The 576,716-nt window shown below is 41.5% G+C and overlaps 1 protein-coding gene and 1 non-coding gene across 13 annotated transcripts; one reads left to right on the top strand and one right to left on the bottom strand.

Annotated features, from left to right (window-relative positions):
- Nucleotides 1-125,932: 125,932 nt before the first annotated feature.
- Cadps (calcium dependent secretion activator) lies at nt 125,933-565,776 on the top strand. 12 transcript variants are annotated; one of them, XM_051206865.1, is made up of 31 exons: nt 125,933-126,374; nt 223,160-223,273; nt 233,510-233,842; nt 315,422-315,502; nt 329,376-329,609; nt 334,693-334,814; nt 386,974-387,085; nt 392,119-392,258; nt 403,084-403,150; nt 409,710-409,818; nt 416,006-416,218; nt 429,276-429,412; nt 432,640-432,827; nt 444,493-444,594; nt 446,325-446,388; nt 446,763-446,886; nt 449,248-449,316; nt 450,189-450,206; nt 463,197-463,303; nt 468,289-468,309; nt 469,460-469,616; nt 470,970-471,111; nt 478,967-479,113; nt 482,462-482,617; nt 486,726-486,873; nt 493,513-493,587; nt 494,467-494,550; nt 519,035-519,067; nt 526,066-526,173; nt 561,170-561,274; nt 564,524-565,776. In XM_051206865.1, exons 1-31 carry the CDS (start codon nt 125,940-125,942, stop codon nt 564,701-564,703), a joined length of 4,125 nt encoding a protein of 1,374 aa, XP_051062822.1. In that variant the 5' UTR covers nt 125,933-125,939; the 3' UTR covers nt 564,704-565,776. The 12 variants fall into 12 exon arrangements, with proteins under 12 accessions (XP_051062822.1, XP_051062827.1, XP_051062823.1 ...); XM_051206870.1 differs by lacking the exon at nt 449,248-449,316; XM_051206866.1 differs by lacking the exon at nt 450,189-450,206.
- Nucleotides 286,227-286,333, bottom strand: LOC127238335 (U6 spliceosomal RNA). The gene has a single exon (XR_007835920.1). It is a non-coding gene; the product is annotated as a U6 spliceosomal RNA (small nuclear RNA).
- Nucleotides 565,777-576,716: the final 10,940 nt, after the last annotated feature.

The following is a 576,716-nucleotide window of genomic DNA, read 5'->3' as shown; positions in this document are numbered from 1 at the left end:
AAATCAACCCTCTTTCAGATGTGGGGTTGGTGAATATCTTTTCCCATTCTATGGGCTGCTGGTTTCTCTTGTTGACTGTGTGTCATTTGCCTTACAGAAACTTCTCAGTTTCAGGAGGCCCCATTTATTAACTGTTGATCTCAGGGTCTGTACTACTGCTGTTATGTTAAGGAAGTGGTTTTTGTGCCAATTCATTCAAGGGTACCTCCTACTTTCTCTTCTAAGAGGTTCAGTGTGGCTGGATTTATATTGAGGTCTTTGATCCATTTGGTTTAAGTTTGTGCATGACAATAGATATGGATCTATCTGAAGTCTTCTACACACCAGCATCCAGTTATTCAAGCACCATTTGTTGAAGATACTTTCTGTTTTCCATTGTATAATTTTAGCTTCTTTGTCAAAAATTAGGTGTTCGTAGGTGTGTGGGTTAATATCAAGGTTTTCAATTTAATTCCATTGGTCTACCTGTCTGTATTTATACCAATACCAAGCTGTTTTCAGGACTATAACTCTATATTAGAGTTTGAAGTCAGGGATTGTGATGCCCCCAGAAGTTCTTTTATTGTACAGTGTTGTTTTGGCTATCCTAGGTCTTTTGTTTTTCCATAAAAGTTGAGTGTTGGTTTTTCATTGTCCCTGAAGAATTGTGCTGAAATTTTGATGGGGATTGCGTTGAATCTATACATTGCTTTTGGCAAGATTGGCATTTTTACTAAGTTTATCCTACCTATCCAAGAGCATGGGGGATCTTTCAATTTTCTGCTATCTTTAATTTCTTTCTTTAAAGGTTCAAAGTTCTTATTATATAGGTCTTTCACTTGTTTGGTTAGCATTACCCCAAGATATTTTATGTTGTTTGCAGCTATTGTAGAGGGTGATGTTTCTCTGATTTCTTTCTCAGGACCTTTATTGTTTGTATATAATAGGGCTACTGATTTTTTTTTTTTGAGTAAATCTTTTATCCTGCCACTTTGCTGAAGGCATCATTTTTACATCAGCTCTAGCAATTGAACTCAGGTCTTCATGCTCACACAGCAAGCATAATCCATTAACTATCTTTCTATCCTTTGTTTGTATAGGTTTGGAAGGAACATTATGGAAACTTGGTACATAAATTCAATCTGCAATCAGCAAGCCAGGATAACTTACATCCTATCTCTTCACATGCTTCTTTGTGTGGGTAGGAATTAACATAGTATAATGGTATAGTGATTTTGGAAGACACCACATGTTATTTTAAGCAGAAGTTACCTACTTCACAATAGAAAACCAGTCTAAAGCCCACTCCCCTTAACTGTTCTGGCAGTGGGTCAATTTTTTTCTTCCCTGCCCCCAACGCTTCCCAATCTCTGGTGAGCACCATTCTCTCTGATAAGTGAAAATTTCTACTATTTATAAATGTGTAGATTGCCTTGTCTGATATAATATGGCGATATAACATATGATCTTCAGTTTCATTGTATGTCACAGGTGTCAAGGGTCAATGTGTGCATGGAGGTCCCTTTGAAGGTTCTTGAAACCTTTAATAAAGCAAAACAAGACTACCAGCAACAACAACAAAACCCTTAAAACAGGTAGCCAACATGCATGGTGTGGACCAAGTAGACTACCTGAACTTTCTCTGTGTTCCTCCTCCATTCTACTTACCCTCCCTACATCCAACCCCAGCCCTTGCCTGGACACAACATCTTATGTTCAACTTCCCTCCAGTGAGTCCTCCTGACCCATGCACATCTGCACCATATCCAATTTCCAGTCCTATTCCAGATGTTACATATCTGCACAGACACAGCCTGATAGGTCCCTGGAACCTGTGGCCCATCCCCTGCCCTGGCCAACAATAACTCTCAAGAACTGCCTGAGCTATACAGATTTTATTCAGGCCTAGACAAAAGTTACTATCATGTATTCATTTTCCTGATGTGACCTGTTGGAAAGTGTTCTCCTTGAATAAGCCTAGAATTAAATTCTAGGGGCATTCGAAGGTGGTGATCATTGTGATCACCAGATGCAGAGCTGTGTTTGTCCAGCCATTTCTGACATTGTTTTTCCCTAGATTCTTGGACAAATTAGTGAGGCTATCTCAATTTCTGCACCCGCTTTTCTAAAATAAGGAGTTGGGACAAAGTATTCTCTACATTCTCTTAGATGTTGAAGTTTTTAATCAATTTCTGTCTTGATGTCAATTACACTTTTACACACAGACTTGTAAGGTCCTTCCTGGTAAAGAAGCAGAGTAGAATTTGAAGTCTAAACCTTATTCTGTCTTACCCTTGTGAAACTTGAAGCCACCCCCTCATAAAGGTATGATCAACCAGCCCACAGATGTGAGTGTGGGGTGGTGGAAGTTGTTATGCTTGTTTATTTATCCATTTAACTGACAGTATTTAGTTTCTTGAGATTAATTCATAAAACAATTAATAAAACAAAATTAAAGGAATTAGTGATATTGAGTTACATTCCCCTTGCTAATAATTGGCTGTACATGTCAGTCTTTCCAGCATCTACTCAACCAGGTCTCCATGGGCCTCACTAATCTGTTGTTTCAGACAACTTTCTTCCGTTCTTCCTTATGCTTTCCCTGTCCTTTGAATTGAGGAGTTTATTAGTCCTGTACATAGCTGTGAAGGGTTTATGTGTGTGTAGGACTGTGTAGACAGGAAGTAGGAGAGAACATACCTTTATACAGAGTATGCAAGGGCCTTGGAGGCAGCCAGCAGTCATGGAACACATGCTTATATGTGGAAGGAGCCACATTCAACATCAAGCATGAAACCATTAAATTGCTAAAATAAGGAGAGAACTATACAAAGTCACATATATATTTTATCCTCAATGGACAGATAGCTAGTTAATTGCTTTATTTCTGTGTCTCTGATTGGGCAAAATAGAATTGAAAATGCCATTAAAAGTTAGTTTTTATTTAAATTAGTCAACAACATGAGCTTTGTAGACATTTTTTCCTTTTTTACCCAATATAATAGTCAAAACAAGTATACTTTTAGGTTAAACTTTTACCACACCAAAGGAGGAAAAAACTTGTCAATGAGAAATGAGATATTATTTCCCTTACTGTCTGGCTGAATACAAAGGGTGACTGCCAAACTGTATCATATTCATGCACCTAGATTAATTAGAACTCAGCTTATGTGGCTTCCAGAGCAGGTTAGTTAATTAGGGAAGAAATTAAGCACAGTGTTCTCATCTCTTAACTGAAATTCCTCCCCTGTAAGTGTGAGCCATTTTCCTTATAGATGAGTAGTTAGCATTCTACTCTTAGGTAGCTTCATCAGTTTAGTATACATATTTCTTTATTTTTTGTTTTTCTTTATCTTGGCGATAAGCAATATATCAATAGGGAAAGCAAGAAACTGACAAAACAAATGTCATTCAGAAAGTGTTATTCTGTAACTTAATTCTTCATAACTAATGGAAATTTTAAGAAATTGTAAGAAAGCTAGTATGTTAAATATTTGCCTTACACGTTGACTGTGTTTAAGAGAAGAAAGAGCCACCTTCTCATTTGAACTTATAGCCCTGCATAAAGTAACCAACCATTGTGTTTTATTCTCCTTTGCATATACTTTGGGCTCTTCCAAGAAAACAATTTCTTTCTACAACTCTGATATTCCCAGCAGCATTTAGTTTTCACTGAGCCTGAATTAATAAAAGCAATTGTGACTAAGAAAAATTAAAACAATCATCAGTTTAATGTCCTTTATGTGTGTTCACACATTGTGCAATTATCTGTGTGGAGACCAGAGGGCAGTGTCCAATGACTTCTTAAACTGTTTCTGTACTACATTTCTGAGACAGGGTCTCTCACTGAACCTGGGATTTCTGGTCACATATGTCTTAGGAACCCTTTTGTCTTTACCTTTCCTGTACTGTCATCACAGTATGCTGTCACTACAGGCTTTTTTCCTTTTTGTCCCTAATATATGGGTGATGGGGTGTTCAAGATTGTTAGGCAGGCTCAATTCCAACAAAGCCATCTCTGTGGCTTTTAAAATGCATTTATATTTGTATTGTATTAATATACATAATATTTGTATTGATTCTTTAAGAATTTCATATATGTACATAAATTCATTTTGTCACTCTTCCATCTGAACTTCTGTACACATTCCCCCATCCTCCACCCTTTCCCAATTTCCTCTTTTATTTCTCTCTTTAAAATAACTTTGTGATTGTTCATATACTCATGAGTATACGTCTTCCACTGAATTATGGTTGATCTACTGAGAATCAGAGCCCTAAAAAAATTGACTCTCCCTCCCCTAGAGGTCATCAACTGTCAATAATGTCTTAGTCATGCCTGGGTCTCTGTCCCCCCTCTGAATTCTATGCTGTAATGTTAACTGGTTCGATATTATGAAGGTCTTATTCAGGTAGTCATAGCTTCTGAGAATTCATGGCTGTAGTGTTCTTGTCATGTCCAAAAGACTGTTTTGTTATTCTCCCCAACCACTAGCTCCTACAAACTTTTGTATTGGCCTCTGAGCCTTAGAGAAAAGGGATGTGATGTGTTTGTCTCTTTAAGGCCATAAAATATTAAACCTCTGTATTTTGAAAAGTTATCTCTGTTTTACCAATATCCAGAGCACAAAGGAACTTCTCTGATAAGGTCCGGGAAGTGTACTAATGCATGGTTATAGAGACACAAATTTAAATGTATCTTAGCAAAAATAACTAGCAGTAGGTTCACCATTGGGGTCTATGAGTGTCTCAATTATGGGTTCTTGGCCAGACTTAGAGAACTAGGCATGTTCTTCCTTCTGTGGTGCTGGCCTTAAATCTGTTCAGAGAACTGTTACCTCCAATACATATGTGCCAATCTTGCATCCATAGGCATATCTTGTCACAGTGGTTATTACTGCATTCAGTGCACCTTCCATTACTGTGACAGCCAGCAGAGAGGAAGCTTCTTCGTTAACATCAGTCTCTGTTTCCTATGGTCAAAGTCTATAGGTGTTATCATTAAATTCTAGTTGGTGACCAAGAAAAATGTATTGTTTGGGGAGGCTTCCAAGTGAGCTCTGACAAAATTCAAGGGCTGGAATTTTACACATAGCACTGGGCTATTAATTTAGTAATCTATGGGTTCTCGAAGAAGAATTATCCCACATGTATGGTAACTCAAATTAAATAACACACACATACACAGTATAGATGAGATGGCTTTGTTGGTATGTACATACAAACACACATACTTACACCCACATACATATATATTGCTTATAAAATAGTAGTTTCACACCCTCCTTTTCCCTACCTCCTCACCTGCCTCTCCACCTAAATGGCCATTCCCATTGTTTCCTCTTTCCTCTTGATGACCATTGAGAAGGTTCTAGGTTTAATTCCCATCCTGGCTTAAGAGCTAGGCTGGTAACTTAGTGATAGAGTAAAAAAATTTTAACAAGTTTCTCGAAGAAATTTAATAAACTATAATATGAACGGTCCCTTTGTGCCTCAAAAAGTTTTTTCCTTAAAGGCAAAGAACAGGCCTTTGAAGTTTGTGCACCCATCTTCCAAACATGGCTTCTCTTCTGAGGCTGAGAATTTCTGTAAACATCATGCTAGTTCTTATTGTGTCCTTGGTCTTCCCTTGGACCATGTGAAGTTCTGTATCATTTTCAAGGACTTTTTTCTCATAAAGAAGATACTTTCTCATAAAAGAGAATAATGCTACTTTAACACTTTCCTTATCTATAGATAAGAAAATTGTACTTTTTCTACTAAATTTCTTCCCTCAATTACCTGAAGGTGGGTTACCCACCGAATGGCAATGATGTGCCTCAAGACACCATCTCAGAGACAGAGCAGTTACAGTCTCATTGGGGAAGAGATAAGGGAAGGTGCACAGGCCAACAGCTGAGAAATCGAGTGACAAGTAGAATTTTATCTCTACCAGATGGACTCTTTGTCCTTTTGTATCAATGGTGTGTTCTTAGCTCATCACCATAAATAAGCAATTTTTGCACAGATTAAGATCCACTGGAATAGAATTCAAACAATACATTCTTAGATTTGGGAGCAGTATCATATTTTTCTTTCCAGATGTTAAGATAATTCAAAGTATATTTCTTTTCAAGATAGAAGTTTAAAAAAAAAAAGATAGTGCATTTTTAAAAAAATTCATACTCTTACATAAATAATATAAATACATACAATACTTAAGAACTTTGATACATAAGATCAGTGTGGTTTCCAGGATGCTAGCACTATAAAGTTTTTCTTCCTATGAAAGACCTGTAAGTTCTGTAAGTTCTTTTTTATTTTTTTTTTTACTTTTATTGATTCTTTGTAGATTTCATGCATTCTGATCCCATTTATCTTCCTGTCCCCTTGAATCTTCCTTCTGCCCTTGCAACCTCCCCCCTCAAAAAAAAATTTAAATGAAAAATCAAAAGCCTAAAAGCCCAAATAACCAAACCAAAATAAAATCAAAATCAAAAACAAACAGAAGATTCTTGTCATGGAAGCTGTAGTGTGGCCCAGTGAGTCACACAGTTTGCCCTTCAGTCCATGCATCTTTACCTGTGTTCACTGCTATGAGTCATTGGCTTCTACCATACCACAGGTAATGGGCTCTCACTGGAGCTCTTCTTGAATATCCTGTTGTTTCCCGTGTCATGGAGATCCTGCTGCTTTGGATTTGTAGGTCTGTCCACTTCACATGCTCCAACAGTTCATACATTCAGTGAGTCAACTCATAGCCATGCTTCTGGACCTGGGTGGTAGCTGGGCTTGGTCAACTCACTAGCTTTCCCTCACCATCATTACCCAGATAAGCTCTCCAGCATTGCCTGGAACAGCAAAGATCAAGACCAGTTCTCCTGCTCTTGGGCCTTCAGATCTGGGTACCCCTCACTCACATCGCCAAGGCTAGCTCCACTGTGTTTCCCAGTCAAGGTGCACGGCCTTCTCTATGGTTTCCTCCAGGAAGTAAAAACTCAGAGAGAATTGGGTGTTAATTTTTGGAACAGACCCAATAATGACAAGATCCATCCTTACCAGTTTAGAATCCTGGTGTACATTGCTGTGATTTAGCCAGTGCTACCTACTGCAAAAGGAAAGAAACTGAGAAGCCAAAGAAGTGTTTCAAGCTGAAAGTTCAAGATCACAGCAGCAAGGATGTCAAAATAAGAATACATGGTACAACAGGAGAGTAGAAAAAGGATAGGAAGGGTCAAAATTAACATACTGATTAGTCTCGGAGAAGCTAGTTAGCAGGACAAGACTGGAATTCCTCAGACCAGTCTGCACGGGAATGCTGGAAACTCTTTCCAGTCTAGGTGTTTTCTAATGAAGGGAGCATGCAGAAGAAAGGGTCAATATACAACCTGGGGAAGGCAGGTATTCTGTGAGTGTCCAGGGCTGCTGCTCCCAGGGCTCTTTCCCCAGCTCACTAGCCACTTCACTCTTGTGAGTGCATTCAGTTTCTTAGTAAGCTGTCTCTATTTCTAATTCTAACTGACTATCTCCAGAGTAATCCTTTGCCCAGGGATGCAAAAGCATGGAATAGGTTGGTGTCTTCTGAACTCGGCTCTGTGGCACATCATCGTGACTCTTCATATCTTCTCCTCTTCTGCTGTGTGGCTGTTTGCTGCTTTCAAACACTTAAAGCATTGCTTTCTCTCCCTTCTCCTTGTTTTCCTCCCCCAGCAGATGCCAAGATTTACAGCTCACCTGGCCTGTTCTTTATGCCCTCTCCAACTCCAGTAAAATTGTCCTTGAGCACAGCCTGTTCTAAGCTACTCAGTATTGTGTAACCATGATTCTTTGGGCTATGCCTTACCCTGGGAGATTCCATATAACAAACAGAGTTTGACTCACTTTGAAGGAAGATAAATGACTGTAGGTCCTGGATGGACACACAAGATGCTTCATCTGTCAGTCATCACCTGTCAAATAAATGATATAATCCACAGAGAAAGAGTTTATCAGGCTGAGTAGATACTGTACATCCACATAAGTATATTAAATCCATATCATAGAAACAAACTCCATGAACTTATCAGACACACAAGACTGAGGAATGGGTATAGTAGTTTCCTACTTGACCCCATGACACCTAAAACTGTGATGGCATGACCTCACACTAACCTATCATTTGATACTTACAGTGTGCATCAAGGACCAATAAGCAGAGGACTTCTTGTCACTAGAACATCAGCTTGTCATAGTCCCCCACTGTTGACATTGCCTATTCAACTGTCTGCTTGCTGGTCTACCTGTTTACCCATCTGTACCTGACCCTTCATTTCCTGCTCCAGACCCAGTATGACCTCTTAAAAGCTGGACTTAGCACCTTCACTCTCAAACCCTAATGGGACAGCACCCTTCAAATATCCTCCTTTGTTATTCTATCAGTACAGACTCCCTCAACCCGTTTTTAAACATTTTGAACTCTTCTACGGCCTTTTTAATTTGTATTATTCTAGAAAACACATATACACATGTGTATTTCATGTGTGCTGTGTGACATGAGAACCAATATTAATAACTACAATGGAAATAAAATAATCTATACATGAACATGTTTGTCTATGCTCCTGGTGTAGCACACACATGACATCAGACTGGGAAACCCTCATTTCCCCAGTAACAATGGAACCTATAAGCCATAAAGAAAAAAAAGTGTCTTTTAAAATTGTGTGTGTTTACACACACACACACACACACACACACACACACACACACACACACGGAAAGAGAAATCAATCCTTTAGAAGCAGTAATCCTGCATTGACTGTGCCCTCTGCCTCCACCTCTCTTCCCCATGGACCCACTAAGCTTCCAGTGTGGTTAATGGATAGGTTCAGAGTTTACCCGGCATTTCTCTAAAAGGCTCTGCAAACATTCCCAGCTCTAGTGATGATGACGGCCTTGCAAGAGTAAAGAAGAAAGGCCTCCTCCTAAATTCTGCTAAGTGCTCATCATTTTTATTAAGAGAGACATGGTTCATCTCTAAGAGTCCTACATGTCACAGCTAGACACAAAGGCCAGTATGTCTGAAGCCTTTAGCCTGATTAGACTGATTCTCAAGGGAACTCCAAAGAAGGAACTGAATTTATCTTTTCTCTGAAGTGCTCCATGGACTCAAGCCCTAGGTTGTTTTATTCCATCCTTCACAATATGATTTGCTGTTGAGAATGTGAACCTGTGTGTGGTCAGTTCACTAGGGCTATGATAAGTCCTGATTAAAATTAGAGGTTGCATTCCCTTCATGCATCCTGTAGTTTCATGTAGTTCATTAGCCAGAAACAGGTTACTTCTCTGTTTGTATGTTTTCTATTCCCAGAGATCTAGCTAAGGGACTTTTTGTCCCTATGCACCCAACTTTTGAATTCTGCTTTTCTTCTATCACCTCCACCCTCTTTCTTATTAATTTGTTTGGTAGAAAAACAATCCTGTACTTGCCACAGTAGAAAAATCACCACAGGTCAGATTAGAGTGTATATTATTTACTTGCATAAAAAAACTAAGCACTCTGAGCCACCCTACCTTTGAACCATCTAAACTGCTTTTACTCATTTAATATAACTATTGAATGATACCTTGAATTCTGTGAGTCCTTGTATTGACATCTGTGAATTGCTATACCCAGTCCCCACTGTGAAACCTTGGGTATCCATCATGCTCCTACTCACTAAAGGTGGGATGCTCCTGAAATTTTTCTTAAGCAAGTGGACTTAATTTTTATGAGCATGACATTTGTCTTCAAATGTCAAAACATTAGAGTCATTCCAACCTGCTGTAGTTTATTGTGGGTTGTTCCCCCAAAGCTCCCTGTACTGGAAACTTGGTCTCAATTATGGTGACATTACAAGATGGTGAAACCCTTAAGGTGTAGAATTTAACCAGGTTGATAATTCAAGCTACTAGAAAAGCTGAAGCAACAAGATACAAGATAGTAAGTCTGAGCCTAGCCTGGGCTATACAGATTAATGTCTTTAAACCAGTGCTAGTGGTGGGCAGAAACAGATGGATCCATGGGGCTAACCAACCAGCTTGCCCACCCCAAATAAATAACCACAAGCCAGGGAGAGACTCTGGCTAAAAACTAAATAAATAAAAAGAAAGTAGAGAGAACAGAAGACATCTGCTTTCTCTTGGTTATCAGTCAAGGACCCAGCCTATGGGATGATGTCACCCACTTTCACAGTGTTTTTCCCTACTTAATGAAGTCTTTCCAGAAACAACCAGAAATGTACTTTCTTGGAATTTCTAACACCAGGCAAGTTGATAATAATGTTGTCTTCACCCCTTGCCAGTTGACCCTCAAATACATTATTTTAACTTCTATTATTTCACCCTTTTCACTAGTGGACAAATTTTATCTCATATCCAAAAACTCCTCATGTCGTCCATCTTTAAACATTCCCACAATCTTTAACATTTCCAACACAGTTCAAAACTTATTCTCTTTTGAGACCCAAGAAAAACTCTTAACTGTAAACCCTATAATCCACTATACAGTGATATAGAATAAATATTCCCATTTTAAAAGGGAAGAAATAGATTAATAGCAGACAAAGGCAAGGCTAAAACCCAGCAGGGCTAACACCAAACCCTTCAGCTTCGTTCCAGTATCTGGGACTGCTGGTGTAACCACCCTGTATTCAACATCCCTGGGCAGCCCCACCCCTTCAATTCTGGCACCTTTAGCACACAGAGCCTCTCTTGACCTACCACCCACTCTGTGCTTGCAGCTTTCTACAACAGATGTCCCCTGGTCCTGTCATCATCAACACCCTGGGGTCTCCACTGAATCCCAGGCTTTTCCCTTCAGGGTCTGCTTTCAGGGAATCTAAAATTGCCATTATTGCTTGGCTTTGATGGCTGCCTGATACCTTGATGCCAGCCTTCATGACCCCATTACTCTTGAGTCACTCTCACATGAATAACGGTGCCCACTTCCAGCACAGAAGTTGCAACTTCTGTGTGCCATGAAGACTGAAGCTGGGGAAACTCTTCCCTAAGTGTTTGTGTACCACCAAGAAGGTGACATTCTTGGCTTAGGTGATTTCCTTTCAAATGCATTTACATTTTCAAATTATATCTTTCTAGGCTGGGGTCTTGCCCTTGTGCATCTTTTCTGTTGTCCCAATACAGAACATGAGGTTTCTCTTTAATTGTACCAATCTCTTTAACAATCGCAGCTGTTCTGTTGGAACCCTCCTTGTCAGTAACTCTAATTTTGCCCACAATCCTTTCCCTAGCTGCACAGTGTTCTTATCTTTCTTTTCTCATATAGACCTGAATAAGAGCAATAATCAGTAGCCAAACAATAGTCTGACTTCTACATTGTCTTAAAATTTCCTGTACTAAAGAAATTAGTCCATTTATGTTTGAACTTAGCCTCATTCAAGGTCTAAAAACATAAGCAGAATGACTCCACAATCTCTGCATTAAAATAACACAAGTGGGCTCAAGTTCAGTTCTAGATAGAATCCTTGTTCCTGAAGCTTCATGAGCCATGCCTCTACTTCTCACAATTATTTTGGCATTCTCGTCATCTGAGTCCCCACCAAAATAGTCCATTAAGTTCTATTTACAGCATGCTATAGATTTGCTAGCCCACAGATCCATACTCTTTTCCATTTTTCCTTCAAACCAGTTCCAAAGGCCTATATGCCACATGGTCTGTTTCATCTCAGTAACAGCCCAAATTGTAAATGCCAACTTAGTTACTTTTTTCATTATAGAAAGATAAAAGATCTGACAAAAGCAATTCGAAGGGGAAAGGTTTTATTTTTACTTACAGTTTGAGGGCACAGGCACTCATGACAGAGAAATTATGGCTACAGAAATGTAAATCAGATGGTGATGTCATACACACAATTGGGAAGCATCAAGAAGTGAACAGAAGTAGCTCACTTGCTTTCTCCTTTGTGTTCATTCTGGGGACCTCAGTTGCAAACTTTCAGGTTGGGTTTTTCGTTCTTAGGTAAACCTTCCTATAAACATCTTCACAGAGAAACCCAGTAAAGGTTGACAATGAAGATTAACCATTACAGTCAGTCACTAGGATGTTAGAGAAATGTGACTTTATAAGGAAAAAATGACTGGGTTATATCCTAGCTGGTCATGAGCCAAATAAATAGATTCCAAATTAATTGGCCTTTTGTTTTCATGCTCTCTGGGGACCCAAACCTAGTGAAACCCATGTAGAAGCTATGGGTAAATGATGTTAAGTGTTACAGTCCATGGACATCTGCCCTGTCTCCTAAGGTGCAGAGCCAAGCAAAAATATAAGGAGGACTAACAAAAAATAATCACAATGTAATAGAATGAGCCGCATCTGTCAATGCCAGATTGTGCTCTGCCATTGCTGAATCATCAGTTAAGATAAATATTCAACTGAACTGTATAGAGATCAATATACAATTAATTCATTATGATAAAACTGTCTTAAGCAAGCAGATGTTGGACCACTAAAGACTGTATATCTTACAAGAAGTAACAGTTGTCTTTAAAACTCATGTATTTCCCATGAAAAGTCATTCACCAACAAATCCTGATATAATGAGATTATAGTGTGCAATATTTTAGCAACTTCAAGACAGCCTGACAATTGTAGGAACAAACATTCTAAACAAGATTGCATCAACCTCTTGAGTGGCTGTTTGAGTCATTCAAGATGACAGGCTATGGTTGCTGAAGCTCTGCTTTATCTTGGATAAAATGAAAATTGCCTTCTGGCAAGTCTTGCATACATTTGTACTTCAGGTAATAAGTAACAAGATGAATTTTCCTTTCCAATCAAGTCATTTGTCACCCTTCAATCCATCTTCCATTATTTGTGCTATCTTTAGCATTTGAGATACATTTCTATAAATATGCCAAATTATAGGAAATGACTTAAGGGCCAGAAAAGAATCTTCTTTTTTTAATTTTTTTACTTCCTCTATGTCTATACATGAATGATTCATTTCAATTCAAATAAATTTCACATATCAGGTAGCATTTTTGTCAGTGACCATTTTTTTCAAGTTTTGATATACATTGGATATACCAAAACTACTTTGAAATGCTTTTAACTTACCCAACATGCATCAAACTTCACATGAGTAATTTTTTTCCTCCTGGTTTTGCACCCCTTTATCAGTCTGTCCCTTTCTTAACTAATATTACAGTGACACTCACAGTTATTAGTAGAATGTTTTCCCTTGTTTCCTTATGGATATTGACATGGCAGCTCTGCTTATTTTCCTGGTCACTGGGTCAAACTTTCTCAGGCCTTGGTCACTGGTTTGAGGGCTTTAGAATTTTCCACACTCTGCATGCTTCTTGCCAACATGCATTTGAGAAATGCAATGTTGACCATGCAGGCTAGAATGATTGTGATTCTGAAAATCAGGGTATAGTATTCTGCACCATATACTGTGGAGGCAAAAAGATGGCAATTACAATGTTTCTTCACTCAAGCAGATCTAGATTTATGAACAAGGAAGATAACATAGAATGACCTGACACACAAAGGAGAATGATTTAAGCAGAGAAGGAAGTTAGACTCTCAAATAGGCTAAGCAGATGAAGTGATGTTGAAGGCAGGAAGAAACAAAACAAACAAACAAAAAACAAGTTTCATGGATACAAGCTCAGTTCTAAAGAAGAAATGAGGTGCCTAGTGACTTCCTGTGGTCTAAGTGCTGCTTACTAGGGCAAGGAGATGTTTGTGAGGTGTTATGATTTATAGAGCAAAGTCAGTGGAATAATGTAAGTATACGTCAAACCCTGCTTGGCCCCTTATGTGAACCTAGACAACTTACTCAACTTCATTAAGCTGAGTGCCCTCATCTTTTGAATATGGAAGGGGTTAAGTGAATAAAGGCAATATTCTATCTTAGTGACCTTCCCAACTTCATTTTATTTTGGACTCACTAAATCGCTAAAGAGTGTTGATTTTCAATGTAACAGTTGTTCTGGTCATTCTAGACACAAAACTAAATATTACAGGGCATCTTCTCCATGTAATATACTTCCTTATCTCATCCACTTTTATGAAGAGAAAATAAAAGAACTCATAGAAGTAAAGTAAATGCTCAAAGACCAGGACATGGTAGGGAAGCAATTTCACAAAAGTAGTCTAACTCTATGCTTCAGGTTTGCCCTGACCAAGTAAAGTTTATCTGTTTTCTTTAACACAAACTCACTGAATCTATACTACAGACCAGATATTGCCAATGAATCCAACTGGTGATGACCTCCGTCCTTCTGAACCACATAGTTTGTGAAAGATTAATGTGAATTAACAAACAAGTAAGTTGTATAATTTCAAAAATAGTTACTAATGTGGAAATGTAATTAAATTACAAATTTGTGGGGTTAAGTATGGTATTTTTGTATATAAGATATATCAACAACACACCCAGCTTACCTTTTACACCTGCACCTGCTTCTTACCCTTCTCAATCTATAATGGTCTCTATTTTGACTTTTAGGTCAGCTTTGATTAGCTTTCCTTTGTGGGAAAAAGTCTTCAGGTTGGCCTCTCTGTATCTGCCTTATTTTATTTAACATAATGCCTTCCAGTTCCACTATCTTCACTACAGATGACAGAATTTCAGTTTTCTTTATGGGAAAGCAAGACACCATTTTGTCTAGATGTCTTACATTCCTCACATTCTCTGTGGTTTGACACTTGTGCTATTATCATATCTAGTTGTTTTGCACATTATTGCAGTCAATATAAGTCTTTATCTATGGCTTCATATTTGGATCTGTCTTGGTTTGTTTTGGGGGGCTCTCCATATTTCCCCTATGGCAGTCATACAATTTACATTCTCATTGATGGCACAGAGCTCCTTGTACTCACAGAGAAGCACTAAGAGAGTCAGGGAAAGTAATGACTCAAGGGTGTCTCCTCAATGGAGGAGAGAAAACACATACCTGCATCCCATTTAAAAAGCTAAGAGTGGATGTGTTAACAACCTGGTGACGTTTTTTGCAATCTGTGGAGGCAGACCTTACCGACACCCCCCCTCCAAAACTTGTTACCCATCCTTCTGGGAGGTGCCGCAAGTATTTTATAGTCTGCTAACCTCTATCAATCTTAGTCAGAGGCCACACTAGCTTCTAATTCTAGGCATTTTAGCTATAGAGCCCTCATGACCACATGTACTTTGTAAAAGAGTTTCTGTGTAGTCACATCTGGAGCTTTATTGTGCACCTGGAATTGAACTGATTGAACTGGAAACCTTTCCCAAAATGTACTGTGTTATAAATATACTGAAAATGAACTGCCTGGCATTAGACTCCCTGAAGTCTGGTCCAAGTTGACAAAGTCGATTTGCACCAAGTTTTCATTCTCATTTCTTTGCCATGGTGGTTCCTGTCCCCGTCTGACAGCTGCAGGGACCACCTCAAGCAGCATTCAACATGGAGGCAATGTATGTGAGTGCAGGTGCTTAAGGACAACGGATGTATCCATTACCCTGGCACTGAACTTCTAGGTAATTCTCAGCTGCCTAAAATATGTGGGTACTGGAAACAGAACTTAGGTTATCTGCAAGACAAGTATCTTTGAACTAAGGAACCATCTTTCCATCTGTTCTTTTGAATAGTTTATCACACATTCTAAGCATTATATTCTAATATTTAAATTTAGTTTTTTCAGAATCTCTCTGTGTGGGTGAATTTGTCATTCATGCTTTGCATTGTCTTTCTCATAACATTTAACTGTTTATTGGTATGAAGGTGAGGATGTAGTTATTTCACTAGACCCAAGATAAATAATGAATGGATAATAAATGGGTGTTTATTGGGGAACAAATACACAGAAAAATACAAAGGGAACGTATTTCTCTGCCCTTCCTACTGGATCAGCTGACCCACCAGAAAGACCATGCCAATGAAAGCCACACCTCAACCTTCCCTCTTTCTGCTTCCAGCTGCCTGAAGCCACACCCAGGGAGTGTGTGGCCACCATTACAAGATCACTGCAAGACACAGGCATTCTTTGACATCTCTTGGAGACTCCTAAATTCTTTACCAAGGATTTCACTTGCACAAGTTTCTTTGGGACTACGGCTAGGGTTTATTAATTTGTGTTGATTTTTCACATTTCTTATGCTCCTACTTTGAGCTGCATCTCTATCAATTTCGTGTGATGAGATTTGTAGCAAAAGGATTTCTCCTGAAGATATGTCTTGGGGTGTTGAATTTAATTCCAATACTCTCCCTGTGTCCTCTTTGTTGTGTTTGGTGACAGAGGACATAAGGTACTGTGACAATGTCAGAGAGCCCACTCTCTCTGTGAGACATATGATTCCAGTGCACTTACACGGCACTCAGTGTAAGATACTCCTTGTAAGTCTGCTTCAGCAGGAGATGTGGTCACACTTAGCAGATGATGGGGGTTTCTCTAGCACTTCTGAAGCTACATTTGCTCCTAGCAAGAGCCTCTGGTGTTAGCATTCCCAGAAGTGGTAAGGGACCTGAAGGACTCTTCCTCTAACATGCACATGGTATGAGACCAGATGCTGCACAGGGAGAGGTGGCAGAGTGGAACATAGCACTGTCTCTGTGATGTTCACATAATCATGACAATAGTCTGTGGTCAGACAAAGCAGAAGTGGGATCTTATAAGAGGGATGCCAGTGACAACTGTGGTAGGGTTCTCTGGAGCTACTCAAGGATACTCAAAACTCAGCACACTGCCTGGGCAGGGCAACTGTAGAGACCAGCCCCCTGACAAAATGAAGCACATACAAGAATGATAGCATTGGAAGAAGTGATCCACAGCCACAGTGTAGGAAGAAAATGGAGCCAGGTAAGTTTGTTGGTGAGTTCAATGAAACATGAGAAAAACTGCATCAATGATGGATCCCAGAGTTCAATGTCACCTCGATAATGTTACAGCTCTATGGCCCTCCACAAGAATGATTTTCCTCAGGTTTTGACTTCTAGATTTAAGAAAGGAATACCCATTCCCTTAGGGCTGTCACATCCAGGGTAATGACTAGGGACAATGAAAACTAGAAGCAAAGAACACAGGTGGACCAGCATACATCTGAACATGATGGGGAATTCCTGTTGCCTCTAGTGGCAATAGAACAATAGGCTTTTCCAGGCGTCCAGGCTCACACAAAGCTCTTCAGTCTGAGAGGGAAGTGGGAGCTGCTGATAAAACGAGGGGTTTTATCTTGGGACTTTTGCTGCTTCTTTGCTTTAATTATTCTACATTTCTTAAGCTGTGTAGTCTATAAAGGCTTTCCCACTCAGCTGTTTCTCCTTCTGTGTCTGGTATAAAGCCATTTTTTTTCCTTTCCAGTCTATCTCTCTCTACACTGAATGCACACACTTTCTCTTTGAAGAGAAGCCCAAATTCTATAACCACAAGAATAGGAATATGCAGCCAGATCAAGCAGCAGTGATCCAGTGTGACCCAGGCCATACAGATAACAGAACAAGGGTATGTGTATGAAGACTGTCTCTCATGTCCCTAGCATGTGATGCCAGAGAAGATACTGCCTGGAAGTGCTCTACTCACCTGTTCCACAAAGGGTGAGGATATCATCCAACAGTTCAAATTTTTCTAAAGGAAAGAATAAAATATAATGCTGATATTAACTCAGAGTCTGGCTAATAAGGACTCTGTCAGTATTTTTGCCAATTTGTTGTGATTTTTGACACAGTTTGTGATTAACCTTACTAACAAGTTTTTCTAAGTACCCAGAATAAAAGAGACAACCATGAATATTAAGCAACACCTCCTTTCTAAACACAATTGGATTCAAAACTGGGACAAATTACAATGCTGAAAGGAAAGGTGTGAAGCACCAAGTGCTTCAAAGGGTGAAGGCTGGGCTGAGGAATGAAGGGAAGGATGAACTGAGATGTTTAGGACCTAGTATAGCAAGACTTGGTAACTAACAAAAAAGTGAAGGCAAGAATGTACATTACTATCTCTTGCTTCCAGACAAAGTTTGTGTGTATGTCAAGTCAATCATCTCTCCCTATAATAATGTTGCATAATATAAGGCATAAACCCTCCCTTGGAGAACAATTGGCTAGCATATGTGTTGCTATACCATGTCTGATTAATGCCCATGGAGGCTTGCTCTTTTCTGAGGAAAAACAGAGAAGGAGAAGTGGATTTGGCCAGTGGAGGTGGGGGTGGTATGCTGGGAGGAGAGGAGAGAGGAGGAAATGCATTTGCAATGTAAACACAAAAGAAAGAAAGAAAGAAAGAAAGAAAGAAGAAAGAAAGAAAGAAAGAAAGAAAGAAAGAAAGAAAGAGAGGGGGCAGGGAGGGAAGGAGGGAGAAGAAAGAGAGAGGGAGCAAATGAAAGAAAGGAAGGAAGAATGAAAGAAAGAAAGAAAGAAAGAAAAGGAAAAATAGAAAAGAAAGGAAAGGACTGTGTTCAGTCCTTGGCAGAAAGGTGGAGGGGTTTGGGGTCATAATCAAGGAAGTGGGGATAAAGGAAGTGGCCCTATGACATACAATATTAACTTTTGCTCAGGGTCAACCAGCAAGCATTGCTGATTCAAACCTGTATCAGCTAACAGAGGGCAGGCTCACTCAAGCATTTCTACTTGCCTGGCAGATTCCTAGGACCAACATGATATGTACTGACTGGGTTCTGCCTAGGTGGTTGGAGTAGCAGGACTCCTCTGTGTCATCCACCAGACAAGCAGGGTTTGATTACACACTCAGCAGAGTTCCCAGAGAAAAGGCTAAAGCAGGTTTCTTGAATTCCCTGCTTTGATCTTGTACACATTTCTTTCTACCACATCCAGTTGGCAAGAGCAAACCGGGAATCTTCATTGTCCATGCAACACCCATCTAAGAATATGGCAGAGAGGGGACGTGAGAGACAAAGAGAGTTTTGCAATCGATCCAGAGCATCCATCAGTTTATAGGGGTCAGTCTCTCCTGACCTCAACCACAGTATACTGTAGTAGATTTATGATGTAGTGGGTTGCCATCATGAGAGTTATTTATGTCCCCTCTGATGACTGAGAAAAATTAGTTTCAGATCCTTGAATTCAAGCTCCAGCCCAATCTCCTGTGCACTCTGAAGTGGCAATCTGGAAAATTATACAGATCACATCACTGTAACTGGTCCCGTTTCCCACGGGGACCTGGGGTTTTTGACCTCATTTCTAATTGACCTTGTCAGGATATATGACTCTGCTGCCCTCTCACCCTTCACTCCCAAATTACTCTAGCAAGCGTACTTATATGAATTTATGAACAAATACTTCCTGTTATTGAAAATGTCTTGTTCTGAGATAATACAAACCCTTGCTTAGATTATTCATCTGCTTTGGAAATATTTAGGACTTACTTTGGTTCATTTTTGGTTTGATTGTGTGATTTTACTGGATGTACCCTGAACACAGAAATCAGAATGCCTTCCTTAACCGAGTTTCCCATGAGGATTTCATTTAGAGTGATCCAGAATACCTTCCTTAATCTAATGAAGTGATGTCTGCTGACAGACTGAATAGTCAGTCCCTTGCATTTGCACAAACCAGCCAGAATGGACTACCTAGGCAGTTCACAAAGGCATTCATGACATTATTAAAGTTAAGTCTTAACTTGCCACTGTCCCTGTTGGCTCTAACACAGGGACTTGTTTGCATATGAATGTTACAATATAATGAGAGACAAACATGGCTGAGAGACGAATAGCCCATCTTTTATATGTTCACTCATTATTTATGAAATATATCCTGAGCATTTACAGTGTTTTAGGTTCCGTTTCTTCACCTGTCCTTTTACCGTCTGAAAAAAATTCAGACCTGTGAGATGGCGCTGTGGGTAAAAGCACTTGTTACCAAGCCCGATGACCTTAGTACAAAGCCTAGGCCCTATGTAGCAGAAATAACCAACTCCAATAACTTGTCCTCTGGTCTTCAGATGTGTGCCATGGTTACATGTATCCATGACACACATCTAAATTAAAAATTAATGTAATTAAAATATATATGATTATATACATTTTTAATTTCCCTTTTGCCATTATTCCCTCCTTTCATTTTACTCTTTAATACAAAGTAACATTTTTATCCTTAGCACCAACATTTGATGCAATGCTGTCATGGCTATAAAGGACCAAGTAAAAAAAGGTATTGTTCGAGCTGATTATGCCTACGTTCTGACTCACCAATCTCTTATCTCGTACTGACACTGAAGGCAACTGTCTTTCCAAGGGCCAGCTGATTCCTTGGAAGTAGTCTGTGTGTACAAGTGTGTATTTTTTTAACTTTCTTTATATTTATTTTTTGTGTCTTTCACATCATGTATCTCAACCCCATTCATTTCCCCATCTCTTCCCCCCAAAATAAAATAAAATAAAATTTAAGAGGAAAAAAAAATGAAAAGTCCATCTCACCATGGAAGCTGCAGTGGTACACAATGAGTCACGCAGTAAACCCTTTCGTCCATACATCTTTACTTGCAATTGTACATTGCAAACAGTCACTGGTCTGGATAGAGGCCTCTGGTCTCTGCTCCACTATCAACGCTGGGCCCTCCCTGGGCCTCCTCTTCCATATCCTGTTGTTGACCTGCTTTGTGGAGATCCTGAAGCTTTGGGTCTGCAGGACTGGCCCTTCACATGCTCCAGCAGATCACAGACAGGGTGGATGAGCGGGTGGGCAAACCCTAACCCTTGTCCTCACCACCAGGGTGAGCTCTCCTGCATTGCCCTGGATTTCACCTCTTGCAACTATGAGAAGGGGCAGGGCCCGTTCTCCTGCTCTCATACCTTCAGGGACAGCTCTACTGTGTTGCCCAGGCAAAGTGCACAGGCCACTTCTCCTGAGTGCTACAGCTGGTGAGGGGCGGGCACAGCTTCCCCATCCTTATGGCTTCAGGGTCAGCTCTCCCACCTGCCACAGGTAGCAAGGGGCATGGGCGGTGCATCTCTCCCTGCCCGCACCACTATAAGGCTCCTTATCTGAGGAGCTGGGCCAGATCTCCCACATTGTTACATTCTCCGGAGACCTGTTTACCCACACCCATGCCAATAGGGCCAGCTCTACTGTGCTGCACAGGTGAGGTACAGGGCCCAGTTTTCTAGTGCTGCATCGGGTAACGGGGATGGCCAGCTCCCTTGCCCACCACAGGTGGCAGAGAGACAAGGTGCCGGAAGGGGGCATCTTTCCCCTTCCGGGAAACGAGGGGGTGTGGCCAGCTATCCCAGTCCTATAACCTTAGGACCAGCTCTCCTGTGCCTCTGCCAACAGGGTCAGCAATACTGTGCTGCCCAGGCTAGAAGCAGGGCCTGCTTTTCTGAATTCTGTAGCTTGCTTGTATGGGGGAGGGCCAGCTCCCTCTGTTGCAGGAGGTTGGGGTAACCATAAGAGGAGCATCTCTCTGCCGCCCACACTGCTTAGTGACTGAAGATGTAGTGGGGACAAGCCCTCCCACCCTCACAGCTCTGGGGCTGGCTCACCTGCACCTCCGCTAACAGGGTTTGCTCCCCTGTGCTGCCCAGGCAAGTTACAGAGCCTGCTCCCTAGACTGCTGCAGCTGGTAGAGGCAAGATCAGTTCTCCCGATCTTATGACCTCAGAGCCAGCCAGCTTTCTCACCTGCATCAGGCATAGCAGGGTGCTGCGGAGGTGTGTGTCTGCGGGGGGGGGGGGGGGGGGAGGAGGACCTGTTCTGTCCCCATGCCACCGTATGGCAGATGAGAGGTGGGACCAGATGTCTCATGCTCCATTATGTCCCTCTCATCTAAGCCTTTATCAACAGATTCAGCTCTGCTGTGCTTCCCAGGTGAGGCACAGTGGCCATTCTAGGGAGTGATGCAGCTGGTGGGGAGTTGGGCCAGGTCTCCCACCTGCTGCAGGTGTGGAGGGACAAGGGGAGGAGGCCATCTCCCCTCACCCGTGCCACCACATGGTAGATGAGAGGGGTGACCTGCTCTCCTGTTCTCACACCCTCTGTGAACAGGGTCACCAATGCCTCTGTGAACAGGGTCAGCTCTATTGCCCAGGTGAGGTGTAGGACCCTCTCTCCTGAGTGCTTCAGCCAGTGAGGGGCAAGTGAGGGGGGAAACCAACTCTGCACAGGCCTGTCCTCTCGGCCTTGAGGGATATCAATCAGGCGTCATGGACATTTACACAGAATGCAGCCATGAGCCCAGACACAGGCCCCAGCAGCAGTCCAGGCCCAGACATCACCATGGCCCTGGGTAGCAGCAATCAATCAAGTCGGCAATCAATCAAGTCACTCACCTCAGCCCACTCCTCACCACTTTCACCTCTTCAGATATGCCTCTGTCCACAGAAATCTCTCTCTCTCTCTCTCTCTCTCTCTCTCTCTCTCCCTCACTCCCTCCCTCCCCTGCTCTTTCTCCCCCACTCTTTCTCCCCCATACCACAACATACATTTGCTGACCATAACAGTACCCATCTGCTCTGCTCAGTGCTGCAAGGTCCCCTGGTGAGCGGTGAGCCCGTGTTACCTTTTTCCCTCAGAGACTGGCGGGGATAGGCAACCATCCCAGGCCTATATGTGGGTCTCCTTGTCCCACTCAGTCAAACATGGCCCCAATTATGTGTGTTTTATATGTGTACCATCTTCTCTAAACACCATATTCTCTAACCACCTCCCCAATTTAGTTCCCTTATCTGGACCATTTGCCGCATCCCTTAATAACTCCCAGGGCAAGGTGACAGAGAACTAAGGAGAGTCTATTTTGAAGCCCTCAAACCATTGCAACTAGCTAGCTCTGCCCCTACCCTTTGCCTGTTGGCTGCATTTCCTCCTGAAAACCCACAATACAAGTCCTTGGTGATTTTTTTTTTCGTGACTTACCAAGCATCCACACTGCAACGAGTGGACAGAATGAGGATTCTAGCAAACATATGTGTTCTTCACTTTGTCTACCAGGCTATTAAACACAGACCCAGGAAACTGGGGTCCTCTCTGAAATCTCATTTTAGGAGAAGAGAGGTTGAAGTGGAGCTTGCTCCCAGAAAGCTTTGCAGCTCACCAGACAACCTTGAGGGAGAAACTGGAGCCAAGATGAACATGGTCATGGCTGAACCTTCACAGGGACCACCTGCTGCCTACATGTAGCTCCCACCTTTTCTAAAATCTAAGCCTTCTAACAGATCTGGAATGCAGGCTTGGAGTGAACACTCAATCTCTGTCCCTCCTCCCTGTGTGAGCCCATTAAATGAATCTCTTTTTTTCTGCCTTTGTTTTCTTTTGAAAATGTGTCTTTGTGCTAGTGTAACCTGGAGGGTGTGTGCTTGTCAAAGCATCCCTTGGGAGTCAGAGGACCCTGTCCAAAAAAAGTGAGGTGGGAAGAAATCAAGCAAGACATTTGCTAGCCACTCTGGTTTCCACAGAAAAGCAGCCTCCACCCCCAGCAACACAGCTGTTAAAGCAAACACGATTTGGCTAACCCCATTAATTCTCTAGTCCAGTTAATGTGAATAAAGTCACATTTAAAGTTCCAACTGTATTCATCCTGGGGTGTAAAATTGGAAGAAGCTTCATGTGTTTCCCTCTAGGCTCATAATTCTGGGGTGGGCTGAGAAAGTGAAGGCTTTATCTTCATTTCCCATAACTCTCAGCTGACCTTGTTAATGACAAAGGGCTGGGACTCCATCTGGCCCTACTGACATAGCCCAACTGCTGGAATGAAGGACAGGGCCCTCAGCCCTGTGGACCATAGGTCAAGCCTCTGGCTCTCCCTTCCCTGTGGCTCCCATTCTGGAACGCTTCATCACAAGCAAGTCATGAGATGAAGCTATGGAAAGCCTTTTATAGGGTTGTTCAGCAAACACAAAGGTTGTCACATAAAGCTTTTATCATATTGCCTCACACCTAGCAAATGCCTGGTAAATGCTGGTGATGATTTACTTTCAGAGTGCTTTGTTTTATACCTACCACCTCTGTTAAGGGACCTCAAAGACCTTTTTATTTATAGCAGCCTTGAATTTTAAAACATCACGCAAGTGTCAGCAAATTGGAGAAGTACCAAAAGTCCATTGGCTTCCACAGTGGATGCAGTAGTGAAGTTGTTCTAATAGCCCATGATATTGTCTCTCTGGAAACACTGCAGACTCAGAACCAGAAAGCCAGGATGATGTTTTACATTTTAAAGGAAGCTGCAAATATCTCTGCTTACAGGGCAACAGTGAAGGCCCTGCTCTCTCCTATCAGGCAGAGATTTATTTATTTGAGAAATGCCTCCCCCAGTCGAATGTGTTTAAACAACTAGGTAATTCTTTACCCAGTTCCAAAACTTTGCTGAGGGTTTGGATCACAGCTGGAGTTGATGTTTTTCATACATATTAACTTTAAGAATCCTTAAATTGCATATTGCCATAATGGTAATGACAATACTGAATACCCTGTGTATTCCAAAACTTGACCCATACCATTGCACTCAGTTGGTACTCAATGCACTTGACTGAATGATTTTATTTTCATAGATAACATCAGCTATTTTCTCTCCAGCATCCCTACTACCAATAAAGTGGGTTTTGATGTGAACCGACAAGAGTGATTTTTTTTCCCACACAAAGCAAATTTGCTGTTTGGGTTGGGGCAAGGAGTCCTAGCAATTGCATTAGACCTATTTCTCTCCTAGATCTTGTAAAACTAGATGTGGTTAATGTGAGTGGATATTGCACATTGATGGACAAGTCCAAGGTTGAGTCTTACATTTAATGAGTGATATTAATTAATTACCTGTAACTCAGAAATAGTAAGAGGTGACATTACCTCTGACTTTCCTGGAAAACCTGGGGTAGTTTCCTTCATTTATATTCCACAGTAGTCCGAGTCCCAGCACTTAGAAGCTAGAAGGTGTTCAGTAAATGTTTTTGAACTTGAACTAAATATAGACAAATCACTTTAATATCATATGTGAATATTTACTGTGTGTTTCTTCATAATAATTAGATTGGGAAATGTTAAAAGAAGTACTTACCCAGCCTGAATTGTAATGCAGGGCACATCTCTGAACTGAAATTGATGATCCCCTTAATATCTTCTGTGAAGGCAGACTAGCATTTAAAAACAGTATGCCAGGAGCAGTCTGGGAAGTGTCAGGAAGCTTGCATTGCCAGTTGGTCTAATTGAGGAAAACAAGCTGCCCTTAATAAACCAGCCTTACACAGGCTGCAGAAGTCTGTTCAAATGGAGGGAGGCTGACTTGACTAAACCATGTTATTGTGTATTAAAATTTATTTATTATTTGTGGAGTAAAGCCATCCAGAGGGCTCCATTTTAATGGGCAGCAGTAGACACTGACCTCTCAGGCTTTGAAATCAGTAGGGTTTAGCCTGTGTTTCCTACCTTGGCAATGTATCTAACCTCTCTATGTCTAAGTTTCCTTATCTGCAAAGGTGATGATAATATGATCAACCTTACCAGCTTACGCTCCCATGCTACTTTAGAGTGCCCTGCTAGTTACAAGTACAATGCGTCTACACCATCTGCAAGCTTGTCAGAAGCTTGGTACCTTCAGTCCTATCCCAGATTCACTGAACCAGTAACTTCCTCTTAGCCTGGTCCTCAGGTGACTTGTATCAACCTCACAGTTTGAAAATGTGGCGCTTCCTCATCCAGGAGCTGATAGAAGCAGAGGCAGATATCCACAGCTAAACACTGAGCCAAACTCCTAGAACCCAGTTGCAGAGAGGGAGGAGTAATGAGCAAAGGGGTCAAGACCAAGTCAGAAACAGCTGACCTGAACAAGGGAGAACTCATGGACCCCAAATTGATAGCTGGGAAAACAGCATAGGACTGACACAGACTCCCTGAATATGGGTCTCAGTTAAAAGGCCTGGGCAATCTATGAGACTTCTGACAGTGAAACCAGGATGTATCCCTGGTGCATGAAAGGATTTTGGAAGCACATTCCCCATGGAGGGATACTCCCTAAACCTAGAGACAGGAGGGAGGGCCTAGACCCTACTCCAAATGACTTGAAAGATTTTGATGTTCCCTCCAGGAAGGCCTCACCCTTTCTGTAGAGTGGGTGGGGAATGGGATGGAAGGGAGGGGGTCATGGGGGGATGGGAGGATGGGAAGGAGAAGGAACTGGGATCTATATGTAAAATAAGAAATAATACTAAGAAAGAAAGAAAATGTGGCTCTTCACTGTTTTAAAATTCAGTTCACACAGAAAATGTTTTATAATTACTAGCTACTACATAATGAATAAATGTGGGAAATGTCAGTATAAAACAGTTGCATCCTCTGCCAAGGGTTACTCAAATGCACGTTTTGGCTGGGTTATGTATGCCATTCACTTTCTGCTATTCAACACTGCAACCATCCTTGAACATGAACACTATCTTTGTAAACATGGTTTGATTTGTTTGGGTGATCATTTGTAAAAATTGGGGCTCATTGGTAGACAACCACCAGCTAAAGTGCACTTCAGGTTCCTCTGTGATGTCAAACATACAGCTTTATCAAAATTGGCAGGCTGGTGGTAAAACAAAAATATTAATTGACCTTCTCCTCTCTCTACAGAGTATATTGTTTTTAAATGGATTCTTCACACTCCAGCAGCTTGATCATTCCTTCCCACATCCAAAATAGATAGCAAAAGATGAAACATAAGGGAATAAAAAATGTAAGAGGCGATCATTTCTAGTTCCCTTGAGCCTATTTTATCTAAGACCACAGACAGAGTAAGCTATGGGGGCTGGGGTGGATAGGGAAGATAATGCTTTCCACTTGGTTCATGGGTCATATCCCTCCCCCATACATTGATGTATATGTGTGCACTGTCTGTAAAGCTCATACAGAAATAAGTAGCTCAGTGTTCGGCACTGAGAACTCCCATCTCCCCTGTGTGGAGAGCTGAGATGCTTGGCAGAAGCAATGCATTCTGTATGAGCTTGAAGCAGAAAATACAAACCATGACTACTTGTGAGAGCAGCATGCTGGCCCCAGAGTGGAGGTACCACTGACAGTGTCTGGCAGTAAAACGTTCACTTACTAGAGTCTTTTTGAAGACACGTCAAGTCATTTTAAATTCTAGTGCAGTGTTTCTTTCATATCTAAGCTGAAACAGAAGAAATGGGAGGCACTGGCAAGGGAAGTTTTAAGAAGAGAATTGGAAGGCTGCCTTCTTGAGTGTGTGCCAGAATGCTCTGCTATCTATTCCATCCTAGATAATGTTTTGGATTGTGTAAGACTCCTGTATAGGGATTAGGCCAGTCTCACTACACATGGGCACATTGCTTGTGTTGTATTATTTGACATCAAACTGAGAAAACATAGTTTGTTTTCAGCCACCAGCTTTACCTCATGTGCATACTTCCTCCTTGGGTATTTTAGTCCATTGTTTAATGAGTTTGCTTTCAGAGGGCCCTCCGGGTACCATGAATGCCTTTTCTAGTAGATGCCCTAGGAATTCAGTTAATAAATGAATATTATATTGGTGTCTGATAGTATTTTTCTTGTGTAACTTAAAGTAAAGGGGTATATGCCATGAATTTATTTATATCTAAGACAGATAAACAAGGCATAAATAGTAACATATTTCTATCAATGTACTGCAAAGACGTCCTTCCTTCTCAAGCATCCAAGTCAAATTCTGAACTCTGGCCTTGAATCACCTAAGATACTTCCCTTTGTTCTCAGTTCTTCTCTCGCTCCATCAGGCCAGTTCCACTTTCCAGGAATGACACACAGACAGGAACACTCCAAACTCTGTCCTTAATCTCTGCTACCTCCTTCCTGGGTGCCCCCAGTCCTCTGAAATGCCTCCTTATCAGAGAAACATGTTCTCAGGATTCTGAAGGAAATGTCTTCCTCTCCTCTCAGTGTTTTGTATTCCCTTATCTTGCCACATTGCATTGCTCATGACTTTATAAAGTATATACTCAGTTATATAATCATTTATTATCTGACTGCATAGCTAGACTCTTAGTTATATAAAGTCAAGAATTTTGTCTGGGTTTGTTACTGCTTCTGTATCTCCGGTGCCTAGAAAAGTCTGAGACAAATGTTGAGGATCAATACATAATTATAATTAATTAATGAGTTCAGTTTTATCTGTGTTCACTATCTAGCACAGGAGAATTAGATATATAACATGTATAATGAAAAATAGCACATGAATTTGTGTTGAAGCCAGCCTATATCCAACCTGATACCGTTTCCCCTTTCTCCTGGAAGTAATTAAACTGAAACTTGGCACTTACCTCTATGCACATCTTTATCACACAGGCATTTGTAGTCTCAATTAACAAATAACAATCTGTATCCCATGCTCTGAAAGAGCACAGCATAAGCCATCACAGCTCTGTACAGTGTCATGATGATATATACTATAACATAGCATTGTTACCTATAACTAGAAAACCAATTCTCCAACTCCGATGCATAACAAAATTGCAAGGGGAGTCGTCACATATTCCAGAGACCAAATCCCCAAATGAACATTACCCAAACATCTCTGAAGGAGAATCCTGATACTATTTACTAAAAATGTTCAATTGACACTTCTTGGGAAGCCACAGGCAAGGAAAAAGACACTCTAGCTACAGAGATTCACCTCCTCCTCAGCTTCCCAAGACCAGCCTCCAAGGTTTATTTCAGCTCTTTAGCAGACCACTCTTTGCCCCCATTACCCACCCCCACTAACTGTGTTATCTGAGCACCCAACCTCAGCAGGCATACCCTGGGAACTCTTAAGCCACTCCAGAAGCAAGTACACTAACTGCAGTTCTTCACTTCTCCCTTTATTCATCCAAGTTCTCAGCTCTGAATCAGACAACACCTGACTCTCCTTAATCCACTCTCATTCCCAAGAGCTAAGCAGATCCTGATGGGACACCCTGATTTTCCTCCTTCTGTGGACCCATCAGTTCTACCCTCCTAGCCCATCCCCATTTCTTAGTGTCAGATTTCAATACCTAGAATACCTTTACCAGGTACCCCTGGTGGCCACACATATCAGGATCCCAGAAGAATTTCTTATCAGGTAACATACAGCCACTTCTATCTCCTAAGAATTAGAGAGGGAAGCAAAAACCAAGGAAGAAAACACCCACACAGCAAATACAAGGCCTGGAATTACAATCTTCCCAAATTCATATGCCTAGATGCCCCCCCTACAAAAAAAAACCAAAATGAATAATAGCCAGAAAAGTATGTTTCCACTAGAGCCCAGAAACTGTATTATAGCAGGCCCTGAGAACTTCAACCTAGCTACAGCACAAAATAAAAACTTAAAGTAGCCTTTATGAATATGAGAGATGTCCTCTTTAGGAAATGAATACATTCCTTAAAGAAATATATGTGGGCTGTAGAGATGGTTCAGCTGTTAAAGGCTAGGCTCATAACCAAAAATACAAGAAAAATATGAAAACACAAAAACAGTAGAAGGAAATTCATAAAAGACTTCAAGACCACAACATAGAAATCAAATCAATAAAGAAAGCCCAAACTAAGTGAAATCTAGAAGTAAAAATTTAGGAATGGAAACAGGAACCTAAGAGGCTAGCCTCACCATCCAACTACAAGAGATGGGAGAGAGGATCTCAGTATTGAAGACACGTAGAAGAAATGGAGATGTTAGCCAAAGGAAATGTTAAATCTAAAAAATACATCCAGGAAATCTTGGATACTGTGGAAACCTAGTTCAAGGGCACAGAAAGTACCTAAAGAAGGAGACGCTTCTGAAAGTACACAAAAAAAAAAAAAAAAAAAAATACAGAACAGCAAATAGAAAGTCCTCTCAGTACATAATAATCAAAACACTAAAATTAGAGAACAAACATAGAACATTAAAAAGCTGCAAGGAAAGGGACAAAGTAACATAAAGACTTCTCAACAGAGACTCTAAATGCCAGAAGGGCCTGGACAGGTGTTCTATAGACTCTAAGAGACCACAGATGATAATCCAGCCTACTATTCCCAGGTAACTGTCAGTCAAACTAGATGGAGAAAATAAGGCATTCCATGACAAAAACTAAATATATATATATATATATATATATATATATATATATATATATATATATCCCTAAGGAAAGTGCTAGAAGAAAAACTCCAACCTAAAGTAGTTAGACATAACCAAGAAAACACAACGAATGAATAATCCCAGTTTAGTAAATTAAAAGAAGACACACAAACACAATATCACCACTGCTACCACCTGAACAACAACAATATAATAGGAATCCATAAACACTACTCATTAATATTTTTCAATATCATTGATCTTAATGTATTAATTAAAAAACACAGAATAACAGAAAGAATTTAAAAGCAGAGACTATCCTTCTGCTGCATCCAAGAAACACACCTTAATATCAAAGATAGACATCACCCCAGGGTAAAAGGATGGAAAAAGATATTCCAAGAAAACTGACTTAAGAAACAAGCTAATAGAGCCATTTCACTATCTAACAAAATAGACTTCCATCAAATCTAATCTGCATAGATAAGGAAGGACACTTCATACTCATGAAAGGGAAAATCTACCAAGAGGACATCAGATTCTTAACATCTATGCACCAAATACAATGGCAACCAAGTACATAAAAGAAAACCACAGCTCAAATCACATACATGCTGATCCTTACACACTGATAGTTGAAACACACACACACACACACACACACACACAATCAATATATTTCCCATTTTGTGATTCTTTAATTGCTCTGGGAAAGAGTCTCCTCTAAAATGACTGAACTGAATTTGGCATAGGGGCCTGTGAGAGACTCCTCAAAAAGTTTCCCTATGATAAAAAGTTACTTTGAATGTCCCTTGTTGATCTAAATTCATTAGTCCAATGCCTGCGTTTGCCACACCTTCTGCAAAATCCAGAAGGGAGGGACACTCTGTTTGAATTATGCATAGAAAACAATGTTTCTAGAAATGACCAACTTACAATTTCTTTTTTTATTATTTATTTATTTTTATTTAATTTTATATAACAAAGTCCAATTAAATGAAAACAAACATTTATACACAATATTTGGGAATTTGGGCATCGTTCTTTCCAAACTACTTCCTGCTGGTAAGGGGCGCTGTCTTGGGGGATTCGAAGAAGATTCAGATATCCTAGCTGTAGTCTGTAGGGCTGTTTTGTCCAGCTGTTTGGAATGTAGGATCAGCTTGTACTCTGTTTCAGGCGGTCTGGTGTGATCAAACCACATTAGTCTGGAAGGAATCCACATCTTTTCATTTTCTGTGGAAACAAAAATAGAAATACTTTTCCCTAGTAACTTGTTCTTCAACTTAAATTTTGGAGTCAAAGCGTTTTTTTTTTTTTTTTATTATTTATTATTTTACATGTCGATCCCAGTTCCCTCTCCCTCCCTCCCTCCCTCCCTTTTGCCCTCTCTGCCCTCTCCCATGCACTCTAAACACCCTCCCCTCCCAACCCCCCACCACAATACCAAAATTGAAACACTTAAAATTTTGATTTTTTTCTTCAAACTTCTGGAAATCACCTCTCCTATCCAAGCATTATCATTGTCATGAGATCCAATATTGATTGTATCTTGGAGCCATTCTTCCAAAGGTGCTTACATTGTCTTTAAAGCCATAATTATCATTTTGCATTGAAAATTAGTATTTTCAAAAGCCAGAGATTCAATTATTATTTGGCTAGCTTCTGAATTTGGTATCATTATATTTACTACTAATGCCAATCTTTGTTAAGAAATCAGTGACTTTAGCAAATAACTTAACCTTCTTTTCTATGTCTGCAACTCTATCCCAAGCATTCAAAGCTTCTGCATGGCATAAAGCCAAGGTTTGGCCATTACATAAGGATTGCCTTTTTATAGTAACATAATCTCCTCCAAGAAGTTGATTTTGAGAAATTTCCATACCTCTAGCTCTACTCCCTTGTTCAATGGTCTTATTCTCTTCTTTAAACCAGGTCCTTCCCTGTAATTGAAGACCAGGCTCCAAGACTACTGTAACGAAGTCTGCCTCTGTCTCCTGAGTCCTGAGATCAAAGGTACCACTATTGCCTGGCTGGTATGGCTAGCTAGTATGGCTGCTTGGATTAAAGGTGCATGTCACCATTGCCTGGCCTCTATGTCTAACCAGTGTGGCAACCTTTGCACTCTGATCTTCAGGAAAGCTTTATTTGTTAGAGCAAAATAAAATATCACCACTACACACCAGCATAGGAACACAATCAATAACAGAAAAGGCAATATGTCATGACCAGAACCAAGCTACCTAAAGATTCAATGCAGCTGAAGCACAGGAAAGGAACCTTATGAAGATGATAAAGGTCCATAAAGTACAAATAAAAATATCTTCAAGAAATTGAGGAAAATGCAAACAAAAATTGAAGGAAATCAATAAACCTTTGAAGAATGACAAGAAAAAAACACTGGTGAAGGAAACAGCTCAAGACCTGAAAATGGAAATAGAAGTAATAAAGAAAGCACAACTGAGAGAATTCTGGTAATAGAAAAGCAGGGTAAGCATACAGGAACTTCAGATGTAATCATTACCAACTGAGTACAAGAGATGGAAAAGAGAATCTCAGGTGCTGAATTTATGATAGAGGAAATAGATTCACCTGTCAAAGAATGTTAAATCTAAAAGAATTCCTAACACAAAGTACCAAGGAAATTTGGGACACTATTGAAAAAACTAAACCTAAGAATAATAGGAATAGAAGAAGAAGAAGAATTCCCAGCTTAAAAGCCCAGAAAATATATTCAACAAAATCATAAAAGAAAAATTTCCCATCTTAAAGACAGATATGTCTATAAAGATACAAGAAGCTTACAGAACACCACATAGATTGAACCAGAAAACAAAATTCCCTTGCCACATAATAATCAAAATACAAAACTTAAAGAACAAAGAAAGAATATTAAAAGCTGCAAAGGAAAAAGTCAATTAACATATAAAGGTAGACCAATCAGAATTACACCAGACTTTTCAACAGAAACTCTAAAGGCTAGAAAAACCTGGACAGATGTCCTGAAGATTCTAAAGGACCAAAATGTCAGCCCAGACTACTAACTGCTACACCCAGCAAAATTTTCAATCACCATACTTGGAAAAAACAAGGTATTTCATGACAAAGTCAAATTTAATCAATATCTATCCACAAATCCAGCATTACAAAAGGTATTAGATGGAAAACTCTTACTCAAGAAACTTGGCCACACAGACATCAAAAATCCCACACCAGCAAAACCCAAAGAATGGAAACACACACACACACACACACACACACACACACACACACACACACACACACACCACTATCACCACCAAACAACAAAAATAACAGGGATTAACAATCACTGGTCATGCCTAAAACAGAGTACAAGCTGATCCTACATTCCAAACAGCTGGACAAAACAGCCCTACAGACTACAGCTAGGATATCTGAATCTTCTTCGAATCCCCCAAGACAGCGCCCCTTACCAGCAGGAAGTAGTTTGGAAAGAACGATGCCCAAATTCCCAAATATTGTGTATAAATGTTTGTTTTCATTTAATTGGACTTTGTTATATAAAATTAAATAAAAAAATTATATAAAAAAAATCACTGGTCATTAATATTTCTCAAAATCAATGGACTCAATTTCCAAATAAAAAGACACAGGCTAACAGAATGGGTGTGAAAACAAGATACATCCTTCTACTGAATACAACAAACACACCTCAATATCAAAAACAGGCGAAATATTTTCCAAGCTAAAGTACCTAAGAAGTAAGTTATGTTAATATCTAACAAAACAGACTTCAAACCAAAATTAATTGAAAGAGATGAAAGAGGACATTTCATGAAAATACAAATCTACTACTAGGTTATTTCAATTCTAAACATCTATGCCCCCCAAAATAAGGACACCCATATTTGTAAAATAAATATTACTAAAGCTTAAATCAGATCCAGATAAATCTATACAGCTCTGGACACCTAATTTTTTACAAAGCCAAAATCTTGTAATGGAAAAAAGAAAATATCTTCAGCAAGTGGTGGTATCATAACTGGATATTAGCTCGTAGAAAAATACTAATAGATATATATATCTTTAACCCTGCATAAACTCAAGTACAAGTGGGTCAAAGACCTCAACATAAATACAGTTACACTGAACCTGACAGAAGAGAAAGTAGGAAATAGCCTTGAATGCATTTTCATAGGAGACAAGTTCTTGAATAGAATACCACCAGTAGCAAGAAGAGTGACAATAAATTGAACCTTATGAAACTGAAAGCTTCTGTAAAGCAAAAGTTACTATCAATAGGACAATACAACAGCCTACAGAATGGAAAAAGATCTTCACCAATCCCACATCTGAAAGAGGGCTGATTTCCAAAATATATAAAGAACTCAAGAAACTAGACATAAAAAAATAAAAGTAATCCAATTTAAAAATGAGGTACACACCTAAACAGAGACTTCTCAACAAAATAATCTCAAATGGCTGAGAAACACTTAAGGAGCTGTTCAACATCCTTAGTCATCAGGGAAATGAAAATCAAAATAATTCTAAGATTCAATCTTATACCTGTCAGAATGGCTAAGATCAAAAACACTAACGACAGCTCATGCTGGAGAGGATGTGGGGCAGTGCAAACACTCCTCCATTTCTGGTGGAACTGCAAACTTGTCCATCCACTGTGGAAATAAATGTAGTGATTTCTCTGAAAATTAGGAGTCATCCTACCTCAAGACCCAGATAGTTCACTTGGGCATATATCTAAAAGGTGATTAGTCATACCTCTAGGACACTTACTCAGTTATATACATAGCAACTTTATTTATAATAGCCAGAACTTGGAAACAACCTAGATATGCCTCAACCAAAGAATAGATAAAGAAAATGTGGTACATTTACACAATGAAGTACTACTCAGTTGTTCAAAGCAATGACGTTAGGAAACTTGCAGGCAAATGGATGGAACTAGAAAAAAAAGTCATCCAGAGTAAGATAACCCAAAACTAGAAAGGCAAATATGGTATGTACTCACCTACAATTGGATATTTGTTTTAAAGTAAAGGATAATCATGCTATAATCCACAGACCCAGAGAGTGTAGGTAACAAAGAGGGCCCAAGGGGAGATGTATGGAAAGGGAAAATAGAAGAGATACCCTGGGTGGACTTGAGGAATTGGATTAGAGGGTTGATGGAGGGGAAAAGTATGACAAGAGATGTCTAGAAAGAGGGAAACACATTTCAGGGTCAGGTAAATTACTGGTGCGAGGAATCTCCCAGGAATCTATAAGGATGACCCCAGCTAAGACTCCTAGCAACAGTGGATACATAGCCTTACTAGTCCTCTCCTATAATTGGATTGTTAACGATATCAATTGTCAGCACAGTGTCTTAATCTAGTCCTTGAGAGAAACAGATGCAGAGACCCACAGTCAAGCATTGGATCAATCTTGGGGAATTCTCCTGAGGAGAGGGAGGAAGGATTATAGGAGCCAGGAGGGTCAAGGACATCACAAGAAAACCCATAGAAACAACTAACTCTGTAGGCTCATAGGAGCTCACACAGTCTGCACCTACAAAGGACTGATCTAGGCTTTCTACACATATATGGCAGTTGTGTAACTTTGTCTACTTGGGGGACTTCTGACAGTGGGAGCAAAACTCTTTAATGCTTCAGCTGGTTGTTGGGAACCGATTCCTCATACTAGATTGCATTACTCAGCTTTAATAAAAAGAGCAATGCTTACTCTTACCACAACTTGATATATCATGCTCCATTGATACCCATGGGAGGCCTGCCCCTTTCTGAACAGTAACAGAGGAGGGGGGAGGAAGTAGATGGAGGGAATGGGAGGAGAGGAGGAAGGGGAAACTTCGGTCAGAATGAGAAAGAAAGAAAGGAAAAAATAAGGAAAGAACAGAAGGAAGAAAGAAAGAATGGAAGGCAGGAAGAAAGAATGAAAGAAAATATGGAAATCACATCCAAATGGAGTAAATGGCAAGAAATAAACTGAGGGCTGAAATCAATAAAATTGAAACAAACAACACAATCAAAACAAATGATCAAGAGTTGGTTCTTTAAGAAAAATCAATAATATTTACCCAATTAACTAGAAGGAAGAGAGAATATCTAAATTGAGGAAAATAAGAATGAAAAGGGAGACATAACAACAGACACTGATGAAATCCAGAGAAAGGGTAATTTTCTCGATAGGTACCACCCACCAAAGTTAAATCAAGAACAGACAAGCAATTTAAACATACCTATAACCTCTCATGAAATAGAAAAAGTCATTAAAAGTTTCCCAACCAAAAGGAGCCCAGGGCCAGATAGTATTTTCACAGAATTCTTCCATAATTAAAAAAAAAAAGTTAATGTCAATACCTCTCAAATCATTCATAAAATAGAACCAGAAGGAATATCGCCAATTTATTTTATGAGGTCTGATATCCAAAGCACATAAAGACCCAACAAAGAAAGAGAATCATGAACTAATTTCCATTATGAACACAGATGTAAAATTCTCAATAAAATACTTGCAAATGGAATCTTAGCATACACCCAAAGATCATCTGCCATGATCAAGCAAAGCTTAATCACAAAGATTCAGGGATCACTCAATATGCATAGTCAATAAATGCAATTCGCCATATAAACAAACAGAAGGCAAAAACCACATGATCATCTCATTAGATGCAAAAAAGTCCTGTGACAAAATCCAACACCCTTTCATACTAAAAAGCCCTAGAGAGGTTAGAAGAACAAAGGATAATAACTCAATGTAATAAAAGCAATTATAAGCAAGCCAGTGGGCAACATCAACGTGAATGAAGAGAAATCAAAACAATCCCACTAAAACAAGAGACAACACAAAGTTGCCCACTCTTTCCAAACCTATAGTACTTGAAGTCTTAGCTAAAGCAATAAGACATCTGAAAGAGAACAAAGGGCTACAAATTAGAAGGAAGAAATCAAAGTGTCTTATTTGCATTGATATGGCAGCATGCATAAATGTCCCTAAAATTCCACCAGGAAACACCTCCAGCTGATAGACACTTTCAGGAAAGTAGATAGATACAAAATTAACTCACAAAAATCAGTAGACTTCCTATATAAAATGACAGATGGACTGAGAAAAAATATGGAAACATCTTTCACAACAGTCTCAAATAATATAAAGTATCCTGGGATAACTCTTCCCAAGTGAATGACTTGCATGATAAAAACTTCAGGACAGTGAAGAAAAAAAATTGAAGAAGGTATCAGCAGATGGAAAGACTGCCCATGATCGTAGATCACTAGGATTAACATAGTAAAAATGGCCATCCTACCAAAAGCAATTAAAAATAACCCAATAATATCTTTAAAGAACAATTTTCAGTTTCATATGGAAAATCATATAAACAGGATAGCTAACTATCGCTGTTAAATAAGGATCAGGATAAACAAATAGGCCGAATAGATGTTTATTCAGGGAGAAATAACTTACAACCTAGACAGAAGAACACCAGGCAATTCCACTGGATGCTCTCCTGTCTGAGTCTCCCCAGCAAGAGAGCTTTTCCTGGCTCCTCCGACCTCCTTCCACAGGTCACTTCCGCCCATGGCTCCACCCCCAATGGGCGTGGTCAGTGCCGCAGAAGAACTATCTCACTACAGCTAACAATCCTCAATTTCAAGTTTACTATGGAGTTATAGTAATAAAAACAGTATGGTGTAGGTACAAAAACAGGTACAGTGATCAATGGAGTTGATTGAAGACCCAGGTATAGATTCACATATCTGTGGACATTTTACCTGTGATAAAGCTAGAAAAACATACCAGAAAAAAAAAAAAAAAAAAAACAGCATCTTCAACAAATGGTATTGGTCACCTGGACAGCTACACAGCTACATGTACAAAAATCTAAGTAGATTCATACTTATTACCTTGCGCAACTCAAATCCAAATAGATCAAAGACATTACCATAAAGCCAGATTCACTGTACCTTGAACTCATTGGCACAGGAGACAATTCTCTGAACAGAACACTTTTCCTGCAGGCACTAAGATCAACAACTACTAAATGTAATCTTACAAAACTGAAAAACTTCTGCATGACAAAGGAAACCATTATTCAGACAAACTGACAGCCTATAGAATGGGAAACGATTTTTACTAACTACATATACTAGAGAAGGCTAAAATCCAAAATACATAAAGATAGCCCAAGGACTTAAGGTAAAACCAAACACTACTGTTCTTAAAAGATGGTACTGGTAAAATTACTTCCAATGACATTCTACTATACTCATAGATTAGTACCTTGCTCGGCCATCATCAGGGCAGCTTCTACTTGCAGCAGATGGGAATAAACACAGAGACCCACAAGCAGCAGAGAGTGAGAGACCTGGGAACACTCAGCCCTCAGAGAGATGCCTCTATCAAATCCCACCCCTTTCTTGGTTCAGGCAACCCTGTGAAAGAGGAGGCAGAAAGATGTAACAGGACACCAAGAAGACAAGGCACTCTAAATCAACCTGTTCTAAGCTCACACAGGCTCACAGAGACAGAAGCAGCATGTACAGGGATGCACCAGGTCCTTTGTTTATATATAATGGATTTTAGTTCAGTGTTTTTATGGAATTCCTGAATATATGGATGAGTGGTTCTTTCTTGTGCCTTCTCTTTGGGCTCTTTTCCTTCTGTTCGTTTAGTCCAATTACAATGCATTAGTTTTGCTTCATCTTATTTTATTTTATTATTCACCTTTAGAAGCCTGTTTGCTTTCTAATAAGGAACAGAAAGGAAGTGGATCTGGATGGGAGGAGAGATATGGATGAGCTAATCAGACTATTGTATTGGAAAAATTATTTTCAATAAAAGGAAATAATAATAATGATAATAATAATAATAATAATAATAACAATAATAAAATGTTCAAGTGCTTCCAAGAGGAAGCCAGACCTGCCTGCTGTCAAGGGTGTGGTCAAGGGTTTACCACAGGAATCAGCTTGCTGGGTTTTGAATCTTGTCTCCAGTTCTCTCCAGTATGTCAAATGTCCCTTAGGTCCATGGAGCAGTGTTCAGAATCCCTTCTCAAGGGTAGCTGACCTGAATTCAGCCTGATGCCATTGACTAACTTGCAAACATTTTTTTCCACAATATTCATCTTTCAGCTACTTTAAATTGACTTTCCATCTAGAGTCCTTTTCATCTTCCAAAACATGGTCAGCTCCCTGCTTCACTAATTGTTTTGAGCTTGTAAAACTTTCCTGGAATGAAAGAAGAAGAATAGACATAGGACAGCTAGATGAAATTTTACAGACTGCCCATGGCCACATAATCAGCACCTGGATCAGGAAAGAACATCAGTCAGGTTTGGGATGTAGGCCTGTAATCCCAGCACAATATATATATACACATACATATATACATATATATATATATATGAGTGTGTGTCTGTGTGTGTGTGTGTGTGTGTGTGTGTGTGCATTTTATAGAAGGGATGACAAAGGGAAAGGGGAGGAAGAGGAGAGAAGAAAAGAGAAAGAAAGGGAAGAAAAAATTAGATAATGTCACCTCTTACCAAGAAGACACTTCCAGTCCCTTAGTCTCCAACTTCCAGAGGGCAGATGTATAATGGGTTAATTTTACCTGTTCTTGTGTTTCTAGAACATGCACTCTCTTTCCTGGTTCCTTCATTTGACATAATGTAAAATACCTTAAATTGCTTTGGGTTGTTTTTTTTTTTTTAATTATAAAGACCATACAGAAAAGCACTAATTATAAACTATATATTGATTCTCAGTATATAGAGCAATCAGCAGCCCAGTATAAAAGGTTCTTCCAATTATATTTAAAGGGAAATTCCCTATTTTTCTCTGAAGAGCAGGGAGCTTTACATCACCTATTTACTAACTCATCCATAGAACTGTCAGTGTGCTGTTGTATAATGTATGTTGCTTAGAAAACAGCATAAATATAGACTACTTGAAAGACATTGCTAGAAAGGCAGGTGAGACTAACTCTGGGTTCCTATTAGCAGGGTAAAGTAGTCCATAACCTAAAATTCATTCTTATTTCACCCAGGAGTATATGGTTTAAGAGAACATTTGTGGATTCAAGATGAGTTTATGTATCTTTAGGCTGATATTTTATTTATTTATTTATTTTATATAACCAAGTCCATTTAAATGAAAACAAACATTTATAGACAATATTTTACTCTGATCTCTTTCTTGGTTAATCTGCTGAACGATGCCTGAGTGTTAAAAAGACAGTGCAGAGCACAAGCAGATGTAGTCTCTGCTCTATGAGTATCATGGTTCTGATGAGAGGCATAGAAGGAAAAGGGGAGGGAGAGAGAGGCAGAGAGAGAAAGGGAAGGAAAAGCACAAAGAAATATTGTGATTCATCAAGGAATCGTGGGCATAACTTAAACTTTCCTATAGACTGTGAGGACACACTCACAGCCATGTGAGAGCAGTTCAACTGGCAACTGGTTTAGTTGGGGACAAGAAGAAAAAGATGCCCCAAGCACTCGATGGCAGAAGGAGTGCTTAAAAGCAGGGTGAGCCACAAAGAGCATTGGATGCTAAAACAAATCTACAAACTCCAGGCCACAGCACAGAAAAGGCTGTGACATCTCAGAGTTCGGCCTGAAACATTGTCCACCATCCCATTGTGAGGTACCATATACACCTTTATGCGCATATGCAGACAGTTGAGCACATAGATCAAGGCTCCTGGTTTTACACTATTACTCCTCACACAATTTTACAATATTACTCCTTCATGGCATGCACAGCTGTTTCCCTTCTAGCCCTGCACATCAAAAGAATATACACATCAGCCCTTAAAGCATTTGTTTGGTGTATTAATTCTCACTTGTTTTATAACTTTTGCTAAGAGTACTCTAGACTGATCTAGTAAATCCTATTTGGAATACAAGTTTGTTCTATCAACTCTGGGCCTCTCCAGAGAATCCTGGCTAACACAGGTACTCATAGCACAATGCTATGGGCAAAGGTGGTGGAGTCAAACTGTCCAGATTTGATCCAGTGGAAACAAGTCAGATGTTGATGATCTCTCACCTACATATTTTATCAGAAAACTATGGAATATGTCTCTAAAGGCCCAGCCTCTTACTCTCACCATGATGAGGTTGTTTCAGCATGAATTTAGAGTAAGAATTCACCTTCAAAGCATGATGTGTCTTTTCTATTGTTATCACTAAGGGGTTCAGTGATTAATGTAGTACTCTTTTAATACTATGTTGACATCTTAGTGTCATGGCCTACTCTTAGTCCAAACTCTCTGGGAGTCTACCATTAGAATGATTGGAAATTCTCTGTCTATTTGAATCTGGTCCTAGCACCTTCATGAGTCACTTGAATTTAATGAATTTGAATGGGCCAGAAATGAGAAATGAACAACAACAAAAAAAAAAAAAAATTAGTGAAGACCATGATTCACACACACTGTCAACAGTGGCTGAGTGATTTTCCTAGAACTGCTAGAACAGACAATGAACACATTTACTGTGGCATGGCCTGGAGATAGCAAAACTCAGGAGCATTTTAAATCCATGTCTGTCTTCCATACTTGTCTGCCTGACAGGATATGGGTTGAAGGCAAGTACTATCATTTATTTATCCTCCAACTCCTGGCTTGCTTGGTATCTGGCAACAGTAGGCGCTTAATATATGTTCATTAGGGGCCAGAATGATGGCTCATGGGGTAATGTGTCTTCCCAAAAAGTATGAGTACTCAAATTTAGATCCCAGCAAGCATATCAACACTGAGTGGGCATAAGAGGCCCATTTGGAATCCCACAACACAGGAAGCCAAGACAAGTGATCCTATGTACATGTTATCATCACACATTCAACACACATGCACATACACACAAATATTAGATAGGACAACAACTCATAAAAAACCCACTACAAACCTGAAATGGTCACAGGCACTGAACAAAATGTCAGGTGCAGTGATCTAACAGCCTGTGGGGCGGGTTGCTCTGGGTCTTGGTTGTGAAGGAGGAAGAATCTAGCCCTAGTGTCACACCACAGCCATCACTGCTTTGGATATTGCAGTCTCTGGCACAATGGCAGTGGTCATCAGAAGTGCCAGTGGAGTTTAATTTTCAGCATCAGGGAATCAGTAAGTGCAGTGGCTGTGGTTTGGATCCAGCTGGAGTGCATTTCCCACAGCCTCATGTGCTGGAAGCTTAGTCCTCAGTTGTGGTGATGTAGACACATGCTGGAACTTAACACAAGAAAATCAGGTCAAGTGGGCTCCATGTTCATGAAGAGATTAATGCTGGCCTGCTGGAGTGGACTGGTTCTTACAAAAGCAGGCTATTGCATAGTTCAAATATTACATATTTAATCTAACTTGTGTGGGGAGGGTTCCTTTTATCTTTCTCTACTCTATTGTGTCACAGTTAGGGAATGTCCTACAGAATACAGGCAGCATGCTCTTTAAATCCTTGAGCTGAAATTTCCATAAGCTAATAAATTTGTTTATAAAGTATTCAGCCTCCGATATTTTCTAAAGCAACAGAAAATGGTCTCAGACAATTATCAACTAAAACATGGACTAGGGCACTCAGTCTTACATTCCTTTCCCATTGCTTGAGGTTTGTCCTTGAGATAGTGCCTGATTCACACATATATTGGAGCCCAGCCACCCTCTAAGGTGAAAAAGTGGCTAGTCCCCAGGCATGCTCTTGAGGTGGTTCACTGACAGTGTGGGTAGAACAGATTGTTCTGTGATGCTAAGCAGGTTTAGGGGATTTCCTGCAGTGTTCAGCTCAGCTGGGAGTCTGGAGGAAGACTTCAGAATAAGAGGTTTGTGAGGATTGTGCAAGGGGAGCCTGCAGATTGGAATAGCCATGGCCAAATACCAGCCTTATCCAGCACGTGATCCCATCCCATGTCTCCTCCCCTTGGTCAGGTGCTATCAATGAATCACACAGAACCTGGAATTAGGTCTTTCTATTCAATAACTTTCTTGGCATCCTTGTGTGTGGTGGGGTCCAGAGCACATCTAAAACTTGGCTGTTTGGGGATAAAGGCAGACCTGCTAACTCATCAGAGTAAGCCTCCAGATGGGCCAGGGTCTTCAACTTGGCACATTTGCTCATAGAATACAGCAGCTGTTTGTTGAGCACCTGCTTGTATCACACGGTAGGTTAGACACTGCATATATAGGGCTGAAAAAAGTTAAGATTTCTGCCCTTCTGGATTCCACACTCTGGTAGGGGGAACTACAGAATGAGAAAGTCATGTAGGCAACAACAGGAGCTGAAACAGAAGGTTCTAAGTGAAACCTGCTATAGAGAAAGTGTTAGAAAAGAAGTCAGTTAGGAGAATCCAGTTGACTGAAGACACAAATAAGAATCCCGAGGAAGAGAGAATGACAGCTTGCTGCTGAGTCTGGAGAAGGCTCTGTGCTCTCAGACTTTAGAGTGTAGGGATTCCTAGAGTGGACTAGAGAGCAGGCATTTGACTCTTCCAGGTTCTGTGGCATTGAGCCATCATTTGACTTTCAGAACTTCAGTTTCCTCTCCAGCAAAGAGGAATAATTATGGTCTTGTGTATATGGTAATAATTTAAATAGTGTATGCTAATTATCATATTGGAACACAGGACTCTCCTAGTGTCATTGGCCAGATCATGACATTTTATTCTCTTAAAAATGTTTCATGTGGAAGAACACTCCAAGGCAGGTCTATGGTAGGGATGCTTTGACCCAGAGTTTCTTCAGAGTCTGGCTCTGGCTCCTGTGTGCTCTCAGTATTCTTCTCAAGGAGAGTCTGAATCCTAGTCCATCCCATCTTCACCTCATGGCAAAGATGGCTGTACCATCTCTTATATTGCTCATCCTTGCAGGTGTTTCAAGCCTCCAAGCAACACTCTTCTATTCAGAGAGGAACACACAAAACAGTGTCTTATAGAAGCTCTGGAAGTCCATCTGATTGGCTGAGGTTGCATGCCTATCTGATCTAAATCAATTGCTGCATCCAAAAGCTGGGCAGTCTTATTGGCCAAACTCAGATTGTATGCTCCTGGGAGATGAAAACACACAGTTGTAATTTTGATTTGATGGAAGCTGTAAGACTTGCATGCTCTGTTATGCTATGGAACATCAGTTCCCTTTTCGTAAATGTATTTAAGATGAGGATAGGGTAGAAAGCAGGAGAATGTCCCCTTACCTAGTAGAGTTTAAGTGTGGATTTTATTCTTTTATTAGGTTGCAGTGATGTGAGGCCCAGTCTGTTTATTTTGCCCTTGAGTCTCTATTATTCTGCTTTATTGTGTATGATGGCTAACCTAAAATATAACTCAAAAATAGGGTAAAGTTCATTTTTAAGCCTTTTCCTCCTGTTTAACGTTCATCCCACATTGGTTCACAATAGAATATTCTTCCATCATTCCCTTCTAATCTGATTTAACTACAAGTTTCTAGTAACACTTGGATGAGAAATCTTAAAATGTACACAGAAAGCAATAACACATAGAAACATGGTTTATTTGTTGAGAAAAACCATAGAGGTCCAATAGAGATTTATAGCATCCCTTGGGGGAAAGTATTTGCTTTAATAAGGAATCATTGTAATTAATTACAAAAAATCAGTCATAGCCAATTCCAAGCAATGAAAAAATCGACCATAGTAAATAAAATATGTAATTTGTTGCCTAAAACTCTGACTTCAGGTTCATTGAGTTTTAAAGCTAGCTTTCCTGGCTGGGCATGTATGCCAGTTGTGTTTTACAAAAATAATCTTTTTATTTCAGCTGAAATTTTATTTCACTTTATGAGAGCTGAGAATGGCAGTTCATTTTGCTATGAGTTCCAAACACAGACATTTTTAGTCACTGGAGAAAAGAGCCTAGCAATTATGGTGATGAAAAACAAAAGGACGTCTCCTTTGACCATGTCTACCATTCTGCTGAGAGAAGGATTAGTTTCTTTGTGAGTAGTACAGATGAAAGACCACATTTGGATTATTCTCCATTCACTTGTGACCACTTATATCCTCCTTCTGTTCTTTTTTGAGTCATTGACTTGGCAACCAGAAAATTACCACTGTGAAAGAACTTCTTTTAAGCAGCACTGAAACTTGGTCTTTTTCCACCAGGTCCAGAATTTTCCAGCAAAGCCAAGACCCTTGCCTGACATTTTCAGGAACATGGAATAGAGGCCTTCTTTCAGATCAAAAAATGGAGCCAAGAGCTTAGAGGTCCTCTTTCTCTTCTCTCCTACCGAAAATCTGCATCATCCTCTAACTCTGTGGTTCCCTAAGTTCGTAATGATGGGACCCTTTAATATGGTTCCTCTTACTATAGTGACCGTAGTGATCCCCAACCATAAGATTACTTTCATTAATACTCCATAATTATAATTCTGCTACTGTTATGAATCATAATGTAAATATTTTATATGCAAGCTATCTGATATCTAAATCCCGTGAAAGAGCTGTTGGACACCCCCAAAAGGGGTCATGACCCATAGGTTAAGAAACACTGCTTTAACTGAACTCAGACTTTAGCTAATAAAAACTCACAGGACAGTGGAAAGGTAGTTCAGCTGGTTCAGTGTTAGCTGGCTATGACTAAAGGCCTGAGTTCCTTTGAGGTTGTAAGCCTGTAGTCCCAGTACTTGGGAGGCAGAGACAGGAGGATCAGGAGATCAAGTTCAATAGTATTTGTTGTTCTCAGTTTTCCTGATGATAGTTCTGATTGGGGAAGAATAGAATGTCAATGTTACTTTAATTTTATTTATATATCCTTAGTGGCTAAGAATGTTGTACATTTTCAACTATTTTTGATTATTTTTATTCTTTTAAATTATTTGAGAATTTCTTGTGTGCATATAATGAAATATGATCATATCCACTCCCCCATTTCTCCCTTCCAACTCTCCTCAGAGCCCCTGCCACATACACATACCAAGTCCACCTCCCAACACCATATCCTATACTTAAAAACAAACAAACAAACAAACAAACAAACAAAAGCTGATAGTCCATTTAGTGCTCTGTGTCTGCGGAAGGGTGTAAGGAGAATGGCCAACCCACCCCCACAAAATAGTAAGAATTTCCCTGTTTAGCAGCTCTAAAATGCCAAGACCTCCTTGGGAGTACATGAGTTCTTCCCTGTCTATGCTGGAATTTTTATTAACTTCATCTTGTATAGATCTTGTTCAGGTAACCATAGCATTCTTCTACTTCTTATGACTTTTTCACTTTATAAAATTTTTTTTAAATTAAAATAAAAGCAATCTTATTTTACATACCAATCCCAGTTCTCTCTCCTTCCCATCCTCCCATTTTCCCCACCCCACCCCCACCCCAGCCCCTGTCCACTCCTCAGGGAGGGTGAAGCCTCCCATGGGGGATCATCAAAATCTGTCACATCATTTGGGGCAGGTTCCAGGCCCACCTGTATGTATGTAGGCTGAGAGAGTAAACCTCCATAGGGAATGGGCTCCCAAAGCCCATTCATGCACTAGGGATAAATACTGGTTCCACTGCCAGAGGCCCCATTGACTGACTACCCAAGTCCTGTAACTGATATCCACATTCAGGGGGCCTGGTTAGGTCTTATGCTGGTTCCCCAGCTGTCAGACTGGGCTCTGTGAGCTCCCGCTTGCTCAAGTCAACTGTTTCTGTGGGTTTCCCCCAGCACGGTCTTGACCCCTTTGCCTGTATGACAAGTACTTTAAGTCTTTAAGGAAAGAAATTAAAGAAGTTATCAGAAAATGGAAAGATCTCCCATGCTCTTGGATAGGTAGGATCAACATATTAAAAATGGCAATCTTAGCAAAAGCAATATCTAGATTCAATGCAATCCCCATCAAAATCCCAGCATTATTCTTCACAGACCTTGAAAGAATAATACTCAACTTTATATGGAAAAACAAAAAACAAAAAAACCCAGGATAGCCAAAACAACCCTGAAAAACAAAGGAACTTCTGGAGGCACTGCCATCCCTTACTTCAAGATCTACTATAGAGCTATAGTAATGAAAACAGCTTGGTATTAGCACAAAAACAGACAGGTAGATTGATGGAATCAAATTGAAGACCCTGATACTAATCCACACACCTATGAACACCTGATTTTTGACAAAGAAACTAAAGTATATAATAGAAAAGAAGAAACCATCTTCAACAAATGGTGCTGGCATAGCTAGATGCTGCCTTGAAGAAGATTGCAAATAGTTCCTTATCTATTGCCATGCACAAAACTGAAGTCCAAATGGATCAAAGACTTCAATATAAATTCAACTGGGGGAGAGCAGCTCATGCCCAGAAAAACAAACACCAAGTGTTCTCTTTTATGTGGGAATTCTAACTTCAGACCTTGTGTGTTTTTAATTGGCAGCACAAGTGGAAGCTAAGAGTCTAGCAGTGAGGTGGAGAAACACATTACAGAAGGATGGGTAGTCTGCTGTAGGACAAATGGAAGGAGAAAGACAGATCTTTAGGGGCAGACTAGTAGTGAGGATTTTGGGAGTGTGGGGAGAAACAGGAGGCGAGGTAGAAGGCTAACCCAAGGAAGGCTGTGTGAAAAGCCACATGGAAGCCTGCTGTCTCACAGCCAAATTAGAAGACAAATTAGAGGAGTAGCAGAATGGAATGCATAGTGCAAGGAGTGGGGAACCCTGGGATTTAAAGGGTTAAACAGGGTGGTGAGAAGGAAATGGCAGATGAATGAGAACTGAGCAGAACTGAGGATGTGTGGAGAAGCTTCTGTAGGCCACTAATTGATGAGCCGATTCCAAAGATGTATCTTTCCAATTAATTGTTTGAATGGTGTTTAGTGCTTAGTTTTTCAGTTCTTTTTAACTTTTGTACTTTACAAAGACTAGTTTTTATTACATTTTCCTACACATACACCAGAGCACCTTGGTTAGACTTGCTTCCCCTCTAACCATCCTACACACACACACACACACACACACACACACCTAGATTTCTCGTGTAAGAGAAAATAGTACTTTTTTTTTCTGTTCTCAACTACCCTGTCTTGTTCCTCTCTGTCCAATCCCTTCAGACCTGATCCAGCCACCAAATGGCTTCCTGATATTGTCAAGTCCTATACGCACACATAAATATATACTTAAGAGTTAAATCTGGATTCTACATATAAGAGAAGGCATAACATTTCTCTTTCTGAGTCAGGCTTATTTCACTTAACAGTTTCATCTATTTCCCTGCAAATGGCATAAATATTGTGTGTTACTGCCGAACAAAAATTTTTGTGTGTGTATATATACACAAAGGGGGTCATGTTCCATGTTCAGTTCTTCACTAAAATTAGTCACACTAATTGATGGGCTCTAGGGGAGGTGTTTTTGTTGGTGCTTGGTTGGTTTTCATGTTTGTTGGTTGATCGGCCTCTAATTGTAGATCCTCTCACCTCAGCCTCAAAACTGATAGGATTTCAGATGTGTGCTACCATATACACCTTCATAAGAGGCATTTTCATATTTTATTTAGTTGTATTATAAAGATACGTTTTACTTAAAATAAACTTGTAATTTATTTTTCCTTTTTACAATTTAAATTTGAAACAAGCTTGTTTTGCATGTCAATTTCAGTTCCCTCACCCTCCCATCCTCCCCTGTCCCCCTCCCAACACCCATCCCATTCCATTTCTGCAGGACCTAGGCTGAGGGAGTATCCCTCTGTGTGGAATGGGCTTCCGAAGTCCATTTCTATACTAAGATAAATAATGATCCATTACTAGAGGACCCATAGACTGCCCAGTCCTCCTAACTAACACCCACATTCTTGGGGTCTGGGTAAGTCCTATGCTGGTTTCCCAGCTATCAGACTGGAGTTTCCCCTTGTTCATGTCAGCTGATTCTGTGGATTTCTCCAGCCTGGTCTTGATCCCTTTGCTCATCACTCTTCCCTCTCTGTCACTGTATTCCAGGAGTTTAGCTAGTGATTAGGTGTGGGTGTCTGCTTCTGCTTCCATAAGCGACTAGATGAAGGCTCTAGGATAGTATATAAGGTAGTCATCAATCTCATTATCAGGGAAGAACATTAAAGGTAGCCTCTCCATTATTACTTATTTTGCTAGTTGGGTTCATTCTTGTACCCAACTTGTGATTTAAAACAATTATTTATGCATTATCAAGTGAAGATGTAATTGTCCTCAGAAGTAACAATAATGTATAGACTGAAGTACTTCTAGTACCCAGATTAAAAACTGGTGTTTGAGCAGCCACACAGTGAAAAAAAAGGGAGAATTTGGACCTGCACCAAGACAAGAACCCTCAGAACTGACATGGTAAATTGGAGTATTTAAAATTCTAACAGTTAGGAATAAGAGGCAGCAGCTCACAACACATTTTACAGAAATACGAAAATAATAAAAGAGAAATATGCAAGAATTTTGCCAATAAATTATTTAATTTAGAAGAGATGTGCAATTTCCTAGAAACACAGAAACTGATCACTCAAAAAGAAATGAACAATTTGAGTAGATGAGAGGATCTGTGAAACCCTCCAAAAACTGTCACATAAAGAAGCCCAGACCAAGATGGCTGTGCTTCTGTTTTCTTCTATACATTTAAGGGGTATTGAGCACTGAGTTTACTAGCTATTCCAGGAAGTAGAACAAGGGATCTTTCCAGCTCCTTCTTTGAGACTGCTGTATTGCCTGGATAAAGTCACACACAGTCATAACAGGAAAAGACAAGCATGGGTCAATACTTCTTATAATAATAGGGACCAAAATTTAGCAAAATTCTAGGAAACTGAGTCCAGTCACATTTTTAAATGATGATGATTCACTATGACGAAGGAAAATTTGTCCCAGGAACTCAAGGCTGATGCAACATCCAAAACCAATCAAGGATATATACTGCATCATTAGAAAAAAAGACTCATGGTTATTTCAATAAACAAAGAAAAAGCTTTTGAAAAAAACTCAAAGTCCTTTCATCATAATTATATCCTGGGCAAGTAAGGCATAGGAAGCCTCTGTGGGGGCTTGAAAGAGAATGGTTCCAATAGACGCATATACTTGAATGCTTGACCCCTATTAGGAGGTGTAGTATTAGGTGTGTCATTAGGTATTGTTCTCTCTCTCTCTCTTTCTCTCTCTCTCTCTCACTCTCTCTCTCTCTATATATATATGTACATATACATATACATATACATATACATATACATATACATATACATATACATATACATATATATCTTGTGGATAAGATGTAAGCTCTCAGTTACTTCCTCAGTGCTGTGTCTGCCTGGCTGCTGCCATGCTTACTGCCATCATGGCATAGACTAAACCCTCTGAAACTATAAACAAACCTTCAATTAAATGTCTTCTTTAACAAGTTGTCTTAGTCATGACATCTCTTCCCAACAACAGAAAAGTAACTAAAGCACCTCTTAAACTTGATAAAGTTTATATTTAAAAACTCTTGTCCAATACTTGTCCACAAGTGAAAGCCTGAATGGTCCACTAAAATCAAGAATGAGACAAATGTACTGTGGCTTCCACTTGGTGCTATCCTGGAGACTTAGCTAGGCCAATTGGGTAAGAAAGGGAAATTAAAGGCATCATGATTAGAGAGAAAGAAGTAAAACTAGTTTTGTTTACAGATGGCATGATCTATCTTAATTGCATTTATTTATCTATTTGTATGTTGGTTTGTGCATGCTTGTTGGGGGAAACAAGCTACAGTGTTCATGGAGGTCATGACAACTTGTGGGAGTTGTTTCTCTGAGATGGAACTCAGTTCAACAGACATGAAACTTTTCCCCGACAAACCTTCTTCATGGCTTATAAATGCTAATCCAAGAGACCCCAGTCATAATACTGGGGAACCAGCATTGGACCTAACCAAGCCTTCTGAATGTGGGTGTCAATTAGGAGGTCTGGGAAATCTATGGGATTTCTGACAGTGGAACCAGTATTTATCCCTAGTGCTCAAAAGGACTTTGGGAACCCATTCCCCATGGAGCTACTTTCTCAGCTTTGATGATCACTCATGGAAGGCCTCACCTTCCCTGAGAAATGGATGGGGTGGGGCCAGGGTGTTGGTGGAGGGCATGGGAACATGGAGGGAAAGGGAACTGGGATTGATATGTAAAATAAGATTGTTTCTAATTTAAATTTAAAAATTCAAAAAAATATGCTAATCAAAGAAAGCTACTGATTGAAGTATTGGAAAAACTTTAAATTAATTGTGCACTGTATAAAACTGATATGCAAAAATAATTTCACTTTTATACTAACACTATACAGAGTGTGTGTGGCATCTCTGGCCTATGATGAGCATGGGGTGGGGGAGGGGCTCTTCCTCAGAGCTGTATTATTCTGCCTGCAAAACACTGCTTTATTCTTTCTGCTTCCTTAGCATTAACCAGTGTTCCTGTTCATGTCAATTTCACCAATTACTTTGAGCCTGAGAACTCAACACATGATGTTCAACCATTCATGATTTTTGTCTTTTGAATGCAAACTCTCACCACTGTTTTATCATTTTTGAGCCACTGTGGACTGTTATCTGCAGACAGATTTTTCTTTAGACCACCAGCACCCACCCACACACACACACACACACACACACACACACACACACACACACACACACACAAATAAATAAATAAATGGAGACTTATGAAACCTTGGCCTATAGCTTAGGCTTTTCCCATTAGGTCTTATAATTTAAATTAACCCATTTATGTTAATCTAGATTTTCTTTGTGGCTTTTTATTTGTCTTCTATCTTACACCTGCTGTTTCCTCTCAGTGTCTTCTGGCATCTCTCCCTTGCCTTTTGCCTAGGTTCATCTCCTTTCCTTCTATCTCTGCCCGGAAGTCCAGCCTAATCTCTTCCTTCCTAGCTTTTGGCCATTCAGCTCTTTATTAAACCAATCAGCAGGCATCTTAGCAAAGACTCATCTTTACAGTATACAAAAAGATTGATCCACAACAGTTATCTCTGCTGTCTAATGTGACTTAGAATGTCATTTAATTTGAGAGGAATCAAGAGAGTAGGGGCATGTAAGAATTAGAATCTCTGTTTGCATGCGGCAGTATTTGTCAGCTTCTTCTACCTTGAGCCCTAGGGAAATTTATCTTTCTCTTCAAAATCTCTATAGATTGAAGTGTTCTTTGCACTTATTTCCCACACATGAAATTCATTTAAATAGATTCAGCCCTGCCTTCTTTCCCTAGTTTCATTTGTATTTATGTTCAGCCAGAATAGTTATTTGGTCAGTAACTCAATTGGACAAACTTCAGGTATAGTAAATAGAAACAGCTAAGCAGTCCATTGTCCTCCATGGCCACGGTGTCCCCAGCCCTTCCCACTTTGCTGTGCTCTGGCTTCTTCTAAAGGATAGTCAGAAACTTCTAGCAGTCATCTAACAGGTCCCTTTTTATTCAGTCAGAAATACCTGAAAATTAATGTACCACCAACAGCCTTTACACAGTGAATAAACGATTGATGTTGGTACATTAAACCCTCTAGCAGCCTCATTACTGGTGGATAATTCAGAGAAGTGTTGTCATGCCATTTCCCAGAGTCCCACAGCAGGATGGCAGCCCAGCAGCTCTCTGGAGGTAATGTCACTTGCCCAGAGACAACACAGCTGAACTTCCCTGCCTCCTCTTCCCTGCCATGGTTCCCCACTTGCATACTAGACATTTCTCTTTCAAAACAGACAGTTTAAAGTTGCATTATTGCTTCCAAATCTGCCTCTCAGCAACCAAAGTTCAGGTACATGTCCTTCTTGACCACAAAGAAACCACTGATAAAGAGATAGACAGATACAAAGTAACACAAAACAAAAGCATATACAGGCTTCCCTGACTCAAGGGTAATTTTCTGTGTCTTCCAAGTTTTCTTTGAACTTGAGTAAATAATAAATTAAAAATTCACTTCACCTGTTTAGCATAATGGCTGTCTGCTGTTACCCCAGGGAGCTGTTAGTGAAACCCATCAAAGGCTCATAGGCTGTCTCCCTTCACCCTCCCCACCTGATGCCTATGGAGCACCAAGAGAAACAGGGGAGCCTTGTTTCAACAACTGGAAATGCTGTTCTGCTTTGGTCTCAGAATCAAGGAGAGGTGGCCATTTCAGAAGCCAGAGGTGAATCGTTAAGCCTTCGTTTTGAAGTTGAAAGGAAAGCCACTTTCAACTCCAGTTTTTTCTGAATAGCCATGAAGGAAGTGGGCATAGGCTCACTAGTACAGATACACAGACACACTACACACACACACACACACACACACACACACACACTCAGAGAGAGAGAGAAGATAGATAAAAAACACACATGCACACAAACAGATATAACACCCATGTATATATACAGAGACACACGCAGTCACAGACACACACATACAAAGACACATACACACAGAAAGAGAGAGAGCCAGGACCAAAATTTATATTTTGTTTGTTTACCAGAAATTAGGTAACATGAGAAATCAGTAACAGACTTTGTGTAATTGCCAGGTGCCTGGAACTCTATTCACCAACATCCTTATCCCCATCTGGCAGACCTGTCACCTGAGAATTAAAGAATATAGCACTGGATCAGAAACCAGTACAAGCTCCAAGAAATAGGCTCACTCACATTTGTATTCTCACAGCACAATGTTCAATGTACATTGTTAGATAAATGTGTAGTATATAGCAGAGTCATGAAAAATCTGCCCTGAGCAGCAAGTATTGGCCTACAAAGAGATCATCTAGGGTGAAGTAGCAAGTGTTTTCTGTAAAGAGCCAGACAATAAACATTTTAGGCTTCGAAAGCAAGAAGCTCTCTCATGAACATTTGTCTATTGCAGCATCACAGAAACAGCTATAAACCATTTGTAAGCAATAGGACATGGCCATATTCCAATAAAACTCGACTTTCTAAGTTTACAGGGATCAGGATTTGACCCATGGGTTATATTTTGCTGACCTTGCCCTAGAACACAGCTTTCCAAAGTATTGTGGCCTCAGAGTCAGCATCACCTGGAGCAGAGTGGTACATCATGTCCCAGAACAGCCTATTCAAATAGCATCTGCATTCAACAGGTGTCTCAGGGATTTATGTGCACATTAACATTTGAGAAACACTGCTCTGGGAGATTCAAGTAGTTTGACTCTCAATCAGGACATTAGGTAGGGTTTAAATAAATGTTTATGTACAATCAGCACAGTTACGTATAATAATAGCAAAATTTGGTTTACATTATGGGATCACCCAGGTCTGATGGGAGATATCATTCTGTAAATATGTTTCTCTTATTGGTTAATGAATAAAACCCTGTTGGCCAATAGGAGAGCAAGATAGGCAGGACTAGGAAGCAAGGAAGATGCGGGGATAGGTAATAGGAGATTCAACATGTAGGACTGAGAAAACAGAATTCCGTAGCTTCTCTCCAGTAAGATAAGACCATGTGGAAATATTTAGATTAATAGAAATGGGTTAATATTTAAGACAGAGCTAGCCAATAAGGAATGCTGGTAACAGGCCAATAGCTTTATATCTAATACAGCGTCTCTATGTGTTATTTGGGGCTGGCGTGGCTGTGGGACAAGGCTGGTGGGAAAACCACTTGTAACACAAGTCCACACTGATCCTCCTCCTGATGAAGAGAGGTGTGGGAAACACGTGAAGTTTTGGAATACCATCATGCCTGCCAAGTCTAACTCCCTATTCCATGCAGGTAACCACATATGCCAATGATCAGGAAACTTGCCTTCCTTCCCTTCCACAGAGTAAAAGCAACTTCCTATAAACCAGACCACTCAATCTAGAATCTTATTTCTCAGATATATGTACAAATAATTCATGTGTCTTTGCAATCACAGGTCATGAAATGCCCACAGCATGTTCATTTAGTACCACGAATGTCAAGGCCAATATCCTAAATGATTAAATGTCTCTCCCAGCTAAAATCCTGATTAATATACTCACTAACTGTCCTGTGTCTTATGAGAGATGAATTTACAGTGAGAAGGATCCAGAAGGAAGCATTCTGGACAGGAACAGAGAGTTGAGTCAACTTTCTTTATCCATAGGTTCTGCATCCGGGTCTATAAGCAATTGGACATGATGTAACACAATTAAGTCTTCAACTGTTGCTATTTTTTTAATCACTGTAGTAAGATGATAATTTTTGTAGCCTTTACACTGTGATAGAGATGAAAAGCAATATGCAATGACTTAAAAAGAAGCAAATGCAAAGGTCCTCTGCAAATACTGTAGCATTTTATATAAGACACTTGAGCATCTGTACATTTTGGGATCCATGGGGGTCATCGAACCAATTGTTCTTGGATATTGAAGGGTAACTGTGTTGCCCTAGGCTAAAACAATCTTGACAACCTGCTCTGCCTCTTATTAGCAATGTGTGTCTGAGCAAATCATTTTAATCCATTGAGCCACAGTCATTGCAGGATCATGTGGATTTCCAATGACATCTGCCATTTCCTCTGCCCCTGTAAAGGGGCTACAGGATCATAATCCCCAGCCCCTGCTTAAGATTCTAGGACTATGCTTCTAAAATTGTCAGATATGTACATAAAGATTAATAGCAAAATCGATTTATCCAGAGGTATTAACAGTGAATATGGAAGCAACAACACAAATGTAACTAAATAAGCTATGAACAGCTACAAGGCTCACATTAAACAAAAAGATACACTTGTACTCAAGGGAAGTTATACATCTGTGCTACACTGTTACTTAGGCATAAAGATGAAAACAAGGTTGTGTCCACTAGTGCCAAGATGCTCATTTTTGTATTTTTTACACTGTTATAAATGTAAGTGCTGATGTCTTATAATTGCTATTTTTTGATGTGTGATATATGAGTTTATCAGTGTGGGTGTATGCACATGCAGATGCAGGTCCATATATGTTCCTTAATGTAGAGAGGACAGAGGCTGATGTCCATTCTTTTCTTGTTATCCCTTTACTTTCACTTGCAAAAATCAATTGACTTATTTATTTTTTATGTGCATTTGTTTGCATGTATGTATGTGCACTGGGAGAATGCTGTGGCCGGTAGAAACCAGAAGAGGGTATTGGATCTCCTAGAACTGGACAAAATGGTTGTAAACTACCCTGTGGATGCTAATGGATAAGTGCTCTTATCCACTGAGCCATCATTCTAGGCCCTTTAAAACTCATACACACATGAGGACACATGTACACACACACAGACATGATATTAATATTGTTTTTGCTTTACCTCTTGGGACCAAAGTGAGAATGTTCTTGAGCACAGGGAGTGCTGTGGATCTGATGCTGGCCTTTGTGCTTCCATCTAAATGCATTGCATAAGAGAGACAGTGGAGATGCTTGGATCTACTAGTTTACTGTATTTCCTAAATGCAACAGAGGTTATGGGAAAACACGTGGCAGGATGGTCTGTGGCTACAGGGAAGCCTCTCGTCTGCTGGCTCATTGGTTGGGACATTACTTCTAATAGTTAGAGTGTCATGAGGCAGTGTCATTCACCAGACAAATCAGTGAAGAGATGTCAAAACATCGAGAGTTGTGAGTAAATAGACTGAGCTGCCTTGATGTTTGCTTACTGTGAACAAGCCTGTGGTTCCCATCTGCCCTGCAGACTGGCTGAGAAGAAAGCCCTCATGAAGATTAACCCATTATCCATTTCACAGTGTGTAGTTGTAATACTGCCAACTCAGATCAAATGGCTTTGGGGTGGGAAGTAGCCCATTCAAGTTGGGACCTCAAAGTCTTGCATGCCCTAAGCAAAGTGGTTCTCTCAATGGGACTTTCATCGCCCTGGACAAATGGACTTCCTAACTATACTCTTGCTGTAGGTTTTTGGTGTCTACAGTTTTAGCTCCTAGACTTAGTTCCTTCTGCTGACCTTGAACTGTCTGCAAACAGAGCTCAGCCCACCGCAACAGGCGCTGCAGTACCAAGACCTCTGGCTCTGTTGTGCTGTTATTTCACCCTGAGGACTTGCTTAGTGTGTTGTACTTAGGTGCCCTGTGGACAGAAGGGTCTGCATAGAAAGTGGGAATGAAGAACACAATTGAAACTTGAACTTGGTCACCAATGGCACAGGACTGGGATGTATGATTCACTGACACTGGTGAAGTGCCCTGGGGTGGGGGACACTGTACTTTTTCTTCTACTTGGTTAACTTTGAGTTTTCATAATAAGGAGCTAAAATGGTAAGAGCTTGACTAGAGTGTATAGTCTCTGTGTCACCAGGAAGAAGTCAATTAGCATGTCAGCAAAAAAAAAAAAATATTACTTTTTTGGGAGATGGACTCATTATGTTTTAACAATTATAAGAAATGATTTTTAAAATAGCCCTAGAACTGCCCCTGAGAGTGAGTTACTGTACTAAAATAGAAAAAGTACATTTAAAATGACAATATAGAACTAACAAAAATAATATATTAATGTGGATTATTTATACTTGTTTTAACTCTTTTCCTTATTTTCTACTTTGAGTATATATCTCATTAAAATTCTGAAGAAACTAAATAATCTTTTCTTGAAATGACGGGTGCTTCATTTTCACTAAGACGTTGAAGAACTGTGGACTCTGAGATTGAAAACAGTCCTTGTAACTTTAAAGCTGCCTTCAAAAGTGACCATGTTGCCACATTTCCTGTATTGGCTCTCAGTGGCTCAGAAAGACAGACATGGCCATTTGGCCTTTTAGAGAAGGCTAGAATATTTTGTTTCCCCTAAGTTAACTGTGAAGTCAGTTACTGTAAGGCTCAAGTACCTAGGGGTAGAAGAAGGCTTCTCTAATGACCACTGATTTAGTCTGAGTCCTTCTAACTGATTAAGATGGACATGAATGACAGCTCCAATGAGGGCAGAATCTCCCTCCTTGGCTCCTTCAGGGAGGTACTGGCTGAGATCAAGAGGCCAGAGTTCTGCTCTGCAATTCTAAGCAAAATAGTCTCCCAACTAGAGAAAACCAGCTACAGAACAAAGAGTGAACATACTTCTTGACTAAAAATGTGTCTATGTCCCGTGCTCCCCACCCCCAGTGTTTTTTAAAGTTTCTGCTTGTGCTGTGTCAATACCATCTCTCATCCCTGGTGGCCAGACAAATCCGTAGGGTGGCTAGGATTCAAGGGTGATGAGGTAGACTGACCTTTTTGGGAAAGACCTTGAAAAGTGCTGTGACAAAATTTGAGCCTACAAAAAGGACAAAGAATAGGCCATTAGCTACAAAGTTAGACAAGAACTAGAGCTTCTCTATGATCTATCCATCCATTGCAAGCTCCACTTACCTAAATTAACGGTATAATGGATGCTTTCACTTGTGAGCCATGAGTCTGTTTTAAGGCTGGAAATTTCTTTTAATTTCCAGAATATAGTCATCTAGTTGGTACACTTAGTCTATCATAGTTTGAAGTTCACCCTAACCCTAACTCTAGCCCTAACCTTAACCCTACTTGTGAGCTCTGAGCAGGTTAGTTGATGCACCCTGTGATAACTTGATAAATACTCATTCCTTCTTCCAAATACATCTCCTGGCATCTCTCCCAGAGAGAGTCTTTGGTATCTTTAGGTAGAAATAATCATACCCTGCTCTGATATACCAAGGTGACTTAAAACTAATTTTGCTTTTATGCTTTCCTTTTCCTTTCTTTCTTTCTTTCTTTCTTTCTTTCTTTCTTTCTTTCTTTCTTTCTTTAAATTGTGATCTGCCTGAAGCCACCTAGAAAAGCAAAACACAAAACTAAAGTAAACTAAGACAGGTTCTAGGACTAGGTGCCAGGGCCCAAACACCTGATCTCCCATTTCCTATATGTACGGCTCTTAACAAGTGTGTCATCTGAAACTGCAGAGTTTTGTCTCCTCCTATGTGATAGAAGTAGTAATTTCAGATCCTTGAAAGTGACAGTGAGAGATTTAAATTGACACTAACCATTTTGGAAACTAACTGTACACAGTATTCAAAGTTATCTGTTGTTAGTTATAATTTTATTATTCTTCATATTAGTTAACTCCAGTCTGCCTTGGTGTCATTTTATAACATTGGATCTATACCACCAAAGAATTCATTGCTCATTTCATCTTGTCAAGGTTATTTGAGTCACATTACTTAGAACTGGTGTTAATGACATTGCAGTTGTGACCTGAGCTGAAGGAGACAGAAAAGGCAGAGCAGGATAGTGGAAGTAACCTTCAATACTGATCCTAATGTACAATTCTGTGAGGACAAGGAGAAGATGGAGGGACCAAAATGTACCTCATTAATATTTATCCTTATGGATCCCATTTTTAAGTTTTGATTTTGGTTTCTTTGTGCAGAAGGCTAGAAGTCATCTCAGTAGGCTTCCATTTGCCAAACCCAAGAGATACAATGGTGTAGGACCAATAGCAAATGAAATGGAATGGCACAACCCATCCTGGAGACTAGAAGAAGCAATGAAATAAAATTATGTAAGCCAGTCCTGGGTCCTTAGATAGTAAAATGGATTTCTTTTGTACTTCTCACCTCCAAAATAGGTGAGTGAAGGATTAGCAGAGAAAAACAGATGGTACCCTGATAAATTTCATTAATACTCTAAAAACAGGGAAAGAAAAATGGCATCTACAGAATGGGAGCAGTATTTCAAAATGAATTGTGTGCAGTTTCAAAGCATCTGAAAATGGTTTTAAAATTTAAAGGTTAACATTGCCTTCATTTTATCATAGTTTGAGAGAAAAGCGTAGTAACAAGAAAGATAAGCATTAACATTGAAGTACTACCGAGTGTCACATGCAAAAGATGAGTTTGCCTGTGAGTAGTAAATATGTCTTCTTATTGCCCATTAAGGATATGGTCTCAAATGACACTTGCCTGCAATTGGAGCCCTTGGGAGGCAGAAGCAAGAAGATTAAGAGTTCAAGGCCAACCTGAGTTATACAGTGAGATTTGGCCTCAAAAATCTGAAAGTCTAGAGAGGTGGCTCTTTTCTGATGTGTGCAATATCCTAATGTCGATTTCCAGACTGAAATAAGTAAAATGTCTGTAGAAACCTTTAACTGCAATTTTTAAAAAGTAACTTAGGATGTAAAGAATATTTAAAGCTTAAATTATGTAGAAATCTATTGGTGACAATTGAGCCTTCCAGGTCCTAGGATCCAACCTTCAAGAGGAAATATCATTACCTATTTCTTACACAGCCTTTCTTTTTGTATATGCTGACAAATTCTCATAACTATATTACATCTTGAGAGAATGACTTTTAATAAGTTCATTTTGCTTATCTTATTGAAAACTAAAACTTAATAGCTAGAGGATTTTAATGACTTGAGCAAGAATGCTCAGTGAATCAATTAGTATTATTTCAGTTTTAAGTAAAAAATATAAAATTGGTTCAAGAAAATATATACAAATATATACAAGCATTAATAACACACACACACACACACACTTCCAGTCTTGGCTCCTCCTCCTCTCTCACACACTCTTGCCTCCATTTTCAGATTCCTCAGGGTCACAAAAGTGTGGTCAGTACCTTAATCTCACACTTGCTGCACACTTAGCTCTAGTGAAGTGCAAAAGAGCTTTCCTCCAATCATCCTAGAAATCCAGACTGTTCCACTGCAACCAGCAAGTGTGCAGAAAGGGACGTTCTTCTATCATCTTTCACAGAAATACATAGTCCACATGCAAAGGAGGCTATATCTTCAAGAGAAGAAGTAGGTGCCATGGATTAGTGGGCAGATAGAAGTCACAGGGATTCAGGCACTCACCCAATTAGATGATAGGTGGATGTTACTATGTCTTGCCATGGGATAGAAACTGGTGAGACCTAGGATCAGGGAACTTTATCCCCCTCCTATCATCACACACAATGTTTATTTTCATATTTTATTTCATACTGCAGGACAAACTTCAATTGGTCATGGAATGTAAATCAACTACATAAAGGTCAGTCTAATATTTTTATTTCTTATAATACTTAAATCTAATATTATGGTATTTCAGACTTTGATTTCTTTGCATTGCTTTTTTAAATATTTCCTAGCAAACACGTGAAGATAGCACAGTTTTATATGTGTCTCGTTCCTTTCAGGAAGCTTGTTATTGGGAAGTTCTTATCCACTAAAAGTAACAGATGTGGTCCCATCACTCAGATGACATGAACTTTTTCACTAGTGTCTAGCTTAAATCAAAATCATAAAATTGTGTTCAAATAACATCTATAAAATTAGGAAAATAATAAATAAAACTCAAATAGATGAAATCAACCAGTATGTAATTTAAGGCAAATATCTCTTCCTAAAGATGTACATTCCACTTGTAAACTTGTATTAGTTCTTTGAGAGTCTTGAATGTTTGTATCACATCTACCTCCCTTTCTTGTTCTTCCCATACCCTGTCTTCTTCCCCACAACCCTCTTGTGTTCTTCAATACCGATGTGTGCTACCCAAATATTCTTGGATATGTGGTCTTCCACTGGTGCTTGCTCCATTTAGCCAGGGGCTATACTCTTAAGCTATTTTTCCTTCTCCTAGGAGAAACAATAGATCCATGAGTAGGTATGGAATTGCATACTCATTTCCCCTCTCCATGTTGGAATTTTGTTTGGTTTGGGCTTCCATAGATTTTGTGCATGCTGTTATAACCATTGGGAGTTCAGCTAGTCAGCTAACCTGCTGTGTCCAGAAAATGTTGTTTCATCTGCTGCCTTTAATTTCTGCCCCTCTGCTATAATGATCCCTGTGGGGGTGGATATACATATTCCATTTAAGGCTCTTATTTTCTGCACTTTAGCCCATTTTGTGTGTCTCTGTTAACCTCCCACCATATACTGTAAATAGATGCTCTCTGATGATAAGAGTTGAGACCTATGATTCTAGTGAGGTCATTAGGAATCAGTTTAGCAAGATAATAGTAGTAGATTCTCCTCTAGTGCTTATGACAATTCTAAGCATAGGTTCTTGGCCCAGTAATAGTACTAGGTATGGGTTTCATCTTTTGAAGCAAAACTTAAAAGCAATTATTGATTAGTCTCATAATTTTCAAGTCAGCATTACACTAATAGTCATGTCATGCCAGATAAGTTATTTTTGTAGTACACATGGGTCAGCTAGGTGCAACAGATGATTGCTTTTCTCCTCCAGTGTCAAAGATAGTAGCTTCCATCACTATCAAAGCTAGCCAGTAGCAGTGAAGGTTCTATATCAGTGCCAGCTTGCTTTCACCATATTCTGTGACTCAGCATATGATGTCTTCAGCCATAGGGTCTTAGTGCAGTTGTTTTCAACTGTCCTAATGCTGCAACCTTTTAACAGAACTCCTTATGTTGTGGTAACACAACCATAAGACAAAAATAATTTTCATAAAATTGAAAAATATCATTGATGCTTCATAACTGTAATTTTGTTACGGCTATGAATCGCAGTGTAAATATTTTTGGAGATAGAGGTTTGCCAAAGGAGTAGTAACCCACAGGTTGAGAACCACTTATCTTAGTTTCAAGTTCTAGAGGCTTACCAAGATCATTGGCAATATCACATAATATTTGGGGTTGGGGTATCTGTGGGAAGTCACTGGCCAACAACTCCAAAAGAAGTACCCATTCCTAGAACTGGGTTTTTATTTGTTAGCCTGTTGTGAGATAACCATTTTAACTCTTTCCAGTTGTCATTATCTAAGCTCTGACATTACATACTGATTAATGTTAAAATATACTCTTTTAATTTCAAGACTGCAACAGAGGGGCTGGAAAGGTGGTTCAGCAGTCAAGAGTGTGCACTACTCTTGGAGAGGAAACAAGTTGTTTTGTTTTGTTTTTCTTAGCACATAGTGGGGTGGGTCCCAAGCACCTATAACTACAGATTCAGGAGATCCAGTGGCCTCTTTTGGACACCACCAACACCTGTATTCATGTGTACACATGTATTGTAACTTTAAAATGTAATAAAAGTATACTATTTTTAAGAAGATACCATCCATTTCTGACTAGAACCAAGACCACCTAGTCTAGTTATGCTGCTGAAATGAACCAGTGAATAAAACACTTACCCTGTCTGTAAGCCTTACAAACTCAGTTTGTTCCTTGAAATCCAAGGAAGGGAATCCAACCCCTGAAAGTTTTCCTCTGACTTCCACACATGTGTCATGACACCTGTGCCTATGCATCAGCATACCCACACACAAAATAAACACAAAAAAGATTGCAAAATCTTGCACATTGCTAGTTTTTATCTTGACCTAATGAGTTAATGATTTACAAGTAGGTCTGAAAAGCAGAATGTTTTTAAATTTTTTTCTTTTCTTTTTTTTTTTTGAAGATAGATTCTTTTATATTGCAATATATAACGATTATAGTTTCCCCTCCCTCTACTCCTCCCAGTTCCTCTTTGCCTCCTCTCCACTCCAGATCTACTCCCTTTCCGTCTTTCTCTAGAAAAGAACTGGTTTCCAAAAGATAACAAAATAAAATACAATAAGATGGAGAAAAAAAGATAGTATCAAAGTTGGGCATGGCAGCTCAACAGGAGGAAAATAGTCCCAAGAACAGGAACACAAGTCAGAGACACACTTATTCTCACAAAAAGGAGTCCTAGAAAAATTTTAAGCTAATAACTATAATATGTACACAGAGGACCTGTTACAAACCCCAGTAGGCCCCTTGCTTAGTTGATTCAGAAGCCTTGGAGAACCAGCATGTTAGTTAGCTCAGTTGGCAGCTCAAGCCCCTTATTTATAAACCAGCATGCAAGAGCAAAGAAAGAGGAAGTGAATGGCAACTAAATAGTCTAAGTGGTACAAAATGAGTGTTTAAAAGGATACCAATTGACTTCTTTAACTGTCCACCTTTCTGCCAGGCCATTCCTGCAGGGTCCTTGAGAACAAATCTGAGGCTGAGCAAATCGTGAAGGGCTGGTGTGAAATCCTGTCAGAAGACTGTCTGATTGGCAAATTACCATATCAATAATCTTTAACTATTCCTTGCAAAATCATTCTTCTCACTGTAAAAAACATCTGTGTTCTTTCGTGCCTAGGATATTCTTGGGAAGAAAAAAAGGAAGGAAAAAAAAAAACTGTTCTTGGTAAGAAATGTTTTTTTTCCTGAGTTAAGGGGACCATATTCCAAAGATCAAAACCCACGAGTGGGAGGGCTCTTTCAAGTTCCTGGTTCATCATCCTTGAAAAGGGGCCACCTCCAAGCATAACTGATTCATACTGTATCCGTACTGGTGAGGAGACAATGAGAAGACCATTATTCTGGAAAGTTCTGGCCTTTCATTTTTCTTGGTATTATAAGTTTCATTTTACCATCTACAGCATTACACCTAGACCATTTTTGTTTCACTATATTTTAGTGCATGTAAGTGTGTGGATCCTGGGGATTTAACTCAGCTCATCAGGCTTGGCAGCAAGCACCTTTATCCTCTGGACCATATTGCTGGCTGCACATCCATGCTTTTTGTATGTGATGTGTGAGGATTAAACTCAATTCCTTGCAACCATTGTTTTATCATCAACTTATCTCCTCAGGCTAAAAGTGATGAGTTTAGATGTTTATAACCTTTGTTTTCAATTAATTTAGGAAGAAATGTCTCTGATTAAACTTTATATGATGGCTTCATTTAACAATTAATACTCAATATCTGAACATTTGACAGTTGATTGCTCTGAGCCAGTAAAATATCCTCAACTATCACTAGGTCCAAAAATATCAGTGACTGAGCTGTTTCTTCCAGTCAGCCCTGAGGCAGAACAGACTCACTGCACTGTGCTTTCCTTGCATAGCAGCAGGGATAGAGGCAGCCACGATCTCATCAGGCTAGATGAGAGTACATGTAAATTGGTGGACCATTTAGACTCAGTCAGTCTGCATCTTTTGAAATAGGTGACCAATGGTCAATCAGTGACAGACAGGGGTAGATGGATAGATGGCTGGACAGACAGATGGGCAGAAAAATGGACATGTTTCAAGTGGGATGAAAATAATTTTATTAATATAAAAATATGAACTATATACAACCATAAAAATGTATCTGAGAAGAGAATGAAATCTGCCACTCTGAAATGCCAGGTAGATTGCCCAGCTACCCTACTCTCTGTCTACTACAGACACGGAATTATATGCTAAGAAACACAACATGTCTTGTAGAGTCAGATGCCACTGCAAAAGTGGGAATGTCTGTCATTCAGTCCCTAATACAGCAGCTCATCCATCCCCTGGGGGCATGTCTGTTAAGTCTACCAGACACTTGATCTGTCCACTGCCTGTTTCCTTTAGAAAAGGCCTGAGTCTGTCTTTCCCTGAATCTCGCCTCAGATAATAGCAGATGCCACTGCCTTACTTCCAGCTTCTGCTGTCTTTTCCGATAAGACCTCCTAAAAGCCAAGTGTTGTCAACCCAGGGTAGATTGATCCAGTATAATGCCCCAAGGGATTGTCTCTTGCCCAGGCAGAAAGTCTGACATATTGGAAACTGGCTTCCTCTCAGACTTGGTACAGATTCCTCCAATTTCCAGTCAGGCCTTCTGTTCATTTGCATAAGTTTCCTGATGCATCTTATATATTCTATGAAGTAAATAACAACTCAGAGAAAAATGAGGAGACACACTTAGCATCTAACTCAGCTTTGTAAATCCCTGGTGATGCTACCCAGATGAGAAGTGACCTGCACAGTGGCCATGACAGGAGCCTGTATTTATGAGTTGAGAAGAGAACTGTGGCCTGCGTGAATCAGTCTCAAACTCAGTGTAGACTGAGAACATTTTTCACTAGATTGTGTTGCCTTTTTCCTAAGAGATGGGGAACATCTCGGCATATGAGTAATGTAGTCATTAAATGCTGATGCCAGTTTATCCATTTTATCCTAATTACATGACGAAAAGACTCTAAATATATGTAATAACACTGGCAAAGAAGTGCTGGTCCTTGGTGGCACACACCTTTAATCCCAGAACATGGGAGGCAGAGGCAGGTACATCTCTATAAATCTAAGGGCAACCTGCTCTACAGAGTGAGTTCCAGGACAGCCAGAGCTATACAGAGAAACCCTGTCTCAAAAATAATAATAAATAAATAAATAAATAAATAAATAAATAAATAAGAAGAACCACAAGCAAACAACAATAAAAGATGGATTATAGCTTGTAGAGGTGGCAAACATTTGTTAAGTACAGCACTGGGAGGACTGAAACAGGAGGATTGCAAATTTGAGATCAGTCTTGACTATATGACAAGACTCTATTCTAAAACAAACAAATACCAAGGCAAGGGTAAAGAATTAGAAAAGATCATCTACCAAAAATGTCTAGGGAGTCCCATGGTGAAAGCTAAGGCATAGTCCCTGAAAACAGGATAAACATGAGGACAACCACTCCAAATCATTGAATCATCCTAGCGGTGTCAGAAATTGCAAGAACACAAAAATGGAGAGGCAAAGGGATACATATTGGGAAAGAAGAAATGAAAACATTTACAAATAATAAACAGAAAGTTCAAATGAAAATTTAGATCACAGAATTAACAATAGAGTTTTTAAAAGACAGTTGTATATAAAATCAATTAGTTAAATTAAAAAATATTTTAGTGTCACATATTTAGGAAGTTTGTTTTTTTCAAGTTTCCATTGGTATTTAGGCATAAAGCTAAAATAATATACCTTGTGAATCATAAAAAATAAGAATAAGCTATAAATTATATAAATTAAAGTTAACCCAAATATAATTCCTGTGATTTCCTTTAAATTAAAAAAAACCTGATTCTAAAATGTATGTCTATACAAATAAAGAGGTGCTATGCTCTCTGAATAATGGTAATTCTAGCACTATGGTTCCCTTTATCTTTGGATGGAAAACAAAATAGAAATGCAGAACTAGAAATGGGCCTAGGGTGTCAGGGGTTAGGTTATATCTTCAAGAAGTTAACTTTCAGCCCAAATCCCTGACCCATGAATGTAACTTTATTTTGGAAATAGGATCTTTACTCTTTTTTTTAATGTAATTAAGTCAAGATCAGTGTCATCCAGAGTAGGATATATCTTGTGAGGGTTTCTCTTACTGTGATAAAATGCTATTACCCAAAGCAGTGTGGGAAAGAAAGGGTTTATTTTAGCTTATAATTCTCGGGTCACACTCCATCACTGAATGAGGTACTGCCTGGGTCCCTGGAGGCCATGGAGAGGTTTGACTTACTGGTTTGCTCAGCCTGTTTTCTTATCCACCTCAGGACCACCAGAGTAGGGTTGCCACCTCCTTCCGTGTGCTGGACCCTTCCTATTAATCACTAATTAGGAAATGCCCCAAGGCTTGTCTTCTTTTCATACAACTATAGCTCTTGTCAAGTTGACAAACAGAACACCCAACCAGGACAGGCAAGGTGCCATCCTGTCTGCAGTGTCCTTATAAGAAAGGATACAGTGGTGCAAAGAGATGCACACACATGTAAGGAGAAGTCCAAGACTGCAGTTACACTTCTACAAGTCAAGGGAAGAAAGCAAAGGCTTCTCCAACAATACCCAAGTTACAAGGAGTCATCAAAGGACTATGGAACTGCTGAGGTTTTAATTTTAGATGTGCGCTGTGAGAAAACACTTTCTCATTATTTTGCAACTCCAAGTTTCAGATACTTGTTATGACATCTCTGAGAAAGCAGTGCAGGGATGTATAAAAATAAAATCTTAATGTCATAAGTCTAAAAGAGAAAGGCTGACAATTTTTACCAATGACTTAAAAGAGAAAATAATTCTTTAAAAGCTTTAAAGAAATCTAAATCTATTTTTTATCTTGTAAGATTCTTTATGTATTATGAATACTAATCCATTATTAGATCTATGTGTTGAATTCATTTACTTAATGACTGCCATCTACTCAACTGTTTGTGCATAAAATCTAGATCTCTTTCATCACTCTTTAGCATGCAATGGCTCTGCCAGTTCACGTATCTAATTCTTACTGCTGCTACTAACAAGGTCAGAATGACTACACTTACCCCTAGGCTGATGAAACAGACTTCTCATTTACCTGCCTTCTTCCATCAGAGACTGACTTCCATCTTGATCACATAATCCTATACCAAGTCACTTGGTAAGGCTGAAACTAATATTTGAGTCCCCACCCTCTGAAAATTTATACAGAGAAGCCATATCCTCCGTAAAATAGGAGGACATGGGACTGGGGTAAACATGATGGGATTAGTGCTCTAATAGGAGACGAAATATGCTTTCTCAGCCCCAATCTGTGCACCTGTCACACAGCAACCAGAGAAAGGCAAACCCTTGGGGACACTTTTATATTAATAAAAATATAGAAGTGAGGAGTAGATATCAGTAAAAATCATGAAGATGGTGGCCTCAGTGGCTCCCTGAGACACGGATTGTGAGCAACAAGAGGTGAGTGATCAGCCCCCAGCAGGGCAGCCCAGCCTCTAGGCCCCAGGCCCTGGGGAAAAACCCAGGGTTCCCCCCCACACACACACACCTCAGCCACACTAGCAGGTCAGCTGGCAATCCTCCATTAGGCAGGATGCTCCGGGACCACCTCATCAGACCCCGCAATCTACAAGTCCCACTCTGCCCCCAAACCCACCCATGACCTCAGTGGCTCCCTGAGTCACAGACAGCAACTGTACAGAAAAGACCAAAAACTACTCCCTGACACATAGACAGAAATTGCAAGTATTAATCCAAGAGAAGATCCCTGAGACACAGACACCAACTGCAAGAATTGTACCAAGAGACTGCACCAACTGGAGGAAGAAATGGGTAGATACCAATGCAATTATTACATTCAACAACCTGAAGAGCAATAATGCAACACCAGAGTGTAGTGGTCCTACGATGGGAAGAAGATTAGAACATCCTAACCCAGCATAAGCAGAAGAAAATGACCATAAATTTAACTGCATTAAGCTGATAGGACACTTAAAGAGAAAATGAAAAATTCCCTTATAATGGAGGAAAAGACAAAAATTGGAAATAAATAAATCTATTAGAGAAAACTAAGTAAAAAGAATCAAACGGGTAAAGCAAATGGTTCAAACAGTTCAAAACTTGAAATTTGAAATTGAAGCAATAAATAAAACACAAACTGAGGAATTCTGGAAATGGAAAATCTGGGTAAATGAACAGGAATTACAGATGCAAGCATAGCCAATAGAATACAAGAGAGGAAAGAGAGAATCTCAGGAGTTGAAGATAGGGGAAATAAATTCATCAACCAAAGAAAATGTCAAATCCAATGAATCCTGAACACAAAATATCCAGGAAATCTGGAACACCATGAATAAATGGGATATCAATTAATAAACAGAACCTCCAAAAACTGAGAAACTTCTGTAAGGCAAACAAAGGACACAGACAATAAGACAAAACAACAGTCAACAGAATGGGAAAAGATCTTTACCAACCCTAAATAGGACAAAGGACTGATCTTCAAAATATATAAAGAACTCAAGAAACTAGACATCAAAATACCAAATAATCCAATTTAAAAATGGGGTACAGATCTAAATAGAGAATTATCAACAAAAGAAACTCAAATGCCTGAAAGACACTTAAGAAATTGCTCAACAGCCTTAGCCATCAGGGAAATACAAATCAAACTGACTCTGAGAAATCAACTTACACTTGTCAGAATGGCTAAGTTCAAAAACATTGATGATAGCTTATGCTGGAGAGAAAGGGGAAAACTCCTCCATTGCTGGTAGGAGTGCGAACTTGTGAACTCAAACAGCCACTTTGGAAATATGTATGGCAGTTTCTCAGAAAATTTGGAATCAATCTACCACAAGAACCAGCCATACAACTCTTGAGCATATATATGCCCAAAGGATGCACAGTCACACCATAAGGACATTAGCTCAACTCTTTTCATAGTGGCATTATTTGTAATAGTCAGAATCTGGAAAAAACCTAGATGCCTCTTAACCAAAGAATGGGTAAAGAAAATGTGGTATATTTACACAATGGAGTACTATTTGGCAGAAAAAAATAAATGACATCACAAAAATTTCAGGCAAAGAGATTAGATGGAACCAGAAAAGAAAAAAAGAAAATGAAAGAAACATCCTGAGTGAGGTAACCCAAACTCAGAAAGGCAAACATGCTATGTACCCACTCATATGTGCTTATTAAAGGTAAAGGATTTCCAGCCTATAGTCCACAACCACAGAGAAGCTAGTTAACAAGGAGAATCCTAAGAGAGATATTCATGGATCCCCCTGGGAAGGGGAAACAGACAAGATCTCCTGAGAAAATTAGGAGCATATTGGGGGCAGGAGGAGAAGGGAAGGCAGAACGGGACGGGGAAAAAAGATAAGGGGGAGGAGAACATGAGGGAATGGGATGGTTGAGATGGGGGAAAGACAGAGAGATTGTGAGGAAAGAGTTATCTTGACTGAAGGAGTCGTTATGGGGCTAGAGAGAAACCTGGCACTAGAGAAACTCCTAGGCATACACAAGGTGACCCCATCTAAGACCCTAAGCATTAGAGGAATGGGTACCTGAACTGGCCTTCCCCCATAATCAGATTGATGACTACCTGTATTATCATCATAGAACCTTCATCTAGCAACTGATGGAAGAAGATTCAGAGATCCACAGCTAGCACTGGAATGAACTCCCAGAGTCAAGTTGAACAGAGGGAGGAATGATATGAGCAAATGGGTCAAGATCATTTTAGGGATACCCACAGAAACAGCTGACCTGAGTTAGTGGTAGTTCACTTACTCTGAACTGACAGTGGAGGAACCTGCATGGGACCAAGCTAGGTCCTCTGAGTGTGATTAACAGTTGTGTTGCTTGGGTAGCCTGTGAGGTCACTGGCAGTGGGATCAGGGTTTATCCCTAGTGCTTAAACTGGCATTTTGGAGATCATTCTCTTTGGAGGGATAACTTGCTCAGCCTAGATGCTGGGGTGGGGAGCACCTTGGTCCTGCCTCAAAGTGATGTGCCAGACTTTGTTGACTCCCCATGGGATGCCTTACCATCTCTGAGGAGTGGATGGGGTGGGATGGTGGGGTGGGGAGTACAAGAGGAGGGGAGGGAGTGGGAAATGGGATTGGTATGTAAAATGAGAAAAGATTGTTTAGAAAAAAATCATGATGTCAGTATGATGGTGAAGAAGACACTGAAGAGCAGACCAGTTGCTGTCAGTCTTCAGTGTGTCTGGAATATTCTGAAGGTCTGTATTAGTAGAGAGTTGGGGAAGGTGTATTTTTAAACAAAGGGGCTTATGCTTCTGTTTATTTATTTGGAGGGATGTATGCATTGCCATAGCACTTGTGTGGAGGTCAAGGGATAATCTATGAGAGTCAGTTCTCATCTTCTACCACACAGGGCAGGCTTGGTTGCAAGTATCCTTACTGGCTGAGCCATATGGTTAGCCCTCACTTTTACTATAAAATTTTAAAAAAATTAAACTTGTTTTTGTTTTCATTAAAAAAGGGTATTTCAACAACTTCCAGTTTTAAAGTCCATTGTTAACTTTTAATGCAGATAAATTACGTTGGCCAAAACATGGACTTTCTAGTTACAAAGTTTTATTGATTTATACCTATTATTTATATACTGCGAGGTTTACCCTCTCACTAACAGAATGAAGATGAGAGACTCAACAAAGACACTAAAAACCAATGTGATGGTTTATGTTCACTGTTAACTTGCATGATCTGGAGTCAATCGCATAGGTTACAAGCTTCCAGATATACATACAATGATAATTTAGATTAAACTGATCTCTGGGCCTACATTCAAGGGACTATCATGGCAAGTGAATTGAAGTGGGGAAGGCCCACCCTACCGGAAGGCAGCACCACTACTCCTGCTCATAGGCAAGTAGAGTAGATGATCATCTTGCCTTCCTATGTATACATATCATGTGACCAGATGCCTCTAGTTCCTGCCTCTATGACTTTATCCCCTTGGTGGAACATCCCTCTCTGCCTCCTTGGTATGGATGTCTTGTGACTAACTGCCTCCATCTTGTACGTCCATGACCCCTGCCCCATGGTGGATTTTACTTTGAAACTGTGAGGGGAAAAAAAAAAAAAACCAACAAAAACAAAAACAAAACAAAACAAAAAAACTTAATCTCAATTTTCTCTCCTGTTTTTAAGTTGCTGTTGTCAAGTGATGCATCACTTGACACATAAGAAAAATAATTAAACTGACCATAAAAACTGCACTGATCTACACTGTTTCCTCCATTGATGTCTTCCAGATCCGAACAGTGTCCCCCCGGACACATCTGCTAGTTTCTAGGGACACAAATGTCATTGCTAGAGGAAGTTAAGTGGCGACCATACATACTTAGCTTTCAATCTATTGAAGATAGAAAGGCTGCCAACCTGTGGATTATTTGCAGAAATATGTTACAAAAAGAAGACCTAGATTTTTTTTCTGATAACATTTTTTTCTTCATTTAAACTTGAAACAAGCTTGTTTTACATGTCAATCCCAGTTTTCTCACCCTCCCTGTCCTTGCCCCCTCCCAACCTCATCCCATCCTCTTTCTGCTCCCCAGGGAAGGTGAGGCCTTCCATGTGGAGTCTTCAAAGTCTGTCATATCATTTGAAGCAGGGCCCAAGCCCAAACCAATGTGTCTGGGCAGATCCCTCTAAGTGGAATGGGCTCCCAAAGTCCATTCCTATACTAGGAATAAATATTGATCCACTACAAGAGGCCCCATAGACTGCCTAGTCCTCCTAACTAACACCCACGTTCAGGGGGCCTGGGTCAGTCTCATGCTGGTTTCCCAGCTCTCAGTCTGGGGTCCATGAGATCTCCCTTGTTCAGGTCAGCTGTTCCTGTGGATTTCTCCAACCTGGTCTTGACCCCTTTACTCTTCACTTCTCCCTCTCTGCAACTGGATTCCAGGAGTTTGACTCAGTGTTTAGCTGTGGGTGTCTGCTTCTGCTTCCATCAGCTACTAGATGAAGGTTCTAGGATGGAATACAAGGTAGTTGTTGATATCATTATTTTGGAAGGGCATTAAAGGTCGCATCTCCACTATTGATTAGATTGTTAATTGAGGTCATCCTTGTAGGTCTCTGGACATTTCCCCAGTGCCAGATTTCTCTTGAAACCTATAATGGCTCCTCTATTATGGTATCTCTTTTCTTGTTCTCCTCCATTCTTTCCATGACTCCACTTTTTCTTCTCCCTCATGCCCTCCTCTCCCCTCTCCTTCTCCCTTTCTCTTCTCCTAACTCCCTACCTCCTATGCTCCCAATTTGCTCAGGAGATTTAGTCACTTTCCCCTTCTCCAGGGAACCATGTATATTTCCCTTAGTGTCCTCCTTGTTTCTTAGTTTTTCTGGTGGTGTGTACTGTACGCTGGCAATCATTTGCTCTATGTCAAAAAAATCCATATATGTGTGAGTACACACAATGTTTGTCTTTTTGTGATGGGGTTACCTCACTCAGGATGGTTTCTTCTAGTTCCATCCATTTGCCTGCTAATTTTAAGATTCCGTTGTTTTGTTTTGTTTTGTTTTGTTTTCTGCTGAGTAGTACTCCATTGTATAAATGTAACACATTTCCTCCATTCTTCAGTGGAGGGGGAGGTTGGTTGCATCCAGGTTCTGGCTATTACGAATAATGCTGCTGTGAACATAGTTCAACGGATGTCCCTGTTGTGTAAATGTATATTTTTTCAGTATATGCTCAAGAGCAGAATTGCTGCATCTTGTGATAGACTGATTCCCCATTTTCCTGAGGAACTACCATACTGATTTCCAAAGTGGCTGAATGAGTTTGTACTCCCACCAGCAGTAGAGGAGTGTTCTCCTTTCTCCACATGATCTCCAGCATAAATTGTCATTGGTGTTTTTTACTTTAGCCATCCTCCTGAGGGGAGTAAGATGGTATCCAGAGTTGTTTGGATTTGCATTTCCCTGATGGCTAAGGATGTTGAGCACTTCATTATTCCTCTATTGAGAATTCTCTATTTTTCTGTACTCCACCTTTTAATTGGAGTTCTTTGTATATTTTAGAAATCAGCCCTCTGTCACATGTGGAATTGGTTAAGATCTTTTCCAATTCTGTGGGCTGCGATTTTGTCTTATTGACTTTGTCCTTTGCCTTACAGAAGCTTTTCAGTTTCAGGATGCCCCATTTATTAATTGTTGATCTCGGTGTCTCTGCTACTAATGTATTGTTTAGGAAGTGGTCTTCTGTACTAATTTGTTCAAGGGTACCTCCCACTTTCTCTTCTAAGAGGTTCAGTGTGGCTGAATTTATATTGAGGTCTTTGATCCATTTGGGCTTAAGTTTTGTGCATGATGATGATGATAAGGATCTATCTACAGTCATCTACACACCAGCATCCAATTGTGCAGCACTATTTGTTGAAGATACTTTATTTTGTCCATTGTATAATTTTAGCTCCTTTGTCAAAAATCAGTTATTCATAGATGTGTGGATTAATATCAGGATTTTTAATTCAATTCCATTGGTCTACCTGTCTATTTTTGCTTCAATACCAAGCTGTTTTCAGGATTATAGCTCTATAATAGAGCTTGAAATTAAGGGTGGTGATGCCTCCGGAAGATCCTATGTTGTACAGGGTTGTTTTGGCTATCCTAGGTCTTTTGTTTTTCCATATAAAGTTGAATATTGTTCTTTTAAGGTCCTTGAAGATTTGTGCTGGGATTTTGATGGGGATTTCATTGAATCTGTAAATTGCTTTTGGCAAGATTGCCATTTTTACTGTATTGATCCTACCTATCAAAGAGAAAGGAAAATCTTTCCATTTTCTGGTGTCTTCTTTAATTTCGTTCTTTAAAGGCTCAAAGTTCTTATTATATAGGTCTTTCTCTTGTTTGCTTAGCATTACCCCCAAGGTATTTTGTGTCATTAGTGGCAACAACATAGTGTTGTAAAAGGTGATGTTATTCTGATTTCTTTCTCAACCCCTTAATCGTGTGTATATAGTAGAGCTACTGATTTTTTTAGTTAATCTTGTATCCTGCCACTTTGTTGAAGGTGTTTATCAGTTGTAGTAGTTCCCTGATAGAGTTTTTGGAATCACTTGTATAAATTATCATATCATCTGCAAATAGTGAAAGTTTGACTTCCTTTCCAATTTGTAACCCCTTGATCTCCTTTTGTTTTCTTATTGCTCTAGCTAGAACTTCAAGTACAATATTGAAGAGATATGGAGAGAGTGGGCAGCCTTGTCTTGTTCCTGATTTTAGAGGAATTGCTTTGAGTTTCTCTCCATTTAGTTTGATGTTGGCTGTTGGTTTGCTCTATATTGCTTTAAATATGTTTAGGTATGTTCCTATTATCCCTGAACTCTTCAAGACCTTAATAATGAAGGGGTGTTGGATTTTTTCCAAAGGCTTTTTCTGCATCTAGTGAAATGATCATGTGGGTTTTCTTTTTTCAGTTTGTTTGCAAGGTGGATTACATCGATGTATTATCATATGATGAACCATCCCTGAATTACTGGGATGAAGCCTATCTGGTCATGGTGGATAATTTCTCTGGTGTGTTCTTGGATTCAATTTGCCAGTGTTTTATTGAGTATTTTTGCATCAATGGTCATGAGGAATATTGGTATGTAGTTCTCTTTTTTGTTGGGATTTTGTGTGACTTAGGTACCAAGGTAATTGTAGCATTGTAAAAAAAAAAAAGAGTTTGGCAATGACCCTTCTCTCTCCTCCCAAAGTGGATTACTTTGAGGATCATTGGTTATTATCTGTTCTTTGAATTTCTGATAGAATTATGCACTGAAGTCATCTGGCCCTAGGCTTTTTTTTTTTTTTTTTTTTTTTTTTTTTTTTGGTTGGGAGACTTTTGATGACTGTTTCTGTTTCATTTGGTGTTATAGGTCTATTTAAATTGCTTATCTGCTCTTGATTTAATTTTAGTAATTGTTATCTATCCAGAAAATTGTCCACTTCCACTAAATTTTCAAATTCTGTCTGGTACAAGTTTTCAAAGAATGATCTGAAGATTCTCTGGATTTTCTCAGTGTCCATTGTTATGTCCCTCTTTTCTTTTCTGATTTTGTTAATTTGTATGTTCTTCTCTGCCTTTTGGCTTGTTTGGATAAAGTTTTGTTTATGTTGTTGATTTTCTCAAAGAACCAATAGTTAGTTATATTGATTCTTTGTATTGTTTTCCTAGTTTCAAATTTATTGATTTCTGCTCTCAATTTGATTATTTCCTGGTGTCTACTCCCTTGTTGTGAGTTTGTTTGTTTTTGTTCTAGAGCTTTCCCGTGTGTTGTTAATTCTCTAATGTGACTATTCTCTAGTTTCTTCATGTGGGCACTTATTGATATGAACTTTCCTCTTAGCACTGCTTTCAAAGTGTCCCATAAGTTTGGTTATGTTGTGTCTTCATTCTCATGGAATTCTAGGAATCTTTAATTTATTTCTTTATTTCTTCCTTATGCCAGGAATGATGCAATTGCGCACTGTTCAATTTCCATGAATTTATAGGTTTTCTGCAATTTGTGTTGTTGAATTCTAACTTTAAAGCATGGTTGTCTGATAGGATACAGGGGATTATACCAATTCTTTTTGTACCTATTGAGATTTGCTATATTGCTGAGTTTGGGGTTGATTTAGAGAAGGTTCCATGTGGAGCTGAGAAGAAGGTATTTTCTTTTGTGTTTGGATGGGATGTTCTATAAATGTCTGTTAAACTTTTGTCTAACTTCTATTAGTTCTTTTGTTTCTTTGTTAAGTTTCTGTTTGGTGGTCCTGTCTAGGGTTGAGTGTGCGGTATTGAAATCTCCCACCATAAGTGTGTGAGGTTTTTTTTTTTTTTTTTTTTTTTTTTTTTTTTTTTTGGTGAAATATGAGTTTTAGTAAATTTTCTTTTACAAATGTGGGTGCCTTTGTATTTGGGGCATAGAATAAATGTTCAGAATTGAGACTTCATCTTGATGGATTTTTCCTGTGATGAATAAGAAATTACCTTCTTCATCTCTTTTGGTTGATTTTAGTTTAAAGTCTAATTTGTTAGACATTAGGATTGCCACACATGCTTGTTTGTTTGGTCCATTTGATTGGAAAATCTTTTCCAAACTTTAATTCTGAGGTGACATCTGTCTTTGAAGTTGAGGTGTGTTTTTTGTATGCAGCAGAAGGATGGATTCTGTCTTCATATTCATTCTGTTAGCCGGTGTCTTTTTATAGGTGAGTTAAGACCATTAGTATTTGGAATATTAATGACCATTGATTGTTAATTCTTGTTTGTTTTGGATTTGGTGGTGGTGGTGGAATTATGTGTGGTTTTCTCCCCATTTTTCTTTTGGCTGTTGGTAAAGTGGGATTATCTGTTGCCTATGTTTTTGTGGCTGTATTTAACTTCCTTGGGTTGGAGTATTCATTTCAGAACTTTCCGTGGGGCTGGATTAGTTGATAGGTATTGATTAAATCTGGTTTTGTCATGGGATACCTTGGTTTTTCCAACTATAGTGATTGAAACCTTTTCTGGGTATGGTAGTCTGGGGTGTCATCTGCTGTCTCTTAGTGTTGGTAGAATATCTATCCAGGACCTTCTGGCCTTCAGAATTTCCATGGAGAAGACATGTAATTCTGATAGATTTGCCTTCATATGTTACTTGGCCTTTTTTCTTTGCTGCTCTTAATATTCTTTCTTTATCCTGTATGTTTGATGTTTTAATTATTATGTGGCAAGGGGATGTTTTTTGTGGTCCACTCTATTTAATGTTCTGTAAGCTTCTTGTACTTTCATTGGCATGTCTTTAGGTTGGCAAAATTTTCTTCTGTGATTTTGTTGAATATATTTTCTGTACTTTTGAGCTGGATTTCTTCACCTTCTTCACACTGTCCCATATTTCCTGGTTATTTTGTGTTAGGGATTTGTTGGACTTAAAATCGATGAATCTTTTTTCTTAGTGTATCTTCAATGTCTGAAATTCTCTGTTCCATCTCTTGTATTCTGTTGGTCGTGCCTGCATCTGTAGTTCCTGATTGTTTACCCAGCTTTTCTATTTCCAGCAGTTCTCCCAGACTCTTGTTTTTGTTTCTATTGCAAACCTTGTGCTGTTTGAATTGTTTCTTGCAAGTTTTTGGTTTGTCTTTTCTTTCATTTCTTTAAAGGATTTTCTCATTTCCTCTTTTAGGGTCTCTATCATCTTTATGAAGTTGTCTTTTAGGGTCATTCTCTTCTGCTCCATCAGTGTTGGGATATTCAAGTCTTGCTGGCATTCAGTGCCTAGACTCTGGGAGTGTCTTATTGATCTTTCTGTTGTCTGTGTAATTATACTGTTGTCTACCCATCCTTTCTTCCAGTGCATACAGATGGGGTCTCACCCTCTCCTAGAGAGTATGGGGCAAAGGTTCTCTTCCAGGAGGTGCAAGCATGATTGCTATCCTCCAGTGGGTGGAGATGGAACTAGGTCACTGGCATGTTCTGGATGGGCTGGTCCTCTGGGACAGGATCCCTGTTTCATGTGCAGTCCCCAGGCCTCAGGAGGCTCTGAGCAGAGCCCCAGAAGGCAAGCCAGAAACAGACCATGCTTACCCCCTCCTGTGAGTGGATATAAGACTAGGAGGCAGGGAGACTCTGGATGGGCTGGTCCACTGGGAAAGGCTCCCCTGCAGGCAGTCTTCAGTCCTCAGGAGGCCCAGAGCAGGCAACCGATGGTGGGCTCCTGCCATTGGTAAAGGCAGGACCAGGACGCTGACAGACTCTGGGTAGAGCAGTCATCCAGGACAGAATCCCCTGCATGTAGTCCTCAGTCCTTAGGAGGCCAGACAGATTTTTTTAAATTCTTCATTTGGAGATGAAACACCAAAACATTAAAAATAGACCTGCTATGTTCAAAGAGAAAAATTCAATGATTTCAAACAACTGAGTCATGAAGTCATTTAAAAATCTATTTTTGGTGCTGTAACATCTGTTAAATACCATTCTATACTTTAATAACTATTAAACCCTCAAAACTAACAGGATACAATATCCTTTAGAAGGTAGGTTTGTAAGAAATAGTGTGAAGTAAATTAAGAATCTATTCTGTTAAGGGGAAAAGTTGGTGTTTCTCCTTCCTTATAAGGAGGCATCTATGGATGATTTTGAAATTCATTATTTTTTGCAATCTAAAACTAATATTTTGAAATAAAATGACATTTCATAATATGCAACAGAATACATGAAGATAATGTTCATATGCCTGACATAGATTGCAGAACATGCTTTGGGGAGGTTCTGCTTTGTTCACTTGGTAGTGTTTTCCTTCCTCCTGATGACATGATCTGGGGTTCCTGGCTAACAACCACGACAAGCCTGATACTGTGTGGTTGTAGAGAAATGGTCTAACTTTCAGCCTGCTGAATAACAGGCTGAGTCTTGTATACATAATTGAAGTGGCTGTAAGAGGTTATCTAATCTCATAAATTCTCCGCCCTAAATGAAAAATGTTCAGGGACTTTTTTGTTTTATAGACATGACATCTTAATTTGATGGAGCTCGAGGGCAAATGCCCCAGTTAATTTAATCAAAGACACTGTATTCAGCCTGTGAACTGCTCTTCAGTAACCTTGTCCTGTGAGATGAATAGCCCCAGAAGTTGTCTACTTTAGTCATACACCTGTTTGATGAAATTCCACTTGTACAATTTATCTAATGCAAAGAAAGGGCCTTTATGTAATATTTCATAGTTTAATAATTCTTTGACAGACAGCATCCTTATCCCCTGCTAATTATCTCCCCCAGAAGGAATGGTATTATATTTCCCAGAAGATGTTTTACAGGTAGAAATGCTTTGAAAAATATATAATATTTTGACCTTTGAAGATAAAAGATCTGTTGTGAAACTAGCCCTTTTTATTACTAATGTGTCATTCAAAATAAAATAATACCTTTCGACATGTTGTGGCAATTCACTTGCCATTGCTCAGATCTTACCCTCTAATTAGCAGGAGAGATATGGATCCTCATCAGTGCATAATTTAGCAAACTCAATGTCAGAAAATTACCATATTTTATTCTTGCTTAGTACCAAAATTTGTGAGCATGGAGGAAAAACATTCACTGTAAGAATGTGACTTACAAGAAAAGCACACCACAGACGTGAGAGTGTATGTTTAGGCTAATGGGAGGTTTCTCACTGGAGCCAAAAGGCAGATTGTAAAATATCATTCCACTTCCAATCCCCACCTGCTTTGGCTGAAGTACAGAGAAGAAATGAAGATAAGGAGAGAGAAGAGTGTGAAAACACTTTTTAAAACTTCAATGGAAATGATTAAAAAACAGCGGGGACTCCAGGGAGAACCTTGGGCTAAGAATTGTGTTTCCATGTAGTTGGCAAAGATCTTCCCAGGCTGGAATGACTAATTCACTTAATCACCTCTCCACCCACTATTAGCTTATACAGCTGATAGCATAGGTTTTGGGCTTAGGCAGATAACTCTCAAATTATAGATATACAACATGACCAAAGTCAATCCTTGCTCCCATGATAGTCTCAGAAGAATGAATCTTGACAGGCAACCTTCTGCTTGGTTTGGGGCACTCACTCATCTTCCCCTAAATTCATGGAATCCTCTCCATTCATCAAGGCATTCAGAATAACACAGGAAAGGCAAAATCACCTCTCAGCTGCTTTGGCATCTGAAAGTGACACAAACTCTCTTCTATTCCTCTTCCATTGGCCAAACAAAAACAAAACAAAACAAAAACCAAAAAACAGTCTGATGCCTGCATTCAGTTATGAACAAGTTAAGGAAATAGAGTCTAGTGGTATGCCCGGAGGATGGAAAGTGAGTGCTGGTAAACACCCTAAAGGCACAGCCTAAGCCAGGCTGCCTGGCTCAGACCCTTGTTCATACAGTATGCTCTTAGAAGCTATATGATACTGAGCATTGTACTAGGTTTGGGCATTATCTGTACAGCATGAATAAGTAAAGGAACTTCTTATAGCACTGAATATTAAGTCGATTAATGCTGTAGAGGACTCAGAATATTCTGGGAATTTAGTGATTTCTCCATATCTGTACAGGTCAGACTTGTAGTTTATAAAAGTAACAATATTGCTTATATAACCAAAGGACAATTGTGGTTAGACTAGGAACAATTAACAAAACAGGCCTAGAAAAGAAGCAACTATTGAAGTCAGACATCAGGAACCAGAACAACAACCCAGCAGAACAGATCCACCCAGTGATTCTCTGGTCCCTTGTACAGTTCCATCTCTTCAAATGTCACAGCACCCTGGATCATTGCTCCAATTCCAGGAGCTACAATAGGCTGCCTGGCTGGCCAAAGTGAAGTCAGCTGTCTGCTCACAGACTTAACCGAGGGTACAGACAGGGGATTTGGCTCTACTTGCTTCCTAAAAATCCTAAGAATGCGTATAATGGCACACTCATATAGGGATAATGAATTTAAACACCCGTGCCCCTGACCATTATCAAATGCTGAAGAAGCAAACAATTATCTACCCTATCTACTATGTCTCAGCACCTCACCTTGCTCCTGCCATCCACCCATCTATCTCCACAGACATAGGCACATCAGTGTTTACCCGTAAATAAATGTCCTCAGATTTTAGTCACGCTCATTCCATCTTACTGTCCATAAAAACGAGTCTTTCTAAGGAAGCTTTTATGAATATTTTTCTCCCCATGTCTTATGTCTTCCTGAGCAATAGATGAAAAAAGTGTTGTCTGAAAAGAATGAAGATCCCTGGCTGCCTAACCCAGCACAAAGGAGTGACCAACTCCAGGAAAAGGGCTCCTCATGTCCCATCAGGCAAAATGTTTGTTGTGGTAGGACACAAACTGACCTTGGAATCCTATCTCCAGCGCTAAAGTAAGAAAGTCACTTTCATGCTCAAATTAAATAATTTAATTAATGGCCAAGAATATGTAAAAATACTGTTTAAAAATTTCTTCATTAGGTCTTGCATAGAGGCACATACTTTTAATCCCAGCAGAGAAGCAGGAGGAGCTCTGTGAGCTCCAGGTCAGCTTGGTCTACACAGTGAGTTCCAGGCTAGCTAGCCCTACATAATGAGACATGTCTCAGAAAAAAAAATCTTTCTAAAAGACGATTAGAGTTGCCACTGATATAAAGCATCTTTTCTACCAGGGTGAATTCAACACTTTAAGCAAAGTAAAGTCTTCCTCTTAGAGCTGATAACTTCATTTAGTTTGCAAGTTCCATTCTTAGGATTGGCATATTTAAAATGAAAAATTACATTATTCTTCAGTGGAATTCTAAATTAGCACTCTGGATCTCCAGACATGACAGCCCCCACAACTGATTCTGTATTTTAAGGGAATTCGCCGTTTTGGCATTTTAATGCCATGTGTTTGAAGAATTAAAATTCAGTCACAAGAATGAGCTGCAATGCAGTTGTAAAACATACTTTATTATGTCTTCCTCCCACACATTAATGATCAAGTGCATGGTACCATAGCTAGAACATTACATAAATCAGTTATTTTGTTCTTCACAATAATCCAGGATGTAGGGGTTGATTTTCCATTGAATCTGTGGAGAAATAGAGACATGAGAGTTGCTTACCCAGCCTTCTATTTGATTAAATGATGAAAGTGGAAGCCAAACCCACTAGAAGCCAGATGTATGCACTACAGCTTTGCAGCCTCACCTACACATCTCTCTTTAGCTGTTCTCAGTATGTATGATCCTTTGGTCCTCTCTGATCCTGTGTTCTCCAGGATTATAGAAGCCAACATAATTGCTGACATCAATTTCTGGAATCAGAACAAAGAGCAAGTCCTACTCTTTTGAAAAACGTAGGCAAGGAATGAGTAAACTCTGATAGGAAAGAGATGGTGCACAGAACACTACACCTTTGTTTGCTGTCTCCTTTACTAGGATCTTTGGCCACAAGGAAAAGGCTCAGAACAAGTTGAGGAAGAGATTGATACAGTCTTCGTGCGAGATGGGGATCCCAGGTCCAGCTTCAAGTATGCATAGACCTTAAAAAAGCAGAAGACCAACAAAACTCTATAGACACCTTGGCTGTGGGTTGTGTGGACATCCAGTGCTGATCCCTATAGAAGGGACCTTGTTCCTTCTCTTCTGGTTGTCAAACAGCTTCCATACTCACTTCTCTGTTTTTATTTCTCTTTCTGTTACATAGTTTGCATTACTCAGGACTTTTCTTTTCTCTCAAGTTTCAGTTAGAACTTCTTTTGGAGACTTGTCCTTATGAGTGGGCTCTTTATTTAATTCTTTGAAACTTTCATAGATATATGTGATGTATCTTAATCATATTTGAAACACAGTCCAATCAGTGATGAACATAAGCACAAGACACTGGTGCCTGGGGAACCTGTCCATGGCCACCCCACTAAGAAAGTGTACTCTTCTTCCCCAAACATCCATTGACTGACATTAGTTCTTAAACTGGCGTTGCATTTCAGCATCATCTTTCTGCTCTGTACTGAAATTTTAGCTTGCTTGATCTTGCTCAGATATTTTACAAGTAAGCACAATTTCTCTGGGCTCATGTGTGCTACAACCATGACATGTCCAGAAGACTATATTTCACAGATACACCCTTCAGGCTTTGTCTTAGTCATTTTACTTTTCTATTTCTGGGATGAGACACCATAACTGAGGCAACTTATTGAAGAAAGCATTTAACAAGAGGCTTGCTTACAGTTCCAGAGAGTTAGAGTCCATGGCCACCACAGCAGGGAACAAGGCAGCAGGCAGGCAGACAGGCATGGTGCTGGAGCGGCAGTCTAGTACTTACATCTGAGTCACAAGCAGCAGGTTTAAGCCTGGTATGGACTTTTAGAACCTCAAAGACTATCCCCAGTGACAAACCTCTTTTAACAAGACCACACCTCATAATCCTTCCAAGTGGAAACCAAGAATACTAAAATTTCAGGCACACCAGTCTATAGAGGCCATTCCCATTCAAACCGCTACAGGCTCCCACATTCTTTCCAATTCCTTTTACACCTTGAGTCATTGGAGATGGGGGTTGATACAGAGGCAAGCAGATCCATCTATGTCTAAGCTTTCACATTAACTAATTCTCAGCACTTTGAATACTTGTGTCTGCATTAGCCACTAACCACTTCAAGAAGAAGTTTCTCAGGCAAAGGTTTGAAAGCAGCACAAACCTAATATGTAGATGGCAGTTCCACAGCCTGGCCATTTAGCAAAATGGTGTTAATAGGGTCTCCTCTTTGGCCTAGACTTCCCTAGATATGTGTTTTAACCATGTACGAATTCCATCCTTCAGAGCAGGCCTTAAATCCATTCAGAAAGTGGTCAGTTACCTCATCAGTAATATTACCACTGTTGTGCCAATAAAAACATCTTGCCTGACAGGTCAGTATTGTGACATGCAGGAGCCAGTGCCAGGTAAGACCATTGATAACTTTTCTGCCTGAACATCTCACATGAGGCATTCCAGCACCAAGAAAGGCAAACAATAAGAGAATAGTTTTCTGATCAGTTAGGACTGATTATCTCTATGCCCTGCATCCAAAGTGAGTGGTCTCTGTAGCAATAAGATCCTGCTGTCTACCTATGCAAGAATGGTGACAATAACCTCTGTTGATCTGAGTGTCTCTGGGGCTTTGCTGGCCAATAATTACTCACAAAGAAGTATCATATGTCTGGCACAGAGATTTTTACTTAGTAGCTCATGTCCTTTGAAGGCAATACTGTGTTTGCTATTGTTATAATTTTAATAAACTTACAAACTAGTGGATTTAATAATAAGGATGCTCTTCATATGTCTTGTGCTTTGATTAACCAGCCCTTTTATCTCTCCTTTACATCACTCTTCACCTTTCCCTAATAAAACTTTTCCTCCCAGTATTCTGTCCCCACAATTCTTTCATATCACATGTGTTCCGATATTATCTTTTATTATTTTTTAACTTGGGTGGCAAGATCATGAGCTCCCATGTGGCATCTTCATGCATATTTCATTTTGATTAATCTTTCCTTGGCCTTCATTTCCCTATCCCCATCATTCCACTACCTGCTTGAACCCTTCTGCCCACTGCTGAGTAATCCCCTTCCCTACTCTCATTTTACCTTAGGCTGCCATCCCTCCCTAGATATAACATACATAGTTCATTTCTGATCTGGTTTCCATGTAGTACCATGTAGTTTAAACATAAAACAAAAAAAAAATGAAGCTGGGACCCACGTATGAGAAAGAACATGCCATATTTGTCTATCTGGGCTTGGGTACCCTCATTTGCTATGAATCATTTTTTTCCAGTTCCATCCATTTGTCTGAAAATTCTATCATTTCATTTTTCTTTCCAGCTGAGTAACATGCCATTGTATATATGCATCACATTTTTACTATTGATTTATCATAGGGTGGACATCTAGGTTAATTCTATTTCCTGGTTTTTGTGCATGAAGCAGCAATGATCATGGATGTCCAAGTATCACTGCAGTCAGATGTAAAATCTTCTAGGTATGGTAGGGGTGGTACAGCTTGGTCATTCTATTTCTAGTCTTCTGAGAACTCCCAGGCCAATTGGAAATGTGCCTATACTAATTTATGTTACCCCAACAGTACATAAAGGATATCATTCTGACACTGCTGGTAATGCAATATCAAGTAGGTCCATTTTGGAGCAATTTTCATGTAGATGTAGAGCCCATCATGAAGCCTTATCCTCATTTAGAGATGGAGACACGGAGGTCCAGAGATGCCTTTAATTACATAGCAGTCAGAGCTGGGGCATTACTGTTCATCTTTGAAACTTCTGATTCCTGATAAGACCTGGGTGCTTCTGAAGCTCAACAAGCTTGTGGCCAGCCAAGGCTGAGGAGTGCTTCCCTGTGCAACACAAATAACAGCATATTCAGCATGATGTTCAGGGCTCACTCGTATAGAATCTGAACCATGGGGACCACTACAAAAATACATTCTTCTACGATGAACTCCAAGCAAAGCCATGAAGGATATTTAGGTCTCAATCCCTCCTAGTCTGAATCTGCTAAGAGAACAGATAAAACTCATGCAGATCCCTCTCAGTCTTAAGAAATATGCTACTCCATTTTTTAAAAATCTCTCGCACCTTGGGATGCCCAATGAAATTTTGAGGCTGATGCTGTGTGTAGTAAGTATATGCATACATGTATATATTCACATTGTATATATGTATTTGCCACACAAATATGAATATATGAATTCATATATATATAGAATAAGTAAATGTGCTTTCAGGGTCTGGTGTACCTCATTGAAGCTTTGATTCTACCCCCAGTAGGACCAACATCAGCTGCCAAAATATTATTTAATGGTTAGGACAGATGCCAAAATCCCAGAGCAGGCAGGGCATCTGAGGCTTTTAAAAATCCATGCTGCTGTTTGCAGGCTGCTGTGGCCCTCTCCCTCTTCTAGTCCGTGTGCCTGTTCTCTCCCATCCTGAGGAGGCTGGCAGATCTGTGCAGCCTGGTCAAAGACCATTCTGTCTGGGTGAGTCCACTGAACAAGTGTGCAGAGGGAAGGATGCAAACACAGCCACAAAATAAGCCACTCATATGAACTGGGGGAAAGAAAGCAGAAGGGCATAAAGAGACCACACTGGTCACTGTGTATTTCAGTCTTTTACTTAATACCACCAAATAAAAGTCCAGGGGTTGTGTACCTCTCATGCAACAGCAGAGGCCTCCCATGGTGAATGGTGTGGTCTGTTCTCTTCCTAGATAAGAAATGTGCAATTATGTTCAAATCCATTCTCCCACCCTCCTGCCTTTTCCCTGCCAGCAAATAGTTACCACTCCATTTGTATCAACTGCAGTTCTTCAGTAAGGGAAATGTACAAGAACCTTGTTTTTGTTTTTTTCCCTCAAGGTGTTTTGCTCAATCTGTAACCCTAAATTTTCAAGGAAGAAATTTCCTATAGAAGCTGAGTAGCACACACTGTATTACTTACAGGTTTTATACATGCCCATTAGTCATAGAATCAGAAAACGCAGATCAGAATGAGGTGTGTGTATTAGAGGTTTGTGTGTAGTGTGTAGTGAGAGTATGTAGGTGTATGTGTAAGTATAGATGTGTGTATGTATATAGGGGTGGCATTTTTTTTTTGTATGTGTGTTTGTTATTGATAGAACCCAGGGCTTTGTGTTTTACATATCTGGCAATTGCTCTTTCACTGAGACACCTTTGGAGAACTGTTTGTATGTTTCATTGAGATTAAAATTTTCTAGACTGGTGTGGTGCACACCTTTAATACTGCACTCAGGAGGCAGAAGCAGGCAGACCTCTGTGGAGTTTTAGGTTAGCCTGATTTACATAGTGAATTCTAGGACAGGAAAGCTATATAGAGAGACTGTCTGAAAAAGAGAGAGACAGAGAGCAGGGAGAGGTTAAATTTTCTTTGCTAGCAAGAGAACGCTGGTCATTTAAAGAAAAATCATCAGGATCCAAATAAAATATTATTGTTGTTTTGATTTGGGGGACATTGTATTTGGGAGAGTTGGAGGGATGTTTTTGTTCATTTGCTTTTAGATACTACAGAGGGCTTCCCTTTGGGAGAATGTCGTTCTTTCACTTGAAAAGTGAACCTTCACTTTCTCACCAAAGCTGCTCAGAGCATCCTTGCCTTAGAGATCCTCTGTTGTAAGGGGCTGTTACATGATTGTGGGGTATTTGGTGATAGTGGTGACTCTTCCCATTGATGCCAATCTCCATGCTTTCATCCCCAGCTTGTAACAAGCAAGAAATATTTCCAGATGTTACCAGATGTCCCAACTCATATGAGTAGCAAGCACAGGATCCAAACTTGGCATTGAAGGCTGGTGTGATGTGGTTTGTGGTCAGTACAGATCTCAGCTCATGTGGTCCCTGCTCTCCATGCCTGCCACACTCTGCAGCTGTGGGTTTTGTTGCAAGCTGGTGACTCTGTGTGGAATAACCTCTCCTCTTCCCTTGCACACTTGCTCCAATTCATCCCTCACAGCTCACTCCCTCCTGTGGAGTTTAGAAGGGAAACTGCAGTGAAGCCTTCCCTTACAACCTCTGTTAGAGCACTCTCCATGTCTTGCATCTCAGCTCATTTTAATTGAAAGTTAACATTCATCTGCACCTCCCCCATACTCCACAAGGCCACCAGTTCCTTGAGGACAGGGACAAGACCAGGCTTGTTTTGCTCTTTAGTTCTCTTTTATTCCCCATTCTTGCCCTGGCAACAAAGTATTTAAATAAATGAATATATGAATATGACTTAGAAGGTAGCTTCTTAACAGAATATTTCAAGCATTCAGTCCTTTGTTCTCACAGGGACTGAAAAGTGATTTCAAATATGTGTTACTTTCAAAACCATCCTTGTATTTTATTTTTCTAATTAGATTTTTTTTTTCATTTTATGTGTGGTTTGCCTGCATGTATGTATGTACACCACACATGTGTTAGCATGCTTGGCACTGTGGAGTTCCCAGGGGATGCTGCTGATGCCCCCGGATTAGCCCACTTTGACAATCTGTATCCATGGAAGCCTGGGGAGAGCTGAAGATTCTTACAATGTGCCTTTCTGAGGAAATCTCTTTTAATAACCATTTCACTAGAAACTGAGTTTCATGACAAGAACACAGGATAGCAAAGGATTGGTGCAGTTAGGTCAGAGCAAAGCAGGTATCACTTCTGGCTCCTCTTAAGCCACCAGATCTGTCCAGAGCTGAAGCTGCCTAATGTTAAGAATGACTGAAGGCAGCTGTTCAATCTACATGTGAGTTTCATGATTCAGTGAACCTGGGAAATTGCCCTCAATGTATTTCCTGTTTTGCTCTCAGGAACACAGTTCCGAGAATGAGCTGGTCCAGAATTTCTTCCTCTGTCAACCCCAAAATGGCTAGCACTGAACATTTACCCAAACCAGCCTCTTGGTACTTTATCAGCTGGGATCATCTGGCCAAAGCAAAGCAATCAGCAGCTTCTGGAGTCATGTGTGTCTGTAGGTCTGTTTGAGGTAAAAACAGATTTTAAGTGAATAAGTGCTTGAGATCCAAATTATTATTCCCCATGAAACAACCCCAGCCAAAGGATCTTCCTTTGTGTCTATGGAGTAATTGAGCAGTGAGACTGATTTGCTTTTTGAAAGGATTCTAACATCAGCCAAGGGAACAGATGATCTAGGAGAAGGATCTTCTCCAGCAGGGGTTTGAAGACCACATTCATCCCGGAAAGGCAAATAAAAAGGTCAATCAGACATAGCACCAATCTTTATTATCCTCCTGATCTCCCCACTGCAATCCTGAGTAGGACATGTGAATAAGTATGCACTTAATATATCGCTGATACTGTTGGATAGTAAATTTGCTTCTAGGGAACTACAGAAGAAATCTTCTCAAAGAGAGACAAGTTGCATGTGATTGAGGTACCATAAAGGATGATGATAGCAATCATAGAAGTGCTATTGAGCCTTGAGGAATAAGCTAGATTTGGGAGAGATGAAGTGGAGGAGAGTGTTCCAAGCATGAGGAAAGGATGGGAAGGTCTGACTCACAGAGCATAGACTATGCACTGAGGACAGATAGATGCATAGGATTGAAAGAAGCCAGGGTGCAGGAAGCACAGACAGTTGAGGATGTTAGGATTCATCAGTGCCATTAGTTCTGGGCACACTGATGCTTGGTAGCATCTGGGCTTTAAAGGTTAATCTAGAGGGAGCTATAGCATGGACTAGACTGGTATCTAAACTCCAGTTGAGGCATCCATTCCCCTGGCTTCTCTTAAGGGGATTATAACTACAGGGAATTGTAGACTCCAGCCAGAAAGACATGGAATCTGGTAGCCAGTGCTGTTAGATGGTTGTCCTACATAAATAATTTAGAATGAAATAAGCCTATTCATTGCTCAGCCCTTTTCATAGAAGCCTCTAGAAGAAAATGGCAACTACCAGAGATCACAAAACTGGGTATTGTGAAGAGACTGAGAGACTTTGGAGCATTCAGCTCTAAGTGGAGAGTTGTCTTTATCAAATCCCTCCCCTCAGGGATTGGAGATCTTTGTACAAGGTGAGGCAGAAAGATTGTAAGAGCCAGGAGTGGTGGCAACAGAGAAACGGAATTTTTCAAACACAAGACTGATGCACATGGGAAATCACAGACTGTGAGAGCATTCACAGGCCATGCACATGTTCAAACCAGACAAGACCACAGCATGAGATGAGGAAGTGGGCACAAAGTCCCACCCCTAACCAAAAAGCTATTTGCAATTGATATCTACTGGAAAAGGAGAAATCAGTTTTCTTCAATAGAGTGCTACCGGGTGTATCAACCATATTCCAAGGCAGGCCCTGTGCCTAGGAGTAGTTTTTCAACACAAAATGGACTTCAAGGTTATTTTGTGAACTTTTTTGTTTGTGTTTTGTTTTTCTTTTGTTGCCTTATTGGTTTTCTTTCCTTTTGGTCTGTTTTGCATCTAGCATTTTGGTTTTGGTTATTGTCCTTTCTTGTATTGTTCATTTCTCTTGTTTGGAAAGAGAGACAGAGAGAGACAGAGAGAGAGAAAGCATTAGTGGGGTTGATGGGAACATAGTATATGGAAACAAATCTTTAAACAATAATTTTTTAAAAGTATGAAACAGGCAAACATAAAGGGGACCACCCAGTACCCAAGACACAAGATAAGATCCAGAAAAGCTACCAATAAGCAGAAAAAGTCCTACTGTGTTTCTCATTTCCAGTCTCAAGCCTATAAGGCTATATGGCCCTGCTGACTGCTTCCCTTGCATGGCTGTAAGGTTGCCTGTTGGATATGAGTGTTTCTTTTTGAAGCAAATAAGCTGGAACAGGCCCAATTCTTCATTAACAGTTGTCATCATGCTAAGGAGACCCCTTTGGATAAGAATGATGTCAGTGAGTGGCTATAAAAATAAATAAATTGGGCTAGAGTGATATCTCAGTCATTAAAGGCTAGGCTCACACCCATAAAATAAATAAATAATAAGTATTTAGTTCCTGAATCCCCCTGAGGGCTATATTTGGTTGTCAACTTGTCTATATTTAGAATTAACTGAAATCCAAAAATGGAAGACAAACATACAAGTGACTTTTGCTTAATTTGAAGTAGGAATATGTGGTGGCATATTATTTATGATTTATTAAAGCATGTCTAAGGATTCAGAAAGCAAAGTCAACCACAAGCTATAGAGGGCAGGCAGTGATGATATACACTTGAATCCCAGTAGTCATGGAGCTAGGCTGTGGGGGTATACCTTTAATCCTAGGACTCAGAATTAATAGTAGATGGATCTCTGTTAGTTCAAGGCCACATTGACTACACAAAATTGATCCAGCCCTAAAAGAAACAGCTCACACAAAGAGGATCTCAGCACCTGGGATCTTATGCCTTTACTCTCAACACTAGGGAGGTAGAGACAAGAGTGATATGGAAGAGAAGGGAATAATAGGCAGGAGGAGACAGGAACTGAGCAGATTGCCTCTGAGGATTCATGGAGACAGTACTACAATTTCAGCTGGATAGAGGTAAGATCTCCTAGCTTGGCTGCTTTGCTTCTCTGATTTTCAGATTGAAGCTTGAACCCTAATACCTGTCTCTGGATCTTATACTTTTCATATAAGAGGAAAGTCCACTTCTAATCTAGATCTCTGAGGTCTGAAGACACATCTGTTGAGCTGGAAATTAAAAAAAAAAAAAACTATCTGGATCTTGAGGTAGGAATATATACTTTTAATCTGTGCCACACCTTTTTCTATAAGCCTACATAAAAGTGGTTCTCAACTTTCCTAATGTTGCAAACCTTTAATATAGTTGCTCAGGTTGTGGTGACCCCCAACCATAAAATGATTTTCCTTGCTACTTCATAACAATAATTTTTCTATTGTTATGAATCATAATGTAAATATCTGTGTTTTTGATGTTCTTAGACAACCCCTGTGAAAGGATCAGTTGACCCCCAAGGTGTTGCAATGCACAGGTTGAGAATCACTGCTAAACAAGGGCATGGAAGGAGGAAGCTTTTTGCTCTTTGCCTGCTTGTCCTTCCCTTGCTAGCAAGTCCATTCCTTCCTTGGTGTCCAAGCCTATTGCTTTAGGATCACAGAGTATGCCAAAGACCAGATGAGACACCCAGTCTTGTGAACTGAGCAACTGCTGGATTCTCGGCCTTTCTTTCACATCCAGCCATTTTAGATTAGCTTTTTCCTTTCCAGTTCTTTTCGGCTTACATTCTGAATGCAGCCAATTGATCATGAACATGAGCTTTCCTTGGTGTGACCCTAAAATAAGTGGAAATGACTGGCATATTGCTAATTTGATCAGCAGTCAAGCCACATCCCTCCATTCAGGCTTTCAAAGGAATCTCTTCTAGAATGTACTTCTCTGGTCATTGGTCTAACACAGTGTAGACCCAAAGCTCAGTCTCATGAGATTGCTTTATATGTTGCCCGCTAGTGCCAGAAGTGCACTTCTCCCCTCTGCCTTCACTCACTGTGTCCCTTTGTGTATTCCCACCTGACTTCTCTCAATTGTTCTAATTGCATTGTTCTTGAAAACATCTGTACTTGCACGGGTACCACTAATGCATCCTAGACATTGGTGAGTGTAAAATCACCAGGGCTTTCACCCACATGTATGCACTTGTCCCTCTGAACCTTCCTAATGTCAGTCAAGGAGGAACCAGGCCTCCATTGTACTGTCTCCCCACTCCAAATCTTTAATGGTTCATTTCTTAAGGATATAACTCATAACCTTACAATTATTATTCACATCATTCTAGAACTTGAAGCCTAAGAACTCCTAACTTACTTTTCAAAGGTCATGCTTATGAAATGCATACCTACATTTACCTACACAATTTGTGCAAAAAAAGAATGTCTTGTTTTCTACCTGATGTTGGCTCTGATTTAGATACTGGACACTCAAATATTAATAGTAACTCTTATTTACCACATGTCTAATGCAAGGTAAGCAATTTATTTATGCTAACTAACTTTATATCTGAGTACCATAATCATTCATCTTGAGAAACCCACAACATAACAAGGGTAATTGCTTCCCTTATGGCCACACAACAGGGTCTAAATCTGGTCCAACTCTTTCTACATTCAGAATCTAAATGTCTTGAGAATTAAACCTGCTTCTTCCTATTCACAAGCAGCTCATTATCTAGAGGACAAGATGAAGGAGTAAACAGAATTAAATGCCAACTGAACTTGTTCTGATAAGAGTGTGTGGGGGGTGGGGAGGAGACTCCATCAGTAAAGCTGATATATTCTAAGTGTGTAAGCTTCAGAGCAAATGTGAAAGCTGGAAATCTGAGCCCGGTGGCTTAGATCTTTGATCTCAGTATTGGAGAAGTGAGGACAGGTGAATTCCTGAGGCTCAGTAGCCTAGTAAAGTGAGCCCCTGTCCAAATATTAAGACAGATGACCTCTAAGGAGAAACAAAGTGTGGGGTTGTTCCTTGACATCCACCTGTACATTCATAGTGCACACATCCAAAACACATAAACACATACATGAAAACACTCAAAATATATCTGAAGGTTTATCTCCATTGGCATCTTGACTATATTGAGAAATCTCCAGGAGGGAGATTTGTGTAGCTCATGTCTGGGTGTGTCTGTGAGGGTGTTTGAGTGAACAGTTGAACCATGAAGTGTTTGGTCTGATAAATTCCCATGATAGAATCTTAACACCATAGCTTTCTTGGGAGATGATAAAATGGAGTGAGTCAGACCTAGTTTTAAGAGATGGATCCTGGAGCTGTGCTCTTGGGGGTTTTATCATGTTGTGGCTCCTTTCCATATTCCTTTGCCTCTGCTTACTATGTATTGAGGAGTGAATCATTTTTCTGTGTTCTCCTAACTCTGTCATCACCTACAGTGCCCTTTATAACCACGACCAGAATAAAGCATTCTTTCCTCCCTTTATATTGTTTTAGGTTTTCAGTCTTTGTTGTGAAATCAACACAGTATAGACACAGGGCTCAGTCTCATTAGATCACTTTATATGGCACCCTCTTCATCCCAGTGCCAGAAGTGCATTGCTCCGTGTGTATTTCCACCTGCCTTCTCCCGACTGTTCTAATCATACTGTTCTCGAAGATGCCTCACTTCCACAGATGCCCTCTTCTCCACATCAGAGCAGAGCTCTTTCCTGTCAATCCTAGTTCTACCTTCCATCCTTCTTGACACTGCCTTCAAAGTAGCCATTGCTTATTAATGAACTTCGAACATAAGAGAAACATATTCTGTGGCTTAGAGCCAATTTACCTCAGTTCATTTTATCAATGGGGAAGTTGGGTCTTGGAAACCTGGTATAAGAGGCTGATGTCACAAAATGAGTAAGAGGCAAGCAGCTTCTAAAGTTCAGGCCTCTTTCCCTGCCTCACACTTTCCCTGTTCTTAACTTGCCTGTGTCATCTATTACCAACCAAGAGAGGCAATATTAAAGAAACCCATGTGTTCTTGGAAGAAAGGAAGTAGATGCCAATTACTCACTCCAGCAGACAGAGTGCACCAAAGCTACACGTAGTACACCTACAGAAACTGTCATAATTAGAGGTGTTCCAGGAGAGGTTGGCAGCATCTCTGAAATCCTTGATTGCATTTAAGTGCACAGAACACTATGCTTTGACATCATTTCCAGGCCATTTTATTTTTTCAGTCAAGGAGCATTAAATATTTATTCTTCATCAATTCCTGTTACATTCTGCTCAGCCTTCCTGCTTACTATCCAGACTCACCTACTTAGTTCAAGGCTGCTTTGAAGTTAGATAGCTGAAATACCACTTTTGCATGAGATTTAGCAGCCTGTAAGATAATTGAGGGTCTTTGGCACTCCCCAGCACTGTGCACTATAGGACCAAGCAGTCTGAATTCCTTACTATTTCATTTCTTGCTACCTACAAGGCTTTGGAGAATTTCAGTAACTTCTCAGAGCCTGGTTCTTCAACAAAGAGGCATCAAACTAGTATTAGATGGTACTGTACATCATGTGACTCTAAAAATGATGGCGATTGCTGTTATCCATCCCACCTCCCTCTACTTTTTTATTTACTGACTATGCTTGAAGGCAAATTTTCTCTTCACTTAAAATTTCCACTTCTAGGAGCCCATCTCATGCCCCTCCTTATGAAGTTTCTCCTATCCCTTGAGCCCACAACCATCACTCTCTCGTGAAGCTTCCCACTATTAATCTCAATCAGTCACTTGGGAACCTGAAGCACCGCCTTGGGTTGTCCTTCAGCTTTTCGTGTTTATTTCTGGTTTTCCTTCAAATGGTCACATTTGCTCCACTCTAAGCTGATTATAACCAACAGTAAAGGCTTATGACATACTGGAATTTATGGAGCCAACAGATATCTGAGAGATGTAGATTTGCTCTCTTATTATGTTGTGGGGGTGGGGCCCCAATAGCAAACATCTTAGGCCACATGACCTTGTCTGAAAGTCTACAAGCTCTCTCCTAACAAGCTACCCCAAGGCCACCTCAATACAAGGGGAGAGGTAAGAGATTGACTTTAAAAGAGAAAGTGAAAAAGACAAGGAAGAAAATGCAGAACTGGAAGCCTCACTATTTGGGGTTACAAGATCCACCATTGAATGGAAGAAAGTACCATGAGGACAAAAATCTGCCCCCTCACTCTGTGTGCATGTGTGGAGGGGTGGTCTGGAGGCAAAAAGTCAAGTCAAAATGTCTTTCCTCTTGCCCTTCACCTTGTTTTTGAGACAGGATGTGTGTGCAACCCATCATTAAGCTGAAGTGGCTCGCCTATAAGCTCCAGAAATCCACCTATCCTGCCTCCCCAGCATGGGCATTTACTGTGAACTGCCATGCCCAGGTTTTACATGGGTAATGGAGATCTAATCACTTTACCAACTAAACTGTCTCCTCACAATCAGGCATCTCATTCCTATTTGTTCCCTTTCCCTGGCAGAACATGGTTCGACTGTGTTCACAATAGCAGTTAATTTGCAACCCCTGTAATTCCTCACTTTATTATTGGAAGATGAAATCAAAACTCACTGGAGAAAATGCATCTGACAGGGGCGGGGTACACAGCTGAAACTAAGCCTGGAATTTCTATTTGTAGTCTGAGGTTCTCTCTACACCTCAAATTCTACATTTCTTGAATGAAGCTACCAGGAAAACTCACAAGTAAAAACTGTATTGTGATTTGGTGTCTGGTGGTAATGACCAATTTTGGAACTCCCAGAAAGCTCCCAGAAATAAGAAGACTTTTCCCAAGAAAATATCAGTTCTGTGAATTGCTAGAGTTTAAGATGCTTGTGAGAGTACACCACATTCATAGAAATAGCTGAAAACCCAGGGAACAATTCTTATGAAATAGATAGCCTGTGGCTCAGCCCAGTGAGATTCATTCAGATTGTCCCATGTTACAAGGTAGAAGAGAATCAATGGTGTGATATTTTGGAAGGACCATCAGTTGGCCACTGAATGGGATTCTAAGTAGTTGAAGGCAGAAAGAGATGCTCCTGGGACCTTGGTAGGATTTTATGTAGATCCTGTGCAAATGGTGTTCAGAAAGTGACTGCAAATTTTTGGTAGTTTTAGTGTCTGGTTTTAGAAGGCTGCACACTGTTGATGTTACCCATGTTATTATCAGTTAGTGTTAAGGGACACCACCACATAGCATCTGGAGCCAATATCTTAAGTATAAAGCCAGAGCCAGGCCTGCAACTTTCCCCATAAAATAAATAGTGATGAAGTAAATGAAATGAGAACTCAAGAGCCACAATGGAGAGTGTTTCACATCAATCCTGCCAGCATGCTTCCTGAGCTCTCACAGCTCCTCTGTCATCTGTAAGCTATGTGAGCTTCGAGAGGCCTTTGAGGTCGTCTCTACCCACAGTTTCCACAAGGAATAAAATCATATACCTATAGCTTTATTTGAAGATCATGAAGATAAAGCATCACAAAGCATTCTGAGCAGTGTGTGAAACATAATCTAGGCACAGAAATATCAACTGTGATGGTCATTGTACAAGAGGGGGTTAAACCTGAAGAATTACTTATGCCACTAGCCACATACCGCTCAGGTGGCAGAGGAAGAACAACACTTCTCAAGTCTTCAACCCAGTATCTTCTTGACATCATTATAGAGTTTCACAGGCTCTTCTAGTTTTCCCTGGAACTTGCTCAGGCCTCAGCTGGATGGTCATAAAGGATGGGGAGATCAGAAGCTGACTTCTCGAGAACCCAGTCTCCTGGGTGGATTTCTAGAAATGGTGATGATCAGACAAAGAATGTCAGGAGACATCCAAAAGCTACTGAACCTGGAAAAGACAATGCTGGCAAGAAGCATGGGGTCTGAGGCTGTCTCCACAAAGGGCTTCTCCATTGATCTCACTGCCTCCCTTGTGGTGCCTGGGTGCACATTTTTCTCTGTTTGCCCTGTAATGTTCACTTAGACAGATATGCAGAAGCATTTCCTTCCTTGGCTACTCTATTAAATCCTCTGGGATAAAGGGTTTCTATGGAATCCTAATGTTGAAGGGGTACATCTAAGTTTCTAGATCCAAGTCACTTTACATACAATTTTAAGCTTTCCTTTAAACTAAGTGGTCCGTGTGAATAATCCCCTCTGTAGATGGGGAAGAGTGGGCCAAAGAAGCAGGAAACCTCTTCAAAGTTACATAGGTAGAGCAGAGCTGAGATCAGCTTCACCTGTCTCACTCCAAAGTCCAAGCTGTCAAATCTTTGTGAAGTAGTCCACAATCCAGCACCCTTCAAAATGACCTGCAGGTGCTGGTTGCCCTAGCCCAAAGCTCCTGTCAGAACTCTTTTCTTCTCTTGCTATTGTCATTCTACCCATGCTGACCTCCTCCATGTTCCCCGAAGATGTCAGAAGTGGTGGTAACCCTAGACCCCTTTCTATGGCTGTTTCCTCCACTTGGTATGTTTTTGCTTCAAAGATTTGTTGACTTGTTCTTACCTTGAGCCCTTGCTCCTGTATCAGCCTCTAAGTGAGGCCACTGTCTCATGTGTCTTTTTGAAAAGTGCCTCCTCACCCCTTCTCAGCCTCGCCTCCTTAAGGCTGTCTAACTTTCTTAGTTTCCATGACACTTGTAACTTCCTGGTAGACTTTCTTTCTAAGGATTTGTGCAGCACCCCTCAACTGAAAAGTGTGCCTGTAAGAGGTTATAGCTGACTTCTTAATAGCAGCACGAATCACATAGTAGATACTCAATAAAGAGTCCTTACACAGGGATGAGTAGTGTTCTTTGATGTTCATTTGCTGCTCTTATCCTTTCTCTCTTGCAGTTTTCATATGTCTGAAGAGAGGCCACAAAATCTCCCAAGTATCTCTACCTAAGTCAGATAGATTCTCTTCATACTTAGATATCCTTTGGTCATGATCTTTAAAATTTCCTTACTTCAGCCTTATAAAATTTGAGGAACCATTTACCCTATGATTTGCATTCGACCAGTTCCTCAGTGTAAAATGATGAAAAAATATCCATGTCCTTGGACCTTTATGAGGCTTGGATTGATCCTGCCAGGAAGGTCTGCCATCTATCTTCTTTCTAAGTTTGTCTGGTTGGACTGGAGGCAGAAATATGGGCTTTTCCAGTCCATACACTGGCCATCCTTCATGAACTTCTACCTCTGTAAGAAGTAGTTTTCAACCTATGGGTCGTGATCCCTTTGGGGGTTTAATAATCTTTTCAGAAGGGTCACTTAAGATCATCAAAAAACATAGATGTTTATATTATGATTCATAATACTATGGAAATTACAGTTACAAGTAGCAATAAAAATAACTTTATAGCTGGAGGTCACGACAACATGAGAAACTATGAGAGGGGTGCAGCTTTAGGAAGGCTGAATATCACTGTTCTAGAGGCTCCAGAACAGAGGAGCGGGGCCTGCTGACTATTGAAACGTCATCACACAGAAGTGGGAGGGACCCAGGTAAGGCAATCTTGGCTGTGTCTATAGGAGACAGATAATCAAATACTTCACAGATAAGGGTTTGTGGTCGAATAGCGCATCTACCACTAGCCATCTGTCTTAGGGTTTCTACAGCTGTAATAAAACACTATGACTGATAGTAACTTAGCAAAAATGTTTGTTTCAGCTTGCAACTTTCAGGTCACAATCCACTGCTAAGTGAATTCAGGTAGGAACTCCAGTCATGAATCTGCAGGCAGGAACTGATGCAGAGGCCATGGAGGGGTGCTGTTTACTGGCTTGCTCCTCATGGCTTCCTCGGCCTGTTTTGTTAGAGCACCCAGAACCACCTGCCCAGGAGAGGCATTACCCACAGTGAGCTGGACACTTCCAAATCTATCATCTATAGAAAAAATGTACCACAGACTTGCTCACAGAACATTGCAATACGGTGATTTCATGGCAGACTTTGTCACATTCATTTAACACAATCTGGTCATTCTGTGCTAGCAAACATTCTCTTAATTTCATGGAGCCTCCTGTAAGTAACAAAAGTCTTAGTGTCAGACCCTAAGTGTGTCATGTTTACTAAAACAAAACATTCCTAATTCTATTCTTACTCTTTTTGCCTACAGAATGGGGAGAGTGAGATAGTGGGTATGAGGAGGATATTAATGGAGACAAAATGCAATCAATCTACTACAGACAGACATACAGACAAAGGGGCAAGCACGCTCACATTTCCTTCTTCCCACACATTCTCTCCCTGGCTTTCTCTCCCTATACCTCATGATCTATACTGTCCCCCATTCCTCTCCAACTTTACTTTAATCCTTATTGGTTCAGACTGCGACCTTGCTTCTGTGGCTTCCCCACCTCAGCTCCCAGGAACTGTGCTGTCCCCTCCCACTCACCCATTCAAGCCCTTATTATGTTTCTGGTCATATGTCCTCCTGCTGGCCACCTGAGATGTCTCATTCCTCCTTTTCTAAATAATTAGTAGCACTGGTTAATAGCTGCAAGAGAATCAGGTCACATTTGTTCTCAAACCCAGTGGTTAAATAAAAGTGAAAAGACACCACAGTTTTTATAGACTGGGTAGCCAAACATGAAGAAGATGCTGGGGAAGAAAGCCAACAGGGCAGTAGCATAGACTTTGCAACATCTTGGCAATCTGACCAACCAAATGTTGAATCCCTATGTATGCAAGCAGTGTGACTTTGAACAACTTACCCAAACTTTTCAAACTTAAAATTTGCATTTTTAAATATAACACTGTATCACACAAAGATTTCTCAGGTAGTAAACAATATTCAAATCACTCTGTGTGTGGCTAGTGTCTTGAGTTCAGCACATGAGCACAGCAGTCACTTGTGAGCAGTGCTCACTCTCACCCCTCCTCAATGAAAATTTGTGTCAGTCATTGGCTCCCTTCCTGCCATCATCTCCTTCCCCTCTTCCCCTCCCTCTTTCCTCCCCCTGCCCTCTCCTCCTTCTTCCCACCCTGGTGAGTTATTAGAAGGATTCATTTCCTTGTATTATTAAAGCCCTACTCCAAATGTCAAGATAAACTAATGGCAAATGCAGAGACCTAACTGGTTCTAGTGATACTTGCCTATACAGTCATTCTGGCTTATTTGATTACATTTAATTGGGCACTAAGTGCCAGACTAACTTGTACTATTTGCCAGTTTGGCCTATGATGATTGATTATTTCTTAAGAATTGGGTCCCTTTGGTCCCTAATTGGAGCAAAATTTTCCTGGAATAATGTGGCTCCCAGTCTTCTGGTACCATCCTAAGCAGAGCAGTGACAGAGCAGTATTATGTATTCTGAGCTTCAATGTTTGGTAGGTATGGCATTCTCAACAGGATTTGAAGCTAACCATTATACATCAAGCAGCCTGACTCCTTTCAACCTAACACTGATGATACTTTTTCATAAAATAAAGTATCTGTAATAAACTACCTGGCAGAGGTACTATGTTTTCTGAAATGTATATGATCCCAAAATGTGAGATGAAACATGTTGACATGTGCTGAATCAGGTGGAAAATTGGCCAAGTATGCAAGTTCTATCATGTGACAGGAATCTAAATAAACTTTATAACTAAAAGGAATCTGTTGGAAAATACCCTGAAACAGCTGTGAGATATGGAGGACATACATACTTCTTCATTCTTTATTTTACATGTGGTACACATGTATATAGATTGTGTATATAGAGGGATATGTGTGGTGTGTGTATATATTATGCAATATGTATGTGTATGTAGGTATATATACATGCATGCATTTTATTTATGGCATGCATAGTAAATCTATACAAAACTTACTATAAAAATTGTTGAAAATAATTTTAATGAGCAGACTGCCCAATTCCCCTGCAACCCAAACTGAGTCAATTAATTTAATAAAAAATTTAATATTTTAGTTTTGAAAATATAGAACATAAGAAAGATAAGGGCAGAAAGATGGGAGATGCAAGGGCATGTGGGATGAAAGAAAGGAGGTAGAGGAGGAAATATGTTTAGAATGGTTACTCATGAGGGCTTAACTTAATGCACCAGCATTTCTTATCCTGTTCAAAAGGCTTCAAACAGTATGTCTTTTTTAAGTAGACAGAAATTGGGATGTACTCCCACATTTACACAATGCTTTCTAAGGAAAAAAGCTTCTAAGGGCAATATGGCTTGGTTCTTCATAGACCATAACCATCGTGCCAGTGCCTGTAAACAGAGTTTCTGTTAGCCTGGTGCTGCTACTCTTCGGCCCCAAATGAACACACTGATGCTGTATTAATTATAAACTGTTTGGCCAATGGCTCAGGCTTCTTATGGGCTATCTCTCCCTTAATTATTTACCCATTTATATTAAACTATGTTTTGCCACAAGGCTGTTGCTTACCTGTAATCTGGAATGTTATTCCTTTGGCAGATACAAGGTGTCTCTTTCTGGGCCTCTCTCTATATCCTCTCCATAGAATTATCCTTGCCTGACTACTGACTAATCAGTATTTTATATATCAACATATATATATATATATATATATGTATGTATATATGTATGCATGTATATATCCCATCAGGTGCCTCATGGGGACTCCATCATCAGGGCGAGTGGCAACAGGCAACACTTTGCCTGGTTGCTTACTGATTCAATCATAGGAGCTATGCTCTGATCATCAGAGTGGCCCTTGTGCCAGGCTCTAAGCTGTCAGCCAGAAGCAGAATTTATGTGAATTCTACTGCACCTCTTCATTGTAGAATTCATTTCGGGAGACTATATTTTAAAATATGTATATATGTATGTATGTATGTAATTATAGTGGCTAAGCTTAATTTTCTCATTGATTAGATTTAGGATCAATTAAGAGACACATCTCTGGGCAAGCTAACCCCCACTGATTATTCCAGTAAAGATGCTGGGTTCTTGTTAATCACAGCAGATTCTTCAGCCTCATCTGACCAGAACCACATTTTTTTTAATTCACAATGACACAAACCTCTCTGACAGTCTTTGTGGCCTTCCAAACTTTTCTCTGAAATTTCATAGCCAGGCCTTCATCACCCATGCTTGTCTCATCATTATCTTCCACTTTGCCACAGTGCTCTGAACACTCACAGCTTTCCTAAACCAAGGTTCTGAACAACATGGCCAGGCCCTTCACAGAAATATCCCTCTGTTGGTAACGATTACTGTCCTGGTTGGCTTAAAGCAAGGCGAGGAGGAAAATATTTATTTCATCTCACAATTCCCAGGTTACACTCTATCACGTAGGGAAGTCAAGGTATGGGAACTTAAGGCAGGAACCTAGAAGTGCGTACTCAAACAGAAGTCATGAGAAACACTGGTCCCCGTCCTGTTCCCCATAGGGAACATCCTTATAATCCCCAGACTACACCCATCATTAATTAACATGACCCCACATAACTTGCCTACAGGTCAAGCTGATGGAGGTGTTTTCTGTGTTTAGGTTTCCTTTTCCCAAACTACCCTAGCATATGTCAAACTGATACAAAACTAAACCAGCATAACTTCTTTTGCAGGTTACAGCTTTTGGAAACAGCTTTCTAAACCATCGGTTAGGGCAACACAGATTATAAAACAAAGTTATCATTTAGGTGCATACCCAGGCAGCCCTGTTGACCTCAGCTTCTCCCTCTCCTCTCCATCTCTCTCTTTGTCTGCTTCCCCCTCTTGTTGTCCCTTCTTCCCTCCTCCTTTCAATACACAAAAGCTGTCCTATTATTGTGTATTAACTGTACAGAACTTTGTGCGTCATTGTGACATTTTCATATACACTTTGATCACATTATCCCCTCCCCAGTTACTCTATCAGTGTGACCCCTTCTTCACAGTACCTTTCTTTTTCAAAGGACCCACTATTCTTTATCTATCTATCTATCTATCTATCATCTCTCTCTCCCTGTGTGTATATATGTGTGTATTATTCTAGAGTGCACATAAGTAGAATATATGTAATATTTTCTTTTTAGTCTGCTTTATTTCATTGTACAAGATAATTTCCAGTTCTATTTTCCTGGAAATGAGATGGTATTTTTTTCTTTTATACAGTTGAATAATATTCAAGTGTGTTAAAATGCATTCATATTTATTAAAATCCCTCTATTTATCAATAAACACCTATACAAATTCTATAATTTGTCTATATTCTATAATGTTTCAGCTCCATCAAGCTGCACTTTGATGTGTGACTGTCTCTGTGGTGAGCTGACTTACATTCCTTCATGTTTATACCCAGGAATGGTGTAGCTGGATCACGTGATAGAGCTCTAGTTAGATTCTTGAAGAATCAGAGTACTGATTTTCCACAGGACTGCACTGACTGACATTCCCACCAACAGAGTATAGGGGATGAATGTGGCTCCATTAACCGCCACACCCTCTCTATCATTTGTTACCAACTACATTCTTGATTATGGCCTTCCTGACTGGGGTGAGATTTGCATTACCCTCATGGCTAGAGATGCTGGACATGCTTTCATTTGTTTATTTATTATTTATTGACTAGATGTTTTGGGCCATTTATCAATATTGTCATTTGTATTTCTGTTTAGCCTTTGAATCTTCATATATTCTGGATATTATTCTCCTGTCAGGTGAATTTATGGGAAATTTCCCACCATCCTGTAAGTACTCTTTCCCAACCCCACCCCACCACACCCCAACCACCAGAGACAGGGTTTCTCTATGTAGCTTTGGAGCCTGTCCTGGCTCTCACTTTGTAGACCAGGCTGGCCTAGAACTCACAGAGATCTGCCTGCCTCTGCCTCCTGAATGTGACACCACCACCCAGCTCTGAAGTTAGTCTTTTCACTCTGGTAGTTAATTATTTTGCTGTAAGATACAAACTGCCAGTTCTTGTTTTGTTTCCTGATCAATCAGAGTTCTATTTAGAAAGTCAGCGTCTATGCCTTTATTTGAGTGCTCTTCCTCTCAGTGTTTTAGTGTTTGCTCTTTTGGTGTAAGTTTAGCTTTACATTATGAAAGGATGAGAGAGTATATAATTGTAACCTTCCACCTGTGGACACCAGCTTTCCCAGCACTGTTTGGAAAGGGCTGTCATTTCTCCAATGTATATTTCGGGCTTTTTTTTTTTTTTTTTTTTTTTTTTTTTTTGTCAGAATCAAATGGCTACAGCTGCATGGGTTTAGGAGTGTGTCTTCTATTCCACTGGCCTACACATCTAGTTGTGTGCTAATGTTGTATAGGTTCTGTTATCTCCAATATTGCTCCTTTTGACCAGGGTTGCTTTCAATATCCAAGGGCCATTGTGTACCACATGATTTGGGACTCTCCCCCTAGGCCTGTGAAAACTGCAATTCAGATTTTGATGGGAAATTCATTCAATCTGCAGGTGATTTTCCAAAATATGAACATTTTTTACAATGCTTAATTTATTGATGAATGAACATGGGGAATCTTTGCATCTTTTGGTATCCTCAGTTTCTTGGTTTGGTGTTTTATTATTTTCTTTGTAGCAGTATTTCACCTCTTTGATGAGGTTTATGCTAGGTTTTAGGTTTTTATAGTATTTTTTTTCTGTTTCTGGGGGAAATGCCATTGTTTTCCTGATTTCTTCCTGAGAAAGCTATTCCCTGAAACTGGAATCAGTTGAAATACTGTACTCCATACAATAAATGCCAACTGCCACATGATTCTTAGTACCAGTCTCAATAGAGACCTTGCTACAGATCCCACTGAGAAAATAGACCCTTCCCCAGCATTTTTCAGATAGCTAGTGGAGGGGAATTTGTGTGATGAGAACCCTGGTTGGGACCCTCACTTGGGAACTTGCTTTTCTCACCATGGTAGAAACTTCCTTACACCAAACATGAGGAGATACAAGTAATACTGGTCAAGGACTGTATGCTCTATGTCTCCTTTTCCTTACCTGTAAAATGGAGTGATATATATATATATATATATATATATATATATATATATATAGAGAGAGAGAGAGAGAGAGAGAGAGAGAGAGAGGTCAATACCCAGTACCTTCCTGAATCCCTCTCCACCTTATTTTTTAACGTAGGGTCTCTCACTTGCCTAGAGGTCACTCAGTGATTAGGCCAGATAGTTAGGAAACCAGTCTCTGCCTATGTCGCACTGGGATTACAAACATGTATCACCAAAAGTGCTCAGGATACCCATTTAGGTCTTCATGCTTACATCTCATCTCCCCACATGAGCCATCTCCCCAGCTACCTCTTGGACCTTTCAAGTCATGGCTATGCATCAGTGGACATGCCTGGAGGACCCAGAGCCAAACTAAAAATGGAGTTAGAGAATACAGCTGAGCTAAGTCAACCTTACATCATGGTGTGGATAGGTTCTATCCATACACACACTTACATGACTAACGTAAGAATAAGAATAGATCATACATTTGGGAAGGCATGCACAGTACCTGGTATACAGAAAGAAATCAAGAAAAGATAATTCTTCTCTGTAAAGTGTCTCCTGGATATGATCCTTCCTCCAGGAAGCTAGATTTCTCCAAAGCTTTTACTTCCATTCAGTGGCTGCTTCTTCTCCTCTCCTGGGCCCTCTGTTCTTGCTGAGTATCATTTTCTTCATCACTGAAGAATTAATGAAGACCTTAGTACTAGAATTAAGGTTGCAGAAAATGTTAGGAATATGGCAGGCAAATTGTGGTTTGATTGGAGAGCAAATACTCAGGAGCCCCCCAGCACACAGTCTGAGCAATGCATGAATAGCATATTGCCTTCTCTATTAGAATAGACAAAAAGAAGGAGGAAAAGGAAAGTAGCAGACAGGGCTCAGTACTGATGGAGAAATTCCTTTCACTCCACTGAGGCTTAGGATACAAGGATGCAGTTCTAACCTTTATGAGATGCTATGTAGTCTTACTTCCCACCCACTGTTCTTAAGACTAGGTTGTACAGTCATGTAACAATGGGGACACATTGAAATGCATTGTTAAATGGTGTCTTTTCATCACTTTGTGAACACAATGAAGTAAATTTATACAAGCTAAAATATATATGCATCCATCATAAGGTGATAATAATTTTATGGCAATGACACTGAACATTCGCTCACTGATGACCAGTTATGTGGCCTATTGCTTTATATACATCCGTCTTTCTTGTATAAGAATGGAGGCCACCTCATATTTGGCTGGATTGGGGCAGATTCATCCTCTATGAGCTCTGGGTTAAGTCATAGCTCTGTCTGTATAAGGCAACACTGGTCAGCCTTATTTTCCTATGAGGGAGATAGGAAGATTTATATGTGATAATAGACCGAAGGGTCAGGAGTCCTTCCCAAAGAAGTGTTGTGTGCAGATGCCTCAAAATGTATTAGTTACTACCCAATGTTAAATTTTCCTTTTCTCTTTGTAATCTCTTTTTCATGCTCCAGTCAGGTCTGTTCTATATCACAGTATGGTTGGTGCTATGTTTTAAAGGGCTAAGAAAATGGTTTGTGGTAACACTTGGAGTGAATAAAACATCAGATGATGGTAAAATTACCCACACTGTCGTGAAGATGTAGTCGGAGCTAAGTGATATTTGAGGGCTGGTTCCATGAACCTGCTAAATGGCTTCAGAGTGTTCCAAACAATCACCTGGGAAAGAGACTGTGTTCTGCTGAGAGTTGACCCAGCATGTAGCCCTAGCATGTTGCCCTGTGAGTGTTCAACTTGAGGGTGACCCCCAAGGAAGGGAAGCTATGAGTCATAATCATGAGGATGGTAGCTGGGTAGCCATTGATTATTGGTCAACAGGCAATATTTCAAAAGTATCTGTGTTGGGGTGAGGTTGATGGTTTGAGGCCCATTTTTCAGGTGAGGGACTGACGTGTCAGGATGCAGTTGTGTCTCTAAAGAGCAAGCTGTTCCTTGTACCAGATAATGGCTTGTGAGTCAGCATGTTCAGAATTTGTGTCCAGCCCAAACCTGCAGCCAGATTACCTTAAAAGTTCAAGTGTAACTTCAAGTGAGGCAGGAGTTATGAGCAGCTAACTCCTGCCACGTATGATTGCAGAGGTGCTCCAAGCAGTATGTAAAAGGAAAAGGACATGGAAGGGTACAGGCCACTCTGTGTGATAAGGGAGTGGATTGTGAACATGGATAGGCAACTGATATGCTGGGTCATGTGGGTTTGAGTGGGGATGTCCTGTGGAAAATAGTTGGCACATTCCATGTCAAGAATGGAAAGATACTTAGGATCATCCCACTGCCCCACATGGCTGTGGTGTAGCTGTTGGTCAAAGGGCTAGACCCACTTCCATGCTTGCATTACCAAGAATAAATAAGAAGAACTCTGAAGCCTTACCACCTCATCTAAGCCAACCTCTTGCTTTCCATCCATGTTACTCCTTTGTATCTCAGTTTCCCCATCTTCAAACTGGGTTTAAAAACTGTAACAACCTTATTGGGTTGTTGTGAGAGTGACATGTATTAGTTTTAGGAAATTGCATTACATAGTATCCAGAATAAAGTAAAATAAAACAGATGTTAGCTGGGCATGTATTAACTCCATCAATATTGGTGTCTCTGCTATTGGCCAGGCTCTGTGTACCATTAATTGATGAGATGCAGAAAAAACCCAGATACAGTCCCTTCCTTCAAGTAGAGAATTTAATCACTCCCTTATCTTTAGACATTTACTTGCTCTGCTTCCTTTATTGTCAGAAAGTGTACAGTGTGCAAAGAGAAGCAAGGAACTGAGGAAGAAGCATGTGACAACGCTGGCACATGGCAGATGTCCCACAGGTAGCCACAAATGTTGTGTGAGATCTCACTTCTGAGTGAGATTCTGTGATCTGCAAAACCAGAATGGAGCAAACTTCAACTATAGTTCTGACATCACGTACCCTGGGCTCTCAGGCATGGCAAGTAAGTGGTGTCAGTATGATTTTCTTTGCTGCACTTCTTCCCCAGACCATATTTCAGACAGAGCCTAGTATCTGAGGATGTGTAGGCCATGGAAGTCATGGGTGCTCCAGAAATCCAGAAGACCAGCAAGGTATAGATATTCATTGTATGATTTATTTAATCAAATGCTAAGTAACAAGTTTCCCCTCAGCATCCATTATCCCTTCTTCAGAGGATGCTATGAATCTGTATGTCCATCCCAATTTCCCATGTTAGAACCTTGATTTCTCAGTGCAGCAGTGGAATTCAGCAGGAGAGGAGCCCTTACAAGCAGACTAATTTGTCAGAAATCAGCTTTCCAGACATGTGCTCTCATTCTCCTGTGACTCCATCAGTTATCACTATGGCACAATATGGTGGTTATGGTGATAGTGTATGTATTTGTATGTACATGCTTACCCATGTGTATGCATAGAGGGCAGATGGTGGTGGTGGTGCTGGTGCTGGTGTGTGTATTTGTATGTGCATGCTTACCCATGTGTATGCATGGCGGGCAGATGTTGACATTAAGTATCTTTCTCTATTACACTCTATCTTTCTTATTTTATTGTGACAGGATCTGTTATTGAACCCGGAGCCCACCATTTCAGCTAGACTGGCTTGCCAGAAAACCTGTAGTATCTGCCTATCTCCAGTCCTCTCCTTGAGCTGAAAGTTACAAGTACTCACTACAGTGCCTGATTTTTGCATGGGTGCTGGGAACCCCAAAGTAGGCTCATGTGCTTGATCAGTAAGCTCTTTGCCCACTGAACCATATCTCCAGTCCCTAGAGCACACAGTTAGAAAGCAACATTACCCTCATGCTTTGGCTGCTTACAGTCATTATTTGGCTCATTAATGTTCCTTACAGATGGGGTTGCTTGACCTTAAACTCAGAAACTAACTAAATAGTCTTCTTTTATATTACATTACATAACCTCAGATTTTCTAAGATATTGACAGAAAATAGAATATGACAGTGGGTGAAATCTATATCTCTGGGGAGATTCTAGTTTATGCTCTTAAGTGGCCGATGCTGATTCTAGGAATGGTATGTAATTTTTGGTCACCTAATTATACCAGGGCATGTCCTTAGCCAATATGACAAACAAAAATGGTGTTTAGCTCAATTAAATGCAATGATGTTCAGATCAAAACTTTTGGGAAGAAACAATATGTCTTCCCAAAGACCTTCAACAGAAAGACTACTGTATAAGTTGCCGGGTGATGTCAAATGAAGAAGGTCTGACCAAGGGTGAAGCGAGCACAGAGCAAGATATGAGCCTAGACCTGAACTTGTCCCGCCTACATTTCTGCATTTGAATTTGATGAACTAGTGAACCACTAAACTTGGTTCTGCCAACTTGAGTTGGAGCTTTGTTCCTCATGTCCAAAGCACAATGCTTCTTCTGCAGCTTCCTTGGTGCCACTAGGGCTGTACCCAATCTCTCTGAGAAGTACAGCTGCCAAGTGACCTGCTCTGGTTCCCATGGCAGCAGCCTCTGCAGACCTAATCAGAAAAGACCAAATGGCAAAAGCTGCTCACAAGCTCGTGGCTGCAATTTTAAGGATGTCCTGTGTGGGGCTGACCCTACAAAAGGATTCTAAAAACGATGCTTCTTATGTAATTTAAAATCTTAAAATAACCACGCATGGAGTCTGAGAATCCCTCTGGGGCTAGTGACAGCCTAACCTGGGACAGAGAGGTCAGAGATTTTCAGTGAATGAAAAATAGGCTACGAACAGAATTATTTCTTATTCACAGTGAAGCACGAGAGTAGATCAGGACTCCAAGCAATGAAGTGGGGACTGAATTTAACAGCTTCTCACAAATACCTTTTAGCAATGGAGGAGGAGAGCTAACCCACTTGGGGGTTTTAGAATCAATAGACTAATAGAATTTGTTTTCTAGTTGCTAACTCAATTTCCTATGGATTAAAACAGCAAGATGGGACACTAGGTATAGTGGGTGGTCACTGGCTTGGACACTGTACACAGAGGCTCTTTTCCTGAGTGGGGACCACACTGGGGTTACCTAACTCTCCGTGGTGCACATCTCATCAACCCCTGACTGCGGAAAGTGGTCAAGTCCACTGAAGCTCATGGACCATCATTTTGTCAAGAAAGAAGCACTAGTGTTCACATCATATTTCCATCAAACTGGGACCGACACCCAAGAGTAGGAAGCTGAGAATGACAGGAGTAGGAAGAGCAGGGACACTCCTAGGGTAGGCAGGAGCTCCTTATGTTGTCCTGGGCTGAGCAAAGGCGTGTGAAGGAAGCCATTACATAGCAGAAACAAACCCTTCTGGATTGACTGTGGTTTGGCCTGTGTGGACAGTGATTTTTCCTGGGCCTGTGTATTTTTCTCTTTTTGACTTCCTAAAAATGATATTTCCATTAAAACCTCATTTGTCATTTTTGCTATTTGCACAAAGAATGCTTTTTTTTTCTACAAATGTAGAAGGCAATGACTTCCAGGTACTATCCAACCCTTCGTGGACTAGACATTTTCTCCATCCATGTGTCACAGAACTGACATTTCCATAAGACACACTTCTTCAAGTGGAGCCCTTAGATGTATGTGTGCATTAATTCTCCCCAAGGCACCGAATAAAAAACTCTCAAACCCCATTGCAGACTCAATGCATACAACTATTAGAGAATAGACCAAGAAACTTTTAAAGATGTTTCCCCAGATGTTCCTCATACACACTAAAATTTGAAAAGCACAGTCTCATGGTTACCTCAGGTAACATATGAGCTGCTCCAGGGGGTTAATGCTATGCTAGTGGGCCTGTTACAGTGCCTGCCTTTTCCTGATCTCCAGATAATACCCCATTTGGGTTGAGATATTCAAATGTCGAGGAGAAGAGAAATGAAAATGAAAGTTACAAAGAAGCTGCCCTTTGGCATTGTTCTTCTCACTTCCTTAGAGCTATTTCATTGTAGTTGATGGAAAGAAATCCAAAAGCTCCAAGGTCCTTCATAAACTCAACTCAGACACTTTGATGAAATCTGTAGCTAATGTTGGTTTATGGACTTTGGAGTTCCTGTTGTCTTCTCTTCTAACCAAGATGGTAGCATACTATGACATTTAATCTCTTAAAGATAATAGCATGTATTTTTGGTAAAAGGGATGGTAGTCATTTTGTGACCAATGTCCCTTATGAGGGACAAAGTAAAAATAAAAAATCTGCTTCAAGATTCCATAACTGGAATTCAGGAATAATGAATAGAAGCCAGCAATGACAGCGAGCCCGACACTATTAATGGGCACACATTAAACCAGAGGCTGACAGGGGCCACATAATATGAGATTCTTCCATGGTTAGTGGGAGTTTCAGTGAAGCCATGGGACAAAAATGGTAAAGTTACCATGCAGTGGTGGCACAAGCCTTTAATCCCACTGCTTAGGAAGCAAAGACAGGTGGATCTCTGTGAGTTCAAGGCCAGCCTGGTCTACTGAAGGAGTTCCAGGACAGCCTCCAAAGCTACAAAGAATTCCTTTCTCCAAAAACAAAAACAGAACAAAACAAAAAGGGTAAAGTTTTTGAAAAAGATCTTCCTGCTATGTTTTGAATATGAAATGTCTCCCACAGACTCAAGTGTTCAAGTCTAAGGCCTTTAGTTGGTGGCACTGTTTTGGGAGAAATTAAAAGCTTTAGGGGTATGGCCTAATCAGAAATTGTGGTTCCCTTTTATGGATTCATAATCTCCTTAATAAACGAATTGGAAAAACAAATGGTAACCTGAGTACAATTCATTAGAGTCTAAGAGAAAAACAGAAGGGCAGGGAAGCTGTAAATCTTGGCAGCAGCCAGGAAGAAGGAGATAGAGAAAATGAAAAGGAAAAAGCCATGCCACTTATATGTAGCTTCATTGAAGGGTATAGGAGCCAGTCAAAGATGGCGCCAAGGGGAAGTCAAGAGGGTAAGTCCTGAGATGTTTACAGAAAAGGATGATTGGTTGCCAAGATCGAACCAAATGAGGTTACTGCAAGAATTAACTCTGAAAGGAGCAGACTGGAATGCCATGGCTCTGCCCAAGGTGGGAAGTAGCTTTATTGTTTTGACCAGAAGGAAATACCTCAGGTTTACTAATTTCAGCAATCCTGATATCCAACCTCAGTGGCTTCTAAGGCTCCTGTAACAGGTTACTGGGGGCATGTTCTTAGACTGTATCTTCCCATTTTGATCTTTGTGTTTCCATGCTGAATTCTGATGTCATGATGTTCTACCACATGACAGGCCCATAATCCAGGAAGCCATAAAGAATGGACCAAGATCTCCGAAATCATGAGCCAAAATAAGACTCCCGCCGCTCAAGTTATTTATAGCAGACACTTTCATAATGATGAAAATTCAAAGTTTGACTAAGAATTTGCTTTAAGATGATAATTTTATTGAAATGATTGAAAAATAAGAGTTGAAATATAGCTCAATGGTAAAGCACTTGCCTGGCATAATTGCAGACCTAAATTCAATGCTTAAGTACTACAAAGAAAACAAAAATGAAAACAAAGAGGGAGTCCTAGTTATACCCTTACCAGCCGTGGCTATGTTCTTAAAGAATGTGGGGAAATAGATGATGGTTATAATGACACATGACACACTTAGCAATTACATTTCATAAACCTTACTACTCCTTGGAATAATCCTATGAAATAAGGATGGCAACAAGGAAAATGGGCACTGAAATTGAGTAACTCACCTAAGATACATGTGTGCACCAGGAACATATGTGGCCAGTATCTAGATGCAGTGTGCAAAAGGATTTAAATTTACAATTTTCAATGATGGTAACTCTAATGACCAGGAACCAAACTACAAGCTAGATCTAACTTATAAATTCATTTGCTCTGAGAATAGGGGCGTTTCTAAGAGTCTGGGTTCAAATAAAGGCTATGGTCACTTGTGGGGGTGGAGGGGAGTGAGAGAAATCTATAAAGCCTCATGTTTATGTTCTCAAAGGAGCAGAACCAATGGAGATTTGGGGTACTTCCCTCTCAGACCCTAGTGGGAGATTATAGTTCTGACACCAGTAAGCTGGAGCCTCAGTCCCTGCAAAGACAGATGCAAATGTGGTCAAAATGGGGGGCAGGGCAAGTGAAGGCCAGTGCCCCAGAGAACATTATTCCATGAGAAAAGCTCCCCCTGCTCCAGCATCTGTGATTCATTTAGGCCTTCACTAGACTGGATGAAGGCCACCTGCAGTAGGGAGACTCAAGTGTAAATCTTGTCCTACAAGTCCCTCACAGACATTCATGGGGGATTTTTAATATCTGTGTACCCCCCCGACTATGAATTTAGCTGTCTCTGGCACTTAGGACCTACCTAGGGTAGGCAGGCACCCTAAGTATTATTTCTATTGTCGCCACCTTTAACCTTCTCTACTGTTCTTATCACATTATCCCCACATAAGGGAAAAGTTATGGGCTGTTTAACCTTAGAATTGATAATGTTAGCAAAGTTTAAATTAAATTGTGAATGACGATGCAGACAGTAAATCTATCTGATATAGGAAACTTGTAGTTTGAGGCTAGATCTCTCTGCTTCCAGCAGCTGAGAGAACTTGCAGGAACCATTCTGTTCAATTCCCTCAGTCTCCCTGCCTAGAAAGCCTCTGTTTTCATTCTCCAGAAAAGATGTCAACTTCAAATGTTTTTGGCAAGATCAAAGAGGCAGATTTAAGCAAGAATAGACATCCTGGCCTATCCCCAGTTCCTCCCTTGGCACTTTCCTCTTTGAGATACACTGAATCTTAGCCTGCTTTCAACATGCTCCTCTGCTTCATAGTCCTGTTTCAGGAACCCTTCCTGGGGGACCCCATGACACCCAAGTCACAGCTCTATCATTGATCATTCCACAGACTGTTACCTTTATTCTCTTGTTGTCTGTATTCCCTACCAGACTGCAAGCTCATTAGAAGCATAAAAAAAAAAAAAAAAAAAAATGCCCCATTTCACTTAGCTTTTCCAGGACTGAAGCTGATACATCCCAGGACTCAGGGTGTGTATACTAAATCAATGAATGATTACCTGAATTCCGAAGTCAAGAGTTATTTTACCAATGGCATACTCTTGCTATAAATGGTAAAATAATCATAGCCCCTTCCTCACAAAAATCAAACTCAAATGACAGGTGGCAAGTGGCACTGCCTTTAAAAGCTAGAAACGTCTACATTTCAATCATAAGAGCTGAAATGCTTTTGGGCTTTCAGGGTACACACAGGAGAACTCTGGGCTTGCCTTGTGCTTTCTTATACAATTCTTGTCACTTTGTATCCTCAGACTTTGAAGTTGGCACATGCTGAAAGGACTCTAGGGGAGGAGAAAATACCAACTCAGTGATATGTTCCAACAGGGACAGAAGGATTGCTACTTCATTTCCTGCCAATTTTTAAATTATGAATATTTTGGTATGATTATAAGTAAGCAAGACAAGCCTACCAGGGAACCAAATAATCCCTGAACATGAAAACATAGATTATTGTTTTCCTTCTCTCTTCCTTCAGTTGATATATTTTGCTTTCACAAAACAAAATAGGGTCAAGTTAGACAAGAGAGTTACGCTGAAAATTTTAATTCATAAAATTCCTGCAATAGGAAATTCATTGTCAATTTTCTCAAATCACTCAAGCACATCACTTCCCCATGATTTTCTTGTAGTTTGTAAGTAAATTATTAAATTAGTTTGTCATTCCTTTTAGTTAAGAAATTATCTTATTTGGGCTATACCCCCATTACCTCTCCAGCTTGGGGATCCACTTAAGAAACACCTTTTGAGATATCCCTAAAATATAGGCTGCTTAAAAAAGAATTCCTAGTTCAGAAGAATAACAAAAGGTGACAGTAGACTTCCTTTCAATTTTCTGAAGTAGAAGAAAAAAGCTTAGATTTTATAGCATATTTCTGTAGTAATCTGGAGTGTGCCTTTTGTTATGTTAATGAAGCACACACTACTTATTTGAGGGCCCACTCTGTTTCCTTTCTTAGGAAATCACTTTCAGAATCCAGACAGATTAGGTTAAGTCAAGACTACCTTTGTCATCATCACATTAGAAGCAGATCTTCCAACATCAGCATATGCTAGTTAGCAGAATTAATGAGGATAATAAACAAAGAAATCAAGATTAGCAGTGAATTCACTCAATGGAAAAATCCCATCTTTACTGCAAAATCTTCTCTTTTTTGTCACTAGAATGTCACTGCTAAATATAAGATGGGGATGCTTTGCCGTATAGTCTCACTCCTATTCATGATCAAACACACATTTCACAAAAGGTTTAATTGCATCTAGCCTTAATAACTCTTCTACTTGGAGTCTGCAAACAAGACTCTAGGAAGGTGGGGTATCTTTTTGATATGCAAATATAAGCTGGTAGGAGCTGAGCCCTCCAAACCAATGTTTGAATGGTTTCTTCTTTCTTTTTCCAGGGATGGAATCCTCATCACATGCCCAGTGATGTCATGTTATTTTATGGTCACTTGGCAAATAAGTTCTTCCTAAGATAAATTTTGATTATTATCATTATATCTATAATGATAAATTCATATGCTTTTACAAGTTGTCTCTAAGAAAGTGCTCTGCTTTTTGTTTGTTTTTCAGGAATGAAAGATTAAATTCTTTTTTATTTAAAAATTATTTTTTATTTTACATACCAACTCCAGTTCCCTCCCTCTCCCTCCCCTTTTCCTATATGTCCTCCTCCCCTCCTTCCCATCCCCCATCCACTCCTCAGAGGAGGTAAGGCCTTTCTTGGGGAGTCAACAAAGTCTGGCATACCAAGTTGAGTCAGGACCAAGCCCCTCCCCCTATATCAAGGCTGAGCAAGGTTGCTCACCACAGGAAATGGACTCCAAAGAGCCAGTTCATGCACCTGAGGACAGGTCCTGGTGCCACTGCCAGTCAGCCCTCCAACAGATCTAGCCTTCTAACTGTCAACCATATTCAGAGGGCCTAATCTTGTCCCATTCAGATTCCCCAGCTGCTGGCCATTGTCCCTGAACTCCCAGTAGCTTGGGTGAGCTGTCTCTGTGGTTTACCTCATCATGGTCTTGAACCCCCTTGTTCATATGATCCCTCTTCCCTCTTTCCAGGAGCTCCAGGAGCTCAGCCCAGTGCTTGACTCTGGGTCACTGCATCTGCTTCCATCAGTTACTGGATGTAGGTTCTATGATGACAATTAGGGTAGTCACTAATCTGATTAAAGTGGAAGGCCCATTTTGATCCCTCTCCACTATTATTAGGAGTCTAGGGTCATTCTTGTGGGTTCCTGAGAATTTCCCTAGTATCAGGTTTCTCACTAACCCCATAATGATTCTCTATCAAAACATCTCTTTCATTGTTCTCACTCTCTATCCCTCCTCAAACTTTGTCTTCTGGATCCCTCATGTTCCCACCCTCACCCCACCCTTTCTATCCCACTCCCAATTTATCCAGGAGCTCTTAACTATCTTCCCTTCCTGGGGCCCTCCATGTATTCCTCTTAGGGGCACCATTTTTGCTTAGCTTCTCTGGGGTTGTGGATTGTAGCCTTATATCTTACACCTATCAGAATGGCTAATATCAAAAACACTAGCGACAGCTTATACTGAGGAGGATGTGTAGTAAGGGGAACACCCTTCCATTGCTGGTGAGAGTGCAAACTTGTACAGGCTCTTTGGAAATAAATATGACAGTTTCTCAGAAAATTAGGAATCAATCTAACTCAATACCACTCTTGGGCATATACCCTAAGAATGCACAATCATACCACAAGAACATTTGCTCAGCTAAGTTCATAGCAGCATTATTTTTAATAGCCAGAACCTGGAAACAAACTAAATACCCATCAACTGAAGAATGGATAAAGACAATGTGGTACATTTGGGTAAAAGTATTGCTTGGTGATATTAAAAAAAAAAAAAAAAGACATCTTGAAATTTTCAGGCACATAGGTGGAACTAGAAAAAACCATCCTGAGTGAGATAACCAGACACAGAAAGACAAATGCTGTATGTACTCTGACTCTGTACTCACTAATAAATGGATATTAAATATAAAGCAAAGGAAATGTTAAATTCTTAATAACAAAGTGGAATTTATTTTTCAAAGGCTTCTCCAATAAGACCTGATTTATCTGCAGAAGACAAATCTTGGATATATCTCTTTTTGTTGCTCTCTTACTCAGTGGGACACAAACTCAGGCATAATGTTCTTAATGGCCTCCATTTCCTGGCTACATACAGATATTATGCTAAGTCTTGTAGAGTCACTAGCAAAGAGTGTCTTTACCAGAAACCTACCCACTGTTCTGATTCCAGGTTGAAGACATGGAGGTCAAAGAGCTAGTAAGGCAGAATTTGAAGCCAAATGTGTCTGATTCCAAGGACCCTTTATGGAGTAGAGTGTTTTAAATTCTTTTTGAAAGTGTGTGTGTGTGTGTGTGTGTGTGTGTGTGTGCATTGCTGCAAAAGTCAGGAGAGCTGTAAGATTCCTAGGGCTAGAGTTACTTACAGGCAGTTGTGAGAATCCCATTATGGGTGCAGGGAACCAAAGTGAGCAGCAACGTGGAGCCACCGTTATAGCCCCTCATTCATAATGTTATGATCTTTGTTTAAATAAAATATTTCCTTCTAATAACAACTAAAGTATTTTATTATGAATGTGGCTCAACAAAATTTACCCTCTGAGCTGTGTCTGTACAGCTTAAAGATCAATATATAAAGTAAGGAAATAGGGCCTGGAGAGATGGCTTAGTAGTTAAGAGTACTGGCTGGTCCTCCATAGGACCAGGGTTTGATTCCCAGGACCCACATGGTAGCTCTCACAACTCTCTGTAACTTCAGTTACAGGGGATCTGACACTGTCTTCTGATGTCCATGGGCAGAAGAAGTATGTACATGGTATGCAGACATATGGAGTCAAAACACCCATACACATTAATTTTTAAAAGTAACTAATTAAATTTTCAAACAAAGCAATTATAGGGGTTACTATGGAGACAAACTAATTATTTAACACTTGGACTTTAATGGTAAATGTGGAATATAAGGGCAGCTATACAGATGTGAAAACTTTCCCTTTATCACTAAGATACCAGGCTACCTGGGCAAATTTAAGGGAAAATCCAAATATTCATAGATTCGAATTTCTCTTTAATTTTACAACTAGTTATTCCTGTGGGGAATTAATGTTATCAACATCATTTGTGTGTGTGTGTGTGTGTGTACGTATGTATGTACACATATGTGCAGGTGCCAAAGCAGGCCATAAGGGGGCACTAGGTCCCTCAGAGCTGGAGTAACAGGCATTTGTGAGTTGCCTTAAGTGCTGGAAACTGAATTCTAGTCCTGTGATAGAACATTATATGCTCTTAACCTCTGAACTATCTCTCCAAAAGTGGGAAATAAATTTTAAAGTCACACATATTTTATTATAAGTTTGGGTACAGTTTGAACATTCATCATTTTTTAAATCACCTGTCTTATAAATTGTCACTCAGTTTCTGTGACCCATTTGTCCTAAACAACCCTGAATACACACCCAGGAAAAGACATTCCCATACCACCTGTGATATCACCAGAGGTCATGCATATGGATGGATGGGGGAAATGATAACTCTATTTTAATTAGTCACTCAACCAATCATCTGAAAGTATCATGATACACATAGTTGATTTTCCCCTTTCTACACATTTTCTTCAATAATCCAAACATACTGGCCACTGTATAGAAAATGTACAGCTTAAAATCCTGGCCATACAAATGACGTAGTGACTCACAGGTCCCTTGTACTGTTGCACAGTATAAATAGCATTGCAAGGGAAGATGTAGTTTTATGAGTTCAGTCTAACTCTCTGCAGATCTTCGCTGTGAGCACAGAATATCATCTGACACATATTGCTTTTGCTATGATGAAATCACTGGGATGCAGATTGCTAGTCACCAGCCTAGCAAAGCCTGTGCGTAAGTCCTTTACACCATCAAGTAAACCTTGTGACATAAACATACCCTTTCCTGGTTGGGTTGTCATCAAGCTTGACACAGAGTTATCTGGGAAGAGGAATCTCAACTGAGAAAAATACCACTATCAGACTGGCTTGTGGGCAAGGCTTTGGAGAATTTTCCTGATGGATGATTGATGTGGGAGAATGCAAAGACCCAGCCCATTTTGTGAGTGCCTCTCCAAGACAGGGTGTCCTAGATGATGTACGAAATCAGCCTGATCAAGCCAGGGAAGCAAATCATTAACAATGTCTCTCTGTGATTTCTGCTTCAGTTCCTGCCTCTAGGCACCTGCCTTCACCTCTCTCAATGATGGAGTATGACCTTAGAGCTGTAAGCTGAAATAAACCCTTTCCTCCCAAAGTTACTTTTGGCCATGGTGTTTATCACATCAATAGAAACTAAGAGGCACTGTAAGGGTTATGCTTGGAGTCCTGTTCAACAACCCCAGCCAATTGCTTGTCACTATCCTGGTTCACTTCAGTCTCCTCCTTATTCTTGTAACTCCCAAAAGTGTAAAAACAGAGTAACATGTAAGGGTGAGTACAAAAGGAACAGGTATTAAACATGTAGTGAAAACCCAACACGTACTCCCTGAATGACTTGTGCTGGAGCCATGATCTTCAGAGCCTAGAATAGACTACAAATCCCCACTAGTCTCTTTCAAGAGTCAAATATTTTCCATTGTTCTTAGTAATCAACATTCAATTCCCCTTACAAGTAACTGGGGCCTGGCAGTGTCACTTGGAATAAAATATGGTTACAATAGAATCCCCATGTCTGCTGGTTTTATCATGGGCTTACTGCAGGCTAGCCTATGCTCTAAGCTATGTCTTAGCTTGACATCCCCTGCAAGGACATTGCCAAGAATGGTACCAGAATTATGAACAAATACCACAGACATGGGAGAAGTCTGCTCCTGTGAAACAAAGGCATAGCATCTTTCAAATCTCTACCGGTGGGGCAATCAGGGGAAGCTGAGTCTCTTGGAGGAAAATGGTAGCTAATGGTATGATATCACTGGTGGCATGATGTCACTGGTGGCATGATGTCACTGGTGGCATGATTTAACTGGTGTTGTTGTGATGTCAATGGGAGGAAAGTGAAAGTCTTCCTGTTCTCTGGCATATGAGAAAATAGAGACAAGAAGGCATCTCCTAGGCTTCACCATACTTCTCTTAGCAAGCTATAAATCTAACCAGAATTCTCTCAACCTATTCTGATGCATGTCATACCAACTTCAGGTGAAAGGAGTCCAGAAAAATGTCCTTGCACCTACCAATATAGGAACACATAGACAAGTAGCCCAACAGACCTTATCAAGTTCCCTTCAGCTTACAGCATCAGTTCATCCCACTGTTCAATGATTCTTCTGTATGACTGTAGGAATTCTGTCAAATCTGAGCATTCTTGTATCTTTGGATCTCCACACAGAAGGCTTGTGAAGGCTTCTGTGTCATGCAAAGTTTATGTTAAATAAATTGGTATGTTTCTCCTCTTGTTATCATTTGTAATATATATATATATAGTGAAGAACCTAGTAACAGGTGAGGAAAAATCGAGTAGTTTCCTCTTATGTATCCTCCTCAAGATGTAGAAAAAGTGACCAAGTCTCTGGGGTAAAGCTGGAAGGTGAGGTGTTTGTGAGTAGAAGGCTCTCCTTGTTGAAAAGCTTTGTTACCTCTTGGAGTTTGAATGAAATTGTTCCCAATAGGTTCACATGTTTGAACACTTGGTTCAAAGCTGGTAGTGCTGCTTTTGGAAGGTTGTGGAACCTTGAGTAAGGCTGAGGAAGTGAGACAGCAGGAACTAGCTTAAGGCTGCAGAGCTCAGCCCCACTTCCTATTCTCTTTTGGCTTCCTGACTGTAGATGTAACAAATATTCAAGCCAGACTCTTGCTCCTGAAACCATGCCATCCATGTCAGCTTCCATGCTTTCCCCATCAGGATGGTCTGTATTCCTGTTTTATCACAGTTGCTTTTATAAGGGCATTTAATCACAGTGGTGAGAATGTAACTAAGACACCACACATATTTTTCTAGGACTCTTTTTCCAATATCACTAGGATAAGTTGATTTTGGTCCTACAGTCTTTGAACAAGCCTTTCTACCTCATTTTTGCAGGTACACCTAATTGTGCCTATTGTTACTTTAGTATTTTATACCTTGCAACTGATTAGATGATTGTATTACAATTCTGCCTTTGAAGGTAGAAATTCTGCTCAGGTACAAGGCCTAAATTACACAGTTAATTCTAACATTATCAGAGCTCTATGCAGGAGAACATGAAGCCTTGTCTCAGTTTCATCATAATAACATTGTGATGTTTATATACAATTTTTCTTTGTGTATCTTCCCAAGATTTACACAAGATTAAGGACAATGAAAGAATAAGATTTATAAATACCCAACAGAACTCCAACAAAGACCAATTTTGGGAGATGGCTAAGTTGTATTAAGTTTTTTCTGAGTTTTGACCCCAAGCACTAATGTAAAAGTCAGGTGTGGCCGCATGTACCTATAACACCAGCATTTCTGATATGGAGATGTAAGTATGCCAGTGACTTGCTGGCCCACAAGTCAAACTGAAATGGCAAGATCTAGGTTCAATTAAAGATCCTGTGTAAAACAATAGGGTAGAAAACTATAAAGGAAGACACCCAATATTGACCTCTAGCTTCTACAGTCTCATGAATAAGTAAACACAAATAAGTAAACACACACACACACAGTGGCTTGAATAAGAATAGCCCCCATGAACTTATATTTGAATGCTTACAGAATACCATTAGGAGTTGTATCTTATTGGAGTCTGTGTGTCCTTTTTGGAGGAAGTGAGTCACTAGACATGGGCTTTGAGGATTCAAATGCCCAACCCAGGCCCAGTGGCTAACTTTCTTCCTGCTGCCTGCTGATCTTAATGAAAAGGGTCTAGCCTCCTTCTCCAAAACCATGTCTACCAGCATGCCATAGTGTTTCTGTCATGACAGTAATGAACTAAACCTCTTAACTTTAAGCCAGCCCCAATTAAATGTTTTCCTTTATAAGTGTTGCTGAGGTCACAGTGTCTCTTCAGAGCAATAAAACCCTAACACACACACACAAACACACACACACACACACACACACACACACACACACACAGAAATATACCACACCTCATTACAATGAAACCCCTAGCTCTTATATAACCCTTTGGTTCTTATATTAAATCATTATATATGACTTGTTAGTGCATAATGAGAGATGTCACCATCTCCTTACAGAATCTTTTGAAACCTAAGTTGGCTGAAAGCTTTTACTGATAATGCAAACACAGAAGGAGAAACAAAACCTTATAAACAGTGGGCTGAAATAGTAGTCTCTCACATGGAAAAGAGCCAGTGTCACCCTCAGAAGAGAAGAAGACTTTCCTGAACAGAAAGAAAATATTGGTACATGGAATTTCTTCTCCTGGTTTGTCGTGGCACATAGGTAACTAGTGCTGGCTGAGACCATTTCCTTCATTGTGTTTATCTAGCAGATCCCTAATCAGGTGAACCCACCTTCTTCTCTGGGATCTGGATATATCCTTACACCTTTTTATTTATGCCCCTTTATCCCTTAAAAATCTTTCAGCATCCCTCACCTACCCATTTTATTCCTCCTAAAGACTCAGTAAGATTATTATTATTTATGGATATCTATACTAAGGCACCCTCCATTTTCCTTATTTAAAGCTGAAGCTTGTTATTATGAAAATATTCTTATTTTAGTTACTTCTGTTTATAACCTGGATAACTGTCTTCAGACTGAAGCAACTAGAATTTGTGAAAATGGCTAAACATTAATTGAATTAGTTCAAAAAATTATTTTGAGGCAACAAAGACAACCCTTATTGGAGAATTGTGTTAACCAACAGATTATTTATCTAATTCCTTAACAAGAAATGACTATTTGAACATTTTCTTCCACTCTCTGGTGTCATGTCACTATCTCAATACAAAAAAGACAAAAGTCTCCAACTTCTCAAGTAAATACCAACATAAACTGTATTCCCATCAAAACTAGACCTAACTCCCACTTTTACAAAAGGAAATTGCAAACTCAAGAAATATGACTGCTTTTGTGAAGAGTTTTCAGAATTTGTGTTAAATATTTACTGTAGAACATGTAACTTTTTTCTTTCATCTTCTTAAAAGTAAAGAGTGCATTACCTAAGGAGTCTGGCTGGTATATCTGTTTGAGGTCTCTTAGAGTTAGAATACTTCCAAGGATAGCAAACTGATCTTTTCCTTAGCTAAGACATATCTTGGAAAGATATATATATATATATATATATATATATATATATATATATATCTTAAGCCTCTGATATTCTTGGGGATTCACTTGAAAATATTGTCAGGTTTATCTAAGAAATGTTTCATATAATATCCAAATTGTACATTCATATTTTTAATAAAAGGTGATTATTCAGTTTCTTCATTAAGGACTATTTCAAAAATTAAAAATAAAACTGCCAAACAATCTGAAAAAAATATAAAACTAAGCAAAACCTTGTTGTATCATTTTATAAACTTAAAATAGACATGCAGACAGGATTCACACTACTTTGTCTTCACAGCCTGATAATTTAATGTCTAAACGTGTATAGGGAAGACATATTTGATCAATAAAAGGTCTATGTCTGCCTTCCAGCATGCCCTCACCAAATCACCTCCTCCTCCCTAATAAGCTCTCTATATGCTCAGTCTCTCTGTATGGTCAAATAGATTATAATTCAGATGATTTCTCTTTCCTCTTCACTCACCCATAGGGGAGCTCTATAAAACTCTGTATCTTGCTTCCTCTGTATCCTGTCATTAGACATTCCTAAACCATCACTTCAACTTGCAGTAGTCCCCACTCAGTTTCCTCTTTAAAGTTTCACTCTGGTGTTTGAGAACCATGTTTCCCTGTATCAGATGTTGCTTTATTTATGAGAACCTTTTACAGTTTACAATCCTGGGTTTGTTGATGTGTTGCTTGAAATAAATGACGCCACCCTTCTTCATATGTTTACACTATATCTCCCAAAGGAGAATACACTCGAGAGAATCTTCTAAATGTTCCATCTCCATAAGCACTTAGAACAGTTCATTAACAAAAATGCTGACTAAACGTTGTTGATCCACGGATATTTTTCCACTCCAGCGAAACTAGTAAACCATTATTTGAATGTATTTTGTTTCCTTGGAAGGGTTTAAGGGTATTAGTATATCGTAGCAGTTTTCACACTATTCAACTTTTACATTTTAAATGGATAAAGAAAATGTAATGGCCACAAAAATTGTATACTTGAGGTAAGGTAAAGCTAAATATATTAATTCAAAATAGAAGAAGAATTTTGGAGTGATATACAGCTATGTTTTGTTTTGAGTTCATTCATGTATTTAATCAGGTTTGCCAGAAAGCTTATAGTAAAACTCACAGTAGATTGGAAAACACAGAACAGCAGTTGTGGTAATAAAAATTAAAGTCATGCTACACATTTACAAACTCAGATAAGGAAATTAGAAAATGTGTGAATATACAAGCTAAGGTGGAGGTTGTTGACAAGTTTGTAAAAATAGTGTAAGGTTTAGACTTTAGGCTGTTTTTCAATGCAACTGAAGGACGCTGGTTAGGTTCAGCACCCTGGCCAGCTCCCAGTGCAGGGTCTATTGGTCTAAGATGGAGTCAGGAAGACACCATCTGTTCTTTGTATTGATAAATACTATCCCACAACCTAGAGTGAAGTCGGTGTAACAGAGTCAGTGCATTAGACTTTTGCTGCTGCCGGGTTTGAGGGTGCCTTATTTGGGGTGTGGGGTTTTTATTTCGACCCTTGGATCCTTCACGGAGGAAGGCCTTAAAGCCTGCCTAGGCTCGCCAACCAGAAAGTGCTCTGAGTTCTAGGGACTGAAGAAATCTTTACTGGCTTCGGGGGGAGGGGGAGGGGCTTTATTTCTACTTAAATAGTTGTAGTTCGTGATACATACATACATCAGTTCCTTCAGTTATGATGCATTTGTACTTTACAGCGGACACAGGTGCCGTTAGTTGCTGGAATGGTGCCCTTCCTCCAGACCCCACATCACAGGTGTGAAGTCTGAACTGGAAGATGCATCTTTCCTTGAAGGTACCATCTTGCCAAATTCCTCTGAAAGCCTGCTGAAAACCTGCTCTCCGAGATGGTCAGAAGTTACCATTGGCTTCTTTATTTTTTCCTCCTCTACCCCCCCCCCCATAAAAAACTTTTTGTCCCCGGGAGGGGCAGAGAGGTCGAGGCAAGGACAGGTGGTCTACAAAACAGGAGACAAGGAGTGCTGGCGGGGGGGTGGGGGCTGAGGGTCAAAAGTAGTGTCGCTCCGAGGCTTTGGGGGCGCTCCGTGCTTTCCCCCCTACAGGCCTTTGCAGTCGCCCTCTCCGCTGCGGACACTGGAGAGTTAAGCCAATAAACACGTAAGCGCCGCTCGCTCCCCAATCGGCAAGATGCCTCTCCGGCTTTTGGCTGCATCGACAGCTTGCAACACTCGGCATCTTTTCTGGAGGCGCCTCCTTCAGCGGCTGCAGATGGCATCCGGCTGCGGGCTCAGGGCTCGCAATTGATTCTCGCCCTTGCCCACCTCGGGTGCACACACGCGCCTCTCCCTTCTCCTCCTCCCCTCGCGCTCCTGGGTCTGCGCCCAGCTCGCGCTCGCCCGGCGGAGGAAGCGGTCGCGGCGGCCGAGGCTGAGCAGCAGCGCGCTCTCTCTCTCTGACCTAGGAAGAAGAGTCCACCGGACAACCGACCCTCTGCTGTCTCCAGCGCCCTCCAGCCTTTTGCATTCCAAGCCGAGGTCTTCAGGGACACCTCCCTCCCAGTCGCCACCATGCTGGACCCTTCGTCCAGCGAAGAGGAATCTGATGAGATCCTGGAAGAAGAAAGCGGCAAGGAGGTTCTGGGCTCGGCCGGGTCCGGAGCGCGTCTGTCTCCCAGCCGCACCAGCGAGGGCTCGGCCGGCAGCGCCGGGATGGGGGGCGGCGGCGCCGGGGCCGGGATGGGCGCCGGCAGCGGTGGGGGTAGCGGAGCGAGCAGCGGCGGCGGGGCCGGGGGGCTGCAGCCCAGCAGCCGAGCCGGCAGCGGCCGGCCCTCCAGCCCCAGCCCGTCGGTGGTGAGCGAGAAGGAGAAGGAAGAGTTGGAGCGGCTGCAGAAGGAGGAAGAGGAGAGGAAGAAGAGGCTGCAGCTGTACGTGTTCGTGATGCGCTGCATCGCCTACCCCTTCAATGCCAAGCAGCCCACCGACATGGCTAGGCGGCAGCAAAAGGTAGGTGCGCTGCGAGGCCAGGGAGCGGCGCCCGGACGTCGCCAGGCGGGCGGGGCGAACAATGGGAACCGGCGGCGCAGCTGGCGAGGAGGAGCCCTGGAAGGTGGAGACCGCGCCCTGGCACTGGGGGCCGGTGTCGCCGCGGCCCAGCTTGGCTCGCCGCAATTCGGCTCCGCCAGCGCGGAGCTCCCTAGGATGTGTCAGGGGCCTACAGCACGGTGCGGCGCACACGAGCCTCCCTGCGGGGGAGCGAGGCGGGAAAGTCCCGCTTTGTGACCTGTGTGGCGCGGGGAGTGACTTGCAGCGGGCAGCGCCCACAGAGGCCTTGCTCGCTTGCGGGGTTGCTTGCGCTCTCCCGTGGCAGCGGCTGCGCTGCGCTCTGGCCCGCCCTCCGGGGCGTGCGCTAGGCGGGCGCAGGCTCCCAGCAGGTCCGGTCGCGGGTCGGGAGCTCGGGCTGCGCGGGACTCTTGGGGCAGCGGGCAACCGCAGGGGCAAGTGGAAAAAAAGACAGGTCTGGAGGCGAGGCTTCCCGTGACTCAGCCAAGGGCGCCTCCTCGCAGCCTGGTCAGCTGATTGCCACCTAGGATAGCCTAAGGGTCCTCTTGACCGCGCTTTCCTCTTACTTGGCTTCTCTCCAACCCATGTTTCCCTTTCCTCATGGATCCCAGAGCAGAGGCGCACCTGGTGGGTCCTTGTGCCTGGGTCAGCACCTCCACCATACTCCCTTTGACCCTCTTCTCCTCCCAAGGTGACTTCTCTGCCACCTTCTGGCTCACCAAGGATCTCCAAGCCTGGCTGTTACTGGCTTGATAAGGTGCAGCAGCAAACAGCTTGGCTTCTCGATTATAGTCATCAAAAGCTTTTTGTGTCTGAGGCAGGGGCAAGGCCAAGCCGGCTTTGAACTGCTTTTGACGGAGTCCGGGGAACATTACTATTCCCAACCAGAGAAAGGAAGAAGAGGAGGAGTGGTCACTAAGGGCTGAGGATCTTTGGTGAGGATAGCCAGGAAGGGGTCAGGAGCCCAGTGGCAGTGAGTTAGTGAAGAAAGTCAGCGTTCTGTTTAGCCTCTGGGAATGACTGAAGCACTTAAGCTTGCATGAGGTCAGTTGAGCCTAAAGGCCATGGGTTGTTCCAGCTGTAACCCTATCAAGGTTGAGATGGGTTTCTTCAAATAGTGACTTCTACATTCTCCCATTTACGTCTAAATTACATGTTACTCCAGTAAGGTGTTGGATCTTTCCATATTTACCTTGCATCCTTATCTCAAGGTAGCACAGATTGCTCTGTTTGCTTTGCTTGCATGTGTACACACACCACCCAACACTATCTATCTTAGCTACAATAAGCTTCGATGACAGTTTTATTAAGTCAAAAAGAATCATTTCAGATAGACATACACACTACTCTCCACCCCCATCTGCACAATGACCCCTTCCGAGGCCTTTTGCTTTCCAGCTGTATTAGAGAGAGAAAAACATATCCTTAGAGAAGTAAAATTTTGATACATTTTTTAAGGTTGAATGTGGCTCTACATAGCCAGCTAATCTTAATTTCTGCTTGGAATTATGTTAATTGTCTTTATAGTGTGGGAAATGCTACCTTCAAAATCTCAAGGACTGTATTCCCCAAAGATGTCCTAGCCTTTCAATATGCAAACTGTTTGACTTTAAAGAAAATGAAACAAGACCTTCCATTTATCTGCCAAAGGCTTTGTAGCTGTGTCCTTTAAACAGATGCTTAGGTCAAGCACTGGGAGAAAGGAAAAAGTCTTATCAGCTGAGGAAGGCCATCCTGAGACGATTTCCCCCAATGTCACTGCACATTTCACCTCAGTCCATCCAAAGCTCAGGGGCAAGCCTGTTTTTACACATGACCTTTTCATATCACAGAGACTCTAGGACAGACTGATAATGCTGGGCTTCTGTCAAACTATTTTTAGGTACTGGAAAAACTGTTGCTAAATATACATCCCAGCAAAATAGTCCCAGGATTAGTGGCTACCCTGGGAAGAATATATACATATACATATATTAAGTAAGTGTTCCCTGTTGCTTTATCTTTTACTGTTTAATGCACTCTGGAAATGATGTTCTTCTCTCCAGACTCAAAGTTTTGAAACTCTGTAAGTAATGAAAAGGTTTTCATACTCACTGTGGTAAAATTTAGAGAAAATAAATTAAACTGGTAATTTAATATCAGTCTGGATCCCTATATAATGCTTGTGAGCTAAAGGTAAGCTTTGAACGGACTGGGAACAAATGAACCAGAAAAAGGCAGATGGAAAGACAAATTCAGAGATCAGGATAGAGCAATGCAGAAGGCAGAAAGAAAGAGAACTGCATACAAAAAGGAATTGTGAAACAGGAAAGGAGCATATTTGAGAATACAGTGTACCTTCTGAAACCCAGGAGTCTACATCATGCAGACTTCAGGTGTCTGCAATGTGCAAGACGTTCCACTTAGACCACTTTTCAAACGTCTCACTTTATTTTTAGAGCAGTTTTAAGTTAATTGGAAAACAGACGCAGTTCTCACATGCACCAAACAAATCTCCTACATTGTTAATCATTCAGAAGTATGATTCATGTTACAAAGTTACTAGTAAAGTCTATAGTTTTGTCTAAATTTGTTTTCTGTTCTGAAACCATATTCATATTTGCTTTTGGTTTGGTGATGCAAAGACTCAAACTCAGGGCCTTAATGGGCTTGTCCTTGCATCCTCAGTCCCTGAGATCATTGTTAGTTCTTTTGAAAACCCTGGCATAATTACCAACATCACTCTGAAACTCAAAAGAGCTTTAATAATTTGTCTAAAGCACCATGTAGGCAGATAAAAGAATAAGCATTGAGCCAAGGGGTGGTCTGATTTCCAACCCTTTATTCTGAATAGGAGACACTGGCCAGAAATAGTCTAACGTGTACAAACAGGAACCTGGCACCCAGATACCATGTCATGTGTCCATCTTTACAAAAGGGTGTTTCTACTTGCCCTCAGAAGGTCTTCTCTTCCTCTGAACACCAATAAGATAGTCAAACTTGAGCATAATGAACACAAAATAAAAAGAAACCTCCCTTAAAAAGAAGGGTCCAATAGCTGAGAGATCTACACACTATTCTGTTGTCAGATTTTCTGTTCTTTTAACATTGTTCAAACTGAAAGAAAAGGTACATTAGCTCAGGAGAACAAATGAGAAAAGGCAGAGGGAGAAGATAATGCTGTGTGGACAATACTGATGTTTAATTCTCCTTTACTGAATGCTTGGGCATGCAGCCAATCTCTTCAATGTAAAGAAAAGTCTATAAACAGACTATGTGAAAAATATATTTATTATTTATATATTTTGTCTTCATTACTACATATTAATGTGATGTGCTTTTACTGACTGTGTATGACCCAAACCAAAAATTTCCCTATGAGGCTCTCGTGATACCAATCCAGTAACTCAAAAAATGCCAACAGATCTTTGCTTTTTCTCCCCCTTCTTCCTCAGAATGGTTAAGCAAATACCTAGAGTTGGCAGGGCAGAGCTGTACCATCTGTTTCTAAGTTACATAGTAATGGTGATGGGTGGCTACCTCATGTGAACCAGCTACTTATAGGCACTGCTAAGGGAATATGAAATCAGGCACTGTAAACAGTGATGTGTAATATTTAGATCGACAGGATGATTTTAATTAGGTAGCCATTATTTATAATGCCTGGATTACAGATAGCCTCATGTAGACCTTTTGTGTGCATAAACATATGTGAGTGACCCCATATGTATGTTGTATGTATGCATACATTAGTGCACATGATAGTGGAAAGGGACAGTCCAAAATTGAGTCTACTTTAGCAGAACTATTTTATTTAAGAGGACTGTATCCTTGGTTGAAATGTGTCTTAAATTGAAACTCTTTCCTACATGATTCAGCTTATATTGTTCCATGAAATTATGGCTACCATTGAGCCACATTTTGCTAGAGAGATTCCATCTCTGTTGTTTACTTACTTTCCTTTATTTGGGCATGTTTCAAAAAAAAATGTTCACAAAATTCAAGACCCAGTACCAGTTAACTCTGTATGGTCATGAACATCTTAGTGATTCCTTCATTTCCAGCTTTAAGTACCCAGATTGCTCTACTATTCAAAAAATTTAATCTTTGCCCTGCCAAAGGAAAACATGATTTTCATTTTAAATAAAAACTACTCTAATATTTCAAGATAACCAACTGACTGTTAACCTAATTTCCTTCCAGCAGAATTATAACTTTATCAGGAGAATAATTAAATTATTTAAATCTGCCTTTTGCCCCTGCTCCCAGTCTATTTGGTGCAGTAAGAAGGAACTACTTATTATATGTGGTCCTGGCATGGACTGCCCTCTGAAGATGCAGACTGTAGAAAAATAATAAGGTGTCCTTGCCTCGTTACATACCTAAACTAACCTTCTGCTACCCTACAACCGGACTTAAGAACAAAGGAAATTAAAGTTTTCATTCCTGAAGATTCGTTCCTATAAGGTAATACACGTCAAAAAAAAAAAAAAAAAAAAAAAAAAAAAAAAAAAAAAAAAAAAAAAAAAACTCAGAGATCTTTCCTCTGAAAAAGCAAATGAATGCCACATCTGTAACCTATCACATTGACTATGACAGAGTTTAAAACCGAAGCTGGGATGATGGAGAAAGTGATACCTTAAAAATAAACCCTAAGCAAGGGAGCAGACACTCACTCCAGCAAGCCCTCATCTAGGCTGGGCAGTAGAATTTGTGGTGTAGTTTGAAAGATAGTGGGCATAGGACTCAAATAAGTTGAGAGAGGGATAGAGTTTATTAGAAGATGTTGGTTGCAGGTGCTAAAGAAGGGGAGGGGTGGTGTCAAGCTCACTCAGATTAGCTTGATACTGGGGAAATCTTCGTGGTAGCTGTGCACTAGGGTTATAGCTTATAGAATTTTCAGACTTTTTCTATAGTGGGTACAAGAAAATTCTAGTTTTAAAAAAAACTAGAATGTACTAGTCAGAGGAAAACCTTGAGGTAACAAGAATGTAGAAAAGAATCACTAACACTGATAGATGGATTCAAGTAACAGAAAACCAACTTAAGTAACTTAATCAAAGCAAACCATTAAGCAGAGATTAGATTTATCAGGGCATGTAGTTAAAAGGCCTGCTTCAGAGGTAATTGAAGGCATGACTAGTTCCGGGAATTCAGATGACTTTGCACAATTTTTAAAAACTAAATAATGTGGAGTATATATTGAAACTACTGTCTGAAGGCAAGTGTAAAACTAATGGGTCATAGATTCTAGGCAAGTCTATTTCTAGGGTAAGTACATCTGTCATTTGCAGCAAGAGGCAGGGCACCTTTAGATAATTGCTCATTTCCTTTAAATATAATTGTTGATTGTTCCAGAAAATGTAGTTGCTCATTAGCAAGACATAAAATCCTTTGAGCTTGGAGTTGGCATGTTTTCATGTTATGAAATAAGGCACTTTCCAAATAATCCAGGGTGTTGGAGATAAATTCAATCTGGCCAACTATGCAAGTCTTCAGATGAGGGTAGAAGACAGGCTACATAGGAGATTTTAAGCTGTAATTTTAACTTGGAGCCAACCCACAAAGTTATTTTGTCTATGAGCCATTTCCCCTGTTTTTAATTAGTCCTCAGCTCTTATAACTCCTAGATACTTCACAATTAAAAATTTGAATTTCTAACTTTGCTTTTGGTTAATGCCATGGCAACACTAGGACAGATTTTTTTTGTAGATTGATAAAAAAGCAATACAAAGAGATTCCTCTGCCATCGCTTAAACAATAGAATGTGCATCACTTTTAGTTATGGCAGAACAGCAGTGCTCTGCATCTTGCCAAACCCTTTTCTTCTTTATGTTGCATAGCGGATCCCGATGGCCTGACCCTAGCCCCTGGGCAGCATTGCTGAGAGACAGTCTGGCACCGGGAACACCATGTTCCCTGTTTCTGGCAGTGGTTCCTGTTTTCTTGTTAGGATCAGAGTCATCATTTCTGCAGAATTCAGGGCTTGATGGTCAGCACTATCTTATTAATTTTTATTGGTCAGTCCAAACCTATAATAGAATTGCTTCTCTGTTTTTATCAGATAATAAAGGAGGGAGACGGCTGATGGTTAGTCTATTCATATCTCCATGGACAGTAAGGACAGTGGTTAAGAGCTTAAACTCTGAGGCTTGTGACTATTTCCTACCTGTAGCAGTCAGTTATAGACTCTGTGATCGGCAATTTATTTATTCTCCCAGAGGTTCAGTGTATGAACCAGCAAAGTAGAGGGTGGTAGTTGTACTGTCACCTTTGGGTTGTTATAAAAATTAAGTGAGATAATATAATGAAGTTCTTAAAACTCAGGCATTTGGTTAATGTAAAATAAGTATTAGTTCTTGCACTAGAAAAGCTCATGTATGTGATGTATGTACAATTGCATGCACACACATACAGCATCATTATTTTTATCTGTAAGGCTTATGAGAATTAAAATATGTGATGTATTTCTGCCACAGTAAGGGATGTATTTCTAGCTTCTATCATCAGCAACATAACATCTAGAAAAGCAGGTAGCTGTCATTATAACATCTTCTACAAACTAGGTGGAGCTAAGCATGCCATATATCTCTGTCTTCCTTTTGCCAAGATGTTTCACTAATTTTATTAAAAGAAAATGGATCCATTTCTCCAGCTTAACCCACATCCTTTGAATATGTGATTTGTTAAATGACTAATGGTAAGCACACATTAATGAAAAGACTTACTTCATGTGTAACAGTGTCTGAGGCCACTCAGGTGGCTTGTGGCAGGACTTTCAGAATTCCTTCTTCTCCTTGTCACCTTTATTCCCCATCTTATGTTTTCTGTCATTCAATAGGACACTTAATTTCATCAAGTCTTGATATTTTGTTCTTGATACAAATAGCTCTTTTATAACTGTTGGCTTACCATTGTAGTATCAAACTGTTGGTATCACTAATGCACTTATAAAGAGTAAATTCTAAGCATATGTGGCTAATATTAAGTGCATATATATGTTCATGTATTTAGGCATGAAAGACTTACAGGGACAGACAATGTATAACAAGCACAGTTATAAAGTCCTCCACATTCATACTCTTTCATTCCGTAGTAGTACTCAGGTGGTGAACTATGTGACCTAAATTAAATTAAATTTTGTAGTCTGGTGGCTATGTGACCTAAGTTACTTTTCATGATGCTGTGAACAATTACCTTCCACTTATCTGAGAAATGATGGAGATGGCATACTTAAAGCTGCCCTTGGAGCTGGGTAGTCATAGTGGAGTCCATGGGGATTTGAGGCTATGGCAATGAGAGCATGAGGTTGCTTGTTTACATCTCAGCCAGTCAAGAATCAAGACTTGAGTCAGAGCTAGAGTAGGACTATGACCCATGAGGTTCCCTGCCCCCCCCACATCTTCCTAAGAGATGCACCACCCATCAAAATAGTGCTACCATCCAGGGACCTACACTTCCACATGTGAGCCTGAGGAGGGCATTGCATGTTCAAACCATAACAGGTCCACTCGCCAGTCACTTCTTCTTTTGTAAGATGGAGAAACATTATCAAGAATTGCAAGAGAAAGCATAGCAAATGCTTACAAATCTTTTTATATGGGCCCATGTTGAGGAAATACTCACAGTAGCAGTCATCATAGCATTCATCAAGTTTAGTACCCCCTGCTGGGCGGTGGTGGCACATACCTTTAGTTCCAGCAGTTGGGAAGTAGAGGCAGGCGGAGCTCTTGTGAGTTTGAGGCCAGCCTGATCTACAAAGCTACACAGAGAAACCCTGGGTCGGGAAAAAAAAATAGTTCCCCCAAGGTTCCTACACTGTTTCTTATTGCTGTAACCTTCCCAGAGCTGGTTCTTATGCTAAAACATCCAACTCCCCTTTCTTCTCTGATTCACTCCTATTTGCACTTTAATTAACTCTAGCATTAGCTCCTTAGGAAACCCTCCCAAGCCTTTACATTGGGCTAACTCCCACCACACTCTGTGATATGGGTCATTCTACCTGTGTACACAATATTTAAATTACTGTGTTGTGTGCCTCTCTTCTGCCAATGAGAACATTTATTTTTCTTCCATTCCTTGCCTATCAAACAATGTCAGGCACGCAGAAAGTCCTTGTTGAAATTCTACACCAACATTCTATTTCCTAGCAAGTTTTCAAAGGCAAGAGGCTAAGGACTCTGAATTCTGCCTATTAGAGATACACAACTCTATTTTACTTTTATGAAATAGGTAATCAATTACCAAAGAACTTCAAGTAATTTATTTCAGAGAAGCCTGTTATCATTTACCACCACACTTGCCTTGTTTATCCTGAGAGCTGACAAATTTTTAAATCCTCCATGAAGAAAAGTCTTTTGAAACAACATAAAAATTATAGATTTCTTACAACTGTCGAATTCCAGTTAAATCTCAGTCAGTATGATGTGTGTTTAAATGGACACAGAAAACTAATAAGTGCTGTGGTGAATGTGTCTGTACTGGGTATATGTTTTATGATTGGATGCATCCAACCTGCCATTTCTGAAGAAAAGGAAAAGGCAGTCAACAACACTATAGTGACAGTTGTAGAGTTGCCAAAGTTCTGGGATCTGTAAGTTCTGTATGTTTAACATAGATAAGTATATTTATTTTGGCTACATTTAGGAGACTTAGGAATTACTTTATCTGTTCTTTTAGTGTAAGTTATCTCTTCCAGATTAGGTTGGATTATGAATAAGTAATAACTTCAGGACTTTTGCATATTGGTATAGTAATAAGAATATTATAGGTATGAAATGTCTATAAAGGAATAAATTATTTATGGGTATGGCCTCTTTCTGGTTAAATGAGAAAATGTTCTTTGCTGTTTCAATACTTTCATTTTAACAAGTGTGTGAAAGGTTTTAAAAGTTATTTCTATGATAAAGTCCACAGGTATTTCCATCTGCCAACTATTCTGAAATTGAGAGGTGGGTAGTATGCTGGTGCTTTTCATTGTCACAAACTGGAATCACCTGAAGGAACTTCAGTTGCCTAAATCACAACTGGCCTGTGGGCATGTATATTTGACATTGTCTTGACTGCCAAATGATGTACAAGGGCCTGGGCCATCCCTACGGGTGGTGCCATCCCTAGGCAAGTGGTTCTGGGTTATATAAGAAAAGTCGCTGAGCATAAGCCAGTAAGCAAGCCAGTAAACTCCTCTATGGTCTCCATGTTCCTGCCTTGCCTTCCTTTGATGATAGGCTGTGAGCTGTAGGCTAACGTAAGCCCTTTTTTCCCAAGGTTGCTTTTGTTCATACTGTTTCATCATAGCAACAGAAAGCAAACAAGAATAGGGAGGAAAAAGATCGTGTGTGTGTGTGTGTGTGTGTGTGTGTGTGTGTGTGTTGGCACTGGTTGTGTTGTTATAGTATTTATTCGTATTATTTGTGAATTATGCACATGAGTTTGTAGGCATATGTACCCAGGAACCTAGACATGCATATTCAGAGGCCTTAGAAGGACATTTCTACCTTATGGCCATGAGATAGTATCTCTCCCTGAAGCAGAAACTTACTGTTTCAGCTAGGCTGCTCAGTGAGTTCTTGGGATCTGTGTCTCCATCTCCCACCATACAAACTAGGGTCACTGGCACCTTTAACATCCTGTATTTTTATGTGGATGTGATTTCAAACTTGGGTCCTCATGTTTACAGAGTAAACACTCATTGCCATTGAGTCATCTTCCAACAACCTATGAAATGGAAACATTTTTTAAAGTTGTTCCAGGAGCACATGCTAAGTTACAAACCCTCCAAAGGGTGTAACGCTTTCAAAAAGACAATGGGGTTTGACAAAAGTACAGAATGGTTCAGGCAATTGACTGTGCCACTTCTGAAGGCAAAAGGAAAACAGTGAAAATTCTTGCAAATAATCACGCCTTCTGTTGCCCATGTAGAAAAACAGCCTTTTGGTGTGGATGGTAGGCATGGCGTTGTTTAAGCAAATGAGTTGAAATGTAACTTGAATATCTACTTTGGCGATCTTTCTGACAAGTATAGCAACTGTTGTCTATAAGACAGTGTGTCATAACATACTGTGTTTAAAACATTTCTTGGGGGCTCTTCCATATTCAATTTTTGTTTGTTAGACATCATCAGACAATGTTATACATTGTTTTGAGCCACTTCTATAAATAAGAAACTCACTGGATCCTGTAAGCAAAACACTCAAAGGCATTTTTAGACAGCCCTCCTCACCTCTTGTAACCTAGCAGTCTGACTAAGACATTGGAGTGTGCCCATATAGAAAAACTAGTGTAAGGCAAAACGTGGTGAGTTCACTTTATTAGTGTGTGTGTGTATACTGGCACATGTTGCTGTGGCATGTGTGCAAAAGTTAGAAGATATTATCCAGAATTGGTTCTCTCCTTCCACAATGAAATTGAATTCATGTTATCATGTTTGTGTGCCAAAAGCTTTTATCCGTAGCCATTCATTCCATCAGCTATAATTTTTAAATATTAGTTTTTTCTCCAGATACCAATTTCGGCCTTTGATATGGATTATTATGTCTCCTATATGTCTTCATATAGGAAAGAACTAATTGAAAACCTCACAATGACTTTAATGAAAGTAACATACTACTTGAAGATGAGTCTGTCCTAATTCATTATAGCTGGTGTCCTTATAAAACGGGATAATTTGGACCTGGAGACATGCACATTGGGAAAATACTCTGTGAAGAAGAAGACAGAGAACAGAGTGCTGCTTCTACAAGCAAGGACCATGGAAAATCACACCCCAAATAGAGAAGCTAGGGCAGAGACACAGAGCAGATCACTCCTCACATTTCTGAGGAGCAATCTCTCCCACTACCATGACCAGCATTCTTAAAGGCACATGGCTAAAAAGCTTAGTTAGAGCAACCCTTACTAATACAGCCCTCTCCCAACGTATGTCTCATCTTTGGCAGCATCAGTACTAACAATGACATTAGCCACCCAAATCAGAACATTTCCAATTCTCCTCTCTGTCTCCAATACAGACCTTTGACCATTCTGCCAGTACTGGATGTCCAGATGCTTGCATTAACACTGCTCAAGGTCTGGATGCAGACTGTTGGAAGCCTGTGGATGGCTTCTGGTGATTTATGGTGAAACAAGTAACTATCCTATGGCTTTTCCTATGAATTATCCTATGGCTTTTCTCTTGCTAGAAGGCCTAAGAGGATTTTCAGTCAATTTGGATGCATTTATTTGAAACATATTTTAAAATATTTAGTGATAAGGCTTATACACTTTGAGTGTAAGTACTTCATCTTGACCACAGCCAATAACATGTAGCCCACTGAAGGCACAGATCTACAAGCCACTTATAGAAAACCACTTCCCATGGCATTGTCCCTAGATACCCTTAAACCACTCAACAGTAACTGTATTTTCTCAACCAGATCTTTTGCTTCAGTGTTTTCTGCTTGACGAGTTCCCAGTGGTGCTGTGATACATCTAAACTGTCCAAGGCAGAACCATGCAACCCAGCTTTACATCTCTACTATGCTCATCCTCACCACTATGTCCTCCATAGATTCAGTTGATACACCTTATTTAATTATTCATTTCTTCCTCCCTCCACTTTCATTTCATAGTTCATGGGCCTACTTTGAGACTTCAAGTTTGCTTACATGCCTGGTTGTATGAACCTTTTGTTTTGTTTACTTTTCTTTTTCCTGTGATTGAAAAAAAAAAAAGCAACTCAGAAGCGAAAGGATCTATTTCAGCTCACAGTTTGAGGGCATGGACTATTATGGTAATGAAGTCATGGTGGGCAGAAATTGAGGCAGCTAGTCATATTGCACCCACTGTCAGGAAAGAGAGAACTAAAAAATTATGAATGTTGGTGTTCAGCTAGGATTCTTCCTTTTGTGAAGTCCAAGATCCAAGCCCTTGGAATAGTATGACACTCCTCCAGGACAGGTCTTAGCCCCTTAATTAGCCTAATCAATAGAATCACTCATAGGCATTTGAAGGCCAATCTAATCTAAGTAGTCCCTATTTGCTGTGCCTCCTTAGTTATTCTACATCAGTCCAGTAAATAATTGTCATTGACCATCACACCTGACTGCCCTCTGACCTCCTATCTTGTCCAAATATCACACAGCTACCAGAGGAACTTTTTCTGAAACACAATTTCCAACGTGACCAGAGTTCCTTTGCAGCTTCCTATTGAAAACACAGGATAAAACCTGAATTTATTTGTATTCTATCACTCCCTTTCCATCCATCCTCAGTTCCTACAGTTTTCCTGCATGTCACTTTGCCTATGGCCATTTCTGAACATTTGTGTTCACTTGGGTCTCAGGGTCCTTTGCACTCTTGTATGAAAGTCCCCTCCTCTCACTGTGACTCTTACAGAGATGATGACACTCAGTTGTTAAAAAGAATAGTGAAGACTTCAGGGTGTTTACTTTGTGTAGCCTTTGTTCTGGATATTTGCAAGGCTTATGCAATTTATTAACTGTACACTGCAGTGATTAGTCATCCCAATCATACAGAGGTGAGGAACTAAAGTAGTTAATAAATTTGCCTGGGTCACACATTTAGTAGACAGCAGTGTAACTCAAGCCTGTGTGTGTCACTCTGTGCTCTATTAAAAACATCCAACCATTGGGTCCATGAGATCTCAGTTTTTTTCCATCTTTCCTTGGCAGAAATCACTCATTTACTGTATCCAGGTGGAATCTGGCAGTCCTTGCGCAGAACAGGTGCTCAACAGTCAATGCTTGCATCCATGTTCGTTTATGGAATGGTCATATTTACAGCATGTTTCTTAGATTTCATTCACCAAAAGAACCCTTTGCATAGGTAGAACATGAATTGTGAGTCCCTGTCTGGTAATGGACCATCTCCCTAGCAGAAACAGACTAGAGAGAGAGAGAGAGAGAAAGAGAGAGAGAGAGAGAGAGAGAGAGAGAGAGAGAGAGAGAGAGGAACTCAAATGTCTTCATGTGGTGACAAAAGGTCACAGATTAGGTTTGAATGTAATACTTAGTACTTTACAGTTTTGTGGGGAAATTTGGGGAAAATCTCATGAAATTATTCCCTATATATAGAAGCAATATTTATGGGGCACTTCCTCAGAGCTGTTGTTGATCCTCAGCTTTATTTATTTTTTTTTTACCATATTATTAGCTTTTCTGTATTTGTCATCACGTGTAGAATTAGAATGCTCATTTTCTGTAAACCCTACTAATGAGAAGCAATTTATATTTACATGTAAATTCAATGATCAGGGCCCTGATGCAAGCTTTCTTCTAAGCAACCAGTGGGAAACCATGATCAAGTTAAGCCAACCCCAAAAGGGCACAATGCTACAATAAGGACATGTGAATACCAGGTCCACAAAAGGACATAGGGAGGCCTGATTTATGCTGTAGGGATAGAGTCTGTCTTAGTTAGGGTTTCTATTGCTGTGAAGAGACACCATGACCACAGCACTCTTATAAGGAAACATTTATTTGTGGTGACTTGCTTACAGCTCAGATGTTCAGTCCATTATCATCACGGCAAGGCAGCATGCAGGCAGACATGGTCCTGGAGAAGTAGCTGGGGGTCCCACATCTTGCAGGCAACAGAAAGTGGTCTGAGACACTGGACAGTATCCTGAGCATAGATGAGACCTCAAAGCCTGCCTCTACAGTGACACACTTCCTCCAACAAGACCACACCCACTCCAACAAGGCCACACCTCCTAATAGTGCCACTCCCTTTGGGGGCTGTTTTCTTTCTTTCAAACTATCCCAGGCTCCTTCCTAGAGAAAGAATTTATAAGAACACCCAGCCATAATAAAAGTGTATCTCTGCCCCACTGCCTTGTGATTCCATCCTGCTATGGAATGCCTAGGCACTGGGGAACAGAGTACTTCTCCTCTGTGTTTGTCACTGCCTCCCCCCCAAGTCTGGTGTTAAGTGGTAAGATTGGTGAAAAGTTCTTTGACCAAGTCTGCTAGTGATAAGACCACTTCCTTCTTAATATTAGCTGGTCTGATCACTAACAAACGTGGTCAATGCCAGCCCAGCCTTCCAAAATTCCAATATAAAATGTAGGCCTCCTGGGAGAGCAGGGAATTTGGGCCTAAAGTAAGATCCAGACGCTCTTGGGTCAACAGGTCATATACCATCTTAAAAACTTCAGAACAAGTTGGTGCCTATCAGAAGGTCACCTGAAGCTTCCAGAAAAGGTGAATTTTGAGCTGAGAAACAGGGAGGATCTGGACACAGGGAGGCAGAATAGATGTCCTTGGGAAAAATATGAGCAAAAGCACAGAAGCCAAACAAAACTTCAGCAAAGAATACTTAGAAATCTTGTGACTAAACAGACAAATCAGAACCAGAGAACAGTCACACTGAGCAAGACATGGCTTTGCCAGTTGTCTGTGTCTGGTAGGGAACAGGGTGACTGAGAAGATGCATATGCCTTAGTGACTCCTATGGCACAGAATTGAAGACAGACAGAGGATCTATCAAAATTCACAGGCTCCCGGGATTTCCAGGTGGAGAATGCCCTTGCTGTGGGTGCTTTGTTTTCCCATAAAGCTTTAGGGCTCTAAACACATGCCTAGGGTCTTATTTTCAGAGGACATTCCCAGCACCAGCATTTTCTATGACAGTCAAAATAACTTTCCTAGGGTCAGCAGATGTCCCATGTGATCTGCCCACTGGCAGAGGAGAGGAGGAGTTCTTTCTGCTCTTCTTCAGGCAGGCTGGGGACTGCTATAATGATTCAGCAGCCTAGGCATTCAAAAAGAACAGACTGACTGGTTAAGCTTGGTCTTCATTTAATTAATCAGAGGCATGTCCTCCTGCCCCAAGCAGCACTTCGAAACAATCCTGGCTCAATACTGAGTCCAAATAGCTCTTCATGTTTTTTTGCTCTTGGTTTCTCTGAAGAGAGCTCAAAGCTCTCACTCAGTCAATATTCAATTAGGATTTGACTCAGAAGCCCGTGTTGGCTTCATAGAGGGCATCACTTGAATTTTCCATATACCTTCATTTGTTACAGTAATAAAACTAATCCATCATTTCCCCCCAAATAACAAAGGATGATTCAGCCTAATCTAAATATTATTCCAAATTAACTGTCTACTTCCTTATGATTTGACAGTTAATGACAGCAAGGGATCAGAGTGTTTTCTTCCCATCCTTGTGTTTCCAGCAGCCATTATTCAGCATTACCTTTGTCACTGAGCTATAGTTTCAGAAAAATAAAGAAAAAAATCTTTGACCCCAAGGATTACAAACATAATCCCAACAAAGATTTTCTACAGCGTTGAAACATAGATATCTAGAGAATGCAGCTACTTCTTTTGACTTAATTTATGCCAAATTAACTTGCTTCCCTGAAAACCAGATCCCTTCTGGCAACAGTGATATGAGGAGATATTTGTATCAACCTGGATCAGAGTTTATAATGTTCTGCAACCCAAATCTCAGCAGCTGTACATACTTCACTGAATTGAAGTAAATAATTTGAATATACTCAGCATGGTCATTCCACACAGAAAGAAAGCCCTTTAAAATGACCCAGTAAATCTACTGCCTCACTTTGAAGTAATATATCCACTTTAGCTAAAAGTAATATTTGTGTTACTTCATAAGAATTTTTGCCTATTAAATGAAGAAAATGTTACCAGGTCATTGAATATAAAATATTGGTTTACCTTCTAATTGCCTTCTTAGCAAGTCTTGTTATAAATGTATCAAAACTAAAAAAAAAAAAAAAAAAAAAAAGAAAAACTCATGCTTTTATATTTCCTTCCCTGGTACTGAGACTACAGGCACATGTGATTTGTGTAGGGATAGGGATGACCCCGAGCATCTGGGAATGTTAGAAAAACACTATCAATGTTCCATCCTCAGAAAGGCATGTTATTGGTGGAAACCCTACTTTCCTTCTGTAATTGTTTGAATTGTTTGGGATTTTACACAATGAAAGAACTTCCTCGCTTAAAGATTATGAAATCACTCAAGCATTTTCTACTACTTGTATTCGTTTTTTCGGCTTTACATTTTGAACTCATCTGAAATTTATATTTTAATTGATAGAGTTAATAGCTCGTGGTATGATTTATTTTCTTTCTGAATGTTTTAGCATCATGGAGTAAGTAATCTTTGTTTCCAGCATTCATAAATAACTTCTTCATAAATCTCAACAAATAATTCTGACTAGTTTGAGGGTTTAATTTTCTTTGTGAGATGGAGTTCCCTTAAATAACCCAGGCTGGCTTAAACTTTGAGTCTTCTTCCTTCATCCCTTCTTCAGCCTTCCAAAACAGCAAATTGCCCCACCCCTCCCCACCCTGCCATCTATCTGAAGCAAAAGCTATTCCTTCTAACTTTTCCTTTGGAAACAGTCACAAAGATTTCACTGCTGTTCATGGATGGCAGGTACGGGTATCTATTAGTATGCAGTTCCTTACATTATAATTCAGAATATCACTAATCTTTTTGCATTTTTAATTTTGAAAAATTGTTGTTTCTATTAGTTTAAAATAAAATTTCATTCTGATTTTGATTAAAATTCAATTGTACCCATCTGTGTGTGTTTGTGTTTAGTGTTTAAGGTGTGTGTGTGTGTTTAGTGATGGGTGTGCATGTTTAATGATTTGTGTGTGTTCAGTGATGTAAATGTTTAGTGATTTGTGTTTAATGACTGTGTGTTAAAGATTGTGTCTTTAGTGATGTGTTTAATGATTATGGGTGTGTATTTCTGTGTGTGTGTGTGTGTGTGTGTGTGTGTGTGTGTGTGTGTACGTGCAACATGCATGTATGCAGGTCAGACAACAACTTTTAGAAAACAACCGTTTCCTCTTCTCCATTGTTTAGAGTCAGGTTACCTCTTGAGTACTCCAGGCTGGCTGGTTAGTGCTTCTAGTGACTCTCTTGTTCTCCTACAGTCACCGAGGAGAGCTGGGCTTGCACGGACACCTCACCGGCTTTTTAAAGGTTCTGGGGTTACCAGGCTCATAGTAAGAACTTTTACTCCCTGAGATAATCCTCCAAACTTTAAATAAAGCTAATGTCATTATGACATCATGTCCCTCTATCCAGAAATCTGTGTTGTTCAAAGTTGTTCATGTTCTAAGTTATTTTATTCTTGAATTTTTTTTAAATCCTTAAAGTTGCTGTTAAATGTGCTCTCAAGTAAAATACAATATTTATTAGACTATTTCTTCTTACTAACTGCCTCCTTAACTAAAACTTTCTGTTCCTTCCTGAAAACATAGGATCTGAGGGTTGATGGCTACTCCAAACAATCTGGCTACTGGCACCTCCCTCAGCTGAGGTATATGTTTAGAATAATTGGACTTCCAGGTTTGTTTGAGCTAGCTTTGGTAACTGTAATGTAATTTCAGTAATTACAACCCTGTAATTCAATCACATTTTGTATAACCTAACTGTGATTGGGAAAAGTAAGAAAAGCCCTTTTTTACATTAACAAGTCAACTGATATGACCACATTTAGAAAACTAATAAATCATAGCTGGTGGAACTAGTAAAATCTTGAGGACAAGGATTTTTGAATTTTTGTTGTGTTGGCATTGGAGATACAGACAGGAAGCCCAGCTCTCCACGGTTACCCCTGTGGACTGAGGAGTTCCCCTAGACATTTAGAAATCTCCTCTCAGGTCACATGGGATTGGTGGCTTCCATGCTGTAAAGAATTTCTGAGCAGCCAGCTCAAGGAGCAGAGTTGGCATTTAATGGAGGTGTTTTTAATATAGGTTTAAGCACAGGGTTAAGAGAAAGACAGAGGTGATTGAAAGAAAGACTGTAGGTATCTTGTCTATGAACCTGTATTGGTGGCCACACTCCTTTGGGTATGGCTTCAGGCAGACATTGAAAGAGGAAAGCTTGAGGCAAGGCTTCTGTTTGCAAGCTCTTTTTCTTGGGTCAGCCAATCTGGTAGGAAGGGCAGAGAAATGTTCCCACTTTTCTTTGTATTTTTCTGTGTAAGTGTTCCCCAATAAACATCCATTTATCATTTATCTTGGGCCTAGTGAAATCATTACATCAACCATCGCACCAATGCCTTCAAAAGACAAACATATGAACTTCTCAATGAAGAATCATGGAAGTAAGAAATATCAAGATGTGGGGACAGGCTCCTCAAGGGAGAAACTCAGCTAACTGAGTTTAACTAATTAATTAGTTTAACTAATTAAAATAATAATAATAATAATAATAACAACAATAACAATAATAATAATGTAGTCATAGAGAACATTTGGGCTGAGCTTGAAGTTTATATTTAGGTTAAGAAAACTAAATGAGGGATGGGAAGAATGGGGAGGGGGATATCTCAGTGGTTAAGTACACTTGCTGCTCTTGCAGAGGATGCAAGTTCAGTTTCCAGTATGCACATGGCAGCTCATCACACTGTATTTCCAGTTCCAGGGGAGCTGACCCCCTCTTTTGGTCTCCAAGAGCACCATGTCTAGAAGTAGTCACTTACATACACCCAGGCAAAACATTCACACACACACACACACACACACACACACACACACACACACACACACAATCTTAAAAAAAACCAACGTAAACTCAACGCTCTTATTTGTGATTCTCAGACTTATCTGAGGAAAACACACAAGGTCATTCTAGCACCTGGGTCGTTGGTCCTTTCCTGTGGAATATCTGCATCTGATGTAACTGCTAGCCTTAGATCAGCCTCTATAGGCTGGTGGCAATTGTGCTACAGTTCTTCTTTTCAGATGGCAAAAGGCTCCAATCTAACCAGGGGAGGGGCCATTCCCTTCCTTGCATCTATAACTTCCCCATCTCTTCACTCTGCATCTGGACATACTGTCTCATAAATTTTCGGGGTTTCCCCTCTATTTTAGGAGTAACACCTAGAAATTATTGACCATCTACTATTATTTTTAACAAGGGCATGAGTGAACCCATCTATAATAGCAAAACCTACAACTAAAGCTAGAAAGGGAATAATTGTAACTTGTAAATAAAATTAGGTACCTGTTACTTTGTGATTTATCTGTTTAACTAAATTTTACAAAGCCATCTCTAAAAATTGCCCCCATGATTGCTTTGGGTAAGAAGAATGCTACCATATTTTTATGTTTTCTGTTGGTATACACAAAATAGAAATTAAACTATATATCTAGAACCCTAAGAAGTTTTAAGAAATGTTTTGTGTTTTGAAAAAAATCACTTATGTCAAATTAAAATAATAAATTGCTTACTACCCATAATTCTCTTGGCTATCAATTATCCTTAGAATCAGTTATGACAGGGCAACATGATGAATAAATGTAAAAAACTTAAATCATGATAATTTTATTTAGTCATAGTTTAGAAGTTATTAATAAATAATTGGAATATATGTCTAGTAAAAACTGAGGGTTCTCTAATAAAGGAAAATTTCTGTGCTGACAACTAAATAACATATCCTATCTGGCCTGATGGCTCCAGAAGAAAGCTATTTGCTGCTAAGCATAATGGCTTGAGTTTGGTTCCCAGAACTCAGATAGGAGGAAGGAACTAACTTTCAAACGTTGTTCTCTTAACTTCCACACTGATGCCATAGCAAGCACATACCCAACCTCCACAAAGTCAATAAATGTTTAAAAAAATAAAGAAAATATTGAGTTGAGTAAATAGTTCTACATTTGAATCATTGAAATGAAAATAACAATATAAGACATATCCAAATTTTGAAAAACTCAAGTACCTGCTATCCTTAATTCCATTTAAATTTTATTGTTTGCCTCCTTTGTGAAGACTTTATGCACAAAGGAAAATGTTTTCAGATTCTGTACAAAGACTACATAGTGGGAAGGTAGAAGTCTACATTCTTATACCTATGTAGTTCTAGTCAACAAGACATGTAATCTTTTGTAACCTAGGCCATTCCCAATTTGGTGATATTTTTCACTCACACACCCATACAGGAAATTAGCATGTTAGCCTCACATACCACTAATACTCTTCCTACTGCCCTCCATATGCCTTGGCAGTGGAGAATACCCAGCTCAGCAGGCATTTTCCAGCATCCTATATATCATAAATAAGAATGTTCTCTCGGCCAGGCAGTGGTGCTTCACACCTTTGATCTTGGTCCTGCCTCTGCAGTCCTATAAGTACAAGTGTGTTCCATGCCCTGCTGGCTTGTACATTCTTGACTCGTGGTATGCATTTAGTGCAATTTTGACAGATGCTTCAGACTTAATCTTTTAGAGTTGTATTCTATTATTAGGCAGATAGTTCCTTTTCTTAAAAAAAATCTCCATTCAGAAAGAGATGACAGAAGTGGCCATGGTTACAATGTTTTCTGTGTATGAACCTTTCTTTCAGGGGTTTATCCTGGAAGCAAATTTTGGCAGATTGACTGCAAGATAAGACATCTTCTCTACTTAAGTAGAGCTTCACTTACAAGTGATGAAAGAATTAAGAAACAGGATCCAGAAGGAATCAATCCAGCATCATTTTAACATTTCTCAAAAATACTAATAATCAGATATTAGAATATCAGCAACATAGCTTTGGTCTAAGTTTGAAATTCTACATGCATATGAAGGGTTACTGGAAGGAAGAGGCTAATGAAGGTAGTTTACAGCTTGTGAAGTGACTAAGCCTTGACATAGGCTGAGCAGCTTCAGCAAACCAGTGTAGGTGGAAACGTGAACAATCTGTGATGCAGTTGTGCTGAAAATGGGATATGTTTCCTGAAATCCCAAGTTAAAGGGGAGCCATTGGCACCAGGCCAAGGTGAATCTCCAGACTCACCAAGTGACTTTGTATTTCTTTTGTATATAAATAGAGATGGGTCAACGATGATTTCTCAATAAGGGAAAGTTGGGTCTATGACAGGGATTTTCTGCTCTGCTAAGTGTTTATGGTAAGGGCAAGGACATATTAGAGACAGGCATCCAGTGGAAAATAACAGGGATATTGTGGGACTATTGAGAATGGACAAGAACCCTTGGCTAAGGCAAAGAATAAATAGATGCAAAGGCTGTCTCTAAGGAAACGCAAGTGGGATTTTGTAACTAGAAATGGCAGGAGAGTAATATAGGATGATATATACATATTAAAAAAGATCATTCTTGACGGTAGTACCTGGTCATGTCTTCCCAGTTCAAGAAAAACATTGGAAGACAATCTTCCAGTGGAATACAGATGAGAAAACTTCATTTACCTGATGGTTTGTTAGGAAACCTGATGAAGAGCTGTCATTTTTATTTCAAACACATTTGTCATGGGCTATAAAAGTAGCATGTTTTCTAGTAGATAGGAAGAAATGGCTTCTTCATTAGCAATCTGGGCTTGTGTATGGAAACATTAGTTCAGTAGCATAAACACACTACCTCAGTGTGTTTTGTCATGTGTGTTAGGAAGGCTGCGCAACTGTTGAGTTGTCATAGTTCCAAGCAAAGGCTCTGTGTCTTTGAGTATGGTGGGGATGTTACATCCTGGTCACAAGGTAAGGGCCCTAAAGTCATATCCTGACTCTCCTTCCTTATACTTGACCTTGACAAAGACATAGCCACTTCCCTCTCTATAAAATGATGAATTTATTTGCCTTGATGGATTTCTTTTGAGAAATTTGTTAAATGAGAAAACCTAAGCTTTTCACTATCATATTGCTAGACCCATCATTGACATGCATTAGAAGCTACATAATTATTATTGTTAATATGATTAAATGGATAATTGAAGTGATCATGTAGGAAGTTAGACACATAGTCTTGATGTAAAATTAAAAACATGAATATCTTGACAAGTTTCATGTTAGACTAAGGGAAGAAATCTTCACTCCAAAATGATTAAGGCTGACTTTGGAAAACAACTCCCCAGGTTTTGACCACTTATACTTGTATGACCTTGAGCAACTTACCTAGCTTCTGTCTATCTCACTTTCCTTATCCAAAAGAAAAAAAAGTGAGGGCTCCTATAAGATTTCAGTAGAAATATCTGCATTCCACTCTTTGACCAAGGATCTAGCCCTGATTATTGCTAGTGTTGGTTCTTAGTATTACCAAGAGTGTATGCAGGGATGGTGCACTGTGGTGCATGATGAATAAGAGGCCAGGCTGCTTTTGCTTTCCATATAAGTTATCCCAAACTTCAGTTTATTTCAAATAGGATTATCTACTTCTTAGAAATGGTTTAAGTACATTTTAATGTTTGGCTTTAATCTGAGGCTGTATAATCTCTGTATTTGGACTGTAGTCTAAAAATAGAAGTCCCAAGACAGCATTCTCAGTAACTTAATGATTGCTTCAGTTAGAGGAAGTAAGTTGTTTGTTCCTCAACCCTCATTTGTAAGAGAAGAGAGCGATGAGAATAAAATGCATTGACATATTTGGGAAAGAAAATTATAGTTAGCAAACATGAATCCAAAGCCCCTTCTCGCTGAAGTCCTAGCAGCACTTAAGGAAGTGGGGTGCTACATATGACTTGCCACTTGCTCTGCTTGGGAGCTGTTCTGTAGCTGGCTGGCCCCATGGCAAACAGGAGCACTTGGAAAAGTTCTGCAAGATGGTGCTTGTGTAAAGCACCCATAGATCATGTGAATGTGCCATGTCACCAAAGTGAGAACCAGGCCTGGTAGGCCTCCTTTCGTTGGTGTTGTTCCCTCCTAATATTTCCCTTGCTGACTGGTGCCTAAAATGGATGTAGAGGCAACTCAGAGGAGGTGTGTGCTGACATTAAGGACTGTGAAAAGGGAAAAAATGTTAGAGCTAGAAATTTGAGGTTCTCATTTGCTTCCTGAAGACTGGCACAGGACTGAATGCTCTAAGGTGAATGCATCTATGGTAGATGTTTGTGTGCAGAGCACAGAAATTACTGGCACGATACACCTGGGTTTCAAGGGACTGACACTATTGTGATTTCCCACCTGGTAAATGTGCCAGAAAGGTTGAGGAGTAATCAAGGTAACTAGATATATTCATAAAAATCTACATATTTAGAATCTAATGGGTTTTCTCTCAGTACCTTAAGTGATTGTCACTTAATAATTTTAAATTATTATTTCCTATGAGCCAGTTTTGCTGGTTAGAACATTAAGTGTCAAAAGCAAAAATGTGAAATTATTTTCATAAAAATCATTAATTGTCTTAGTTTTGGTTTACTTTACCAACCAATTCTAAAACTTGGGTATTCAACTGTATTATATATTTTCTATCTGTGTTATGAGAGGCTACAGTCTCCCAAATACAGAACATACAGAAGTGCGTGTGCACACACGCGCACGCGTGCACACACACACACACACTTGTATACACACTTTCACACACTTATGCATACTCACACACATACCCCACATACTCACACTCACTCACACACATTCTGGTGGGAGGAGAGGAGATTACTTTTTTCCAGGAGAAAGTCTTAAAAATAGACATGTAAAATTTAGAAAAAGTTGATTTTCATCTGTATGATTATGAGTGTAGGGACATGGCTTGCATGTTAGGCTGTGCATTGCATGGCTGTAATTGTCTCCTTGTTATTAAATATTAAGGACATTACTGATTTAAGCTGTCTTATTTCTTTGGCTTTAACATCATGTAATAATATTGTGGTAGATATGTATAATTTCCTCACAAAAATGATGTTTCATTGACAATTTCATTTCATACCTAAACATCTGTATGAATTTGAAATAAGGGGTAGTTGTTGAACCCATGGAAGTAAATGGAAAACTTAAGGCCCTGAGAGGTTAAATCAGAACTCTGAGGTTTGCAATATACACTAATGGCAACCATGACTAGGGTAATTCGTTTTCTGTAGCTTGAGAAGCTTCTGTGTGCATTATCTAATGTAATCATTATTAGAAGCCTACTCTGGATTGGCTCGCTGTGCCATGTGGCCCACACTGAGCTCATCAGCCCTTCTTGTCCCCCAAACATGTGTTTCTGCCCCTTCCACTCATCTCAGCTGATGGCATCACAGGCACCTAATGCCTCTGGCTGGAATTTTCAGTGGTTATACTTAAACATGTCTTCCTCTCATGCAGGCCGGATTCAGCATCTAGGTATGTTCTACACATGCATCTTCCCTGGCATACCCCAAAAGCCATGCACACTGCTTACATCTTGGTCCTCATTTTCTTTCTCTCCTGATAGACTCTAGTGGTAACTCTTAGCCATCTCACGCCTGTACCCAGTGCAGTCTTTGTCCCTCTATGTGGACCCTACTGAGAGGCTTACCTCTTCACCAAGGTTCTCAAGCCCTGGGTGGTCCACGCCCCTCTTAGTATTCCATCACATCACAGCCCTGTCCTTCATTTGGACTCTTATAGCATGAACACACATGGCACTTCACGCTTGTAGCACTTTTTCTCACCCACTGGGTTTAGTTATCATTTCTGCTTGAAAAACCTGGACCATTCCCTTTCTCACAAATGCTAGTTCTTAATCAAGGCTGTCCTGACAAATGCTGAAGGTCATTTGTCTCCATAGCTTCATTAACATTTGTCATTTGTCTCCATAATCCTCTGAATATAGCCCTGCCATTGAACCATCCAATTAATTATGATATCCTTATGTATATTTTATCTATTTCTGCCTACCCCAGACATGTAGCTTCTCCAAAGAAGGCATTCCCTTATTCCCCTTCCTATTTGAGAGTCTGGAGCAAACCAGATAATAAAGATAGTTGACCATGAAGGCCATCCTTTGATATACTGGATATTTAAAAAGAGGCTTCTATTTTAGGACAAGGTCAGTTCATGGCCTAGAAATATAGCACCTCAGAAGGTCCTTGTATATCCAAAATGATCATTCTGGAATGCTGTATTCCAAATACCTTTCTAAGGGCTTTGTAAGTATTAACTCAGTTAATTATACTCTACTATGGTTTTTTTCCCAAAGAGATTATGCAATGTCCTTTATAATCACAGTTGAAAATCTTTACAGCTACACAATGGAAAGATAGTGCAGCTAGGATTTTAACTTAGAATCTGTGCCCTTAACCTATGCATTTTATGCTCAAAATTCACACCTTTGAACGATTTTGCATATGGTTTTAATAGCAGTTTCACAGCTTCCCAGTGGCCACAAAAGAATCCCTTGCCAATGAATAATCCCAGCGCCTAAGAGTGTTGTCTGCATAGTGTTGCTTGGTTTACACTGAGTATGTTTTGCCTCCCACTTTTGACTCTTTCATTCACCTTCTGTAAAGCCAGCACTGCCTCTCCAGAACACATCACATGGTGCTGCCAGCCTCTGTCTCATCAGGAGACTGGCACACAGCTCCAAGCTGCCTTGTCTCCTTATCCATTTATAAGTAAGGTCAAAAGTGCATTGAGTGACAAAAAAATAGCCTCCAGGAGAGCCGTAGCCCTAGTCAGTTCTCTTCTAGCATACATAGAGGCTGACATCTTATGGAGTAGATACACCTCCAGGCTAAGCCCAGGCGAGCCCCAGCTCTAGCCATATCTCTCCCAGCATGCACAGAGGCTGACCTTCTATCCAGTAACTAAGCTCTTGGGATTTCTTCCCTACACCAAAAAGTGACATTGGTTTCCAAAAAGATGTCCATCCATGTAGTCATTCCCTTGTAGAAGTTTGAACATGTCTAGTTTGGAGACTGTTTCACTGATGCTTAATTATATCTTTCCTTAATTTGGAAAAGGGAAATTCAGTGTGGACTGATAGCTCAATTAGTGACAAGACTTGAACTAGAGTGCACCGTGTGATATAGTCACAGGCCTGCTTTTTACATATGAAGAACTGAGAAGGCCTCAAATGGGTAAATCTTTTACACAAGCTAACTCAGCTGACAAATGGAGATATAGAGACATAAGCTTCTATTTTATTCCAAGTGCCCATTCTTGGCTCTGTGATCCTTAACTGTGAATACAGTCTGTCCCTTGGCAATGTGCTTATACTCTGGCATGGAGTCATTGGATAATTCATTGCAAAACATGATGCATGGAAACTCACACAGTCTAAAGAAAATACTATGAAGAGGCAGGAGCACTGAGGAGCCCAAGCCATGAGACAGGGGCCATTTATCTATTTTCAGAAGATGTACCCAGCACAAGTAACCTAGAAAATGAGGTCTACTAAGTGAACTTGCTCATCCCTAAAAAGAAGTCAAAAGCCTCCTTTGATGCTACCAAAGAGACTGGCTGTAGCCATGTGCTCTCTTTCTTTTTGAAATATCTTTCATAAGGCTCATGCAGTGCCTAGCAAATTGTCAATATTTTGGTTCCCTTGTTTTGCCCTCTGCTGATGGACCACAAAACTGGGAAAATTGGGTAACTGATAAGCATAAGATGAAAGAGGCCCAACTTGGCAGTCCAATATGAATATTTATCCCAGCTGAATTGCATACAAGTCATGTGAGCTTGGGGAAGTTGCTTAATTTTATTGAACTTCAGTAAGTGGGTAGGGTGGTATCATTATAGAAAAGCTTTCTATAAGAATTAAATATATATTGTTAAGCATTCTTGTACATACCTTTAAGATCCAGAAACTCAGGAAGCTGAAGCAAGGGATTCATTTGAGCCATGGCATTTGAGATTGCCTCAGAAAGCATAGTGAGACATCATCTTATATAAATAATTAAAAATTAAACATGTGTCAATACCTATCATAAAAAATAGGAAAAGGGATGTACATATCAATATTATAGTTAATGATTTTTGTACTTGGAATAGGAACATCATGGCATTTGGATCCTAAGTAATGATGTAAGAGTTCTCCCTTCACTATGAAATCTTAGCTGCAACAGTATTTATGGAAATTGTGACTAAGCATCTAGGTGTCCTTGTCATATGAAGATGGGTTGATGAGCTAGCTTCTGAGCAGGTAGATCATCACCATGATGCGATTGGATGGACCAATGTATCCTGTTTGCTTCTTTTTTTTTTTCTAAAGAAATTTCTAGGATTTGTCTCAAAGCTCAAATTATTTTATAATTTTTCAGAATCTCCTCCAGAGCCTTCTGGATGAAGGTTCATACCACCAGCCCCACCTACCAACTCTGAGCGAGCATACAGAAAATTTCTTTCTAATTGTATCTACATTGTCCAGCCTTTATCTCTGACCTGTTGATTAACTCTTGGCTCCAGAGATAGACAGCTCTTGCTGATTTCATATTTCCCTGTGACTAGAATTACTTGATACTAAATATACACATTTACATGTGTATGTATGAGCTAACTCAAGCTTGAAAGACCCAGATCCATGTCACTTCCACAAAGAAACATTTACCTTAGCTTGTATCCTAGAGGTTCTTTGAAACTCAGTGCTTACCCTTCTCCCATCGTATTACATTACCTCTGTCCTCCACCAGATCTTGAATTTGGACAGGGACCCAGTTCTTGTTGTCTTGGCCTTAGCATGTAACAGAAAAGAAGGTAACAAAAGGTTCCAGTAATGTCCATGATTGGCACAGTTCTTGTGTAAAGTTGAGAGCAACCTGTGGGAGTCAATTCTCTCTTTCCATGTTGACTGGGGATACAACTCAGGCAGTAGGACTTGGCAGCAAATGTCTTTCCTTGATGAGCATCTCAACAATATTTTATGTTAGTTTTTCTAATTATCTATTTGGGTCTGATTTAGCTTGATCATGTAGTTACTGTCTTGACAGTGGAAATGTCTGACTCATCTTGGAATTACATGTGTTAACAGCAGTAACTTTTTTTTCATCGTGGTTACATAGTGGATCTGTCCAGAAACATCTAAAATAATCCAGAAGCCTAAGTACAGTTAAAGACCTCCCCAGGTAGTTAGAAGGTGCCTATAAGGTTAAGAATGTCAATATAACCAGGAGGTGCTCAACACCCTAAATCGATTAGTCAATAAACCTCACCCAGGCAGGGTGCCTAAGTAGATGCAGTCATAGATAAGTAAGGAAATGAGACAAGAAAGAAAAAAGATACTATTATATTTTTATGGAATCACCTAAAATGTTTCACTTCCCCAGTAATACAAAATATTTTGCAAAAAATAGTTAAATATAAACAGTTATTATTTCTTTTTGTTTTTAATTCTTTTAAGCACTATCAAGTCTAGATTTACACTTGGGAAACTGTATTCCTGAAATACCATGACTCTATTTTTCTTCTTTTCTTTTATTTAAATAGTATTTTTTCAATTTATTTTACCTACTGACCTCAGTCATCCCCTCCTCTCCTCCTGCCCAGCCCCCAGCATCCCAGTGCATAGGAGGGTATCTGATCTTCCCTCCTGTTATCACTACAAAACTCAGTTTCACTTCTCTGTGATTCCTCTGTAGCCTTTGTGAAGCCTGTGCACCTGCTCCCTCTCTCATAAGACAGTCAATACTGGCTTGCATAGTTTGTGTTCACTCAGTGCATATACACGAGATAAAGGAATGGATGTTTAATATACAGGGCCCCATAATTCATATAAAGAGCTAGGAATACCAATTACATGTTCAATAATAAAAATGCACCTAGGAGAATGTGCTTGTGTCATTTTACCAACATGATGTCATCAGAAGAATTGAATTTGAAAACTTTATAATTAACTAGATGAAAACAAGGTTCTGAAAGTTCAAATAAATTTTGGTATTTGCATGGAAATTCTGGATTTGATATACCAATCTCTTTTCCTTCTCTTAACTATCTCAAGTTGCTGCAAGTATGCAGCAAGTATGATGGAAGTATGTAGCAAAGAAGTTCCCTATCTTTGTTTTCACACAATTAAAGACATTCACTAATGCACATTTTCCCCATTTCAAAGTCTATTTCTTGCTAGGATATTCATGAAATCTATTTGTATTTTGAAAAGTTTTAAAGAACTTCTAAGTTAAACTGTGACATCTCTGTGTTACCAGACCCTTGTGTTTACATTCCAAACAATGACTTGTTTTTCTAAATATTATCCCCATCTTCCTAAAAAAAAAAAAAGAAAGAAAGAAAAAGAAAAAAGAAAATTTTCTTGATGTCAAATCCCATGTTTTTTTATTAATTTATTTTATTTTACATAACAAAGTCCAATTAAATGAAAACAAACATTTATACACAATATTTGGGAATTTGGGCCTTGTTCTTTCCAAACTACTTCCTGCTGGTAAGGGGCTCTGTCATGGGGGATTCGAAGAAGATTCAGAAATCCTGGCTGTAGTCTGTAATGCTGCTTTGTCCAGCTGTTTTGAATGTAGGTTCACCTTGTACTCTGTTTCAGGCGGTCTGGCGTGATCAAACCACATTTGTCTGGAAGGAATCCACATATTTTCATTTTCTGTGGAAACAAAAATAGAAATCCTTTTCCCCAGTAACTTGTCCTTCAACTTAAATTTTGGAGTCAAAGCATTTTTTTTTAAATTTAATTTATTATTTTACATGTCGATCCCAGTTCCCTCTCTCTCCCTCCCTCCATCCCTTCCTCCTTCTCTCCCTTTTACCCTCTCTGCCCTCTCACATACACTCTAACCACCCTTCCCTCCCATCCCCCCACCCCAATTCCATATGTAGGGGAATGCCATCCAGTTGGGATCATGTAGATCTGACAGGTCCTGTGAAGTAGGGACTAGGGCTTCTCTCCTGTCTCTAGATTAAGAGAGTTATCCCTCCATGGGGGATGTGTTCACAAAGTACTATTTTGCACCAGGGATACATCCTGGTTCCACTGTCTGAGGTCTCTTAAACTGTTCATTCCTTGTGGCTGAGACCCATATTCAGGGGGGCATGAGTAAGTCCCATGCTGGCTTCCCAGCTATCAGTCTAGTGGCCTAGCTCCTGCTTGTTCAGGTAAGCTGTCTCTATGTGTTTCTGCCGCCTGGTCTTGCCTTTCCATCTGCATCTGGGTTCTAGTTCGACTCAGTGTTTATGTATGAGTGTTTGCTCCTGTTTCCAACAGGCATTAGTTGAGGGCTCCATGGAGAAGTTAGTTGTTGATCTCACTCTCCGGGGAGGGCATTTATGATAGCCTTTCCACGGAAGCTCAAATTGTTAGTTGGGAGCAGTCTTGTAGTTCTCTAGACCTTTATTTGTGTTCAATTTTATCTTCAAACCAATATTGGCTCCCTCTTTTATGTTCTCTCTCTCTCTCTCTCTCTCTCTCTCTCTCTCTCTCTCTCTCTCTCTCCTGTCTTCTATTCCTAACCAGGCTCAATCTTCCTGATCGCACAGGTTTTCCTTTACTCCCGCTCATTTTCTCCTACTTCTCTCTCCATTCGCTGTCCTCCCCCCACTTCACCTGAGCTCTGGGGGACTTGTCCATTACCAGTTCTGTGAGGGACTTTATATGAATCTCTTAGAATGCAACTTGTATCCTAGTTCCTCTGGTGATGTGAATTATAGGCTGGTGATCCTTTGCTCTAGGTCTAAAATCCATATATGAGTGAGTCATACTGTGTTCCTCTTTTTGTGACTGGGTTACCTCATTCAGGATGGTTTCTTCAAGTGCCATCCACTTGCCTGTTAATTTCAAGATACCATTATTTTTTTCTGTAGAGTAGTATTCCATTGTGTAGATGTGCCACATATTCATTAACCATACTTCAATTGAGGGGCATCTAGGTTGCTTCCAGGTTCTTGCTATTACAAACAGTGCTGCTATGAACATAGTTGAACAGATGTCTTTGTTGCATGGATGTGAATCCTTTGGGTATATGCCTAAGAGGGGGATTGCCGGGTCCTGTGGTAAACTAATTCCCATTTTCCTGAGGAACTGCCATACTGATCTCCAAAATGGCTGTATGAGTTTGCACTCCCACCAGCAGTGGAGGAGTGTTCCACTTTCTCCACATCCTCTCCAACATAAGTCATCACTGGTGTTTCTAATTTTAGCCATTCTGGGAGGGGTAAGATGGTATCTCAAAGTTGTTTTGATTTGCATTTCCCTGATAGCTAAGGATGTGGAGCATTTTCTTAAGTGTCTTTCAGCCTTTTTGATTTCCTCTATTGAGAATTCTTTCTTCAGTTCTGTACCCCATTTTTTAATAGGGTTATTTGGTGTTTTGTTGTCTTGAGTTCTTTGTATATTTTGGAGATCAGCCCTTTGTCGGATATAGGATTGGTGAAAATCTTTTCCCAGTCTGTGGGCTGCCGTTTGGTCTTGTCCACTGTGTCCTTTGCCTTACAGAATCTTCTAAGTTTGAAGAGGTCCCATTTATTAATTGTTTCTTTCAGTGTCTGTGCTCCTGGAGTTATGTTCAAGAAGCGGTCTTCTATACCAATTTGTTCAAGGGTACCTCCTACTTTCTCTTCTAAGAGGTTCAATGTGGCTGGATTAATGTTGAGGTCTTTGATCCATTTGGACTTGAGTTTTGTGCATGGCGACAGACATGGGTCTATCTGCAGTCTTCTACACACCCTCATCCAATTGTGCCAGCACCATTTGTTGAAGATGCTGTCCTCGCCCCATTGTATTATTTTAGCTGTTTGGTTGAAATTCAGGTGTTCATAGGTGCGTGGATTAATATCAGGCAAATCCCATGTTTGAACCCTGATGAGAGGTCATATTATGATTCTGCTAGTGAGAGTCACTACATACTTAAATGAATTGTAATTGAGAATACTGTGGTCTCTTTTCTGAGTTTCTTTCCCCAAATGGCAAGGAATTAAACACATATTTGATGTTGTCAGGAAGACACCGCAAGTGGGTGGTGTAAAGTTAATTTGATCACAGTGCCAATTCTGCTATAAATATTTGGTTATCTCAGACTAAGTCCAGAGTCCTACATGATGTGGCAAACTGATGTAATTATATATAAGATTCATTTCACTATGTGAAATGGATCATGACTTTAATGATTCAGACAAGGGTGGATAGGTGTGGAGAGACTCTTGGTGGTTATAACTTAGAAAGGATAGAAGTCAAGGCTTTGACCAGTATCTGATTTCAAAGTTGGTCCATGTAACCACTGTACCCTTGCTTCTCTTATAGAAACCAGCATCTAGTTAGCTTGGGAAATTCAGAAGACACAAGAACCAGTCCTGGTTTCCTATAGCCAGTGTGTGGTAGGTAGTAGCAATCAAACACTTTGTAAGGTACCTGTTCCATGGGTAGTCCATAATTCAAGTCTACCTATTAATAGATTCATTACTAATTTCCATTTGGCAAATGGGCAGATGGAAGCCACCAGCCTTCCCCCCCCCCCTTTTTTTTGGCATTTGGTATCACTTTTAAGATATCCCAAAGCCAGTGTTCCATATCAGAGGGAAGGCCTGCCTGTAACCTACACATTTTTGAAAGGTGTTCTACCCATGTTTATGTGGCCCAAAGGCTCAGACTTCCATATCACCAGATATCAGAAATACAGATTTTATTTTTCATTTACTTCTTATTTTGGGCAGTGTTGTGAGTCAGGCTCAGGGCCTCGTGTATACTATATAGGCAATCTATTGAGCCTTAGCCTTAGAAGTACAGATTCCTTAAAAATGTTTCTGCTTTTAATTTACACTTGTGACTTCTTCTTACACATATACATGACAAAAAACGTAGAAAAATGAAAATATGAATCATTAGCAAGGACTTTAGTAAGAGATAATGTGTACCTTTCTACAACATTTCTTTTCTCCATGTATGTTAAATTATTGTTTTATGTATTTTGAAAATCATATCATACTTGCTTTAGAAACTGTCTTTTTTTCCTAGAAGATATTTTTGCTGACTAAAATGGTTTTTGCAAAAGAAACCCTACACAGAATTCCCATAGATAAACAGATAAGAATGAGCGTGTTCTTTTCACAAGGAAGGTCATGGTGGGAGAGGAGTGAGCCAGGACTCAGCCCTGCTCTTCTGTTTTCCTGGTACCCCTGTGGGGATCCTCCAGAATTTCAGGTTTTGCTGAGCAGCACAATTGGGAAACCCTTGTTCTTTCATGTCAATGAGGATTTTATTTTATAAGATTCTAGCACAAATCCCAGATCTTTCTGAGCTCCTCCAGGACAAAAGCAGTATTCAAAGTACCTATAGCCACAGTAAGTGAAACTCTCATTGTTACAAATCTAAGAATAATAGACAGTCCTTGCTGTCTGCTCCATGTCTAGACTCTGCCTTAATATCAGACACTAGAAGGGAGTTGTGGTGGAGGGGGTGGGGTTGAAGGGTAGCTCAACTAGTAACGAAATCATCAAAGAAGCACAAGGACCTGAGTTTTATCCCTAGCACCCATGTAAAAAGTCTGCCACAGTGATGACATATGGTTGCATTTCCAGTGCTGGGGAAATGAGACAGGATTCCTGGGGCATACTGGATAGTCAGCCTAGCCTAATTGGTGAGCCTCAGGACCCTGCGAGACCCTGTCTCATAAACAAAAAAAGGCAGATAGTTTTCAAAGAATTATAGCTGTGGTTGAACTCTGACCTACACACACACACACACACACACACACACACACACACACACACACACACACTGCATACACAGGCAATTTGGAATGAGAAAGCAGACATTTTGTTATTTCCCTAATTCTAGACATTCAAATATGTGTGTGACAAATGTCCCCTACCTACAGGAAGCAATTTTTACAAAAATGAACAAGAAGCTGTTGTTTGCTGTTGTTGTTTGGAGGAGTGGAGAGCTCTTTATTCCACTCAAGCAGAGAGGCATCCATAGCCAGCATGAAGCAGATGGCCCCTTTCTCCTCTGCCTTTTAGTTTCATAGCTGTGTGGCTGGGAGAGTTTTTAGCAGTCTCAGTAGTTGGCTTTATCCATCATCTGTGGCAACGCCTCAGCGGCAGCAGCTTGTCTCCTTCCATTGCGATCTATAGATATGGACTAAGCAAAGATCTGTGTTTTCACATCAGAAGCTGATGATGAGTGATGTCTGGAGAGACAGCATTAAATAGATTCTTCTCCACTCTCCATTCCTTAGTCCTGTTAGTAGCAAGTGTACATCAAGAGGGAATTTATGACTGCAGGTAAGCACTCGGCCCCAGAGGTGAAATTTATTCTCTGCTCTGTCCTCTGATGCAATGAGAACACAGTTCTGGCCACATTTTATGCTGTCTGAAGTAGTGGCACTGTCTTATCTCACAAACATTGCCAAGATGTGAGCACAGGGTGTCTGGATTCTGTTTGAACTTTGATATTATGCTATATAGCCTTGGCTAGGTTCTTTGTGAAGATAATGCCACTTACCTGAAGGATGCTTAGCTTAAATCACTGCTTTAAGAAATCTGTATTGCTTGCTAATTCGTAGCCTTTGCTGCACAATGGGATTGCAAAGGGTAGACTTTAAAACTAAGGGATTGGGAAGATGGCTTAGAGCAGTGGTTTTCAACCTTCCTAATGATACATCATATTGTGGTAACCCCAAACCACAAAATTATTTTTGTTATTACTTTATAGCTATATGAATTTTTCTACTGTTATGAATCATAAATACCAGTGTTTTCTCAATATCTTAGGTGACACTGACTTGGAGGAAAAGCCATTCACCATGAATGTATGAAGACTTAAGTTCAGATCCCTGAAGTTATACAAAAAGCCAGGCAGGTATGCCAAGTACCCGTAATTCCAGTACTCGGAAGGTATAGGCCTAGGATTCCCAGAGACAGTTGGCCAGAAAGACAGACCAGCCAAATGAGCTCTGTGTTCAAAGAAAGTCCGTGCTTCAAATAAAATGGAGAATGATTAAGGGAGACACCTGACATCAACTTTGGTCTCCCCTCGAACATATACATGTATGCACATACATATATGCACACATGTTGACAGTGTTTGTAAGATGTACAATTTGCATGAGAGTTTCTGAAGATGTTAAGAAGAGACTGCTTAACAGAAATTCTTTATAGTGTCTATGGCCAAGCTTTGGATAAAATGCTCAGATATGTGAGCAAAGGCATCTGCATTTTCCTAAAGTAAGAATGCTCTAATCAGCTCTCCACAGAACAAGTTCAGTATTATCTCAGCACATATGTTCTGACCAAGTATATCTAATTATTCAGTGTGATAACTGCATCATAGGAAAGGCCATGTGCTGAAAGAACCCAATCATGGAGTGTGTTCAGCTGCCTTACAAGTTTCCTGTAAGGAGACCATTTTCACTGACTGGGCATCTGAGGTCTTGATTAACTTAGCTATCTATTCATCACTTTTCTTTTTCCTGTATTACCTCTTTTAAGAAAACATGCAGGGCAAGAAGAATAAAGACCACATCACACACAGTTTCAGTATTTCAACTTTAGGCTTCCAAGTACAGCCAAGGGGGAAGGAGATTGTTAGCTGATGATTATGGCTAAAATGGACCAGGAGGAAGCACTGGGCACTTATTGGGGTTAGGGGATACGCTTTATGTTGAAGACAGTTCTGGTTTGTAAAAATATGAAATCTCAGTAAAGCAACATTGGTGACTTAAAATGAACTTAGAACACAGAGGATGCTTCTAAAAGATAAGCAAGAATTGCATCTTTCAAAAGCTATCAAAGGTGAAGGCCCATAAAATGTCAAGTCTTTATCTGGAAACACCACTGTGTGAAGATGTTTGTGGTCTTCCCAGCTGGAAAATGTAATGCCCTGTGACAGATGAGTTGACAGAGCCAAGTACAGGATAACACAGAAGCAAACTAAAGAAGCCATGTTCCTGGTAGTGGCACACAAAACAGAGAGAAGGAACATCAATAGAGAAGGGTCCTTGTTAATTGATGGCAGGTTAACTATCAAGCAGTGCTACAATCCTGTGAGAGGTTAAAGCTCAGTATCTTCCTTGACTTCTGTATTCATTTTCATTCTTCTTAGGAGCAGCTCTTGCCTTTATATTCTGGTGTGGAGGAAATAGCTATCAGAAAGTGTTCATTGAGCAGAGAGCTCTCAAAACTCACAGTAGTTCCATGAAGACTTGTCTTGTGTAATGCTATTGGGCAGTCCCTTGGGAGATCATCTCAGAAGTGCCCAGACCCACACAAAGGCAGGCACTAGGTCTGAGATGCTCAGAAATAATTATTCATTTCCAGTCATTTGGTCTTCACAACAACTTGAATCATGGGTTAACTAATAGTAGTAACCTCACGAATTCTTGTTGCTGGTTTATTTTTGTGAGAGATAGTGTCATTATAGGTCAGACTGGCCTCAACCTCATGGAAGTCCTCCTGCTCCAGCCTCTTTAAATCTGAGATTACAGATATGAGCTATGTACCTGGTTTTCTAATCTCATTTTGTCAAGAAACCAAGGCCTAGGAAGGAACCAATCTCATATACTTTTAGACCATTATTATCAAACCCCTAAGATTTAATAAGCCATTATTTTTTATATAAAACCTCAATGCTCTTATAAGAAACCCTGTACTAACACGCCTCTACATAACTATCTAATTCAGTTATCTATGGGGATCAAACATCAGGATAATTGATGATAAAAGACTAACATGCACCCAATATAGATGGGAATGACAGGGACTGTGATAAAATGGAGAATGCTTAAACCAGCAAGATGAAATCAAATGAAGTTTTTGAAGTGAAAGGTAGTTAGGTGAAAGGGAAACTTTCGGTGTGTCAATGAGACTGGATCTGAAGCTGTCAGTTTTCAACCCCAACTGGAAATGGAGGTTCAAATAAGAAGTAAATCTGAAGCCTAATGGGTATGAGACAGCTTTTAAGACTCTGCTGGGTTATAGTCAAATATTATTTTTAAAAAAGCGTATAGTGACAGACCTAGTATGCTCCCCACTACTGCAAACATATAATCAGAACATTAAAGGGGTAGTGATATGAAAATATGTTGTGTATCTGTTTACCTTTTACACATACAGTTGTAGTGGGTCCCTGAAGCATAGTCTTGTACTCTGTGAACTTTATCTCCCTCCTTTATAAAATGCCCTTCTGGGTGTAGTGGACTAGTGTGAAGGTCAAATGGAATGAGATAAGATGTGGACATATTTTATAAGTTTATGGTAATGATTACCCCAAGAAGCAAGAAGTAAACTCTGTCACCACCAGGACCCACATTGCCATTGTTTCCCTCTCTTTGTCATATGGTAGAGTCTGGACCATTTATGTCAGGATGGTTGTTTTAATATATTCAGGGCTCCTGGTTCTCCCTGCTATTGGGAAACCTCTTAGTCATTTATCAGCATCTGATTCAATAATACAGCTACTCAAAAAACTTACTTTCTGATCATTCACTGAGATTTTAAAAGATTTGGGCTAGAGAGCCCTATAGCACATACACATATGATAGTTTAGGTATGTGAGTCTGGAGGGCATTGAGTTAGAAGCCATACCTCACTAGTTCTTCACTGGTGATGAGATGATGATGAACAAAGCAAGCTACTTACTTATCCTCAATTATCCATCAGATGGGTACTTAGCTCATGGGTATCCTGAGGATTAGATGATAGTGCATGGCTACAACACCGGGTGAGTTCCCAATAAAAGATGCACTTGCATATTGTGAAGCCTCCAACATGTGCTTGAAAAGTAGCACTACTGACTTGGTTCCCATACTTTACCAATGGGAGATATGTTTATCATATTTTCTGATTATTGGAAAGAAGTGGTAGGGATAATATTGTATTTCCAATTATGAGATAAAGTTTTTGTTATTGTTGTTTTCACACAACAGGGGGTGTCAAATCAAAGAAGGGACTCTCCTATTGTGCAATGTGTTGACTGATCTTGTCTGCCATCAAATTATTTACTGGGTTGTAGCATGTCATATGAAGCCTCCCATCAAAACCATTCACAAGCAGTCAGTTGATGTGAAATTTTTGGCACTCAGCAACAGCTGAGGTGTATTTTTAAGTACTCCGTCTGGCAGCTCAACAGAAAAAAAGAGAGAGAAAGAAAAAAGGAATAGGCATCGCCAGCTGATTTCTTTCCAGCAAATATTTCTTCACTACAACCTGTCTGCTCCTTTCAAGGAAAGAATAGGTAACAAGCTAGCAGAGTAGTCATGTTACCTAGCAACCAGGATTAAGGTTGTAAGCTAGACATGCCCACTTCTGGAGGATCAAAGCAAGGAGACAAAGAGAAGCTTCCTGGAAGTGTCACTTGCTCTAGGAACAGGAGCATCTAGGTCCCAGTGACTTTCATAGATGGTTCAGAAAGATGCAGATGTCCCCTCTGTTTCTGAGCTTGATTTTGGCTCAGGATATAGAGAGAGGACTGGCATTTACAGACATGGATAGCACAGGTTGCTATTCTCAAACCATTCTCTGCCCTTTCAGACTTGCTACCCCTTTGAAAAGGTTTTTATTTTGAGAACTTTCAAGGTTTGGATGAAGCTGTTAAGAAAAAAAAAATCACCCAGAGAGACCTTACACATCCTTCAGCCATTTCTTCCTAATGGCATTAGTTTGCACAGTTGCTACATGCCATCTCAAGCAGAAAAATAGACATCGATGCAATCAAGCAACCTCACTGAAGGCGCACCAGCTTTGCCTGCACTGCCGTCAACATTCAGGAGAACAGAAATCTGTTCTCTTGGTGGAATAAACACATCTCCAGAGTTCTAGAAGGGATTTCTGTTTGCTTTCTGGATAGCTCTGATCAGTTGTAGACATGGCCAGAGCAGGAATCCTCCCGTCTCAGCAGTCTCCGTGGCTCCGTTTATACCTCTCCCTTCCTCTTGTCTTCCTCTCTCTGCTTCACCATTTGCTCTATACCTCCTGACTTGGAAGACTTGGATGAAACATTAAGATTTAGGATCCAGATCAGCAGCTCATGTATCAGTTACTCTAAGTCCATGTCTTTTGTGTGTTTGGCTGCGTAAACTTAACTCCTCTGGGGTCAAGGAGCTTCAAATGGCAGTGGCTTCTCCCCATTATTTGTTGTTAAAACTTCCTGCTGAGGGGTGTGGTTCTGTGTCTCCCCCAGTAATTGTGGTGTGGGGGAGTAGGAGCAAGTTTGACTTGCATCTGGAGACACAGCATCCCACAAGGGAAGACGTTGCTTACCTTCCAGATAAGGCCTGGCAGAGGTGATTATTGAGTTGAATGTTCTGTGGCAACAGCAAGGATGCCTCTGGCTAAGTGGAAAAGGTTTCATGGCCAGAGCTTCCTCCTGTCACTAACCAGCTAAGTGACAAATGGCCTCACCTTTCAGAACCACCTTTTCTTCCTGTCTAAAAGATCAGAGAAGGAGATGACAGTTTGTACAACAGTTGTAAGACATTTGTTAAGTTTAAATGACAGAGGGCAATGAATCTCAGGCTTGGGATTTGGTAGGTCTGGGGTGAAGTGTAGTAACTGGCATTCCTACCAAGTCCATGGTGTATGTTGCTTCTGCTAGTTAGTTATGGAGCCACAGGGGGTTCTTGTAGTCCCTGATACTATCATACCTTAGCAAACCTTAAAATTTTAGCAAAGATTAAGTTGCTGGATAATATCTCAACATTGGGTATTGGTGAAGGGAGGTGAGTTCTCTTCCAAGTGCTAAGGATTAAGATCACGCACACACACACACACACACACACACACACACACACACACTCACACACACACACTAGTCCAAAGCCCAAGCCTGTGCCTTTCTAGAAATATTCTTCCTGATATATAGAAAGCTACACATAAGGAAGAAATATGAAACAAGATACTGGCAAGTTATTAAGCATGTTGGACATGGGCACACAGCTGATTTTGTTGTTTTCCTATTTAAAAGCAATGCCATGAAACTGGGGCAATAGCTTGGTAGTTTACATGCAGGCATCCATGCCAAGCAGCTCCTGTAACTCCTGTAACAACTGCCTGTAACTCCAGCTCCAAGAGACTTGATGCTCTCTTCTGGCCTCCGTAGGCACCTTTGTACACACAAGTGCATGAACACGCATGTGCACACATGCACATGCGCACACACACACACAGTTCTCTGCTGTGTCTGCATGTACACCTATGTACCTAAGAGTCTCTGCTTCTTGCAAGCCAGCCTTATCTCAATTCAGTCTTCTCCCAAGGCAGGCCTCCCTCTTCTGCACGTTGTCTTTTAGCATGTGTACGTGGGAGAGAACGTGGGAGAAGGAAGCACAAGAAAACAAATGTTCTTAGAAGAACTGCATAGAACCTCCCATCAGAGAAGCAAATTAAAATATTTCAGTCCCTAGGCTATTTTCTTTAAATACATCAAATGACATCAGTTCTTGGTAGAAGACTAAACTGCAGGCTTTATAAAATTATCTTTTAAACAAAAATACTGATATATTTCACTTGTGCTATGAACATTATAAAGAAAAACACTCTAAATATTATTTTCTTTGTCACTAAGGTTTTTTTGTATAAGAAACCCAGGTATAAACCTGAGAGACTATTTTAATAATCTTCAGTATCATAGACATACTGACATCAAGTGCAACATTGATTTTGTTTTATTATTTTTTTCCAATCTCCTTCCGTGCCCTGACTTTCATCATTCTCCCACCCTCTGAGAAACCTCAGATGTTCGGCTCTAACCCCTTCCATAGTAAGGTGTAATTGAATATGAGTTTCCACAAATGGGGTTGTAGGCTCCATTTTTAGCAGGTACAGTGAGCACTCCTACATTACACAAACCTCAGTAGCTTTACTTTCCCATGAAAAGCTTGCTGGCTTTGAAATATGGAGATACATCAAGATTTGGGGGACTTATTTATTCATTTGTTTTTTTTCTCAGAGGTATCAAACACAAGCTAAAAAGCATTCCATAGCAATTACCTTTGAATGACAATGGCAGGTTCAACTGTAGATAGCAGTTGGAGTTTGGCTGCATGTCCTCTGAAGCTGATATTATTACAAACCATTCTCCCTCTGAGCATTATGTAATGTCTGCAAAGAAAAGAAGTGGGTTGGCGAACCAGGCAGGAGCCAGACTAGAAAAGCCTTCCTTGTTCTCCAGGGCTACCTAATCCTTCTGCCTCAACCCCCACCCCAGGATCCAGTAGAGGGGAGCTTTCATATTTACAAGGAGGCTGATTTAGCAATTTTGTCAAGGACTACAGATAGGGTTTTAATCTTAGTAGCTCAAGCATGCTGTTGATTTAAACCAGAGTGGCTATGTTAGTGTCACTGCAAAGTGCCCATTCTGTCAGTGCCTATTCATTTTGTAAAGAAAATATGTGTTCCTAGGGAAAGTGACAGAACAAGTACCATCCATTTCTCATGTGGTGGCTGACAGTTCGAGTCCAAAAGTTTCTGACTTACATCAGTGGAGGTTCTAGGTTCAGTACCTTAACCATGACACCTGGCTTCCTAATCAACAAACTCGGCTAACTAGGCAGTTTATTTCTCTGCCTGAAAACTAAAGTCTGATAAGTCAAACCAATGTCTCATGCTGTTCCAGTACCTAATGAGCAGATAAATAGATCAAAACCAACCTTGAGTCATGAGAAATTGGTCACTTTTCTAGTTATATATCCATTACTTACTTATTCAAGTACCTACTATGTCTTGAGTTTGAGGTTTAAGTCTACAACTGTGAACAAGAGACCCTTGTTCCCTAACCTCACAGAACCTTAGTTTAATACAGAAGACAGATGTTGAATTGATAATTTGATGTTTAAAGAAACCTATATAAGCAACTGATAAGAATGATGTGGTAGGCGGAACTATGAGAGTGATCCCTAATGACCCTTTTCCTTATATAGGCCCTCTGCTTTGCTTAAGGGTCGAGCCTGTAAATGTAAGTTGTCAATCTCAGGAGTATGTTCAGTTTTATGACACAATCATCCCAGTGGTCTTGATCTAATTATAAGACTCTTTTAAAGAGTAACACCTTTTCTTCAGCTATGACCACAAGAAATGCCCGAGAGATGCCAAGCCTAGAGGGGATTCCATGCAGATCAACACCTAAAGGGTACAGGAGCCATGAGATGAATGCCAGTAGCCTCCAGATCCTAAATGGGTGTGGCCTCTGGTGGACAGACACCTCATCATATAACACACTGCACTCTGCTAACAACTGAATGAAGTTGGAAGTGAATTTTTCCAAAGTAAGAATCAACCCAAGTTATTACCTGAATTCAGCCTTGCCGGGTTTCTGTGGGTTGAAACCTGCACACCCAAAAAGGACATGCTGAATTTCTGACCTCCTGGACCCTGTTGTCATAAGAAGAAGTGTCTCTGCAGAGTTAATAAAGAAAGATGACGCACTAGAATAGAGCCTCAATCTATCATGAATGGTCCCAATGTGTGAAGACTGATTCTGACAGACACAAGGGAGAAAATTACCACATGAAGATGCTGAGATACAGACATGGGCAGGGGGCATATGAAGATGGAGACTGGGACTGGAGGTATGGTAACACAAGGCCAGTGCATGAGGTTTCTGGATTCTGTGACAGGCAAGGAAGGTTATTTCTAGAGACTGCAGATAGATTGCATTGGTGGTGTGATAGTGATTACAGCCACCTTACTAGAAACTTTGGGAGAAACCCCTCACAGGACCTCTAGTTTTTATTTCAAAACTCTGGAATTTATGAAGAATGAATTCCTGTTATTAGTAACCTAGTTTGTGGCCCTGTGTTTCAGCTGCCCTGGGATACTAACATTAAACACCAAATGCAGGGGACCAGTGGAGTTCAGCCAGACTTCTGGTCCCAGAACAGGATTTAAGTGGGTGTTGATTTAAGGCACCAATCTTAATGTGTTTGTCATGTGGGATGTAGGGCAGCTGACATGGAAGAGTATGGGAGTGGTTGAGTGACAGGAGTGTTTCAGATGACAAAGATGAGTGAGTAGTAGTTATCTAACAAGAAAGGAAAAGTGAAGATTGTTCCAGACAGGAAATTGCTTATGTCAAATTCCTAAAACAGTAAGACAACCGTGTGCACATAATTCAATTATTCTGGCTTTAACCCTTCAAATGATACCATGTGCAAGGCCAGACCTACATCAGGTGCCATCACTCTTGTTCTTATAAAGCTCTTATTTTAGTAAGAGACATTCAAATACACAGACTCAGAGACAATTACCTTTTATTAGATGGGCTATTCGGAGATGCACATGGGTCTGAGACAGAAAATCATTGACTGTTGAATGCAGTGTTGAATATGGAAGCAAGAGTGGAGCGATGGTCTAGAGAGGGGAGTCAAGGAGCTGCTGTGATCCTTCCCCTTTAGGTTTTGGGGAAATTTGTCTCTCATAGAAAATACATAGTAACCATGATTGGTGTTCTCTTCAACATGTTGTAGAGTAGCACCTCTGCTTTCTTGTTGAGGTCAGCATAAAAATTCTAGACTAACTTATACAGGATTGTATCCCAGGATGGTGATTCTAGCCTGATCATTGAACCATCCACACTACAGGCAGGCATTGTTTTTCTAACTACAATCTACTCATGTGTGAACATGCATACTTCAGGGCACCCTGAGACCACCTCATCTCATTGGTCCATTGAAAGTACTCACAGCAAGAATTCACACTAAAATAAGCACAGGAAGACAAGGGGGAGTCCAGGAGAGCTCCCAAGCACCTTCCCTGTAATCTCCCACAGAGCCACAGGGCATTTCTTTCTTCAGAAGAAGTGTATGGCCTGCATGCAGAATATGAATAAGCAGGGCTCACATACGCCTTACTCTATAGGGTTTTCTTCACATGGAGATGGAATGCTGACATGAATAATGTTAGTTTATCATTGTCAGTCCTAATTACATTGGTGCAAATTTTCTGGCTCCAGATTATTCCTAACCCAAAACCTGGAGAAGAGGTGGTTCTTCTCCTGGGATTATGAAAAGTTTAAGTGTCTCAGACCTCTTCTTACATTGTATCTTTCATTGTACCTCAGACAGAAAGAGGGAGCAGATAGTCATTGAATAGCACCATCTTGGAGTTAGAGCTAAGTAATGAAAATAATTTTGTAATGCCTTTTAAACTCCTTGACTTAGACAATATGAATCACACTGTAAAAAATGTGAATGTGTAAGAACATTTTCCATTTAATGTTGATAAATTTTTGATAAATTTGCATCTATGTGACTAAACAGATGTAAGTGTACAGGTCACTGTATGCCGACAAATGTGCACACCCATATAGCCCATGCTTCCTTCAAGATGTAGACTATTTCTACCACTCTACCAAGTTCCCACCTACCCTTTCACAGCCATCCTCTACTCATCCATCGATGCTATCTAATAAAGCCAATCACTGTTCTTACCTCTTTCACCAAGAGTTAATTTTAGGGGCCAAAGAGGTAATTCAGTAGGTAATGTGCTTGACATTTAGGCATGAGGACCTGAGTTTGATCACCAGAAACCACGTAAAAATGCTGGTCATGTTTATCTTGTATCCTGCTAGTTTGCTGAAGGTGTTTATCTGCTGTAGGAATTCCCTGGTAGAGTTTTTTGGGTCGCTTATGTAAACTATCATATCATCTGCAAATAGAGACAGTTTGACTTCTTCCTTTCCAATTTGTATCCCCTTGATCTCCTTTTGTTGTCTTATAGCTTTAGCTAGAACTTCAAGTACGATATTGAAGAGATATGGAGAGAGAGGGAAGCCTTGTCTTGTTCCTGATTTTAGAGGAATCGCCTTAAGCTTCTCTCCATTCAGTTTGATGTTGGCTGTTGGTTTGCTGTATATTGCTCTTATTATGTTTAGGTCAGGGCAGGAACTCAAGGAAGGAACTGAAATAGAGACAAAGGTGAAATGCTCCTTACTGGGTTTGCTCTCTGTGTTTTGCTCTGGGTGCTTTTTTATATAACCCAGGACCACCTACCCAGGAGTAGCACCATCCATAGTGAGTTCTGCCATCCTACATCAATCATTAGTCAAGAAAATGACCCCAGAAACTTGCCTATATAGCTTCAGATAGAGGGAGTTCCTTAATTGGCATTCCTTCTCCTAGATGACTCTAGCTTGTATTAAGCTGACAAACTATGCAGCACAAAGGGTAACAACAGTTATCCTCTGTCAATTCTGAATTTAGAGAAAAGGCTTTCAGATTTCCCATTTCAGTATGATGTTAGCCATGGGTTTGTTGTAAATAGCTTTTGTTCTGTTCAGATATGATCCTTATATCTTTAGTATTTTCAATGAATTCATCATGGAGGTTTTTCCTTTTCTGCATTCATTCAGAAGAGGATGTGATTTTATTATTGATTCTATTAATGATGTACTATATTTGGTGATTTGTGTTTTCAACCATTCTTGAATCATTGGGATCAAACCAACTTTATCATGATATATGATTTTTTTAGCTTGTTGTTGAATTAAGCTTATAATTTTTTTTTGTGTATATGTTCATGAAAGGTGTCAATGTATAGTTTTCTTTTTTGCTTGTATCTTTTTCTTTGTGAGGGTTTGGATATCCAACTTGTCAAAGGATTACACTGATAAATCCTTTTTATCTCTAATTATGTTAATTTGGGCTTTATTTCTTTTCATTTAACTAATGATTTTTACAATTTTGTTAGTGTTTCATTGATATTTGTATTATTCTTTTTTACTTAATCTTAAATTTAAGCTTTGATCTTTGTGATTAATTTCCTGCCTCTGGGTTTTGGGTTGACTTGTTCTTATATTTCTAAGACTTTGATATCTATCTATCATGAAGGAAATAATCAAAATATCTCTTGTTTTTAATTGAAGTCACAACTAGCTATAAAGTTAAGAGGATGTTCTAAGAACTGCCTTATTGTATCCTACTAACTTTTCAGTGTTTCCATTTTCACTTGTTAGGATTTTTTACCTCTACCCCCGCAATTATTTCTTCAAGCACATATCAATCATTCAGATGTTTACTATTAAGTTCGAGGTAATGGTACTTACTTATAATTCTAGCACCCAAGAGGACAAAGAACAAAAGTTACCATGAGTATGGTACAGGCCAGCTTGGAATACAGACAGAAACATCTTCTTAAACAAAAATAAAATGAATGTTGTTCAGTCTGAAGGTGTTTTCATAGCCTCTGCAGTTTCCCTTGCAGTTAAATTGTTGTATCATTCCATTTTTGATTTGATGAGATGTGAGAAATCAATCCTTGATGGGAGATGTCCTTCTGTATGTATGTTTCTCTTATTGGTTGATGAATAAAACACTGTTTGGCCAATAGAGGCATGGAGTTAGGTTGGACTAGGAGACAAGGAGAATTCTGGGAAATGTAGGCAGAGGGGCACCACAGAAATGGACACTGTGAAGTTGCCAAAGGAGAAACAGGTACAGGCATTGTCTGGTAAGCGAAGACCATGTGGAAACACAAAGATTAATAGAAATGGGTTAATAATTAAGACAGAGATAGCCAATAAGAAGACCTAACCATTGGCCAACAGTTTGCTAACTAATATAGCATCTGTGTGTTTATTTGGAGCTGAAGTGTGGAGGAACCTAACAGGACAAGAACCTCCAGCAACAATTCCTATTTATTGTATTAGGTAAGAATTGCTCTAATGGTATGTAATATAATGTCTTTTAGACAAGTTCCATGAGGTAATGAAAAGAACATTTATTCTTGTAGTAGTTGAGTTGTATATTTTATAACTGCCTCAAGTCTGTTTTATCTATGCTGTAATTTAACTCTGAAGTTTCTTTTATGTTTCTGGTCTAGACTACTTATGCACTAGAGAAAGTGGGTACTGAAGTCACTTGCTTTGTTATATAGGGACATAACTGTCATTCTGTCTGTTTATTCCAGTTGTGTTATTTTATATGATTGAATGTACCAACATTTGCTTATATATGTACTTATAATTCTATCCTTTTATGTATTGTTTCCTCTACCAATATGTATTGATCTTTTTTAAACTATTGTAATCTATTTGGATTGAAATGTACTTTGTGAGATATAAGTAGAGCTAGTATGCTTAATTCTGAGTTCCATTTGCTTGGAATATAATTTTCCATTGTTTTAAACTTTCAGTCTATGTTGTTTTTGCTGGTGAGGTATATTTGTTCAGGCAACAAACAGTTAAACCTCAATTTTTAATTCAGTAAACTTGCCTATGATTATAAATTATAAAATTAACATTTATATTCAGTCATAATAATCCCTACTACTGTCATTTTTGTTTTTATACTGTTCTGTTTTTCCCAATTCCTTACTTGATCTTCTAGTAAGATGTCTTCTTTCCTCTGTTTTCTAGTTGTTAATTACATATTATTCTTTATGATCCTGTATCCTCTACAGTGCTGCTTAGTAACTATAAGTTGCTTTAGTTTTTGCCTTTCAAGGCTTTTATCTTTTCTTTGATTCTGAGAGACAACTTTACCAGATGACAATAAGCTAGGTTGGTAATTACTTCCTTTTAGAGCTGGAAATGTGTAATTCCAAGATCTCTAGCCATTAAAACTTCTGGTGAGAAATCTGGTGTTTTGATGGCTTTAATATTATAAGTGAGTTGACACATCAGTGTTCTTTCTATCTTGATGATAAGTGTGATATGATGTTGGGAGGTTATTTTATGGTCATGCCTGTTTGGGCTCTAAAGACCTTCTGTACTTAATGTCCATATCTCTACCAGACATTAGGGAAGATGCTGAAGAGGTTTTCTGTGTCTTCAGTCTATACCTCAGCACCATCTGCATTAATAATTATATAAGTTTTGTCTTTTAATTGTGTCAGAGAGGCCTTGTGTGATCTGTTAATAAGTATGTCCTTAAGTTCTTATTCTTTTATATTTATTACAGGATTAATGTTCTAGGTCATCAACTTTGTCTAGAGTCCTTAAAATGATTTATTCCACATGATTCGGTCAGTGGGAGTAGTTTGAGTCTAGAGCTGATCAGGATGGCTTTCAAGTTCTCTGCTTAGTTGTATACAACCATATGGAACTAGATTTTCTTTGACTAGAGGTTACATCTACTGTAATACCTCCATGGAACCCCAGGAACGTCTTAACATGGAGCTCTGTTGAATGCTGAAATCTCAGGTCCCCAGTTGAAGCTCATACAAAGAATGAGCAATAAACTCTTCTAGAAAAAGAGGGAACATACTGTGTCATCTGTTTTCCATTGCCTATAAGCATGGTTTTCTGAGGTCTAGTCTCTGCATAAAATTAGAGTCTTCCTTGTGCCTACCCTCTTTCACTGAATATCACTCTCTGACATGAATTTCACTACATATAATGTTCACATAGCTTTCTTCAATGATCTTTCACTATGGCCACACTAAAATATAAGGCAAGTGCTGGCAGGAACAATATGACAGAACTTACTGTGCTTCATGGAAAGAGACAATGTAGTAGTGACTTATATATCCTAAAGGAACAAACTTGTGTGTCATCTTGCCAGGATGTCTTCTTAGTATAGTGTTAATGTTTTTATGTTGCTTGCCAGAACTCTTGGCAAGCAACAACACACTGCACACCATCAAGTTCTGCTGATTACAGACTGTACTTCTGCTCTTCTTCTGCCAATGCTACTTTCTTTCTCCTCTCTCTCTCTCTCTCTCTCTCTCTCTCTCTCTCTCTCTCTCTCTCTCTGCCTTTTTGTACTACTCCTTTCTGTGGATGGAGTTTCTGTTCCACCTGGTCCCACAATCCTTCAGTCCAAAATAAACACACAGAGGCTTATATTAATTATAAACTGCTAGGCCAATGGATTAGGCTATTTTTTGGCTAGCTCCCTCTTAATTATGAACCCATTTCTATTAAACTATGTATTGCCATGAGGCTGTGGCTTGTCTGTAATGGCATGTTACTCTTTCAGTGGCTACATGGCATCTCTCTCCTGCAACTCTCTGTCTTCCTACTCTGGTAACCCCACCTATATTTTCTGCCTGCTTACTGGCCTATCAGCATTTATTCACTAACCAATAAGAGAAACATCTGTTCACAACATACAGAAGAATATCCCCTATCACCCTTATGTCCTATTGTCTGGCTATAGAGAGTTCATCATGAAATAATTTCTTGCCCCTTGTTCAGATAACGAAAATGAGTCTCTCCTAGTCCATATAATATTAAATTTCAATGCATCCCTCCGTCTTCCATCCTGGGCAAATATTGTTTTCCTGCTGTTTTGATTCACAGGTACTGAGAAGCCAAAAGAAAAGGGCACTTGCTTCTAATCTATCATCCTATGTCCACCACTATTTTTCTGATTTCTCACTGGCAAATGGGTAGGGATGAAGTACTATCTCCTAATATAGCAGAGGTAAATCTCACAAATCATTATGCAGAGTGGTCATACATTTACACCTTCTGGAAAAGTCTGAGAGATACAGTTCATTCACATCTTCTCCAGAACTGGCTTTTTAATTACTCCAGTATCTACATCTACAGATATCTCATAGTAGTTTGATATTTATTTTCCTAGTGGCTACTAATGAACATGCTTGTTGCCTATCAATACATCTCTATGAAGTGCCTATTTAAGCCTCTTGCATATTTTATACTTTGGATTGCTTGACTTTATATTATTGCATTGTAAGAATACTATCCCTTGTCCACCTTCTCCTGAGAAAATTCAGATACAGTAGGGTGTACACTACTCTATAACTCTGATGCCGACATGTCCAAGGGCTAGTATACTAGTTGGTATGTTAGCAACTTGCTAAGACAGTAACCAAAAGCCTTTCTTGAAATCTATTTATGTTGCCAAGATAGACATTAGATAAACAGCACCCAGTGGGCACTTTTCTTCTCTTCCTGCACTTACTCCCAATTTTACCATGGTATTTTAAGAAGAACATTCTCTAGAGTTGGACAGAATCATTCAGCAGATATGGGCTGAATACCAAGTATTATCATAGTTATTAAAGAGACTTCAAGTTGGTTTGTAGCAATATCCCTATTTCATCCCCCCCCCCAGAGAAAAATATTGTCATGGATACATTTGGCTTTAGAAGTCCACATATAATCTGCATTTATTTCAAGTAAAGTTGAATCTTAAGTTAATACTTCTGTGAAACAGTATGTAGCAAGACAGACTTCTGAACCCAAAATGTTGTCTTTTGCTTGATGGGTCTTTGAAACTTTATTCAGATTCACAGAGAGTACCAAGTAAGCTCCCTGCTTAAGAACTTTTGTTTACCCTCAGAGGAAGGAACTGAGCAAACAATTCTATTCAGATATTTAATAAATCCTGGTATTTTCTATGTAAAGGAAAGTCTAGGTTTGGAATTTGTTTTGAACCATGGTTCATGAGTCTAGAGGATTATAATTCTAAATCAGAATGTTCAAAAGATAAGAAAGTTTTTTGAGCTTATATCAGAAAACATTCCAGTACACTTCCTCTTTTCAGAGATGGTCCAATTCCTTAGTAAAGGTAGGGTGCAGGTTTCATCATCTATGAAAATGTTAATTGCTGTGGTTTCATTTAGGCAGTATATACAGTAATTTTCTTCTTTCTTGGGAAAGAGTTGGCAGTTGATATTTGATGCCCACTGTCCCTCAAAGAGAATAAACATTTGGACTGGGGAAATGTCAGTTAGTAAAGCACTTGCCAAGCAAACAAGAGGGTCAGAGTTTGAATCTCTAAAAACCATACCTGTAATCCCAGAGCTCCTACAGTGACATAGGGATCATAGATAGCAGAAACCCTAGAAGCATGCTAGCTATCCTGGAACACAGCTGTGAACAACAAAGAGACCCAACTATGGCATATATATGGAACAATCACAGTGCACCTAGAACATATACACACATGTGCACACTCATGAACAAAACATACTTTTCTCAATACTGTGTTTTTGACTTTTTAAGATACGAAGTTTTAGGTTTGCTAGAATGCCAAATGCCCAAATAATATAGCATCTGTGAAACAGTCCATCATCCTAATATTTGGGGAGACCCATTGGTAACCTTTAGGCTTTCCATGTACAAGAAAAGAATAACTTGAGTTCTTGGAGAGGTGTGTGTTCAGATCCTTGGGGACTCCAGATGACCTTTTGCTGTGATTCAGATCTTCAGTATTACACAGAGATCCATGTAGTAAAAGCCTCAGAGTGGCCCTGTTGGGAGGTCATGTTGCAATCTTTAAAAGGTGGGACCTAGAGGGAGGTCACCAGGTCTTTGTGGCATTCTTCTGAATGGATAGTTGGACCCCAATCCCTTTCCCTGTTCCTCTTTCATCCTCAGTCATGAGGTAAGTGGTTGCATCACCATATGTTCCCATCATGATGAGCTGCCACAGGCCATGGAAAAACACCATGAGCAGACATCAACACTTTGTCTTTACTAATTGATTATCCAGGTGTTTGTTGTAGAAATGCATCTTGACTCTGGGGGGCCTTGCTTGGATTTGTGTCTGCTACTTTGTCTTAGGTTATTTTGTGTAATTATCCTGTTATTGAGATGAGATATTACAGCCAGATACTTCACTACATCCACAACTGAAGTGGGAATACTTCATGGAGGAAGATGAAGGAAGGTTTGGCCTCTACCTGGGATCTGTCTGCTGGTGATTTCCATACTTTGTTGCTGCGGATGAAGAGATTTGAGAGCTGGGAGTTTAGTTCAAGACACCGACATGTGAAAGAAACATGGACTGTCTCATTTGTGCTTGGTCTATTCTCAGAATTGCATTTATACCTGTCATGTGAAAAATGTAGAGTATTACTTCATAATACTCTACAAAGAGGTTGGCTTCTGCAGAGACAGTGGGTCATTCTTAAACAGGACTTCACTTGCTTTTTGCTTTTTACATTTCTAACAAAAGGACAATCTTTCTTACCGTGGAGCAGTGTGCTTGTAAATGATCATAAGATACACACACACACGCACACACACACACACACACATATATATATATATATATATATATATATATAATATATAATATATATATCCTTTCTTTTTTTCTGCCTTCTTCTCTTCTAAGATCTTCTGCTGTTGTATCCATAGGATGTTCAGAAATGGCTCACTTTAATATGTCACATAATGGGATAATGGGAAGCAGAGACTAATAAAGTGCCTACCCTCTTTTGTAAACAAATTTGAGGGTAATTAGGAAAGGGGTGATACCTTTTGTGTCCCCAATATGGCCATGTCCTTGAGAACTGCATCCCAGCACCCATGGCCTGCTGTCAGGGTCTCCCTGTCTTAATGAGGCAGTAGTTGAAGCACAGCTGAGATGGGAGAGAATTTCTGTTACTACTTATAGATTCTGGTACACATACATTTTTTTTTAAATCAGCCTTTTAGCTCTCCATGTATTTAATATAAACTATAAGGATTCACTGCAGGGAAAAGCCAGAGTCCTATCATGCAAATGATAATTTGGAGCTTTTTCAAATTATACAATGGTGAGGTGGTTCAGCAGATTACATGAAAGTGTGGGCACTGGAGTTCATGTCACCAGAACCTACATAAAAACTTTGTGAGTGTGACAGCTCAGAAGTCAGTGACAAGGAATCCCCTGGAGCAATCTGACTCCTAGATTAGTCCATATTGGCAAGTTCTGGACAAAGTAAGAGAGATTGGCCCAATAGATAAGGTGGAAAGTGATCTGGGGAGACATCTAGTGTCAACCTCCATGTGCATCCATATAAACATACATGACCCAAACACTTGCACACATATACACACCACACACATGCACATCCAAATCACACACACACACACACACACACACACCAATCACTCTCCACAGGAGTAGTTCTATCTTTCAGCTGATGATGGGAAGTGGCATGAGCAATCAACAATAAATACTTTTGGTCTCCTGTTCTTCTTACCATCACAATAAGGCTAATGTGACAATTTTGGAGATATTGCATGTCTGTGGTGACTGAGCAGAATGTTTGCAATATTACTGATCTCTCCTTTTTCTCCAGTCACCTGTTGACTTGGACACAGGGACCTGGGCCTGTGGAGTCAAGGAAGAAGGGAGGGAAAAACATGAGGAAATGCTGCATAGGCATCAACCTGTCCTTGAAAGTCAGCATTTTTCTTTGTTTCTCAATGATTGCAATGGCAGAAGCATGTGTGAAGTGACCAGTTTCTGATTGACAGGAGGAAGGGATGGAGTATAGTCCTAGTTTCTTTATGTATCCAGTTGGTTTGATGTGAACAGTATCCAAGCAAACTGAGCCACAGAAAATCACAAAAACCTCCAAGCGTGCTTCTGTGTCATCTGTACCCAGATCAGAGAGTCTCCATCTATAAGATGACACCTGTACTTCAGGAGACCCTTTGCCCTTCTCTGTGATCTACCCAAACACAGTATCCCGACTGTAAACACCGTGGATATGTTTGCCTGCCTTGTACTTTATATAAATGAACTCAGTGTAAGAGGGCTCTGTATCTGGCTACTTTTTCCTCACTATACTATGGATTTTATCTGCAGTGTTGTGGGTAATAGCAGCTGATTATTGTTCTGTGAACCAAATAGCCCATTTGCTATCATAATCTTTCACTGCTTCTATTGCTGATAGATATTTTGGTTGTTTCTGTAATATAGCTTTCAACATTCATGGTGCCTGGATCTAATTTATGAACATCTGTTAGTGAGTATTTATCTCTATTTACTTCACAGCTGTAGTCCTTGTACTCAGGAGGCCAAGGTAGAATGATCCTGAAATCAAGGCCAGCAGAGAGAACATAGGGAAATAACCCTGCCTCAAAACCAAAACCAAACAAGAAAGAGAAGCAGTTGTGGTCTAACAAAAGTCAAAGAAACAAAAATGTGTGGGTTTTTTTTTAACTTATGTTTTTTGAAGGATAAGGAAAACATTTCCAAAGCTTCTGATGGCTGACTAGTCTCTAAGCGAGGGACTGGCAATAAGAAGGTGGCTGTGATCTATGTCTCTACAGAGCCCTCAACCTTGAGTTAAGTTTCAAAAATGTTAAGATTTGCTGAATGAATCATTCCATCGACTAATTGCTTTGATCTTTAAAGCCCACAAACAGTTGAAGGAAACAGACAGTGGGAACTCCTTGTGCTCACAGACAGAGAGACTCTCTGTGGAGAAAGCACTCCGAGGTCTGGAGCACCAGCTATCTCCTGGAAGAAAACCGCTTGCATTTACAGAATGTGGGCTGGCTAATTTTGACAGAATTGTAAGTTTGAGAACCATAGTAGTTCAGGTTCTCTTAACTTCTGACTGTGACTTAATAAGATACTCTGAGAAGTTATAAACCCATGCTGAGTTATGTTGTATAAGTGAAACACTCATACACACACACACACACACACACACACACACACACACACACACCATGCACACATATGCACACAGAGTTAATGTTGTCTAAAACATAAAATTGCTCATTAATAACTTTTTACAGGATTCTCTCTCTCTCTCTGTGTGTGTGTGTGTGTGTGTGTGTGTGTGTGTGTGTGTGAGTGTGTATGTGTGTATGTGGTGATATGTGTACATTTCCATATGTGTGTGCAGGTAATGTGCATGAGTGAATGTGTAGAGTTTACATGACAAACACAAGTGCCACTCTTCCCTCACCATCTATCTACATTGTGGTTTGAAAGAGAGTCTCCCACTGGCCCACATAACAGCCTGTAGGCTAGGCTGGCTAGCCAGACAGTCCCAGAGAGCTTCCAGTCCCCTCAACACTGAAAAGCAAGGCCTCCGTCCTGCTTTCCACTCGTATTCTGGGGGATTAAGTGGCAAACACTTTACCAACTAAGCTATTATACCAGCCCTGATTTCATTCTAAAATGATGATATTATGGACCTACTGAGTTAGACATATCATTGGAATTTATCTCATCTATTTCATCTGACATAATTATGGAAGCTGCATAATATTTAAATGACATTTGTGGGTTGTATCTTGTGTGTCTAGAAGAACATATCATCTTTCAAATACCGTTGACAAGGAAAAAACAGTTGTGTACCACAGGATTGGGGAGTACTACATACATGCTTCCTTTGCTTGCCTGCCCATGATTCCACCATACATATGGGCTCAGTTTGGTTGCAAATTTTGCCTGTTGCCATGTCATAGTATTTATTATAAGATTAATACACATTTATTAAGTGTAAACTGTACACAGAGATAAGAGAATAATCTATGACTATGGACACTTGATAAAATGAAAAGCCCATATAGGTTCATTCATTCATTCATTTATTCATTCATTCATTTGATTAAAAGATATTGAAGTTTTTTTGTTGTTGACAACAGACAGTGCATTGGGGATTTGGTGGCCAGCAAAGCTTCTTCTGCCCAGAAGTAGCTTAGAATCAAATGGAACAGAAAACAAGAGGAAGTGAGTTCACAGAAAGTGCAGGCCCTGGGGGACTTGAAAGGCTTAATGGAGTGTGGCTTAGACAGAAATCCTTCCTCCCCTCCCCTACTGGGCTCTTTCTTTCTTTCTTCCCAAAATAAGCCCATTTACTTTCCATAGAGAAATATGAATGTTAGGAAAATAGGAGAAAGCATACATGTGTAAACCAGTTACTAAAGAAGCATCTTCTTACCTGAGGCCTAGGATGCTCTTTCAGATGCAAAGGTGGAGAATCCAGGCACAGTCATAACTCAGTAAAAGATCAGCATGGGTTTCTTAGAGGAGCCTGTGTGCTTTTCCTGGTACTCACTTGGTCCTGTGAGTGACCTGCAAAATGTAGGAGGAACCTTCCTCCATGAATCAGTGATCTCACCTGTTGAAGAGCATCCCAAACAAGCAGAAGGATGGAGACATAAAGACACACTAAGATTGTTATTTGTGGTGGCTGTGATACACCACCATCTATACTTGAATATGTGGCCCCAGATATTGTACAGCCTTGAAAATGAGGTTGTAGGAAGCAAAGAGACTCGATGCATGACTACCTCTTGGCATAGATTCAGGATAGCAGAAATGGATTTCTGTGAACTCATTATCTAAAGGAAAGGATTATCTCTACAGAGTGATGCTTTCTAGGCTCAAATTATCAGTCCTGACATTCATTGGCTAATTGTTAATCTTGGGCATGTTAACTGAATGACTTAAGTATTAGTCCTTCACAATTGAAAGTCAATTTGCACATATAGGGGAAGCAGCTTTGAGTAAGTCATATTTATGTGACCATGACAGTCAAATTTTATTTTGTTTTGTTTTTTTATAAAGTGTTGACAAACAAAAAGGCATGTTACCTATGGACCACAACATTGACCCAAGATACCCCTAAAGGTACAACAATAGCACTTATATTTTAGCAGTAACCAACTGCTGCCTAATTTTACTTAAGGCTTGCCCAACAGGAAGAAAATCATACCTGGCATGGAAATCTATGTAACAATCTGAGACTAGTCAAGTCGTGAATCTTAGAGGAGAACATACTACTGCCACTTCTATAAACCCGTATAATTTCTCACTGCATTCGGAATACACATCCTCATACTCACAGTTAAGTATACCTCTCTTTTCCCCACTGATGAAGCTTCTTTTCGTAGTACACTGAGACTATTACAACACTGGGGAGGCAGAGGTAGGAGGATCTCTGTGAATTCAATGTCAACCTGGTTTACAAAGTGAGTTCTAAGATAGCCAGAGCTATTACACAGAGAAACCCTATCGTGAAAATAAAAGGAATAAAGGAAGGAAGGAACAAAGAAAGAAAGGAAGAGAGAAAGAAAGACTATTGCAAAAATCTACAATTTGTCAAAATGCACCTAACTGTGGGATATCTAGCCCTATAGTATATCTATCTACAAGACAACGACTACACCCAAGGCTTAGGGAACATAATGGAAGTGGGGCCAGAAATTAGCTGGACAGAGGACAAGGAAATTAACTGTGAGAGTGTGTCTCCTAGAAATTGTAGGGTTATAACCATCATACCTCAAAAGTATGGCTACAGACCCAAATAAAGAAGTCGTCAATAGTCATGGAAAGAAGAAATCTCATGGGCTGACCCCTAGACAGAGAACTACAGGGAATTAATGACCAGAGAGAGGGGGGAATTAGTCTTCCCCCAGGGATAATTCCCCTGGTTGGTTCTACAATTCTAAGGGTTCCACCCAAAAACAAATACAAGCAACACTAAAGATACTCAGTAGATTGTTGTTTTCATATAAAATGAAAAGACAATAATTAAAGAAAAAGGCAATGAATTTGAGAGGGAGGATGTGGTATGGGAAGTGTCAGAGGGAGGAAGAAGAGGGATAAATGATATTAGTATATTTTAATACAAAAGAATTTAAAGTGAAAAAGCACCTGAATTCTTGTATTCCCACCACCCCCAATAGTCATTCTAACTTGTCTGCATATTTCCATCAGTTGCTTGCTTTGGATGCTTTTTAACAGCTAAGGTCACTATTTACAGAGAAAAGCATATAACTTTTTCATTTGAAGTTATTGCAGTGTAGATCTTTTAACTCAGCCTGACACATCCTCTTAGTCACGTCCCTTTGATTTTATAGTTACTATTGTGTAGGATAAACATACATCAATCAGTTGTTCATAGAGCATTATGAAATAAAAGGCAATTTTAAATCTGCACAAAATATTAGCATCTTTAAAATTTATTGTAACATTCTAATGATGTAAACTTCAGTGTAAGAAATTCTTTGCAGTTTTCGTTTATAGTGAGTTCATCTTAACTGTACATTCCTCCCATTATCCTGTCCTAACCATTCTCCCCATGATGCTCTCCTTTTCCTCAAAAAAGCTACCAACCCAAGATGTTTTAAATCTTGATTACACACAGGAAAGAAGCACACTTTTGTGCTTAATCTGATTTAGTTCCCTTATATGACAATCTCCAGTTGTATATATTTGTCAGCAAACAACATGGTTTCAGTTCTTTATGGCTGGATAACATACCACATTCTCCACATCCAGTTCCTTGTACATTTGTGGCTTCCTAAGCTGATTTTACAAGTTGGGTATCATGAAGAATAACACAATAAGCATGTATAGATATCTCTATGGTGTGCCAACTTTTATTGTTAAGATATAGACCCAAGAGAGGTATATTTGGTTTTAGTTGTGGGAGGACACTCTGTACTGGTTTTCATGGGGCTGTATGAGTCTACATTTCAGTCCCATGGATCCAGTTTCTTCCCCCTTCACATGCTCACAAGCATTTGCTCTTCCTTCTTGATGGTGACTGCAGTAATATGTACCTTCCCTACTAGTTTAAAGATACTGGACACATTTTCATGTTTATTCGCCATTTATATGTAATCCTTTCAAAGTATCTACTCAGTTCATTTACTGCTTTATTGATTGGATTATTGGAGAGTCGCATTTTCTAAATTTCTCTTTATATTTTAGATGCCTGTCCATCAGATATTTGGAGCAAAGTTTGGGTCACATTCTGTGGGCTGTCTTTTCTCTTCACCATTTCCTTTGCCACACAGAACACTGGACTTCACAGAGTTTCATTTGTCAGTTGTTGGAGCCCTTTTCAGAAAGTTCCAGTGTATACCTGTCTCTTCATGTCTTGTGCTTTCCTCTAGTAGTTCTGGAGTTTTAGATCACACATGAAGGCCTTCATCCATGCTGAATTGACTTTGGTAGGAGGTGAGACAAATGTATCCAGTTTTGTTCTTCTAGATGAAAACATCCAGTTTCCTGAGAGCATAGTTTGTTTAACAGGCTTTCTCTTCTCCAACATATTCTTTTGACACCTTTATCAAAGATTGGGTGGCTATAGTTGTGTGTGTTTATTTCTGGTTTGTTGTATTCTATTCTGTTTACATACTTGACTTTTTTGTATTAGCATCTTGTTTTAATTGCTATGGCTCAGTAATGTAATTTGAAATTTATATTGTGGTACTGTTCTATTATTCTTTATGTTCAGGATTGCTCTAACTATTCAAGGTCTTTTGTATTTCCATATGAGTGTTAGGATTGCTTTTTCTAGTATTGTTCAGAATGTGATTGGAATTTTGATAGTGCTTCAATGGAATTCACAGATTGCTGTCAGTAATATGCCAGTCTATGAGTAGTGAAAGATCTTTCCATCTTCTTTATCATTGAAGTCTTTTATTACTTTGGCTAGGTCATTCTTAAGTATTTTATATTTTGCAACTTTTATGAATGATATTTTATTTATTTCTTTTTCATATTATTGGTACATATGAAAGTTACTGTTTCTGGTATGTGTGTGCGTTTGTGTGTTTTGTACATTAGTGGAATCAGATCTTAGAATTTTCTGGCAGACTTTAGGGTTTTGTATTTGTTTGTTTGGTTGGTTGGTTTGATGTAGATTTAGGTTGCTCAGATGGCCTTTATATTGGTGTTGATGGCCTTGAACTTCTAATTCATCTGTTCAGTTTACTAAGTCCTCAGATTATAGGTGTTGCCATCACAACTAGTTTGTGTAGTGCTGGAGATGAAACTAGTGCTACTAGGATATTTTTTCTCTTTAATTAATTAATTTGATGTAACTGTGACAGTCGGGAACATTACAGCCACTGGAGAGCATTTTTAGGAAGAGGTGAGTGGACCTGAGTGAGGCTTTGATGGTAGGCTAGATTCCAGTAACCCTTGCTAATGCATGGCTTTTAAAAGTCTCTCATGGGGGATGTGGGGGTGTTAAGTGTACTTCTGCCCATGAGAAAACTGCAGTAGCTACTCCACAATATGTACTGAAGCCTTTGTGAGTATTGGTTTGTAGAATTTTAGTATTGTTTTTTATTTTAGGAAATTGGGGCTCATAAGAGGAGTGGGTGGGATATGTGGAGCAAAAGGGAAAAATTAGATAAAAGTGTTAGACTACTCTTTTGGTTAATATTACCAGCATTGTAAAGGTTTGCAATGATTCAGTCCAATAGGTTTTGCATCCATTACTTGAAGCATTTTGTATGACGGAGCTTTAGCTTTTGTTGGAGCATTAACCTCTTTGAAAGTTTGATAAAAGCCAAAAATTTGCCCCCTACCCTTAAAAAAAGTCACATGAATTTATCTAACCATTGCCCTGTTTCATGGGGCCTGGGTAGGTAAGATGCTAATTTATAAGCAAAGTCCCCCCAAACTATGAACCGTGTTCCACGATTCTGAAGTTGTGCCTCACAGCTCACCCCAAACACACACACAGACTGCTTCGGGGTTCATTTCAGGCCTTTGATTTAAAGGAGGAGCAATGTCAGCTTGCTTGAGCCCTCCTTTGTTTGGCTCTCTGCTAGGTGCCCAACATGGAGGAATGCAGCCCAGAGATCAGCACTTGCCTCAGAACATAGGTGTTCACTCTCTGTCATTTATCATGCTGAGTTCCACTCAGAACTCTGTTTCAGGTGACTCTGGAATGTCTGGTCTTGTTATTACTTTAATGTCAAATTAAGGACTGGGAAAGAATAGGCTCTTGGTAAGAACTAGTCATTGTGATGAAGTTAATAAGATATGTCCCATAGCAGTCTTCCTCATGTGGCAGATATGCTTGGAAAAGCTGCTCCTTGTTAACTAAATTTCAACAATAATGACATTAATGATATCACAATAACATAACCCTTCTCCTGCCAGTTTATGCACTCATTATAAATGGGTGGCTGCATCAGGTGCCCATCTGAACAAAACCTCTGAATTATTTAACTGTAGATAGAATTGTTCATATCTTTTAAGGGCAACTAAGGCCTGGGTGTTCAATAAACTTACCTGCTATGAGTTCCCAAACTTACTTTTTTATTGTATTTCTCCAATTCGTATTAAAGCCTGAAGAGACCATAGAAGAGGCCTCCTTATATTGCATGAAACAGGTCCCTGGAAGTAGAAGCTTGGCCAGCACCACACAGCAACTGAGCAGGAGAAATGGATACTACTAAGAATTATGGCTGAACTTCCATTCAGACAGTCACTGAAAGCTACTTGAAAATATCTTGGTATTCAAAGGTCATTTGCAGCTTAGGCTGAGACTATGGTTGTGCGGGTAAAGTGCTGTGCATGTGTGAGAATCTGTGTTCAGATCCCCAGAATAGCCATAAAGCTGGTGTGGTAGTACATACCTGCAATCCCAGAACATGTATGGTGAGATGGGAGGCAGAGACAGGAAAGCTGAAGAAGCTCTCATGGCTGCCAGCCTAGCATATACAACAGCAAGAGAGACTCTGTATCACACAAGGTAGATGGTAAGGACTGACACCCATACCTGTGCCATGGCACACTCACACTAATGTTCATTCACACACACACACAACAGGCGCAGATGCATACATGCACATACACATGTAAATGCAACATTATACACATATACACGTATAAACATTATTTATAGATAATCTGGCTATACTGTAGCAACGACAGAAAAATTAAAATCAGTGTTTCTTGGTAAAGTAGTTACCTGTATTTATAATGGGGATGCTGAGTGTTTATTAAAGAAATGCCCACGATGCATTTATAGTCTGATGCATAGGTCTTACTACAATGCAGCTCTCTTCACAGTCTTCACATCATCTCATGCAGCAGGCACCATCTAAGCTGTGGAAACTAGTTCCTCTTCTCATGGGCTCATTGATCATCACAGTGGTATTAGAAAGATGACAGCTTAGTTAATTAATAGCAAGTAAAGATTAGATGGTGCCGTGTGCCTGGCACCATGTTAAAGGTGGAGGATGTGATACAGGGTTCCTGGGTACTACATCAAATTGATGCTAGTGACATTTAAGCTGAAATTAAAAAAAAAACTGAGACAGTTACATGAAGATGAGAGAAATGAGTATTCCAGATGTAAAAGTACAGTGAAATAGCCTCCTACAGGCAAGCTCTGAGATTGCTTGCTTGAGGCAAAGAAAGAAGGCAAGGACCCCATCACATGAATAGTCAGGAATTTGATACTGTGGGTTTTGGTGGGGTTGTTTTGAAACAGAGACTCATTGTGCTTCCATAAGCTAACCTAAAACATGTGGCCATTCCCCCTGGGAATATCCCTGACACAGAAGCATCAGTCTGGATTGTCCTCTAAGTGCAGTGGATTTTGGTTGGCTCATTTCCTTGGTTTAGTGATGCTGGAGACCCAACTTAGAATTTTGCTCATGCTAGGCAAATATTTTAGGCTAAATGCAGCAGGAAGCCACTGGGAGCTTTAGGCTAGGAGACAAGCATGCTTTGATTATTTTGGAAGCAGTTTTCACAGCCAGGGAACAGAGAAAGAAAGAGGGAGAAATAGGGTATCACTGAAGAAACAGCAATTCATCAACCAAAGGTTGTATCACAGGCTCCAGGGGAAGCAGCATGGCTGAGGAGAGGCGGATGGTTCCTTGTTATTTTTAGCTATTTTAGTTATGTTAGTGTATTATTTTAGTTATTTTAGTGTATTCAACAGAATATTACAGTGGATTAAATGAGGGGGAAAAATGAGAAACTAAACTAAGGCTTGCCTGTTTCAATTTGCAACAGAGTACAGGGCAGTATTGCTGACTGATATGAGAGAGGAAGACACTTAGGATGAGAAAGATCAGAAAATGTATTGAGCAGTTAGATGAGATATACTTGACTCCATCATCCATATGGTAACTCCACCAAACACTGAACCTCCAGTCTATACCTCAGTGGGATGGGAAGCCTAGAGGAGTGATTTTTGAAAATACCTTTCATAGGAAGGAGCACTGAATGAGAACATAGAAAGAGAGAAAGAGTGTTGAGAAAGGGAGACCAAAGGCAGTGCCTGGCACTATCCAACATTTGACATCAGACAGTAGAGGAGGAATTAACAGAGGTTGCTGAGAAGGAAGGCCAGGGCATTGGAGATACCACCAGGAGAAACGAAATGCTTAGGTGGGTGAGAGTTGTACAAAAGACAACATGGATGGATGGGTGATATCGAGTACATGAATAGTGGTGGTGCTGGGCCTGCAAGAGAGCTTAGGGATGCTGTGGACTTGGAAATCACTAATTGAAGCAATTGGGCTGTTGCTCTTCCCGTGAAGAGTGAGCCCATCTAATTCTCACTGCTTGGGAATGGTTCTTGGAAATTGGCACTCTACCTTTCTCATGAGGTGATCCATAACTGCTATGATTTTTATTCTATCTGGAAATACTCAGAAAGATGATGAAGATGTTCAAAACTGCCCAGATAACACATTGGTGCTGCCTAAAATGGTGACAGGAATAATATATATAAATATATATACATATACACATACATACATACATACATATATATATACCACCTTCTTGACAAAATCTCACATGAGGGTATGAACTCAAAAAGATGCCCTTTGACATTTATAGTGGCTAGTGAAAAAATCATGGTAGCAAAAATACAATCTTTGAAATCACCATACATAAAATATCATTGGTGAATCAAATATTTCTTCAAGTGTTTCCTTTCCTTTTATTTTATAATGCTGGCTCTCCTGGATTCTTGTGCATATGCAAGGTATATCGAGCCTGCCCCCCTCATGACCCTCTGCACTCTTGCCGGTCTCCTTTGTTCCTCTACACTCTTGTTTCTACATTCATGAAATCTATACATACATGATTTCAGGTCTCATAGGAAATCCAGGACTCAAAAGGAAAGAAAAATGGAATGTTTATCTTTCTGAGCCTGGCTTAAGTCACTTGTGTGATGCTCTCTAATTGCATCCATTATCCTGCAAATGACATAGTTTTGTTCTTTATTTTTATACTTATGTCTTTTTTCTTATGTGCATGTGCATGTACATGCATGTGTATTGCTATGGTGTACATGTGGAAGTCAGAGGACAACTTATGGGAGCCATTTCTATCCTTCTATGTGGGTCCCAGTGACTCAAACCAGGCATAAGGGTGGTGACAAGTGACTTCACACTCTGAGCCATCTCACTGAATTTCATATTCTTTATGTGTGAAAACATTTCATTATGTATACAAATCATATTTTCATTCTTTTGTTGATAGACTCATTTTTCAAAAGAACTGAGCCTACTCCCATGGGAACAATGATAAAATAAAAATACAATAATTAGAAATGATTCAGTTGTGCCAGATAGAAATTGAATTAAAAAAAAATTAAATTGCTTAATGATGTTTCTCCAAGAAAAAAAACTGCCTTGATGAAGAATCTGCAGTGCTGATTTAAATCTGACTAAGGATTGTAATCAAGACACTGATGGCATCTAAATGGTTGGGGCCATACCTGGGGTCCTATTTCCTGTCAAATTGAGTAGAGTGTGTCATGTGCTAGATTCCGGGAACAGAGAAGCTTGAGGAGACAACCCTGCCTCCCCTGCCTTGGATTGCAAATAGCAACCTAGCAGAGGGAGGAAATACTAATCCCAGTAACCATTCAGTAGAATTTCACATTCCTGGTCTGAGCACAGAATTTGAGAATCGACCTCATAGCTGTCAGAAGCAGGGCCTTTGTTGCTGGGAATGGTTCTTTCTGTTTGTGTTCTGTTTTATTGTTGTATTTGGTCAAAATTGCTGGTAAACCACAAAAAGTAAATAGGTGACTTGTATTTGGTATCACTTGAGGTTAATACTAGTTCAAGTTTAACTTTACATTGATCTCTAAATCCAGTAACAGGCTCCGATAGCATCTAGTCGTATGGCCTTTCACAGCTTCCCCATCTCTCTGATATTGCTTCTGTGACTAAGTGAGACCAAAGAGATCTTCCCAGTAGTGCCATCTGGAGGACCAAGAAACATCTCCAATGCCCATTTATATGCTTGGTACACTCTTGTCTTTCCTACTGCTGCTGTTTCCTGGGTCAGCATTTTGACCACACACACACACACACACACACACACACACTGTGCACAGTGGATTTACTTGTGCTGTTTGGTATGGAAGGCTTGTCCCCCAGTGAGGTCAGAAACTGTTTAAGGAGAGGTTCTGGCTCCCCCTTCATCAGATTACTTCTCTCTTCTATCAGACAGAAAGCAGCTGGCTCACACCTTTATGAAAGGGTTACTCCACACAAGAGTAGAGAAGGCTCCCAGGGTTAAAGTGGCCCCCCCTGGGGTTCAGAATAGCAAGGAACTTGTGAAGCCATATTTGAAGAGACAAAGAGTAGGTGATAAGTAAGAGGCTGAAGAGGGGAAGAAACCACACAAGGACTGAGGGGACTGGCAGACAAATATCAGACAGCCAAGCCTCGGCCAAGGGAAGCAGTACCAGTCCTCCTGGTGTTTTTCATAGGCTGAGCCCAACAGAAGACTTAAGAGCAGTACGCAGGGATGCTGGTTGAGAGAAGTCCATAGCTCTGAACACTGAGGTGGGAGAAGCTGAAAAACAAACCAAGAAGAGACAGCGTCAGAATCCTGTAAATAAATGTAGTTGCTAGACGACATGTCATTGGTGCTGATAAACACCTGTGGGAGACTAGAAGATGGATCGAACTCTTCCACATGGGCATCTCTCTTTAACTGTAGCCTGAGATTTTTACCTGGTACCATTGTAGCTTGAACCATGCCTGCTTTCTGAATGTTTGGTGAAGTGGTTGCTGAACCACCATGTCTCCATTTCATCCCTAGAAAAGGACCCCCATAGGTTGCTTTTGTGGAATAAATGAGATATTCCATGGAGAATGCCTGCTACTAAAGGAAATGCCCAAGAAATGTTAGCATAAGCATTCTCTACAGGAGTTGTTCTGAACATGGGCAATTTTGATGCCTCTCCTCCATACCTTTTATGCCTAGGGCAGCCACCAACATGGAGTGTCCACAGTGCTGAAGTTGAGAGACCCTGTACTCACTTATACATGTATTTCTTTTCACTATTATTTTTTTATTTTACATATCGATACCAGTTCCCTCTCCCTTCCTTCCTCCTTCTCTTCTTCCCTCCCTTTTTCCCACCCTCCTTTCCTCCCTCTCTCCCATCCTTTCATGCCCCCCAACTGCCCTCCCATCCCATCCCCCCACTCCACATGTGGGGTGATGCCTTCCTGGAGGGGTCATCTAAATCTGTCAAGTCATTTGGAGTAGGGACTAGGCCCTCCCTCCTACCTCTAGGTTAAGGGTGTATCCCTCCATGGGGAATGTGCTCCCAAAGTCCTTTTGTGCAATATGGATACATCCTGGTTCCACTGTCAGAGGTCCCTTAGACTGCCCAGGCCTTCTAACTGAGACCCATGTTCAGGGGGTCTGAGTCGGTTCAATGCTGGATTCCCAGCTATCAGTCTGAGGGCCCATTAGCTCCTCCTTCTTCAGGTCAGCTGTCTCTGTGGGTTTCTGTAGCCTGATCTTGTCTTCCCTCTCTACATCTGGATTCCAGTTCGGCTCAGTGTTTAGCTGTGTGTGTCTGTTTCTGTTTCCATCAGCTACTAGATGAGGGCTCTATGATGGTGGATAAGTTAGTCATCAATCTCATTATCAGGGTAGGAAATTTATGGTAGCCTTTCCACTGTTGCTCAAATTGCTAATTGAGGTCAGTCTTGTAGGTCTCTGGATGTTTCTCTGGAGTCAGTTTTCTCTTCAAACCTATAATGGCTCCCTCTTTTATGGTCTCTCTATCTCTCTCTCTCCCTCTCTCTCTCTCCTCATCTATTCCTTCCCTGAATCAATCATCCTAGTCCCATGTGCTTTCCTCTTCTCCCCTTCTCTTTCTCCTAGCTCCCTCTCCACCTACTACCCCGCCCACTCCTAATATGCTCAGGAGATCTTGTCCCTTTCCCCTTCTGTGAGGGACCTTATATGACTCTCTTAGAGCCTCCTTGTATCCTAGTTTCTCTGGCAGTGTGAATTATAGGTTGGTGATCCTTTGCTCTATGTCTGAAATCCATATATGAGTGAGTACATACCATGTTCCTCTTTTTGTGACTGGGTTACCTCATTCAGGATGGTTTCTTCAAGTTCCATCCATTTGCCTGTGAATTTCAAGATCCCAATGTTTTTTTCTGCAGAGTAGTATTCCATTGTGTAAATGTGTCACATCTTCTTTATCTATTCTTCAGATGAGGGGCATCTAGGTTGCTTCCAGGTTCTTGCTATTACAAATAATGCTACTACAAACATAGTTGAACAGATGTCTTTGTTGCATGGATGTGGATCATTTGGGTATATGCCTAAGAGGGGGATTGCTGTGTCCTATGGTAGACTGATTTCCATTTTCCTGAAGTGTATTTCAAACTCTGTGTGACATGATATTGGTTCATTTTTACCCATGTTTGTGTGCATGCTTATGTGTATTCTCCTATGTGCAGATGTGGTACATCTGTATGCACACATACATGGAGGCTAGAGAAAATCTTAAGTGTCATTCTCAGCAACCTTATTCATATTTTCTGAAACTGGTACTCTCATTGGCCTGAAGCTCACCAGCTAGGTCAGGCTGGCAGCCAGGGAGCCCTCAGAATCCTCCTGCCTCCATTCTCCAGTACTGTGGTATCAGGCCTAGTTTTATTGCATGCATTATGGTGACTGAACCCAGGTCCTTGTGCTTACATGACAAATACTCCATTGGCTGAACTGTCACTCTTGCTCCTTGATACTGATTATTAACCCCAAGGTTACTAGACTTTGCTCACCCCCAGTAAATGTGAGGTTTTGTCTATTCCCTCCCCACTATAAGATGTATATCTCTATCTATATATTATATACATATACACTCATATATAATACTTTATACTTTAGCTTTGTCCTTTCACTATTTAAAATATCAAAATAGCATAGAATTGCAATCACCATGAAGTGCTATAATCTGAGATACCATTGCCCAATAGTAAGTAATGTCAAATGCACATTATAGATTTGCAAAGCAACTACAATACAGAGCTATTTCTGGAGTCACTTCAGAGCCCCAGGGAGCAATGGATTGGGACACACTGTTATTTCTGCAGCTAAATTCTCGGGCAAGGTGTTTGGAGAAGCAGGTCTGAACTAGGTCAGTGGAAGTAAACATTCATTTAAATAAGAACTGTCCTTAAACACAGTTCCAATGTGTTTTTACCTTGTACCCCAGGGTCAGTCTCATGCTACCAAGGGTTTATATTCTTGGGAAAATGGCCTTTCCTATTAGACCATCTGATCTCAAGGTGGTCCTGGGTCTTGGCTACTCATTTTATTTCTTCCAACCTCAAAGAACAGTGACCATCTCCATGCATCTGTTCACTCATGTGCTTCTTCCTGAATGCACTTGTCAAGTGTTTCCTGTGTTCTTGCCCAGACTTCCTTCCACTCATTGCTATTGCAAATATTAGCTATCTTCAAGGTAATGGTTCTTTATGTCTCTACCCTGTGGTCTTCCCAAACTCAATACATTACTCAGCCAGGGGGATGATGTGGAGTCACATAGCTCATTTCTCTTAAAGGTGGAAGAGTGGAGGAGCACTAAGAGGAGTTGGGGTATAGCAAAGAGACACACACTCCTCTTCATGCTCAAGGCACTCTTTGGCTTGTAAGGCTGCTCAACTCACTCCAAGAAAACCCAAATGCACTGGAGGTCCAGGGACTAGCACTTCTGCATTGCAGAGATACCACTATTAATGATCTAGTTTGGAACAGAGATGAGTTTTTCCTTTATCTGGATCAATAATTATAAGAAAGAGAAAGATGGCTGTGGCTTGCTTTAGAGACTTCTGGGGGCAAACCATATGGCATATTGGGTGTCTGCTTAGGAAGCATCCCAGAAATACATGTTTATTTATTCAATGTAGCCATCACCCAGAACATAAAGGGATGCTGTTGGGCCCCTTTCATCTCAATCGCACTTCTATTATCCAAGGTTTCATCCACTTGGGTGCAGCAGCCACGGTCTGATGACTCTTCAGGACAAAGGTTCAATGTGTCCTCCACTGGAAGGGAAGATGTTGAGACCAAAAGGGTTTGCTCTAGTTTTGCAGTAAGGGGAGTGGAAGATAGCAAAGTGGAAGGGAGAGAAGAAACAGTAGAACTGAGTCTGGTAAGGACAGTGAAAATGAGGAGAAGCTGGACTGAGAATAACATGTGTGCTACCAGCAGACAAGTTGACCTTATAAGGCACAGTGTACAGACAGTGTCTCAAGAAACGTATGAGTGGCTGGAGTGTGTGTGTGTGTGTGTGTGTGTGTGTGTGTGTGTATGTGTGTGTGTGTGTGTGTGTGTGTGTGTATTCTCACTGGCTGATACACCACACAATATAAAGCCAGGCTGCTGTACAGATTGGGCCTGACTTTCAGTGTCCTGTGCTATGATCATGCTGAGTCACCCTGATGTCCATCATTTGCTTTAATGGAATAGACTACTTCCATGTAAGTAATCTTTGGAAGGCAAGGTTGAATGATTGCTTCTGTTCAGGTGAAGAAAGTTCTCAGGGAAGGACAGCATTACCTGGAAACCTGAAAGGAATGTTTTACTCTAGTCTTCATTGAGACCACAGTGAGCACATCTTTAGCACAGTTGGCAGGGCACAAAGGAAGCAAATATTATCTATCTCTCTTTCGCATCTTTCAGATGTAGCAGAGTTAGTCAAGATCATAAACACAAAGAAAAGTTGTGGGGCATGAATCATCTGCAACTGGGCCTCAAGCTCATCTAAAACTCCTTGCATCAGCAGCACTTGCTGTGTAGACTGTGCCGGCTTTCTCACTTTATAGACACATTTCAGGACTGCTAATAAAGTATATTTTTAGTTAAGCCTTGGATCACTAAAATTTGCATTAAATGCCCAATTTATACACGAGAAAACTGAGGCTCACAATGTAGAGTTACTTACCAAGATTGTATGTGAAGGAACCAAGACAACCTATATTCATTTCACTTTGACTCTGCTCCTATGGTCTACTTCAAGCCCTATTAACAATGCAGCAAAGCTATGCATTCTTCTGTCGATGAACAAAGATGACTTTGTGTAAAACATAAAAAAGGAATTAATTTGAAGGCTGTAGGTGTAAAAGCATTTACTACTAAAACTCGTTAAGGAAAATGTTTTGTAATGAGTTTCCTGGGAGAGACATTTTAATCTTTTTGTTGATGTTCTGGTTTATTCCAAACCATTTAGCCATTAGCTGATGTGACACAGATAGAAAAGATGTAAAGAAACACATTGCACAAAATCCTGGCAGTACAATAGATACTGAAAAATTGCACATACAGCTATGGTTTTTAATTCCATGCCCTTAAAAAAAATAAGCAGAAACCAGTGAACACACTCACATTAGCAAGGATAACACAAAACTAAACATTTTAGCTTAAACATAATTCTATTATTTGATCAGTCAGTTTTAGTCATATCAAGTAAAGAAAATTAAATATCTTTCTGGTTATCTTAATTTCCAGTTTTCTAAATGATTCTGAGTGGATAATACATCACCCTCCATATACTAAAGTGAAATGACTGCTGCCTTCAAAGGGAATCATCATCAGAATTCATACTTAGTAAAATACCTCAATGTTGTCTTTCTTTTCCTCAAAGAATGAGGGCATGAAGCCAATTATGAGACAGTGAAAGACAGTGGTGATGGTGATGATAGTGGTGATGGTGATGATAGTGGTAATGGTGATGGCTGCTAACGTTTCTTGAGCTACTGCTATCCAGACATTATTCTAAGTTCTATATATATAAAATCTCATCCCTCCCCTTCACAGCAGCCATAGTAGACCCCGTCACCTACATTCACATATAAACATGTTTGAGACCCAGGGAAGTGAAGACTCTCCCCAGATCACATGCCCAGAAAGCAGAAAAGCCCATGCTTTCATGTGATTTCAAATCTGTGTCTGTAGCCTGGCATTAGCACACTGCTTTATTTAGACCTAAATGTATTCCACAGAGGAGAAACCTGGGTTTTATTTAAAAATGGAAGTGAATTTTAAATGTGTCCCTAAAGGTATAATTTTTTTTTACCAAGATGTCAGAGAAACTGCTTCATTGGTGGAATAACATTTTTAAACGTTGTTTGTTTATTATTTATTTTTATGTCAGCCATAAAGACATGATTTTTTTAATATATTTGTAATAATTCTTTAGAATTTCATACTTTCATGCAGTGTAATTTGATACTATTCATCCAAATTTACCCCCTAAGGAGGCCTGATATGTTTTGGGGGTTCTAGGAACTAAGCCCCTCACCCATGCTTAAGCTTGTAAGATAAATACTTTTCTGACCAAGCCCCTCACTCAGTGTTTTCTCTGCATCATCTACATGAAAAGCACCGCATGTTGACTAGATGGGAAAATGCCAAAGTCTCAACCCTTTACTCACAAAGAACTCAAGCATGAGGTGAAAAGCACAGGCACACTGTACACAAAAGAACAGAACCGAGAGAGGGAGCACCATCACTACCAACAACAACAGGAGGCACACTGTACACAAAAGAACAGAACCGAGAGAGGGAGCACCATCACTACCAACAACAACAGGAGGCACACTGTACACAAAAGAACAGAACCGAGAGAGGGAGCACCATCACTACCAACAACAACAGGAGGCACACAGTACACAAAAGAACACAACCGAGAGAGGGAGCACCATCACTACCAACAACAACAGGAGGCACACTGTACACAAAAGAACACAACCAAGAGAGGGAGCACCATCACTACCAACAACAACAGGAGGCACACAGTACATAAAAGAACACAACCGAGAAAGGGAGCACCGTCACTACCAACAACAACAGGAGGCACACTGTACACAAAAGAACAGAACCGAGAGAGGGAGCACCATCACTACCAACAACAACAGGAGGCACACTGTACACAAAAGAACAGAACCGAGAGATGGAGCACCATCACTACCAACAACAACAGGAGGCACACTGTACACAAAAGAACAGAACCGAGAGAGGGAGCACCATCACTACCAACAACAACAGGAGGCACACCGTACACAAAAGAACAGAACCGAGAGAGGGAGCACCATCACTACCAACAACAACATGTGCAGGCAAAGAGTAGATTCCTGAATATTCCTACAGAGAAACCCAGTAGTAGTCAAACTGCTTTTCTAGGAGGAGAATATTTGACTAGAGTGTGGAGAGTAGCTATGCACTGGTGAATTTCCACACAGTGTCTCTACTTCCCTCTCCTTTCTCTTTTCCCTTCTTACAGAAGAGGAAAAAATCATGCAGCTGGTAAAAACGTAAATGTTCAAAGTAAAAGTATGAGTTAAGATTAGAAAACTCCCTTTTAATTAGCATTTGATCACTACATATTAAATTAATAATTACTAGTATCTTCATCACAACTGTTTAAACAGATTTTCTGTCACATATCTTTCAGTTCTAGTACCTCTTATATTTGAATTTTATTTTTTTCCTGCATCATTAAAGCACATAGGCTTATTAAGTAGTCTTGCTTACCAAAAAAATATGCTGATCGTGAATGGTTATGAAATATTCATGAAAGTCATTTAAGTTGAATCTGAAATTATTTCCAATTGGAGTGAAATCATCCCTTTGGTTTAAGCAAATGATGCCAATATAAAATAAAATTGCCATTGTGCTCAGTATGAGAGTCTTTGGGGAAAGTTATCTGTATCTTTATCCATATCCATATTTGTACCTACACTTTAAAAGTCACTTAACATGCCATTTGTCTTCATATGTCACTCCTTCATGGCTTCCATCACTCTTTGTCTTGTCCAAGTAAATATGGCTGCCCTACAGAGGCTGGAGAGAATGTATTAAAGGTACTTCTTAACCATGCAAAGTATGCCAACACCTGCTCCAAGAAACCCATTTCCCCTATGTAAAACCATCTGTAGCTCCCACTGTTTACAAAGCCAAGTTCATGACTCAGGCTGTGCTCTTCATACTATTGCCATGCTACCCTGGGCTAAGATCTAACTATGTTGTGCTTTTTCATCTGCTCTTGACCCTCTCTTCCTTGAGAAACCAGCCCCTCTTTCATCTCCTTTCTGCCCTGCACAGGCTTCACCAAGTGTCACTGCACACTCCACAATACTGATCACAGGTAGAATTTCCCATTACAATCTTTGTTTTGTTTCTGTCTCACCCAGTAGACTGAAAGTTCAACAAGGATAAGAATTAATCCTGGTGTTACAATATTTGATGTTTCATAGACAGTGAATAAATATTTGTTGAATAAATGGATGATAATCTATGAACCTAAGAAAGTGAAGGAGGAAATCAATGAAGTAGGAAAGATTCTACAATTAAGAAGTGCTGGAAAGCAGGAAGGGAACTCTGAGGAATACAGATAATGAAGAAGTAGTTGATTTGATGTGTGCTGAGTGACCACAGGCTACAATATAGAAGAAAAGAGGACCAGAGAAAAACCCATGGCCTCCGTGTGTAGGGTTTACCAAAGGGCACATGCTAATGAAATTATTAATGTTAATATTTTCCAGTAAGTATGAGGACAGAAACAAGGAACAAGTGATGGTGAAAGGGTTACCTGGGAAGAGGCTTAAATGGGTGATTGGGACAGGTTGCTGTGAGGTGATCTTGAAGTTGACACTGGAAGCACAAAGAAGGAACTGGTCTTGCATTGTGAATAGCACTGTATGGAAAAGACCTGTAACAAGACAAATCAAAATTCTGAATAAAAGGTGAGTTAGTACACGGAAATCCTTAATTATATCAGTCTTCTCTTGAGTCCAACTCAAGTGGCTTAGGAGTGAGTCCACACAAGAGGACTGACTCATCAGTCTACAGTCTGAGAACATGCCTCTGACAGGGTAGCAGTGATCTGAAAGAGAATCCACCATAGAATAATGGCTGTGGGTGCATTTTGTAAACAGGTGTGCAAGACAAGGGAAACAAATTCCAGTCAGGAAAACTCCTTACCTAAATAACCTTGATTACTCACCAGAAAGAGCTCTTGTGTCTCTGTTGCTTTTCTTATAAACCTATATAAACACAAGCCACAGATGTGTAGTCCACAAAACAGGATTGCCAGTTCCTTCTCTCCCCTAGGGAAAGCAAGTGGTGGAACGAGAGACATTTGAAATGGTTTCTGCTCTAGTGGATTTCCTCTTACATTTGTTTATTGTGTGTATCTGTGTCTATGTGGGTGTGTGGGTATGTGTGAATGCCTGTGTGCATGCTCAGGTGAGAGGGCAACTTACAGTCCATTCTCTCCTGGCTTGTGTAGCCCAGGGATAGAACTCAGGTTCTTATATATGACATCAAGTGCCCCTACACACTGAGCCACCTTACTGGTGCATCATCAGAAGTATAATATCACTGTCCCTAGTTACCAATGGTTACTCGTTCAATGCTGAGATTTTACAAGCATCCCACAGCAAATGCTTCACCTGTGGTCTTCAGGGCTGGGATCCCTAGGTTCAAGTGCCACTTTCTTTCGTCCAAGCTTCATGGTTTTCTAAGACTTACTAAGAGTGTGCTTTTTGTTGCCTCATCTGTAAAGTAGCAGAATGTGCATGCCCTGTGTTCATTGCAAAGAGTCATCAAGCCAAATGTAAAAGGTCCTTAAAACAGTGCCTCACCATGTTGCTTTAAATACACAGTTCTCATGCTTCTCATGATCACAACACTGTCCTGCAAGCTCCACAACACTCTCCACTGATTGGATGGTCATTCTCACAGTTCAGCATAAAGGAAACTAGTGGCTTCGTGTCAAGTGACTCACTGGAGCCACACAACTAAGAGCAGAAGTGGGAAGGACACTCTCTAATCACAAGTTTCTTGTCTTTACGCCCTTGTACTTTTTTGTTTAAATTAGTAGTATCTGGGATGGGGGTCAGCCCATTGATTCAGTTATCTTAGTAGACTTTAATTGTAGATTTTTTTGTTTTTTGGCTACTTTGAGGGAACTTAGAGGAAAGAAAAATGAGATAAGGTCTTTAATCCTGCCCAGGTTTCAGGTGTCCAGGGAATCCAGGAGAGTTTGGACAACGGATTGCATGTTAGGGAAGATCTTACTCTTCAAGGGATTGATGCATTGTTCTATACCACTAATTGTGATGATTCATCAAAGATATGCACACATACAGAGACACACAGATTCATGCATGTTCATGTGCTTGTGCATGTGTGTACGCACACACGCATGCACACACATGTTCAAGATGATTTAAAGTATAAATCTACAAACAAATCCATTAAAATTCTCTGAATCTACCCTCTGGAAATTACTCTTGAATCAGAGAAAGACAAACAATGTCATTGTTGCTGAGGTCAGATCACTCAGGGAAGAATGTCTGTTATTTGTATAGTCATTTTGCAGCAATGACTGACCTGAAAAGGTGTACATGCCAAGTTAAGAGTGATGTTGCATGGTGAATAAGGGTGCTTCCTGGGACTGGCCATGTATATCCTGAATCTTAACAGTAATGGCCTTAGTAAGTGAAACATCAGAAAAATGAGCTACTTCTCGAGTAATTGTTGAAAGTATGCCAGGTATGTGACAGGTATTTACTGTACATGATGTCATGGCCAAAGTGTTTCTGTAGAAGCAGAGGAAATATAAGGAATAGGCAGGCAGGAGTTAGGAGCATGGAGTATTGTTGCTGACGGCCTGTACCACATTGGGCAACTCAGAGCCATGTATGACTCCAGCTGCTGGGGATCTGACACCTCTGGACTCGGAGGGCACCTTCACTCACGTGCACACACCTGCATGCAAACACAGGCATGCATATGCACAGTGTATGCAGACACACACACACACACACACACACACACACACTTGAAAAAAAAATTAATGAAAAGAATAAAGCTGGAAAATGCTCACCCAGTTCTTTCTTTCACCTACCCTGCACTACTGCCTCCTGCCCATTCTGCTCTGCCTTCTCTGCATCACCTACTCTGGTCCGTGCTGTGGTAGTCACTGGTACCCACTTCTCAAGTAAAAGATGGAGTGCTTATTCCCAAGGTAGCGCTCTTCATGTATGAATCCCCATGGGACCCACACAGAGAGCTCATGAAAATGCATGCTCTGCTTCTGTGGGTACCTCAAGCTCTAGTAATGCCATTTCCAGCGTCTAGGTTATAAAGATTCAGGCATTATGCTGGCCTGTCACCCATTTAAAAGAAAGAACTCAGCCCACTTACACCCTTTCCTTCCTCTGCTTTTGCTCTCTTTTCCCTCTCCCTTTCCTGCTTTTTTCTCTCTCTTTCCTGCTGTTCCCCTGGAGTACACAGGACTTTTCCTGTCTCCCTCTTGTCTTCTGTCCTCCCCCAATCTCCCCTCGCTTCTCTTTACCTCTTTTCTCTTTCCTCCCTCCTGTTCCCTTTCTAATAAAACTTCTCATTTAAGCCCTGACTGCCAGGCATGTTTGTCCCTCTGCCTCATTCATCCTGCCTGCTGTGGAATCCGCCAAGGTTCACCACACCTTTATTCCTACGCAGATTATGGTAACACTGTCAGGCCATGGACCATGCTGTGTCAGCTGAGCCACCCAGTTCTGGAGCCTGAAGCCCCACATGTGGTTGTTCAAACTGAAGCAAAATGACAGAAAATCCTTTTCTTCTAGCACACTAACCACTTTCCGAATGCTCAGCTCAGCAGCCACCTTCCTTTATTATCCATCATCTAGGAGAATGCAGTTGAAGAGTGTTTTTCCTTGCAGAAGGTCCAACAGGAATGTGTTGCCATAGAATATTTAATTAGTGAAAACATAGAATCTGCTTAAGGATTCCTGTATTCATTCAGCCTTATCTTATTGGTCCCAAATTACCTCTACTCTCATCAGCTCCTAAGTGTACCCATCTATACATAGGGTACCCTAATCTCTGGGGAATTACAATCCCATCTATACATAGGGTATCCCAATCTTTGGGAAATTGCAATCTTGCACAAAGAATACTAACAAATTCCACTGTACTTTTTTCTTAGAGGAAACAGTTTAGGAAAAAACAGTTTAAGCTTGTCAGGATTGTGATTAAAGTGCAATGACTTTATTGAAAATGTTTTAATTATGTCCCCAAAACATCTGCAAACCTTAAACTCTCTGACCCCTTTAATTCATAAGAAATTGTGACTTTTCCCCATGTTTCCATGAAGGCCTTGGGGTCCAGAGGCTGTGGTCACTGATAGCAGAGTGATCATAGCCTCCCATTTCCAGATGGACAAAAGAGTTTAAACTACAAATGAAAAATGAAAGCAAAAAGAGGAAATGACTTGTACTTACTGGTTGGAGTTGGTCTTCCCATACACAGTGAACCTGTTCTCTGCCCAGCCTCCCCATTTGACTGTCCATGCTGTGTGCAACAGAAGTTACTGGCATGCCAGACCTTTACCTCTATCCCCATACCATTTCAGGGATGTGTATACACTCATTATATTTTAAAGGAAATGTGCATGCATGTTTGAGACTCGGGGCAAGTTGTTTGCCTGGAAACAAATAGGTCTATAACAATGGAAAAGGCATTTGCCTTTGTGCCTGTGTTAGTTAGTCATTATAGGTTTTGAAAATACAAATTAAAGAATGCAGTTTCAATCACCCACAGTATACTTAATGAGATACTTCTGTGTGTTTAACAAGTGTGTAGCTTTTTAAATTATTTTCTGTATATCAGTTATAAAAAGTATAGCATTCTGAAAAATCACTACCGTTTTCCTGGACCCTTCCACAAAATTCAAAATCATTTGTACAAGCAGAAGTAATATTCCATTATATGGTAATTTCAAAATAAAGCCATTTGAATAGCAATTGTTCATCACTTTATTGTAAACAACTCTGAATATTATTATAGGAAAAAGTGATAAAACTTTCTTATGATAAATCTCTAAGGTAGAATACTCAAATGTTTTATAATACTTTTCAACGTTTTGATGCAAATTGTCAATTTTATCTGAAAAGGCCTTGTATTGTCCACAAGGACAATTTATAAAAACAAATACCTTGTAAATACAGACACTCACTGACTTACTCAAATCTCTAGCCATGGAAGCTGGATTATTACTAAACACCTACTAAGCCTCCCATGGAACAGAAGGCAGGAGGAGGGGTTCTGCTTGCCCTCACTTCCTAGGGTATTTGTAAAACCTCTTCCTTCCTGTCAACTGATGCTAAATCTGTCTAAAATCATAAAGCACATGGGAGAAATTAGCCTTCCAAAATATTAAATTTATGGAGAAAATACATACATGGAAAATATAGGCTTCCCATATCTAATGCATGTTTGGAGCAATATATTGTTGTTTGACAACAATTAGCTTTAATAGCCATTACATTACTAGTTTTATCTTATATAGAATTTTATATAATAGTGTAAAGTAATGTACTTAGTTTTCAGAATCTGGAATCTTAGGTTTGGCACAAAGTGTTTGATATTCATCTACTTTGTTGTCAGAATGAGTAGTTGATTTTCTTTTCATAGTATTGCATTTTCCCTAATTAATTTGTCCATTACCAAAGATGGATTTTGGATATTTCCACCATGGAACTATTAACATAACCTAGTCTGAAATGAAACTGAATTTATAACTTGGAGATAGTCTCTTTTGGGTATATGACTTTGAGGAAAACACACGGTCTCCCTAAGTCTTAGTTTTCTCACTCATGATAGCAATGACTGTTCCCGCAAGGTTGTCAAGAGAAGCCCTTAAGATAATTCATGTGGAACTCTTGGCACCCATCCTTGCTCAAATCCCACTGATGATAGCGCTTCAAGCAGCAGTGATTGGGATGGATATGTGCACAGCTTCTGATGCTCCTGCTTCATGGACTCAGCATTCTCTCCAAAGTCAGAGAGATAAGTGCATTCAATTTTGCTGGGCTTGCCACTCAGGGAAATCTTTCAGCAGACTTTATGGAGCTCATTTTCCACTCAGAAAATGAGACCCAAGTTACAGAGCAGCTGCATCTGGCATGCCAGGAACCCAGCAAGAATGCTGGCACTCGGCCACTGGCACTTCCACATCAGCATGGCAAGCTGTTTCTGGAAGACTATGTGGTGCTGCTGCTGACCACAGCTATCTCCACGATAGTTATGGGGGAGCTCGCATCACACAAGTACAGTTTGGGTTCATCCACATTTACACATGTGGTCTCATCCTCATATTAACCATGAGTACAGACACTGTTTTTATTTAAGTATCAGCTGGGGGCTGAACTGTCTACACAGATGTGAACAAGAACCAGTTCTGTTTGACACACAGAGCTCTGCTTCCCCCCACCCTCACTATATCCTCAATAAACTCTTTTAGAATACCATCCCTCCATTCTTGGCAGAAGCCAGGGAGAAGATTGCTGACACATCACCACTATGCAGTGGGTAGTCATATTCACATTAGAGCCAAAACTCTGCTTCCTACTTATAGTTCTCCTTAAGTCTCCTGAAGCATGCCCCAAGCTACTAGGCTTCTGTCTTTGAAGTTTATTTTTAAAGTCCTCTTGGAAAAATACTGCTTTCTTTTTCTCATGAGGGATTTAATTTTGCCCATATTCATTAGCTCTCTATCGAGCACACAATGAGCTGCAAAACAACAGATTATTCAAAGACGTCATCTCATTGAAAGACATAAGCCATGTTGTCTTTTAAGAGACACACAGTCTACAGGGAGCCTCCAACAATAAGCTATGTCATGAAATCAAAAGGTAAATACTGACTATGTATGAAATAGCTTTTTGAATCTTAAAATGTGACTGTGTAGGTAACCAAGTTATTGTGGTAGGTCTTGAAGATACATAGAGAAGCAAAGATCTTATTTAAGTAGACATTGGGAATTGAGTAGGTTTCCGAGAGTAACTGACTTTCTTGGCATACCCACAGTGAAATGTCTGTTTATCTGAAATTTTTAACTCATTTACTGTAATGTAAGGAAACAGGGCTTCAGATCTGCAGGCAGAAGCTCAGATGGGTAGGAAAGGCATGGCATGGAGTCCTTTCTGACTTGTTTTTAGAAGCTCAAATGTCCATGTGTACTTTTTGAGTAAACTGAGGAAGGTCACTAGTGAGGCGCTCTGTTCCCAGCACTTCTATGATGTCAGTACATGCCAGTGTCATTCAAAGTGAGCCCTGGGAGATACTGATCTAACTGAGCAGACATGCCCAAATAAAACTACCAAGTTTTAAGAACTGCAGGGTTCTTTTAAAGACACTCTGAAATATGCTTGTTTTTTTTTTTTTGTTTTTTTTTTTTTTGATATTTAGAGAAGAAATTGTTGATAGCAACCAATTAGCTTGTTCTCAGCCTGTTGATAACAAGGGCTGTGACTGCTAATAACAACTAATATGATTGTTGTTGACAATAAAGAAAGTAATTGTTTTGATAACAAGGATTGTGACTATTGATAACAAGCACTGTGACTGTTGACAACAAACACTGTGACTGTTTGGTGGGAGATGTCATTCTGTAAATATGTTTCTCTTATTGTTTAATGAATAAAGCACTGTTGGCCAATAGGAAAGCAAGATAGGTGGGACTAGGATAGGTGGAGAATTCTGGGAAATGGAGGAGAGTCATGATGTGATCTCAAGAGGAAAGGACACGAGTCTGGCATTCTCGGTAAGATAAGACCATGTAGAAATACATATATTAGTAATTATGGATTAATACTTATACAGAGCTAGCTAATAAGAAGCTTGAATACTGGCTAATAGCTTTATAACTAATAGAGTTTTCTAAGTGTTATTTTGGGGCCGATGTAGCTCTGGAACCAGGCTGGTGGGAAAGTACTCATAACAACTATTGGTAACAAGGACTGTTGGTAACAAGAACTTTGGCTGTTGGTAACAAGGACTTTGCCTATTGGTAACGAGGACTATGAATGTTGATAACAAGCACTGTAATAGTTTGTTGATAGCAAGGACTATGATTGTTGACAACATGAAGTAATTATTTTAATGGCTGACTGAACATTTTGGTATATCACCCAAGTGCCAAAGATACATCTGCAACTCCACACAGTGTTTCCCTAGTAACCACAAGATGCATGATAAAGATACGATTGACAAATATTTTACAGACAGAATACTAAAGAAGCCAAGTTCTTGTCCAAGGTCCCAGAGACAATCAACAAGGGATCTGCAATTCAAACTCACATACTAATCTCAAACCAAAGAACCTTAGTCACTCCTATATACATGATCCCCAAACCGTGTGTGTGTGTGTGTGTGTGTGTGTGTGTGTGTGTGTGTGTGTGTGGACACATATGTTTAGGTGCCCATGTAGGCCAGAAATGGGTGTCATATCCTCTGGAACAGAAATTAAAGATGGTTGTGAGCCACCTTGTGAGTGTTGGATCCACTGGAAGAACAGGTCCTAGCTGGCTTTTCATTGCTGTGATGAAAGTTTTATAAAGAATGAGATACAGAGGAAAGGATTCATTTCACCTTTTACTTTCCAGTCCGTGATGGTGGAAAGTTGAGACAGGTACTGTAGCAGAGGCCTCAGAGGAAACTGATTATGCAATGTGCAGGGCTGGCTTCCTGATAACCTCAGAGTGTTTTATGAGAGAGTGTAGAAATTCTGATGTCTTTGTATTTAGCTCACTGTCAACCAACCTCCATGAGCAGTGCTGTTAAAGGAGGCTGGTGAATCTTTAACTTGCAAAGATCTCACTATTATAAACTGGGTTGGTTCTAGTTTCTTGAGGAAGCTACTTTCGTATCATCAACAACAATACAATCATTTTAGGGCTCTTTCTGTGTTCAGTTGATAACTTGCAAGGCTTGAAAGCATCAAGATCTGAGTTTGACACCCAGAACCTACATAAAAATAACAGACATGATGGCACATGCTTGTAATCTCAGTTACATAAGCAGAGATGGGATGGGTGAGTCTCAGTGTCCTACCAGCCCAACCTATTTGACAAGGATTTTGTCATAAAGACACCCTGCCTCAAAGGAGGTGGCTGGCATTCCTAAGGATATCACTCCAGGTTAACCTCAAGCCTTCAAATGCAATCCCACTAATTTGTGTGTACATGAAAAAGTTTGTTAAGTAAATGATGATTAATAAAAATAGTAAGACTCAAGGTATCTAACATTTAAAAGGCAATTTCCCATTTACTTCCATTATAGCAAATGAAATGTATGGTTCTGAGAGACCGAGGTTCAGAGCATTGCAGTAGGGACATTCATTTGTTTCCATTAAACCTAGCCATGTTCATTCCCATACTTAGCTCCATCCACAATTACTCCTTGAGTCAAGTAACACACATCAGTACACCACTGGTCAGCCAGCCTGCTAGTCTCACCTTGTGTTCTGTCTATCTTAGCATACCTCTAGAGTTACCCTAAATAGCTAAAACTCAGAAATAGCATCTTTGCATCCATGTGCATTTTAAATCTTACATTTAATTAATTATTTGTCATGTGCACATGCACATGTGTGTCCACTTGCATGTGTAAACATGTACATGTATGCACATGCCAGAGTATGCATGTCCTAGGTAAGAGGAAAATAGTTTTCTCATTCTACCTTGTGGGGCCTAGGGAATCAAATTTATATCATCTTGAATTGACAACTGTCTTTACCCACTGAGCCTTCTTGCCAATTTCTGAATAGAAGAACCTATATTTCCAACACAACTCAGGATAGCATCATTGCATCTGAAAGTTATTGGCTTCTAGTAACATATATCCAGTCACCACCATGCCTGATTCCCCTGGTTCATTTTTATGTGACATGGTATTCAAAGATTATAGTCTAAAGAGAATATTAATTTTAACCTTTGGCTTACTGTCTGTTTTATAAGTGTGCCTGTCTTCCCCCTCGCCCCCCGCCTGCCAGATCTTAGATAAAACATAGAATGTCCTCCGCTCATTACTCATTTCATCTTTTTTCAATTAACAGTGTCTTCCAGAGATCGCTTCTTGCATCCACAGCTATTCTTTACTCCTCTAAATAATTGCATAGTATTGCATTGTGTGGTAACACCATGTTTTATGTACATCATCTCAGCAGTGAACGCCTACTCCTACACTTCAGGGAAAAGCCTTCCCTATAGTCTGAATGTGGATTAGTGAATTCTCTGGGGTAGATCATGTGCTGAGTAGGGATTAAGGAGCACATTGTCTAGCCACAGAGTGCAGTTTTACAATTGCACTGGGCCTGGAGGTTTACTAATTGGATGTAGAAGCTGTGTTGATCTGAAGCTAGGATCAAGGTTTGCTGAATGTGGAACTGGTAAAAACGGGGATCTCGCTTTGCTTACAATCACCCCATAAATATAGCATTAGGAAAAGACAACTTCTTGAGCTTGAATCCACAAGAGAAAAGGGATAGTTCTTGGGGGTGGTAATGGGAGATGTGATTCTGTAAATATGTTTTTCATACTGGTTACTGAATAAAGCACTGTTGGCCAATAGGAAACGAGATAGGAGGGACTAGGAGACAAGGAGGAAAGAGGAAGTAGATAAAGGAGTCAAGATGGAGAGTCTGGAGAGAGCTGGACACCAGCCGCCTCCCTGGTAAGAGAAAGCCACGTGAAAATATATAGATCAGCAGAAATGGGTTAATACTTAAGACAGAGCTAGCCAATAAGAAACTTGTACCAGGCCAACAGAATTATATCTAATACAGAGTCTCTGTGTTTTAATTGGGGCTGGCACGGCAGGGTGGAGACATTAGGACTCAACGTTTCTAGCTAAAATGAAATATAGTGCTGGCCTATGTCAGGGTGAGCCAGAACACAGGCTGCTGAGTGTCTTCTCCAGGCCTTCCAGACATTTTGTCTGTTTTCTTCCTGGAAAGATGGGTCTTTTGAGAAGAAATAGAAGAAGCTGTTAATGAGAAGACAGTAGACTGGACTGTTCAGAAGTTCTGGTTCCAGTGCTCAGAGAGGAAAGACAGCTACCAGGCCACTTCCCTGGAGCCCAGGGTTTGGCCCTCTGCTTGGCAAATCAATACACCCTTCCACTGCAGAGTATGCTATGGTGCTACACAGCTTTATCCAACCGAGGAAGCCCTTGTCTACATTGGTTCCTCCAGTGAAAATCGTGGGTGCTATTTACCTCTTCCTTGTACATTAAGTAAAAAGTTGAATGTGAACGCATAGGGAACTACAAGACTGCTCCCAACTAACAATCTCAGCTCCCGTGGAAAGTCTATCATAAATACCCTTCCCGGAGAGTGAACGCATACCAGAAACAGAGTAAAATGGCACTTCTGACGGACAAGGTCTTTAGAATTTTTTAAATAACCAGTCAATTCTCAGTGTTGAGTGAAATACTTATTACATGAAAATCCTCAACCAGTAGCTGAAAGGCTGGTGGGTAATTGAGCTCCAGAAGGTTGTTTGTTTTCGCTGTGTGTGTGTGTGTGTGTGTGTGTGTGTGTGTGTGTGTGTGTGTGTGTGAATGTGTATAGTGTATTATGCATCTGTATCTGTTTATGTGGGTGAATGCACTGTGTATATGCAGAAGCCAAGGAGGGCATTGGATATCCTCGTTCCCTTTAGATGGGGCGTCTCACAGAACCTGGTCCTCTGAAATTTCATCTACACTAGCTGACCAGTGAGCTCACAGGATCCTTCTGTCTCTTCCACCCAAAGCACTAATGTCAAAGGTATACATATTTATTCCAGCATAGGATCTAAACCTCAGACCTGCTGTGCAGCACGTGTTCACCCACTGATCCAACTCTCCAGACCTGGCTCCAGAAATTTACACATAGCTACTGCCGTTTAGTTTTAAAGGTACAACCCAAGAGTCTGCCATATGTAGAAATTGCTAAATACATGAAGCTCCTTTTTACCCACTTTCATTTCTTTTCGATTTCTCACCTTTGAAAATTCTCTCCCCTCTCCAAATCTCTCCAGCCAGTGCTTCAGAATTATGTCTCTCTGTTCACACCAAAGGCTGACTCTCGGGAGAGGAGAAAGCAGTCAAGTGTTAGGAGAAGAGAAAAGATTAGGGAAGAATGGGGTGGAAATGATATTAGCAGTTAGAAAAGCTTCCCAAGGCTGAAGGTTCTCAGCCAGATGATAGCTGTAACCAAACAGTATGGATTTTAGAGAACCACATACAGGTTCTGCTCTGGTCTCCTGCTGTTTTATAAAATCAAAGAAGCAAGGTTCTATTAGGTAGTCTTGGAGAGGCAAAGCGCAGCAGGTGTTGTCCCTGGCATCCTGAGGCTTTGGGTCCCAGTTTCCCTGGGGCATCACAAATATCTCTGGCTATCAGCTGCCTCAGCCATCCTTGGTATATCCTGGCTCACTAGAAATGCTGGGTTTCCAGCTGTTGTGCCCTGCTGGCAAAATTTTATAAATATCTTTTAATTCTTATAACAGTTTGCCACAGCTCAGTTCATTTGCCAGTATCTCTTACAGCCGCTGCCAAATTTGTACATCAAAATGTTTGTAAAGTGTCGGGGAAGGGGCAATAGCTCAGTGCAAGAGTAACTTGTTGCATTCATGAGCCCCCCCCCAACACACACACAGAGGGAGAGAGAGGAGGGAGAGAGAAAGGAAGGGAGAAAAGGAGAGTGGGAAGGAGGGAGGGAGGGAGGGAGAGAGAGAGAGAGAGAGAGAGAGAGAAGATACTAAACTTGTTCAACCATGAGTTCCTACTTCCAGACATTCACAATAAACAGGTCTGTGATAGGACCACAGCCATCTATATTTTCTACAAAGGGGATTCTGATGTAATGCAGACATTAATTAACATTAATGAATACTTAGACTACATATGGATGACCTCTATTCTTGGAACACTTTGCAAATGATCAACAGTATAGAAGAGGGGATTGTCTTCCCCAATCATACTCTACCTTAATTTTTTAGATAGAGTGCCTCACTGAATCAGGAGATTACCAATTTGGCTGAATTGACTGGCCATCAAGTCCCAAGAATTCTTCCTGCCTCCTCGGTGCTGTGGTTTCTAGTGTGTCCTACCATCCCCAGTTCTTTGCATGATGCTGGGATCGAACTCCATTCCTCATGATTACACAGCAAGCCCTTTGTTGACTGAGATACTATCTTCACATCCAGCACTTCATATTTTTAGAGAAGTTTTAGTTTCATAGCAACATTGAGCAAAAACTATAGTATCTCCATGTACATACTACCTACACATACACCCAACATGGTTTTTCCTATCACCACATTCTTGCACTGGTGTGGTTAATCTGTTTATTATTGTTGATGGACCACAATACACTCAATACTTTTAGCTACAGTCCATATTTTCATTACGGGCCTACATTTCTACTTTTAATACTTTCCAATTTCAAACGTGGTTCCCCAAGTAATCTCTCTGCCTTTCTGGACCTCCTCAAATGGAGTGATTAGATTAAAGCAGTCAGGATCTCTGTGGAACTCCAAATACCCAGCAGCCTGTAGAGTGGCTGGCCATCAATTGTCTCTGCTGGTGACTGATAGGACAGGGTTCTTATTGAAGTCAGTTTCAGTGACTTAGACACTGAATTCTTGGTCACCATTTGTAAGGTGTTGCTTTGAAGAACTCATGTAGCCTAAACATAATCTGTGTTCAGGTTTGTCCACCCTGTTCTCTGAAAATAATTGCTACCAATAAATTCTCTAGTAAACTCCCGAGGCCCTTCCTATGTTGTTGGGCTGCAGTTTTTAACCTGGTCTCCAGCCACAGGGAACTGTCTATCATCCCGTCTCCAGTCCTCAAGGGTTTGTGGCAACTGCTTTTTTATGCTTGTTACTCTGAGATCTGCCCCTAGAAACTGACAAAAGACCTTCTTGATGTGTCGTCCAAAACCCCCATATTTCCCCACGTGTCTGTTCATGCATATTGCACTTCTAACCCCACAGACCCTTCTCATGCCTCTCCATCATCCTTTCCTCCAGCTTCTTCTCCCTGCAGTCCCTGTCTCCGTAACCTGAGATTGTATTCAGACCCTGTCCTCAAATGTCACAACTTCCATGGAACACTGTCTCAATTGCACACTGATTCCCAGGGCTCTGAGCTATGTCCCTCTCTTGCAGAGAAAATGTGAGTGGCTTCTAAGTGTACTAATTAAACATTCACTTTGACATGCAAGCAAGTCCTGCACCACACTCCATTGCCCACAGATGTGTCCTTCTGCCTTGTGCTCCACGATCGTGTCCTCCCTTCTCCTCCTAACTGCCATGCATCGTTCAGGCTGTTCAGTTAAGAGTCAGAGGTCCTTAAGTATAGTCCATACCCACAGAGATCTTCAAGATAATCTTGCTAATATTGATGACACAATTCTGGCTTTTCCCCTCAAGTGTGTTGCTCTCAATAATGCAAAAGCTGTAGTGAAAAGCTAGGATGCCTTAGCCCCAGAGGAGCAGCGAATGAATAATTTCTATAGATGCGGCGGGAAAAGAATCCCATGGACACGCCAACTTCTCAGCATCTAGTGTGTGCCACGGGAACATGGTTTGGTGCCACTGCCTTGATGGTGCTGAGGCAGCAGCAGGTTCTCATGTGGATATATCACATACTGTGACCATGTTCACTCCACATGGTATGCCCATTCATCTCTCCCTTACTTCTCCCAGGGCGTCCCACTCTACCCCATGTCAGGTTTACTAGATCACACTGGATTTAATAGAGATAGGTACATAGCAATGACTCTGTTTACATATAGTATCTGGAGTTCACCATGAGAAAAACCATGAAACATTTTGTCTTTCTGAATCTGCTTTACTTCCCTTAACATGATTGTCAGTTCTATCCACATTGCTGCAGAATGGCATCCTTTCATGCTTTTTGGCTAAATAAAGTTTTAGTGTGTATTTCTACCACGTTATCAGTTTATCTGATGCTCACCCGAGCTGGGTCCACAACGTGGAGTCTTTGACAGTGCTGCAGTGACATGGATGCAGCTGTCTGTGTGCTGTTGTGACAGAACTGCAGTGACACGGGTGTGCAGAGTTTGTGCTATTGTTACTGGAGCTCCCTGTGTGAATTCCTAAGAGTTGCACAACTGGATTGTATGGTAGAACTACTTTTAAGTTTTGAAGTAACATTCTTAGTTATTTTAACATCCTTAGTTGAAAGAACAATGAATAAGCAAATTTAAGTATTTCACAGATACTTTCTAAAAATTAATAATGGGAACCAATGTTAGACTTGAAGATTTAAACCCACCACCATGAGCAGGAGGGTGTTCTGCCAGCTTTCTTTATCCTTTGTAGGCTTCTGGGTAATACTCATGAGGATATTAAATAATCTGGCATTTTGGAGTATTACATAATAACATTTGTTGACATTTGAAATACTTGCTTGACTCAATGAACAAATGTTTTTGTATGAACAAATGTCCTTGACTGGCATGATTCTTTCAAAGAGATAAATAAAGCAATAGATCTGATGCATTGACAGTAATACATTTATTGATATGGCTTCAAATTTCATATTTCTATTAATATCTAAAAACTAGCTTAGTAGAAGCTCACCCTTGGTGGTGGAGAAGATGGTCATGTTTACCCAGCACGGCTATCAAATTTTTGCTGGGAAAACAATACCACATCCACAGCATGGCAGTTCCTGACCACTTGCATCAACGAGATCAATACTGGGAAGCAGAACTGAGCATCCACCTGTCTTCCTTTCATCCAAAACAGATTTGAAATACTTTTAAATGTTTTGAATGTTTTCACTATTAATTTTTAAAAATATTTTCATATAGTGTATCATTTATGTTAACACATAATGAGCTTATTCTTGTCAGTTTTAATGAGTTACTAAATATTTTAAAGCACCCGGTTTAAATCTCAGCTACAGTAGACATCAAGAGTTATAACTCAACTTGCCTAATGGAAGCACTATGGGGCCCTCAGCCGTGGTTCATGATATGAAGGGACAGAAACAAAAGCTCGGGACTTTGAACAAGCCTTTGATCTGACACTACAAAGTGCAGCAAGAGTTTACATCTAAAGAATGTATTGTTTTCAAGGGCAAGACAGACAATGCCCTGTTCTGTAAATGGGTAGGAACCTTCTCTCCTTCCTTGTCTTCCTCTTCCCTCTCTCCCTTCCTTCCTCTTTCCCCGTCGTCCTTTATCAGTATGTGACCTTGTTATCTGGATACTACTGGGCTGGAATACAGTGTTTTACACATGCTCACTGTACCAAAAGTTAACATGCTATACCCTAAGCATTTCACCCCCTCCTCCAGCCAACTGTTAGCCCTGTCTCTAAAGTCCTTTTCCTGTCCCTCACTGTTAGGGGGCTTTTTTCTAGGAGAAACAGCCTCTGTTTTAATCAGCATTCACTTATGTCTTCTAGAATGTGTCTGTTAGGTCCTAGACCTCTCTGTGACAGTGTCACGCAGTGTGCCTCTGTCTTTATTCTTTCTTTCTTGTCCAGATAGATCTTTTTTAAGAATTCCATGATCACTGGGTTTTTCTATTACTTAATGATTTTAAAATCCAGTATTAAATTATGGAGTATAAATGAAAATGTATTCAGCTTCCATTATAAAATTAAAACACACACACATGATAGGTAGATGTACTATGACAGATCATATATATTTTAATCATAGCTACAAGAGAAAGCCTACTAATTTTAGACTTGCTTAAGACAACTTTTAATTTTGAAAATGAATTTATTTGAAATATATTTCCAGCTAAAACAAACAGCTATAGTGGAATGTTAGTGTGTGGGAAGGTCTTGTCTCAAAAAATATGGTGGAGAATGAGAGAAGATGTCCAATGCCAATGTATGTGCATGTGTGCACACTTAACACTACAGGGATATATACATATACCAAAGAAGACAGACACACCCCACCTCTAACACCGAAGGACAGCCTCCTACTCTCTCATCTTTGTGCAGAATAGTAGATGCAGGCTTATAGGAGGGAAAGACTTCCTTCTTCCCTTGTCATATAGTTTGTGATAGGAAGCATGATAACCAATGGATACCACAGCAACTCTGCTTTCTTCTGTGACAGCACAAGAACACCAAGACTCATTCCTTGCTCCCATCATTAAGTCTAGAGATCGGTGTTAAGAAACACTGATTAAAGTTCCTGTAATGTTCATGGTCTTAGCTCCAGCTGTGGATACAGTATCTGTTTTCTCAGTCCAGAAAAGAGGCAACAGTCAGGGACCAATGATGTCTCTGAGTGATGTCCTCCTTTTTGTGGGGATTTCAAACGTGTCCTCCAAAGTCCTTAGATGTATGCCACTGTCACATGACCACCCCAATTTCAAGGAGATTTGAAATATAACAGGCTTTCTAACCCCTAAAATAGAAAGGCTAAGGAAGAAATGAAGATTACCAATCACATTCATGTGATTTTGGAAGTGAGTAAATATGCAAAAAGAAAGATGAGAGGTGAAAAGGGAAATTAAATGACAGCAACAATACTTTTAATACATAGTAGGAGCCCATCCTGTACACTGGGTAGTGGTCTGTGTGACTCACATATATCATCTTGCCTGGGCCTCAAGAAACCCTGTAAGTACAAAGCACTATTGTATAAGGACACAGCACTGCCCCTTGTTTTCAGGGGACAGTGAATTATTTGCCCATGATACTTTAGTATAACCAAGGTGCAAACAGAGCAGGCTCTGCCTTCAGTTTCTTCTTTTGGGACCATGTCCCAGAACACAACGCTTTCTCCTCACTGAAGATCCATATCACACTCTGCTGCGTGCCACAATGAGTTACCAATGGCTGAAGTGCAGCAGGAATTTGCAGACCTTGGTTAATGAGGTATATTAAGTGCATACTGCCTGAGTGGTTCTAGCAGCACAGCTGCATGTCCCTCTGCACAGGACCTTTCTGCTCTTGGAAGTCATTCCTGCAGTTCTCATTCTGACCTTGATTTGCAGGTACTTCTGTGAATGTTAGATGCTGTTGAATGGAATGCTATTTTTGGAGCTTGTTGGTGAGTGGCTTGTACGGGCCTATCTGTTTGTATAGAGTGAGGCTGCATCATCAGCTCCTGCATTTCATTCTGTCTGTGCAAGGTCATCTTCTGGATTCAATCTATCTACCAAATCAGTTAACTTTTACCCAGACAGAAACTTTGCCGCACCAATGATTCTTAGACTAGCTGTTTCTTAGCTTTCTTTTTATTTATTCTATGTATCTTTCACACCATACATCTTGATCCCATTCATTGCCCATCCCTTCATATATGTCCTCTGCCCCTGCAACCTCTCAAAAAAAAATTAAAGAGGAACAAAAACAAACTCTTACCATAGAAGCTGCAGTGTGCCATAGTGAGTCGTAGAGTAGACCATTGGTCTGATTTGAAGCCTCTGGTTTCTGGTACATTATCGATGCTGGAACATCACTGGAACTCCTCTTTGATACCCTGTTGTTGCTCCGTGTTGTGAGATCCTGCAGCTTTGAGTCTGTGGGTCAGGTCCCTTCATATGCTCCAGCAGATCATAGAGAAGGTGGATGTTGGGACAGGCCATTTCATAACCCTGGTTTTGGGCCTGAGTAATTGCAGGGTTGGTCAGCCTGCCAGCTCTCACCTGTCCTCACCACCAGAGGGAGGTCTCCAGCATTGCCCCAGCTAATTCACCCCCTTGAAGTAATGAGCAAGGGGTGTTGCCATAGACTGGCTATTTTTATAAGCATCTAAGATTCTCATTTTTAAAAGGCAATGTTAGGAAGTCAAGTGAACGTATGGTCTCTGACCTGAGAGCTAAGATTATACATTAATAATCCCCAGAATCTAGTATACATGAAGCATTCAATAAGTTAAATATATTCACTCAACAAACATTTGTTGAGAGCTAATTATGTCCCAGGTGCTAAGCACATTAGTGTAGGTAGAAGGGGCTGTTATACCTATGAAATGTGTTTTTGTGGGAGGCAGACAATGATCAAATACAGAAGGCTAAGTGCCCATCAGTTAGAAACTAGAGGAGCAGCGGTAGAGTTGTACATTGGAACACCACTCAACAATAATGATGAACAAGCTATTGCTACTCCCAACCCTGTGGACAATTCTGCTGTGCATGACAGCACCAGCATCAATGCGGAGAAGCTGGTAAAAATGATATGTGCTGAAAAAGATAGGAATCAGGCTGTTGGTCATCTTTGAGGAGTGTTATGATAAAACGGGAAGGGCGGTGAGATGAGGAAAAGCCACCTGCTGCCAAACGGACCCATATGGTAGAAGGGTGTAACTGACACCCACACGCTGCTTTCTAACCAGCACATGTACGCTGTGGCACATGTGCCTACATATGCACACACACACACATAATAAACAAACAAATAAAAGTGTAATAAAATGACTTTAGAAAGAAAAAGGAGGTCCTATTGGTTTGCAGAGAAGGAAGACAAATTATTCAGAAATGAGCTCTGTTAGGAGACAGAACTTGTGACAAGGCAGGCCATGATCAAGACTTGAGGTGTGAGAGCAATTAGTTGCACTAATAGGGCCTTAAAGGAAAAGAGGCTTCCCCTTAAAACATGTAGAGGAGGTCCATTAAGAGAAAGAGCTTAAAATAAAAGAGTAAGAGACAGATAGCTGCCATGGACAGAATGATGGGAGCTGAAAGGGAAAGAAGGAAGGAAAGAAATTGGGAATTAGGGGAGGGGCAATCACTTTTACAACTTTTCTCTGAGACTAGAGAGCCTGGCCAGTGTAAATAGCAGAGGTAAGGAGTAAAAAAAAAATGTCTAAAGTCCCTCCTACACAGGGACTACATCAATAGGTGGTCAAGACCAGAACACCAGGGGAGGCGTGGCCTGATTTCTGACAGAAACAAGATAGCTAGGATATCTGTGATCTAGCAAAGGGCCATCCATGACTCCAGAGTCCTTCAGGGCAGAGCAGAATGGGGCCAGGCTGAGCAGAGAGTGTGGTCTGGGCCGGCGCCTTGGGACTATTTTCTTAATATCTCCCCTAATTCACTTGACTGAATGTGCCAGGCAGTGTACCAAGTCCCAATTCCCTTTTAGTATTCCAACCAATCCCGGGGCACAGGTTTTATTTGATCCCCCACATTTTTACCTGAGGAGCCAAGGCTTAGAGGATATAGCTTTCCCAAGCTTGGAAGTAAGTGGGCATACCAAAATATGAACCTATGTCCCTTTGATACTAAGTATGTGGTCTGAACTCCAACCCTTCCCCCTGCCTCTGAGTGAAGTACCTTGTGTGACTCCTTCAAAATGCTGAGAAGACAATGAAACTCTTCACAGGGGATGGGGGGAGTGTACTCTGGGAAAGAACACATGGGCTGAATTTGGTAGATATGTATAATTTTTCAGTCTGGCCCTATCAAGGGAATACTGTGTGCAATCACAATGGTAAGAATCCATCCACAGTGGCTAGCAGAGGTTATGCACCCATCCCATTTGAGCCTTTGTATAAAGTATCTAACTGCAGTCCTTTGCAATCAGAGCTGGCTCTATGACACAGAACAAACTTGGAGGTAAATGCAGGCTTCTATTTGCCCAGTGAGAAAAAAAACTAGAGAGTGTACAAATTAAGGGCTATATAGTCAGGAAATGGTAAGCATGGATGGGAACGAAGCAATAGAAGACATCAGCGTCTGCTACCCGAGCTACCCATGCCCCCCTGTGTCTGCAAGCTTAATGTGCCCAGAGGAGTGTGAGTTGCTTTGTGTGGCTTTGTGGTGTTTGTTCTCTGAAACGAACTGAGGTTAATGCTCTTAAAAGCTTTTTTAAACCAGAATTGGGCCCATGATACCAGTGACTTTCAGAGGCCAATTGGCAGAGACAGAAATTGAACCTTGAATGTGATATGTAGTGGTGAAATCATACAGGGAAGGAAAGCAAAGGCAGCTTTATCCCAAACATTAGTCTTGTTCTTCTGGTCCATGGCCAGTCTATAACTCTGAGGCTTATATTGATGAGGCCTTTCTTCTTATCTTGTACTCCATACACCAAGGACAATGAGGCTTGAGTTTGAATTGCAAGGTTAGTTCAAAGCAAATAAACTGTTAATAGTATATACTTGATATGCTATTCACAATGTGTGTGAGCACCCATATCTGTCCCCCTATCATTTTTTCTCTTGACACTTTTATGATCTCTAATTTCTCTCCTCAGAAATCCTAGAACATAATTTGGTCAGACTCTTTATGCTTTTTCTTTAACATATAGATGGCAGGTCCCTAGGGATATGTCTTGATATCTGTAGAGTACCAAGTGCTTTGGTTTGTCAAGTGAAATCAAGGGATGACTGTGTTGGGTTGACTAGTGAACCTTTAGGTCCTGGAGGAGCTCCAGGGGCAGACTGGGCTCTTTGTAAATGGCTGTATATAAATGAGCTTCATGCACATTCATGTAAAGGTCAGATAGTGGATTTGGCTTTAGTCAGCAATCAGTCTTGATCACTCAGATGGTGTGTGCCCCTACTTTTATTTCAATTACTTAAGTACTAAAGACAAAAGCTTACCCAAGATTGCATGCCTCCCACATCTCACAGAGCTAGGGTTGACCTGACTTGGAAAGAATCCTAATAATGAAGTCTGTGAAATGGCTTGGTTTGTCCTGAATGGCTAGCAATTCTGATCTGAATGAGGTCCACCTAACCTGCTTTGGAGGGATCCATGCTACAATGCCATCATGTGAGTGGGTCCCCTGTGGCTACACAGATCTTCTCAGTTTCAGGGACATACACTACGCAATATTCTCGGGTCTGAACAGGACAGCTTAAGTGAAAATGTGATTCTTTCTATGTTCTAAGGCTATACTACTTAAATGGTACCCCAATGCCTGCAATGGCTCAACTAGAGTGTCTTAGAAGAGGAAACAGTGATATGTTTCTAATATATAGCATTGTACAAGTGAAATATCTCATCAGAAGTTCCTGTCTCAATTACATGTTAAAGTGGTTTGGGACATATTGGTTAAAACACAGCATTTTATAGATCATTTAAACTATTTTAACCTTTGACTTAAAAATGAGGCTGCTGTTGAGTGGTGGATCTCCTGGGGCATAGAAAGTGTGGGGAGATGGCTCAGTCTGTAAAATGCCTGCTGCACTAGTATGATGATGAACTTGATCTCATCCCACATACATGTGCATGCCTGTGATACCAGCACCTGTTGACAGGTACATATCTATAATCCCAGTCCTACATACAGGTCGACACCTATGGTCCCTGCCCCAGCCATGGGTACACACTTATAATCCCAGCATAGGAGAGGCAAAAGATGGATCCCCAGAACTTGCTGACCAATCCATGAGGAACCCTGCTTCAAAAGACATGGTGGGTGGCTCCTGAGGAACTAGACCTAAGCCTGATCTATAGCCTCCTCATACCCACATACACATACATACATATGCAAGAAATTAAAAAAAAAGAACAAGCACGAATCTCCTCAAACTTACATCCTTTTATCTTCACTTGCCTCCATATTCCCCTGGTTCTTCAAAATTTACAAACTTTAATCAGAGCTCTCCAGGTACCAGTTATGAACATTCTGAAAACTCCTTATTTTATTTCTCAAGTGGATAAGGTTTCAGTCTCCTGGAGCTTTAAATTTTATCTTCTACCTGTGTTTGGTCTAGTAGTGATAGTATTTGAAATCCATAGAAAAACACAATACTGCTTTAGTTAACAGACACGATAATGATTGCTGTTTGCAACCTGCTTAGATTATACTCCTGCTAATAGAATGGGTTAAATCTAAGTGGCAAAGGCATAACCTCACATGAATAGCATTGTTGTGCTAGAAACGGCTACCCTCTATGCTGTTTAAGAATATAGCATCTGAGCTGAAGAGGTAGTTCTGTGGTAGAATGCTTACCTAGCATGCAAGAAGATGCAAGCATGAGAAGCATGGGCTTAATCTCTAGCACATCACACACACACGCACGCACGCGCACACACACACACACATACACGCATGCATGCATGCACACACACACACACACACACACACACACACACACAATATTAGCTATAGTTGCCCTATCACCTTGCTGGGTAGTACACCTTAATATACAAAAGGATTCATGTCATTGAAGAGATGTGACCTCACGAGGCAGTGAGCAGTTAGAATGCTTACTTTATTCCAAAGGAGAAAATGGATAGCAAGATCAAATGCACTCATTTAAGCTAAAACCCATTCCAGAGAAGCTTCGGCTCTCTGGTGAACCCAGAATGTAAGTGGCTTTTCCACAATGCTGTGATGGCAAGGCATTGTAGTGCTACTGGAATGTTCTTTTTCTATTAGAACAGTTGTTCTCAGAAGCATCTCACCCTTCATGTTAGAATATAACTTTTTTAAAGTGTTTACCTTTTTAGAAATCAGGAACTTGAATTTTAAGCAGTTTATTAACGTAATATCAACAGAAACTAAGCTGTTTTAAGGCACCCCCAGAGAGCATCTTTCCTGCACTTTATTCATTCAGTTAAATCAACATTAATTGACTGCTTGTCACATGTAAGGTACTAGTGCGGTCCCAGGGAAACCTTAGAGAAAAAGCAAAATGGACCTACCACATTTAATCATAACCACGAGTTGTAAAGACAAATATTCACCTTTGAGTCATGTGTGAGGACGTATTAGTTGGAATTTCAAGTGATTCTTATACCTGTGCTGATCATGTTTGAGGGAAGGAAGGAGAGACGGGGTGTTTTCAAGCACAGGAAGATATGGCAGGGGTCTCATAGAATTGTTTCCCTTGGAAACAAAGATGATTGGGCTGGGAGGGTAGTGAGTTGTATATAACCCAGAGCCCAAATAAGTCGCCTTGCTCCTTGCACCTCTCTGCTACTCTTTTATGTTCAGGGGTAACCCACATCACCAGTTGTTCCAAAGCTTCTGCAAGATGCATGTGACAAGGCATGCAGACCACTGAAGCGTCTGCAGGTGGAGTGTCCGTTACACATGGTGAAGTGGCTGCTACACATGGTAGAATGTCCACTAGGCAATGTTCCAATGGCTGGCTCTTCTTCACAGTTATAAATAAATAAATAAATAAATAAATAAATAAATAAATAAACAAACAAACAAGTCTGCTTATTTGCTTGTTGATATTTGCTGACTTATGCAGTATAAATAGTTCCATGTGGCTGATTACACCAGCCAGTGATGCATCCCTAAACATAAATATGGAAAGAGATGTGACCCAGTTCTCTACAGTTTCTATCTTACAAGCTCTGTGTCTATAAATAACCATGGGCACAGATCAAAGTAAAGGATGAAAAAATAGCAACTTCTGAATATAACCAAGCATTATCTCCTGTGAAATGCTTCAACGGCCAACACTTTTTTAAAAACTTAGGAATAAATATATTTACCTGCTTGTTAGCACTTGCTGGTTTCTGTGGTATAAGTAGTCCTCCATGGTTTAAAAGCAATGTATTTAACTATGACTTGTATTATTTTTAGTGCTGATTGTGTTCCAAACTGGTCCAGAAAGTTTGCTCATTTATCAGGCAGATTCCCATTCTGATAGGTGGGCATCTTTGTTCCTGTGTACATAAAGCCTTCATGAAATAGTCATGTTCCTGTTTACATGAAGCCTTCAATATTCTCTTTCTCTCTCTGCAGATCAGCAAACAGCAACTGCAGACTGTCAAGGACCGATTCCAGGCTTTCCTCAATGGGGAGACCCAAATTGTGGCTGATGAAGCCTTTATGAATGCTGTCCAGAGCTACTATGAGGCAAGTATAACCGGCAGGATGAGCCAAGGCTACACAGGGATTAGCCCAGGCTACTGAGCTGAAAAGTATAAAAGGAATCTCACTTTAGCTGATGTAGAGGGGTCAGCAGTCAGCTGACAAGAATCTCTAGAGATTTGTTGTGGGGTGTGCTGTAAACAGAAGCTGAGTAGATGACTCAGTAGCCAAAGTGCTTGACACACAAGCCTGGAGACTTGAGTGGAACCTGTAGCTCCACATACAAGTCTGAGTTAAATGCTGTATGCATGTGATCCCAGGTTGAGGAGGTAGAGACAGGAGGATTCTGGAGTTCACTGGTGCCTTAGTCAGTGTTTTGTTGCTGTGGAGAGACACCATGACCACAGCAACTCCTATAGAAGAAAGAATTTGATAGGGGCATAGGGGCATGCTTAAACTTTCAAAGGCTTAGTCCATTATCATTGTGGTGGGAAGCATGATGGCACCCAGGCATACATGATGCTAGAGATGTAACTGGCATCCGCAGATGACAAGAAGAAAGAGAGACCCGGGGCTTGGAGGGGGCTATTTGAAACCTCAAAGCCCACTCCCAGTGACACACTTCCTCTAACAAGGCCACACTTCTGAAACCTTTCAAATAGTGCCATGCCACTCCCTGATGAACAAATATTCAAATCTATTCCCACAACCACCACAGCTGGTCAGTCAACCTAACTCTTAAAGCCTTACATTCCTTTCTGCAAGAGGCTCTCTAGCATCCGCATGCACTGGACACATATATGCATACACACACATGAATATACATACATGAAAAAAACTGCTGTTTTCAAGCTGATTTTTATAACAGCCAATGTGCTGAGTGTTATCCTAGAACATAACACAGTTACAGTTAGTTACCAATAACATTTTCCATTTTGTTAATAGACAGAAGCTTGGAAAGAGCAAATCAACTACTCAAGGCCACACAACCATTAACACGATGGCACTAAGACTTTAAGTCTAAGCCTTAGACCATTTCCAATGCATGGCAGCACCTCCTAGGGTTCCCGGGACACTTTTCTCTTTCCTTCTATTGAAGTGGTACTGGTAGTATCTCTTTTGGAGTTTCAGGCACTTCTCAGAATTCTTGCCTCCTGAGAAACCCTATCAAGGAAAGAGTGTATCTTTAGTACACATCTCAAGTAACTTTGCCTAAGAACCTGTTTACCACTGAACCTTGGGGTTTTCTTGGCAAAGTGGACTTGTAGTTCCACAAGAATTTGTAACTTTTATAAGCATTCTTCCACCAAGAATATCTGATATCATGTGGGTATCACTAACTGTGACTCTAACACACCCTCCAATGGGCAATATTTTCCTGATGTGTGTTTTCCAATGTGATTACTAAGTCATTGCCAAGCACTTCACTTTATAGAGTGCTTTGTCAATGTGAACCATGTAAAAGTCATCTGTGTTTGTAATTGCATGCCAAAGGTGATTTACTCGTTTTCAGAACAGATAACAATCTTTGTTGGAGTCCAGTTCCAGGAGGTCAGAGAAAAGGGAGAGATGTGGAGTTGGCAACTATTAAACACACAGGAGACTTATCTGAGGAGCAAAGCTTAATTCCCTCAGTATTTATTTTTCTCTTAAGCCTTTTATACCACATAAGACACTCTCTCACTTGACTCCTCCCCCAATAAACCTCTTGCACTAACTCCATTGCATGTGAAGTATTTGTGTCCTGGCATACCTTGGCAGGGCCCACCTAAAGGCACCCACTTTGGCCCTCTTTTTTTATCACTAAAGTTTTCATTTTCCATCCTTCGCAAATCTTGCATCTCTAAGCATTGTTGCTCTATAAAAATCATCTTCATTATGATCTGCATGTAAATTGCACAGTGAGGAGTGAGATTTTCCCATTGGGGGGAAATCACACTATGCTAGATACAGTGGGATTCTTTTACATAGTAACTATGACAAATGCAATAGGAACACAATAGCAGCAGATAGGAGAAGGCCCAGCAGAAGCAGGGGGCATTCAGGAGATACCCCTTGGGACTTTACCTCCCTGGGGTGCACTCACCATATAGCTGTGCCCTCCAGGGAGCTGCACTCCTTAAGCTCCAATATTGACTGTATCTGCTCCAACGTGTCCACTGCCAAACCCTAAGAAACTAATTCATCAATATTCACAATATGGGGGCACCATGCCATCATTAGCACATAATAATCATGACAGACTGTGAAATAAATATGAAGAAAGTTAACACAATCTTTTCCTTATGGGGTTACTTCCTGTGTGTTCTCTCTACTTCCCTCCCCCCTCCCTTCCTCCTTCCCTTTCTCCCTCTCTAGTTAGGTTGCTGTTAAGTGCATGCAGCCAGCCCACCAGTCAGTTCCATCCATGTGCTTTCAATAGAACTGACACCTTGTTACATTGTTGCAACACTCTCCAGTTAGAATTTCCCTCCTGTCATGGAGAGAAAGGAAAAAGTTTGTAGTGAGCTTTTGTGAGCCACATGTTGTTCCTTGGCTAGCTAGGTAGCATTCACTAAGTTTAGAGCCAGAGATTCATTTGATGTGCTGTGTTCTTAATGGGGTTTCTGTATAGGGGCATTCTAGAAGTTGAGGTCACTTTTATATACGTCCCAATTTAAACCTTTTCTTTTAAATGCTACAAATAATGCCTACCATTGCTAGTGATCATCCATCTTGTAGCTTTATTTTAAATGATACAAGCCTTCAGTTGTAGAAATGAGATTTGGGTTCTCAGTCATATATGGCTTTGAATAGCTTGAATATATCTAGCAAAGTATTTTACACAGATACTGCCTGGAAATGAAATTGATCCCCTCTGTTATGATAAACCTTGAGGGGGTCCTTGCATGGGGGACCATGGGTGATTCCATGGCAGAGACAGAGCTGAAGTGAGAAGCTTTATTAGAAAGGGGAGGGAGGGGGAAAGAAAGAGAAGAGAGGCAAAGAGACATAGAGACACCGAGAAGACAGAAGAGAAGACGGAGCAGGAAAAGTCCTGTCTGCCCCAGGGGAACAGCGGGGAAGATCGCAAGAAGAGATCTGGAAAAGAGCAGAAAGAGAAGAGAGAAAAGAGCCAGAAAGAGAGGATAAGTGGGTGAGGGTCTTTCTTTTAAAGGGGTCCTTGGCACCTGCTTGCAGACCAGTACTCTTGGAACCCTGGGCTGACCAGAGCACTGCCTGAGTGCATTCTGTCAGGTGACTGGGGCAGGCCAACATGATTCCTGAATCCCTACACTTTCGGTCCCCAGATTCTGATAGCCAATGAGAAAGCAATGAGGGAATGCCTGTCAGAACATGCAGCCCCTCCTCATGTTTATGCTCATCTACTGGAGTTTATAAATCTGTATATGATAAATCCTAATTAGGATGCTCATTTGACTAATGATGCAAATTAAAAGAAAGTGCCATTTCTATTAATTAAATTTGAAGATTAATCAGCAGCAGCATGCTAATGAATGAGTCTTTGGAAGTTATGAATTCCATAGTGATTTGTTATTTTCCTTGATAGTGGCTAGTTTTATACAAAAAAAAAAAAAAAAGCTCCTTATGGATCTGTTAAGAACACGAGTGCTTGAATCTTCCTGCTAGGATTTGAGTAGCACAGGAAAGAATGTAGGGATTAGAGATCCAGCTGCTGTCTTCATTACTGAGGCTTTAGTGAGCCTTAGATTGAAGTTTCTGGAAAGTCTAATCCGCTACCAGAGGTGGGAGATCAGGATTAGTACTGTGCCTGCCATACCTCTCAGGGGGTGGTGTATCCCTTTCTCCTTTTCCTTCTCCCCTAGGCTGTGAAGAAACCCGTACCTCTTCCTCACCCTGCCCAAAGATCATGTGCACTCCTGGTAACTTTCGCCTCTGCCTGGACTTGGTGTTGTAAATGATCTACAGCTAACACAAACTGGTTTAAACCTAACAGGGATTTTTCTCAAACACGCGCACACACACACACACACACACACACACACACACACACACACACACACCAAAAACAAATTCCCAGGGTTAGGGCTAGTCTTGGCCATGATTACATTCAGAGATGTCAATAATGTACATTCTCCCTCCATCCTTCTGGAGGCTTTGCCATGCATTCTCTGCGGATATACATACATTCTCCACCACCATAATATTTCTTCCTATTTCAACCTAACAATAGCAATGGCATGGCATTTTAAAGAACTTGTCGCCAGAGACACTGAGAGTAGTAAGTAGAGAGTCATCATTTGCTAGGGAATGAATTGTATACTATAGTCATAAGGAGCCATTATGGCAAAAGAAAAGGAGCTAGGAAGCACTGTCTTCTATCCACTTATTTGCTTACCCAGCCCACTCTGACCCAAACCAGCCACCCTTAGATTCCAGGGAAAAGGGGGAAGTGGGCACAGACAGAACCCAAGCTTTCCGATGGCTGTACAGAGCACACAGGTTTATTTTTTCCTTTCTAGTGGCCCTGATTGCCAGGAACAAATCAGACAGGCTGTAGATGAATCCTTTAATCACTTGAATTATGGCTACGAAGTCTGAAGGCTACAGTAGATTGATTCTCTCAGGTGTGCCCCAATCATTACATCATTTTCTTTTGACATCCATATAGTCCTCCGGCCAGCCATGAAGGCAGTATCAGGATGTCCAAATGTTCAAATGTCTCATAAGTTTAAGCCTTAATCTCTTCATCTACAAAAAATAATGTGTGTGTGTGTGTGTGTGTGTGTGTGAGAGAGAGAGAGAGAGAGAGAGAGAGAGAGAGAGAGAGAGAGAGAGAGAGAGAGAGAGGCCATATGGTAGTTTCATTTTCTTTTCTTTTCATATCAAGCTTTAATCCTATTCATGTTGGGACACTTTATTTTTTGAAAAGGTGTGTGTGTGTGTGTGTGTGTGTGTGTGTGTGTGTGTGTGTAATCAACACACAGAGCATACATAGCAGTCAGAGGACAACTTACCAGGAGCCTGTTTCCTCCTACATTATTTTTGAGGCAGGGTCTCCCTTGTTTCTGCTATAGATTCATTTTTATAATTTATTTGTTTTTATTTTATGTGTATTGCTGTTTTGCCTGCATGTATGTCTGTGTGAGGATGCAGGATCCCCATAACTGTAGTTACAGACAGCTGTGAGCTGCCATGTGGGTGCTGGGGATTGAACCCAGGTCCTTTGGAAGAGCAGCCAGTGCTCTTAAGCACAGAGCCATCTCTCCAGCCCCCTCTGCTGTAGATTGTTATGTGGTTCAAGGAATTGGATATTGGGACTTGTGTTGCAAATTCATATGCCTATTAGGCCATCACCTTCACCAAGGATAACTTCCTTTTTTGAAAGAGAAAACTATCTTCTCTAGCCTCAGTCTGCCAGCCCTCAGTCTGCCAGTGAGAGAGTGGGAGCTTGCTCAACCTGCCCTGCAAAGGGCACATCTGTTAGGTGTGAATGTGCTCCTTTACAAAACAATCTGGAGGTTGCTTAGCAATCACTGGGGAAGGCAAGGCTAATGTCACCATGAATCTGAAAATCTTCCATCTCTCAATGAGGCCTGTCTGGAGATGACAGAGGACCAGGGTAGGTTTATGGATGTCCTGGGTAGAACTGTTGGAGTCGCATATCACAGCCGCTAAGAAAGGGAAACAAAAATAGAGTACAAAGAGATAAGATAGTATTCATGCAAGCTGATGCCAGCCTGAGCCTCGATTCTCTTTTGGTGGACTAGGAAGCCAAGGAAATTAGTTTCCAGCTAGTGTCCACAGCCCTTCTTCCCACACTGATGTACTCATGACTCCTGCAGGGACTGAAGTCACGTCTACTTCTAAACTGGTAGATTACATCCCTATTCAGAGTCCTCTTGGCTCTACTCTCATCAAAGATGGAAAGCTGTATTGCCATCACATGTTGGTGAAAGACAATGAGGTGAATAGGAGTGAAGGGACTTCTAAAGCCACCACAATGGGTTTAGCATATACTGAGTGAATACTCTGTTCAAGAAAGGGACCAGAAGCAGCATATCCAGAATATATTGTTATTATTCTGTCTTCTCCTGGCTATGGCTTCCACAGACCATTGTTCCTAACTCACTTGTTTGGAAGCCCATGTATATATCTGCCAACTCCCATTTTCCCATCTCACCCTCATATAATCTGGTTAATCAACAGGGTTTCTGCTGGGAGAAATATATGTGATTCTCATCAGTGCACTCCAACAATTATCTGGCATCAGCTGGGTGCAAGACAGTATTTTAGGTACCAAAAACCAATTTATAAACAAACAAGGAGTTTGTGAGATGGCTTAGTTGATAAAACACTTCCCAAGCAAGTTATGATATGAGTTTGGATCCTTAGGACCATGTAGGAAAAGATGTGCACAGTAGCATAGCATGTGACTGTAATCACAGTATTTCTAGAACAAGATGGGAGATGGGGAAAAGAGAACCCTTAGAAACTCCTGGGTTAGCTAGTCTGGTGTAAGCAGCAGTGAACAAGAGGCCTTGTCTCAAACAAGGTAGAAGGTAAGGACCAAAACTGGAAGTTATCTTCTGGCCTCTTTATGAACACAGTAGCACTTATGAGTACACACACACACACACACACACACACACACACACACACACACGGGGATGGGGAAGGTTAAAAATTAAGAGTAAGAGAAAATATAATACTATCTTCCCAATCTACCTTGAGATTCAAATATTTACCAAATAGTCATAAAATTATGATGAGTAGAAGCTAGGGGAAAGAGAATGTGATATCAAGAGTTTAATTAGGCTGTCTTGGTTTATAGAACACTGGCATGGGCAGCCGAGGAGGGGGATGGGGATCATGACTCCACTGTTGAATATTTCTAAACTTCTTGCAATCATTAGAGTTGAGATCAAAGAGCGAGTCCCTTTTGTTTATGCCACCACTTCTCTTTACCTGGCCCCTCTAAGGACCTCCAGGTGGCTCCTTCCACTCTTGTGCCATGTCCTACTGCTGGCCAGTGACTGTATTGCCTATGCCCCGGCTTCTGGATATGTAGCCTTTCCTTTTCCTCTCATGCCAGCACTCTCCAACACCTCACTACCATGGCAGAACCTCCATTTTCCCTGTTTCTTCCGACACTTGGCATTGTTACCCAAATTGCTCCCTCAGCCTGAAATACCTATGTCTTCTCGGTTCTGTCCTTTGCTCACATGCACTTACCATCTCAGAGCTGTTTACTGCTGGAAGGTTTTCACGACCACCATAGACTCCTGCATAGGCTCCCCATCTGCTGTGTTCTCATTGGCCAGTGTAGACTCCCACATAGGCTGCCCTGTCTGCTGATTCTATGTTGTCAGTGATCATCCCAGATTGTAGTTATTTTGTATGAGATTATTAAGATAATTCTGTTGCACTGTGTGAGTGTTCAGTCTGTACCTTTCTGCTATTGTACCCTCGGTACCTAGTACAGGGTGTCCTATCTAGTAAGCACTAAGAGAAAGAATGAAATGGTTCATGAAGACATTGCAGCTGTAAGGATAATTCTAAGACCTCATAATTCAATTTTCTCAGCATATGGATGTGAAATTTGCGAATCAATCAGAGAGGGAAGTGATTTAGTCCAGGTGACACAGCATCATGGTTTTGCTTTCTAGTTCAAAATGCTGCATTATCTTCCTAAAGATGTCTCAACTTTTTACATTATTATTCTTCTGTATATCTACACATGATTTCTCTCTCTCCCTCCCTTCCTTCCTCCCTTTCTCCTTCCCTTCTTTCCTCATTGACCTCAGGTGTCTTCCTCAATACCTCTCCAACATATTTCTTGAGACATGATCTCTCATTGAACATAGAACTTACATATTTGGCCAGCCTGGCTAGCCAGCCAGTAAGCTTCAGGGTTCACCCTGTCTTCATCTTGCCAGTGCTGGGAATATAGCTGTACATTACCATGCCCTGCATTTTTACATGGCTGCTAATGGTCAAAGTCAAGTCCTCATGTTTACCCACCAATCAAGCGCTTTATGGACTGAGCTATCTCCCAAGCTCCCTGTTCTTTCAGACCAAGGCCAATAGCTGGATTCAAACATGTAGGGTTAAGCAAATCCTCATTAGGCAGAGCAGGTTCTCCTGGGAATTCCATAGATCATGAAGGCTGGGTCGTACATGAAATGTATTTGAAATATTTCCTCTAGCTGACTTAAAAATTAATTCTTAAATATAACTGAACTCCAGGTCCCAGGCAGTCAGAGCACGCCAGGAAAGCAAACCCTCAGCCCCCTTCTCTAAATCACTTCATTAAGTCAACAATAGATGGAGGCCATAATAGTCACAGTTTTCTACCCTGTATAATGCTGACATAATGTACAAAGCTACCTCCTTTCCACCAAGCTCCTGGGTGATACCTTGGGAGATTACAGGTCCAGTGCTGGAGTCTGGCAAGGGATGAATGTTTGCACGTCCTCTGCAGGACCTTTATGCACCTTCTGGAGCATGACCAGGACACAGCTCTGGGGAGTCAGTTATTTTCCTCTCTGTGAAGCAGTAGCCGCAGTAGTACACTCCATAACTGCATGTGAGCTTCCAAGTGTGAGCAGTGGAGCAAGAGAAAACTAGTGAGGTGCACCCTCCTGGAACTCAGGCAGCAAAGCTGGAAGACTTATTTGAAGAGCCTCAAAGGGAAGGAGGAACCAGAGTGAAGGGAAAGACCACATGGAGATTAAGGAGATAGTTTTGCTGGACAAGCATGAAAACCCAAGTTTGAATCCTCAAAACCCACATCAAAAGCTTCTGAGTATAGTTTGCATGCTTCTGTAACCTTGGTCACCATGGGAAAAAGGAAACCACAGCAAGACTGGGCCTGCTGGCTACCAGCCTAACTTCAGGTTTAGCAAGGGACTCTGTCTCGAGGAATAGGGTGGAATGTGATCAAACAGGACACTGAATGTCCTCCCTGGGCTCTAAGCATGCGCTAGAGTGGATATTCATACATACATGCTCATGTCCCCATCCTCTCCCTCCCCTACTCTTCCTCTATGTCTTTGTCACCTTGTAAGAGGTTGGGTGCACTTTCCAGAGTAGACTGAACCTAACAGCTGCACTATTTTTAGTTCACTTTCACAGCACCATGTGCTATCCGGAGACTGGAGATAATTTGAGGAGCATGGATGTACTCCTTATACATGTAGAATTGCATGTCAGTCATGGAGGCATAAAATTAACACATGTTTTCCTGATACTTAATTCCATTTACCATAAGTATCCTTTAGAGAATACATGCGATGTGTGTAGTGGCTAACATTTAAGTGCTGTATGCTAGATACTTAATGACAATAATAACAACCCCTGTGGCATTTAGGGATCCAGGCACTGTTGTAAGTGCTCTTTTCAAAATGACTCGTTTAATTAAAACACCTGTATGGAGTCGGTTATTACCCAGTTTTATAGACAGGACATTAAAGTTTCCAAGAGGATCACTTAGTACAGTTCACACAGGCACTGAGTGGCAGAGGCTGGGGGAGGGGGAGCCCTGCCCAGTCAAAGCACAGCCTGTGCTCTGCATGAACCTGGCATGAGCTCAATCCTGTGGCCACCGGGTAAGCTCAGTAGTTCTCCCTTCTGTTGTGGTCTCCACTTTCACAGCTTCATTTAGACTGAAGGTATTAAATGAAAAAAAAAAAAAGAAAGAAAGAAAAGAAATCTCAGAGCTAAGCAATTCACACACTTTAAATAGCTCTTAGTATAATGTATTGCTATAATTGTTTTCTCACTGGAATTGGTGCTAGTCTTTTTCAGACTTATAGATTAAACTTTATCAAAGTAGAACAAACAACACAGTGCAAGGAAGGAAAGTGTAATAAGACCTGTGGTTTCAGGCCGTCAGTGAGGGTCATGGGGCAAACCCCGGGCATAATGGGACATACTGTTATTTTTTTTTTTACTATTGAATTAAGATTGGGGCATGAGCTGGGTGTTGGTGGTGCATGCCTTTAATCCCAGCACTTGGGAGGCAGAGGCAGGTGGACCTTTGTGAGTTCGAGGCCAGCTTGGTCTACACAGCTAGTTCCAGGACAGACACCAAAGCCAAAGAAATACAGAGAAATCCTGCCTCAAAAAAAAAAAAAAAAAAAAAAAGATTGGGGCATAAAAAAGTATACAAGGGACTTGTTTGAAATTGCAGAGCAAGGACTTAAACTGTGGGAAATGATCCACACTGGTACATTGTATGATACATGTGAAGGGTGCAGACATGAGCACAGGCACCTTCATGGCTGACATCATCTTTCTTGGCCCTCTCTTGCTCAGGTGTTTCTCAAGAGTGACCGTGTGGCCCGCATGGTGCAGAGTGGTGGCTGCTCAGCCAATGATTCTAGGGAGGTCTTCAAGAAACACATTGAGAAGAGGGTGCGCAGCCTGCCTGAGATTGACGGGCTCAGCAAGGAGACCGTGCTGAGCTCATGGATGGCCAAGTTTGATGCCATCTACCGTGGTGAGGAGGACCCCAGGAAGCAGCAAGCCCGGATGACAGCCAGTGCCGCTTCTGAGTTGATTCTGAGCAAGGAACAACTCTATGAGATGTTCCAGAATATTCTTGGCATCAAGAAATTTGAACATCAACTCCTGTATAATGCCTGTCAGGTAGGTGCCTCTTCCTTGATTCTTGAGCTATGGGTCAAGCAGACCCAATATGGCTTATCTGGGTGATCATATTTTATAAGTGTGCTGATGAAGATTGATTTTATTGAAGACTAATTATAATTGTGGTTTTATAAGATATTAAAAAGCACTGAGTCATTCATGTGAGCCCTTAGATGGCTCCTGGTTTCATGGATTCTAGGACTGGCCTCATTGTGGCTAAATTGGGGTAAATAGGCCCCATGAGAATGGGCCTTAGAGTATAACAGATCTAACAATGCATAGTATACGGTTATTACAAAGATAGTTCTGCCTTAAAGTGGGCAGTGTGTTCAGGATGAGGCATTCCTGTGTCTTCAGCCAAGAAGAGAGCTAGGAGACACAAAACCTGAGTGTCCAGGGTGATTGGCACAGAAATGCTGCTCAACTTTGAGTTGAATTATAGCTCAATTCAGTCACAGCATTAATCTCTGAGTGCATCAGAGTGAGAGGTGGACCTTGGGTTCTGCTCAATACTAACCTACACAGGTTTACATTTCCCTGGCTGGAGGCTTGCAGAACATGCTATGGGAGACTATGATTTCCTACACGCCCATCTAGTGCCATGTATTCCTTCAGCACATAGTCACATGACTTTGAGCTATTCTGTGTGTGATCCTTGAGAGCATGTTGAAAAGGTGCATTCCTGTTGCATCCAAAGAGAGTTTTAACCTGCTGCCAGCCCAGGAATTTGATTTTCAAACAAGGGCATCCCTTCCTGGTAACAATGTTGTCCATTCCCCACTGAGAACTGTCAGAATACTGGAAACTTTGCTCTGATTCGCCTGGGTCAATGCTAGGCCAGACACAGGATAAAGAGAAACACTTGTAATGGATTAGCCAAGGGCTTCCAGTGCTCAGACTTGCAGAGCCTGAGGAAATTCTCTTCTGACCTCTCACTAGCTTTGAGGCCTTGGTGTTTTGGGGCCATCTCCATATTGATTTGAAATTAGAAAAGAGTTAAACATTGATTGAACCTCATGATGGTATGCACTTCATGAAGTAAGAGTTAAAGAACACATCCCATTTTAAAGTGTGCGTTAGCTATCGCTAGGTCAAAGGTGGTACTCTAAAAGCAGCCGTGCACTTAGCCTTGTTTTTTTAATGGGCAGAAGGACGGGAGCAGTAGAAGGCTGATGGTGCTTATCTCTAGAAGAGCCATGGGTTTGGTTTTTATGTTTCCTGTTTGTGCTTTTCTGTTTCTAAACTGTCTTAAACATATATCTGTTTTATAGATAGGAACAAATAACAAAGACATTAGCAAATAAGTAGTGAAAACAACAGGAAGGGGAGAAAATGACCATCTAAACCATTTTCTAGTCTTCAGCTGTTACCACCGAGTCTTCATGCCTTTGCCATTTCCAAGGTTTGCCTGTGTGACTATTCGGTATGTCTCACTACACCTACTCAAATTCACTTTCTTTCTTACATCTTTACCTTAAGGAATAATATATGTGAATTCCCAACTTTGATGCACTAGCTTTTCTCTTTTAAAAATACACTCATTAAAGTAAAACACAGCTATTGAAATAGAAGCCAATCACCACTAAGCCCTCCTAAGTCATTTCACAGTACTGGGATGTGTAAGACCAGCCAGACTGCCAGACCAGCCAGTGCTCTGACCTCTGACATAATGAGAGTTGGGGGCAGTCTATTGCCAACTTGCCAAAATAATGCCACCCTGACCATAGCAGCTTTCACCTAATGAATGCCTGAGCTGGCCACAAAGGATAGATAGCATTTACCCTAGACCACCACTGCCTGGTAAAGTACATAGGTATGCCAGAGTGAACACTGAACTTCTCTGAGCCCTGTTACCAAGAGTCACAGATGAACGATTCATACTCCCTGTTTCCTGTTTCACTTTGCAAAACACAGCCAGTGCACAAGCGTGAAGATATGTAACTTAGTTGATTTCATCCTCAATTGAGTGACATTTTTTTGTTGTTTAATTTTAAATTTCTATGCCTTTTTGCCTTGCAAGACAAGCAATTCCTAGTTGCTTCCAGAGAAGAAAGTGTACATAGCATTTACCTCATGTGCACAGCACTTCTCAGGGAAAGCTGCCATCTACTTTCCGGAGCTGGGTTTTTTTTTTTTTTTTTTCAAGTTCCAGTGATGTCCCTCTCTGAGAATTTGCCAGTGACTGCTAATCTCCTCTCAAAGGATAGATACAATTTATGAAAGAGCAATTATATCAATTCTGAATCAGATGTCTATTATAACACATGCTGTCTGTCTATCAAAACCCAAGAAGAAAATGAGCTGTTCTAAAGTCTCTCTATTTGCATATGAAATTGTTTAATGGCTCAATTTGTGTGAAAATATGTGGATTGATCTCAGAAAAAAACTGCTCATACCCCACCTAATTTTATCGTCAGTATTGCTTTTGTTTTCCACAGTGCTGGGGATTTGTGTTGGATTCCTACACTAACTCACAAACCCATCTCTCGGAGATCCATTGTGTCATCCAAGAAATGAGACAAAGACTGTCCTGCTCCCCCTTCATGAAATCCAGGATTGGTACTGGTCATAATGACACAGTACTGGAAGTATTTCGAATATAGAATCACTATCCCCTTTCTTTCATGTGTTATCAATCTTATGCCCAGTTGATCAGTCTTTTGTTATACTTGTGTTTAACATTACAAGTTATTCTTAGTTCCATCATGCTAAAGTGTGTGAACATTTCTCTTGAAAACACATTGTAGGGTCTGGTGAGGTGTTTCCTTCAGAAGTATGCAAACTAACCCAGCATGAGTGTAAAGGAAAGCAAGATGGTATGCAATTGTACTCCAACCCTGGGCATGTGGAGAAAGGAGGATCCCCTGGCTCACTGGCAAGCCAATCTAACCAAAGTTTTGATTCCCAAGTCCTCAAAGAGACCTTGTCTCAACCAACAAGGTAGGAAGCACCTGAGAAACAACATCAAAGTTTACCTCTGGCCTCTGCATGCATATGGACACACCCACACAAATATGCACCCATAAACTCTCAGGCATGCACTTGATCTCTCTGTTTTGCACACACTCACTTGCACACTCTCTTGCACACACACAGGCTCTCTCTCACACACACACTCACTCTCTCTTGCACATACACATTCTCTTACACACACATACTCATTCTCTCTTACACATACACACACACACACACACACACACACACACACACACACACACACCAAGAAGAAAAACACCATTGAGTTATGTGCCTATGTTTTAGAAGACACAATGGTACACTCTTACAAGTGCCCTGATATCCAAGGGATATGGATGAAAAGGAAAGATGTTTCCTCTGGCTTCACTTCTGAGTTTTGAAAAGTGACATCCTGATCACATGTTAACAATGGAACCATCAGCAACAGCCCTTTCTCACCTTCTCCAGAGTCAGTGTCTGTGCCCAGTGGGCAGTGTGGATGACATGAATGTTCCCACTCTCAGGAGATAACATTGGTCACCTATAAATTTCTAGAGTGTTTTCAGATAAACCTGGAAGACACATGAAATGTGGTTTCTCAATCTATAAATGCCTTTACATTTTTAATGCTGAGTTATTCATCACTATAGAATTCTAACTCTCTTAACATTTCATTTCCTCCAAACCACCATGCCTTTGATGGTGCAGTTTATTTTATTACTGTCTTGATTAATACTTGGCAGCTTTTCACATAGTTTATTAGACTCTGAAGAGAAACCTCAAATTATCAGGCTTTCAGCTGTGACCCAGATTGCTGGCTTGTATCATACCTCATTACAGAGCCCTTAATCGTCACATAACAGCATAGCTTTTTCCTGGGTCACAAGTTCCCGAAGATGTGTTGACTGAAAATTTGCTTCTTAGTTCTAACTCTTTTTAATAGATACTTTTAGCCCTGTAATTGCGTTCTTTGTATATAATGGTCTTACAATAAATATTTGTTGAGATAGTTTGAAATATTGTACGAGGCTATTGTAATGGTAGTCTTTTAATGCTATTTAGAAACATACTTTTATTACTTATTTAATTTCTCAATAGACTTTTAAAGCATTGGATTGTGACGCCAGCATCATTTATAATGGTCTAAGGACAATGCCTAGACTCTTACATTGCCCCAGAATGACCCATGGCATGAGTCCAAATGGTCTTATTTGCCCACCCCACCCAACCTGATGATTTTATGAGTGCCACTATACTTGGATATGTTTATTACATTGTTGTGTAAAACTGACCACAAACTTAGCAACTTAAGGCACACTTATTTGTTACCTCCCTCAATGTTTTTCTCGGTCAGAAATCCAGCCATCTCTCTGCAGGTTCTCTGTTTAGGGTCTCACAAGACTGGAATTAAGGTTATCAGCCAGATCCTCTTCTCATCTGAAGGCTCAGCAGGGAGGGATCCACCTCTGAGCTCCTTCACACTGGTGACACAGCTCATATCCTTGAGGGCTCTATTCAGAATTGTTAACAGGGAGACTCTTACTGCTCCTGATCCCTGGGTTTCAGACTTGCTTTTATTAAGTGGATTAAGTCAGTCACCAGAATAAATCTCCTTTAAATTCAAGTGATTAAGACTTTGACATCTGCAGAAAAAACTCTTCATTCTTTCCATTGAACAATGATTACAAGCGAGTTATGAGCTGTCTGCGGTGATAGGAGGGACTATCACAGGCAACTCTCATTGAGGTCATCCTAAGGTTGTGCCAGTTGTTTCTGTGACTAGTTCTTCTGTGTGCAATTTAAAGGAAACTCTCCTTCCAACCCTGCTAAAATTGGCTTCTTTAAGAGTCTTCGTTTTTCTGAAACAGCCTTTCTGACCAGGATAGTACTCAATATAGTTCAATTACCTTCCACACTGCACTCTCTTTTGTTTCTGTGCATCTGTCCCTCCCCCTCCACCAAAGATATTACTGTGAAACCTCAAGTAACAACTATGTAAAAATAGATATACAAATCAAACATGTATTGGAGATAAATCATGAAGAAATTTGTTTTAGAACAATTCTTTGTTAAGCATATCATATTACCATTTATTAAAAATGAATGAAAATTTGCATGCTAATGAGATAGGTGTACTTATTTTTATACAAAAACATTACATCGTGGCTCAAAACTTGATACTATTAGACAAAGCATCATCAACATTTATCAGAACTGATCAATATTTTGATATATAACCATCAGTGCTAAGAACACTGCTTTGCATAAATATATATAGTCCAATATAAAATGGCTGGGGCCCTTTGTTTGGGGCCTTTTCAGAATGGTGATGGGAACTCTGTCCTAACCCAGAGCCAAATTAATTTAATAGGTTTTATGAAACTCAGACTGATTTTTAGAATCAAACATACAAATATAGTATGGACCAAAGATGGACATGCTGACAACAACAGTCATAAAAGGGATAGAAGCCTTTGTTTTCTGTAATTAAATAATGATGTTTCTGTAGAAATCAGAAATTCTGTGTGTAAAAGCACTGTAATTTACAACATACAACAGTCCTGAATCTGAACCAAGGTATTTCAGGCAGCATTTGTTAGCACTGAATGGCATGATGGTGTGTTTGGGGCAAAGGCAACATGTTTTATGTTGAGAAAGAAAGCTACAAGGAATACACATGATATAACAGGCAGGTGCTGCAACAAACCCATTGGATTTGTTATGCATTCATTTTTAATTTCATGTGTTCAGAAACCTTTTACTCTTGCCAAATTTTTCCACCCCTTCCTGCATTCAGCTATAGGACCTCATATGAGGTCATGACTCATATGTGCTTCAGACAATTTGAGGTCAAGAGCCATAGCTTTCACATTGATCACCTTATAGCCAACATTTGACACTATGAGGCGAATGCCTACATCAAGTAAATGCTCAATTCCGTGTCAACAGACTCCTAAGTATAAAGTCCATGGGCTGAAACACTCCTATTGCACAAAGGGTGTGTGTTTGCTCCTTTCTTTCTGGTTAGACAAAATGGCATACTGAAAGAGGTGTGTAATGATTACTCTCAATTGCCAACTTGACGAAGGCTAGAATTCCATGGAGGGAAGACTCTGGGATGCCTCTGAGGAGCTATCTTAATTAGATTAACCAAGGTAAAAATGTCTGTTCACTGAGTGTAGCACTATTCTTTGGGTTAGGATACTGGACTATATGAGGAGAACATAAGATAAATACAAACATCATCTCTCTCTCTTCCTGGCTGAGGTTGATATTTGACTTCAGGCTCCCCACCATACTGACCAGACAGACCACAGACTGTCAGTCAACATAAAGCCTTTCTTTAAACTGCTTTTGTCACAGCAAGAGAAAACCCAAACAAGGTCTGCATCAGCTACTTTCCTGATACTGTGGCAAAATACCATGGCAACAAGCAACTAATGGAAGAAAGTTTGTTTTGGCTTTCAGCTCCAGGGGAGCAAGAGTCCATCATGACAGGAAGGCATAGCAACAGGATCAGGAATCTGAGAGATCACATCTCAACTCCAAACACGGAACAGATTGAAAGTAGGGTGAAGGTATGAACTCTCAAAGCCAGCCCTCAGTGACTCACTTCCTAATGAGCCTATAGGGAACAAGTTCTCATTCAAATCACTACAAGACCAAATGGTTTGTGCCTTCAAGCCACCTGCCAGTATGGTTTTATAGCATAGTAACAACTAAAGAGTCAGTGTTCCCTGTGGTCATATTTAAGCGCCTCTCTCATCACATGGTTGATCAAAGAGAACAGAAATTAAATCTTGTCTTTCTAAAGTCATGCACTGCTTCTAACGGTTATTGGCTGTTTGATGGAGTTTCTGGTATTAAATGATTTGTTTATCACACGTGCATGCTCCCATCTTGGCAAACAGAACTGAAAGAAATCAAGATGCAAGCAGCATATGAGAAAATTCTACTCAGCTCATGGGGACAAAGTTAAAGGCCCTGCAGATGTGAGAACGAAAAGCAATATCTAATTTTCAAGAGCACATCACAGTTTTTCCTATTTCTCCATCATTTAGTCTTGGAATACACTGCCAAATATTATCATTATACCTGCTATTACCAAGAAACTAATAGCCATGGAAAGTTGAAATTGGGAGACAATGGATACCAAGCGAAAAACCGTGTGTCTTCTCTGCAGCCTTCGAAATTTCATCACTCTCATCTGTCTCCAAATGGAATCATAAGTGGACTTGCTTCCTCAGTCCTTTCTCAAGCACTGAAGTAGAGAACTATAATCAAAAGTGTTACAGAAATGTCGCTGCAGAAAAAACATAACAAGGGGTTTCTACTTTTTATACCTTTTGCCAAATGACAAAGCCTTTTACATAGCCACACACAATCCTGCAAATTACACCTTGTTATCTGCCTTCTGATATGTCTCACAAGCCTGGAGTCCTCACAAACTTTATACCTTCTCAATGGCTGAGACCTAGAATTTTCAGAAGATTAATGAAGATAAATACACAGATTACATTTTGTGGTTTAGCTTCTTTAAATCCTTTCTGAAACTCTAAATAAAAAATATTTGTTTCTTCTCCTTTCCAGAAGGTACTTAATTCTGTTAGTTAGTGGACTCAGTCACTGGAGCCTGCTATCCTACCTCCAGTTTGAACAATAGTAACTGCCAAATACTTAGCATTTCCTATGAGTGAGGTGCTAAGTCTAGCTACAAATATATTTATTTATATTTACATAAATTCCTTATAATTTGTCTTTAAGGTAGACATTTTAAATTCTTTATAATTTATGTCTGTATGCCTACTTGTCAATATATGCACCGCGCACATGCAATCTCTTGGATCTGGGGTTGTAAGCTTCTGATGTGGGTACTGGGAACCAAACCAGGTCTTTTGCAAAAACAGCAGGTGGTCTTTATAGCTAATCCTCTCTCCAGCCCCTGTAAGGAAGAAATTTTAATAAAGAAGTTAAAGCTGGGGTTAGAGAGGAATAGAAAGAAAGAGAGAAGAGGGAGGAAAGCAGAGAGAAAGGGAGGGAGAGGGAAACGGGGTGGAGGGAAGTGGGGTGTTGAGTTTAGACACTTTCTAAGATCAAAAACGTGTAGGAGAGCAAGGATTTCAAAGCAGGATTGAATGGTTTCATTCCTTAGCTGAGGTGGTTGAAAATATTGAGGTACACTTTCCAAACACACAGACATCTTATACCTTTTCCATAGATGCAGAAGATTTGGGGCATTAGAAAGTTTATTGATCTGTCTTTACCTCAGAAAGATAGGTATTAATGAGTTTGCTCCATTTTTACAAGTCTCTTATATGGCTTGCTCTTTTTTGCTAAAATTTGTAGGGAAAAAAATCAGTTGAAATGCAATTCTGTGGTGTGGTTTTTGGGATTGCAGAGGATATTGATTTAATGTTGAGTGTTAGTTTTTTGTTGGCTTCCCTCATCTTGGTTAGGTGGTTAATGGCGATGACAATAGGGCAGTAGGAGGCAGCATAGTGTGGCTTAGACGTTATCTAAGATGTCAGTGATCTTTTCTGCCCATGGTAGGAAAAACTTAGAGGAAATTGTACTATAAATATAATGTTTTTGGTTGACTAGTTGGTCTCAGTTCTTTCCTTCTCCTGAATTAAGTTTGGATACTTATTCATGGCTTGTGAGCTATTGAATAGACTTCCCTATCTCCTGTCTTTGACCCTCACTCTCATACTTGCTTTGTTAATGAGCTATCAGTGGCCTTAAAGTGCAAAGGGCTTTACACATCTGGCTACCAATTTCTATAATTTGAGCATCTTCCTAAAATAAAATAAGAACACAAGTAACTAGTACCCCAAGCCTGGGCCTCAATGCAAGACACATGAAATTAAAATTGCTTATCCCCGTAATTTATAACCAAGCCGACCTAGCCTATAACCTGAATTGTATAGCCATTCCCATTCTAGAATATCAAATCCCAGCCAACCCATAAACTCCTGGGCACTGAATTCCAGATAGTGTAGTATCCAGCATTATTGTGGTAATAATGAACATAAAAAGCATTGCGAGCAGCAGGACACTGAGAAAATGGAGAGAAGATATGGATATAGCCAGCCATAGCAGGTCATAGCTGATTGCTAACCTCTCTGCACAGTGGCAACTGCCTTTATTCGGAATTGTTCACTTTCTCTCCCTAATTCTCCATTTTCCACCCCAATTGTTCATGCTATGAACAGTTTTTGTTTGCTTTATGTTAGGGCTGGCTGAGGTATTAACTTGAAGTCTTTCTCTGTGGCATTGGAACGACAAAGATAGGCGCAAGGTATAAAGATTTATACTGGAGATTGGTGATTTTCCTCATCATCCAAGAGTAAGCATGGAAGCTGAACAGATTAGGGAACCTGACAACCAGAGGCAAAGAGCAAAGCTCATCAGAAGCTGCTAAACCCTTTTTTTGTGGGGATCTCCTTGCTTTTCTATTGTACATATGTCCCTATTAGTCAGCTGGATTTTTATGGTAAACTGACCCAGTAACTCAGTATGTGAAAACAAACTGTGTTTGCTGCTGCTCACAAGTCTTCAGGTGACCCGAATGGTTCTTCTGGTCACTGCTGTACTCACATGTCTCTTTTTTTGCAATAGTTTTGATGGGGGCTCTACTCTATGTGGAGACTAAATATCCATCCATGGTGCGATCTAGCGTGACTTCTTCTGGGGTCCATCCACATACTGAATTCTTCACTTGGCCAGTAGACAAGTTCCTAAGTGAAAGAGTCAAAGAGTCCAGAGGTCTCATGTAGGTCTATCTCAGTGCCACTCCTGCCATAACCAATAGGGAATTGCAGAGAGAGACAAGACCCCAAAATTGAAGAAGCAGATGTCATCTCTTGACTGGATGAGCTGTAAACTCATATTGCGTACAGCCAGCAACCGAAGGAAGAATGGTTGCCACTTTTGGAATCTGCCATAATCCCTCAGGCATAAATTTTGTTAGCATGTCCTAGTGTATAAATGGTTAAAATCAATGCAGTTGTCATCATGGCATTGGTTTCAGGACACTATGCAGCTACAGAAAGCATGTAAATGCTTATGTCTCTTATATGAAATGACACAGTATTTCTATGGAACATACACAGTCCTCCGTGATACTTTGAATTGCCTCTGCGTTGCACATGACTGCTCATGGTGCATAAATGCTGTGTAAGCTGCTGCTAGACAGTATTGTTAGTAAATAATACAGACATAATACTTTGTTTTAATGTTCTCATTCTGTGGTTTATTGAATCCACAGACAAAGAATCTGTGGTTATAGGGGGCCAATTATATATGTTCAACTCATATCACTGACTTCCACTAGTAAACAAGCAATGCTTTGTTTTAGAAAATAATCTCTGAACAGTGCAAACAGGAAGACACTAAGAATGAGCAACACTGTAAATGACAAGAAATTAGGTCCTGTCAGCCTAACCTTTCTTGATGAAAAGAAAACTAAGATTCTTCTATGTGAAAAATCCTTTTTAATTATTTTTTAATTTTATATGTATGTGTATTTTGCCTACACATATGTCTAAGTACATGTATCCATGTCCCCTTGTACCCTGGTACCCATGGGTGTCAAAATAGGGCAGAAAATCCTCTAGACCTGGAGTTACAGATTGTTGTTAACAGTCCTGTGGGTATGGAGAATAAAGCCATGAGAGAGCATTGCTGCTCTTAGAGAACTACTAGGATATGGATATATATATATATATATATATATGTATATATATATATATATGCATATTCCATCATTGGGATTGTCGGAATGGGGTGATCACTTAGTATCATTCCAAATCCAGTTCAAAAAGATTCTCTCTCTGATTATTTTTGCCACCAAGAGGCATTTGCCACTTCATGATGTTGCCCTGAGATGATGAAGCATGGCTTTTCTATCTTAAAATTTTGACTTGGTTACAGAAACACCATGATATCCTTGTGGTAAACTGGCTTGAGAGGGACATTGAGTGTGTAAACTGCACATTTAATTGGCAATAAAATAGCATCCATCTACACACATACTTAATAGGAAGGAGTCCAGCCTTTCATTTTGCAGTGCTTTGGGCAATAACAAGATCTCTGGTCTCACACAGGTGCTGTTTAATGCACAAGACAAGAAACAACAACAACAACAAAAAGGCCAGGCTTTGGTGGCACATGCCTTTAGTCCCAGTACTCAAGAGGCAGAGGCAGGCAGATCGCTGTGAGTTCAAGGCTAGTCTGGTCTATAAACCTGATTCCAGGACAGGCAGGCTCCAAAGCAATACAGAGAAGCCCTGTCTCAAAAAAAAAAAAAAAAAAAAAAAAAAAAAGAAAGAAAAAGAAAAAAGAAAGAAAAGAATAATAAAGTCAACAAATACCATTTCCTGTGGATAGAGATAGGGCTATAGAGAAATACAGAGTTGAGCAAGAGGGCAAAGGAAAGGGAAATGGGTTAAGTAGGCCAAGTGTCTCTGAGGTTTGACTCCTATGCTGAGGTTGGAAGGTTTGCATAAGAGAAGCAGCTTTTGGTAGAAGAAAATCTGCGGGGGCCAGGGATGGAGCTCAGTGACAGAGTTTATGTCTTCCAAGAACACGACCCTGGGCTCAATCCTAAGCACCACTTGCACAGGGAAAGGGCAGGAAAGGGAAAGAGTAAGTAACAGAAGGAAGGAAGCAACAAGCCTGGTTTAAGGAGGAGTGAAGATGTGAGCAGATTCCTGTGGATACAGCAGAGTCCAGGCTGCAGCTGGGAAAAAATACTTCCACTCTTCAGAGGGGTGCACAGGTCACCAAGGTAGAGCTCTACGTCAGGGTTTAGCCCGAGGATAATAAGAAACTTCTCATGATTTGTGAGTGAGAGTTTGACAGATCTTATTTATTCAGTGAGGAGATAAAGAAATCAATGACTATGGAAGCTTCTGTGGCTTTCTTATTCAGTTTTTGAAAGTATAAGTCTGTAGATAGAAGAGGGGTTATCAGTGTTATCCTTAGATTTCTGCAAATTACCCACCATATGCATTTGGTAATAGAAAATACTGTGGGAAGAACCCTTTCCTATTAAGTCACTATTTCTCCTACTCTTCACAATTCTATAACTTCTTTTAAAGTCAGAGGGGAAGGTAGCAATTACATCTTTCCCTGTAATGACTCTCAGTACCTTCCTTAGGATAAGAGTTAATCTTAGAGTTGCATTGCTATGCAATGCAACAAAAAAATTTTTAAAGAGAAAAGACAAATCTATTAGGACTTTTTAAATTTCAATTTTAATATGACATATAATATTAATATAGGAGAAAAAGCATAACGGCTCAATAGAATAGTCTCAAACCGGTAACACTTTTTAAATAGGACACTTTATATCAACAAGTTTAATTGAGCTTCTTCTAGGATTGCAGGATTAACAAATTACTAAATTCAAAACAGAATTCTTGGGCTTGTGTCTAGGGCAGATTTCGTTGGATTCTGGCATGTGCCTGGCTCCTCACCTGGTCTCGCTGCCCTTGCTGTGTTCCCATGGAACCAGACTTATCACTAATTCGATTCCATCTTTAGTGGTGATTTCCCTCACTTTCTGTTGGCCCTATTGTCTTTGTTGTGTGAAGATACATGTGCCTGGTAGTAAGCAGGCTCCTACAGAGCAGTGACTTAGATCAAAGTGACCCCAGTTCTGGTTTGTGAAGGTTAATTAGAAGTGAAGTTTTCAACTTTGTTTAAGAAAACTGTTTAACATAGAGTGTAATAAAGAATTTATTTTTAGCTTCTTTATTTTAGATTACCTAGAATTATACTAGAAGCCAGACAATGGTGGCACAGGCCTTTATGCCCAGCGCTTGGGATGCAGGCAGATCTCTGTGAGGTTGAGGCCACACTGGTCTACGGAGAAAGTTTCAGGATAGCTAGGGCTACACAGTGAAACCTTGACCCAAAAGAACAAAGAAACAAGCAAACAAACAAATAAATGAATGAATAAACTTAGAGTTATACTAGATAAGCATGTGATTGCTGTGGACAAAGGTAGTCTTACCCTGAAATCAAACACACTCCCTCACAGCTAAACAAAGCAAAGCAAAGTGAAGGATGGGTCTTTTGACCTTGAGCACCTTACACACACACACACACACACACACACACACACATGCACGCACACACACACCACCCCACACCTCTTTTTCCTGGTTGCCTACCTTCTCTGGCTCAGGCAAATTTTCTGTTTCATTTCTACTTGTTTCCATTGCAATCACAGGAAAAGCACAGCCAGGTCACCTGCCATTTGGGCCCTCACTCATCATCGCTTTTGTGATCCAAGGGACATTAGGAGATTGTACAATACAAAGTGGTTTCCATAGCACCTAGGCTATCACTGACACACAGAAAAATAATGCCAATTTGTTAAATACATCAATCAGTGAGTAAGCGAATGAATGCTGTATTATGCAGTGCTATAGAACACATTATACTTAATTGTCTATTCTCAATGTTTCTGAGAGTAGACAAAGGTAGTCTTACACACTCCCTCAAGATTCCCTTTGCATACAGGACACAGGAGCCTGGGCACAACCCAGATAGCTTTTTATCTCAGTGTATGTAGTAAAGGTGTCCAAGAGAGGAAACATCCCCCTAGCTAAGGCTGACACTGTATCCAGGCTCACATATGCCTTCTGGGAGGATTTAGCTCCTCCTAGATTAGGGAAATGAGTCTCACAGTTCATCATGCAAGACTCCAACATGATAGCTTGCTCCAGGAAGAGAGTCTTCCAGCTAAACAGGGTCTTATTCTTCTGTGACTTCATCCCCACCATAGATTTGGCTGTACATGTTTGTTAGAAGCAAGTCCATTGGTCAAGACTTTCTGCAAAGAGAAATGGTTATGCAGGGCACATATACCAAGGGGAGCAGGTGTTCATAGAAGCCACATCAATGGCAGCTGACCACAGATGTCTACTTCACAAGACCAGGAAGAGATTCACAACAACATTATATCTAAGAAAGTGCTTACTGTTGGTATTTCTAGATGGTCCTTTCCCCTCCATTGTTGACATGTTCGTTGTCTTGCATAATTTAGCTCATTTATCTCCACCCCTAAGAGGAGCTCTGTAAACATTTTGGTACCTTCCCTGAGCTGCCCTATAAACCTGACATTCTATGTATTTCAAGCTATCGCATATGGCTACTTCACTTGCTTATTGTCAAGCTTTTCTAGCAAAACCCAAGCTCCCTGTGGGTGGGACCCAGCTACTCTGACCTGCCCTTCTCTTACCAGAACCTCAGACATGTTAAGTGTAAGGCAGATTTGCTGGAAAGGTCACTCCAGTGTAAGAATGAAATTGATTTCCTTTCCAAAGTTAGCACCCAGTAGAGGGAGGGTTATTTTTTTAATAGTTTTTCAGAACAGAGGTAGCCCAGGAAACTTCTGAGACATGAGATTGTATATTACAACAACAACAAAAGCCACTTGGGTTGTAAGTTATTGATAAACTACAAGGACAAACTCAGATTACCTAAATTTGAAAGCTAAAATGGTGTTGAGGTACTATCACATCAGTGTCTCAGGTATTTGTGTTTTTTTTTTTTTCACTATCCACCCCTGCCTTTTCCATCACTCTTTTCCATATGATCTCACATCCCTCCACACTGCTCCTTTCAGTTCTGCCTAATGTCCTAATGCAATGGTTTAATTGTTGGTGGTGGTTTAGTTTCAGTTTAGTGAGCAACTATTGTCTTCCCAATTATCAACAGAAATCTTGCACAAATGAATCAAAAATGTTAAAGAATTGGAAGACCAAGCCTGAATCTGCCATGTGCCCAACTCTTATTCACTCCTTACTCTGTAACATACACTGAAGGAGAACAGGCAGGTATGGTGAGTCACCCTTGTAACCCCAGCCCTTGAGATGCACATGTAAGAACATCAAGAGTCTGAGGCCAGCTGAGCTACGTAGCACAACCCTGACTCAAAAAGACAAGGGCTGAGAATATAGGTCAAGCATAGTGGATATGAGTCTAGCATATGAGTTTCTAAATTCAGTGGCAGACAAGCTAAATATTAGACAAGTTGATTATGCTAGTCAGGAGATCAACAAGTACATTGTCTGGAGCATATTGTTTTTAAATCCTTCAGCATCTAGTCAGAGACTTTGAAGGGGCTACTGGAATTCTGGGGCCACTGTCCCTTCAGATACTGCACTAGTTTCAAATGGCCCTTCTGTGCCTCATACCAGGTTCACTGTTCCTTATAAGCCTTGACATGGCAATGGAAGATCCAGAGTAGCTTCTTCTGTAGTTTTGTCAGAAGACAACAGGAAAATATGCACCCTCATGATGAAAGGAGCAGTTTGCAATGGAAGGGCAGAGAGAGTTCACTTCAGGAGAACCGTCTCTGAACTTGAGGCCTAGTGCAGCCCCACAGTGTGCTGCTATACAGAGACAGTACACCATGAAAGAATGATGGTTGGCTCGAACATAGCTCCCAGTGTTCCCAGTGTCCTGGGTAACCCAGCATGGTGAGATCTGTGGGGGTGTACAGACATTCTGCACAGAGACTTTGATGACAGGCAATGGGAAATAGAGAAGGCTGAAGAAAGAGAGGAACAGAATGCCTGAGGGAGGTCCCCTCCTGTCAAGGGTTTTCTATGCCCTGGGACAAGTTCATTAATATCCCTGGACTCTGTTCTCTAGATTTCAATGTCACTCTTCCATGTAAGAAAGTTAGATTGTTTCCAGCCATTGTCAAATGTCCTTGTGATGTTGTTGGGAGCTACTCGCCATCACTGGACCTGGCATAGGAAGGTAGTATCAGTCTAGGTAAGCTGAAATAGCAAGCATCCCAAACATCTCAATAGCCACGAAAAACAAGAGTTCACTTAGATCCATCCATATATGACCATTGTGGAGTGATAGGAATGACCTTTCCTATCAGACATACTGAGCAGCTAGTGCTTTTCCTACATTGTGGTTGCCCTGCTGGAAGGAATAGGATGTTTCTTAAATGTTCAATGAAAGGCTTCATCCCAGGACCTTCTCTCCAGGGAGTCATTGACCAAAACAAGACTCATGCTACCACAAGGAAACCAATAACCAGTGCCTGCCACAGATGCCAAGAAGATCTCCCTTCCCGGTGATCATAAAATGAGAAAGTGTTGAAACCAGGACCTGCAAGTCTTGCCCCATCACTTGCAGAAAACAACAGCAGAAACCAAGCAGTCATGCTTGCCATCTGAGCATATTGGGCTTGTCACCATTTTTTTCTGATAACTTAGTTGTTGTATGTCAGCCCAAAGGGGTAAAATACTTCTATTCTTTCCATTTCACAGTAGCAGAACTGAGATTTGAGGCAAGGTATCTCAGATGTTCAGGGCTGAGCTTGTAGCCCCATAAACATCACTGTGGCCATGGTGCAAGTTGCTTCCTCTTGTAATGGGATGAGTGTCTCCCCTTTGATTGTGGTTTGTGTTAGAAGCATGATCAATGCATGTTTGCAAACATCACCCACTCTTCTACTCCCTGGCGTTTCTTTCATAATGAATTTCTCCATCCCCTGAGTCCATGGAAAAGTACCTCCAGTTATTCCATCATGGGGTGTGTATGAACCATGCTCAGAAATCTTTACATCTTCTCTCTCTCTCTCTCTCTCTCTCTCTCTCTCTCTCTCTCTCTCTCTCTGTGTGTGTGTGTGTGTGTGTGTGTGTGTGTCTCCCACTGTTTCTCTCCCCCTCTGGTTTCACTTCCATCCCAAGTTAGGCTTATAATACTGAGAGAGAGAGAGAGAGAGAGAGAGAGAGAGTTAATGGATTATCTCCTGTTCTCCTGGTCCAAAGAGTTCTCTGGGAGCAACTAAGCATTCATTTGAATGCAAACAGTTAGGCTTTCCTAAGCTGTCCACAAATGAGATCGCTCTCATTACTGTAGAGTTCAACAATGGCCTGGGTGACAGTGGCCCCAATTGTCACTGCAGTTTTCCACTCCTGTTTAAGGTTCTGCTGAAGATCTTCAACTGGGATTCCTTTACTGGAGAAGAGCAAAGCTCCAAGATGACACCGGCAACTTTCAAAACAATTCTAATGAACTTATTTTAGGAAAAAGTGAGATGAGGGTTAGATTTAAGAGAGATTTCCTTAATTAAGCTGTAATCGGATTGTTAAAGGTCGCAAGCTCCCTCCCAGTAGAAGTCTGAAAAGAGGCCAGTCCTTGCCAAGTGATTAAGGAAACAGGGCAAAGAGGGAGAGACAGAAATAAGAGCAAAGTGTCATGATATGTATGGGTGCCATAGCTGACATAGATACATGTCACAGTGAAGTCTGTATCTTTGTGTGCTGTCTTAAAGCTAGGGGAGTGAAAAGACCATGGACTTTGCAGACAAAAAGCCTTCTGGAACTGTATTTCACTACATTTGCTGGCATGTGACCTTACCTTGGCAGGTTTGGGTTACTTCCCCTGGAAATAGAACCTAACCTGTGCTGTGTTTGCCATGCTAAATATGAGAACACCTGTATTCTAGTACTGCTTCCCCCTCTTCCCTTTCTCTTAAGACATTTGTTCCCTCTCGTGGTGTCATCTCTAGTTTCAGGATCTATTCTCAACCCCACTCACCCCCTCATACGCATTAAAATCTAGATCTATATGTGAGGGAAAGACAATGGAAGGGGAGTCCTGGCCAGGGCCATGGAAGTTCTTTTACCTTACTGGGAGCAGTGTTTACTGGTAAAAAGTAATTTAGGAAACTGAAGCTAATCATGTACATCTTCTGGTCCAGATCCTTATTCCAATGCGATTACTTAAAAGACATAGAGACAGCCACTAGCATCCATCAAAGAACATGCATAGCAGGGGTGAGTGGGGGTGAGAATAGACCCTGAAACTAGACATGGCACCATGAGAGGGAAGAAATGTCATAAGAAAGAGAAAGGGAAAGGGGGAAAAACAGTACTAGAATACAGGTGACCAAAGCAGAATGAGACAAGTGAGGGAGGGGGAGGGGACCAAAAAGGTGAGGGGCGGAGGGGGGAATCAACCAAAAAGAATGGAAAGGCATCAATGAAGCCCATTACTTTGTACGCTAATTTGATCAATGATTGAGTAGCTTTTATGAACACCCACGTAGCCACATCATTCTCCCAGCACTCTTGTTACCAGGTAGATGCAGGGGTAGAACAAGGGTTTCTCTCTCTTATGGGCAATTTCACTAATCTTACTGTGATAATTAGAAAGCAGGAGACTTTGCGGATTTGTTAGTTGGCAGGAAAGATACAAAAATAAGCAGAGGGGTTAATTATTTGAGGATAAATACTGTTTTTTTAATTCTGTTAGAATCCCATATCATTTGTCATTAGCCATTAATCAATATTCTCAGTGGTCCACTCAGAAGTATTGCACATGCCTGCATAATTAGAAACTCAAAAATCTTGGCTACTGTAGTTAGGGATAAAGCCTATTAAATCTTCTAACAGAGTATAACTCGTGTCCTATGATAACCCCAGATCTCCTCCAGGAAGGGTTGAGTGTGTGAGTACATAGTTCCTGATGCAAAGCCAGATTATCAGCCCCTCTGACATCCACAGCTCAGCTTTCATCCACTTAGGGCCCGTTTTCTGTGCATTCAAAATGCCAGAACCATAGTTTTTCTTTCACACTGAAACATAGCAAAGCCAAAATGTTGAATCTGGGGCTAGGCAACATGATCCATGCTTAGAAAACCAGAACGTGGGAAGATGAGGCCAGGCAAGTACAAGGTCAAACCAACTTGGACTACATGTCAAGACCTTGTTTCAAACAAGGGAAGTAACACACAAATGCACACATTTCAGTCTTGAGACCTCCTGTTTCCCTCAAGATGTAATATGACTCAGTTATTTCCCCAGTACTACGTCTGCCTGCAGGCCACCATGTTCCCCATTATGGCGTTAATAGACTGAACCTCTGAACTGTAAGTGAGCCACCCCAATTAAATGTTTTACTTTGTAAGAGTTACCATGGTCATGGTGTCTCTTCACAGCCATAAAATCCCTAACTAAGACATAAACCCAGCAGCAGCAAGAGATGGAGACAGGTGGATCCCAAAGGCTCACTCGCCAGACTCCTACTTGGCAAGTTCCAGGCAGTGAGACCTTATGTCATAAATGAATAAAGGTGTATGCCAACTGGAGAATGACACCCCAGGATGTCCTCTTCTGACCATCTCTCTCCCTCTCCTCTCTCTCACACACACTCTCTCACACACTCTGTCTCACACACACACTCACACGCACACAGTCTCAACACACACACTCAACTTTCTCTCACACACACATACTCTTTCATATACACACACACCCTTTCTCATACACACACGCACTCACACACTTTCTCTCACACACACAATCTCTCTCACACACACTTTCTCCATGTGAATTGCATGGATATCATAAAAACATATAAAGAAAAGGAACATACAAAGAAAGTTCTAAACTTTTGTTGTCCATTATCATAGTCAGTAGTGCTATCACCATTTAATTTGGTTCATTAAAATGTAACACAAGTGAGCAATTCTTTGGTCACACAGGGCTGGTGGGTACCCTTGTGGGCATCACATATGCAGAATGGTGAGCACAGAACACAGTTCCTTTAAACTTTAAAGTCCAGATGAAGCAAGAAGAAAGGGCTGAAGATCTGAGGTAAAGATGGAAATTTCCAAGACTTGTCATCCTTGCTTATTAGGAAAGGGAAAGGACAGATGAGGGCCAGTCTTCCTGCAGGCAAGCAGGCTGGATGATCATCCTGCCTTCTAGATTAGAGCAGTGTCTTCTGCAGGCAGGCCCTGTGTTCAAAGCCAGGAGCACTCAATAACTCACTGTGTGACCCAAGCAAATTACTCAGCTTCTCTGTGCCATCCACAGTGTGCGCAGGGCTCATCCTTACTGGGGACAGTGAAGCAGCTGCTGGGGCAGCGTAGCAGGAGCGAGCCCTGAGGAAGATGCCACATACAATATAGCTTTTATGTAGAAAGAGAGACACAAGTATCTGGAAAGCAAGTTAGGAGACTGGTTCCCACAAGTGGGACCTTGTACTGGCAGCAGCTCATAACAGAACTTTCAGTTTTCACTAATCTGTATCAAAATGAGAAGAGTAAAGCTTCCCCATTTCTCTCTCTCTCCCTCTCTCTCTCCCTTCCTCCCTCCCTCTTGCCCTCTCTCTCTTTCCCTCCTTCTTTCTGTCTTTCTATGTCTCTGTGTCTCTGCCCCCTCTCTCTTTCTGTTCCATCACCCCACATGCTCAGAGACTAGCATCTTATTTAGAGACTACTCTTTTGCTAGTTTTTGACATTAAATACCTTTTTTGTGTATGAAATAATGCTCATAATAAGAAGAATGTGTGTAAATGTAGGGCTTATAAGTAGGAGGGATATTTTGTGTCCTTCACAGACAAGAGAAAATGGACAACTTTGTCTTCATCAGTGCATTTTTTATTAGTTTGTTTATTTGTGTGTTGAGGCAGCTCTCCGTACTTTGTTCAGGCTTACTTAACGCTCCCTGTATAGCCCAGACCAGCTTGAGATTCACAACTCTCCTGCCTCAGACTCCTGAGTGATAGGGTTGCAGTTATACATCACTATGGCCCGCTTTAAAAATGGTATATTTTAACTATCAATCTCAAATCAGGAAACGTGCAAGTCAGACATCATTGAAGGGGTGCCCATGTGTGCATGGCTGTATTCTCTAGGAACGGGAAAGGCAGCCATAAGGACCACTAAGGTAAGCCAGTGGCTATGTCGCAGTGGAGGTTGGGGGAGAAAGAATGGTCCCCAAAGAGGGAGTGTTGACTGAAGGGACAGGGGAGGCTGATGAGTCATTATTCAGGCTCTGTTGCAGTCTTTCCTTTTCTTGTCCCATGCAATGGACATCTGAGCACCTGTCCCAAGCACACAGAGCAAGGTTGAAGACAAGCAGTCTCCTACCTCACAGCACCTGAGACCCACAGTGACAGAAATACCTTGAGCACTGGGGCTGCCACAGGAGGTCTATTCGCAGCATCCCTTTACTGTTCTCTCCCCTGTCTTGCATGTAGCGCCCCCCCCCCCCCGGCAAATCCTGTGTGAATTCTGCATCTCTAGAGACCCTGGCTATTAAAGGCTCCCAACTACCAACTGCAAAGGCAAGGAAGGAAGCCAGCCAGTGCTCAGGGAGTTGCCAGGACCAGAGCTGCAGTGCCTTGCATTTTAAACAGCATATGCAAATTAAATTAACATAGGTTTCACAGCTCCAACTCTAGCGTGGCTCAGCCCCACTCCCCACTAATTCCCAAGCTAAACTGACCCAGTTTGAAATGAAATTCAGGTTTAATTTTAGAGGGATTTATTTATCCTTGTCTTAGGCTCTGTGTATTTTTTCCCCTTGTTTGGCTTGATAAACATCCAAGAGTATTTTCCAGACAAGTAGAGTCCTGCTGACAGCCTTGTGGTAGATAAATGTGTAGAATAGAGATCCAGAGAGCTGAGAGAAGAGGTGAGGCCTTCTTGGACAAAAGGAAGCTTCTAGACCATGTCATTTCCCTTTGATGTTTGCTGTTAGGGTCCCTTGAACTGGAAAAATGCCAGAAATTCAGGTGATGTAGAGCTTGGTTACACTGAGGTTTGGCAAGCTCTGGTGGCATTTATTGTAAATCCTGAACATCTCATACAAATCTTTCCAGGGCCAGTGAAAAGGCTCAAGACTGTTTTCACCAATCCTGGGAACCTGAGTTCAATCCTTAGGGCCCACTTAGTAGAAGGATAGAACGGACTCCTGCAAGTTGACCTATGACCTCCTTACATATACACATCGTCAATTAAATGTAAAATGAATCCAGTCCATTTGTTTGCTCCTTGCATCTACATCTAAAAAGATTTCTGACCAGATCTAAAGGCAAGATACATTTCCTTTTGGCAGTGTGCACTGGGAATTCTGTGCAGAATTGTATGGATTGCTTTTGTCTTTTGTACACTGAGCACTCCCAGGAGGCCCAGCCACCTCTGGTCTCAGCCCTATTTCTATTCTATGCTCAAAGCCTTCTAGAGATGAATGACAGAAACTTCTAGATCAATGGCTCTCAGCACAGAAAATTTTGACACCCCTTCCTCTATAAGCATGTCAGTTTCCATGAGGAATAGAAGCTAAGCCTGGGATCCTCTGAAATGAGGCACAGAGTGCAAGACATCCCTGCCCTCCCCTCACACCAAAGATTTACCCAACCCCACTACCAGTACTTCTGAGGCTCCGAACCCCTCCATGGTAAACTTGCTTATGTGTGGTTGTAATCCTCCAGCTAAGGAAACTACTCACTCTTGATTTTTTGATCCTTCTAGGCCTACCATCATTCTTACCAAAAAGCAAGTGTTTCTCTTAGTGGGCGTGGCTCCAAGTACAGAAGGTAGGGGTTCATTTACTTAAAGTGCAACCAATGAACTTCCTTTCTGGCTGCTGCTTCCTGCTATCTGCAGAGCACAGTACCTCAGTCAAAGCCCCTCTCCCCTGTGGTCACACCTGAGATGTTTACAGCCTGGAGTCTTTATGAAGACACCTACCTCCCCCTGCCACTCATGCCTCTGGCTTTCACCTATCAAGGTTGTAGAGCCTGGCAAAGTTATTGGAAAATAGAAACCCAGAAAGTGAGCAATACCTCCTCCCGCAGGGAGGCAGGAGGAGAAAGCCCCAGTGCCTGAGTCTGCAGGAGCCATTGTTCAGCACAGGCCAGGATGTACACCTGGCTAGCTTGCCTGCCTTTAACACCAGTGCTGCCACCACTGGTTGGTGAGCTTTGGGTTAAGTGCATCACCACAATGAGCCCCAGCTTCCTTGACTACATGGCAATGGTGGTGCCCAGTGGGATGTTTTGGAAGGAAAGGAGAAGCTTCATTTACACTTGCTAGAATTCCCACTGTCTCACAGCCACTACTGACTGAAGAACTTCTGTCACTGTGTTGTGGCAGCTATGGTGGCTGCTCTTATTGTTAGCATTGTGTTTGTTTTGAAGATAGCATGAAGTTTACACTGAAGAGCTGACACTTAGTATAAACATGACTTTAAATGACAAATGATGACTTAACTTACCCAACCTAAGTTTACTCATTTGCAAACCATCTATTTATATTTTTACCTCACAAGGTACTACTGAACACTAAACTAGATGAAATAATGTGAGTAAACCTAATAGGCTAGTTCCTGGTGATAATTAGTAGCTTTTAAATGATTATTTGAATAATATTGTTTATAAAATGCTAGTCATGTTTTGTTGGACTCTGTTGTTGAACATAAGTTCTAAAGTTTTGTTGACACCTGGATTCTAAAAATGCCACAGCTATCAGAAAAGTCCAGAGTGTAGTTCTGGAAACTTCACAGTAGACCAAGAAGGCTACCTACTGGGCTTTTAGGCCAGGGTGCCAGATGGCCCCAGAATGGAATTACTGGATTCGGGAAAGCTTGGAGCAGGCTGCACTTGAAGTTTCAGGTTCATTGGTATTGTTAAGGGGTAAAGGTAAATCTTTCTGGGAAAGAAAACTGGACCATAACAATCTGTCCCTGACCGTATGGTGGCTATAGTATCGCACTGGCACAGTACACTACTGGCTATTGTGCCCCAGGTTGAACAGTACTCTGGAACATGTGCATTTAGGGATTGTATTGCTTTTCTTACCCACACACCCAACACACACAAATATTACAGGAAAAGTGTCCACCTCTAGAAGATGCCTGCTATCAAAGAGCAGAATATTTGATGGCATTTTCCCCTATACAGAAGTGAGAATGCATGACTTACTGCCTGCCTCCATACATGATACAGCTCAGGGTCCCCAGGTAATTTCTCTTAATCAGTGCTTCAATTTGATGTGTGAGGATGAACAGAGACTCACCAGGTAAAATAAGGAGGGAAAAAAGAGTATTCTGCATGGAGGGAGCATCCTGTGTGAATGCCAGGCAAAAGAGAAGGTCTAGAGTCCTGGGGAGGACAGTAACAAAAGTCCTGTGGGGCCAAAGCAGGGTCACAGTAGAGAAAAGGGCTGATATACCAGTAGGGACTAAATGATACATTTCCAGATATGTATTGGATTCTCTATTGCTATCCTGAGCTGAAGCCTTTGGTGTAGTTAAGGTAGAGGCTCAGATTGACATTTTCATGACCTGTGACCTACCAAGGGGTCCTTGTATTTACAGGCCTATCTGGTTGCCTTCTCTAGCCAGAAATGTTCTGAACTCATGGGCCTGCAAGTTTACCTGCCACTCTTAAAAGCATGTATTCAGAGCCTGCTTCCAAACCAGGACCCCAGAGCCAGCTTCTGCCCAACAAGTGTGTCCCTTTCTGTCTGCATTCCTCACACTCAAGGAGGCCTCCCACAGACTGCAAGAAGGAAACTTGGAATCTACTCACTGCAGTGTAGCCACCTGCAGAGAGTAAAACACCCCTGAGGCAATAAGCAATATGCTCTTCCTCCTGGCATGTGGGTTGTGCTCCATCTTCCTGAAATGTAGGAATGGAATGTGTCACCTCATAACCCTAGAGGCTTCACATTTCCCTGTCTGCTGCCAAAGCTGGCTCCACCTACAAAGCACACCCAGGTCTGTGTGAGCATCCTCAAATGAGTGAGAATACCCAGCCACAGTAACTCTGCTGGCAGGGAGCCGAGCTCCTCCAGCTGGTATTCTAGGAACCGTAGCACTTGAGATACTAGAGGAGAGAAAGAACAGTAGTCTGCTCTAGAACTGTCTTGGAAAACAACCAGTTCTCAGGTCATTCCTGTCTTGTTGATTGATGACAGTCTGGAACCCTGGAAGGATGGAAAGGATTAGCATTTGTGCACTAACAGAATAGGCTCTGGTTTTCTTGGTCAGGCATTTAAATGGGTGGATTTTTAAAATGCATCAATTACAGGTGGAACCATCGCTTACAGAGTGCCTACTGTTACTGAGAATGTGGTGGACGTGAACAAGGTCTTTTGGTTATATGGTGCTTTCAATCTGTTAGAGAAAAGCCAGTGAAGGGGGAACATGGGTTAAGATGATAGCAGCTTAGTGCATGCTAGGAAGAAAGAAAACAGAGTGGCCTAGACTAGGAAAGAGGTGTTTCCTTAGATGTAGTGATCAGTTAGCAGAAAAAAAATCTAAGAGCTGTGAGATTTGCCCTAAGAACTAAACATTTTAAAGGAGGCAATGTGAGCTACATGGGAGGCCAGATTTTAGTAGACAGAAGAACAAAAGAAATGTTGTCGTGTGGCATGGTGTGGTGTGGCATGGTGTGATGTGGTATCTTGTGGCATGGCATGGCATGGCATTGTGTGGCATTGCATCATGTGGTGTGGTGGGGAGTGATGTGGCATGGCATGACTGATCACACAGGATGGGGGGGTAGTAAAGAAGTCACAAAGGAAGGAAGGGTTCAGATCACATGGTGTCTCAGTCCTGGACAGGTTGTGAAGTATATGACAGGTAATAAGATTTCATTTTTGCCTTGAGAAGAATGCCCTATATGATTTGTAGAAGCTGGCTTTTAGTGTGAGCAAGTAGACTGTAGAGAGACTGGGCAGGAGGAATCCAATGGTCAAGTGAGAGACAGAGGTGGGACTTGGGGTTGTAGTTGGAGACATTGTCCATCTCAGCAAAAACATGGTGCTGTCTGCAATAAGCGTGACCTTTGGACTGGATTTTGACCAGGAGGAGAGAAACTGAATATGCAAATGTTCCCTAAGTTTTAATATGCTAATAGGCTGGATAGGAATATTTTTAAAGGGAAAAATGTAGAGGGGGGGAGACAAGGTTAGTGGTGAGAATGGTAACTGTTTCTCTTTTGTTTCAACTTACTTTGAAACTTCAATTGTACTTAGAAGGTATGCAGGATAGGAATAGCACTCAGGGATAAGGAATGGAGTGGAGTATCCTGTAGTAAAATGAATGCCAACCACCACTGATTTGCATGTTACAGCAACATTTGGCATTTGTCTGTTCTTTCATTCAACAAATGCATGTTTAGTACAACAGCCTGTGACCGCCTGGTGAAACCCAGCGGGTCTCTTCTCAGCCTGGTTGGTGACAAGTGGGCAATACAGCTTGTCATTGATGTATTTATCTAGCTATATTTTTGCTCTAGTGGGTCTGTTGAGTAAATGGTGACTATGGAAGCAATATTTTCATATGGAAGAAAACCACAAATTTATCCACTTACCGTGGCCTGGCCTCTGGGAAGTTCAGATGCAGCCTGGGATTTACGTGTTCTTACGTCATATGTGCTGTAGACCTCATTTGTTTTTTGATTATCTCCACCTGTCTAGAGTTGGTCTTATGAAGCCTTGTTTCTAGTACCTGGGAGATGAGAAAAGAATGCTTAATTTGAATTATAAACACTATTTTGTTTTGTTTTGTTTTTAAAAGGCTTTGTGGTGTTTTGATTGTTTCCAGAATATAAACTAATATGACTAAAAATGTCCATCAAACTATGTGATAGAAGTTAGACAGTCAGTAGCAGCCAGTGATGGCGGAAGCAATATACATATTAGCTAATTATCCAATAGCCCATAAGGCTGATGTGAAGGAGAAAGATTATATCATCTCTGGGTCTCAATTATGCTGTATTTAAAAGTTTTGAGAGCTGTTAGAAAGCATCAGTACAGACAGTAGGAAATAGTAACACAAATGGGAAACAGTGGTGCCTGCCTGTACTCGCAGCACTTTGGAGGCTGGGGTAGGAGGGCTGCAAGCTGTATATCAAGAGTTTCTCAAAAGAGAGGAGAGGAAAGCAAATAGCAGCATAGTCTCCTCTTGGTGCCAGCATGAGATGCCACTGTGAAGAGCCAGCACAGTGCCTTGACTCACAGGCAAGCAAACAATTTGGAACACTTTTGAGTTTGCCTATAAAACTACCATCAGGCACTTGAACGTTAAGCTTTCTAGAATTTTCCAGCTAGCCCTTAGTACATTCTGTTACTATACCAAACTAAACTGGGTGCTTTTGAAACAACCCAGTTCGTAGGCACAATTCCAAGATTGATGGCCCCATCTGTCTTGCCCTGTGGTAAGGGCACCCATAACCTTGTTACCATAGAAATGACATCATTATTAGAGGACCTGATGAGACAGAAATCCAGAGGGAGAATCAGACATTAAAACTTCCCTTCTTATGACAACCAACTCTAGCAGAAACTGCCACAGGGCCCTGTAGGTATCCAGCCTTCCAAGCGTGGCATCCTCAGGACTAGTTACCAGGCACTAGACCACTACCTCCTCACCCACCATACTGGGAGCTAAGCTCCCAGCAGGCAAGCCTCTGAAGAACACACAACGATGCTAATGCCACCATGACATCCCAACACTCTAGGTGCAGATGCATGAATTGAAGTGCTATACAATGGTTACAATCTGTTATTATGTCTTAATCTAGAAGCAAGATGTAAGTGTGAATTTATATAGCACTGTAGAAGTCCACATGGTGTGCTCTATTTTAAGTAACTGAGCAGAATGTACTGGCATTTCATTTTTAAATTCTTTATGTATCTTCAAATGCATTTATGTGCTTTTGTCAGTATTGGCCATGCTGCCCTAAGGCACCTGTAGGCCTTCAGTGGAATGCAGCGCAGCTACGGTGTCTTATGAGTCAAACAGTATAATGCAATGCTTAATTTCTCAGAAAAATATGTATTAGATTCATTTATTCTTGTGGGGTGTGTGTGTGTACACATATATATGGCTGTTTTACCCACATGAATGTCTATGAACCATATATATTCAGTACCCACAGAAGCCAGAAGAGGGCATTGGATCCCCTGGACCTGGAGTTAGAGATGGTTGCATACCACCATGTGGTTGCTGAAAATAGAACCTGGGTCTACTGCAAGAGCAACAAGTGCTTTTAGTCACTGAGCAATCTTTCCAGTCGCGGCGGAGGGTGGCGGGGGGGGGGGTAATTCTTTTTTCCTGTCTTATTGAGCTAGTCTTCATAGAGATTTCCCAAGTTTAAAAGACAACCCTAAATCATAAGATCTTACAGTATTACAAGGAAAAATAAGTTTCTTAAATTGTATTAAAAATGTAACAGGTGCTGGACAGTAGTGGCACACACCTTTAATCCCAGCACTCAAAGGCAGAGGCAGGAAAATCTCTGTCAGTTCAAGGCCAGCCTGTCTATAAAGTGAGTTCCAGGCTGGAACAGCCAAGCTGTTACTCAGAGAAACACTGTATTGAAAAACAAAAAGCAAAAACAAAATCAAAGTGAACAAAAAAATAATAGACATTCAATAAATGTTGAACTAATAAACACCATCAAATAGTTATGTGTATTGTTCATATTGATAATACCAGTGTAAACTAAGAGTAGACATTGGCTGAGTTGTTATGTCCTGTCCTTCTAGCTTAATATTTACAATACTTCTGGAGCTGGGGAGATGTCTCAGTGATAAAGTGCCTTGCAGACAAGCATGAAGTCTTGATTCAGACTCAGCACACACATAAAGTAGCTGGGTGTGGGTGTGGTCCTGTGGCCCTATTGTACTATGTCTCTGGAGCTCAATGACAAGTCACTCTGACCAACTGGTAAGCACTTGGTTTAGTGAGAGCCCCTTGCCCCAGAAGGTAAGGTGGGAGACACTCTGAAAAACACCTGGTACGGCCCTCTGGCCCTCACATAAATGTACACCTACATACTCACATGCATAAGCACATGTGCTATACATATGTGTGTACATTTTGGCATATGCACAATTCTATAAAGTATGCTTTACCATTTCAGTTCAATAATGGCAAACAGAGATACCAAGAGGTAAAACACCTCGCTCAAGGCCTGACATTTGATACGCTAGACATGAAGTTCATATAAAGGACATTTAAACTATAAATTTGAGGTTACCTTAATTACACACACACACACACACACACACACACACACACATATATATATATATATACACACACACACACACAATATAGAGAGGGGATTAAAAGACCACGATAACATGAGCTGTCATAACTAGATTATGAAACACATTGAGTTTGACTTGCCTTTTCTCCATATATGCAAGTGTAAGAAGAGTACTGAATGGGCCCTTACTGAGCTGTCATTCATCCTTTAGCACCTGTTACCTAACCGTGATGGTATCTTTGTTTCATCTTCAGCCACACCCATGCCCCAACTTTCTGGTTACTTTGAAACAGATTTCAAATACCATGATGAATCACTTTTTTTTCTATATATATATTACAAAGATAATGAGTCTTTTAAAAGGTATAGACAATCATAATAGGAAACCATTATACCTAAAATATATCCCCAAGCATTCCTGATCATGTGCTATGATATGTGGCCCATTTTCATGTGTATGGATTTTTTAATAGAAATGAAGCTCATACTTTGTAATTAGGCATTCTGGTTTTCAAGTTACTTTTTAACCTTAGGTAGAAACTTCATTTTGTAATTATTTTTTGAAATTATGTCATAATTACATCATTTTCCCCTTCCCTCCATCACCACCTCCCAAGCACCCCGCCCCTTTGTTGGCTCCCAAATTGAGTCTTTTTATTTTGTTGCTGTTATGTATATGCATATGAATTCCTAAATGCATAAATATAACCTACAATCTGATCAATCTGCATGCTACCTATATGTATATGATCTCAGGGCTGAACTTGGTATTAGATAACCAATTGTTGGTCTTTTCTTTGGGGGATTCCATTTTTCCTCTCTCAGCATTTCCCAGTTGTCTGTAGTTTTTCAGCTAAGTTTGAGGTCCTGTGAGTTTTCTCTCCCCCCTGTTCATGGGTCCATTAATGCCATCATTTTCCAGGTCTTGCCTAGGCAACCATGCTGATGAGGCTTTGTGGGCACAGCCACTCTGACATTTCTAGGAGACACATTCTCACTGCAAACTTCCTGGTCCTCTGTCTCTTATCATTTGACCTCCTGCAGTGATGCAAGTAATTGTTTTATAGATTCACTATAGGGACTGGGAACCACACAGTCTCTTGTTCTCTGCAATTTGATTGGCTGTGGTTTTTCTTCAGTGACCTCCATCTGTTTCAGAGGGAAGTTTCTTTGAAGAGGGTTAGGAACTACATTTATGTGTGGATATAAAGATAAATCCTTGTCATGTAATTAACAATTACCCTGGTTTATGAAAGTGATAGTTTTAGGTTCATCACTAACATCATGACTTCACTAGCCCCTAGTAATTGGCTAGGTTTCCAATACCAGGCATTGTTTCCTTCTTGTTGAATAGGCCTTAAGTCCAGATAGAGAACAATTGGTTACTACTAAGGCATGAAACTTCAGCACCCTTAGAGTCACCATGCTGTCCTTGTCACTGCTGTGGTTCATGGGTATCTTAGCTGGGTAGGAAGCTTGCATGGTTTCCTCTGATGCTGTGAGAGCTAGTCCTCAGGGAAGGGACTTTCAGATCAGATTCTGCTCACATCCTCTGGACCCTGTGTCTGAGTACATGGTGGCTTCTGTAATAGAAACTTAAGGACAACAGCAATAGCCAATTACATTTTGAAGGTTTCTAGAACAACCCTGACTATTCTGCTCAAAGTCATTTGCAGATTGAATGAAAGTCCAATCAAAATCCTAAAGTGATTATTTAGAAAAACATACTAAAAAACAATCCTAAAATTCACATGGAAACTTAAGGCCACAGATAGCCAAAACAATCCTGAGCAAAAAGAGAAATGTTAGAGATATTACCATTTCAGACCCCTGTAACATGAAAAATAAAAACTCAGAAACTGATGTTGGGGTTCAAGCTAATGATCCAGAAAAGCAAAGAAGCTTACCTCTACCTCAGTTTGAAAGGGATGATCCTGTATCCACAAGCTCTCTACCAACCAAGCCTCAGACTGATACCTCTCTTCTACATGGCTGGAGAATAAATCTCAGAATGCAGCCTGAGACACTGGAGTCCTGTCTTTAACATACCTCTCTAGAGCTGGTATTAAAGGCATGAACCCTGTTAATCTTTAGACTGATTCACTCTCCTGTAGCCCTGAGTGGCCTTGAACTCACAGAGATCCATCCCGAATCATGGAGTTAAAAGTGTGTGATACCTCTGCCTAGCTTCTATAGCTAACTACTGTGACTGCCTTTCCATTCTTGATACTTCAGCAATATTTATTAAATCATAAAAAATATATCACCACAGACACCAAGATAGATTACAGAGCCATAGCAAGAATAAAGAGTTTGTACTAGCACAAAAAAAACATACATGTAGACCAATAGAACAAAACAAAAGAACCAAACTTGAATATGTGTAACTATGGCAATGTAATATGTGACAAACATGCTAAAAACATACACTAGAGAAAAATTAACATCAACAAATGATGCCAGTAAAACTGGATGTCCACACGTAGAAGACTTTAATTAGTTAAATATGTTCACATTGCACACAAAATAATAACTCCAAATGCATCCGTAACCTAAATCTGAAACTGCTAGAAGAAAATATAGGCAATACCGGAAAGGTTTTTCTGAATAAAACTCCATTTGCCCAAAAATTGAGGTCAATAATTGCTAAATGGGATCTCATAAAACTAAAGGTTGTTGTATATCTAAAACAACACTTTGTTCAGTGAAGAGGAAACCCACAGAATGGGGTGGAGGGGATTTTTGCCAGCTGATACCTGAGGATTAATATCTAGAATATATCAAAAAACTCAAAAAAGCAAAGAACCAAAAGAAAAAGTGGCCCATTCAAAATATGGGCCTGTGACCTGAACAGAGTTCTCAAAAGGAAAAAGAAAATATGGCTAAGAAATACCTCAAGAAAGGTTTGAGGTCCCTAGCAACTAGAAATAGCTTTGACATTTCACCTTACCCCATTAAAAACAATAAAGACCAAACAACCAATTATCAACAAATTCCAGAGAGGATGTGTGGGAAAGGGAGTCATCATTCACTGGTAAGACTATAAACTGTTCCAGCAACTCTAGAAATGAGTATGGAGAACCCTCAAAAGGCTAGAACAAATATACGTTATGATCCAGCTGTACCACTCCCTGGCATAAGCCTGAAAGACTGAACACCGCAGACACTTCATGCCCAGCCATGTTCAATGCTGCTTTATTTAAAGTAGCTAGGAAATGAAAACAATATAAATGCCCTTCAAATGACAAATGAATAATGGTAATGTCGGACTTTCACACGGTAGAATACTATTCAGCTGTTAAAAACAAGAAATCATGAAACTTGCAGGTAAAGAGGTGAGACTAGAATAGATCTTATCAAGTAAGGTAACCCAGCCCAGAAAGCCAAAGTTGCATGTTCTCTCTCATCTGAGATTCCTAGCTCCAAGTCTTCAGATATACCTATATAACCTCAAATAACTGCAGTAGCCAGGGAAGCAAACAAAAGAAGGCCACAGAAGGATGGGGGTGGGTAACAGAGAGGGAGGATATGATTCATAGGGGAAAATGGGAAGGGCCGAGGGGGTCTTTAGGGACAAGGAGGAAGAAAAAGGGAGGAAAGCGAAGTAATAATAAGGATGGCTGAAAAAGTCAAAAGGAGCCTTGAAGTGGTGGCACATGCCTTTAAATCCCAGCACTTTGGAGGCAGAGGCAGGTGGATCTCTTTGAGTTCAAGGCCAGCCTGGTCTTCAAAGTGAGTTCCAGGATAGCTAGGATTACACAAAGAACCACTGTCTGAAAAAAAGAAAGCAAATAAAAAAAAATGTCAAAAGGAATGATTATGCATCTAAAATTACAGGACCTCTATGTACACATATACAGTTAAGATGAAAACATCTCATCTGGGCTGACAATGATCCCCCCAAGAGCCATAGACAAATCTAATAAGCAAATGCGCAACACAGGCACAGGAAACTAAATTTTTAAAGCAAGTCTTCCTAACCCTGTATGTAGCAGGATATTTTGTACAACAAAACTTAAAATGAGAGGAATATTTTTCTCTCAGGCATCCTTTGCTGTGGAACTCCTACCCAACAACACATTATTTACACCTGTGTGTTTTGCTAAGTATTACTATTTTTAGCTGGTTTTCTTTACTTGTCTAAGCAAGAACCTGATATTTTGCAAGCAACACTGATAGTTTTCTTTTAGAAATCTCTAGCTGGACATGACCCTCCCAGACCCAGTTTTGTTTTGTTTTATTTTATTTTATTTTATTTTATTTTGTCCTTGGACCCTCAGCCCCACTGAGTAGCTTCCTCAGGATTTCCCAGCTTCCATCCATCACACCCATTCAGCTGTCCCAAAATACCATCATCATTGTTACAGCCCAAAGCTAGCCACAAATTGTGACATTATGTTGCATCTGATAGCAAAATAAACCATTAGTAACCATACCACAAAGTTGTAGAGTGTTGAAACACAGCCATTTTGCTATAGAAAGATCTGTTAATGGCTTTGTGCCAGAGAAGTTGAGTTCTAAGATTTGCTTGCCATGTGTATTTTCCCTCTGTGCCAACTAAACTATGACATGGGTTATTTATAAATGTCAATGTACATAAGTGATTTTTTATGTTGAATCTTATTTGGGTACTTTCTACATCCTTGTCTTACTAGCTGAGTGACTTCAATAACCTCAGTGTAAAGTGGGACCAGAGAGAATTCATAATGGTGGTTAGCTTGACCAAAGAGAATATATGAATTTAGAGAATTTTTTAAAATAGAAAAAAGTTAAAAAAAAAAAAAAAAGGCAGAAATCATAGTGTCTATAGAGGTATAAGAAGCGGGAACTAGGTGACCCCAGGTGTCACCCTTGAAAAGCACCAGCTCCACCAGGAAACATGCATCACTGGAGACTGGCACTTGGAGTATTACTGGGTCACACCTTCTCCTCTGAGGTGGCAATTCCTGCTAGTATTAAACTGGGTGCAAGAGTCTACCCCTTTGGAAAGAGGGGTAGAGAGAAAAGCCCATTGCATCATCTCTGTTTTAATTTAAAGAAGATGACACATGAAGTTCAAAGGGACTGACATTTGATAAAAGCTCTGTAAAAGAGCAATATTATTCTGATAGTATGAGGAGACAATGAACAATAATGACTCGCCATAATGCAAAATCATATGCTTATTAGTAAACCCTTCATCGTGGCAAGGTCTGATGCAGTAATAACTCTAGAAGTCTCCAGATTGGCTAGGTTAGATTTTGGCCTGCTCCCATCCATTACCTTCGTGACCTTGAGTCTTTACTTTTAATAGACAGTTCCTCTGCACAAAATAGTTTTAATGATATTGAGTTATGTAGAGGACTGCTGCAAAACATAATTTATGTCCCATTGCCAGGAACTTGGGAGAACAGGGAGAGATTTAAGTGCCAAATATCCCTGGGGCCATCAAAGGGATAAACTGAGACAAAGTGTGCACACCTACATTTTACAGTTTAATACATGTACTTCACTAATTGCCTACTTTCTTTTAAAAAGATCATTGTCCTTTTGTATGTACAAATGCCAGTGGGTCCAAGTTCATATAACCAAAGTTAGGGTGGAAGCTAGAGAAGTGAAATGTTGAGTTAAGAATTAAGTCTTACTTTGAATTTACTCTTTAAGAAACATGTCTATGGCCATTGCAATCAGGAACATACAACAGCTGTGAATATTAGCACAAAACCTGCAAACATGGGGCCCTTTTACATTCCACCATGAGTTGGGGGTTGCTCATGAGTTTCTGCCATTTTCTGAGAAGTGATTAGCAAGTAACAGTGACATTTTCTTCAGTGGTGTAGCCACTGGCAAATAGCTTATGCTTTAGTAAATAATCTCCTTGTTCATACACACAACCCGAAGGGAACTGTCTACAAGACCAGAAACTGTTGATGCCTTGATCTATCTGAGTGGTGATTAAATATATAGAACTTCATATGTCAGGCTACTGAGTTTTCAGATTTGTGCATTTCCAGGTTCTACCACTGAACAGAGTAATTGACCTGGGATATGCCACAAGAGTCAGCATTTCTTAAAACTTTCCTGGTTTTTCCTTGTCTGTGGAGTCTCACAGGCAGGCAGGACTGAGAACCAATCACCCAGAATGGCATCATTCACTCAGTCATTGTGTAGGGAAAGACTGTCCTTCTTCCTACTTCTCACTACTCTTCCCTTTTTACTACATGAAATCTAAAGTAATAACTATCACAACTGAGGAATTAGCAAGAAATCCAGGGTTCTCCATCTTCAGTACCTGTCTTCCAGTGAACAGTTTCTTTGGCACAGGCTACCAATTCACATAATGCCACCATCAAGGTAAATGGGGCAGGAGGACCACAAATTTGTGAGCAATTTAGAATGGATGCAGAGTAAATTCCAAGGCCACACACACACACACACACACACACACACACAATATTTCAAAAATTCTTTCATGAAAGGGGAAGAGGCAGGGGAAAGTAGTAGGAAATAAATATCATTCTCAAATTCCAGTATAGAATGAAAAGACTCCGTAAATCTGGGCTAAGATCTAAAAAATCCATGAAGAACGAAACAGCATTGGGTGAACATGAACCAATCACAGAGTAGACAGCAATGGATAGCTAGTGGCTACAAGAGCTACACCCAGAGCATCTAATGTAAAATTGAACAATTCCATGAGAATATACTAAATAAAACTCAGTTGAGCTGAAGAAACAAACTGTGGGTTGGAGACTTTACACTTATCCAAGCTTCCTCAGCTGAGTTGAGAAAGTAATTCCCAACCTCATGTAAGCTGCATGTTGGAAATGACAAGCCTTTGTAGACTTCCAAAGCAAAGCTCCCACCAACACAATGTTCTGCACCTTAAAGTCTGCTCATAACTCATCTAAGTCAGACTATGCCTGGATAGATAGTGTTGTGTTTCTCTTCCTCCTTAGGGAAAGTGAGTGACAGGATTGGAGACAGGAAGTCACCTGTTATGTCTAGACAACCCTGTATGGATCAGGAGAAGTATCTCATTGAAACATGCCCTGACCATTAGATATGGAAAGAAGAACCTAGCAGCTTTTATATGAGCTAGCTCTTCAACAGCCTTTGTAGTGAAAGGGATGGTGTTCATTTCCTCATATCCCAGCATCTCTCTGCAAACCAGCCCTTGCAAAGAGAAAGGTAGTGGTAGACCACGGCTTTGTGGCTGAGCTTACTTTTTGCCTGACTTCTAGTCCCTGGGGCTTCTCTGACTTCCAGTCCCTGGGGCTTCTCTGACTTCTGGCCCCTGGGGCTTCTTTGGCTTCTGGTCCTTGGGGCTTCCCTGACTTCCGGTCCTTGGGGCTTCTCTGACTTCCGGTCCCTGGGGATTCTCTGACTTCCAGTCCTGGAGCATCTCTGACTTCCAGGTCCTGGAGCTTCTTTGAAAGTCTGGTTGTACTTGGCCACTTCCTTTATCCTGTTCCTCTGCTGTCCATGCCATGACATCTTGGCTTTCTGCTCCACCATGGATCCTACAGTACAAGCAGTCATATCACGTTTGTAAGTGACTTGTCTGGGATCCTTCGTTATATCTCTTTAGGCTCCGTCCTGGTAAAGCTGAGTAGGTTGAATTTCCCTTTGGGATTCTGTACCCCTATATTCTGTAGAAATAAAATATTCAGCTATTAGCTCCAATAGAAATGAAATCCATTATATAAGATCGTAGTGACTAAATAAAATTTTATATTTGTCCCTCAAAATCCACAGAGGATTTCCTTGAATACCAAATTCATGAACACTCAATTCTGTTCTCCAAAGTGATGCAGCATTCACATCTAACCTACACAAACCCTCTTGTATGCTTTCAGCTATGTCCAAACTATTTACAACATCCAGCAACATGACCAGTGCTATATAAACAGCTATATTCTCCATTTATAAGAAAAACAAAAAGATGTTTCTGGCTGTGACCCTCTGCTGAGCAGCAAATATGAAACTTATAGATGTGGAAAGGCAACTACACACAGCACAATTCAGACATATGTGCAGCATACATACCAATAGTATGTGCATACACTGAAGTGCACACACAAATGCACACAAAATAAAGTTACTATTTTCAGCCTCCTCCTCCCTCCCACTTTTATACTTTGCCTTTGCTCCAAACTCTCTTTAACCAACCCTGTCCAATACAAATGTGATACATGTCACTTAATATGTCCTAGTAACTAACTACATAACCAGATAAATTTTATTTCAGTAATATATTACTTTCCCAGTATACCTAAACTATTTTCATTTCAACATATAAGCAACAGGGAAACTAAAATAGTTTTGTTGTGTTTTAAGTATTTTTCAGTCTAAAATCTGGTGTGCATTTTGTAGTCATAGCACAGTTCAAGTCAGAGGGGCCGTATTTTAAGTATTTGGTAGCCCAGTGGAACTAGAAGCTGGCTAATCAATGGCAAAGCCCATTCTTTCACCTCTTCTGGGATCATTCAGGTATAGTGCATCTCCTTCAGGTTTCACTATCAGCTTCGGCCCACTCATGCATTCAGTGTTCCTACCACACTGCAAGTGCTATCTTGGTGTTATGTAGGAAACAGTGATACTTCTTGCTAGAGGGCATATACTTTCCCCAAAACTTGTGTTGAATTTTGAAACTCACCAGAGCCATTCAAGCTGAAATGATGATCACGTAAAGGTTCCATACTGGGATGGTATTATAGAACCAGTCAAGCTAAATGATGCTACAGTAAGGATTCTACTTCCCTGGGTTGGTACTATAGAGCCAGTCAAGCTGAAATGATGTTACAGTAAGGATTCCATCCTGGGATGATATTATAAAGCCAATCAAGCTAAAAAGATGCTATAGTAAAGATTCTACTTCCCTGGGTTGGTACAATAGAGCCAGTCAAGCTTAAATGATGCTACAGTAAGGATTCTAACCCCTGGAATGGCCTTGTTATGAAAAGAGGAAATCAGACACAGAAAAAGAGGAGACTAAAAAATAGAGGCAAAAAATGGGGGTAAATATTCTGTAAACCAAAGACCACTGAAGAATGAAAGCAACAGATAAGATGACAGAAATACATGGAGTAGTCTCTTCCTCAATGCCCTCAAAGGCAAGCTGCCCTGGTAACAGCTAGCCCAACTTTAGGATCCAAGACAGTATATTGCTGTTGTTTAAGCCACTCAGCATGGGATATCTTGTTATGACAGTCCTTGCACACCCATGCTCTTCATTTTATGTCTTGGAAAATAGGAAGGGCATGGTACCTTGGTCAGAAAAGTGCCTGCTACACAAGTCTATGGATCTGGGTTTGATTTCAGAAGCCACATAAAAAAGAAGGTTATCATGAGACATACTTGTAACACTATCATTGGAGAACTGAAGGTAGTTGGATTCCTAGGGCTTGCTGGTCAGCCATCCTGGCCATGACCAAAAAGAGACCTTGTCTCAAAAAAAAATATGGTGTAAGGCACAACCATGCACATAGACACAAACATGTGCATGTGCACAGGCACACACACACACACACACACACACACACACACACACACGGGAAGAGCTCCACCTTCACAAAAATAGGGAATCCTACTGAAAAGCCTGTGGTAATATAAAAGGAGGACTCTGCAACTGACAGGAACAAAGATGACACATATGTGGAGAAACAGAGCTACAAATAGGGTTCATCACAGCAGGGCATGAGAACCCTGACAGAGAAAAGGTCACTGTGATGAGGAGAGTCCCTGCAGGTTTTCCTGGTTGCTCCCTTCCAAAACTCTCTGAAAAAAGAAATACTGCAGTGGATTTCAAGCTAGAAGAAACACTCTGAAAGCACCTACCCTTCTAGGAACTGTCAGTGCCTATAGAATAATGGTGTTCCACACATGAGGAGAGAAAAGAAACCTGGCTGGCCTTGTTTTGGATCCTCAGATTTCCCTGAATTAAACTGTTACCAGAAAGGCTGGAGCTTCAGGTCCAGAACAGCATCATATTAGCCACAAGCCTCAGACGCAGGAGCAGCATCAAAGGTAGGCCTGAACTTCAGGTCTGCAGAAGCAGTGTCAGAGAGGTTGGAGCCACAGGCCCTGAGCAACATCTAGGGAGTCACACTGACTTGGGAGCAGTGTCAGCGGGAGGCCCAGGAGTAAGACATGATCTTCAGGTGAAACGACAGCAGCAGTTTCCAGCAATAGCTTCCAGAAACTATCACAATAAGTTCCTTTGAGGGAAAATCACCTGTGTCCCAGACAGCATCCACTGCTATTACTTGGTTGGAAAAACCTCACTACTCCATAGACTACTCCCTGAGCCCTACCTACACCTCCAATGGGAGGAGTGTCCACTGGAGCAATAGCATCTTCTGCACCTCAAGGAGTGACCACCTGAACATTAGGCCCACTCACACCAGGAGGAGCATTCACTGGAAGCTCTGCCCTACTTGTGCCTGAAGGAGCTGTCAAGGGAGACACAACATCCAACTATACAAATTGGAGAAAGAACCCCTGAGGCACAAGCTCCACCTATACCAATTAGAAGAAGAGATGTGTAGACAACAAGGTAAGAACACACTAAACAATATAAAGAGCAACACAGCACCACTAAAAACCAGTGGTGCTACAACGGCAAAACATGAACATCACAACACAGATGAAGTAAAAGACCTTCAAAAATAACTTGGAGTATGATTGAGGCCCTTAAAGAGGAAATGAAAAACGACCCTTAAATAAACAAAGGAAAAGACAAACGAAAACTTGGAAGATATCAACAAATCCTTTGAAGAAAACAAAAAGTAATCAAGCAAGTGAAGGAAGCGATTTAAGACATGATATCTGAAATAGAGGCAATAAAGAAAACACAAACTGAGGGAATTCTGAAAATGAAAAATATGGGTAAAAACCACAAATGCAAGCATAAACAACAGAATAAGAGAGATGGTAGAAAGAATTTCAGACACTGAAGATAATTTGGAGGAAATAGATTCATTGGTCAAAGAAAAATTTAAATCCAACAAATTCAAACACAAAACATGCAGGAAATATGAAACACCATTAAAAGATATACCCTAAGAATAATGGAGATAGAAGAAGTCCAACTCCAAGGCACAGAAAACATATTCATCAAAATCACAGAAGAAAATTTGCCCAAGCTAAAGAAGGACATGCCTATAAAATAAAAGAGGCTTACAGAACATCAAATAAACTGGACCCAAAATAAAAGTCCCCTCACCACATAATGATCAAAACAATAAACATACACAATAAAGAAAGAATATTAAGAGCCACAAAGAAGAAAGACGAAGTAACATATAAATCTAGACCTATCAGAATTACACCCGACTTCTCAACAGAAAGAATGAAAGCTGAACGGACAAAACAGCCCTACAGATTACAGCCAGGATATCTGAATCTTCTTCGAATCCCCCCAAGACAGCACCCCTTACCAGCAGGAAGTAGTTTGGAAAGAACAACGCCCAAATTCCCAAATATTGTCTATAAATGTTTGTTTTCATTTAATTGGACTTTGTTATATAAAATTAAATAAAATAAAAAAAGAAGGAAATAATCTTGTAATTCAGCAAGGTTTAGGGTATCACAATGCAGTTGCAGTGATTTTCTTTAAAAATCATTTATTGATAAATAAAATATGAGTCACAATAGAAATTATAAAAAAAAGAATGAAAGATGAAGATCCTGGTAATGTGTTATGCAGACACTCAGGGACCATGGATGCCAGCCCAGAATACTTTTCCCAGCAAAGCTTTCAATAACCATAAATGGAGAAAACAAGATATTCCATGATAAAATCAAATCTAAACAATGCCTGTGCATAAACCTAGCCATACAGAAAGTACTAGAAAGAAAACACCAACCCAAGGAAAGCACCTATGTTCACAAGAACACAGGAAAAGATGAGCTTCCAGCAGCAAATACCAAGGAATGGAATTGAACACACAATGTCATCACCAACAGCAAAACAAAAATAACAGGAACTAGCAAACACTGGTCATTAATATCCACTAATAAATTATCATAATTCATATAAAAAGACACAAGCTAACAGATTGGATACCACAACGAAATCTATCCTTCTGCTGAATATACGAAACACACCTCAAACTCACAGACAGACGTTACCTCAAGGTAAAGGGTTGGGAAAAAATTTCCAATCAAATGGACCTAAGAAACAAGCTGGTATAGCTATCCTAATATATAACAAAATAGACTTCAAACTAAAATCAATCAAAAAAAGATAAAGAAGGGCATTTCATATAAACCACAGGGAAAAAAATCCATCAAGAAGAAATCTCAATTTTGAGCATCTATGCCCCAAACACAAGGGCCCCTGCATTTGTAAAAGAAACATTACTAAAGCTTAAATCACAAATCAAGCCCCACACACTTCACACCAAACAGATCTTCCAGACAGAAGCTTAACAGAGGAATAAGGGAACTAACAGAGGTTATGACACAAATGAACTTAACAGACATCTATAAAACATTCCACCCAAACACAAAAGAATGTACTTTCTTTTCAGCACCTCATGGAACCATCTCAAAAATCGATCTCATACTTGGTAGCAAAGGAAACCTCAACAGATTTAAAAAAAAATGGAATAAATCCCTGTAGCCTACCAAATCACCACAGATTAAAGTTAGAATTCAACAGCAACACTAATTTCAAAAATTCCACAAACACATGGAAATTGAACAATGATCAACTGAACCACCACTGGGTCAAGGAAGAAATAAAAGACTTCCTAAATTTTAATGAAAATGACCTCACAACATACCTAAACTTAAGGGACATAATGAAAGCAGTGCTAAGAGGAAAGTTCATAGCATCAAGTGCCCACATGAAGAAGCTGGAAAAGTCCCACACTAGTTAATGAACAAAACAACTGAAAGCACTAGAACAAGAAGAAGCAAACTCACCCTGGAGGAGTAGATGGCAAGAAACAGTCAAACTGAGAGCTGAAATCAATAAACTAGAAACAAAGAAAGCAATGCCAAACATCAATATGACAAAGAGTTGATTCATTGAGAAATTCAACAAAATAGACAAACCTTTATCCAAACTAGCCTCAAGACACAGAAAGAATATCCAAATTAACAAAATCAGAAACAAAAGGAGGACATAATAACAAACACTGAGAAAATCCAGAGAATCATCAGGTCATACTTCAAAAACCTGTATTCCATAAAATTGAAAAAAATTTAAGAAAATTGGCAATTTTCTAAATAAGTACCACATACCAAAATTAAAACAAGAACAAATAAGCAATTTAAACAAACCCATAACCCCTAATGAAATAGAAGCAGTCACTAAAATCTCCCAACCAAAATAAGCCCAAAGCTGTATGATTTCACTGCAAGTTCTACCAGAAATTCCAAGATGAGCCAATACCAATACTCCTCAAACTGTTCCACACAAGAGAAACAGAAGGGTCATTGCCAAACTACTTTTTTATGAGTACTCAAACCACACAAAGACACAACAAAAATAGAATTCTAAACCAATCTTCCTCATGAACATTGCTGCAAAAATACTCAACAAAATACTGGCAAACAGAATCCAAGAACACATCAGAAAAATCTTCCACCATAATGAAGTGGACTTCATCCCAGAGGTAAGGGGATGGATGGTTCAACATAGGAAAAAAATCTGTCAATGTAATCCACAGGATCATCTCACTATGTGCTGAGAAAACCTTTAACAGAATCCAACACCCCTTCGTGATAAAGGTCTTGGAGAGATCAGGGATAAAAGAACATACTTAAACATAATAAATGCAATATACAGCAAGCCAACAATCACCATCAAACTAAATGGAAAGAAACTCAATGTGATTCCTCTTAAATTAGGAGCAAGACAAGGCTGTCCACTGTCTCCATATCTATTCAACATAGTAGTGAAAGTACTAGCTACAGCCATAAGACAACAAAGGAGATCAAAGGGGTACAAATTGAAAAAGAAAAAGTCAAACTGTCACTATTTGCTGATGATATGATAATATACATAACTGACTCCAAAAATTCTACCAGAGAACTCCTACAAGTGATAAACACTTTTAGTAATGTAGCAGAATGCAAGATCAACTCAAAAAAATCAGTAGTCCTCCTATATACAAATGACAAACAGGCTGAGAAGTAAACCAGAGAAACATCACCCTTCACAATAGCTACAAATAATATAAAATATTTTGGGTAACTCTAACCAAACAATTGAAAGACCTGTATGAAAATAACTTCAAGTCTTTAAAGAAAGAAATCAAAGAAGATATCAGAAAATGGAAAAATCTCCTGTGCTCTTGGATAGGTAAGATCAACATAGTAAATAAAAATGGCAATCCTTTCAAAAGTAATCTACATATTCAATGCAATCCCCATCAAAATCCCAGCACAATTCTTCACAAACCTTGAAAAAAATACTCAACTTCATATGGAAAAAAAAAACCCAGGATAGCAAAAACAATCTTGTACAACAAAGGATAATCTGGGGGCATCACCATGCCTGACTTCAAGCTATACAAAGTAATGAAAACAGCTTGGTAATGTCATAAAAACAGACAGGTGGACCAATGAAAGTGAGTTGAAGATCCTGATTTCAACCCACACGCCTATGAACACCTAATTTTTGACAAAGAAGTTAAAAATATAAAACAGAAAAAAGAATACAGATTCAACAAATGGTGCTGGTATAGCAGGCTGTCAACAAGTAGAAGAATGCAAATAGATTCACATCTATTGCCATGCACAAAACTCAAGTCCAAATGGATCAAAGACCTCAACATAAATCCATCCACACTGAACCTCACAGAAGAGAAAGTGGGAAATACATTTGAACTCATAGGCACAGGAGACCACTTCCTAAATAGAACACCAGTAGCATAGACTCTGAGAGCAACAATTAATAAATGGTACCTCCTGAAATTGAGAAGCTTCTGTAAAGCAAAGAACATAGTCAATAAGACAAAATGGCTTCCTGCAGAATGGGAAATAATCTTCACCAACCCCACATCTGACAGAGGCCTGATCTCCAATATATAAACAAAGAACTCAAAAAACTAGACATCAAACTACCAAGTAATCCAATTTAAAAATGGGGTACAGATCTAAACAGATAATTCTCAACAGAACAATCTCAAATGCCAAAAAGGCACTAAAGATAATGCTCAACATCCTTAGTCATTAGGGAAATTCAAATCAAAAGCACTCTGAGATTCCACCCCAATTATAATGTCTAAGGAAAAAAAGAAAAAAGAAACCAAAGACAGCTTATGCCGAAGTAGAAAGGATGTAGAGAAAGGAGTACACTGTTCCATTGCTGGTGGGAGTGAAAACTTGTACAGCTACTGTGGAAATCAGTATGGCAATTTCTCAGAAAATTAGGGATCAACCTATCTCAAGACCCTGCAATATCACTGTTGGGCATATACCCAAAGGAGACACATTCACACCATGAGGACATTTGTTAAACTATGTTCATAGCAACATTATTTGTAATAGCCAGATCTTGAAAACAACCTAGATGCACCTCAACTAAAGAATGGATAAAGAATATGTGGTGTATTTACCCAATGGAGTACTACTAAGTGGTAAGAAACAATAACATTCTAAATATTGTAGGCAAATGGACATAACTAGAAAGAACTATGCTGAGTGAGGTAACCCAAAACAGGAAAGATGAATATAGTATGTACTCACTCATAAGTGGACACCAGACATAAAGCAAAAGATACCCAGCCTATAATCCACAACCTCAGGGAAGCTAGAACCCTCTTCCAAAAACAGATGGAAGCAGACACAGAAATCCACAACTAACCACTGGGCCAAGTTCCTGTGGTACAGTCAAAGTGAGGAAGGAGTGATAATATGAACAAAGGAGTCAAGACCATTTGGGGGAAACCCACAGAATCAGCTGACCCGAACTAGTGAGAGTTCGCTGACTGAGGTTTGACAGATGGGGAACCTGCATAAGACTGAACTAGACTCCCTTAGTATAGGTGACAATGGTGTGACTGGAACAATATATGAGGCCACTGGCAGTGTGTTCAAGATCTAACACTAATGCACAAACTTACTTAGTGAAGCCCATTCTATATGGAGAGATACCTTGCTCAGCCTAGACACAGGAGTGTGGGGTGTATAGGTACCTTGGTCGTAACTCAACTAGAAGATGGGACAGATTTAGTAGACTTCCTATGGGGATGCCTTACCCTCTCTGAGGAGCAGATGGGAGGTAGAGGGGAGTCAGGGGAGCAGGAGGAGAGGGGAACTGGGGTTGTAATGTAAAAAATAAATTAATAAAATAATTTAAAAAACTGTTAGCAACTGGAGAGAGGCTCTTGCAAAGTTGTTCTGTATGCAGAATGGTCTAGAAGACATAATCTTTCCATTTCGTGAATTTATTAAGCATTTAGCAAGCAAAATTAAGAGAACAAAAAGCAAGTAGGAGATAAATAAAAGCAGAAGATAAATAACAAGATCTCATCAATTCAGGCACTGGCAACATCCAGCAGAAATCACGGGAAAGCCATGTTCAAACAACTATGCTGAAGTCACTGACTAAGACAATTCCATGAAAGACTGTCTCCCCTGTAGATGAGTTTCTGGCTTCTCATTTCTACACGGCACTTTTATGCCATGAGATAAACAAGTAACCTCTGCTGGAGATGTTTTACCTTCTGGCTGTTCTCACGGGAGTGGTGCTTTTAATAATTTCAGCCATCTGTTGTTTTCTTCTCTCTGCTGCAGAGTTAGGGGGCAGTCTGAACCAGGACAGGGAGCTTTGGAGGACACTGGAAATAAACATGCTTGAAATTTAGACAGGGGCAGAGGAGTTCCTTGCTCCCTAAGTCTGCTTGCTTGCAACAAGTTTAAACCAGGTATGACAATTTACTAATACAAATCTATCATTAGGGCCAGAAGAAACATACCCCAAAGGAAAATTATTTCCCACTTCCTACCCAGAGAAAAATCTCTCCAATTATTCACTGGGACATTACCTGAATTATGGATCATTTATGAGACAGAGCTAGAATCTCAAAACATCAGCCAAGACCAATGCTTTTGAGCTGGGTGAACAGCCATGCGTTTTTCTTGAACTACATACACCCTTCCTCAGTTACCTCCGTTAGGTACATTGCCTCACGTGGAGCTTCCCAGAAGAGGGCCACTAAAAGCAGGGGAAAGAGTTCTTTCCTTTCTATGGTGTGTTCATTGACTGCAGAACAACTGAAAATTCTGGGAAAATACAAGTTCATGTATTCACAAAAGCTGGGTCTGAGTGATGTCACTGGTATAGGGGCATCTGTCATCTCAGAAATCCTCAGCATGTGTCACTAGCAACTTTAGTTTCGGTATCATCTCCATTTTTAGCACAAAGCTGAGAATGAGCAAATGAATGTGAGCCTGCCAGGCAACAAGAAGAACAAAATGGGGGTTTTACTTAAGAGCACAAGTGAAGAAATGAGATGGTAGTTGAAGTAACAGAAACCTAAAGGAGACCTACACCTGTCCTTTAATACTGAGAAGTCGTACACAGTATATGATGAGTCAAACAAAAGTCCTAATCACAGTAATATGGGCACAGCACAGACAGGGATCTCATGCTCCAGCCCTCTAGCAGGAGAGGTTAGTGGGATAGTTTTAGGGAGCAGAAGGGAAGGTTTTCTGAGAGTAAAAGATGAAGTTACAGGGCCGGAGTTACAGTTCAGTATGTAAATAGCTTTCCATGAATGTTTTAGGCCCTGAGTTTGAATCCTCAGAATGATGTAAGTCCAGGTATGGCAGCATGCATCTGTAATCCCAAAGTTCCTGTGGCAAGATAGGAGAGGTGCAGACAAGAGACCCTAGAGTTTCATGGACCAGCTAAGCCTGGTATACCCAATGATAAACAAGAGACCCATCTCAAGCAAGGGAGAAAGCAATAGACTGACATCCGAACTTGTCCTCTGACCTGTACATATGAGCCACAGCATATGAATGCCAGCACTCATGTGAATGAGCGTGTGTGCAGGCAGCACACACATAGTAAAAGAGTGGCATTGCCTTTTATACCAAGTACAGATGAAACAACTATGTCACATTTTATTTTTTTCTAAGCAGTATTCTGTCACCCTGGCTAGCCTCTAACTCACAGAGATTCATCTATATCAGCTGAAATTGTGTAGTGTCTTGTTTGCTTCTTTTCCGTCACTAGAATGTAAGCTTTAAGAGAGGCGTACATTGACCCATTCATTGCTATGTCCTCAAAATACCAAATCTTGCCTGAAATGGAGTATCTGATGCCCTAAAAAGTAAGAAAGGGAGAGAAGGAGGGAGGGATGGGGGAGGGAGACAAGGAAGGAGGGAGGGGGAGGAAGGGAGGAAGGGAGGGGGAGGGAGGGAGGGAGGAAGGGAGGAAGTCTGAGTTCAGTGATACCGTGTGATTACTTGGCATCACTTACTAAAAATTCATTCCATTCCCAGGAGTTTACTTGGGGACACTGATTTTAGATGATGTACCCTGAAGGAGAGAGACAGCAGGAGAACTGAATTGAACTTTGCAGTTCGTGTGCCTGCTGTCTCATTAGAAATCTCTACATATCTTTTAGTACTGCACATTTGCAACCAAAAATTCCATCTTTGTGTGACTTGCTTGTGTTTTCTGCTTGAAGTAATGGTACCTGGCCTTTCCCCATCTCCTGTAGCTGTGCCCCACTAATGCAACATGGGTCAGTGCAAATCTGAGAGCCTGCTATTCATTTTGAAGCTCTGCCTGGAGCCTGCTGCTTCAAAAATTCTGTCTTTAAATCACCATTAATCCCACTAGAGAAAGCACTGGCAATAGAATTCAATTTCAGCTTCCTGGCAGGACAAGCCAAATGCCAGCAGTCTCTGAGGGCTGCAGCAAGACTTCCTGGGAGCAGTCTCTAGCCCTCACAGCCAGGATCATGACTGACAAAGTCCTGTATTGGAGGTTCAAAAATGCCTTAAATTCACCGCAGGACTGCCCTCCAGTGCTAGAAATCTTCCCTAAATTTAGTGACTTCTGGAAAAGTTCTCAAGTCCTTGGAGCTGTGTCATACATTTCCAGGATTTATTAAGTAAGGCCATTTCAGTTGGAGGTGTAAATCACATGCCCATAATTTTCCGCGAGTCCAGTACAGCTGCTCTCCTACCCTGTAAGGTGAGTCTTCTGTCAGCCGCATAAGCCTCTAATAATATGTATGTCACATAGTGGTACTTACCTTTGCAAACAGATGTGTCTGAACAGAGTGCTGAGGTCATCACAAAGTATTTGAAATGTGAGCTCTGGGGCAAAGGTTTCTCTGCTTGGCCCCTCTGACTTGTCCTGTCACCTTGGGCATGAGACTTCTCCCTGTGGCTCAGGTCCTTAACTAATGACCACATTTCCTGTATAGGGTCATTGTGATGGCTTTACTCCAACTATACTATCAGTGTAGTAAGGTAGCTGATTATTTTTTAATTATTTTTATTTATTTTTCTTATTTTACATATCTATCTCAGTTCCCGTTCCCTCCCTCCTTCTCTCACATCCTCCCATGCCCCCTGACCAGGCTACCATCCCATCCCATCCCTCACCCCACTCCACAGGGAGGGTGATACCTTCCTGGAGGGGTCAACAAAATCTGTCAAGTCATTTGGAGTAGGGAATAGGCCCTCCCTCCTGCCTCTAGGTTATAAGGGAGTATCTCTCCATGGGGAATGTGCTCCCAAAGTCCTTTTGTGCACCAGAGATACCTGCTGGTTCCATTGTCAGAGGTCCCTTAGACTGCCCAGGCCTTCTAACTAAGACCTATGTTCAGGGGGGTCTGAGTCTGCCCAATTCTGGATTGCCAGCTATCAGTTTGGAGGCCCATTAGCTCCTCCTTGTTCAGGTCAGCTGTCTCTGGGTTTCTGTAGCCTGGTCTTATCTTCTCTCTCTGTATCTGGATTCCAGTTTGGCTCAGTGGTTAGCTGTGGGTGTCTATTTCTGTTTCCATCAGCTACTAGATGAGGGCTCTATGATGGTGCATAACTTAGTCATCAATCTCATTATCAGGGAAGGGCATTTATAGTAGCCTTTCTACTGTTGCTCAAATTATTAGTTGACGTCAGTCTTCTAAGTCTCTGGACTTAGAAGTCTAAGAAGACTAAGTCTAAGTCTCAAGTCAGTTTTCTCTTCAAACCTATAATGGCTCCATCTTTTATGGTATCTCTCTCTGTGTCTGTCTGTCTCTCTCTCTCTCTCTCTTTCTCTCTCTCTCCCTCCCTCCTCTCATCTACTCCCCCCTGACTCAATCTTCTTAGTCTCATGTGCTTTTGTCTCTTTCTCCTAGCTCCCTCTCCACTCACTGCCCCCCCCAATATGCTCAGGAGATCTTGTTCCTTTCCCCTTCTGTGAGGGAATCTAGTATCCTAGTTTCTCTGGCAGTGTGAATTATAGGCTGGTAATCCTTTGTTCTATGTCTAAAATCCACATATGAATGAGTACATACCATGTTCCTCTTTTTGTAACTGGGTTACCTCATTCAGGATGGTTTCTTCAAGTTCCACCATTGCCTGCAAAATTCAATATTCCATTGTTTTTTTTCATCAGAGTAATATTCCATTGTGTAAATGTGCCACATCTTCTTTATCCATTTTTCAGCTGAGGGGCATCTAGGTTGCTTCCAGGTTCTTGCTATAACAAATAACACTGCTACGAATATAGTTGAACAGATGTCTTTGTTGCATGGATGTGGATCATTTGGGTATATGCCTAAGAGGGGGATTGCTGGGTCCAGTGGTAGACATATTCCCATTTTCCTGAGGAACCACCATACTGATCTCCAAAATGGCTGGACAAGTTTGCACTACCACCAGCAGTTTAGGAGTGTTTCCATTTCTTCACATCCTCTCCAGCATAAGTTGTCATTGGTGTTTCTAATTTTAGCCATTCTGGCAGGAGTAAGATGGTATTTCAGAGGTGTTTTGATTTGCATTTCCCTGGTAGCTAAGGATGTTGAGCACTTTCTTAAGTGTCTTTCAGCCTTTTTGATATCCTCTATTGAGAATTCTCTCTTCAGTTCTGTACCCCGTTTTTTAATAGGGCTATTTGGTGTTTTAGTGACTAGTTTCTTGAATTTGGTCTTGTCAACTGTGTCCTTTGCCTTACAGAAGCTTCTCAGTTTGAGGAAGTCCCATTTACTAATTGTCAATCTCAGTGACTGTGCTACTGGTATTAAGTACAGGAAGGGATCTCCTGTACCAATTTGTTCAAGGGAGGTCCCACTTTCTCTTCTAAGAGGTTCAGTGCAGCTGCATTTATGTTAAGGTCTTTGATCCACTTGGACTTGAGTTTTGTGCTTGGCAATAGGCATTGGTCTATCTGCAGTCTTCTACACACCATCATCCAATTGTGCCAGCACCATTTGTTGAAGATGCTTTCCTCCTCCCATTGTATACTTTCAGCTGTTTTGTCAAAAATCAGGTGTTCTTAGGTGTGTGGGTTAATGCCAGGATTTTCAATTTGATTCCATTGGTCTACCTGTCTATTTTTGTGCCAATACCAAGCTGTTTTCAGGACTATAGCTCTAGAGTAGAGCTTGAAGTCGGGGATGGCAATGCCTCCTGAAGTTCCTTTATTGTACAGGGTTGTTTTGACTATCCTATTTGATTATTATTCTTTCAAGGTCAGTGAAGAATTGTGCTGGGATTTTGATGGTGATTGCATTTAATCTGTATATTGTTTTTGCGAGATTGCCATTTTTAATATGTTGATCCTACCTATCTAGGAGCATGGAAGATCTTTCCATTTTCTGGTATCTTCTGTAATTTCTTTCTTTAAAGACACAAAGTTCTTGCTATATAGGTCTTTCACTTCTTTGGTAAGTGTTGTCCTGAGATACTTTATGTTGTTTGTGGCTATTGTAAAGGGTGATGTTTCTCTGATTTCTTTCTCCGCCCCTTTGTTGTCTGTACATAGTAAGGCTACTGATTTTTTTTTTTTTTAGTTTATCTTGTATCTTGCTAGTTTGCTGAAGGTATTTATCAGCTGGAGGAGTTCCCTGGTAGATTTTTTTGGGTCGATTATGTAAACTATCATATCATCTGCAAATAATGAAAGTTTGACTTCTTCCTTTCTAATTTGGATCCTTTGATCTCCTTTTGTTGCCTTGTTGCTTTAGCTAGAACTTCAAGTACAATATTGAAGAGATATGGAAACAGTGGGCAGCCTTGTCTTGTTCCTGATTTTAGAGGGATTGGCTTAAGTTTCTCTCCATTCAGTTTGATGTTGGCTGTTGGTTTACTGTATATTGCTTTTATTATGTTTAGGTATGTTCCTGTTATTCCTGACCTCTCCAAGACCTTTATTATGAAAGGGTATTGAATTTTGTCAAAGGCTTTTTCAGCATCTAGTGAAACGATCATGTGGTTTTCCTTTTTCAGTTTATTTATATTGTAGATCACATTGATAGATTTTCATATGTTGAACCATCCCTCCAAGCCAGGGATAAAGCCTACACGGTCATGGTGGATGATGTCTTTGATGTGTTCTTGGATTCAATTTGCCCGTATTTTGAGTATTTTTGCATCAGTGTTCATGAGGGATATTGGTCTATAGTTCTATTTCTTAGTTGTGTCTTTGTGTGGCTTGGGTACCAAGGTAATTGTGGCCTCATAAAAGAGTTTGGTAATGATCCTTCTGCTTCTATTGTGTGGAACAATTTGAGGAGCATTGGTATTAGGTCTTCTTTGAATTTCTGGTAGAATTCTGCACTGAAGCCTTCTGGCCCTAGGCTTTTTTTGGTTGGGAGGCTTTTGATGACTGCTTCTATTTCATTAGGGGTTTTAGGTCTATTTAAGTTGCTTATCTGTTCTTGATTTAATTTTGGTAAATGATAGTTATCCAAAAATTTGTTCATTTCCTTTGACTTTTCAAATTTTGTGGAGTACAGGTTTTCAAAATATGACCTGAAAATTGTCTGGATTTTCTCAGTGTCTGTTGTTATGTCCCCCTTTTCATTTTTAATCTTTTAATTTGCATGTTCTCTCTCTGCTTTTTGGTTAGCTTGGATCAAGGTTTGTCTATCTTGTTGATTTTCTCGAAAAACCAACTATTTGTTGCATTGATTTTTTGGTATTGTTTTCCTGGTTTCTATTTTATTGATTTCAGCCCTCAAATTGATTATTTCCTGGCATCTACTCCTCCGGAGTGAATTTGCTTCTTTTTGTTCTAAGGCTTTCAGTTATGCTGTTAATTCTCTAATGTGACTATCCTCCATTTTCTTCATTTGGGCACTTAGTGCAATGAACTTCCCTCTTAGCACTGCTTTCAAAGTGTCCCATTCTCTGAATTCTAAGAAGTCTTTAATTTCTTCCTTTATTTCTTCTTTGACCCAGGTATGGTGCAATTGCACATTGGTCAGTTTTCATGAGTTTGTAGGGTTTCTACAATTTGTGTTGTTGAATTCCAACTTTAAAGCATGGTGGTCTGATAAGATTCAGGGGACTATTCCAATTTTTCATATCTGTTGAGGTTTGTTATGTTGCCTAGTATGTTGTCAATTATAGAGAAGGTTCCACGTGGAGCTGAGAAGAAGGAGTATTCTTTTGTTTGGATGGAATGTTCTATAGATGTCTGAAAAATATGGAACGCTTCACAAATTTGCGTGTCATCCTTGCACAGCGGTCATGTTAATCTTCTCAGTATATTTCCAATTTTAGGATATGTGCTGCCAAAGCGAGCATTGCTGATATATTTTAATTAATTAAAATTATATACAAGTTTAATTCTTATTTCACTAGCCACATTTCAAGTGTTTGATGGCTATATATGACAAGTAGCTACCATACTAAGCAATGCAATGGGATGAATCTCCTTTTTAACTTTATTTGTATTTTTAATGGTGTATTTGTGTATGACAGCATGTGCAGGTATGTGAGTGCAGGAGCACCTGGAGGACAGACGGGGGTGTAGGATTCCTGGATCAGGGTTTGTAGGTGTTTGTGAGGTGCTGATGTGTTTGGCAGGACTGAACTTGTGTCCTCTATAAGAGAAGTACATGCTCTTCACCTCTAAGCGTTCACTCCAGTGCCTTGATGAGTATAGTTCTATCAGGCAAACTATTACCACAGACAGGCTTACAGTCACACAATTACTCCTGCATTTCCTGTACTCTTATCCATCCATCCCTGTTACCAGCTGCTCTTGAGTTGGTCGTTTTCTTTGGATGGCGGCGTGCATGCATGCGTTCATGCATGCTTGTGCCTTTTTCTGTAAGTGTTCATGTACACATATAAGTGAAAGTCAACTGCAGTTGTTGCTTCTCAGGAGCTGTCCACCTAGTTTGTTGAGACAGGGATCTCTTGTTGGCAGGTAGCTTAACACATAGAGAGGCTGGCTGGCCAGTAGCTTCAAGGATTCACCTGCCTCCACACCCCAGGACTGAGTGAGACTACAAGCATATGCCACCATGTATGGCTTTTTTATGTGGGTTCTGAGCCTGGAACTCAGGTTCTCATCTTACACAGCAAGCACTTTACTGACTGGGTGGTCTCTATCCTGGTGAGCTGGAAGTATTCATGCAACTTCCTCTTAATTTTCCTCGTCACCTATCCATTCAGTCCTTGACAAGACTGTACCTGGGTCTTCTGACATTTTGAATTCTCTGAGGTATCCTCTTGAGCTTCCCAGCTGAGCTTCTGAACCCCTTATCATTCCTCCTGTGCCAAGCTCAGCCAGCACTGTGAGTGTCTCAGGGCTGAGATCACATTTCAATGGTGCATGTGTGTTCGCATAGCCCCTGCTTGAAATAGGCATTCAGACATTTGCAGGAATGAGTTAGCATGTGACTCACTATGCCAGCCTCTGCTGGTCCTCAGAGAAACATCTACGCCCTGAGGCAAGGCTCACAGATGTGAGCCTGTAGGTGCTGCTTTGAGGCCAGGTGGCCAGGGAGTACATTTTTCAGGCATCTCTTTTCCAGGACTCTCCAGGGTTGCCATGTTCTCTCGTCATAGTTCAGCATCTGTGCGCCCATACACAATCTTGCATGCCTATGTGTGAAGTGAGGTGGCCTTCAGCTTACTATGACAGTCTTGTCATCCTGGGATCTCATTCAAAATTACCAGGCAATAGCAGAATATAAATATATAGATATAGATATAGATATAGATATATATATATATATATATATATATATATATATATATATATATCCTCATGTAGTATCTTAGACAGAGCTGCTGATTTCAGGTTCTCATGGTTTACAGAGGTAAGTTCTTTGCCAGTAGAGGGTGGAACCTCATAAATGGGATTAGTAACCTTATAGACTGGAACCCCAAGAGGACTAAAATCCTCAATCGCACACCCCTTCCCCCCTCACCCCACCCGAATGAAGACACAAGGAAGAAACCTGCAACTCTAAGAATGCCTTTCCTCACCAGAACCCAACAATGTTGGAACTCTGATCTTCAACTTCCAGTCTCCGAGAATAATGTTTGTTGTGTGAGCCAAGGCATTCATGGTAATTCTGCTAAAGAAGCTCTCCCTGACTGATAGTTTCCATTCTGTCTCTACTGCTATAGCTCTGGAGACTTAAACACCATCTGTCAGTTCCCCTAACTAGGAACTGAGGTACATCCTCCTCGATACAATGAGAAATGATGTTGTGTTTGACTGGATCCTACATTCAGTGACACAGTGAGTCATGAATAAGGTTCCCAATTCTGTCTTTAAAATACAGAAACCATCACTAATTGGATGATCCAGTATTACGGACTCAGTGGTTGTCATTGGATGATAAGAACTAATATTCACTTCTAGAATGCTTACCATGTGTGATCAATGCCTGGCCTAAATTACTTAACAGTGCTAGAGAGATGAGGGAAAGAGAGTGCAGAAAGCAAGAACCATGTGTTTTAACAGCCTACTCTTTGAAGACACAAACTGTCACTTCCCTCAAAGACTTCTGCTTTTCTGGAAGTATATCACCTAGCCCAGCACCAGGTTGAGGGAAAAACAAAAGTCAGTCTCTTCAAAAACTTTATGAATATACCATTGTTGTAAAACATTTCTTACAAGCAAGCTTGAAAGGTATCTTTAGCTTATATCTACTTATCTAGCTTATCAGATTAAAAAAAAAAAAACATGGATTTGGACTGGAGATAAACTCGGTTGCCACTTAAGTAGGAGGAAGTAAGTTTGATCTTCTGAGCCTGTGAAAAAGAAGCCAAGCATGGTGGTGCAAGCTTGCAATATAAACACTGGGGAAGCACAGACTGAGAGTGATCCCTGGGGCTTACTAGACAGACACCCCAGCCTATTTAGTGAGAGACCTTGTATAGAGCCTGGAGAACAATGCGTAAAGTTGTCACATGGCATCTACATGAGTGCACATGCATGTGTGGCAAGCCTCCACACCTACACACAAATCCTACATTCACAGTATATATTCATATAGCATTAAAGAAAAGAATCAGCAAGCTTTTCTGCAAATGGTAAGTTAGGAAATAGTTTAGGCTTTATCTTAAGAGTGTTTTTTTCTTAATGGCCAATGTCTAGAACCCATTTCAGTTCAAATTAATTGCAATCTTTTGGAATGTGAGACCAGATATCAGTAGTGAATGTTCCCAGGAGATGCTGAAATGCAGCTCAGATTAACAAGAACTAATGACACAGGGCCAGCCCAGATGGAGCTTCTCGTGAAGAAATATGCTGCTGCTTCAGAAGAAAGTTTAGATAGATATAATGAAGCAAGCAGGAAGGAATAAATGCCTTCTCCCTCTCCCACCCTGCAACCTCCTTCAGTGCCCCCTGTTTGCATAGACTAAGAGAGAAAGAGATGCTTTGCAAACCACATAACCTGGACTTGCAGGTGGGCAACATGACTTAATAGTAGCCTGGTTTACCTCTTAGGAAATTGAACATTCAAATATACTTTTCCATACATATCTGATTTTCATGTAGCAACAAGGCACTTAGTCTTCCTATGAACAAAAGCACCTTCTGTTTCTAAAATAAGAGTGACAAATTCTACTATCAGGCACTGCATCCCAGGTAAGACTTTAATTGCTGTAAGATTTATCACAGTCACCTCTGAATCTTACTTTACCTAAAGACAAACTATAAATGTAACTTCTACATAATGTAGTGAGTTCCTTACACATGGAAACTAGCAGAGTCCAATTATAGGATAGGGTAATGGCATCCAGACAATGGCCTCTTAGGAAAAGCAGTAACTGGAGACATCCTTTCACCGTTCTTTTCTGGACCCCTGAAGCTGAGTGCTCATGAAAAGAGTACCATGCAATTACTCATTGGCGGTCATCTGGCTCATGTTAGAGCTGGCTAAGGCTAAGGATGCTGTCGATATCTGTCTTCTACAAAGCACCTCTCCCATCTTTATACTAGCCCACTTTCTAGTGGTCATGAGGTTTGGAAGGACTGTGATTCTGTAGCAAGGGCCATTGTTGCACTTTGTGAAATTGGTTCTTTGATAGAGATGGCACTATGCAAGATGATCTGTTTATATATCAGTGCTTGGGTTGTCCCTGAAGGGTGCTGCTTTTAGAAACATCATGCACCAAGAAAACACATCCATAGCCACATTTCAGTTATGACTACTTTCTATTCTGTTCTACCAGGTGAATGGCTGATACCTCCAGGATATGTTAGTAAAGGCTCAGTGTGGGTCTTGGTTGTTGCCATGTTAGGTCCTCAGAAGTATCCCAGACCAGGTCAGCACTGGAGATGGGAAATTCATGTTAAACCGCACTTATCATCTGCCCCCGTTATGACTGCACTATTATACATGGGCCCATGGAATAAGCAGGAAGAGGCAGGGAAGAGGCTGTAAGACAGCAGCAGACAATGACAGTAGGTACAGCTCATTCAAAGTAGTCCCCACTGCTACGGCTGCCTTTCTCTGGATCTTCAGATGAAGCATGAATGCCATGACTATAATGTGTGGGAGTCTCGCACTTTTCAGACTATAGTCACTTCCTGATTTACAGTTTATACTTCTCAATCTAAGGTCTTGTCTCACATCTCATGCTCAAAATGAGACAGAATTCTGTTGCTGTATCACCCCCACCCACCTGGCAGCTCTCTTAAAGACTTCTTCTCTCTTAAGCAGAGGCCATGATCTCAAATAATTGCATTAACAGCAGAAACAAGTGAAGTCAGCTTTTTGTAAGAATGAAGATGAATCAGAGAGTAAATTCTGGCTGGGAAAACATGATGTCCTGAGTTCGGATCCTCAGCAAACACAAAAATGTGATCACAGCAAACATAAAAATGTGATCGCAATACTAGGAGGATCCTTGGGGCTTGTCAGTAGCAAACCAGTCTAGCCAGCCAGTGAGCTCCATGTTCAGTGGGAGACCGCTGACTCCACATAGACACATACAAGCAAACACTAAGATCCACATGTATGCAACCTGTATACAGCCGCGCTCACACACACACACACACACACACACACACACACACACACACACACACGAGAGAGAGAGAGAGAAAGAGAGAGTCAGCTTTACTTGTTATGATCTGTAATACAAGAATAATGCACAATACAAGCAGAATTATGATTCCCTACTTAAAAAAAAAAAAAAACTTGACAGTATCTTCCTTCTTTCTCTGTGTACCAGGAATATACCAGCAAGTGGTCAGAATTTAGGCTAGGTGATGAATAAGTATCTTATCTTATAATTACAGCTGTTGATGATCCCAGCTCTAGTACCATCAATGACATCTTCTAAAATGCTGAGAGATATACAAGGTTAATTGTTTGATACTCTGGCCTCCAAAAGCAAGAATACTTTTACCTGCTAAAAGTCTTAGTATTTATTTCAGTTTTTGCCTCCTCCTGAAAGCCACAAGACTCCATTCTTCCTGCTAAGGTAGCTTCTAGCTTTCTTCCACCATTCTCGGCTTATGTTCCTTCCTTCGGGGGTAGCATCCTCAACTCATCTCCCATTGCCCTCTTGAAGTCTTGTTAATCCTCCCATATAGGAAGTTACATCTAGAAGCTTTTCCACTTACTAATTAAAAGGCAAATGTGTCTCCTGGGAAATGTGGCTCAAAAAGTTATTAACACATCAGTGTGAATTAACTGAACAACTAGAAACAAAACCATTATATAATGCCAAGAACATTTCTATCCGAAGGGTTGTACAAATATATGACCCAAATATAAGCTAAATTGTTGTGCCTTGCAACTTCTCCCATGAATGAAGAACAGACTACACCTTACAAAACAATGACTCAGTTATCACCTGTGCATCACTAGGCACTGACATTTAAGTGTTGGTCTTGGCTAACAACCTGTCTAGATTTTTGATCTGCTGTTCCTTCCCCACAGTAGCAACAGTTGGAGGCCATTATCTCAAGATGACATTCTAGTCTTTTGCATTATGCCTTAATTGTGTTTACATTAGGATCTTAAGGGTTTATTGCATACAGTCTTAGATGCATATTTCCTATTATAGGGAAAATGTTTATGAAGCACCTGAGGTAATAACAGAAAAGAAAGATGGGGATAGAGGAATGCATCATCTTTAGCTCAGGTGCAGCCTGGAAAAATTAATTGCACTGTTTTGCCTAGAGGAAATGCTTTATTGCTTGGGGAAAATCAAATGTCAGCCTTTCCTTATTCAAGATGTATTCATTGTTAGGACTAGGAGATTTTTCTACAAATAAATATCTCGAAGGCTGTCAAACCACAGCTACTAACAGAGGAAATCAAAGTGGCATCATTTATCAACACTATTGTTCTTATTCATATTCTGGAAGGTTCCCCTACCCTACAAAATTTATCTCAAGGAAATTTCTGAGTCATCTTCATTTTCCCTCTTCCTTTCTTCCCATGTCACCTCCAAATGCTACTACCATATACATCACCATATACTACATTGCTGCTGCAGGTGCCTGTTACTCAGACGTTTCAAGGGCTTTGTGATAGGTTTTGAAGATTGTTCATAAGGATAAAAGGGTCACAGGCAGCCATCTCTTGTGGCAATCTCTAAAGTATCAGCCTGAGAAAGTCTTTTCAAGACTTGAGCTTTTCTCTGTATCTTAGATGATAGGCAATGATTACTGGAAAGGACATATGGCTATTTCCAGATGACAATAACAAGAACAAAATGAGATTTGCCCAGAATACAGGCCTGGAAGAGTGGGTAGCAGATGGAGTGTCTGATTTGAAAGATGGAACCTGAATCTACCCCTACCTTCCTCTTTACAGAGGCACATAGTAGGTATTATTGAATTATTGACTGATCAGAATAAGTGCAATAATGTAGAGGTAGCCTATCTCATTGACCAGATACTTCCAGTTCATTCCTTAACTCTCACAATGCCATTGGGTTGAAACTGTTATACTTATTCAGAATCATGAATCAGAACACAAAACACAGTTAACTCATTGGTTAACTGTCAATGCAAGGCTTCCTTTGTCCTACTTGAGGCATTGGTAAACATCTAGAGCTAGCTTTAGATATTGCCATGAGATAAGGCATGCTCTAGGGTCCCAATGATAAAAGTCAGGTGTGCCACTAGACATCCTAGAAATCCCAGGGGCCTTAGAAAAATGCCATAGCTTTTCATGTGAGAAACACTAAAACTGAGAAGCCTTAAACAGCCAATGGTTTTACTCAACCCTCATCTATTTGTCCAAACAAATAGACATGGTGCTTTCCTACCTTGTCATTGTGTAGGGGATGAACATCAAAAACCATGTGCAATGGGCAGTTGTTGAGGGAATTAACAAAGGGATTGCATAACTAACTTATTTAGGATTTGTCTGTATCTCTCTGAGCCTCCAGTTCCTTGACTACAAATGGCTAACTTCTGCCTGCAGCACAGTGTAGCAACACACCCAGATGGGACACTGTCTTTGAATTTTCTTTATAAATTACAAAAGTAAAATGTGTAACAATAGAAGAAAGATCTCTCACTGTAGACAGGTTAGGGTCAAAGTAAAAGCAAACTGTGAAGGACAACTCAGAGGCAACAGTTAAACTCAACGATAATGTGGAAATTTAAGAACAGGTCTCAGAACACAAAATGGACAGTATTAACTGAAAGGGGTAGTAGTGATAATTACCTTGAACTTTAAAAATCCACCCTGGCACCCTGGGGTCTTAAAGGGTCTCCCTTCCTGATTAGTCACTTTTTTATCATTTAATTAAGAACAAGAAGAAATGCCTTAAGTCAACAGTTGAGAGCATCTTCTCAGAATTCATTAAGAGTCACCAATGCAAGGTCCCTGGCTGTTGGAAGAAGTTGCCTCTACTTGGGTCAGGTGGCATTTGCTGTGTTTCCTTCTCTCCAGGCTTCTTTTTTTGTTTGTTTGGTTTGGTTTGGTTTGGTTTTGGTTTTGGTTTTGGTGTTTTGTTTTGTTTTGTGACAGGGTTTCCCTGTAGCTTTGGAGGCTGTCCTGGAATTAGCTCTTGTAAACCAGGCTGGTCTCAAACTAACAGAGATCTGCCTGCCTATGCCTCCTGAGTGCTGGAAATTAAAGGCATGGGCCACCACCACCCGGCCCCTCCAGGCTTCTAACTATTCCCCAGGCAGGTCAGTGTTGTCTTTACAAAACTGTAAAAAATGATTTGGAGGCAGATTTTAAATCCTTTATTTGGTGATTTCTTTTTACATTGAAAATTGTTATCAGATATCAGCCCTTTCAAAAAACAACAACAGATGGGAGGGACTTACCATCCCTCTATGGTCCCCGTCAACTCTAATCTATGAAAACAAGGCTGCCCAGCTCTCTCCTCTGCTGTAAGCAAATCTGCCTACAGTGTTCTGAGCCATGGGCAGTAAGCCATCAAGGATACAGCACTTTCATAGGTATGCTCCAGGATGCTGGTACAGCTGTACCAGCTATGTTACTTGGTAGCAGCCTCTAGCCATCACCATTGTGGCAATTATGTCATTAAGACCTAGCATGAGATCAGCATCTCTTGTTCATTGTTGTATGGAGAGGAATATGAGACCAAAAGGTATACATAATGACAAAGCTTCTAGTCCAAGATGTCTTAAAGCAAAGGCATACTTAATCACCTTGTGCATTCTGGGAAGCTTCCTGGGCATATCAAAGCACTGAGTATTAAATATATGGTCATTTTGGAATCACACTTAGAATAAAAATGAGTTGGCCAGTGTTTATGATAAACCATGAAAGCAGATCAGCTGAGTTGCCATTGTGAAAAACCACTCTATAATTGGTATTCAAGGCAGCATAGATCGGAAATGACTCATCTCTAAGTATGTGTCACTGGAAAATACAGGGATTTTATTTGCCTCTGATTATCTGCATTCAACACACACACACACACACACACACACACACACACACACACACACACACACACACTGCTTCCATCTGTGTTTAAATCCATTTTAGAAAGGAAAGAATGATGGATGCCCGAGGCCTCAAAATCTCCACTTTGCTCTCACTGCAAAGATACCTCATTCAGGGATAAGAAACTGTCCTAAGAGGCCTTGCTATAAAGTAAATTCAGAAAGCTTTAAGCTTTCATCTCAACAAGGTCTGTGTGGCATCTCATTCAGGGAAGGAATCCTCAGAAACACAGATGTTAGAACCAAGCATTCATCTTTTTCTGTGGTTATGAAGTAGAGGCATTGACAAAAACAAAGCTCACTAAAAACTAAGATTGGAACTTGATATAAGAGGGCAATATATTTTATTAGGAACAAATTGATTTCTCAACATTTAAAATGAACTCAGTAATGAGGTAGCTTGATCATGCACCTGGGTCCCCAACCCCAGCCCTGGTTTTACCCAAACTCCCCACCCCCTTTTCTAATTCTCTTGTTCTGATTTTCTTTTGTCCACTATCTCAAGATGTTCACTCAGGAGTGGGTTGGTGGCATGGGGACATCACCCTTTTCCTCTGAGCCACAGCTTGAGAGCTTGACATGATTGCATCGTGGTCAGAGGGCATGAGGTGCAGGCTAGAGGAATGTGCTCATAGCCAGTCTGCCATGCTTTCTCCTGGAACAGAGGAGCTTTCAGTAGGAAGCTGGGGGTGGGTCTGCAAGGCTGGTCTACTCAGAACTTTCCCAGCAAGGTACTGTTTTGCAACCCCACATTGTACACATCCCAAAGAAAACCCTGCAAGTCCCACCAATGCCAGTCTAAATTATTTGTACCTCCCTGATGCCTTAAACAAATTTCTTAACATGGAATGAACTTTCAAGTCTTCCATTCTTGTCTCTTTCTGGCTTCAAATTATTTCAGATCTCAGGCCAGCTGGTGATAGTGGAAAGGATTTAATAGCTGGGGGATTAACACAGGGAAGTTAAGCCTCTTTGTCAGTCTACAACTTGCTCTTTGCCACCATAAGCAAATGTCATCACAGCAATGGACCTCTAGCTTCCTGAGGTCAGCATCTGTAGCTGGGCCTCTCGATGCTGTGTTGCTGACATTTTGGGCTGCCTAATGTCTCCTTGTAAGGGTCTGGCCTAGGAACAATAGGATGTTGAACAGGATTCTTTGCCCTTATTACAGGAGCACTCTTGTCACACAGTAGCACTGTGACACTACACATGTGTCCAGACTATCGTGTAACTCCTGGACAAGGGTGTGGGGGATTGTATCCCATCCAGTATACAGTGAAAACTATGGACATATGGAAATTTTGTGAGAAAATCGCATTATTCACTCTATCAAATCTAAACCTTGAATTGAAAAAATAGCTCAGTCAGTAAAGTGCTTGCCATACAAGCCTGAGGACCTAAATTTGGTTCCTAGAACTACATTTTTAAAAAAGCCAGGTACAAAGGTATGTGATTATAATCCCAGCTTCATAGAGGGAAAAACATAAGATACTTGGGATTTTCTAACCAGCCCCTCAGCTACTAGGTGAACTCCAGGCCAGTGAGAAACCACGTGTCTAAATAAATAAATAAATAAATAAATAAATAAATAAATAAATAAAACAGCTGAAAGAATAACACCAGAGGTTGCCATTGGCCTCTGCAAATATGTGTACACACACAAACACACACACACACTTAGTAGCTTTTTATAGGAAGGGGCAAGAAGATTGATTAGCAAAACATGATGTATTCTTATGAACCGTGACAAATACTGGTACAGCTTGTGTGGAAGCTGCCCCTGAACTCCTACAGCCCTACTCTTCTGATAAGGTTGAAAGTTACCCTGAGACAAATCACTGGGGAGCATTTTTCAGAGGGAGGTAGTTTTAATCCATGTCATTCTCCAGGTTGGCCAGTGTAAAATGCCAATGTTTGTTGATTTAGAGATTAATTATTAATGATGTGGAAGCTTATTAATGTTTTAGAATCTGTCCTCTTTGGGTGCATGTCTGACTCCCTATAAAGAGCGTAAGATTCCATGCAGCTGCTCTCCATCAAAGCCACCGCCTTGTCACCCAGGGTGTTATCTTGTTCTATGAAGGCTGGCTTCATAAATTGACGCTAAATTTTTTAATCCAGCATTTTAATCCAAGTCAACTGTACATGTCAGACTGTGGAGAAACTAGCAAGGAACTTAAGGCATCATGATTTGATATCTCTGTGACAGAATTTCCCAGTAAGAAATTACAGAGGTACACATTCTGGAGACAGACCAGCAAAATGCTTAGAGGAGTCAAAAAGGGGGAAGCATCATCAACAAGAAAGATTTCTGGGTCCTCCTTTCAACTTCTGAAAGAATTTGCATATCCACTCAAATGTCTCAATTTCTTCCATAGCAATTTCTTCAATAGGTAACTGTCTTAATCATCCTTAATCCATATACTTGATAATAATGAACACAGAAGATAACTCACTCAGTGATGTGCTTGGTGGGTAAACATGAGGACAGGAGTTTGGATCACACTCTTGCACATGCCTGCATTCCTAGCCATGGAAGGTAAAGACAGGAGAATCCCTAGGACTTACTGATCAGTTAATCTTTTCTAGTTAGTGAACTTCAGGTTCAGCTGGAGACCCTGTTTCAAAAGGTAAGATGGAGCTGGGCTGTAGTAGTGCACACCTCTAATCCCAGCACTCAGGAGGCAGATACAGGCAGATCTTTGAGAGTTAAAGGCTAGCCTAGTCTACAGGGATAGTTCCAGGACAGCCAGGACCACAAAGAAAAGGACCTTGTCTTGAAAAAAAAAAAACAAAAACAAAAGGGAAGATGGGGAGTGGCAGGAAAAGACAACTAACATTGACCTCTGGCCTACATACACACACACACACACACACACACACGTGCATTCACATATGAACACATATACATACATACAAACATACAGGAGACAGAAAAAGACAACAAGAAAGAGAGAAACCCAGAAGGTAACTTTTCAATTAAATAAAAGCACATAAACAAATTTAGAATAGTGAGAGCTCCTTGTTATGCTGAGGCCACCCAGCAAATATAGACTGACCCTCTACTATATCTTAGGCAGATGCTGAGCTGCCCACATGAAAATCATTTGGGCTTGGCCTTTGCTTCATGCTAAAAGCCTTTCCCAATAACATGTTTCCTCCCCACTTTGCTGACTTAGGATACAACAAGGACATTTCTGCAAGGCATTATTCTGAAAAAATCAATCCAGGGCGTTGACTGGCATACATGTTTGGAATAACTTTATAAACACAGTCACAGTCAATGAATTTGCTTTCATTGTGCAGGTGAAATCTTTTTTATGACAATTAATGGGGCCCAGGGATACTCATTTGTTCTTTTCCAGACATTACAGTCTGGAAAAGTGGGAAGAGTGAGGGAGAATTCGCTATAATTACTGCAAATTTTGTCTCTAAAAGAGTTTTAAAAAGCATTCTCCTAGCTAAGATAATTCAACTTGGGACATCTTAGAGATGCAAAGAATTGACAAATCAACTGTGTAGTCGTGAAGTTTGTTTCATACGGAAGTATTCTGGGGCCTGCATTACAAATGAAATGTCAAGGGATGAGAAGTCATCTGTTGTACTGGTTGGTGGCCAATCACTCAAGTGTTTCTCAGCCTGGACACTTGTGATCCATTAGGAAGAAATAAGATTGCAAAACCCTAGGGCCATCTTGATTTGAACTTCCATAGTGCCAGGTATGTGCAGATGAATCAATACTGTTTCAATTTACACTGTTCAAACTACTGTTCTCTCAGCAGAGACCAAGACTCTCCTTGGTTTCCCTTCATTAAGCCTAAGTCCTACTTGCCAAGTTTACTTACATTCTACCGTGTTTACTTCAGTACCTTTGAACTGACATAAAACAACATGCACAGACCAGGTAAAGTAGAGGATCTGCAAATTCTCAAATACTCAAATAAGTCTACCTTAAAATACTTTAGCTAGTGATTACTTTAACAACAAGGAGTTTTCTGTAACAGAGACCTTAATTTTTATGAAATAATTCACACATTTCCTTACATTGTCTAGCTTCCTTTGCAGCAAGGCCAAGATCACACGATAGTTCTATGTCAAAACAGTTATGGAGTCCCTTTGTCTTTGTTTTCCTAGATGCCTCATGCTGACACAATGAAGGCATATAAAATGGGGGTGCTGCCCGCTGCCCCGATCCTTGAGTGATTGTAAGCAGAACTGGATGGGGGTGGGGGGATCAGGAAATGAGCCTCTAAGGTAAACCACCGAGAGTCTGGGTTGAAATCCCAGAGGAGTAAACTACCTGCTGCCTGTTAGCTCATTTTAGGCTGAACTTCAGTCTCTCGGTGTTTATGCATGTTTCCAGTGCAGCTCTGATTACTGTTGCTGATGTAGGGTTATTAACCTCAGCTTCATTGAAAATACAAAATCTTCTAACTTGTTGAATATGGTGAGAGTTAGATGTTGACATATTCTCACAAACAAGAACAATCGCCAGTGTCAGAATGCATTCTCATGAGCAAGCGTTTAACAAATGCTCATAATCTATTTGGAAGTTTTTAGCCATTCTTCCTCTATCCAGAAGAGAGTTTGAAACCTTGTTCTTTCATATTTCCTCCTCTTCCTTTACCCAGATATATGTTTTATGTATGTTCATGTTTATGTATGTGAAGGTACATGTGTATACATGTGTGAGTGTGGAGGCCAGAGGACAACCTTCCTCAGAAACACTGTCTACCTCCTTTTGGACAGTGTCTCTCATAGCCTGGATTGCACCAATCTAGTTGAGCAGCAAATTCCAGGAATCTTCCTGTCTCTGTCTCCTAGCTTTTGGGTTCCAAGCACATGCCACCATATTTAGTGTTTGTAAAGTGGGTGCTGAAGATTGTATTGAGGTCCCTTATGCCTTTGAAGACAAATGCTTTATCAGTGGAACCACACCTCCCGCCCCTGCCCGGGTACTTTTAAAAGAATCCCTGAGATGTCTATCTGCTGTGCTTACATGTAAATTTGATAGCAGGAGCTTATTGGTATCAAAACTAGCTGGCTTTAACCATGGTGAAATCTATCCTTACGTTCCATATTTGACTTTGAACCACAGTGACACACCCAGGATAAGCAAGAATGGGATAATGGCATATATTCACAGACTTGTGAATAGGCCCAGTTTCTATCAGATACTTGTGTAATGAGCAGCCTGAAAATGGACTTACATCTTTTGTATTTGTGACTTACCACACAAAGGAAACACCCATGCATGCAGTTCTTGTGTCCCAGATACCATCTCACTCCAGTTTTCATGGGCATGGCCAGGTCTATGATTTGTAGACTTACATGTCTACTACTGCTTGTGACATTTCATACAGAGACATGCACTCATCTTGTGTACACATACATTTGATAAAAACACAGTTGCAGCAACTGAGAGGCTGAACTTCATTCTGACCATGTGAGTAGCTGCTTTATTAACATCTATAATGAAGTGCACTTCTGCTCAAAGAGCAGGCAGATGTAGCAAATGAAATCCATTTCATTTTAGGCATCATTAGATTTTTCTAGACTAACAGTTGAATACATTATTTTTGTCATTTATAAATTGCTTTTATATAAAAACTTGATGCTACTGAAAATATCATCCTACTCAGTGTGGACAGATTATTTTTTGATTCCTTTAATATTCTTATGAAACTCTCCAGAAAAAGATGGTCATTGTTTTTAACAGCAATTCTGAAGTTAGTGACAGCTCGGTTTGCAGTGGAGGCTGTGTCTTGGTGGCAGAGGACCTGCTTGGCATGTGTGGTCTGATCCTCATCAACAAAAAGTTCATTAACTGATTGTAAGGAGTAAGGCTTTTCTGCCCACCGCTGGTCTTGTCCCTGCCACCACACCAGCCCCAATTAACGCACTGAGACTCTGTATTTGATATAATGTTGTTGGCCAGTTACTTGTTTCTTATCGGCTAGCTCTGTCTTAAGTATTAACCCATTTGTGTTAATCTATGTATTTCCACGTGATTTCACCTTACCAGGGAGTGGGGCAGGCGTCTGGTCTCCCAGGTCTCTCCATGCTGACTCCTCCTCACTACTTCCTCTTTCCTCCTTGTCTCCTAGTCCCTCCTATCTTCCTTTCTTATTGGCCAACAGTGATTTATTCATTAACCAGTATGAGAAACATATATACAGAATGACATCTCCCATCAACTGATTAATTAAATTTGTGGCACCCAGTCCCAACTGATACATCTATAATATAGCTCCTGCACCTAAGATTTAGGGTTCATTGAGGAAAGATTTAAGAGCCATAGGAGCTGAGAGTTTGCTCTACAATTGTGTCTTCTAGAAATACCAGAATTGTGGCTGGAGAAATGGCTCAGAGGTTAAGAACACTGGCTTCTCTTCCAGAGGACCTGAGTTTAGTTCCCAGCAACCACATGGTGGCTTACAATCATCTGTAATGAGATCTGGTGCCCTCTTCTGTATGCAGGCAGAATACTGTATACATAATTAATAAATCTTTTAAAAACATAGAAACATCAGAAGCTACATCTGTGAAGTTTCATCAGTGAGTGCCTACATATGACCTGAACAAGAATGGCACCAATAGGCATGTTAACACCCATGTGGGAAAGCTCACAGGGTTCAATAATAGACAAAGAACTACAGGCAACTGTAGGAATGCTGAGAGTAGGAGAAATAGTCTTCCCCAGTAAAGAGCATACCGATTGGTTATCCAATACCAAATGGTCAGCCCTGAAATCATACATATAAGTAATATACAGACTGAACAGATTATGTTTATATAATCAGGAGTGTGTGTGGGGGGGTGTTTATGTGTGACAACAATTAAAGAAGAGGCCATGAATTTGAAGGAGGGCAAGGGGGGAAATAAATGGGGGAGCACTTTAAAGGAAGGAATGGAAGGGAGACATGGTGTAATTATATTATAATCTCAAAAATTATATAATTGAAAAATTATTTACCAGACTAGTGTGTGAAACAATAGAACATGTACATACTATATATATGAGTTCCCAACACATATCTACATATAAGCAGAAAACATAATAAAAATGAAAACAATAATTTGCATTTACACAATATCTTTTGCCAAGCATCATGGCACACAGCTGTAATTCCTGTACTTGGGATGCAGAGGCAGATGGAGCTCTGTGAGTTTTAGGCCACCTGGTCTACATAGCAATTTCCCACCAGTCATGGCTATATAATGAGACACTGTCTCAAAAATAAGTTTTCTTTTCTTGAAATAATTATCCTTATTTCTTTCTTTAAGAATTCAAAAAGATATGAATTTCCTTGCTTACTCAGCTCTCAGCATACCTTTACAAAACAAGTGTTTGGTGAATGTATTTTGGGAAACAGTATGGGGCAGTATAGCATGGTAGTGGGGGGCACCCTGGGGTGGTGATAGGGAACAGTGGGAGCAGTCTAAGGTTGTGATAGAAAGCACTGAGGGCAGTCTATGGTGGTGGTAGTATTTTGGGGGACAGGGTCTTACTGTTATCCCAGGCTCACCTCAGACATACAGGGATTCCCAGCCACATCTCAAGTGCTAGGGTTATATCCATGAACTTGCATGCCTGGCTTCACATCAGTTAAGTCAGTTATCCCCTACTCTGCTGCCCATCAATACTCAAATTTCATTCAACAAGGATGTATGTGCTTAGACCATGAACATCCAAAATCCCATTTAAGGAATGCGTTCAGATGTAGGACACCACGTTTAGTGTTTAGTCTCACAGTATATTAACTCATGACACAAATCCTAAATAAATATTATTCTGCCATCTTAAGTTTTATTGAAAAGCTATCTCCTGCTTGCCTACCATGCATGTACCTGTCACTGGTGACTTTCACTAGCAGGACAGACATTTTCTTTCTTTCTTTCTTTCTTTCTTTCTTTCTTTTCTTTTCTTTTCTTTTCTTTTTGTTTTTTTGTTGTTTGTTTTGTTTTGTTTTTATGTTTGTTTATTGCACACTGATCTTTATTTGAGGGATCCACACAAAGGACATACCCTCACTTCCATAGATTCTTGATGTCCTTTTGCATGACCTTGACTATTGCCATCTCAAAGTTCTCCTGAGTAATGAGGATCAGAACCTTCTTCCAACCTCAAGGAGCTGATGGAGTCAATCTCGTCTATGAAGATGATAGATGGAGCACATTCTCATGCCAGGACAAACAGCTCCCCTCACCATCCTAGCCTCTTCCCCTATAAATTCCTGTACCAGCTAAGAGCCAGAGTCATGAATAAAGGTACAGTCTGTATGATGAGCCACAGCTCAGGCCAACAATGTCTTCCCAGTGCCTGGAGGTCCATACAGGACCACTCCCTTTGGCCGTGGAATGGCCAGTGCTTCAAAGGCCTCAGCATGCTTCACCAGTTCTTGCCACAAGAGACACTGTCTTTTTTTTTTTTTTTTTTTTTTTTTTTTTTTTTTAGGCACTCAAAGCCTTGCAGAAAACATAAGAAACAAACCAAGTGAGGGTGGTGAGTAAGGTGTCAACCAGGGATCCTAGAGAAAATGACCTTGGCCAGGACAGGCAAAGCCTCTCAAGAGACAGCATCAAGGTGGAGGTGTGAGTGGACAATTTAGTGTTAGCTAGATGAAGATGAGAGCTGGGGCAAAAATGGTCTCACCAGCCAGAGATCAACATGTGCTTGAAAACCCAGCAGTACAGAGCACCTTGAGCCTGGAGAGCAGGACATAGGGTATGGACCAAAATTGGAAAGTTGTGCCAGAGCCAGATGGAGAGAGCTCCTGAAGCTTTGGTGAGTGTCTCACTCTGTTTCCATGGAGAATGGAAAGTTACCAGAGAGCTGGGAGCCAGAGCAAGTGTGTGCCACAGGAAGAGGAGACTGCTTTATGCTCTTGGAGCCATCATCAGGAGCAGATGTAGACAGGCAGGATAGAGAACTGCTGCATCAGAGGGAAGCAGGGGAGTGGATGTGGTGGCATTGTGGACCAAGGTGGAAAGCCCAGAGGTAACAGTTCCCAGAGAGGTTTAGGAAGGGCTGCAGAGATCAAGAAAGGGCCATACCCCATCCCCTATGTCCTCTCTTCACCAAGTGTCTGGTTCCTCTCTGCGACTAGGCGCAGAATGCTGCAGCCCAACCAGATGGGCCATGCCAACTCTCTTCTTGCATTATCAAGATAGGAAATGTCTACTAGCCCCTGCTGTGAAAATCACTAAGATGGCCCATTAAGGAAAACAAGGGACAAAGGAAGTAAGAGAGAAAGGAAGGGGGAGAAGGACAAAGGGGCAGAGGGAAGGAGAGAGGGAGGAAGGGAGGGAGGGAGGGTGGTACCTTCCATGGTGAATTAAAACCAGTCCCTGGCCTCAGGAACTCTTCATTATAGCTGTAACTTTGTGATTTCTTGTCATATCTAGGGCATGATGCTGAGTGCTTTTGGAGTACCATTGTCCTTCATTCTTGTAACAAGCCTGTGCTATTGGATTTGGTACTTTTAGGGCTCCTACTTTGAAAAAAATAGATTTAAACAGGCAGCTCAGTATACAGCCTGGTGCTACAGATCTGGTAGTGCCAGGGCAACACTTTTGGGGCATCTGTGTCCCTGGCCATGAAGCCCCCCATCTGTTCTGATAAGGGCAGGAATTCTGTGGGTCATTCTCTGGCCACTGGGAACCTATGACACAGGCACATCATGCTGTGGGTCATGAGTTGGCTACTGGTGATTTTAAAAATTGTGAGACCACCATAATCAAGGAGAGCTTCTTGAATAAAGATGGTGAGTGAAGCTCTTAATGAGACAGTAACTTGAAATAGAAGAGGGCGGTCCAAGGTATCGGATGAATGAAATCCTTTGAGTAGGCAGCAAATAAATCTGGAAAGTCCCCCAACATAAATATTAAAATCCTGCCCACTCAGAGAATCTCATTTAGAGTTTTTACATTTGTTTACCTCATTGCCAGAAGCCACAAAGACCATAACTAGTGACTCAGAGGTAGGTAGTACTCTCAAAATTGGTTGGCAATAGCCAGGAGCTAAACCTTGTATTTTTGCAACCAAAGAGAACTGTGTCTTTTTTAAAGGAAACCTTGACCTCTTCAAGTCTTCTCCCCAAGGGGAAATAAGAAGTGGTAAAGAGATAGCTCCACACAGGCCTGAATCTGTGATGGACACAGGTGGTACCTCCCCCAGACTTTTGGGTCTGTGGGGGCCATAATCAACCTGGAGCCTGGCTGGTACCAGGCAATCAGGTACCATCATACCAAGTACTGCCTGAAGTTTCTCAGAATCAGAGAGAGGAAAAGAAACAACTCCATGCTACCCCTTAGGGCTGGGATGGGCAGTACCCAACCAAGAGCCCTGGCACTGGGCAGTTTGGCACCATTGTGGAGAGAGAGTACAGGATGGGGAGGCAGAAGAGAGGGAGAAGTGTAATGATTTGAGGACTGGGGAGAAAGGGGGTCCAGAGAGGGAGGGTGGCGAGGACCAGGCTAACATGCCAGCTGGCCACCTAAGTCCAGGGAGATGCCTGGGCCTGAGCTTTGACCAGGGACCAGGTCTTGATCCAGGACCCTAGAGCAGCTGAGAGGGCCTATGTTGAGATCTGTGGCTCTTAGCATCACTGGGGGCTGTGCAGAGACCTGTGGTGTTCCACACTGGTGTTTGAAGGCTGTGCTGCCTCAGGAGACATACCAATCTGGGTGGCCTTCATAGCCACCTGGGGCCATGATGACAACCTAGCTGCTGCCAAGGACCATGTTTGGAACTATGGTCCTGTAGTAGCCAGGGTCTATGTTGATGTCCTTGGCCCATGTTGCCGCCAGGGCCGACATGGATGCCTAGGGTCTGGCCAACAACCTGTGACCATGTTGGTATCCAAGGGCTGTACTACTACCAGTGTGAGGCCTATTTTGGCCTGTCAGCTGGGATCATGGTATTATCTAGACAAGGCTACAGCCAAGGGTCCATGACCCTGCTGCATCCAGGGCCTATGTTGATATCTATGACTCCTGTGACCACCAAAGACCATACTGATGCCAGGTGTCCAGGCTTCCACCTGGAGTCATGTGGTATCCAAGAGCCATGTTGCTGCAGGGACTATGCCAACTCCTTGGATGGCCTGTACTACCACCTGGGACCATGGTAACACCTGGGACAAGGCTGCTATCTAGGTCCTACCACAGCCAGGTTCTGTATTGATGTCCACTGCCCATGTTGCCCTGGTCACACAGGGCTGCAGTGTACTGGGAAAGCAGCAGGCAGGTGGCATTATTCCACCTCAGGTTCTGGTTTGGAATCTGAGTCGTTCCTTTTAAGGATAATTCCCAGTGTTCTCTGGAACTATAGACTAGTGGTCTACAAGGAACTTTCTAAAAGGCAAAATCCTGACCTACCACATTAAGTATTGTTAGAATGAAAATGTTGTGTGTACTCGGCATACGTGCATGTGTGTGTGTGTGTGTGTGTGAGAGAGAGAGAGAGAGAGAGAGAGAGAGAGAGAGAGAGAGAGAGAGAGAGAGTTTTGCATGTATGTGATTGTAGAGGCCAGAGGAGGATGCAAGTTATCTGTCTCAATCACTTTCTTCCTTATTCTCTATAGACAGGGTCTCTGTCAGTTCAGAAAGTCTGCCTGGCCAGCAAGCTGCCAGAATCCACTTGTTTCTGCCACTTAGTGCTGGAGCTACAGGCTTGTGCAGCCATGGCCCCAGCTCTTTATTCTGGATGTTTGACATCAGATTCCAAAGCTTGGATATCAAGTGTTCTTGCCCACTGAGCCATTTCCCAGTCCCCCAGCCACCTAGCATGAGAACTTTTTCTGTATGGAAGAATGTATACTGAATGTTATGCCAAGTCCTGGCTGCTTAGATTCGAAGGAGGTGGTTGTTTGTCAAGCACTGTGCTATTTTCCTTCTTTTTGCCATCTCATTTAACTTCTGATGGTCCTGGAGCGGCTATTGCCATCTTTATGCCAATTTTACATTTAAAGAAATTGAAAAAATTAAAAGCTAAAACTCAAGAGGCCCAAACAACTTGCCCAGTAGTGCAGGGACACTAGCTGACCATGTCCTCCATCCTCAGCATCAAAGGAGACCAACAGTGGATGGGCAAAAAGGGCATCCAGGCAGAGAATGTTACAGTGCAGCTGCTGGTCTAACCTCAGTATGTTCTTGTGCCAGGACCTGACAGTACAGCTGCTGTTCTAACCTCAGTAGTTTCTTGAGCCAGGACCTGGGGCACAGCATCTCCTGGTACAGAGCTCAGTCACAGCTGTAGCTTCCCAACATGCAGAGCACCAGGGAGGCAGCAGGCCAGGGGGCAGCTTGTCTCTGAGGGAGAATGAAAAGCATGGAAGAAAGGAGGGCCCTGCAGTCTCATTCTCAGACACTGGCTGTGAAGTAGAAAGGGAACCAAGTGAGCAGATTGAGCAACACTCCAGCCAGCAGGCCACTGCACCCCAGCTGCTCACCAAAGCTCTGCATCCATCCCCTAAAGCCCAGCATTCAAGATGTGTTATGGGAACAAGAATTACATTTTAGGTCATCAAAGTGCAATCTTCACTTGTTCCTGCAAAGGATAGCACTTTCTGGAACATAGCCATTGAGCAACAAGACATGACAAACAAGAAATTTGCAGATGGGCTGTGCCTACAACTTCCTTGGTGCATATGTGTGGCTATGGGCAAGACACTTGCCCTGGCTAGGTCACAGTTAACTCAGACCTGTGGTTGGCAGGTCAGAGGTTCTCTCCACTCCCTGGGGACCAAGCAACCAGTCTATTTTCTGCCTAGTGAAGGCAGGGTACACAGATGAGCACAACACACCAGCCCCTGTTCTCATGAGCTTAGCAGTAGACAGGCCTCAAGTGATCCCATGCATGTGAGGAAAGTCACAGTGTGATAAGTAGTAGGCATGGGAGAGATGTGTGTTGCTAAAAGAGAAATCCAAGTGTGGAGAGATCAGAGACCTGTTTGCTACAAAGCTGAAGGATGAGGGATGAAATTAGTCAACATGGAAGACTGCTTCTAGCATGTGGACACTGTGTGCAAAGACTGAGTATGCCCAAGTGAGGGGAGGTCAGCTCTTCTCAGCAAAAGCTCCAAAAGAGCATCCTGGGAGTAGAACACTGCACCTAGTGAAGCTACCCCAGCTCAAGAGGGACCACATATACAGCCTGGGGTCACTACTTCAGCTCTAACGCTAGGGGCATGGCTCAGTTGATGGAAAGCTTGCCTAGCAGGTACAATGTCCTGCTTCTACCCTTTAGCAGCACAGAAACTGGGCATTCTTGTACAGGCAAAAGGGGCAGACATTCAAGGTCATCTTTGGCATTATAATGAATATGAAGTCAGACAGGATACATGAGACCTTGTCTCAAAAAAAAAAATAGAATTAAATACCAAAACTCCTTCCAGTCTCAACTCTGGGTCATTTCCCTCTCTTCTCTGAGGCTAAAGTTGTCTCACTTTGTTCTGAGGCTGAGAACCATGCAAGTGTTTCACGAGCACAGCAGTTATTCATAGAATTCATGAAGTCCTCTGCCTTTCCCCTTTACCTTTCCTGCACATTAGAATCATGTCATCCCTTGCTTGATTGAGGCCCGTCTCTTGGCAGGATGATTTGGGAAGAGTCAGCACGGGGCTGCTTCTCAGCACTATCACCTGTGAATGGCAGAGAACCTGGAGCCAAGAATGTTCCCTATGGGGAAAATGTTCAAGGCCAGCCCTCCAGTAGCCCCTGGGTCACAGAGGAAGTTCCCAGCCAAGGTCTTCATACATGATCCTCTTGCAGAGGATCTGGGTTGGTGCCCAACACCTACATTTGGCATCTCACAATTCCAGCTCCAGGATACCCTTTTCAGTTGCAAGCACCTGCAAAGCATGGTGTTCTCTCTCTGCCTCTTTCTACCTGCCTCTGTCTCTCTCTGTGTCTTTTTCTCCCTCTCTGTCTCTCTCTCACACACAGAGACACACAAACACACATAAAAATTAAATCTTTTTTTTAATATACAGATGGGTCTGGATAGTGAAATTGCTTCCCCCCTCTCTCAACCTTCTTTGAAAGTTCCATCCACAGACATGAGAAAAGAAAAGCCCACAGATCTATTTGCCTAAGGAAGCATCTCCCAAAATGTGCCCCTGGGACCTGCAAATGTGTTGACACACAGTTGACTCAATGGAGACAGTTTAGCACTGGGATTTCCAGACTTTACATGGCTGTGGCCTCCCTTCTCCCAGGAGAGCTGGAGGACCTGCAGACTAATAGTTCCCAGAACAAAACTCTGAGGAATGCCAACACAGGCTCTTCAGAAAATCCTAGGACATACGAGGCATAGGGATTGCCTCAGATGAAGGGAGTTGGACAGAGAAGATGAGACCTTGGGCTAAGGTCCAACAGTTAAGAAGCTAACATCCAGTGCCCACTCTAAATTAGCATAACACTAGAAACTCAGCTGTGAGAACTGTGACTGCACGGAAGTGTTATAGCTTGGGATACATGATATCAAACTGAATCTTCCTACCATGTTAAGAAAGGTACTGTATCCCCCATGTCACAGCTAAGAACATTGAGGCTTAGAAAGTTCAGAGTCTGTCAAATCCCTTTTAATAACAAAACTGCAAAACCCATTTTTGGACCCAAGTCCTCCCTTGCTGAATATTAGTATGTTGTTTCTATCCTTTTAGAGATGTCCACTTTGCAGATGAGGAAACAAGGGCCAGGTACCATGGTTGGTCACACAGTGAAGGAGTGCTGGAGGTGGGAAGGTATGACTTCCATATGTTAGATCTCCAGTCTTCATCCAAATGGCTACAGTTTATGCTACTCCAAGTTTGCTTCCCTTGACTGATGCTCTTACCTCCTGAGAAGGTGCCACTCATGATACAGAGAGAGAGTCACAAGGCTCAGGCAGCTTGCACCCATAGCTTAGGCACTCCTATGAGCAGTGACATGGTTTTGAGCTCAATTCTTCATTGCTTTGGAAGCAGAGCATAAAGAAGTAGTTGCTTTTTCTTGAGGGACAAGTTAAAACAGAAGCTTGCCTGACCTCTACTACTAGGCAGATGATTTGTCTAATTAGGTAAAGAGCTTTCATGCTCATGTACATTTTGAACCCTAATGAGCTGTCAATATAAGAGGTTTGCCCTTGGCTCAGTTCTGCAGCAGATCTTTTCCTTCCTCAGTGGAAAAGACCAGCATGGTAAACAGAACCCTGTTTCCATGGAAGCTCACACTCTCTGGCTTTCCCTTCTTAGCACTTGAAAAGGTAATTATTTGATTCCTCCATATATTTTTGGATATCATGCAATGGTTAAAGATGGCCTTCTTGATCATGCCAGGCTATTTGGGGAGCTTCATTTACATTTCCCTTTTTAATCTTCTCTTTAGATCATTAACTGTCTGGGCAGCAGGGTCCACCTTCTGGTCACTGCCACTAATTAACATCCAGCAGAGTAAAGGGACTTGACCCCAGAGAAAGCACAAGACACCAAGAAGCTAGAGAATCTGTCAGTGGTGGGAGTGTCTGGTCAGGATGATACCCACAGATAGACTGAGAACCCACATTCACAGCAGGGAGGCACACTGTCTCATCTGGTGCCTTTGGTCTGACCCTTTACCGCCCCATGGTGGTACTTATCAGAAACGCAGCCATCACTGACCTCTCTAAAACCAGCACAGATGGCCTCAGCCACCATTTTCTAAAGGTTGGTGCCTGCCAAAGACTGTCTACCTGTTGTTAATCCACTCAGGAAGCCTTAGGGGGAGTTACCCTGAATACTCAGATGATGATACCCCAAAGACAAAGATGGTACAAAACTTGGCCAAGACCACATGGCAGAACCATGATAAATACATATCCATTGCTGTTAATGTAAGGCCAGGGCCTCCCCAGAAGAATTCTGTCAATTATAATAAGAAACACCGGCAAGCATTTCTCAGCTTCCAAGGATAGTTGTACATGCTGAGTGGACTTGTGTTACAAGGTACAATGTGGGTGTGCCAAGTTGGGTTAATTTCCCACAGCAAGCATTTAAGGAGACCAGCATCTAGTTCCTGAACTCTGGGAATCCAGTCAAAGAGAGGGAGGAGGAAATAACCTGAGCCAGGGAGGTCAAGATCATGATGGAGAAATCTACAGAGACAGCTGAACCAAGCTCATAGGAACTCATGAACTTTAGACTAACAGCCGTGGAGCCTCCATGGGACTGAACTAGGCCCTCCTTATGTGAGAGACAGTTGTATAGCTTGTACTACCTAAGGGGCCCCTGGTAGTAGGACCAGATCTATCACTGATGCCTTGGCTACCTTGTTGGAGCCCATTCCCTGAGTAGATGCGGTACTCAGCCTTACTGCAGGGGGAAGGGACTTGGTCCTGTCCCAACTTGATGTGCCAAACTGCATCAACCCCCTTTGGGAGCCCTTACCTGTTGAGAGGAGTAGATGTGGTGGTGGACTAGGGTGGAGAGAGGCAAGAGAGAGGAAGGCCTTTAGTTAGAATGTAAAATAAAATATAAAAATCAATAAATACTTTAAAAAATTAAAGTGAGACTGTAAGGAGTACGGTTTTTTTCCTCCTGCCGCCACTCTTGTCCCATCGCCGTGCCTGCCCCAATTAACACACAGAGACTCTGTATTTGATATGATGCTATTGGCCAGGTGCTAGTTTCTTATCGGTAGCTCTGTCTTAAGTATTAACCCATTTCTATGTATTTCCATGTGGTCTCCTTACCGGGTAGTGAGGCAGGCATCTGGTCTCCCCAGTCTCTCCATGCTGACTCCTCCTCCCTACTTCCTATTTCCTCCTTGTCTCCTAGTCCCTCCTATCTTCCTTTCCTATTGGCCAGCAGTGCTTTATTTATTAACCAGTATGAGAAATATACAGGATGACATCTCCCATCATGAGACCTACAGGGGATGGGAAGCCGACACAGTGGAAGAACATGGGCACTGCCTGGGATTTGCTCTCCAGCATCATAGAAAACACACAACAGGAAAGAAGCCAACATAGTGCTTAGCATGTGTTCATGTGTAAGCAAAAAAACTGAGGTGCCCAGCGCCCTATGCCAGTCTGTCCTTCTACCTTCCCGAGGTGCAGTTTCCTCCGCTGTGGAATAAGGACTAATGTGCTACTTCTTAAACTTGTGGTGTCCTTTTTGAGAGGTGCAGAACTTCTCAAATGGCCATGCAGAGTGCTTGTCTGCTATGAATCCATTTTGTGTATAAAAAAAAAAAAAAAAAAAAAACAACAACAACAACAACAAAGTCAAGTGCACTAAGTAGAATGATTTCTTCAGGTTTGGGTGATGCTAATTATTAGCTTTGAGAGAAAAACCTTCTGAACTCAGAATTCCTTCTGTGTGGTGCCTATCAGCATTTGTTTCTCAAGAACTTTGAAAAGGCTTGAAACAGGTTGGAGGGTCCTGGGATTTGAACAGGCATCTGTAAATGTTGAACTCCCTCCTTAGCTGTACCAGTTCTTGCCACATTTGAACTCCAGGGACTAGAGACCCACTCTGTCTTGTTCCCTTGTGTATTCTTCTCTTTTAGAGACTTATTTTTATTATTTATATTTGTCTGTATGTGTGTTTAAGTGTGAGTTTATGTCTTGTCTGAGGGTGTCTTCAGAGGCCAGTTTGGAAGATTCCCTGGAGCTGGAACATTTACAAGCTTCCTTATAAGGATGCTGGGAAGTAAACCAGGTCCTCTAGAAGAGCAGCAGTCACTCTTAACCACTGAGCCATCTCTTCCTGCCACCCCTGATATGTGCTCTATTGTATTGATATAGTAACATTTTCATGAATGGATGTGTAAATGTGTGAATGAATGAACTGATGAATGAATGAAGCTCAGAGTGAACCCTGCTTGCTCACCCTCCCCTCTGCCCCTAGGTTCCACAAGACTGGTTGGAGAACACCAGTGCCCTTGGGAAACTCAATGTCAGGGCTGCTTCTGGGGCTGGAGTGTCACCTCTGTGGGCACCTGCTTTTCCAGCAGAATTTTCAATTTTCAGCCTTTACAGTTCCTTTTGCTGCTAGGCAGGAAACAACTGGATATTTCTTTTGCTGTGTATTTTGAACAAGATATTACTGAGTTATCTAAGTAGATGTTGCACCTGGATCACTAGAGCTTAAAGACTGTGGAGGACACTGATTGTCATGTGTGCCAATCAAAAGTAGAGATGGGGTTGGGAGGCTACCAACTGTGGTATCAATCAGAAGCAGTCATGGGTGGAGTGTTGATTGTGATGTGACTGTCTCTGTGTTCATTTAGAACAGGATTTCATGCAGGTATCCATGGGAAACATAATAAAAATAAAAATGTATGAACGTAGTAAGGAGGAGTTACGTGGCTAGTGTTTCACCATTCTACACAAATATTCCATGGCTTCCTTACTGCAGCATCATAGCCGCCTACTTCTCTGAGAGCTTCTTCCAGAATATCTAGCAAAACTGTTCAGCAGAGCTGGTGTGGTGTTGGTGCCTCAGAACACACAGCCACATGTCTCAATCCAGTTCTTATGACCAAAGCAACAGTTCCTCTCCCAAAGCAGTGGAGTGGACAAATCATTGCTGAGTCCTGAGCTGGGTAGTGGTGAGAATGCATAGTATCAGCCTTGGAGGTGACCATAAAGTGCCTGTCACACGAAACTGAGACCTGAGATTCCAGCACCCACATAAAAACCCAGTATCACCACTTATACCAGTAACCCAGGGAGGTAGTATAGAAATGTGGCATCTATGAAGCTCTCTGGTCAGCTGGTCTAGACAAGTGGTGAACTCCAGGCTCAATAAGAGAACCTTTATCAACAGATAAGGTACAGAGTAACCTAGGACCCCACAAACGTGCACACAAGTACATGTGTGCCATACCACATATACACATCCACTACACACATGTGCATGCACACACATATAAAATGCACATCACAAAGTGCAATGGGTGTTTTTAATACATTCTATAAAATATACCAAATAAAGTTAACAGTCATGATTCTTCCAAAGAATTGTCACTTAATCAAACTAGAAATTGCACATTCTCATGCTATGGTTGTGCCTAAATCTTTTGAGTAAAGTTTGCTTGTAAAAGCTGGGAAGATAATTCAATTAGTCAAGTGCTGTCATCAAAGCACAAAGATCTGTGCTTAATCCCCAGTGTTCATGTAAAAATTCAAAAAAAAAATTACTCTTGTAATCCCAGCACAGGGGGGGGGGGGGAGAGAGAGGAGGACCTAGAGCTCCTTTGCCAGCCAGCCTAGCCTACTTGGTGATTTCCAGGCTAATGAGAGACCATGTCTCAATAAAACGGGATAGATTACTACTCAGGAATATCACCTGCAGTTGACTTCTGTCTTACACACACACACACACACACACACACACACACATACACACACACACAAAAATGGCCCTGTATATAGTTGCACACATACACACATGCCTGTTTTAGATGAAAGAAACTTAAAATAGTTAGTTGGTTTGTTAATGGGTAGTTAATATGCACTCAAGAGGGGAATGACAGCCATCCTATTTAAATGGCACTGTTTCCTAATGAGATTTCTTGAGTGACATAACTTACTAAACAATGAAGGCACAATATAGCCTGAAGCATAATGTTAGGTTTGCTTAGAAGTAAAACTTGCTTAGAAACCTTCAGTTCCTAAAAAGAGAATTATCTACTACAGCCTAACCACTTATTTTAAGTACGATTTTATTAGAACACCCTGGTGCCCATTCATTTAGAGGTGGTCTGTGGCTTATTTCACACAACAGAGAAGTTGATTCAGGTGCAGAGGGTTGCAGCCATGAAGACTAAGCCCCAACTACACAGTGCTTTATAGGAACCCCATAGATTTGTAGAGAGCAGCAAGGATTACATGACTGAAGCCTTCATTCTAAAGATGGGCTTATTGGAACAAGACAAGTTGGGAATTGCCCTGGACTTGGCTTTTCTGATCTTTATATACTAGTTATACTAGTTGTTCATGAAAAGCAGAGGGAGGGTAAGATTTGGTCCTAGATCTAGAAACAGCTAATTGGAAGTAGCCATCCAAAATGGATGGGGATGTCTTGGTGCTTACTAAGAAGTACAATGACTAATCTCCCAGGGACATGAACAAAAGAACCCCTCTGTCTGTGCCATGCCATATGTTTCTGAGAATTATAATGCTAGTTTCTTCCTGGAATATTCATTGTGTAATGTACTTTATCACTGGGTCTCAACGGACTATGTAAGACCCTCAGCAGGAACATTTATTTAGAGCCAATCAAGTGATTGACAGATCCTGCACAATGTTAAACTCAGCATGCTCTACCTGCAAATACTTATATGGAATTTCACTGGATTCATTGGTTATAAGATTTTTTTAAATAAAATAACTTCATGGATCAAGGTGGGCACAGGATGGTATAAGACGAAAAGTCACAAATGCCTTGGCTTTTATGGACCCAACTGAGAGTCTCCCTGTTTTATGCTTGTGTTTTGTGCAGCTGGACAATCCAGATGAGCAGGCAGCCCAGATCAGACGAGAGCTGGATGGACGTCTCCAAATGGCAGACCAAATAGCCAGGGTAAGGGACTTCACAGGTTCTTTACTGGGATTGAAAGACCTGCAGAGCATGGACCCTCACGCCCCAACTCAGGAAAAGTGTTGCCCAAAATCACTCACGAGAAGTGGTCTTGATGTAAAAGCATGAGGTCTTTTATATTCCAAGTGCACTGGGGTCCACAGTCATGTGCCACACAGGGGTAGAGGACTGAGGACCCTGAGTATAGAATTGAGACAGCTTTTATAGGGTTACAACAAAGCCCACGCATCATAAACCAATCATCTCATAGCATCCAGAGCCCACGCAGTCGGGACCAATTAATTTAAACCATCCAATCCCAGGCTTTATAGACCAATCAGTTTTCTATAGCCCTGCAGGTCTGCATTTGCGCAGGCTCCAGGATAGGGTGACAAAGCTCATTTCCTGTACTCACATACTCACAGGCCCTATCGTAAACAGCAAAGAATGTGACTTTTCACCTATTTACTGGCTGAGGGCAGGGTCTTGAATTTAAGGTTTAAACTTCTAGCTTCCTGGGGTCATTGGAGAATTAGGTTGTATTTTCCATCCTTATAGGATCAGGTCAGGGTCCCACCCAAGGAGTGCACTGACTATTAAGGCCTTCAAAAATTAAGGGGAGGGACTGGGAGCAGAGCTCAGGGTATGTGGCCCTGGGCTCTATCCTCAGCACTGAATAAACAAAACCAGACATGGGAGTGCACACCTCTAGTGCCAATATGAAGTAGAGGCAGGAAGATTGGAAGTTCAAACTCATCTTTGGCTACATAGCAAATTTGAAGCCAGCCTTGGCTTCATGAAACTCTGTCAAAAGAAAGAGAAAAGGGAGGGGAATGGAGAGGAAGGGAGGGAAGGGGAAGCAAACCTTGGTTGTTCCAATAACCTTTGGTGGGAATATGGCTCACTGTGACAAATGACCAGTTGCCATTCTAAAACCCAAATGTGACCATCTAAAACAGAGCTTCAGAATCCCTCAGCAAAAGCTCTGTAGCTCCAGGACATTATAACCACTTCCAAATGACATCCCAGGCTCTGAGGCAGCAGAATGTGACCTCCTTTATTTATCATCATGCATCACATGCTACCACAGCTCCAGGGACCCAGCCACAGAATGTCTCCCGCTGAAGATACCAGACCTGTTCCAGGCTCTGTGTCTTTGTGCCCACTGCTTTCTTAGCCTGGGAAGCTCTTTCTTCTAACTTCCACTCAGCAAACCCCTTCCTTAGCCTTCAGCATTTGACCTCAGACATCTCCCTGAGAACTTAGCAGTTCTTGAAGCATTCCACCTGCAGACACTTGCTTACCTTTACTGAGTCTCCTGGGAACAGGCCTTGTCTAAACTTGAAATCCTATCTTACTGTTGATATCTATTGCTTGCTATCATCTGTCTTTTCCTGGTGTTGACATTCATGTTATGAATAATTAGTATTCATGCTAGTAGCATTTACTGGGTCCTGACTATGTCAGACACAATGTTTACATGCTCCCTCTGAGTCAGTAATTATAACATCTCTCTAAGGACATTTTGTTTATCATCTCTGCTTTAGAGAGGGAGGTATGCAGACTATGCAAGATAGGCACTAATGAAGGAGCTGTGCTGGATTCTCATCTGAGGTCTCATGCTAGTCAATTTTTATAGCTATGACCAAACAGTCAAGAAATTACTTCAGAGAGGAAAGATTTATATTCTTCTGTGATTTCAGAGGTTTCAGTCCTTGAAACACTACTTGGAGTCTGAGCTGAGGCAGTAAGGGCATGTGGTAGAGAAGTCTGCTCTCCTCATGCCTTCCAGGAAGCAGATAAACAGGAAAACTTCAAGAACAGGTACCATTCAAAGATGTGTCTTGTTTTCTTTTTCTGTTGCTATAAAATTAACCCAACAAAAGCAACTGAAAGAGAGAAAGGGTTTATTTTGGCTTGGACTTGTAGAGCTATGTAACCCATCACAGTGGGGAAGAGATGGCCATGGGCAGGGGAGGTGTGGTGGCAGGAACTGGAAGTTAGGTGCTCACATCATATTCACACTCAGGATGGAAAGAACAGAAAGTAAATCAAGGCTGGAGCCTTATGGCCTGCTCCAGTGACTCATTCTTCAGCCAAGGATCCATTTGCTAACAGTTCACCACCTCCCCGAGCAGCAAGCACCACAGCTGGGGACAAAGTGTTCAAACGGGTGAGCCTCCCGAGACATTTAACATTCAGAAAAACACCACCAATGATCTAATTCCTATAATATAAACAGGCCCTACCTTCTCACAGTCCATTCGGCAGTGATTTCATTAATCCATTAAAGAAGCCAGAGCTAGTATGATCCAATCACCTCTCAAAAGCCAGAAACCAAGTCTTTAATATTCTCAAGCCTTTAGACAGACAGGTTTATATTCAAACTGTTAGGCCTGTCGAAAGGGTTGAGTTAGTTACCCCAGGGAAGAGTTTAAGGATGCCCCCAAGAAACTTCTAATTAAAAATAATAGTTTATGAAATACATGCAAAGCACAGCTAATGTCAAACATCCATTACAAAGTGTCAAACATTTCTACCACCCACACTTCCCTGCTGACTGTGGCAAAGATGGAAGGCTGTTGGAAGGGGCAGATTGGCGGGCAGCAGAGAGCCTCATGCTGCAATTCCCTGCTACAGAGAGAAGGATCCCAGGGTTTGGCTATGTAAAAAGGAGTCCTACAAGATGAAAAGCTGAGGAGAGATTCCCGGAAGGAAACTCCTCTGTTTAGGGTCCATTTTACTGAAATGTTTGGCATCTTATTTTTTGAGTACCTTTAAAGTTTATAGTCAACATCAGTCTGGTGGCTGTACATAATGTGTAGCTATGGGTTTGGCTAAAAGTAGTGTGGGAGGCTCTTGTGTTTTGAAATCTGCTTCCCATGGAGGGAGTAAACAACACTAGGTTTTAGAATTTCCCTCTTCTGTAAACTCAGAGTCTTCTTTAGTAGATTTTCTGGAAAAGTGAGGCTGTCTGGAGCATTTGCCTGCCTCAGATAACTATCACCTCCTCATAAATAGTTCATACAACTTAATTTGTTTTGGGGAGGTTTTTTTTTTTTTTGCTAAATATTATAATTCAAAAAGCTAATGTTAGACTCTAATGTTAGACTAATTTTAACTTTTCAAAACTGTAGATTAGGAGTTGATTACTTTAAGTCAATATGCTTATCTCTGGAGGGAAATATTATCTCTCCCCAGGCTACATGGTAAATATTTCCATCCAAGGGAAATAGTAACAACTTTAAACTAAGCTTCCTTAGAAAATGAACCAGGCAATTCAAATGACTTCTGGTCCTTATTTACTAAGAATAGAGTCAGTTCAGACTTACATGCAGGGTCTCCAAAATGTTACAGGCCTGAAGGGTTCCAATGTGGTGTCTTCTCATTTTCTATTATCTGTTCTCCTAGAAGCTGTCTATCATCTTCTGGAATGCTCTTTCCTGCCATTATCACCCCTGTCATAGCTCACTTGGTCCTGACCTTCTTCGCTCTACCACTGAGCTTTAGTCACAGATCTAAACTCAACTGATCTAGAATGACTCCTTCATTCAAGCGGAACTAAACATGACTCTAAGCCTTCCCTGGACATGACTAATGGACTCATAAATGATATCTGATACAAACTAAACTAATGATGCCCTTTCTTGGATACTGGGGCAGCAGGCTAAAGATGATGATGTTGGTAGAAAGATGTCTACAGAGAAACACTGGAGGAATAAATGCACAGAAAAAGGCAGTCAGGGAATCCATTGTGATACCAAGGAATAGTGTCAATGTCTGCGTGTGTGATTCTAGGAATGTCTGAGTTTTAATTGTGTGATGACTTTTCCCTCAAAATAGTTGGGTCTACCACATTAAATAAATATGAAGAAGTTGCATACCAGCTAGCTCTTGACAATCTTAAAAGTATGTACTTCTACTTATCTTCCTTTGACATGCCCTGGTTTTCTATTTTTATCTGTTATGGACATCACAGTGAATTTTAGTGAGGATGTGCAGTTCAACCCTTATGGCTGAAGGTCAGTTCCTGTATATGTTACAAACAGTTGCTGCCGGGTACCAATCCACCCATCATATTCAATCCACTCTGCTGTCTCCTGTGATGGATTTATGAGATTGGTTGAATACTTCTAACTGCAACTTAGAGGCATGAACTAAAGAAAGCTCATGTGAAAGAAAGGATAAGTGCAAGAACCAAGAAGAATAGCCAGACCTCTGGCAAGAGGACAAGGAGGGACAGGACTCTGTCTTCTGTATCTGTGTCACATTGGTTATCCATTCTTCCCCATATAAGCCAGGTGTCCTGGATCCCCAGATGGGATGGCTGTCTATCCCACAGCTTCTAAATATACCAAAGGGAAGCCATCAGTCCCTCATCTACCTCTCCAGATCCTTTTCCTTTCTCCTTGTCTCCTTAACTCCTTCAGACTCACAGCATTAAGCCTAGGATTGGCCCAAGTTGGTTCAAAGTTGACCCTAATACAGTCAACCAGCTCACTGAGGAATAAAAACAAGGGCCTCACTGGACACATGGGTGCTGGTAATGTGCCCTTAGGGTGAGGTGGTCCCAGATATGCCTGGTATCATTAACTACCCTTGGTGTAGTGTTTACTACTCACCACTGTCTTACACTTTTTTCACATGATAATCCTCAAATGCTCTCAGTACCTGTGGACAAGGTAGTTCTCTTTCAGCACAGTGGCATCAGAAGATATAACTAAGGTTACTCTGATTAAAAACTGTATTCTTGACTAATTTGCTTTCTAGCTTTTCTGAGTTACTTCTCAAATTCAGGTATTCATTTCCCTTCTGACCCAAGTCTGAGGATCCAATAAACCTTTCCTTCAAGTTTTCTTCTATGTCTGCTAATGAGCCCTTTATTTAATGTTCTAGGCACTGACTTTGAGATTTCACATTGGCTGTCACTTAGACCTGTTACAAGCAGTCCTTGGAATTGCAATAATTCTAATTCTAGTAATTGTAGAAAGCAAAAAGAAGAAAAGTTCTGTCTTCAGAGAAGCAGGAGAAGCCTCCAGGACAGGACAGGAGGACCTACCCCCACCTTCCTCTCTCCCTGACAGCCACCATTCCAGCAAATAGCTCTCCATCTTCATTGATGTTTCTGCATCCCCTTCAGTTTACATAGATGCACAAGGGAAGTAGCCACGATAGGTAGAACTCTCTCCTGGGATTCAGAATGCTCTCCAATATGCTATTTGGACTCTGAAAATGGGACTGTACAGCCCCTGCTGTTTCTTCTGGAAACATTCTCACCATCAGATGTATCAACAGTCAGCATGTGTGTGTCCTCTCTGCTTGAGACAGAAGGAAGGCAAGAGTGAGTCAGCCAATGGCCATGCCCTAAATGGTGAACTGTAAATTCAGTCACACCAGCATCCAGAAATATCTGAGGATGGAGCTGCTCCAGAACACAAGCCAGGTGTGGCTTTGCCAAGCACCACTTACATTCCCTCAAAGACTCGAGTCAGAGATCTTAACACATTTTTTTCATCTCATATAAAAGACTTTTTAATCCCTCTTCAAACATTTTCCCCAAATCCTCTCACACTGATATGAAAGGACTCCCACATTTCACCTAGAAATGAAGTCTAAAGTATTAAATAGTGATCAGAAGTTGACTTTAGGGCTTAAGCAGGCAGCCTGTGGCAATAGCTCAGCTGTGATACTTGCCAGCTCTTCTGACCATATTTGGGGGTGAAACTCCACAACTGTCCATCTGGTTGTATAACACCCACAGTAGAGTGTTGTGATATCAGCTACCAATGGTGAAAAGCAAAAACACCAGTCATTCTCAAGCCATCATTTACATGTGTCAGTATGGGGTTGGAGATGATGCTCAGTCAGTAATATGCTGGCCTAGCATGGATGAAACCTGATTTCAGTCCCCAGTAGTTCATAAGTAGGGCATGATGGTACATGCCTGCAATCCCAGATTTCTGGAGGTGAAGGCAACACAATCAGAAGTTCAAAGCTATCCTCAGCTACATATCTAGTTTAATTTGATGGAATTCTTTTTTGAAGCTCTACTCTGTACAGAGCAAAGCAAAATCTCTGTCTTATACCTGGACCTGTTATAAGTATCAGTTAAGAATAATATCCAAATGTTTCCCTGACAGCAAAGTTTGGTCTACACATTGCTATGCATCAAAGGGCAATGGAGGTCTCCCATCAGAAGACTATGAGAGAGTCTCAGCTTGCGAGCTAATGATGCACTTGGCACTCACCTTGTGTTATGTGGCATCACAAATGTGTAGTGCACAGTAGTGCAGTCACATGATTGCCTGAATAGATGCATGTAGGCAGATCTAACCGTCACCTGTATCAGGCAGTGAAAACCAAGGAAACGCTGAGTCTGAGGAAAATACTTAAGTGCTCAACAGATACCCTGAAGCCATTCCAAGTGGAAGGAATGCAAAAAAGGAAGGGAATGCATCACTTTAGGGCAGTTGAAAAGATGAGGGCAAATATGGAAAGGAACTGACTCTGAAAACTATCCCTGACTCCAGAACGCTCCTAGCATCTTCTATGCTGATTGTGACAAGCCCCTGCCAAGATAGTCTTTCTTTCAGCTGGTGTACCTACCTACCCCTCCTCATCACTGCACTTTACCCCACACAGTGCATGTTGATTAGGAAATGGAGGAGCAGCCACTGCTGTGGAGGAGTTGCCTATAAACAACCTCTGCCGATCAAAAGTTGAAAAATAAAATGACACAGGGTGCTCATGCAGTGGGGTGTCACCACAGCACCTCAGCTCTCACTCTGCTGACTTTGGGACCAGATAGACCTGCTCATTATAGCTTCCAGGGTCTTTGGGGCCAGTCTCCTGGGTTTTATACCAAGCTCCACTTATAACTGCCATAGCTCTCCTTCTCACTTGCTTTCAGGAAGATGGAGAGAAATAGTAGCCATTGTCTCACTAGGTTGCTAGGAAGGATTACAAGAAGTACATCATGTGACCAGTGAGGAGTACAAAGAATGCTGTAAATGTGAGCTAACCTGACTACATTTACGGCAGCCATTGTTGCTTTCACTAGTAATTCTTCTAGTGATGGTGGCAGCATAGCACTTGGTATGTGTGTGGAGAGAGGGAGACAGACAGATGAGACTGAAGCAGTGATCAGTAAGTACCCATGTTTCTTAATGTCTTTTGCTTTTCATGGGACCTCTATGGGATTTGTTATATTTTCTACATTTCAAATCTGAAAGCAAACCCCAGCTAGTTGGAAAACATCACAAAGACATCAAGTATCAACCCAGGATGCAGAGTTGAGTTCATTTTGTTAATGTATGCTAGTTAAGGTTCCTGATGCCTTCTTTGGATTTATCTATAATTTTGTGTACTCCATATTATCTAATAGGAGACTTTGTGGCAAGTGTTCCTATGATCATCACCACCCCAGCTGACACCTCACTTCCCATTGAAATCACAGCATCAGAAACAGGAGGGGGGCCCAGGAAGTATTGGGGAGCTGAATAAAATAGTTGCAAGACTGTTGGTGAGCTCCTCTGTCTAAAGTGTCTTTGTGTCATCTTGCTCCTGATCACTTAAGGATGTCATCTGAGCCTTTGGGCACCTCTTTCAGTGATAATGGCCTTGTCAGCTTCAACACAGAACCCATTCATTCTTTCTGAATAAACAGAAGGAAAAGCCAATGGTTGGAGGGTCTTATAGTGCTTACAGATGCTAACTTTAGAGATGGTTCAATATTCTACTAGTGTGGCTGGACATGGTTAACCTTGGTGACTGCCCTCACAGAACAGTATTGTCAGGTCAACAGAAATTTTCTTTGAAGGACTCCATCACACCCACATACTGTCTTTCATGATGCAATATGAATGAAAAACTCTTGTTGCCATTTTTATGCCTAGAAAGGGGACAATGGAAAAGGGCAACTATACTTTTCTTATCTGAGAACAGTTACAGCTTTGAAGAGTGTTTGTAATGAGCCTGCCACTGAAAATTTCCTCAGGAATCACAGCCTAGATTGACAGGAAGCTATTTCTTCTCAAGGTTCAAGTGCTCAGAGAAGGAAAAAAAAATGGCCTCATTTTCCCTTGCAGGCTTCATCTTTATGAAGCTCTTTTTATGATGTCATTTGAAACTGTCCAACTTCTGGGAAGAGTGATCATTCTTTGGGGTTTCCAGTGTTCTCATGTAAAATTGGGTGAGATATAAATCTGCAACAGAATAGTGAGGTCTGCAATCATTCACTTGGTCTTCTTCCAATATGTCAAGACAGAAGGACTAAAGGAATGAAGTGGGCTGGGAAGATGGCTCAGTAGCATTTTCACAAATATGAGGATATGAGGACCACAACACACATAAAAACAAGTGTGGTAGAGCATGCCTGTCTGTTTCAAACTTCTTATAGCAAGCCGGGAGGGAGGTGGGGACAGGAGAAACTGCAGAAACTCATGAACCAGCTAAACTGGAAGCAATGGTAGTTAATAACAAAGAGACCCTACTTCAAAAAAAAGGGAGAAAGTGAAGACCAGCACCCAAGGTTGTCTGAAAACTACTACATGTGTGCCTGCACCCACTTGAACCCACACAGATACATCATGCATGCAAGCATATACACCATACACACACACACACACACACACAGAGAGAGAGAGAGAGAGAGAGAGAGAGAGAGAGAGAGAGAGAGCCTTATGTCCCAAGGAAGTATGTGACCAAAGAGTCCAGACTTGATGAACCCTCTCAAGGCTGTCCAGCCAAAGACAAACTATTTCATAAATGCATCTACTTGGGAAAGACAGCAGCTGGGAATAAAAATGCAAAATCCTATTTACCAACTTCCCCTTCAAATATCCCATGTATACTAACATTTTGACTTTAAAATGAAGATAAAGGTAATAGGTCAGAATATTGTATTTTAAGCTCCTCGCATCTAAACTTTGCCGTTTGTTAGCCTTTTTGTGATACAGGAATTACTCACACCATCAGTCAACCTACCTTGATACTCTTCAACCTCCAGAAGGAGCATTTTTAGAGAAAACGAGGAAACGCTGTGTGGACTGTATTTGGGTATCTAAATCTTCTTGGATTCATGGTTGTCTATATCTTCCACAGGAAGGAGACAGTGCCAGCTGCTCTGTTCTCAGCTAACTCAACCTCAACATAAACTTTCCCTCATTGGTCAGACCCTTAGCCAAATGTCCCTCCTTTATGAAGTCCCACTATCTCTCCCTGAAGCATTCACATCTCTTGCAGGTCTATTGAAATGTTTACATTGATGTCTCTGTATTCATCTTTTCCCAATTACTGTGAAGCCCCGGGAAAATGGTAATCTCCCACCAGAATTGTCCTAGTGACAGGCACAGTGTTCACCGGTTTATTTGTTTTTCTAAGTCAGACTGGCCCAGCACTTGAGTCTCCCTGCCTTCAAGGCTCCGCAGCAAGTTTGTCCCAGTTTTAAGGATCCCTGTTGTCTCCTGATGGAGTTTAAGAATGTGGAAGTTTAAGTGCTGTATGGAAGTTTTAGAGATACTGGGCTTTGGGGAGCCTCTCACATTGACTCACCACTGAGTTCTGTCAATACCATGACTGCATTTCCACCCTGCTGCTCTCACATCCACCCACAATGTGCTTAGAAAGGACCACACAGTGTGAGTACAACCCTTAGGCAGGAAGGATGCAGAGGTTCCCAAAGGAACTAAAACTCTGAGGTTGCTGAGTAGGTTTGAGACACTTGTACTCATTTGCCATGGAAAAGCACAACCCCAACGTTCTTCCAAAACTTAATTCATGATCACCTCACTTCCCCTCACAGCTAAGTAAATATTTCATATAGACTTTTTGACAAACCATTGACCCAGTCACTCAATTCATGTGTACTAAATGCTTACTAAACGTTAAACACTATGCTGGATATCAAGATTTTTAGTGGGATGTCAAAATGGTATGGTCCTGATTTATAGCCCAGAAGGAAACACATTTACCAAGCAAATATATTTCATAGATAATTCATTGATAATAACTATGTATCGTATTCATGCTGGTCTAGAAAGGAACACTAGAAATGTTCCAGAATATGGATAGATCAAAGTCAAGGAAGCAGCAAGTTCTCTGCCCCCTCCTTGGTCTCTACAGTTATCTTTTCATCGTGTTGTCACATGGAAGAAAGAGCAATCACATTATCTGGGGCTTCTTTCAAAGGCAATCATCGAGTTCATAAGGGCTGTGCCCTTGAGATGTAGTCAATCTCTAGATGTCTCATCATAAATGTAATCATACTGAAGATTAGCTTTCACAATAGAATTGTGTGTAACTATGTGTGTTTCACACACAGCTAGCCACGTCAAAAACTGATGCCCAGAAAGTTGATGTCCAACATTGAGGAGTGTTGCAGCTGAATGTGGAAGAAGACAAAAAGTCTGAGAGTAACCAGGAACAAGAAGAAAAGGACACTAGCTCTTCAGAAACTCCCTCTAGATAGGGGAGACACTGGCACAGCCCAAAGGCATCACTCACCAAGCTTTGTAGGAATATCAGCATGTATTTGAGTAAAATTTATACACTGGCAAGAATAAAATTCTCTTCTGGCCAACTCTTGGCTAAAGAGAATTATTGAAGGAAAAAATGATTCTCAGGTATATTCATTTCACTTCTTTTCCTGTGATAAAAATAATTTTGACAAAATATAGCTTAAAGGAGAAAGGGCTTATTTTAGCTTATAGTTCCAGAGGGGTAAAATCCATTATGGCAGGAAGACATAGCCACAGGCAGGATCAGGACATTAATTGATGGCATTGCATTTACATTCAGGATACTGAGAGACAACAACAAGTGGGACCAGACTATAGAACCTCACAACCCACCACATGCAGGTGGACATTTCTGTCCCCCTGGTCTGGCAGCCACTCAATCCCAAATAAACACAGAGTCTTATATTAATTATAAACTATTTGGCCTATTGCTCAGACTTATTACTAATAAGATTTTACAGCTTAAATTAACCCATAATTCTTATCTGTATTTAGCCACGTGCCTTGGTACCTTTTCTCAGTAAGGCATTTTCATCTTGCTTCCTCTGTATCTAGTTGGGGACTGCATCTCTGCCTTTGTTCTTCCCAGAATTCTCCAAGTCTGGTAGCACCACCTATACTTCCTGCCTGGCTACTGGCCAATCAGTGTTTTATTAAACCAATATGAGTGACAATCCTTTACAGGGAACAACAGCATTATCTCACATCAACCCCCCCAGTGCTCTGTTCCTCAAGCAAAACTCCACCTCTTAGTGGTTCCATATGCTTCCCAAACACCAGCTGGGAATCAAGGGTTCAAACACATGACCCTATGGAAGACATTTTTCTGTTTAAATCACAATACCTAAGAACTGACATTCAAGAGGGAATACGAGGCCATGTGGGAATTAAAAAACAAGTAGAAGTCAAGCTTCATTTCCATGGTTCTTGACAGCTTCTCTGCTTCTCTTGTGGTTTCTCCTTCCTGTGAGACTTCCTCTATTCCTACTTTTCTTTATCCCCGTGTTACAAGCAGTTTTCCCACCAGCCTTGTTCCACAGCCATGTCAGCCCCAAATAACACACACGAGATGCAGAGATGTTGTATTATAAAGCTGTTGGCCTGTTACTAGAATTTCTTATTGACTAGCTCTGTCTTCAATATTAACCCATTTCTATCAATCAAAGTATTTCTACCTATGTGGTCTTATCTTACTAGAGAGAGGGTCTGGACCTCTTCCTCCCAAGTCCCTACATTTTGACTGTCCTCTCCTACATCTTCCAGAATCCTCCTTGTCTCCTAGTCCTGCCCATCTTGCCTTCCTATTTGCCAACGGTGCTTTATTCATTAACCAATAAGAGAAACATGTACAGAATGACATCTCCCATCATCCCCCTTTCTCTGGGACTTGTCCTTCTCTTTTTTGTGGAATGTCTTACTCATCATTGAACTGCTTCAATGGCAGCCAGCGCTCAGTGAAACGGTTGTCTTGTTTCACTTTCATTGATGATGTCCCATTGCATTCTGGATGCTTCTCAAGTCAGTTGCTTAAGACAGTGAATCTGCCTGATTGCTGATCACTCAGCAGAATTAGGTAGTTGACTATGAGTTGAGTATCTGTGAAATAGACATCTTATACCTTGTCACACAGAATTATCAAATCAATTCATGTTCCATGTACTCTAAATCAAGCTCTGTCCCAGCCATGTAGAAGGAAAATAAACTCACACCAAGAGTGTGGATTATGTGCATAGACATCACTTCAGAGTAGTCCAATAAGTCAGACTTTAAGTAGGACTCCTGAGATGAAGTCCTTAATCTCTCATAAAGACAATATATTTATTATCTCCATAAATAATGTTATATAATGCATGATATCTAGATCTTTAGCAATGTTTTGAGACAGAGCATGGAATCAATTTTGATTTACCAGTTAATTTTCCTGTTCATAAGATCAAATATCTGACCAGAATCAAGTTAATGAAGGAAAGGATCTTTTGGTTCATATTTTGAGAGTGGGGTCCATTGGTGGGGAAGGCCTAGCAGCTGGGATAAGAGGTGGCTGGTTCCATTTTTATATAGCAAAGTCCAATTAAATGAAAACAAACATTTATACACAATATTTGGGAATTTGGGCGTCGTTCTTTCCAAACTACTTCCTGCTGATAAGGGGCGCTGTCTTGGGGGAATCAAAGAAGATTCAGATATCCTAGCTGTAGTCTGTAGGGCTGTTTTGTCCAGCTGTTTGGAATGTAGGATCAGCTTGTACTCTGTTTCAGGTGGTCTGGCGTGATCAAACCACATTAGTCTGGAAGGAATCCACATCTTTTCATTGAGAACAGTGAATGTTAATAGTCACTTTTTCCTGTCTAATCAGTCCCAGATACTCACTCATGAAATAGATAGGTCTTCAATTAACCTAAGCCAGAAACACCCCCCCACACACACACACACACACACCATGTGCCCAGAGATTTGTTGCCACAGAGATCCTCAATCCCACCATGTTAGCAATCAAGAGTACCACCACACCAGACTCTGAAAACCAAGACATTGTTAAGCCAATCAGGTCCTTGAGTTGTTTAGACCAGTCTAAATTAGATTCCTTTATAACTCATAAAATAAAAAGAAATCCAAACCGATTTGGCTTGCCACTCATCCCATCAGTAGACTATAGAGTAGGGTTTACAGGACAATTTCGTGTTCCAGCTTGGAAATAGCTATTGGATAAAGTCATCAGTCCAGAGACTATTAAAGGCACTCAGGCAACTTGCAGGTCCAAGCAGACAAGAAAGCAGCATGGTCCAGTCTCTTGCCTGCCACCTGAAGCTGTGAGCCAGGAGGGAGAATGGCAGTGGTCAGTTTTGATGTTCAGCTACCCTGCTCCTTTCCTGAATAACTGTAGCCATGTCTTTCTTCGTTGTTTTCAATTTTTTCCTGAAAATAGTAAGTATTCTTAGAAATAGCCACAGGCTATGGTTGAAACATTTCAAATGGGCTATTTTTAAATTATTTCTATGAAAAATATCTCTACCGAGTTCCAGAAATAGAGTGTACTTTGTTTCTGAACTTAAAAACAAGTTGACTGTGTTTTGACAAAGAAGAAAAAAATTGTGGGAACTGAGACTGGATTTGAAAAAGCATTGTTCAAATCAAATTTTCTGGAGAAAACAGGGGGTGGGGGGGACTGTAATCAAGCATTTTCCTCTTTCTTACTAGATGTTTATCTCTGTGTTCTCCACATTTAGATGGAATATTTTCCTAATATATTTATATAGCACCAGGGCAAATTCATTAATGGTTTATCATAAGTGGAACTCTGATGTGTAAACTTCCTATGTAAGTTGGGTCTGATTACCCTTTTCCCTCTCTTTTGCAAGGAACGTAAATTTCCTAAGTTTGTATCCAAAGAAATGGAGAATATGTACATTGAAGAGCTGAAATCCTCTGTCAACCTGCTCATGGCAAACTTGGAGAGCATGCCGGTGTCCAAGGGTGGAGAGTTCAAGCTGCAGAAACTCAAACGCAGTCACAACGCTTCCATCATTGACATGGGCGAGGAGAGTGAGAACCAGCTGTCCAAGTCAGATGTCTTGCTGTCCTTCTCTTTGGAGGTAAAAAGCCTCAAATCCCTGAAAGTGTACTAGTGTGGTAAGCCAGCTAAGGAAACCTGTGTCCTAAACAACATAACAGCCAACTTGCTTTCCTAAGTAGGACCTAGAACGCTATTAAAATAACAGCTTGCTAGGATATGTCGCCTGGTCAGCAAGTATACCATCCCCTTTGCCAGGAGCCACATTTCTCCTAAGGAACGAAGTGCAATCCAAAGAGCCACCTGCCAAATGTAATTTTGAAATACTTTTCCCTGTCTTAAAATACTCAAGGATTCAGGAAAGATTACATTTTTATAAACCTATGTTGAGAGGGATAATCTAGCACCACTGGAATGAGTTGTAGATTTCTTTTCCCATCATCTTTCCTGGTGGCTGTATGGAAGATTCCCTTGAGAGTGTTTTGGTTTAGGTTATTTCAGCCTCCAAAGTGAGAATCTGCCCAGGCTAAGGCAGAGAAGTACTCTGCATGTCAGAGTATTCCTCTATAATGTCTCTTTATAAACTGGCTCTTCATATTTTCCTATTGCATGAGTCTCATCCACAAGCATCAAATTTCACTGGGAAACTGATTGAGCTCTCAGTGGAGTACTTCTGAATTCCACTTAACCCAAGTCTATAGGGACAAAATGGCACAGCCACTTTAGAAATTAAGGTAGCATTTTCTCAAAAAGTTCAATATACAACCATAATGTTATCTAGTAATTCTATGCTCAGATACCACCCAATAGAACTGAAAACACATGTCCCCACAACTATGTTTAGAAACATAGTCATAATAGCCAAAAATAGTATCACCCTTAATTCAGTAAGTAAAAAGAACACTCACTGAAACACACATTGATATGGATGAACATCATAAATATTATATTTAGTTCAAGAATTCAGATGCAATGCCTGACATGTAGTATTAACCCCACTAATATCCAACATCCTGAAGGATAATCTATAGGATTAGAGAGGTTAGTAGGATGTTATTTAAGGTAGAAGGTAGACATAGGTATACATATGGTGTATTGCTGATATGTGTGACCCAAAGCCTATTTAAGATGATTGCCTCACAACTTGGTAAGCAAATTAAACAGTCATAGAGCTGTATACCCAGAGTGGGAGAACTGTACAGCACATGAAATATGCGTCAGGAAAGCTGTGAGGAAACAAGAGAGCCTGGGATATACTGCTGTTTGAGCACAGGGGCTATTTGATTTGCCATACTCAGGACTAAACATAGGCTTTGTGTGTTCTCAACAAGGCCTTTGCTACTGCACTATTGTATGGCTAGTCTTTACCTTTTATTTTGAAGGTCCCCCTAAGTTGTCCAGGCTGGCTTTAGATTCACTGTATAGGCCTGTCAGGCTTTGAACTAGTGTCTAGTGCCTCAGCCTCCAGAATAACTGGGATGACAGACCTGTTCCAGTTAGTCTGTACTTCAAAGTTAGAGAACCACGTACAACTTATCAAAATTCAATAGCACTCAAAACGCACTCACGCACACACACACACATTTATAAAACTAACATAAAATCATACACATGTGATAGTTTGTTCCCTCAAACATTTATTATTGATTCATGGTAAAATGCTCAAAATCTTTTCTTGTGCTAGAGAAAACGGGGAAGGAGGATGGAGGGAGGGAAATAAGGAGAAAGGGAAGAGGGAAGGATGGAGATCATAGCCAATCCTATGAGAATTTCCTGGTGGTCATGGATTTAGGGCAATCAAGAGAATAGATCAGCTTTCTTTACATTTAATTAGAATATGGAAAGACTAACATAATCTTATGAACTGCCATTAAGAATGCTGTGGGTTAACTGTGGGTAAATTTTTTTATGCTCAGCACAGATAGAGAGCCCTTCTTCACATTACAGTGTTTCCACATGGATCTTAATTAAATATAGAACTCTTTGTGTGAAAAAAATCATCAGTGTAATCTCACAGAAACATTCTTTTTTAATTTCTTTAAGTACTGCCACCTGAGGTACTGAATGCTGTTGCTTAGGTGTCTTTGAATTTGATTATTGCCAATTAAAGGTGGCAATTTATTCCCTACTCCCTCATGTCTTCCAGCAGATGGAAGAAGAAAAAAAGTATTTTATTGACTTTCATGAAGCTTTTAAGAATGTAATTTTCTAATTCATTATTAGTTCTCAATATTAAACAGCTGATTGTCTGAAATATAGGTGTAGGCAAGACCTTGGCAGTACTCTATGTAGGCAGGACTCAAATGCCTTTGCCTTCTAAACATGAGTGCAGACTGCAATGCCCTTGGGTCCCCACACACTTTCTAATTGGAAAACTAAATGGCACACCATAGTAAAACTGCCAGCCAAAGCCTTTGCACATCTATTCGTGGATGTGTTTGGGGAGTACAGTGAGTGAAGGCAACAAGAGCAGGTGGAGACAGGACTGTCTTCACAGCAGTGCAGGCTACAATTCAAATTTGCAGATTGGTGCAAGACATATTTCAAGTAATTAGAGAACAGAATGCCTGGAAGACACAAGGAGAGCAGGCTCAGTTTGCAGCGAGTAGAAAGGAGGCCCAGAGTGCATGCCGTGTTGTGAATGTGGGTGAGGGGAAAGGGGGTGAGTGCTACAGCAAAAGCAACAGGTAATTACAGAAGGCTGCTGTGTGAACACTTTTTGCAAAGAGCCTTTGAGCTGTTTGCAGATGTGCAAACAGAGCCTGACGTGAATCCAATGTAAAGTGAGATCTTTCAAATTCTAAATTGTTCTCTTTCTATCCGTATTCCACATCCTGTCATGTTCCTGGTTCTCCCCCAGTATATAGACATGAGGTAACACGCATGTGTCATATCCCTACTTCACAGGTAAAATCACTGATGTGGGTCCAAAGAGATGATGGTTCAGTGGGGAAAGTGCTTGCCAAACAAGCATGAGGGCCAGATTCAGACATGTAGTATCCATGTAAGTCTGGAAGCTATAGTGAGCATCTGTACCCATCACTCCTACATCAGACAGGGGACTCCTCAGAGCTGGCACCCAGATACCCTGTAGTACACTACAGTGGTCAAAGGACCTTGTCTCAAGCAAGGTAGAAGGCAAAGCCAGACACCTGAGGTTGTCCTCTGACTTCCACGTGAACATCAACACACACTCTCAAGAAAAAGAAGAAAGAAAAAAAGAAAAAGAAAGCTAAGCCCTTGCAGATTTGAAAAGACAAAAACCAGAAGGAACTTAAGTGTGAGATCATTTCCCAGCAACCCAGAAGCTGCACAGGGCTCTTTAAATGAGTGTGGCCCCTGCCGGCATCGACAACACCAGAGAAACCATATGAGAGGAAGAAGCCTGGGATAGGAGGGTCGTGGGGGGGGGGGTGGGCATGGGAGGGAGGAAGAGGGGGAGGGAAGGAGGGAGAGGAAACTGAGATCAATATGTAAAACAAGAAAAATAAATAGACAAAAAAAAAAAAAAGCCAGACACTCAGGAGGGGTGAGCAGGGTCATGTCTGCTTTATAGGGTTAACCAGTGATCCAGATTCATCCTGCTTGAGAGACCGTGGGCTAACTGTGGGCTACCATGTGAACACAGCCTCTCAGGAGCATGTGACATTTTCCTGTACCCACTTCTCTCCCCTCTGTAATGCTGTTACCCCTTTTGTAGAAAGGATGATTTTCCCTGGATGCTTCTCACTGTGGGTCCTTTTGTTCTGATTCTCTTTCCCTTGCTGTCATGGCAGAGTGTACCATCACATTCCTATCAGCATAACAGGTGACTGAATGTGGGGATAAGAAATCCCAGAAGTTGTCAGTGAGTTTAGGCTAAAACAGAGACGGTACAGCCACACATATATAGGGGCTTGAATTCAACAGCCTTGCCAGGCAACGATCATAAATAACTATGAAAGTAATATACATAAGAGTCGGCACAGTTTGTTCCCATCTATTCAGATTGTCGGCATTTCAAAATCAAATTTATGATCATGATTCTGATGGAAAATTCTCTTTTCTAGCAGGACAAAGCAGAGTATCTGGTCACTGAACTGGGGACAGACAAGTGGCAGTGCCCCCTGTGGATTGAGCCTGTGCTCTCCAGGTTGCCATTTACTCCATTGCTTCCTGCCCCAGCTGTGGCCCTGAAGCTGGGGGTGACACTGGCTGATTCTTGGTTCTTCACTATTGCCTATCTTGCTATCAAAAGAAGAGCTAATGCACAAACTGTTTCTACCAGGTGCTGACCTCAAAAGCTAGAATATTTTTAAAGAAAAGGGGACAAGGCCTTTTCTTCCTCTTTGCTCAACATGAAAAAAGTAGCCTGGTTCACCTGACCTGTCTGACCCTGAGAGCATCTGAATTAGCAAATCTTGCTGAGCCTGGTAGGGCAATACCTGAGCCAGACCTATAATCCTAGCTGTTGCAGCAGAGGAGCAGAATTCCAAGTTCAAGGCCTGGGCTACACAGCAAGTGTAAGATCAGCCTGAACAATTAAGTGAGACCCTGTCAAGAAAGAGAGGAGGAAATAAAATAAGGAGGAGAGAGACAGGAGAAAGGAAGGAGGTAAGAAGAGAGAAACAGACATGAGGAGAGAGACAGATAAAAAGGGAAAAGGAGCAGAAGAAAGAAGGAAGGAGGGAGGCTGGACAGTGGTGGCACACACCTTTAATCCCACCCAGCACTCGGGGAGGCAGAGGCGGGAGCCTATCTGTGAGTTCAAGCCCAGCCTGGTCTACAGAGTGAGTTCCAGGACAAGATCCAAAACTACACAGAGAAACCCTATCTAGAAAAAAAAAAGGAGGAGGAGGAGGAAAGAGGGTGGGAAAGGTGGATGCAGGAAGCAGGGACTGAGGGTCTAGCTCAGATGTGATGCTTACCTCACGTGTGCTAGGCTTCTCACTGGCTTCACACTACAGTGGAGTGGATAAATGAGTCACATTGTTCCGTCAGGAAGGCAATAGGAGGCTACACATTCTCCACATTCTCCCTAGAAGGCCCCTGAGTAACTGGTAAAGCCCAGCAGAAGTCATGGCTTCTCTGTTGGCTTCCACTGTAGCTTCCTGTATTTCTCTTTCCGTGAATAATGCTGCCTCTGACTTTGGCACTGAATCCATCTTATGTGATTCTGTTTTCAGGTGGTGATCATGGAAGTGCAAGGCCTTAAATCCTTGGCTCCAAATCGCATTGTATATTGCACAATGGAGGTAGAGGGTGGAGAAAAACTACAGACTGATCAAGCTGAGGCTTCTAAACCCACGTGAGTACTTTCTCAATGGCTGATCTTACAGAGGTTATTGCCATTTGTTTTGTTTGCATCAACTTCAAAAGAAGGGCCTGTTTTCCCAGAGGAGTATAGGAGAACCATACCTTCTTTATCAAACAAGGTGACTTGACTCCAGTTTTTAAACACAGTCTCATGTAACTCAGGCTGGCCTCAAACTCAGTATATAGCCATGGATGACCTTGGGTTTCCCAAGGGTTGGGTTGCAAGATTATGCCACTATGATGCCTGCTTTATGAAGTACTGGGAATCGAACACATCTACAGCCTTGACACCATTTTTATTTGGTAGCTATGACAAGGATCCTGGTTGCTTCAAAGTTAAAAAGAAGAGTTGAAGCAACAGTGCCATTTCTGAAGCCTTTTGCCACATATCACCGGGTATGTGCAAGGTATTGCTGCGCAGTGGAAGGGAAAATGGCCGCTGTGGGCCTAACCGTGCTCACAATTTAGAGGGGACATCACAAATGTGTATTTATAAATATAGTCTGTCTGCCTTATCTGTGGTTTCAATGTCTTTTGATTCAACCAACTGTGGACTGAAATTTTTGACTAATAATAATAATAATGGCCAGGTGTGGTGCCACATCATGCCTTTAATCCAAGTTCCAGGACAGCCAGGACCACACAGAGAAACTGTGTCTTATAAAAACAAAAGACTAGAGAAAATAAAAAGGAATATTGTCTGAGCACAGATTTGTATAGAGCTGTCATCACTCTCTAAACAGTTTCCAGAATGCTTCATTCTAGTGCCTGTGACCTAGAGGTGATCCAGAGCCTATAAAGGAATGGTCATAAGCTATTTGAAAGTCTTCTATGATTTGATATGAAGACTTAAACATCAATGAGTATTCATGAAGGGTGAGTTCAGACCCATTACCCCATGGGTACTTAGGGACAATATAGCTATAAGTAAAGGAAAAGGCAGCTTGAGATACCTTGGGGACCTGAACCAGCTTCTGAATAGGCTTTTGTGTGTGTGTGTGTGTGTGTGTGTGTGTGTGTTGCATGAGACATCTGCTTTAATATTATAAAGTGTCCAGGTTTTGAAGAGCTCATGAATAGCATTTGGTTAGCAATGGCCCTGTGACAAAGAGTAATGCACAGGAGGTTCCATCCAGACTGGAGTTTGTGGAGCAAGGAGTTTGCTAAGCTGGACAAGAGAATGGGTGGTGATGGGAAAGATACTGGAGATGTGCTTGGAAAGCATCTTCCTTCCAGCTGCAATAGAAGAGCCTGGGTGAGGCAGTCCATGAGTTAGGATGCTGGGGCAATGGCTGACAGCAGTGAAGAGATAGATGTCCCATGCCTCACAGAGGGGTGAGAGATCACTGCTCCCTTCCTCACCACCATCACTTCCATCCTTCCTTTTCGAATCTCCAGAATGCCTTTGTAGATGAATGAGCATCTTTAACTTCATGGCTGGCATCAATTCATAAGAGTCATCACAAAGTACCCACCCCTGACTCCTCTCCAAAGCATTAGGAGCTGTTTGGCAGTACATGAATAGCTCACCAGGATGTTCAAACAAACAGTTCAAAGGAAGCACTGTTTCTCAGGCTGGAGAAGGGCTGACGATATTGTGTGCATTCGAGTGGTTCTTTGTATGAACAGGCAATGCCTCAGATGCCCAGAAGTGTGTGTTGGGGTGAGGGACTAATGAGCGCTCAGGAGGAAATGGAGGCCAATGTGACTTGTCACATGCCATCCCCACTATCCCTTTTAATCCTTGTTCCACTTGACGATGACTACTGTTTCTTTTCACTGCCAGTGCTGAAAGCCCAGTGTTTCAAGTAGCCCTATCTTTATCAATGCTGTTGTGCTTTGCTGTTTAAGAGGAGCTTTTTCAAAGCATGTTACACGGTTGGAAGAGTGGGGAGTGGCTAGGGACTTTGTAACATTTCTGCCAAACTTTTTGAAGGAGGAGCTCAGCATGGTGTTAAAAAGGAGGAAGGAGGTTCTGCCTTCCCAATTTGATACTTTGAAATAAAATATCCCCTTTACTAAGTGAAAGGGTGTCAGTTTCTAAGGTAAATAATGATCAGATTTTTAGCCCTTGGGAATATTTAAAATAGAGTTTCAAGATAGAAATTAGTATAAAATGCTTGTTAGTGTTAGGAACGCCTGAAATGGCGTGTCTGCTCACATCTGTGGAGGTTATGGCATCCATGCACATTACCTATTCACATCAAAGTGTGCTTTTGTAGCAAAGAGTGCTCTTCTGAGTCCCCATTCATCAGAGGATATTACAGAACCCTCACAGAGGGTGTGCTGATTTGTTTAATACATACAGAATGCATGCTTCATAATCAAGCTCAAGTCCATCAAATTAGTAAGAGTTACCTAGTGTGCTGTGTTGAGGATCTCACAATAAATCTGCATCCAGGAGGAAGAGACTGTTATGATCAAAACTTGTGGTGTCTGCCATGAGAAAGGAATGGTAGTGGTGTGAGTTAGTCTGTCTAGACTGCTGAAGACATGGGTCCTGATTCTGAGGTCTGTCTATACTTGAGTCTCTTTATGTCCCTTTCTTTGTCCATGTGATACGGCCTTCTTTCATCCTTCACTTGCCCTCTTCCAAGTGCATAATTCTTTCCCCAGAGGTCTTATCTTCTCTTTTGTCATAGTTTAGGGTGGACAGACTTCCTCGGCCTCTGTCTGCTTTAACCTGGAAAGATGAATGGCCTTGTTTGTACAGTTCTACATTCATTTTACTTCTTTCATTTGGACTTTGCTGGGATCTTCTCCATCATTTCTTTCCTTTGGGGATTTTATTTCTTCATCTTCTCTTTGCAATTATCCCAACCGCTGATCTCTGTGTTATTTCTGGCTTTTGATTTTAGTTATTCTAAAGGGAATCTTTCTTTCATTACCTAGTAACCCTGCCTAGGGCAGTCTTATTTCTGCTGTAGCTTCTGAATCATGTTTTCTTCCCACCAGCTGTTGCCCATATTCCCATTTACATGTTTCCAAACCAAAATCCCATTTGAGCCCATTTTGTTACTTGTAGATTCTATCTTCCCAACTACCAAATATCAGCCAGTAGTTACACAGTATATCTTGGTTATCACATATCTACAAGGAATTTGTCTTTTATCTTTTTTCAAGTATAGTTACAAATTTGGGAGGCTGCTATATAACTCAGTTTATGTAACCAGCAATATGGTCACTGTACAGTATACTCAAGAAGAACACAGGCAGGAACTGTAATAGCATAGTCCAATAGGTTTGGGAGACACTACATCTCTTGGTGAACTACTCATCTTAATGGTTTTTAAAGTTAAAGCGCATTCCAAATTTATTTGAACTGATACCTTTGAATGGCCACTGGAAGCCCTGGTCTATATTCCTCAGCCATGGTAATCAAGAATTTGTGCTCTCTCCCACTTGTTTTATCAATTGTATTTCCTCTCTTGTAACCAGGGCAACTTTCACCAACATCTCAGCAAGGTCAGATTGGATCAGTTGCATAATCTAAGTGTTCTGTGTCCATGAGCTAAATGCATTTCATAACAAATGAAAGCATGTTATAATTGTACCATTATGAACGTGGTGGGGGACCTGTCTTTTATACTCACAGATGAGTTATTACCCCTCCTCACTCTTCAGTTTCTTCACATAGCCACTCAGCTCTGTTTTCTTGCTCTTCTGAGTTTTTAAGGTAGTGGGCCAACAGTGGGCCAAAAGTTGCTCTGAGCTAGATTCGCTAGAAATAATGTTTGCATTTACATCACCTTGTTTCTGCTTCTAGTAGAAAAACATGGAGTGCAGAAGCAGAAGGAACAAGAACCTTATGTAAGCCAGTCCCCTCAGGAAGGCACACAGAGAAGGGACAGTCTGTGGTTCCAGGGTCCTGGCTGGATTTGTTCATCTTCTATGGGATGGAGCTGCAGGCTGTGAATGGTGTTTTCCAGGTGTCATTCTTATCTCTGGGAATAATGAGAGAGCTTTAGGTGTTAGCAGCACAAAGCATTGAATGACATCAAATCAAACGGGAAGCAGTTTCTCCTTTCCACTTCGTTAGCAGCCCACCCCACTGATCAGAACTAGGAAGGCATTTTGATTTGGTACTAAAAGGCCTTTGGCACCTGAGCAGGCCTGAGGCTCTGAGTCCCCTGCAGCAGACAAGAGCAGTTGGCATCTCTCTGCTCACACTCCCTGCAATCACTCTTCGTCATTGCTACCGCTGCTGCAGTCTTTTTGCCAACAGGGAAATGCACTTTCCTTTTTAGAGAAGTATGCTAACATTTCAAGGCTGAATTAACTTAAAGAAAATGCATTGAGCGCATAATAACACAGGTGGCACCTAGACAGAATACAGGGTGATCCTGCTGACAGCAATGAAATAGCAAGGTGGGACCTGGCTTGCAAGCCACTCTAACTTGGAAAAGAGAAACAGGACATTTTCCTGAGTAGATGATATTGTCCAAAATCACTTTTTTTTTCCTTTTTTTTTTTTTTCCTTATGTTTGTTTGTTTTTGGTTTTTGAGACAGGGTTTCTCTGTATCTTTTGAGCCTGTCATGGAACTAGCTCTTATAGACCAGGCTGGTCTTGAACTTATAGAGATCTGCTTGCCTGTGCCTCCATAGTGCTGGGATTAAAGGCATGTGCCGCCACCACCTGACCGAAATCACTCTTTCTTGGGAATTTTGCACAGTGCAAGTTTCTGCTCTTAATCTGAGAAGGTTAAATATCGGAGTGTTTAAATAATGTTTCCACAGAAGGACATTTGAATAACAGTGCAGTATTTCTCTCACTTACCTGAACCCACACCCCTCTGCATAAAACCCAAGAGTCTACTAAGCAAGTTCGTTAGCCACGACAAGCCACCACGTGCAGATTCCATTGTTGAATGGATGAGAAGTCATGATCAGATTCTTTCCTGCCATTTCCAGGAGACTGGGAAGGTAAAGTGCCTTGACTAAGAACCTTGCCACATCGCTTGTCTTTTTTCAATGGCACCCATCTGCTGTGTCTTTGTCTAAAAACAAAAAGAGAACGTGCAGTGACTTATATACCACTTTTCTCCTGTGAAATAAGTTCCTCGTCTTTATAGCACAATATAGAAGAGTCAGTCTCTCATGACCGGATTATGCAAAGACAGGGTGTTCTGCTGAGTCACCCACACAATTAGCCTGCAACAAAGCAGCCAGTTTCTTCCCTTTGCTGGTCTCCTGTATCTTTTTCACCACTGTAGCACTTCCCTCCTTATCTTAACCAAATGTTTTCTGGTGTCCAGAGCCTTGGAATGGCTGGCATGGGAGCAGAGCATCTTTGCTTCATGCAATGCAAATGTGAAAAGGAAAGTGTGGTGGGATAGGCATCTGTCTTTCCTCCATGCCATCTTCCCATCTATCCAGCTGGTGCTGGTACCACAGTGGTGAACTGCATGTACCCAGCTTTGGGAGTTTGTGCAACAACCTAACAAAGGGCATCAGCAATGAACACAAATGTAACACGAATAATAAAATCCAGAGACAGACAATGGAGTTCAAGCTGAAGATCAGAGAAGCAAAACAGGCAGCCACTAGCTCTTACCTCTACCTCAGACTGAAAGGGTGGTCTTGTCCTCAGATTGTGTCTCCAGACTGCACTGCTCTTCACCAAATCACAGACTGCTCCAGAGACTGCACTGAGCTTCTTATACTCTCTCTAGTGCTGGGTTTAAAGGTGTGAGCTCTGCTTCTCTTTTAGACTGATTCACTCTCATGTAGCCCAGGGTGGCCTTGAACTCATAGAGACCCATCTGCCTCTGTCTCTTGATTCCTGGAATTAAAGGTGTGTGTGTCATGTCTGCCCAGATTCTGTGGCTGACTAGTGTGGCTGGCTTTGCATTCTTATCTTCAGTGGCTTTATTAGATCATAAATAATATATCACCACACACACACACATGAATGGTATGTAAGACAATAACCAGATTATAAGGCAAATTGTAATCTGTGCTCCTTAAAGAGACAAGCTGCCATACTAGAGATGTGTGAGTACAGGTGACTTAAGTCCCCAATGACATCCCCGGAAGTATAGAATGTTTACACTAATACCCAAAGAACAAGGAAGGAAAGGTCAGTCACAGGAAATGTGTCCCAGGAAGATGGAAGAGCAAGTGCAAAGGCTTTGAGAGCAGAGAGGTCAGCAGAAAGGAAAACAGTACCAATAGGTATTATCCAATAAACTTCCCTATGGAAAACCCAAAGAGCATCAGGACCTGATGTATGTATCAGGATTTTCTGAGCCAAAAGAAGGATGGTTTATGCCAAAGCTCTGGAGAAAGTTTAGGGAGACTTTAGGCCAGAGAGAAGATGTTTGGATTGCTATCTTAAAACACGTAACATTTAAAACATTAGAGTAAACTTGGAATCACAGCTATGTTGGTTTGCAGATACATAGTAAACACATACTGCTGGCCAGGCATTGGTGTGAAAGTGAAGAATCATAATGTTACCAAGATTTAGGCTCAGAGTTTGTATCCTGCAGACCTAACAAGGTGTGCTCATCCACCTGAGCTCAGTAGGATGACAATCAAATAGCAAAAAGCAGGGGGAAAATTTGTATTCAATGTGGCCACATTGGGAAGCGAGACAAAGAGACTCAGTGACCATCTTTGCATTCCTGACATGAGGACTAGAGTTATGCATAACTACACAGTCCTGGTTCCAGTATCTGCAAATTGGCCTGACATATCAGAGTGTGTGAACTCTTTTCCTGGAAAATAGCTGCCTTGTATGGCTGGAACAAGGCTTCCTCCTTTGCCTTCTCCCAGTATGAGATTCCCAGGAAAATCCCAATTTCTTAGGCACCATTGTTTCAGTAGTCTAATGGTCAGAGGGAAGGCATAAGTGTTTCTAGAAGTCACCATTTCTGCCAAGGTGCTTGCAATAAGAGTTGACTTTGGAGTTGTAGAGCCATGAAGCAAAGCAAATGGGAAAGCATGTTGGGATACAATGACCTCTGGGTGCCCATGTAGCTTTTTAGGACTTGAGACCCACACATAGAAAAGAGACAAGGTTGCTTGAGAACAGTTCCTTCCTCCACAGCCCACATCCCACAGTCCTGGAGACATTTAGATGGAAGATGCTGTGCAGTGGAAATCCAGGCACCATTTTTCTCAGTTTCCCTTTCAGAGATAAAGCAAGCTTAGGGGCTTTTTACAGTTAATTAAATCACAAATGGTAAAAGACAACATTGACCTAGAAATTTGTTCTGCCACAATCCCAGAAGACATGTGAGTCCAGAAAGAGTAAAGTTATAACCACCATTCAGGATGCACAGAGACTGCCCTGCCTCTCATGCCAGAGAGCCCAAGTAGGGGCCCAGGGGTTCACAGAAAAACAGTTTCTGTATCAGCTAGAAGGGTAGAGTTTGCTAGCTCAGGAAACAACCAATGAAACTAGAGATGGAGGAAGGGTTATGCTCTGAGAACAGGTTTTGGACAGGAGACTACAGGTTCTGCCTCTGATCTCATCTACAGTTACCCACCCTGCCAGTCATCAGCAGGGCACTAGACTTCCCAGCTTCCTCATGCCCTGATAAGCAGTGTTTCAGATCCCTTCCACCTCACCTACTCTGCAGCTCTCTCGGCCATCTGGGAAGGGGGACATGGCAAGGCGTATCATTAGTTAATAGGACCCTCATCTAAGGCTGAATGATCAAGAGGTAGCTGGATGTGGTAGTCACATGTTAAAACTCCCTCCAAATGTGAAAAAAAAATCTGTGTAGACTCCAACTTCATTACAGCGGTAATAGTGAGTAGATGGAAAACTAAGGATGCGCTTTATAAATTTTTTGTTATTGAATAATCAGAAACAAATGGAAAGGAATATCATCAAGTTATTTACCTGTAACAGTGAGATTCATGCCAGAAATTCTAACCTGTGGTTCTCAACCTCCCTAATGATGCACCCTTTTAATAAAGTTCCTGAAGTTGTGGTGACTGCAACCATAAAATTATTTCCATTGCTACTTCCTTCATCAATGTAATTTTGCTACTGTTATGAAACATAATGTAAATAGCTGTTTTCTGATGGTCTTAGGTGACCCTTGTGAAAGGGCCATTCAATCACCAGAGGGGTTGAGATCCACAGGTTGAGAAACACTGCTCTAGACCTCTCATTTGTAATAGGACAAGAGACACTTGGTACATATTCAATAGTGAATGGGACAACATGTTCACTGCCATGGATGAGAACACAAAGTCAGAGTAACAGAACCATATTCCTGCCTCATCCATGTGACCTTAGGCCAATAGCCTAACTCACAAAAATTAATTAATATTCTTTAAATACTGTCAATTTCATAGAAGTCATTTTGATATTACAATCCTGACTTTAATACTGTTCAAGGGAGGAAGGGGAGATGGGAATAAGAGGTAGGTGGCTTAGATCTAAAATAGTAACCATTAACATTGATTTAGTCATTCTCCTGACTAGGGGCCAGGCTAAGACCTACACGATAACTGCTGTATCCACTTGCTAATGGAAATACTGAGGTCCACTGAAGTTACATGAGTTAGTCAAAATGGCACTGATAATCAATATCTGAACCAAAAAGCAAACACAAAATAGTACTTTTCTCTATCTTGTTATCTTGCCGTCCTAAAAGCCAGGGAAGAAAGGTGTTTTTAAAATAGGATTGGGCATTTAGAAAGACTCTAGAAGGCTCGTTTTCTTCTACAGACTCAGCACCCTGCAGGTGTTTCAAGAGCAATGTCCCTGTGGTCACTCACTCAGCACAAAGCCTCCAGCAGGTATGGAACTCAACACATGCACATCAGCACTGCTCCCGTCTTCAAAGATGAGCCAGAGATGCTGTAAGGCCATCAGTAAGCTCCAAGGGAGCCCCAAATATGCTGAGTCCTCACGAGAAACATTACAGCCTCAAATGCTCCACCATTCCTTTAAAACCACTGTCAGTCACAAAGCTAGAGGTGCCATATGGTCAACAGACAGACCCAACCTTAAGTCCTACCTTCCCCATCACCAACTGGATAGCCTTAGGCAAGTAGATGTTCCTCTCTTTTCTTCAGTTTCTCCAAATTTGACAGGAGGGTAACCTGCCTGCGGGATTATAACAAATACTATTGGGCTGACTGTTAACAGTCAGCCTCAGCATGTTGCAGGGAGTAGTGTTAGCCAAAATTGCATCATGGTCTCATTAAGGTCCTCAAGGTTATATTAAATCAATGGGCCAAGGACTTGCTGAAAAACTCAAAGTTCGTTCTCCATCATTCATGTAAAAAAAATTAGATACAATTGCACCCAGATATGATTCCAGAGCTGGGAAGGTACCTACAAGGCAGATCCTTGGGTTTCGCACTCTAGCCAGCCTTGCCTAATTGAAGAGTGCCAAGTCCCATCCAGAGACCCTGTCTCAAAAATCAAGATAGAGGTTCCTGAGGAACCACACCTGAGGTTGATCTCTGACCTCTACACTCTATACACATTTGAATGCATGCATGCACGCACACGTGCACACTCACACACACACACACACACACAAATACACTCCTAAACATGTGCACACTCACACACACACACACACAAAAAAAAAAACAGTACCCTCTCATTAAATAGAAAGAAACAGAGATGCCAAAAGGTCTTACCTAGTTCCCCAACCACCCCTGGGAAGCAAGGAGCTTATTCTGCCAAAGGAGATGTGAACACCCTGGGAACAAGGCTTTCCCAGCAGAGCAGAGACTCGGGGGTGGGATGATCCAATGGCTGAAGGGTTGCTTCTTAAAACCAAGAGGAACCCATATGCAACATCTCCCCATGTCTTAGAGTTGAATCCCCCTTGAGTCTTACTCAGAGTCCCTATCCCTATGAGCATGTCTCCCTGCCCACTCACCCACCTTCCTTCTAATCAGAGCCAGTTTAAGAGGTAGAGTACAGCAGGGAGCAGGTTCTGTCTATGCATGTCTAAGTTTCTACTCTGATTGTGTCCCTGTGCTGTGATCTAGTACTCACCTCACTCACTGCACTGATATGAATGGGAGTGGGACCTCTGAGGAACATCATGGTTGATGCCAATGCTCTAAGGGTCAGAGTCCTGGGCCTGCCATGCCTCAACCCTTAGGTCCTTTTGAGTTTCTTGATGCCCTGGGAAGACCTTAAAAACTCTCATTCCATGTCCTTGGTCCCAGCTCAGAGTGCTTGGGCTCAGGTAGTCTTAGGAGATAAATCTTCAGCTCTGGCATAATATCAATGTTCTAAGAGAGACATTCAGTTTGTTCAGATCCCACTTTTGCTCCTAAAGTTGTATTAGGTGAGTTGTTGAATCCATCTAAAACTCAGTTCATTCCCATACAAAATAAGGCAAATGGCACTGACACCAAAGGCTAGCTAGTAAGGGCCTAAATGCAATGACTAAGCAAAGTACCTTATATAAACATGTGAACTATTAGTCTTTACCATCACCAATGGATCCAGGATATGAAGGTAAATAATACAAGACATTAGCCAGTGTGACTAAAGAAGAAAAGATACTTGGTCTCTCAACCAGATGCCCTTTAGTTTTCCTTTCTAGAGCAACTTATATGTACATTCTTTGTACTTAGAAAATCTGTATATGTGCATGCTTTCATATAAGACCTAGCATCAGAAAAATGGTCAACAAATCTTGACTGATGGAGAATGAAGTTTCAATTGGATGTGGGGAAAGATGATGTGATGGGCTGGACAGATGCCTTCTTTTGAGGACCTGTCACCATTAAAATAATATGGTGTCAATTCCACCACTTTATATTAATGTTCACCCTCTAACAGAAATGCTAGAAAGTAAACACAGTTAACCCAAGAGCACTGTACTTGGGTGAGGGGTGTTTGCTCAATAGAGAGGGTATACTTGGAGTTTTGTTGGTGTTCTCAGCACTAGAGAATGGAACCAGGGCCTTGAACATATTCAGATGTGCTCTACCACAGATCTACTTCTCTGGTTAAGACAGCACCTCACCAAGTTGCTCCATCAGTCCTTAGATTTCACTCTGAGATCATAGTCAGCCTTCAACTTGAGCTCCTCCAACTACCAAGTAATTGGGATTATAAGACCCATCAGGCTCAGCCAATCATCACTTTTCAAGTGAGGAATATTTACATACACATGTAAATATTCTATGTGTGCACACATGAACACACACATACACACTAATATACACATGCACACACATCAAGGAATAGCCAGATACAATACAAACAAAGTCTGAAAATCTAGAAATAATCCTGACACTTATCTATAGGGTAGCAATCTAATCAAGTTTTTGTTTGGGCAATTTGTCTTCTTAATAGAAAAAGAAAAACTATAAAGGGAATACTTGTCTTTACTTATACAGAGTATAATAAGGCTCCAGTATCAAGATTTGAGGCCTTATTAGAAAAAATTAGGTGCAGGGGACTAATCTAATAGTATGATTTCCAACTGTGATTCCCCAGGCTTTCCAATATGAGCTCCCAGCCTGATATCCTGGTGTGATCTCTCAGTCTGATATCCTGGTATGATCTCTCAGTCTGATGTCCTGGTATGATCTCCCATTCTGATCCTGCAGCCTGCCCTCTCAATTACTCCCTTCCAAGGCCACCATCTTCCTTTTCTCTGCTGTGCTGACTCACATAACCTGTTTTTAAGTAATAGCAGCATTAGGTAATTTTCTGTTAGTCAAGCTTAGCACAATATGGGACCCTAGAAAATGTCACTCTCTCTCCTTCTTACTTTCCTGTTTAAAGAGATCCCAAAGAAAAACAGTCTCGGCCATCCTGATCTCTGAAAATGCAAGCCTGTGGAGGAGTGGCTGATGCCCCTGTGGTCACTGAGCTCAGGACTCATGGCTTCAGTCTACTGTGGACTGCTACCCATCCTAGTCTCTCCTTTGTCCATTCAGCTGGTCCTTCTTTCATTGACACCAACTGCATCTGGGTCTCAGCTTTCATACAACACACCATATCCTGAAGGTGACACAGGGAATGAGGGGACAAAGGCAAAGGCCCTGCCATTAGAATACTGACAGTCAATCTTATGGGCATACAATAGAGATAGCAACTTGAGTAGAGATATAGCAGAGTTTGGCTTTCACTCTATGGCTGTGACTTCTGCCTTTCTTTTAGAAGATCTGATAATCAAATGTCATTTTAAGGTAATCTCTGAGCTAGTACATACTCAAGGATCATGTAACCACACAGAAATCCATTATAACTATTGACATGAAGGTACATTATTCTGAATAATGGTAGTATCTTAATATTCATGCTCAACTACAGATGAGCATTCAAATGTACATTGTAGTCAAAATACCCTGTGTTTCACATTTTCTTTTAGCTTGTAGAACTATTAATATGCCTATATGCATATTATCAAGATATTATTATTTGTAATGATTTATGAGAATATTTTTGTGATAACAAATTAATAGTTAAGTAAAAGGATATTTTAATTTGATGTCATCAGGGGAATATCAAATCTATGTTCAGCAAAGAAATCTTAATCAAATTTAAATAACACCAGACAGAAAAGTAAGGATTAGCTGTTATCCTAGTTCTATTCTGGGTACACCTGTTTGACATGCTTATGTTCATCAGTCATGCTCACAGAAGACTCACTTCCACCCATTCCTATGCAGAAAGAAGAAAAACTTAACAATTTCCTTTTGGCACAAAGATCAAAAACTGGGCAAAACTGTGTCACTTCTCCATCAACCCCAAGTCAACATCTTTTTTTTTTTCCTGCTTGCCATGGAGACACCATGGAAAATATCCAGCTTGTTTGCTAAACAGATGTATTATTTCTACACCATGATGTTAAAGTTTGCATCCTGCTGAGATGGTACAACTGATCAAGTTCTTGCTGGGTAACGAGGAGATCTAAGTTTATTTAACGGTATTCGCTCAAAAGCATGGGCATTGTAGAGCATGTCTGTCCTCTAAGAGCTGGAAAGGCAGAGAAAGAAGGAACCCTGGGACTCACTGGCTACCATTCTAGTCAATCAGCAAGCTCCAAGATCAGTAAGAGATCCTGTCTTAAAACAACAATACCAATAACAACAACAATGTGGAACATATTGAGAAAACCACCCAGGCCTCATCTCTGGCCTCCATATATACAATCATACCAGCACACACATGTACATACAGCAAAAGAAACGTGCACATGCCTATGCACTTCAGAACTAGTAAGGCATTTGCATTAGACCATTTTAATTATTAAATTGGAGTACTTAAATTTATGGTAATTTAATTCCACTCTCAAATCCTTAGAAATTTGTTTGAGAACACCAATTCTCACCTTTAGCCATATATCTGCTTTCAACCCTTGACCATTTAGCCAAAATACGGGTGCAGGGTGACACAAAGAATGTTATTCCATGGATATTTGCAAATGTGAAGAGAAGCTGTCTGAATTTATGATCAGAAAAGTTCTCAACGTTGTGCTATTGAAGTCAGAGAAACAAAAAGAAATGAGTGATGAGTACAGCATGAATGTAGTTGCGATTTTTCTTTGGACTGCCAGCCAGATCCCAAATAAAGACATAGAGACTTACTAATTATGAATGATTAGCATTAGCTCAAGCTTGTCCCACTGGCTCTTTGATTTAACATGTTTCTATTCATCTATGTTTTGCTTTGGGGCTTTTTACCTTTCTTTCATTCTGTATATCTCACATTCCTGTTTCCTCCATGTCTGTCTGTCTGGCCTCTGGCATCTCCCTGGCATCTCTTTTTCTTTCTTCCTAAGCCTAAATTCTTCCTCCTAGTTACTCTCCCTGCCTGGAAACCCCAACTATACCTCTTCCCTTGCTATTGGCCATTCAACTTTTTACTAGACCAACCAAGTACCCTAGGTAAACAAGGTAAAACAGCAACACGTGTTTACATAATTAAACAAATGCAACACACCTTTACATAGTTAAACAAATATAATACATCTTTGCATATTTAGACAAATATTCTGCAACACATTGTAGGAGGGAAAAAAAAATCACACAATCAGCAAACAGATGCTAAAAGGGAATTTGGGATTTTGAGGGGCAGAAGGAAATCCAGTGTGACTAGAATTCAGTGAAGGAATGCTGAGGAATGTGAGGCAATAAGACTGGCCAGAACTGGACTCACAGGTTCTGGAGTCACATAAAGAAGTTTGGGATTTAGTTCAAGAATATTCATACTGGTTTCACCTACTTATAACTTCATTTTAGCAGAGTGTGGCTGTCATCAAGTGAGAGTGGTAGTAGCCATAGTGACAAAGGAATGAGAGGAACGGATTGAAAATCATTGGGACCACTTGCTACCCTTGTAAGCATAGCATCAAGTACCGAGCAGTCTACACACCTGGCTCTTTGATGCTTACAGCCATGGTTTTCCCTATCTCTTCTTCAAACTCCCCTTGCCCTTTTGCAAGTGGCAATGCTGTCATTTTTGGTAAATGGCCTCCAGTGAGTTGAAGTCAGCTCAGAGTCTCTTACAAGTTTACAGCTAAGTAACAGGTGTGCAGTTGGGTTCTCTGTCAGTCCTTCATCCCACATCCTCAAAGAGTCCTGCTCAGCCCACCAATGTGTTCCTTCTCCACATTAGCAGAAATGTCATTTACAGCTTGTTACATGCTCACATGTGATACTGACACCAAATTCAAAGAGAAACTAGACACTCTCTACCCCTGTCTGGCTTCACTACCTATGTGGCTTGTAAGGCAGATAGTAGCAGGTTTTCTTGCTCTAACATCCCCAAATCATGACATGGAGATTTATTATTAATTATGAATGCTCAGCCTTAGATTATACTTGTTTCTGGCTAGATTTTTTTTAATACTTAAATCAGCCCATTTCTATTAGTCTGTATACTCCCCTGAGGCTCCTTAACCTTATCTCTGTACTGTCCATGCTGTTTTCCTGCTTCCCCAATGTCTGGCTGGCTGGTCACTGGCTGACTTGCTGCCTCCCCTTTTCTCTCCACCTGCCAGAGAGTTAGGACCCCATCTATCCCTCCTCTGCCTAGCTCTTGGCCATTCAGCTTTGTATCAGGCCAGTCAGGTGCCTTAGGCAGTGAAGGTGAAACAGCAATGCATCTTTACATAGTTAAACAAATGCAGAATAAACAAAAGCAACACATCTGTACATAGTTAAACAATTATTCTGCAACACAAACAAACAAATGTAGCACATCTTTACATAGTTAAACAAATATTCTATTCCACAACAGCAGATTGCACTGTACCTGAAATGTAGAGGCATTAATGAGAAAAGAATTAAAGAAACAACCTACAATGCATCCAGCCCACCCAAAGCAGGAGCTGATCTCTGCAGGTCTTGTCACTGCTGCTCCTGGGCCCTTTCATGAGTATAATGTTTAATTACATGCAAATGAATCAAGCTGGGCTCCAGCTTTACAGTGGACAAGGACCCACGATTCTCCTAACAGCTGCTTCTGTGAAGAGTCTCAAGGGAAAGTCTGTATTATATGCAAACACTTCCACAGTGTTTATTTGCTACCTCCTCTGTGTAAGACAGCATGCTTGGTCTTCATGTTAGCCTATATTTTAGAGAGAAAATTTGATGTTATGTGTTTTAACCAAAAATATTCATATTTTGGTTTTGCAAAGTGGGTAGAATATAGGGAGAATTAAACATTGCTCATGACCCCCATATCCAGCATCACTGTAAATATTTGATGATGTTTTCCAGTTTGCTTTTCTGTATCTGTGATTGTGTCTATGTTTTATCCACCCACAGATGCATTGTGAATAATGTTGTAATGGGACTCCTGACACTCAGCCATGGTGGTACCTTTGCATAAACTCACTGAGGTGATATTACCATCCACTGCTAGTCATGTCTTGCATGCTGAGAAGTAAGGTCATTAACAAACTCCTCCAGGCTTACCCTGACTTTCTAGACTGAGCTCTGAGAGTCCGACATCTTAGGACAAACTGGAGATATTTGGTAACTTGATTTGAATGAACACATCCAGTCCGTCTCCATTATCTTCTTATGTCCTGATGGGGAAGGTGTTACATGGCTGACAAGTGCTTGCTGAAATGGATTTTGGGGGACCTCTGTCTCTTCAGCTTCGCTGTCAGGAATCTGTCTTTGTGGCTGAAAACCTCAGGGAATTCATTGCAGCTTTCAAATTCCAGTCTGGAATTAAGATGCTGTTCAGCTGTTTGTGTACAAACAGCAAGCAAATGGTTGTGCTCAAATGAAGGTCATCCCCTGGCCTCACTGAGCAATCTCAATTTGCTCCATTTGCCTGGCTACAGAAAAGAGCTGCCTGATTAGAATTATTGTATTAACAGCACAGCAACACTTCATGGAGCTAAGCAAAAGAGTGTAGATTTGGGCATGGAGGTAAAAACTGTTAATGCCCTGGTTATATTTGTGCTGGACCTCAGGTAGAAACAGTGTGGAAAAAAACAGTTGTGGATTAAAATATATGAGTGGCAGTGCACAGAAGACAAATCAGACATTGTGGGAATGCTCCAGGTACCTTACAATTACTAGTAACCATTTAAGCCCTTTATAAAATAGGGCATTCAGGGTCTAAGACAGCTCAGCAGATAAAGATACTTGCTGCCAAGCCTGATGACCTGAGTCAATCCCTCAGGACCCTCATGGCATGAACTGACTCCTACAAATTCTTCTTTGTCCTACACACACACAATGTGGCATATACCTATACATGTGCACAAATGTCCATGCGTGGACATGCCCACACAAATGAGTAAATAATTAAATAAATGTAATAAAAAATTACATAGGTTCTTCTTTTCTTTCTTACATCATCAAATCCAGATAGGACTATTGTGTCAAGTGAAGTAGGTTTGCCAAACAAGTCCTAGAACTGAGATTAATACAACTGACTTTAGTTACAACTTCATTACACATCACCTCAGCTTTTTTTTACCACCATATTCATTATTTAGATAGAGGAAAAATATTTGATTTGTTCAAATTTCTTAAGTTTTCAAAAGTATTTCTGCATATATGTGTATATCACTTGTATAATTTTTTTCTTTTGGAATTCTTATTGTGTTTTCCTTTAATATACTAAGAAGAACAGCTGACCCATAAGGGAAATATTTTGACACTTGAGGAATAGCTTGCAGACTCTAAATAGAGAGGAACTGAAGAGGTACAGAATGATGGGCGGTTTGACAGTCCATATGCAATTCCAGAACTGGAGAGGAGGAAACAGGGGACCCCCAAGTGGTCTAGATAAGGAGACTAGCTGAATCAGTGGGAGCTCAAGGTTCAACAAGAGACCCTTGCCTTAATATATAATGTAGAGAGCAAGTGAGGAAGACAACCAGTGTCAGTCTCTAGCCTCTGGCCACAGTGCATATGCAAGTACACCTTACACACATGTGCACTCACATACATACATGCATGCATACATGCATACATGCATACATGCATACATGCATAATGCATACAAGTAACACATACTCAGGAACATAGAAGCTGGCATTCACAAACACACAGCAAGAAGAGGGAGTAGTTAGTCACACTTGACTCTAAACCTGTGACCCCCTCATCCCAGCTGCCATGTATGCTAGTAAAGGATTTGCTACTAGTCTGTAAGAAAAGACCAGTAAGTAGGAGTGGATATGGTTTCAGACCAATAGCCAGAGTGATAGGATGCCAAAGATGTGGAGGAGAGCTCCCTTGAGAATAAACATTCAGGAACAGCCTGAGTTGTGACTTCAAGTTGTCAAGGTCTGGTCCTTAGGAGAAAGCATATGCAAGAAAGAGGAAAGAGCAAGGTCACAGGCCACAAAATGGAGTCAGTTGGTCATGCTTATAGACAGAAAGAGTGACTACATCCAGAGTCTGTGAACAAAGAGGAAGTGAGTAAGAGGTGTCTTAGTTAGGGTTTCTATTATGGGACAAAACACCATGTCCACAAAGCAGGTGGGGAGGAAAAGCTTTATTAGGCTCACACTTCCACTTTGCATTTCTTCACTGGAGGAAGTCAAGGCAGGAACACAACAGGACAACAACCCCAGGGGGGGGGGGGCAGGAGCTGATGCAGAGGCCTTGGAGGGGAGCTGCTTGCTGGTTTGCTTCCATGGCATGCTCAACCCAACTTCTCATAGAACTCAGGACCAGCAGCCCAGGGATGGCACCACCCACTATTGGCTGTGCCCTAATTGAGAAAATGCCTTATATCCAATGTCATGGAGGCATTTCTTCAGCTGAGGCTCCTTCCTCTGATTGTCTCTAGCTTATGTCAAGTTGACACACAAAACTACCCAGTACAACTAACCCCTTGTCAGCTTGACACACAAGCACATCACTATCAAGCCACAACCTTCCCTTTCTTACTCATCCTCAAGATGTTAAATAATTTTAAAAGTTTCACAGTTTTTACAAATAAAAACACATTAAAACTTCAGTTTCTTTAAAATAACCAATCACTTTAAAAAAAAAAAATCCAAAGTCTTTTAAATTTCAACTCTTTCAACTATGGGCTCCAGTAAAATATTTTCTTGCTTCAAAAAATCAGGGCACAGTCACAATTAAGCAAAATAAAACAAAATTCCAACTGTCCAATATCTGAGATCCACACACGATCTTCTGGCCTCCTCCAAAGGGCTTGGGTCACTTCTCCAGCTCTGCCCTCTGCAGCACAGCAGCTGTCTTCTAGGCTCCAGCTGGCTCCACCCCACTGCTATTGTTCTTCATGGTCATCCTATGGTACTTTCATCTACAAAATGCTGGAGTCTTCTGCTGCAACAGGACTGCACTTTCAACAGTAGCCTCTCATAGCTTTCCACACAGTGCCAAGCCTCAGCTTATCTCCATGCACACTTTAGTCCTGGGCCTTCAATTGCCACTGAGACTATACCTTCACCACTGGCCTTTCCTGGCCTCTTGCAGTGCCAAGATTCAGCAGCTCTCCATGACCCCATCATGCCTTCAAACCCAGTACCACCTGAGTGTCTAGATATTATCAAGTCCAGCTGTCAGCACAAGGTACAACTTTGGCCACCTCTGGAACACAGCTTCTCGGCACGTTCAGGAAACACTTCCCAGAGATTTCACCTCAGTGATACCGATCTCTTCTTAATCACCACTAACTTCTTAGTTTCAGCCAAACACTATCAAGTATCCCAGCAAAGCAAATTTTTGTTTTGGTAGTTCTGATATTTTGGTAATCACATCTGGTTCTTTAGCCCCAACTAACCAGAACCACAGGATCTTACTTCAAAATAACAAATGGCCCTGATAGACTCTTCAAATTTCCTTCTGAAGCTTTGCAAGTAAGCTTCTATCTTCTTCACTTCTCTCAATTTTCTTATCTTCCCACTGAGGTCTCAACTCTTAATGGCTTTTCTAGCCCAAAGTAACAAAGTCCTTCCACATTTCTCCTCAATACATGGCCAGATCTGTCGCAGCAATACCCCACTCCTAGTACCAGTTTTTAATAATTAGTTTCTATTGCTGTGACAAAACACCATAACCAAGAAACAGGAGGGGAGAAAAGGCTTTATTAGGCTTACACTTCAACGTTGCTGTTCATCACTGAAGGAAGTCAGGATAGAAATTCAAACAGGGCAGCGTCCCAGAGGCAGAAGGTATCCTGCTTACTGGCTTGCTCCTTGTGTCTTGTTTAGCCCAGCTTCTCATAGAACCCAGGGCCAGGAGCCCAGGATGGCACACCCACCATGACCTGGGTCCTCCCCCATTGATCACTAAATGAGAAAATACCTTATAGTTTGATGTCAAGGAGGCATTTCTCCAGATGAGAGGCCTTCCTCTGATTACTCTAGCTTGTGTGAAGTTGACATACAAAACTACCCAGTACAGGTGGCTTGCTTACAGTTCAGAGGTTCAGTCTATTATTGTCATGGTGGTATATGGTGGTGTTCAAGCTGACACAGTGCTAGAGCTGGAGTTGAGAGTCCTATATCTTTCAGGCAACAGGAAGTGGTCTGAGTGTCACACTGAGGGAAGCTTGAGCAAAGGAGACCTCAAAGCCCACCTCCACAGTGACACATTTATTCAAACAAGGCCACACTTACTTCAATAAGGCCATACCTCTTAATGGTGCCACTCCTTTTGAAGGCCATTTTCTTTCAAACCACCACAAAGAGTAAAGTACCAACCATATCATTCAAAGCTTATGTGCTGAAGGAGAGCCTTAATTTTCATCTCAATGATATTAGGAAGCCTACAGGAAACCTAACTCCTCATGCTTTGCAGCCTATGGGTTGGATGAGTAGCAGAATGCTGAGAAGTTCTGCTGTATTATAATTCAGATTTCAATGATAGCTTCCAGTGTATTTATGGAAAACAATCATATGATATAGGGTGTGCTGTTAGTCTTACAAAAGAATGTGATTCCAATACATGGGTCAACATGGGTAAAGTTCAAAACACTACACCAAGCAAGAGCAGCCAGATATAAAACTACCTGTTCTGTTGTGTGCTTTTATGAACCCTCAAGAACATCACGTCCATGAATTCAAAATCTGTGTAGTTTCTTGAAATAGAAAGTGGAGTTTGATTTCAAACAGGTACAAGAGCCATTGGGGGCAGGGTCACATTCTAATATTGGAGCTGAACAATGGTTGCACAGTGCTGTAAATTTATTAAAAAGCATACTTAAAATTGATGAATTTATGCCATCAATTATTCCCCAGTAATCTGCTATTTTAAAACTCTTGGAGAAAGAGTTCTTCCTACATTATGTTTCTAAGAGAATGGACAGGGGACAGGAGAACCTGCTGTGGTCCAAGCAAGATACGATAGTGGTTCAGAGGGGAGTGACTGAAGAGAACAGACAAGGTTCAAAGAATAACACAAAAGAACGTGCATCTGATGAGAGGTGTTTGTGTGTAAGTGTAAAGGAGTGAATATTAAGTCAAGAGGCAAACCAGAATTAGCATCCATGTGCAGGGGTTGAGCCACCAGTTAGTTGGAAAGCCATCTGTTTTGTTATAGTCACATGGCTCCATAGCTGGTAAACCACTATCAGCAGCAATGATAGTGCTAATAATTACACACTAGATTTTATACACACACCCAAAAAGTAAGAATTGAACATACAGGCTTGAGCATTGGGCCTATTATAACACCTTTCTAATTCTTCTGTCACTTTCCATGCTTCTTTTGAAGCTGGGGACAACTGTGTGAGCTCATACATAGAGTCATATCTAGTCTGCATGCATTATCTGTGTAAAGGCCCTGAGCCAGGGACTGCAGCTACAGAGCTACAAACTGGAACAGTAGGCCTACACTCCTCTACCTTCTTTCACATCTGAGAATGTTCCTCTCTAATTTGGTTGTGCCTGTGGGAGCAAATGTCACTGTAGAAAACCCTTCTAAAGTTTCTCCTAATTTGTGAATCTTGACAGAGAAGGAAAAACATTCTGCTTCGCCTGCAATAGAGAGAAACTAAATGTTTTGACACTACCACCATGAAACTGCATGCCTATAAAGTCTTCCTTAGAACAGAGTAGGATTTATCTGATTTATGAGCCTCTCACTTACCCTTGGATTTTTTCAGTTAAATTCATATGACAATTTGAGGTGACTATACTTGAGATGTCAAATACAGCAGGTTGTTAAGGGAAGAGGCCCCCCCCCTTTGTTTCCACTGCTTCCAAGTGTGGATATGATTTGATTTGAGTAAGAAAGGCAGAGCAGCAATGAATGTTCAAATGACCTCCAGTGATCAAAATCAAATACCCACAAACTGCTGTCTCCTGACCTGATGGGTTTTTGAACAACTGCTTGGGTGGTGATCTTGTGTAATAGCATACAACACTCATTAAAGCCTGTGTCGCCTTTTAGATTAAAAGAAACACATCAAATCATGGTTTGTTTTAAAGATGAGCACCTTGTCTTGCCCTGAGAGCTTTACTCTACTTGTTGGTTTACAGTAACAATAGAGTTAATGTTTTACAACCCCCAGTTTGAAATTTCACTTTAGTAAATAGACTATAAAGTAGGTCTTATTTGCTTTCTAACAAATAAGGCAGAACAGCTTGCCCACAGGGATTTAAATCATAATTTACATTTAAGTTTATTTTTATAGGCAGACCATAAGCACAGTTTGAAAAGCTGGATGAAACTAAAGCACTAGAAAATTGAAAAGAGAGATTTATTTTTCCCTTAAAAGTATGCTCAGTTGTAATTTAAAACTAACTGTTTTAATTATACAGAATAATTGGATTAGGTAAAAGTTTGCATAATTTGTCAGAATCAAAATATGACAGGTAATATTGAAACTGGAATGTACATCTATACACACACACACACACACACACACACACACACACACACCAAACAGAAAGTAGAAGGGAAATGATTCCGAGGAATTAAGAACTTAACATTATGTAACAATTAATCCTCAGATATACATATTAATGATGAGATTTCATAGAAAAATCTATTCCAAATACAGCTTTGAGCAGGATTAGGAGAGATCTGCTTGGAAGAACTCCCTCTGCCCCCTCCACCGCTTTTCAAATCTGACAGATCTTTAACAGTCACTGCAGACAAATGCACTGACTGCAGTTCCTCAAAACCTTTATTATTGTGGACTGTCATCCCTGGATGTATATGTATCACTGTGTTGGGACTTTAACTAGTGTACAGTTTTCTTTATCTTTGTTGTTGTTGATGGTGGTGGTGGTGGTGGTGGTGGTGGTGTGTGTGTGTGTGTGTGTGTGTGTGTGTTATACTAGGCTTGAACTATATACCTACAGCCAGTCCCTTTTATAAAAAAAAAAAAAAAGAAGAAGAAGAAAAGAAAAGAAAACTTGTTTTGACACAGGGTCCAACCCATTCTTAAACTTATGATCCTTCTGCCTCAGCCTCCTTGTCTGGGATTATCAGCTGGCTCCACCAGGCCAGGTTTGTTGTCCTTTTAAGATGAAAGATAAAGGCCTGTATAGCTGATGGCAAGCGAAGTAACCAGAAAGCAGCATCAATAGAAACAAACGATGTTAGCAAATTCTACATTGAATCTGTTCTCTTCTCCAAACTCCAGAAAACTGTCCTCTTTGTAAACTGGAAATGTTGGTCCTCTCTGAGGAATGAGAAAAGAGAAACCCTCTCTGAGAATTTTTGGTACCCATCTTTGTGCTACCCAAAGTCCCTTCTAAGAGTACATTCCTAGAAGCACAGTGTCCCTGAATTCCTCTGGTTTACACTTATTCTCTTGGGCAATTATTTTCTAGAGTTTGTAAGACAGCTCATAGAGTAAATCAGATGAGCAGGACATAGGCAGCAACTATGTACGTGGAATGCATGACAAAAGGAAGGAAAACTTTTCCTTCACAGGAAGCTTTGTCTTCAGTTATGTGAATGAAACAGCATATGAGCCCTCTTTCCTGATGGTAAGACCAAAGAAAGAACATGGGTTGTATGTGCATGAGCATCTTCTTACAGCCTTGGAAAGGTCAGATGATAATTATCAAAGTACTAAACAAGACACAAAGCTTTTATTTTCTCTTGAATTTGCCATGTAGCCCAGGATGACCTTCTTGACCTCCTGCCTTACCTCCCCAGTACTGAGATCCCAAGAATGTGCCACCATTCCTGATTTGTACAGTATGCAGGTTAAACCAAGAGCTGTGTGCAGGCTAGGCAAGTGCTCTTCCATCTGAACTCTGTTACCAGTCCTGAGCCACACATTTTAAAAAATGAACAGCTGGATCAATTTCAGAGAAGTATCTCCAATGTATAAATCGTGACTCGAGAGCGAAGGAGACCTAAGGTGACAAGGAAAGTCCTAGCTCTTAGGCTGCAGGGAAATTCACAGTTGGAGGAGGTCCTGCGCATTCCTCCTGAATATAAAACAGGAAGCATTTCATTCCGAGGAGAACTTGAGAGTTTTCTGTGCAGAGAAAACCAAAGAACACAGCAGGAAGGGGAGCTTGGAGATGGCCCCTGCACTGAGCTAAGAACTACTTGCAAGTACAAAGTGGGTGGAAAGGACATTCCCACAAAATCAGCTACCAAAACCTCCTGCCTCTGAAGTGCACGCCTATGCAGGAAACCAGAGTTCTCAAAAATTGTAAGAGGAGGAAGAGAAGGGAAATCATCTCTATAAATACACACTGTGTCTAGGAGGGGAAAAGAGAACCTTGGAAATGAAACTCAGTGAAGAAATCCCATCAAGTATGTATGAAGGGGCAGCATGAAGCCTGCCAGCAGCTGCCCCTCACTGCAGGCTTAGGACCCAGCCCCACTGGCTCCCCTTTCTGGATATCTGTGACCCAGCTCCTGTGCTCACCTGTTTGTGTGCCTCCCCTTTGGTGGTTTCAAATTCAAGAGTGAGAATCACACTGGCTTGTCCTTTGCCTGGCTGTCATCCTTCAATTAGGTGGGTATGGTCAGGAGGGCAAACTGACATCCCACAGCTCACACCAACTCCTCAGTGCACGGAGACAGGGCCCTGGTCCACGGGCTGCACACCCTCTACACACAGCAGTTACGAGCAGCTGGTAGAATTAGTTATGTCGTTCTTGCTATAATCGAATGTCTAACAACAGCAACATAAAGAAGGAAGGGTGTAGTCATGGTCCAAGGGCACGACTCATCACTGTGGGAAAGGCCTGACAGTGAGAACTAGGGGCAGCTGATCACGTCAAGTCTGAAGGCAAAGAGAGATGAACACTGCTTCTCTGCTGCCTTCCTCCTTTTTATCCAGTCTGGGACTCCAGTCCACAGAAAGGTGCTACCCACATATAGGGAGGAGCCTCGGCCTCAGTTAACCTAGTCTGGAAAATCCCTCACAGACTGCACAGGGACTTATTTCCATGGTGATTCTGAATCCCACCAAGTTGACAGTGAAGATGAACTACAGTGTTACTACAATCCACATTTCCTAGGGGTTGCTATTTGGAGTCAGAACCCTAGCTCACCTGCCCTAAAGAATGGAAAAGAAACTAGAGCGCATTGACAATAGACAAGTCTACACATTGGAATCCGGAAGTCTCGGCCAAGCAGGAAGCAAATGCATCTGAAAGGAGGTGGACAGCTGAGTGCCTAAAGCAGAGGTTTATTTTGAACAGACCCATCCAGAGGTTGGAGATCCGCTGTGGGATGGGCTTTTAAAGAAATCCTTCTGAGGAAAATCTGTATTATCAAAGAATAAGTTATTAGTACTCCCACCCAAGGCAGCTGGATGCTTGATGGAATTCACCAGTATCTGGAGCTGGGATGAGTGTACAAGGACAGAGGAGCCGTCTGGAGAGCACACATCCTGGTCAGACAGCCCATGCTAGCAGCCATGCTAGCAGCCATGCTAGCAGCCATGCTAGCAGCCATGCTAGCAGCCATGCTAGCAGCCATGCTAGCAGCCATGCTAGCTAGCTCCCACAGAGAGACAGCCATGCCAGTCCTGACATGGACACGAACAACTCCTAGGGCTGTCTGAAGCTCTGTGGATGAAGTTGGAAGAGGTAACCAGGGTTTCTCAGTCTCTCGAGGATTCATATTTGGGGGCAGTTAATTCTCAGTCACAAGGGGCTTAGCGCTGTCTGTACACTCTAACACGTTCTAAAATGCTCTTGAAGATGAGGAAGAAAGGACAGAATACAGGCTGAGTAGATGCCAGTAACACCCATACCCCAGGGGTGACAACCTAGAATGTGTCACAGATACACTAAATGCCACACCCCAGGGGTGACAACCTGTCACCCCTGTGTCAACAGATACACTGAAGTACCCAGGGAGAGAAGGACAAAGTCATCCTCCTTGGAAAATCATTGATTTCACCAAGAATTCCAGTTACCTGCAATCTCACACCATTTGTATGTTTCAGTTCACTGACTGAAACTGGTTGTTGAAGTGTGAGAGTTAGAGTATGTGTTCTTTGTCTTCAGAGGAAGACTGTGACCCAGCTCCTGTGCTCACCTGTTTGTGTGCCTCCCCTTTGGTGGTTTCAAATTCAAGAGTGAGAGTCACACTGGCTTGTCCTTTGCCTGGCTGTCATCCTTCAATTAGGTGGGTATGGTCAGGAGGGCAAACTGACATCCCACAGCTCACACCAACTCCTCAGTGCATGGAGACAGGGCCCTGATCCACGGGCTGCACACCCTGCGTCTGCCTGGAGGTTGACGCAGAAGACCATCAGTTTCGTGCTTAAGTCTTTGTATTCTTGGAAAATAGCAACCGCAACAAAACAATTTCGGGGGGTGAGGGGTGTACACATGTGGGTGTGTTGTGCATGTGGATATGGCTCAGTGGCTAAGAGCACTGTCTGTTCTTCCTGAGGGCACGGTTCAATTCCCATCACTCTCATGACAGCTCACAACCATCCGCATCTCCAGTCCCAGGGGGTGCAATGCCCTTTTCTAGTCCTCATGGTACAAATATATACATACAGTCAGGTGAGCACCTGTTCACATAAAATGAAATTGAGAGAGAAAAAGAGGGAGGGAGGGAGAGAGAGGGTAGGATGGGGAGGGAAAAATAACAGCTGAGAAACAGCTAGGAGCAAGAGCTACAGTGGGCAACTAAAAATCAATTTAGGGGTGATTCTTGCCTTGTATTGTCTGAAGGACTAAAAATGAATAAAAATCCATCTGGTCTAGACCATTTCCTGAGGGTGTTCAGGAGTGGAAGCTGATTCAAGCTCTTCGGTCGGAAGGGCAGGGTGTTGGGTCTCAGTATTAATTAAACACAAGGGGATTATCAGCCACCAGGAAAGAAAAAGCAAGCGTGTCCCCAGAGCCTCATGGCCTTGCCTCTTTGCATCCCTTTCTAACAGTTGGGGGCTGAAGAGTAGGCCTGAGGTGTCTGTCTCTGTGGTTTCAGCTCTGGCCTGGGACAGAGCCATGTCACGTAGATGTAGCCTCGGAAACAACTTCAAACACCCCCATGTGTGGGGCTCTCCTCCCGGAGAAGGACATGTCCTTTCCTTATTCTGTTATGCTTTTATATAAATGAGATCGAATCATGTTTCACTGTGAACTCTAAGTGGAATTACCATTCATTCTTCACTTAAGTCACCGGATTCAAACAGTAGCTAAGAATGCGGAAGACTTACTGTGCTCTTAAGCATCTCTAAAGCAGCTGAAGTTTTTCTTAGCTAAAATGTCGCTGCACTAAATGGAAATATACTTGAGACTGTGCGATTAAAATGCACCGTTGCTGAATTTTAGCACTCTCTGCAAGTTGACCAATGACAAAACTGGGGAAGCTTTTACAGCCCAGGACTGCCATCTAGTGACTAAATCTTGTCACAATGCCCTGTTTTCCATTCTTGCATTGGTTTTTTGTTTGTTTCTCCATTTCACCAACTTTTTATATATGACATAGAGTCTCTTACAAAGGTAAAATCATTCATATGTCAGAACACTTATGACCCTTACTTAGGGTTTAAATAATGAAAAGTAATCTAAGAAGGAACCAGAATCCATTAAAAAAAAAAAAAAAACCCAGTCGTTGGTTCTTTGGAAGTTATTTTTATGTATTTTAAACTTGATCAATGCTCACTGCCTACTTTTAACATGCTGACTAAGACAGGGGAGCCTGTGAGCATCATGTTATGGAAAATAAATCCTATCTGCAAGTGGGTATGGGCTTGGTTTTCTTCTGATGGGACTTTCCCAGGGCTAAGGAACAATAGAAGTCTGGTACCCGAGCAATGAAATTTTGCTTGCCCTGCTGTCTGTTATGTCCCAGTATGGAATATTCCACATTAGAAGAAATACATCAATATTTGTGATTGAAAGTGCAAGGTGTCCAAAAAAGTCAGTCATTTTACTTCACTCTGTCTTCCTTTCATGTCTCAAGTCCTCTGAGATATGGGGAAGGTCTCCTTGACAAAGAAGTCAGACTCTCTCTTTCTCTGGGGATACAGACCAAGCAATAGGCCACACCAGCACCAGGGAACCAATTATAGGCAAGTGAGAAGTAAGCCAAGTCATACAGATGGCTGCCAGAGAGGTGAATAAGGACTGGAATTTTCCAGAAAGATGCAGTGTGTGGGAGAGTGAGACTTATGTAAAAGCGAAGAGCTATTACCAATGGCTTAAAGAGCAGTCTGAAGAGCAGTACTTGGCATCTAGAAAGGATGAGGTCACCACTGAGACTGAAAGGGAGGATAGGAGAAGCACTGCCATGCTTTGAGGCTGGGGTTCTGGTCTACCTCTGTGTTGCCTACAGCCCTGCTTTCCGCAAGCAGTTGCTTTCAGCAACCATCCCTCAGAACTTCTCTCTCCATCCTTCCTCTTAGACAACAGGAATAGGCAGCTCCTAGAGACATCTGTGATTCTCCGATCTCTATGGATCTGTCTAGACTTTTCATTCATTCACCCACACTGCACTGGAAAATCTATGGCGTCTTGGATAGAGATCAAGTGACAGAAAGAAAGCTGCTGTACTGAAGGGTGAGCTCTTGTCCACCCTCAGCACTTGCTTTAAAGATGCTGGAAGACCAGAGGAAGGACAGACTTACTTAGCATCACAAAGCAGACACAGGGCTAGAACCCAAACCTCCACCTTCTCAGTTCATGGTCCCTCCAACCCACTGCCTGCATCCTGCAAGAGGCAAAGGGAGGCATGCTCCTCCCTTGGTCTGGAATCCTTGTAGGAGGTGAGGGATCCTAATGAAGCCCACAGCTGAGACATCAGTCTGGAAAGCATGTCCTAGCAGATGATGGGACCAACTCTGACTACAGTGCCAGAGATGTGGGTCTCAAGGAGGCTATGTTTACTAAACTCAAGGTTGATTCCCAACAAGTAGGAGTCATAACTACATTAGTGCAGGCTACACAAAACTCAATCTGAAATGAGACCTGTCTGGCCTTGAACTCCAACTTCTTTAGTCCCTTCTTGTAACTTCTTTGAACCTCAGTTTCCATGTCTATAACATGGAAGGAGTATTAATTCCTGTCCCATAAGTTTGTTGGGATGTTTAAATGATATAGTGAAGTGTTCAAAATAGTTCCTAGTGTGCTGGCTGCTGAAAAGGTGCTACAAGAATATAATCCTTGTTTTAGTTGTTTAATCGAGTCACTTAGACTCCAAATCTCAGTTCTCTGTGATGGGAGTGAAAGTTCCGCCTTGCAGTGCTGATTTAATAAGATCCGATAAGAAACATACTTTGCACTGTGCTAACACATGGACCTCCATCCGTGTTGTTAAGCAACCTAAATGATATTTGTCCTCCATCCCTGTTTGACATCTTGTCCTACCAAAAGGAGGGTCTGGATATGTCTGGCTAAGTGGTTTTCTTTCCAGTGAGGTTAAATAAAGCATAATAATAGAAACATGTCTCGGTCCTGAAAGAGAAAAAAAAGAATAAATAATACATGCTCTTTTTACATTGAAAACAAATGCAGTGTTCCAAGCATGCAGAACAGGCTTTCTGCACCTAAATACACCAAACAAACAAAGCCAACAGAATGATCCATATTCACCACCTCAAATTGCGGGGTAAGAGGGGGTGTTGCTTGCAGTAGCCTCTTTCCCCCAGTGATATGGGGATGTGTTCCTGAGATGCCCCCACCCCAAGACAGGTCACCAGGGTGAAGGGAGGCAATATGATATCAACTTGGAAAATGTCAACATGTGTGAGGGAACATAAACATCAACAAGATGCACCTCAAAATGGCTTTATGGCTCTTAGAAATTGAGCAGATAGAACTGGGGGATGCTATGGCCAAAAAAGGATTCAGGCATTATGGTGGCCTGGCCCTCATACTTGGCAGGATGCACTCAGGCAGTACCCTGGTCAGCCCAGGTGCAAAGGACCCCTATAAAAGAAAGACTGCTCACTTACGTTCTCCAGGGGCAGACAGGACTTTTCTTGTATCCCTCTTCTCTTTCTGTGTTTCTTTTCTTTACACACACACCCTTTTTTTTTTGGTTTTGGTTTTTCGAGGCAGGGTTTTTCTGTGGCTTTGGAGGCTGTCCTGGAACTAGCTCTTATAGACCAGGCTGGTCTCGAACTCAACTTCTCACTTAAATAAGTAGCCTTTCCTTTAATTATGATATTTCTGATATTTCTTAGGCTCCCACATTATAAGTTTTGTTTATTATACAGCATGCATCCATTATACACAGTGAGAGTTTTCATTATGACATTCTTATAAATGTGTGTCATATATTTTGCTCATATTGACGCCCCACCCATTAACCTCCCTTGTTGCTCTGTCCCTGCCTTCCTACCAGTCTTTCTCTTCCTCAATAGTCTCCCTTTTGTTAACGTATTGTCTCATATATATTTTTAAATCTAGAATCTGTATATCAATGATATTTGATTTTCTGAGTCTGACTTTTTCACTTAACATGCTCACCTCTAGTTCTGTTCATTTTCTGCAAATGATGTATGTAGTGTGTGTGTGTGTGTGTGTGTGTGTGTGTATTGATACATATTCTTTATTTGACCATCTGCTGATGGACAACTAGTCTATATGTTGGCTATTGTGAATACTGATGCCACCATCATGAGGGTTTGGGTACTTCTGTGTTATGTTGGCTTAGACTGACAGTCTTTATTCAGGAGCAATAGTTCTGATTTTAGTCTTTTGAAGAACTATACTAATTTCTGTGCTACCTGTAGAAGCTACATTCCTACCATTGCTGTATTAGGGTTCCTTTCTCCCCTCATTCTCAGCTTCTTGTTTTTCTTTCTTTGATAGTGACCATTCTGCTGGAATGAGACTGAATCTCAATATAGTTTTGATTTGCATGTTCCTAATGGCTAAGGCTGTTAAGGGTTTTTTTCCCCCTTGTATATTTATTGACTTCTATGTTTCCTTAGCTCTTCCTCTTTCCTTTTATGGATCTGATAGTGCATGCTTAGTTCATTCTGGAGCTTCTGTCACAGCCTAGATGTTCCATGTGAGCAGCAATCATATCTGTAATACCTCCAAATATAGGTTTTGCTTAATACATATTTAGAGGTCAAAAAATGAACACAAAGCTTAATATTTATCTGAAAAGCAAAAGGAGAATCCTGAAGGATATTCAGTGGCTTCCCAGAACACTCCCATTGTCCATCTAGAGAAGTATCCATTCCTTCCCATTGCTTCCAATGTATCCATCCTTACCCCCATTTGTATTGTCCTATAGTGATGGATTTTCACATCAGGACCACTACCGCTCTCCTCTGAACTACAGGGCTCATTTTCTCTACCATTCATTTATCAGCTTATTGGGGGAAACCTTGGGACATCTCTGGAACTATATTAAACTGTCTGGGTCTTCTGTGTAGTGATTTAATTGTTCAGGTGATTACTCCATTTCTCAGATAAACTTAGGAGAGAAACTATAAGGAACACATAATGCAGTGTCTCTAAATTTCACCATGTGGCTTATAACTAGTAAGCTATCCACTCATATCTATTGAGAATGTAATTGCACATCTTTCCCACCCAGGTTAATAAAATCTACAGGATATCTGTTCAATCAATAAAGGACTGAATACAGGAAAAAGTGGAAGAAGACCTGCATTCTGGTCTAATCTTCATGAAAAGACCCCATCTCAGAACTGGAGTGGGGGTAAAATACACACACAAAATGCTAGAAGATACCATGATTGAGTGGGGATACCTCAGCCACTTGTCCCTATTCTGACCTGGCTTCCAAGCCAGTAAGTAGAAGCCATAGAAAAATGCTACTTATTGGCTCATTTTTTTCTGTAGGATTTTTCTTTTTCACTTTTAAAAGAAGATTTAAGTAAAACACACAATTTTTCTTATAAAATATGTCCAAATTTACTCCTTTTTTAATAATTTACAGGCCACATATAATGAAAATATATAATATTTGATACTGAGAAATACTCAACACTATAAAAAACAATCAGATCTACAATACAGAGTTGTTGAAAGGAGTCAAAGCTGATTATATGAAGCTGAATTCTGTCTGTGGGACATTGTTTTTGTTAATATAATGAACTAATATAGGATCACATCTCAGACACAGTATAATGAGATTCATCACTATAGACTGATCAAGCCAAGGCCTTTAGACGTGGCCTTCCAATTGCAACATAAACCCTTATGGAAAATAGTGGATGCAAGTCCAATTTCCAGATTGCCCCTCAATGCCATTGCCAAAGAAGGGCTAAGCTGTCACTCACCCCACTCATCATGTTTGCCCTGGCAACTTTTTCTTGCTCCCTCATTCACAGACACAGAGTTGTTTTATGCTTTAACACCCTAAACATCACTAGCACTTGTGCCTGACACAAGCAGAAGGAGGCAGGAAGAGTCTATCCAAACAGCCCTGAATTCCCACGCTAGGCACACATTCAACTCTTAATGATGTAAATAATTCATAAAAATGTATGCATGTTCATAATGGGTAATGAAATTATCATCCTCTGCTTAAAGAGATGAGTGAGACTAATGACCACAGTTCTATGAGTAAATAATTGATGGGAGAAATAAACTTGATTTTATTGTGTTCATAATGAACTGACTGCCAGGAGTTTAAGTCATAGTAGTAAAGTTGGAGAGAGGAAGAGTATTAATGTACAATAAATAAATAAATAAATAAATAAATAAAGGCACATAGATTCCTTTAGGGGAGAGGAAGCTGACATGTAATGGTCAAGTGGCACAGAATGGTGTACAAAAAAAGAGGTAAAGCCATGGGGTGGTGGCCAGAAGGTCACAGAGTTGATTTTATAACTTGAAAATTATGCAAGGAGAGGATATAAAACACTAGTGGCATAGTTTCCCAAAAATGACTGTGTGCTCTCTTCTCTCTCTCTCTCTCTCTCTCTCTCTCTCTCTCTCTCTCTCTCTCTCTCCCTCCCTCCCTCCTTCCCTAGCTCTCCTTTCCCCTCCCTCTCCCTCATGTGTGTTGGTCACAATATTGTGAGACAGAAAATGATGTGAACACAGAGTACTCTGTTCTATTTGCCAGACAAGGCATAATTTGGGTTTTACTGCATTTCATGAATCAAGCCCAACTTTGGTAAACTGTGACCAACTGAGACAGGCAGTTTGAAGTCTGTTTTGTTGAATTTTAAAATGACTACACCGGCTTGCTTCTTGTTTTCATTTGTGTGGGATATTCTTTTCCATCCTTTTGTCCTGAAGTGATGTCTATACTTGATGTTAAGGTGTGTTTCTTGAATGCATCTGAAGGATGGATCCTGTTTTTGTATCCAATCTGTTAATCTGTGTCTTTTCACTGAGTAATTAGTACCATTGATATTGAGAGTTTTCATGAGCAGTGTTTGTTGACTCTTGTTATTTTGTTGACTCAAGTAATCCCCTCCATCAAAGACAACTTGAAGGTTGAGATGGGACAGGATTCAGAGCCAAAGCCCTGAATAACAATTTCTTTACCTCCCAGGAGCATCTCTGTTTATTTACCTCTACTTGGGCCTCTGCTTGGACAAAGCTATAGATATTGGAGTCACTTGAGTAATGCTTAGGTTGACTTTTTGCTTTTTGATTGCAAGCAAAAGGTTTGGTCTCATGAAAGCCTTTATAAAGTGCTTAGGCCCCTGTGTGAGATCTGGACCCTGGAGCCTTGACAGACCCTAGCTGCCTGCCTTAGCCCTGGGTGATGTCAATAAACTTGCTCATTAGGGAACCACCATAGCACTTGTGGTAGACTTAGCCTACCTGGCTACCTGCCAGGCTTTGGTCCAGTTATCACATCATGGTAGGCTCTACCATGTTGATGCTTACAAAACAGGGAGGTCATTTTAAATCCAACATTTTTATGTGGATGTTCCTGAAGTGGAAGAGATTTATATCACAGTGGAGGGGGCTCTGTGAGATATGATTTTCTCATGGAGGCACTACAGACCAATCTACAGAGCCTGGAACAGAAACAGGATGTCTTAGTTGGGGTTACTATTGCTATGGTGAAACACCATGACCAAAGCAACCTGGAGAGTAAAGGTTTTATTTAGCTTATGGTTCCACATCACAGTTCTTCATCAAAAGCAATCAGGACAGGAAGCCACAGAGGGGTGCTGCTTACTAGCTTGATCCCCATGGCTTGCTCAGACTGATTTCTTATAGAATTCAGGATCACCGGCCCAGGGATGACCGCACCCACCATGGGCTGGGCCCACCCCTCTTCAATCACTAATTTAAAAAATGCTCTACAGCCAGAACATATGGAAGCATTTACTCAGTTGAAGTCCCCTCCTTTCAGGTAACTCTAGCTTGTACCAAATTGACAAAGACTACCAACACACAGGATAATGTTATTAATTATTAGATACAGGACTTTATCGATTAGCTATTTTTATGTAACAAACCACCCCAAAGACAAAGTCATTATCCTCATTCACTTAGTCTTTAATTAGTTGAGGTTGTTGATCTGGAATAGTCTGAGCTGGATTGCACTGCTTCAAGCCGTGGGCCTGGCTGACTTTGGCTCTTTGCTTTCTGTTGAGTCTAGACCTCCTCTAAACAGTCCATTCCATTCTAAATCAAGTCTCTGGGGACAGTAGCTATCTGGAGGAAGCTTTGCTTATGGTGGCAATGGGCCCAGGAGAGGAGGTCCAGTCTTCAAGTTCATCTAAATGTCATGTTTATATCAATATACTGGTGCTCCATTGGCCCAAATGACAAGGCCAAAATGCAGGGATGTGTGCTCTAGCTAGAAAGTAACAGCCATATGGATAGAGCTGACTTTCAGGGGGCAGGAGAGAAGACTGTCTCTGGGAGAAAACAAGAGAGAATGAATTTCACTGGACAGTAAGTAATCTTGGTCTACCCGAGGCCCACTTCAGAAAGCCCATCAAAGGGTGTTAAGAGGGTTGGTGGTAAAAGAACGTGTTCCAGGTGCTTGGAGATTGATGTCATAGAAGAGGAAAAGGGGTTCTTAGACTCACTCTCTTGCTTTTACTGCTAAAAATTCAAAATGTACATTCAAACCCTACTTTCCATTTGCTCAGAGAGAAATGGAAACATTTCAAAGGTCAGTTTATACCTTGGTGTTCTGAATCCCTGCTAGCTGGCACTTGCACACACCTAGTACACATCTTTGAGACACCCCTACATGCTTCTCACCACAGTCTTTGTCCACAAGAATTACAGAAGCCTCATTGGGAATAAACCTGAAACCATGGGCCAAACTAAATCCTTTTTCCCTTTAAGTTGTTTGACTGAGGCATTTCCTCACAGTAATGGAAAGTAATTCATGCAACAGGGAAGGAAAGTAGACAGTGCAAGAGAATGAAGCAGCTAAGTATAGACTTGGGCTGCCAGACTCCATACATTGACTCTTGGTTCTGCAATCCCTAGATAAGGGTCACTGCCTGTAACCATGAACTTTTGTTTACACTGGTATCCATAAGCACTTGCAGCTACCTGAGAGAAATGCCCAGTACATATGTGAGTGCTTGTGCATACAAGTATAAACAGATAAGGAAGCCAAAGCAGATGATGTTCATGTATCCATTTCCCAGATGTGAAAACTGAGGGTTGAGGTTAATAAATTAGTCTGCTTATGATAGAAATGGGACCTTCTGGCTGTGCAGTTCTCTTTGGATACACCTCACTTGTACACAAGGGCTGGAGCTGCAGTGGTTCTTGGGGCTCTGTCTCTCCTCGATGCTTTTTTCTGCTTTGCTGTAGGTAGACCTGAGTGGCCAGTGGGACTATGATGCACATGGAATTCTCAGGAGCCCAGGCCTAACTTGATGCAGATTGGGCTTTGTATTGTCCTGAGTCTTCTGGATGCTGCAGGGAGTCCTAAGGCAGATTCTCATTCAGCTTTGAAATCTCTGTTACTTTCAAGAATCACACACTGCAGCCATGAAAACTAGCTCAGGCTACAAAAGGCAGCCTAGAAAAACAGTCAGTGTTAGGAATGCATTCATCTGGAGGTGGCTGAGTCACCGAGGAGAGAATGATGACTTCTGTCCCCTTAGCCACTGATGTTTGGGGAACATGTCATTTTTGTAAGGACTTGCAGCAAGCAGATGAATGATTAGAGAAAGCCAACTAAAGAACGGTGTGCCAGGAGTTCCTTGGACTAGCAGCATGGAGCCCTCAGTAGCAATGGCACAGACCTCTTTCTGATTCAGACCATGGCCATTCTTTCCCATACTAACCAGTGTCTTCTGCTGACCACCTAAGTTCTGTGCTGTGAGTTCACCTTCGGGAAGTCATACAATACAGGTTCTTACTGCTGAAGACAGGATCCTAATATCTAGGCCGTGGGACTTCTGGTTTCCAGTGTAGCACGTCGGGAGCTCAAGCATCCTTCCCAGCCTCACAGCAGAAAAAGCTGAGCAAATCAGCCAGCATCTCCTCTCAGAACCAGCACAGAGCTCCAGCTACAGGGCAAGCCACCGAGCCTGACTGTGAGGTTCGAACTGGCAGCTTCAGAGACTCATGGCTATTTGTAGGGTGTGTTGGCAGCTAGGGACAGAAGTTACCTTGGACCTGGCCCTGGGCTGAGTTCTTTGTCCTTGGTACATTCACTAAAATTTGCTTCTATAAGGTATTTCAAGGTATACTGAGAGACAAACATTTTTATAAAGAGACAGAGCAAACATTAAAAAACCAAACTCAGAGCAGGACAGTTGCAGCTATCAGAACAGGAATTCCTAGACTATAATTTCCATACTCAGATTCTAAAGTCCCTAAGGGTGATATATATATATATATATATATATATATATATATATATATATATGTGTGTGTGTGTGTGTGTGTGTGTGTGTGTATGTATGTATGTATGTATGTATGTATGTATGTATACATATATATATACATACATATATATATCCAAGTCCATTTAAATGAAAACAAATATTTATATTTGGGAATTTGGGCGTCATTCTTTCCAAACTGCTTAGGGTGTTTTGGCTCAAGTTTTCAACTTTATGGTGGTATGCCAGCAGCATACATTCAGTATACAGTCAAAAATGACACTTCAAGATAGGGCAATTCACGGGTGTCTGGCTGGGCTATTGACATGTTATATAATCATTGCCCAAGACACTGGGAGGAGTGAAGAGCGTTAGAACCCAGGCAGTCCCTTGATCTTGAAGAAAAGTCAGCAGGAACCTATAGTATACCGCGTGGCTTACCTGTGACCTTTACCAGTTATCATATTCAGTGTGTTTTCATCTTACATTAGTTTCAGCTTCAAAAAGCATTTGTTGGAGTGGAACCCGTCATATGGCAAACCTGGGCCATGGAAAAGTATGTAAGAAAAGTTATGAAATCATGGAAGAGATAGAAACTTTAGTTTAAAAAGGAAACAAAAGAAAATTCCAGAAACCAAATACCCAAGTACTTGGAGTTTTTGTTTGTTTGTTTTGTTTTATTTTGAACAAAATTAGTAGTGCCCTTTTTATTGTATTATAAGCAATCAGCTGAAGTCACACCATTAGCATGGTCTCTTATATTTGCAATGTTCTGTGCGCTATTTCCTCCAGCCTCAGTCCTATGGGTGTTGACTCAGTGATCCATCTGCCCTGGGCACGGAGCTAAATATTGGCATACCACCGTGAGAAGGGTAGGCTTGGCCTCTACCCTTAGGAAGCTTATTGGTTTTCTTACTCTTATCAACCATGCCACTGTTATTTCACGCTTACCTTGAATGTTACCCACATATTTACACATGGGGGGGGGGGGGATCTGGGGCTAGTGACTGTTTGCACTCTGTCTGAATCACAGGCACTGCACTAGGTAATGGGAATTGTGAGGTAAAGGAACCAGACAGCGGCCTTGCCTTTGTCACTTTCCAAGCTCACCCAAAGAGACCAAGAGAAATGACCTCAGAAGTAAAGCCTCTTGGTGCACGTTGTCCCTGAAGTTTACTTGTTGAGGCCTCTACTGCCACCCCCACACCCCCACACCCCTACCGCCCCATACCCCACACCCCTACCACCCCACACCCCCACACCCCTACCACCCCACACCCCCACACCCCTACCACCCCACACCCCACACCCCCACACCCCTACCACCCCACACCCCCACACCCCTACCACCCCACACCCCTACCACCCCACACCCCACACCCCTACCACCCCACACCCCCACCACCCCACACCCCACACCCCACACCCCACACCCCCACACCCCCACACCCCTACCACCCCACACCCCACACCCCCACACCCCACACCCCTACCACCCCACACCCCTACACCCCCACACCCCCACACCCCACACCCCTACCACCCCACACCCCACACCCCACACCCCACACCCCTACACCCCACACCCCACACCCCCACACCCCCACACCCCTACCACCCCACACCCCACACCCCACACCCCACACCCCACACCCCACACCCCCACACCCCCACATCCCTACACCCCACACCCCACACCCCTATCACCCCACACCCCCACACCCCACACCCCACACCCCACACCCCACACCCCACACCCCTATCACCCCACACCCCACACCCCTACCACCCCACACCCCACACCCCTACCACCCCACACCCCTACACCCCACACCCCACACCCCCACACCCCCACACCCCTACCACCCCACACCCCACACCCCACACCCCACACCCCACACCCCCACACCCCCACACCCCTACACCCCACACCCCACACCCCTATCACCCCACACCCCCACACCCCACACCCCACACCCCACACCCCTACCACCCCACACCCCTACCACCCCACACCCCACACCCCCACACCCCACACCCCACACCCCACACCCCACACCCCTACCACCCCACACCCCTACCACCCCACACCCCACACCCCACACCCCTACACCCCCTACCACCCTACACCCCTACCACCCCACACCCCTACCACCCCACACCCCACACCCCCACACCCCCTACACCCCACACCCCACACCCCCACACCCCCACACCCCTACACCCCACACCCCTACCACCCCACACCCCACACCCCACACCCCTACACCCCTACCACCCTACACCCCTACCACCCCACACCCCTACACCCCACACCCCACACCCCACACCCCACACCCCACACCCCACACCCCTACACCGCTACCACCCCACACCCCACACCCCACACCCCTACACCCCACACCCCACACCCCACACCCCACACCCCACACCCCACACCCCTACACCGCTACCACCCCACACCCCCACACCCCACACCCCTACCACCCCACACCCCACACCCCCACACCCCCACACCCCACACCCCTACCACCCCACACCCCACACCCCCACACCCCACACCCCACACCCCACACCCCACACCCCCACACCCCACACCCCACACCCCACACCCCACACCCCACACCCCCACACCCCACACCCCTACCACCCCACACCCCACACCCCTACCACCCCACACCCCCACACCCCACACCCCTACCACCCCAACCCCACACCCCACACCCCCACACCCCACACCCCCACCCCACACCCCCACACCCCACACCCCACACCCCTACACCCCCACACCCCACACCCCACACCCCACACCCCACACCCCTACCACCCCACACCCCACAGCCCTACACCCCCACACCCCTACCACCCCACACCCCACACCCCACACCCCACACCCCCACACCCCACACCCCTACACCCCCACACCCCACACCCCACACCCCCACACCCCCACACCCCACACCCCCACACCCCACACCCCACACCCCACACCCCACACCCCACACCCCCACACCCCACACCCCACACCCCCACACCCCACACCCCTACCACCCCATACCCCACACCCCCACACCCCACACCCCCACACCCCCACCACCCCACACCCCACACCCCTACCACCCCACACCCCTACACCCCCACACCCCCACACCCCACACCCCTACCACCCCACACCCCACACCCCTACACCCCCACACCCCACACCCCACACCCCTATCACCCCACACCCCTACCACCCCACACCCCCACACCCCCACACCCCACACCCCACACCCCACACCCCACACCCCTACCACCCCACACCCCTACCACCCCACACCCCTACCACCCCACACCCCCACACCCCTACACCCCCTACCACCCCACACCCCACACCCCACACCCCTACCACCCCACACCCCTACACCCCACACCCCCACACCCCACACCCCTACCACCCCACACCCCACACCCCTACACCCCACACCCCTACACCCCACACCCCCTACCACCCCACACCCCACACCCCACACCCCTACCACCCCACACCCCACACCCCTACCACCCCACACCCCCACACCCCTACCACCCCACACCCCACACCCCACACCCGACACCCCACACCCCTACACCCCACACCCCACACCCCACACCCCTACCACCCCACACCCCTACCACCCCACACCCCACACCCCTACCACCCCACACCCCCACACCCCACACCCCCACACCCCACACCCCACACCCCACACCCCACACCCCTACACCCCACACCCCACACCCCCACACCCCCACACCCCTACACCCCTACCACCCCACACCCCACACCCCCACACCCCACACCCCTACCACCCCACACCCCACACCCCTACCACCCCACACCCCACACCCCTATCACCCCACACCCCACACCCCCACACCCCACACCCCCACACCCCACACCCCACACCCCACACCCCACACCCCTACACCCCCACACCCCCACCACCCCACACCCCCACACCCCACACCCCTACACCCCACACCCCACACCCCTACCACCCCACACCCCTACCACCCCACACCCCCACACCCCTACACCCCACACCCCACAACCCCACACCCCACACCCCTACACCCCACACCCCACACCCCTACCACCCCACACCCCACACCCCACACCCCTACACCCCACACCCCACACACCCACACCCCCACACCCCTACACCCCTACCACCCCACACCCCACACCCCCACACCCCACACCCCTACCACCCCACACCCCACACCCCCACACCCCACACCCCCACACCCCACACCCCACACCCCACACCCCTACACCCCCACACCCCCACCACCCCACACCCCCACACCCCACACCCCTACACCCCACACCCCACACCCCTACCACCCCACACCCCTACCACCCCACACCCCCACACCCCTACACCCCACACCCCACACCCCCACCCCACACCCCTACCACCCCACACCCCACACCCCACACCCCTACCACCCCACACCCCACACCCCACACCCCACACCCCACACCCCTACACCGCTACCACCCCACACCCCACACCCCACACCCCACACCCCACACCCCCACACCCCCACACCCCTACACCCCACACCCCACACCCCTATCACCCCACACCCGACACCCCACACCCCTACCACCCCACACCCCACACCCCACACCCCTACACCGCTACCACCCCACACCCCACACCCCACACCCCACACCCCACACCCCACACCCCCACACCCCACACCCCACACCCCCACACCCCCACACCCCTACCACCCCACACCCCACCCCTATCACCCCACACCCCACACCCCACACCCCACACCCCACACCCCACACCCCACACCCCACACCCCACACCCCTACACCGCTACCACCCCACACCCCACACCCCACACCCCACACCCCACACCCCTACACCGCTACCACCCCACACCCCACACCCCACACCCCACACCCCTACACCCCACACCCCACACCCCACACCCCACACCCCACACCCCTACACCGCTACCACCCCACACCCCACACCCCACACCCCACACCCCACACCCCCACACCCCCACACCCCTACACCCCACACCCCACACCCCTATCACCCCACACCCGACACCCCACACCCCTACCACCCCACACCCCACACCCCACACCCCTACACCGCTACCACCCCACACCCCACACCCCACACCCCACACCCCACACCCCCACACCCCACAGCCCACACCCCACACCCCCACACCCCCACACCCCTACCACCCCACACCCCACACCCCTATCACCCCACACCCCACACCCCACACCCCACACCCCACACCCCACACCCCACACCCCACACCCCTACACCGCTACCACCCCACACCCCACACCCCACACCCCACACCCCACACCCCACACCCCACACCCCTACACCGCTACCACCCCACACCCCACACCCCACACCCCACACCCCTACACCCCACACCCCACACCCCACACCCCTACACCCCCACACCCCACACCCCTACACCCCACACCCCACACCCCACACCCCACACCCCACACCCCTACACCGCTACCACCCCACACCCCACACCCCACACCCCACACCCCCTACACCCCACACCCCACACCCCACACCCCTACACCCCACACCCCACACCCCATACCCCACACCCCTACCACCCCACACCCCACACCCCCACAGCCCACACCCCTACCACCCCACACCCCCACACCCCTACACCCCCACACCCCACACCCCACACCCCTACCACCCCACACCCCCACACCCCCACACCCCACACCCCACACCCCACACCCCACACCCCCACACCCCACACCCCTACCACCCCACACCCCACACCCCTACACCCCACACCCCACACCCCACACCCCACACCCCACACCCCCACACCCCCACACCCCAAACCCCCACACCCCTACCACCCCACACCCCCACACCCCACACCCCACACCCCTACCACCCCATACCCCACACCCCCACACCCCACACCCCACACCCCTACACCCCACACCCCACACCCCCACACCCCCACACCCCACACCCCACACCCCACACCCCACACCCCCACACCCCCACACCCCACACCCCACACCCCACACCCCACACCCCCACACCCCTACCACCCCACACCCCCACACCCCACACCCCCACACCCCTACCACCCCACACCCCCACACCCCACACCCCCACACCCCTACCACCCCCACACCCCACACTCCTACACCCCTACCGCCCTCACAGGCCCAGCACCTGTTCCCTTCCTTTTAGTGATGAGCAGACTTACATTGTGCATAGGAGGCCTAAGGGTGAAATAAGGATGTGTGGGTGGGTGGATGGGTGGCTGGTGAAGTCTGCCTGAGCCAGGCAAGTCTTAGAGACGTGAGGGAGCCAAGGGCATGCTGATGCTTGGACACAGTGGTCTCAGGACACAGGGTCTCTGAGACCCTGCAGGGGAAATGCCAAGGAGATGGACACATGCTTTCATCTTTTCAGCCCCAACCACCTGGTTTCTAAAGAACTCTTGCCTCTTCTATGTAGATCAAGTGGCAGCCTAGCTTTTCTAGTACTCCAAAGGCCCCAAATTGCAGCCTATCAATTAGTCTGCATGAGACACACTGTGATGGCACAATTGATTTACTTGGAGTAAGTTATCACACAGTCAGCCGAAAGGCAGGCCAAAAGATTTCAATGCAGTTGCCTCCAGGCAACTATTAACATTCCCTGTTAGCAACAGGACCAGAGCACGTTCATTCCTCAAAATGACACTCCTCTCTTTTTAAAGCCCAGTTAATTTTATGAAGTACACTGATTTCACATCCAGCTCACTTGAGCCATACACCTTGAATAAATGCAAATCCAATCTCTGTGGCATGAATTATGGCCTTATGCTGAGCATCACCATGGCAACTAAAGACACCACCCCACCCCTCACCCCCCCACACACCAACCTGCAGAAAATCCAGTTCCCTGGGGGTCTTTATATGCCTGATGTGGGTGTGTTCTTGGCTTACATATGCATTCATAAATATTATGTTGTCAGAGGTTCCTGGTGAATGCTGGCTGTCGTTTGGGGAGGTATATTCCCTTTATGGCAAATGTGTTTTTTTGTTGTTGTTGTTCATGGGGGTAAAATTCTAATGAAAATTACTGTGTGTATTTGATTAGCAACATTTGTTGATAACATATGGTCCAAAGAGGCTTCTGCAAATAAGAAGCTTTAAATAGTAAACAGAGATGTGGCTGAGATGGAGCAGATGCTCTCAGCAAATACACAGTACGAGGTTGCTTTACCAGGAGCTCTCCTGCCCTGCACTCCCTTTCTCCCTAGATCAAAGTGTCCATTTTCAAAGCAGTGGCATCATGTGGTACATTTGCAGAAATAATGTGCTGTGACTTTAGAGTCACCCCTGCCCCTGGAATATGAATTATCTGCTACCCGTGCTTCTTACTAGACATTAGTAATAATGTAGTGTGACCAAGTGAGTCAGCACGTTCAAGAAGATCTCAGAACCACATGTCTGAAATGCATTGCATCCCATAGCCTGATTTTCCAGTACACTTCGTGTGCTGCCAAGAGTTCCATGAGTGATGCAGGACAGCAGATTTTTCTCGACATGGGCTTAGCTGTCCCAGCAAGCAGGCATTTAATGTTGATCTTGCAGATGTGCTAAGTGAGCATACCTTTGAGGCTCTAATGAGAGCAAACATGGTTTCATTGCTGAGAAGGCAATTCTACCACTTATAACCAGGCCTGGCTTTTCTGTCAAGGGTCAGGGAGTGCAGACTTCAGGCCTGTGGGCTGTGTATCTGAGTCACAGCTGCCTAACCCCAGCATTGTAGTGCCATAGCAGCCACGGACAGCCTGTAATGAACAAGCACTGATGCTGATTAAACTGTCACTCTGCTTCAAACTTGAATTTCAATGCAGCCTTGGGTGTCACTAAATATTAATCTTATTTCATGGTTTTCCACCATTTATACATGGGAAAATTGCGGCTTGGGTCTAGGAAGATGGGTCCGTAGGGAAGACCACCTGCTGAATAAGCATGAAGGCCAGAATTTGGATCCAGGTAAAAAGTTTAGCATTCCTTTCAACCCCACGTACCTGTATTAACTCCAGCAATGTGAGAAGGGGATGGAGATGGGGAGGTAGCTGGAACTTACTGGCTAGCTCACCTAGCAGGACAAACATCTTGCTGATTCAGAAATAGACTCTCTCAAGGGAATGAGGCAGAGAGTGATGGAGCAGGACATGCTCCTTCTTCCTCTAGCCTCCACACATAACATACATGGGCATGCCTACACACACCACATGTACACACAGCACACGCAGGCACACACACACACACACACACATATGCAAACAGACAAGACTTCTTGAAAAATGTGAAAACCATTTGGGGCTCATGAGCTATATACATAAGTAAGTGGGCAGCTGGAAGTGACCAACAAGCCAGGGGTTAGCAACCCTTAGCCTATATCCTGAAAGTGAAGGCTTGGTGCATTCTGTGTGCCCATTGTTAATTTAAACACTGTGTGTGCATTTGTTACCTTCTGGGGTCATTACTGCTCTTTGTATTGATTTTTTTTATTATACATATAAATCAATGTACTAATGGCTAAGCATATATATATATATATATATATATATATATATATATCTGGTCCCATATATATATATGGATATATATATTGTATTTCCCCCTTATTTTCTATTGTTCCCCCTCCCACCATTTAGATTCTTACCTCTTCTCTCCTATTTCCATGTCTCAAGCACACACACACACACACACACATATATATAATGCATATGAGAGAAAACTTTACATGATAATCTCAGTTCTATCAATTTTCCTCTAAGCGACATAATTTCATTCTTCCTTATCACTGTCTAGAATCCCACTGTGAGCACACATATTTTCCTTATTGTATTAATGGGGATGTAAGCTGATCCCACACTTTGGCTAGTCTGAATAGTACAGTAGTAAACATGGGTTGTGAAAATCTCTGCAGTAAGGACTTGGGTCATTCAGATGTATATCCAAGTGTGTGCCACACTGGACTGTGCAATGTTTGTTTGGAGGAAGCTGTATGCTCACTTCTGTAGGGTCTGTACTGACTGACATTCCAAGCAACAGTATACAGGATTTCTCCAAGCCCCCTTCCTCAACAGCTGCTGTTCTTTGTTGTTCTTCTGACTGTGGCAAGATGAAATTTCAACATCTTCATTTGTACTTCCAGGTTCATTACCATCCCTAATTTATAGAAGGAAACCGTGTCTCACACTCTTAAGTGCTGACATTTCTGCATATGCGCTCTCCCTGAGGAGAGCATGACATGCATAGGGAATATCCTACTGATGCTGGACCTAGCAACATGGGGAGTGTCCTACTGATGCTGGACCATATCCTACTGATGCTGGACCTAGCAACATGGGAAATGTCCTACTGATGCTGGATCTAGCAACATGGGGGATTTCCTAATGATGCTGAACTATATCCTACTGATGCTGGACCTAGAAGCACCTGGTGTGGCAACTTGCTTGTAGTGGCTACTTAGATATCACGCCCCTGATGAAGGACAATCCCAAAGCTGTGGTGCTTAGGTATTAATCAATTTGATTGTCCTCTGAGTTAGACTTCTGTGCCCTCTTACAAAAGAAGTTACAATGGACAGGTGCAGGTGTCCCACCACACATTCACTCACATTTAGAGGTACTTCTATAGGTAATTATTTTTCTATAATCTTCATTGATGTACTTGTGGCTATTTATAACCTGTAGCACTTTCTAACCTTGTTGTCGCTAGCATCCACATTCTTTCCATCCCTTAACTTTGTGAGCCAAACATTGTTTGACCTGCAAGCATCCATGCCTGGCTCCCAAGAGAGCCATCATATGCTGTGCTCTACATGCTGCCAGACTTCATAGCTATTCAGAGTCACTCTGCGCCCAAAACACTACCATCTCCTAAAGGAGATGAAGGCCCAAATACAGAAGGCTATCACAGTCATGGTTACATTCTGTCTCACCTCCACAGGCCCAAGACCTATAACATGATGGTTCATATCCTGAGACCCCTCCCTTTCTAGCTAATAATCAAGGATTTACTCTGTGTTGACCACTGTTGTTTGTGCAGGAAGTAAGATTTGCTGAAAATGTTGCTCATCCCCTGACAACTCAGAGTGTGTGGAGAGAAAACCAGTTACACAGAGGTACCTGTCAGACTGTGGGACATTAATGTATCAGAAGTTTAATACTGGGATTTTGAGGTCAGAAACTTAGTTTGAATCCCCTCTTAGTGATAGGCTGTGGTTCTGGCCCAGTTACTAAACCTCCTCAAACCTAACTTTCCATCTACAGAATTAGGTTGCAACTGGGCGTTCTTCACAGAGCTTTCAGAAGGCTTAGAGATGACCCATATAAAGCTCTGAGCAGAGGGTCTTGGCAAACATAAGCCCTCTGAAATTGGTGGCTCTGTTAGTGTTTTGTAAGCTAGCTGAACAGGGTCACTACAGTGCCATTGGTGATAGAATCACAGAGAAAGGACAACTCACTCATTGGATTTTATCTGCCTTATGTGCAGAGAAAAGTCAGTCAGTTAACCTTCCCAGACTCAGCTTGAGATAAATATTATCAGCCTCTGGTCTTTTCAAATCAAAGTGCAGTGGTGTTTTCATTCTGGGGAGCTTTTGAAAGGAGGTTTTCATCTTAGCAGCCTTCGTCAATTGCACAGCAGGAGAAAAGGGCACAGAAAACACAACAAAGAGAAATAGATTTGTTTATTGATGCAAGGCCCACTGGAACTCCAAAGTTTGTGATGCATCTCCACTAGCTAATTTGTGTGTATGTCAAAGGTAGTGTTGTAGAAAACACATTAAACATTGGAAATAAATCCAAAGCTCAAGGTGACTCAGAATCCTAGCAATCTCAAAATGGAGCTTCCCTGGAGTTGCAGGGATAATTGATTAAAGCACCCAAGAGTGTATGTGGTGGAATGAAGGAAGGAAGGAGGGAAGGAGGAAAGGAAGGAGGGAGGGAAGGAGGAAAGGAAGGGCAGGCTATGGTGGTATACTTAGACTGTCATTTACTTCCTGTGAGTGCCCTGGCAGACACTACAGAGTCTCTGTGCCTCAGTTTCCTCAACTGTAACTATGGGCTCATAAATGTAGACATTTCACAGAATAGTTAACAAGTTTTTAAACTGATAATATGCAAATATAACTTGTGATGCTTCTAAAATAGTTATTGTGGCTAGCATGGAACTGTCAGGGTACCAATTATGATAAGGGATACGGTTCTTGCCAGAGATGGAAAAAGACAAAGAAAAGACATTTTCATAACTTTTTTTTCTCCACAGGATAGAGGCATAGAAAGGGTCTGAGAATTAAAATTAAGCCTTCTTGGCAGGAGGGAGCTGGCAGTAGCCTTCATTGAATCCAATCCTTCAGGCAGCACAGAAGTTTCCTGTCAACAGCCTGGGACAGCCCACACTCACTGCACAGCCATCCTCCAGCCAGGGTCCTCATTCCAAGGGAGATTCACTACTTTCTGGCTTCAGAGGCCTACGGCAGGATGTCTGCAGGATGTTCTCCTGTGGCAGCTTTGCAGTTCTTGGTGACTTTGTTTGTGAAGGTGGATGTGGGATGAAGTCCTGAGCAATGGAGCAGAGGACGTGCTGAGAAAAAGAAAACAACTTGATGTTTGCACACCATTTTAAGTGTGTGTGTGTGTGTGTGTGTGTGTGTGTGTGTGTGTGTGTGTGCGTGCATGAGCATGTGCATGGGTGTGTCTGTCTCTCTGTCTGTGTAACTTTGCCCTGAAGACCAGGGCAAATCTCTATTTTTTCCTGCTTCCCTGAAAGTCTGAGAGATAAATTGGGATTCAGCTGTGAGCCCAAACTCCCAGGTGGTCACCTCTAATGGCCTGAGTTGCATCCAGTTATCCAGCTTTTGGGTCTCATAAATGTCATGTTGTCCCTCAGTCTGAGTCATTTTACAGATCTATGAGCAAGGCATCCTTGAGTAGCAGCAGGAGCCCAGGCAAGCTGAGTTGGTTTCTACTAAACAGCTCAGGAAACCCCTGCGGTCAAGGCAGGCCAAGCTGTACCGGTGATACAGGCCTGAAATCCAGCTCCTGGGAAGGCTGAAGCAGGAAAGGCTTCACTGGGCTAAACGCTGTCCTTGGCAACAAATGAATTCATTGTGAGCCAGAGCAAGTCGGTGAGAAACCTTGTGTCAAATAACAAGGAAAGGGAGGATTTGGGGTCTAGGTCAGTGGTAGAATACTTGCCCAGCATGTGTGAGATCCCCAGTTCAATCCCAGTCCAAAAGAGTCCAAGAAGAGGAGGAGGAAACAGGAAGGAACAGAGGAGGGCAGGGCTTTGGGCACAGCATCCTTGGATAGCAAAGCATCCTTGGGTAGCAGCAGTGGTCAATGCAAACAGAGTCAGGCTCTGCTAAGTCAGCCAGGAAATCTCCCTAAACCAGCACTGCAGGTTGAGCTGGGCCAGCAGTGCAGGTAGTACTCTCATCAAGTGGAATGTTCAGGATGGACAACACCTTGAGTTTTCTCACCAGTGAAATGTCAGCTGTGGTGAATGTTTTCCTAGTTATTTAGTGGAGCTGGAGTATCCATGATGTAGGAGGTGCTTAAGAAATATGTATTGGGTGGCTGATACACTATAGGTATGTACTACCATTACTACATTCTTGCCTATTTTGGAAATGGACAGACAGCCAAGATTTATTGGGGTCTCATTGTGTCCCAAGCCTTCAGCTATTATAATAGCAATTACAGTTCCTGTGAGGTGAACTCACTTTACATTTGAGGGGCATTAGGATGTTAGTTAGCTCATCATAGACCCTGCAGTTTGTATGTGACTCAGCCAGGGTTTAAGCAGGAACGTTCTGGTTCAAAACTTTGTCATGGCATCTTTGCTAAGACAGATTCTCCTGTCTCAGGTCTTTATGAAGGTGCTGGTAGTCACAGCTAGAAGTTCCTGGTTGTATGGATGTGGCTGTGTGGTTTTGTTGAAGGACAGTTCTTTTTAATCTATCCTATACCCGCTCTGTATCCACTCCCTGATACTTTTGTGGCTATTGTGAATTCACAATAGCTTCATAAACTTCTATTTCCAGGCATCAGGCCCTTCATTTCCATTACTCTGGTGATCTCCTGCCCACTCCTCCTAAGAGCCCTTTTCCTCCTAGTTTAGTTCATGGAATTTGCTTTGTGAAGTATAACATTAAGACTAACAGTCATTGAGAAGGAAATAAAAGCAGCTTATGAGCACAGAGTAAAATGTGAAGCCCCCTAACAGTCAAAGAAATACCCACAAGGGCTGAAGAGATAACTCATCTGATGAGGGATGGCCTTCTGTATGCTATGAATATATATTTCTCTTATTGGTTGATGAATAAAGCTGTTTCAGCCAGTGGATGGGCAGGATTTAGCCAGGTGGGAAATCCAAACAGGGATAGAGAAAGGTAGTAGGCAGAGTCAGGGAGATGCCATGTAGCTGCCAAAGAAGCAAGAGATCCAGGCATCACCAGTAAGCAAAGACTACATGATGATACACAGATTAATAGAATTAAGAGAGAGCTAGCCAATAAGAAGCCTGAGCCATTGGCCAAAGAGTTTATGATTAGTAACTGTGTGTTTATTTGGGACCAAATGGCTGAGGGACAGAGCAGGGCAGAAACTTCAGTCTACATGTAGCACCCAAATATTTGGCCAGAATTTCCACATAAAACCTGAAAAAGATTAAAAAGAGATTCTAAATGCAAAAGAACAGAATCAAGCATGACTTACTGGTAACAGCATTTCCTTGGCTGGGCTCTGTTTGCTAGAGGCAAGCAGAGGCACAGCTCCTTAAAGAGAGGTTTCCTGACTCAGCTGACCCAGGTTTACTTCCCAGCACTCATATGGCAGCTCACAACCACCCTTATCTCAGTTCCAGAGGACCCAATCCCCTCTTCTGGCTTCTGTACGCCCTAAGCATATAAGCAGGGCATAGGCACACATCCATGCAAAGCACTCATACACAGGAAACAAAAATAAATCTTTTTAAAGAATAATCATAAAATGATAATGACAAAATAGGCCAGAGAAAAAGGCAAGAAGCAATGTCCTGTGCAAGGTAAGAATGACACCCTTAGTTCATACTCAACTCCAGATGTAGGACTATCACTGTCTTTTCATGAAGTAGCTGAGGATCAGGTATCACAGACTTCCAGTATGTTCACCACTGTATACATAAATGATATAGGTCCTTCCTGATGAGGAAGCATCTCTCATCTCTAGGTCTCTATCCCAAGGAAATTATCAATCAAAGTAAATTCTTTAATTACCTTATATCCAGCTCAGTTGCAATGATAGACTTAGGCTTACCCAATCTACAATGTATTTATACAATGTATAGTCATTAAAACCAGATTTTAACAAATGTCTGACAGTATGGGAAATTGGTTACATAATGCAAAAACAATCTGTAAATACAAGCTGTTGTCTGTACTACTTCTTGGCCCTGCAAAAGAACATATATTTGATATTATTTGTTCATCCTAAAATATTTACTCCATGCCTCCCATGTATGAAGCACTATGCTAAGTTGTAAGAGGTGTGTTATAAATGAACAGAGCCCTGTGCTCACAGAGTTGAGAGAAGGTAAGAAAATGCTCGTCAGCCGCCATGAGTCCATCAGTTTACCACAATTCAATGGTGGTTGGATGCAGAATGAGATACTGTGCTAATGATAGATTGGTGCCTGGGCCCAGCTTAGACTGTGAGATCAGAGGACCTGTTCTCTCTGAAGGTGACATTTAGGCTATCCCTGAAATGACAGTGACAGAGGTCCATGAAGAAAACAAGTGAGAGGGAAGGCACATGGAAGGGGCAGGGCTGCACCTTGGAACAATGCCCAGGGTGACATGGAAGGGGAAGACAGACTCAGTGCACATGGCAACAGGTCCATAAGACACTCTATTTGCAACTACGTAATGGATGGAGGCAAGGCCTCAGGGTATGAGGACAGGTGGGTAAAGAAACTACATCGGAGCGGCTGCTCCCAATGTGAGCCAAGCCCTGGATCCACCCCATGATGGGTAACCCTCTTCTAAATCTGAGGCTGAGCAGAGAATATCCCCACATTCCTCGCCTTCTGTCTCGCAGACCTTCTGGTTGGTGGAGTTCCACTCAGTCTTGTTTTCTGTTTATCCTGTGCCCCATAGCTGCTGAAGTCTCTCTGTAAAGACAGGTGTTAGCCTCATCTCACAGTCCAAAATCCCACTGTCCACAAAGCAGGTGTCCCGGGAAAGGCTGCTAAATGTGTGCTGGTGCTTGCAGAGAAGAGAGCAGCAACGGGGAAACTCTGACTTCCTGTGGCACTAACTGCAAAGCACTCTGGGAAGAGCATGGCAACTTCTACAGCAACTGCCTTGTATTCACCTCCCAAGTTAATCCATGTTTTCTGTCACTCTGGCAGCTTTGGGGGACTCGGACTGGATGTGACAGTCCATGTGGCCTTGGATTAACCCTGCATTTACTCTTCCTGCGGAGAGGGGAGAGTGACCCATTGCCAAGATGTGCCTGTCCACACTGAATCTGACATTCTCTCCACAGCTGGGGCACCCAAGGTGACTTCTCCACAACCCATGCGCTGCCAGCTGTTAAAGTAAAGCTATTCACAGAAAGCACTGGCGTCCTGGCCTTGGAAGACAAGGAGCTCGGGCGGGTGAGTCCTCCCTATGGCAAGGGGCAAGTGACAGAACACAGAGTTGGTGTCTGTGGTGCCTCTCCTGCCCTGGCATCATGAGGAAGCCGTACAGCGAAATGCTAGGGGTCTAAGCCTGGACTATGCCGTGTTAGCTGTGAGGCCTCAAACCAGTTTCTCAACCTCTCTGAGCCACAAGGTGTCCTCCATAATCTCTGGCTAGCAAGAATGTCCTTCAGAAGACAGTCTGGGGAGACTCCAAACCTTCAGACTGTGGAACTAACCTCTGACTAGCTTAATCTGAAATTTATTGTTTTTAACTGCCTAACTTCCTGGCAACATTAAAACCAATATACTGAGATAAAGAGAAACAAAGCAATTAATAGTGTTTTAATGGGGACTTTCAGAATGAAAATACTTGAAGTGTTCTGTTTACCCCCCCCCAGGGGGATAACACTGTGGAGATGACAGGTTCAAGACCCCCTTGTTGGAGGTCCTCTGGGTGGCAGACCCACAAGCCAGGGTATCAGTGAACCAATTGACTGAGTCATTAAACAACTTTAAAGCACCCTGAACCCTGGAAACATGCCCACAATGCCATGCTCTGAGATGCCTCACATATTTACAGTGTATATGAAGTTGACTGTAAACAGGTTTTGTTTGTTTGTGTCTGCCAAAGTCAGGTAGGAAAACTAGAGAGACAAGCTTCAGGGTACTCTTGTCCAGAAGAATTTCTTATCCAATGCTGAACATCTGCCCCACCCATTCAATGCCAGTAGGGACCAGACTCAGGGATAGGGTGATCAAGATATCTTCCAAATAGTGGAAATGCCCCTTAAGTATGGTGCTGAGTCCCTGAAAAACACGTTTCTCCTTGCACCTTGTTCTGTAACTCTGCTCCAAACATCATCATGACTTCAGGCCTTAGACTAGTCAGTTGCTTAACTTGCTTCAGTGAGTTATTCTTTATAACATGGGCTGCCCTCCCCTCTCCAGCCGGACCCACACTGGTGCAGGACCAGCCCTCAGCCACCTGGGCCTACCTTTGTTGACCAATTTTCAGTGACTGTGTCACCTGATACCCTCCTGCCAAAGATCCTTGCCAGCTTCCTGGAGAGTCTAGAAAACCTGGCGTGGCCACACAGCTGGGTCTGCAGTTGCACTTTACAAGACCAGGTCCCCAGGAAATCCCAAACCAGTGAGAAGTGAGGGTAGCACTTACCGGTTTCATGCGGCTAATTCTGCTCACGTTAAACCAGCGCTCCAGCTTTTCTGGTAGACATGAGACAAACAGTTTCTGTGGGATGTGAGACCATGTGAAGATCCAGAGGCACAGAGAGCCCAGCACCCCAACACCATCCACTGAGGAGCTGTACTGGGGGTGGTATGAGGCACAGCCCATTGGGGATTTCACAAGTGTCCCCTGAGGCAGATACTCACACAAGCCAGGGGGGCGGGATAAAGTGACTTGTCAGGAATGCTGGCAGCTCACCAAACATCTTCATACTGCATTTTCCCCAGGAAGAAAGAAATAAATCAGGCGGTGGGTCCCTGCTGCGGTGGTGGAGGCCATGGGATTGCACTATCCATACAGGAACTCATCTCTTGGTGGCTGGACACCAGCTTCTTCCTCATTCATGCTTCAGGAACTCTCTCCTGACTCTGAGATTCGTGTTTTTCTATGCCCCACAGAGACAGTGTCCTGATAAGCCAACCCTACCAAGCTGAGCTAAGCCTCCCCCCCAGAGACCTGGGGTTCACCTACTCACTTCCGACACCTTCCATTTATTCTATCTGTGTTATGTCTTAGACACATAAAAATTTAAAAACAAACAATCTTTTTTTAATGTTCTCTGAACAATAGTTTCTTGAGGGTAGGGTGAGGTCTACACTACCCAGGACCACCCTCACCCCCAACTCCAGCCCTCCAGAGTGTCTGTGTGGCAGTGATTTACATATATTTACAAATTTTCTCACATTTTTAACCAAAGGCACCCTCCCTAACTGAACAAAGGAGTCAGAGAGATTATGGTATATTTGATTATATATGACTCTTTGTTCCTCTATTTTAATAATACAGGCACAAACTGTACATATACACATTGGTTGATCTATCGGTTTGGAAATAGACCATAATAACCTGTCTCCTTTTACACAGTTGTATAGTATTCAATTGTGTATGTAGATTTTCTTTACCAGCGCTTCTAGTGATGAATACTTAGAATATTTTATCTCTGGGAGTATCAACAATGCTTTACTGAGTTGCCTTAATTATATTTCTTTACATGTGCGTATATGCCCATACGATAAAAATTTCCTAAGAACTATTTTGCAATCAAATTTTGGATTTTGACTGATTGTCAGGTTGCCTATATGGCATGCACAAACTATGTGAATGTGCCTGTTCCCACATCCTCACTGGCATGGCAGGGTTATCAAATGCATCCAACACGGGCACCGGCAGGCCTGCTGTGTCTAATCAATAATGCTGCACACAGAGTGAACAGAAACAAGCTCAAGCAGAAATCCTTACCTTGAACACATAAAAGCCATGCATTACAGTGCAGTGGGAAGCAGTCTGCCTGAGTCCTGGGAAGAAAGCACAAGGCAAGGGGTGGGCCCTGGCAAGTAGGGATGCCTTCTCTGGGGGATGCAAGCAGGTAGGGAGAGAGAAATGGCTCAGGCCAAAGATCAGCCTGGGGGTAGGGGGGACAGGGTTCTGCAGTCCCTGCAGACTGCTTCTGTTACGCTCACACCAGAAGAGGGGCTCTAGTTGCTGGAGTTCAGTTTTTTGTAGGGGTGGGTTGTGGCAGCCAGTTCCTATTTCCACACCAAAGCACAGCACGTAAGGGCCTTGTCTAAGATGACAGAGTGTTCACTCAGCTACCTGGAATGCCCAGATGAGATGACAGGTCTGCCTGTGACCCACACACACCCAGAAGGGTCCTAACCCTTCCAAGTGCTGACACACAGGAAGGGGACTCCAGCCCACCTTGAGCATGGCAAGCCTCTGGTGGACCCTGTCTCTTCATCTTCCTGCAGATGCATCACAGAGAATGGCTGCAAAGCTTTGTAGAGTGGCCAGTGACAAGCTGTGGCCATTTGCATTTTGAATGGACACCATGTGTGGTGAGGGGCTGGTAATGAACTTCTGGGGTACACAGACCCCTCCTGTACTGACTTTACCAAGCAAGCAGGTGCTAAAGGAAACCAAGGACTTTCTTGCTACCGGCCTAGCCATCGTGCTCTTACCAGCCCTTCCTTTGCTACTTTCCACCACACTCCTCCTGGCGCTCTCTCCCACTAGACTCACTCAAAGCACAGCATTAGCTATGCTAGGGTGGACAGCTCCCTTCCCCTGCCTCCAAAAGGGGGCACAGATGCAATTAGGCAAACTTGTTCAAAGCTATTGCAGAGGCCAATAAGTTGGCTTAGCAAGCAAAGGCACCAGCCACCAAGCCTGACAACCCTCAGGACCCATGTGGTGGAAGGAGAGAATTAATTGACTTCTACAGTTTTTTTCTCTGGCCTATGCACACTTGTGCATACACACACACACACACACACACACACACACACGCACACGCACACGCACACACGCACGTACTGTGGACCACGCAATCACACATTCACACATTGACATACATAAATAATAATAAATATTATTTTAAAAATGGTTTAAAGAATTCTCTGGAATTGGGGAGATGGCTCAGAGAGAGCGCTCTCAGTCCTAGCTTGCAGATACCACTAGCATGCTGAATCCTGGCAAATAGCAAGGAAATGCTAGGTCCATACCCTGGCCTAATGTAACTTGAGGTAAAATCCAAGTAAATGTCACAGACAGGACAAGCTGTCAGAGTGCCAGGTATGAGGTCACAGAGTCCCCGTGACCCACCAGTGTGGCACCTGTCCCCAACTATAGCTGAGTACACTCAGCAGCCTTGGGGCTGTCCCCCAAGGCCCTGCAGACCCCAGATCTCAGGAGCTCTGTCCCTTTTGTATGTTGGTGCTGGGCTCACACATCTTCTCAGATTCTTTAAACACCTGTAGATTCCTTGTCTATCTTGTATATTTTATGCATGAAGAAAATGTAAATGCTATGTAAATACTTTTATTCTGTGCTAGCAAGGAAAAGAATTCTGTGTGTTCAGTACAGACAATTATTTTCTTCCCAAATGTTTTGAATCTTTGGCTGGCCAAGCACATGCATGTGGAATTGCAGATCCAGAGAAGCAAAAGTACAGTCATTTCTCTTTGTAAATGTAGGGCTCATATTTTTGAATGTGTATTAATATAAAAGCAACAACTATAACATAAAATTCCAGTGTGTTGCTATCAGGTTAATTGATCAAAACTGCTTCCTGCAATGGAGTATGATGGAGCCCTTGGTGGCTTTCTAGCTCTGCCCTGACCCTCCAAACTCCAAAGATTTGAGCAACACAGCCATGCAAAGGGTGGGTGACATGCTGCCTAGTAGCATTTTCCAGAGCAGAAGCCGCTTCAAGCTCCTCCCACCCAAAGCACAATGAGAAGAGGCCCAGTCCAGGTGCTACCAACCATGACCCATGTGCAACCCTGCAGAGGTCTCTTGCCCATTTAAGTCTCTCATTTCTCACCCTCTGTCTCCCCCACAGGCTTTGAAATGTTTCTCTTACAATGGCGAAAGTTTTAGAAAACGCAAAGGAAAAGCCTCAGAGCTGTCTATTATGAATGTACGTTTCTTCCTGAGCAGCTGCCGTGGTTGCTGGGAGATGGGCAGTGTTCTCTCTCCCAGGTTACCTACTTCTTCTCAATCTTAGAAAAACTAAAGCAGGCTCATGAAGTCACCCTCCCTGCTTCTACAAACATAGCCAGTGAGAGAAAGAAGGAAGTGACAGAACATTTTATCGGTAGTTATGACTGTGACCTGAGCCAGCCACACTTAATAGAGGAATCTCAGCAGTGGGATATGGGCTACTTGTTGCGTGTCTTCGCATCTACCTGCCAAATCCTAAAAATCATGACTGTGTGTTGTTCTCTTTTTCTGACAAAAACATGTGTTTTTTTCCTCGCAGGTTATCCTCCACCCCACCCCAAATAGCCCCAAACAATCTGAGTGGCACAAAATGACAGTCTCTAAAAACTGCCCTGATCAAGACCTCAAAATCAAACTTGCTGTCCGAATGGATAAGCCTCAAAACATGAAGCACTCTGGGTAAGTGTTCCTTTCCCAGCTGGAGATATGTGTCTACTCATGTCTAGGAGGGTGATGATGTAGCTCAGTGAGAGGTCACTTGCCTGGAACGTATAAGGCTCAGTCTTGGATGCCCAGAAGCGCAGAAACGAATTAAGCAAAAACCAAAGGAACTCCAGAGAACTACATGGAAGGAGTTGGGAAGCGCCCGTGAGCAGCTATTAATGTAGCTATTAACGAATGCAGTGCTAACGGTCCCCACAGAGTTCTTCAGCTACACTCCACTACCTTTTCATCGATATCATCAGGAAAATCACTCCATTCTCCCTCTAAGAGGACTCCTGGTGCAGTTCAAACCTGGGCAAAGCATGATGGGGTTTGGGCTTGTGGGGGGTCTAATGGGTTCTGTGTTACTGTCAGAGGACCTTCAGAAGTCCCTCCCTCTCACTCAAATCAGGTCAAAAGCATTCAGGTTGACTGAAGTAACAGCATCCACAACTCCAAACTCTGCAGCCTTTATTTTGTGAAGGTTTGCAGGAATGGCCAACTGAAGGAAGAATAAGAAAATGTTTCACTATATAGAATGAAGCAATGATTTAAAAAAAAAAAAAAAAGAACAGGCTGACGAGGACTGGTTTCTGTACAGCCATAGTCTGCTAAATTACCTGGTAAATGTAATTTGAAGAGGGAAGTGTCTAGACAACAGAAGAAACTGGGCTCTTTGTCAAATGCTGTGTAGGTGTCATTTGTCAGCTGGCTATCATTCTCCATGGCCTTCTGGTGACTAGAAAGCTCTTGTAAGTTACCTTGAAAACTCAAGATTGTATACATGGCATGGAAGTCTGTGGCCATGGGAATCCAGCAACACAGGCCAGTGGAAAAGAAGCCCACAAGAAGTCTAACATAATGACCAGGACAGGAAGTGGGCATCCTTGCAGACTAGCAGAGTTCATGTCATGTGGTCAGTGCCTACCTACCTGTGATACCTTCCAAAGGCTGCTCACAAACAGGCACCACTTCTGGAGTACCACTCCTGCCTTAGGCTTTTAGAAGTTACACAGCATTTTGCTGAAACCAGGCTATTCCCAAAGCCAGATGTGGGATTGAAGCATGAAAAGCCTGTGAGGAAGGATACTAGCTACTTACACACTTACTCCGTACTCAGCCATCACTAGTGAGACCAGCCAGCTGTTCCTCATTTTACTTGGCATGTTACCAAATGGACATGGCACAAGTTCAAAGTCAACCTGCGCTTTGTGTTAAGGCCCTTTCAAAAAAAAAAAAGCAGTGTTGAGAAAATGGCCCTATCGATAAAGTACTTGCTATATAATCGAGAACTCCTGAGTTTGGACCCCAGCACCACACAGAAATGCTTGCCTGCAATCCAAGCACTTGGCAGGCACAGGCAGGTGGACCCCCAGAGCTTACTGATCAGTCAGCAGCCTAGTTAGTCAACTGGGTGAACTCCAACTTCAACATGAAATGATATCTCAGAAAATAAGGTGGGGTGTGATTGAGGAAGATACCTCCTGTACACACACACACACACACACACACACACACTCACACATATGCACCTGCCAACACAAACATGCTTGCTGCCTGTATACACGGGACCATGTTCTAAGATCAGCTTTCCCTTCTCCTTATCACACTCCTGGTACATTGTTCAAAAACATGAACATTTTCCCCAATATCCCTTCTCCCTCTAAGCTCTGTAGTCTTGGTTTCAAGATAAAAAGAGTTTAGAATTGGCAGTTTCCTGAAGTATTTGGGGAAGTGTCCTCCATCTTTGGCATAGCAATGACTCGTATACAGTAAATATTGGTTACAGGAACCAGAGTATGAGTGAGCAGAAGGCAGCGAAAAAGAAATCGAGGAGGGAGCAGAGCGGAGAGAGTGACCATACAGAAGCCCCATCCTTGCATGACTTTTGAAAAGTCTTTAGAGGAGTTAGTACCCCATCCCACAGGCCAGGCTTCTTTGTAGCCCTCTCCAAACACTCTCTTGGTTACCCCCAAGCAGACACGGTAGCATTATCCTCTACATTGAAACAAATTCCCACATTCTCCTCTTTTGTTCTGTGGAAAAAGAAGTACATGATTTAGATTCAGGAACTTTTATGTGGAACTATTTGTGAGTGTGCTAGCATATGATAGGCTACCTTCACAGTATGAATGATGGAGGAGATAGTTAACTCATGTTTGCCAAGCTCCAAAACGAAGGTATCATTAGGCTGCCATTCAAAAATTACTCCTGCCAAGAAATATACCAGGAGAGCCTAGAACAACTTCAAAGAGTAAACAAGGGGTGTGTGATAGCAAGGCAGACCCAGTGTGGCCCAAAATGAGTTAAACAACCTTAGCCACATAAGGAATGATTAGGAAAATTAAAATCATTTCTGAAGGGAGCTGGGGTGGCCTGTTTTATAAAGGAATTGCCATTCAAGTGCAAGAACTTGAGGTTATTGCCAAGATCCACATAAACAAGCTAGATGTGACACACTGATCACCTTGGCACTGGGGAGAAAGAGACAGTAGGGCCTCTGGAACTTGCAACCTACTTGGTGCTCTGCAGGCCAATGAGGGGAACTTGTCTCAAAAAATAAAAAGGATGGCAACACCTGAGAAATAATACCCCAAGGCTCATATCTGGACTCCAGAGAGCTCAAACCTCACACATGTGCATATAAACACACAAGAAAATGAACATTTTTTTTTTTCATTTAAGTACAAGTAGCAGGGGATTGAGCCTCATAGTATGGGTAAGGCAGATGAAAACAGAGAAAAAGTACAGCTTAAATGATGGGGGAGAGTCTTGAAGAAATACAACTGAGACCCAGGTCCTAGCTGCTCAAGCATGCAAACAGAAAATCCAAAATCCTGGGAATACTCCTTGATAGTGTGCTGTGCATTATGGAATAAGCCCTAGTCAACACCATCCAGAATTCTGTGGAGTTATCTAAGGGCCAGAGAAGTAAAATCAACAGTTTCTTTTGGCTTCAAGCATTAGCATCCAGGTGTATTGCAGAATTAGGCATTCCTGGTGGCCTTCTCATCCCCCTCCGCAAGGGAAGTTCAAGGAAAGGGGTGCATTCACATCTCTCTCCCCATTTTTTCTTGGAAACAACCCTACAGGAAGCAGAAAGTATCATTGTTCCATTTTAACAGACATCACCTCCCCCTGGCCAGGTGTTCAGCCTACAGCCTTGCGGTCATGCTGGGCGTTCCTCGCACTTTCTTACCGTGAACACTGTCCATCTCCAAATCGCCTCTACTCTATTCCCAAGCTGGATCCTGACTCCAGCCCCTCACCCCATTCTTCTCCCTCTCCCTCAACTCCAAGCTTTCCGTACACCTCCCCTCCACGTGTTACCCTATAACCTCTCGTTCATCCTTTACCTCTACTCCATACACTGAAAATTTCTTTTTAAACTTGATCCTGTACTAGAAAACATCCATCTCTCTCAGAGCAAAGGCCTGTGCTGTTGCCATAGCAACAAGGCACTGCTGATCTGACCTGAGCAGTGCTGCACCCACATGGCCTCCTTGATTACTGAAGAAGTATAGGTCACCTCAGAGCCTTTGTCCTTGCTGTCTCCTCTGCCTTTTATGGCCCCTCCTGCCCACCCAGTGTCCTGGGAATGTCTCCTTGCCTTGTGAGAACATCTTCCTTTATTTTCTTGAGTGTCCTAGTGGCCCTCTTCCCTCTCCCTCTTGCTTTTATCATAAAACAACATTCTGCCTGATATAGTGCACAGATTGTATTGTTAATTTATGTTCTGAATTTCCTCCTAGAATGTCAGCTCCTTTCCAGAAGACCACTTGTCCTCTTCAGTCTCAGTACCTAGCATAGGACACACATTTTACAACAGCATCATATATTATTTGGAAACCCACTTTACAGATAGAGAAACTGAGGGTCATCATGGTGAAAACTCTTGTGAGTCCAAGTAAGCATTAGCATTGGCCTTAGGTTTCTGTTTCAGTTCAGTCCTAACTAAAGGCCAAGACCTTGGCTAATTCTGCATGGCCCAGCTCAGGATTTATCCAAAGAGTCACTGTGGTCACCAGCAGAAACTCACACCTTCCCAGTCTCTGTTTTAGTATGGGGGGGTGGGTGGAAGGGTTTAAACACTCACAATATGGTTCCTTTCCTCTTCTGTTGTCTTGCCTGGACCACAGCATAGACCTCCTGTTCTTCAAATCCATCATAGACCTTTGCTACCCACAGGTCCCCAAGGTGGCCACCATTGCCGTTGGCACAAGCTCTGCAGCACACTGCCAGGATGGGCTGATGGAAGGCTCCTAGGACTTCATACTCTTTGCTTGACTTCTGTATTCACAATTCATGTCAATTAGGTTAGGAAGTCTAATACTCCTCAAGTGTTCTGTAGTGTAACTGTGCTCTCCTCTCTATCTCTTTTGTGTGTGTGTGTGTGTGTGTGTGTGTGTGTGTGTGTGTGTGTGTGTGTGTGTTTGAGACAAGTTTTTATGTAGCTGGGGCTGATCATTATGTACCCAAAGATGGTCTTGTGTCTATGATCTTCTACTCCAACTCCATTGCTAAATTGCTGGTATGCACTACCACATCCATGGTGTGCAGGCAGACAATGGGACCTAGGGCTTTGTACACACCAGGTAAAAGCACTGTGCCTACTAAGGACATTCTCAGTCCCCATTGCTGATGTCCTATCAGTGATTTAGTCTTATCAGCATCTCTTGCTATGGCCTTGGCTTTGCTTTCCTTGCATTTCTGTTCTGTTTTGGTCATTGTGTGTTAAAGTTTTTTAAGTACAAGTAGGAAATTTTAAATTTTTATATCTGCTTGGCGAATTATCCACTTATTGCTGCAGAACAATCTTCATTTCTGTACCAGTATCTTTACCTTATAGCAGTAATGTGGGTGCTGCATTTCAAAGAAAATGGCTATTAGCAAAGTCTGTCCTTCCATAGCATTCTATTTTTTTAACTTAGTTTTGTCTATAAAATGCTTTTCTTGTTGGATGTGGCAAAAACCTGTAATCCTAGCACTCAAGAGGCAGGAAAATAGAAATCCCTAGGTTAGCCTGAGCTACAAAATGAAACTCTGTCTCTAACACATCAAGTCAGTAGCAGGAATGAACTGCTTTTCTTATTGCAACACACAATTAGATAAGGCTTTTAATTCTAACCTGAGTGTCTTTGCCTTTCAGTTAAGATGTAAGCCTACTTATACTTAAAATGATAACTGATAAAGCAAAGTTTCAATTTATCATTCTATTTGTCTCTTAAGCGAGGAACTATTGTAAGGATTAAAGAAGTTACTGCATGTAAAACATTTATATAGAACTAGTTTTGAAACATGGCATGAGCTATGGCTGCACAGAAGAAGTGGTGATTGGTGGGCTGCAAGATCACACAGTAATTAATCAGCCTCATTTTACAAGATGAACCCAGCAGAATTAAGAATTCTTTTGGAGGATTAGACCAGGAGGCAAGACGTATTGGAATATAGTCTTGTGAGTGAATTAGCTGTTTCTTGCTGTAGATTCTTCCTGTAGCTTATTCCTCTCTGAAACAATCTTGGGATTCACTTCCCTAGTTTAGCACTATCTAGTCATTTACTGGGCACACTTTCTCCCATGCATTTGGAGTTTTACTGATTACACTCCCTAGCTATGTGTGAAACCTGTTCTCCATTACCAGGTCCTAGTTTACTGATTCCATTCCTTAGCTATGCATTAAACCTGTTTCCCACTATCAGGTCCTTGCCACCCATACCCCCCGCATGTAATCACAGAGATTTGCCTTCCTGCAATTATCCTTATTGATGGGCATTTGGTCAGTGTTTAGGGCCCAAGCAAAAACATCCCATCTAAAACATTCCCACATATCCAAGGACATAGAATTAATACACACCCAAAGTTGTTGATTCAAAGCTGCCTAGACAGATAAAATAAGCATACCCTGGTTTTACCTCACTGGCAGATAGAGAAGTGATAACCTAAACTAACCCTGCACTGAAAGATTCTCAAACTTCTCATTCCAGTTTATTACACAAAATTCTAGCTTAGAAATTTAATGCTTGCGTTTCCCCCAAGAAGGTAATGACAAAGGTAATCAGCCCATTTGCTCATCTTCAGGGAAAAGTAACTTTCCCGAAGGCCTGTGCCTCCACTGAGGCCAGAGCACTGGAAGGTGCCAGGTTCTTTTTCTTGTGCCAATTAAACTTAGACCCTCTCCTTGACTTACAGCCCTAAGAAACTGATGCTAAAAGTTTCTCCTAGCAGTTTTAGTTTATTGCTCTGTGTGTAAATCTTATCTACCTTGCTGACCCTGAGAAACTCAAGCCTCATGATGTATTGCTAAAAGAATTACTGTTGCAAATGTACCCCCTCAAGAACTGGGGGAAGGAGGGAAGAAGAAGGCGAATAAGGAGGAGGAAGAGGGGGAAGAGGAAGAAGAGGAACAAAAAGAAGAAGGAAAAGAAGAAGAAGAGGAGGAGGAGGAGGAGAAAGAGACCAAGGAATAGGAATAAAGAAATATGCACAGAGGCGCAATTGTGTGAGTCAAGTCTTTCTCTCAGACCCAAACCCCCTTGGCTATTTTTCCTTTGCCAACTATAAAGTCTTAACTAGACCCTGTAAGGGATCCTAAAAGGGGATCTGCTACTCCAAAAAAAAATCCCAATAGGTAGTAGTAATGGTAGTGGTGGTGGTGATGGTGGTGATGGTGGTGGTGATGGTGGTGATGGTGGTGGTGATGGTGACGGTGGTGGTGGTGTTGGTAGCAGAGGCTGTGGTAGTGGCCTTCCCTGCTGCCTACTTTTTTGAGGGGAGGCATTTTATTTTTGGTTTGCTTTTGATACGGGGTCTCACTGTGTATTCCTGGTTGGCCTGGAACCCACTACATAGACTAGGCTGGCCTTGACTCATAAAGATCCACCTGCTGCTACCCTTTCATCAGTTCTTTGAGTCTTTCCCCAGCCCACATTTTTCCCATGGGAGCGCGTCCTGCAGGCTGCTTCAGCTGCAGCCTGTCAAGCCTCCTGCTCTCCTTCAGTTTGCAGCGAGTGGACTGCTGGCTGTAGCTGCACTCTGGTCTCTCTTCTAAAAAGAAATTATCCTCTAACTAAAAGCAGTAAGTTCAAGAGATTTGCTGTTCAAGACGGTGACCATGTTTAAAAATCACAGTTACTACACCTGAAAAAATCACGAAGAAAGCAGACTTTTAAGTATTCTCATCATTAAAAAAGCCAAGAGTATGTAAAGTAATAAGCTAATTAGTTCAATTTAACCATTGCATTCGTGTGTGTGTGTGTGTGTGTGTGTGTGTGTGTGTGTGTGTGTGTGTGTGTGTGTTTGAATAAGCTTAACCTGAAGAAAGCACTGGAACATGAATTCTGCCACATTTGATCAATGTGTTGGGAGTGGGGCTCAAAGTGTGAAGCCACCTGTGTGTCTACAGTCTCATAGCATCCATCTGCCCCAGGTACTGTGCGTTCTGTTCATGGTGGGGGAAACGTGGGACTCACCAGACAGACAGGGTGCCTCACAGCCCTCAGTGCAGCTCGGTTTTGACACCTTCTGGCATGTGCCACATTAGGAATCCATCCCGAGGAAAACCTCAGAGGGAGAGCCCCACCCTCACACAAACCAACTGGTACTTTCCAAAGGAGGACTGTGAGTTTCCGGTGACCTCACCAGCTTTCATTCAGATACTTTTAAACAGAAACCCCTCTCCAGTTAGAAACAGTTCACGGGATTGGTTTTCACTTGTTTAAATGTAAATGTGTTTAACTAATATGTAAAATCAGAAATGTGTGCACTGTTATGGGGTTCCAAGTAACTCTCCAGTACATGTGTGCACTGTAATTTGTGTATGTGAATGAGGATGTTGAGACACGTGTGCAGAGGTCAGAGGTCAAACTCAGGTGTCATTCCTCTAGAGCTGTCTACCTTGCTTTATTCTTAAGACAAGGACTGTCATTGATTGGCCTGGAGCTTACCCATTATGTTAGGCTGACTGGCCAGTAAACCTGAGGTCTGCCTGTCTCTGCCTCCCCAGTGCTAGGATTACAAGCCACCAAACCCTGCTCTTGTCTGTGGTTCTAGGAGAAACAAATTGTGGCCCTTACACATCCGTGGCAGACACCTAACTGACTGAGCCATCTCTCCAGTCCCACACTGTGTCATTTAAATCAGGATAAACTTACCCATCCCTTCCAACATCAAGCATTTCTCCATGTTAAAGACATTTACATTTATTTGCTCTCTTTGTTTGGAGTACATGGCACAACTATTGTGGCTGTACCCTACAGTGTACACCAGTGCTCCTTACTCCTCTCTCTCCGTAGTTCCTCACCATGGACCCACATCCCCATCCCTATTATCCCCTGACTCTTTATTGACCTAGATGGGGAGGCACACCCTAGAAGGGCATAGGGAAAAGTTGTTCTACAGTGGGGTATCTCTGAGTTTAAATCCAGGTCATGTCACTAAGTGCCTGGCAAAAGCAACATCTCCCTCCTTAAGCTCCAATGTAAAAGAAGAGTAATAGTCTAATGCTGTGGCTAGTTATAACTATCGACTTTGTGTGCACTTTTCCTAGGGCTGCAAATTCCATGCAGAATAGTTAATGTTCCATGTGGCACAATTCCTTATTGAGGGTCGAGGTTTATAATAAATCTGTGCCAGGTGCCTGGAGAAGGTAAAGTTGACCATTAGAAGCAAATCCTGTCAGGGATTCCAGTGGATTCCTTAAGTTTCTCTACAAAAATTGCTACTTCATTGTTCCATGTGTTAGCTGGGTGCATTGCTAGGTAGGTATGCAGGCAGTCAGGACAAGATGAGGAGGGTTTGAGCCTGTGGAACACAGTTCCAGAAAAGAGAAAAGTTACAGGCTCAGCCTCACTCTTTGACAGTTGTGCATCTTGTGTACATCTGTCCAAAGATGCTAAGTTCAGAAGTATTAATTATCATCCTTCAGACACAGAGATGCTTTATAACAAGGATAACATTTGCTGTGTATTTAGTTTTAATTTTTTGTTTATTTATTGTCCTAGTTTATTTTCTGAATATGTGATAAAATAACCTAACAAAAGCAACTTAAAGGACGAAGGGTATAATCTGGCTTACGTGCCAGAGAGTTGAAGACTTTCATGGCAGGGAAAGCATTGTAGCAGGTAAGGAGGCTCTCTGGTCTCATCACATCTATACTCAGGAAGCAAAGAATGAGCAAAAAATGGGGCCAGGCTACAATGCATCAAGACCTATGCCCAGTGATCCAGTTCCTCCACAGAGACTTCACCTCCTAAACACTCCACAGCCTTGCCAAGCCACCAACTGGCATTAAAACACATGAGGCTGTGGGCAACCACCACATCTGTCTATCTATCATCTATCATCTATCATCTATCTATTGTGGTACTGGGGATGAAGGCCACGACTTGGCACATGCTAGGCAAGCACTCTACATCTGACCTACATCCCCAGCCAGTGTTGAAACTCATGTTTACACTTCACCAGCCTTGTCTCATAGAATCCTCCCAGCAGCAAAGCATCAAGACTGAAGCCAGTTGCCTGACAGAAAAGGAACCAGAAGACTTAATGCCAGAGTCTGCCTATCACCCTCTCTCTCCTGAGCTCTGGCTGAACCTCCCTTTTGTGTCCACAAATGACATGAATATATTGATACATGATTTCAGCATGGAGAGAAAGAGTTGACCCAGTCAGCTGAGTGATCTACATCAGCACTGGGGACTGAGCTGACATCAGCCATAGCTCAGGGCCGCCAAGCTTCCAACCACCCAGGCTGGCACTCTGCCTCATCTGTGCCCTGCCACTGTCCTGTCCTCATCTTCTATTCTGCTCCCTCTCTGTGCACATACCTTCTCCACCTGCAGCTAGTATGCACCTCTTAAACAGGGCCCTTGCCTAAAGCCCCTGCCTAAGGCCTTTCTAGCCTTATTTGCAATGAGAAACTTATGGCCTGATTTGCCCTTTTAGAAACCAAAGCAAATACCCTGTCTGTTTCCAGCAGAAGCATAGATTTAGAAGGCATCCAGTTCATTTTTGCAAGGTGAAAGTTAACACATTTGAATGTCATCCAACTTCCTCTCCCTTGAGTCTGAAGCTTCTAGTCTGTTTCTTGATCAAAGTCCATGTAGTAGGTATCAGATTATGTGGCTAATGGATTTTCTGTGAAATGGATTGTTACATTGGTCTTGGCACCCCTGGACTTCTCTGATTTCTGCATCTATAGTTTTACCTCTCCTATTTCATTACTTATACATGAAGATTAATTTCCATCCACAGGAATATGTAGAAAGGGACTTAGAGTAGGGGAACATCCCATGTTTACTGGGAACTTCCTGTAATAGTACTGCATGTCCAAGAAAGCAGAAGAAAACAAGGGGAGGGTTTACCTGAGTGAATGATGACAAGATCTGCCCATGTTGAGATTTTGTGCGCTCTCTCTCTCTCTCTCTCTCCCGCTCTCCCTCTCCCTCTCTCTCCCTTTCTCCCTCTCTCTCCCTCTCTCTCTCCCTTTTTGGCTTGGGCACAGTCTTTCCGGAGTTCCTCTACCTGAGAGACTTCTAGCACATAAACATAGCAATCAAAGGGTACTCTCTTCCAAAGTGCTTTCAAAGCAGCCCAGGAACAGAAGTCAAGTGTGATGACAGCCATGGCCCTGCCTCTGTGTAGGCATGAATTGTACCTGCTTCTCACTTACAGTTCTCAAATCTGGGTACATCCCTGAGCTCATGGGCCTCTCAGTGTACGAGATCTAGCTTTCCTATTGAGTGTGGAGCAGTGCTCTTCCCTCCGATTCTAATGCAGCTCTGGTCTTCGGTTTCCCCACAGGTACTTATGGACCATTGGTAAGAATGTGTGGAAGAGGTGGAAGAAGAGGTTCTTTGTGTTGGTGCAGGTAACTCTCCAATTCTGCTACCATGCTTAAGAGGGGTCCGCATTACAGATTGGGCAGGATGAGCGAGCACTTTTTGCACGTTGAAGTATGACACATGGAGGCTCCAGATTATAAACTCACCTAACAACACAGAGTTCAATCTCCCATGCCTGTAAAATCTTCCCTTTTTCATGAACTTTTGCCTTTAGCCAGTTTGGCCATTACTGATAATGCCACAAGGACATCTGTGGACACAGAGCTAAACACAGGGGTAGACTCACACATGGGTTTTGATAACGTGCTGCTCATGTAGAAACAATAGCTTGGCCCTCCCAGGTGCATGTCCTCAAAAGCCTCCTCACCCCCTTTGCCCTTGGTTTGTTTGGTTTATGCTGCAAATCTTTCAGTTTGCCAAAGAATTTGCCGTTAACTCTTCCAATGTGCAGCCTCCTCGAGGGCGCAGACACCATACTCAATCCACAAATGTTAATTGCAATACTCTCTGAAACACGTCACTAAGTGAGTCACCTTATAAACATGCTCCTTGTGTTAGTTAACTTGTGTTTGGAGGAATGCCTGTGCTGAATCTCACTACATGGCAGCAGTTCTAAATGACTTTGAAAGGCCCTGGCAACTCTGTATTTTGGGGCCTCCACCTGTCCTGTACAGACCTACCAAGAATGCCATTGAAACCTCTGTGCTGGTTCAGAGCTAGGTGGCTTCCCACTCAAATGTAGGAGTGTCCCTGTTGCCTACACCACACTCATAGGCCTTCCCAATGTCTACCTAAGCTGTCAGCCACTGTTTGCTAGAAGGAAGATAAAGGAAGAGAGAGGCAATTCCTGGCAATGCTAGATGGTTCTGAGAAAGGACAGATCATATGGTCTAGGCAGTAGCTGATGACATCTTCCCAGAGAGGTATAGAGACACAGGGTCTATCTGCACTCTGAGTACCTAGGGGTCTGTCTGCATCCTGAGTACCTAGGAGTACTTCACTCAATGCATGGCTTTCTCTGAGAATCTTTGAAATGAATGAATGTTTAAAAGCAGCTGACTGCAGGCTGGGGAGAAGACTCAGTCAAGAAAGTGCTTGTCATGCAGAACTTATAAAAAACATCAAAATAATCCAGGAACACTGATCACCTGTAAGCCAGGAGCACTGCTCATCTGTAATCCAGGAGCACTACTCCCCTGTAATTCCACTGCTAAAGAAGCAGAGATGGGAGTCTTTGGGGCTCACTAGACACTGACTCTGGATGAACTGGCTAGCTCCAGTTTCAGTAAGAGACTTTGTCTCAATAAAAAAAAAATAGAGAGGAGAGCAATTGCAGAGGACAACCAGCATTGATTTCTGGCCTCCAGGTGCACATGTGTAGGCACAGATATAAATGTTTTGCACATCTGCACGCACACACACACACACACACACACACACACACACATCTTCACACACACCCACTATGTATACACACATATACGCACATACAAGTAGCCCATATCTTTCTTTAGAAGAAGAAGCTTTGGGGGAAGAAACAAGGTGGGGGTGTGCAAAGGCAAATGTGCAGAAAATGTCAGGGAAGCTGTTTCTGCATGCTGTGTACTGAACCCAAGAGAAGAGAGTGGCGTTTCTAGGCTGTGCAACTGGAACACAGATGTTTTGGAGCCTTCACACACAGACTTCCTCTCGGAGGAGATGAGAATCACACCATGGCTTAAAAAAAAAAAAAAGCTCCATGCTGGCTTTGGAAAAGCATAAAGGGCATGGCCCATCTGGGTCTCTATGGCATTCCTAGAGAGCAGGAAACTTCAATTGAGGATGTCGGGAGGCCTTTCCATGAGTGTGGGATGCTCCCAACGCCGCTGGTCCCTGAAATTTCTATGCATGCCCTGTATGGTTAGCTACAGCCTATCACCCAATGATGAAAGGCTTATTAGTCATTGACATCCTGCATTAAAGCATTCCTTCGGACTCATTGTCAGCCTGAAGGACAGTGGCAAGGACCAGACTGACCTTCATCACTACTACTGACTACAGTGTGGACAAACTATTGGTAACTAGGAAGATACCAGTTCCAAGGAGCTGCACTCAGTAGTCAGACTCCCAGACATAAGTGTAGACATGTACGAGGGAAGGGAAACTTGTTCCCATTCCAGACCAAAGTTTCATCTAAATATCTTAAAGATATTTTTCTCAGTACTGTAGATATAGCTCAGTTGGTAGGGTTGTGGTCATCTAGGAAGTGGAGACAGAAGGATCAGAAGTTCAAGGTCATCTTTGCCTAAGTAGCAAGTTCAAAGCCAACCTGTGATAAATGAGAAACTGTGTCAAAAAGAATATTGTTTGCCACCGGCCACTGGTGACGCACATCTTTAATCCCAGCACTCAGGAAGCAGAGGCAGGCAGATCTCTGTGAGTTTGAGACCAGCCTAGTCTACAGAGCGAGTTCCAGGACAGTTATGCTGAAGGGTGTACATAGTGTTACATTATGGTTGCAAATGACAGAAAATAAGTCAAACCAGTTTCTTAGTGGTTGCCCTTGGCTCTCACTATATATAGCCCAGCCTGAGCTATAACTGGTGATCTTCCTTCCTCTGCTCTTCAAGTGATAGGACTAAGGCTGTATTCTATCACAACCAAGTTCTTGATTTTTTTTGTCTTGTGCTTTTGTTTCTCAGTTTGAGGAATCAGACCTAGGTCCCAGAGCCATTCTCTCCTGCTCAACTTCTGAGCTACCTCCAGCTGCCACTCCAGCCATCTCATCCAAGGTTCTTACTGTATTACTCTGATTTCAAAGAGTTCCTACTTGGAATTTTCATTAACCCAATACATACACAGATACTAATATAAACAACAGCTGCCCACTCCTTTATAAGCCTTGTTTCACTTTAAAATCGTGAGGAAATGAGCCAAAATAGCCAAAGTCCGACTAAGCGAAGCTTAGTAAAGTGAAGCTTTGATCAAAGTCTCACAAATCTAGAAGGCCAACCCTCAATTCTACCCAGAGGTCTGTGTTGCTAAAGGTCCCATTGATATAAACTATGACACTGTGAGCCCTGTTCCTGTCACTCAAGACAATCAAATCTCTACTCTGCCGTGTGGCCTCTCTAACTTCTGAAAACACCTGATAGACTCTGCCAATGACGTGCTTACAAAAGCACTTTCTGTCTCCTCAACTTTTCATCCAAATAAACCCAAAACTGGGGTGTAGCACTGCGGAGAACACTAGCCTAGAACATATGAGAACCTGTCCATTCCCAGAACCACTCAAAACGGAAGAAATTCACAGTTTAAAGAGAAATGTGCATTCATTGAGAATAGCTTTCTATTATTAAGATGTGGCAGCTTTGAAATTTTTAAAGTCCACAAATGTTTGTTAGCTCCCTTGTGGCCTCAAAGCATTCTGGGAAAACTGAGGTTCATCTAAAATGTATGATAATTGGAATTACTCCCAAGGATATTCTCCCCTCCTTTTAATCCTAAAGTTGTCAAACCCTAAAGAAAGAAAGAAAGAAAGAAAGAAAGAAAGAAAGAAAGAAAGGAAGGAAGAAAGGAAGAAAGGAAGGAAGAAAGAAAGAACAATAAACAATAAACAAAATGCTCCCAATGAGCCAACCAGGTTTGTTTAGTTGGATTTGGGGGGAGGAGAAAGTGTTTTCTTTCCAAGTCACAGTGCCTCAGTCTGCAGAGTCTGCAGGGCATGTCATCAGTACTGCCAGCAGAGGGCAGCAGCAGACAGCACTACAAGGCAGCTGCTGAACTGGGAAAGGAAAACGTAAAGGGTTCAGAGGTAATAGAAACCTGCCTCTTGAAATCATACCCTTTTGTTGTGGTGTGTTCTGAACCTAATGTGCACGTCGACACCTTTCCCACTAACCTCACTGACAAACTCTAACCTGACTCCTGATGCCAGCTGAAATAACTAGTCTAAATCACCACACTTGTGATATAGCAGTGTCTCCTGCCATTGTCAGGGAGGGGCATCATGGAGAATTTGTTGTGGGTAGGACCAGTTACAGGTTGAACTAGCCTGGTTCTGTACTTGAAGAGACCCTGGAAAATGGGACATCATGGAATGGACATATGTTTCCATCTGTCAGACTTGTTTAGCGAATGCCTATTGTTATGTGGTAGGGTTTTCTTGTGGTAGTGTAAATAGATCCAAGGTCCTCCTTCCAAGGACTGACCAAGGAATCGTGATCTGCATGATGCTACCAGATTATTGGGGACTATTTAGCTACACACACTGATGGATGGAGTGATAGCTATATGGGCCTCACATGTCATGTGTAAATCTCCATAATTACCCAGTAACAAGATGATACCCATGGGAGGGAAGAAGGGAGGAGGAGGATAAAGAAAGGAAGGGGGAAGAAAAGAGGAGGGAGAGAGAAGGAAGGGGAAAGAAGGGAGAGAGGAAAGGAGGGATGGAGGGAAAGGAAAGAGAGGATGAACGCAGATAAGAACGATGAAAGACAGACATGACAGCTTACTGTACCTGGGTGGGGGCCCAGCTTCCATGACCCCCCCCCATTTTCACTCAGACCTCTATTGTAGGAGAAGGGAATCTTGGGTTGTTCTGCTTGGTACAAGTTCATGTTCCCTTATGAAAATTCTCCTAGTAGTCTAGCCTGGTTACCCTGAGGTGGGAGCTGTGCATCCATTCTTCAGAATCCCAAACTAGGTAGTAAAATTCTCCCAAGGAACCAACAGAGGGCAGCAACAGACAAACCAACCACGTGAGCATTCGCTTTCCTCTTACACTGAACCTTCAGGACTCGGGACAGCGCAGCATATTGTGGGGCCTGAAAGCACCAGTTTCTTAATTGCCATTTAAAAAGAGACCAGTCAGTCTCACTGAGGAGGTGACTACGTTGTCCCTAGCTGGGTTCAAAGTCTGCTTAGGCCATGTCTCTTTCAATAATGGGACGTAAGGAGTGAGGGATGTGGCAGCCCTTCACCCAGGCATCCGACATCCTCAGATGACGGTAAATGTGCCTGTGAGCTTGGCTGGGAAATGGGGGTAGGCCTGCTTTGCCACAGGCTCCTTGCCAACAGGCCAGATGTAGAAAAGCGAAGCATCCTCGCCAGTTCTGGATACACAATGACAACAGGGTCCTGAAGGCGGGCCTGCAGCTTGGAGCGCCACCCTGCACTGCCGTGGAATGCCAATATCAGTAAAGTGAGGGCTGCCATTTAGGGCACCAGTGACAACGGCCATGCCATCGGGGGCTGGGGCTGCCTGGCTGTGACTGGCACCTAGCAGTCGAGTGCTCATTGCTTGTGACAGCATGTCACTGCCGCACTTGTCTAAGATGGGGGGGGGGGCTTTACTAAGTAGCTGCAAGTGCCCCTTCAATAGCTGTAGGTAGCCAGACACAAAATACGAAACTTGATGTTGAGATAGGTCTGCAAAGACAGTGCTTGCTATAAATGCATGGAGGGAGAGCTGAGAGAGAGAGAGAGGTGGAGAGAGAGAGATGGGAGGGGGAGAGAGGGGGTGAGAAAGGGAGAGAGAACATATCTTTTTGTGAGCACAAGTCCATATGTGCCACAGTGCAGGTCAAAAGACAACCTTGGGGTCAGTCTTTGACTACCACCTTGTTGGAGGCAGGATCCCTCACTGTGTGTGGCAGGCTGGCTGGCCTGTGGGCTTCTGGGATCCCCCTGTGTCTGCTCCTCTCTCCATAGGGTCAGTGGATTGCAGATTCACACTACCCACTATGGCTTTACACAAGTTCTAGATAACCAAACATGGGTCCTCATACTTGCAGGAAGTGTGCTTTACTCGTCAGGCTGTCTTCCCAGCCTTTTAAACAGCTATAAATCATCTTCTGTTCTCTAAATTCCGGCCAAACAGGCTGCATTGTCTCTATAGGCATTGTTGACCCAGCCAGGCTATGGTTATACTAGGTAATACCCATATAACTGCTGCCATTCAGCCAGCTTTGGGTCACAAAAGAATGGCAATGTGTGTATGTTGACCCATGTTGTAAGAACAGCAATTGTAGGATGTGGTAATACATGGTGTGACTCCATAACTCAGAAGATGAGGGAGGAGAATCAGAAACTCCAGGACAAACTGAGTTACAGAGGGAGACCTGTCTACACATAGTGAATAAGAGACTGGAGAGACAGCCCAGAATCCACATTAAAAGGGGCTTGCTGGTCAGTCAGCCCTGACTAATCGATGACTCGCTGATGAGGAACAGTGTGGATCATCAAGGTGGATGGCTCCTGATATACAACACCTGAAGCTGACTTTTAACCCCTGAACACAGGTTCACATATATATAAATGCCCACCACATGTACACACATACACCTGCATCCACATAAACTTGCACAAACTCAAAACAAAAATATAAAACAAGCTACAACAATGATGATAGTTGACTGCTCCCAAGGGACAGACTCAAGTGCATTCCACACTTGAACACATTTTATCCTCCTGGGCCACCATCAGATGCTACACCCAGTGTGAATGAGACCGCAGATGACAAGGGCTTCCGTTACGTGTGGACAGTTTTCTAGGGGTGAGCTTTGGTGGGACAGTATCATGGTCTGCTGTTTCTTCCTGCAGGTCAGTCAGTACACCTTTGCCATGTGCAGCTATCGAGAGAAGAAAGCAGAGCCCCAGGAACTCCTACAGCTGGATGGCTACACTGTGGATTACACTGATCCCCAGCCAGGTACCCACCCATTCCTAGGTCATGGCCCTACAAAATGTCCGTCTCTGTCAAGTCAATGACAAGCTTATGTTGGCCAGATACTTGGTCCATTATAGATAGTACGCTGTTACGTCAGTCTCTATTTGGCAGCCAAAAAGAAAGCACACATTTTGGCTTTTATATACCTGAGACCACATCAGTGATGTAGTGATGTACCCTATTGAATGATGCTGATAACATCCATGAAAAAGAATACATACTTGTATACCATAGACTGCATTTGAAATTGTGTGTGTGTGTGTATGTGTGTGTGTTTGTGTGTGTGTGTGTGTGTGTAGACCACAGTTGTAAGGCAGGTGTATTGCTCAGTTGCTCTCCTTATTGTATGAAATAGGTTCTCTCACTGAAGCAGGAGCTTGGTGATTGGCTAGGCCAGAGGGCTGGCCATCAAGTGCTGAAGTCTCCACTCCACTCCCTCCAGCACTAGGCTCCCAGGTACAGCCCAACTGTTTCAGGATGCTGGAAATCAGGCCCTCACTCTTGCATAGCAAGCACTATGCCAACAGCAGCATCAACTCCTCAGCCCCTGACTGAGCCATCTCCCCAGTACATTGGTGTGTCATTGTGTTTTGCTATAAGAGAAGCTGCCCTCTGTGCATGATATCCCCTGGACAGAGCTGTGAACACACAAGGTTAGCTGATGGAACTTGAGGAAGAAACTTGCCCTGCCCACCTGTATTCCTTGGAAGTTACATCTTTGATAGAGGCTTATGTAGTAAAACGAGCCTTGGAAGTGCTGGTATTTCTTGTAAGTTCTACATCGCATACATTCTACATCCTGCCCCCTCACACCTCTCCCCGTACCCATTTTATTTTTTCCCAGAAAACTGAATAGAAATCAGTCTCTAAGAACCTTCAGAACAAGTGGGGGGGTGTGAAACCATTTCAGCATATTAATGAACAGCGAGCACCGACAGCCCTCTCCGGAGAGGTTCGTTTTTATGCCAAATCTACACAAGGCTTTTCCAACCACACTGCATCATTTGGCCCAAAAGCTTTTTTTCAACTCCCATATTGCTCTTCCACGTGCAACAAAATACACAGAAGAAAAAAAGGGGGAAGGAGTTTGAGAGAAGATGGGGTACTCTGCGGTGTTAACCCGAAAACCCTGGTCCTGGGGGAATCAAATAGTCAAATCCCTTCCTGTTTCTGTTTGTAACTACATCCTGCTATGGTAGCCGCTGTAGGGTGCTGACTCCATAAGATCTGGATTCCCATTTTTCCCAAAAACTTTCATTAATGAACAGAACCTGGAGTTTGAAATCAACAATTTGATGCAACAGAACAGAATGATGGGGCTCTGCATTTAAAAGCCAGCGTTTGGGGCATTGCATGGGTTTGTATTTCTCTCATTTCCTTTTGTCACTCGGGTTTCTATTTTAAAAGTAAATTCAGTTGTGCCTGGGATGTATGTCTTAGAGGCAGAGGACAGAAGCCTGGGTGAGGAGAAAACCATCTTATCCCAGGGCTCCTCTCAGAAGGGCCACGCCCTCTCTTTTGCGTGGTCATGCTAGGCACTCATCACAGCCCATGGTGAGATGGATCAGAAGCATCAACCTGTTTTTCAAATTAAGAGATTAGAGAGCTCACAGTCTCTCTGAGAGTGCAGCCAGGACCTGGAACTAACCCAGGTCACCTTCTTGCACTTCATAGAATTTACAGATTAAGTCAGGGCTTCCATGTGGCTGGGGGGGGGGTGTCGGGAGTCTATTCCACACACAGGAAAGACACTTGAGTATTCTCTAGTTTTTAAATTTGTATTTATTTTTATTTTATGTGTATGAGTGTTTTGCCTGCGTGTACATAAGCACATCACATGCTTGCAGTGCCCACAGAGGCCAGAAGAGGGCGTCAGATCCTCTGGATGTGCTATGTAGGTGCTGAGAACTGAACCTAGGTCCTCTACAAGAACACAATTGCTTTTAACCACTGAGCCAGCCAGCACTCCATCCCTACATGTGTATTCTTAAGGTTTCTTTTATTGTTTCCTTATTGATCCCATGAGATGTAACTTCTAATGAAAGACATAAATAGAAAGTCAATTGACTGTGTCCTTGAGGGTAACAAGCAGTTGCTTCTCTCTACCTTTTCCTGTGCTGTCCTATTTATTCCCCAAGTAATATTTGCTTGAATGTGGAAATTTAGTGTTTCTATTGTCCTAAGAAGATTCTGACTCAGAATCTTTTGCTTTCTTTTGATGCTGGGATTGGATATCAGAGTCTTACACCTGCTAGGCAAACACTCAGCCACTGAGTTACTGCCCCAGCCCCTTAAATCTACATAGGAGAATGCTTTTTTAAAAATCCCTAGTCCTTATTGAGGAGCCAGAAAAAAAGGTAGAGCATTTTCTTCATACTTCCCTGAATGTTGGAGGGGATTCCTGTATACTAGGCACTTGGCCAACTTTATCTAAGGAGATGTAAGCAAATTAACAATGCAGCCAGTATGTTCAGAGATAGGAGGATGCTCTTGGAAGGTGAGCCTATTAGTCCAAAAAAGGCATTAGGGTCTGTCTTCCCCCTCCTCTTGGCTATATGCAGCCTATTAAGATATTGTCGGGCACCATTATAGCCTATTCTTCTTTACCATAAGTAAAGGTGTAACTTGAGCTCCTTACATGGTACACATAGTCACCTCACAGAACATTTGTATTTAGTAAAATGCCTGTGTATGGGCTTTAGTGTGCTGACTCAGAGGCTGATGGACATATAGCATGCTAACCCAGACGGTTTATGGACAGCCTTAGCATACTGACCCAGAGAACTATGGACAGCCATGAGATTTGTGTGTGAACTGATCCTTTTAATCTGACAATGAAAATTTGCCACTTTACTTTTCTCAGGTTGTTTGGAGAGTAGGCAAGAGTTTCTCAATTAAGCAATTAAGTCTCCAAATAAAATGATAGGCATTCAAAATATTTCCATGGTTACATTCATCTGCTCTGATGCCAAACCAACAGAAGTGAGTTAGAAGACCACTTCTGCACTTATAGACCAGCTTTGCATCCAGTGGGTACTTGTACTCATCTCTGGAACTCATTTTCCTCACCTATAAAATGGGAACAGTAATATTTAGATTACATAGGGCTATTGAGTGGGTTAAATAAAGATTGGGGAACAGTGTGACTACAGTGTATGGGTTCCCTGCTTCCTAAGTATATCCTCCAATGTGTTTCTGACCATTGCTTCAGAAATTTTATCCTCCCCCCATGTCCATCAATAAGCCCCAAGGGAGGAGAGGCTTGAGACAGTGGGAAGAACTCCCAAGCAAAACCAACCCTGATGTCTACTGATTGTAGTAAAGTGGCGTATTTCCAAAGTTACCATGAGAGTAGGCACATGTGATTTGTTGACCCGTCCTTCATCTTGAACCCTTGATGCTCCTTTCTAAGACAGAGGCATCCCTCAAAGCTCTTCTTTCTTTTAAAAAATGTCCTTTCTATTGTACCATTCATGGGGTTCACTGTGTTCCCAGTTAAATATGCAGCATCCTTCTAAATCACACATTTTATGCCATGTATGAGAAATGGAATGAACATCTCCTCCCAATAAAAGCATTTCTTTCTTGAAGCATTTTGATGATGCAGTACTAGATCTTCTTTGTGAAGAAGTAGCTGGGGCTGGAAAGATGGCTAGGGGCTAAGGTGCTTGCTGCTCTTGCAGAGGGACCAGAGTTCAGAATCCAGGACCCACATCAAGTGACTCACAATCAAATCAAACTCCAAGGAATTTAATGGTCTCTTCTGGTCTCCACAGGCACCTGCACGCATATACATAAGCCCATACCAAAAAGAACCATATATATGCAAATAAATAATTTTAAAAATAAAAAGTAGTTATTTATTGCCCCTATCCCCTGGCAATTATAAGTGAAAAAATGCCCGCAATGTGCAAACACTTGTAAAGAGATACCTGGATGAATGGAGAAGTCTGCAGGCCACCAGGAATAGAACCCTGCTACAGACAGACTCCTGACTAGTCTTCACTGGCAATTAGGAAATGCTAACCTGTCATTCATGAGTCTCTTGGCTTTCCGCTAATGGAGATATGGTGCATATCTGACAAAGATTTGAACTTTATACCTGGCTAGGACTCAACTCATTGAAAACATGGGCTTTTGAACATGTTGATGGACTTGAGATAACTTTGGTCTAAGCCCATAGAGATACTTCTACATCCTTTGCCATAAACACTGACCTTGAGAACTACCTGCTGAAAAACTGAGACCATTTAGGGACCAAGTATTTGTTGAGCACCTACTTTCTGCCATACATCATATTAGATACCAAAGAAATGAAAGAGTAAAGTTAGGTAAAACTTCTGTCCTTGTGATGCAAGGTAAATTATGAAAATTTCTAGGAGTTAATTAAGAGAAATGAAGGGCTGGAAAGATGGCTTGCAATTAAGAGCACTTCCTGTTCTTCCAGAGGACCAGAGTTTGGCTCCCAGCACTCACATTGGGCAGCAGACCACCTGTAACTCCAGCTCCAGGGGATCTGACATCCTCTTCTGATCTCCATGTGTATGCGGGCGTGTGCACGCGCGCGTAAGCACACACACAAATAAATCTTATTTTTAAAAGAATAATAGGGAACAATTAGTCAAGATAATAAAGATAGGTTATCAGAGGTAGAGGTCAAAGAAGACCTCATAGGAATGTAACTTTCAAACAGAGGTGTGTGGAGGAGGGGGTGTGGACCATACTGACATAAAGTGCATACATGAAAAAAGAAAGGAGACATGGTGGGTGGCAGAGAATGTCAATAGGATGGAGGCTCTGATGAGTTCAGCAGAGAAATAGCAGATCTCGGTTCCATACTGAGAGTTGATGCTACAGCAATGACATTGGAGGTGGCCACTTGAGGCAGGAGACTGTTCAAGGTAATTACAGCCAGATCCAGGAGCCAGCACTAGTGGCAACAGAAGGGTCCCTGTTCTGGTGGCCCAAGGCTAGTAGCATCAGCACCTCAATATCCATGGGAGAAATTAATGACAGAATCAAAACTGGCCCAAAGGTTGTGAACCAAACTTTCGAGCCGGGTGGGCCCAGCTCTCCTAAAGTGGAAAGAGGGTTAGGACAAAAAGCAGGAGTTCAGCATTGGGTATGACATACTTGAGATGTCCATCCATGTGCACACAAGTCCAGAGAGCCACCACTAATCTAGGTCTGAAGCTGGGAAATATAAGGACCCTCAGCTCATTCCTAACACCTCAAGGTTAGGTGGCAACAACAGGGCTATAAACAAAGGGATGAGAAAAACAGAACATTAGGGCACTTCTACAGTTAAAAGGTCAGAAGGAGGAAGAGGAGTGAACAACAAACAAACAGACTAACTCCACACATGCCTACGTGCTGGGAGGCACGCGGGTTTCTTGAAAGCGAATTAAAGAATATGTTTCAGTAAGAAGAGCGTATGACTGCTGCTGGTTATGTGACACAGTGAGTAGAATTAGGGTTTCACTTTGAGATGAAGAGAAGTTAGTATCATTGGTGACCTTGACAATAGGATTTTAGGCAAGCTGCAGCCTAAGGGGCGTTAAGCCCTAATGGAGAGAGCCCCTTGCTGTTAAGAGGTGACCCCCCAGCTCCATGGCATCTGCCTCGTCAGAGCTTGTTAGCAGCTCAGTTCTTGGGCCCCCACTGCAGACCCACAGAATCAGAAGTTGCAGTGAGTCGAGCACCGAGATGTGCCAGCTGTGCACTTATGATTGAGAGGCCTCAGTGGAGATCTTCCTTTTAGTGTAAAGAGAAGAGTAACCGAGGAGCAGCCCTGGGAAGCGGGACAAGAGAAGCAGTTGTAGTGGTGCTGGTGTCGATGGTCATAGTGATGGTAGTGGCTGTGGTGATAATGACGACCTGTTTTTCAATACGAGGGAAAACTCAAGTGCTTGTAGGCAGATGTTGAAGCAGTCTGTTTGATATATTGTCACCAGCAAGAGGAGAGACACGAGACAGACTTAAAGTGTTCCTTTACCACCCTGGTTCCACGTAGTGGCCAGGCAGTTTACAGACGCACGGTCCAGGAGTCAGATAAATTGCTCCTCCCCATTCTGGCCCAAGGAGAAGCTGTAGAAATTGCATTCTAAGGACCACACCCTGCGATAATCTTCTCAGCTCAGCTTAGATGTTGCTCTTCATTTCTGTGCAGGTTTGGAGGGTGGCCGGGCCTTCTTCAATGCAGTCAAAGAAGGAGACACGGTGATATTTGCAAGTGATGATGAGCAGGATCGGATCTTGTGGGTCCAAGCCATGTACCGGGCCACTGGACAGTCGCACAAACCCGTGCCCCCCACGCAGGTGCAGAAGCTCAACGCCAAGGGTGGAAATGTGCCTCAGCTGGACGCCCCCATCTCACAATTTTGTAAGTAAATATGCCATTTCTTAAAAAAAATAGTTCTGTAAATCATCCAAAGTTGAATGAGAAAAACTAGTTGCTTTTATATATAGGATTCCAAAATCATGTTTGCTAGGGGCTTGTAGCTAATGTAGGTCTAAACTTGGGGCAAAAATGTTAGATGAAAGTAATTTTAAAGTGCAATACTTGACAGTCTCTAACAAGGACTAAACAAAGGAATGTATATTTTATGTCTATGTGTATCTTTTGGTTTTGCCGAGAGTTTGGAATTCACAGCCAAATGCGTATTTGTTTGAGTCCTTCAAACATGGTAGATTCCATATATCGTTGCTTCTTCTCCTCCTATTAAAAGGAATTTAAAAATAGGGATGATTTGAAATAAACTTAAATCTGCAATTTAGAACCATTTAAAAATAAATGATGACATTATCACATGCAGTGAAAAAAAAAAAAAAAAACACGATACCTAAAAATCACATTCTGAGCAGAAATATCAGAGACCCAGTTCATCTACAGTCTCTCCCCTTGCCTGTATCTCTTCACTCTTCACTTGCCTTGCCTCTGTTTGCCCCATAGTGTAGGCACTTCCCTCCTAGTACTTCTAAACCCAGCTTAAGGTGAAAGCCAAAGCCAGTGGCTTCTTGAAGATATTTATTTTTAAAAGAAAAATAAATTAAGAGATCAGCAAATCCATTGTTAATTCTGCACAGAGATCTTCAACTTTACTTAGGGATAACTCAGGTGTGTGTCCCTACTATCGACTGTCATGGTGATTTCTTATTTTAGTAGCATAGGTCACTGAGCACTTGTCTAGCAAGGAGACATACTAATAAGGAAGTCACATGAGGCCCTTGCTCTTACAGCATCTACATCCAGGAGGTGTCCAGATTTCCCACAAGTTAGCCCCACAAAAGGGACCATCTAATACGTTGACAAATACCATGGCAAATGCCACACAGTGGTAACTCACCAGATCAGAAGGGCATTAGGTAAATAGACAGCAAAGAATGAATACTTCTCAGACATTAAGTCTAAATGCTAAGGAACTGGCTTCCAGATCTAGGAGGCATGGGTATGATAGCACACAGGAAGACAAGTGCAGTGAGCCCGAACCACAGGCTACACTTCCCGGGGATGCTTGTAAAGTGTTCCTCTGCTGCTCCTAAGCCAAATTCTACAGCTACACAATTCTACAGCTACAGAAACTATAGAGAAAAATCAGATTTTTAGTGAGTGTTGCTGCTGAGGATATTTCTAACTGGCAAGGGTACGAGTCTTTGGGAAAGGCTAACTATCCTTTGGGGACTCCTAGTTCTGTGTCAATGGTTTCTTAAAAGAGGAGGTATTCCTTAGTGGAACCTTATAAATAACCACATACAGTGGCTTTCCACACAGAAAACTGTGAAAGAATAAAGAAGGCATGAGCTTGGAACCAGGGCAGAGGGGATTGCAAGAGCCATCCTGAGCTGCCCACTCAAAGATCATGACTGACATAAGGCATACCCAGGATCTATTTAACTTCTAAATAAATAGCATCTGTGTGACAGGTCCTCCCCTCTCACTGCCTAACAGCCTCTTGTTAACATATCTGGAACTGACATTACCCACCATACCTTCCTGAATTATCTTTGTATGAGAAAAATCCTAATAATAATCACCATTCCAATCAACTTCATGAAAGATCTATTTCAAGTGATATTTGGAAAATTCTCTTCTTTCCAAATGATCTCTGATTTCCCCGAGGTCATTTCACTTTGCACCCTCTGTCTGTATTCTGCCATCTACCTACAATAAGAAATGGCTGCATGGCTTGTAATTGGCCCTTCATGTCTCACTAATATAGGGAGGAGATAGGACATCCTGGGTAAAACTGAATGCAGTGATAGTGGAAGTGTCACTTGGTGATAGAACATATACCTGGAGCATGCATTGCCCCCACAAAAAAATTTAAAACACCCACAGAAGCTATTGAAGGGAGATGATCCTTCAGGGAAATATATGAGGTCCCATGGTCAAGTTCCCCATGAAGACAGGATTCATTTCATTCTAAAACTGAAATTGAGATCCTTGGAAACCAATAGATAGGATTCAATGGAATGCCCGGCGACTCAATACATGTCACAACTCTATTTGAAATATCTTAGTTGGGCCAACTAGGAAATCCCAAAAGATACAATTGGGAGATGAGAATATAATTCTTATAGAGTCTATAGTATAGATATCATAAGGTAGTCAAGACAAATGCGATAGTATATGCCTGCACAATTGACCAGAACCTGGAATAGTTTGCCTTCTTCTTTGGTAACCTCATAAACTTTGGCTAGGAGTGAAGGACATTCAGATAGTGTGAGGTACCTTCATAGCTACCTGGCTCTTGAAGAACAAGGCCACCACACCCAGCCATTCCAATTGTTCACTACAGGTGGCTCCTTTCTCACAGACAAAAATGTGAATGGCACTCATTTAATTTTTCAATGCCCAGTCAGCTATGCATAGTGGCCCTGTGGTAAATGCAACCCAGTGATGCTGGTTTCCATGGCCCTACTGTTGCTTTATTGTCTCTGAAGCAGAGCCTCCACACTGCTTCAGAGTCTATTACAACCACAGTACCATCAGAGTGCTAATGTTTCCCAAACTTAGAAACCCACAGAGGAAGCCAGTGAAGATGTAACCAGCCCCCCTTCAACCCTTGAACATTTGCCATTAAGGATAGAGAAACCAACAGGGAAGATCAGAAAGGGAACCCAGGCTTTGCATTCCATGGTGTCACAAGGCAATTATGTGTGGCAAGCACACACACACAGAAAAGCATGACTTTGAGCAGAGCTCATAAGACTCAGTGGAACTTGCTACAGAACAGTCACAGCTGCCTATATTGTCTCAAACCATCACTGTCAAACAGGTCAAGCTTTGTGTGGGGGAAACCTACCCTCATTTGCTTGAGGCTTCTCTACTTATAGCATCCAATCCTGTGTCCCAGAAACTCCTTAATACCTGGCAAACTAAGCTATGTTAGTCACTGGGAACTACAAGGCAGGAGAAAAGAAATATCAGTTCTGGTATAGTTCTAAATAGCAAACCTTGGTCATTCACTTGCATTGAGATGATCTGTTTTATTTACATGTCATCTCACAAATGAACACTAGCTAGAAAAAAAAAGGAAGAAGGAAAATATAAAAAAGAGAAAGTAAAAGAAAATCAAGTATTGCATTTTAAAAAGATTTACTGAAGTTTCAAAAGGGCAGGGTCATTGCTGCATAACTGACTGCACATGCCTAATTAAATCTTGGTTCTGAGTATCTGTGAAAGTCTTTCCCATTCTTGCTGGTGGCTGAGCTTAATGACTTTTCAGTGACTTCACTTGATACATGTTGTGTCAGTATTTACACAGCCAACAGAAGTCACATAGAAAATAGAAGCCACATTGACATATTTTGGGGACAGAGAAAAAAGTAAGAAACACTCCAATCTTGTCCTATTGCTATCTGTTCCAAGGAATCTTGGGGACAGAACATTTTACATTTGGGAGACTTTTGAGAATCTATGTTTGGGGGTGTTTCCAAATTCAGTTTAACTGACCTCTCTCTTGTGGGCAGTTGGCTTTTTTTTTTTTTTTTCAATTTCAAAAGTTCAATTTTGAAAAGAAAAGACATGTCAAAGAAAGAGTAGAGTGGAGTATATTTATATGGAATTGAAAAAACTGTGGACAATAGACCCTGCTATTCATTTGTTCATTTGTGGATCTGCAAAGATCTGGGGAGGTCTCCATCAGCCTCTCAGACCTTTTGTTTTTCTGTAGTTTTTATTTTGTATGTGTGTTGTTCATTTAATTCTTTCCATTTTAGTTATGTTCTGTTTTTGTTTTTGTTTTTTATGAGTTGGTACCTAGTTCCTCAAGTTTGTTTGTTTGTTTGTTTGTTTTCTTTAAACAAGTACTTGTAATTCTCTAGTTTCTAAGGCCAATGTTTCACACTTTGGATATGACCAAATCTGAAGCTGAGTATTGCCACACTTCACTGTGCCAGGTGGCTACTCATAAAGACACCTTATCCCTGTCAATGGGTATTAGAGGAATGATACAAAGAAATAATACAGTTCTCATTTGGTGTGGGATGGGGAAAGAAGGTATGCTAAGCTTTGCCACTTGGTCAATGATTGATAAATATAGTGCTTGCATTTAGTTGTTTTAATGTCTATTTCTCAACTAACAACTGTTAACTACATCATGCACCCCAGTGTTGGATGTTGCTGGGAACTGCTCTATTTTTATCACCACAGAAATAATCTTCAACAGTTAGGGGGATTTTGATTTGGGGGAGGTTGATTTTTGTTGTTGTTGTTTTGTTTTATTTTAAGTTTCCTTGTTCAATCTTTGCTCAAACCCAAGAACTGTAGCTTCTAGGCTAGAACTCCTGTCTGCTTTCCTGAGCCTTGTTGCTAGTCTTTATGTTATTCTGGTTTGTTCCTTCTTACCCTGCTAACTTCTAGCTGGACTGAAGGGTAAGTGCTCCCCCATAGCTAGCACAGCTCAGATAATCTGACTCGATTATCTGACACCTGCAATGTGCTTCCTCTCTCCTCTTCAATCTCCCTCATGTCTAGACTTTGTAGTACAACTCTCATGTTATTTTCCTGACCTTAGGTTTGAAATGTAAGCTTCCATACTGAAGCTAGGATGCATGTCATGTGTGCATAATTGCCTCCTCTCCTTGGCTTTCATATTGGCATCAAATGAACTTTTGAGTAAAGCCAACCAGGAACTTCTGATATTTTTCATTCCAAGAATATTAATGAATATCACAATGAAATGGCCAACAATGTCAGTGTTTCATGGAATCCACAGTTACCTGACTGCTCAATGCCTGAAATCAGATCATTTTGCACCTTGACACAATGATGTGTTGTTGTTGTTGTTGGTTCTCCTCCCCCATTCCAAAGTTTAGAATGGTCAGCTACCAATGGTGTGATCACCATGGATACCATAGCAGATAGAAAGATGAAGTAGGAAATCCAATGTTCTTAACTGAACAATACTTGAAATTGCAATCTACAGTTACTAAAGTAAATGTACTATTTGAGCATTAGAGAGCTTATACAACTTGACTTACTGGTATACCCACAAATAAAACCCATTAAGAATTGATTCTGAAAGCAGAGCTCTAATACATGATCCATACACAAATGAGTCCATATACTTTATACACAAAGGTTTTTGATCCAGGATCTCACAGTGCCCAGGAGGGTTTTGAACTCTCCTCTCAGGTGCCATTATATTTCTCCCCCAAGAACAATGACAACAATAACTTCTTCAACTTCATTTATATTTCTATTTTTGTTCTAAATGTAACCCTCTAAAAAAACAGGGGAAAATGATACTTTAAAACTTTAGGAAAACCTCTATACTACTGTTAACAAAAGAGAGTTTGCAATTCCTTTATTCATATAGAATTAAGCTGTCTATGTAAAGCATGTTGTGAGAAAACTTAACACTAGAGGAAGCTAGACAATTTGGTCAAGAGAGCAGGCAAATATGTATTTGAGTTCTCTGAATGCTAATTTAGAAGACTGTAGGTCATACCATTCCTCCTGACCATTTAACAGTAGTCTTCTGATTCTTTTTGTTTGTTTCTTATTTTTTTAATTTGCTTTTTCTCCCTTTCTTTCTCTTTTATTTTGCATAAATGTACCCTTGGCTAGCAGACAGATGTTTTTCACCACTCTCAGAAGATACTTAATTTGATTTCCCTTCTTTTGAATGTCTGATGAGGCATCTTAAGAGCTTGTTATAGAGTGGGAACTTAGCGGCCTGAGGACTCTGCTCTACTTTTGTTACTAGAATGAGAGGATGGATGACTAGATGACTGAATGAATTCTGTTTGAGAGAATTTACATGTATTTTCACAATGCATTGCTATCCTAGTAGTTTTTCTAATAGTCATTTGCCTTGTTTTCTATAGTTTTATTTTAGAGATTTTGCTGTATCTTCTATTGTCAACTTGCAGTTGCTACATTGCAGGAATACAATACCAAAGATTAATTCAATATCCATTTAATTTGTATCGCCCTGCACCACACTACCTATCTCTCTTTTTACTGTCAAGAGTAAATGGCTTCTTAAAAGGACTCTATAGTAAGTGAGGTCCAAATATTTCCAAACACAACAATCTAATCTAAAGAGAACATATTAAATGTAGATTCATTTTTAACAGAGTATTCCCTAACTGTTTGAGTATTATCATGTCAGTAAGATACATTATTAATCAAATATAGAAAAGTTATCTCTAATTATATAGTAATGAATATAAAATTAATTAATTGAGACTATAATAATCATAAAAGGACAGTTTATTGAAAATGTAGTAATTACAATAGGGAAAATTACAAAGTATTGATTATTTTGGCTTATATTATTGACTAAATAATCTCTGTTGTGATGTGATTTCTACTCAAAGCAACTGTCTTACAAAGAATTAGAGGAACCTAGTACTGAAATAAATGTTCATGTTTATCCCCTTGGGTGTTTTGCCATGGTAGTTTAAATGCCACGTGACCCTTGGCCTCCAAAGACATCATCCTCTCTCAACAATTCACATTAAATTTCTCTAGCCAGAGAAACCAAATAGAAAGGAAGTCATTCCCCAGACAAGTGGTTCATTAAGTGCCTCAGAACACCTGGCATGGGAGGGGCAGTCTCTTGCTGGGCACAGCATTCTCTAGTTCCTTGACTATATGGAGAAAAACTCTTCTAGAAAAATCTGTAAACAGCCAGCTGCCATCAATCATTGTCATTTCTTTATTTCATGTCTTCTGATGAGGCTGACTACTGTCATTGTTCGTTATTGTCCAAACCATACATTCACCCTTGCACTGTCAAGCAGATATGACATGCACACATTTTCCATATAAGAAAGATACAAAGTCACCTTTTAATTTACAGTTTGCATTCACAGATGACTTTCAAGTTACATTAGCTATTCTCTTGCCTCTAGCACCTATCGGGAGCAACAAGAGCCCTGTGTGCTCTAAATTTCAGAAATAAAACAGCTACCTCAAGGTTGTCATAGAATGGTTTCCTGAGAGTAAAGATCCCTCTTAGACAACTTATTAATAATCTTCATAATTAAGTTCAGCAGAAGAATTCTCATTTGCCCGTGGAAATTTTCAAAGTATAACATTACAAAATAAAGATAATTGTCTGTCTTTTATTTTAAATCCCTCAGATGTGGTAATAGTAGTGGGGGAAAATTTAAATTTAAAAAGTATATTATCCATTTGAACAAAGTGTATTTATTTGGAATACACTGTAATTGTGCCTAAAGTTTTCTGAAATAAGATAATGTAAACACATTTTCTAATAATATACAGTATTATGAAAACTATTATGTACTTTTCTAGTCATAGGAGGAAAAAAGAACAAGAATATCAACCATGAACTGAACCCAGACATCATAACCAACCAAAGAATAACATAAATGGCAGGTAGTCTCTTAGGGAGTATTCACATGAATATCAATAAAGGAGATTAGAGAGGGATATGAAGTCCATAAAAGGATATCACTGTAGGAAACAGTATTTTTAAAACACTCCTTAAATGTCAAACTACAGTTTTTTCTAGGCCAACTTCAGGTAAAGGTTTTGATGAGTATCCACCTGTAAGCACACCTGCTGATCAGCCCGGGTCCTTCAGGCTGTCTCCGTGTAATGAACACCACTGGTGGTATTGAAAATTCCTAATGCTGTAGAGGTACCAATGTTAACTTTATTCATCTAAGTCTAACTTGAAGCCAATTTCCTATCCCATACCACAAAGGACTTTAAATACCCTTGCACAATTAAATTTCACAGTTTGGCAGTCAGCATCTTTTGAAGGGTATGTTAGATTATATCCTAGTTATGAGGCCTAAAAAAACAAACAAACAAACAAAAAAAAAACACATGGCCCACTTTTCAGAACATTTCAAACCCTCACAGACCAATAAGGATTTGGGGATAACTTCCTGAGACCATGTCTGAGAAAGGTTAAAGTTGGTACTGAAAATCTACTAAATCTCAGATTTCTTTTTTAATTATTTCATATTAATAACCACAGCAACAAAGAGGGTTACTCTGTATCTCCCAAAGTAAGCAGCATTCCAAACATCACTGGAATTTTACAAAGATGCATTGGCTTTCTGATGCTACTTTGCTCAACCTCACATTTGAATTCACTTTCACTCTCTTGACAAAGGCCAAACATTGGCAAAGGGAGTAAACGCAGTGTCCAGAGTTCAGCAAGAACTCTCCAGAACTTTTTCTCTGGGCTGTTTTCCTTTGGTGATGTCAACATCATAGTTTTCTTTTTCTTTAATCCACCAATTCTCATTGTTTGCACAAAGGAAGAAGGAGTTGCAAAGAGCATTTGTTTTTCATGTTCAGTGCTGTAAGAGAACAGACTGGGACAGTGCAAGAATGATTATATGGTGTTGCTTGGGAAGCGCCCACAAGTTCTTTGAAACAGAATTTGGAACAGCTGGACCACTGCAGTGTTTTATTTTAAAATAGACAACATATGTAATGCATATGGTCCTAGACATGTATGGAGACACAGGCAGACAATCTGAATGGTATCCAAAGACACCTGCACCTAGAATTCTGTTTCCTTCTATAAGATTTTTTCCCCTAAGAGCACATGTTCCCACTTTTAGATTGGAGAGATACCATCTGAATCCCCATGTGTGTGTCTTCTTAATAAAGCTGGTGGGGTGTGGCCTGGGATGGAGGTGTCAGAGTCATTCTCTCCATTAATAGCCACTTGCTAAGGACCTGGCTGCTGCAGGGGCTAGCAAGGAAATAGCACCTTAGAAGATGATCTCAAGGGACAGATTACCTGCTCAGAGATTCTGTTGTATGTATGTGTCCTGACACCAGAGAAATCAGAACACAACCCAGAAAAACCAGGCAGAATATAGGAACCAGTTCTATAGGGATAGGGAAGAATATAAAGTAGAGAGACAAGGATAGGCTGACAGTTTCCTGAAATAATATAAAGAAACAAGAAGGTATGGACTCCTAGCTATAAATGCAGAGGCATCTTGGCCTCCCTAACAGCTGAATGCAAACTACCTTTGCAACTATGAATTAAGAAGCCTGCCTGTTTACTCCCATATAACATTTATTGAGTGCTTACTATATGTCAGGTGCCTTCTGGACATTTATTAGATGCCATCAACAACTCTATGACACAGTCTCCAAATGCTACCTTTAATTCATAAACAACGATAAGGATTCTAAGAGACATTAAATACTTGCATATACCACATATCACACAATTGGTATTCTAACCTTAAATGTAGTCGTTATGGATCCCGCCCCAACCCTCTGCTGAATTCTCTGCTCCTCTAACTAACAAATAAACTGTGAGCTTAGTGTAACAGTATTCCATAAAATCAAGACCTAGAAGACATGGCAGGGCAGGAGAAATGGCTCAATGCATAAAGTTGCTTCCTGAACAGCCTGACAACCTGAGTTTTATCCCCAGAACCTGCACAGTGGGAGAGGAGACCCAATTCCCAAAGGTTGTCTTCTAAATTTAATATGCATGCCATGGCAGGCATGTACACATGCAAGAGTATGTGCATGAACACACACACAGACACACACACACGCACACTTGTGCGCACACATACACACAATAAATCTAATTTTAAAAGAAGTAGAAAACACTTACTGAAAACATGGGTTTATTTACTTTGATAAAATAAACCCAGTATTTTGACAAGCATGTATTCTGTTTTTCTTTTACCTTTCTTTCTAATTTTTTTTTATTTATTTATTTATTTATTTATTTATTTATTTATTTATTTATTGCTGGAGTCCGGGAATATAGTAGATAGAAAATCCTAGAATCCCTTCTTAAAACTCAGATGCTTTGAGTTGACACCTGGAATTAGCATTCCCAGCTCTTTCTTTTTCCCTTTTCATAATATAAGCTCGGGGAAATTGTTCAAACTAGTCCTGAGAATCAGCCCCCATAGAAGCATTCCTGAATTATAGGAACAATTAAGAGAAAGCCCAATTCTAAGCACATGCTAATGCTGTCTTACTCACTGCAACACCACTCCATTATGTACCACTCTATATGTTGAAGTACGCAAAGATCCTGGAGATCACTAAACTGCCGTCCATGATGGCAGAGGGGAAACAGAAATGTCAACTCATCTGTCACAGAGGAAAATGAGGTTCAGAGATAAACAGCCCCAACAGCACATGACAAATATTTAAAAGTGCAGGAGAGATTCTGGACAGATGGCTTCACTGCTAAAGTACTAGACGCATACATGAGAGCCTGAGCTCAGATCCCCATTACACGTACAAAAGCCAGTTGCATCCAGAGCTGGGAGCCAGTGATAGGAAGATATGAGGCTAGCTGGTCAGGCAATCTTGCTGACTCAATGAGCTCTAGATTTAGTGAGAGACATTGTCTCAAAACAAAGAAGGTTGAGAGCAACTGAGAAAGATACACAATGCCATCCTCTCGCTTCCACATGCACACACACACACACACACACACACACACACACACCTCCAAGCCACATAAATTCCAGTTCTGTATCATTCTCCATGTAGACTAGGAGAAATAAGTGACAACAAGGAAGGGGAAAGAAATTTTATCTTATGGTTATTGTTTAAAAAGGAAAACACTGATTTTACTCATAGTTTTCTTTAAGCCTGCTTCAGACTGTCAGTAGAAAAGGAAGCCATTTTCTAGCTGTATTCTCAGCCAGCAATTAGCACAGCAAGCTAGGTTCATAGAGACCCTGTGACAGGTTAGAGATGAGGGGGCTATCTGTGTTCCGGTCTCTCCAGAGGGCCAAATTGTCTCTTCAGGCCATTTCCTGAGTGGCCAGAAAAGCAAAACAGGTCAACAGCAAAGTATTCAAGAGGCTCAAACAACACTTGAAGTCCATGCCATATTTTTAACAGCTATAAAAGAGCCCCCTTCTCTCCAAGCTGAATAACCGGGGTTGTACCATCATAACTGAAGAGCGGTAAACTAACTGAGCCAAACTGGCAAAGTAAGTCCCTGGCCGAGTTTTCAGCTTTCAGCCTCTGCCGAGAAATCCAAGAGCAAGAATCTGATGCTAGCCAAACTGCCTGATCTATCTGTTAAAATTGGGAGGCAGGGGGTGGATGTGGCTCATGAGGATGTAACAGGATGAGCAATTCAAGCACACCCCACACTTGCTTCTTCCTGAATTAAGTCTCCCCAGGACTCACAGGGTAGAGAGTGAGGGCAGTAACTAGGGGAAGAGGCAGAGAAAGACTGTCCAGTTGTTGCAAGGGTCATTCTACCAGTAGGGACCACAAGTAGGAACAAGTGCAAGACCTCACCCAGAAACAGCCAGCCCCGTGCCCCTGCCCAGCTCCGTTGCCATGAGGATCCTGAAGCAACAGCCTCAAGTACAAGGCACAGGATAAATGGGAGGCAGCTAACACAGCGAGGAGTGCTCTGAGGATCCTCTAACATAATTTCTTCCCATGTGATATTTTTTCCAAAAGCATTTGCTTTATCATTTTAATGGAGCGATTAGTCTGTTAAAACCTTATTCTTCAATTTGCCTTCTAGAGACATTGCTTCTGTGTGTCTCGGGCATAAACAATGCATCTTATTCAAACACTGGCCACTCACTACTCCTCTGCAAAAATGGCAGAGATTTTGAAAACCCCACACTAGGAAGGGCAGAAGCTGACAAACCATGCATTTTTGTTCCAGTGGTAGCCGAAATCACTGAGAAAGCAGGGTGTTAACGTCACACTGCTACCACAAACCAAGCTCACAGACAGACCCTAAAAGACAGACCCTAAACATGGGAGGGAAAAGGGATAAATAAATAAACAAACAAACAAATAAATAATGAACCCTTTCTGGAACAGAGGCCACATAGGACAATAACACTCAAACACTCTCTCAAGTCAGAAATCAATTTTCCCTTTGCCCTGATTGTTTTGCTGGCTCCTAGCAGGTCCTTGTATCCTAGTAAAATGTTACATGCAAAGAGATAAATAAAATCTTGCTCTGGAATTCCATTTAATTGTAGTCTGGATAGCAGGAGAGGGGATGATGCAGAGTGAGCTGATCTCTTTACCATGAAAGGCCTTCATTCCTACCTCTTTAGAATTTTCTTGGTGGCACTCGAGCTGAATTCTGAGTTATTTTGCCAGCTAAGGATAGTCTATTTTAGTTACACACGTTGAGATTAATTAGTTAGCCCTTAGGAGGTTTTGCCTACAGCCTTCACCCTGTATGGAAAAGTGTGAATACATGGAGACTATTAACTCACAATAAGTGGCAGACCGCAGCCCTCACAGGGCAGTTTCTGTTTGTTTCTTTCATAAGCTTCGCTAATGGAGTATGTGCCCCACAAGGCAACATCCTTGCCTATCCAGCACTAAATTCCCATTTAACTTACTCTCCCAATTTCAATCTTTAAAAAAAGAAAGAAAGAAAGAAAGAAAAAGACAAAGAAAGAAACTTTTAATTTTGAAGGGTTCGGAATCAAACCTTTCGTGACACCAAATTGGCAATGAAAATTTGGAAGGGGATGACACAAATATTGTCACTCTGCTGAAAAGCAGCATAAGCCTTTTTCCAGATAATTCCAATAAGCCCCGAGAAATTGCTCTCGACACAACCACCGGAATGGCAGAATTTACTACGAACCTGCAAAGCTAGCTAGACAGCTATCAGCAAAGGTCCGATCTGCTTTCAGTGTTTGGAGAAATGCAGGAGAAGTTACGGTCTCGTGCGTAGTTGTAAAGAGCAACACGGAGGCACTGGAATTGTGATCATTTGAGAAACATGTTGATGCCAATATATTTTTGCCTAAATGCAGTAAACTCACCAGTAAGTGATGCAAGTTGACAATGGGGGGGGGGGTCAAAGACTATCTTGGGGATTGGTGGGGGGCAGCAGGGAGGCAGCTGATGTTCACAATGCCTAGTGAATCCTGTGAATCTGAAATGTCAAAAAAAATGTGATGTGTTTCTCTAAATTGTGTCTCTCTCTACATGTGTAAATGAACAGACGCAGATAGAGCTCAAAAGCACGGCATGGATGAATTTATCTCTTCCAACCCCTGTAACTTTGACCACGCTTCCCTCTTTGAGATGGTACAGCGGCTGACTTTGGATCACAGACTTAATGATTCCTATTCTTGCCTGGCAAGTATATCCTTTGATCTTCAGGATTTGAAACATGACATTTTTGAAAAACTCAAATATCCTCTACCAGTATGTCAGAGTTCTCCCTGCTCCCATACAAAATCCCTGTAACAATTATAAACGCCTTCAATTTCCTGCATGGTGATGATTGTATTTACCCGAGAATCAATATGAATTGGAGGAAGTGCTCCCAAGGGACATAGCCAATTCCCCAGCCATCCCATCTTAGCTTCCCCCCTTTCAGATGCTATGTGAGAAATCTTCCTAAAAGGGTGGTTGAGCTTGGCACCTGTTCATGACGAACTTAGAAAAATTGCCTGATTGTTATACAGTTTACGATGCCCCACCCCCTCTGTCCTATACCTGGTAACCTGAACTCCTTAAGGAATGAACTGTTTGTGTCACTTTCAAAGATTGAAGCAGTCGCTAGTACACCCCACTCTCCATAAGCCTGATGCACTTGGCTTTGTTTGGGTGGCACTTGTTCTCTTTACTCAGAACCTTCTTCACCCTCAAAGAGAAAATTTTAAAGGTGCAGTAGATATTTCAAAGCCCAGCTGCCCGGCAAGGTATAAGCATCCCACAATCCCATTTTAAACCCCAAGTCAAATTAGTTCAGTGTAAGAACTGCTGTTATGTATCTATCCAGTTTTGAAAATACGTCTTTTGGTTTGCAATTATCAAGCTCCAAACCATAACAAAGACTTAGTTCATTCCTGTCTGCTTGCTATAAATTATGACTTTGTGTCTTAAAGGCAAATATGAATTATGAATTCCACTTTATAGACAGGAAAAGAGAAGGGGGAAATAACCAAATGATTTTGTGTAGAGGGCAATTCTTGTCCTTAGCTTCAAACATGGAAGGTAAGGTATTTATGTAACATTAATTTTATATAATTAACTGATATTAGCATAAACTCTTGTTCTAAATGATTATTTTAAATTCCCCTTTTTGGTGCTTGAAGATATAATGTGTTTCTCTTAAGAGGTTAAAATCATCTTAAAAATAGAAGTGAGATTCTGTAGGGTACTTTATTAATCTATGGCTCATAATGACACATTATCTCATGTTCAGAATTTCTTTAACTGGGGACCCTGCCTTTACCAAATTGGAAAGGAATATTGTGTTGACTTCAAATACAAAAACAAAACAGACAGCAACAAAACGCTTACCTTGTATTGCAAGGACATTTTTCTCAAAAAGGATTTCCTATTATTATCTATTTCTAATTACATTTATGAAGATCACAAGGGTGCATATCAATATAGTCACCCCCCTTTTCTGTAGGAATTCTGCTCAGTTAATAACATGAGACATATAATTTTTAAGACTTTTATTCGTATCAGTGTTTGAAAACAATATTTTATTCTGAAATTTACCATAAAGAAGAATTCATAAATGCCCTCAAAAGATTAAACCAGAGATGAGAACCTGTCACCCATCAATCACTACAGGCTTAAAAATATAGTCTAAAATAAAAAAATATCATAGTCATAAGTTACCCAGAGCAGCTGTCTCCTCTGTTTATATACCTGGATCTATTAATTAAGGCGAGAATTTCAGACACTAACAGAAATTTAAAGGACTGTATCCCCTATCTCTATATATTCCATTTTTCTCATTATTACAGTCTTTTTTTTTTTTCAGTTGGTTTTGGAGACCGACCAGCAGGGATACATAAATTTTTCTGTGTCTTCGACTCAGTTCCTAATTGATATTTCTTCAACTCTTTTCAAAGCAGCTATTTTGGCATCTACAAAAGACTTGGTGTCATCTGAGTCGTAGAAAATATATTTTAATCTTTCACAGCAGTGTTGTCTCTAAGATTTAGCATTTGGGGTAGCAGATGGAGTGGCAAAGAAGTTGCCTATAGGGGCAGCCCACTGCCTCGACTACTCTCCCGCCCTCTGCAGTAACTTATCATTTGAAATAGGAAAGATGCCGTGTTTCGTCGGATGCATCACTAAGCTGCGCATTGTCAATCGCAGATCCCCGATCCCTAATACATGATTAGCAAATTGCAAAGGCCTCCCTTCCAAACTCCTTTGCCCTCTCCATATTCCACATCATTCTTTCCTCTCATCCCTTCTATCCCAAGCTGCAGTAGTATTCAAAAAAAAAAAGAAAGAAAGAAAGAAAGAAAAGAAAACTCACAAGAGACCCTCAAAGTAAAGTGAAGTTTATATTTAAAAGAGCCTGAATTTCCAATTTAGAAAGCATTACCTAGATTGTTTTATTATTGCTTCACACAGCACAGAAATGAGACAATATGATTTGATTCTAGACTCTGTCTACATTGACCATCAGTATCGAGTCTCTGGCCTTTCTAATGACCTGTCTTTCTAATTATATAATGGAGGCAGTGGTTTCTAGCCATCATGCCACTAAATTATTGTAGCCAGAGACTCTGTCTGGATTCTCTTTTATAGCCAAGTTTGACTTCTTTCATGGTGAACAAATAAATACAAGAAAACAAATAATTATGGGGCGGGGGACAGAACTGTAAACCCAGATGTGAGAAATTCCTCTTTTGTTCCAGCAAATCTGATTCGTCCAAGGAAAACTTCTCACTCTAACTCTTTGAACTGCTGTGTTATTACCTCCATCTTAAAATGTCCCAAAAGTTTCTTCTAAGCTGTGGAGATTTACAAAGTTTAGTCTTTATGTAAACCAGCTTTAAAATTTCCTTTATGTCCGGGGATAGGGAACAGAGGGCCTGGAGTAGACAGAGCTGGGCTGAATCTTGTGTGTACTGCAGCTTCCCTTGCTGTGGAGAAAGACAAGATGTGCTTGTCCTGCCTACTTCACTGGCTTACTAGAAGGCTTAACTGAAAGTTTTTGTCAGCAAAAAACATCTCCCAACCCAAGGCATTTATATCACAATTTTCCCTTGCCAGACTCTGCTTCAACTTCACCCCAATTCTCCTCTAGAGTCAGAGCCCTGGTGGTTCTCTTTTCCTGGAAGCAGTTACAAGGAAATCCCACATCATCCCTGAACTCAGTTAACTTGCTCACCTGCATAGCAGGGATGACAGCATATTCCAGGATGGTCTGCTGGGAGGGTGAAACAGAGCATCCCAAGTGTGCTGGCATGGAAACAGGCACACCATCAAAAGAGTTAACACTGGCTGGTTTTCAGGCCCTTCCTCCAGCCACTCCTGATACTAGCAGTGCTCCAGAAAGCAACTTGTATTTAAAAGGAAGCTTTTCCTTTATTCCCCTACAGGGCTGGTTCAGTCCTGGTCAGGTGTTTGTATTAGATGAGTATTGTGCTCGAAATGGAGTCCGAGGATGTCATCGGCATCTCTGCTACCTTAGAGACTTGCTGGAGCGAGCAGAAAATGGCGCCATGATTGACCCCACACTTCTCCACTACAGCTTTGCCTTCTGTGCATCCCATGTCCATGGTAACAGGTAAGCATGAGCCTGGACGTACTTCCAGTGGTTTATGACATTAATTATCAACCCTAACTCTCTATCCCTATTCACCCAATGGTACATGTTTATACCTGAAAGGGGGGGGGGTACTAACTTAGTTTTCTTTCCTTAAGCAACTGTGAAGAAATAGCAAATTTCTAGGGAAACCTCTGAGGTAACTCAGACTGGGTATTAATCATTGTTGGTGGTTTGGTTATTGTTTTGTTTTGTTTTGTTTTGTTTTTTACTATCAGTGACCCTGGTTGGTAAATAAATACTCCACTCTACAGTTTGTGATCTATAAAGTAGGAATTAGTAATTTCATAGTGGTAAGGGGAATAGTGTTGAACATAACAAATATAGTAAAATGCCCAGAACTTGGCAAGAGATTGATCACTACTTTGTTGGTGGTGGTACTATTGTTCATTTCAGGAGTGTTTGATGGTGAATTGCCTAGTGTCAGGCTCTGGATTGCACCCTTTATACATGATGAATAATAAAAACTAGACACCATACCAGGGAAAATACATTAAGAAAGGGAATTAAATTCTGGGTAGAATTCAATAAGGAACATGATTCAGATGGAGTGGCAGAATGGCAGGGGGGACCTCCCTGAGGAAATATGCTAGAGCCGGGAACTGAAGCATGTGTAGGAGTTGAGTGGTTCCAGGCAAAAGGAACAGCATGTACTACTGTCCTAGAAGAAGAAAGCCAAGCACACTGCTAAGAGCTGAAGAAAGATAGGTGAAGCTGGAAATCAACCCGCCAAGATATCCTCAGAGGTGGGAAGAACTTTGGCGATCACAATCTAACCAACCCCCTCAGTTTGTAGGTTTCATCGACAAGACCAGAATGTCAAGTCTTCTGAATCCCTACTAAGAATCTGTTTCTTTTAGACTGAAGAGCTCCCGGAGGGGAAAAAAATCCATGCTCTGAATAATGCAAAGAAGCAAATAATTTAAGAACATTGCCATTTGGCTCTAAAGGCAGGGAATAAATTTCCACACTGCCACAGCCAGCTTACCATCTCAATGTATGTAGCTGCACGTTAGTATAAAGATAAGTCTACAATATTCCAAAGCATCCCTGCCGACAGCCAGGGGAGGCAGCAGAAGACAGCTGGGTGGCTTTGGAAAACAAGCCTCAGATGAGAAAGTTGTCACTCTGGGGAATCCACATGGGAAGAAGCCAGTCCAGGCTACCTGGCTTTGAAGCCAGGGTTGTGTCAGCCTTATTCATCTTTGTGAGCCACACAGACCTGAAATATCTGTGGGATTTGTTCTGTGCTTTTCCTGTCTCCAGTACAGACAGAGTTTTATGAAATGGGACTCTATCATTTAGAGCTGGATAACAATAATATTATAGTTTTGACTATTTTAACAGACAACAAGATTATTTTCATCACCTATTGTTATGGCTCCATAGCCCATGACAGGACCTTTTTATTTGCATAAAAGATATTCATGAAGACTCCAATACCTGGGTTGGAACATGCATAATTCTGATTTTTATAAATATGTACACTTTGAGGACTATCTGTTACAGCCTCTTGGATTGAATTCTTTATAGAGGGAGAGAGAGAGAAGTTGCATTATATTCTCTGGGTTGTCACACTGTATTCTACATATGTTACTGAATAAGAAAGTGTTACAAAATAATGAAATGTTTTTGTAAACTCCCTGGTAAACATCATCATGAATTATGATACACATTGTCTGGGTTTCATATTGTAAGACTGCCACTTGATTCACAGTTAGGTTTATACATCTTGTCGTGGGAACAGTTTTGGATTTCTTATTTTCTTTTCAGTTCTGACTTTCCTTATGCGTTTTGCATCTCTCTTTGCTTATTATTTTAGTTTGAATACATTTGCCTTTGCTTTTTGATGCATCCTTCTTTTTCTTTCTTTTTGTTTGCACATGTGTGTGTGTGCTCTTGATTCTCCTATGGCTGGCCACCCTCTGTGCATGCACATACAACCACTCCCTCTCAAAAGTCAACAAATGCATGTGTGTCTTAGTGGGATGCTACCAAACACAGAATTTCAAGGGGGCAAAACTCTACCTTCTCCTGAACCAGAGACTAAAAAAGATCAACGAAGAGAATCAAAAAAGAGAAAAGAGTCCAAAACCCACCCAAGTCAAGAGCAAAAAAGGTAAGAAGCCATGTTTGTATTGGCTTGTGTTTCCTGCCCTTTGTCTATCCTTGAACCTGTATCCATGCCACCATGTCCACCTTTGCAAACAACAAGTTTTATGCATCCCTTAAACCTGTATCCTTTAAAAGTTTGCAAAGGTGCAGTTTTTTCATAAATGATCTTAGAAATGGACAAAATGTAGTATATTGGTAATTTGAGTCAGATGTTTTGTGATTTTTAAAATGTTTGTATTTGAAAAACTAATCTACCAATAAGCAAACAGAAACTATGAGACAAATTTTTGTTTGGTTGTTTTTTTCTTTCTTTCATCATGCCTGATTAGTGGTTTGATGGCTTACAAGTTATTCATAATAAACAAGCTAAGCTTTGTGATTTTAAAACTAATTTCAAGCGGCAAATAAGATTAACATCAAATAGACCTATACATTTATTATGGATCCATTTTCTTAAGTAAGTCCTCCTAATATATACAATCACCTGCTAAGATGAAACTCATCTGAAATGGTGAGTTATGATAACACACAAAATAAAGCCTATCACTAAATCAATGATTGTCAGTAAAGCTATTTATGCAGCAAGGTCATCTTCAAGGCATGAAGTCTTAAACTTTTGTTCATTTTATCCTGTTTCTTGACCTTCAGCAATGCTTTAAGTGGGAAAAAAATGATACCTTAAAGAACACATTTACTCACTGCTCCCAATATTTTGTTGTGTACTTATACCTTTCCTTACCTACAATTCTGGCCAGGCTTGTCCAAGTTACATAAGATAAAGGCATGGATCCAGTATGCTTCAATGTTCATTTATCCACTACCATTCCTAAGCCTTGCGTATGCAATTAGCTTATAGAAAGATCCATGGGAACATTTTCTTTCTAGAGAATGCAGCAAACTACCCATCATTAATATGCATAGCTAGCAGTGAGCAACAAGGAAAGCCAAGTACCACCTGGTCACCTATCTCCCTCCTGGCCATAAACAAGGGTGGAGGTGAGGCAAAGTTCCTGTTTGTGTTCTGTTCTGGTGTCCATGTCAACCTTTAAGAAAACACCAACTTGGTGTCAGTGTCTAGTTGCTGGAAGTGACTCTGAAGAGGAAGCCACTGTGGCAACTATCAAGAGTGAGGTTTGTGGACCTCTCATCATCCACATATTGCACAGAGCAGATAGTCCTCCCAGAAAGGCAGCTCTCACTAGACTGAAGCTGTTCCCTAGCATAGAAAGAACTATCAAGTGGGATCTTCTCTGCATTTAACAGGATTAAGCATGGTAATTTTTCCCTCCAGAAGATTTTTGGCAAGATCTGGACATATTTTTGATTGACATGAGGTTAGTATTAAATACTCAGTAATGCCCAGGCAGGCATAGCCCCAAGTGACAGTAGCATTGAGTATAGGGTCCTAGCCTCAAATAATTCAGCAGTTCTTACATGGAGTCAGAAACCTACATAGCCAATACCTCCTGCCATGATTTTGGCTTCGGATCACATCTTGGCTATTGATTACTGTACATTTGAACCACTTGTGGCAGGGGGATGAAAATGATTCTGACTCCTGAACTGATTTTCAACCAAAAATCTTCTAGGGAATTTCTACCTGAACCTTTAAAAGTTTAATAATGAGACAATTAAACGTGATGAATAAAGACAACTCAAGTGCTCCTAATACATATAAAACTTTTAGACTAATTGGATGAATATTATTTTGGGCCAACTCTTTAGAACTAAACCCATTTTCTCAAAGAGAGAGGGAACTAAAAGGAAATGTGAGTATTCAGCTGGTTGCATTTGGCGATCATAAAATCCACAGATGCAAATTGCTATATCTTCTCATTTTTAAATCAGCTCCTAAGGTTGCAGTACTTAATTTTCACCATAATATTTTTAGTATTCTTTCTAGATGACATTTAGATTAGCGTCACTTTGGTCACTGTCCCACAGTGACAAGGCAATCAAACAGCTCCGATGATTGCAAGTTGCGTCAATGTTCCTTGGATCCCTTTATTATTGAGATTGGAAATTTTTCTCATTTACATTATTATTTAACATTTCTTGAATGCCACTGCTGCTTTTCACATATGGCCTGCATAGAAAGTACATTGTATCAGCAATTAACAAATCCATAATGCCAACCGCCTAAATCCACAGCTCGCTGCATAGATTAATGAGTCTGCAGGCAGATGTAAGAGGGCATGAATTGTAAAACATCTCTGAAAATGCATCCAAAGATCTTCCGGGAAGATGTGTTTGGAGTCAAGGTTCTGTTCATCCACAGAGCCACGTGCATCTGATTGGTTCAGATTTGAACTCCCTCTCCGTGCTCCCTAAATCATCCACCTACTTACCCAAAACAGAAGCTGAGCAGCCATCATGTGAACTCTCCCTTCCCTCACAGCATATTACAAATCAATTCCTGGCCCAGTTAATGCTTGCAGGTATTTCCATTTCTGTCTCCCTCAACACCATTGCTGTAGCTGGGGTCCCCATCTTCCCTCCCGCTGACTACAACTGTTGGCTTATATGTGGTGTCCTTGCCTCATTCAGTTCGTGACATGCTGTAGGTATCTTGTTTTGTTTTAATTTATTGTTTTTGGTGAATGTTTGCCTGCCATTGAGTTACATGTAGTTGTTCTTTCTTTCAACACTATCTCTACCTCTTTGCATACACACAAACACCATTATGTGTAGTACATCTTAATTTTTTCCACCAATAAAAAACAAAATCTACACAAATAGGTATAGATCAGCCTTACAGAGCTCTGAGCACAGTACTGTACACAGCATACAGGTATGGGTAGGTGGGGGTCTCATATTACACACAGAATTTGTGGTATGTTTATGAACACGAACATGTCTCTGGTTTACTTCTAGCTCTGGGCAGGTATTGGCTAGGTAGGTGCATAAATGAAGCATTCCTAAATTCTAAACCACCAGCTTTACCTAACAGGAAGTAATCACAATAAGAAGAGAGTAAATTCCATACATGTTTCAAATGAAAGTAAGTATCCACATGGCCAAGGGAAATTTTATCACCTTCATTTAAACCATGTGACTGTCTTCATGGAGGAAGCTTGCTCCTACCGAAGAGCATGGCATCTTTTGAAAACTGTGCTATTGGTGGCTCTTACCTAAAATGCCATGTGTGTCCTCACTCTGGATTCACTGGGACCAGTACAAAACATGTTTGCAGATGTCACACACTTTGAGCATGGATGTGTTACAAAAATGCCACACGTATTATTGTTGTGACTATTTTGCAGTTTGACTTAAGGTCTCCAATGTCAAATCCATAGCTTCTCAGTGTTCATATCAAAATTCTTTTCCTCCAAGAGAACAATTTATGAATTTCTGACTTGGAAAATGTGTCCCTTTTTTTGGCGAAATACATGCTTCCCTGCAATTTGTTGTTTCTTTAGTCATCTTTGGTTTCTTGTTCATTCAGCACCTAGATCAAGCCTAAGCCACTTCTACTATTGCCCACATTTCAATAGCACCTATATTCCTGCTGACTGCTGAGCAGGGGTAGCTTCTCCACAAGTCCCATTCTTGTAAATGTTTGAGTGAAGCTTCTATGTTATTGAGTCATGACTTCAGATTCAGACAAACTGCACAAAAGTCAGAAAGACCTCCTTGGAATATTTACCCTCTCCAAGTCTGTTTTGAAATTCCCTATTAGCCAATCCAAGAAGCTACAAAGCCCACTTGTAATAGTGTACAAAACTACTTGTTTTTCTTCCTGTCTTACCATTTGTGACACAAACACTTTGATATATTTGTTTTAGCAGCATATCTGAGCCCCAGGGCATCAGGGCGTAATTAGAAAAGGGCATGAGCTGGAAGGAAAGGATAGGGAAGGAGTAAGGCTGGCTTTCATAATGAAGCAGCAGCTATGGGACAGTCAAGTCCTAATTATAAATTATAATTAACCTGGGATTATAGAGACCATTAGACAGCAATCAGGGAAACAGGGTGTCACCTTTTAGTGGCTGATGCTTTGGGCTCTCTTGAATTTGTATCTATTAACTGCCCAAAAGAAAATATTCCTTACTCAAATCAAATTCAGGGATAGCACTCTTAAAATTGTAATGATGACAAGTTGTCAGATATTATAAATATATACTTTAAGTAAAAGATCATATGAGCATATGATATAACTGTCCTATTTAGGGAATGTTGCAAGGAATGCCTAACATACTTTGTCCTGCTCTGGCCCTTTAAGTGCTCGTGTTTCTAGGCTGGAACAATTTAGTAGCAAGTAAGATTCAGTTATCATGCTTGTTTAAGGACATTTTCATGGATCCATAATGCGGTCTGCAGGCATGCATCCATTTGGAGAGAGAAAATATATCATGTTTACAGTGCCTGAACCAGCATATGTGGACATTTGCATTTGGAGATGAAAGTATATTCCCTCTTCAGCTGGAGTTTTACCCCTTGTTGGTACTGATTGGAGGCTGAAAGCTGGTTGTATGCAGAACTGTGGACCAGACGCGCCTTCTTCTGGTGAATTCATATGTTTCTTTTTACACCTGGATTTGGCACTTAATCGCCAAATAGATGCACTATCAGAAAACATCAATCATTGTATGCCTTGAATTAATTTTTCATTCACATTTTCTTGAAAAAGTATATTACCTTTTGAAATGTTTTGCAACCCACATTTCAATGTGATATATAGAGCCATGCCTGGGGGATAATTAAATGCTAGAAATATGGTGCTTACCTGACTGTGTGGTGACAATTTAGCTGCTTTGGAGAAGTGCATTGGTTCTTGACAGAAAATGGGGATGTGACTGGACTGCTTGGGGAATTTCAAGTATCAAGATGTTTGTACTACAAGCCCAGGACATAATAATATTGAATTAATTCTTTAAAGGGCATTGATGAATCATGTTTAGCTTGGAAACATGGTAGTAAAAGAAACAGTTTACATAACTGGTAACTGATGACTGCTGGGCTTGGTGGGTTTGAGTCGATAAAAGACAAAATTGGGAAAGGAGAACGATGAAATTCTGGATGCATTATTATTTGTGACATGGCTCAAGATGGGAGGCTGTGAGGAGAGTGAAGATGACAGAACTGGCGCTAACCACGGTGACAAGGACTTGAAGAGCAGCCGACATGACATCTTTCCTATCATGCTGCCGAGAATGTCAGCTTTGTGAAGGACAGTGAGAAAATGGTTTGCCCAAAACTTGAAAGGTGGATTCCAGAGATGCCAGCTGTGTCAGATGCAATATAGTCTGCTGTGGCTGCAGAGACCCACTTCTGACTTCGGTGATGGCCTGCAGGTGGGAGAGCTTCCGGTATTCGGCAAGGCTCCAAAAATGACTACACTTGACCTGCATATTGTCTCAAGTTCCCCAGATCATGATATACAAGAAGTGTGCAGTTAGGTGGAACCAGAGACTGGGGGCTGTTTATCTTCATGTGTGCCTGTGCTTGCACACATGTGTATGTGCACATGTGTGTGTTTCTAAAGCATCATTCAGAGGCTTCAGAGCTTCTGTGTAAAGCAGAGGCACGGGGGAGGAGGGAATGTGTCCTTTGTAAACTTACATTGTATGCATAAAGACAGGAAAAGAAAAGTGGAGTTCAGGTAGCTGCAAAAGAGTCTGAGTCAGATCAGGGCACTGCCTCTGTGTTTGAGGACCTGCACGCTTTCAAAATGCCCAGCTAAGACTCCACTGTAAAGCAATCAACTCACAGCTGTCAGAAACATAGGTAAAAGCAGCCATCAAGAGTTACTGACCTATGAAAACAATGTGGTCAAGACCCAGCTGCTAAGATCAGTGCATTCTACCTGCTTCTTCTCGTCTTGCCTTGCTCACTTACTGTTGAAATAACAGTGGCTCCAGTGGCTGAGCGGCAGAGTTGCCTGAGATGAGCAGTGTCTGAGAAATGTAGGAGCTGTCTCCAAGACGTTAATAATGGGGAAACAGGTCCATCTACTTTTCCTTCCCCCAAGTTCAGAGAGTTATTAAGGCAGTGGATACCTAAGAAGCCAGTACTTAGTGAGGTAGGGGATGTATGGTCATGCATGACATCCATGTTCCTGGACATACATCCTAGACTGACGCTTTTGAATTAAAAGCTTAAAATCTTCCATTTTCTCTTCCCCTTTATGATTCACTAAGTGTTAAATATTGAGAAATGAAAAAGATGCTGAGATATTTCATGAACATTCCCCATGTTTCCAGAAGGTGGGGATATAAAATACTGTCCTTTGTGAGACAATAGTACCCCTCTACCATTGTGGGGTTTTTTGTTTTTTGTTTTTGTTTTTGCAGCCACCATTGCTTTCCTGGGACAATAGAAACCGCAAAGGTCTCTTTGGGAAGGGAAGATCAGCTCAAAAAGGATAGAGCCAGGTGGTCTGGGTTGTCACAAGGCCTCCAAGTGATGCTGAGGCGTGGTCAGGTTTAAGAACGACAGCCCTGCTAAAGCATATATAGCTTCTATATAAAGCACAGCTCCCAAGCCATCAGTAGAGCTTAATGGGCCAAAATGCTCACCTCACACACCTGACACCCTGACTTCAATCCTGGAACCCATAGTGAGGGACAGAACTAACTCTCAAGGGTCTTCTGATCTTCACATTCATGCCTGTTCTCTCTCTCTCTCTCTCTCTCTCTCTCTCTCTCTCTCTCTCTCTCTCTCTCTCTCTTTCTCCCTCTCCCTCTGTCTCTCTCTCACACATACAATATTAAAAACTTAAAAATATTGTATAAAAAGACAACAACACTCCCTTAAAATATTTAGCACAGGTTGTTTCTGAGCTCTTCCTCCATGCAGTCATTACTGGTGAATTACAGAACTCAATGAAAAAGAAAATGATGTTTGACAGAATTCTAAAAAATAATTATCTGAAGTCAATCTAAAGTGACTTCTTAACTACTGTTGAGAAGTCTGGTCTTTAACAAATTGATTCCTAGCGGGTATCTCACCAAGTTTGTCAAATACCATCTCTATTACCAACACCCTAATAACACAAACCTGGCAGCTATAAAACATTCACATTTGCTGTTGAGACCGTGTGGGATCTTATCACCTGATTTTGCAGGTGAAGTCTGAAGGAGAGCTTTGCAGACTTAATGAGGTTCATTTGTTTTATTTATGTCTAAAGTGAAACGATTCACACTAGCATAAGGTGATTAAGAAGCAAATTAAAATGACTACAACAATAAGGTTTACTTAGTTTCAACAGTGTGATTAGCACTGTTCCCAGTTCTCATGGAGAGGCCATCAGGAAGTAGGAGCCCCGTTTCCCTTGATGTGCATCACCAGAACAAGTCAAGAAGCAAAGCACAGTTTACGTTTATGACAATGCCCTTCATTATAAGAATTAGCTGAGAAGGTAAAATACATCTAATCATTCAGTTTCTCGTCATCTCAGGCTCAAGCAAAAATGTTGAGTCAAAGAAGACTTCTTCGGCAAGAAATGAATGTCTTGACTCATGAACAAGTTCATCTCAGAATCAAGAACATATAGCTGGACATGTATCTCAGTAAGAGAATACTTAGAATGCTTGCCATGAGGCCCTGTTTAATCCTCATTACCACCAAAAAAAATATGAGTAAATAAGTCACTAAGGGTGACAAACATCCCTGGGATAGCCATGCCATGGCTATGATCTCTATGTCTTTCTGTATTGTCAATTAAAATCTAATAGCACTGATTTTTCTGTGTTAATTTCCTACTAAACATGAAATTATTTGAATGGCTTCTTTTCCCCCAATCAAATTTGGGGGTTTACATGTCAATTACATGTGTTTAGTTGATTAGTAAGTTGGTTTTGCTATAAACAAAATTCAACAGACAGAATTGAACGAAATTCAAACTTATACAGAAAAAAGCATGAGATATTATAAGACAGCCCAGCAGGCATCCTGTGGTAGCTGGTGAGTTTATCCTGGGTTTCCTGGGATGTAAGGATCACAGAACTAAGGGCATTTCCTGAAAAATAAAATTTAAATAAACTTTGTGACTTGATCTTTGACTTTTGTCATGTAGATTTGAAAATATGAGCACATACTTAGAACTCAAAAGTCTCGTTGTTATTGAACATTTTGCTTTTTTTTTTTTTTTTCTTCCTGTGATTGGGAAGGAATACAAAAAAGAAGAATAGAATTTTACTCTTTGGAACGATTTTTTTTTAAAACTGTGGTAGAGGCTCTTTCAATTTTTCAAATAGAATACTTTTATTATTTAAAGACGAGGGAGAGTGACCATTTAAAAGCTGACAGAAGTATAATGCTGACATTGCCAAGTCTTTGGGTAATTGCCTTGGTAGACTGCAAAGGGTTTCCTTAACTTTGGCTGGAACCCTATTTGCTTGGTCTCAAAATGACTGTGTTATGCAGACTAAGGAATGCTCCTATAGATATTCTGTAGTGACACAGGAAATCTGCCAACTGGCATAGCTCATCATCACAAGTCACTCAAGATCTGAGAAGCTAAAGGTTTTGAATGGGTCATTTATACAGCCTTGATATTTCTTATTCAAATGCTCTATAACAGAGAGAGGAATGTGTGCGTGCTCATGGGTGACACAGAACTGAGAACACTATGATTCAGCTGTGATCACTGGGTTTGGTTTTTTCCCAGAGTAGTTCACTATGATTGGACAACTGACATCTGGGCTGTCCTTTAATTGATACTAAAGTTACTTTGAATAGTCATTATTACAAACTGAATAATTTATTAAGGAGCAAAACACATGCTTATCCGGCACCTGATTTTTGTAGGAATTTTCATAATTTAAAGAGTCTCAAACCCCAGATCCTATGAGACAGGTAATGCAAACAGCCACCCAGCTGAGGGAAATGTTGGTTGGCAACTGCCAGTTAGTCAGCTGTTTGAGTTTTCAAGACAGACCAGGAATCCAAACTGCATTGTAAAACTTGCTTAATTTTTCAAAAATGATGGAAGGTCTGTAGAGACTGTTCAGTCAGTAAAGTGATTGCCGCCCTGGAGTGAGTTCCCCAGTTTTAGTCCCAAGTGCAGCAATGGGCATCTGCACTCCCAGCACTGGGGAATCAGAGGCAGAGGAGGCAGGCTGGCCAACCTACAGCATCACTAAGCTTCTGCTTCAGTGAGAGATCCTGTCTCTCACTATGGTGAAGAGCAATTGAGAAAGACACCTGAGTTGACCTCTGCCCTTCGCAGACATGAATATGCATGTACACACACATGGGCACACACACACACCATCATTTTAACCTCTGCAGATCGTTTAAGACTCTGTGACCAAACAGAACCAGCAGGACTTAACCTGTGAGCCACTTCACTGTTTCACAGGCATGACACAGAGTTCTGCAAACACCCACTGAATAACAGCCAGCAATCTTCTACTTGAGGAGCCTGATCTGCACAGCAGGGCTTCAGTGGCCAGATCCATCCTTGTTCTTGTTGCTTCTTGAGCAGACAGTTTCCTCCTGGTAGAGATTTGATTTGGTGGTGTCAGCATATAAGGTTGCTGTCACTTCATAACGTGTCTTGTTTTAGGCCTGATGGAATCGGAACTGTGACTGTTGAAGAAAAAGAGCGCTTTGAAGAAATCAAAGAAAGACTCCGAGTTCTGCTGGAAAATCAGATTACACATTTTAGGTAAGGGTCTGTGGTTTAGGGGCCTACTGGGGTAAGAATGGAGATGCACCAAAACAAAGTTTTATTGAGAGAGAGGGGGGGATGGGGAGGAAAGGAAGGAGGGAGAAAGGGAGGGAGGGGGAGGGAGGGGGAGGGAGGGGGAGGGAGGGGGAGGGAGGGAGGGAAGAGAGAGAGAGAGAGAGAGAGAGAGAGAGAGAGAGAACCACCAAACTTTAAGTCTATAAGAGATGCATAGGAGCATTAAAGCAAAATAGCTATCGGGAAAAGGCCGACCAATTGATAAGGCTCCCATTGGCTTCCCGATTTGGGTTCTTTCTTTGTTTGGTATTTGTTTTGAGGTGGAGTCTCATAACAAGGGTTATCTTGAACTCCTAATGCTTCTGCCTCCGGCACTTGAATGCTGGAATTATAAGTGTGTGCCAACACATACCAAGGTTCATGCCATGCTCAGAATTGAACCCTGGACTTCATGGATGCTTAGGGCAAGCATTCTACCAACTGAAGTATATCCCTGGCCCAAATTCCAAATTCTTGAGAACATTTTAGTTGCTTAAAGGACAAAGTTTTCCTTGTATCTCTGACTGATAATTAATGTCATGTAAAAAGTTGGAGATCTTCAAGGTGCCTAGATAAAACGGCTCTTAAAACTCTTGTACTTTGGGTCATAATGAATGGGGTAAAGTTAATGGTGTTCATATTTTCCCACCCCTGCCAGCTGAGCACAGGAAAAAAGAAACCTGGGTCAGCCTGCTTGGGGCTGGGAGTAGAGACCAGATGTTCAGCAGCAGATCATGCACTTGACCTTCACACTATACAATCCACTTCTCCAGTAGAGTATATGGGACATTTTTAATACAATAATGTTGGCTCCGCATGTAGACTCTGAGGCAGGAACTTCAAAACAGTGATTGTACTTCTAATAGTTCCCACATGCCAGTTACAGGATTGGAGGCTAACAAGGTACTAACTTTTGTCTTTACCTGTAAACAACTGTGTAAGTTAAATGAGGAAAATGAGGTCAGGAGGAACATGCTCCCAGCGGCCACCCACTATAGTCTGAGTAGAAGCAGACCATCCTGTTCTCTATACTATTGGACAGTGTTTTAAAGGATTCTTGACATCCAGAAGCCATTGATGGTGCCTGTAGCAGCAACTGACGAGTTTCTTTCTATGCCATCATCATTCTCCTTTTTATGGAATAAGATTTTGATGAAGGTCTTTTAACTGACCTATACATTGTAAATGAAATATATCAACAATGGAGCAGAGATTCAATAACAGTGAAAAATCTCAAGCATGTTGGGCAGAATGTGTGCCTGCTTCAATGCTTCAACCCGTTAGGGATCTAAAGACGTGTGTTGGAGTTCAAGCTGACTTTAACTCCAGGCTTTCAATGTTGTGCCCTATAATAGCACATGATGTCATGTTTTTGTTAACCAGTGTTTTCCCTCACAATGGAAATCCAAACAGAGCTCTGTGTCACCACTCTCGATATTCTGTTCTGTTGCAGACATTTGCTGAGTCCCTCTGAAGTCATTATTCACACATACACATATATACATTATATATACACATATATGGTGTGAAGTAGGATTAGCATAACACAGTGTGACAAAATAAAAAGCATTTTCCATTCCTCAGTGCAAGTTGCTGTAGGAATTAAATTGCAGCATGTTTCCTGCTAAAATGTAATAGTGTGGGCAACCTGAGGAATTATGTGTCTTTTTTAGGTATTGCTTTCCATTTGGTCGACCTGAAGGTGCTTTGAAAGCTACACTCTCACTCTTGGAACGGGTAAGAATGAACGTGAGATATATAAATGGACACACAAATAAGTACAATCAAACATTGCAGTTGGGTGACCTACTTTGTAATTTTCAAAGGGTTTGTTTACCAGTCATGAAATACCAAAATAAAAGTGAGGAAACTGCCAAAATTCTAGAAGCATTTTTTTTTCAGATTCCCAACTAGTTATACTGAAGAGTCACTCCAGGCCCTTCCCTGATGCCTCCATACGCTTTGCCAACCCAGCTGCTCTGGGGTTTTCTTTCTAACCACAGTTTTCACATTAGTCAGCATCAAGGATTTTACACCTGAAGTCTTTGAAAGGCAGAAATGAGTGACACATTGATTAGTAACTTAATAGTCCCCTCTCCTTCTTCCTGAAGGTTTTGATGAAAGACATTGTCACTCCAGTACCACAAGAAGAAGTCAAAACTGTCATCCGCAAATGCCTAGAGCAGGCTGCTCTAGTCAACTACTCACGCCTGTCCGAGTATGCCAAAATTGAAGGTAAGGTTTCTGCCTGACACTGGCTTTGAATTTAAATTTTAGTATGCCTTTCTGGGAAAATCTGTCTCTCTTCTTGGATGGACACAAGAAAACAGTGGTCTATCTGACTACAGGAAGCTGAACATACTTGAAATGTGGAAAATGTCTTAGGTGCAAGGTGGGACATAGGCTCAGGAGACAGCCTTAGGAGGGAACCAACATTGACTGCAGGATGCTATATAATTACTAAGACCCATCTGACCATTTGTGTTGCCCTTGCATCTTCTCTGAGGATAATGTTCACCTGTGGAAGAGTTGAGTAGCATTGTTACCTCCGCTAAATGGAGGAAAAGGAAGAAACCTGTTGTCCACTGTCAATAGTGTTAACAGTAAAAGAAGTGCTTTATAAGTCAATATCAGGCTCTACTTAACTCTCCCTTGGAAGTCTCTTGTCTTTGGGGAACATTTCAAATTTGGTGGCAAGGTAACATGGAATCATCTTCAGGAACTCTCTGTTCACTCTGGACTTCTTTCTTTCTTGTTACCAGAGATATAGGAGGTGTGTTGCTACTGCTATCTCAAGTTTTAGGGAAGCAGTCATTGACAACTGCATAATTAAAAGGAACTTTGAGTAAATTCAACTCAAGAAGAAGCTATGGTTCTTTAGGACCTATTCACTCCCAAAGGCATTAATCACTTTTCATTGTTACCCCCATTGGCTGCTATAGGGTGATTTGAAAACCACACCCAACCCGACCAGTGGTGTAAGTGTATACATGTGGAAGTTCTGTGTGCAAGACTCAATGTGTCCACACTCTGGAATCTGGTGTTCTCTCACATACAAAACACATGACACCTGAATAATGCAAGCAAAGGCACATTGTCCTCCTTGGAACATCAGCTGGGGAACAGCTGATTGGCACACACAAACCATCACATGTACTGCCAATGTCCTGTTTCCTTATAAAATTAGCTGACAATCATGTTAAATTCCCAGTGTTCTGTACACTACATGTCTTCCTCCCTCTCCCGATTTCTGTCTGTGTGACAATGCAAATTGTGTACCAGTGGTAATGAGTTCATTGTTATGCATCCAGGGAGAAACACTTAAGAATTGGGCACTAGAAGGGTGTTTATCAACTCTTGACTTGGTAATGAGTGACAAAAATAGAGGAACAAGAAGATCAATGGTTAAATGGCTTTATTAGTAAATAATTGTTCCAGCATTCCCAGCTCTGGATATAATGATTGGTTGAATTGGGTAAAGTCAACCATGTAACTACTAATCCTAAAGCCAGAAATGGGATGGGATCAAGAAATGAAATGTTCAGTTTCCACAACTGCTGCCTCATAGGTCTTGGTCCAGCTACTATTAGTCTTTTGGTAAGATATGCTCTCTTATTTCAGATAAATATTAAAAAAAAACTAACATAAAAAACAAACTTTGCGATCTGTAAGTAAAAATGCATTCATTTCCAAAGTAGATCAGCTGGTCTGTAGCCTCCCTCTGTGCCTCAGTTCTTCCTGGCTGTGTTAATTATCTTTTGCACTGTGACTTTTAGGTCTGGGGATTCTTTGAAGAAACCAATCTTTTTATTCCAACTCTCTTTTCAGAGAAGTACCTCATTCCACACTACTTGCTCTCTTTTGCTTCTCTCCTTCCTTGTCCGTGATTGGCTCAGCCACTTTTTGATACAACCTCAGCAAAAGTGGCTGAGACACCAATTTCAAAGCATGCTGGGATTGTTAATTCCAACAACCCCACATTCTCTGGCTGCATGTGTCAGGTTTTCTTCCATGAACATAGTCCACTGTAGGCTGGGATACTGCAGCTTCAAAGATATTACTACCAGACAGCTTTCTTTGAACAAGGCTCAGGTCCTACCCTCAGAAAAGAAATCCTTCATTTTTTTCTTTTCTTTTCTTGTTTTGCACTTGAGCCTCTATTGCTTATTAACAGATTATCTATCTGAGAATTTTGGAAAGAAGCTGTAGTAATATGGCTAGAGACTATGTTTATGAAGAAATACCTCAAGAGCCTTAGATACTAAAGTCTGAAATCCTTAGTATCTTGGAGCCTTAAATCAATGAAATTCTGTTTCCCTTTACCCATAATGTTTTTGGTCATTGTATTCTTGCCAACGACTCTAAAGAGACGTTTAAAATCATGGTCACAATCTCTCTCGTGGCTCACGGCATGCTGAATGGTTAATCCAGTAGTTTCCAAATTTCAAAACTCCCTTTTCTTTTACCCTGTGTTTATCCCAAAATACTCTGTGGCTATTTTTCCTTGAGCTAATGTAACGTTTTCCTCTAACCTATGACCTTTAACCTCTTTACCTCTGACCTAAGCCTCTTGCATGCCCAAATCCTCTTTTATAGGGAAAAAGAGAGAAATGTATGAGCATCCTGTCTTCTGCTTGGCCTCCCAAGTGATGGATTTAACCATTCGTGAGTACCTACCACCTCCTCACCATGCTGTCTTCACTCCTTCTGTTTCCATTATTTCAAGAGATCCAGATCCAAACCAACTCACTCTCCTTGCTTCAAGTTTTTTAGCATTGACTTGTCTGTTGGTTCTGTCTGTGAAACCCAGTGTGAGAAGTCCAGTCCCTTTTTATCAGCCTAAAACAGGTTAGACAATTAAGCCATTTGTTTGTGATAAACTCAGATATGTCTGTAAGTTTTTTTTTTCAGTTATTCTGTCTGTGACCTGAATGCATTTTTACTTTGCTTGTGTGTAACCCTAATTTGTAAAGTACTTGTCACTGGTACACAATCAAAAGGTAGCAGCTAAGCTGGGGAGCAATGCATTAAGTGTCAGAAAAATGACATCTGAGGCAAAGTCATGCTTTCTTTATCTATGTTTAAGATGTCCAACAACGACAGGTGTGAGATCATGCAAGATGGTCCCTATTCTGTGAAAGCTAGATCTTCTATGCTTCCTATCTAGTCTCTCTCAAGCTGGGAAGCTTTCCTCCTTCTCTCTGGAGAGTTTTACTTGCCCTTGTCCTCAAAGCTCTGGCTAGAACATATGACTTAATTGTCATTTGAAGAGTTCATGTATGTTTCATAGCTTGATTTCATATTAAACTTAATTTACTAATTTTCTATTTGTGCAGCATTTTCCACATCTGTGAAGGAGCCTTTTTTTGCTGGCCCCCAAACTTCGGGACAGTGGGAAGCCAAGGGCTCCTCTTCTGTCCAATATCATATATCACGCATAAGTGGGGGGCATTTTGGTCCACTTGCTCATTAATCTTGCATATGTGTTCTTGTTTCTCTTTCTCTTCTCTCCTCATTGTGCTCTCTCTTTCAAATAGAGAATCAGAAGGATGCAGGTGAACCGATTGTATATGCCTTATCAATTCCCAGGACTGTTGAGTTACATTCAGTTTGTGTTTTTGTTTTTGTTTAGTAGCTCCTTAAGGTATGTACTCCCAGAGAGCAGTGTGGAGTTGCAATGACACTTAAGGAGTTAATTTGTGCTGTCTAAATGCATCTCATGCCCATTCACTGTTGGCCTTTGGAGAGCAGAATTTCTGTAAAGGTGTGAGTTTGAAGGGACAGAGTTCTGGTTTGCTGCAGAACTTCCTTCAGCCTTGGTTTTGGGGTTTAGTGATTTGGTCGTGTGTGTGTGTGTGTGTGTGTGTGTGTGTATGTGTGTGTGTGTGTGTGTGTTTAGTGTTTTGTTTTGTATTTTAAAGACAGAACCAAATGAATCCTCCCTCTTATTTTTTTTTTCTGTTTTCTGCCCTATGGAGAAGTTTGTGTTCTTTGATGAATGTTTACTGGTCAAGAAGAAGTAGTGGTGTCCATGTTGTGCTTGTATGTGCTGTGTGACAGTCAGAATGACCAAGCAGGAGATGTTGTGAGAAAGTTCTGTGGCTTTGAAAATTTCTTCTTGTTTATTCTCAAGTCTTCCGTGCCTTTTTTAGGTGAGAACTCTGAAATGAAATATTAATTATTGCATTTTATCAATTAGTGTCTTTAATAGCTAAAAAAATCCCATAAAGATTTATTTAATTCCATATAACAGTTGAACATGTTTAAAAATAATTCAGAAAGCATTTTAACATGTGCCAAATACCAGGTTAGCAATAAATATCTCGAGATTCAAAACTATGCTCAAGGCATATGTGCCCCCACATACAGAAGGTGCCATCGATTCCCTCATTCATGCATGCATCCATCCATTCATCCATTAGCAAGTACTTGGTGAGCACCTATCTTGCAGCAACTGTAGTGTGAAAAGCCAGGAACTATCCAAATGAAAGAGAAACAACTGTCACCTTCATGGAGCACCAATGCTTATGTATAAACTGCACTCAATATATTACGAGCTCCGTTGATTATGTGTCAGAGGAATATGACATTTTCAGGAAGCCATACACACATTCAAAGATAATACAGTTTCAAGTGGACATCAAACACGCTACGTTGGATTTATGGAAACTGGAGATAGGACAGTGTCCTGAAAAGAGCAAAATATGCCAACGGACAAAACTACACAGCTGATAAAAATAACATTCCTATATAAAACACTTTTACCACACTTACACAATGCATTCTGTAAGCTAGGCGTAGGTTGCATGCATTTAACACATTTAATCTTCAGAACCTCTTATGTAGTTATTTCCATTTTACAGATGAACAAACAAAGCTTAGAGAAACACAAATAATGAACAAAACCACAGTCATGAAAGCTAGCCCAGGCAACAATCACGTCTATTTATGCTAAGTCAGCATTGCTCTAAAACAGTGTCAGATTCGATGACAAGGTAATCAGGAGCTAGATCTCTATGGCCTTTCCATGCCATACAAAGACAGTAATCTGGCTAGCAATGGTGGCATACATATATAGCCCTAACATTCAGGAGGTAGAGGCAGCAGCCCAACCTGAACTGTAATGAAATTAAACAAGCCTTTACTTCATAAAAAGACCTGTATTTAAAAAGGAAATCATTATGGTTGTAGCCAGTGGTCCAAAGTCCTTTCCCCAGGAATCTGTGTATTCATACAGACCTCCAGACCTCTGTGATTAGCTAGTGGCAAGCTCCATTCTCCAAGCCCCCAGACAGGCTTTATTTGTGCAAGAAAGATAAAGCCACATTAGCACTGATGTAAAGAAAAGTCTCACATACAGGAATAGAGTAAAATTGAACTCAAAGCTCAATGTCACAGCAAAGATATTAAAGCCTTCTTCTAAGCAAATTAGATCTTAATATCTTCTTTCCTGGCCTTTACATGCCCTTATTTCCTGTATCATTATCCTACATTTCCAGTTTCCCTGGGAAAAGAGAAACAGACAGACAGACAGACAGACAGACACACACACACACACACACACACACACAGAGGGGGAGGGATAGAGGAAAAAAATAGCTATACAGAGATAGAGAGAGGGAGGTGGTAGCAAGGAACTACCTGGTTACCAGTACAGACTGGAGTGAGGTAGGATGCTAGGATTAGAATCCAGAGATCTCCTGGTGTGTTTACTCAGACATGCTCAGAGAATCTACAAGATTCAGCCCATGGCTTCCTGATGGACTTCATGCTTTCTATCATGTGACATTATTAGAAATTAAATGTTCAGCTTAGTTACAGTATCATAAGAAAATAGAGGTGCTAAAGATTACAAAAGTCTAGGAAAGAAAAACTGCAATTCTACAAAAGAATTCTATTATTTAAAACACATTTCTATTAAACTGCCCTAAATCAAGTGAGCTCCAAGGAATTCAACACCACTATTGCTGTTTTGTCTCCACTTTTGGAAATACTTGCATAATTTTCTGATCATCATAGTGATTCCAGTGGACTTTTAAATACAACTTTTTTCTTTAAATGTGCCCAGGACTTGCGAAAGTTGAAAAGATGATCTTTTAGATAGGGCATAGATATAGAAATAGAAAAGTGGGAAGAAAGAAGGACAAAAGAAAGAAAGATGTGTATAGATAGAAAAAAACAATCTTTTTAGCTAGGTGATATATAGAGAAGTGGGAAATAGGAAGAAAGAATGAAAAAAGAAAGGTGGGTATAGACAGGAAGAAAGGAGTGAGGAAAGGATGGAGAAAAAAGAAAGGGATGGAAGAAGGATGGACTGAAGGAAAGAAGGGAGGAGAAAGGACTGGAGGGAAGAGGGAGGGAGGGAGGGGAGGAGGGAGGGAGAGAGGAAGGAAGGAAGGCAGGGATAGAGACATAAATAGCTAGATAGGTACAAGTATGAATGATGGGTAGTTAGATGGCCAGAGGGCCTGGGCACTGTGTTGAAAACCTTATATGAGTGACCCCACTGGATCTTTGCCTTAAACTCACAAACATGGCTTCATTATTGCCCCATTTTAGGTGAGGAAGCTGTTTCAGGATAAGTGACTTTCTCAAGCACTACATAAACTCTGTTCTGACTAAATGCAAGAGTTATGTTTTGTCCCCTTTTAACATGCTGTCCACAAAAATATTAGTCATTTAGACAGTATCCTCAGTGAGATCAAAAGTACTTATAGCTTTTTAACATAGGAAGAAAACAAAATAACAGATTGGTCCCATCTGGGGTCAGATAGTTGCCCAAATCATTAAATCTTTACATTGTGAGTTCTTCCTGCAGTGTTTATAGAGATTTTTTTTCTCTCCAATTGACAGATGCCTTCTAGGTAAATCCAAGGAAGTTACCTGGGAAACAGTGCTTGATATGCACTTATAAGAACCTGAATTCAGATTCCCCAGCATCCGTGTTAAAGGCTACACATGGCAACACATGCTTATAATCCTGGCAGTGAAGATGTGGAAACTTTGAGATCTCTGGGTCTTGCTCACCAGCCTAGTTTCCTCAATGAGTTGCAAGCCATTGAGAGGCCCTGTCCCAAAAATCAAGGGGGAAAAGGCCAGAGGAATGACATCTAAGGTTTATTTGTACTCTCTTCATGTACACACACACACACACACACACACACACAACACACACACAAACACACACACACACGGGCTTCCTGACTCTGTACTGTGGATTCCATGCCTGCTGCAACATCCACTTTAATTTCCCACTAGCCTAAAGACTGCAGAAATAGAAAGAGACAACAAAGATACATAGATAACATTCTCAGCAGAGCACTGTGCAAACTCAACGACTCTGCAGTCTCCCCCAAAGAACTAGTGAGAGTGAAGCCTACTGATCAAGGACCCATGCTGTTCTAGAATGAGGAGTATCTCCTGCTTAATATCTTATACATCAATGGCTACGTTTCTCTCTTTCCATTTATTTTGTCTAAATGATGCCTACATAAATCAGTTTCTTGGTCCCAATTATTCTGTGAGTAACACCTCTTTTATACTATGAGGGACAAGGAAAAACGCATTTATATCCTAGACTGTTATCAAGAGGAACATTAAAGAAAAAGAGGTTGTACTAGAGCATGTCGTGAAGTAATGGACATAAAGCCATATCTTTTCTACCAGAAAAAAAAAATATGCAGTATAGATGTTAACTGTTGTTCAGGGAGGATTTAAGACACGCTTAGTGGGTACATGCATATCTCATTTAATTCTCACAAGAATTCTAGGAGACTAGTGCTTTATTGTAGTGTTTTATTGAGTCTAAAATTAGACCATTGTTCATGAGATATACCATTAGTTTATTATGAAGAATAGGATAATATTGTCAACCAAGTAGTGAGATGCCACTAAGTGTAATATGTGTCCAGATTTCTGAAACATTGAATGTATTTTATGCACTAAATGAGGTTGTGAGTGTTAGCCTTTGGTGACTGAGCCATCTCTCCAGCTCTGTTCATAGAAATCTTAAATCAAAAACTTGTTGGGTAACATGCTGAGATCTAAACAGCTGGGTGAGTGCAGGGTCTACACTTTCTCATCCCACAGCTCATGCCTTCAGTTTCTGCACTATATAGTGCCTGTAAATTGTCAGCAGTAAAACTGTAAGTTCATAAAGTGGCTTCTCAAAGAAGAAATAAAATCATGGGGAATTATAGAAAATCCCAAACTTCATTTGACAAACCAGGAACCAAGTCCTGGAGAAAGGCACTGAGATTTCAAATAAACCGAGTGGTCATTCTCAAGTCTGCAGTCCCAGACACTGCTGACTTTCAGGGCTGTTTTTCCCTCATTTGAGAAAATGGTACTGCCCACAGGCTGTTGGTGGGCCACGACTTCCAACCCTGATGATGCTATTTAGCATCCAAGTATTTGAATAACAGTATTTAAAAGGGACCCAAGCTCTCATTCCAGCCAGACATTGGAACCTTGTATTAACATCTTGTCTTCAGCAACTGAGACATTTCTTTCATTTTCTGTGACTAATACTAATAATGTCTCTTCACCAAAAGATAACCTTAAAGTGTAAAACAGATTCTGAGAGCTATGGAGATAGCTCAGTCAGTAAAGTGCTTGACTTGTATACATGAGGACTTAAATTCAATCCTGAGCTTCCATTTAAAAGGAAGGGCATGGTGGCATGTACATATATATAATCCTGGGACCAGGAAGGCAGGGACAAATGGATCCGCAGGGCTTGTCTAGACAGCCAGTATAATCTATTAGGTAAGTTCTGGGACAATAAGAGAACCTATCTCAAAGAAAATAAAAGGGTAAATTGCACTTCTAAGGAATAACAGCCAAGGTTGTCTTCTGGCAATCACAAGAACACACACACACACACACACACACACACACACACACACACACACACACAGTCCCAAACAGTTTCCAAATAAGGATTTTAGTGCTGTGCCTGGTTCTTAATAACCATTTATTATTAATAGATAAATACATATGTATATATATATTAACGTATTGCTTGTTCATTATTATTTAAAAGGGTATGCTTCCAAACACAAATCTATTTTCTGATTTCAGCAATAGAACATAAAAGATAGTACTGAACAAATTTCAGCAAAATGAATCCCTAGGAATCTTGTTGAAAAATTATTCTGATTAAGAAAGTGCAGGCAGAGTCTTGGAATCTTCATTTCTACCGAGCTCCCTAGTGAAGCTGCTGCTACTGATCCAGGAAGTATTCTTCATGTTAAAGACAGAGAGGAGAAATTATATCTTAATCGAAGGTCTATATAAGACATTGGAATCTAGTCTTGAGTGAACCAAACTCATGATTCTCAATTCTGTGGGATACCCATGAAGTGTCAGGATCTATGCCAGGGCCCAGGGGACTATGCAACAGTAATGATGTTCTCTGCCTTCAAGGAAGCTAGCACAGAAGTAAAACTGTGGGTGTGGATCACAGTATGAGGACTATGGTTGAGAGGGGATGCAAACTGCTGCAAGATCATGATTCTACAGAAATTTATAGGCCAGGGTCTCTGATGCTTCACAGAGTCAGGGTAACCATCAGAGAGAACATCATGGAGTATGGGACTGGGACCCCTAAAACTGACTGGGGTGTTTTCAGCTATTAACTGTTTCCCCTTCCCCATTCTCAAGATGCTGCCCAACAAAGTTGTGACTATGTACATGGATACTAAGGGGCCTTAATGGGTCCTCAGCTGTACCACTAAAGCCATGTTCTTCCTATGGCAAATAACCATTTTTAAAAACTGAAATAAGAAGCAAGAAAAAGAACATTTTTTTTTTTTGCTAGTGTAGCTGAGAAAACTTGAAAGGAAATATCTCATGGATGGAGAAATTGAGTGTATCTTCCTATCTCTAATTGCTGATAGAATGAATGCTTTAACATGAGTTGTGATGGTGTTATGCTCTGAAGAAAGACATGGCCACAGACAGTAGCACAAGGCTTTTACACTAGCTGCTGATCCTGAAAGAAACAGCTCTCCTCTCCAAGTAACTATATGAAATTTTAGAAACGGCTCTCATTGGCTCATCTTAGGTCATATGGTAATCTCCAGGCCAGTCATAATAGCTATTACTGTATGGGGTGCCAAGGTTACCCATCCTAGGTTCACATAACTGCTCTGCTGGCTCCCTTCTTTGACTTTCCCATCAAGAACACATGGAATGGAGGAGAGGCCATTTCCTTAGGAGAGTTATTAGATGTACAAGAATAATAGGCATCTTCTTCCAGAATTGAGCTCACTTTTCTCAGGTTCAACAGCTCATCTCAGGTGCAACAGCCTGTCTTAGATTTACAAAAAAAAAAAAAAAATCAATATCACTAAAGTAGTATTTCTTCCTTTAGGATATAACTAAATTTAAATTAAAATATTATAACTATCTTAAATTCTTCTTATTTGCATCCAAATGCCTGAGATAACATTCTGGTTTCTGGTTCCAGCTACATTGTCTGTTCCTAAGAATTTCAGCTTACTAAATTAGATGAATGGCCTGCCTTTGGGAGGTGGGTCAATTTGCTGTATTGTTTCCACATACATTGAAAAACGGCGATACATATTTCTCCTTAAAAGTACTGCATAGGGCAGGATCTGCTGGTCATTTATTTCCACCAGAATCTAAGAATCTGTCCCATGCTGTAGGCTCTAGAAACCCCAATGTTGCTGGGAATAGAAAGAAACAAGCATATACATTTAAGTTGCCCTTATTCAAGATTACAGCTTTGCAGCAAGAGGTCTACTCAAGGACACAGCCCTTTGTCCTGGAGGCTTTATATTGTTGGGCATGCGATGGCATGACTCTCAATGAAATGATCTCTTGGAGGTTTTAAGACACAGCATAACCAATTCAGATGTTTGCTTTACAGAATTAATTATAACATCACCCTTGTTGACCTGAAGGCTTGCTCAAAGGCTTCAGCAAGAGTTAAGATAGAAATACTGAGATCCAGGATATGTGTCCATCCCTGTGTTAAGAGTGTCTAGTGAAAGAGAGAAATAAAATAGGTATCTTAGAGACAGACTAGAGGCTATACCACCTAGTCCTTACAAGATAGAGACAAAGATGGCTCCAATGAAAGAATAGAGAAAATGATTTATAATTCACCTACCAATCTTTAACATGCTCATTAAAAGATGGAATCTTCTATAGAGGGCTAAGGGAGATTCAAGAGGATCCACTATACATAACGGGCAGTATCACTAAAGAAATAGTGTGTTTTGACCCTGTAGTCTTTACTTTGTGTATCTATCATTACAAGGAAGCAGAGTACCTTGCAAAGAAAGCATCATATATCTAAGTAATAAACTCAGTTATTCCTCAGCTTTTATCCCCTCTCCTCCCCCAAACCATAGCAACTACCTGCAGGCTCATATTTTCAGTAAAGCATCCTACAACTCTGGTATCTTCCTCAACACCTCAGTGACTGGAACTTGGTACTAAGTGGGTTTTCCATCCATCATCTCTGTCCCTCGTGTGATATTGCAGGGGCTGGCAGTTCGCTCGCTGGAACCAGAGATGGTCAGGTTATTTAAGGGCTAATCAGAGTGTCTCTCACTCCTGGATGCTTCTCTTCCTTGGCTTAGCTACACATGCAGAGGAATTCTCATTTTTGTTTTTCTGCATCATATTTAACTCTCTTTCTGGAAGCCAAGTGGAATTAATTGTGTAAACATGAGCAATGGTAATTGGGTAAATGAAGTTGGAAACCAAGGTATGATATTTTTGTTTTGCTCTGTGAGGGGGAAAAATAGGGAGCTTGTTTTTGCTATGGTGGCAAACCTTACTGTAAGAATTCTGGACAGACAGTTGGCAGAAGGAAATCCATTTATGAATTCCTCCCCAGGACTCATTGATCTGAAACATGTGTCTGATGCCTCACAGGTTATTGATCAAGCTGACTGTTCCACGTTGTGCCGAGCACCAGACCCAGTATTTTGATGTACAAACTCAGTTACTAGGCACAAGGGAGCAAGAAGTTCCCATGAGAATTGCAGTGTGGTGGCAAACATTTATTACAAGAGCCATATAAATGTGTCATAGAGATGTCCCCAACATTACAGAATGCTATTAGCAAAGTGCTCCTTTAAAATAAAGAAAGGATCAGCCTCCCTTTAAATAGCTGTCATTTTATAAATGACTTCTACTAATTGTGTGGACATACGATCTTTCCCAAAGAATTCAAATCAAGGGAAACTAGTAAAGACTATGTTTAGTCCTGTGTCCAAACCACTGAGGTGGTCCAGCAATCTTAGGACCCTGCAATTCTTGACTTCAGTAGATAGCTTTGCCAGACTATGGTATTTATTCATAGTCTTCTACCTTTCTCTATTAATTTCACTAGAATCCCATTTCCTCTCTACCTTGATAAATGCATTTCTCCAGTTGAAAACTCAAGCAAACCCAGAAGGAAACTTGGCAAAGGAGTGTGTCCCACTCATCACACAAATCACTTTTTAAACCAGAACTATTAGAAAGGAGCTGGTTCAAGGTTAAGGAAACACTCATTAAAGAGAGAGAATTGTGGGTACTGCTGGGGCTGTGTGCTTGTGTGGAAGAAGAGACTATTGTCGCAGGATGTTTGCAGAGCTGATATGGTAAACCACATGACAGATGGGTCAAGTGCTGATTACGGTATTCTAACATTTGGAATAGCGAGTAACATATTCGATAAGCTGGCAAGTTTTTATATATGATTCAACCCACAATATAAAAGCCATGAGAATTCCAAATTGAAAATAATTAAATGAGCTGGAAACAATCAGATACCACACATTTTCCCCTCAAATGACAGATTTTGACATGTTGAAATTCCACAAAGGGAGCACGAATATTCCTAGCTCGCTTGAACTAATAACGGCCTTTTATCTGCTTTTGCAAAGCAATTAACTTTAGCTTTTCTCACAATGTGAAGGTTAATAGTGACCATTTATAGGTACTTTAGACTTCAGGGAGATCTTTCCCAAACCTTGTTTGATTTGTTCTAGTCGGCAACCCTATCAGATACACAGTGGAAATTCTTAACTCTGCCATTTGTATGAGAAGAAACAAAATCACAGAGGGTACAAAATTAGTTTAAAAGTGAATATCCTATAAAGCATGAGAATGCACACTGCCAACCATTCGTGCACCACACTCTGTCTCTGGTCATGTGAAGAAGAGAATCATTTAATGACTTGTGAGTGTTGTTCATGATACAAAAGTGTATCTTCTTCTCGGCAATGATGCAGCGACTGTCATTCATGTTTTCCCATCTCGCTGGAGCATTCGGTGTTTGCATTCAGCCTCTGAGTGTCTGGGTAGGGGTGGTGCTGAGATGCTAGTAAGAGTCCTTGTCAACTCCTGTCACACCTCCAGGACACCGAGGTGATGCCGGGGAAGCAGCATCTCCGTTGTTGTTTGTCATGTTTGCTGCTTGATTTGTTCTTTTCAGAGTTTGTTGTCGTACTTGTCACTCTTTGTGAAAGTCACTTTGTCTCTTTGCTTTTTTTTTTTTTTTTTTTTTTTTTTGGTTTCTCTCCACCTATCTGAACAGCTCCCCAGCCAGCTCCTGAGCCTCATCCTTTACTCATGCATTTGCAGACCAGCCTGCTATATCAGAGGCTCAAAGCCATGCCTAGGCCAATATCAAGTACTGTAAACTTCTATTGTTCTGTCACTCGGCAGCTTTCTAGTTTAGTTGGCTTCTCTGTTCACTCTTGAAATTCTGTGTCGGTTTGGAATACTAAGCTGAGGCTCAGGCTCTCAAGTGTGATATTGTAGGTTTTGAAATACTTGGAAGAGAGCATTTATTCCCAAATGTCCACATTTTTTTGTCTAGCTATGTCTGACATACGCAACATTTTCAAATTTCAATGTCAGCACAAAATAACATTGTTGTTGCATAACATTTTGCATGACGGTTTTTCCTCTGTTATGAGCTTCAGTTCCGCTGTATGAAATGTTTCCTAAGTATATTGTATTTTCAATTCTTTTCATCAGTGCTCCAGCTACTGCAAAATTGGGTTGGGTAAAAATGTCGCAGCACATTTCACAACAGCAGAAGTGACCAAGAACAAGACGCGTCTCTAAAAACAAGCATCTTCTTGGCCTCTGGGGATGGGGTTGCTGAAGGCTTTTACACAGTGTTTTCTTTAAAGACAGCATCTCACAGAATTCAAGTCTAGTATAATTTTCGCCATTCAGTTAGTAAATCAGCTGTTCAAATGAATAGGAAAACAGTAGCTAAAGTGGTGTAAGCTACAGATAACGGAGTCACAACTAATTAACAATAAATGGAAGTCGGGCTACATGGGTTAATTGGCAGTCAAGTATTCTAGATTAAAGGCTCCTAACCCACCTACTTCAGTGGCTACATGTTCAAATACAATTGTACAAGGTTTTATTAAACATACTGTCTGTATATATAATATACACCAGGCATACACATACCTGTGTACATGTGCACACACTCAAAGAATGACTGCATGCACACGTACATGTTATGTGTATCTATTGCCGTTTAATGTAGTCAATCTAGAAGTCTTGCATTAAAAGAATAAAAACAAATCTTCAGGCAGTCCTCGCATAAGCATCTTGGATTTTCAAAATGTAAAACAGCATTTGAACTTTTTAGGTAAATGTGAATAAAAACACTGGTGGGAATCACTTTATTTCTGTCTCAGATGTCATGTACAGTCAGAATTCCCCTAGATTTGGTGAGCATTCCATCCAAAAGGATAATGCTCTCTGCTTTAAAAGTGAGAGATTTCAAAATGGTCTAAGTGGGGTCTCCTGCAGATCTGTATAATGTGCAGGCTTGTCTGGTTATCGGAACATGTATGTACATATGTGATGTATGTATGTGGATGTATGTGTTGAATGGGTAATAAGCATAGGATGAGGAATCTGCAAATTGATGTGTAAATGTGAATATCAACTAATAAAAAGTACATATTTACTATCAAAATGCAAATGCCTCACTCTACACATATTACCCAAACATATATACGCAGTATGTTTGTAGAAATGCCTGGAAGTCTATAAATGAAATTCTGATAGTCTACTACTAATAAAAATTACAAATAGGTCAGGTATTCCCAAACACAGAAGTCAATCTCGCCTCTCATTTTTCTCTCCAAATATTTTTGCCCTAGACCGTAAGCTATCACCTTAACATCCCACATCTGTTGACTGAGCATTGGCTATCCTTTACCTAGTCTGCAAACTAACTTTCCCCAAAACTCCTGCCTCTAAGCTCCAACTAGTTCCAGCCACCTTTCCACCTGGCAATGGTAGAGATAAAGATGATTCTATTGATCACATACCGAAAGCCCATCTCCAAACCCACAATTATCTAGTTGAATTGAAACTTTAAATTCTGCTCATCTTACTTTGTCCCATGGTGTCCTAACTCCCAATGGATAAAACATTTCTTTTTACATAGGGTTGTACTGAGTTTGTTTTTCCATTATTCAATTTTAAATACTAATGATGAGTGTCACCTAAGAAATGCCTATCTTGTTTAATTAGCCACTTCCTGTCCTTTTATTTAAATATACCCACTCCAAAAACAACTTTGCATGATGTATTAAGAAATTCTATTTAGCACTAGGGATGTACTTCCATAGTAGGAAAATTGCCTAACATGTGTAAGGTCCTGGGTTCAGCCCTCAGCACCACAAAAAAGGGGGGAAGTATGCAAAGGAATTACCTTAAGCATGACATATTCTGACATCCAAGCTAAACAGATTCAGCTAAGAGCTGAGACTGTACACAGCATGAGCTCAGCTCCGAGCAAGGTACAGCTAAGGCAAGAGTTCTGTTCCTTTTTGAACTTGTTGAAAACAATTCTGTGAACTCACAATAAATAAAAACAAAGTGAAGTCAGTACATTGTTGCAACTTTCCTGTTAAAATATTGGTTATAGCAGCCTTGGACACACAGCAGGAGCACCTTTTGCAATAACCTGTCCCCGAATGCCCTTTTAGTAATTCTGTCCTGCCTTCTACATACACCCCCAGAAACAATTAGTTTTGCTTTTCATCTTTTCCCTGATGACTTGAGACACGGAGGCCTTTGAATGTTCCTTTCCAAATGAACATTCTAGTACACAGTCAACACGCAGACCTGCACTGAAAATGAAAATCAGTGCTATCCTGTTGAATTGCTCGTGGCACCACCAATCAACATGAAACCTGGCCTCTATCATCCCTCAATGGCAGGCAGAACAGTGTAGAGAATGATATCAGGTATGCTGTCTTTAAAGAATGTCTGTACAAATGTCACTAAATTGGCATGGGCTTTCCTAGATCTCATTTTAGCAACTTGGAAGCTGGAGCACTGTTTTTCTAAGTGTATCATTATGACAATGACAACAAGGTGGCTTTATGGTTTGCTCATTTAACATTTGCATGAAAGTTTTTTTTTTTTTTTTTTTAAGTTGATAACCATTCAGAATTTCTCACCCACTAGTTCTTTTGGCCACAAAACTAGCCTGCTGCTTTCGCTGAATCTTACCACAAATTCTTATACTCCAGAAAATGTAGGCCGCTTAATCACTCCTGCCAAAAAGCTTGAAGATACAATCCGTCTTGCTGAACTAGTCATTGAAGTACTTCAACAAAACGAGGAGCATCATGCAGAGGTGAGCAGGCCCAGTGGGAGAAGTCACGGCGCCCCTAAGCTCAGGTTCCAGCACTGACTGGTTGTGAAAGAGATCCCTCTAACTCCTGTTTGCTTTTAACTGGCTTCTGAAAGGAGTAATGGTAGACGCTTTGGAAGGAGGCATCTTTCGGAGGTTGTCTAAATAACGGAGAGGTGGTTGTATGTTGTGCATTTCAGCCTAAGTTTTCAGATGTTTCTCTGAACACGAGACTGAGGTGAGTGTAACACAAGGGTCCAGGTCTGGTGGCATCCAGCATGCACAAATCCATTATCCAGACACACAGAATACTTTTTGGTCTTTCGTGGTTGTTTTCGTTGACAGCACTGTTGTTTTGATTGGTTCTTTGGTGTGTGAACCACAGGTCATCTTTATTCCTTTTTTCTTTTTTCTTTTCTTTTTTTTTTTTTTTTTTTTTTTTTTGAGTTTTTCTCTGCATCTTACTCTCTCAGTACAATACTTTCCCTTATTTAACCTTAAATTGCCTGGGTTGCTGAGCACAGTGACAGAGTCAATAAGTCTATGTTGTTCAACTTGTCCTTTCTGTGACGCAAACCCAGATAAATATGGCTTTCTTCATTGTGTTTTTACAAACCACTACTAAAATGACTTTGAGGTAATCATAAACTGAAGGACTTCAAGACCAAGCACATGCCAAACCTATAAGGACGTAAACGCCCCAGCACTTCCAAAGAGGGCCCTGAGCATTAAACTCTGAAACTGTTCCAAACTTGAACTTCAAAGCCATCTCTCTTAACATAACCTGCTTTTAAAATGTCACTAATTCTCCCTCTCCCTCTGCATTCATATTTACAGAGAGGGGAGGAAAGGGCAGTCTGTAAAAGTGATTTCTCAGGTACCTAAAACGACCCTTCCCATGAATAAGAAAAAAAAAAACTGACAGATCGTTAAATGATATGTCATACACTGTAAACCCAGCCATCCCAACTAATGCTGATTGCATATTGAAATTTCCTCCCTGTTTCTCTACTGTTCCGGTCAATCTTGGCTGATCGTGGCAGGGGAAAGAGGTATGTGATTCAGCTGAATGAAGTGGCCACCTGCTGTCATACTCTGTGCATGCCCTTCTAGTACCATGTCTTCTAATGGGATTTTCCTAGTGCTCCCGCTTTCTAACACTGACCCAAGGAATGTAACAGCAACTTCCAGTGGACTGCTTGTGACATGGGTGGCCCTCCACAGCAGGGTAAATGTGGGGTGAATCCCTTGTGCGTGCATGGAGCAATTGATACACTTATGAGGACTGCGGTTACATCCTGACACGCACCTCCCACCTGCCTTGATTCTGTTCCTGGCCTGTCATAGTTTCCTATGTCCGTCTGTATTTACCTTTATCGCAGAAGAGGAGTTCCAAGCTTAGTAAGCAGTAGGTCCTTGGAGCGATACTAACCTTCCTCTACAGCTGTCTATATGTGAGTCATATATACAGTATTTATATATAGAGAGAGTGTCTTGAAGAATTCTGAATTCCCTGCAGACCCCGTGAGTGGGTGTCACTAACCCATATAGCATTTATCAATGAACACACCCAGGAGGAAAAAGGGGTGCCGAATAGTACACCCAACCACACAAACCTAAGAGAAACTTCCAGAGACAAGCAATGAAGTTGAGTTGATTTTTTTTCTTCCACTCTTATTTTGTTTGATTTTTTTTTTAAGATTTAGAGTGGGGGGGGGGGTCAAGTGATGATATGTATCTTCAAAATCATCTCCAGGAATTTGAAGGACTTTGGCCTGCCTTTGCTGGCTTTGAGTGGTAAAGGCTTGACCAAGTCCCCATATTTGTGAAGCCATGGATATGAAGACAATGTTTGCTCCCAGTTGCTGCTGTGGGTTTAAATGAATGACAGAAGAAGAAAATGACAGACATATTCGATTGGTAACCAAGCTACTTTCTAAGGCTACTCCCAGATTACAAAGAATGCATATGTTCTTCAGCCACACCAAAGAGGCACCAAAGAAAACTTAATATCCCAGCACTATAGAACAAAACACAGTTTTTAAACCCAAACTCCAAAGAAGTATTTCTTTTTACCTTTCCAAAAAAAAAGAAACTTTTTAGTGCCAATCATCATAATAATCACTATCATAAAAGTATTTTCCACTTGCAGATTTGGAAGTCATGCAGGGCAAACAATTATGGTAACCTGAATCTTGTTCTCAGCAGTGTGTTTTGAAGTTAGTAATAAAACCCTTAGCATATTTTAGAGTTCTGAAGACCAAAATTATTTTAGTAAATGTGCCAAATCAGTAATTTTACTACTTAATCAGACCTACCCATGGGGCTACTTCTATCTGCTGACCCCTAAGCCAAGGAGTTTAGTGTTCTTTGAAGGAAAATAAGAAATAAATACCCTGGGCCATGAAGGCTAGAGTGCACAACAGCTAAATCTTAGCATCTAGCCAGAGAAGCTTGGGCTTGAGTTCTAGCTACAGCTGTTCATCATGTGACTGTGGTCTAGTTACTTAATGAAGTGGGGTGGCTGCTGGCAGATGGAAGAGTAACATTAAGCAAACCATCAGATATTGTGCCCAGCATATGATAAGCACTCTACAAAGTTTAGCTGTTATTATATTAAGAAAAGAATTCCCCAAAAATCAAAATATCTGCTGATTTAAAAAAAAAAAAAAAGTGAAGCCTAGGTGAGAAGTACTTAATGCCTGAGAGCTAAATGTGCTGGAAGGAGGGGGAGGGAGTCCCTTCCCAGGTGGGAGGGGTGGGCTGGTCTTGGAAGGCACCCCACCCATTCTCAGTCTCCATATACAACCAATAATACCTGATGCAGCTGGCAGACATTTGAATTCTTGAGTCTTGTGCCAGCCCCACTGACTGGAATCTCTAGCTGCCCAAGGAATCCCTGTCTATAGCCAAGTGACTAGCATATAATGGAAAAAGTTGACATGATATAGAACACATTGTAAATAGTTTCTCCCTGAATGAATGAAGATTTGTTTGCCCAGAACTGCTCACTAAGCTTTGAAACAATAATAATAAAGCACTAAATCATAAATTTAGGTCTAAGTGCTATGGCCATACTACTTATGGATACCTCACAAATAAAAGTGACAATAGGGCTGCCCCCCCACACACACACACACACTAATCTTCTTTAAATATGTTTTAAGTTCCAATAAAATATAGTTAATGTCCCAAGAGGGAAAAAACTCTCATCAGCCAAGAGTACATCCTTTCTTTAGTATTCACACATGCTGTATGTGGAAGCTGTTGTCACATTTTGCTCTCATATGCAGCGGAATATTTTTCTCAGAACCTGACCTACTCACAGGCACACAAATTATAACTTCATGTACTCCCCCTTCCTAATCTCTCTCTATGTATACGTATGTATATGTATATATGTATTGTGGTGCAAAGAGGGGTACATATATACATGTCAGCTTGTGTGCAGAATACATAGTGTGTTCAGTGTAGTGAATGTATTCCCTGAGACACACCTTTTGTCTTTGAGTAATAAAAAAAACACTGGGTAAGTACTTACAATCCAATGAGTAACTCCATATTGTCTATGGAAAAGGTTTATTGAAACTTTAGGTGCCGGTCAACATACATGACTCTGTGTGTAAATGTGGTTTGTATCCTGTAAGAGTAAACCTAAAATAAAGTCTAGTGTTTGCTTAGCCCAGCCATGCAGACTACCCATTTGGTAGAATTATCCCTTAGCTGTTTAGTTATTACTATCCTAGCTAGACTCTTGCCTACTTCTTAAGAGTCAACTTCGATTACAAGGTGCTACAAAGAAAATCCTTGGTTTTCATCTTTTCCCCAGCCCCCTAATTTAAAATCGCTTCATTCACTGTGCCCATTTCCATAGTGATACACTGCTCTTTGTAGGCTCCCAGTGGATCCAGCCTATGTGACTATTATTGCAAAGACTCAGAGTTGCTCAGTAACAAATTACGTAGGACTGTTCTCCACAGAAGAGAGATACTGTGTACCTCATGGTCTCTTGTTTACAAGTTTTTAAAATTATAAACCTAAGGACCACATCTGAAGCTGGGTTAAGACTTTTTAATTTCATGCATTTGACTGGGTTTTAGTTTGATTTGGTTTTCTATTTGTGTTCCCTGTCATCTTAGAACAGAGTTGTACATGGGAACATAATACGTTCTTTCCCATAGTATCTTCTCGGCCATGCCCTGAAGATGTAACATTGATCAACCAAGTAAATAATTAGTGCCAGCTGCATTTGCTGTGCCTTTGTGAACTTTGCAGAGATCCTGGATGCTGAAAGAAGAGTTATCTCTGTATAGGGTCAGGCTGTGGACAGGAATCCAGCAATTCCAAGCATTCACACAGTCTGCCTAAATAGCAGGCTGGAAAGGCTCTGACTGGGGGAGGAAGGATGTCTTCCTCTGCTGGACTCAGGCCCAGGGCTCTCATCTCTAGGTGGTGAAGCTACAAGAATGCTTCATTTGTTCAAGCCCAAATACTTAGAATCTGTGATGACTCAGTTGCATCTATGGCTATTTTCATTTTTCTTAAATAAAATATTTTAGCATAATATCAACACTCTATGGAAGTCTTTTCTTGTAAGTTGGAGGCATATAATTCTTTTTTTCCATCCTTGGATCTACAAAGTTAAGTTTCCCATCTTTTTAACTAACAGGACAATTTATCAACAATTCCTTAAAAATCGGGGGAAATTTAAGCATTCTGATACATTCCTGTGCTAAACATTGGGGAATCCATGAATGTCATTTACTTTAGTACCCAATTACAGGCTGTGTTCAAAAGCAATAAAATATCTCTTGTTCAAAGTCCAACAGTTTGAGCCTTTGGCTCACAGGCCAGCATCCCCTCGCATGCTCTGAATCAGTGGGGTTCTACTGTACATTACAGTGGAAACAGCAGGGGTCTAGTTCCAGCCAAGCCATCCTTAAAGAACCGTACATGACTTGATTTTTTCCATTTAATTTGCAAACCAGCCACATGTTGATAAAGGAGAAGTAAGTAAAGTGATCATGAAAGAGGAGAAGTAGCCCCTCTCTTCTGCCTCCTAGTGGCTGTTAGAATACCCCTCCAATAAGGACTAGATCACAGAAGAGCTTGGCTATTGACCAAACCCTTTCATATATAAAACTATCCATAATCATGTTTCATATTTCCAAACGCCTTCCCATCTTTTTTGGTGAATGCTCCGGAAAGTGTTTCCAGTGTGGATACTTTACGGCACTGAGTGGGGCGGTGGGGATGAGAAGAGGCTGGCAATGTTTGTTATCCGCTCTCTTTGAAATCAGCAAAACAGGGCCTGTTGACACCACCACTCATTCTGCATGTCCCCTGCCAGAAATGATTAGCCTACATGCATGCATGCCTTTGAACTGCATTCACATCTGGCCCAGGCTGATGTGAATGTCACCCCTGAGACCTTGCACAGTGATTTCCAAGGACCCATGTGCATGAAAATGAGTTACTTCACTGATATTTTTGGTTTTCAATGTACATATGTGTGTATGCCCTAGGTAACCTTATTCCATGTTCTCTAGGTTAAGCATGATATTTCCTCTAGACCAGAAGTAAAGAACAAAGGCTCCCTCCTGAGATAGATGTTTTACTCAACAGTCGTGTAGTAATTCTAATAATGGTTTGCTTTGACCTAGTTTGATATAGGGGTAATGTTTCCACTGTGTAGGGAAACGGGAGTCCCTGTGTTTGGATGAGACCATAAACAACTAATTCCCAGATATGGAAATATGAATGAACAGTATTTGCAAATTTTCAAGTTAGACCAGCAGAAAACCCATAAACACAGTGAAGAAACTCCCAAATTTTACACCTTAGAGCAAGAGTCAGCAAGCAGCCATGACAGAGCATGACCCAAGCCTACTGAGTTATTGTAAATTGAGCAGAAGTTCCATGTCTGACACCCTCCAGTGGTGTTCTCTGACCTCTCGGTCAGGAGCAAGGCTTTCTACAGAGTATTGCCTTGAACACTGAGAAGCCCATACATATCCAAACTGCTGTTCTCTTTACAATAAAATGACCTCACCCTGCTGGGTGCACAGCCAGTCTTGAGCAGTGAGGGTTGGAGCACATACCTTTCATCCCATGGAGATACTCATCACCTCTCTGTTGTTTTTCTGCCACATTTCAAAGGCCTTTGCATGGTGGTCAGACTTAATGGTGGAGCACGCAGAGACGTTCCTGTCACTCTTTGCAGTGGATATGGATGCAGCATTAGAGGTGCAACCCCCAGACACATGGGACAGTTTCCCACTGTTCCAGCTGCTGAATGACTTTCTCCGTACAGACTGTATGTATCATCCTGGACTATTGGTTTTTCCTGATTAGTGTGCATACAAATTTGTTGCTAAGATGTATTTATTCCATATAGACTATGATCAAGACAAAGCTCCTCCTCGTTTTATTGTTATGCACACACACACACACAGACCACACACACATACACCACTCTACACACACACATACATACCATACACACACTACAATACCATACACACATATACATACACTACACACACACCATACACATTCATATACACAGCACACACATACATAGCACACACACTACACACACACATGCATACCAAATATACACACCACACACACATACCCATCTCACAAACCAAACACATACACAACACATGCCATACACACACTACACACACACTCCTTATACATATATATGTGTGTGTGTGTGTGTGTATATATATATATATATATATATATATATATACTATACACAAACCACACACACTACAAAATATACACCATACACATACATATACACAGACACACATACACATCACACACACTACACACACACACACACCAAATATGCATACCACACACACATACCCATCTCACAAACCAAACACATACACAACACATGCCATACACACACTACAACACACTCCTTATACATATATATATATATATATATACACACACTATGCAAAAACCACACACACTACACATATACACACCACACACACTACACATGTACACACCACACATCCACACAAAACATACACATCTCACACACACATACATACCACACACTGCGCGCACACACACACACCACATACACATACCGACTTAACTGTGGACAACAGTTCTCTTGCCTGTCTTTATCAGAAGAACAAAGGAGCATGTGAGAAGATGTATCCATTTCTTGTGTTTTATTTACTCCCAGCAAATTAGTTAACTTAACCTCTTTATGCTCTTCAGTTTTTATCAGATGGTACTTCCTAGATAAAAGATGTCTCTAGCCAACAAACTCTGGAAGCACTTCAGTGTCTTGTAGCAATGACAGCACAGCCATAAAGCCATAAAGCAGTCCTTCTTCCTGGAGGTTGATGAAGAGGGGGAGGTGGCAGGGAGATGGGTAGAAAAGGGGTAAAATAAAGCTTTTACAATTGCTGTACCTTGTTACTTCGCTTGGGAGTGTGCAAATAGGTAACGTGGCTATTATTCACAGTTCCCTTCTACACAGGCTCAGGCATGAGCTTTGTTGCTGTTCCTGTGTTTTTTTTTTTTTTTATTCCAGTTTCCTTAGAAGCAGTGTATTTGATATAGAAGTGTGTACACTGTACTTCCATAAAACTACTGTGGTTCTGACCATGATCTTGCTTGTCTGTTCCAGATAATTTGTGCAATGGGAAATTTCACAAACACCTGCAGGACCTGTTTGCCCCACTTGTTGTTAGATATGTGGATCTGATGGAGTCCTCAATCGCACAATCCATTCACAGGGGCTTTGAGCGGGAGTCATGGGAACCAGTCAAGTAAGGAAACCTCTTTTAATACCATCGAAATTGGGGTACAAATGGCTACAGACTCTGTTATATGACCATTGTTGTTAGTATGAACTGAGAGCTAGCTTTATTTCTTAATATGGTACTCAAGGCTTCCCTGTCTGAATGGGCAGAGAGGAGAGATTAGAAGTATGTTTTCTAAATTGTAACTTTGTGTCACAAAAGATATACTGAGAGATGTAACCACGGGTGTGTATTTATACTATCTGCTTATCTTATTCATAAGGTCCCCAGGAGAGGGCACTGACCACAATATACAATATTATTGGTTACACATCCCACTGGACAAATCATGGGGGATCCTGTGTGTTGTAAGAGGCTAAATAATCTCAGTTATTGAGTGTGCCTGGCAAACCTAGTACCTCCTCTGCTATCAGAGGAGAAGATTGTGCCTGTGGACCACCAAGGACCAGTCCCAAATATCCTGCAAAATGACACCCTAGATGGAGGCTTTGTGATATGGTTTGAAAAGCTCTGGTAAAGCCTAGCCCTGTCTTTGCCCTATGAGATTCTAGTTGTTTGTGCTCCTTTCCTCCCCTTCTTTAAGAAATTATTTAGTTATTTATTATCTGCAGCCCTTTACATCTTTGAGATGTAGCAGCAACCTGGAACAAAACAGGGGTGTGTGCTAGCATTTTAGGGAACTCAGACAAGAGCTCAAGAGCCTTTCCTCAGTACAGAGTTCTTTTCTGAAACAGGCATATAAATCAACCCCTGCTAATATCAATGTTTAGACAACCCTGACTGACACAGTTCCCTCTGGCCCCTTCAGTAGTTAAGGAGGACTGTGTTTTCTTTGCCCAAACTGAAAGCAAGTCAATAGCCCATAGCTATTGGTTTGAAAGGAAAGAAAGATAATGGGACTGTTGACTTTTAACTCTGTGGTCTAAAGCTTGATCCTTAAGAGGATAATGCATTCATGAGGAGGTATTTGTTTATTTATTGGTCATAATTATTAAGAACATTGTGCTATGGAAAGGAGCTGTGAAGAGGAAAAGGCTTAAGTGAGTGATATTCATGTTTTGAAAATAGCAATGGTCTTGAAATAGCATTTCCTTGCTTGGTTTAAATGTGGAAGGTACTATTGCCAACATACACAGAAGGGAAATGATACCACCATTGGTTACTAAAGTGCCTTAGATTTGGGGCCTCACCCTAGTGGGAAGGCAAGGGTTTGACTTCTAGGAACTTGTTTTCTCATCGTTCAAAGTGATTCTTTAAAAAGTTCCTACCCGGGGTCTGAGACTTGTCATGAATTTCTGTGAAAATGTCACTAAAGTCATTTTATAATCTGTTAACTTCTTTAGAAGCCAAACATATGACTGCTATTCGTTTGGAAGCCTTCAAGTGTTCTTAGTACGGCCCGCAGTAAAGATAGAATCAAAATCACTTTCACAATTGGAATCGTAGTCTGGGAATGTTTTGTTGGGGATTTTTTTTAACTGGTAAAATTGAACTCATGGATCCATAATTTAAAAGTCTGAGCTTTGAAAAGTGTAAGTGTTCTGAGTCTCCACAGCCACACCTGAGAATGTAGACAGGTGTGGACATGATGTGGCCGGAGTAGGTGTCCAAATTGTGCTGTTGTTAATCTTTGTTCAGTTCATATCAAACAGTACATACCTTTCAGGGTATGTGGAGAAATTTGAAAAGGCCAAGTAAAACACAACCTAGATTAACATTCCCTTTAACCACACACAAGTTAGCTGGCTGTTAGACAACATGGATGCTGTGTGGCCCAGAGGATAAAAAGTAGACTGGGACGTGTTTCTATGAAGTGAACCTACCTCCCGATGCCTCCAACAGAGGAAAGATAATACGTGAGAACGTCCCTGCTGCCTGCAGAGGGCCTTCCCTCTTTTTTAAGCAAAGGTGCTTCTTTCATCTTGGATTTTTATCAAAACAACAACAACAAAAACTCAGAAGTGGACAGTGGTGGTGTTGGCACGCCTTGAATGCCAGTACTCAGGAGGCAGAAGAAGGAAGAGCTCCGTGAGTTCAAAACCAGCCTGGTCTACAAAGGGAGTTCCAGGACAGCAAGAACTGTTACACAGAGAAATCCTGTCTTGAAAAATCTAAAAAAAAAAAACAAAAAACAAAAACAAAAAACAAAAAAAACAAAACCTGAGAATTCTATCAAGGAACTGACTTGGGTAAATTTATTTGCCCAGTCCTTTAGTCTTCTCAGTTTCTACCACATGACTAACACACACAAACATTCATGTATGCACATGCATACATATATGCACACATACACATACATGTATGGATGCATGCACATACATACATGCAATGATTTAGAGATAAAAGAAAATACACAAAAAAGGGTGCTCATCTTTCATATTTCCTTGTATCAAACTATTGACCTGTAAAGAAAAATGAAACTACAATTATTTGGGCTTAATGTAACAGAAATTATTTGGTAGAATAGGTAAATAGCTATTTACCTTGAGACCTGGCTTTCTATCTCTGTGAGAAGAGATGGCCTGTATTTTATACACTTGCTCCAATATTCTCTGTGCACTGATGGAGAATCCCATTTTATAGTTTCCGCCTGCAGCCAAAGACTATCTACAAGATAGGCCTAAGTGTTCAATAGAGGCCCAGGCCATAGCCCTTCCCTAAGTGCATGCCATTGGACCACTGTCCAGAGTTGGGTGGGTAGTTCAGAGGTCTTCTGGCATCCCTGAATGTGGAGTCTGGTCCCTGTGTATAAGTAGACAACATCTCACTCTGCTGCTAATTAGTGGTAGCTCATTGCTAATACACCATAGAGGCTTCTAGGGTAGAAGAAAGTTTAGAAATTCTTTTCAGTGTGTGGGTGACCCCTCTGTCTCTGCTTTGATTCTTCTGAGATTCTGAGAGCACAGAATCCTTAATTTTGTGATCTCCTGTGTCAGGTGAGGGAGTTTCAGGAGAGTAAAAGTAACTACTGCTTTATGTAAAGGACTATAAATCCTGGTTTCCAGGCACTTATAATTCATGTTTCTTCTCTGGACCTTAAATGTGCAAATGAAAAATACCTTTTAACTAAGATCTTTTCTCAAACTGTTGACAATCTAATTGTAACAGACAGTATCCAAGAGACACTTCAGCAGCTTGTGTGTGGCTGGCTTTCAAATATACAAGTGTTACTGAATCTACAACTCCTGACCCTAGGGACTCAGAAGGAAAAGGCATGGTCCTTAAAAGCCTAGAACGTTTGATTGCCAGATCCCATGAAAAGTGGAGAAAGAGAAACAATTCTCCAGGTGCATTGCCTGAAACGTGGGAACACATTACTCATTACTCATTACTAATCATAATCATAATAAAATTTTAAAAAGAAGTCCTGAGCCAGGAACTTTCCAGAATACCCAGAGCCATTAATGTCTTGAATTAAGATCCGTCCTCACTTGGCTTTCCCAAGACTTGATGTCCTCCTGTATGAAACAAAGCTTTTGATAAACAAAAATCTTCCCTTACAAGGATTCTTGGTAATATTATTGTGCAAGTCCACACACAACTATACAGTCTCTTCTCTCCCTCCCCTGCATTTAGAACAGAGAAGGACCTGGCACATAGCCAGGCTCAGCAGTATCAACAAAATGCTGGAAACATGTACAGGCTAGGGAATGCAAGGATATAACAGAAAAGTAAAACCGTGGAGATGGAGATGAGAAAAAGATATCATTCCCAGATTGGGAATCTATATCTAGTTGGGTCTAGCAATGTATATACAATAATGGCTTTAAATATTACCAAAGTATGTATGTACAAATCATATAAAGAATGTGAGAATGTAGCTCATAAGGAGATGAGTTTCTACTAAGAGGTCTGGGAGGAAATGACTTGAAACATAGCATTTCAAAAGAGTCAGGGCTCACTGGGAGGACAATGGACACAATTGGAAATGTGCAATGAGTGCACCAAAGCAACACTGAGAATCTGCTGTGGGCTATCAAGGATGGAGCAAGCCTCTCAGTTGTTTGAGAGGTTCTTAAATCCCAGGGAGTTTGAGATGTGTTCTGTAAATGATATGCTCTCAATGGGGCTTGATAGTCCCAAAGCTGTGATAAATTATCTTACTGCTATCATATACAAAATGTAGGCCTACATACAGTACATAGATAAATAGAGCATTTGTGGCATTATACTTTCATAGAGAAGGAAATTGGGGCTGAGTAATAAAGAATAACAAGTTAGGAAACATTACTTGGGACTCTAGGAAATAATCAAAGTGTACCCATACCCCTGAGTAGGATTAGACCTAAGAACAAACAAAGAGAGAAGCTTCGGTGTACAAAGCACCAAGAAAAGACAGAGGTACTTCATATATTCATGCAACAAATGGCTTATAAAAGTAGAACATATTCTGTATCTAAAAATCTACCCCCATCCATAAGCTTAAAGAAGAAATATTTGAGAGATGATGTAACCATATCCCCTCCGCATGGAAACGGTCTTGGTTAGAAACAATTCTAAGAAAGGGGCCCCACCTACATTCATGGCCGTCAGTATCAATGGGGTATACACAGATGAATGTGAGAGACAGCAGATGAGAACGTTTGTCAGCTCAGGCTCTAGAGATCGGAGCTAAGTGAAAGCAATCCTTTTCAGCAAGGTCCCTAGAATGAATTAGAGGCTAATTTTTTCACTTCTTGTCCTGTCCAGAGACATACACTTAAAGTTCTTACAAAGAGTCATGACTGACTGTTTGTCTGGTAGTCACTGGAGGGCCCTCTTTAAAACTAACGATTCATTTCAGCTAGTCACTGGTTCCCAGAGCCTTGACCTCACAACAAAATATTAAGCAAAATTCTTCTTTAAATGTGTGATATTGAAATATTATGCTCATAAGTTACCTCTGAATGTACCCCTTAGCATCCCAGATGAAATATTAGTAACATTAGGGATATGCTTTGTTTCCTGATAAAAGTAGAAATGTCATATTTTATCATTTTAGAACTAAATCATTAATAACATGTGCCATGAAGGAAATGTGTCTATTTAAGCCCAAGTTCACAGCCAAAATGCTGTATTTTGCAAAAACAATATGTTTTGATTAATATGAGTATTTTTTATTTTGTATGCAAAACAAAGCTCTCTTCCCATTTGTGTACCCACCATCCACTAACATGTTTAAATTAAGTTGCTTTTGCAGGCATTTGTATGTTATTCTTTTCTAGCTACTTATAATTTGCTCAGAATTGACATTTTAACTTTCCAGGCTGCCATCTCTAAGATCTCCTAATTCCTTGATCATTATTCAGTGTGTGTATCATTTAATGATCACATTTGCTTATATAGGCTTACACATGTCTCAGTGGAAATCGCCAGCGGATTTGTTTCATGGCAGTGTTTAAGGCTGAGAACCACCAGGGACTGAATTCAAAGGCAAATTCCCCAGTTAAACAGAGACACATGGAAGGGAAAGTTCCATTTCTTTTCTCTTCTACTTAATAGCAATGGTTAGCTCACCTTCTCCTGAGCCGCCCCACAAAGTACCCTGGCAGCACAAGGAATGGTGTATCTGTGAAACACCTATCTATCTCCCTGAAAGAAGAGTATGCCAGGTTGGCAATTTTGCATTCTAGGGTTTTCAGTTTATAATCCAGGGCTGACTTGCCATTGAGAATGTTTGAATGACTTATTTCTGGAGGGGGCCAAGCAACCAAGTTATTCACCAGGTCCAGCTTCTCTGCTGCAGCTTTGCCCCAGAGTGAGCCCAGAGGCAGCCTGGCCTCCAGGAGTCCTGCTAGGCAAACAGCTCACCCAGAGCTGCTTTGGCGAAACTTCCTCCTTCCCCACAAGATCCAAAAAGAGAACCTCAAGTCCTCTGCCAAAGTACTGTCAATTCCATTTAAACAGGAAGGCTCCTTTCAGTTCGGAGCTAGGCTGGGCTCTGCCATGCCAGTGACTTTGGCTGGATGGAACACCCTTCAAATGCCTCTGCAAGACGTTCAGTGCCAGTGTTTGCTGCAGTACATGACACAGACCCTCCAAAGAAATGTGCTTGATTGGACTCGGATCTCTGAACATGCTCTCTCTCCCTCCTTCTCTCCTCTCTCTTTCTCTTCTATGTCTCCCCTTCATAAAACCATCCATCTCCCTTCCATTGTATCAGTCAATTAAACATCAAACCTCATTCAAAAACAAAAAGCTGTGATAAAAAAAAAAAAAGGTAACACTGCTATTTTTTTTTTTTTGGCTAATTTTAAATGGTTTTTGTAGAAAAATGCACAGCTCAATAAACTTTCACATACACCCATTGAACAGCCATTCACATCAAGAAGCAAAATCTTGGCTGAGGAGAGGAAGTGGGGGTGAACTGATTGCTCCACAAGCAGAGACTTAGTTCAAACCCCTGGGTACCATAGAGCACACACTTATAGCTCCAAAAGTGGGAAGATGAGGACAGCTGGGTCCATGGGACTTGCAGACTAACTAGTCTGGCCTAGTTGGTGAAACAAGTCATTGGTAAGGCATGTTTCAAAGGAGGCAGACAACATTCTTGAGGATGACACCCAGGGTAGCACACTGACCCACACACAAGCAAGCATGCATTCTGTGTGTGTGTGTGTGTGTGTGTGTGTGTGTCTTTCTCATATACACACACATGCAATTGCATGCATGTACACCCATACACATATACGTATTTCTAAAAACCCCAGCAGCTCCTAACATGCCCAGCCTTCCTAATAGCAGCTATTAGGTATTATTCCTGGTTGCCTTGATCTCTTGGGAAGCTACCATAATAGTAAATGATATTTGAAATTAATTTTTGGTCTGAGTTCCACATAAGATCTAAATCTGGGATTCTTTTCTTTCCCTATGTGTCCATTTCTGTGTGGAGGCATGTCTGATTTTAATAAGACTGGGTTTGGGAGAGAACCTATGCATTTTCTTTGAGTGTTCCATAAAATTCCCCAGAGATAATCCTTTTTCTGCATATGATTTCTTCATCTTTGCCATCCATTCTGACACCCCCTTGCACAAATTCCTGTCTTTAGAAGTAGCAGTTGGAAGCCATTCAATTTCTGCATATTACTATTTCACATACATTCAAATCAGTGATTCTTCCCTTTCCAATTGATGTCTAATACTGACTTTAAAAAATTTTTCTATTGACTATAAGTTATAAGTGAAAGTAGACAAAGTTGAAGTACTCCACCATTTTATATTCTTACAAAGTATTTTGGTAGCTTTTATTTTTATTTAAATGTCTTTACTTTTTGAAAATTTCATACATGTATACAATGTTTAAAAATACTTTGGATAGCTGTTGCTTGTGCATATTTAAGAGGTGCAGTGTGATGTGTGTGTTCATGTATGCTTTGCGTAGTGATCACGCCAGAGTAGTGAGTGTATGCCACCTTTCTGATGAGTGTATCTCTCTCCAGGACTTATTCAGTAACACTGTGCCCATTTGTTCTCTCTCCTGCCTCACCATTCTATTAGCTCAACTGTCTCATGGCACCCCAGCTCCAGCCATGGCCAGAATCCCACAAATATCAAGTTCTCACTATATGACAAGTTCTAGACCCTTTAGACAGCGGCCTTGAAAACAGAAGCACATTCTCAAAGACATTTCAGTTATGATTGTTGTGCACAGCTGCTCCATCGGTCTCTGCACTTTCAGTTGCCCATTAACTTTATCATTTCTCTCTGGATGCCGAGTCACATCCCAGCCTCCCATCTGTAATCTGCTTTCCAAAGTGTTTGCTCAAGTCTTCACCATTGTCTTCTGTGGACTTGGCCAGTTTATTTACAACTGTTGTGTGCCTCTGCCACATCTACATTGTCACTGTGATGGTATTTTTCTTTCTGTCTGTTTCTTCCACAGGAGTTTAACCAGTAACCTACCCAATGTGAACCTACCTAATGTGAACCTACCTAAAGTTCCAAATCTACCAGTTAACATCCCTCTAGGCATCCCACAAATGCCTACTTTTTCGGCACCGTCATGGATGGCTGCTATATATGATGCTGAGTGTGTATTCAGTTCACATTAGATCTCATTTAAATTTAAGTGATCTTGGCATGGATATGTATTGCTTATTTCTATACATCCTATATAACAGAGATGGAGATGGATAATTAGACATATTTTGCTGATCATGCAGAGACAATATTGTTTATTTCTGGCATTCATCATGTTTGTAAGACATTTGCTATATATACACACTAAAGATTTGTCTAACGCCCACTGAACACTTGAGGACTGTGTTTTACTTCCTGAATTATTTTGCAAGAGGATTTCTATCCCCTGTTTTTAATGCAGGAACCATGGCTTTAGGAATTATTCATCCCCAAATAATCTATGAAAATTCTTGGATGGGCTGACCAGCCATCATTGATCTGATCCAAGTCTATGAAAGAAACCTGCCTATCTAGGCACTGGGTTTTGTGTTTTGTTTCATAATAAAACATTTTTTACTGATTAAGCCGTAAAGCATATTTCTGATGCCAGTAAATAGCATGATATCATAATAGTATCTTCAGAGCTAAATGAAAATTTATGAATGGACCTGCCAGAGTAGATAAATTGAATGTGTAGACACTTCCCAAAGTCAAATACAGTAGAAAGTTTTTAGGTCTAGGTGAAAGGAGAATTCTAAATTTGAGAATGCAAAGTTGAGGACACACACACAATTAAGTTTTGGCAGTAGTGTTTCTGCATTCTCAGTGTAGAGTTGTCCTTCGCTTCCTTCCTATGGGTGTCAGGAATGTGGGAAGTATTTTTGCCTGAAACGATGCCACTTCTTCAAGTGAGCAGTTTGAAGGACACAGAGATTGAGTGGACAGTTTTCCCACCTAGGATATCAATCCTTTCCCCAGTTTCCTTAGCAAGAAGAAGATCCAGCACCCCTCAGTTCTACTTCAGGGAAATAAAATGAGAACCATGTGGGGTTTAATAAGTGAAAGAAGGTTTACCAGTTCTCTACCTTCCTTTGATCCTTCACTTTGACCACAGCTAATTATAGGCCAGATAAGCTTTTCCTTGGAAGAATAAATTGGCACATTTTCAAAGGGAAGTGTTATTATCAAAGGGATAAAAAATGATCTGAAACTGGCAGTAATGTTTTTAAATCTTGAACTCCCATTCATCAAGGTGGCCTTCAGCATATTCAGATTCACAGTTAACCCAGGGAGAGAACAGGACATTAAAATGGCTTCTCAACCTGGTGCCCCCAAAGCTACCAACTATTTTAAAAAGTATAGTTACTCACAAGCTCACAGTGAAATCATGAGGCCAATGTGTCTGATTCTCTACTAGAGCCAAATTCAAACCTGCAAATTTTTCATACTTGAGGAAAAATTTTCCTAACAAAAATACATCATATTCATGCTAAGATGACAATATTACAAGTTCAAATAGATAGTGTCTGTTTATTAGATTAGATAGTGTATGTTTAAAATTAAAACTAAATAGCAGAAAGCTTCTCTTAGCTTGTCCCGTGCATGTTCTGTGATACTGTTTTTGAAAAGATATGAATCAAGACATTGTGATAAAGCAGATAATAGTCTCCATTCAATTAATTAAGGCATGGGTGGGAACACATTTTGGTAACTGCTCAGCAATCAAAATAATCTTGGTGCTATTGCCTTAACATTAACAGTTTATCTTAAAAATAAAAAGAAAATATTCTTTTCCTCATGTCAAAACTTAATAATAAGCTCTTCAAAGAAAAAAATCGCTACAAGAATTTTTTGAAACTCTGAAACCAGATGGGTGTCAAAATGTTGTTGTAATAAATACCAATTATTGCATTCATATGTACTTAATGATTTAAAACATAAACCATGCAGTTCCAAAACGGGGCTTAGACTAGACAAAGTTGGGGTTTCTTTCTTCCCAAGCACGAGGTAAGGTAGGGGGAAGGCTGAACTTTCATGGAGAAAAATGCACTCCCCACTTTCAAATGAAGCTCACTATAGTATCTGAAAAGAAGATATGGATCCTCAGTCACCCACCAGGAAATGCCTGATTCGATATCTTTTCATGACTCCAGCTCTCTCCTTTGCCACCTTTCATTTGAAGGACGTGTTTCCCTGTTACCTGCTCCCTCGTGTCAGATACATCTACGTACTGACCTCAGACTGGTCTGTTCTGAAAGCATTGCCCTGTCGGTGCAGGCCGTAGGCTGGAACTCCCTCTCGGCATGTTGGGAGTTTGCCCCCTCCCCACCCTGCAGTAGCTGTGGATGCATCTATGCACTAGCTATATTTCTCTCTGAAGCATTAATTCAATGCAGCTGGCATCTGTCACAATAGAAACACCCACTCTCATCTGTTTCTATAGACGATGTCAGAACAAGTGGTAATGCATGGTGTGTTGGACATTTTATAAATTACTGTGTTAGCATTAGTGGTATGCGAGGAAGGGGGTAGGGGGCTGGCCACCCCTCAGAGTTCCAAATGGGGTGATTACAAAAAAAAAAAAAAGCCAGCCAGAGAAGGGCAAGAAAGGAAGAGTGGAACTTCTCCCATGCACAAGCCTTCCATGGATGTTCCAGGTAAAAGTCTCTTGGATGTCATCATACAAAAAGGAGTCAGTCCCGTTTCCCTGGATCTGTAGAGGACGGGGCTATATGGTACAATGGGAAAAGAGCTCAGGTTTTGAGCCCTGAAGTATCACAGAGATGCCCTGTCCACTCACCTTGTCTGCCCCAACTCCCTTCATCCTGGGGCTGCCTCTGTAACGGGCTGGTCTATGAAAATTGGAATGTTAGCCACTGGACAGGACTTTGGGATTCAAGGTATCCAATTGTGCCTGTCTCTATCTGAAGTCTCCTCGATTTTTTCCAGCTCTTCGAGAGAGAAAGCAGGTCCTCGCTCACCACTTTGTTAGCACTGTCCTTTTGAAACCAAAGTCTTGTGCCATTTCCGGGAGGCCTCCACTCTGGAGGAGAACTGGGGAATGCATGAAGCTCTGGATCTTAATAACTGCATGTTGTCATGTAGTTATTATCCATGGAGACTTACTTCTCCCCCTGGTTCATAGCCTTCGTCTGAATCATCACATATGCTAATGTGGTTATTAAAAGAAGGCTGATTTTTACCATACGCTATCCTCCTACTTATAAGGAGACAACAACCTCTTCAGACACCTCGCTGGTCTGGAGCAATTGGCTGAGCAAAGTGAACTGAGTCCTGTATGGTAAAACTCAAATTCTGCCAATGGAGACTGCCCCCCTTCACCGCCACCTTGCGTTGTTTCGTATGTGGAAGCCACTGTTTGCCTTAAGCCTTCCAGCCCCCAGCTGTCTCTGTGTTAGTGTCTGTCAGGCCCAAGACCACTAGATGACCCTTGATTTCTACTTTCTTATCCTGCCAGTAATGGATCAGGTACATCAGAAGATTTGTTCTGGAAACTCGACGCCCTTCAGACTTTCATCCGTGACCTTCATTGGCCTGAGGAAGAGTTTGGAAAACACTTAGAACAGCGGCTAAAACTGATGGCAAGTGACATGATTGAGTCCTGCGTCAAACGGTAAGAACTAGTGACTAGAGAGGTCCAGGCCTCCTCTTCCACTAACCATAAAAACCAGAGAGCCCCTGCCAATAGGTCATGATATGGAATGTTTTGGAGGTACCTGCTTGTCCAAGTCAGCTCCACTACAGACAGGCATGGTGGTGCACACTTGTAACCCAAGCACTAGAGGTTGAGGCAGGGGTTACCATAAGTTCAAAACAAGTCTGGGCTACATAGTGAAACCCTGTCTCAAAATACCAACAATAACAACTTTAAAAAGTCAGCTGGAATGGTTAGCTGTCTACTTTGAGCTTCTACTAACCAGTATCCATCCCAGACACAATATTATTTGGCTGTCAATTTGTCCTGAACTGGTTCCATGAGGAAACTACTCACACCCATCCTTGCTCATCTGTAGATCCCCAACATCTAGCACTGTCTGCTACAAAATAGCTATGTGGTAAATACCTATAAATACACGGGCATGGAGATCGAACAGTTAGGAAGAGGGAAAAAATGTACAGTTTTAGAGTCATTGCATGTGGAATCTAACTTATTGATAATGAGTTTCCAATAAAAACAAAGCCTTAGCATCCTCAGTTATTCTGTCCATGTGAACTGAGCACCTAGTGTGTGCCTGTTGTTAGGTTTTTTAGCCCACATCTTAACAAGTAATCAGCATGAAGGCATGACATGTGGTTTGGCTTCCCATGGATTTCCCCCTTTTAACACTGTAGCTCACAGTATTGTATTGGGGTAGAAAGGGGATCGCTGCGCTTGGAGTTCTCCAGCTGATTGTTCTGAGACAGTGATGGGAAAAGAATAAGGACAGTCTTTATCCATTCACCAAAATGCTCTGATCTGAAGAAGAAAAAATACTCTGATCTGCTCTCATAGACCAGGCCCAGGGCTGAGTCCTTGAAGTACAATGGAAAAGGAAAGACCCTCTCTTTCCCTTATGGAGTAACTGTATCCACATATCAGACCAGTGGAATTATCTTCTGCGTTTGATGTCATTACTAACTCCCCTAGCCTCAAACATGCATCCATGTTCTTTTCTAGTTTATAAGTGTCCTATTAGTTTTCCTTATTCGAAACAGAAAAGAAAGGGAAAGAAAAATGAAACAAAAGAAGAAAGGAGGGAGAGAGGCAAGGAAAGATGGAATGAAGGAAGGAAAGAAAGAAGGAAGAAGGAAGGAAGGAAGGAACGCTCACGCACGCACACATGCATAAGCAATCTTGGCTCTCCAGGCCTCCAGATGTTATATACTTTAGTTGATGAATGAGTTGTAAGTGACACCCCCTGGGCTTGCCTGGAAGTGTTCTGAATGCAGCATCTGATACCCTGGAAGAAGAAAGGGAAGTAATGCATCAAACCTGAAACCTCAAAAGGCAGAACGGCACTGCTGCAGGTAAGTAAATAGCAACTTGGAGTGAACTAAGGGAAGAGCCATGAGCTTTGGGGATACTGGGCATGGGAGCAATCCAGACAACAGATTTTGCTCTTTTCTGCCCAGTTGTAAAACCAAAGACAGGTCTGGTTTTCAACTAAATGGTCAGAAAGTTTCCAGTTTTGAATTCTACAATCTCTTAGATAGTCTATATTAATTCTATGGAAAGCAATAGTTGTCCAATGATCAAATCATTTGACCAAAATCTTTTTACTGGGCAACGCCTTAAGGCCATCTATCAGTCTGTTCCTCTATGCACCGAGGAGCTAAAGTACATTACAATCAAGACCTGCCCTCTTTTGGTCTATGCCCCCGCCTATACAGATAGCTGTTTATGTCCTCCACTAAGAAGTCTGCATGATAGGGGTAAAATGAGAGACACTTGGAAGACATAAACAGAATATATGAGGATGGTAAATGTGGTTTCTCCCTCACCACACTATAATTGTTATTATGTACAGTCGTAGAAAGGCTAGTCATTCAGAGGCAGGTGAGGGACCTGAATCCCTGGAAACTCCTCACCCTCCAAAACCACAGAGGTACCCAGAACACAGTAGCTAAGCAAGTGTTTATTGTCAGGGCTTAAATCACTCACTGTACATGTATAGGCAGACCTGACCTCTAGAATTCCTTGGTGTTCCTTTCAGTCAAGGTTCAAACACAAACATGGGTAGAAATATCCTGACTCCAGCTACAGAGGGGAAGGCTTTAGACATTTTAAGGTATAGAATATATGTTAGAAGAGCTGAGAGCTACAGACTACTTCTTTGGGCAGAGTAAATAACCTTTGTCCTAGACCCACATAGCAGGGACTATGGGTATGGCTTTAAGTATACAGTACTCCTCAGGACTAAGCATCCAAGACATTTTCTACACTTACAATGACAATGACAGCACCTCTGTCCGTATCCAGTCTGTACTAGGTATAAAACAAGGTACTCTGGAGCCAATTGGGTTAAGTGACCTCTCTATTCCTGGGTTTGGGGACCCCTAGAGCCCTCTAAGTCATATTCATTTTCTGCCTCTGCCTTCCTCTTTTCACAGCCCTGCACTCCACAGGCTAGGAACAGTTCTCCTGTGAAAAGAAATGTGAAAAGGGAAGACACTTGCTTCATTGGAAAGAAACGCTTTAGCATTTCCATTTCTCAGATTGGGCCGGAACTAGCGCATAAGCCTCAGAAGATCAGCACAGGGCCCGGTCCAACTCAGTACCCATCGGGCCTCTTTTCACAGAGCTAGAAAACGATGTATTTTCAGCGGAGCTTAAAATGATCATCATGATTAGAAAGCTTCTTCGGTGCACTGAGTCTTTAGAAGCCAAGATGCATTTATCTTGAACATGATCATATAATCTATAGGGGTGTTTTGAGGGTGTTTTTTTTTTTTTCCCTTAGGAACTGGGCTTCCAACCTTAGAAATTATACTTGGCTTCCCTGCATGCACCCAGGGTGTGTTAGCAAGCTGGCATCCTTTCCCCAGCTAACTAGCTGTGTGGTCCTCCTATGCACCAATAGAAAAGTGCCTCCAATTCCTCTTAAAGCAATGCCATCCTGATGGCTGCATGAGCCGTGGAAGGTGACAGTGGACAATGTAGAGAAGCAATAGACACATTAGATGAAAGGGGCTTTAATGAAACCACTTACTAACCAGGTGCTTTCTCAAAGGATATGTGAGGATGTGACCCACTTCTCTGAAACCTTTTTCAATAGAGCTGGTCCCTGCTTTGCAATAACAGTACCAAGGACTGGATGTCACACCTGTGCTGCAGACTACCTATATTGGGCTAGCTTTTCCTACAAGGGCTTGGTGGGTTTCTGGTATCATAAATTGACCCATGTCAACACCATGTTACAAAAGAAATGTTACAGTAGATGTATGCAATCCTTGAGTTATAAATAATATATATGAAGTTTCTATAATATAATTTCATGTCAAAGACATTATTATGTTGTAATTATAAACAAGAATATCTTCTTACTGAAAAAGTAACACTCTGGTAATGAAAACAAAACAAAAAACAAAAAGCCACCCTGTGAGTTCCCCAAGAACAATAACTTCTAATTTCATCCCTCTTCGAAAAGTAGGCATTTACAATGGTTTGATATATTTTCTTCTAATGATTCTTTAGCAAGGACAACCAATTTTTTAGTTTTCAAACAATATTTAAATTATCTGGATTTCAAAAGGTATTTTTAGACTCTTACAAAACCAAAAGAAAAAAAATTAGAAACAATAGGGTCGTTCAAGATTTTTCTCCATGCTGAGGTTTTGAAGATAAGAAACTGCCTTCTTGTGTTTTGTTTTTAAGTGAAATGATTCGAGGTAGACACTTGCCAATGTGAGAAAAGCTGCATATGTTGTAATGCTATAATCGTTTTTTTTAATTCATTTATTCTCCTGCAATTAGGGTTCTCCACACCATGTAATCTATAGACAGAAGCATACTGAGCTACAGGTGTCCTATGCACTGCTGGGAAAGGATGGGCATGCATGGCCATCCACATGAACAAGCCCTCCTTAGACAGGAAGTCATTTGAAAAAGAATTGTGAAGTCATTGTGGATTAAAACTGATCATATCCTTCAATTTTATTTTTCACTAACCTCTCAGAACATGTCTCCTCTACCTCCTGCCATCTGAATGCTGAATTGGTCTTTCCCTACTTTGTTTTAATAGAACCAGGATTGCATTTGAAGTTAAGCTGCAAAAAACCAGTCGATCAACAGATTTTCGAGTCCCACAGTCAATATGCACCATGTTTAATGTTATGGTTGATGCCAAAGCTCAATCAACAAAACTTTGCAGCATGGAAATGGGCCAAGAGGTAAAAAAAAAAAAAAAAAAAAAAAAAAAAGGACTTTCTCCCCTCTCCTCTCTGCTTTGGTCATGTAGAAGAAAATTTCCCAAATCCCTTCCTTCTACCCAATCTGCTATTTTCAGCAATACACTCAGCATCTACAGGCAAAGCCTCAAATAAGAAAGCCTCAGATAAGAGTCCAGCATCTGTCACATCAATCCCAAGGCATGTGCTGATGCGCACGCTGGTCACTTGGGAGGATTCTTGGCTGGAGTTTGGGTGGTCCTAAGGTGCCTTTGAGTTAAAGGATGTCCAGTGACTTTATTCATTGGGCCATTATTGGCAGCAGATGTGGGAATGTCCAAGTGCTCATCACTTCCCACGAGTAGTTTCTTAGCCCTTGCATCTTTGGACAAGAGGAGGGCTCCACCTCACATCAAGCCACCAAGCTACGCCAATAGGTTCTGCAGGTCCAAATCAACTTGCGGCCTTTCGATTTTCCCTGAAAATGAATTGTGAATCTTCCCTGACCAGAAGTTTATTCCTTTGCAGAGTTTCTGATTCTAAAGTCAGATTTAAAATGTGAAGGAGAAGGAAGCAGCAACTTGGACTTGATTAAGACGATCATGATCATTTTTCTCCGATGGCCTTAAGCCAGCTAGATATTCATATACCAATTTAGAATTAATTCAGTAACATTTCTGGCAACTCTATGCTGTTGCCAATTGGCATAAATTGCTCCTAAATCAGATCTTTCAATACCAGCCTTACATGCTCAGAATTCTTACTAAATTATATTTGCTCCTTATTCGTTATTTATTTTCTCCTTCGGCACCTTCCATTTTATATGTGGGTTGGTGGTGTTCTCTTCTGGCAAGATGTCCTCCAGCCTTGTTTCCCCCACAAGTGAGCTTCCTCAGCCACCCTTGCTAGCTTCTGCTCTAGCTGATTTCTTTCAAGCCTCCCTGTGGAGTTAAGTTCTAGGCCCCGAGTTCTCATCCAGAAACCTCTTTGCTACGTGAGTCAGAACAGTGGTTCCCCAAATCCAGTGTCCACTAGTGTTCCAGTGGCTTGTCCCATAGTATTACAACTTGTCTGGGCTATGATAAAAGAATTAAGACATTTGGTGGACAGTTCTTGAGGCATGACATTCACGATGTTTTCTGGCATCTCTCACACATGCTTATAGCCATACATGCACTGATATACAGATACAAATATGAACATGTATGTACCACGCACATACACAAATGCACCTTCACACACATTTTTATGCACATGTGTACCAGTGCAGAAAAAAGTGCACATAGGAATTTAAGCTTCTGTTGCAATCTCTGATGAAGCTGGGGCTATCCTAGAGGCCACATTTTAGGAAGCAGTGATCCAAGTCTCTCTGCTATCTAAAAATGAGCCAGGGAGAAGGGTTGGAACAATTGGAAGGGAGGCCTGGGTTGCAGTATCTTGAGTTGTGCTGCAAAATGGACTTGGATAATGCTGGCAGCCTCTTTTGAGCCTCAGTTTCCCCATCTGTAAAATGATATCACTGCTCTACTTTTATCTAGCCTATTTTGACTGCAGAATCCGTTCTTAATTCTTTATCCAGAAGCCTAGCACAGAAAACATAAAAATAGAGTTGAAATGGGTGGAGGGAGGCCCAGAGTCCCAGATGGTGATTTCCTCTCCACCTTAGCACCTCTTCACACCACCACTTGCCCACGCTTCCCTGAAGGATTCTAAAACCTATGGGTTTCACAGAACCCTCTTTGCAAATCTCACTGAGGGGGTCTCACATCATCAAATCTCTCCAAGTGACTAAATATCTTTGAGTTTGTACTTTCTGAGACAGCGTCAGTCGGGAACCTGTCTCCCCTTAAAGTCTCCTCTGCTTCTGCTCCTGTCAGTCACACTGCTGCCGCCCTGTAAATCGTCAAGGTGCAAATCGCATGCATATAGGAATCTCCCTTCAAATGTACACACTTCCACATCATGCTGTGTTCACAAAGCCTTACAGACATCACATGACATGAGATAGGAACCAAAATAGAAAGCAACCATGCAGCAATAGCCAGTGTTCTATCTGTATCCTCAGTTCTAGGTTATCCTCAACCTGTATCGTGCAGATATGCCTGCTTCTGTTCTTGGGTTTCATATAAATAGAATCAAGCAATAGGTGGGCTGTGTGTGTCTGCCTTCTTTCACTTACTGAAATGTTTTCAAGATTCATGCATGTTGTGTCATGTAGTAGAACAGACCGTTTGTGTTTTTCTATACAGCTCAACACATATATTTCCCAAAACTAATACACACACACCCATGAATTAAGGATCCATCTAACACTGGATCTTTTGTTCTTTTCCTAAGGATATTTGTTCCCTTCCGGATTTTCTTCTAAGTATAAGGAACCAGCTTGTGGTCACTCCTAATGTAGCTAAAATGGTCAGGATAAAACAGGATATGATTGAATTGCTTTCAGCAGCCTGGCATGATGGCTATGGCCTGTAGCAGAACTTCAGTGGGAAGTCACATAAAGTGGCCCATATTCCACAGAGTGGTGCAATTCATCTCCAAAGTAAAACTGGCTTTTTAAGGGGGCTTGAGTAAGAATGACTGGAAAGATGCTAGGATTGAGACAGGTAAGAATACTTGGAAATGATTGACTTCTGTTTTTCTGTAGTGTGGACTTTGGGATATCAAACATTAAGCCTGTATTTCAGATCTAGTTGCTATTTTTGACCACCACCTGGACCCCACCTTCCTCAGCCTGTTTTGGGCTAAGCACTGGTGAGGGTTGCAGTTTGACAATCACTTCCTGAATCTCATCACTGGGATAAAGTCTCATCTAAAGGCAGCTGTTGAGACATTTGTTCACCATACTTTTCTGTCTTAAATATTTATTTTTTCATTAAAATTTGTGAAGTACCAATAGAGAGGAAATTGTGTATTAAATAGTTTCTCACTTGGCCTAGTGTGTTTTCATCTCATTTCCAAGGTCAGATGGTCTTAACAGAAAGATAACATACACACAATCTGTTCCATGACAAGGCAAAATGTGCAGCGCAGGAAGTCAAGTGGGATGCTTTTCACGGAATAACCCTGGATTTACAGTAACTTAGCCCATCAGATGCAAAAGCGAGCTTCCCACTCTTCTCATGCCACTGAAAACCAATGGTTCTCTTAGTTACTGCCACCATGATTTCAGGGCATGGGTCAAGTGAACCCAAGAAGGCCACAGAGAGAATTCAAAGTTTCCAAACCTACTGGGCTGCAGGTACAGTGGTATAAGGGGAAAATTTACAAGAGCTAGCAGGGAAGGTGGTAACTAGAAGGTTCCTATGTGCATGTATTCACTCCTTCATGAGGTTTCTGATTTTCACAGAACAATAAATCACCCCAGAAAGAGCAAGCAGGGGTGGGGAGTGTTATTATTCCAGAAGCAAGCTAGTCAAATAAATCACCTATGGCAGGAAAATCTGGCATGAGGTGTGTGGATTTTGTCGTTACCTAAATTGTAATGGGGAATTCTTTGAAATTTAGCACTTAGTGACATGATTAACAGAATATTAAGGCGTAATTGCCATACAGTGTGTAGAGCTGAGGCATGTTTAAAGAATTGTGCACAGCCGTATAGCCACATGCTGATGGATTTTAATGAGATTCCCAAGAAAAGTAGTGATTTGGCCATGTAGCATTTCACCTTTCCTTCCTTCCTTCCTTCCTTCCTTCCTTCCTTCCTTCCTTCCCTTCTTTCTTGTTTTGAGTCAGAGTTTCATTCTGTAGCCCAGGCTAGCCTCAAACTTTTAACAATCTTCTTGTCTTTGCCTTCTCTCACCAAATGCTGATTATAGGCACGAGCCAACAGGCCGGCTCTGCATAGTTTCTAAACTGTACATTCATGTATTATGTCAGTAGTTGGGTGGTTTATGTCAATTTTACATTCAGAATGGAATTCTAGTTCCACTGCAATGGTGAGAAAGCAAAGTGGCAGAGATCCCATGCTAAAGCTAACCCTGGAACAAAAAGGCAAAATAATCATGTTAAAAATACTTTCAGTATCAGTCCATATAGTAGTTGCTATGCAAGCCTGAAGACCTGAGTTCAACCCCCATTACCCACATAATGGTGGTGTGTGTCCAGACCAATGAAAAACCTGTGGACCACTCCTGAGAAGTGACACACATGTAGTCTTCTAGTCTCCACAAGCAAATGTGTAAGTGTATACACACGTGCGTGCGCGCGCGCGCGCGCACACACACACACCCCACAGCTTTACTTTATCAGCAGGAAATATGTATATCAGGAAGATCATAATGCTTACATCCAGTGACAGGGAGATAGTGGGACTACATAGAAATTAGTGTGTGAAGGTATGTCATGCCTCAGTAAGCTATCGTGTCTCCACACTGTTTCCACATGGAGGACATGTTCCTCATTAACCCCTTAGACACAAGACACAGACCTTAACCTGTCTTAGTATCCAGAGAATGATTGTCATCTGTTTTTACCACTTCCAGCAAGGTTTATAAGAGAACATATCTATTCTCATTGGCGTTCTTTGCTTGGTTAGAAGCCCTTCATGTATTATTTCATCTTGTACTCACTTTCACTCTTCTGGGTAAGCATAATGTCCTAATTAATTTAATAAATGTGACTCATTTACCACAATCCAAAGAAAATCTAGTAGAACAAGTCAGTCACATGACAACAGAAAGAGAGGATATGATTCTGGGTCTTATTTCAATACCTAAAAATGAATTTGGAATTCTGTCAATATTCCCATATTCTTTTGCTTCAACATCCCTTTTTGTGACTCTAGTACAGAGTTCTGTGAATTCTTTTTCTTGTTTTTTTTAAACTTCAGCTTTATGCTATTTACATGTAAATCTTTCTTGAATCTAGCAGTATGGCCAACAAGGGTTCTGACTCATCAGGACAAAACACCGTGGGCCATTTGCTTTTTCTCCATCAATCAAGCTAAAGGAGGAGGGGGACACTTCAGTGATAGCATCATGGCTTCTGTGTCCTTTGTGGCTACTCGAGGAACTTAAACACACAATAATTGCAACTACAGTTAGCAAAATGTTTTCGCATCTAGATCCTCACTAGATCTTTAAAATAGCTCTATGAATATCTGGGAGCCTTGGTGCTAGAAAAGGGCATGGGTACTGAATTCTTAAGTAATATAATTAAAACAGGCCAGCCAAATAGCTTTCTGTTAAGTTTTGCTTTGTTCTTTATTGTCATATAGTTGCACCCATTATGAATACATCTGATGTCTTGATACATGACATCTATAGGATAGTTAAGTTGAGGTACTTCATATGTCCACTTCTTTCAACAGGGGTAAGGATGGGGTGAGTACCATCATGTATCTAGGTAGTTTTGAAACACAGAGGTAGAACATAGTCACCAAGGCTTGCCTAGCCCCTTGTGGAAATCAACAGTCTATATTACCTCTCCTGCTCCTGGGCACAGGTCATAGTGCTCTCACCGGTTGAAGGTTTGCAGATAAGGAAGTTGAGCTCAATCTGGAGGCACTATGGCTCCTGCCCTCACACTAGGATACCACCCAGGTCTTCCAAGTCCAAGCCAGACTCTCATCTCCTTGCTCCTGCTCAATCATCCTGCTTGCCAGCAGCCAGAATATTGCAGCACACCCTATGTCTTATTTCTGTGTTTTCATAGCTTTGTGATGCTTTATTTAATTTGCATCTTCTCGTGTGTCCTTTTGTCCTGATTTTTATTTGCACTGTTCCTTTTTCTTTTTTGTTCCTAATTAATCATCCTTCTGAAAGTTTGCTAAAGAGTGGGTAAGTGCATTTTCCTTTCCAAATAACAATGTTTTATATTATTGTTTTTGTGTTACGGAAATACAAAATAATTCAAATGGATACTAAAATGTTCTAATAAATGTCAAGGAGCTGGCATATAATAATTTGTGTTGAAATTGCTTTTCCTTTTCCCCTGGCATTTACAGCAGATTTTTGTTTGTGTGGGGGTTTGTTTTCACATTACTATTTAAATTTAATCGACAGCACCAGTTTGAAAAAATTGGAAAAACTTAGCTACAGTCTCAGCAGAAGGTCTAGCCTGGGTCTGCTTATTGCTGAACAGAAAGAAAAGGGGGGAAGTGTTGCTTGTCACAATGGCTCAGAAAGAGACACTTTACCTGGACTCTGAGTCAAGGCTATAAGTTAAAACTGATGCAAATACTCAACATACCTAGCAGGTTTGTTTTTTGGTTTTTGTTTTTTGTTTCTTTTTCAAAATCAATGTGTTAGTCAAATTCTTTTTTGGAGGGATCCCCCAAATTGCTGGAGTTGCATCCCAGAAATACCATTTCTCTTCCCAATGTACTAGATTACTATTGAATCAAGCTTTGTAAAAGCCAGGTCAACACACTGTCACCAAAAACCAGCCATGTGTGTATGCATCCACACACATCAAAGCCATCTGAAACCTTAGATGAGGAACAATGAACCTGCTGAATTTTTTAAGTGCTTTGGGTCTCTCTACATCAAAGCCCAGAAGTCAGAATTTTACAGCCGCTTCTAGGACTGGATCTATGAGCCACGCTTTATTTATAGATTGTATGTTCTAAAAACCATGAATGCATGCAGCACTGACAAGCCCCCAACATGCTAATACCTGTCTTTCTGTCTTCTTTAGCATCAATACCATTCAAAAATAGATGAACTAATTGAAGAAACTGTTAAAGAAATGATCACACTCTTGGTGGCAAAGGTAACCTTCAGCTTTGGGTGAATGGGGGGGCATTGTGAATGTTGCTTTGTTGTGTCTACATTTCCATTAAAATGTAACACGTTAAAAAGTTGAGCTGGATACTCACATCTCTCAAGAAACAAGATTGTACATCACCCATCCCCAGCGTGCGAGCATTTTCTGATGTTCGTGAGCTGTGTGAAGATCAATTGATGAAGCGGCATATGTTAACTTAATAAGAATGTGTCCCCAAACGTCGTACTAGGTTATGCAGGAAATGTTTGTTTTGTTTCTCAGCACTGACAAAGTTAGATTTTAAAATACATAAAGTGAAACGGTAATAAGGAATTCTGCCATCCCGAAAACCCCTTTCCCTCTAGTTTCACATGCAGTGAGAGTCATAATAAAACAGAAAAGTCAGATAAAGCTATTTCAGTCACCCTCATGAATTATAGAATTTTAACTAAGTAATGCTGAATGGAAAGACATTTATATTTGCCAGTGCTAAACTTCTGTTTCCCCCAAATTACTGATAAAATACAAATAAAAATAGATTGGATTAAATGTAGTGCTAATATGTAATGTAAAGACTGCTTTGCGCAGTTTGGGATCTTGAAAAGTGCATTTAATATTATCGCATGCTATATGCAACTCAATAATATTTTGTCACTTTGCACTTCTGTAACACTCCGTATTTGCAATCACATAATAATGAAGAGAAAGCCGGATAAGTCAAATATTGCCATGCAACGGCAGTCTTTGCCTTGCTCCAAAATGAGAGTTAAAAAACGGAATGCAGAAATGAGCAGGGGGCTGAGTCCTAGCCTCTGGGTGGCTGGGACATGTTGTTCTTTCTTGTAAATTTGAAATAACAATTTTTCCTTTTTGCTGCTTTGCTAGTTTGTAACTATTTTGGAAGGCGTCCTGGCAAAGTTATCCAGATATGACGAGGGGACTTTGTTTTCTTCTTTTCTGTCGTTTACGGTAAGTAAAGAACATCTTGATTTCCTGATCATTGTTTTGGTTCAGTTGTGGTTCTGCCTGGGTGAGAAGTAATGTGTGGTTTTGTTTGGGAGAGACAGTGTATGTTAATTACATTCAACCATGAATGTAACATGTTAACCCTGGAGAAGAGGCTGCCAGTTCCATGTCGTTTGTGAATGCACGGTATGCATATGCATACACAGTAGCCTTCTTTCCCCCTGACTTGGCTATGATGGGAATACAGTGAAGGCCACCATTTTTACCAAAAAAAAAACATTTTAAGGATTGTATATTGTGATCTTCAAGTCAGCTGGAGCAAATACCTTTTTACGGTCCTTACTCTACTAGTTAACATTTTTCTTAATTGAGTTAGTAGCACACATTTCAAGTCCAGGAGACGTTGAAAAAGGAGGCAGCATTTCCAAGCGGGTCTGCCCAATTCTTAGCCCCAGTCTATGGAAGTTGAAATTTGGGGTTTCTACAGCCTGGAGGTGCTTGCAGCCTGTGTGATTCCTCTAAACAAGGAGTTTTCATATTCTGCCTGCCTGGGCTCAGGAGATGTTTGTGTTTATCCCCTCCAGAGCTGCTGATATGTCATTTCCAAATTATTTGAGGCTCCAGTTCTATGCTAAAATTAGGTAAGGCCAAAGCCAAAGGTGAGGCAGAAGGACAAGCAGAAGCCAGCAGATTTCTGTGGATAGTAATCAGAGGAGAAGGCCATTGGTTCTGCATCCAACTTCCTACCGAATGGGAACAGTGAATGTGCATGGTTCCAAGCTGGAGGAGCTGTCAAGTTAGGGGTCTTTGTCTGTAATAATCTCCCAAGTGAGCATCAAATGCCAGGTGAGGCCCAAAACATCAGTGTGGGTACACGTCCTCATCGTTGGAGCCCCACAGAACTGAATTCAACTCTCATCAGCAATACTGACCAGCTGTGTGAGCCTGAATAGGTTTCTAAGCCCGAGTTTCCTCACCTGGAAGGATATAGGAGGTGGATCATATCTGGCATAAGGCCATAGTATGAGATGAAAGTATCATGGTTTTAGTTTATTGGATAGGACTCAACAAATGGCATCTACTACTAATAACAAATAATGAATATGATTATAAGTTACAATCATACATTGTATAGCTTCTTTCCAGACATGTCCTAAAAATAAGTAAACAAACAAACATATCATATTTTGGCCTTTTCTCTGTCCATATTTTCATCTTCTTAGGAACTAAAGCAAATGTTGCCTGATGTCATTTCAAACAGTTACTAGATAGCATCCATCTATCAATATGCTGAGCTTGTTTTGGTGTGTAACTGTGACCTTCCCAAACATAAAATCGAATTAATCCAAGAGGATGATGGTATTCATACCCGGAGTTCACTGTCAAGTCTAGAGAGAAATTTCACTCTGCAAAGCTATCTATAATATGTCATAGCTGCGAAGGAACTTACCTAGCCCAATCCTTTGACAAAGAAAGAAATCAAGACCGAGAGAGGGAGAGTCATTTGTCTGAGGTCACATAGCAATATGTAGAGTGGGGACCAGAAACCATCTCCCCTGCCAGTTTCCCACCACTGAGTGGCTTCTGGCAAGAGTGAGATTCCGCTGGCAAATGCCTCACGCTGGACGGCAGATGGGCTCATGAGTGGGAAAGACTCACAAAGAAGGACTCAGGGCACATGAGTTGGAAATAGACAAGGGCTCACTCCTCGTTGAAACTGTGGGAATGATGAGGAAGGGGGTGGAATGAAGTACGGTATTTCTGAAAACATATCCTAATGCCTATAGAAGATGTTTGCTTTAAGACTTCATTTTGAGCCAATGTTTTCACTGCAGTATGCTTGAACCCATGGCCCAGGAAGGCCCCTTTGCTACTTATTGCTTCCACTTTTGCTCTAGCCAAGACCCTTCTCTAAGATGAACTTCCCAGACATTTGTTAGCAGCTGGCTCAGCAGCAGCCAGATGAAGACTTCAGGATCCTAGGAAACCCTGGGAGAGTGAAAACCCCAGACCAAAGTGTCCCATGATGACTTTTCAGCTCCATTCCCACCCTCACATTTTCCCTAAGACAGTTTGCAGCCTAGAGGCATGCCCAGCAAAGACACTACTGTACAGAACATTCCAGACCTGTGCTGGGCCTGGAACATCCCTCCTTAGTGACACTCTTCCCACATACTTGGCCATCCCATGGCCACAAGCACCCACTTCTCATTTGCAGCCTATGTTCTCGTTGCCTGCCAGGATTCCGGTATTAGAGAGGGGGAGCCGAACTTAGAGGTGGCAAGAATATCTCCACACATGGATTCTGAGTTCCTGCCCAAATTGCAGAGGGCCTTAGAAGGATGCTGGCAACCCAGTGGTGTTAACTTCCCAGAATGGAGTAGAGGTGGAAGGGTAGGGGCAGGGGGAGAGGGGGGTAAATGAGACAAGTGGGAACGAGTGCAGGAAGCAGCTGTATGTGTTTCAGGACCCAGGACAGAGGTGTGGAGCCTGTGCTGCGCCTTCCTTTAATTCCGCTCCTCTGTACTCACTCCATTCTTTGAACATTACTGTGTACTTACCACATCCCCACCTCAGCAGCACTGCCAAAGATGAGCCATGTGCTCGGCCCCCCAGAAAGCTGACGCTTATCGACAAATATGCCACCCTGTCCCCCCTCTTTCTCCTGCTGAGCGCCTCCTTTCCTGGGTGGGCTTGATTTTGTGGTCCAAGCCAGACATTTTGGAAAACGTCTGCAGTGGCGCAGAGCAGGCAGGAATATTTATTTCTCATCTCCATCTGCATTGCTTCCTCTCTTGGAGAGGAGCTGGGGGAGGAGGGCGGATGAGATGTGGCTTCCTCGTGCCAGCCCAAGAGGCGCCCAAGCACACCCTCCTCTCCTCCCTCAGGGGCCTCAGCAGCAGTAGCAGCCTGGGATTGAGGGAGGCAGGCGCCTCTCGAACTTTTCAAAGATCAACCCAGTTGGAAGATATAGTTAGCAACTATCCACCCATTTCCCTTGCCTGCAAGATGTGCTTTTATGGCAGATGACTGTTTGGAAAGGTCTCTGGCTTGTGGGTAGTTTCATGCTGTTCTTTTAGGAGGCCAAAAGGCAAGGCAAGCAGGTGCCCAGGTTCTTCTCTCATATCATTCAAATATTTTACTCAGCCTTGTCCAGGGTTTAGCAGGAGTGCTGGTCTTGGAGTTCATTCGTTCACCCAGAATGTCTTTACAGAGCGCCTATATGCTAGGTAGTGTGCTAGATGCTGTGGTCACAGCAGTGCCCCAAAAGATGCCCTCTGCCCTTTTGGAGTTTGTCTTTATTGGCTGAGCCAGGCAATAGAAAAGGGAAGGAATAAGCATTGCCTGAGACAAAAGCTGAGATGGGGGGAAAGTGGGGAAGATATTATGTTAACCAGGATATTCACACAAGATCCTTCTTGGGAGAGCCATAAGCTGACATTTCAGAGGCCTGCTGTGGACAAAGCAGAAGTGAAAGGAATATTTCAGAGAGAGCAGTAGGCACCAGTAGCTACAAAGCAATGAAGCAAGAGAGATTTAAGTAGCATGTGTTACAATAAACATGAAGACGGCATGGGGCAGAGAGTCAGGTTTTGGAGATGGAGACTAAGTTGGAGAGGTCAAAGGGGAAAGGTCTAAGAACTGTTATGTGATGCCTTGTGCAGAGAAGCTTGTGTGTAAGGCAAGTGATTCTAAAGCTTAAGTGGGGTTCAGAGAGAAAGGCAACCTCAAATAGATAGATGTGGGTAGGAAACTCAGCTCTTTCTGCCCCTTAGCATAGAGCTGGGTGACCTGGAGGGATGTCCCATAGCCTACATTTGAACTGCTTTTGCTGAGCTAGGTGAATTCAGACATCTAACACAAGTGCAGGAGCACAGCTCCTGTTCCTGAAGTACTCACTGAGTACCTGGCACAGATGAAACACTTTGGAAATATGTTTCTGGGACTCTCAGATCAATGCCATTCTACCAATGCCCTTCAGAAAATGTTGGAAACAAGGCTCATAGATTGAGTCCCCGTCCCAGCTCCAGCTGAGCATTTGTGTCACTAAGCTCCACAACCTTCACAGTGGGGCTAAGATAGACACAGGATGGTCTAACTCCCATCCCACACACACCTAAAGGACAGGGACATCAGATCCTCCAAGGCTCCTGGATGTCAGCCAGCAACAGTCCTTCCAAACACATCCATCCTGGTTACTTACAGAACACCACGGAAGCTTTCTCACAGCAGGAAGGAAAAAAAAACCCTTTTCAAGGCTGCTGGGAACCTTATCCCTACTGTGTGTCCAACCTTTTGGGTCTCTAACTCCTCACATCAGCTTCTTTTTCTTCTTGCCACGGTTAAACTTGTTTTTCGATGTGAAAGTGAAAGAAAGTTGAAAGGGTTCATCCCTCTAAAAGTTGTGACAAAGGCTAGTGTCAGTTCCTGCAACAGCAGTGACAGCTTCTGTGCAGAGCACCTTGAGACACATCTGTCACTTTGATAATGATCAGAAATGGGGCACAGAATGAACCTCTGTCCAGAGGAAACTGTGATCACAGAGGTGGTTGGGGATTTAGAATAGCGTGAGATTGCATAGCAGTTTGCTAATGTTTTCTCAGGCACTGTTTCGGTTTTGCTTTAACCTTAGAAAGCATCCAGGATGGGAGAGGTCACTTTGTATGATGTGGGCTGATGACAGGTGACTAGGACTCATTCGTCATCAAGTTATCAACTGCTGGATTCTTGGGAGTTGGACCAATTGGCTAATACACCACGTGGAATGTCCTGCCTCAGATGCAACAGCAGACATAAGTTTCAGAACTAACTTACTAACAATGAAATCTAGTAGTTTCCGTGCATTTTTCTCCCTTCATCTTTACAGCCAGGCTATGCCCATATCAGAGATGAGGCCCACTGAGTTATTCTCCAAACATCATGTGAAAACTTTAAGTTACTCTTTTATTATGGCCAGAATAATTGCCTAGATGTACAGAACTAATTAATGAGATGTAGTGATGTTTCTAGGACCCATTCACTATAACTTTATTCCTAAGTGGGGAAAGTAACTATTTAGGGGACTAAAGAGATAGCTCAGTAGTTAAGGGTACTCTCTACACAACCTTGAGGATATGAGTTCAGATTCCACACCCATGTAGCAAGCCCAGCATGGGTTGGAGCAGACACATGAGAATTACTGAAGCTTGCTAGATGGAAGCTTAGCCAAGAAACGTGAGCTCTGGATGTATGGAGAGATACTGCCTCAAAGATATGAAACAGAGAATGATAGAGGAGGATACCCCATGCCAAGCTCTGGCACACACACACATACACACACGCACACACACACACACACACACACACACACACATCACATACATACAATGCTCTCACTAAATAAATAAAGCAATAAAATTTGGCCAGCACAATTACTTTATACATAATTTATTCTAATCATTCTATTTTGGAATAATACCCATGCAAAAGACTTCCCACTTTTCTAACTCCCTTTGTGCATCTACATAATTTCTGGATTTATTTTAGTCCTTTAGTCAACACATTTTTCAATACATACTACATACTAGGAACTAGGGGCTCAGCAATAAATGAGAGAGATTATGACTCTTACTGTGTCTTTGCATGGAGATATAGTCCCCACAAGTAATCACAAGCAGCATTACTATTCAGAGAGAGGGAGAAGTAGTCAGTGCAATGGAATGGACACTCTACCTCCTCATCCAGAGACCAATGAAGAAAATTACTCAAGGGATGTGGAAATGGCCCTGTGTGGAAAGATGCAAATGTGTCTGCAGATGAATGTGTGCATACATGTACGTATGTGGGGAAGCCTCAGGACAACCTTGGGTGCCTAGGCCAGCTGGCTACAACCTGACTCGCTTTGCCTCTTTATCACTTGGGGTGATAGAGAGCACTGCCACATCCATCGTTTTGTAGATAGGTCATGGGGATTAAACTCAGGTCCCTCCACTTATGTCACTAATTGAGCCACCACCCCAGCCCCAGAATTGACTCTTAAGCTACAACTACAGAAGAATTAGCATCTGACCTGGCATGGCAGGGATGCAGTTAAGACAAGGCACAGGAAGCTAGCTCCCTGGTGGAAGCCTGTGGCAAGTTGTGATCTTCTAACACTGAAACTGCAAACTTCCATTAGAAGATAACTTAAAAGCCCCACAAATTTCCCTAGTTCATTTTGCTCATCACAGACTAACAAAAACCCTGTGCCCAGTCAAGCTCCTGAGCTCAGAAGCACAGATCACCCCTATCTTCTGCTGATCTCTTAATATTTCAGAATTTGGCATTGGGCTTTGGGGTCTGTGGCATAATAATAACCAATCACCCGGTTGAATAGCCTCATTTCAGATTGCTGCCTGAAAAGAGCAGTTGACAATTAACACACCTGCTAACCAGAGCAGCTTATAGAAGAAAAAGATAAGCCCCTGAAGTTAACTCGCTCCTCCAATGTTCTCTGGGGAAATCAAACATGAGATAGACACAGTGTTTTGTTCAGACTCCCAGGTGCTGAGCAAGTAGCGCACAGAAACTCTATCATGAAAGAAATACCTAGTGAATTTGTGAGCAGTGTCAAATAGGCTAATTGAAGGTCATGGAGTCCACCTTGACCTCCAGCCACACACAGTGGGAGCTTGTTTCAGGAAATTTAGAGAGAGATGGCAAAGCCCAGGCTGAGAGGAATTGGCAGGTTATGGCCACTTCTCAGATCCAGTTCAGTTGTCTGCAGAGTGAGGCTGCTGGTGCCAGTACCAGAGAGCTCCTAGGACAATTGGGAATAGAGGGAACCATAGATTCTTCATGGCACCTAGTATGTGATAGGTACCTTATGAATAGCACTTCTAACCCTGTGCATGTGTGTTCAAAACAGTAAGGAAGTTGACCCAATCTAGACATTTCAGCAGTGGTCCTTAATGTGCTAGCCAGGTCTCCTCTAAGTCCAGGCTTCTTTCTATCCAACATGAAGCAAAACTCTGAGGAGTCACTTTCAGTATATTTCTGTGTCCAGAATTTTGACCTCAAAGATAGTTTCCATTACACTTAGTGTATTTTTAGCATTTTGTCTTTCATTTACACATGCTCTTTAGGACACCTCTTCATTAATTAAAATATTAGTTAGGGCTGGGATGTAGATCAGTGTTAGAGTGCTTGCCTAGCATGTATGTGACCCTGTGTTTACAGAGTCTAAAAATAGTGGATGGATGGATGATAGATAGATAGATAGATAGATAGATAGATAGATAGATAGACAGACAGACAGGTTTATGGTAGGCAGACAGACATGTAGTAGGTGACAGATGATAGATAGATGATAGGTAGGTAGATAGATAGATAGATAGATAGATAGATAGATAGATAGATAGATAAAACTGTGCCTAACATTACAATCAGTTACCCAATCAGCCACCAGGTTTTAAATGATTTCCATAAGTAAATTTCTGAACCAGGAGTTGTAGACAAAAGACTTTAGCTGGGCATAGTGGTACACACCTTTTAACCCAGTACTTGGGAGGCAGAGGCAGGAATATCTCTGTGAGTTCAATGCCAGCCTGGTCTACATAGTGAGTTCCAGAACAGCCAGAGCTACACAGAACATATCTCAATTTTTTTCTAAATAATGTACATATATGACAAACATATACATATTTATTTAATGTCACACACACACACACACACACACATGCACTCACCCATACATAAGTGCACCATAGACGTTACTATCTATAGTGCCTTAATAAAGAGAACATTTGAGACTTTCTGGCTTAGTGTTTCCAGTGACTGATACTGTCTGCTTGGTCTCCACTATTAATGGGAACCAATTTTCTATGCTGCTTCCGATCTCCACATTTATGTTGTTACATTAGCCACCTGAAATTGACCATGGTGGGTTTTCTGTACTATCAACATTAGCCATACTAAGAAGAAATTTGTCTATTATTGTTATTTGGGAGTTGTGTTATTGTTGTCTTTTCAGAGGGAGGCAGAGATGAATCAAGCTACCTACATGGTAGCTAAGATAGTGCCAATGTTAGATACTGTAAAACTTTGGCATTAAGTGCCCCAAACACATGTGAGAGGATCATTGCTTCTGAACTCTCTTTTTGTCTCTGTCTTTACATCAAGGATAATTTTTCTTCTTAGTCTGACCACATTTTATGCTTCCCTAACATTCACATGTTTTTTATTTCATTAAGAATTTTACTACCAAGCCATTCAAAAGAGGAATGCTAAGTAAATGCACCAGAAATGGGCCATAGGATGTAGCCACAGTTAGGAAGGTGGAACAGGTACAAGTTTGGAAGCACAGAAACTGTTCTCCACTCCCCATTTGCCAAATAACTGGAAATGAGGCCAGAGGACATTGCATGGCCCCCATAGTCCCAGAAACCTCCTGTCTCTTTAACTGAGAAGAAAGCAAGAAGAAAAATCTCCATATGTAACAGTCCTAGACTGGTGAGCATGGCAGGGCTGGCCCAGACAATTCATAGCCTGAGCTAAGGAGACAGTTCAGTCAGTAGTGCTGGCTACACACACGTGAGGACCTCATTTCCATGCAAAAGCCAGGGGTGGTGCCCCATGCTTCTCAGTTCTCGAGAGGCATTGACCACCCAGCCTACCTAACCAGTGAGCCCCAAGTCCCAGTGAGATGGCTCAAAACAAGACGGTCAGTATCCAAGGAGCAGCACTTGAAGTCGACCTCTGGCACATGCCATGAACACACACACCATACCTCAAGTTCAAGTGTAAGAAGCCTAAAGAGAAGGGAAACATCAGGGTCAATGGCAACCCTTTCATTTCAGAAGGTGACTGTAAGAAAGAGCTCAAAGCAACCACTGAACTAGAGTGTTCTGTGGGTAGGAAGTTTGGGGATTAAGTTGCCAAGCCTATCTCTCAGGACAAGGTTGGGGGCTAAATGACAAAAAAAAGCAGGTGGGTTTTATATGACAATCAGCAGGGCTGGGTCTTTGAGCTAAACTGGGGATGTGTTGCCCTTGCAGGAGGCAGTTGGCTTTTAGGGGTATATTAAGGTTGGTTCCTGAAGAACAGAAATCTGCCATACAAGATTCTGACAAATGCTGAATTTATGCTTGTTTGCCCAAGAACAATCCTTCTTCTATTTCCCCATGAGAGTCCTTTGTTTAGGACATCGTTACTAGCACTGCCATTTGGGGGGCCCACTTTGGACCTGACAGTTACTGTTCAGTGGATTCAGCAGAGTCTTTGCTGAATCTGGACACAGAGCAAGGCATGGCTCCTGTCTTCATGGAATTTGAGCCCTATTCAACTTCTACTTGTTGAGGGATGTTCAAGGGGAAAAGCAAAACCCATAAACAGCAGGGGCAGACCATGTCCCCACTTCTAGTCAACATAAGTAGCTTTCATACTTGCTTGGAAAGTCTACATAATTACAACTTTGTGATTCACAGCTCTGAGTTTCTAAGATGCACGTGTGTCAGCGAAATAGACAAGCTGTGAAGCAGTACAGTGTGACCTTTAGGAGAGCAAGCCATGTAGGTCAGTCCCTGCTGTGGCTAGCTGTGGGTCTTCTAGGGAAGCCCCTTAAGCTCCCTGAGTCTACTTTCCTCATCTGGCTGTGTGTTGTTCATCAAGATCAGCAGTGACCCTTTGCTCAGCCTTAACTAGAATAGACTAGGTGTACAAGGATGATTGAATTCTTCAGGCTTAGCAGCATGGAGAGAGGGTGGGTCTAAAGGAGTCCTTGAGTCTTGTCAAATTCCTGTCTGAGCAGGGAGGATTAGAACAGAAGTGAGGGAAATTGGAAGGAAAAAAATGGGTCTTTTTGGCTCAGACATCTGTTCAAAACCCCCTGGGGGTGGGGAGGATTGAGAACATACTCTCCCTAGATGTACTCTCTGAGCACAGCATCCCAGCATAGGAGACAGAATCATTCTTCTGCAAATAAGGCTCCAGGTCCTGAGCAGGGTGTAGAATGGGATGCTTCTGCTTTAGTAGAGATGGTTGCCTACCTCCTGTCCAGCTCCCCAGCAGTGCTACAGCCCTGTGCTTAAACAAAGGCAGGGTCTCAGAGTGGTGTGTTGGCACGGTCTGTGGGAGCATTGTTACCCTCACTCTCACTATAGCAGTTGACTTAGTTCCAGTTTCTATTGCTATGACAAAACACCGTGATAAAAAGGCAAACTGTGGAGGGAAAGGTTTATTTGGCTTACACTTCTGCATTTTAGATCATCATTGAAGGAAGTCAGGACAGGAACTCATGCAGGGCAGGAACCTAGAGACAAGATATAATGTAGAGGTCATGGAGGTACTGCTTACTGACTTGTTTACCCTCCTTTCTTATAGAACCCAGGATCACCAGCCCAGGGATAGCACCACCCACAATGGGTTGGGCCCTCCCATCAATAGCTAATTAAGAAAATTCCTTACAGGCTTGCCTACAACCTGATCTTATGGAGTCATTTTCTTAACTGATACTTCCTCCTCTCAGATGACTTCAGCTGTGTCAAGCAGACATAAAACTAGCCAGTTTCATGTAGTTAAATAGTAGTTAAATCACAGCTAATGTTTATGAATATGCACAGAAACCAAGGATTCACTGATTAGCCCTGCAACTGAGGCTCGGTATTTTGTGTGCAGAAGCTTGGGGAGAAGCCAGGGGACTCCCCTACCTTCTCTTAGCCCTCTAGAGTTCTGAAGTGGTCCTTGAGGTGCATCTCAGAATATCTACTATAGTTACACAGTTATTTATGAAATCTTGTTTGTGAGGAGTAAAAGACATATGCTTTTGGCTCACCATAGCCTTCATTTAATTTTTACCTATATGCTATAGCAAAAACGTAACAATGGCCACAATGAAAACCATCACTCACAAATAAGGAAAGTGGAGCTCAGAAAAGCAATCTATGTGCAAGTGTATTACAGTAGATGATCGTTGGCTGCCAAACCAAAGAAGCTCCAACCCAACTCTCCCATCTTGGCTGTGTGTTCCATGGAGCACCGTAGATCCCTGGAGCCCAGTCTTCACATTCCCAAAATCAGGAAACATGTCTCAATAATGAAGAGTGCAAACTAGGCACCCAAATAATATGCATAGGTAAATCTGGCCATAATTTCTACATGAGAGTGTATCCAGTATTAAGTTCATGACAAGACAGAAACTAATTGCTCTTTCCAAAGACATAGTATCTGAGAGAACAGGAGTAAAAATTGAAATGTGGCCAATATTCTGTTTTCTGTTATCTGAGGCTTTTTAAAATGTATTCTCCATTTGTAGGCCATTCAGGCAACTTTTGTATGTATGTATGTTTCAATTTTTTTCTCAAGCACCAATTCTAAAAGCAATTAATCATTTTTTGAGCCAGGAACTACTTGTGAGAGAGTGTCAATGTCACAGTTCTCAGGCAGCACCCATACTTGGGCCTTCCTTGAAACAAAGTGGAAAATGAGCCTTGTGAGTGTGTGTATCCATGTATCATTGTGAGGGGTGTGTGTGTGTGTGTGTGTGTGTGTGTGTGTGTGTGTGATTTGTGGTAAGACACACATGGCCAATTGCACTGTTTTACCTCTTTTCTGGTATACAGTTGGACTGTTAGACTTCGTGTTGTTAGGCAGGGATCACCTCCTCTGTCTGCAAAGCCCCTTTCATCTTCAAACCTCAGATCTGCACCTCTTTATGCCACACTTGATTCGGTGCTCATGGGGACCAGAGCACTTCACAATTGGCCCAGCATGCCCTTGATCTTTGGCAAGCAATAAGGACATTTCATCCCCTCCGGTGGCACAGCTCTGAGAACCCATCCTGCTGCCTCTGATTCCACACACACTTCAGGGATGGTGTTTTTCTCCAGGCCTCAGGAAGCATTGGAAGGGGTTTTCACTGTAATTGTCACTTGGCCCCAGGCAGGAGCCACTGAGGCTTGCTCAACTGCTCACCCGCACACACAGTCCCAGTACATCCCGCCCACTCGCACATTCTGTTTCACCCAAGCAGTCAGTCCCTCGGTTGGCACTCAGTACACATTCCTCTTCCCAAGACGCACTTGGAGCATACAGACTAGGACTGGGGGGTGGCCAAGTGTTGCTTTTGCCTTTGTAGAGGGCACACGCTCCATCCAAGCCACGACTCCATTGAAGAGAAAGAGGCACCAAAAAAGTGACTTTCCAAAAGGAGACAAACTTCCCATAAAATGCCCTTCTCCACTAGAGTGTTACCAGTTCTACACTTGCTTTGCTTGTTTGTTTTTTTAACAATTCATCATAAAATTAATGTAAAAACATACCTCAAAAAATAAAATAGTGAGGCCAGTCAGATAACTCTTACTACTGAGCCTGAGAACCTGAGCTCAGACCTGAGAACTCACACAGAGAAAGAAAAGCACTGACTGCCCCAAGTTGTCCTCTGACCCCCACACACCCACCATGGCACACATGCATACAAGCATGTACATATATACATAAGTAAATTTAATAAATTTTGATGAAACCATAAAGAAGTAGTCAATTTATCAACTTAACAAAAATAATAATACATCTCTGACCTGCCATTCCCTAGCATTTTTATCAGAGAGATCCATTAGAGCCAACTCAAGGGACTAGGGAAACAGCTCAGAGTGCAAAGTGACTGTTGATTAAGCATGAGGACCTGAATTTAGACCCCCGGCAGCCATGAAAAAGTGATGTATATCTCCAGTATTGGGCAAGGAAGAGGGTGGCGGATCCCTGAGGCTTGCTGCCCTGCTAGTTTTATCAAAATGACAGACTCCAGGTTCCAGTGAGAGACCCTGCCTCAAAACATAGGTGGAGGACAATAGGGGAGGGCACTGAGTATATCTCTGGCCTCTACACACCCATGCATCACACACACACAGAGACAGAGGCAGGGACAGAGATGTCTTTTTTAAAAATCAATTTCTTTTACCTTATAGATAACTACTAGTCATATGTGACTATTTTCCTGGTTTTTGCTTTTTTTGTTTCATTTATGCATTAAAACATGGTGTTAATATGTAGCCTAGACTGGCTGTACACTTGTGATCGTCCTACCCAGATATGCGACACTGCATCCCGTTTATGTGCATATTCCTTACTGGTCAAACTTAGCTATAACTGCTCTCCCTCCTTCCATGCAGCTTTTCCTCCCTTTACCACCTCTCCCTCCCCCTTCCTCCTAGGTGTAGCAGTACTGCTTCCTCCTTACAGCTTTATAGCTGTACATCATAGCTGTTGGCCTTTATTTCTTGTTTTCTCCACAAAATGAGATTGCTGACACCCAAACTATTTTTTCCATATTTCAAACTCTAGCAGGGAACAGAGTAGCATATTTCTCCATTCTTATTTTTCAGTAACTGTCAATGTCCTAAGTCTAGACCACTGACAGATAGACCTTACCATAATAATAAAAATTGTCTGTCTGAGCTGTCCTCAGTAGTCACTACCTGTAGCTCACTGAGGCTGAAATGTGTCATGTGCACAAAAGTACTTTAAATGTTCACATTTAAGTCATCACACATAGCTGTTGAGTGGTGCAGGCTACAAGCAACCTCGGTATCCAGCCCAATGAGGAAGGACACCTGCTTCCCCAGCAAAACTGAGAGTGATGGCTGACACAGCATTCTTCCTGAGTCTCTTCTGATAACTCAACATCTCTGTGAGGAAATCCATTGTTCCCATTTCGCAGATGAGAAAATTGTGATTAACCTGTCTCATGAGTTGGTTGGACTAGAACTTGGCCACATATTTTAACTCCAGAGCCCCTGGTCTAGACTGCTTCAATTCCCAATGAGTTATCCCTACAACCCTTCTCGGGTTCATTATTCTGCTGCTCAGGGTCCTAGCTTCCCTCTGGCTAACCAGAGAAGTGAATATGACAGACATAGTATTTAGTTATATGCCATTCCATTCCATTTGTGCCCTAAAATGAAAGCATGAGAACTGGAAGTGAGGGGAGAATTTGGGCAAATGTAGAAAGTCTTGAAAACTGGCAGCTGGGCTCCCTGCCCATTCACAAGGCACTTGTTCTTTTGAGCTGGTAATTCCAACAGCAGCAGGACATCAGCCAGCATGTCTCTATACTCATACCACCCTGAAGGCACTGCCCTTGCCTGATCTTGAAAGCTAAGCAGGGGTGGGATCTGAATAGCACTGGGATGGGAGAACAGCTAGTGTGTGATGAGAGTTCACCATGACCCTTTATGATATCCCTTGAGCAATCCCCACAATAGCCTGAAGAGTTCAATGGGCAGTGGAGGGTTGCTAGGAGAGTTAGTGTGGTGGCTTCTAAGAGACACCCAAAACTCTGACTGGCACAGGGAAAGGGCCTGACATAGGCAGCCTTTGCCAAGTCTTCCTGCTGGCCATGCTCCATTTTCTGCTCCCTGTGTAGATAGATGCTTTTTATCTATCTTGAATGGTTTTTATTTCCTTCTCCTGATAACTATAGTTTTTTCCTAGATACTTATTTCCAGAACTTGAATGAATACTAAACTATTAATAGCATTTTTTTATTTACCTCTATTTATAATCCTCTCAAGGTGTAAGGAATGCTTCCTGTCCCACATTCTTCCTAGAACCTGAGTCATATGCCCTCTGAGAGTCACATTTTTAAAATCTGGAAGGAATCTAAGGAAAAAACAATTAATCTGATCTTCATTATAATAGATAAGGAAATGAAGCCAGCAGGCTAGGCAGCTAGCCAAAGCCTACCAAGTAGTTAATGGTCAGCATAGGATTGAAAATTAGTGTTTTCTAATTCTTTTCACACACTGCACTATCTTGCCCTTAAGTTGGTCCTAATCCACAAGAGAGAAAATTCCTTCTATAAATTAGAACATAGTAAGTTTGTCTGACTTTGGGAGCCACATGGTCTCTGCCATGGCACCTCAGCTCTGTCCTTTGAGCACAAAAGCAGCAACAGACAATGTATAGATAAATGGACACACATATATAAATAAAGTTTTATTTATGAATGTTGAAATGTCAATTTCAACAGTTTTCATCTCTCAGAATGTATCATTCTTCCTTTTATTTTCTTTCAACTGCTTTAAAATATGAAAGACATTTCAATTTATAGAATATTGAAAATCAGGCAATGGGATGAATTTGGCCGGTAGACCAGATTGGCCAATGGAAACCTATTTGGTATAGCCGACTCCCTTGCAGCTAACCTTGAGTGAGTTAAGCCATGATAGTAATGTGGAAAGGCATTTTTGAGTGCTTGCTGCATGCCAGGTACTCTCCTAGCACTTCATGTGATGCCAGCCTGCTTGCTCAGAAAGGGACACTGTTCATCCTCATGTTCTGCAGTTGCAGATGAGATTAAATGATTAATTTAATGGAAGGCTAAATGATTCCCCAAACCATAGACCCATAATGAGGGCAGTTGGTGATCCAGCAGCACCCCTTGGAACTCCTGGGAACTGTTTGCCCTTTCTGAGCTTTGATATCCCAATCTGTGATTAATTGGACTATTAGATATAAAGTGCCCTGCTCAGTGTTCTATGCACACATGCCCCTAGATAACTCCAGTCATTTGAATGAGATGTCTCTACACAGTCTTGAGTATTTGAATACCCACTTCCCAGTCACTAACAGAGTTTGGATGGGCTTAGAATGTATGGCATTACTTGAAGAAGCACGTCACAAGGGGTGGACTTTGAGGTTTCAAAGGCCATATACCATTCCAAAATCCTGTCCTAGTGCATCATAAATTCCCCCCACAGTGTACTTCTTGGAAATAAATGCATTGGGTAATGCTGAAGAAATATGAGGAAAAAGTGGTACCTTACTCAATGGATTAGTTATCTATTGTTAGATAGCAACCCATGCCAGCATCATTGGCTCAAAGTGATCATTGCACCAGAAACAGTGGTGCACACCTATAATTCCAGCAATTGAGAAATAGAGGTGGGAAGAGCTCATGATTATCTTAACTGCAATAGTCAATTTGAGTGGCCCCTGGGCTACATTAGACCCTATCTCAAAAGAAAATAAAAACAAGTAATAATTTTGCTCACAGTTTTGTGGGTTTGTAATCTGAGGCTTCCAATGTGGGAAGGGGTGTGGGACAGGAAGCCCTTTGACTCTGTCACTGGAGCTGTACCCTTGGCTACATTTGGCAGGTAGCTGAGCTGACACGCTACTGGATGTCCTCTGCTTGTGTGGTTTCTCTCTCTCTCTCTCTATCTCTATCTCTCTCTCTCTCTATCTCTCTCTCTATCTCTACCTCTATCTCTCTCTCCATGCAGCTTCCTTTTCCCCTAGTGAGGGATCTCATCCTGCCAGGCTTTTTCATGTGATTGGAGTTTCTCCACACTATGATAGCCTTAGGATGGTGCCATTTAAATGGCAGCTGGTTTTCAAGAGTAAAAACACAGAAGCCTCCAGCATTGATCAAGACTCCAATCAGAATGGACACTGTGCCAACTCTTCCACATGCTAATTGTCAATGCTGGTACAGGCCAAACAAACCTGGATTCATGGGGAATGGAGACATAGACTCCAATCCTCAATGGAGGAACAGTGAGCATGGAGAGCGGGAAGCAAGATTAATGGCAGGAATCCTTGAAAACAAGTAAAACGGTGTGAACTGGACCTCAGGTCTACGATCCAATATTAAGATCTGTTAAGTCACATGGTCTGTGGTGACCTCTCTATGAGGTTATACCTGAGCAGGAGATTCAGAGGAAAAGACTAGCCCTCATCCTAGGGTGTGCCAGTGGAAAGGGAGTAGGAGTTAGAAGCAACCATATCCAAGAATGAGATAATGTCAGGCCTTGCCCACTAGCACATGTAGCCAGTTGTTGCCCTGACTCCATCTCCATTAATTCCACTAATGTTTTATGCAAACTAAGGGGATTAGTGTAAGTAAAATGCATGAAACAGTGTCCTGCATGTGTCAGGCATGTATAAGATCCCTTTCCTAGGCTAGGAAGATGGTTTGGGTGATAAGATGTGGAGAGGGGATGGCAGAGACAGGTGGATTCCTGCAAGCTCACAGGCCATCTAGCCTGGCCTACATGAGACTTTGTCTCGAAAGTTTTGAATGTGTCTGAGGGCCAACATTGAAAGTTGTCCTCTGTCCTTCCTGACAACACACACACACACACACACACACAGTGCACACCTGGCCCTCCACCTGCATGTGCACCTATATATGCACACAGGTTTTAATATATGTATTTTTTATTTAATAAACTGTAGGACACATGCTCACACACACACATACCACACACACACACACACACACAGGTGTTCAAGATGAGGTTGTCCTGTTAATATTGCCATAACTCTTCCTTTACCAGGGAGATAATTGATGCTTAAAGAGGTTAATTTCCCGGCCCACCCTGGCAGGTGACAAAACCAGATTGCTGAGTCGTCAGCCTCCTGACCCCCCTACTTTATGTGAACAGGGACCCTAATCTTTCTCATATGTGCAGTAAATGCCAGTTCCTTTAGAACTCAGAGATCTTCCTTGTACTTTTTTTTTCTTTATTGTCCTCTCAGAATGCTGTAGGTCAAAACCTACTTCTAGAAACTTCCAGAAACCTCTAACTTGAGTTAAGAGTATCCTAACAAAAATCCTTTCTTCCGGTAGTTTTTTCTCCAGCCAACACTGCACAATTAGTGTTGAGGAAAGAGAAAGAGAATCTTCTGTTTAGCTATGGACTCTACTTTCTAGGGCCCGTGAGATGGCTCAGGGAATAAAGGAACTGCAGTCAAGCCCAAGGACCTGGGATTATTCCTGGAATTTACATGGTGGAATGTTGTCCTCTGACTATGCGGACACCATGGTACCATGTGCTCTCTCTCTCTCTCTCTCAATCAATCAATATAATAAGAGTTTGTAAAGACCCTGTGTTCCATATATGAAGAAAACGATGAATGAAAACCTAAACTAATGAGATAAGATTATTTTAGGGATGAATTAGATATGATCAAGTCACTATCTTACTGAACTGCCTTGACTTCATTGACATTTTTAAGATCACCTGTGTTGAAGTGAGAAAGGCAAGAAGCCATCAAATCCCCCAACTAGCCCTTGAGCTCAGTGTCCCTAGCCCTTTGAGGTGGTGGAATGGTCAGCAGTTTCAAAGCAAAGGCAGAGAAGGCGGCAGGGAGTTCTTATGAAGCCCATCAGGCAGGGGTGGAGTCCATTCACACAGAATAAATCACTCCCTTGGTTTGTTTTAAGAGACTGTGGGGAGAAAGGGAAGCCTAAGCACTAACTAATGCAGTCATCTGCGTTCGGGTTTCTTTTTTTTTCCATCTTTGAGTTTTGCCCACCAGATTTCTGTTTGAAAAAGAAAAAAAACAGGGGGGGGGGACCTAATCCACTTTTTTTGTCTGTGCATTGATTTAATAGTATCAAACCCTGAGGTCCTCATGGTCTGCACCTGGGTTGCTTTTTCCCTTAATGAAGCAGGAGAAGTGGTTTAAGCCCCTGCCGGGCTCCCTGTCAAAGCTACACAATGATTAACTCAGGTCCCCTTATTAGGAATGGGCTGAAGAAAATCCCTTAGTCATCAGCATTGGTGGGTGTTCAATGAAAAGATTACCTTGGGCACCTGAAAAATAATGGAAGTGCTCAATAGAGGACCATTAAGCCCGTCTACACACACTAAGTCAGGTGGAGCGTTGAGGTAATTAGCTGTGACATGGGAGCCAAAGAAACACTTTTGGACCTTCTGCCCTGCCTGAGTCAGTCCTATGATTATTTACATACCTATGTATTTTTTTCTTTAGTTTGTATCTACACATAGACACAGACACACAGACACAGACACACATGCACACAGACACACAGACACACACAGACACACACAGACACACACATACACACACACATACACACACACACACACACACACACACACACACTGGTTTTTAAAACTACTAGGATAGAGTTGAGAAAAAAATCTGCTGAATGACAAGTCCAAAATGTGACAGCAAGTCCTATTGGTTCTTCTCTTAGCTTGGGGTTTTCAGCGGTAGAATGTTAATAGGGCCCCCTATTCAGAAGGTTCAGATAGGGATCAAATAGAGCATGTAATAATTTAATCTCATTAATTAGTAAACACTCAGAATTAAGATTTAACCTATCATTATTGTTAGATGGCCCTGGATTGTTGAGTATTTGGAGAGATTGTGTGGTCAGGGATCATGAGCATGTGGCTCAACATCGCAGCCCTTGCAGCCTTTGGTCTATAGTGACTTTAGTCTCATGGGACAGTGATGTCCCATGAGAAGGGCTGATCACAAAGCAGAGTCCCAGAATTGTAGGACCAGACAAACAAAGCCAAACTTCCTGCCTCTCCTTTGAGGGTGAGTGAACTGTACTCAAAAGCGATGCACACCTTGTATCTGAAGGCAAGTCCTTCTTGCTTGTCTCCTGTACCATCACGTGGCTGGGTCCCAGGAAAGGGAGGTAGTTCCGCTAAGCATATAACTGAGGCAGGAGCCTACGAAAATACTCAGTGTACTTGGAAACACTTTTATGTGCTTTGAGGACTAACTGGATCCTGCCATCCTGAGAATGAGCTCAGAGACTGGATGGTACCCCAGCTTCTTTTTCATAGCAAGAAATTGCCACAGGTTATAAACTATGGAGTAAAGCTACCACCAGCAGAGTGAGGAGCACTGGCTCCCTCCAGTAAGCCACTTTTCCCAGCAGGCCCAGTAACAATAGCTTTTCTTAGTACTTTTAGCATGATTGGATGTACTTGGCTGGGTTGTCTCATTTAGTCTCTGGTGTCCCTTTGAGTAATGTTATTACTACCCCATCCATTTACAAAGGAAGCTCGAAGGTACCAAGCTAGAAGATGGGCTAAAAGCCAGCCTTCTAACCCAGCCAATCTTGAACCCATACTTTTGGACACTGGGAAGGCTTCTTTTAAAGTTAAAAAAGAAAAGATGTTAAATATATATGCATTCATATTCTTTTTTAATTTATTTATTTTATATAACCAAGTCCATTTAAATGAAAACAAACATTTATAGACAGTATTTGGGAATTTGGGCGTCGTTCTTTCCAAACTACTTCCTGCTGGTAAGGGGCACTGTCATGGGGGAATCCTGGCTGCAGTCTGTAAGGCTGCTTTGTCCAGCTGTTTTGAATGTAGGATCACCTGGTACTCTGTTTCAGGCGGTCTGGCTTGATCAAATCACATTAGTCTGAAAGGAATCCACAGTTTTTCATTTTCTGTGGAAACAAAAATAGAAATCCTTTTCCCCAGTAACTTGTCCTTGAACTTAAATTTTGGAGTCAAAGCATTTTGTTATTTAATTTATTATTATTTTACATGTCGATCCCAGTCCCTTCTCCCTCCTTCCCTCCCTCCCTCTGATCCTCCGTCCCTCCCTCCCTTTTACCCTTTCTGCCCTCTCACATGCACCCTAACCACCCTCCCATCCCATCCCCCCATCCCAGTTCCATATGTAGGGGAATGCCATCCAGTTGGGGTCATGTAGGTCTGACAGGTCATATGAAATAGGGACTAGGGCTTCTCTCCTGTCTCTAGGTTAAGGCAGTTATCCCTCCATGGGGGATGTGTTAGCAAGGTCCTTTTGTGCACCAGGGATACATCCTGGCTCCACTGTCTGAGGTCTCTTAAACTGCTCAGTCCTTCTGGCTGAGACCCATATTCAGGGGGGCCTGAGTCAGTCCCATGCTGGCTTCTCAGCTATAAGTCTGGTGGCCCGTTAGCTCCTCCTTGTTCAGGTAAGCTGTCTCTATGTGTTTCTGCAACCTGGTCTTGTCCTCTCCATCTTACGCATTCATATTCTTACACATACACGTACACATACACTTTTGATAACTACTAATGAAAAATTTCTTAAAGAAAGAAGTTCCCTTTGGAAGAAAATCTCTTCTCTATTAAAGAATATATATCATGTATCATGGAAAATAGTCTTGGGTAGACTAGGAGAGTTGTCGTTTATCTGATTCAGAGACAATGTCTGGTTCGTTCTCCAGATAATCATGGTTTTGTATGTGTATGTATTCATTGGGGGTGCACGTAGAAGGTTTCAAGTGAAGGCCAAAGGACAACGTCACATGTTATTATTTGGGCACTATCTACCTTTTAAGATAGAGTCTCTTCATTGGTTGGCCTGGAACTCATTGGTTGGCTAGGATCACTGACCAGAGAGACCCAGAGGTCCCACTGACTCCGCCTCTTCCACGAGGGCTATGTGGATCAAACTCAGGTCTCTGTGCTTGGAAGGCAAAAATTTTAACAACACAGCTCCAAAGCCAGCATACTTGAATTTTGTGCAGATGAATCCAAAGTCCTATGGGTTGGGGGGATCTGGTTGTTCTTCACTACCCAGAGTGCAGCAGGCCTAAAGACATGAAACTAAAATGAACTGTCAAAGCCTGCACTACTGTCATTACATCAGAAAGGCGTTCTGGGGGAAGAGTCTAGATTCTACTCCTGTTCCTTCTCAACTTTGATTTAGAAAAAAGAGAAGGGGAGAGAGGAGATTAAAGAGGAGAAGGAAGAGGAGTTGCTGACCACTTTCAACCTCACCAAGAGGCCAGAATTAGAGTAAGGGGAAGCAGTCTGGAAGGTGCCCCTTGCCTGGTAAAGAGACAGGTCTGCAGCATTTTTCCTAGTGAAGGGGCGATATCAACCACAGAGATGGCCAGTCTCTGATGGGAATATGCTTGCTGGGCATGCTTTCTGGGGCCCCATAATTTCCTTCACTCACCCTGATTCAGTGTTTTGAAACTGCCATAATGAAGTTCCTCCATCCTGCATGTATTTTTTCATCAACTACAAGAAGGTTCTAGGTTTTAATACTTGCCCAAGCAAGTTAACTTGTTTCACTTTCCTTCTAGGCTCCAGGCTCCCTTCATCTTCACCCTCAACATCTTCTCTAAAGTTTAATGACCAGAACCCAAAACAATAATCTGCCTCCTTCCAAATAACAATAGAAGTACAATCTTCTATTTTTTTCTATTATAATGGGGATGAGAAAAGATCAGCAAGACCTGGTAGATGGCCAGATAAAGAATAAGCTGAGCTGGATGATGGTGGTATCCACCTTTAATCCCAGCACTTGGGAAGCAGAGGAAGATGGATCTCTGTGAGTTTGAATCCATCCTCATCTACAGAGGAAGTCCCAGGGCAGTCATGGATATACAGGGGAAAAAAAAACCCTGTCTCAAAAAACACACAAACAGAGCTGAGAAGACTGATGACCTGAGCTCACTCCCCAGAACCCATGTGAAAGCCAGGTTCAGCAGCATCCTCCTGTGGTGCCAGTAATGGAAAGGCAGAGACAGGAGGGTTCCTTGAACTTACCAGCCAGCCATTCTAAGCAGATTATTAAACTCTGGGGTCGGCAAGAGATGCTGTCTCAAAAACGAATTAAGTAGAAATTGATCAACAGAAACACCTAGTGTTAACATCTGGCCTACACACACACACACACACACACACACACACACTGGGCTAGACTGGAGCTGTGCAAGTATAAGGGTACATGAAGTTTCCCTTCATGTCACACTCTTGCCTCATCTCCCCAAAGAAACAGAATTTGACTGGTGTCACTCTCTAGATTGGAACTGTGTGTCAGTGGTAAACGGAGAGTAGGCGTGTTTAAAGGTTGATCATTTCAGCTGTAGCAAAACTCCCACCAACTGCCAAGCTTCAACTTGACAGAGCAAAGGAGGTGATTTCTCACTGAGAACAGCTCTTTTGCCAGCACCCGCTCTGACCACTGTTGCTTCAGCTCTTAGAGCCTTCTCTTCCCTGAGCATTGAGAAGACAACAAATTCCAGAGGGGTAGCCTGGGCTCAGAGCACTGCATGCACCTCTGGCTTCACTACCTGGTTCCTGAGAGCATGGACACGCAAATTCCTTAAGCTTGAGCCCATCAAGATAGTTTGCAAAGTAGAAAATATCGCCTAGTAATGTGTAGATATCATCGTACATGGAGAAAATGGGAACAACCACATTTTCGCTTGATTTGTTAGATTTTGGAAAGGATTGGAATGGACAGATTTAGGAAGGAATCACTTTATGGAAGTTTCTTTATGGACTAATAGAAGGTTTTTTTCTCCCAGCAGCCCTTACAATGGATTCGGCTCCAACCACTACTGTGTTGATCACAGCAGTGTTTCAGTCTGTCTGTTGAGTACTTGTTCCTCAGCCTCCCTGAAGCCAGCGCTGGTCACAAGCATTCCCTCTGGTCCCTTCCCTCCACAGTTTCCAAGCCAAGTAGCAGCTTAATGAAGACAGCTGAGCTCTCATAATATTCTGTAGATGTCATACACTGATAAAAAAAAAAGTAATACCAAATTATAATTGTGATTGAAGTCATTAAAAAGGCTTTGGGTGTGCTCTCAGAAAGTCTGTAGCAGAAGGAATCAAGATCCTGTGACCTTAATAGAGGAAGGAAAGTGCATTGGCACTCAGTAGCTAATGGATGTGTGTGTTTCCCACTTTAACGTTTACCACACACAGTCCCCCATTCCCTCATGTGATCAGATTTGCAGTCCTGCACAGTAGACAGTGTTATCACTCTGTTCCAGAACTCTAAAGGCAGGCCTAAGGGACCTGGCAGGCTCTTCCCATGGCAAAAGCAATTTTTGACAGTCAACGTGGCCCCCTTACCACCCTACACATGCTCCCTGTGTTTGTTCCTCAAACTCAGCTGGGTATAGATTTCCCAAGCACCTGGAGCTCATCCAGCTTTGCTTATAAGTGTTTAACTCCACTTGATTCTATCATTCTATGCATAGGACATCCCTGGACTTTGTGTGGATTCATGCCATGTCAGCAACTGAACCAGTCATGATTAGTATCTCCCTGGTGAGGCTCAGAGAGATGAAGTCACCAATATGTCTCACAGTTTGCATGTGGTATCACTGCATTTGAACTCAGATCTGAGTCCACACTCCTTGTTCCAGCAGTACACTCTGTCCCTCAAAAATGAATTTCATAGCCATTCGCTACTCTTTTCATATGGACTTTAAGTGCCTAAACCCAAGGGGCATATAGCAGCAGCTTCGGGACAGCTCCAAACGGTCTGCTTGAAAAATTTGTGGAAACCATGCAAGTCTTTCTAGACTGAGGTGTTCAACCACATTCCATCTTATTCAAAATCTGAACTATCAGGCATCAAACACAGAATAATTCAGGACAACCTGCAGCCAAATTATAAAATCTCAAGGTACCAGGAAGGCCAGCACTTTTGATTGTTAACTTGGACTTGAGAGCCCTCTCCTGGCTTGATAGTCACCACCACCTGCTGTAAAAGGCAGAGAGGGAAATTCTAAAGTCCTGTACCAGCTCTAGAACCTAGATGTAAAACTGCTGACTCTCTCTCAAAGAGTGGTCATAGCTTGAAACATATTGAAGGATTTTGCATTTTAGTCCTTTTTTTGTTTATCCGGGTCGGCTCCGTGTATAGACAGACATATCATCTAAATTCAGATGATGACCGAGAATACTTGCCTCATGTTGTACTCTCCTCTCTCTCTCCTCAGGTGAAGGCAGCTTCCAAATATGTGGATGTTCCTGTGAGTATCTGAACATCCATCATTGTTTGTGTTTTAGTTGTTTTTCTGTTTTCATTTGGGTTTTTGTGTTTTGGTTATTTGTTTTGGTTTTTATGAGACAGGGCCTTGCTCTGTACTCGTGGCTGGCCTAGAACTCCCTATGTAGACCAGGCTGACTTGGAACTCACAGAGACCCACCTACATCCATGCTGGAACAAAAAACACACCTACTATTTTTTTTTTGGCTTCACTTTCACCCATGAATATCTGAGCACTGTGTTTTGTTTGATTGTATCTGTTTCTGTGCTTTGCTTTGCTTTGCTTTGCTTTGCTTTCACAGTGGGTGCTATCTGCATGTCTTGTCCCCAGATTCCATATTTCTCATGTGGACTACCATAGACTAAGAGTAGGACAGTATTTTTCCTGTGTCAGGAAGGAAGGGCCAGTATGTGGGTTAACCCCGTTCCCTCTTATTTTTGTTTCTCTGGTTGCCCATATCTCAAAGTCCTTCTGCTTCTCCAGCACACACACCTTATGGTCCCGAGTTAGAAATTTCATCAAGAGTTCCAGTATTTTTTGGTATAAACAAATAAATTCTGAATTTGTTCATTTGGGGGTTAATCTGCAATTGTTTTAAGGAAAACTTACAAAACTGTTCATAATTAGTACTAGCCTCATTAATGAAAAGAGCCCTCAAAGTTCACAGAGAAGGTACTTGAAGTTGCCCAAAATTTACATTTAAATTGAGGTTAAGTGCTACACATGAATGCTAAAGTGTGGGATTACCTGAGATAAATCAGAAGGCATTTATAGACGGACTTTGCCCTGCCTATTAGCAAAATAAAATTGGAGAGATTTTTAAATATATTCCAATAAAGGGGGAAAGGAAATGATGCTGTTTCTTCCTTTCTAACAAAAGAGGAGTGAGTCTATTATAAAATATTAAATTTAGGAGCTTATCTCAACGGTCGCTGAGGGGCTGGTACCGAGCGAGTCGCGTTCTGAACGTGGTTAAGTACCCTCCTTGTTCAAATACTTATTTGTGAAAATTTGTTTTTTTCTGAAAGGATTTATATTAACATTTAAATTCATTTCCCCAGGAAGCTAAGTGTGTAATGGTTTATTGCCTTATTTCTCAAAGGAAGACAAAATGGAAAATTGGAGTGAACGTAGCATTAGCATGCATTTTGTTTGTTTAATGAAAGAATGTACAATCAATAATTATGTTTGAATTTATACAATACTTCTCATCAAGGGACCCCACTCCTTCCTGTAAGCGGAAGAAAAGAGACGAGAAAAGGCTCACAGAAGCGCAACAAGGAGAGAAATGGGGCACTGTACTCTTTTACGCTCCAAAGTAAAGACTCTACCTTTGTGTGGAGTCTCTAGCCATGCTCCTCCATCTTTAGAATGAGATACCTCACACCTAGGTGTGCCACCTAGGCATTAAGCAGTGCCACACATGTGGAATCCACATGACCCCACATGGTTCTCATTAGATATTCATGCAGCATGCAGCAAAGGGCCTTTTAGGGTGTGATGATGCCCTGAGCAAAGGATGGATAGGTCTGCTCCCTCAGCCCTTCCCTGCACTGGGCTTTATGAGTGTCAGAACTAGAAATGCCAAGCTCCTAGCCCAGAGATCTGTTGTCTGCAGCTGTTTGGTGTAGAGAGGCAATCAGAAAGCAACAGTAGTTCTGGGCCATGCTATTCAGGCAAGGCCCAATATATGATGAAATTTCATTTAGCATCAGTATTAACATCAACCCACGTGAGAGCAGCATTTTAGAAAAGTCAGAAAAGACTATTGTCAATCTTTTATGCCTCAGTGAGACAATTCCCACTGGCCAGATCCAGCTTTCTTCTGAAGATAGGGTAAAATGGACTCAATGCTAGTGCAAGTTCTCTAGGATCAGTAATCACAAAGATGCCTGTAGATTGATGGTGCTGTACTAGGAACTTGAGGATATGGGAGAACAAAAATGACTTAATAGAGTTTCCCCTTCTGAAGAAGAAAATGACACAGTGTGGCCCCTGATGTGTGTCTACCACTAATGACACAGATTGTGATTATAACCACTGTAGCCAAATGTTGTGAAGCAACCCAAAAGGCCCAGCACTGTTTTAAGCCCTTTAACATTTAATCCTTGTATCTGCTCCATTTTAGAGATGAGGAAACTGAAATGGAGGCTCATTTGCTCTAAGGAGGCCAGGCAGTTGAAAGTAATAAAGATCATACTTCAAACTGTGTTTTTAAACACTCTGCCACACTGTAAGATGAGTTTAGTCAATGCATATACACATGCTTGGATAGTTGAGTAATTATTATAGTATTAGAAAAGAATACAATTAGCAGACCAAACTCATGACTGTGCCAATTGTTAATGGCTTAAAACAGCACTACACATTGAAAGTAAATTGATTAAATGTATACTTTTATTGCCTGTAACAGTATACTATTACAGAAAATAAATAATTCCATAGTATTGGTACCACCCAATACACATATGCATATATAGTATTTACATATAGTAAATACTTATTTACTTTTGATGATGGCCCTGTAAGAGGCTGTCATCCATTTCATCCTGCTAAATAAACCTGCTCAGGATCACCTGGGCAGGAAGAAGGCAAGGAAGAGTCAGGAGTGCTGGTTGATGGTAGAGCCAGCTGCTCTAGTTCCAAGAGACAATGTGCACAAAATCAGCCTTCGGGTAGTATTTACACCTTGGAAACTGGAAAGCAGTACAAAAAAAGGAGGATTGGCGGCTAGGTTGGTAGGTTGTATGGGTGGGTGCGTAGGTTTGGGTGTTTTTTGAAGAACCGTTCTCTGGCATTCTACACTTACCTATTATAGTCACTGGTGGCCAGGATATATAGCAGTTAAAGCATGGCAAAAGTTTAGGTGTTGTTTGATGATGTTATCTTAGATGTCCAGGTCTTATCCCCAGAAGTTCTCATTTTAGTAGCCCTTGGGTAGAGCTTTTAAAATCTCTTTCTAAAATGTTTTTTTGTAAAAGTATGAAAACCAATGAGCTAAATCAGTAGTTCTTGACCTAAAACACCTAAAGAGTTTAGGTTTTTGGTTTTTGTAAGTGTTATTGACCCGGTTGCTTGGCAGACAAATTAAAACAGATTCTGTGGACCTAAGCATCCACTTCTATGAAGCATTATAGACCCTTTGTCATTTGCAACTAGCTTATAAATAACACTGAACACAATCCCCTTAAGTCATGTCCAGCTCTGAACTCTTTGTGTTGTACTGTGAATTTTCAGAGTTTGTTTAGTCCCATGTGGGGACCATGAGTTCATTATCACAGAGACTTTTCTCTTACTGAGTCCCACCAGCAGAAAGAGGCACTGGTCCCCACAATTCAGTTCATTTCTATTTCTTAAATCTACAGTTTGACCCTTCTTTGTACAATTGGCATTCATACTAAAGGCCTGCTTAAGATGCCAGAAACTGGAGTTTATATTCCCTACCTATCCAGTAGAGATGAGCTAAGATGAGCATGCCATACTTTATCTAATCCACAGGGTGCCTCACTTCTAAAATATGTCTTCCACGTATGGTAGAGTCAGCTCTATAGTTATTTTTGTGTATTTCTTTAGATGCTTTCCAAAGTCTGTAGGATATTCTGTCAATTTGTCCTAGCCATATCTAAAGCCATCACCCAAAGGCTGGTCCTGCCATGAGGAGACAGTACTGGTACAAAGCCTAACTTATCCAGTGACATCGGCTGTTCAGTCAGCTGTGCTCTTCAGCTTGTAGCAAACACTCATCAGCTTTCCTACCTGCCAGCAGTTTTGATCTCAGCTGTTTTCATGGGAAGTCTACTTAAAAATGTATCACACATCCTTCCTGTCCTTTTTATCCCTACTATTTTAAATGATGTCCTGACTGCAACTGAATCTTTTCTAAGTGACTCGGTGTTCACCACTATGACTGCCTGTCTTCTCTCTGCAAGGTCTCCCAGTGTGTAGAAACAGTTCCCCTTTTCCCATGAATACAGAGTCGATGCACATGAGTATCTGATTTGGCTGTCTGTCATCCCAGAATAGCACTCCTTTATTAGCACATTCTCAGACATTCCCCTCTTCCCTTTTCTGCATTGCTAGTCCATCAAGAGAGGGAAGCCCAACTTGTCTGAATCAGTTATGATACTCACATGAAAGGAAGGTGCTTGTGAGCAGGAGAAAGAGAACTAAGTGTGCAGGGACTTTGTTTGTAGCTGTGTATTATCTCCATCAAGTCTCCTTTTCCTTTCCGAATCTAAAGGAGATGCCAATAGTAAGATTTAATATCCAAGAGAGAGGATCATAGTAGTTCTCATTTATATTGCAATGTATGGCTTTCAAGACATTTTCCTATACTTTATTACAGCTCCTAGTCATAATTCTTGAAGGTCACACAGGGAAATATTAATCCCACTGTATGGCCCATAGATGTTTAGGTGACTTACATAGTTCCAACTTGGGATGGAGTAATAATTCATACATGGAATGAAAAGTTGTAACATGAATAAATAAAAGACCAGCAACAGATATTAGGGTTCAACCTGAAGATCATGGAATCAAAGCAGCCAGCCATGAGCTCTCACCTCAAGCTGAGTCTGAAAGGGCTGGTCCACACACACGAGCTCTTCACCAAACCTCAAACTGCTGCCTCTCCTCAGGGTGGCTGGAGAATGTATGCCTGATACTGACTTATGAGTCTTGGGATTAAAGGTGTGAGCTATAATTCTCTTTTAGACTGATTCACTCTTGTGTAGATCTGGGTGTCCTTGGACTCACAGAGCTCCATCTACCTCTTCATCCTGAGTCCTAGGATTAAAGGTGTGTGTCACCACCTTCTAGTGTCTGGCTGCTGGAATTAAAGTTGTGTGGCTGGCTTCTATGGCTTGTGGCTGACTTTGCTTTCTGAATCCTCAGGCAAGCTTTAATAAATCATAAACAAATATATCACTACAGAGACTTCTAAAAAGGTGGTTAGTAAAGGATCTGATCATTCATTTATAGATTTGCCCATCCAGCAAATATTTACTGAGTACCTACTAGGTACCAGGCAGCATCTCTGTGTACTAAAATATAATTAAAAATGAATCAAAGTTCTGTTCTTCAGGGAACTTATGTCCTAGGAGTTCAGGCAGGAAAAAAATCCCCAAATTAATACATGACACAGTATCAAGTCTTAATAAATGGTGTAGTGATAGATAAATACGTAAATCAGTAAGAGTCAAACCAAAGCCTGGTGGTGGTGGCCCACGCCTTTAATCCCAGCACTCATGAGGTAGAGTCGCAGATCACTGAGGTTGAGGCCAGTCTGGTCTAAGAGTGAGTTCCAGGATAGCCAGAGCTACACAGAGAAATTGTGTCTCAAAAAAGGAAACAGAAAAAAAAAAAAGAGTTAAACCAATTTGATTTTCAAGATCATGAGTTTTTATGCCTCAAATGCATGCCTTTTAAGGGCATGAGCTTTTCTGAGAGAGAAGGCATGCTGAAAATACCAGCATGGCAGAGCGCAGGCCTCACCTGGTAACTTACTAAAGGGCTAGCACATCTGATTTTTACTCCATCTTACCTCTAAGATGTACCCAGGAAAAAGGCTGTATCACAAGGATCCCAGGGAAGACAGGAAATAATAATAAGTTTCTCAGGTTCCCCAGGTAAGGATCCCCATCCCTACAAAAAAATGTCTTTTGATGTGCAGCTGCCAAACAGAGAGGAGATATATACCCACTTAGAACCGATGGCAGTTACTCCCATCTCATTGGAGAACTGCTATTGTTTCGTATCACAAAACTTGTACAATTATAGGACCATCATGGAAACTGCTCCATCCATTTGCTGAAAATTGCTTAGAAGTGTAACATTTGATACTGTGGCTTTGGGGTGTCCCTCATTGTTTTTCAAATTAATACCTTGTCATTGTTTCAGCATGTGTTAAGAAATGTTACTAGCATCCTGGGGGCCAAGCATTGGCCCTTTGCTTGATAATTGTAAGCTTTGTATCAGGAGAAAAAAAATACAGTCCTACTGTTTCCAAACCTTCCTCATTTTCACCCTGGAAATTACACGGAAGTGTTAACTAACTTCAATTTGCAGAGCCTGACAGTCACGTCTTGTAGCGAAATGATACTTTGTGATCTAAGGTAAATCACAGTAATGAAAACTAATCTTTTTAGTTATTAGCAAACATACAACTCTACTGTAGAAATTTAAGAGGCTTATGGCAGCTCTCCTAATGACCCATATTACAGTGTTTTAATGGGTTTCTTTGGAGATAACTTTGATTTTTGACATCTCAAGCAGTGCACATTCTGTTTTGGTTTGTTTTTATCTCATTTTTTTTCATACTAAATAATTTCCTAACTACTGGATGAACCACCTGCCTATTCTTCCAGGAAATCTAATTAATTTAAAAACCAACCCGCTTTCCCTGACTTTCTTCCTTTCTATGCATTCATTCACTCACTCACTCACTCACTCATTCATTCATTCATTTTTTTTCTATCCCTAGAGTTCCAGGTTACACTGGAAGGCAAAGACAAATTGCTGAGTGTCTTTTCTGAGTAAAGCACACACAGATATTTACAGGATGTTCTCAGGATCAACTCCCCTTGTGAGGGTCTTGAATTGAAGGAAATAGTCATTGAAACAGGATTTCTGAGTACTTCCTCTATTTTGTTTTACAGAGAGAAAGGAGGAAAACCATAGAAGCAAAGTACATTTAGTTTTGTTTGTCTGTCTGTTTGTTTGTTTGTTTTTAACTGTGGTCTAAAGCAAAGTCAGATAATGCCCCTGGGTGGTACAGCTAAACTAAGTCCCCTATAAAAGTCTATTCCTGGCTTCTGAAAAGCATGAGTGTCTAACATCAATTCCTTCTGCTCCATAACTGAAAAATGTGATCATAAAAACAGGAAAGGTGTAGGGGACATGGAGGAAGGAAAGAAAATGGGCAGGCAGTGATCCACCAAGCTCTGAAAAGTCCATTTTCATATTTTTCTGTTTCTTTGCAGAAACCCGGGATGGATGTGGCCGACGCCTATGTGACTTTCGTCCGCCACTCTCAGGATGTCCTGCGTGATAAGGTCAATGAGGAGATGTATATAGAAAGGTTATTTGATGTAAGTAAATGCCTTCTCCTCCTTGCAGCCCAAGGAGGAGGCCCTCCAAAACGTGACAAAATAAGAGACAGGAGGATAAGTCACATTTTGAGAGAATGGATTGCTCCTGATTCACAGAGAACCTTTTCCTCTCCCTCTGCCTTAGGCTCTTAACTGTCATGTCTGTTCTGAACCCACTCCTGGTGTGGCTGTGTCTGAGTCCTGGTTTATGTGATATGTGGACGGCACACAGCCTCCCCGCAAGCAGGCATTTTCTGCATGGAGCTGGCAAGGCAGATTCCTTGAACTGGCAAAGACCTTCTTCCATCCCCATTCTCCTCCTTGCAATCTGCCAGCGTGTAAGGGAGGCATTCCCATTGGGGATGCTGAGGCCAGCACCCCGTATCCTGGGGAGAGTGCCTCCTAGATGCCAGCTGTGACATGCAGATGTGCAGTAAATGTCACATTGTCATGTCTTCCAAAATGTTGGAACTTCTGCAAGACTAGACAGCCTCCATCCTGGGTGTTGCCAAAGGCTTATATGTAAGTTGCTTGGTCAGTTTTTTTGTTTTGTTTTTTGTTTTTGTTTTTATTGTAATCCATGGTGTTTTCTGTCTATCCACCTACCTCAATAGAAGTGGATAAATCAACAGTGAGCTGCCACATCAACCCAAACCAAAACACAAAAAATGCAGGCTTCCGTGGGTTTATGGCTCTCAGGAACACTTAGTGCCACAGCAAAGTAAGCCACTGAAGTCAGAAGGGATCTGTGTTGGTCTCAAACTGTCTGCCTGTCTGAAGCCAAAGCAGATAATTGTTCATGTACCTCGGCATACTGCTTCTAGTGTCCCCCAAATCTACCTGTGTAGACCTGGCCAGAGTGCCTTGGAGCTAGTGTCCTGGTCTCCGTGCCACTGTCACTGTACAGACCACTTCTGCCCCATGAAACGTACGCTCTTCCTGTCTAGGTTTTTGTATTTATAGTGCCAGCCCTAACATTAATGTTTTGTTCAACTGTGGAACCCTTGTTTCTGTATTTTTCCTATAATTGTGTTCACCAATTTACGCTGTGTTTTGTGTGTTTCTGTCCCGTAGCTAAGTGAGCTCATTGTTGGCACTGCTTTCAGATTCTGCAGCTTCCGACTCTCTGTGCTTTGTCTTCCAGCCCATTGGCTTTCCGAGTGTGTTCAAAAGGCCCCTTTCTGTCATTCTGTTTTCCTCTTCCTTTTCTGATCACCTCTGTTCTCTGCTCCATACCCCTCTCTTCCCCACCTCACCTTCCTTTGACAAAACCCTTGCTACTTTTTAATTCCCACTCGTCCTCTTTCAGATTAAAATGGAACTTATCTCTCATGTCAAATGTTTTATCACATTATATCAAGTGGCATGAATTAGAATCAAATAATCTTCCTGTGTACATCTTCTAGCATGACCCACACCCACCGAGAATGCCTCATACATGCATAAAGCTCACTAGGGACCCCGCCATCTCTGCATGCATGCCTCTATGAAAGTCCTGAGCCCAGTTTGTCTGGGGCACTGTTGCCCATCCAATAGGCATTGAAAACAGACTGGCAGCACCCTCAGGTCTATGCTGAGGGCTATGGATTCTGCCTCTCTTTACTGGATTCAGTTCCAAATGACAAATTTTCAAGAAGCTTGTGGATTGCTCTTTTCAATGCCTAGGTTGCCTGGGTTTTTTTTTTTTTTTTCTTTGATCAGTATCTTCTGGTTTTTAGTTTTGAGGTGTGTGGGGGGGGGGCGTGTGGGTGTACGTGCGCGCGCGTGCGCGCGCGCGTGCTGTGTGTTTGTGTGTGTGTTGTATGTGTGTTGTGCCTGTATGTATGGGTGTGTGTGTGTATATGTGTATGTGTTCCTGTATGAATGTGTGTGCTAATCACCTCTGAACCCTGAAACTTTAAAACGCCTAGTACTGAATTTGATGCTTAATCTGTGATTTAGCCTGTCTCTTCATTGACAAGTAATCCATCCTTCTGACATCTTTTTTTTAAATTACAAGTGCAAAGATGTTGTTTGAAGGTATTCCTGTTGAAGGCTGGGATGCAAATGGTCATTCGAGTGGCTCTTTGTAAGGGAATTGCAACCAAATCTTCATTTAGAAGTTAAAAGGGAGCCTTGTCTGGCACAGATGGGGGGAAATGGACTTGTCTAACTAGAAGAACACAAACACATTCCAGCCCTCTGGGCTTTAATGTGAATCAATAATCAAAAGAAATATTCCTCAGAATATACTTTGCAAAAGCAAGTACTTTTCACAAGTACACCCAGCCTCTTATAGTCCACTGAGCCAGCACCAATGGCTCAGTAACTCTCTGAGAAACCACCCACACACGCGCAGTTTAGTTTCACATCGCCCCAATTTTCTTTTCCCAACACTGTCTTTGCTTTCCTCTTCAGAGCATATTATTTTACCTTTCTAACCGTGCTCACAATTCTATGAGCTTCACCCTAACCTCCTAGAGACAGAAAAAAAAAAAAAAAAAAAAAAAACCAAAACACTCTTTTAGAAGCTTGCTTAGAAATGAGTTTCTTGGCCATTTACTTTCTTATTCTCCAAATAACCTAGTCCCCTATTTTATGGAATCTATTGGTGCTAGGCAACTGATGTGGTACATAAATAAATAAATAAATTTTTAAAATTTATCGAATCTGTCATGGATTTAAAACATTTGTCACTTAAAAACCCAGAGCTTCTCAAAAGCTTCATTACCATGCAGCTCCGGTAATTTAATTCAGTACTTACTGTTTTTCTATAATCTAGCGGCAAATCTTCAGATTACCAACATGTTTGATTATTTTCGGCTTCTGTTTCCTCAAGCATGGTGTTTATTCCTTTGCATTCATGCTCTGTAAAACTCATGTGTCCCGTGAGCTAAACTGGGGAATATTGAGGCAGAAGGCTCCACGAATGCTGACATTCCCCAGTTCTTATAGTAGTGAACTTACTCTTCCACCTCACTCTCTAACGATGGGGTCCTGGGCCAGCTTCCTAAACAATTGGCAGCAATCTATTGAGAAATACTTGTTGATCTGAGTGATTTCTCGTCCAAATTGTTGCCTTTTGATAAATGGCAGAAATGAATAATAGAAAATTAGCATTTTGAATGAGGAAAAAAACTGTATATTTCTGAGATTGTTTGCTGTTTGGGGTTGTTGGTTCCGACTGCCGTGTCATTCTCTGGTTCTCTGTCCCTGCTGGCATCTGTCATTTCACAGGCATGTACTAAGAGTTCTTGTTTGAACTGTGTTTTAAGTCTTAGCTTTATTTACCTGGTAAATCCCTTCAGTTGTTGCTGTTTTGTATTGTTTCTTTTCTCCCTTGCTGTTACTGTGTGTACTCTTACAGGAAGGACGGATGGCTTTCAATATATGTTAGTCTATAAGAATATTTGGGATCCTAGCTGGTCATTTAATAGCTTATTTTATGTTTTAACAAGGTCCCTACCGAGTGATTTTTTTTTGTTGTTGTTGTTGTTTTTTTTTTTCCTCCGCCTCATCAATCATTGTACTTTTGGCTGGAAGTGGGTGCTGGTGGGAGATTAGCAGCATCTGAAATATTTGGTTTTTGTATGTGTGTGTGTTTTTTTAAATCAGGCATTCTGTAGGTTTTTTGAAAAAAATTCATTTAGACATAATATTGCCTAACCAGTATTTACATTGTTTTCAGTGAAAGTTTCCCAGCTATTAACCTGGTTGGTTTCTATACTCTTTCTATAAAATACCAGCAGTGCTTATTTAATAACATACATTTAAAAAGGACTTCATCAATCCAATAATGTTCTGATGAGAAAGAAATTCCCAAGCCATTCCCCATGGCATTTTAGATATACAAATGGACACTTTTATCTGCTTTCTTATTTTTCAGAGGAAAAAAATGAAGCACAATTATAATGTTTTCACTTGCTGAAAATAAGATTTTAATATTTATAAACAAAATTCCCAGACACTTAAATCAAGTGAATATCATAATAAGCGTAACAGTAAATTTAAAGCATACCAGTGGAGCTGAATTTTTAAAGGAAAACCACATCGATCTAAGTTTTGAGTGGAAGCTTTGCCCCTCATTGATTACCAACGCTTTATGAAAACATGGATTGCAATAAGCTCCATGTTCTGAAAGTGGCAGCTAAGGAAGCGTGCTCAAAGAGGAGAACGATTGCAGATGGCTTTTCTTTTTCTCCTTCTCTGGTGATTAATTCAACATCTCTCTCAAAACAAAACAAAAAAATAAAAACAGAAGAAAGAAACATACTCTCTGAAATTAGACAACAGATCACCAAGAGAAGCACCTAAGATTTCAAGGTCTAAACGAAAATTAATTTATTTTCTTTCCTCCTTGTACTTCTTGAAGACACAGACTGAGAAGAAAATCAGGATTAAAAGAGATGTGCTTAGGGTGAGTTCATCTGCTTAAACCTCACAGGCTCAGAGAGGAATGATTAAAAAGCCATCTCAAACTTGGACGGAGTCCACACTGGTGGTAATGCCGCATCCGCTCTGCTTTCTTCCGCAGGCCCGGCGTCACTGTGAACCCGGCCGTGGAACGTTTGACTAGAGATGATACATGGATTATCTAGGTCAATTATACACGTAATCTGCCTTCTGGGGGATTAAGCATTTACAGAGAGACTCTGCATTTGGCTTCTCCCTGGCAGTTATCATTAGATCAGGCAAAGGCCCCTTACCACACAGCCTTGTGAGAGCTTAATCAGGCGGTGTGGACAGATTCGGAGGGATATGCCATGCGCCTGGCATTCTCTGCCTTGCACAGATTTCGATTTGCTGTTCCATTTTCGAACTGAGTATTTGTTCACTTTATGTGGCAGCACAATAATTGGGTGTGAATATTTCCCTCTAAAGCGGTAATTTGAAACGTGAACCCTCTGCCTATTAAAATATGCTTACTGGATTTATATACGAATCTCCTAATAACCTTGTTTTAATAGCCTTATTAAATTACAAGGGCCTGTATGTGTGAATATATATCAATCAAAATAGGAATCATGCCGCTCCAGGAAGTAAGGACTGAAGACAAGCTACGATGTTATATTACCAAATCCATAAGGTATGCCACCAACTGCCAGATGAGGGAACTTGCTTCCAAGTAGGCAGTAGGGAGACATGGGTGTATGCAACAGTTCAATAGGCTGCAGTGTTTGAGGTCTGAATGGAGAGAATCAAGGTGTGTGCCATTCTGGGAGGATAAGTTCTCTCTGCTGTTAGCAATAGCCACCACCTAGGTACCTACGCAGGAGTTACAGTGTGATGACTAGAGACCCTGCCCCTTCAGATGGACCTGCATGACTTTAGATGAATTATTGATTTCCCAGAGCCTTCACCTAGGTAACCCGGGTGATAAAGCAGGACCTTCCTCGGGGCACTGTTAGGAAAGTGAGATGCCACTTCCATGTGCAGCATCGGAATCTAAGGAAGCATTCGGTAAGTGTTAGCTACGACCCTCATTTTTTTTCATCTTCAACATTGAGATGGAAACCCTTTTCTTGGCTGGTCTGTGTTGCTAAACAAAACCCCGTACCTGTTCTGAGGTGTGTAAGCACCTCTCTATTGCTTAAGATGTTAACCTCAAGCTTGCTTATATCCTTGTTGTATAATAGCCTGTCTAAAATTTACTTTTGCTAAAACCTATTTCAGAAGCAGCCAAAATAGTGATAATCAAGAATGATGCTCAGAAGTAAGCCAGAGTGGGATAGAGGCCTCAGGATTTCTACTCTAAGCTCAATGCCCTACTCTGTAAACAAATTGGCTTCTTAGAGTTGTAACCATCTAAAAAATTCAAGTTCTTTGCGCCAGGCTTTGAACTAGCGCCCTGCACAGGCTGAGTAAGCGCTCTACAACTGAGCTTCATCCCAGCCTTGAGCAAACTTTCTCATCATATCAATAGTACCATCTCTCAAAAGGCCTTGTTCATTCAGGCAGTTCAGAAATGAGCTGGTGCTAACCCCATCAACAAACCCATGGTGATGTAGTAGCACAGAACTGGTCTTCAGGCCGTCAGGAAGGTAGCTTTATCAGAAAAGTGAGAAAGGGAAGGAACAATGGATACTTAATTGTTAGAGTGCGGTATGTATCACTGTAAACATTTAGAAAACACAGCTAAGCCAAAACTTAAAACATTCAGATGTTATATTCCCAAAACCCATGATTGGCCAACTGAATATTCATTCTCTCAATTTTTTCCTAATTACAATCATTGTGTGCATTTTCCCAAAAGAAGTAAGCACAACCTGCCGTGTTTAAGTTAAAGATGCCTGAGTCCCACGCCAATAACTGTTCACCTAATGTGCTGTCTGTATTCAGAATTCCCCACTTGTCCCCTAATATTCTTTGTAAGAAGTTTTCGAGAACTAGTATCCAATGCCAAACAACATGTGCGGGCAAGGCTGTGTGTGATGTCACATACATTTCTTTTCAACCAGCACTGGCCCTCTTTCCATACTCCTGACTTGGTAGAGGGACCACTGTGCCAATTGCTCTGCAGACTGGAGGAGTTTATTACCATCTAAACATAGAACTGATTTGTTGAGGGGAAAAAAATCAAGCTGAATTCAACCAAGTAGTTCTCTTAAACATAATTAGTAACTTAGCAGAAACCAGGTTTTTTTAAAAAGCTGTTCTCTGCATATGAGAGAATCGCTAAAGCTAGTTTTAAAGAAAGAGGGGAAGGCTCAACTGCAGGAGAGGCACAAAGGCCATGGCACAAGTCAACCAGGTACTAAGCACGGGGCTGTGTTTTATGGAACAAATGCCTACATCTGGGCTGAATGAATGAATCTGGCATGAGGGGATCAGCACGAATGTGTGGAGGCCAGAGGTTGGTATCTGATGACTCCCACAATGCATCGCCTCTCACTCTTTAAGACGTGGTCTCTGCTGTGTCTGCAGCAATCCAATTCAGTTAGACTGCTGGCCTGTGAGCCTCAGGGATTCTCCCCCTTCTGTCTCCCGACCTTTGGAATTACAGGCACAAATCACTCACACCATATGCAGCTTTTAATGTGGCTTCTAGGGCCGAACTCACTTGCATAATGGCAATCACTTTACCAACTGAGCCCTCCTCCCGTCCTATGGTCTGGTATTTCTTAAGTCATTATGACTACTTCCATGAAGTGTGGGAGCAGATGAATTTTTTTTATCATTTTTCCTTTTTTAATTTAAATTAGAAACTAGCTTTTGTTTTTTTACATGCCAATTCCAGTTCCCTCTCCCTCCCCTCCTCCCCTACCCCCCCCCCACAAACTCCCTGTCCCATCCCCTTTCTGCTCCAGGGAGAGTGAGGCCTTCAATGGGGGGATCTTCAAAGTCTATCATATTATTTGGAGGAGGGCCTTGCCCCCTGCCCCTCATGTGTCTAGGCTGAGAGAGTATCCATCTATGTGGAATGGATCCACTACCAGAGGCCCCATAGATTACCCAGACCTCCTGACTGACACCCACATTCAGGGGGTCTGAGTCAGTCCAATGCTGGTTTCCTACCTATCAGTCTGGGGTACATGAGCTTCCCTTTGTTCAAGTCAGATGTTTCTGTGGGTTTCTCCAGCCTGGTCTTGACCTCTTTGTTCATCTCTCCTCCCTCTCTGCAACTGGATTCCAGGAGTTTGGCTCAGTGTTTAGCTGTGAGTGTCTGCTTCTGCTTCCTTCAGCTATTGAATGAGGGCTCTAGGATACCATATAAAGTAGTCATCAGTCTCATTATCAGGGAAAGATATGTAAGATAGCCTCTCCACTATTGCTTAGATTGTTAGTTGGTGCCATCCTTGCAGATCTCTGGACATTTCCCTAGTGCAGATTTCTCTTTAAGTCTGTGATGGCTCCTTCTATTATGGTATCTCTTTCCTTGTTCTCCTCTATTCCTCTGACTCAATCTTCCTGCTCCCTCATGTCCTCCTCTCCCCTCCTTTTCTCCTAACTCTACACCCCCCTCCACTCCCAATTTGCTCAGGAGATCTTGTCTCTCCTCCTCCAGGGGACCATGTATGTCCCTCCTAGGGTCCTCCTTGTTTCCTAGCTTCTCTGGTGGTATGAATTGTAAGCTGGTGATCCTTTGCTCTATGTCTAAAATCCATATATGCCTGAGTACATACCATATTTGGGATGGCTGAATTTGATATAGGTTTCTTAGTTAATTCTCAGATTTTCTTTGAGGTTGTCAGTCTGCAATGAAGCCTCCATGTCAGCCTGAAGTTGCACTTTTCCATATTTTCAGGTTGCATTTAATTTGAACTGTGACCTTATCTCTTTCATCTTCAATTACAAGGCCAAAGATCATATACACCCATTTGCTGGGCTACCCTTTGTATCCTATGTGATTATATATGTCCAAACTGGAAAATAAACCCATGACCCAGCCAAAGAAGAAGACACAATTGACTCTTCCACTCATTGTAATTGGCTTTGGGAGCCAAAATAGATTCTGGTGTTTATGGCAAGACCTGGGTCATGCATTAGGGACATAAAAGAGACACATATTCCATGAAGGATGCAGGAGTGGGCAGAGGGTAGGGAATGAGAAGTTGCACATGCCTCGCTCTTTGATTAGTAATTAATTTTAACTGTTACACAAAACATACAACAGGTGTGTTATATGTGAATTTTTGTGAATATACTATATAAAAACAGAATGTGTACATATGTGCATATATATTATATGTGTATGTGTATCTTTAAGGGAGGTGAGTTATCATAGCTAAATAAAAACACATACTAAGCATATATATTTAAGATATGAAAAACAATCTCAGTTCATCTTCAAAAAAGTCTACCCTCCCAGCCACTCAAAGACTCAGTGACCCAAACTTCCATTGCCTGTCATCACATACATCTGCACTGCAAGGATTTGCTTGTGTTTATTGCCATTCTTGCAATGTATGTAGTTTTAAGCAGGTCCTTAGCCAATGTCATACACTTCTATTGGTAGATGGTTCTTTTTGGAAAAAAAATGATAGAAGTAAGCTCTACTAAAATGAGAGGTGAAAAACTAGGAAGAAGTTTCTGATACCTCTAGTCCTCTGTTGCATTTAATCTTTTATGCAAATATAAGTCCTCTCTTACTATGTGACCTCCACAATACACAATAACAATAAAATAATAGTCATAGGTATAGAATGTCATTTCTCAATGCTGGGGATAGAGCATTATTTTACTACTACATCCCAGCCCTTAAAACATATTTCTGTGCCCCACGGACATGGGCATTCTTCCCTCCATGCTGGGTAGCTTGAGGTGTCAGCAGGCTGGCGCATAGGAAGATAGGAGAGCATTAATAGATTCAGATTAATTATATAAAATGGGAGCTCTTTCTCCAAAAGCAACTGAGCGTTAATTATTTTCTTTGCTATCATCCTGACAGATTACATTTCAGTAGCATATCTTGAAATAGGTCTTCTAGATCCAGCTACTTCCTTCCAAGACCATCCATTGAAATAAATCTTATTTACTGTGAGGCAAATAAATCTTCTATAAATGCAGTCTTTAATTTTCTCCGGAGCCGTGTACTACAAACAGTTTAGTTGCTTGTCTCTATGAAAACAGCTTTCTCTATTCCAGGAGACATTTGGTGAAGACACTTAATTTGTTTTCTTTTCCAGAGGAGAATGTTCCATTAATCATCCTAAGAAACCAGGCTGATTGCTCTGTTACATTAAGGTCACGGTATCCATGTTAACATGACCTGCACAATACTTTTATATCTTAGAAAAGGTTTCTCTCATTTTCTTACAGCAAACTTGTGGTATGGAAGCTGAAAGTTACATCCCCAAGCATGCTATTCATGCACACATACACACACACACACACACACACACACACACACACACACACAGATATAGAGTAGCCAAGGCACGTTCTGTGGAACAAATATCATGGCATTCTGTTGAAGCAGATAAGATGTACCAAGTATTTCTCACTAATGAATCAGTTAATTGTTTTTCTCCCTGGCAGCTTCCATAAAAGCTAAAGCTACTGTTTCAGGGTTTTACTATCATTGTACAAAGCTTGTTGCATTTTGTTATTCCTTGTTTGTTTGGAGGTTTTGTGCGGCAGGGTCTTCCTGGCTGCTCTGGAACTTTCCTAGACCAGGATGGTCCCTAAGTATTAGCAATTCTTCTGCATTTGCTTTCTGAGTTCCGGGATTGTAGACCACAGGCATGAGCCACCACACCAGCTCTCTAATTTTGTCTTTGATGATAGGATATAAAACATCACCTCTAGGTTCCTGGTATCCAGAGTATAGACAGTGGTCCCCCAGCATCAGCACCCCTGAAACATTGTAAAAAAAAAAAAAAACTGCATGATTTCAGCCTTAAACACAGCTGTACCCAACCAGGATCCTCTTTTTTTTTTTTTTTTTTTTTTTTTTTCAAATACAAACCAGTAAACCCAGTGATTTCCATACTTACTTTTTCCCACCTCAGAGAAAGAATCAAAATTTACATCAATGATAGAGTACTCGTAGTCACCTAGCATACATGAATCTCACACAAATAATACAAGTTTGTTTTTGTTTTTTGTTTTTCAGAAACAAATGTAACATTGCAGTCTTTGTGTAAGCAGCATAGGAACATACACATATACGTACACATACACACATATACATACATACATACATATACACACAAACACACACACACACTCACAGCTTGTAATATCAATGTTTACCATTATTACATTATTACATGTAATGTCTCTGGTATGCTCTGCTCCACCTTTCAAAAATATTGGTGGTAACAAAATTTCCCCCTCCATTTTTAAAACATTCTTTAGAAATGAGGTTTCTCACACTTGGCCATATTGACATTGTGAGCTTCATAATCCTTTGCTGTGGAAGTTAGTCTGTGCTCTAAAGGATAGTCATGTTCCTGACTTCTACCTGAGATACTAACAGCAACCACCATCACCCAAATTGTAGCAACAGATGTCTACAGGTAGGACCACATTTCCACTCTAGGAAAAACTACCCCTGTTTCTGAGCCACTGATCTGGAAAGGAAGAGGTCATTTCACAGAGGAAGGTCAGCCTTCCTCAGTGGACATTGAACATCATCCCTCTGCAGCCCCACTGTCACATATGAATTGATGAGTATAGAGAACAGTGATGAGTCGAATTCTTGTTAGAAACTTAAAAAGTCCATTGTCCACTAGGAGTCTGTGCTATACTACAAGGCACATAACACTTGGGGGACTTGATGTGATGATGTGATGATGGGAAGAGCTTATGAAATAACTCAGACCCTCTGCCCTCTCTCACTAGCTTTCTCTAGAACAGCCTTAGATGCCAGAAGAAGGGACTGAAACAGTGTGTTAGGTCACAATGGATTTGCATTATATAGGGACCTTGACTAGAAAGGGAAAGGAAAGAAAGAAAGATAAGAAAAATGGTGCAGTGGAGTGGCACAAAACGTTAATCCCAGCACTCCTGAAGCAGAGGGAGGCAGATCTCTGGGTTCAAGGCCAGCCAGGTCTACAGAGCAAGTTCCAGGACAGCCAGGACTACACAAAGAAACCCTGCCTCAAAAAACCGACAGGAAAAAAATAGCTGCTTCTAACAGCTAGCATTTCTGGACATTTTCCAATGTCCAGAACCTCCAAAGGAAATCTCAGCTCACATCATCCATTCATACCCAATTCCCAGTCCAGAGGAGAATGCTTCTCAACCAACTACTCTGCTAAACTATTGTCAAGATGACTAAAAGTCCAGTTAGTGGGATCTGGGGATTGGCCCACAGCAGGAAGTCCCATGTCAGTCTACTTCAAGGGTCTTGAATTGCCTTGCCAGCCTTTGGCAGACTTTTCACTGGACTAACCAATCATGCCAACAAATTGTAGGTCTTATCCAAGATGGGGTTACTATTAATTACCATATCTGTGTGTCAACTATGGAAGCGGGGACCCCCTCTCACTAATTTCATACAGGAAAAAACAAAACAAGACAAAAAAAACAACCTTTTAAATAGGGTCATATGTAACTCTGGCTTTGAACTCACCTTGTAGCTTCTGATGACCTTGAATGCTGCCTCCTTCTCTCAATTACTACCCACCCCTCTCAGTCCCCCAAACCCAATTTTTAAAAGGAACAAATATTATGTAAAATCACCAAAGTCGAAAGCCAGTGAGATGGCTCAGCTGATAAAGGTGACTACTGAAAAGCCTAATGACCTGAATTCAATCCCCACTTACCACACAGTAGAAGGAGAAAAATCCATTCTACAAGCTGTCCTCTGACCCAACACACACACTCTAAGTGCAGGGGCATGTATGTGTGTGCTTGAGCACATGTGCACACAATAAATGAAAGAAAGAAAGATCAGCAATGTTAAATGCATGAACTGTTTTCTAATTAAATACACTAAATCACCTTTCAAGGATCTCTCCCCTCTTTTTTTGTTCAGAAATGGTATCTTTGACCTAGGAACTCATCCTGAGATGGAGAAATCCTAGCTCTTCAGGGCTGTTTTCTTCTGGTGTGAGTTAGCTCTGCAGAGCATAGTCAGCCATATCTGGAGATACTTTTCCACTATCTTAACTTGGAGTTTGGGGATGTAATGGTTGGTTTTCAGTGAGCAGAGGTCAGAGGTCAGAGATGCAGCTAAACATTTGTACTGCTTATACCACAGACTCACCCCACAATACAAAACTACCCAGTGCAAAGTGTCCACAGCAGAGACTTAAAAACATCAATAAATAAATAAAAGTAAAACCTGCTCTGATTGATGCCTCCAGCCACATAAATCCTTTGTCTTAATAACTTGAGCTGTTGGAGCTTTGAGTCTATATAAATCATAGCATTATCTCTGGCCATTTTGTCACCAAAAAGACTCTAAAGACTCTGCCTAAGAATGCCTTACCTGGCAGATATCTCAAAAATTTGTCTCAAAAGCCTTTTGACATGGTTCAATATAAGCCATCCTTTAGAAACTAAATAAATAAATACCAAAGAATCGTTAGCACCTCTTTCTCAGCTTGAACTTAACACTCGCCCATGTACAGTTCCCATGGAGCTCCAGTGCTTGAACAGAAGCTTGGATGCTGTGAGCCTGTGGAATAATGCCCATTCCCTCTGTGGGAAGGGCCCCATCACATCTGGGAAAGGCTAGTCCCCTCTTTTATCATGAAGGCATTGAAAACACAAGCTTTACAGTCAGACATCCCTGACTTCAGTACTGATCCATCCCCAGGCCTATTTCCTCTTATGTAAAAATATGGTTTAAATAAATGAATTCCCACTTTCTGGACTCAGAGAACTGAACATGACAGTGCCTGTTAAGCACAGACTATGGGGCATGCCTCACAGAAATAGCTCTATGAGTCTTTCTCAGTGCTGTTGACATCAGTGGCTTCATAAGCTAAAACCAGCCCATACTCTTGTCTGATGTTGAGGCTACAGTAGGCAATGATAACGTCTATGTTGGTTGGGATCTGAAAGCAACAATAACAAATGGTCACAGGATGTGACAGCAAATAGGAAAGTGCCCAGCTGTGCTGCAAAACCCACATGATTGAGGAATGGCCAAGTAGAGTAATTGCTTAGAGTACATGGTGAAGCCCTGAGTTCCATCTCTAGCAATATCCAATGTATCTGGTGAAAGGGACAGGTACCACAGAAGGCTGAAGGCCTGAGCTGTGAATACATCTACACATGCCTAGGACTGGGGCAGAGGACAGACAGAAGTCTGTGCTTAAATATTAAACAAGGATTGTCGTTCCATTTAGGGTGCCTTTGACTCCCCAACTCTGTAACTTTTCAACATGTTTTGTTTTGCTTTGTTTTGTTTTGTTTTGTTTTGTGAGACAGAGTGTTACCATACAGGCCAGCCTAACTTTGCCTCTACTTCTCAGCTGCTGGTATGACAAATGCCACCATATCCAGCCCAACACTGCATCCTTATGTACCCTATAAACTTGGCTTAGAGAAAATGTGTATGTACACGCAAATGTTTATATGTGCAGGTTTACATGTTTACAAGTGTGTATGCATGTGTATTCATGTGCATATTGAAGTCTAAGGTGAAACTTGCATGTGATTCCTCACACACAGGCCCTCCCTCATGCTTATAAGCAAGCAGTTTACTGACCAAGCAATCTCCTTGGGCTGTTTTTTGGAGAAATTCTTTCAGAACATGCACAAGCCATCGTCACTGAGTCATGATGACTCTGGCCAAGGTTGTGGATATCTGCTTTGCAGCTTTGCAGGCATTGGCTGTTCCATTAACCTCGCAGCCTAGCTTTTTAATTAAAATGCAATATTTTGTCTTTTAGCATGTGCTTCTTATCCAGGACTGGGCACTGGACTGCATTATATAGTTCCCACTTTAGCCATGTTCTTACACCCACTCTCTACCAGACAACCTGTATCTATGGATCTGAGGCTGATAAGGCTCTAGAATCAGCTTTGAGAGTGAGTTCTAAGGGTTGAATCTGGCTAAGAATATAGCTTTGAGAACCAATTCTCCACTACTGGTGATTTTGTTCCCCACCATGCACTGGGTAGCATGGGGTACTGCCCTCTAATGGGCAGATGGTAAAAGTCCCACCAAGCACAGCCTGCCATACTCCCTACCACACCCCAGAGAACACGGTTTACCTGCTCAAATATCAAGAGTTCTGAAGCTAAGAGATCCAGATTTTTAGAATAAAAGATACTTAAGGCTGTGCTTATTTCTAACTGTTACTCATACCAACCTTGTCTTGTATTCCACAAGACAACTTCTTATCCTTTCCCCCGTAACAACATCAGGAAGAGAGAAAATGTACCATTATTTTCATTTTAAGACAGGAAATCCAAGGTCCAGGATTAGTTTATTCAAAGTCCCAAAAGCTGAAAACTAGATTCCTTGCTTTGAGTGGATCTCTGCCTTTGAACCCCCAGACAGCCTGCCTCACCCCTCTGCCATCTTCAGGAGTCAGCATATAGAACCCTTAGCACGTAATTGTTAAGCAGAAGTCCCTGTCTGAGTCCTGCTTCCAGTATCTTGTGCCCCCTTTCAAGTGTATTTTCTATTCTATTTCGAGCTCTAACTTGAAATAGACATTAAGCCTTTCAAGGATACAATTATCATGATTTTTTAAATAATCATCACTTAAATTCAAAATACAGTGTTCTGATTAATTTAGTGGGAAGTGGATTTTTTTAGGCCATTTGCTTATTTATTTGTATGTTTGTTTATTGTGTGGGTACACACAGGTGAAAATCAGAGGATGACTTACAAATGCCAATTCTCTCCCACCACCATGTTCTGGGACGTGTATCTCAGGTCATCAGGCTTGTTGCCAAGAGCCTTTTCATTCCCAGCCATCTCAGCAGCCACCATTTGTTGTATTGGTTATTTAAAGATTCCTTTGAGAGCCTTTCCTCCTTCGACCACTGTCAGAACACTTTTCTGAGATGCCTTGTTCTGTTTTCTACCTTCTTGGGCATTTGAAGCTGGCCCACCTCCCGCTCACAATCGTCTCTGAATCTGGTTTGCTTATTGTACTTATCCCCAGGTGTCACTCTGCAATTGTGAAGATGAGTAAGAGTGAAGTGCCCAGAGCAGTGCTACAGGGGGTTCTCAGTTCTGCACACAGTGCCCTCTCTCACATGCCTAGGTGCCTCAGCAACCAGGCTCAAAGGCTTAAGACTCACTCCCTGTACTTTTCATTCTGTCTCCATCAGGATAGTGAGGGAGAGGGTAGAAAGGGCAGGTTTCACCCAAAAGAACAAGCACAAACAGGGGGAAAGATGCCACCTCATTAAATTTCCAACAAATGGCTGTTTTAATGACATTACTTAGAGTTCTTTTGTGCGTATTTTCTTGATGGTATATAGGAAATAACCATACTATTTGTTAATGATTATTTCTTTTAAATTCTCCCAGAAGCCCTAGAGGGTGGTCCCTTTGTGAGCTCTTATTACAGACAATTTGTATTTTATTGAAGATAGCCAAGAGTCCATTGGATGCTTGCTATCTCTGTACCAAGCCCTCACCTAGGCTCTTGAATGCATGTGATTGCCATGGCTTCCCTGTGAGATGGGTTTTTACAGATGGCATTTTGAACTCCTGGTTAGTAAACTGACTTCACCAAACTTAGACACTTGGGAAGTATTCTATCCTAGACCTAACACCTTCCTTTCTGGCCCAAAGAAAGATGGCGTCTTAGGGAAAAAAGAAACAATCAAACAAAAAAAGAGGACAGGCAAGATGGCTCCATGTGTCTTGCTGTCTGACAAGCCCAGTAATCTGAAACTCACTCCTGAAACCTGTTTAAGGTGCAGGAAGGGGACCACCTCCAGACACTTATTCTCTGACCGCCAACACATGCACCACGAATAATTACAACAGCAGCACTAAATAACACTTTAAAAAGGAAAGCTGATATATGCTTTCAGATCCTGATATGCCCTCCTGCCCTCCTCCACCCCACCACACCCCACCCCAGAGGCCTCCATTCTGCCAATTCTTGGTCCTTCATTCATCCACTGTGTTCTTACTGTAACAGCCACTGCTTCCTACTTGTTGTCACAGCAGTGCACGCGCATGCACACACACACACACACACACACAATAATAATAATAATAATAATAATAATAATAATTCATGACCCTCTGGGCAGTCATGGCTTGTTAGTCATGGTTTATCCATAACAATGATAAGAGTTGCATAGCTAATCAGAGAGACTCCTTAAAGAATTCACTCCCACCAGGGAAGACCTCTTCCCAAATATGAGGGTTTTGCCCCTAAAGTCAAGTCTTTGAACAGGAGTAAATCTGGACTGCTGTAATGAGCTGAGGGGAGCTTGAGCACTATACGAAATCTCACACCATATGTGCTACAAAGCCCCTTCTACCCAGGCCCAATGAAGGGGTGGGTTTCAGCTTTCAGTCATATCTCCCTCTGTATTCTATGTAAGATCTTTTATACCATAAGAATAAGGTCCTGTGTGTTACTAGGAAGAAGGCAATGGTAACACAATACCATTACATCCCAGACAGTTGATAAGTGGTTTACCCTAGCAGCTTGAGTTCCCTAAGCAAAGCTTGACACGGTGGCATTATTAAGCAACAATACCAAAGATTTTCCTACAAGGCCTTGTTGATTCTTTTAACGCACCTAATAGCTAAGTATTCAATGGTAAGATAAGGTTTCACAGATTAGCAATACTTTACAGGACAGGAAAATGTAATCCAAAATTACAGAATACCATGGTTATACAATCCCTGCATAATACAAATGAGGTTACAACTAAATCATTACATGGCCATTATCCAATAATGCCTACAATGTCAGCAGTGTGAAAATTTGCTATCAGGTGTCGTCCAAGTCCTGCCTTGATTCATTTCTAGCCAAAGCTTACAATAAACAATGTGACAAGGTGACGGAAGATGGGGGAGGAAGGAAGGAGGGAAATGAGCGAGAAGGAGGGAGTGTGTGATTTGTCTTATAGCTTTTATGAGCTTCCCAGATAGATAGCTCTCAGTCAACTCTTGAATGTGGCAAATCCCCTGGCCGGTGGAAAGTGGTCTAAATACATTGTTCCTAAAGAGTTTGTTTATTCAAAATATGTCTGCTTTGAGCATTCAGTTTTCCAAGTGAGTGGGGAGGGGGGAACAGCTGAGGTCAGCTCTATGCACAGTTATTGAAGCTCACTCCTTGCCTGTGGCTTCCCAAGGCCACCAAATAGCGCTGACTGCAGAGCAGGGGATGTGGATACAAACGGGAGGGAATTCTTTCAAAGGCTTCCCACTTGGCTCCACTGAATTAGAGAGATGGAGCCTGTGTACATTTGTTGGTGCGCATTAGAAATAAATTTGGGCATTCATCTAAAGAACTAGCTAAGGCAAGATGTACAAAGAGGCGTCATTATGTATTTAGCATGGTCTTTGTAAGCTTGGCCAGGCAAGGAGGTGTATCAAAAGAAATATGTAAATAACACGACCTGCTTTATAAAGGAAAAGAGGGCCAAATTAATCCAAGACATCCACGGCATAGTACTATTTTCTGCCCTCTGCTTTTCTATTTATAACATGAGCAATACAATCCAATAGTCCAGCACTAACAATAGCTTACACACCCAAAAAAAGAAAAGAAACAAAACAAAACAAAAACAAAACCAGATCATAGCAGCCCTCAGTCCTGATTGGGGGAAAAAAAAAAGCCAAATCAGTCTTGGGCAGTGTGTACAATATTATTATTAAATATAACAATTTTTGTAACAAGTCATCGACTTGGATTAAATCTCCCCTCCCCACTTCCTTTTGGGGGGAGAAAGGGGTAAATCTTTGGGGGGGCTACCAAACCAATCAAAGTTAAAATAAAGTCTCTTTCTAGCAAGACTACTGTCTATAACATGTTGTTCCTTATAGAAAGTGGGATATGGTGGCATTTGCTTGATTAACTTGCTCGACAAAAGTGACAGCTGCTGTGGGTGCATGCGGATAAGCTGCACGGCACAGTTCCGCCTTTGTGCATCTGTCAGCAAAAAGAGAAGAATAAAGAGTGAAAAGAGACAAATTGGTCCCAAAAGACACTCCATTCAACTTAGGAGGCTTGTCCCATTCAGGAGCTTGCTGTGCGCCTCGAGTACTGAGAGCTTATTCAATTTCATTCACTCTTTCGAATGAACCCACAAGTGTTTAATTTCTTATGCTGTCGCCTATAAGTGGGGGGGGGGGGCTTGTAAAGAAGGGGGAGACAGACTTGGGGAGGGAAGCATTGACTACAAGGCCGGGTGATCGCGGCTGCATATATTAACTCATGGCTAATTTATGGTTTAACTCTCTGTGCCTGGGTCCTAGACCCATCTGAACGCTTCAATGGGGGACCTGGCACAGGCTTCCTACCTCCTGGCTGCTGCCTCCAAAACCATCTGTAGATATTGAGGGCACCCTGCAAGGTTGAATGTTTATCTTACATAAGGACAATGGTCTGAGGTTTCTGCCTTGAGCAGAAATGAGGATGACTGGCACCCCCAGGGTAGAGTTTGGGCAAGAGATCTGGCAAACGTGTTTGGTTTTGGTTGGGTTGGGTTGGGTTGGGTACGGATTTTTTTTTTCCCTTATCCTCCCTTCCAGAAAGGGGCAAGGGGGAGGGTAGAGTCACAGGCAGTGAGAAGTAGCAAGAAGGGAATATGGTTTCCTGAGATTAAAAATAAAGCAGGAGGAAAGGGTGCCACTGGCAGCAGAGCCCAGCTGCGCACGCTCAATGAAAGTATGTTAACTTTAAAAACACACTTGAACCACAGCAGCAGAACTTGGCTCCCTTTTGCAGGCGATGCGGTAGACACCCGAAGGTCTCCTCCTATCCTGGCCCAAGTAAACAGTCTCCTCTCCTCTCCTTTCCTCTCCTACTGCCTGGTTACAGGCAGGCTTCTCTTCTGAATCCCAACTCTCCCCAGCTCCAGGACCACCCTCTCAGTCATCCTTTGTGAATTGCTGTTTGGAAGCATTGCTGTTTCTCATCTCTAAGATGAGAAGTCACTCCCCCAAAGAACTTGTGTTCACTAAATTGACATTAGTCTAGTTTTTAAACTGTGGAGGACTTTGGGAAAGTGTTCTGGATCCAGTTAAAGTTTCTGGGTCTGCTGCCTTTGAACTCTGGGCTGTGGACAGCACTTCGGAGGGTGTATTTGTGTACATTCAGCAACTGCTTAGAAACTAGCTGTGTGGTTTGACCTGGATGGCTGCACTTAGCCGACTGCAGTTAGCCGGGACCTGACCTCTTCCCATGTAATCGTATGGAAATTATGTCAATATGCAAGCTGTTCCCTCGCGGTGATGATTAAAACCACCTTAGCCCAGACACACAACTCTTTGAGTGAATGTGAGTTTTCCTAAAAACTTTGACTTTGGCTGGCAAAATCTAATGATTCATGACTATAGAACATTTAATATGCAAATAATGAAATTAGCCCTAATGTGATTAACCATCCCTGTTTGAAAAGGACAAAAGTTGGCACCCAGTATTATCTTTCCGTTCTGTACACGAGTTACATTCCTTATTTTAGAATATGATTTCTATAATTATTTCTATATGGGATGCAAATTTTCATTTCAGTTGCTGACGTCAGTATGCCTGCAAATTAATGCAGTTAACTCAAAATGCAGTTAGTCCCCATACCTTAGAAGCAATCAGAGGTGTAGGCAGACGCTGGCCGTGAATAATCTGAATCCTTCTAAATCCTTGTGTATGCATAGCAGAATAGTGTTCAGATAAATCATTTCTACTTCTCACATGAATAATAGGCAGCAGGATGTGCCACCAAAACTAGGATTTCATTCTCAACTTAATTGAGCTTCAAATTATTGAGTCTGAATTCAGATTGTAACTATACATTTTCTCAGAACAGTAGGTTCCTTTGACAGGGAAGAAGCTAAAAGCAGGGAGGTCCATTTTCTCAATACACAGTGAGGCCTATGACTAAATCCCCAACATATTCAAGAAAAATAGGCCTCAGAGAAGAAGTATTGTTCACAGTGGTCAGCAATGCCTAAAGTGCACACCTGCCCTGGAAGACCCAGGTGGCAGACGAGGCCTGGGTAGATGCTGATTGACATTAACCACATTGAGTTCATTGTACATGTCTGATGGAGTGGGAAGTGGTCTGAACTGAGACCACTTTCCAGGTATGGTAGAGAATAGCCTGTTTTCTCATAGATGTCACGGCTGTTTGGTCTGATGTACTTGCCAGAGGAGAAGTGTCAGTCCCTGACATTTGCTACCAGAACTTGTCTGAGCAGCACACGTCCTGCTGGAGTATGTCCTGGTTTCTCTGTGACAGGGCTTGTTGATCTGCTTGGGATGGCTTAGAACAGCTGATGTGGGGCCAATGTTCTGTCTTGCATTCAGGTTTGTTCCACCATTTGGAATCTTATCCATTCCTGAGGCTGTCTCAGAAGTCATGTGCATACAGGGAGTACAGAGCAGATTGTGGTAGCTAAACTGGATTCTTTCATTTGGGATGTAGAACTTGGGGACCAATCAGAAGAGACAGTGGAAAGGTTGAGTACCTGGAGTCCAAAAGGTAGGATGGCTGTGAAGGAGTCTGCCTTACTCTCCATTTAACTTCTGTTAACACCACAAAGGTATAGAAAAAATTATCAGTTCATAGAACCCATGAGCTTTGGTTCTCTACGGGTCAAAAACAGGACATTGTAATAAAACTTAAAAGGCAATTTATTACTTATGACTTATTATATTTCTTTTTTCACAGAGAATGACACCTGTAATTATCACATACTGTAGAAATATAAAAAGCAGATTTCAAATGTGTCTACTTGTTGAGGCTGTAGATTTCAATCATTTTAATGTACACAAACCTATAACAATCGCTGACACTTAAGTGTTCACTAAATGTTTGCTTTCCCTTTCGTTAGTTTTTCTGTCGTTGTAGCCAAGGGTGTCAGCACACCACTTTTTTCCAGTGTGACTCCATGACAGAACAAATACCCTGAGAGATATCAATTAGTAAGTACCTTATGAAAAGTGGCTCCTTGGTGAAACACCTTTGGAAAAACACAAAAGTAAATGGGTTTCTTTTCTGCGGGACTTCTCAAAGCTTTTGGTGTGCATTCAGATAGTGTCTAGTGTGCATATAGATGCACTCATGTACACATTCACAAGCTGGGAAAAACAGGCAGAAGGAAAGTGTGAGTGGATGTCTCTTTTATTCCCTTTATCAAACTAACAGTTAAAGCTCTCTGGTAATCATTTTGTTCATCTGCATTTATACCCAAGAACAAGATAAAAATTGAAGCAATTCCCCCAGAAGAGGCTCTAGTATGCCTCTTCCCAGACTTTGGAGACCATAGCTAGAGACCTGAAGGGAATCTTGATGGTCCCTGCAGCTGGGAGGCTCTCGCCTTTGATGTACACATGTTCTTTTCTCTTTGTGAGGTATTGTTCTGTGTCCCAGTAGAATGTTTCACACAGTCTCAGATCCATAGACCTCAAACCATCTTAGATTCAAAAGACTTTTTATCACAATTGGAAACAAGTTCTCATCTTAGACAAAGAGGAGGGGAGCTTCTGCTTGGAGTGTTCAGTCCAAGTATATGACACCGCTGAAATAAAAAAGACTCAAAGTCTTTGGATTGGTTCAGCTGGGCTGGGAGCCTGCGATAAGAGGTCACTGGTGTGAGTTACTATGGTAATTGAGTAGTATCAGCAATAGTTTTACTCTCGTGAGCATTAAAGCACATAATAATAGGCAAACAACAGCGGTTAAAGCAAGCAGGTAGGATTACTATGTTCTTTTGTCAGAAGTATATAATGTCTTGTAGTCAGTTTTAAAGACTTCTCAACCCCCAAATCCACCCTACTGTCACCTGCTGAGTGATTTTGTATGCTTAATCTCCTGCCCTCAACTCCAAGCTCTTTGCTAATTTGAGGCAAATGGGTATTTCTGATATTAAATATGGCAGCAAGGAAGCTCTGACCTAGAAAACCCAAATTCTGAACACTGAGAGAAATTCTCTTTCAACAATTTTGTTAAGGCCCCTTTGAATGATGGGATGGGGGGGTGCTCCTTTTTATGGAGTTTCAGTCTTCTAAGGAAAAGGGTGGAGGTTTTTGTTGTTTTGTTGTTTTTTTTTTTTTTTTCAGAAGAAGAAAAGAGAAAAGAAAGAAAGAAACTTGCAGAGCATCCCCACTCCCAACTTCCCCCATAAAACTTGTCACTTCGCATTGCCATCCGCTACCCCAACAATAATCACTGCGTGCCTATTGCTAATTGCAAGCACAGCTGAGGCCCAGCGGGAAGCCTTTGCACAGTCTCAGGCCTTTATACGAGGCTCAATCTGTTGTATGGCACTTGTTCACACACAAAAAAACTACCAGCAAAGGCAGAAAGAGGCAGAGTCACAGGTTTCTTGTAATCCTTCTGCCTCCCCGCTGACAGCCCAGCCCTAGAAGCATTCCTGGTTTTGTCCTCTTCTTTACAAAATCTGAAGTGACCTTAAGCTACAAGCATGTCAGCTTTTGAATGTCGAGTTGCCGGCTTCTTCAGGTGCATTAGGGAGCAGGGGCAGGGGGGTGGGGGGGCTACATCTGGCTTCTGCGTGTCTGTTTGCAGCACCCCTGGGGCGAGCTGTGGCTTCCTGTAACATGTAAAATATGAGTGTGAACTCAGGGTTCATGGCAAGGAACAGGAGGTCATGTCTCCATTCAGTTCTACTTAAAGAAACTGGGATTTGCAGATGTTTTCTCTATGTGTAATGACACCACCCCCTCCCCAAGCCAGGGAGCAACTGAGCTCCGTTTTTTGATAAAATGTGCCACAATCAGTGTGCTACTTGCAGATTTATTCATATCAATTTTTGCAATTTATATATTCAGAGACAAGATTGCTATTTCAGCAACTTTATGTTGGATGTCATAACGTTTGCGTCTAGAAAAAGAGGGGAGAAAGAAGTATGGCCCAGGGAGGGTGGGCAGAGAAGAAAAGAAATTAAGTCTGTTCTCCAGGCCACCACCAGCTGGAGTGTTGTCAAGGAGACAGAATATCACACTGGAGGGTCTGTGTCCCCTTTTGGCCAGCGGTCACTTCCTGCCTAGGCCAGGAGCCGGGAGCTTGGGGTTCAGATTGCCCATTGATGGCAATGGTGAAGGGGTGTGGTTTTAGAGTTTGGGAACAATGTCCACAGTAGAAGAGGCCAAGCCAGTCATCTTCCTATGGACCAAGAACTGGTAGGCCCAAGAAAATGCATAATGGGGCTGACATTTGCAACTAGCAGGGAGCACTCAAGCTTCCTCTTCCTCCTTGCAAAGATGCAATGGAAAATAAGTCTCCTGCAAAATTCCTGCTTGCAGACATTTCCATCTCCAACTCACACTGTATTTTTTACTGAGGGAAGACATTGATAGAGTGAACAGAGATAATCCTCTTGTGCCTGGGGAGTAAATTCTCCTCAGTGGGGCAGTGCTAATTGCCAAGCTGGGTGCAAAGATCATTTTGAGGCATTTAAGAAATACATGATTTTTATTAGTATAAATGTTCCATGTAGGAGTAATTTCTCAGCAAAGGGCAAAAGCTTTGCCTGCCTCACATTATTAGCCTAATTCTACTTAATTGTTTCCTAAAATAAGGGCTTCCTGAACACACATTCCAAACCTTCAGCAGTCTGTTGCGGTGAGCAACGCTGGGTAGGGAAGTACTGCCCTTTTGGGGAACCAGGGTCTAAGAGCTGAGAGCTGCTTGATCAAACCTGTACTTGGGAGAGTAGGGTTTGGTGGGAGTCAGTACAGAGATGGTGAGACTCTAACAATATATGAAGTAATGTGGCATGCAGTACAAAAAAAGGAAAAGAAAGAAAGAAATGAAGAGATTGGTTCGTTTCTATTGCTTGGACCCAGTCCTCAATAAGGACAGTCCTTGATAAAGAGTCTCAGCCAGCTCTGGGCTTCAGTTAATGTTGTCTCGCAGATTCAATAACGTTGGCCCTGTGGCATGCTTTAAATAAACCAAATAAATGCTACCAAATTTGATCTTTGTGCCTTGTCATCCCAAAACTCAACCTTGAGAAACTGTCTCCATCCTGACAGTTTAAGAAAGATCCTATATTTATCTTAAAGGTACCATTTTACTTTTTGTAAAGCATGACCAGTGTTTCGGCTTAGAGCATGTACATTGAGTGGCTGGGAAGATGACTCAGTGAGAAAGAGCACTCGCTGCTCAAATCTCTAGCACCCAAGTGAGAAGCCAGGCATGGCAGCATGCAACTGTAATACTAGCACTTGGGAGGAAGATGGAGGAGTCCTGGGGCTTGCTGGCTGGGGCTTGCTGGCTGGCAGCCTAGCTGAAAACGGCAAGCTCCAGGTCCAGTGTCTCAAGGGACTAAGGCAGAGATAGACAGAGGAGAACATCTGACCTCCTGTAGCCTCACAAGTAAGTGCACCTGAACACACACACACACACACACACACACACACACACACACACACACACAAATTTTTTAAAAAGAAAGAATGTGTACATTATTGTGTATTTGAGTTTTCTTAAGCAAAGTTTCCTTTGCGGTATGAGAAATGATTCTCTCTCTCTCTCTCTCTCTCTCTCTCTCTCTCTCTCTCTCTCTCTCTCTCTCTCTCTCTGTGTGTGTGTGTGTGTGTGTTAAAAGTAAAATATATCACATGAAGTATGCCAATGTGAGTGTTTTGAGCTCCAGCAAGTAGTTTCACATTGTTATGTGAATTTGGTTCTTTGCAATCAATTCATAGCACTCATTTCTTCTTCTATACCTAGAACTCTAAATGTATTAACAACCCCCAGTTGTTGCCTCTTCAGCCCCTGCCAAACACAACTCTACTTTCTGTTTCTATGAATTTAACTACTCTACATCCCTCATATGAGTGAAATCATACAGTGGCTTTTGTGACTAGTACGGATTTGTTTTACTTTGCATAATGTCCTAAGGGTGTATCCATCTGTGGCATATGACAGGATTTCCCTCATTTTCAAGGCTGTATGAATTAACTCCCTTTGGTTTGCTTGCCTCCCCTGACCGATAGAGGATTGCTTCTACCTTTAGGCTGTTGTGAATAAAACTATCTCCATCACAGGTGCTCAACTGTCTCTTTGAGCCCTGGCTGTCAGTTTTTTACATCACTACCCAGAGTGGATTTGCTGGGTTGTCTGTCTATCCATAACAGCATTTGCCCAGCTTGTGGAAAGAGTGCAAGCGTGGTGTTTGCTTTAGAGCTGAAGAGGCATTTGTGATTGAAAACTACATTTAGAGCCTTTGCTTTCCCATCATAGGTGTTTCTATCTTTACAGAGATATCTGTGAGTTGATGTTTGGCTTCATTTTCTGATTCAAAGGTGACAAATTATGTCCAGCAATATCATGTTTATTAGGAAATAAAACCTAATTTCAGGGGAATCCCATCTCCTTACAGACATCCACCCATCCACCTTGTTGAGACAGAGAAGATAAAAAGGGGGTTTGTGACATATTGTATTTCATAAACTATGGTTGATTTAGCAACAACAAAACCATTAATCTTGCGGTGTTGACTAGCTTATAAATTTTACTGAATCTGCCAACAAGCTAACCAAACCATTAACATACATGCACACACACACATTCATATATAGAATCTCTTCCTGAGACAGACATTACCCATGTAAGCTGAACTTAGAATTCTTCTGCCCAGTTGCTTCCAGAAAGGATTCTTCCAGACTCTCACCTCCCCTTATGCTCTTCCCTAGACAGCTCATGTTGATGGGTCTGACAAGTTTGAAGGCAGCAGTGAATTAAGTCAGAGGTGCAAATTTGGGCTTGTTCCTCATTTTGATCATTTCATTGCAATACTGATGCTAACAAATTACTTATGGTAGGCTATTTCTCTATACCTCAGGTATAAAGAGTTGAAATTTGGTCTTGAGTAAATAGCTGTTTATTTCAATAGCATAATATTAAGATACCATGTAGGTCCCTTTAGAGGACATTAAAATGATATTGCTTTTAAATACTAAACTTCATGTGTATGTTCTGTAGAGAAAGGCAGAAGCAATGTAAATTTTTTAGACAATTATTTCTTCTGCATAGAGGACCCCTTCCTCACAAGAAGAGGCTGATAGAAAGCAAGGAACTAGATCTCAGCTTGCCTACTTGAAAAGACAGTCATGTGAGCCCTCACAGAGAGCCTCACAGTAGTGTCCTGTGAGAAGTCAGCCCCCTCAAAGCACTTCAGTAGTCTTTGTAAGGACATACTGAGGTAGGTTTTTTATGCATCCAAACAATTACGGGAGTGTCAAGTAGAAAACCACAGCCCACCTTCAGTTACAAAGGACACTGAGGTCATTCTGCTGGTCTGTAACTTCTAACTTGGATGTCTGATTATAGCTTTATGCTTTTAGCCAAGCGTCCCAAAGCTATGGCTGGGAAATACCCATTCTAAGAGCAGTTGTTTGGGAGGATTGGATCTTGAATTACAGCAACACTCAAGTGAGGCAAAAGATTGCATCTTTCAACAGTGTCCCTACTCCTTCAAGCGTTTGGATGATATGCCCTTTTAGAATGTGTTGATTTAGCTTTTGGGGAGCTTTGACAAATCCAAAAACTTGCTATGAACTACATGCAGTCTTTTAGTGTTCTGCCCACTTGAAAGCAATGGCTTGTGCAAGCCAGGTTTCTTTCTCAGACCCTCTGAATCTTTCATCAGGATGCTGAGTAACACCCAATTGCTGGGACTGTTTGACCTGAGCAGCCCACTGGACTATGGCTTAATAAAACCATGGTGCCTTTGGTAGAATTTAAAGAAAGCCTGGATGATATGTTTCACAGGTTCTTAAATTACCCAAATTGTAAGGAATAGATATGTGTTGAAACCTCAGTGTAAAATATTTCATTACAGTATTTCAATACGGCAATTTTAAAAGGTTGTGGGATTTTTTTTTCTTGTTATTCTAACTAATAATAACTCACCTTTGTCTCAAAAAATACAGAGAAGAGCTTAGTCATATGGGTGTGGTTGGCTATCATCTTCCTCTTTGATTCCTTGCCAACAGAAAATGCTGTTCCTTCCATAGATGAGATGCTGAGCAGGTTTCACTTGTGCATGGCTCTGCCTGGCTGGAGAAAGGTACTTTCCAGATACAAGCTCTAAAAGACCCCAGCATTCACTGTGCCTCTTCAGTCGAAAGGCAAGGGTTGGTTACCAAATGAGCTGTTTGCTCAGGCATCCCTGGGATAATGGAAGCTGCTCAGCTCCGAACAGCTCCTGCTTAGGGGGATTTGCTTTCCTCTGGGTGGTGCAGGCTTAGATAGCACGGCTCTTGTAAGAACAGCCAAAGCCTCATCTGGACCTAGAGCTGTAGAAAGTACTCTACACACACTAACCACCATATGGCACTCAGTAAGCTTTATTATTTCTGTTTACTGGATGAGGAAACCAAAGCACGGAACAATTAATCTGAGTTTATCATAATGCAGATACAAAGCATAGGGTTAAGTGTATTCTGTTAGCCACCAGATTTTCCTGCCTTGCAGACTTGAGTCTGCACTCCATTTCTTCCTGGCTCCTAGGTCAATTTTTTTTCACCAACTTCTTTTGTTAAAATGAATAGAGACAAAACTTAACTACCATCTTGCTGATCAGTCAGCTAAGAGCTCCCTAGCCTTCTGTGGTTTGCTTTCCTGTATACACGCCTCAAATGTGCCAATTTCAAAGGAAGTCCATGCTTAAAGAAATGAATTTACACTAAAGAACCATTCTGATCACCAAGACTAGGAATGTATTGGGGTTTATTTGAAAGTATCACAAGTATTTGTTCAAAGAAAATGTGGGAAGATATGCTTACTAATCCTGGGCCAAATACTATAATTTTCTGGTTTACTTTTTATGATACTGAGCTAAACATTATCCTCGATTATGGCACAGGGTGGCATGAGTGTCTGTATGAATACACATGAGCATGTGTGTTGATAAAAGTCAGGTACCACAGTGAGCAGAGGATGCATCGATAAAAGTTCCTTTAGAGAGAAAAAGCAAGCTGGACTTGGCAGTGTAGTCCTCCTAGTCTAGCTGTTTGAGTAGCTAGAGAGAGAAAGAGATGTGTCAGCAGAGCTCAATTTTGAACTGGGCTGGTTTTACTGTGTTTGGGGCTTTTTTACTGAAAGTGACTCCTCTGGTGCTTCCTGGTGCCTTATATTTCATGAGAAAAAAAAATGAATCCCTTCTGACAGGCAAAGGCTCTACCATGTTGTTTTCTCTTTTCCCTGAAAATTGTGTAACTTATGATGTATCATTTCCAAGCCAAATGTTTGGTCAGTGTTAAACCCTTTCTCCATCTATAAAACTGCTAGGAAAATTCAAGAGATTGTGTATTCCCCTTGAAAACAAATTGCCCTAGCAAGAAACTTCTGCCACAGCAATTGGGGAGTTACCAATGTATCTAGAACTATGGGGTGAGGAGGGAGCCATGCTCATTCTGGCTAAGAAATGGTATCCCTCATCCCACCCAGCCTTTTCAAGTCACTTCTCCTGTGAGCAATGGCAGTCTCTCCACCAATTCTTTAAAGTCATTGAGTAGCTTTCCATGGCAATATCCCCCGTTCCCCTCATCTGTGTAGCCACTTAATAAGCTCATCAAATGAGCATGAGACTCCACAGCATTGTCCTAGCCACACACTTCGGTTAGAGCTTCTGGACTTAGCAGCTTGGTTGTGAGACATTGCCGATTCTCTGCAGCCCATCCTTGCCTCCTTAACAGAATGGGACTGAAGGAAAACAACTTCAAAAGACCTCACTGCTTACAAGCTGTATGTCCCTTTTTTTTCAATATACAAAATGAGGCTGTTTATAGTTGTTTAACAGTTAAACTGTATCATGCTGGTAGTATGTTTTGTGTGGGATCTGGACAAAGTGAGGGATCAGTGTTCCATGAACAGTTCATTGTTTTTTTACTAACTCTGTTCATGCCCTTGTGACTATCTATGCGTATGCCTAGGGTTGTATAGCATGATTCTGCACAAAATAGTAATTTATTGGGAACAGGCACTAAAGACAAACACCTCTAAATCATAGAATAATCTCATATGATAAGACATTTCTGTATACTGAGGTAAATAGTCTTTGTGTTATATGAATATGTAAATACTCTTTCTGCCTCTGTGCCTGGCTTCTGCTGCCTCTCATCCTCGACATGTGGCTCATTCCAAGAACAAACATACCGCTAACAACAAAGTCTCTATAGGACATCAAATTAATTCCAAAGTGTCGGGACCACAGTTAAGATTTATAGCCAGGCATGGTGGCACTCGATCACCAGTATCTCAGCATCAGGAGACAAAAGCAGGAGGGTGGCTGTGAGAAAGAGGCTAGCCTGATCTACCAAGCTCAGGATAGTCAGAGGTACATGAAGAGATTGTCTCAAAATAAAAACTCTGAGTGTGGTTAGAGTGGCAGAAAATATAACTTTAGCAGAAGCCACGCCAGCCCCAGCCTGTGCTGCTCACTGGGGTTAGCCAGCTCTGAGTGGAGCCCAGTTGCCAGGAGCCCTACTTTGTCAGGCGTTAATTATTTGTCTTCCCTGTCAACACTTCAGGTTTCCAGGACATGAAGCTTCCATCCACTCAACAGTGAAACCAAAGAGGAGACCTAGAGGGAGATTTAGGAGTCGCTTGTTCAGTGCAGAGTTTAGTGAGGGGTAACCAACTGTTGTTGGCTTTAATATATTTAAATTTACAATTTTAAAGTTACATTTTAATATTTAAGATGTTCAAAAAGATCAAAGTGAAGATACAAAAACCCTTGATGAATATCAGAATTTTCAGTGATGTCAGTGTGTGATCCTGGTCTCTCATAATTTTCTTCACTTACTCACCCTGATCCTGGCCATAGGAAACCTTATTAGAATGGTAGAGGCCAGATGTTGGGATTGCCCTATAGAAGTCAGTATGCTTGAGGGCACAATATGTGGCCTGAGAAATCTGAGTATCCATGACCAGGCTTCTGCTAGACATGGATTGAGACAATACTTTGTGCTACACGTTGAAAGTATTTTATGAGTGGAAACTGTTTTATTGAGTGGTTATTGTGTGGTCCTTGCTCTGGTAGGCACTGGGCATACATCAGCTCCTAGAAATCTTAAGAAGTTGGTGCTGGCTTCAACCCCAAGAGAAAACTGAAGGTCACCAACATAAAGAGTGAGTTTGAGCCTATCCAGCTAATAAGTGGCCAAACAGGCTGATACTGAACTTATGCCTACAGGGTCATTTTCAGTCAATACTTCACTATTAATCAATATCAGTTTAAAATGTTCTTTGTGAACCTTAGGTAGTTTCCTAAGTTTAAATGGAATCCTATTACTAAGAACTATCTGTATGTCACTTCAAGGCTTACACACACAATTCCAGGCTCTCCCTGTGGGAACTATTTCTTCCACCGCATGACTTTCCCAGATAACTAACCCCACACCCTGTACCTGTTATCTGTTAGATGGGGAGGAAGAGTTAAAGCAGTGAGAGATGAGGGATAGCAATGGTTTGTAGTGGTGGTGGCTTGGGCAAAGGCAATGGTAGCAGTGGTGTCAGCTTTGCTATATACTAAGTCCAGGCATGAGTGCTCACAGGCCTTTTATTTAATTATCGAAAGCATCCTATAAAAAATGCCCATTTTTGTCAGTAAACTGAGTCTCTGAGGATGAAAGTCTTTGTTCAAGGTGCAAGCTCTGACATGTATCAGGCCCAGCACACCTAAATACTGCATACTGGAAAGCAAGGAAACAGGCCACCATTGCACTTGCCTGCAGCCCAGCATTTGGGAGGCTGAGGTGGGAAGATTCCTTGAGCATAAGAGTTTAAAGTTAAGTGTTGAGTGGTAATGGCACAAAAATATGGTTGGGGAGAGAAAGGGCCAAGCTAGGTAGTGCAGGTGTGTAGTCCTGGTTACTTGGAGACCAGATGCAGGACTGCAAGTTCAGATCCAGCCTGAGCTACTGAGTGAGTTTAAGATCAGCCTGGTCAATTTAGTGAGACTCTATGTCAAAATTAAAATAGTCAAAAAAAAAAAGTTGAAAATGTAACTTGGTGATAGAAGGAAAAGAGGAGAGAAGGAAGAGGAGGCAGGCAATGTTCTATGGGCCTTCTAGCTACTTTCTAATGGAGCCTTAGAGTCATCTGTAATTATTCAACCCTCCAGGGGCTCTGAAGCCCCCCAAGTCAGCTGAGATGAGCATCTTTCATGTTCCAAAACTCCCAGGATGATTACCACCTGGGGTATATGCTAAGAGCCCAGTCAACTGGCAATTCTACTTCTCGGGCCTGTTTTTAGGATTAAAGTAGCCATATTTGGGAAGTTTCACATCAGTAACCCTTTATTCATGGACAGCAAGTCATGACTATTCAAAATATCCAATGAATGTTGTCAATTCCTAGTTCTCCATCCTCAGATTACCAACATTTCACACCAGGGTACTGAAAGAGCTCTGGAAGAGAGAGATCTGTATGAGTGAAAGGAAAATGGAAATGGGAGAACTTCAGCTGTCTTATGAATCCCCTCTTTCGAAGACTCATAACAAATCTGCTGCATTAGCGTTGACATCAAAGTGCAGCACACCGGAAGAATGGCACGTGTTCTCATTAGGCACCTGGAAATGGACTCTTGCTTTGTGGTTTGGGCTGGATTCCGTGGTGAGGAACCTTCCTCTGGGACCTGTTTTTAGTTATCTGTGTGCTATCCCCAGTTAGAGAGTTTCGGAGAGGTGCAGCAGGTTTGCTCTCCTGACCAGCACACTCCTATACTCACTCAGAGCAGGGGGAGCCGCTGAAGAACATCTCTTACAGTGCCCATGTTGGAGACACACACTTCCTGTGTGATCTTGAATAAGTCACTAACCCTCTCTGGGTCTTTGTTTCTCCTTTCCAATGGACACTGTGAAGATCCCTGTCACCTCTAACATTGTAAAGTTCTAGAAGGCAGTGCCTACTTCTTTCTCCAGCCTCTAAATGCCTTTCTGCGCCCTTGCTGGAAAACCAAGTTAGCACTGGCTGTGCCGCATCTGAAAGCGCCTCCGATTCCCTCTGCTGAGCATAAGGTTTGGAAAGGACTCACTTTCTCCCTTTTGCCTCTTTGAATGTGTAGCCAATGGGGCATCATACATTTTTTACACTTCTCCTGCTAGATGTGAGATTCAGGAGAAGCTCGGATGTTCCAGGGCGTTCTTGCTCCTGGTGTGGGAATATGTTCCATCGCATTGATCTCTTCTGTGTGGACCTCCTCCCTCCCTCGCCTTCCTCAACAGTGCAAGACTGTTGACAGCAGCCTACCTTTTCATTTGTATTTTTAATTTTTATTTATTTATTTTGCTCTTTAAAAGCCATTTACAAGAGTGAGAACTGCCTATGTAAAATGGAAGGGGGGTGCTATTTTTTTTTTCCCTGAAAGGTGGCGCGTCTCTCAGTAAAGAGAAAAAGGCATGTTGCACCAGGCTTGCTGGCAGTGATAGAAGCCAGCACTGGTTTGCCTGTTGTCACAGCCAAAGCAAAATGCCACCTCTGCCTAGAAGCCAGAGTGCCACACTCTTTTGTGTCCCAGACATGAATCCAACCATCACAAGGCTATGAGCAAGTAAGTTTGGCCACAGAGCCACATGAGCTTCTTGAAGGTCACCTTCCAACCCCCTGGAAAGAGAAATTATTCCTGGATGAAGTGGATTGCATGCCAGATACAGCGAGTAATTTTAAGTTTGAAGCCTAGGTGAACCCAGAAGAGCCCCCAGTAGCTGAGGTAGTAGAAAGCTAGGTGCTTGCCCGTGATCCAACACTAGTCTGGTCCCCAGAGCCTTCTAACAAACCCAGATGTAGTAGCAACAAATGCAGCAGAATCCCGAGGCAGGAGGTGCCAAAAACACCCTCCACACACAACCACCACTACCCCTCCCTAAAAAAAAAAGTTTCAGAAAAATGTTCTCACCCCTAGAGGGGAAAACCTGTCCATGCCTGAAGCAGTTTGACCCCAAACAATCACACATCCTCTAGAGAGTGAACTGCCCATCTCAGCAGGAAACCCCCACCCCCAGCCGCCTGCTCCCTGGGGAGGGACAGACGGTTCCCACAACTGACAGTTTCTCCTCCGTGATCTTCAAAAGAGCAGGAGCTGGCTGTGAGGCTGCTGCGCTGCCTCCCTTCATTGGGGTAGCATGGTCCCTGTTGCGGCTGGGCTCCAAGAAGAGCCACACTTGGCTCTGATGAGGATGAGCCTAGATAAGAGAGATGCAAAGAGGGCTTCTGTACGCCATGGCTGCGACGCTGTAGTTTCTTGCAAGGTGAGACTTGGCAGTTCTACCTTGCAAGTGAAACCCCAAATTAATTTTTTTTTTAAGAAATTAAGTCAGAAACAAGGCTTCAGAAAAACTGTGAGTGTTAGGCATAAACTGATTTTGGATGATCTTTAGGTGAGAAAGGGTGGAGTTACCATCAGAAACATGTTTTTATTTATGCTTTTCGAATCCCCACTGGTGTGTGATGTGTGTGTGTCTGTGTGCGCTGGCTAGTGTGAGTGTGCACCATCTCAATTCTCTAACTCCTCTTTTATTCTGTGCACAGTTCATATAGATGTCACATAAATAAATATATAGGTCCATCCACACCTTTTCATTTTATTTGTAAATTGTTTGGTATAAGCTGCGGAGCGCAATGAAACCTGGTGAAGTTTAAAAGATTAGATTTTTTTTCATACTGACACTTCATAACACTGTTCATATGTCTCTGAGTGAGATTTATGAATATATGAGCAGTACTGCAAAATTATACTGCACCAGAGACTTCCTGCACCACAGGGGTGGCAGTCTAAAGTGACACAGCTTCAAGCATTTTTCACAGACAAGAAGCAAAATTTAACCCCCATAAGGGGAAGTATGATTTCAACAGCTTGAAATGAGCTCATTTGTAGATAGTTTTTTTCCCTCTCATATTCCATAATTTTTTTGTGCTAAGATTAAAACAGATTGCACAGTTAATGCAGGGCACTTAAATGCTGCCCAGAACAGTTTGGCCCTTAAAGAAAAATCCTCATTTGCTGTCCATATTAAGAATACCCCAGTCAGGCAAATGGTAGTAAATACCCAGCCCTCAGTTCCTCGGGCTTCCCACCTAATCCTCAGAATTGTACACATTGGGGCCATTTCCAAAGGTAAGTGCCGCTCAAGGCATCTCTGTCCCTCTTCTGGACCTGGAGACAAGGACATTAAGGAAAGGGCAAAGCCATGAATGGAAACTGAGTGAAATAGACTGACTCAGATGAGAATCAAGAGCACAGCAGGCTGTCTTGTGTTGTGTGTAGCAGCAGGATCCCAGGTTCAATCCCCAGTCCACACTGCCCTGGTCTAGGCTGAACCAGCACCTCTTTGTGTGACTTGATGACCAAGGTCTCTGTGCTCTCCGATTCTGTTTAACTATCTTGTTTCCTATGGAACAGAGCAGGGGCTCAAATGTGACCTGTTCTCTCCCTGCCCTGATGTAGTCACCCCGTGATGTGTTGCCTGGAGAACTTTTGTCTCTTTTTCAGCAATGGTACAACAGCTCCATGAACATCATCTGCACCTGGTTGACTGACCGGATGGACCTACAGCTTCACATTTATCAACTGAAAACACTAATTAGGATGGTAAAGGTAAAAGAACAATGCATTCTTCTTTGCAAGTAGCTTACTGAACTGTACTCCACTGGCAAGCTGCAGAATTCTCAAACCAGATAGTACCTGCTTACATACACAACAGGATGATTCCTAAGACAGTGTCGCACACAAGAAAGTCTCTGTTTAATTTCTTACTGAGACATCAAAGGCAAGCTTAGTTTTGAAAAAGTAGGGGTAGGCACTGATATCATTGTCTTTTAGGAAAAAATACTGTTATATTTGCTATGCACAAAGTGTCACAGACTCTTGTGCTCTGGCAGTGGTATTGCACCTTTAAAAGCTTGCTTTGGGTGCCATTACGTTAATTGCATAAATTACCAATTTCATTTATGGTTTAATTAAATAAAATTTTGCCACAATTAATTTAATGGAAATATTTACCCCCAGCTATTTCTAAATATGTTCTGTGATCATTATCAGAATGCAAATCAATATTGTTCTCATGGTTAATTGAAGTAGTTTCTCTTACAACTCGTGTACACAATCCAATGTAAAGAACCACAAAGGTGAGATAACATACCCCGAACGTAGCTCTTTTCCCCTGTTCCTATGTGTGTGCCATGTACTAATGATAATTATTTCAGCGTGAAATCCAAGTGGTTTACATGAAATAATAAGATCAGAGAAGGGGGTAAATACGTTTTTTGATCATTTCAGTTTCCATTTGAAGCTTCACTATAGAGGGTTTTTGAAACATTTGTTTGCAAAACTGCTATTCAATGCACAAAAATCTTCATTAAAATATTTTAGTAATAAGTGTAGTGAATTTGCTTAACAGTTTGCCCAAAAATCTCCCCTCCCCTGCTTCTTGGTCTCCTTTGGATTAGTCCCATCCCCCTGAAGGTGCTCCCTCTACCCTAGTGCTGACTAAAGCCCAATTACAGTTCCATTGTGTGTAATTAAGGAGTTATTATCATCTGCATTTGATCTCACAAAGCCTCCGCCCTGGAGAAGGCTGCAGCCAGTATGTAACTGCGGCTATTGTAAAAGTATACCCACTTCAATGGTGCATGCAGCTTAGTTTTCTTTTTTCTTTCTTTCTTTCTTTCTTTCTTTCTTTCTTTTTTTTTTTTTTTTTTTTTTTTTAAAGTCAGTCCCTTAAGGCAGGCTCACTAAGCATTACCAGACCCTCTGAGATCCTTTCCTTGGTGTAACCATTTCCTAATTTCCTCTGTGTGTGTGCACGTGTGTGGTATAAAGTATAGGAGATGATTTCTATTTGACCCTTGTCTGACCAGGTAGACAAGAGAAGAAAATATCACAACTGAGTCTTTTCAAATTATCTTTCCATAACCGATGTTTCCAAATCCTTGTCAAAATTAGCAATATTTTATTAAGATAATAATGTGTCAGAGAGGAGGCTTAATTTTTGCCACCTGCCAAAAACATATACAGGGTTGTGAATCACAGAGGAGCAACACAGAAATGTCACTGGGTAGGGGCCTTTCCCTTTCTCCAAAACTGTATTCATCTTAACTACTACAACACCAGGGCACTGAAGCTGAACCCCCAGAGTGCTCCTTCTGAATTGCAAATTTCTAAGAGTCTCTTTCCTACCTCAAAAGATACTCCCTTCAGTCCTCATATAGAAAGTGAGTACCCATCCAAGGCTAGATAAAGGTTAGCTCCTTAATATTAGCAAGTGAAGGATTCGAATCTGCATAGCCATCATTTCTACCCTTAGGCAGTTACACCCTGCCTAAGGAGGATGCACACTGCTCTACAATTTGAATGAAGAAGAGAGTATTCAAGCATTTTAACCTCCAGATTTCTTAGCCTAGTCTGGCAACAATTATGGTATTCTAAGTGGCCACAGAACAGCTAACTGAAAAGTTCAAAAAGCCTAGTAAGTCATTTGGCTATTTGATCTACTCTGGGCCTAACATTTAATCAGTCTCCTATCCATCCCATCACATGAAAACACAGTTCAGTTGGCTACCTGTCTGTTTCCTTCTTCCCCGGGGGATTTTCATTACAGCCATGATAAGATGGCTTTGGAACAATATCTAAACCAGGTTACTTCATAAAGAGAAATAAGGTGTGATGAATAATCATCCACAAAGGGACATGTGGTCATCTCACCCACAATGTCACATGACTGGTCCTCCCAGAACCAACCTGCATTCACCAATGAATTCTATAGCCACTACAACCTGTGACCTGAAAAGTGTGCTGATCTTTGGATGATTGACACCATAGCTGTATTAGATGAACTTTAAAAATACAAGTGATATGGAAGTCATGTTGAAATATATTGGCATTCCCTCTCTTGATTGTTTACCAAGTATCCTATATCAACAGGTTAAAAAAAAAAAAAGGATAAAAACTAGTAGCTGAAATGATGTGCAGTATGATAAGAAAACTCATAGTTAGAAAGAAATCATTTTTTAAAAAAAATATATATATATGAACTAAACAACAGCCAGATGCTTTCTGGTCATTTTCAGTTAACACTAAAGGAGTTCTGGGAAACAGTCCTGGGATACCTAAGGAAATCTGAGAGAAACCACATGAAGGAACAAAGGAGTTTGTGATACAGCAACAGCAACCATTGTTCTTGAAAAAGAGCCAGTTCCCTCCCCGAGAGCATAAAGTTGTGAACAAAATGGTTACAGATCTTTCCCAAGGAGATGAGACATGAGTCACATGCCTGCAACATATTGATGAGGCATTAGTCTCCATCTTGCTCATCATTGTGGCTGCCCATAATAGTTCTCATATACCAACATGCATATGTCTATCTTGTGGATGAGACAGAGGGACATGGCTCATGCAATTATAACAGGCAAGAATTCCAAAGACCAGACTGCAACAGAAATCACAAAATACCATTATCAATTGACACATTCATTATGTATATGCTCAAGCCCCTTATACTGTCGTTCATATTGTTATAATAACCTAAGGGAAAGAACCAGACCGGGGGAGGGGGAAGCAGCTATGAAACATTTCCCTTTGTGGATCTGAATAAACACAAGCTTATGTTCTTTGCTTTGTCTCATCTAATACAGTTTATCCTGTCACAATTTCTCATTTTCTGTCATTCAACTGAGTCTTGGTTCTCAGTCCAAGTAAAATCTGAACGGAATGACTTTTTGCTTTCCAATTCATGAAAAGTGACACTTAGCAGAAAGTCATGACTCTTACACTTGTGCCTGCTTTGCATCTCTCCCTCCCCCTCTTGGTGACGAGGTGTTCCTTACCACTTTATCTTTCTCCCTATAGAAAACCTATAGAGATTTCCGATTGCAAGGGGTCCTGGATTCCACTTTAAACAGCAAGACCTACGAGACCATCCGAAACCGCCTCACTGTGGAGGAAGCCACAGCGTCAGTGAGTGAGGGTGGGGGCTTACAGGGCATCAGCATGAAGGACAGTGATGAAGAAGATGAAGAAGATGATTAGACCATTATCTGAGTCCAAGAGTCCACTGGGATGGAGTCCTGTAATCAATGCATGTCCTTAGTCTGTTAGTTAACTCCATTAGGGAATTTTCTGTCAACTACCATGCCCATGAGATGTTTACCAATACACTTACCATTTTAGCTACGTGGTGACAAGATTAGGAGATGAGCTTCAGACCCATGGTTTCCTGATTTCTGTGTCTATATGTTTACAAGCAATATGGAACACCATTCTTAAAAACTGTTCATGGAGAGAATACGTAGTTCAGCTGCTAGATGTGTCCCTGTTGTTAGCAGAACAAAATGTTTCACCCTGTACTACATATACACTGATGGGAAGTGGACATGGGAGCAATCATGCTGAGTGTTTCCATGTCTCTGTTTCATGTACATGGGTACAGGTATTTACATGAGTACATGAATAAATTAATTTAAGCACATAGATCTACTTGGTTTGGGTTTCAGTTTTGTTCTTGTTTTATAGGAAGAAAAAAAGGCATGGTTCCAACAACCAACTTTAGCTTTTCTCATCCCCTAAAACTGAAGCAATGGACCCCTTGTGTCCTGGTTAACTCAGCTTTGCATTTATCCATATAGTTTCCCACAGTAAAAAAGTTACATATCAATGGATTAATTATTTTAATTGTCATGGCGAGGGGGCCATCTGATCAGGACTTAGTTCAGATCAACTGTCTTCTGTCAAAGTTTATCCTAGCAAATGTTACATTTTGCTTCTCTGTTTCAATAACTGTATATGTAAAAAAAAAAAAAAAAACAAAACCTATCAAAATGACAACCCTAGACTATAAATGTATTTATAATAAGATATGGATATTTCCTCCAGTAGACTGTAACCATAATTTCAATTATTTTGTTCCACACTGTTTTTTATACCTGTCATGTACATTGCACTTTGATCTGTAACTGAGCGACCCTGGGGTACGCTGTAGAGCTGTCTCTTTCTGTGGAAAGTAGTGGATCCATCTTGCTTTTTGCCTTATATAAAAGCCTACAGTTGTAAACGTGTGAGAAACTGTGGCTTCTCAATAAATAATTATTCAAATGTCCTAAGAATGTGTGTTTGAGCCCATCTTCTTCCATCTCTTTTGAAAGCCCCACTGAAGCATAAGAAGCAGGGAGAGATGAAGAAGGGAGGGCAGAGGTGATTTTCTAGAGTGTTCTTGACACTGTCTTTGACGTGGGCTGTTGAGAGACCGCCTAGAATTCCACTAATTCACACTCCACTAACTCAGGATCCGATGTTGGGCAGATTATGCTTGCATCATAGGATAAATAAGGGTTTGCTAAGCAAGTGAGTGGTGTAAACGAGAGGAATGTTTCTCCTGTATGGAGAGAAGGCCAACAAACTGTTTCTAAGCACCACTTTAACAGCAGTGTTTGCATTCAAACAAAGTGTGTGCCAATTATATATGATTCTTATATATTTGTTAAAGCATTTTTTCAAGATTCTCTAAGACATGAAGCACTCTTCTGGATCCCAAGCTCCTGTCCACAATATAATAACCAGGGTTTGAAAGAAATTAAATGTGTCCCTTTACTTGCTTTATTTGTGTCTGTCACAAACTAGGCTGACCTCTCTATGGGGCTAAGACTTAATGGACAGGTTAGAATGGTTGCCAGTTGTTGTCAAAAAGGCAATTCTCCAGAGGGCACACCCCACCCTTTACTTCTTCAGATCTACAGGAGCAAGTCCTTCCCGCTTTTGATGGGTGTGCAAGAACTCTATTGACCAACTATTCTAAGCTCCGAGTCTTCCATAAGTCTCACTTAAGTCTCTTATCAAATATGAAGAGAGCTGTTATCCTCATTATAATGAAGAAATTAAGATCAAAGGGTGTGTGAGCCAGACATGGTAGATCACACCTCTAACCCCAGCAACTGGGACTTAGAAGCAGGAAGAGCAGGAATTCAAGGCTAACCTCAGCCGCACACTGAGCTTAAGGTTAGTTTCAACAGCATGAGACCCTGTCTAAACATTCCCCTCATGTACCTGCTCCCTCAAAGAAGTACAAAGGATTAGCTAATTTACCCAAAGGTACATAGTTAGGTCAGTCAGAATAGAAAGGCAATGATTTAGACACTGTTTTTGTTATATTCAGTGTTGCGAAACTACAGCATATTTCATGCAAGAATTACAGAAAATTTTAAAACGTGCAAAGTAAAGAGGAAGCATCCTAGCATTTTAAAGTTGGGGTGCGGGGGTGGTGTTCAGGATCCGTGCAGGGGAACTGTGTGAGCAGGTTGTATAACCAAAGGGCATGAAGAGAGGCAGTCTAGGAAATGCTGCACTTCCAAAGCCAAGGTCAAAAGAGAAGTAAGATTCCCTCCAAATAGACTTCCTCATCACTTAGCATGGAGAGCTCTGTTAATGTCCCCCAGTGTAGCAATGTGGGGAAAGTGTGTGGGACAGGAAATGACATGAGAAAGATCATAGAGAAAGTTTTAGCCAAGTTAAACCCTCACATCACTCCTGCCAGAAGCAGGAACCAATAACCAGAGCCCCAGTGGTTTGAGCTTTCTCATTTTCCTTTAGAACAAACACACAGAAAAGAATAACTTCTAAAATGCAGCTCAGTATTTTACCCCAGGGTGAACACATTCACAAAATGCATACAAAGACTAAGTCAAGAAATAGAAAGCACCTAACCATCCCTACTGAGCCCCTTACCCATGAACCTTGCCAACCTCTACTTCTCACTTGCTAACGGCAATCACCATCCTTATTCCCAATGTGTAGAAAGACTTTCCTATTCTAACCTTCCATGTAATCAAACTCACAGGACACATTTACACCTATATAGTCATTCTATTGCTGAGATAGCTGTGGTTGGTTCATTTCATGACTATAAGGCATTCTTATATATTAATATACCACAACGGAATTATCCAGGTCACAACATCATTTTCCATTTAGGGTGGATATAAGGACTTCTGTTGTGAATATCCCTTACATATGTCGTTGTTGGGCCACAGGGCAAAAGATAGGCTTATTTTTGGAAGATTCTTCTAGCTTTCCATGACATTTCAACCTCAACAACAGTGTGTCAGCATCCCTATTCTTCTCATGGGCAAAGCTAAGTATTATCACTCTCTAATGCTTTGACATTCTGTTAAGTGATCTAGTGGTTTATAATGGCAGTTCCTAAGTTACAAGAATAAAGTTGTGTTGATTTCCTGTGAATCTATTTATTAGTGATTTGGATAGTCTCTTCCATGCAGTGTAAGTCTGAGTCTTTGGGCTGCAGGGGTAGGGGAGGTGAAAATTCTACAACTATTTGAAGGCAGTGGAAATAACCAAGATGTCAAGGAAGGGACAGAGAAACAGTCCTTCTCTTAACCAATTCATACATCACATCGTGAGCACACCCTGGTCATGCTCATTGCCGAAAACACCTCCCTGTCTAACCCATTTCCTCTCATTAGTTGGGGGATCTTTTGAAAATGCAAGTGTAATCTTGACCTTCCCCTAATTAAAGGCACCCAACTGCCTCCAACATTTCCCTGAGAATGAATCTCCAACGTGTTAAAGTAGCCCATGAGGCTGTTTCTGATGACTCTTGCCTACCTCTCCAGCAGCTTGTCTTAGGCCTGCTGCTCTCTGGGATGGTCCATACTTGCCACCTCTCACTTCCACTCTGCATCTGGTTCTTTCCAGCTGGGCGCCCACCCAGTGATGTTTCTTCCCATCTTTCAGCTCTCAGCTAAATTTGACTTTCCCAAGGAACTTAACTTTCCCAAGGAAGTTTTTCCAAAGTCTATTGTAAATCATTAGTGTGGATCCCCACCCTCTGCTACACTCGACTGGTAGCATCACACCTGCTCCTGGGTAGGTTATTTACATCCCTGTGTGTTTCTTAGCAGTCTTCTCCACTTCAGGAAGATCTGATTGTACCACATTCCCCACTCTAGTCCCAGTGCCCTCCTAAATAGAGACTATTGAACGGAGGAGGAAAGGACATATGTGGGGAGAACTTGGTTGGTCTTCTCTTAGAATCCTTGATTAGTATGAATGGTATAAGACTCAGAGGAGGGAGAAGGAAAGTGAGGCTCATAGAATAGGTCAACTTGAAGAGCCCTTTAAGAGGACAAGCCAGGACACAGCACAGTGGAGAGAGGCAGTGTAATAAGTCCACAGAGATCTGAATTACCATGCGTTCCCAGAGCACATAGTTGCCACTCAGAAAATACCTCTTCACTTAAAGCATTAAGAAATATGCTGTCAACCCCATCGGGGGCATCATGTTGCATCACCTTCCTGACAAGACTCAAGGAACAAAAGCAGGAACAGGAAGATTGCAAAAGCCAGAGGTCAGGGATGACTGCTGTGAAATACTGTCTTCTGAACATGGCAGGGCTATTGCCCACTTAAACTTACAATAGCTATGGCTGCAAGTTTAAGACTTATGCAAGATTAGGCCAGGCTCCACCCTTAAATGAGAAGCTTATAGTAGTCTATAACTACTTAAGGTTTGGTCCATGGTAGGTCTCCCATGCTCCAGTAGATGGCCCTACATCCATGTGCATATTTACAGCATTAAATGAACTCCATGGGTTATAAAGGAAGAAGATAAAGAGGAGGAGGGGCAAGGAGGAGAGGTGGGGAGGGAGAGTAAGAGGGGGACAATAAAGAAAACATCAGTAATTGGATATAGGATGGGAATGGGTTCCAGGGGGAGTTTGAGGGAAAGAACATAAGATGGATATGGTCTAAACACATTTTGTTCATGTATGAAATTATGAAAATTACATAATTCTTAAAATATGCTTCATGTTTTAGGAGATCCTGTGTCGTGGAAAGATGTACTCAGGGTCTTGGGAGAGATTGTATTGAGTTGAGGATATTGCGGTGTGAGAGGAAGATGTTTGGCACCCCTGTAGTTTGGATTTATTGGCCTGTATAGCCAGCAGCTAACTAACATTTTTATTTTTATATTTTTCACATTTACATTTATAAAGTAGAGGACTGTGGAGATAAACAAATATGTAAAGTCCTTGGCTTGCAATACACAAGGACCAAAAGTTCATTTCCAGCACCATTATTAAAGAAAAAAAGAAAAGCCAGGTGAGAGGTAGAGCTAGGTCAATCCTGGAGCTCACTTGCTAGCTGTCTTAATTAGGATTTCTGTTGCTATGACAAAATACCATGAGCTAAAAGCAAGTTGGGGAGGACAGGGTTTATTTGGCTTACACTTCAGCATTGCTGTTCATCACTGTTGGAAGTCAGGACAAGAACCCAAACAGCAGGATCCTGGAGGCAGGAGCTGATGCAGAGGCCATGGAGGGGAGTTGCTTACTTGCTTGCTCCTCATGGCTTGCTTAACCCACCATCTCATAGAACCTAAGACCATTAGCCCAGAGATGGCACTACCTACATGGGCTGGGCCCTACCCCACTATCACTGAATAAGAAAATGCCTTACAGCTGGATGTCAAGGAGGCATTTCCTCAATTGAGGCTCCCTCCTCTCTGATGATTCTAGCTTGTGTCAAATCAACACACAAAATTAGTCAATACACCAGCCAACTTAGCCTACCGCATGAGTTGAAAGCCAATGAGAGAATCTGTCAGAAAACAAGGTTGGAACTGGGGAAAATGTGCTTAAAGCACTTGCCACACAAGAAGGAAGACCAAATTTCTCATCATTACCAAATTTCTCACCATTACCAATTTCAATGCCAGGTGAGAAGTTCAGTGCTCCGAAGATGAACAGAGGACCAAAAGAGCAAATTGAAGTTGACTAGCCAGTCTAGTGGTATTGAAGAGCTTCAGGTCCAGCTGAAAGACCTTGCTTCAATGAATAAAAATGGAGAGTGACCAAGGAAGACTCCCAACATCAATTGTGGTCCTACATACTCATACACACATACATGTGAGCCCATGCATACAAACATATATACCACACATACACACACTTGAGACCAAAAAAAAAGAAAAACAAAAAACAAAAAAAAAAAACACAATAACAAAAATGAGATTATAACAAAAATAAGAAAGTCCGGTGGATGGCACCTGAGAATATGACACTTGAAACTGTCCTCTAGCCTCCACAGAGAGAAAGAGAGAGGGAGGAGGGAGAGGCAGGAAGGAGAGAGAGAGAAAGAGAGAGAGGAAGGAGAGAGAGAGATCAAATAAAACAGAATTACATGAAGAAAAAAAATCAATTTTATCCCCACCAGCCTCATTCCCTAAAGTAGCCATTGCTAACAGATGGCCAAATACTCTCCCAAATATGTCTACATTATAAACAAGTATATTAGATATATATTTGACACATGTGACATAGGTTTATACAAATGTTAATCATCCTAAGTCTACTACTTTGTAAAACACACTTCCCACTTGTCCCTGTAGACTTGTCTGTATGTCTGCCCATACAGACTTCCTATATAATGGGTGTGCTGCTTTAAGGAGATTTTCTGGTCAAAGAAGAGACAGAAGCAAAGTAAGGCAAAGTGAAAATTTAGGATAAGATAAGGATGGATCAAAACATAGTGGAGGAAATGAGCCATCTGTGGGAGTGACCCAAGAAACTGTTGGAAAATGTGTGACTAAAGAATTTGTGAAATACCCCAAAGCCAATCACAGTCTAACTGCAGGATTGCAGTTGTCTGTTTATGTGTCTGTCTCTGCTAGACTGCCAACTACTTGAGGTCAGGGACTGTGTATGCCAGTTGGGAGCATAGGATACAGTAGGCAATTGATACATGTTGATTGAATTGAATGAGTGAACATCAGACCTGAGTAGGATCATGACCACGTATTGTATAAATTATTTTACCCACTGAGCCATCTTCCCAGGACCATGCTCTTCTCTCTCTCTCTCTCTCTCTCTCTCTCTCTCTCTCTCTCTCTCTCTCTCTCTCTCTCTCCTCTCCCCCTTTTCTCTTCCCCCTCTCTCTCCTATTTCTACTCCCTCTCTCTCTCTCCCTTTTTCCTTTCTCTTTCTCCCCTCTCCTCTCCCCTTTTCTCTCCTTTCTCTCCCTCTCTCTCTCTCTCTTATCCTTTGAGTATCACACATATCACTACAAATGTGACCTGAATTTCCCAAGCAAGCATAAACAACTGTGCTGTCAAAATGTGTGTTTCCATAAGAATTTTATAAATTCAACCAAACAACTAGAGTTGTATCATTATTGCTTAAGCACAAAGTTTAATAAATTAATTTACTTCAAATTTTAAGATCCAAAACAAGTGTGTTCTTTGTGGCCAGCTTTCACCAGATACATGATTAGCAAATTTGAAATTAAATCTAATTATGCACATTTTGCAATACTTGTTAAACAATTTTAAAATAAATATTCATCTTTTATTCAAGGTTGTTTTGCTTCTTCTTCTAAATACTAAAATTATCATTTGTTTTCCCTTTAATGAAATCATGCATTTCACCCACAGTTATAAATCTGCTTTTGTTGTAACTAAGCAAATATGAGAAAAGGGGTGGCTAGAGTGCCGCCTGCCAGCAGAGTTCTCTGCCCTAATGACAGTATATTGACGCTCACAGGAAAACACTGAGCAACAAATTAATCACAACCATCAGCTAGCAGAGGGATAAAACAATGACTATTAATAATACAATGCCAAAGAGATGGAATGCAAAGGTACAATGCAGCAGAAGTACACAAAGAAAGTTTCTTAGCTCCTAAGAATTGATGGTGGGATGGCAAATCGTTTGGAAACATGATTAATTATGCTGGCGTGTTCCTATCTGTCCAGAGAAGCTGGCTTTGCTTTCTAGGTGATGACCATGGTCACAGAGAGTAAAACACACTCTACTTAGAGCAGGAAGAATGTGACTAAGGACAGTCACATTTCAGAAGCAGGGCTGGGGTTGTGGAGATTCATTTAAGACAAAAATCAAATGTTACAAAAGGATGGTAAGTACTGGTGATACTTGGAGCAAATTAAAGCCCAGTTTATGACGTTGTTACGGCTGCATTTGAAGTCCAAGTGTTGCTGCATTATTGTGAAGAGGACAGATGGACTATGCTCCTTACTGTCTCCTCAGACATGTCTTGGAACCCACCTTTGAACACCACAAGTTCCTCTTAAGTATTTTGATTCAAATATTAATAGCTACCCTTGTATTATTAAAGTATAACTTTTAAAAAATAAAAACCAAGCATCAAGATAACAGGCTTAAAAGGTACAAGGCCAATAAACACTTGAAACCTTCAGACTTTCTGTTACACAATTTCTGGTTTTGTGATTTGGCACAATATTGACAGGACAAGGAAGTAACCAAAGCTCAGCATGCTGAGGTCATTCTGATAAAATGATTCTGAAGAAACAAAGGCCAACTCTCAATTCACAAATCCACGAAATGGGTTCTTTTCTGAATCATTAGCCAATGAGACCATCTGTGTCTCATTTCTTCCACCCTATTAGTCAAATCAATTCCTTATATTTTCTTCATTATAAGACAACTTGCTGTTCAGTTTTTAAAACTCTGCATCTGCCCTCTGCCATTTGACAAGGCCACTCTGCACATATTTTAAATATTTTTTAGAAAGAGATGCCTGTCCCAGAGAAGGTATTTCCCAAAGTGAAATGAGGGCAGAAGCAGAAATCAAGCATGAATTCTTCACCCAGGGGTTTGAGCTTCTGATAAGAGGAGGGGCCTGGGTAATGCAGTCCTGTAAATATTGAAGTAAGAAGGAAGGGTCTGCAGGATGTGGAGAGCACTGGGAGACAGTGTGGAAGTGCTGTAGGGCTGGAGAGATGGCTCAGTTGGTAGAGTACTCTCCCTGAAAACACAAAGACCAGAATTTGATTCAAGAAGCCAGGAAAGAAAGCCAGGCTTTATGGCATGTAATCCTAGCACTGATGAAACTGAGACAAGAGGACCCTGGTGTTTGTTGGCAAGCCAGCTTGGCCCAATCTGGGAGGATCTACCCAGTAAAGACCCCATCTCAAAAAAAAAAAAAAAAAAATCAAGGTGGATAGCACTTGAGAGGAAATGTCCTGGCTGGTCATAATCTAGAGTCATCAGAGAGTAGGGAGCCTTAATTGAGAAAATGCCTCCCTAAAATCAGGATATGGGCAAGCCAGTAGGGCATTTTCTTAATTAGTGATTGATTGGGGAGGGCCTAGCCCATTGTGGGTGGAGCCACTCCTGGGCTGGTGGTTCTGGCTTCTATAAAAAGCAGGCTGAGCAAGCCATGGGGAGCAAGCCAGTAAGCAGCACCCCTCCTGGCTATTATGAATAGAACAGCAATGACTATGGATGAGCCAGTGTCTCTATAGTAGGATATAGCATCCTTGGGAATATGACCAGGAATGATCTATTTCTAAATTTGGAGGAACCTCCACCCTGATTTCCGTAGAAGCTACACTAGTCTATGCTTTCACCAATAGTGAATAAGCACTCTCATTTCTCTATATCCAAGCCATCTTGTGGAGAATTGTAGTTCTGCTTTTGGTTTCGGTTTCTACCATAGTCATTCTGACTGAAGTAACCAACCACTTTCTGATTGGATTTAAAACTAGCTCCATAAGATGGAATTAATAACTGGTACGTTCAACTGAACCAAAATTTGGCAGCTGGCTAGGGCGTATTATTGTGCTAAGTGGACAAAGAAACTTCCCCCTAAGTTCCTATCTTTATATGCACAAGTTCGTGCATCACTTACCAAAGAAGCTCCCTGTTTGCAGTAGATGATGATTAAAACAGAGACCCACAACTCATCAACAAACAGAGAATAAGAGCCTGTGGCATGCTCCATTCTAAATGGGGCATCTATATCACACCCTGTGGTAGTGGGATGAGAATTACTCTCATAGGCTCATACATTTGAACAGTTGGTCCTCGGTGTGGGGAACTGTTTAGAAAGGATAAGAAGGTGTGACCTTGTAGGGGGAGGAATGTCATTGGCAGCAGGTTTTGAGATTTCAAAAGACTAGTGCCATTCCCAGTGCCCTCTCTGCCTCCTACACAGGAATCAAACATGAGCGCTCAGCTGCTCCTCCAGAACCATGCCTGCCTGCCTGCTGCTATGCACCCTGCCATGATGGTATGGACTTGTAGTCCTCTGGAACTCTAAAAGCACCAAGTAAACCATTCTTTTTGTAAGTTTCCTTGATCATGGATTTTGTTACTCTCTTTCCACCAAAAAAAAAAAAAAAAAAAAAAAAAAAAGGCATAGGAAGATAGTAGGAGCCACAGGCAGCAGATGCCTGCAGGGAAAAAATATTCACTGCACATGACAGTACAACGTTCATGAACTCACATGAGTTCTCCGACTTCATGCACAGACCTGCACAAACTCAAGCCTGCCCAAATCCCAGCATGGAAGGCAGGGAACATTGGATCACAAAGCACCACCTCTAGCTGAGCTATTGGCAAATACTGACTTCTGGGGGATAGCGAATCAGCTTTGTTTGGAAATGTGTCTCCTGAGAGGCTTCCCATGGTCCAGTAGATGGTCCTACATCCATATGCAATTCATCAGCACTAAGTGAATTCAGTGAGTAAAAAGAGAGAGAGGTACACAAAGTTGGGAAGGAAAAGTGGTGGGGGGGTATAGAAGAGGAATTACAGGAGAGAATGTGGTGGAATTGTTCAAAACACATTAAACACATGCATGTGGAGAAACCCATAGAAACTGCTGACCTGAACAAGGGGGAGCTCATGGACTCCAGTCTGATAGCTAGGAAGCCAGCATATGACCGACCCAGATTCCCTGAATGTGATGTTAGTTGGGAGGACTGGGCAGTCTATGGGGCCTCTGGTAGTGGATTTATTCCTAGTATAAGAATGGACTTTGGGAGCCCATCCCACATAGAGGGATACTCCCTCAGCCTAGAGACATGGGGTAGGGCCTGGGCTCTGCTCCAAATGATATGACAGACTTTGAAGACTCCATGGAAGGCCTCACCCTCCCTGGGGAACAAAAAGGGGATGGGATGAGAGTTGGTGGGGGGGAACAGGGTAGAATGGGAAGCTATGGAAACAGGGATTGATATGTAAAACAAGCTTGTTTCAAATTTAAATAAAAAATAATAATAAAAATAAAAAACAAATACATGCATGTATGCAGTTATGAATTAATATTAAAAGTAATTATTAAAATTTTGTTATAACAAATCTGAAAAATACTAAATTTTAACTTATTTTTAATTATTTATTTTAAATTTCCTTCCCTCCTTTCTTCCCATTCCCTCCCCTGCTCTCCTTCTCCCCACCCCCATTCAGTCCTCTGTTTCTGTTTAGAAAGAGGCAGGCCTCCTATGACTATCAACAAAGCATAGCATATCAAGTTGTGGTAAGACTAAGCACACCCCTTGTATTAAGGCTAGGCAGGGCAATCCAATATGAGGAATAGGTTCCCAAGAACCAACCAAAGCATTAAGGATAGACCTTGCTCACATTGTTAGGAGTCCCAAAAGTAGACAAAGCTATACAACTGTCAAATATATGTAGAGGGCCTAGGTTGGTTCCATGTAGGCTCCCTGGTTGTTGGTTAGACTCTGTGATTTCATATGAATTAGGTTAGTTGTTTCTGTAGGTTTTCTTGTGATGTCTTTAACCCCTCTGGCTCCTACAGTCCTTCCTTCCTCTCTTAAGCAGGATTCCCCAAGCTCAGCTAAATTTTTGGCTGTGAATCTCTCAATCTGTTTCCATAAGTTACTGGATGAAGGCTCTCTATTGGGGTAGTCACCAATCTGATCACAGAAGATAGCCAGTTCAGGCTATGCATCCCACTATTGCTAGGAATCTTAGTTGGGGTCATCCTGGTAGATTCATTTTAACTTTTAATGAAGAACATCACAAAACGTGAACGTATATAAGTCCTTGATAACTAAAATAAAATAAACCTTTAAATTCTTTTAATGTTCATTGGATTATCAAGATTAAATGCATTAATGGGCATAAAGCACTTTTTAAAAGGCATACCTGTGAGATCCTTGGTAAATGCTAATATTTCGCTGTCAATGTCTCAAGCTCTTAAGAGCTATCTTAGTTACTTTTCTATTATTGTGAAAAGATACCATGAC

This window comes from Phodopus roborovskii, unplaced genomic scaffold (genome assembly GCF_943737965.1).
Source record: "Phodopus roborovskii unplaced genomic scaffold, PHOROB, whole genome shotgun sequence".
NCBI lineage: Eukaryota > Metazoa > Chordata > Mammalia > Rodentia > Cricetidae > Phodopus > Phodopus roborovskii.
Note: the sequence above shows the minus strand (reverse complement) of the source record. Positions and strands in the feature narration are given on the sequence as shown.

What these genes read in the sequence shown, in the direction of transcription:
- Cadps (XM_051206865.1), top strand. Translation starts at nt 125,940, where the DNA reads ATGCTGGACCCTTCGTCCAGCGAAGAGGAATCTGATGAGATCCTGGAA. An exon ending in TGCTGTCCTTCTCTTTGGAG is followed by an intron (nt 329,610 to 334,692) that starts GTAAAAAGCCTC and finishes TTCTGTTTTCAG; the next exon opens with GTGGTGATCATGGAAGTGCA. An exon ending in CCAAATATGTGGATGTTCCT is followed by an intron (nt 519,068 to 526,065) that starts GTGAGTATCTGA and finishes GTTTCTTTGCAG; the next exon opens with AAACCCGGGATGGATGTGGC.